At 35.0% G+C, this 428,868-nt stretch overlaps 5 protein-coding genes, 1 long non-coding RNA gene and 1 other non-coding gene across 16 annotated transcripts; 3 read left to right on the top strand and 4 right to left on the bottom strand.

Annotated features, from left to right (window-relative positions):
• Positions 1–1,422: 1,422 nt before the first annotated feature.
• LOC123531972 (tRNA N(3)-methylcytidine methyltransferase METTL6-like) lies at positions 1,423–28,287 on the bottom strand. Of its 2 annotated transcripts, none has more exons than XM_045313298.2 (6): positions 28,157–28,287; positions 13,257–13,644; positions 11,139–11,270; positions 9,149–9,319; positions 4,782–4,923; positions 1,423–1,835 (listed from the first exon to the last, which is right to left on the bottom strand). In XM_045313298.2, exons 2-6 carry the CDS (start codon positions 13,623–13,625, stop codon positions 1,684–1,686), a joined length of 966 nt encoding a protein of 321 aa, XP_045169233.2. In that variant the 5' UTR covers positions 13,626–13,644; positions 28,157–28,287; the 3' UTR covers positions 1,423–1,683. The 2 variants fall into 2 exon arrangements, with proteins under 2 accessions (XP_045169233.2, XP_045169230.2); XM_045313295.2 differs by having other exon boundaries at positions 28,126–28,281.
• Positions 28,288–28,526: 239 nt separating this feature from the next.
• On the bottom strand, positions 28,527–28,599 carry Trnaa-ugc (transfer RNA alanine (anticodon UGC)). Its single transcript has one exon. It is a non-coding gene; the product is annotated as a tRNA-Ala (tRNA).
• Positions 28,600–35,073: 6,474 nt separating this feature from the next.
• Positions 35,074–49,890, top strand: LOC123531945 (ELL-associated factor 1-like). 2 transcript variants are annotated; one of them, XM_053517075.1, is made up of 7 exons: positions 35,074–35,288; positions 40,372–40,466; positions 41,738–41,874; positions 44,601–44,761; positions 45,954–46,046; positions 46,909–46,995; positions 48,507–49,890. In XM_053517075.1, the coding sequence occupies exons 1-7, from the start codon at positions 35,189–35,191 to the stop codon at positions 48,548–48,550; spliced, it is 717 nt and encodes a 238-aa protein (XP_053373050.1). In that variant the 5' UTR covers positions 35,074–35,188; the 3' UTR covers positions 48,551–49,890. The 2 variants fall into 2 exon arrangements, with proteins under 2 accessions (XP_053373050.1, XP_053373051.1); XM_053517076.1 differs by having other exon boundaries at positions 45,954–46,049; positions 46,912–46,995.
• A 7,872-nt stretch (positions 49,891–57,762) lies between these two features.
• Positions 57,763–59,472, bottom strand: LOC123530858 (protein wech-like). Its single transcript, XM_045311637.2, has one exon. The coding sequence runs from the start codon at positions 59,470–59,472 to the stop codon at positions 57,763–57,765; it is 1,710 nt and encodes a 569-aa protein (XP_045167572.2).
• A 2,561-nt stretch (positions 59,473–62,033) lies between these two features.
• LOC123530722 (RAB6A-GEF complex partner protein 2-like) lies at positions 62,034–69,672 on the top strand. The gene is made up of 4 exons (XM_045311478.2): positions 62,034–62,047; positions 62,367–62,516; positions 62,900–63,021; positions 69,514–69,672. The coding sequence occupies exons 1-4, from the start codon at positions 62,034–62,036 to the stop codon at positions 69,639–69,641; spliced, it is 414 nt and encodes a 137-aa protein (XP_045167413.2). The 3' UTR covers positions 69,642–69,672.
• A 28,953-nt stretch (positions 69,673–98,625) lies between these two features.
• On the top strand, positions 98,626–386,909 carry LOC123531790 (zinc finger CCCH domain-containing protein 10-like). 8 transcript variants are annotated; one of them, XR_008365981.1, is made up of 10 exons: positions 98,626–98,756; positions 130,133–130,279; positions 151,672–151,779; positions 193,711–193,813; positions 238,270–238,312; positions 257,999–258,064; positions 323,555–323,641; positions 356,168–357,498; positions 381,154–384,241; positions 384,283–386,909. XR_008365981.1 is itself a non-coding variant. In XM_053517073.1 (9 exons), the coding sequence occupies exon 8, from the start codon at positions 356,329–356,331 to the stop codon at positions 357,475–357,477; it is 1,149 nt and encodes a 382-aa protein (XP_053373048.1). In that variant the 5' UTR covers positions 98,626–98,756; positions 130,133–130,279; positions 151,672–151,779; positions 193,711–193,813; positions 238,270–238,312; positions 257,999–258,064; positions 323,555–323,641; positions 356,168–356,328; the 3' UTR covers positions 357,478–357,498; positions 381,154–386,909. The 8 variants fall into 8 exon arrangements, 6 of the variants coding, with proteins under 6 accessions (XP_053373048.1, XP_045168969.1, XP_045168973.1 ...); XM_053517073.1 differs by having other exon boundaries at positions 381,154–386,909; XR_008365982.1 differs by lacking the exon at positions 356,168–357,498 and having other exon boundaries at positions 381,154–386,909.
• On the bottom strand, positions 283,787–292,641 carry LOC123531792 (uncharacterized). Its single transcript, XR_006682480.2, has 3 exons — positions 292,555–292,641; positions 287,500–287,616; positions 283,787–285,442 (listed from the first exon to the last, which is right to left on the bottom strand). It is a non-coding gene; the product is annotated as an uncharacterized LOC123531792 (long non-coding RNA).
• Positions 386,910–428,868: the final 41,959 nt, after the last annotated feature.

Genomic DNA, 428,868 nt, shown 5'->3' with positions numbered 1-428,868 from the left:
GGTAAACAATGTTCTTTAGGGCGGTAGAACATATTATTGTTTCAAGTCAAACTGGTATAATATTATATGTCTTAAATTATTAAAAGTTACATTCATAAGGTTCACAGATAGAAATCATTAATTCATAAAGTTAAATTTGACGATTAGCATTTATCATTTAGCAAGGAGCATCAGCTATTTGGCATTTAGCATCAAGTGTATGGCATTCAGCATACGGTACGTTCCATTTAGCATCAAGTAATTGTCATTTAGCATCAAATAATTGGTATTTGGCATAACTAACTAGCATCTAGCATTAAACATTTGGCATAGCGCACCGGCCATCCATAGTAAAGTAATTAATTTTCTTTGTTTTATGGAAGGCCGGTGCACAAAATATACGAAACTTGATATTGCATACCACGATAACTTCTAACATCATTTTAAAGAAGAGAAAAATTGCGTTTTTATTTTTAAATGCAGATTAAAATATTGTCATAAAATTTGATACTTTATTGTTCATACCTTATCAAGTTCGAAATCCCGTTCGACACTCATCACAAAAAGAAACCTAGCCGAGTTTCTAAGTAAATTAATCTCTTTAGAGAAACATTAAGTTTACAAAATTCCAGCGGTGCAGCTCTAGAGAGGGTCCATCAAGCATCTCTCTTTTAGAATCGAAATATTTCCAAGATATAAATTTTGTAAATTTGTAATAAAGTTTAAGGTCCTGTTGAGATGAATTTGTAATGTTTATTCGAACACATATTATGACATAATATCAATAGTGTCAATAATGTCACAAACATACTTTGAAGAAGATCCTTCCACCGGTTCATGAGGCCTAATTTTGGCTCAAGCGGCCCATAAAAAGGGCCAAGTGCCCTTATCTGAACAAATTTGGCAGAGGACCTTATAATGATGCTATACATCAACTTTGATGAAGATCCATTCCATGGTTCAGGAGTAAGTCTTTTAAAGGCATTTCTATTTTAAGTTCTAACAGCACTTAAAGAGGCCAAGTGCCCCCATATGAACAAAATGGGAAGAGGACCTTATAGTGATGCTACAGACCAACTTTGAAGATGATCCTTCTACAGGTTCATGAGAAGTTGTTTAAAGGTATTTCTAATTTTGGCTCTAGTGGCCCCAAGAAGGGGCCAAGTGCCCCCATTTGAACAAAATTGGGAGAGGACCTTATAATGATGCTACAGACCAAGTTTGATGAAAATCCTTCAAGCCGTTCATGAAAAGACATGGTTTAATGGTATTTCTAATTTTGACTCTAGCAGGCCCCTTTTAAGTGTCCCCATTTGAACATACTTGGGACAGGACCTTATAATGATGCTACACAAAAGCTAATTCTAGCCCAGATTTTCAGTTTTTGACGGTGAGGTTCATTTAACACTGCTGGAAGTGGAAAAAAGATAACTGAGATAAAACCAAACTTAGGTCTTTTATTACAATTTTTTTATTTAACTTTCTGATTTGACTGCAAGAAACGATTTCACAGACTGAATGTGTCAAGCTAAACAGTATAAATTTTGTATACAAGTGATGAATAATGCTTACGTAAACTTTTCTGCTGCACCAACAAATGTACATGACACATAAACCCTCTTCCTCTATATGTGATCACATGAGATAAGTTTCACTGGACATCACAGAAAATAGTATAAAATAAAACTGCCACTAATTATGTCGTCATCTGTCAACAGTCTTTGGTTTAACAAATTTTGCCTGTACAAATATCCTAGGCACAGCTAGTCCCTGTTTTTTATTGACTGTCTGTCTGTATATATAATCACAGGAGGCTGAAATAAATCCTGCTGCTTCCGCTATCTCCTTCAGCTTCTCTGAAACGAACAAAAATTAATTGTTTCAAGAAAAGACCAGCTGGTTCTACCTCTTTCATCATACCTAGGTCATAGACAGCACTTCACTGAAAAACACAAATTTACTTTCTACTCCTAGAAAAATGCTTCTTTTGCTCAACTAGAATTTGCATATTGTGTAAGTTATGGCACTGGAAACTATCAATGACTTCTCTGGCACATCTACAAGTCCCAGATGTTTCTTCAGAACCAAACTGCAATAATGTCGCCTACCAAAACTTTTTTGTCTTGAATTTTATTTTCTTTGCTCACTATCTTGACTTTTTTATCCAATATTGAAAACTCTATTTCCAAGTTCGCTGTCATTTGCAACTGTTACCAGTTCAAGTCTAGTGACATGGAAGTATTAGACAATGAGGTTCAAATTATGACTTGACCAACTCGCTACTTTCAACTCATGGTGGACAACGGAGTTTTCTCTGATAGGAATCTACATCTGTAACTGCTTTAAAGGTGGTCAGTCACAATTAAACAATATCCTATACCTATATTCTTTTAGAGATTTATTAATGAAACCAAAATATCCATATCAAAAGTGTAAAATTCCTGTACATTTTAATGCTTTTATACAATATTGTGATTATCCCCATTCCCCTTTAATATGAAAGTATTTATAAACTAGAGCTGCTTTTGAGAAAAGCGCACGTCTCCCACAACTGCCTAATCATCTAAATAGAAGTCAGTCTTTATATACTGTTTACTCACTACAAATATACCTTTGAAGAGTAAAAAGGCCAATTTTGGGTAATTAGTTTAAGAATATTTTATTGCAAATGTAACTCAAGATACATTCGTACACATACAGACAGACATAACAACACAAGCAATAGGATATTGACGGAAGTATTGAAATACTTATCGAGTCAACCTCCGGGAATTGGGTAATACAAGGGCCATAATTCCGAAGTGCCTGGGCCGATTTGGCTAGTTATTGAACTTGGCCGAGGCCTTATCAGCAAACACATTTTGTTCAAGTTTGGTGAAGATCGGATACGAAATGTTCGACTTTAAGAGAACGGACAAGAGTAAAAAGGCCTATTTTCGGTAACTCAAGGGCCATAATTCTGAAGTGCCTGGGCTGATTTGGCCAGTTATCGAACTTGGCCGAGGTCTTATGGTCAAACACATCTTGTTCAAGTTTGGTGAGAAATGTTCGACTTAGAGTGCGGACAAGTTTTGTGACAGACAGACACACACACACACACACACACACAGACTGGAGTAAATCAATGTCTCCCAATCGTATGTTGATAGGTTATTGTGTTAAACACCGCTGTGTGGTGGGAGACATAACAAGAGCTGCCCGTAAGACAGCCAATGCTGGACTACTCTAATTATTGTCCAAGAAACAGGAATATTACCCTAAAGGTTAAACTATCTATAGATTTTAATCCAGTATCTGCATTAGTTATGGAGATAGTAACTAGCATGCAAAACTTTAACCAGGATTTTCTAAGTCCAAATGGGGGGATAATTTAGCCAAAATATTGGCAAGAGTTATAAAACTTGATGCTATCACCTAGTTTTATAACCCCGAAGACATATGAAGTTTCAATTCAATATCTGCATTAGTTTTGGAGATAGTAACTTGCACGCAAAACTTTAACCAGGATTTTTCGAGTCCAAAAGGGGGCATAATTTGGCCAAAATACATGTCAGAGTTATGGGACATGACCCAGTGAGGTTGGTAATTGACCTAGAAAATGAAGAAATAAGTTCCAAAGCCAAATGCCTTTAAATGATAGCTTTACGTACTTGCATGCAGAACTTTAACCAAAGTGTGATGCCAACGCAGACCCCAGGGCGAGTAGAATAGCTTAGACTATTCTTCAAATAGTCAAGCTAAAAACTGACAATTTCATTAGATTTACATGTAATTTCTAGTTTTACATTGGCACTGATACAAAACAAGATCTTTCAGAAATCTGAACCAAAAGGGAAGTTTGTACACTCTTTCCCAAACACACAGTAACTTAGCAAATAAAGATCTTTGTCTGCTTATAGCACACTAATACATATTTTCTTACTATAGAATGTACAGTCCAACTGCTGATTATAAAGAAACTATACCAATAATGGTCCAAGATGATAAAATTGAGTTTTTGGTCCAAGGTGATAAAATTGAGATTTTGGTCCAAAGTGATAAAATTGAGATTTTGGTCCAAGGTGATAAAACTGAGTTTGGATATCTGGATTTCAAAACTCTAGCATCGTATTTAGATCAACTGTTTCTGAGTGAATTCTTTAACCTTTAGCCTGCTGGTGGCAAGTGATTCTGCCTTTGCGACCAGTGCAGACTAAGATCAGCCTGCATATCCGTGCAGTCTGATCATGGTCTGCACTGTTCGCTATTCTGTTAATAAATTTTCAGTGAACACCCCTTTGAATAATAAGTGATACTGCTTAAATTGAATGATGGACCAGTCAATTTTAGAAATTTAGCAGGGTAAAGGTTAAATTGACCACCAGCAAGCCAACATCGTAAGACTGGTCTTCATTTATGTTTATACATAGAAATATATTCATACAGTCAAACTATGTTTGCTCAAATTCGATGAGACCGGTAAAATTTGTTAAGAGTTAACTGTAGTTCAAGCCATCAGAAATTATACATTATATAGGAATTTTGCTGGTACTGGACGATGAGTGCAAATGAAGGGTGAAGTTTGAATTATCCAAGTTCAAGTGAACACAGTTCAACTGTATCAATGTTAATGTTCCAAGTTGAGTGGAAAACCAGACTGAAAGTCCAGGGTCTGACTGGTTATTTTTACTCCTAGAAAAATGCTTACAGTTATCCAGTTTAAGGACAGCAGTTTATGGCTTGGCCCAATTTTACTTTTTACAACACTGGAGCCCAAACTTATATATCAGTTGACAAAGTGAGCTTAAAATTAAAATATTTACCTATCGAGAAATAGAATGCTCTTGTACCATCCTGCCTTACATAGAAGTTATCGGACAACTTGTGACCTGGAGTGAATCTCAACATTGCATAGTCATACTGTCCATAGTCGCGAAAGAGCAAACAACCCCCTGACTTCAATACCTGTAAATCACAAATTATCATAGTAAATATAAACAACTTGTATTTGTATACTGAATTTACCCAGAGTACAAGTATGTCAAAATCTTTCATTCTCTTAGCAAGTTTTTTTTTCTATACTTTATGAAACTCCAACAATGCTAATTAATTCACAGATTATTTAATATTCAATGTACACATGCATGCATGATATGTTATATGTGAGCAAGGCCATATATAACAATGCCATTCTGACAAAAACTTTAATTTGATATTTACAGTGGTCCCTTCTCAGTCCTATTCATTAAACATTGAAGTGTTGTATAAGATAGTTAAATACAACCAACCTTTTTACTTTATTTTATAGGTTGGTTGTATTTAACTTATATCATTCTGTCACTATATTTCTCATATCACCAACAAAATGGTAAACAAATCAGCCTGTCTCAAAGGCCCATTACACTATAAGTACATATGAGCCGTGCCATGGGAAAACCAACATAGTGGGTTTGCGACCAGCATGGACCCAGACCAGCCTGCGCATCCGCGCAGTCTGGTCAGGATCCATGCTGTTCGCTTTTAAAGCCTACTGCAATTAGAGAAACCATTAGCGAACAGCATGGATCCTGACCAGACTGCGCGGATGCGCAGGCTGGTCTGGATCCATGCTGGTCGCAAACCCACTATGTTGGTTTTCCCATGGCACGGCTCATATACTAAGTTTTACCGTATTTTCTTATCAGCAGATTTATCTCCCTTGAGAGATATTATACAAACTGTGCAAACAATGTAATACATGTACTTAACTACAAAGGATAAATACTGTGTAAGTGGAAAACATCGCAATGTGGAAATGTTCGTGAATTCTGCATATTCATAAAATTCTCAAAATCATCAGCCCACATACATCTCCATGTTCACCAAGACCTGTTATTATAGTCAAGTTAAGACAAACAAACTTAGCTTCAGCACTTGTTTTCAGAAATTTGCGAATAGTTTTGCTCGCGAAGCGTCTGGAATAGGCAATTCACAAACTTTATGACCCGCAAATATATCCACTTATACATTATTAAAGTCAATTGAATGAAGAGAACCAAACTTATATTACTGTAACAAGGGTTACTAAGTGCACTAAGTTATTCAACAACCTATAATACAGTTAAAACTCAATATCTCAAACTTGCTTATTTCAAAATTTCGGCTATCTCGAAGACATTTTCAAGTCCCATCCCAAAAACTTATGCATAAAATATCATTTTTAAGTCGGATTTCTGTTTTCTCAATCATGCGAAACACTTGATCCCTTGGATTTTGAGATACCAAGTTTCAACTATATTTCTTTTGAGATGGATGCTTTTGGGACGTTTTTGACAAAAATTATGTGATTGCTACTAATAAATATAGCTTCACAGCAAGTTACACACAAAACTATAAATGAAAGTAAATTACCGTAGATCAAAATTTCATAATAAAATAAACAATTACTGTTAACATAAAATTAAACAGTTTAATATGTGTATTAACAGTACCATGTACCATTCGGTTTAAAATAGTACACACTGTATAAATGTATAGATAACTACAGTTTAAAAGTGTACTTCCACTAAACAAGAGGACCATGATGGTCCTGAATCGCTCACCTCTTCCCACATGATCCAGTTTTGAGTATGACGTCGTTTTTTTCTATTATTTGACATAGTGACCTAGTTTTTGAGCTCATGTGACCCAGTTTTGAACTTGACCTAGATATTATAAAGACAAAAATTCTGACCAACTTTCATGAAGATCCATTGAAAAATATGGTCTCTAGAGAGGTCACAAGGTTTTTCTATTATTTGACCTATTGACCTAGTTTTTTAAGGCACGTGACCCAGTTTCAAACTTGACCTAGATATCATCAAGGTGAACATTCTGACCAATTTTCATGAAGATCCATTCAAGGGTATGGCCTCTAGAGAGGTCACAAGGTTTTTCTATTTCAAGACCTACTAACCTAGTTTTTGATCGCAGTTGACCCAGTTTCAAACTTGACCTAGATATCATCAAGATAAACATTCAGACCAACTTTCATACAGATCCCATGAAAAATATGGCCTCTAGAGAGGTCACAACGTTTTTTCATTATTTGATCTACTGACCTACTTTTTGATGGCACGTGACCCACTTTCGAACTTGGCTTAGATATCATCAAGGTGAACATTCTGACCAATTTTTATGGAGATCCATTCACAAGTATGGCCTCAAGAGAGGTCACAAGGTTTTTCTATTTTTAGACCTACTGACCTAGTTTTTGACCGCACATGACCCTGTTTCGAATCTGACCTAGATATCATCAAGATGAACATTCAGACCAACTTTCATGAAGATCCATTGAAAAATATGGCCTTTAGAGAGGTCACAAGGTTTTTCTATTATTTGACCTACTGACCTAGTTTTTGACGGCACGTGACCCACTTTCAAACTTGATCTAGATATCATCAAGATAAACATTCAGACCAACTTTCATACAGATCCCATGGAAAATATGGCCTCTATTTAGGTCACAAGGTTTTTCTATTATTTGACCTACTGACCTAGTTTTTGATGGCACGTGACCCACTTTCGAACTTGACTTAGATATCATCAAGGTGAACATTCTGACAAATTTTCATGAAGATTTCATGAAATATATGGCCTCTAGAGAGGTCACAAGGTTTTTCTATTTTTAGACCTACTGACCTAGTTTTTGACCGCACGTGACCCAGTTTCGAACTTGACCTAGATATCATCAAGATGAATATTCAGACCAACTTTCACACAGATCCCATGAAAAATATGGCCTTTAGAGAGGTCACAAGGATTTTCTATTATTTGACCTACTGACCTAGTTTTTGATGGCACGTGACCCAGTTTCGAACTTGACCTAGATATCATCAAGGTGAACATTCTGACCAATTTTCATGAAGATCTTGTGAAATATATAGCCTCTAGAAAGGTCACAAGGTTTTTCTATTTTTAGACCTACTGACCTAGTTTTTGACCCCACGTGACCCTGTTTCGAACTTGACCTAGATATCATCAAGATGAACATTCAGACCAACTTTCATACAGATCCCATGAAAAATATGGCCTTTAGAGAGGTCACAAGGTTTTTCTATTATTTGACCTACTGACCTAGTTTTTGATGGCACGTGACCCAGTTTCGAACTTGACCTAGATATCATCAAGGTGAACGTTCTGACCAACTTTCATGAAGATCTTGTGAAATATATGGCCTTTAGAGAGGTCACAAGGTTTTTCTATTTTTAGACCTACTGACCTAGTTTTTGACCGCACGTGACCCAGTTTCGAACTTGACCTAGGTATCATCAAGATGAACATTCTGACCAATTTTCATGAAGATCCATTGAAAATTATGGCCTCTAGAGAGGTCACAAGGTTTTTCCATTTTTAGACCTACTGACCTAGTTTTTGATGGCACGTGACCCAGTTTCGAACTTGACCTAGATATCATCAAGGTGAACATTCTGACCAACTTTCATAAAGATCCCATGAAAAATGTGACCTCTAGAGTGGTCACAAGCAAAAGTTTACGGACGGACTGACGGACGACGGACACCGCGCGATCACAAAAGCTCACCTTGTCACTTTGTGACAGGTGAGCTAAAAACAGGCTGTTTTTTTTTTTACAATAAACTGTTAGTGCATGACATTTAATTATGAAAGTTGTTCTATATATGTAAATTTAATTTATCTTAGTAAAGTTAAACACATTCAATGAGTATTTTATGCATTTGAAGTAAATATCTAAAGACAAAATATTCTAGTGAAAGATGGCAATTGGATATCTTTAACCAAATTTCTAAGTCCAAAAATGGCCACAATTTACCTTAAATTCAACCAAGTTGGTTATGTCTATAGGTTTGATGACTGAAAGCAGTAACAATACATATACATTTAGCAGAGATACTGCCCACTTGTTAGTTGCATGCAAAAACTGAATTTTAAAAGTCGAAAAATAAATGGCCATTATTTATATAAAATCCAACTAAGAGTTATCTAACTTGGTTATTTCAGTAGGTTTGATGTCTAGAAAGCCTTCAGTAAAGTAAGTTTCAATCCAATAGACTATGCAATGTATACTGCAAGATGACCCTGCACGCAACATTTAAACCAAGGTGTGACAACGATGCCGACGACATGACAAGTAGAACAGCTATCATTGTTCCTGAAATAGTCACAGCTTCTGGTAAATATTTATGTCACTCACTTTATAAACATTTTGTAATGCTAACACCATTTTGTCTGGATGTATTGCAGATAACACAAATATCATTGTTGCTACATCAACACAGCTATCTGGTATATGATTGGACAAATCTGTCTGTGTGATGTCACAATGGAAAGCGGAGCAACGCTCTGAGTCATATAAAGGATTTTCCTGTTAAAATAAAAAGAAAACTATATAAATTATTGTACAGCAGTTGTAAACATGTTGAACAGGTCATACTTTTATGAAAATTAGGGATAAAAGGAAACTTATCAATTAATCATCTGCAAAGCAGATCATGGAACTATACATCCTAGTTGTATCACTAAACCAGATCCTGCTTTGTATGGACATCAAAGTTTCTTCAAACAAAATTGCTTCTGTTCTGGGCTTAATGCTGCTTTCCAATAGGATTTCGGTTATGTAATGGCATGCAGGTAACATAACTAGTGTTTCTGGATTCTTTACCAGAAATAACCTTTTCTCCTGAAGTAAATGTCAACTTCTCCACATTAGAGGTATACTGGGTGCCGACCAGTCACCGGACAGAAATCGGGGTTTTTCCATTGCCGTTTTATAAAAAATGAACACAAAAACACGAAATTTGCCCTGATAAAACTTCAGCTCATTTGTCTTCCGAAAATGTAAAAAACTCAAACAATCGGACGTAAAACATCGGATATTTTGAGGCTCAAAAGGGGTAATGAAATGCACTACATCAAACAACAAGGTGGAATAGTCACCGGACAAACATTTCGAAGACTGATTATCTTTATTTGACGATGACAATTGTACCAAAAAAAACTGATTATGTCCATCTGTCTTCTACGTCTTCTAGAAACATGTTTTCATGCACCTTCAAAGTGTTAAACTATCCTCGGGGTTGAACTACATAACAGCAGTGATTTACCCATGTTACCATTTTAAACGAAATACTATCTGCAGAAAATACATCGGTGCTTATGCCACCATAATGAGCCAACAATCAAATTTATTTCCTATTTTTTTACTTTCGGAAAATCCAAACAATCTATAAATATATTTTTATACAAATGAGGCTCGGAATGGTTGTAAATATATATTATCATATGCAAGGGGATTCACTCGTGCGGTATTAATACATGACCTAGCAAATGATGCAGACGTTCATTCATTTTGCAGAAACAGTATAATGTTTTACCAATATGTGATCCAAGTGAGGAATGAATCAAAAAGAAAACTGTCGTCTGCAGTTCTAGAGTTTCTGTGCTATACATGTAATTGTTTGAGACCCACTTGGTGCCCCCCAAAACAATTCAAGCTGCGCATGCGCACTGCCATTCCAATGCCCCAAGGTCAGAGGACAGCAGTTTTGTAAACACGGGTGAAAATTGGTACGATATTCCTCGTTTATAATTATTAGTCAGTCAATGTTGATATATGAAAATGAAAACAAAGTGCTAAATGTTTCCCATTAGCCGATTACTCCGATATAATCGAAACAAAGCCGTAATTACCTTTGTCCGGTATATATTCCTGTCCGGTGACTGGTAGGCACCCAGTAGGATTAAATTAAATGATTTCTATCAAATCATCATGGAGAACATATACTGGTACCTCATGTTGGAATCTAAGTCATAATCTGTAGACAAAAGTTCTCTCTATTGGGTTCTATTTGGAATTTTAACAGTTTCTTTTTTTAAGTAGTTCTATTACTGAAATTTAAAACCTTGTTAACTTTATAAACCATCAATCAAAACACAGTAGTGTCAATACGCTTCAAGTGTCCAGGCTAAGTGGAAAACAATTCCAAAACCGGAGACCATGAGGTACTATTATGTACATGCAGAGCATAAAAAAAGTTCTATATTACCTTCAAAGTATAATGTAAAACAATATTAACTGTATCTAATACGGAAATACCTAAATTCTGCCATGTTTTTACCACTACTTACAAGGAGCTCTGATATACATTTAAATATGTTGTAAAATATTGGTCTGTATATAATACCTTAACAAACTCCACAGCTCGTTTTGAAAAGTCACATGCATAGAAATAAGTATTTTGCTCCTCTTCTAACAAAGGGAACATGAAATTTCCAACTCCACATCCAACCTCAAACACCACCATTTTGCCAGAGTCCTGAAAAGGAAGATCACATCTGAAAATTTAAGTGGGCTTCCAAACATTAGGACAAACCTATGAGAACATGAAAAATTTCCAGGGTTACAAAAATGACTGTTTGCATAAAATTGGCATTAGACTGAGTACAAGCAAAGATCTATTTTCTGGTAAATGCAAAATGATGCAACAAAATGAGACAAATTAGTGGTTACCCTAAATTTCAACCAATCACTTGCCAGACATTTTCAAATTTTCCAACACTTTCTCTTCTCAGCCTTTATCTTAAATAAGATCATATAACAGGAGCATAATTCTACAATCAGACCCTCTCAAGTGTTTGGCATTATTTTACAAAATTAAGAAAATTACTTATTAAATGATTTTCCTTTACCATGCAGCATGGAAAAAATATTAAAGAGACACTAAATTCATACCATGAAGATGGGGTTACACAAACAGGGATTTTTTGCCGGTGAAAGGTGGCAGTCCAAAAGCCAAAAAAGTTTATTTTCCCAAATTCAAAACTCCCATTTTATTACAAGTTAACTTTCAGGGTTTTTACTATTTTGAAATAGTTCTGCTACTTTATCTTTTTGTTTTGATTATGTAAACAACAGTAATAATATAATGTTGAACATTTATTAAAATGTCATCTCACATTTTTTAATACTGAACACAATAATTATTGAACTTTCAGTTTTTTTCCTTTTTTCCAATTAAGGTAGTTCTGCACGTTTGGATCGAATTTTTTTCTACAATGTAGAATTTGATTAAACTCTGTTTTTACAAAACTTCAGAATATACCTAGAAAATTCAGCAAATAACAAGAGCTGTCACTAATGGTGACAAATGCCCCCGCAGCGCCTTGACCTTTGACCTTGACATTTGACCTGGTGATCCCAGTCAGTAGGGGTCGTGTACTCAATAAGTACTATCAGCATGTGAAGTTTGAAGATCCTGGGTGCAGTGGTTCGCGAGTAAAGTGCCTTCATGCAAAAAGTTAACATTGGCCCCTGTGACCTTGACCTTTGACCTGGTGACCCCAAAGTCAGTAGGGGTCGTGTACTCAATAAGTACTATCAGCAGGTGAAGTTTGAAGGTCCTGGGTCCAGTGGTTCGCGAGTAAAGTGCCTTCATGCAAAAAGTTAACATTGGCCCCTGTGACCTTGACCTTTGACCTGATGACCCCAAAGCCAGTAGGGGTCGTGTATTCAATAAGTACTATCAGCATGTGAAGTTTGAAGGTCCTGGGTGCAGTGGTTCGCGAGTAAAGTGCCTTCATGCAAAAAGTTAACGTTGTGACGGACAAACGAACGAACTAACGGACAGTTGAAAACTAATATGCCTCCTTTCGGGGGCATAAAAAGGATAGGGTCGTGTGCTTGATTTTTTGCTAGACTGATTTGAAAAATTTGGACCTCACGCAATAGCTCATAATGGGGTCTATGGGAAAATCATAAATTTCCTAACATTTTCGCGAATAGAAATTTTTCTACAATGTAGATTTTGATGAAACTTCTCAGTTGTAAATAAGCACATGGCCAATAATTTTGTAAAATAAAATGTATAGGTCCATGTGCTTAGTTTTGAGATATTTGACCATGATTTAAGTGAAGCGGACATTTCTCGCTAATTTTAAGACATTATTTTGAATTTTTTAACGTGTCATATGTTTTAATATCATATTTTGGCTTTATAAATATAGTAACAGTGTCATTGTAATAAGTTTACTCATAGGTTTCAATTAAATCATAAAATTATTTTCATTTCCGTATGCCAAATCCAGGCTTTATTCTGTGTTTTCCGGATAAATGACGTTACGCCATCACTTCCGGTTTATCAATCGTGCAGAACTACCTTAAGACAATTTCTGAGAGCATTTACCCAACTGAGCTGGTGGCATTCCCAAAATGATGAACACAGCAACTGACAACAGTTTTACTGAATTTAAAATAAAATATTGTCATGCTGAAGCAACATCAATCTTTAGTTATTGAATTTTACCTGATTTTGTACAAGCTCGGCAAACTCTCTCTTTGTCCAATGCCTGTCTTTAAAAAACTTTGTTGTATTGCGTTTATAGAATAAATCCCAATTTTTCTGTGCCTCAGCTTCATACTTTCTTTGTTTAAAATCAGTGACAAGCTTTTTGTCTTGTTCAAGAGCTTGTTTCTCTTCACAAGTAAGTTCTCTCAAATTATGAGTGACCTCGGACACATCTGAAACACAATCAGAACAATCCTGCTCTGTAGGCATTTCTTCTGCAGAATCATTATTATTGCAGGTCTTTGTGCATGCGGTATCACAGTTATTTCTTGCTGCTAAAACGTCAGTGCTGTTGCATGTTGAAAAAGTGTCACTAGCCATGTTCATGTCATGTTCATATTACAACCTGAAAATAAGAAATAGTTCATAATACAAATTATTAATTAATACCTGGAAAACACAAGTTCATCTAAAATTACTTTACAAGGTTCTGTCACGATAAACAGCCATATTATCTTCTTAATACCAGAATAGCTACAATTTATTTTTGGAATATTCTGATCTTGATTAAAAATATTTATTTTTACAAAACCCTTAGTTTTGTAAACTGACCGTTGATAAACTAAGCAGTATGGCTTTCTTTAACATTAGAGGCACTAACCTGCAGATCATACAACAACAAAAGAAAAGAAACTTCAGAGAAATCATGAAATTACTGCTACATTTCTTAAGAAAGCTGTAAAACTTAGTTACTGACAGATTATATCATTATGTTACGGAAACACATGTGAATAAGTAACCCGTCCCTAGATTTGCCACCTAATGCCACCTAATGTCACTTATTTCCATGTAAAAAGGGTGGCAATTGGTGGAAATATGTGGCATTAGCTGGCGTTTGGTGTAATTCAACTGTTTTTTCCACATAAGTGGTAAATTTGCCACCAAATGCCACTTTATTTTGGTGGCATTTAGGTGGCATAAGGTGTAAATTTGAACATAGTTTTTCTTTATGGTGGCAAAAAGGTGGAATCTGGTGGAAAGTAGAACATAGTTTTTTTTCATGGTGGAAATTGAGTGGCGTTAAGTGGTAAATACGGACATAGAAAATTTTCTTGGTGGCAAATAGGTGGAAAAAAACTTAGAAATTTTTGTGATGTTTGATTTAAAAGCAAACTGAAAGACATTGGATTACCATGTACAAAAATCTTTAGTTTATACTAATTTATTTATTCTCGATTGCCAAACAAGTTCTTACAACTTATATTAATGGCTCTCGAGACTCATTCCAGATGGAACCAACCTCTAAGAGCAGAGAGAGAGAGGCAATGTGGAATTAAAGTGTATTGCCCAAGGTAGTGGCCGGGATCGAACCTGGGACCCTTCGTTCTCAAGGCGGACGCGCTACCACTGCGCTACGGCGGCTCCAAAAATCTTTACATAGACTCGGTGGAATCTAGGTACAATGGACACTGAATTTCAAACTTCAGGCCTAATTGACACGGACCCTGACTTTGCTCCACATTGAAAACAGCTCGTAGAACACAAAATGTCCCCCACCCCCACCCTTGATGCATTCAGTAACTGTACAAGAAACAGAAATCATTTGGTCACTGTGCACTGGACGTTTGATGTACTGACCTCAAATCAATAATTATGGGTCATTTACAAGTCAAAAGTGACTGCTGTATCAAATGTGATCTTAGACCAAAGCATTCTCTAGTTATTGGGCAAAAAATGTTCTAGTGTTCTGGGTCAGTGTGACCTAGACCTTCTACCAATTGACCTCAGAATCAATAGTGGTCATCTGCTGGTCATAATCAACCTCCCTATTTAGTTTCATGATCCTAGGTCTAAGAGTTCTCAAGTTAATATCCGGAAACAGTTTAACTGTACCAGGTCACTGTGAACTTGACCTTTGACCCACTGAACTCAAAATCTACAGGGGTTATCTGCTAGTTATGACCAACCTTCCCATTCACTTTCATGATCCTAGGCCCAAGAGTACTAGAGTTATCATCTGGAAACTGCTTAACTGTTCCAGGTCACTGTGATCTTGACCTTTGACATACTGGCCGCAAAGTCAATAGAGGTCACTGCTGGTCATGTCCAACCTCCATATAAAGTTTCATGATCTTAGGCCCAAGTGTTCTTGAGTTATCATTTGGAAACCGATTGGTCTACATACCGAACAACCGACAGACTGACAGACGGACTGACCGGCATCTGCAAAACAGTATAACCAGGCTCCTTCTTCAAAGGGTTTCGTTAAAATGAGAATAAGTCTACGCTGTTTCCAGCTGGACAAAAATAATATTCAGAGTGGTATACAGAAAATTTGAACTTGGTTATTTTGTGAGACAAAATATTTATTATCATTTATTATATCTTTGTATTATATTCAATGTAAATATTAACAAGTCACTTTTTCAATCAACAATTCTGAAAGACAGAAAAAGGTGGAAAATAGGTGGCAACTAGTGGAAACTGGCTGTACTGGCTGAATCTGAAAAGATCATTTTTGAATGTGTCTGCAGCCTATTATTTCTGCATGAGTGAAAGTTGGTTAAAGATAAGATTAATGATAGATCAAGTTACAATCTCCCCATTAATGTATAGAAACAACACCAGGTGGAATTTGGGTCAGTTAAGATTCATATATGCAGGTAAACATCAGGTCAGATGCAAAGAAATAGTTCTTGCCTTTTCTCTTCATTAATTGAGAAAAAAAGAAGTGTATATAAAAAGGATGCTTTATGCTTTTACAATAGCTTTTCAACTTAAGTATTTGACACCTTCTTTAGCTGACCAAAAAAGTGTATGTGTGGAATCAATTTATCTGTGTAGTAATACCAAAATTTGAAAACTGGCATTTGATGAGTCAGGGAGAAAATGGAAACACATTGTGAGAGGTAACAATATTATACTGTTTATTTTTTTTTTAGTTATTCCTGGCTTTAACATTGTCTTACTTACTTAATCTTAACAAATACTTAAATTGAAACAACATTTACAAAACTGCTTGAAATTAAAATCAACAAATCTCCTTTTATGTCTTGGGAAGTTTGGCAGATGGATAAATCCCAGATAAATTTTCTGGAATATAGCTCAATCATGTTTATAACAGTGCTTGTAAAATTGTATCATTTTGTAATTATTTACATTATTGATTAGCACTTGGGGATACAATATGTACTTTAAACTGTTCATACCAGGAACCTTTTGTGAAAAAAAGTGCAACTCTGTGACATGATCTGCCTGCCTGACTGTATACCTGAGCAGCATACAGCTTATTACTGCATGAAAGAAACATATCAAGATAATTCTGAATCAGGTAAATATTATATGTTTTTATGAAAGCTAATGTTCAAATAACCCTAAATTTTACCTATCTCTTATAAAGAAATACACCAATTAATAGAATTTCCTGGCATATTATATGAGAAATGTTGATTATAAATGTGATGAAAAACCCAAGTGCCATTATTACCTTTTGCTAAAGGGGGAGGGATATTATTTTTGGTGTTGTCCTTTCTGTTTCACCTGTCCGTCAGATTAACTGAAAATGCTTGTAATTGGAAAATTATTTTAGTAGCTTAGTCTATAGAATCACTAAACCTCATGTAATTATTATAAGCTCATTAACACTGCTCAATTGTTTACCTAATAAAAGAAGTATTTCCGCTTGATTTGGTAAAAAATGGGGATATTTCCTGTATCTATTAATGGATGTTCATGAAACTTTATAAAAATGTAGATCACTACAGGACAGCATTGCATGTGCAATTTCCGCCAGGATCACTTCAGTAACCGGAGTCATTGCCCTTTAATTGTTTTTCAATTCATAAATTCCTACATAACAAGTGCATTGATAGATATTCATGAAATTTGACACAAGTGTAAATCCCTTTGGAGCAATGGTGCTTCCACATCTTTCATCAAATCTCAAGTTTTTGCATTGTCATTGCACTTTTATTGATTCAAGATGCATGTATTCCCACAAAACAATGTATCCTTTTGAGTAAATAGAATTTTTTTACAATGTAGATTTTGATGAAACTTCTCAGTTTTAATAAAGATGTGGCATATTATTTGACAAAGATTAAGTTTGAAGAGTTTGTTTTCAGTGAGTTAGTTCAGTCTTTTGATTTCATATTTCCTAGAGGAAATTTACAATTTTCTGCTAAATTATTCAGAATGTTAGAAAAAATATATCTTTTAATAGATGTATGGTTTTCTGTTACAGATTGTGTGCTGGAACATCCAAAGGAGCGAAATTTGGAGACTTAAGCCATCCTGGAATATGAAAAAATAAGGCTGCATTTACAACATCCTGATCCTCGTGTTCAGATCTTTTGTGATTTCTTGTGAAGGGTCTTTGATTTTTGCATAAAAATAAAAAATATATTAATAAAATTTGATTTCTGCTTACTACTGATTTTTTTTTTCAGATCCAGCAGGTGCAGCCGATTTCCACTAGCTGCCACTTATTTTCCACCTATTGCCAGCTATTTGGTGGCATTTAGTGGAAAATAGAACTGCCACCATAGTGGCGTTTTGGTGAAATTTTGTCCACTTACTGCCACCTTTTAGGTGGCAATTGGTGGAAATAAGTGGTGTTTAGTGGAAAATAGATTTTACACCATTATGGTGGCGTTTTAGTGGTAATTTGTCTAAATACTCCACTTACTGCCACAATGAAGGTGGCGATTGGTGGAAATAAGTGGAAAACATGTTTTCCACCATAATGGTGGCATAATGGTGTAAAACTGTCTAAATACTCCACTTATTGCCACCTAAAGGTGTACACAAGTGGAAAAAGGTGGAATTTAGTAGAAAACAGCTTTGCCACTGTCCTGTTCATTTTTTCACCATTTTGGTGGCATTTTAGGTGGCATTTTGGTGGAAAATTGTCTAAATACTCCACCACTGAAAAGGGTGGCATTATAGTGGCAAATCTAGGGACGGGAAATTTACTGTTTTTCGTACTTTATCCATTCAAAACTGAACAGCATCTGTAACAGGTCCCAGAGGTAAACTGCCTTGTTTATAAATCTTTATGTTCATGGATGTTGGGTACTTATTCCTTTGTGATGTATTGGTAAGTTTTTATTGCCGAGGCTGCCAAAGTCCAATTCCTGACTTGAACATGTTTTTTTTTCTTGGTTTGGCATTTTTAAGACAGTTTAAAAAAATACTTACGTCATATTGTTCATAATATGACCAAACTTCAATTTTACAGATATATCATTTTAGCCAAAATCTGGAGGTTAGTGCCTTTAACATATGTCTTCTTTTCAGACCATTTCAAAAAGTATCTTTAATCTTACCTTGCATAATTTCATTAAATCTACATAATTCTTACTTGTATTTTTAAAAACACTATAAAGCATTTCCAAAGCCTGACTTAAGAAATATACTACTGACCTTTTCTGTGACAAAAATAACTTTAACTGAAATTCAAGAAGATTTATGACACCTGTATCAAAAAATAGACTTAACCAGTTTGACAACAATTTCTTTCAATTCATGCAGTCTCTAGAAGGATCAAAGGAACATGTTCATCCTATATTATGATGTCATTGCTGTCGACGTGTACATTTGTGTATTTAATTCAGGGCTAGTGAAATACACATTTAACATTAAAAAAAGACATTGAAATTCTTTTATGGGTTTTCATGATTTAAACTTTAAGTGCAGTTTGCACTTGGAGTTTGAGTTTGACATATTTTTTTTCTGAGCCCATTTTAGAACATGAAATGTACTTTTTTATAAATTGTATTCACAATTTCAGGGTATTCTTAATTTGGGCACTGATAAGCAAGACTAAAAAATATACTTTTGATAACAATTTTATCACATTAAATTCACAAAGTTACGAAAATAGAGGCATTTACATTCCCTGTGAATTTGTTATTTACTCTAAATAAACAGACCTGAACATTACAAAGACGGTTAAAAGTATATATACATTAAATGACTTTTTTGACTTGCATGTCACGGCACTTCAAGAACTTCTCCTTAAAACCTCTCCACTTTTCCCAATTCTTAGCTGAGGGAGAGACGACTTCTCCCTAAAATTCATATGAAGCTTAAAGCCCTGCTTATACCTGCATACCTTTATTCTTTAATCATTATACCTTAATGTCATGTTTCTTACATTTCATATTACTTTCTTAATTCAATCAACCTCCCTATGAAGTTTCATGATCCTCGGCCTAAGCATTCTGAAGTTATTGTACGGAAACCGTTTAAATGTTCCGGGTCATTCTGAACTTGGACCTTTTGAAATCGTAATCAATAGGGTCATCTGCTGGTCATTACCAACCTCCCTATTAAGTTTCATGATCTTAGGCCCAAGCATTCTGAAGTTATTGTCCGAAAACCGTTTAAATTTTTATGGGTCACTGTGACCTTGAACTGTGACCTACTGGCCTCAAAATCATTAGGGGTCATCTGCTGGTCATGAACAATCTCCCTTTCAGTTTTCATGATCCTAGGCCTAAGCGTTCTCAAGTTATCATCCGGAAAACATTTAACTGTTTTGTGTCATTGTGACCTTGACCTTTGACCTACTCATCTCAAAGTTAAACTTGACTTGTATTTTACCATGTTACATCTGTGTACCAAAATTTATGATCCTAGACCTAAGCGTTCTCAAGTTATCACCTGGAAACCATTTAACTGTTCCGGGTCACTGTGACCTTGACCTTTGACCTACTGACCTCAAAGTTGACCTTGACCTTGATTTTGTGATGTTACACCTGTGTACAAAAATTTATGATCCTAGGCCCAAGCGTTCTCAAATTATCATCCGGAAACCGTTTAACTGTTCAGAGTTGTTGTGACCTTGACCTTTGACCTACTGACCTCAAAGTCGAACCTGACCTGTATTTCATGATGTTACACCTGTGTACCAAAATTTATGATCCTAGGCCCAAGCATTCTCAAATTATCATCTGGAAACCTTTTAACTGTTCAGGGTCAGTGACCTTGACCTTTGACCTACTGACCTCAAAGTCGAACTTGACCTGTATTTTCTTATGTTACACCTGTGTACCAAAAATTATTTAAATCTGTCAATCCTTTCATTAGTTATTGTCCGGAAACCATAAAAACCAACGGACTGACAGACCGACAAGCTCACTCCTATATACCCCCAAACTTTGTTTTGTGGGGGTATAATAATAATTATAGGCATCTTAATCACAAGCTGTTGCAAGTTTTTACCTTACCAAAATGCGCAGGCTAAAAATGATAAAAGAGTCAGTACTATGGGAATGCGGTAAGAACTTCAGAAATGTGCTTATATTCAGTTGGCTCTTTCCATAATAAAATCATTGTTTGAAATGATAAATTTCACTCTGTTTAATTTATTTATATCTTAGCTTTAGACTTTTGGTGCATATTACATCAAAACAATGGGTAAACGTTCCACTTTTGTCCTACAGAGAATGGGGGCGGGGAATTTTAGTGTTTTCTGGCATATGCCTATTAATTAATCACCTTGAATTTGAACTTTCTGTCAAAAGCATTTCTTTAATTGATCTCACACAATGAAAGCAGTTCTATTTCACACTGGGTCCAACCAAGAATGGTAGAAATATGCAACTAAACTGAAACTTAGTAAAGGAAAATTGCAAAGATTAACCAATAAGACTAGTCACTTAGCTAAATTGTTTGATTTTTAGGATCATGGTAAAATAAAAAGAAAGACATTCCTTTTTTAAAAGTTAATGAAAACTAGAAAATGCTTTTGTAAAAAAGCGCATGTCTCCCCCAATGCAAAGTCTTATAGGCAAGAAGTCAATAGGAGTCAGGAGCGAAAGTCAAAGAGACACTGATGGTTGGCTGCAATAGGGATCATCTACTTGGCATGTCCAGTCATCCCACTAAATTTCAACACTCTTGGCCTAGTGGTTCTCAAGTCACTGTTCAGGCTCATGTGACCTTGACCTTTGATCAAGTGACCTCAAAATAAATAGGGGTCATCTACTCTGCATGTCCAATCATCCTATTAAGTTTCAACATTCTAGGTCAAGTGGTTCTTAAGTTATTTCCAAAAAAATGATTTTACATGAACAGGCCACTGTGACCTTGATCTTTAATAGACTGACCCCAAAATCTATAGGGGTCATCTACTCTGCATGTTCAATCATCCTATGAAGTTTCAACATTCTGGGTCAAGTGGTTCTCAAGTTATTGATCAGAACTGGTTATCAATGTTCACGCCCCTGTGACCTTGACTTTTAACGGAGTGACCCCAAAAATAATAGGGGTCATTTACTCTGCATGAACAATCATCCTATGAAGTTTCAACATTCTGGGTTGACAGGTTCTTAAGTTATTGATTGGAAATGGTTTTCCATGTTCAGGCCCCTGTGACCTTGACCTTTAACAGAGTGACCCCAAAATCGTTAAGGGTCATCTACTCTGCATGACCAATCATCCTATGAAGTTTCATCATTCTGGGTCAAGTGGTTCTCTAGTTACTGACCGGAAATGGTTTTCAATGTTCGGGCCCCTGTGACCTTGACCTTTAACAGAGTGACCCCAAAATGGTTAGGGGTCATCTACTCTGCATGACCAATCATCCTATTAAGTTTCAACATTCTGGGTCAAGTGGTTCTCAAGTTACCGACCGGAAATGGTTTTCAATGTTCAGGCCCCTGTGACCTTGACCTTTAACGGAGTGACCCCTAAATCGATAGGGGTCATTTGCTTTGCATGTACAGTCATCCTATGAAGTTTCAACGTTCTGGGTCAAGTGGTTCTCTAGTTATTGATCGGAAATGATTATCAATGTTCAGGCCCCTGTGACCTTGACCTTTGACGGAGTGACCCCAAAATCAAAAGGGGTCATCTACTCTTCATGACCAATCATCCTATGAAGTTTCAACATTCTGGGTCAAGTGGTTCTGTAGTTATTGATCGGAAATGGTTTTCAATGTTCAGGCCCCTGTGACCTTGACCTTTAACAGAGTGACCCCAAAATCGATAGTGGTCATCTGCTTTGCATGTACAGTCATCCTATGAAGTTTCAACGTTCTGGGTCAAGTGGTTCTCTAGTTATTGATCGGAAATGGTTTTCAATGTTCAAGCCCGTGACCTTGACCTTTGACGGAGTGACCCCAAAATCAATAGGGGTCATCTACTCTTCATGACCAATCATCCTATGAAGTTTCAACATTCTGGGTCAAGTGGTTCTCTAGTTATTGATCGGAAATGGTTTTCAATGTTCAGGCCCCTGTGACCTTGACCTTTGACGCAGTTACCCCAAAATCAATAGGGGTCATCTACTCTTCATGACCAATCATCCTATGAAGTTTCAACATTCTGTGTCAAGTGGTTCTCTAGTTATTGATTGGAAATGGTTTTCAATGTTCAGGCCCCTGTGACCTTGACCTTTGATGGAGTGACCCCAAAAACAATAGGGGTCATTTACTCCAGCAGCCCTACAACCCTATGAAGTTTGAAGGTTCTAGGTCAAATGGTTCTCCAGTTATTGCTCGGAAATGAAGTGTGACGTACGGAGGGACGGACGGAAGGACGGACGGACAGGGCAAAAACAATATGTCTCCCCCAGAGTGGGGGGAGACATAATTGATAGTTTTTCTAAAAGCCTAAGCACATTGTTTAAAGTTAATGAGAGAAAATTTGTGAAGCAATTTTCATGGTACATTTCAGAACAGGGCATTCGCATAATAATCAAGGTAATTGGTATACAACTTACAATTCTACAAGAGGTTTTAATACACAGACTGCGGATGACACTAAATTGCAGAAACAAAACACATATATACATTCATAAAATGTCAGCAAGGCAAGTTTATGCTTTTACGTCAGCATAAATTCATTATCAGAGATATAATCATAACAAATACTTTGTACATGTACCAGAAAATGTTCCAAACAGATTTCAAAGGGGATTTCCTAACAGAAATTTGCAGAATAAATTTGGACATGACGGGACAGCGGGCATACGACAAAATATGGAGTGGAGTCTTGGAGTAGAGTCATGGAGTGGAGTCATGGAGTGAGATTTTGGAGTGACATTGGAGTGAAAAATGAACTGAGATTTTGGAGACAAAATCATATGTTTCGTTCTGTTTTTTTTTTCATATCAGATTTAATGATTGCATGATGGAGGTCAAAAAGAAGGAAAGTGGTGGAACATGATGTTGTTGGAAATAGCGAAGCTACAGATGATGATGATGATGATGATGATTATGATAGTTTTTGTAGCGTTATTTGAAGATGATGATTTTTATGTGAAGTATATGCTGATATTACGTTTGACAATGTTTTCATAATGCTATGATGATGAATATGCAGCTAATGAGGTTAATAGCACTGATGATGATTATGTTGCTATCTTTTTTAATCGAGAATGGGAGGGAAAAGAATGACCATTAGTTTTGCCGCTTTTTATAATGATTTTGTTTTTATTGCTGCTGCTGCTGGAGATGATGATAATGATGGTAATGATGATGATGATTTTTATGACAGGAAGTTTTTGATGATGATGTTGATAGTGATGAAGATATTTTCATTATAATGCTGTCAGTGAAATAAGAATGGCATTTTTATTATAATGATGATGATTTATATTTTTGTTATAGATTAAAATTATTGATGTTTGTGATGATGAAAGCGTAACTAAAACATTTGTTTTGAATTGATACTTCAATTAAATGTAAAAACTGCATAACAGGTTTTATTTCTTAAATTATCATCATCATTAACATCAGCATAAACTAGAAATGTGTCCATGGGACACAGATGCACCCACTACATGACAAAGGACACAATTTTTTTCCTAGGTCAGGGGCCATAACTCCTACAATACTTAATGAATCCGGATGTGAAACCTCAGGTGCACAACTGCACATGCTGACCAACATTCCTGTAAACTTTGGTGACTCTAGGTCAAATAATTTTGGAGCTACATGCGACACAACATTAAAATGACCAATTTTTAACTAAGTCAGGGCCATAACTCCTACATGACTGGATGAATCCGGACGCAAAACCCAAGGTGCACAACTGCACATGCTGACCAACATTCCTGTAAACTTTGGTGACTCTAGGTCAAATACTTTTGGGGCTACGTGCGACACAACATTAAAATGACCAATTTTTTACAAAGTCAGGGGCCATAACTCCTACACGATTGAATCCGGACGTGAAACCCCAAGTGCACAACTACACATGCTGACTTGAACATTCCTGTAAAGTTTTGTGACTCTACGTCAAATACTTTTGGAGCTAGGCGCGACACAACATTCTCGGAAGGACAGACGGACAGACATAAGGGCGGACGGACAAGGGCAAATCTATATGCTCCCACCAAAGTGGGGGCATAAAAGTCGAACTGGAAATCTTGTGATTGGAACTTATTTATTTTTCCTCAACCAAAGAAAAGAACATCTTGCCAACAGGATGCAAACATTAACCTTGTTTATACTAGTATTATATGTCCAACACACTGGGCTTATCAGTGCAAGTTAAGGCATTATTCAACTGCTGCATGCTTGGGTACTCCTTTATCACCAATCTAATTACCATGTCTTCTGATAAGAAAAATTCTTGAAAGATAACAAGCAATAATAAATGAAATTTGCCCTTGCTATGGAAGAAAGACTTTTTAGGTCAATTGTTTTGTCATTCCCACACATCTCAGTTGTTACATCTGTAAATTGTTTTCTTTATTGTGTGCCTTATAAAATCTATACATTACAGCAGTTTTTTCAAACAGGAATTTTCACAGTTTTAACACTTTATTAATAATCTTATTCCGCTTGAATAAACAAGCACAGAACTGTTTAAATTTTTAAAATATCTTAACAAAATAAAAAAGTTATGCAGTATTCAATGAAGTTTCACTAAAAGCGACTATTTCTGGAATTCTTTTTCTATATAAAGTAAAGTAAAATATCGCGAAGTAGCGGACACAACCGTAATGACAAGCATCATCACTGCAAATAATATCATCACCAGCAGCACCACCATCATCATCAACATTATCATATTCATCATCACCAACATCATCATCATCACCACCACCAACAACATCAGATAATTACTGTTATCATTACCATCATATCATCACCATCCCCACTGTCATCATCACCACTGTCATCATAATCATCATCTGATGATGACATCTGTCATTACATCATCATTATCATTGTTAGTTTTACTGATATGTTTGCTGATGAACAAGATGAAAAACAGATGTCGTCGGAAGATAACGGTTTGTTGTTGTAACTGTCGTTGATGATGACTATATGTGTTTGTATTGTTGTTAATAATAATGGCGATAACTGAAATTTGGACACAATTCTTTCCCTTAAAAGTGTTTGATTATTTTGTCTAACAAGGCTGATAAATTAGTTTTCAGGATACCAATGATGACAATAATTAAGACGGCAACATAATTGGTGATAATACATTTTCATCCTAAAGACACAAACAACAATCAATAGTTTTGTTGTAAACATAATTATATAAAACAAATCATCATGACTTCATTCCCATAATTAAAAGTATATTTAACTACCAGTCTCATGTTATATTAATTTGATTCTTCGTAGGAACAATCCCCATTCTTATTACAGTTTGCAACAACAACAAAATAAATCATTATTGTATTTCATCTTAATAAAATTTCACCAATAATACCACTTCTTTTAATCTAAATAACTTTTCAAACTTTGAATGGAAAACCATGCAGATTCAACTCGACTCCAAAATTAGACTCAAAGGTCACTCCAAGATGTCACTCCAGACTCCACTATTCATGATTTTAACATGTCTAAAACATTGCGGAATGATACTACTTTCACTTGGGTAATGATTACATTTTACTCAGACTTTATCATAGACTCCCTGTGTAAAATCTCAAACTTTTAACTAATATAAAGGTATTAAATCTATATATTTCAATGAAACTTCACAGTTTTGTTGTTTGTAGCATCACCTGGGGCCTGTGCAGTGAAAAATCTTAATTTGATTTCTAAAATAGTGTAATATTTATTTCTAAAGTCACTATATGTTCATTGTAAATATACTTCTTTATACCCAAGTGGAAACTGGCAGGTACTCGAAACTGGCAGGTACTCGAAAATGCAGCTCTCTGAATGGTCAGTTAGAAGCCCTAATGTACTGTGATGTCATGATATAGTTATGAATATATTCTGTCGCATGCCGAGTGTCGCATGCCGCGACAGTAGCGATAACAAAGGATTTTTTAATTTTAAAAAAATATAAGTATTTGATACATAAAAATGAAGGTTTTGTCAAAGGAAAAGCAATAGTGTAATATAAATAGACCTTAATGGCAAAAAAAAAATTGTTATTTCAAAAATTAAATGAAATTTTATCTTTTTTATTCTGTCAACTCCTCAGTTTCGTTCATAGGTCATTTTGGGCACTGGAGAACTTAGTTTTCGGTAGAATATATTATGGCAGTCAAGTGAAGAATCATTCAGTTATAATAAATGAATACACATTTAAGTTATTACATTGAAAACAACAGACAGAGTGTGATCACAATAAATAATGTCTCACTAAATGGGTTAAATAGACAAAATTATTCAAGGAATAGAAACAGTTGCCTGAATATGTATTTAATTAGATAAGAATCTATAACTCTCCATGTTATAATCATAAACACCAATAATAATTTGTGCTCAAAGATAAACAAGCTAAAAATGTGTGGGTGGGGTACACTAGAGTGTATAAAAAACGTTGGAACTATATAAATAACGAGTGTCATGTGCTGATTGCTATACTCAATAATAGCATGCTGCTTTTTAAATCAATTTATAACATTATTTTCAATAAAGAATAATTTTAAAACATTATATCTTCGCTTGAAATGCATTTTCATTTCTGTCAAAACATTGTCGGCCATTTTACAGGAGAGCTTCAAGGGGACGTAAATCTTATTGACGGAAATCACCGAAATTTTACGACATATGCCTCGTGAGCATTCGTTCATTTCCGGTTTAGCAGCGGAAAATGGCGGAAATTTGACGAGGAAATCTTTCACACCCCCGGTCACTTCAATCCTGCTGCGCCACATTGCGCTGCAATGAAATCAATATTTTATGACTTCATATTGTTTGTAAAGGATTGTATTGAGTATATTTTATCATAACTTTGCCTAATTATATATCTAAATTTAAGATTTTTTTGTTGAAAATTGGCAAACTACTCGCGCTTAGAAAATACTACTGTATCATTTTTCAGGAAATATTTTTAGTGGACGTTAATCTGCTCACAAAAAGCTTTCATTTGATAGTAAAACCAGTTGTGTCATGCATATAGTTTTTGTGTAATGATGATTTACATGTTATGACCAAATGCCAGTTATGAAAGACAAGCGCGTCAGTGACTGTATAAAATGTTGAAAGGCGGAAGTTTATCGATCGAATTTGGAACTTACAAATGTATTCTTCCTGATGATTTATGGATATTGAGTGAGATTATTATACATTTTATCAATTTGTAAAGTTTTTATAACTTTTCAATTTATATGTAAGTTTATATTTTGGATTTTTGTGTATCAGTTATACATTGTGACAGATGTGTACTGCGCTATCGGAAATTTCAGTGATATCGTTAGCGACAGTCAAAAGTTATCACGCTGTCCTGAAACATCCTATTATTTGGAATACCATCCCACCATGATAAATTAACTGGACCTTCTGAAAACAAAAATAGTATGATCAGTTTTCTAACTGGGAATCTAAACTAAATAAGTTTAACTTCGGAAGTTCCTTTCGAATATCCGATTTCTCTATCTGTCCAAAAATGCAGTTACTCTGCATTAACATCGCGAAATCTAACGATAAAAGCAATTGCCTTTCAAATAAAAAGCTACCTGCGCAAACATTTAACGGCAAATTAGATACCATTAATCAAAAATTTCTTTAGATGATCAGTCATTTCATTGTTTTTCGGTATCGAGTTTTATTCACTCAAATCATGCTAGTTGTTGTTGTTGCGCTTCTTTGACCGGAAGATCATGGCGAAAACTGACGCCAACGAACACTTGTACTGTTGTCGTCAACTCTCTTGTATTCTTCAGGTATTTTACTCTTAGTACGGGTCGTCCATAACAACGACCGAGAACTAAGGTTTACTGAAAATGAACATTTTTCGTCTTCGGCTGTACTAGTTACTCTGAAACATCAAGAAACATACACTTGTTAAAAATAGAGGTATACAACTTTAAGAGTCATGGTCCAGGTCGATCTGTTGTATTTTGGTGAGAAAATCATCTACCCAGTGTAGGACTCGAACCTACGACCCCCTGCTTGCAAGTCAGGTGCTCTACCAACTGAGCTAACCGGGCTCCTGGTTTACCAGAAGCCTCGAATCACTACACTCCTCCTCACTTTAATTTTGAAGGCTTAAAACTTATGGTGGAACCATAGAGCGAGGCATCAACTGTTCAGCTTCCAACAGAGTATAGCCTCTGCAAATACCGCATGCTCTATATAACTGGCCACGTAGCCTTCCTTTACAGTGGAATTGCAGAGCGGGACATCAACTGTTCAGCTTCCAACAGAGTATAGCCCCTGCAAACCGCATGCTCTACATAAACTGGCCACTGTAGCCCACACTTTCCAATTTACCTCGTCGCCAATGTTGTATTTTGGTGAGAAAATCATCTACCCAGTGTAGGACTCGAACCTTCGACCCCCTGCTTGCAAGTCAGGTGCTCTACCAACTGAGCTTACCGGGCTCCTGGTTTACCAGAAGCCTCGAATCACTACAGATCTGAAACGTGATCCGAGTTTTCCCGAATATGATCCGGATTGTCTGGTCCGGACTTTCCCATGGTCCAGGTTTTTGTCCCAGGACCAAATGGTAGCAGGGTACACTTGGATTCGAACATTTTGGGCACGGCCAGGCTTACATCTAGCAAGTCGTAAAATTGCACTTCCCTAATGTGTCAGAGTGGCCATTTTAAAAATTATGTGCATGTTTTGTGCTTTTAATTAATGACAAAATCAGGACTCACATTAGACTGTCATCAGTCGTTAAAAACACTTGGCCATAAAATCAATCCTCTTTGATAGCACTTTCTGAAAAAAATTACAATATCTCTTATCGCCAATTCCTGCAAAGGGATCATTGCAGGCTGTTCAAAAAGTGCAAAATTGATGATTTTGACTTGTTATTTTTAATGGATGGGTACAATAGTAGTATAGGCGCCTCTTTGGCCCCACGAGTGCGCATGCGTGAGAATGACGTCATACGCGGCGGCCATTTTGAATTCTATTTTTAGAGTGACATCATCTTTCTATTTTAAGAAGAACTTCACAATGTTATAAATATAAACGATCATTATAAATCTATTTTAAAACTGTCGTACTGAAAAGGACTAAATGTTCTATGAATAGAAAATGTCTCAGAAGTATATAGAGCTGACTTATAACACAGTCAAATTTAAAAGAATCTCATGGAACTGTAACGCAGAAAAGGATGTTAACTGTAGCCACACCAGATTCTAAGCGACCTCTTTTTTCACCCAGAAGCAATGATCCGGCGGCTTGATCAGTTCAAGAAAAATGAAACTGAAATATATATTTACAATTCTTACATTTTGATATTGTCTTGTAAAGGATCGATGTAAAGAAAGGTTTTTCCTTCTATATTATTTTAATGAGATGTAAAAGATAGTAGGAAAGTATATCATTCTCTGAAGGACTACAAATGATTATGTATTGGGTTTTACTATTGGATAAGGTGAGATAAATGTATGACATTCTATGAATATTTGCCTTTATCAATATTTTTTGTAGAAAATGGTAGGGGTATAATATCACTTCCGTACTTGATAGTATATTTAAATTGCAATATATTTAGAAGCTATTTGTTCTGTTTTACATTACTGTAGTTGAATTAACATTGTACAAATAGTAATAAAAACGTTGGTATTAGAATCAATCTAAGGCGAAAATTACTTTCAAAATAAGAAAATTAAAGAACTAAGTAAACAGACTTAATAGTTTTTCTCCAATGAAAAAAGAAATAAAGAACTTAGTATATAGACTTAATAGTTTTCCTCCAATGAAAAAAAAAAACACGAAATTAACCAAATTTCTGTAGCAGCATTACGTCAGCATATCAGCATGTAATATGACTGAAAACTATGCAGGTCTTTTTTTCCATGTTTTTGCTGCGCTGATTTACTTTTCCAGTTGGAACGAACTTTCCTGCCATTGTTTTACTTCTCATATATAACAATATATTCAATGATCTGAGTTATATATATTTACATTTTTCTGATGCTGTGAGCTTCAACAATAAAAACTGAACCGTGCAGATTTTCCTTAGTAAGTTCAGACACAACATTTCTGTAATGTCCCAATATGCACTCAGGACTGATCAGCAAAATGTTATACTGTCCTTTCAACACATCACTGAGGACTTGATGGTTTGAGATTTTTGCATCCAGATCTAATAGGTAGAGTGCCTTTACTCCTCTGGATAGAAGACTTTTCTCCTGCGACTTCATTAAAGACACAAGCGGTGAAACAACAGTGCAGCATATTTAAAGTAGAACATTACTGCCTCGCTGGTAACTTTGCACGAATGGTGCAATTTCAAATGTTAGGGATTTTCCACTTCCAGTTGGAGAACAAAAAAACATACATCCTTGCCAGATAAATATCCTTCAACTTCGTTTTTCTGATTTGCACGAATATTTGTATATCCTAATTGTTGTAGTCCATAATTATGCAATTGCTTCTTCCATAATACATACAACATAAAAATGTTTTCTTCATGAAAAAGTTGAAATCACATTTATATTGTTTTTCCCTTAAACAACCTAGTTGTTAAATAGATTTAATTTTAACTTATGATGATGAATGAGAAATTTCTCTGCACAATTATTATATATACACTTTTAGACTGACATGGTTTCTAAAGTTGACACCTACATGTACATCATGTCTATATAATTATGTTATAATTATGTTGGTCAGTTTTCAAGCCATATGTTACATTTTATTACTTAGCACCCTGGTGCACAGCATGTCTTCACTTTGAATCTAATCAGAATCATAATTGATGTATATGCTATTCACAGGGACCACTACAGTCTAATTAACATGAATCTGCAAACAGATATGAAATTACAGGGACTGTGTAAGATAAGAAAATAGTTTTGTGATTTATTGCAGATACTAATCTACCCTATGACATAAGTAAAGAAAAAATATTGGTTGGGGGAGGGGGGGATATTGACTTAATTCATTCACAAAAATGATTTGAACGTATTTTGAAAAAAACATTTTAAAATGTTTAACATATCTTAAATTTTCAATTTCCAATCTCTTCCCTCTATTTTTTCTTATCAAGGATTCAAACAGTTCATAAATAGAATTTAATTGACAGTATTTTGATACATACATTTTCAACATATTTCAAATTTAAATTGTGCTTTATTTACAACTATTCAGATCTTTAGTCTATCAGATATTTTGCAATATGTCAAAATTGATTTCTCTCTCAGCCTTACACCAAATCATAAAAGCAAAGCACTGTTTATTGAACTCTTGGGGCAGTCAGCCAAAGGTTACATTACACCATGAACACATTTTCAATGATTGCTAATGAGAAGGTGATTATTAGCACTGGGATGCAATCTGCCCAAGTCAGATCGCATTTGTCCAATCGATAGAGTTGGAGACAAGAGATATTGTAAAAAAAATTCAGAAAGTGCCATCAAAGAGAATTGATTTTATGGCCAAGTGCTTTACATTTAATTACTCTAACGACTGATGCCAGTCTACCATGATTACTAAAGTTAAAGATGTGGTTACTGTCATTACACCTATGATTGAAAGGTTACTGGCTTAACATGTATGGTAACTAATGTAAAAAGTGTGGTTACATTCACTAGTCACATGGTTACTACTGGTAATATGAAATACATGATAATTGGCATAAGACCTATGGTTATGTAAAAGTTGCGGTTACTATCATTTGACATATGGTTACTAATAGAACATACATGGTTACTGCCAAAAGACATATTGTTACTTATGTAAAAGGTGTGGTTGCTGGCATTAGACCTATGGTTATTTATACAAAATGCATGGTTACTGGCATAGGACCTATGGTTACTCATGTAAATGTTGTGTTTACTGTAAGTTGACGTACGCTTACTAATACAAAATGAATGATTACTGCCATAAACCCTATGGTTATTAATGTAAAAGTGTTGTTACTTTTATTAGACCTATGGTTACTAATATAAAATGAATGGTTATTGGCATAAGACCTATGGTTACTAATGTAAAAGTTGTGGTTACTGTCATTTTACCAATGGTTATTAATACAAAATGCATGGTAATTGGCATATGACCTATGTATACCAAATACCAAATGTATACCAATGTAAAAGTTGCGGTTACTATCATTTGACCTATGGTTATTAATAGAACATACATGGTTACTGTCAAAAGACATGTTGTTACTTATGTAAAAGGTGTGGTTACTGTTATTAAACCTATGGTTACTAATATAAAATGTATGATTACTGGCATAAGACTTATGGTTACTAGTGTTAAAGGTGTGGTTCCTGTTATTAGACAAATGGTTACTCAAATAAAATGCATTGTTATTGGCACAAGACCTATGGTTACTAAATGTAACAGGTGTGGTTATTTTCAATAGACCTATGGTTACTGATATAAAATGCATGGTAACACTTATGTTTACTAAAGTTAAAGTTGCATTTACTGTCATTAGACCTATGATTGTTTATATGAAATGTATGGTCACTGGCATTAGACCTATGGTTACAGCATAAGACCTATGCTAGCTAATGTAAAAGGTTTAGTTACTATAATAGGCCTACGGATATTAATATAAAATGCATGTTTACTGGTATAAGACCTATCGATACTAATTTAAAAGTCGTGGTTACTGTCATAAGAATTATTGTTACTTAAACAAAAGGTGTGGTTACTCATATCTAAGACCTATGGTTACTAATGTTAAAATTTTGAATACTGTCTATGGCAACTAATACAAAAGATGTGGTTACTGACATAAGACCTACGGCAACTAATGTAAAAGTTGTGGTTACTATCTTTAGACCGATGGTTACTTATATGAAATGCATGGTTCTGGTATTAGACCAATAGTTACTAAAGTGAAAGTTGTGGTTACTCGCATTATACATATGGTTACCGATATATGCATGGTTTCTACAGTAAGACCTATGGTCACTAATATAAAATGCATGGTTACTGGCAAAAAAAAACTACGGATAATAATGTTAAGGTATGGTTAATATCATAAGAATTATGGTTTCTAATAGTAAAGGTGAAGTTTCTGACCTAATACATATGTTAATTCAATGGCAAAAAAAACTACGGATAATAATGTTAAGGTATGGTTAATATCATAAGAATTATGGTTTCTAATAGTAAAGGTGAAGTTTCTGGCCTAATACATATGTTAATTCAATGTGTAGTTACTGGCATAAGATCTAATACTATTTTTACTAATACAAAAGGTGCGGTTATTGACATGAGGCTTACAGCTGATAAATTAATATATATGTGTGGTTACTGACAAAAGACCTACGGTGTTTTTTTTTTCTGACCAGAGTGCTATGGTTACTAATTATAATTTTGTTGGAACTACAGTAGTCCTTGAAAACTATGTAATTAGATATACATGTTTCGATTCATGGAAAGACGTGCACGCTCTAAAGAGATAATAGAAGTTAATTAGTGAAACAACTGGTGGTCTCTAACCATAGAGAGCACGTATATTGTGACTTCTATACATGTATATACCTCCTCATTTCAAACGAAATCATATGATTGAAAACATATCTTATTCTACGTCATCATTTGAAACGGCTCGGTTTGAATCAAATTGTATTTAGTAGCAAGGGAATTATGTTGGTACGTTGTTTAATCTCAGATTTTCAAAATGTCAAAAAGGGCTTGTTCAGTGTGCGATTCTAATTGCAAAATATAGAGTAATTAGAAATATATACCTCCTTTCTGAGAAGAATATCATATGAGCGAAAAGGATATTTTCTGTGTAATGGCATCAAATGTAGCCAAGATATTTTCCTGTTGTATTAGGATTCTTTTTTTATTGCTTCATGAACGCAATTTATCATAGTATTCATATTGTTTGAAGAAAAAAAAATGCGTTTAAGTCAGTCATTTGAAAAATATAGCTCCTATTTGTGAAGAATTTACACATGCGAAAAGGAGTTTTCCACATAAAGTTTCATAGGTTTTTCATTCAACATCGATTTTTTTTTCTTGAAGTGTGTGATTTTATCATATTATTCATACTGTGTTGGAAAAAAATACATTATATTCAGTAATTGGAAAAATATAACTCCTTTCCGCATAACATTTCCATATGCGAAAAGGACTTTTTAAATATCAGATCACGGTTTTTACAAAGTGTCACAGATTTTCGTTTAACACCGAAATTTCATGTTTTTCCTTTTAAATGTGTGATTTAATCATAAATATTATTCATATTGTGTTGGAAAAAAAGCATTATATTCAGTATGTAGACAAATATAACTCCTTTCCGCATAGCATTTCCATATGCGAAAAGGAGTTTATCAGATCATGGTTTTATAAAGTGTCACAGATTTTTCATTTAAAACCGAAATATTTTTTTTCTTCAGGTATGTGATTTTATCATATTATTCATACTGTGTTGAAAAAAAAAAGCAATAGATCTATATATATTATAACTCCTTTTCGCATACAAGTCCTTTTCGCACTTTATGCGTACCGTAATAAGCTTCTGGATGATTCAGATTTGTATTTGGAATATCTTGGACTAGACCGTGCAGTTGTTCCCTGAGGAAACAGCTGTTGTTGAAAATTATAAAAAATTGTTAAATATGAGTTGATAAAGTCAAGTTTAATTTTAAAATGACTGATAAATCATTGTCTGTTGACAATAAACCACATGAGTTAAAACTAGGGGCAAGCTTTGATCCAAAATCTGGAGTGGCTTACCATTCCATAAGATGTGAGTATCCGGGTCTAGAGGTCCGGTAACCTAGACACTTCCTAATATGAAATGAAGGCGCTGCCCTATTTTAGTATTTAATGGGAAAACCCAGTCATATATGGTAATGTTGGACCCTTTAACATAAATAGTTCATTCAGATATTTTCAGTTCGGTCCTCGGAAAATCCCCGAATACCGGACGTTTCCCCCCCAAGACAGTTCCCCCTTAAGACATTTCCCCCCCCCCCCCAAGACGTTTCCTCCCAAGACGTTTCCCCCCCCCCCTCCCCCAATTTAGTTTTACCCAAGACGTTTCACCCCTAATTTTTAAATAATTTGTTTCTTAAACATTTTCTTGGATTGTATTGAAATAAAGTGAACATTTGTAATGAACTGCATCAATTAGTGATATAATTTGGACATTCAAAGAAAAATATAGCACTTGTTGAGTCAACCTTTCATCATTTATTTTGAAATATGGCCTCAATGAATATGGTTAAAAGCTGTGGAATTGTTTTCAAATATATTAGCAAAATTTTTTTACTCCAGTTCATGTTCTTCATGATTTTTTAGTCAATGTTCATAATTTGTTCAAGTCAGATGCAAATTCTCAGATACAAAAATGTGAACTCCCTTAGTTTAGCACTTAAATTATCAAAAGTGTGGTTAACACCTTTTGATTAAATTAACACCTGTGATTAAACACACAGGTGTTTAATGATTATGATATTTATGGCTACAAACCAGTTTGCAATTCAATTCAATTCAATAGTTTATTTACGTCTCATCATATGTATGTCACAATAAAACATAATAAAATCTTATTAAAATACATATGCCATTCTTAACAGAATTACAAGAGATGGGTAAGCATAGCTTACTTTAATTAATAAATATAGCTGCTTTTTACATTATACAGGTCATTTTATTTCTAAAACATTTTTAAAAAATATAAAGTAAAAGATGTCCGGTAATTGTTCTTAAATTAATAAGTAATGATTTTATATAGTTTTAACTGTTAAAACTGTTTACTTAAGATATCAATACTTATCTGATTTTTCAATCGATAAAACGAATGAGATCATGTATGTATACATGTTGAAGTCCGTTGATATTCTATTTTTAGAAATGATAAAAACGTCCCTGTTATTTTTGTAAAAAAGTAATGTTTTTCTAACGGCCTAAACTTTAATTCTTAAAACACAAAAAAATCCTGTGAAAAAGTTGTTAAAATTTAAAAATTCCGATCCTATAAAAACATTGCTTTGCCCGCCACCAGATGAACAGATTTTAATGAGTGACGTCATGGCGATCTCGCCATTATTAATTTCGGCAAACTTTCGTTTTATCGGCTGAATAATGCAGTGATTTATTCAAGACTTTTAGTATGTATTCACACAAAATTGAGTTTGCAGATAAGTATCGATATCTTTAGTGAATAACACATATCATTATTTATTTATTATTAATTAGGAAATCAATTTCCTGACGGCTAGGAAATCCCCTGGGGATTTGCTAGCCATCCGGTAAGCGGACGCTAGAACGCAGGCTAGGCGTCCAGTTACCGGACAGCTAGACACTTACAAAGTATAATGGCAAGGCCATAATTATTAATACCAAATAACTGTGTATAAAATGAGATCATTCAAACAACATGAGAAATGCATTGGGATAATCTGGTCAAGAGCCCCGATAGGCTCAAATGTCTCACTGGTAGGTGGTTAAGCTGGTATAATTTTCATACTGGTATATAATGTCTAAATTGGTTTGGTTAGCACATTTGTCGGGACTCTAATAAGGTCTTTTTATAGTTAATGCAACTCTTCCAGTTGCCAATATGAATGTGTTTAGAATTTCGCTAATAATGTCGCTATGTTTTCTATGTGGATCTTCTTTCGTCTGTCCAAGTAGATGAGGTACACGTTAAATTCATAGACACTTGTTCTCTGGTACACTGGTCAAGTCTTAACTTTTCTCTTGAGTCGTCATAGAGAGGACAGTCTTCAATAAAATGTTGTACATTTTCTGTGAAACCACACTGGCAAAGAGCCGATTCTTCCAGACCAACACTGTGCTGATAACTATTTAGAATACTGTAACCTGTCCTGAGTTGATGGAAAAGTCTCTCCGTTTTCATATTCTTGGAAGGTCCTTTTATTCCTATATATCAGGTCGGACCTGATACAGGTGTGTCTTCCGGTACTGGACACCTCCCATCTATAATATCTATTTTGCCATTTTATATTAGTTGATTTTTTAGCAGCAGTCTTACTGTCGGCAAGGGTGTTAACAGTCACACTATCCTCCATGTTCTCTGCTCCTATTGCTGCTGCCTTGGCTAGGGAGTCTGCAGTGTCGTTACCCTGTATGTTGTCATGCCCTGGAGTCCAGATCACTCAATTTTGTAGGTCTGAAATCAATTGTTTTGTTTTTCTTACCGTGTTTCGGTAATTATGTGCTGTCCATCCTTAGTTGGAGAGTACTTACAGCTGACTGGCTGTCTGAGAAAATCTCTGAGCAAGATGATTGTTACAGTACTGTATACTGTAAAATCATTTAATTTCGTGGGCATGAAATTTCATGGTTTTGGTCAAAACGGCAATTTCGTGGGGATATGAATTCATGGATTTCAACTTTTGAACATAAAATGAATGGGAATTTTACTTGTTCATTGGGATTAAATTTCATGGATTGACTCAACCACGAAATACACGAAAATTAGTCCCCCACGAATATTAATGATTTCACAGTAGTCCTTTTGATTGCTACTATTTCGCCAAGTAGAATGGATGCCTGTTTTGATACCATTTTTGTGCCCCCCCATGAGTGGTGGGGGCATATAGATTTGGTCTTGTCCGTGCGTCCGTCTGTCTGTCCGTCCGTCCGAAGTTCGTGACACTCCTAGCTCAAAAAGTATTTGATATAAATTCATGAAACCTTGCATGAGTCTTTATCATGATATGAACTTGCGCACCTCCTATTTTTCGTCTGGCTCCGCCCCCTATTTTTAGAGTTATGGCCCCTGAAATAGTCAAAAATGCACATTTTCACCTTGTGACACTCCTAGCTCAAAAAGTATTTCATATAAATTGATGAAACCTTGCATGAGTCTTTATCATGATATGAACTTGCGCACCTCCTATTTTTCATCTGGCTCCGCCCACTATTTTAGAGTTATGGCCCCTGAAATAGTCAAAAATGCATATTTTCACCTTGTGACACGCCTAGCTCAAAAACTATTTGATATAGATTCATGAAACCTTGCATGTTATATAATCATGATATGAACTTGCGCACCTCCTATTTTTCATTTGGGTCCGCCCCCTATTTTCAGAGTTATGGCCCCTGAAATAGTCAAAAATGCACATTTTCACCTTGTGACACGCCTAGCTCAAAAAGTATTTCATATAAATTGATGAAACCTTGCATGAGTCTTTATCATGATATGAACTTGCGCACCTCCTATTTTTCGTCTGGCTCCGCCCCCTATTTTTAGAGTTATGGCCCCTGAAATAGTCAAAAATGCACATTTTCACCGTGTGACGCGCCTAGCTGAAAAAGTATTTGATATAGATTCATGAAACCTTGCATGTGTATTAATCATGATAAGAACTGGCGCACTTCCTGTTTTTCTTTGGGTCTGCCCCCTATTTTTAGAGTTATGGCCCCTGAAATAGTCAAAAATGCACATTTTCACCTTGTGACACCCCTAGCTAAAAAAGCATTTCATATAAATTGATGAAACCTTGCATGAGTCTATATCAAGATATGAACTTGCGTACCTCCTATTTTTCGTCTGGCTATGCCCCCTATTTTTAGAGTTATGGCCCCTGAAATAGTCAAAAATGCACATTTTCACCTTGTGACGCGCCTAGCTCAAAAAGTATTTAATATAAATGGTTGAAAAATTGCATAAGTCTTTATCATGATATAAACTTGCACACCTCTAATTTTTTGGCAGGTTCCACCCCTATTTTTAAAGTTATGGCCCCTGAAATAGTAAAAAAAATGCACTTTTTCACCTAATTATGTGCCTAGCTCAAAAAGTATTAGATGTAAGTTCAGGAAACCTTGCAGGAGTCTTTATCATGATGTGGCCTTGCACACTTGGCATTCTTCTTGAGAATCTTACTCTTATTACAGAGTTACGGCCCTTGAAATAGCCAGAATAGTGGATTTTTTGTTTGTGATGCTCATAGCTCAAAAAGTATAGGGCCTAGAATAATGAACCCTTTTCATAAAATGTTTGTTGAGGTTATACCCCATTAAGACTGCAAACATTTGAATTATTGCCCCTTATTTGTGACTAATGTACCTGTGGGGGGCACACCCTGTGTCCTACAGACACATTCTAGTTTCTGTTCCACATAATCATTCAATTTCTGCCGCGGAAGGAATATACATTTGTACATGAACCTGCTCCGCAAGGACCAGGGTTGCTTGTACATGATCAAAAAAGAAATAAGGAATAAAAAAGAAATTAATAATAATTAAAAGATGTCACTCTCTCTCTCGATTAAGGATATGTCAGTGTAAATGAGATAAACGTTATTTTTATAAGAAAACATGATTAAACAGTGTTTCTACCCAAACTCTGGTAACTATTTTGCATAGGAATGCCCCTTAGAAATTTTGGTTAGTATTTTATTTTTAAGTTGTTACCACAATAATGGCAAGAAGAAATGGGTTGAATCTTGACACATTTGTGCTGTATCATGATTTGACATGCTTCCCCAATGTTCGATAATTCTGTTTTGAGTTTTCACAAAGTTATATCACTTTTTCTACTTAGCAATTTTTTGTTAAGTTTTTATTTTTTCATGTTAATTGGTATCTTAGCAACCATTAGTGGGAATTGATTGAATCTTCAGACTTCACACAATTGTTTTTAGATATGACAACCCTTTCAATATAAACTCATCTGAAGGACAGGCTCAGAGGTCAATGCGGAACTACAGTGTGGGCCGAGAAACAATAAAATTAAAAATCTCAGTGTTATATGTACATGTTTATACCTGGTATATTTGCAATGAAAGGTTTTCATTATAGATTTTAGATAATATTTTATACTTCTGTAAACATGTACATGTATTACATTTCAGATGATTTCAAGCCGGCATCTGTCGATACAACTCAGGAAGCTCAAGTAGATATAGGTCAAGGTCATCATGTGACATTGACAGTCCCACATGTTGAAGTAAGTTACAAGTTCAAGATACACATTTGCAGCAAAATATTTCCTTACAGCTGAAAAAGGGATACTGTGAAATCATTAATATTCGTGGGGGACTAATTTTCGTGGTTGAGTCAATCCACGAAATTTTATCCCAACGAACAAGTAAAATTCCCATTCATTTTATGTTCAGAAGTTGAAATCCACGAATTCACATCCCCACGAAATTGCTGTTTTGACCAAAACCACGAAATTTCATGCCCACGAAATTAAATGATTTCACAGTAGTCATGGCATTGATGAAACATGAATAATAGTTCATAATGTTAGTTGTCTACAAAAATTTTCATTATTATCTTAATAATGCCCCTACCCACCAAATAAAAATAAACTTAGTCTAATACAATTGCCACTCTTAACTGTTAACATGCATGCAGAATGATTTCTGATTAGACATTATTGCGACATGCATGCAGAATGATTTATTATTTCGACATTATTGCGACAGTTGACAGTTTCTGGTCATTGTGTTCAAAATTTCCAAATATACAGAAATTATATCATTGTCCAAAATCAAAAAGGTTAAGTTGTTTCATCAACTTTTGGCCAGAATTGATACATTGTACATCTGAATTGTGTCATAATTAATCAATGATCCAGCATTTCTTGTACTGACTGATCAGCACTGAAATTTTGACAGATTCCCAACATTTAACTTAATATGAAACATGTATAGTTTGTTACCTTCTTGCAGTAACCTTCATTCAATGGATCAATAATTGATCATATTAGTTTGTCCTGATCATGTGGCAATGGTCCAGTGATGGCAAACAAGGATTTCTGTCAAAGTACATATTCTCCAAAGACTATGTTGGCTTTTACAAATGAAACAGGAAGTTTAGTATTGTGTGAGCCATATAGTTGCTTGAAGAATGCCAAGACCACAGACAAGGTTAAATGTCATTATAGGTCAGATACATGTATTTCTTGAGATACATTTGAGCTGCGCCATGAGAAAACCAACATAGTGGGTTTGCGACCAGCATGGATCCTGACCAGACTGCGCAGATGCGCAGGCTGGTCTGGATCCATGCTGGTCGCAAACCCACTATGTTGCTTTTCTCATGGCACGGCTCATTTACATATTTGGAGGGTTTGTAAGACTCATATTTTGAGCTTTTAAGTCAAATGAAATTTCTTATAGCGCCCCATTATTGCATGAAAACAGAATGATTACTCAGAACATTTAACACATTAACAAATGTCAAGTAGATAAAATTTGTTTGGTATTTCAGGGTTCAGGGAAGGCACATACTGTGTATAAAGGCAACAAGCGACCAGTATCTAAAGAGTGTGTACTTATCATAGATCATGACACTGGGATGTTCACTCTGGAAAGACTCACAAATAATATTAATGTCAAGAAGACAAGGTACAGCAATAGTGTAGCTGAGTAGCTGATATTTATGTCTTCCCCCACTGGGGTAGACATATTGTTTTTGCCCTGTCCGTCCATCCGTCAGGCCGTCCGTCCATCTGTTACACTGCATTTCCAATCAATAACTGGAGAACCATTTAACCTTGAACCTTCAAACCTCATAGGGTGTTAGGGCTTATGGAGTTGACGACCCGTATTGTTTTTGGGGTCACTCCATCAAAGGTCAAGGTCACAGGGGCCTGAACATTGAAAACCATTTCCGATCAATAACTTGAGAACCACTTGACCCAGAATGTTGAAATTTCATAGGGTCATTGAACATGCAAAGTAGATGACCCCTATTGATTTTTGTCATTCTGTTAAAGGTCAAGGTCACAGGGGCCTGAACATAGAAAACCATTTCCGATCAATAAAATCCTTCAATCATCTCTGTACAGTACAGCCAACATGGTACCTTCATTTGAACCCCTTTTGCTGCAATTCAGTTTAGCGTATTTGGTTTTTATATGCCATATCTGATGGGATATTTCAAATGAAAAATCGGCAAAATCACCCAAAATACTTTTCCATTTCTGAAACGTGTCATAAAACATGTTGTATATCATTAAAAATGGAGACAAATAGACTGTATTTCATATAGTCATATTTTTGATACTGAGAAAGAGGTGTACTCTTTTTAAAACTAAGTTTTTATAAGTATTGAACAATATACAGAAAAATGAGTACATTTTATGTTAGCATTACAGTGTTCCTATATTCTAGCTATAAGATTCCCATATTATCGCACTTTCTGATAATTCTGAGCTTCTTGATTGATTGGAGCCTTTGGAAAAATTTGCACTTCCAGCAGCTTCCTGTTATTAATTTTTATGTATATTTCGCCAATCCAAATGGCAGTTGAAAAGGGGTAATTTTTTTTGGTATTCATGTAAAAGTGAAATGTTCACAACTGAACAATTTTAGCACATAATTTGCTTACTTGAAATCTTTTTTGGCTCATCTGATTTTTTGAAAAAAAATGATGAGTTATTGTCATCACTTGAGCGGTTGTCGGCGTCGGCTGGTTAAGTTTTATGTTTAGGTCAGCTTTTCTCCTAAACTATCAAAGCTATTGCTTTGAAACTTGGAATACTTGTTCACCATCATAAGCTGACCCTGTATAGCAAGAAACATAACTCCATCTTGCTTTTTGCAAGATTTATGGCCCCTTTTGTACTTAGAAAATATCAGATTTCTTGGTTAAGTTTTATGTTTAGGTCAACTTTTCTCCTAAACTATCAAAGCTATTGCTTTGAAACTTGGAATACTTGTTCACCATCATAAGCAGACCATGTACATCAAGAAACATAACTCCATCTTGCTTTTTGCAAGAATTATTGCCCCTTTTGGAGTTAGAAAATATCAGATTTCTTGGTTAAGTTTTATGTTTAGGTCAACTTTTTCTCTTAAACTATCAAAGCTATTGCTTTGAAACTTGCAACACTTGTTCACCATCATAAGCTGACCCTGTATAGCAAGCAACATAACTCCATCGTGCTATTTGCAATAATTATTGCCCCTTTTGGACTTAGAAAATATCAGATTTCTTGGTTAAGTTTTATGTTTAGGTCAACTTTTTCTCTTAAACTATCAAAGCTATTGCTTTGAAACTTGCAACACTTGTTCACCATCATAAGCTGACCCTGTATAGCAAGCAACATAACTCCATCCTGCTTTTTGCAATAATTATTGCCCCTTTTGGACTTAGAAAATATCAGATTTCTTGGTTAAGTTTTATGTTTAGGTCAACATTTCTCCTAAACTATCAAAGCTGTTGCTTTGAAACTTGCAACACTTGTTCACCATCATAAGCTGACCCTGTACAGCAAGAAACATAACTCCATCCTGCTTTTTGCAATAATTATTGCCCCTTTTGGACTTAGAAAATCATTTTCTTGGTTGAGTATTATGTTTAAGTCAACTTTTCTCATAAACTATCAAAGCTATTGCTTTAAAACTTGCAACAGTTTTTCACCATCATAAGTGGACACTGTACATCAAGAAACATAACTCTATCCTGCTTTTTGCAAGAATGATGGCCCTTTTTAGACTTAGAAAATCATGGGTAGGACAATATTTCTATTATACAAAAAAAATCAGATGAGCGTCAGCACCCGCAAGGCGGTGCTCTTGTTGGATAATATATTACCACGTTACAGCCTTTTTACATGTAACAATAACCACTTATTGTAACATTTTCTTGTGTGCAAGCACAATTATATACCTGTTCTCAGTTTAAAAAACAGATCATTTAAAGAAATAGTTTCAGTTTTTCAGAACTAGTGCAACTGATCACATGTCGGACTGATTCAGATAGTGAGGATCATCACACAAAATTTTGGATTGTTCAATGGCAACAGTTCTTAGAAATTTTCTTGTTTTGGATTTTTTTTTAAAATTTAATTGTTGTATTATAATCTATTATATAATCATTTGCCACTAACATCTGTTCTTAACAAGAATGAAATACCAGATAAGAAGCTTAGAAATACAAGAAAATGACATTCTCCATGTAGTGTCTGCATAATTTTTATGTTTCTCAGAAACGGGATTTTATTGAAATGATGTTCTATTTTCTTCAGGTAAAAAAAAATTCTTTAGCATTTGAGCACAAAATGTAAGAAAGTCTCATATAAAAGAAAAATATGTTGATAAAAATTTGATTTTTATTATGATGTTAGGATGGAAGGGAGCAGTAAAGTGCCTGCTGCAGGACGACCTTTGACGCCAGTTGATCCCCGATTGAAAAGTTCTCCTGGAAAGACAAAATCTAGTCAAAGCCCGTGTGTTCAACAGAAAGCACCTTCTCCACCACCTCCGCCGCCAGCCAAAGCTGCAAATGGTAAGATATTATCAAAGTTTATTATGTAGTATAGACAGAAAGTTATGACATAACACCATTAATCCAGATAACATAGAATACGGTCTGGACCTTGCATATTGAAAGGAAAGTTATCCTATGTTTGAATATCATTATGTGCTTACAGTTATAAAAATGAGAACATTACTTTCTTTCTAAAGATTTAAAATTGGAAAAAAATTTGATATGATTATTTACAAATAATATCTGCTTTAAAGTTTCATATCTCTTAACTCATGAATAAATATCTGAAAAATAAGCACACAGACCTGTATATCTGGTTATAGACAATGTGTTGATTTACAAATATGAAACATGTCTCTAAAATCTCAGAAATGTCATCAGAAATTGTGATTTTCCCATAAACTCTCAATATAAAAACTTGCCAAGTTCAATTTTTTCAAGAGAGTCTAGCACACAACCCAATCTTTTTTTATTTGCTGAATCTACAGGTATATTCTGGTTTCTAAATGAGAGGTCTGTGTGAAATACATAGTTCTGTGTGCTTAAGTTTGAGGTATTTACCCATGATTTAAGAGATGCAAAAGTTTAAAGCTGACATGAATGTATTACTGTAAAAGCAGAAATTTTTGTGAGGGTTTTATATTCGCAAGACCTACATCTTGCAAAAATTAATCCTCGCATAAATATTCACCATTAGTATACCGGTAATTAAAATTCAGGAAGGATACCATTTTTACAATTTCGCGAATATTAAACCTCGCAAACATACTCAAAATTTTGACCCAGCGAAAATATGTGCTTTTACAGTACTTGAAATGTGAAATGACCTCTCATGTTCTGGCTGTCTGGGCATGGCAAGTTTTCATATTGAAAGATTATGGGAAAACATGGTTTTATCAAATTCTGCACTGTAGAAAATATTTGATCTGAATATGCAGAGCTACTTTCAGGAAAATGGTATTTCTGCACTAAAATATTGACTGCAATTCTCAAATCTTGATAAGAGAAGCAAATGGCAAATGAAAAGGTCTGTGACTGAAAGTTAAGTTTTATCTTACTTACTTGACTTTGTCCAATAGTCAGATACAGTTCTCAATGAAGCAACACATATTAGTCATTGATTAGAAAGTGTAATGGCTAGATACTTACCAAGTTACCAGGTGCTAATGCAGTAGAAAGTTTGCATATTTTAACAATTATGTACTTCCAGAGTCATTGGTCGGTGAAATCAGTGACAGTTCAAGCGGCTCTGACCTCTCATCAGATTCGGACAGTGATGCTGAAAACGATACTATAGATACAGGTACTAACTGTATTCCTTTACATTTTCTTGCATTCATTTTGACATGTGTTGGTAAAGAAATAGAATGCAGCGCATTAAAACAGGCATTCTGTATCATGATGAGATGTAGTTTCCATTTTAGCCAGAGAAAGCTTATGTTATCACACAAGAGTTTATTAATGATACAAGTGTTATAGATCTGTTTTGAATTTAAAAAGTATACCTGTGCCAGCACAGTTATTTTCAAAATATCTCGATGAGCATGTTAAAATTGATATAAGTAATGCCTTCTTGTGGTTTATTATGTGACTTAACATGGTTAATTGTTCAGATGCTTGGGTATTTAACCACTAGTGCTAACAATCCTATTGTTCAATTCCTGGGCATTTCACTTTTAAACCATGTGAAAGCCATGGTTATTTTATGAAAAAAATCAAAATTGTATGTAGGTTTTCCAAATATATGATAATCGTTTGACTTCTTTTGTTAGTTCACAGTGTCTCACATAATACATTGTATGAATCTTTCAGAACATCTTGTAAGGGATTATGATAATTGTGCAAATTTCCTTCATAATTATGCACAAGTAGGTTTTAGTGCTGCAGTTGTGCTAAACATAGTGGAAATGTTGACTGTTTAATGACCAAAATTACTGCAAAGTTTATTTAAAGATATCCATTGGCCATCTTACACTAAAATATTTAATCATTAGATATTTACTTCAAATGTTGAATCTTCTCTTCATACTCGTTTATCTTTATATAAACTAATTTTCTATGGAAAGAGTGCTAGTATAGAATATCCGCATGAAAAAATGAATGCTTATATTGAACTTTCTGGCGTTTAAATTTGTTTTGAGAAAATGTTTTGTATAAATCTACAGGACGACCCCCAGTGCCAATGACAGCAACTCAACCAACAGTTCCTCAACAAACAACAAAATCAAGTGATATAAGCATGAGCATGATTAGTAAGTTGTCTCCCTTAGCTTCAAATATGTACTTCAATAAGTTGTCGCCCTTAGTTTAAACTATTTACTTCGGTAAAATTTAAAAGTCTCTTGTAATTGGTATTCAGTAAGTTGTCACATTTAGTTCATTGTGTACTTCGGTTAGTGTTCTCCCTTAGTTTCAATGTATAGGTCAGGTGCCTCCATGACCGAGTAGTCAAGGTAGCTTGCTGTAAATCGCTGCCATCAGAGCATTCAAAACCATGTTCAGGGTGTTTGTTTGTTTTGTTGGATATATCTTCGCACCAACACAAAGGTCATATGGCGACTTTCCAGCTTTGATGGTTGAGGAAGACCCCAGGTGCCCCTCCGTGTATTATTTCATCAAGAGCGGGTACCTGGGTAGAACTGCACACCTTCCGTAAGCTAGCTGGATGGCTTCCTTGAATGAAGAAGTCAACGTCCCGAGTGAGGCTGGAATCCACATCGGTGAGGGGGAAATGATTTGAAGTTAGCAACCACTCGGCCATGGAGGCCCCTTGTTTGGGGTGTAGAATTCTTTCATGTGTAGCTTACAGAAGGTTGGAGGTTCTACCCCTGTGCCTGAAATAATGCCAAGAGGGGCACCGGGGTCTTTTTTCATGAAAAAATTGAAAGTCACCATATGACCTATGTCAGTGCAATGTTAAATCTAACGAAAACAAAATAACTCTATGTTATTCCTTTTACATTTGACATGATTCAAGTACATGTACTTAAAAACACAGTTGCATTATGAAAGAGCTACAAAAATTTGGAAACCCTCATATTGTACAGAGTTGCATTCAGATTTATATACAAACTTATTAATAAGGCATAAATGCACAGTAAGAGGAGCAGTTGGAGTACTATAACAAAGGTTGAAAGTCTGACCTGTGTTAACCCTTACCCTGCTAAATTTCTATACTGAACTTGTCCATTTTCAATTTGGACAGTGCCATTAACTGTTGAAAGGGGTGCTTACCAAAAAGATACTGACTGAATGGCACACGGTGCAGATCTTGATCAGACTGCACAGATGTGCAGGCTGATCATGATCTACATTGGTAGCAAAGGCAGAATCAGTCGTGTCCAGCATGATAAGGGTTAACTGGAGATAAAATGTATATGCTCTTTAATCTTCCACCTAATTTCCATGAGGGGAAGTTTTCAGTAACTTGAAATGAATTCGGTACATATTGGTAAAAATCCAGGAATACTGGTTTATGTTAAGTGACTATCTTATATAAACTGAAAAAACTGTCGAAAAATATTGTAAAAGATGGTTATGGAGGCGAACATTATCTTTTTACAATTTTGCTATTGAGGCTGTGTCTTGATATTTCCTGGCCTGTTTTTGTGAGGAGAAGTCTGTTACATGTGGAAGTAGTTCAGTACTTGAAGGAAAGAAAGCCAGAAATTCTTGAGTGATTAGAACTGAAGGTCATGATATACATTACTGTTGAAATTTTAAGTTATATACTGTATCTCTTTCTTTGTTTTTTTTTAAACAGGTGCAGATCTACAACTCAGCGATTCTGACAGTGACAGTGACTGACAGCAGTACAACAACATTTCATTGTGTATTGTCCTTAAGATGAGGTTTTCACAGGTTTTAGGGATACATGTATAGACCCGTGTGATCATTGTTTATTGTCCTTGTGATGAAGTTTTCATTGTTTTGAGGGTCACATTTATAGACCCATGTCATCATTATGTATGGTCCCTGTTATCAAATTGGCCATGGAAGGCCTGTGTGATCCTATTTTGAGGTCAATGTTTCCAAAGTAAAAAAAGAAGAAGAAAATGCCATATTTCCAAACTACTACGATGTCTTTGTACAGTTCAAGTATTCACTTATTATGTTGACATTTCACATGACAACGTCAAGGCAATCATTTTTACAGACAACGTGGTCACTCAGTGTTGTGCATGAGATTTTTTTCTGTCTACAGGACGAGCATGATTTGTTTTAGTTAAGCAATTGCCGGGTACTTTATATTGTACATTATATGGTTATATACAGTGGTCATAGTGACAATATTGTTGTGATCATGTGATCAAGTTCAATGGTTTCACTGAAATTTGTTTTTTCTTATGTGAAGAAGCAGTCCAACTGGCTTGCAGAATCTTTGTGGTTCTACCAAGGTGATTTTTGAGGCCTGCAATAATGTCTAGAATGGTACCTCGGGTCCTCCACCATCAAAAACTGGAAAAGTTGTCAAATTTTATTAAGGCGACTCTTAACCCAACAAAAACAAAAAACAAACATTTTCTTACTTGTTTTTTCTTCTGGACAGTTTCTTATGTTGATATATTTTCTTATAAAGTGATTTTCCACGGACAAGTTTTAATCAGTCGGATTCTGTTATATACTTATTTACTTTGAAAGAGTTGAAACTTTTATGATATGCCTGCTTGTGATAATTTGAATCATGGCATTAAGCCAGTTATTGGAATTCTTTGCTTTAAGGTAGTTCTGCACATTTGATTTACAAAAAGTCAAGATTTTACGTCATTTATCCAGAAAACATACACTAAAACCTGTGCCTGGCATATGGAGAAGTAAATCTTCCTAAAAATGTCATCCGGTTTGTTTGTAAAAACGGCAACATTATTTTCTTTCTAAATATTAAAATGATACAACAAAAAAGTTGAGACATGAAATAATTCTGAATTTTCTTAGTACATGTATATCAAAAGTTTTGAGAAATAAGGTTAATTAAGTTCTACATTATAGAAAAAAAGATCCGTATGTGCAGAACTGCCTTAAACTGCCCTGTGTATCTGTATTTCTACATTTGTTTAAAATGTCTAGTGTGATGAAATGACATAAATATAAGTTTTGAGATTTTTTGATGTGATGTAAATAAATGTTATCTGTGATGAAGTTATAAATAGTTCTGGTTTTATTTACTATACAAGGGTTGAATGGAAGTGTTTTAAGTCATATTAGATAATGAAGGAGTTACAGTAGTTTACCGTTCAGCCCTCATAATTATAGCCTGTTTGTTGTATTGGTTGCAGTCAAATGGTAAACTACCTGCCCTTAACACTGCAGGTTAAGTGCCCTTTCATCTATGTGACGAGGCCAGCCAGACTGACTTAGTTATATCCAGGTGCCTGTATCCTGCACACATATCGGTTACTGTAGCTCCCTGGTTTACTATGATGACCTTTGATAAAAGAGAATGCATCCAGAGGGGAACTATGATCTTCCATGACATAAATAGTAAGAAATTCTTCACAAATATGAAACAAAAATTATATTAGTCTGCTAAACAGTAGTAATGCGTACAGAGCTTCATATTATGATACATTGAAAGTAATCTTCATTTTAGTTAGTTCTTAAGTTTCTCAGAAAAATGAGTGGAGGCATATAGTTGCCTCAATGTCCATCCATTTGTCCGTTCAGAAAACTTTTTCCTCGTCATCTGTACAGTTTTCAAGGGAATTGGCATGGTCTACTCTTGTATATCACTATGAACTGGACTTGCTCATATTATTAGGACATGAATGTACCTTATCTGGTTCAGGAGTTATTGCCTACTGAATTTTTACAAAATGCTTTGTAGTACACAATATTAAAATAAGCTTTGTCTATATATACATTCACAGAGATCTATGGATCACAGGGTCGTGAGTTTGATCCTAAGTGAGGCATATGTTTTCCATGACGATTTGATAAAAGACATTGTCACAAGTTGTTATAAAGTTAATTTGCACATACTGTAAGGTCATACATACACTTTGCCTAGTTTAAGAATTATATCCCTTAAGGATGTAGGATCAATTCTTTTCAAAAATTAAGATTCTTTTCATACTCTGTGAGCTTGAAGAACATCAATTTCTAAGACAAATAAGAGCAAAAAAAGAACAAGTCACCACACTCGTTTTTATTTTATAGGATAAAATCTCACCCACTAAGCATTTCTGATATCGAGTAAAATTGAAAAAAAATGTATAACATATAATATTCCACATTATAGGGATTTCAGGTCTTACAGGTCACTGCGAATACTTGTTGATATCAGTATAATGTAAGCAAAAATGTCACTAACAAATCTTTCATTTTAACAAGTTGACATAATTACCCCATCCACTTTTTAGCTCACCTGAGCACAAAGTGCTCAGGGATGAGCTATTGTGGTTGCTCACCATCCGGTGTCTGTCCGGCGTCCGTCCACACTCCTTTAAACAACATCTCCTCCTAAACCACTAGGCCAATTTTGATGAAACTTCACAGAGATGTTCCTTGGATGGTCTTCTTTAAAAATTATACAAAGAGTTGAATTCCATACAGAACTCAGGTTGCCATGGCAACCAAAAGGAAAAACTTTTAAAATCTTCTTGTCCAAAACCACAGGTCCTAGGACTTTGATATTTGGTATGTAGCATCATCTAGTGCTCCTCTACCAAGATTGTTCAAATTATCCCCCTAGGGTCAAATATGGCCCCACCCTGGGGGTCACTTGGTTTATATAGACTTATATAGGGAAAAAATTTGAAAATCTTCTTGTCCAAAACCACAGGCTTTGATATTTGTTAGCCCACTATCATCAGATGGTGGGCTATTCAAATCACTCTGCGTCTGTGGTTCGTCCGTCCTTTAACAATTTCTCGTTATCGCATCTCCTCAGAAACTACTGGGGGGATTTTGACCAAACTTTGTCAGAATGATGTAATGGTACCCTAGTTGTGTCCCCCTGAAAATCAGACTGGTTCAACAATTTTTGAGTGAGTTGTTTATTTTGATTTTTAATATAATTTTATATCCAGTGGCCCTCCAAGTAATTAATTGGTTTTTTATGTCTTACCTGTAGAAGGGTCATAAAGTCTGCAGACACTAATGAGATAATGATTCAAGTTGTTCATTATTTTCCTATTACACCTCAGCAGTGGATGGACTAGCCTAGTAGATTGATGATTAATTTGTTTAGTACTCAAATTTCTGGGTTTATTAGTTATAATATAAGAAATTCTATGTGCTTTCTTTGTTTCCATAATAAGAAAAATATAATAATTGTATATAATTCATTAATGGTGTTTAATTATTAGTTATAATATAAGTATTTATATGTGCATTCCCTGTTCCTGTAATAAGAAAAAAATTGCATATAACTCATTAATGGAGTCATCTCTCTTGTTGTAATGTAGCGTCATCTAGTGGTTCTCTACCAAGTTTGTTCAAATTATCCCCTAGGGCCAAATATTGCCCCTCCCCGGGGGTCACATGGTTTATATAGACTTATATAGGGAAAAACTTTAAAAATCTTTTTGTCTATAACCTGCAACATTCAAATTTGGACCACATGTATAGTTTAGAGTGGCTAGATGAACCTTGGCATGAGCTGACCTTGATCTTGACCTAGTGACCTACTTTCACATTTCTGTAGCTGCAGCCTTCATATTTGGACCACATGCATAGGTTTGTGTACCAAAATAAACTGACCTAGTGACCTACTTTCACATTTTTGAAAGTACAGGTTCAAATTTGGACCACATGCATAGTTTTGTGTTCCGAAATGAAATTTGACCTTGTTTTTGACCTAGTGACCTACTTTCACATTTCTCAAGCTACAGCCTTCAAATTTGGACCACATGCATAGTTTTGTGTACTGAAATGAACTTTTACCTTGAGATTAACCAAGTGACTTCTTTTCACCTTTCTGTAGCTACAGCCTTCAAATTTGGACCACATGCATAGGTTTGTGTACCGAAATAAACTTTGACCTTGACATTGACCTTGTGACCTACCTTCACATTTTTAGCTTGACTTTTCGAAGAAAATGTAGAGCTATTGCACTCGCCCCAGCGTCGGCGTTGGTTAAAGTTTTTGATAAAGTTTAATATCTCTGTTACTATCAAAGTTATTGTCTTGAAACTTAAAATAGACATTTACTATCAAAATCTACACCAGGAGAAACAATTCCCACAATTCTGATTGAATTTTGATAGAATTATGCCCCTTTTTAACTTAGATTTTTTGTTAAAATTTTTGATAAAGTCAAATATCTCTGTTACTATCAAAGCTTTTGACTTGAAACTTAAAATACTTATTAACCATCAAAGTCTACACCAGGAGAAACAATCTCCATAACTCTGGTTTGAATTTTGACAGAATTATGCCCCTTTTTAACTTAGAATTTTTTGTTAAAATTTTTGATAAAGTCAAATATCTCTGTTACTATTAAAGCTTTTGACTTGAAACTCAAAATAGTTATTTTCTATCAAAGTCTACACCAGAAAACACAGTTCCCATAACTCTGATTGAATTTTGACAGAATTATGTCCCTTTTTAACTTGGAATTTTTTTACTGGCAAAGCTCTAATTCAGAGTCAAGCACTGAGAAAAGTCGAGCGCACTGTCTTACGGACAGCTCTTGTTGATGGTACAGGTTTCAAATTTGGACCACATGCACAGTTTTGTGTTTCGAAATGAAATTTGACCTAGTGACCTACTTTCACATACTCATGCTACAGACTTTAAATTTGGACCACATGCATAGTTTCGTGTACCGAAATGAACTTTGATCTTGATCTTTACCTAGCGACCTACTTTCACATTTCTGTAGCTACATCCTTCAAATTTGGACCACATGCATAGTTTTGTGTATTGAAATGAACTTTGACCTTGACATTGACCTAGTGACCTACTTTCACATTTTTGATGGTACAGGCTTCAAATTTTGACCACATGCATAGGTCACCAGGTCAAATCAAAGGAAAAGCTTGTTAACACCTTAGAGGCCACATCTTCATGAAACTTGGTCAGAATGTTTATCTTGATGATTCCTATGCCAAATTCAAAACTGGGTCATATGGGTCAAAAACTGGGTCACCAGGTCAAATCAAAAGAAAATCTTGTTAACATTATTTAGGCCACATTTATGAACCTATCTTCATGACACTTGGTCAGGATGTTTATCTTGATGATTCCTAGGCCAAGTTCGAAACTGGGTCATGTAGGGTCAAAAACTAGGTCACCCTCTCAAATCAAAGGAAAAGCTTGTTAACACTCCAGAGGCCACAGTTTATGACCCTAACTTCATGAAACTTGGTCAGAATGTTTATCTTGATGATTCCTATGCCAAGTTCAAAACTGGGTCATTTGGGATCTACAACTAGGTCACCCGTTTAAATGAAAGGAAAAGCTTGTTGACACTATTGAGTCCACATTTATGACCCTATCTTCATGAAACTTGGTCAGAATGTTCATCTTGATGATTTCTAGGCCAAATTCCAAACAGGGTCATGTGGGGTCAAAAACTAGGTCACCTGCTTAAATCAAAGGAAATGCTTGTTAACACTCTAGAAGCCATACCTTTGACCCTATCTTCATGAAACTTGGTAAGAATGTTAATCTTGATGATTCCTTTGCCAAGTCCGAAACTGGGTCATGTGGGGTCAAAAACTAGGTCACCACTCAAATCAAAGGAACAGCTTGTTAACACTGTTGAGGCCACATTTATGACCCTGTCTTCATGAAACTTGGTAAGAATGTTTATCTTGATGATTCTAAGCCCAAGTTTAACAGGTGAGAGATATAGGGCCATCATGACCCTCTTGTTGAATACATATTCATGAAATTCAGAATGATTTTCATGATGAAATCTAGGTCAAGTTCGAATCTGGGTCATCTGGGATCAGAAACTAGGTCACCAGGTCAAATAAAAGAAAAACATTGTGTATGCAATAGGGGCTACATTTTTCATTTGATGTGCATGAAACTTGGTCAGAATGTTTGTCTCCATGAAATCTCGGATGAGGTTTTATCTGGGACACGTGGGGTCAAAAACTAGGTCACCAGGTCAAATAAAAGAAAAAGCTTGTTTACACTCCAGGGGCCACATTTTTGATTCCATATATTCATAATACACCGCCTCGGTAGCCTAGTGGTAGAGCGTCCGCTTTGAGTGCGGGAGGTAGTGGGTTCGATCCTCGGCCGCGTCATACCAAAGACGTAAAAATGGTACTAGTAGCTTCCTCGCTTGGCGCTCGGCATTAAGAGGGTAGTGCTAGGACTGGTCAGCCCGGTGTCAGTATAGTGTGACTGGGTGGGGTATTATGTCACGTGTCTACGGCGTGATATTCCAGTGTGGCAGCACTATAAAGTTGGGCATTGTGCTCACTGCTACAAGTAGACACCGTTGTTTATATGACTGAAAAAATGTTGAAAAAGACGTTAAACCCGAACACACACACACACATATTCATAATACTTGGTCAAAATGTTATCATGAAGTTTTGGATGATTACGAATCTGGGTTACGTGGGTTCAAAAATTAGGTCACTAGGTCAAATTAAAGGAAAAGCTTGTTTACACTCTAGAAGCCACTTTTTAGCTCCAATCTTCCCGAAACTTTGTCAGAATGTTTGTTTTCATGAAATCTTGGCTAAGTTCTAATCTGGGTCATGTGGGTTCAAAAACTAGGTCACTGCGTAAAATCAAAGAAAATGCTTTTTCGTCCAATCTTAATAAAAATTTGTCAGAATATTTGTCTCCATGAAATCACAAGGTCAAACATGTTTTCACTGTTATGGTGTGTTACTCAGGTGAGCGACCTAGGGCCATCTTGGTCCTCTTGTTTAAATTTTTCAAACCTGCCATGAATATTTATCAAGATGCAAAGTTGTACCCTACCCCCACCTCGCTCATCCGCCCAGTCACCCCCACCGCCCCGATCATGCAGCATCCCTCCCCAACCCCCACCAACATATTTTTTTTCTTCATTTTCTAATTTTCCACCAATATTTATTATCATCATGTAAAGTTTTGTACCCTCATCCGGTCACTCCCCCCCCCCCCCCCCCCAAAAAAAAATGCATTTTTTATTATTTTTTTCAAACCTTCCATGAATATTTATCAACATGTGAAATTGTAACCCCAGCCACCCCCACGCTCCACCCCGCCACCACCTACGTTCCAGATTTCTTACTTGATTGTGCTCTCTTAAGGACATCTGTTCTTTTAAGTTCAAATGTACATGTTAAACAGCGACTTAGTGCCAAACTACTAAAATACAATATTCCGTTCTAGTTACACTTCAAGCTCACACTTCAAATAACTCCATATAATTCTAAAAGCTAAGCTTATTACAGTAAACATATTCCATTCAAAATAATTTCATTAGTCAAGATCGACTTAACATACATTTATTATGTACACTTAAAATATTCGTTTTCTGTAAAATTGATCCTGACTAATGAAATTATTTGCTTCTTAGTAACATCCTTAACTTTTTGCCGGATATATTACTTTGCCATTCCTCACTACAAACCCATTCGGCGGGGGATACCAATTAATTGAATTTGCTTGTTTACACTCTAGGGGCCACATTTTTTATTCAATCTTCATAAACTTGGTTAAAATGTTTATCACGAAGTCTTGGATGATTTCGTATCTAGATCACATGGGGTCAAAAACTAGGTCACTAGGTCAAATCAAAGGAAAAGCTTGTTTACACTCTAGAGGCCACTTTTTTACGCCAATCTTCACGAAACGTTGTCAGAATGTTTGTCTTCATGAAAGCTTGGACAAGTTCTAATCTGGGTCATGTGGGGTCAAAAACTAGGTCACCAGGTCAAATCAAAGGAAAAGCTTTTTAACACCATAGAGGCCACATGTATGACCCTATCTTCATGAAACTTGGCCAGAATGTTTATCTTGATGATTTCTAGGCTAAGTTCGAAACTGGGTCATGTGGGATCAAAAACTAGGTCACCCGCTCAAATCAAAAGAAAAGTTTGTTAACACTGTAGAGGCCATATGTATGACCCTATCTTCATGAAACTTGGTAAGAATGATTATCGCCAAGTTCAAAACTGGGTCATAGGGGGCCAAAAACTAGGTCACCCGCTCAAATCAAAGGAAAAGCTTGTAAACACTCTAGAGGCCATATTTATGACCTTATCTTCATGAAACTTGGTAAGAATGTTTATACTGATGATTCCTAGGCCAAGTTTGAAACTGGGTCATGTGGGGTCAAAATCTAGGTCACCAATCAAATCAAAGGAAAATCTTGTTAACACTGTAGAGGCCACATATATGACCCTATCTTCCTGAAACTTGGTCAGAATGTTTATCTTGATGATTGCAAGGCCAAGTTTAAAAGGTGAGCGATATAGGGTCGAATTTCCACGTTTCTTGCCTTGAGTACTTGAGCTTTTAAATTTAACCCTTTGCATACTGGACACGATTGATTCTGCCTTTGCGACTAGTGTAGATCATGATCGGCCTGTACATCCGTGCAGTCTGATCATGATCTGCACTGTTCGCTATTCAGTCAGTATCGTTTTGTTAAGCACCCGTTTTAATTGTCAATGGTACTGTCCAAATTGCATGATGGACAAGTCCGTTATAGAAATTTAGCAGGGTAAGGGTTAATACATTGTTATGTCATCAGTAGGTAAGTAAGAAGTCTAAGAATTGTAACACTTTTCTTGAATTGCATTTTGTCAAGCACTTACATGTGAGCGTTAGCACCCATAGTGGTGCTCTTATTGTGGTTGCATTAAGTTTGAATCAACATGAAGAAAGGACACACAGATAAGGTTGTTAATCCATTATTTTCTGAAGATCAGTAATGTTTATGTACTGTTCATATTAAAATGAGCAATAATTAGGCAGAATGATGAATGTATTTATTAGGCAGATAAAGGGACATTGAAAACTCAGTATGTCAGATTTATATCATTATGAATGATTTCATTAGTTGTTTTTTCATCTGATCTCACAATTTACTAAAAGCTCCAGTTATATTGTAAAGGCTACTGTGTCAGATAATACATTTTGATGTAGTTACTGTCAACAGTTCCCCTATTTTCACAGATATACATGCAGTTAAGATCTTCACGGACCAGAATTGACTCTGGTTTCTCTACATGCTGCGTGTAGAGCGGCAGCACCTCTGTTGTACTGGTGTCTATCATGCTGACCCGATCACTGTCGCCCACACAACAAACAACCACGCTGCCACTTTTGGTCATGGCCAGTCCACTTGGTCGATTCAGATTTTCATGCTTCACCAGAACATTTAGATTTCCATCAATTTCTAACTCATTTACTGTATTTTTCTTAAAATCCGAGACAAAAACAGTCTTCTTATCTTTACTGAAGGCTACGTTACAAGGATGCTGAAATATATGTGTGTCACTAATTTCGTGTAGAATATGACCATTCATATTCAGTATCTGGACTGCCGGAGGGGAACCGCAGAAGGACACTACAAGATGACCATCATGATAATCAATTCCTTTGCAGTTTTTTCGAACTGTTAGAATGTTATTTGTAGATAAGCCATTTTTTGTGTCCACAAACAAGATCTTTCCTGTATCTGTTAGAGTAGCTGCAGCAGTTTCTGAATTTATTGTTGTCACATCTAACGGCTTTCCAGGAGGCATAATCATTGAAGTTATGGAGGTTTCGGTGACATTTAAGATCTTCAGAGATCTATTGAGACAGTCGGCAAGCAGAATTTCATCATTTGAAATCATCGCCATTCCTGTTATCCAACAGTCGTTCTCAGTCTCAGTTCGGACACTGAACTTTCGTACAAATTGTGTTGTCATATCACTGACATAGTCTGAGCTTTGTTCAGTTTTTTCCGGGTTTTGTGAACTGAGGATTCCGATGGGAGTCTGGTTCTCTTTCAGTGCAGTCAGGTCTGTGGAGGGTTTAAACTTGTAGACATTTATTGAAGGCTTAAAGGCTATATTTTCAATGGCCTTCTGGTAGGTATGCAGCCTTTTCTGTGCCAGTTTGGTAGTAACAAATAACTGATTCGACTTTGCTGAATGTTGATCAAGTTTACTTTGAAATTCTTCAATTTCTTTTTCCATGGTTTTACATTGATCTTTAAGCTGTGTTTGTAATGCTACATCTCTAGCAGTTATTTGTTCAACTTCGTCAAGAAGTTTAGCTTCCATTCTGTCAAAGTAATCATTCAACTCTTTTCTAAATGTTTTAATTTCTTCAGTAAGTTTATTCTTCATTTCCTGTGCACGTTTCAGAGTACAAGTTATTTCATGTTTAGAAGAAACAATGTTGTCTGTAAGATCTGCAATCCTCTGCTTGATTAGGTTAAGTTCCCTGCTGTTGCCATAGTTACTGGATACCTCGGTAACCAGCTGAATCTTGCATGATGTATGATCAACAATCATGCAGTCATTGCATCCCACAGAATCATGTCTTTGACAGTAAGATTTCACTATTTCAGCTTTATGGATAGTGCACAATTCCAAGCATGGATCACTGTTATACGGCACTTTCGGCATTCTGTCTTTGTGTATTATCACATGTGCCTTACTGATTGACAGTCTCTTATGAAGTTTTAGACAAAAAGAACAAAAATATTCGTTACAGGTTTTACAGTAACCGTCAGCTAGAATATCCACACCGTCACATTGACATGGTTGGCATAATATATCCTCCTGCTTTTGTATGAATTTGTTAGGTTCTCTTCGCCCACCTACCTCCATATCTCATCGTTTCATTGAATATCCTGTAATTGTAGTCAATAAAAGGTTGGTGTTGGTAGTTTTATATTCATGTCAGCTGACGTAATATCTATCATACACTGATACTGTCTGTTTCACCGAATCTGTAACATATTTTTGTTCAGTTTGAATGGTGGCATTATTTTGCAAGGTCCTGATATAGGTTATGTATCACATTTAAAGGACTTCAGGTACTGTAATTATCCTAAGGATCTCTTTGAATTTTTTAAAATTTCTTTACTGATGTTAATTTTATGGTTAAAAATGTATCTTTGCCTGTGTAAAATTCTGACCAATAATTATAAGTTTTGATTTTTTTAATTTTGCAAAATTGTTACTTGGAAATGTTGCTTGTATGCTAACTAAGGCATGGTAGAAGTTTTATAATAGTCCAGTACGTGACATAACTATAGCCTTATTCAAAGTTTTAAAACTTTTTGGTGTCAAAAATAGCTTAAAATACCATATCAAAGTCAGTTCAAAACTGATATTAATCAAGATATTTCAAAAATTATAAAAGTTCAAATTACCACCCTTGGAATTTGATAGATTGATTTATAATTTGAATGGTATTGTCTTAACTGAGAAACTTGTTATGAAAAAAGTGGATCTAACAGTAATCTGCCAGTACAGAAAACATAATAAAACACAAGAGTAGATCAGTGTTTTTTATGTATTACCACAAAAGGAAATAATTCCTCATCTGATACTGAAATCTTAATTAAGGACCATAAATAATACTTTATGTTATTAAAAAGAAGGCGTATTTATCTTCCCGCCAACTTTGCCGCAATTTTCATGATTCATTATAAATTAAAGATACTTTAATACACTTTCATTAAAAAATATTTAAAACGAAATTTTGATGTTTGATATATATTTAAATGTTGTTTTAAATAGCTGTCTGCATTGACTTAATGGATAGAAGCAGGTTAACTGTATTGACTAAAAGTAATGATGCAGTTAATTGATTATCAGCATTGACTTAATGTTATTATTGTTATTATACCAGATTTATATAGCGCCCTTTTCATGATACATATAGCAAACGCAGCCACACAGGGCGCGAAATTCATCCTCTACTAGTACAGACACAGAGCTATCTGACCAGAGGGACAGAATGAGATAACGCCCCCAGAACAGATAGAGAGAAATCCTTTGTAGATAAGGCATGTCTGGCTAACTTAGCCTAGCTCTTTGCGAATAGACAGTCTGGTTCTTTAACGTGCCCGGTGTATAGCACCGATACACGTCTTTCCTGGGCGGAACCAGTACAGGCTTCTAGTTAGGCGGGATACACTCACGAGCATCTCAGAAATTTCCAGTGCCTGGACCAGGATTCGAACCCCGGACCTCTGGATTGACAGTCAAGCGTGTTTCCACTAGACCACCGGCCCACCTATAAATGTAATGATGCAGTTAACCACTGTTTGCACTGAGGTTACATAATATCAGAACTTTCAAACCAATTTGTCTTTGTTTGTTTGTTTTGGGTTTAACGCCGTTTTTAAACAGTATTTCAGTCATGTAACGGCGGGCAGTTAACCTAATCAGTGTTCCCGGATTCTGTACCAGTACAAATCTGTTCTCCGCAAGTAACTGCCAACTTCCCCACATGAATCAGAGGTGGAGGACAAATGATTTCAGACACAATGTCTTTTATCAAATCTTCACGGAGAACATACGCCCCCGCCCGAGGATCGAACTCCCGACCCCGCGATCCGTAGACCGACGCTCACCCTATTGAGCTAAGCGGGCGGGTCCATTTGTCATTAGCCCCATAAATGTATAGGGGGCGAAATACATTATTTGGCAGAGGTCAAACCAATATGGGGTGAATGTTGTGGTACTAAGATATTTACACAGTGCTCAAGGTGAACTATTGTGATCACCCTGTGGCTGTTGTCCGTCGTCGTCGTGCATCATCCATTGTCAACAATTTGACTGTTAACACTCTTTAGCCCAATCTTCATGAAGCATGGTCAGAATATTACCCTAAATGAAATCTTGCAAGTTTGTTACTGGGTTATCTGGAGGTAAAAACTAGGTCACTAGGTCAATTTATAGAAAAACCTTGTTGACACACTAGAGGCCACATTTTCTACCTCATCTTTATGAAGCTTTATCAGAATGTTGATCTCTGTGAAATCCAGGAAAAGATCAAAACTTTATAACCTGAGATCTAGAACTAGGTCACTAAGTCAATCATAGAAAATCATTGTTGCCACTTTTTTTCAACTTGATCATCATAAATATTTCTCAGAAAGTTTGTCTTTATGAAATCTAGGTCAAGTTCAGCAGTGAGGTACCTGAGGTCAAAAACATGTCACTAGGTCAAATCATTGATAAACTTGGTTAATAATCTACCTTATTTACATAAAACATGGTCAAAATGTTTGTCTAGATATGAAATCTTTGTATGTTATTTCGGCATTATTTGGTCATTTATGTAACCCCTATAAGGTCACATGTGTACCCATATCAAATGAATAATGCTGAATAAATATGGATAATACCTAAATAAAGGGAAACTGTAATTAAATATGCCTAATAGTAGGTTAGTTAAGATGTGTTACATCTAATGATGTATAATGATGACATAAGTGGCCACAATAACTGGGTATTTGCTGTAAGAGATAATCTGCAAAGACATGGTTTTGGATATGTTTGGGAAAACCAATCAGTTGATTCAGAAAGCACTTTTTATTAACATTTATAAATTGATTAAAAGATATTTACCTACAAGAATGGCGTGTATCAGTTAGTTCAAATATAAAATTGTCGTTTTATATGATGTTCAAAGAAGATTTCTCATATGAAAAGTATTTAGATATATTAGACATCAGAAAATTTAGGTTTGTGTACACAAATTTCAGAATAGGTTCTCACGATCTTGAGATTGAAACTGGTCGACATAGGAAAATAGAAAGAGAAAATAGATTGTGTAGAAAATGTAATAAGAATATTATAGAAGATGAGTTCCATTTTTTACTTTGTTGTGAATTTTACTCGGAATTAAGAATGATGTATTTACCTAAAAAGTACTACTCCAGTCCAACGCATAACAAATTTAATATCCTGATGTCAACAAAAAATGAAACTTTGATAATGTCCAATGCTACTTTCTTATATTATGCTTTTGATAAACGAAAGTCTAATGTTTAGTTGCTAAAACTTTAATATATTATTTATAAATGATATATGTCAGTTTCTGTTACTTTTTATATGAATGTGCATATGGTTTGCATTTTGTTGTTTTGTAAATATGTTTGCATGGGCCGGTGGCCTTAGAGCAAAAATAAACTTCTGTTCTGTTCTGTTCTATTCTGTAATTGTCACTGCCCCAATGCCTTTTTATTCTGCAATTAGTGTAGTAAATTATGATTGATCACTGTTGTTGCTGATACAGGAATGGTCCAGATAGTTTATCATGGGCGAGTGCACAGATCCATTGCCAGTGTTCAGTGAGTGAGAGCCGTGTATTTCTCCCTCGCACAGATCAACTCTCAACAGAGGAGGTGTCTACTTCAGGTTAGTATTATTTATACAGTAATGCCAGTTTTTTAAATCTGCGCAATTTTATCAGCTCTGACATACTGTTAACACCATATAAACTGTGACCTTTAGTTTATTTTTGTTTTTGGACTGAAACTGTTTCTCAGTATTTTAGTTACCTAACATGTGTTTCTGGATTCTGTACCAGTACTGACTAAAGCTCCATGAGAAAACTGACAAATTCTTCTCATTAAATAGATGTGGAGACTTATCCTCATGAAAACAGGTAGAGTCTTATCCGCATGAAACAGAAGTGTAGGAGACTTCTCTACATGGAAAATATGTTGGAGACATTCACACATGAAAACAGAGGTGGAGACTTCCATACATGAAAACAGCGGTGGAGACTTTCACACATAAAAACAGAGATGGAGACTTTCACACATGAAAACAGAGGTGGAGACTTTCATACATGAAAACAGAGGTGGAGACTTTCACACATAAAAACAGAGGTGGAGACTTTCACACATGAAAACAGAGGTGGAGTCTTCTCTGCGAAAAAACAAATGTTGGAATTTTCCTTGTGAAAACAGGTGGAGAATTCTGAACATGAAAACAGAGGTGGAGACTTTCCTCATGAAACATAGACAGGAAACAAAAGGTGGAGACGTCTTCACATGAAAACAGAGGTTGGGACTTCTCCATATGAAAACAGAGGTGGAGAGTTCTCCACATGAAAACAGGTTGGGACTTCTCCACATGAAAACAGAGGCGGAGACTTTTTCACATGAAACTTGATAGACTTCCCTACAGGAAATAGAGGTGTGACTTCTCCACATGAAAACAGGTTGGGATTTTTCCACATGAAAACAGAGGTGTAGACATTTCCACATGAAACAAAGATGGAGACTACACATAAAACAAAGGTGTAGACTTTTTTATGAAAAAACGACGTATACCTCCACATGAAACAGAGCTGAAGACTTTCCCATGTAAAAATACAGGTGGTGACCTACTCAAGCCTTTACTTTTATCCCTATTTAACCTTAAAAGTATTTGGGGAACTTCTCTAAGCCAGACAAATCACAGTTTTTAAGGTTATTTTATAAATGTTTAAACACTTGAACATTATTTATAAGGAATGAAATGCCCTTCACTTTTAATACTTGGTAACTGAATTAACTGAGTCAGTGTAATTGTGATAAATTTATAAAGATAATAATTGATAAAAGCAAACTATGCTACTCACACCTAAAGGAAGTTTTTGCTGAGCTATTTGAGTAAATACTTTACCACCATAAGAAAATTTAGAAAACTAGATCTGCCAGTTTATGAAGACAGAAACAGAAAGGATGTTTAGATATAAATTCAAGATGGGACAGTCTGTCTTGGTCTTAATCTAATAGAAGGGATTATCATCTAAAATGAGTAATGATGTATTGGCATTAATCCAAGAAATGTATGGGTGTGTAAGCATTAATCCAAGAAGAGTATGGGTGTGTTGGCATTAATCCAAGAAATGTATGGGTGTGTCAGCATTAATCAGGGTTCCCACGGTCAGGGAAAAGTCAGGGAAAAAAGGTTTTTTTATGTAATTGGTCAGGGAAATTTGGAAATTTGGCAAAAGTCAGGGAATTTTGTAATTGGTCGGGGAAATTTGGCAAAAGTCAGGGAATTTTGTAATTGGTCAGGGAAATCTGGAAATTTGGCAAAAGTCAGGGAATTTTGTAATTGGTCAGGGAAATTTGGAAATTTGGCAAAAGTCAGGGAATTTTGGAACCAGAGGTCAAGAGCAGAAGAATCGATTTGTGAAAAAGCAGAAAGAATAAAAATAAAAGGCAAAGGCAGTTTCTTCGCTTTTTGCATAATATTTTAGCTGGCACTATAATATATTCTGTATTTCACATCCAAAAATTATGGTTTATCTGTCATTAAGTCTGTTTAACAAAATTATTTTAAAATTTTAATAGAATTAAGACTGTAGAGCATAATTCTGTTAAGGAAGCTCATATCCTTTCTGTTTGCCTGGCACAGTTTAATGTTGTATGAATGCTATGAACTGTGTAGTCCTGCATAGTTGCAAAGTTATTTCATCATATTATCATATAAGCCATAATAACACTATTCTTTTCTGTCATTTATGCTTGTATGGAAAAGTTAATTAGGAAAGCTTATTACACACTATTCTTACATGTTTACCACTTTTTTACTCAAATTACTGCTTACAGATTGTAGCGTGCAAGACATTGCTAACACTGTGTTGTACTATAGAGTCTGATTTTGTTTTATTTTGTATTTGAATCATAATCAACACTTAAGTATTCTGGTTAAATAGACACTAGTCTTTTGGTCAACTCTTCCTTGTAAAGAAAAAAAAACTTGTTTCCAGTGCAAAAGATGATCATGCAGTGTTTATGGCAGTTCAGTGTTGAATAAGTTTGAATAGTTATTAGGGGTGGATTTTGTTAATTTTAGCATGTAATACATTAGAGTCAAGCTAACAGAGAAAGACGGAAAGATTAAGAGAGGTAGAAAAGATGCAAACAAAATACATACTTAGGATGGATATTAGGAAATATTTGGCATCATAGCTCACAACTAATATTGAGCAATTAAAAATAGAAAGTTAAACAAAAAAGAAATCAAAACACTAGGCTGTTGTACATATAAAGGGTGCAAGTAAAGTTTACTCCAACTGGAAAAGTAAATCAGCATAATAAAAACGTGTAAAGTAAGATATGTACATTTTTCAGTCATTTAATACTGATATGTTGAGGTATTCAAGCTGAATACTATTTCTTGTATTCACTGAGCTCAGGAATTTTCAACTTTTGAGAAAATAAACAGGCATTTCTTCCTTAAATGATTTTATGTCAGATCTTTAACTATTATTTGAGCCGTGCCATGAGAAAACCAACATAGTGGGTTTGCGACCAGCATGGATCCAGACCAGCCTGCGCATCCGCGCAGTCTGGTCAGGCTCCATGCTGTTCGCTTTTAAAGCCTATTGGAATTGGAGAAACTGTTAGCGAACAGCATGGATCCTGACCAGACTGCGCGGATGCGCAGGCTGGTCTGGATCCATGCTGGTCGCAAAGCCACTATGTTGGTTTTCCTATGGCATGGCTCATTTGTATAATGCAAACTCAACTACTGTAATGTAAAAAGAAACAAACAACTTCTAAATATATTGTAAGTGCAACACATATGTGATATGAAGTCTGCAAGTGTACTACCCCTATAAAATAAGTGAAAAATGCCATTTTCTACACAAAAAATGTATGGATAAGGCCAAATTTTCACAAAATATAGTACATTCGTCTGAACTGACACAGTTGTAAATTCCAAAACTTTGTCATAGGTAGTCTTTCAGTGAATAGTATGGACCTTTCTTATTGTCTGTTACATCGCACTAAAGTGATACAGCGGTTTGTTAAACTGGAACAAACTTTCTTTACACCATTTAGTTTTATCATTATAACAAGAAAGGTGGTAAGGGTTGACTGGTGGGAAGAATTGAGGCCAACATTTACCAATATATGACAAGTTAAGCGTATTAGAACGTGAAAGTTTTGGTCAGGGAAAATTGAAATTTGGTCAGGAAAAAGTCAAGGAATTTTATTTTCTCTGATTTGTGGGAACCCTGTTAATCCAAGAAGTGTATGGGTGCGTAAGCATTAATCCAAGAAGAGAATGGGTATGTTGGCGTTAATCCAAGATGTGTATAGGTATGTTAGCATTAATCCAAGAAGTGTATGGGGTGTTAGCTTAATCCAAAGGTTGGTGTGTAGCATATTCCAAGAGGATAGTGTGTGTGGTTTAATCCTAGAATGAATGGGTGTTGGCATTAATCCAAGAAGTGTATGGGTGTGTTAGCATTAATCGTAGAAGTGTATGAGTGTGTTAGCATTAATCCAAGAAGTGTATGGGTGTGTTAGCATTGATCCAAGAAGTGTATGGGTGTGTTAGCATTAATCCAAGAAGTGTATGGGTGTGTTGGCATTAATCCAAGAAGTGTATGGGTGTGTTAGCATTAATCGTAGAAGTGTATGAGTGTGTTAGCATTAATCAAGAAGTGTATGGTGTGTTAGCATTGATCAAGAAGTGTAGGTGTGTAGCATTAATCCAAGAAGTGTAGGTGTGTTGGCATTATCAAGAGTGTATGGGTGTGTTAGCATTAATCCAAAAGTGTAATGGGTGTGTTGCATTAATCCAAGAAGTGTATGGGTGTGTTGGCATTAATTCAAGAAGTGTATGGGTGTGTAAGCATAAATCCAAGAAGAGTATGGGTGTGTAAGCATTAATCCAAGAAGAGTATGGGTGTGTAAGCATTAATCCAAGAGGAGTATGGGTGCATAAGCATTAATCCAAAAAGTGTATGGATGTGTAAGCATTAATCCAAGAAGAGTATGGGTGTGTAAGCATTAATCCAAGAAGAGTATGGATGTGTAAGCATTAATCCAAGAAGAGTATTGGTGTGTAAGCATTAAATCCAAGAAGAGTATGGGTGTGTTAGCATTAAATCCAAGAAGAGTAGGGATGTGTTGGCATTAATCCAAGAAGTGTATGGGTGTGTAAGCATTAAATCTGAGAAGAGTATGGTTGTGTAAGCATTAATCCAAGAAGGGTAGGGATGTGTTGGCATTAATCCAAGAAGAGTACGGGTGTGTAAGCATTAATCCAAGAAGAGTAGGGATGTGTTGGCATTAATCCAAGAAGAGTATGAGTGTGTAAGCATTAATCCAAGAAGAGTCGGGATGTGTTGGCATTAATCCAAGAAAAGTATGGATGTGTAAACATTAATCCAAGAAGCGTAGGGATGTGTTGGCATTAATCCAAGAAGTGTATGGGTGTGCTAGCATTAATCCAAGAAGTTTATGGGTGTGTAAGCATGAACCCAAGAAGTATATGGGTGTGTAAGCATAAATCCAAGAAGTGTATGGATGTGTTGGCATTAATCCAAGAAGAGTATCGGTGTGCTAGCATTAATCCAAGAACTGTATGGATGTGTTGGCATTAATCCAAGAAGTGTATGGGTCCCATACTAATCCAAGAAGTGCATGGGTGTGTTGACATTAATCCAAGAAGAGTATGGATGTGTTGGCATTTATCCAAGAAGTGTATGGGTGTGTAAGTGTTAATCCAAGAAGAGTATGGGTGTGCTAGCATTAAATCCAAGAAGAGTAGGGATGTGTAAGCATTAATCCAAGAAGAGTAAGAGTGTGTACTAATTAATCCAAGAAGAGTATGGGTGTGTTAGCATTAAATTCAAGAAGAGTAGGGATGTGTAAGCATTAATCCAAGAAGTGTATGGATGTGTTAGCATTAATCCAAGAAGAGTATGGATTTGTAAGCATTAATCCAAGAAGTGTATGGGTGTGTAAGCATTAATCCAAGAAGTGTAGGGATGTGTAAGCATTAATCCAAGAGGTGTATGTATGTGTTAGCATTAATCCAAGAAGAGCAATGATGTGTTAGCATTAATCCAAGAAGAATATGGATGTGTAAGCATTAATCCAAGAAGTGTATGGGTGTGTTAGCATTAATCCAAGAAGAGTAGGGATGTGTAAGCATTAATCCAAGAGGTGTATGGATGTGTTAGCATTAATCCAAGAAGAATATTGATGTATAAGCATTAATCCAAGAAGTGTCTGGGTGTGTTAGCATTAATCCAAGAAGAGTATGGATGTGTAACGATTAATCCAAGAGGAGTACGGGTGTGTAAGCATTAAATCCAAGAAGAGTATGGATGTGTTGGCATTAATCCAAGAAGTGTATGGATGTGTAAGCATTAATCCAAGAAGAATATGGGTGTTGTTAGCATTAAATCCAAGAAGAGTATGAGTGTGTTAGCATTATATCCAAGAAGAGTAGGGATGCGTTAGCATTAGCATTTAGCGAAATCATAGACATTCCAGTACTTGTAATTTGATCTTTGAGAGTGAAATTTTTGAAATACCAGTACTTGTAATTATTTGATCTTTGAGGTTGAAATCTTAGACATACCAGTACTTGTAATTGTTTGATCTTTGAGAGTGAAATCCTTTACAGAAGAGTAGTGTATACATCATTCAAAGAAGAGTAGGGATGTTTATGCATAATTCCAGGAAGAATTAGGATGGGCAGGCATTATAATTAGTCCAAGAAAAGTCAGTGTTTTTATGTAGGCATTGCAACCTAAAAAATGAGAAGGGATGTACAGGCACTTTAATCTAAGAATTGAATAATATGTTGGCATCATTCCAAAAAGAGTAAGATTGCGTAGGCATCATTCCCGGAAGAGAAGAGATGTTTTGACATCATTCCAATAGAATAGGGTTTAAAATGTTGAATCATTTGTACTTGATGGACATGTTTCTGCTTAACTTGTATGCTTTTGGCCTGTAATCTAAAATTAGTTTCTGATTCCTGCTAAAGCAGCTTCCTAAGGACAGCTTTAAATGTGTTTCTGTTAATTTTAGAAACTGGTTTATTTTACGCCACCACTTGTAAGTCTGAAACATAGATATTTTATTTTGAACATTACAGGTTGTGACACGTCGTTTGTACCAAGTAAAGGAGAGCGAGGGATGACAGTATTGACAACCAAGCCAAAAATCTTGTTCTGTGATATGAGGCTTGATCCTGGACAATCCAAAACTTGTAAGTCTTGCTAAATCTTTCATAACTTCTTAAAATACATTGATTTATGAGTGGAACATACAGCATATATCATTGCCACATAAAGTCTGTAAAATCTTTATTACTTGTTTTGGACTCTTCTTGTGGATTTTCTAATGGTATCAGTCCAGAAAATCAAATTCCAACACATAAATATTTATTTCATGTTTTTTAGTGGTTAATTGAAATGTAATAGTAAGTTATATTTTAGACTTTCACTGTTTCAGAGTGGATTTTTTGTAAAGTAATTTCCATTTATATAGAAGTACGTATGAACACTGAAATATGTTTCACTTGTGCATACCAGATTTAAATTTTCACTCATGGCTATGTCACTCGGGAAAATACTGCATCTAATGTCTACTCGATGAAAGATATTTCATAATCAAATGTTTTCCATAGTTTACATTTATTTGATCTTTATGAGTTAACTTGTTAGTCCGGAGCAATTATTTGACTTTTAAGAGTGAAATCCTAGACATACCAGTACTTGAGTTGTAACCTCTGTATTAGTTCCATATTTTGAACAATGTAGCTGTATTCTGCTAATTAGAAATGAAACCCTTTGAGACACCTGATCCAAGATAAAATGAATTTACCACTCCCGTGAGTTCGGGAAAAGGAAATCCCACTGAAGTTGAGATTTGTCCAAAAATTAGGCTCCACTGAATTGTTAGATATATCTCAAATATTAAAAGGTAAGGGTAGATTTCCCGGAAGCACAGAACACCCCAAACACAGCCATAGAGCCATGCATCGCAAAGAAGGCCCGCAATAAAAAGAAGCTGTAACGGAAAATATAGCAGACGGATTTTAATGGTAAGCAAAATGCAAATATGGGTAAGGGGTAGATAAAGGCTGCGGGTGTTAGGGAAAGTTGAAAAAAGCAAAGATGAATATTCAACAAGGAAAGCCAGGCTGCAAAAACACAATCTCCTTACACAACAAACCATAGCAGGGCATGGACAATGAGACAAACACACACATACATACACACACACGCACACACACACACGCACACACGCACACGCACACACACACACACACACACACACACACTTGTACGCACCGTCAACTGAGGACTCCAGAAATTTCGCGTCCAATTGAGGACGCATTAAAATAGCCAATTTCTGACGATAATTTGCACCTCGGTATACTCAAAATAATTACTATTATACAATTTTCGGTTTTGTTTGAAAATTCAGATATAAATGATAAGCTTGAAAAATGACCTCCAATTCAGGACCGACCTAACCTCCGCCAAATGAATATCTAACTGCCAAATGAGGACACTCAGTATCCTTATCAATTTTAGGTAGCAAAGTTCTTTATGATGTTTGTATTGAATACAACTTAAACGACATTCTTTACCATTGTGTTCAAATATTTATCTTTCTTGAAAGATGAACAATGCGAAGGTCGGTTACATTTCTTTTCGAACTTCCCTTGTTTGGATCATCGTGGAGAAATTTCGATTTCTGACAGAAGAGTACGACTTTAAACTTCAAACGAAATACCAATACTAAACAAGGTCGATTCAAAATCAGCTTGGATTTGAAAACCAGGAAAATCAAAGAACCTAAACATGGATATTACTGTTGTCCCTTTAATTCATTTTAACACAACCATGCTTTAGTTTCAACAGTTAGTTAATATAAAAATTATCAAAGGCAAGAAAAGGTACAAAATACGAATCTAGTTAAGCAACAAGCTTGAACACTTAAGCAGGAATTCATTATTGCTATACTCTGGAGGGAGTTAGACCCCATTTACGCAGGCTTTTAACAATAAAATTCATAATAGACATAAGGGAAGAGAACTTGCTTATTTGCCCGATGTAACGATACGCAAAGAGGAGAGCAAGGACCTTACTACAACATACACAACACCGCCACACAAAACCTCTCGATGCACGCATATACCTATGTTTCAACTGTTACCACCATAAACATCTCTGATGTTAAGAAGAGAAGTCGTTATTTTTTTATTATTTTTTTTTTTGCATTTGAATGAAGGCAGAAAAGTGTCATCTATTCTCATGTTTGCAAACTTTCAAATACTTAACTGCAAATTTTAGGCAATATATTCAAATTTCGAACATTTCAAAATTATATTTAACAATCGAATAAAGCTAGGACAAGACAAATTCTGTGTTAACGATAAGTTGGAACATACGACGGAAACTGGTTCAACACACCACTATTTCTACTTGAGCTGTACTTTTTTTTTTTTTTTAATATTTACCCTAAACTATAATTGACTGGTCCATCATTCAGTTTGGGCAATACCATTTAATATTCGAAGGGGTAGTCACTGAAAATGCAGACCATGATCAGCAGGTAAATTTTGATCTGCACTGGTCGCAAAGGCATAATCACTAGCCGTCAGCAGACTAAAGGTTGAACAATCACAGGCTATTCTTTCCTTCATTGATAAGTTTTAATACACATATTAGAGTTTCCAAAAACATGAATTACATATTTGAATGTATTTTGAATGTTAAACAAAACTAATGCTGATAATAGTAGATACTGTAAGGTCAATGTAGGATCATTCCACGACTCATTCTTACTGTCTTGAGAACATATAGGCTTACCCTATTCTTCCAAGGACCAAAAGATAAAACTTAGTGAGCTCCTTTTGTTGGGTTTAACGCCACAGATTTTGATGGTGGAGGAAGACTCAGAGATGCCGCTCTGTGCATTATTTCATCACGAGCGGGCACCTGGGTAGAACCACCGAACTTCCACAAGCCAGCTGGATGGCTTCCTCACATGAAAAATTCAACGCCCCGAGTGAGGCTCGAACCCATATCGGTAAGAGGCAAGCGACCTTAAACATTCAGCCACGAACACTAGATGTGGTTATACACGGATGGACTCTTAGGCTAGTTGGCCTACCTTAGATTGGAACCATGCGTTTCCTTGTATACGTGCTTTGCCATCTAACAGGCATACTGTGGGAGATATTAGTTACCAGATGAGAAGACTTCTGCTCGTGGTCTACTTTTCTTACGAGGACTAGCCATCCGGAGACTACACGCAAGTTTAATAGTACACAATACGCATCAATAGACACACTGACACATTATTAATTGTTATCTATATTTACATCATTTTTATACAAAACATCCTTTTAATGCCAACTGTCATATTTGTACATTTTATGTCTACTCAAAATTGTATCTGGGCAAAAATATATGGAAATATCATATTGTCAACATTCTGCTTACTAATAGGTATCAGTGACATTATTCGATTGTAAAATTTAGTTTTTACTCTACAAAAAGTAAAGGCCAAAAAAAGTTGATAATGTGTAAAAACTGTGACATGACATGAAAAAAGGTGTGGTATGAACTTCAAGTAGGTTTAAGTAGGGCAATGAGACAATGAGACCTATTTTAAGATTTAAAATGTTCTTTAGGTATGCACACACTAAATATATAGACTTCTTTCTTCTAGATACAATTAAACTCCTAAGGGCTGCAGCGCACACCAGCTAGGACCTTTTTTTTTTAAAGTTTTTAACCTACATTTTCTTCTCATAAAATCTGTAAAAAGATCCTTAGGAAGCAAAGAATGCAACCAAGAAGAATAATAGCAGACTCGGTTTGACTGAGTCTGTTCATCAGAAGTAATGAAATGTGCAACACATCTCACGGCCCCTAACACCGGCTAAAGCGGAACTCTATTACGCATATGTTGAATAAACTCCATGATCCCAAAGGACCAGAAAATATAACAACACTGAATGAAAACATGAAAGCTATTTTCAGTCAAACCAACAGTGACTGTAAAATAAGTAAAAAATATGAGACCCCGAGTTTTAGTGGTGGTCTATGGCCTAAGCGTACATAATGAATAGTAATGTCTAATTATTTCATGATAGATATGCAACAAAAACGTCAAGCATAGATCTACCATATAATTTTGAACAGTGCGATAAGGATTAATGCTCTAAAACATTGAGAACTATTTGAATCCACCATACTATTAGTGCGATATATTCTTCTGCATGCCATATTGGCAATTTCGTGTTTCTATAACTTTTAATTACAACTTTTTATATCTATCTTAACTTTTCCGCATAAAAATGATGGACGTTGTTAATGAAAGCAATTAATCACAATTCAATGGACCTTCTACGTACTGGAGTCATCGGACGTATAGGCTATACGAGTATGACAGGTATTTAAATGGATTGATTGACATTTATTAGCTTCAAAACCTCAGTGTGTGATTTCTCTCTTCATGGCAGTTGTTCTGTTGACTGACTTTACAGGCTAGAAATGTGTCGATTGTTTTTGATTCAACAAAATCTTCAATGCGTAGTTACTAGTAAGTATTTTCAGTCCTCCAGAATTTTGTACCAGAACCAGCGTGTTCTTTATAAATGAAGAAAACATTCTCCATATTGCAGAAGCTGAGTATATAATCCAAAGGTTTATTTAGAAAAAAATAAACATAAAAACTACATTTCTTGATGATATTTAGAGAAAAGAAATTATACATGTACACCATAACATTAGTGTTTATTCAGAAAGTATAGATGGACACAATAATATTCGAGTTTTATTAAAAAGAAAAACAATGTATGTTTCAATAACATTAGCACTTATTTAGATCACTCATAAAGGTATGTACTAGCATTTAGGAGTGATCTGTCGCTTTTATTAATAGATTTGAAAGGTTACTGGAATAAACCACTTCAGTAAAGGGGTACCCTACCTTTTTATAACTTTTTTTTTAATAAATATTTAAATGACTGCTTTCTTCCACAATTAGACGCCGTGGTGCAGTGGTAAGCGTTTTTATTTTATATATATTTTTTATATTTTGCTAACATATATTTTAAAATGATGATAATGTTAAACATGTATTTGAATCGCATTACTTGTATCCTTTTGCTATTTTCTCATATAACATAGGTTTTTCAAATATCTTCTTGATTGTGAATTATTCAACACGGTTGACATAGCTCTTAACAATTTGGCCATTCAACCAGCTGAGGAAACCGACACCGCCAGCTGTGAAGCTGTTCCATTGGACGCGTGTGTTTGAAATGTATTGAATGTATTGAAACTGTACGAATGAAATTAAAAATGAAACTGAAATGATGAAATAAAATGAAATAAAAAACATGAAAAATGTAAATAAAACAAATTCAATCATAAAACAAATCGCCCAGTTGGGATTCGAACCCACAGCCTCCTAATCGCAAAAGTTAAATCACTAACAAGATTCATCAATTGTACCAGCTAAGCTATCAATGCAATTTCATTCTGTACATTATTTGAAATATATTTATAGTTTTAAAAAGTCAAATATCTTTCAAACCCTTATTTAATAAATGGAACAGTCTGGAAAATCCAAATCTAAAAATAAAAGCGACAGGTCACTCCTAATTGATGGGCACAATAACATTACCATTTAGTCAGAAAAGTATACATTTACCATTATTCAGAATGCAAACATGGACACAACAATATTTGTCTTTACTCAAAAATGCGAACATTTACACAATAACATTTGTCTTTACTCAGAAATGTGAACATTTACACAATAACATTACCCTTTACTCAGAAATGTATACATGGATAAAGTTACATTTATCGTTGTTTAGAAATGAAAATATGTACACAATAACATTTGTCTTTACACAGAATTTTGAGCATTTACACAATAACATTAACCTTTACTAAGAAAAGTATACATGCATAAAGTTACATTTACCTTTATTCAGAAATGCAAACATTTGTCTTCACTCAGAAAAATTACACATGGATTCAGTAACGTTAGCTTTTATTCAGAAAAAATATGATAAACGCAATATCGTCTGCTATTATTTGAAACAAATATGCTATTATTTGAAACAAATAATATATGCTTCAGTTACAAAATACAAATTTAGTGTGTTTTTTATATTCACCAGAAGTTTTATGACATTTTAAAACTGTACATGGACACATAAATATTTACCTTTCCTCAGAAAAGTAAAAATGTACACACAATAACAGCACCCTTTACAAGGATATTTCAGTATTAGCATTTGTTCAGGAAAAGTAAAAATGTACACACAATAACATTACCCTTTACTCAGAAATGTATACATGTATAAAGTTACATTTACCGTTGTTTAGAAATGAAAATATGTACACAATAACATTTGTCTTTACACAGAATTTTGAGCATTTACACAATAACATTAACCTTTACTAAGAAAAGTATACATGCATAAAGTTACATTTACCTTTATTCAGAAATGCAAACATTTGTCTTTACTCAGAAAAATTACACATGGATTCAGTAACGTTAGCTTTTATTCAGAAAAAATATGATAAACGCAGTATCGTCTGCTATTATTTGAAACAAATATGCTATTATTTGAAACAAATAATATATGCTTCAGTTACAAAATACAAATTTAGTGTGTTTTTTTAATATTCACCAGAAGTTTTATGACATTTTAAAACTGTACATGGACACATAAATATTTACCTTTCCTTAGAAAAGTAAAAATGCACACACAATAACAGTACCCTTTACAAGGATATTTCAGTATTAGTATTTGTTCAGGAAAAGTAAAAATGTACACACAATAACAGTACCCTTTACAAGGATATTTCAGTATTAGCATTTGTTCAGGAAAAGTAGATATGGACGCAGTAAAGTCTGCTATTTTATGAAACTAATAGCATGTGCCTTGCAATGTACAGATTTAGATCTTTGTATTCCTTTAAGTTTTTTATTGCATTCTTTTTATATCTTTGTTGCTTGAACCATTTAAATGACAATGGGTCATAGAAAATGCTCGTATTGAATAACAATCTTGTCACTTTTTTCTCCATGTACAAATACTCGTACGTCATAGGGGCAGTATCTACGTTCATTTAGTCGACAGGTCATAAACACGCAATCAAATTAATTATCATATTTTCTAGTCGCGTCATTTTTTGACCTTTTTTGACAAATCGGCATGTTTGTCTCATTTTTACACACATTTTTAAGAATGTTATAAATCAAAGCTGCGAGAGGACTGGTAGGGGCGGAGATACAATTTAATAATACCTTTCGCAGGACACTTTTTGTCTCAAAGGAAGAAGTTTGAGATAAGTAAGGTAATACTCATACGACTGTTTTGCAAATATCGCAAAACTTGCGCTAATTTAGATCTATAGCGCACTTGATATATAACTCCTTTTTTATCAATAAAACTCGCAGCTCGAGTGAAATTATTTGTACGACGTATTACCGCCCGAGTGTATAAATAGTGTTAAAACACGGTTTTGCTATGAATTATTTCGATTCTAATATGCCCTGAATCTAAAACAGTAGATAAAATATAGTAACGCTCTTTCTTGGTCGCAACAAAAGCATTGACGTCATCGCACTTTAACGTGACGTCATTCTAGCGTAAGAGTGTTTTAACAGAGAAAAGCATATTAGAATTAAGAAACAATTTATAGCAAAACAGTGTTTTATCACTATTTATACACGATGAGCGGTTATACGTCGGGTGTAATAATTTCACGAGGGCGTAGCCCGAGTGAAATTATTTCGGACGACGCATTACCGCCCGGGTATATAAATAGTGTTAAAACACTGTTTTGCTATAAATTATTTCGATTCTAATATGTTCTTTATTGTAAAATTTATATCAAATATGATGGAACTGTTTCTTCGCGCAAGCATAGCGCCAATAGTAGGTCTTTGTTTATACACGACATGACCGGAAATGGTAATACGTCTTGCGGCAGAGTTCAGTTCGGGCGAAAATTATTGCGAATTATTCACCAAAGCGAAAAACTAACTCAGTATGTGTGTAATTTAATCAACACATTTGTGCAATGTGACATTTCGTTTAAAACATGTTATTAAGTAAAATATTTCATGAAATTTGAAAGCGCTATTTCTTGATGCGTACATGGCGCTAAATAACACGTTGACGTGACGTCAACATGATATCGTTGTGATTATGAAAGCATTGTTAGTCATATTAGAATAAGAAATGACTTATAGCAAAAGAGTGTTTTAACACTATTTATGCACGATGGGCGGTTATACGTCGGGCGTAATAATATCACGAGGGCGCAGCCCGAGTGGAATTATTTGTACGACGTATTACCGCCCGAGTGTATAAATGGTATGAAAACACGGTTTTGCTAAAATTATTCCGATTTTAATATGCCCTTAATCTAAAACAATAGATAAGATATAGAAGCGCTCTTTCTTTGTCGAAACAAAAACTTTGACGTCACTGCACGTTAGTTAACGTGACGTCATTCTAGCGTAAGAGTGTTTTAACAGAAACAAGCATATTAGAATAACAATTCTAATATGCTTGTTTCTGTTAAACCACGCTCACGTTACCGTCCGATGACATCAATGTTTTTGTTGCGACCAAGAAAGAGCGCTATATATCTACTGTTTTAGAGTAAGGGCATATTAGAATCGAAATAATGTATAGCAAAATCGTGTTTTACCTAAATTAATACACTCAAAATCGGTTAAACGTCGCCAGAATACGCCCTCGTGAAATTATTCTGCAAACGTATAACTTCTAACCGTGTATTAATAACGTTAAAACCCGGTTTTTCTATACAATACTTCTTAAATCGAACGCCAGGTATATCTCAGCTAAACTAATATAAGAATAGGGTTAAACATCCATTTCAAACTAAAATTTAGGGCAAAATAACACCTTTTTCAGTTTTAGAAATAATATGCACTATTAAGCATCAATTATGTGGCATACTGAAATGCAAAAAAAAGTTTGAAGTTCTTGTTTGAGAGCCATTAGTAAATAGCGAAGAATAAATTAGATTATGGATTTCGACTTTAAAGGCGCTGGCCTTCAGATCGTTTGAAAAAATTTTTTTTAAGATATCTGGATATTAATGCTGTATTTCTTACGAATGCTTTAAAGCTTGATCACTGACAGACTATATATTACGGAAACACATGAGAATTAGTTGTTGTTGTTTTTTGAAAGAAAGATCATTTTTAGCCAAAATCTGGATGTCGGTGCTTTTAAGAATAACGCCGTGATGTTTCATTTACATGTTTAGTAACTTAACGTGTAGATCTATTAATGCGTCTGTAAATCATTAATGCTTTCACGAAGGTGTGGGGTCTTTTTACCCAGTTGCGTACAATAAATTGCGGCAAGTTAGCGTTGATGGTCATAACTGTAGTAAGAAATTAATAACGCACTTGTCAATTTTTTGTTATCTTGTTATTACCCAATTTGCAATTCAATTGTCATGCCCTGGATTTACCTGTTAATATCTCTTGGTTGTCCTCAAATAACTGTCAACTCCCCGATATAAAAAATAAGAGGACAATTTTTATTTGCCATGTCATCCGTTTTTGAATCAGCATAGTCCGGCAGACATCAATAGACTAATCGCGAGTATACTCAAAATAATTACATACCAGTATGCATCAATAGACTAATCGCGAGTATACTCAAAATAATTACATACCAGTATGCATCAATAGACTAATCGCGAGTATACTCAAAATAATTACATACCAGTATACATCAATAGACTAATCGCGAGTATACTCAAAATAATTACATACCAGTATACATCAATAGACTAATCGCGAGTATACTCAAAATAATTACATACCAGTATACATCAATAGACTAATCGCGAGTATACTCAAAATAATTACATACCAGTATCCCCAGAGTGAACAGAAGAATTAATCGGTATTTTTGATAGAAAGGCACGATGTTTACAGCTCCCGAAGCTGAATAACTTGGTAGACATGGAGAACTCGTATGCAATAGTTAATTTTATCATAAAGACAAAGAAAGAACGAATTACAGACTTGCATTTTTAGTCTCTCTGGTAAAGGAACGAGGAAGTAATTTTTTGTTGGTGATATGGTGACAATTAATGACATAAAATACATTTTAAACTAATTCCATAATTGTCAAAAACACACCAGTTGCTGTCAAGATGTCAATGTTTTATGGTGGTTTTACAAATATCAAGTAGAAACTAATTTAATTAAATTCGTAAACTAATAATGCATTGTCACAGACTTCTTTTCTAACTTGTTTTATGGTTCCTAATCATTTCCTGATGTTGAATGTTTAGCACATCCAGAGGGAAATAAGAAATAAAACTTACAACGGGTTCAAGCATGTTGACGAAGTATTTCGTGCTGATTGAAATGTCACATGTTAAAGATAAAAAAGATGGGTTTTTAAGCTTTCTTCCGTCTTTACACTTTAATAATCATTATCCAATACTCGGAAACAAAAAGTTATTAATAATTATTAATAAAAATGAATCTTATTTACTTTACACTCTATATAAAATGACCACAGTGTTGGTATACGCGTCAGTACCAATTTTAAAGCAGCAAACTCTCACCCCATTTTGACAAACAATCTTAAAAGTGGCAGTTTGTTTGAAAAAAAAAATCAACAGCGAAGAGGCATAAATAGCAACAAATATTACAGGCACTGGCCCATTAAATTGCTGTCATTCTGTAAAAAAGATCAACAAAACTTCCGAGGGTTGCAGTACGCAACATTCCCCTTTTTTAAATGTATGAAACTTGAACTAAATTTTCTTGACAACATTGGAAGTGTTCATTAGAAGTCAAAGAAATAAATGGATCATTCAAATACACTGCAAAAAATGTAGTAAAGCGTGATTTATTTACATCCTAAATTAAGAAAATTAACACTTTTTGTGATTTTTTTTCCGAAATAAATCGTCATCTCATTGCAAAAAGTTGATAACTACTTTTATATGCCAATGCAGTTATCCACCTTTTGCGCAAAGGTGACGAAATGTTCAATAAAAATTTGTACTTCTATATGCCAATGCATTTAACCACCAAAATGTTCAATATGATGCATTTTAAACTAAATATGAAGCAAAATATATAGTTAGAATAAAATTAAGTTTAAGAAAGATTTTCTTTTAGAATCCTGTCATACTTGTTGAAATATACAAAAAATAACAAACGCGTCCTGTTAAACATACCTCAAAATGTTATCTATTGCTAAAATGGAGTGATAATTTATTAACTTTTTACATGCGCACTATAGAGAGCGGACGAAGTGGTCCAGCGGTAACACTGTTTGACTACGAAACCAGGGTCATGAGTTCGAGCCCCCGCTTCTCCAACTAAAAATTATCAACATTGGGATAAGAGTCCCGTGTATGCGTGCTTTACACCTGGCACGCTAAAGAACCAGGGAAGCTTCTGGAATTGGAGCATCTTCTGTGTATTGCAATACATACTGTATCCTCAGTCTTTGGAGGAGTCGCCCATATACCGGCGGCGACTACAAATAAACATATGTACAAGCACTAGTAGACATGCATAAAACAAATATGCAAACACTTTTAATCCAAAATTGTTTTAGAATAAAACAAGATATTGTGCAACACGACATGTTTGTAAAATTTAACCTACGCTTTATTCAAACATTTACACAGCAATTCTAGGATCCTATTTGTTTCTCTGGAACTAAATCTTCATGAAATTATTTGTCATACTGTACGCAAAAATGTGTATTTCAGATACGATGCAATTGTGTTTTTCCCTCTTTGAATAAAGCTTTAAGCGAAATGTTCAGTTACATGCAATAAATCTTTTATGAAATGTTGATACAAATGGCCTTGAAAGGTCGTTGTGTTAGATATTATTATGCTGTCATTGTAAATAATGGGACTCTTTACAAACTTAAAATTTACGTGCGGTCTTTTTTCATACGCGGGTAAACAATACGTAGAAAAAAGAAGAATGATCTATATGGTGGTGTCTGGCCGCTTGAAACCGGTTCTTTATAAATGGAACTGGTTGGTGGCGGCCGAAGACGCACGAAACTGCAAGCTCATAAATGCACACAAGGCCCGTAGGAAGCATTTTCAGATTGGGGGGTGGGGGGCACACATTATAAAAATCAGCCGAATGAAAATGAAAAGTAGGGGACTAGCTAGAGGGGTCCGGGGCATACTCCCCCCTGAAAATTTTGAAATTCAGCGCTTCATTTCCTGCATTCTTGGGCATTTTTGGAGCATTTAAGAACATTTTTACCACTGCAATTTTATATACAATATACCCCATATTTTGACATTTTCAAAAGGATACAGTATAATGAGTATAGTATAAAACCCCGCCCCATGTGGTTCTGGGACGACCTGTGTATGAAAAGAATTTGAACCACTGCCTTACCCTTGCATGATCGTAAGAGGCGACTAATAGGTTCTTAACACTTGGTTTTGCAGTAACTCTGTGATTCCAGCAGGTGTGCAAATTTTGATTCCATACCTCATGTTTTTATTTCGATGTTATTGAGATGTGGAACCAAAATTTGTAGTCCTGTTTGGCGCCATATAACCTATACTGTGTTGGTGCGCCGTAAAACCCAAATAAATAAATAAATCACCTTTTTCTCGGGCTTGGGTCCGACAAAGAAACGTTTTTCTAAGCATTTCTTATAATTTTTACATGTTTTCTGTTTTGATTTGACACTAATAAGGTTAACAATACAATTATAAAACTGCATAATTACCATAATCGGTCAAATTATTTGGGGGCGGCCCCTGCCCCCCCCCCACCCCCTGTTCCTACGGCCCTGCACACATTGACAACTTAATACCGCATGAAGTCTGAAAGCGAACGCTGACACTGGTTGGTAACTGTTCTGAAAGAAAAAAATTGTCACGCAGTCAGTTTAGTTTAGAAATATCTTGAGCTAATTAATAGGTAAATCATTTTATTCGGACGCAAAGACAAAAAATTTATAAAGGCGACACAAATGACATTAAAGCTTACAAAAAATATTTTTAGCTTCCGCCCTTATAATATAACTACTGTTACTACAACAAATAATAGGATTTTTGTCTTTCAACACTTAAAGATATTTACACCGGGAAGCTTTAAAAGTCGTTATTTCATTGCTTAATGTTATCCACTTCGCGACTTATTGCGTCGTGAAATTTGTCCTAGCCGAATAGACAATGTCAAAAAGTATGTTCGTTTGACAAAACGATACGTTCTTAAGGTCTTAATTGGGGGTCAAATGTCAGCAAAGAATTAGTGATCCGTCAGTTAATTGTCATATTAAATATGACGTGACGTTGATAGCCGCTGTCACGTATAAAAGAAAAAATAATGATAAAATAGGTAACAGAGCGCTCGGGTTTGCCTGCAAGATCCCTTCGACCAAAGAAACCAATTAGGTAAGCTTTAAAAATACCACGGATATTATATGTTTTAGTTCTTGGGATAATATGAAAAGGTAAGTGAGGAAATAATAATGAAAGGACTGATTTTGTTACACCCGACTGATAGTTCTACTTTATCACTGAAACAACAGAATTAATCATATATAACATAACGTTAGTTCATTACGCAATGTAAATTTAAAAAAAGAAAAACTATAAAACTATCATGACCTTTTAGAAATTTAGGAAAAACTGTGAGAACTTGAGTTGTGCTGTCCTAGACCTTTTTCTTAGATATTAAGGGAACGTGTTGCTTGTGTTGCTGTGGTATATTATTGGATGACGTTTTAGCTGTTGTTTATACGTCTTCACTGTAAAATTGTTTGGCAGCAATAATAAACCTGAAATAGATAAAATAAATGCATTTAAAAGGAATACAAATACTTTTGGTATATTCAAAAATTTAAATTTTAAAAGATTGGACACGCCACGCTATATAGGGAAAACCACCGGACAGACTACCATAAGTACATATTCGTGAGTATGTGGATTAACTCGTTTTGGGACTAAAACACTGTTGCATTTCCGGCTGCCGTATTGAAATGTAGGGATAACGCATGTTTTTTCGTGTTATAACATCTGGCGAATCCCGAGGGGGATGTTTTAACACGAAATGAACATGCGCTAACGCTATTCTAGCATAAAACGCATAAAAACTAATCAATAAATTTATTGTCCTTTAACGTCATTAAATTTCCATGAAATGCGTGTTGTTGGTTTTTTCACGTTTTGAATTATCTGTTTTGGGGCCGTAATACGTTTACGATTTGCCACGGAAAGCGCACATATAAAAAGGTGTTTTAACAGCACGTGAGCGCGAGCATCTCTCTGTTAACACACGTTTTTCTCTCCTATTAAAACACCCCGGAAAGTGACAAGAACAGCATGGGTACAATTGTATAAAACAGAGTAGTTGTATAGAAAAGCGGATGAAATTAGTTTACTGTCGTAATTTAATTTTTCTTTGTACTTATCATTACAACTTCTGTTCTTTCTACTAAAGCTTTTAACTTCTTTTGGGGTTTAGGTTAACGGTCTGCTAGCGGGGTTTTGTGGCTGTCGTTTGATCATTCTTTATCTCCAGGTTTCATATTCACAAAACATTTTCGGTCTCAGCCGAGTCTGATAATGAATTAAATGCTGTTTTTGTGCGTTTATACGGGTATGAACAATATTGGGACTTCTTGCAAATCTGTCAAACGCGCAAGCATACTTGCTACAAAAAATCGGTGGTTTGCTTTCCCAAAATGTTTATCAATATCTAACTGGAACAGGCAAAAAGACCCACCCACGTTCAATTGTAATTTGTCGTCTGATGAAAATACGAACAGTTCCTGGTTTTTATCTTAAATATCGTTAAAGCCAGTGAAAAATCATACAGTTTTGATCTTTACCATCAGAAAAATTAGTTAAAGCCACAATTCAATGTCATTTTTGAAATTTTGGGGTCAAATTTTGAAAGAATTGTTTCGAACAACGCCATTTTGATAATGTTTTTTTTGTGTGTGAATGACGTAAGGTTGCGCATGCAAAAGGTTGCGCGTGCAATCTCGCGGAAAGGACCGTTTTTGATATTATTACACCAGTGTTGCTTATACGAAAATAAACATATTTTCTTTCCATACAAAAAGTATGGTGAATGTAAATATTTATCATTATATCTAACTTGCATGTTTAAAATTAAATGTTAAGTTAATGCCTATTTTCAAGTGACCGTATTCAGTACTGATGGAATTTAATCTTGAAGCTATGTAGGACCACATTCGTAACAGATCGCATTTGTAACAGGTGTTACAAATGAGATCGCATATGTAACAGAAATCAAGTACATATGTAACAATTTTTGAGACGAATGTGATCGATGCCGATTTTTGATGTGACATCTGATCACATTTGTCACATGTCATTTTCGATCGGAAAAATGAACAAAAAAGTGCATTTTTACACCTGAAACACATTTGTAACATGTTTTAGCTCACTTGTACAAAGTGACAAAGTAAGCTATTGTGGTCACCCTTTGTACGTCGTCCGTCGTCCGACCGTCTGTCCGTTCACATTGTTCTTGTAAATACGATAGAGGCAACATTTATCATTTGATTTTGACAAAACTTGCACAGAACTTATATATATCTATGATATCTCGGTTCCTTTCGAAAACCAGCCATATCACCTTATTCTTCTTGGAGTTATTGCCCCTGAGATGGCAATAATTACTGATTTTAGCCTTGTGAACGCGATAGAGACCACATTTTTTGTTTATTTTGACTAAACTTGCACGCAACTTATATATCTATAAGATATCGGTTCCTTTAAAAAAAACCAACCGTATTGCACTATTTGACTTGGAGTTACGGCCACTGAATTGTCAAAAAAAAGCTGATTTTATCCTTGTCAACACAATGGAGACTACATTTATTATTTGATTTCTATTAAACTTATATAGGATCTCACTTCCTTTTTAAAACAGCCATATCGCGCCATATGTCTCGGAGTTATGGCTGAAATGGCAAAATTTGCTTATTTTAAACACAGTAGAGACCATATTTATTATTTCATATTTGACCAAACTTGTATAGAAGTTATATATCTATAACATTTCGGCTCCTTGCGAAAACCAGCTAACTAGCACCATTTGTCCTGGAGTTATGGCCCCTAAAATGACAAAATTTGCTGATTTTAGCATTGTAAACATGACAGAGATCACATTTATTATTTGATTTTTACCAAACTTGCATTGAAGTTATATATCATTAAGATTTTGGTTTTTTACCTCGAAAAGTGGCCATATCACGCTATTTGTCTTAGAGTTATGGCCCCTGTAATGGCAAAAATCGCAGATGTAATAACATGTATAGTGTAATATTACTCATGTGAGCGATAGTGGGCCATGACGGCCCTCTTGTTAATTAGAGGGATATTTCCAGTCAGGTTAATATCTAGGTACTGGTTTGTTATTTGGCAATTAAACTTGGCAAGAATACCGTTACTATGACTGGTCTATTCACAGTAGCATGGTACAACATGTACATGTCACTTATAAATTTCCCATCTCGGTTTTGATTTGTAAGATTTCATTTTTACTAAATGCATGAATATATGAATATGTATGATTAAAGGGGAAGATGTATACATGCAATCCCTGTTCAATTTTTATAATCGGCAAATCGCTGGTTGTATCGCTTCAACAACAAATAAAATGCACTAAAATCAAGATCAAGGCAGTCTCAACTAACATAGAAAGTCTTGTAAAATCTTGTTTCCGTAGAACATCGGGTATATACACATTTATGTATACTTTAAAATAGTGACTAGCTTGGCTATTCGAAGACTGCTCATGGCTACAGTAGAAGTAGCTGAAGTTGTAATCATATTATAGTGGTAGTGGCAGTGGATGCAGAAATGAGCCACGTCACGCCGGAGAAAATTGGCATTCGGACTTTTTTGTGAATTTCCGGAAAGTATATATTTAGGCTGACCTGTGCATTTATGCATCTGAATAAGGGTAAGAAAATTTCATATTCAGGTAGAGTAAGCCTTCTTTGAAATAACAGCAAACGGTGTGGGCCCTGATCAGTCTGCGCGGATGCGCTGGCTGATCTGGGCCCACAAGGGTCGCAAAGCCTCGAAGATTCCCGAAGGTCCATTTTCTCATGATGCGGCTCAAATAATTTTATGAGGTCATTGATGTCGACGACGACAACGCTAACTTGTGATGGTGCTTATGGCAGTCATTTAATGATGTTGCGATGACAACCAACTGATTAAACATTTGCAGTATAAAACTCAACATGATACATATGTGCTTCTCATGTCAACCCCCATGTTGGACAAACACATTTGTAACACCTTTTACCTGTTACGAATGCGATCGCATACGTTAGAAATCTGTTACAAGTGCGATCTGTTACGAATGTGGTCCTACAAATCTATATAGTGAAGTTGCTATCAAAATTCCAATCTCAAACTCAGCTGAGACTGAAAAATGTTTTGTGAACATGGGACCCTGGAGTTTGGCTTGCGTTATCAAAATATCCTACAGCTTTTTGTTGTTGTTGTTGTTGTTGTTGATATGACAGATTATTTGCTTTTATAACAAACGCTAGTAATGACCTACTATTTATAGGGACCTAGAAACGCTGCAACGCACATGTGAGTTACGCCATAATATATTCGAAATTATGTTTGTAGATTGTGTTCTAATGAATATAAACATTCGGAATCGGTTATGAATACATCATAAGGAATTTTCGACGGGGACATATAAACGGTCGTGTCCGTTGATAAAAACTACCTTTCTCCTCACATGCAACTGAAATGTTCTTTTTACTGTTGTGCTGTCTTTAATACCTCTAAAATTGGAATAAACATGTCTGCTTGTAGCTATATGTCTGCTTGTAGCTATAACGACTCGTGTAATACAATCTATAAGGAAGCATTACGAAGAAAATCAAAGCCCTGAAAGGACTGATAGTCACTGTTTATTGAGTGATATTTCAGGGTTAGGATTAGGGTTAGGGTTAACTTCGACTTTCCTAGAATATGGCGCCACTTTATGCTGTTAACCAATCAAAACGCCGTCTCTCCATGCTGTTAACCAATGAAAGCGCACGGAATTTTATTTATGTGTGTTGCATTACGAGTAGAATTTTAGGTATGCACGAGAGTGGGTTCATGTAGAAAAAACTGATAAAAAAGACAGTGTGAGCAGGGTGATTCCGAATATTTCGAATGTGAATATAAAGTTCATAATTGTTCTAGAATCCGTTGCTGCTTGTTTTTGTTGTTTAAAACAGTAGTCCTCAATTGCTCACACACTTACACAATACCAAGGTTATAAAAAATAAATATGGGACTATTTTTTACACATCCAGAATATTTGTGTGATGCGGTCACATAGAAAGGAAAACTCAAACGACGCGAGGTTGAAACTTGGTAGTTGATTTAGAGCTAAAGCCAGTTGCTAAAGCACTGGCTAAAAATGGCAGACACGGTTAGACTGAACCTGGTCATGAGGGTTAATGAAAGCATTCTTAAAGATCAAATTTACGATCTTGACTCAGAATCATTTTAAGAAATCCCGATGCGACATGCCTTATGCTTTTTGCGATTTTATTATTATTATTATTATTATTATATTTATTATTATTATTATTATTATTATTATTATTATTATTATAGAAACAATCACGTTCAGCAGTATTTAAAGGTAATAAACGTAAAACGTAAACAACAAATCAGTAGCCAAGTGCAAATAGCAGGTCGCCATCCAAAAATAATGCAAGTGGCGTTAAAAGGTCATAATTCCCTCGTATATAATTTGACTGCCATGCCATTTTTAAAATATATATGTCAAAAGTTTGATTATTACGGTGGTATGTTAAAGACACACATTTTTAAAGATTAAATTATCTCGTGCGCACGGCATCTTATCTTGAGCGTTCGACATCTTATCTCGTGCGCACGACATCTTATCTCGAGCGCCCAACATCGTATCTCGAGATGTCGTGCGCTCGAGATAAGTTGTCGAGCGCACGAGATAAGATGTCGAGCGCACGAGATAAGATATCGCGCGGACGAGATAAGATGTCGAGCGCACGAGATTAGATGTCGAGCGCACTAGTTAAGATGTCGTGCGCACGAGATAAGATGTCGTGCGCACGAAATAATTTAATCTAAAAAAAATAAATGCATGTCCGCAACATACCACCGTAGAATATTGATTAACGTAGCGGAACTTTTAATCACCTTCCTTTAAGGGTCTTACAGTCTTACAGTTCAATTTCATGTGCAGTGTTGAAAATCGTGCTTTTATAACCAAGTAATTATGCATAACATGCATTTTGTCAGGTACTTTTTTCTGTTTAACATAGAAGACCTTTGGAACTGTAAGGTATCGCAAAAACTACCCAGCACCACCATAAGGCACCATAGTTTGACCACAGGCACTTGAAGCTCTATCAATAAATAATTATATGCATTATCATATCCCACCCACCTAATATACAAGAGATCTAACCTGCATAGAAATTTTATTGATTAAGCTTCAAATACCTGTGGATTGACAAACATTTCAAGAATAAACTATTTTATGTAGCGCAGGAACATAGACGTTGTTCAGAATAAAACAAGCATTATCTGATTTCAGAATCCCGCCTCCAAAAACAATATAGAAAAACACATTTTCATTTTTGTCTGCGTTAATAAGAAAATCATTAAAAAAACAAAAGGTTACGCGGATATTTTTTTAAGTGTCAGGTCCTTAAAATGTCACTATCAAATATATTGTTTGCCTGACTCACTATATAAAAATGCACATCAACTTTTTTTTTATAAATATAACTTATCAATAACAAAAACAACAAAAAACAACGTTTTTGGTGGTCACCATATGCATGACTGATGTTATAAATGTTTGGGGGTTTTTTGCAAGAATTTTTTTGTTACTATTTTTGTAGGCTGAAGTGTTTTCCTTCTCATTACCTCGTCCATTAAAATAAACAAAAAGGTCAAACCGCATGAGATAGTCTCCTTACTTTATTGCTGATATATACATTTAGAGAACAGTGACATTTATTACCATAAAATAGAGAAAACAACAATTAATCGAAGTATTGAAATACTGAAAGATTGGCGATCTTAGAATAAGTCTGAGGATATCTCTTAGAAACAAAACAACTGAAAGGAACACTTCATAGTAAATACAGGTTTGCAACATTTGAAAACTAGATGGTTTATTTCAATCTAAAGTAAGCATAGCTAAACATACATGTAGCTATGGTATTGTGAAATGGAATAAAACGCACAAAAGACCGATTTGGATCTTCAAATTATCAAATCTCTGTTTACAACAGTATTAATGCTGCTATTATGCACTCGACAATTTTAATCCTAAAGAATTGAATAGAAATAATGGGGGTTTTCTATAGCGATTTAACGTTTCATTTAATTTCTGCAGCAAATATTCAAGTCAAATATATATGTCATAATTATGGTTAAACTTATGCATTGCATGGCAGCCACACTTAATATTTTTCATAATTATAATGTGTAAAATCATTTTTTTGGGCGATTAGCCCCAGAGTTAACGATACGGATCAGATTCTCTTAATATGATCTGCCTACAAGCAACCAGTAAACAATCGCCTCCGAAATAGTCCTAACATTTCAGCAGAACAGTAATAACATGACTGGCACATAAATATGTATAGCTGTCCAAAGCACGTAGAATGCTATAATTTCTACGTGATTCTGTAAATGATTTTGTCATACAGCTCTCTGTTATCCTTTCAGATAACATTAGAAAATATTACATAATGAAGGTAAATTAATTCGCCCCCTATGAATGAAATATCTGTATGAATGGAACTTTTTCGTCTTTGGTAAGGTAAAACTCAATGACATAATGCAGACACTGTAATATGCAGAGCTAAAGCTAATAAATCATGCGAAATGTAAGATGTATTTAACAAAAATATATTCAATATTTCTTATTAAAATTTTATCGAAACACTTAGATTATGTTTATGTTTACTGGATTCCAACGACCACTTCGTTATAGCTATGACCTCGGTCTATAAATAGCTCATCAAACAAATATTACGAAACCAACCAGAGTTTCGTACAAACGTCGATATGAGTTATACTTAACAAATAATCAAGGCCTTCGAGTGGTTTGTCGTCTAATATACCACGATTCAGAGTTCAGATGCGTAGGAATTGAACCACGAGGGCGTTAGCCCGGGTGGTTAAATACTGAAGCATCTGAACGATGAACCGTTGTAAATTAGGCGATAAAGCACAAGAATGCCTTGATTGTTTTCATTCTGACATGCTCATTGACAAATTTTAATAAATATTATGCTGGACTTCATTTACCCGAGGAGTAATGTATCGGACGTCATGCGGCAATTTGACGTCATAATTGACGCCATAATGCTCTCTTACCTGTCCACGCAGTTTGGTGTGTGTGGGGGGGGGGGGGGGGGGTTGACAATTTTTATACTAAGCAAGTTCGTTTTAGAAACATTCTGAGCCGAATGCTGAAAGTAATATTGTAAAAAGTGCTTTGTCTCCAATTTGCTCCAGGGCGGTAGTTGTAAACGATTTTTGTTTAAACACCCATTTTCAACAGTATTTCAGGTTATATTAAGGCGGTAAATTTTCCTTGCGGTGGTCAATTTTCATAACCATCGTATTAGGGAAGGAACAGGACTAGACCACAATCATTAACAGTCCGGTTGGTAGCGGGGTTCGAACCAAGAATTTCCCTCAGACTGACAAGATAATCGCCCCATCAGTACTTAAGTGCTTTGATTGTATCTAATTTATTGGCTCAATGTGAACAAAGAGACAAATAGGCATAGCATAGGAATAGCAGATATCGCCGCCTCCCGGAACCAATCCAAACAGCAGCGTATGCACGGATATGTAGACGATATACATCTACACAAAAATACACGGACGAAATAACACAAATGGACCATAAGAACACCTAACTCATAAAGGAACAGAGTGGGACCCCGCCTTGGAACGGAAAAAAAGCCTTCAATGATGCATTTTCCGCAAAGGTTGTACTCATACGTAAAATACAAATTGAAATGTGGAAAAACTGGCGGGGACACGTGTATGTATGAGACGATTTCTACCGCTTATTACACTATTAATGTATTTATAACGTATATTTCAGATCAAATCCACAAAGATGATGAAAATTATTGCCATAGTTTTGTGCATGAGCGTGTTGGTAGCATCTCAAGAGATGTTGGGAGACGGATTCGGTAAGCTGTCATTATTTTTTTTCTTAAAAAAATTGCAAAAGCTTCTCAAACTTTATTTTGTACAATGAAAGCTTAGTGCCCATGCGATTATTCTTTTTTTTTTCTTTTTAGTTTTTTTTTCTATTCAAAAAGTCCAGTTATCACTGAAAGCTTATAAGAAAATTAAAACGTAATTTTGCAAAAACAAACTTTTTTACAATGAAAGTCGATTGAAGCCCAGTAAGGGGTGTGAGGGGCGTTGTACTTTTCGTTATTATATACCTTACTATAAATAGTAACAAAAAACCCGTTAAAAACGGTCATTACGGCATTTGTTGACGAATCCATAATGGCACAGTGCGCCTCACGCGCCATAATCATAATGGCCCCGGGACCGGAACGTCAGCTTTTGTTGATGTTGACGTCATGTAGCAACATTATTATGGCGGGTGAAAGGGCACTGAATCATTTTCAGATCGATTGTCAAATATTGATACAATACAAATAATGCTTTTAAGTTTTTGGAAAATATGTGAAATGAAAATACAAAGATAAATATGAAGCGAAGGTATATAATAAAAAGGTCTATTATCACATTGCCAGGGCCATTATCACTCAAAGGCACCGCTCTCCCATTTATTAACCTATACTTAATTCTCATTAACAGACTCAAGTGTAACCTAGTCCACTGGCACCAGACCAGAAAGAAAATGCCACTCTACATGTTATACCCTACCCCTAGGTATACTATAACAACCGTGGTCATGAACGGTGAAATGCACTAACACATTCCAATCGCGCATTTCTCGCCTAAAACGCAGGTACTATGCATACTGAACAAGTGGTAATTTATTTTCCGTCGTGCACCAGTCATATTATCTCAATATTTCATATGGCAGAGACACTCCGCATTTTTTTATGTTTTCGAAAACGTTACAGAAAAAACTTGGATGTACTCCACTAATGTAGTTCAGGCCTAGATAGCTGAGTGTCTCTGTGATATGAAATATGGAAACAATGTGACTGGTGCACGATGGAAGATAAATTACCACTTGTTCAATACGCATAGTGCTCATTTACCGAACTGCGCGTGAGATATACGCGATTGAAATGGGTTAGTGCATTTTCCCGTTCATAACCATGGTTCTTATAGTATACCTAGGGGTAGGCCATAACCTGTACAATGTTGTTGTTTCTTTTCTTTCTGGTTTGGTGCCAGTGACCTAGTCTGACATTGTTTTGCTTGCTTCCGTATTATGTTTCCATAGATTTTTTAACTTTTGAAACTGTAGTCTTTATCTCGTACTTAGACTCAGTGTTGTTATTTTTGCTGGTTCTCTGGAACAATGGAGTCCATTCAGTTTGATTTTAAAGCCGGTGCGAGGGGCGTGAGTGGTGTTGTATATTTGTGTATGCTGTATACAATCTCTCATAAAACAGACTCACTCGTACCGAGACTGCTATTGTTTTGCTTGGTTCGGTTCCAAGCTACCGAATGATTTCTTATAGATTTTATTATTTTCTGGTTCTTTTGGATCATGGAGTCCATTCAACTTTTGTTTGTGATATAAAATGTAGGCTTCCGCTTAAGCCAGTACGAGGGTCGTCAGAGGTGTTGCATGTTTAATATCCTCTCATGAACATACTCAATCAAACAGAAACTGCTATTAGTTCTACGCTCTATGTAGTTTTGTGTAAATCTTGGTCAATTGCACGTCCTTACATACACTACTGTAGGGTTTCGTTCACGGGAAGCTGCGTGACAATTGCTATTTGCTATTGGTTATGTGTCCTTGTTTTTTGTTTGTCTTACAGGTGACTGTGTGTAGCGTTTTTTTGTGCTTATTGCTTCAAGAGAATTGGCTCTTGTTTCTTTACTTTTCTTCCGTATATTGTGCGAAAACGAGAATCAGTTTCCTACTGTAACAGAAATCTGCATTTTGTTTTCTAGGTAACTTGATGATGATGAACATGTTAAGCGGTGGACGATTTAATTTGAACAGTTTGTTCGGCGGAGCCGGTGGATACAGTGGAGCCCAAGCAGCCCAGCCAGCAGCGGCTCGAACAGCAGGGCGGGGTGAAAGATCACAGGGTGCTGCTGCTAGTCCACTTGGTAAAGGCTTACATTTTTTCTTGTTATTCCTACTTATAGCATTCTTTGTTATTTCATTTCAGCATGATGTTAAAGGAAGAAATTGTTTCAGAGTAGTTTGTGATCGTTTAAGAACCAGTCTGAAGACAATCATGAAAGCTGAGAACAGGGCTTTGAAATGTCATCACTAAGTATTGCGTTGTACTTGTTGATCTAAATTCTTGTCCTGTTCCAAGTTTAATATAATCATTACATGGAATATTATTATATTTCTCCTTATATAAATCGCTTGTTCATAGTCTGTGCTGCGTGATAGGTCAATATGTCTCAATATGCGTTTACTGAGCTAGAATCTAAAAATGTGAAAATTAAAATCTGATACAAAATATTTTGTTCTGCAGACTTCTGGCAATAGGTTTGACACCTGCTCGACAAGCCATTCAGTAAAAGTACACTAGTGTATTAGGTATTAGGAAAAGACTTATTACATACTATATTCATTTATAAACGAAGAGCATCGTGTATTCTTACAAATTACTTTTTAATCCCCATCTCATATACGCACGACCTACACGATAGGTTTGCTTGCATCAATTAGAGATGTAATGAGTAATTTTATCGCCTTTTCCATTTCAGGTGGTCTAACTGGTCTTCTTGTCTTCGATGCCATATAGATGCCACCCTAGTTGTCGGCATGCAGGCGCGGGCCTCTCCATTACTGTCTATATCCATTTGTTTCTACAGTTTCATCATCTATAACTCAGGGCTCTCCATGCCATAAGAAGAAAACAAGGACAGCACAATTCTAACAGATACAAAGCAATAAATTGTGCGAATTTAATACTTATATAATGATTATGAGATATCAGTATATTGTTTTATATCTGCTTTGGTCGATGATAACAGATGAATTGAATATTAATAATATCAAAACTGAAAAAAAAGTATGATTATGAGATAATTGTCATTCATAATTTTCAGAGATTATGTTGTATAATCAATGAAGTAAAACTATTTTTTCCCATTTCTTTCACGCATCTCCATTCAATACATACATTTAAATATTTGATTTAAAAATCTGATTATATCGTGTACATTGTTGTTAATAGTTCCGTAGTGTACTCGTTATAGCATGATAACAATAACCATCAATATATCAATAACAAGGTGACTTTCGATTGAATGCTTCCAGTTCGGAGATTTACTTTCAGTAAAAATACTATTCTTTATTTTTTTCTTAGTTTTTTTTTTCTGTTCAGCTTCAAACCATGCCACGTGTAGTCATTGGATAATGGGTACTACAAAGCAATATATTCATACTTTATTATGTACATCAATGTGACATTTAGTTACGAGCAAACATGTAGTATCTTCATGATAAACTACAGAGTAATTTGAATGCTTAAAAGGTTTTTTTTGTTCAATAGATAAGCTGTAAAAACAGCTGATACAGGGAAACAATAATAAATAATACCCAGACGGGTATATCCTAACCGTCTATTAATCGTCAACTGTTTTCATTTTCCACTCTACTACCGGATAGTGTAATAGTAGGGGAACTAATAGTCTATGGGTTTTCCACAAATAGGGTGTTTAAAACAACTGACCAGGAGAAATTTAGAAACATATCTTAGGTTTACAATTGTGCAATTAATATACGGATACCATTTTATTGCTTATGCATTTGAAAGAAACAAGCCAAAGGTTGATTTTACTTCCCAAGCTGGCAGCAAGTTAATATATTTAGTATGAAAGTTTCCGCTCGGATAGTAGAAAAAAATCAATAGATTATTTCCCGACTACTTTGCAAGGAAAATAATATGTTTAAGTTCTAGTGGTTATTTAATGTGTTTTAATCGATGAATTTCATATCATCTCTACCATATGAACTCGAGTGTATTTCGAAATCATTTTTATTCTCAATTATCATGCAAATGTAAATATATCATGGTGAATGTAAATAAAACGCCTTTATACACAAGCTGTGCCCTTGCAGTTTAATAAATTCGTTTTGAATAACAGTTTTGTTTTTGTCTTTTTTTGGTTATATACTTCCAGCAGCCGAAGCGTTCCGAACGGAAAACGACTTAAATTGGTTAAATACTAGTCCGTTTCAAACATTTTGAACATGTCGAAATACTGCAAAAACTTTTTCTACCCTTTAGACTTTGTACACGTAATGGAAATCTACGGCAAAAATAAGCTATTATTTTGAGTATTATACTGTTGAAATCTACCATTTAAGGTGATTAAAAGGCATTGCCCCCCCCCCCCCCCCCCCATATATTTCTTGTATTAAAACAATCCATTAGACATCAAAATATGTCAATTGTTTTCAACACCAAATAATATATTATAATCCTTAAATTTGATAAAGCCTTTAAAAGATAAGATAGAAATTTATACCACCATCTGTATTGTTTTAAAATCTTCATGAGAAACGAACACGATCCATTACGTATGAAGTATTGAGGTCTGTCAAAAATGTTTGGATTTGATTACCTTAAATAAATCAAATACCACTGGTGGATTCTGTATGGCAAAAAACATATGTCTGTGATGTTTAAACTGTTAAAACACCAGAGATGTTTGATTGTATTAAAATCATCAGGTTATAACAATAGATTTCATGATATGTCTACCTTCATGATTTTATTTGAAATTTTAGTGTAGTTCAGACTTCCGCCCATAACATTTAACTCACGAGATCTCTTTATTCACGTTTTCATATCCCTTTGTACATGCAAAAGAATTTAACAATGACAAAGATCAAATAGAGACAGTCACGTTCAAATAAGGCACACGCCTCATACCAAAACCCTATTGCAGTGTATGTAAAAGCGTTAATACAGGGTTTAAAGATATTGTTCAAAAGATTCATACCATGTGCAAAACAAACAAATGAATGAACACAGTGGAGCACCGCCTTGGAACGGTCAGTGGCAAAAACACCACCGGGGAGCGTAAACCGGTTTATGGTGCGCACCCAACCTCACCACACCATGTTCCAAAGTCACGGGACAGTGTAAATAAAAGTAATCTCTGCCAGGTAAATCTCTAACACACGCAGTGTATACAAAAGGCATGGCATGTAAAACACAAAAATGCTCCTGTATAATTATATAAAAAGCAAACCTTAAGAACCAAAAACGTATGTACTCAAAGCCTTTGCAGAAAACAGGGCAACAAGAGAAACACCCTTAAGGGCCCGACGAAACGGGACAGAAGACAGAAATCCAACAGTTCAATCCAGGTGGGATTTAAAATCTGCTTATCACAGAGTCCTCCCCCTCTTCCTTCGAATGAAATCAAAGAGGGAAGCGTAGTGTTCAACTGTAAACGGGTTGAACACTAAACATGAGGCGTGTCTCAAAACAGTTGGGTCGTAACCTATTTTAATTTTACAGGGGTCAATGGCATCAGTGGCAATAAACAATCGAAGCATAAAAGTTGGATCTACCCCATATTTTTATGTAAAAACAACTATTTTTCGCTACTGAAAGACAAAGGACTAATTTTCAGCTCGGCAAAGAACAAATCCAACGTTCTCAACAAGCTGTACATGTCCGTATTAACCCAGAAAACCCAAACTTAACATACTATCACGTTCATGTACATCATTCCTTGGCATGGATACCATTCAAGGTGAAGCGGCTGGAGTAAAACAATGTATACATCGGGTCTAAACAAGATTTATGGATTGCGAAAGACTACGATTCAGAACTATTTACAATCCTAACTTTGATCTTTGACCGTTCATTGAAGTGGGAATTGTGCATGAAGACTTACGATAGACCAACGTCACAGCAATTCATATGAAGGCAGCCGCCCAGACCCTGCAATCTATAGACAAGTTTCACAGCAGACTTTAGTGCATGTCCACCACAATAGAATAATGTCAGACAGGCAGAAATAGTCCAGAGAAGGGCAGCGCACATTCATAACTTTATCATGACATCACAGTATATTAGGGGTTCTAACTGACCAATCAGAGAGCTGCATTTTAGAGTACCTGTCAGTTTCCACTTGGGTATAACAAAGTATATTTCCAATGAACATATAGTGACTTTATAAATAAATATCACACTATTTTAGAAATCAAATCAAGATTTTTCACTGCACATACCCCAGATGATGCTACAAACAACAAAACTTTGAAGTTTCAATGAAATATTATATTGATTTAATACCTTTATTTTAGTTAAAAGTTTGAGATTTTACACAGGGAGTCTATGATAAAGTCCGAGTAAAATGTAATCAATACCCAAGTGAAATAAGTATCATTCCACAATGTTTTGGACATGTTAAAATTATGAATTGTGTGTAATCGCTATCGCAGTGACATCATAGTTCAGTTTGTTTGTGACCACTTGAAAACAGACGAAGGAAACTGCTGACACTGCTTTAAGAAACTACTGTTAACATCCTCGTTGACATCGACCCAGATAAACACCTAGCAAAATGTACTTCAGGACCAAGTCAACCCTTTGCATTCGCCTTAGTTATAAATTTGGCATTTTCAACATTAACATACTGTCTCTCAGCATTCATTACATATACTTCTTATCTGTCATCTTCCAAGGAGAGTTTCACTACACTACTGATGGGTCTTCTTTTCCAAGCTTTTTGTAAAATTACAGGATAGGTTAGAAACTACACAGAGTTGTGCCCGAGGGGATCTCATATAGCCCTCGTACCATTGTAAAAGCCGGATGGTTCTACTATAATAGCTGTGAAATTGAATGATTTAACGATTTTTGAAATAGTCCGCTTAATTTTGTATATTGTTACTATTTGACAGTTTCCGGATTTTTTTTACTACTTGCTTAACCTTTTTAAAGGTTGCTTTCCGTAACATTTCTTTCTTTGGCGCAGTAGTAGACAACAACAACAACAACAACAACAACAACGATATCCACAAAAACAGACGATAATTTTGTAATTTTGTGTTTCATTATCACGCTTGTCACTGTCTTTCGTGATAAGAATATTGTTCTGTGTAAGTTGTTTTTGTGTGTTTTCATAATTTTGAACGAAATACACTTTGTAACGTCAATACAGCTCATGTCTTAATTTTAAGCATTCGGACAGATACGTATATTCGGACATGAATGATCTCTTTCCGTGCTTTGAATTGGCATGTCGTTCGGCTTATTAGGATTGTTTTTTTATGATCTGATACCTTTAAGTTGCAATGTCACCCAAATGCTTAAAGATATAAACTGGCAATCCCTTGAAATTGAACAACACCGCTTCACAAATTCCCTTATTATCCGAATTTGGATTAGCTTGCTGATAAACCCAAAATGAAAATGTACTACAGTCCCTTCATAATATTTTAAAGGTTAGTCTGATTCTAAAGGTACAGATCTGTACCCCTAGGCAACCCTATTAGGGATTGTTGAGTAAAAACCTCCTTTTTGCATGTATTGTGGGTTATTTTAACTTATTTACATCTTGCTTTTGGTTGCAAATGAAATACTGTAAAATCAATTAATTTCATGGGCATGAAATTTCATGGTTTTGGTTAAAAAGGCAATCTCATGGGGATATGAATTTGTGGGTTCAACATTTGAACAAAAAATGCTTGTTCGTTGGGATTAAATTTCGTGGATTGACTCAACCAACAAATCGACGAAAATTAGTCCCCCATGAATATTAATGATTAGATTTAGTAGCAAATTAGATTTAACCTGAAATTTGAATCTGAATCATTTGCAAATACCAGCATTCACTGGATTGTTTACATTTTCTTTCTAAACTTAAATAACTAAGGAACACCAAATAAATATACAGTTCTATGCTGATTAATTAATATCTTCTTAAGGATACACTAAGGAGTAAGGGGGTGCCTTACGTTAACATGTTTTTCTTCAACATTTCCAAAGAATAAACACGATGATTAAGCTATATACCAGGGTACTATTTTTGTAAGATTTTATGCATTAAAATTTTGTTAAGATAACAAAATATGTATTTTTAAACTCTGTTGTTATATTCAAACAGATTCAACTCTCTCATAAGTAGTTTAATTGAGCCAAAATCTTGTGTGCTATGTGGCAGTCCCATAAACTACAAACGTGTATCACAAATTTTCTCTGAATTGTAAGAAAACAGAGTTACAAAGAAATCAATTATTTTGGGGTATCTGATTCCTTCCTCACTGAATTATGGAATTCAAGAACTGTTTAATTTGTTAAAAATCTGTGATACCCTCTTATGGATCACTCTTCAAGGAAACAGACTGCTGTTCCGCTAATGGTTTCTCTAATTACAATAGACTTTGAAAGCGAACAGCATGGATCCATGCTGGTCGCAAATGCACTGTTGGTTTTCTCATTGTGCGGCTAAATTTATAACCTGGCTGTACTTTTCAGAAAGCTGTTATTTTAAACACATTTCAAATATTTACTGCGCCTCAGTCACAATCAAATGCATTTTTTTGTTTCACTTGGGGTCAAAAATAAAAGTTTGTAAAACTCTTTTATTTTGAAATGTTCATTTACCATATACCTTGGTTCTACAAAAACAATGGTAGTTGTCGCTGTCTGATAGTTCGACAATATTTTTTTTTTCGATATAAAGATGAATCTTCAGGGAAAAAATAAAACGGATATGACCATTTTTAAAGGACTGTTTTATTCAAATAACTCTTTGAGACCCAACAAAATTGTTATCACATGATAAGGTACATAGAAGTAATGTAGAAAACCCAAAAAACTAATAAATTACACAAAGATTTGTAGTTATTATCTTCTTTTGAAGTTCAAAATTCTAGACATTTTTGTTTTCTACCTGCTTTCAGTTTTTGCATACCGTATTTTCCCGAATTAAGGCTAGGGCTGTCATCGATAGAAACGATATCGATGTATCAACGATATTTTTTGGTTGATCGATTATCGATTCCCATTTTAAAAAATCGATATTTTACACAGAGAAAAAAAACTATATAGATAAACACTCAGACCCTCTAAAACAACTTTACTGCCTGCAAAAATGCGCCCTTAGTAACGGAAGTTGTCAATAAAGGTCATGTCTAAACTTATACCGTAGCAGTCTTTTCCAACTAGTTGGCACTACCTGTATGGGGAAATACATAAATACAAATAAAAAACATGAAAAGCAGACAATTAAACTAAAAATAACATTAACAAGAAGGTATATAGCATGTACATGAACAAATAGGTTGTTAGTCTAACTTAATAATCGATATATCGATGTATCGTCGATATCTGTCTTCCGATATATCGGTATCGTCGATATGACAAAGACCCAATCAATGACAGCCCTAATTAAGGCCCCCCCTCTAATTAACGCCCCCCACCCATTTTTGAGGGGGAAAAAAGTCAACAAGAACGGGGAAAAATCACCTACCTCATTTTCATAAGTCCACATAATAAGTGATTTACAGTACTAAAGTCCAATGTATTATAAATTAAACACACTTTTAAACAGTCCATGTACCGTAAGTCCAAAACATTTGTACTAAGTACGGTACGTAACAGAAAATTAAACGGTAAATACATTTTTGATTTGTTTTTACACCACTCGCGCACATGCTTCCTGCCGACTTTAAACAAACTTGCAGCAATGTGTTTACAATATACCCTTTTCTTCGGCAGTTTTAAGAACTTTTAATTTAAAAGCAGGCATAGCAGCGTGTCAAACCATTGACATTGTGTATTGCGCTATTAGCTACCCGCATGTACTAAGCAGTGGTACTAAGGAAAATGTTATCGGAGTACACAGCTGTTTGGGTCATGACATAATGTGTAGTGTCGCCAGCGTGTCAAAAAGCGAGACATGGAATACACGAGGTACCGTATTTAAATGCATAAAAGACACACTGCATTAAATTGGATGCCAAATAATTTCATTTTAGGGGGATTAAACAACACAGAAACACTTTACAGCTAGTTTGAACGATGTTTTTAAGCTTTGTAAAAATTTTCATTTTTTATTTTTTTACCTCAAATAAACGCCCCCTCTTTGGAAAATGTAACGCCCCCGGGGGCGTTAATACGGGAAAATACGGTACCTTTTGAAATGCATTTATTCAACTCAATTATGTTATTTTCTGAAAATTCAGTCATTTCTCTTTAAATAATGGTCTCATTTTTGTGATTAAGACTATGTTTGGCAGAGATATTGCAATTTTAAAATGAAAGCCGAAATTTACCCAGAAAGTCTACGAACAAGACATCATCGCTAAGAGCTTTCTACATAGGTTTTAGAAGACAGTCTTTTAGTTCTGTTGAACTTTTTATGTTTAAAATGATCAAGAACAAGTAAATAACAAACAAATTTAAGAAAAGAAGTATAATTGACAGTCTTCAGAATGTGTCTTCGAATAATTGAAGGATTTGAACAACTGTGACTAAATCAAAATGTCATTATGTGACAAGTTCTGTGCTACTGCTTACATAAATTAGGACTAATTGTTTTCATATTTCACTATATACTGAAAATAAAGATACTTGGAAGGATCCTCACTGAAATAGGCTGTTAAAAATCTCCTTCAGCTTGGTGTCTACGGACAAGACATTTGACCATAATTTCTGTCTAAAAGACAGATAGCGTAATAATGTTTCTAATCAATGCTCATGCATTTGATGTGCTTAAGAACTGACCTTGCAGCCTGTTATGTACACCATTTAGACTATGTTTATTTATCTGTCATAACTTGTAATGTCAACTAAACAAAATAAACCACAATCTTCCTGAAATTGGATGGTGGAAACCACCTGACTACAATTTACATGCTGTTATCAACCATATCAATCAACATATCGTGGGCTTAGCGCAAAACGGTTGTAACTTATATGAAATAAAGAAGGAGTTACAACCGTTTTGCGCTAAGCCCGCGATATGGTAAAAAAGTATAAACACAAAGCTTAACATGAAGAACTCTGTGAAAACTCAACATGAGCAAGTGTATATGGACAAGACAGTCACATTGCCCTCTGACAAAAGAAGACTATGAGTTCATCTAAACATGTTCATTAAAGTAGAAACATTAAAAAAGTAGGAAGAACTTGTTAAACTTGTAGCTGAGAACAACATTTTAAAAAGATTACAACTGTGTCGTAAATAGAAAACTAATGAAACAAACTCTCTTGCTGACTGCTTAAATAGCTGTATGTTGTAAAATACTCATATGACATATGTTTGTACAGTACAGAATCAATTAACAATTGTTAAGTTACATAACTGAAATTCTGTTGAAAAAGGGCATTGAACCCCCCAAAAACAAACAAATCTAAAATAATTTTGAAAGGGAGAAAGCTGCAAGGAAACTAATCACATAGTAAATTGCTTGTAATTTCTTGTTTAAGATGATTTAAACTGCTTCAATTTTATGTGATTTCAGTCAGTTACAGAATAAAAGTTGAAAGGCAAATGAATAGTTTAGAATGAAATCTTGAAAACCAATCACCATGATATCTTGGCCCTGAAGAGCACAGAAATATGCCTTCTTGAGTGGATTATAACAAAATGTTTAAGTTGAAAGTGGACAGCCCACACCATGTCTAGCAATAGATCCATACTCTACTAGAATATGACCAAATGTCAAATGATAAGGGTGTAGACATGTTATGTTCTGTGTGTAATTTGACCTATTTACAAAAAGGTTATGGTCCTTGAACCAGTATGTTTTCGCTATTCCCCCAACTTGATAGAAAGGTGTTTTGGTGGTTGTGTCGGTTGGTAGACCACTTGCTGTAGAGAATGCTTTGGCTAACAAGAGCCAAACTTAAAAAATAAGATATGCAGCTTTTGTTTTGATTGTGCATTAATAAATTTAGTGCATGAATAAGTAGCTTAATCATGTCTCCCACCACAGTGGTGGGAGACATTGAATTATTCCTGTCCTTGTGTGTGTCCGTCAGTCTGAATGCATTATATGCCTTACTTTTTTCAGTTATTTTTATAAGTGTTCGCTTCTAATTCTATCTTCTCATTCTTTCTGTTTTACTACTAACTTGTAAAAGATTGTTGTTTTTCTTTTACATTTCAGAGTCTCTTGATTTATTTCAAACTTCAAAGATCTCTTGATTTATTTCTAAGGTCCAGTGCTGGTTTTTATTGAAAACAGAAAATATATTGAATAGTATTTGCATAATGTCTTGTCCGTAGACACCCTCAATGCATGCCTTGTTTTTGCCATAACAAAAGGAGGGTTAGAAAGAAATGTATTATTCCTTTTTTGATAGCTTTTAACATTTATATAAGTCATGTATAAGATTAAAACATATTCTGTATCCATTGTACTTCTCAGATTCAGATTGTACACACAAGAATAAATGGGTAACATTTTGCATTTGGAAGAAGTAAGTTTCATTAGAAATATATTTATTCTATATTTTGTATAAACATTAAGTGTGGTGTATCATTGAAACTTGATTTATATAGCTCCGGTATGATTTGATAAATGATATTTGACAAAAAAACTTCGTTTCTTTAGTGTCTACGGACAAGACATGTGTCTACGGACAAGACATTTTGCAATTCAACAACTATTTATATCTATATAACCCAGTTTAATTCTGTCTAATGTTTATCAACTTAGACACTATCCTAGCAGCTTTCATACCCACAGTGATCAAACTCTGATATTGTATCCTTCACAACGAAAATAGGTGTCTACGGACAGGACGAAAAAATTGGCGCATTTATCATTGTCTGTTCAGAGTCAAATTTGAGGAGATAAGAAACTTCCACCTGAAAGAATGCTATTATTTTCAGAAGAAGGTAGACTGAAGTTCACACAGAGACAAATAAGACAGTAAAAAAAGAATTATTTCATAATGAAATCACATATCTGATATGAGGAAAGAGCAAAAAGGCAAAATATATAACAAAACGGTCATGTCAGTCTTCAGTACATATCTTCTGTTGTGGGAGACATGGACAGTTGAAATAACTTGCAGCTGAAAGAAGACGAATTTTCCTGTAAACCAAATAGCACAAAAAGATCTTGCTGGTTCAGGTTTTAATTAAAATGAAAAGACAAAAAGCACATTTTTTTAGATGAAACAATATAACGCTGAATTTTGGCCTTTTTTCTGTTATTGGATAGCATGGCATTCGTTTTATATGTACATCAGATACCTGAAAGTAGTTCTGCCTTCAACTGGGTAGTGATATGTAACTCCTGAAGTGCTGAAGACAGAATATATAAACATGCACTTTTAAATTTGGGTGTATAACATGGAGCACCTAAAAAGTATGCATTTGATTGTGACTGAGGCGACTGTTTATCTTTGTTTATCAAGGTTTTATATTTGATCTTTTAAATTCATTTTTAGGCATCTGATAGAGGAAAGTATGGGATTGGTGCATTTATATTAAATAAAAACAAAAAATGTCCCAAAAATGCGAATTTACCCCATTAATAGTGTGCCTCTATAATATCAAGCTTCCCTCACGTAAGGCTTGATCCTATTAAGGACCCAACATCTTTTTGTCTAGGGTCAGGTACCTCAGAGGTCAAGATCATTGGGGTCAAATATTGTAATAGTGCCTGTTGAAATTCTATAGCTTCTGAGTTTCACTGTATCTTTAATATCAACTACTCATAAAGTCAACAAACCCTACATAAGGATAATCGATTGACACAAGTAAGGGGCTTCGGGTCTTCATTGAAATCAAAGACACTGCCTTGGATAGTTTGCCTCAAAAGTTGTCCATACGGTCCCACTCGACTGCACCTCAGCACAAAAAGTAGATTAGTACCCTTTGTTTCAATGTTTATTCTAAGGTGACAAATTATCATTACATGGGCTGCCAAAGCTAAAATGATAAATTTTTCAAATGTCAACCCCTCCTAAAGGGCAGCTGCCATTTGGGAATATTTTTTAATGTTCCTTGACCCATTGCCAAGATTTTCCAATCCATACAATAAATAAAACAAAACACGCACAAAAAAACACCTGTGGTTATTAGTAATAAGCATAAGGGAAGCAACTAGTACTTTTTATTTGCATCTTTTTACCAATTATGATTTCCCTTGTACAGCATTATACTGAAAAAGTCCAAATTACACAGCCAGTAATCAACTAACCAGATGTAATGAGTGACGGTTACTAATAATGTATAATAGAACATATATTTTAAATTTAACGAACGTGTGCTTATAAAGCACTGCATATTTTCCATCAGTGTCTAATCATTTGAAAATAGCAACACTTTCAATATATCTAGTCCCTAAAAAAGTACCAATATAAGTTTAGGAGATTGAAGACAGGAAAATCAATGGCTCATGCTGCAGATATCTGTTAATGTTTGATAGATAAATAAAGATTGGGAAATATTGCTTCGAAATCTCGTAACCTCTAAACTCCCAGCTGATTAAATTGAGGTTATTCCAAGATGAATCAATTTCACATGAAAATCAAGATAATAACTTATATTGGATTAGGAAACTTGATTGCTTACATTTCGGGAACATGTTCTTTTTTTATTGAATCACTTTGATAATTTTTTTTTTTGTATAAATGTTTGAGAGCACGAAAATTGTTGCTATGGGATTGTGGAGGTGTTATGTTAAGGACAATCCATGATACATGTACTTTTTGTTATTAGAACTGAAAGTCTTTTAGCTTGTCTGTTTGAAGAATAAGGAGGGTAATCATCAAACTTCATAGAATGGTTGGTCTTGGTAAGGCTTATTGTAGAATCAGGTATCCTGAATGTCAAGATGATGAGTAAAGTTTTGCGACAATCTTTTTAGCTCACCTGTCACAAAGTGACAAGGTGAGCTTTTGTGATCGCGCGGTGTCCGTCGTCCGTGCGTGCGTCCGTCCGTAAACTTTTGCTTGTGACCACTCTAGAGGTCACATTTTTCATGGGATCTTTATGAAAATTGGTCAGAATGTTCATCTTGATGATATCTAGGTCAAGTTCGAAACTGGGTCACGTGCCATCAAAAACTAGGTCAGTAGGTCTAAAAATAGAAAAACCTTGTGACCTCTCTAGAGGCCATATATTTCACAAGATCTTTATGAAAATTGCTCAGAATGTTCACCTTGATGATATCTAGGTCAAGTTTGAAACTGGGTCACGTGCCTTAAAAAACTAGGTCAGTAGGTCTAAAAATAGAAAAACCTTGTGACCTCTCTAGAGGCCATATATTTCACAAGATCTTCATGAAAATTGGTCAGAACATTCACCTTGATGATATCTAGGTCAAGTTTGAAACTGGATCACGTGCCATCAAAAACTAGGTCAGTAGGTCTAAAAATAGAAAAACCTTGTGACCTCTAGAGGCCATATTTTTCATGGGATCTTCATGAAAATTGATCAGAACATTCACCATGATGATATCTAGATCAAGTTTGAAACTGGTCAGAATTTTTATCTTGATAATATCTAGGTCAAGTTCAAAACTGGGTCACATGAGCTGAAAAACTAGGTCACTATGTCAAATAATAGAAAAAACGACGTCATACTCAAAACTGGGTCATGTGGGAAGAGGTGAGCGATTCAGGACCATCATGGTCCTCTTGTTTGCATGTATAGATCATGTTCCATGAGTGGAATCATGAAGACATTGTAAAAACCGTCACCTTTAAAATGATATTTTCCAGGGAATGCTTCACAATAATTTGCATTTGTAATATATTCCAAACTAGAAATAACCATCTTTTTGATAGACCATGACAGATTAAAGAGACTTTTATAGATTTTTAACCCTTAACAATGTCATGATGTCAGGCTGTTAGAAACCTAGACAGAAATGATTAACAGATTGATGATTAAAGATTTAATCTGAAAACCAAAACATACAAGTGACAGTCATATTATTATCTTCCCAAAATCTCTGAACTAATGCTTTCAATTGCCTTAGTTGATTTTTTACACCCATGATTTTTTTTACGTATTCTAAAAAAGGATTTCAGTACTCGATAAAGAATAAGCTATTACAAAGTAACAGAATGGAATTTAGATATAAAAGTTGCTGTTTGCATTTTGCATAGTCTGAAACTGTAAATAAAAGATATAAATGCTAGCAATTCAACATATTTAGGGGGAGTGTTTACAGGGGGAAATATGGTATGCATTATTGCTGTTGTGTGCAGTTTGAACATGATAAATACTGGAAAATTAAAATTAAGTCATAAATATTTTATGATGTTTAATATGAATAAAAGGTAAATATGAGAAATTTTAAAAGTGTTTTATGTTATGAATTATTTATTTGTTACACTTATATGAATAACAAATGTTCAATTTCTTACAGTTTACATAGAAAGCATGATGAATGGTATTAAATATCAAAAGTCCATACATACTCTAAAGATCATGTGCAGTAGTTTGATAAGATACAAGAACATACAGTATTTTGCTCTTTTTTTTAGCTCACCTGTCACGAAGTGACAAGGTGAGCTGTTGTGACCGCTTGATATGCGTCATGCATAGTCCGTCTTGCGTAGTGCGTTGTGCGTCAACAATTTCTAAAAAAATCTTCTTGAAAACCACTGGGCAGAATTACAAACTTCACAGGAATGATCCTTGGGTGACCCCCTTTCAAAATTGTTCAAAGAAGTCCATAAACATACTCTAAAGATCATGTGCAGTAGTTTGATAAGATACAAGAACATACAGTATTTTACTCTTTTTTTTTTTAGCTCACCTGTCACGAAGTGACAAGGTGCGCTATTGTGACCGCTTGATGTCCGTCGTGCATAGTCCGTCGTGCGTAGTGCGTCAATAATTTCTAAAAAACTCTTCTTCTTGAAAACCACTGGGCAGAATTACACCAAACTTCACAGGAATGATCCTTGGGTGGCCCCCTTTCAAAGTTGTTCAAAGAATTGAATTCCATGCAGAACTCTGGTTGCCATGGCAACCAAAAGGAAAAACTTTAAAAATCTTCCTGTCCAAAACCACAGGGCCTAGGGCTTTAATATCTGGTGTGTAGCATCATCTAGTGGTCCTCTACCAAAATTGTTCAAATTATCCCCTTAGGGTCAAATATGGCCCTGCCCCAGGGGTCACATGGTTTATATAGACTTATATAGGGAAAACTTTGAAAATCTTCTTGTACAAAACCACATGGCCTAGGGCTTTGATATTTAGTATATATCATCATCTAGTGGTCCTCTACCAAGATTGTTCAAATTATCCCCCTAGGGTCAAATATGGCCCCGCCCCGGGGGTCCCAAGTTTTACATAGACTTATATAGGAAAAAAAGTTTAAAAATCTTCTTGTCTGAAACCACAACACTTAGACCTTTGTTATTGGTTTGTAGCATTGTCTTATGGTCCTGAAGCGAAATTGTTCAAATTGTACCCCTTGGGTGAAAAGAGGCCCTGCCCTGGGGGTCCCAAGTTTTATATAGACTTATATAGGAAAAAGCTTTAAAAATCTTCTTGTCTGAAACCATACGACCTAGGCTTTTGATATTTGGTATGATGCATTGTTTAGTAGTCCTCTACCAAAATTGTTCAAAATATGCCCCTGGGGTTAAAAGAGGCCCCGCCCTGGGGTCACTTAGTTATTATGTGAGTTATATAGGAAAAATACTGAAAAAATCATCTGATCCTATTTCCAAGATTGTTTAATTATAATTACCTGATGACCCCAAGTAATATGATGTCACTTGACTGTGACCTTGACCTACTGACCTACTTTCTTGTTTTTTAAGATACAGCCTTGAAATTTTGATGACATACACAGTTTTGCACACAAATCGTAAAACTGAATTTCATTGACCATGAATGTGACCTACTGACTTTCTTAATATTTTATCATCAGTTTGACATTTGAAACATGTAGCTCATGTTACTCAGGTGAGCGATCCAGGGTCATTATGCCCCACTTGTTTTGGTCAGAATATTTTTTCCGTATTAGTTAGGACACCAACATAAAGAAGAATTAAAGAGGATCATTTTGTTATGTATGGAGTCTATCACACTCTGCTGGGATTTAATGTGATTTATGATAGCTTTTAATGATGGCAGTATTATTATTAGATACATAGTCTGAATACCCTTTACAGATCTAACTTTGGGGTTAAACCTTTCGAAAATATTGATCTAAGCAGCATAGTTTTAGCTCGACTATTTAAAGAATAGTCAGAGCTATTCTACTCACCCTGGCACCTTGGTTAAAGTTTTGCATGCAAACTGTACATATAGCTATCATTTAAAGGCATTTAATTTGAAACTTCTTCTAGGTAAGTACCCCTCATGGTCAGCCCTAATTCTGACGAGCATTTTGGTGATTATCCCCTGTTGCCTTGGACAATCTGTTAAGTTTTGCATGCAAGTACATATACTATTGTTTAAGGCATTGCTTTGAAATTCAATTTACTTTTTATTCATAACCAACTCAAGATCATCCTAACTCTGACATGTATTTGGCAATTATTGGACTTAGAAATCCTGTTAAAGTTTTGCCATGCAACTTTAAAGTTACTATCTCCAAAACTGAAGCAGATATTGATTTGAAACTTCACATGTTTCTTTGGGGTTATAAAACTATACTAAGCATCAAGTCCCATAACTCTGACATGCATTTGGTCAAATTATGTCCCATTTTGGACTTCAAAAATTCTGGTTAAAATTTTGCATGTAAATTACTATCTCAAAAACTAATGCAAATATTGAATTGAAACTTCACATGTTTCTTTGGGTTACAAAACTAGGTCATAGCATCAGATTCTAGTCCCGTAACTCTGACATGTATTTTGGGTAAATCATGTCCCCTTTTGGATTTTAAAATGGGAAAACATTAATAGTTAAACACGAAATAAAAAGAAAATTGGTTTGTTTTACACGTATGATCAAAGTATCTTTCACTCAAGAATGTCATATCTTACATTTTCACTTGTGACTACGCCACTCCTGCATCTGGTGTTCACTAGTGACAGAATTATTTCAATCTTTCACTGAAACAAATATCCCTTTAGTACTTGTTTATTAATCATTAGCTTGACTATACGAAGTATGGAGAGCTGTCCTACTCGACCCGACGTTGGCGTCCTTCCGCGTCCGCACTTTGGTTAAAGTTTTGATGCACTTTCTCTTTATCTTTGTAATTACTTTATGGATTTGTTTCAAACTTGAAATAGTTATTCCTCATCATTACCCACATCAAATGGCACAAGGGCCATAACTCTTGCACCTATATGTCATGAATTATCCCCCACACTTTTGACTTAGAATTTCTTGTTAAAGTTTTGGTGCACTTTCACTCTATCTCAGTTATTACTAAATGGATTTGATTCTAATTTAATATAGTTGTTTTACATCATCACCCACATCATATGACACAAGGTCCATAACTCTGGAACCATATTCCTTGAATTATGCCCCCTTTTTAAAGAATTTCAGGTTAAAGTTTAGGTGCACTTTCACTCTATCTCTGTTATTACTAAACGGATTTTATTCAAGTTTAAAATAGTTGTTCCACATCATCACTCACATCATATGACACAGGGCAATAACTCTTGCACCAATATTTCATTAATTATCCCCCGTTTTACTTAGAATTTCATGTTCAAGTTTTGGTGCAGTTTCACTATCTTAGTTATTTCTAAATGGATTTGATTCAAACGTAAAATAGTTGTTCCACCTTATCACCCACATCATATGACACAAGGTACATAACTCTGGCACCAATTTTTCATGAATAATGCCCCCTTTTACTTAGGTTAATTTTGATGCATTTTCACTATATCTCTGTTATTACAGAGAGGATTCGATTCAAATTTAAAATAGTTGTTCAGCATCATCATTCACATCATATAACACAAGGACCATAACTCTAGCACCAGTATTTCATGAATTATCTCCCGTTTTTACTTAGAATTTCAGGTTGAAGTTTTGGTGCACTTTCACTCTATCTCAGTTATTACTAAATAGATTTCATTCAAACTTAAAGTGGTTGTTACACATCATCACCCACATCATATGACACAAGGTGCATCACTCTTGCACCAATATTTCATGAATTATGCCCCCTTTTTGCTCAGAATTATACTTATTTAATGTTTTGATAAGTTTATCTTTATCTCTCTTATTACTTAATTCTTTTGTCACAAACATAAGCTATTGTCCAATACCTTCATCAATATCGGAGTCATAAACACTCCAGTGACTGCTCCAGCTTCCTCAGATGTGCCCATTTACACTATCCAGCATCGAAATAGTCGAGCGCGCTGTCTCCTGTGACAGCTCTTGTAAAGAATTGTTGTGACAAGGTTTTGTATAGCCAAGTGTTGATGTCCTATGAAACTATTGTTCTGTATCTACTTGTGACATACTAACATTTCAGTTCAGTTATTTCACCAAAATATCTTGCAGGCCAGATATTTACTCAGGCAATATCTATAAATGGAAGACAAACTGCTTGAGAACATTGGACTTCCTGCTATTAAGAGAAACTCATAAATCTGGCACTGGGGGCAATATTGTGAAACTGGAAACTGTCACAGTTGTATTTATGACAATATTGGTAAATAATTATGGTATATAATAAAATTATTTTAATCGAAAAATAAAACAACATCACTATCAAGTCTTTCATATGAATAGATAAATTATCATATGAATAAATATATTAAATAATTTTACTCAGACCGCACCAGATTCTACCACTGTGACAGCAGATTGAAAAGTTGTTCATTGGATTTTTTCGCCAAAAAGAGGTGGCAAGCAAAAAAATATTATATATGTACATATAGTACTGGTAGGGTAAGTGAAACTTGCACATTAAGTTCTTAAAAGTTTGTAACGCATGTATCTTAAGAAATATTTGTATCTTAAGAAATACTTGACCTAAAATCATGAAACCATGTATTATTCAGCTCACTGGCGCCAGATCAGAAAGAAAATGCCTCTGTACATATTATACCCTACCCCTAGGTATTCTATAAGAACCATGGTCGTGAACGGGAAAATATACTAACCCGTTTCAATCGCGCATTTCATACCTAAAACAAGCAGTGGGGTAAATGTGTACTATGGATATCAAACAAGTGGTAATTTATCTTCCATTGTGTACCGGTCACATTTTTCAGTACATCTTATCTTAGAAAAACAACGCGTAGTTTATAGTAATTTCAACATTACACAAAAAAACTTGCTTGAACTTCCCTGGTGAAGTTCCGTTCTAGATTACAAAACCATTCTGATTGGCTGTTGTAAAAATGTATGTCAATCGTCATTTTACTACACGTGTTCGCTAAAATGTGAAAATGCAGCAACATGTGCAAAATGAATAAAATATACAGAACAGACGCAGACCAATGTACGATTTCAAATTAAAGATCATATACAAGATGAATTTCATTCATCATTTCGAGTTTTAGTGTAAAATTTTGATTTTTTTAAAAATCTGTTTTTGTTTGTTTACGTTTCGCCAAACATGTGCGCACTGCCGTGACCTCTAGACCGGATGTTCATTAGGGAAGTTCAAGCAAGTTTTTTCTGTAATGTTGACGAAAGCATAAAATATGTTGATAATCTCAGCAATATGGAATATTGAGACAATGTGACTGGTGCACGATGGAAGATAAATTATCGCTTGTTCAATATACTAGGTACCCATTCACCGAACTGCGCGTTTAAGTTGAGAAATGTACGATTGAAATGGGTTAGTGCACTTTCCCGTTCATGACCATGGTTTTTATAGAATACCTAGGGGTAGGGTATAACATGTACAGAGGCATTTTCTTTCTGATCTGGCGCCAGTGATTCAGCTTGTGAATTTTGGATTCCACTCTGCAAGAGTTATGACCCTTGGATTAGTCAGAATACCTTAGGACATAAAAGTTTGAGTCCAATGTATCTCAAAAAGTATTTGACCTAGAGTCATTTATAAGATGTTAGCGTTTAGTTATACATGTGAAGTTGTGCACCTGGTATTCTGTGTGGGATTTCATGCTTGGCCCATGTTAAAAATACACATAGTGCTTAAAAGTTTATGTTGAATATATATTTTAGAATTATTTCACCTAGAGTCACAAAACCATTTACAGTGAACACCCCCTATTACCTGATGTCCTGCATGCCGAGTGATGTTTCACCTTTTCTTAAATTAGAAAACACAGACTTGAATTGGGAATGACATATGACAATGTTGTATCTGTATTTCTGAACAGCATGACTGTATGCAGTCAGAAGTGTGTAACAAATGACCCCTTTATAAATGGAATGTGATGGCATGATGCAAAATTTGAAAACCTTGTTTTCATGGAATTTTCACAATTCTTTTCTTTAATTAGAATCAATGGATATTGCTAATGCAGTTTGTAGCAGAAATGCTGGCAATTTTCAAGTTGGGCCAGCAGAGTTTTTTTCTAGCTAATTTGGGAACATAGCCTATACCCCCAAAATTGGGAATTTTGTCGCGTAAATGTTCCAATTTGGGAAATATTTAGTCCCATAGGATAAAGTAAGGATGTGTTTATGGACTTTCTCATACACTTGTTTCACATTTTAGAACATCTTTAACATACTTCCATTATAAAATTGTCCATAATCTGGACAATTTTTGTGCAATTTTGATGAAATGTTTTTCACAATGTAGATTGGGAATTTTTGCAGTCATTTTGGGAAAAAAAACATACTTTTTGGCATTGGGAATATAGCCGAATAACGGCTATAAAAACGGCCGAAAAAAAACCCTGGCCAGCGACCTTCTAATTGGGAATTTCATACTTTAAAAGTTTGATTTTTGTCGAGCCCGCTTGCGGAAGCGAAGACATAGTTGTCCAAATGGCTGTTCGGTGTATGTGCGTGCGTGCATGCGTCTGTGCGTTCGTCCGTCCGTCCGGATTTGTTTGTCCGGATCATAACTTTGACATGCATGGAGCAATCTTGTTTATATTTGGCATGAATGTAAACCTCAGTGAGACGGAGTGTCATGCGCAAACCCCAGGTTCCTATCTCAAAGGTCAAGGTCACACTTAGAGGTCAAAGGTCAAATTCAATAATGACTTTGTCCGGAGCATTTCTTCTTCATGCATGGAGGGATTTTGATGTAACTTGGCACAATTGTTCACCATCATGAGATGGAGTGTCATGCGCAAGAATCAGGTCCCTGGGTCTAAGGTCAAGGTCACACTTAGAGGTCAAAGGATACAAGAATGACAACTTTGTCCGGAGCATTTCTTCTTCATGCATGGAGGGATTTTGATGTAACTTGGCACAAATGTTCACTACCATGAGACGGAGTGTCATGCGCAAGAACCAGGTCCTTAGGTCTAAGGACAAGGTCACACTTAGAGGTCAAATGTCAGATACAAGAATGACATTGTCCGGAGCATTTCTTTTTCATGCATAGAGGGATTTTGATGTAACTTGGCACAATTGTTCACCATCATGAGACGGGAGTGTCATTCGCAAAAATCTAGAATTACTTCCCTTTGTTGTTACTATAAATAGCTTATATTGTAACTTTTTCATTACTAGTCATAGGGAAAAATCAAGAACACTTTTCTGTAGTACAACACGCATGTTACATCCAATTTTGAGATGTATTTTGACCTATCTCTACTGGTAAGAATTTTTGTGTGGACTTAGAATTTTTTTTTTTTTTTTTTAACGTTTACTTCCCTTTGTTGTTACTACAAATAACTTATATTGTAACTTTTTGCAGTCTTTTTTTTATTTGGCATAAATGTTTGCCTCAATGAGACAGAGTGTCGTGTGCAACTCCCAGTCCTTTTGACAGCTGACGGGCTCGACATGTTGCCCGTGGGCATCTAGTTATTAGTACAAGGTGCTTCAAGTTGTACTGACAAATCTGTGCAGGTTTATATTGATATCAATTGGAAATGGAAATGAAATAAAAATGCTGAAATCTGACAATAAAATCAGGGAATCAGTATTACTAGAATTTTTTTCAGCAGTACTGTTGATTCCTAAATTTGTTCTGAAAATTGGGGAAAACCCATGGTAGGAGTGAGCATGGATATTTTATGGTCCCAATAATTAAAACCCCTGGAAAAAGTTTGCGGCCCTGTAAAGTTCCTTACCAACTTGCACATCTGAAATACAAGTAAAGAGCAAAATTACGGAATAATTGATGTTTTAATATGCAGAACTTCTTTGTAAATATTAACTGATAGAAAAATGAGTTAAAGTTCTGACATTTCTCTTTGTTCACAGACTGGAATCAAATTTTAGATGTAGCATTAATCTATCTTATCTTCTGATGTTCAGTAACTTTAAAGAAAAAAAACTATTTCATTTAAAGGAAACATTTATTTGGTCTCTGATGAATGCCTTTGAGGTTAAGAAACAATTTAAAACTGGAGTGTAATATTAGTTTGGTATCGTACATTGCTTTACAGTAAAAGCAGAAATTTTCAGGAGGGATTCATTTTGGCTATATTCGAGAGGTCCCTCACCTCGTGAACATTAATCCTTGCAGAAATATTTACCATTGGTATAATGCATGTCAAGAAAATCTTGTCATTACACAAACTTTCCTCAGCATATCAGATTAAAATGGCCATATTTACAAAAATTAGATAATGCCACTGCAAAATGAAACATTACTGTTCATGAATAGTGCATGCATATTTCATGAACACTTCATGAATTGTTCGTGAAGATAAAATGGCACAAATTCTTGAAACATTCTTAAATGCCATGTTCATGAACAGTGCATGAAAAGTGAAAGATAACTTAAAGAACTAATGTACATGAACAGTTCATGAACTATTCACTTCATGAATAGTTCTTGATATTTTGTTGAACATGAACAGTTCATGAACTTTTTGCTATATGTTTTTATTGTGCCATTTTATCTTCATGAACTAGCAGTGAACCATTCATGAACATGATTCTTCATTAGTTCATGAACTACCTGTCATGAGTAGTGCATGAAAGATTCAAGAAAATAACATCATAAAATGTACAGGAACAGTTCATGTATTTTGAAGAACCCTTTATGAATAATAAAATAAAAAAATAAAAGAATTGATTTAGTTTCTATGTTTCTTCTGAAGTTCATGATATGTTCAATGATTCATAAATTGTCCATGATTGCTCCTTTAACCTTATATCATGGACAATTCAAGAACTCTGTGTGATACTTCTTAAGTTCATGATATGTTCATTATTCATTAAATGTCCATGATTGTTCCTTTAACTTTTATCATGGACAATTAAAGAACTGTGTGATTTTTTAGTAGTTCATGAACTGTTCATGAACACTTTTTAAGGACAGTTCATGTCCAAAAATTCAGAAACACAAATCAAGAACTGTTGAAGGTTAGTTCATGAACAGTTCTTTAATGGTTTGAAGTGTTCATGATTTCAAGAACTGCATTTTGCAGGGGTGTTCTGTGCTTCCCTAAGAACTATAGGATAGTATAATTATAAGAGGAACAGAACAAACCACATAACTGTTTAATCTAGAACTGAATTGAATTCTGTATTTGCACATGTGACATAATGTCATTGAGAAATAAATATGCAATATAGCTATATTGCTATTTAGGTTTGGAAACGAGGAATTATATGGAAATATTCACGAGTGCCAAGTCAATAATTCTGTGACAATAACAAGAAATAGACATAATCAAAAGCTTGAGTCTTTAAATTATGTCTTATTCCCAGAAGGAATATATACAGTGAATGTTTTGTTCTGAATTACAAATAACCAGAATATAAGAATACATAAAATAACCATTGTTTCTTTGATAATGTCACAGCTGTATAAGCACATGACAATGTGTTTTAATTAGTATTATTGCCAGTTATTATATTTCTGAATGACTTGTCATTTAGAACCAAGGTCTCGTAGAAAGTCTGATTATGATTGTTTTATCACTGGCATGTCTAACAAATGTTTTATGGTTACTCTTCTGGAAAATTTGAAAATGTCACAAGTTGTAAGAGATCTGATTGAATTTCATTTTTAGCTTGACTTTTTGAAGAAAATGTAGAGCTATTGCACTCGCCCCAGCGAGCTAGGTGTCAGCGTCGCCTTTGGTTAAAGTTTCTGATAAAGGCAGATATCTCTGTTACTATCAAAGCTATTGACTTGAAACTTAAAGTAGTTATTAACTATCACAGTCTATGCCAGGAGAAACAATCCTCATATCTCTGTTTGAATTTTGACAGATTTAGGCCCCTTTCTAACTTAGAATTTTTTAGTTAAAGTTTTTTTATAAAGTCAAATATCTCTGTTACTATCAAAGCTATTGACTTGAAACTTAAAATAGTTATTTACTATCAAAGGCTATACCATAAGAAGCAATCCATAACTCTGATTAGAATTTTGACAGATTTATGCCCCTTTTACTGGCAAAGCTCTAATTCAGAGTCAAGCACTGAGAAAAGTCGAGCGTGCTGTTATGGACAGCTCTTGTTTGTTTTGTACTGAAAGCAACATTTTATTGCTGATTGTTCTCAAATTGTATGATGGTTTGGAATTTTGTAATGTTTAAAGATCAGTAGCTAAATAATTGCTGTATCAAAAATTTAAAACAGGACATGTATCATTTAGAGACCAGGGTAGTAAACTGAAATAGAAAAAGCAATTACATTTAAGTTTGATATTTCTCTTTTACTTTGTACCAATTTCAAATCAGGGAGTGGTATCACATCTTTGACTATGTTATCTTTGGTTTCATTTAAAAAGAAATTAGAATTGTTTCTCCTCAATGTTGAAAGAAATTAAAATTAGACTGGATTGCAAAACTATAAATTTATGCAATAGGATACTCCTTGAACCAGATAAATGAAGTGCAGATTTAAAATAATAAGTGAGTCTCTTTGAATGTCAGTTTTTTGTAATTAATTAATTATGACGGAAGCAGTCACAATACACAAATTGCTAGGAATAAACTTACAAATTGATTTGATCATATTAATACACATAAGATTGGTGAGGATAAATACATTTTTATATGCCTGTTTTGAAAAATTGTATACATGTCTTTTGTATTATATGATGTGGAATGTGTCTCTGGGTCTTTCTGTCTGTGTCTTATTTTTCATGTCTGGAGCATAACTCAATAATTATTCAAAGTATTAACTTATAGGTAGTTGGCTATGAGATGATGTGCAGACCGCATGAAACAGGTCTGTAGGTCAAAACTCAGCATCACAAATGGAGCTCAAAGGCCAAATTTGACCCATATACTTCATGTTTGAGCATTGACTTTAAACTTTGGCATATTAAACAATGTGCAGAGTGAATGAACCAGGTCAGTAGGTCAAAGGTCAAGGTGACAATTAGAGCTCAAAGTCATATTTTGTGTCAAGAGTATAACTTCTAATAACCATTTAAGGTATTGACTTGATCTTGCATTGGCCTATAGATAGATGGGCATGAGACCATGTGCAGAACTCATGAACTTAATCTGTAGGTCAGAGGTCAAGGTCACAAATTGAGTTCAGATCTCCTTTGTATTTTGTGTTCATAGCACAGCTACAAAACTATATAAGGTATTGACCTTGAACTGAGAATTTAGGCGAGTGACAATGAGGTGATATGAGGAGAGCAACAATCCACATTACTCCCCTACCACACCTCCATCAGACCCAAACATTACCCTCCCCATCTCCCAAAAAAACACTCTTATTTTCACCCAAGGTTACAGCAAAGTCAAATCTGTCCATTCAGAATGTGTCCAGAGCAGAAACGAATAATCACTCAAGGTATTGACTTCAAACTTATGAACTCTTTCTTTTAATATTATATAGTGCCTCTAAGGAAGATTACTGTTGCAATATAGTCACATCAGTTAGGAATGATTGAAAACAGTATTAATAAGTGTGAAAAGTAGTTACATATACATGGCTTAAACTTCCCCTTTTCCTCTTAAAATGTCGAAAAATTCCCCTTCCTGGGGGTATGGGTACCTGTCCCCAAAAGTTGTCTAGTGCCCTGAAAAGTCACTGAGTTTCTTCCTTTTTCCTACGTATTCCATCATAACTGCCACGCCCCCTCCACCCACATTACATAGTTACATCCTCCAACACACTCACTCAGAAAATATTTCTTTAAAGTTTACTACCTCCTACTCTGATCTAGAACTGTGGGCGTATATTGTCCTGCTTTGCTGAGCTCTTGTTATGCTTGTCTGTTGTCAGTTAATAATTTTTGCCAATGTCTTCATAGACATAACTGTGATAGTTTCCAGTTTCACAAATTTGCCCTAAAGCCAGATTTATTATTCTCCCTTAATTGTAGGAGGTCTTACTTTATAGCCCATTACTCTATTTTTCAGTATTTAATATTCTGTATGATAGACACTGCCAAAGTCAGTATATCTTGCTGCAAGGTATTTGGTGAGATGATATGAACAAAATGTGTCAGCATTCATCAACTTGATTTTGTAACTTTCACAAGTTGCATTTTCAAATGTGAAATTCCAGATAGATCATGTATGTGAGACAATCAAATATCACCTCACAGGCACATCAGTGATTTGAACATTCATTTTTAGCTCATGGGCGAGCTATTAGAATTGCATAAATATCTTCTCAGAATTACACCATATTTTGTAGATACAACTATCTGGCATGTACCTCCCTCAAATTTGTTCAGCTGATTTAGATTGACCTCCTTTAGAGGCTACCAGAGTTAATTAGATTTTAAGACAGAACTTCTAAAATGAAACTGTGAAAATAGATTTCTGATGTCATGTAATAAAACACTTATTGAATGGCATGATGGTCAGTAGTCAAAACTGTTGCCCAAGGTCAAAGGATATATGTTGGATGTGCATCAAACTTGTTCTGTAGCATCCTGGTATTGACCTCTCCCAAGGTGGTGAAAGTCACCAGGTTACACTTGGAACCTTTTAGGAGCTATCACAGTTTACTTCTTCTCATGAACCACTTGATGGATTTTCTGGTCTGTAGCATCTTTGTATGGTCCTCTGTCAAGTTTGTTCAGTTCGTTCCCCTTAGCCCCTTAAGTGTTGAAAAAGGTAAAAATAGAAAAACATTTTAACAACTTCTTTTCATGAACCATGTGATAGATCTGCAAAATTTTAGTATGGAACATCTTTGTTGTAGGAACCTCAGCCCGCTTCGAGTGCGGGAGGTCGTGGATTTGATCCCTGGCCGTGTCATAACGAAGATGTGAAAAATGGTACTAGTATCTTCCTCGCTTGGTGCTCTGACAGCATTTAAGAGGATAGTGCTAGGACTTGTCAGCCCTGTGTCAGTATAATGTGATTAGGTGGGATGTTATGCCACCTGTCTTCGGTGATATTCCATTGAGTCAGCACTATAAAGTTGGGCATTGCGTTCACTACTACAAGTAGACACTGTCGTTTATATGACTGAAAAATTGCTGAAAAAGATGTTAAACCCAAACACACACGCACACACCCTCAGGTTTGTTCAAATGTTCAGCTTGGCCCCTAACAGCTGAAAGTAGAAAACCCTTTCAAAAACTTATCATGAACAGGTAGAATGGTTCTTCTCCAAAATTTAGTCTGTAGCATCCTTGTAGGATCCTCTTCAGTGTTGATCCTGCTTCTTCCCTTTTAGGGATCACCAGAGGTAGAAATAGATAAAAAAAAAACTTTGCCCATGAACCTCTTGATGTATCTTTACCAGACTGGGTCTCTAGCATCATTGTTTGGATTTCTCTAAGTTTTGTTCAAATGGTTTTGCGTAGTCCCTTTTGGGGGCTGCCAGAGCTAAAAGAAAAAATCTACCTCTTTAGATCTTCAACACACCTGGTAATCCTTGTAAAGACCTCTTTTAAATTATTTGACATGATACCACATAGCACCTTGCCAGGGCTGCCTGAGCTAAAAGGAGAAGCCTTTAAGCACATTTTCTTTTGAAACTTTTGATAGAGATTTGCCAGACTTGGGCAGAAAGGTCCTCTTAAGTTTGTTCAAATGGTTCCTCTTTGACTGTCTCTTTCCTGCCAGTGCCAGTCTAGTATACTTCAGGATGAATGTTGTACTTTCAAGACAGAAATTTTGCATTTCTAGATACAGTGTGACATGACATATGTTTAAGGTCAAGGTCAGGTGAGCATCTTATGGCCATTATGGATGGCTTGTCTTTTTCTTTAAATCCCTACTTTGTTATTAGAACACTGTGGAATATGTGTGAAATTTAGTAGATTAGAAACCTTACCATTTTAATAATTGCATAGCTGGCTTTAGAGTATAAACAGTTATGATACTGGTTAAAAGCTTGCATAAATCACATTAAATCTAGACACTCAGTGTGACGGACTCCATACAGTATGAAATGAATGCTTGTTCATGTTGGTCTCTTATTACTGAATTGGGTATTTCTGGAAATTGGTATAATTATGTCCTGTATCATAATTTAGAATTGAGATAACTTTTTAGTAGAAATAATTTTTAAATGTCACAGAAATATATAGTGGAATATCAATACCTTTATAAAATCTTACTAAACATGATGACAGACACCCTTACTAATTAGGCATTAAGTGTAAAAATTTGCCAGAATTGACAGGTAAAGACAATTGATGTGCAAGTAAAAATTTCAAGAGATTAGAATAAATTGGTATAAAACCAGTTACAGTTCTGACATTTGTCTTTGTTATCCCCCGCCGATGAAATCGGGAGGGGGGTATTGAAATGGCTTTGTCCGTCCGTCAGTCCGTCAGTCAGTCCGTCCGTCCGTCCGCAGCCATTTCTCAGTAACTACTTGGTAGAATTTCATGAAACTTGAAATAAACATGAACCAACATACTGCGATGATGCCCATCAAGTTTTTTTTTTGATTGGTCAATTTCCCTCAGAGTTATTGCCCCTGATTTAATAAAAAATGTCTGTCTGCAGCCATTTCTCAGTAACTAACAGGTAGAATTTCATCAAATTTGAAATAGACATGAACCAAGATACTGCGCTGATGCCCGTCAAGTTTTTTTTTTGATAGGTCAATTTCCCTCAGAGTTATTGCCCTTGATTTAATAAAAAATGTCCGTCTGCAGCCATTTCTCAGTAACTAGCAGGTAGAATTTCATCAAACTTGAAATAGACATGAACCAAGATACTGCGACGATGCCCTTCAAGTTTTTTTTCGATTGGTCAATTTTCCATTTAGTTATTGCCCTTTAATTGTTTAAAAATCCACAGATCTGTACATAACAAGCCAACCAATTGGAAGAATTTCATTAAACTTCTTCCATTCTTTTCCATGCACATTTATTATAAACATGTGATGTTGTGTACCTACACCTGGTCACCACCTTACATTGGTCACCCCCCTCCCTCTCACCCTCCCCCTCCGCCCCATTTTTTTTTTTTTTTTTTTTTTTTTTTTTTCATTTTTTGTTTTCTACCAATATTTATAATCAACATGTAAACTGTTGTATCCTCACCCCCCACCCAAACAAACCATTCATTTTCTTTTAATTTGATTTGACTAATGAAATTATTTGCTTCTTGGTAACATTCTTAACTTTTTGCAGGATATATTTTTTTGCCGTTCCTCAACTCTGACCCTTTCGGCGGGGGATTCCAATTCATCGAATTTGCTTGTTGAATTTAGTTGTGGCATTAAATTCCTTTTATCATTGGATTTTGTTTAATTATAAAGAGAAACCCATTTTCTTTTAACAAGATTACTGTCATTAGAGGAATCCCTTTAAGGGGAAGAAACAATTTAAGACTGATGTGTAAAGCTGCTTTGCTTGGTGTTGAGAACTTGTTTTACGCTTTTGTTCTAGCTATTCCAAAATTGATGTAACCAGCTTCCATGTTGTTGTTGTTGTTTTTGGTAGATTTATAAATTTTGTTCTTTAAAAAATGCTCGCTGGAAAATCAAAATTGTTTATAGTCCGTCAAGAAATTCCTATGTGCTTATGTGTGGTATTGTTTGATTATTTGCTAACTTTAAATAAAGCTTGCTATTTGTAATACTAACTTTTACTTACTTAATATTTACATTTACTTAATTACTTGCTTGTTTGCTTGCTTACTTACTTACTTATTTATTTGCTTATTAATTCCTTCATGGCTTACCAAAAATACATTTTAGAAACAAATTTATTTTAATAAAAAAATTCTGTGTAAATGCATTACTGTAAAATCATTTAATTTCGTGGGCATGAAATTTCGTGGTTTTGTTAATAATGGCAGTTTCGTGGGCATATGAATTTGTGGATTTCAATTTTTAAACACAAAATATATGGGAATTTTAATTGTTCGTTGGGATTAAATTTCGTGGATTGACTCAACCACGAAATCCACGAAAATTAGTCCCCCACGGATATTTATGATTTCACAGTTATATATCACTTTTGAAGACCCATGGACTTGTTTATTTTCTGTCAATATCATCATAAATCTTAGTCAATGAAAGGTGTCATTCCAAGCTTAGTGCAAAGCTAATTTGTGTACACCAATATTGTATAATGGAGTCACAGTAGGTTTGTTTCAGATTCAGTCTCTTCCCTAAAGGGAATAATTTGTACAGCCATTCTATTATTCTGAATGTTTTGTTTTATTAATGCTGAATAAAATGTTGTTGTTGTTGTTGTTGTTGTTGTTTTGGATGACAAGCAGACATTATTTCATAGGAATACTTAAAAATAACCACAACAATTACCTTGATAATGTCATAGCTGTAAGCACAGACAATGTGTTTAATTTAGTATTATCGTCAATTGTTGTATTTCTGAATGATCTGTCATTTAGAACCAAGGTCTCAATACAGAATGTCCAGTTATGATTGTTGTATGATAGTAAAAACAATAGCGTGTCTAACAAATGTTTTTTCCGCCATTCTTGTGGAAAATTTGTCGATGTCACACATTGCGCATAATCTGATTGGATGTAATTTTTTGGGGGGATGAAAATGACATTTTTGCTGATTGTTTTTGACCAGTTGGACAGTCAAGTAAATTCCATAACAACTGACAAGAGCTTTCTGTATAAAAAACTTTGTGTATAGACCGTCACAATCTGTGAGAGACACGAATAGTTAATTGGAAAGAAATCAGTGGCATTTTTTTTTTTTTGTGAAACTTGGTATCGTGTCTAGACTCTTATATCTTTCGTTCCTTTTTAAGGAAATGAAATTTTGTATCTCCATAATCCGGAAGCAAAAACAGTATACTGAATCATTAAATGTTGGAATTAATTTTAGAGAAATGCAGCATTACATTATTTAAGTGTTCTATTTACAGATTTTATTACTATTATTTACCAGATAAATCAGGTGGCCAGATCAGTAAGAAACTTTGTAAATCAATTGTTTCTTTTTACTGAGTATTTACACATTTAACTCTTATCATTCTGGATGCAACTGATTCAGCCTTTGCGACCTGTGCTGATCATGATTAGCCTGCACATTAGTGATTCCAGCAGATATGCAAATTTTGATTCCATACCTCATGTTTTTATTATCCCCCCGCGAAAGGCGAAGGGGATATTAGAAATGCTCTCTGTGCGTCCGTCCGTCCGTCCATCCGTCCGTGTGTCCGCAACGATCTTTGTCCGGAGCATAACTCCAAAAGTACTGGAGGGATTTTCTTCAAACTTCATACACTGATAGAACACATTGGGAGGAAGTGCAGTGTGCAAGAACAATAATTCTGCCTTGCCTATTTTTTGAGTTATTCCCCTTTATCTTATTTTCTTAAAATTTGTCCCTGTTTTTTGAGTTATTCCCCTTTATCATATTCTCTTAAAAAATTTGTCCGGAGCATATCTTTTTCATGCATGGAGGGATTTTGATATATCTTGGCACAAATGTTCACCACCACGAGGCGGAATGTCAAGCGCAAGAACCAGGTCCCTAGGTCTAAGGTCAAGGTCACACTTAGAGGTCAAAGGATACAAGAATGAAAACCTTGTCCGGAGCATTTCTTCTTCATGCATAGAGGGGTTTTGATATAACATGGCACAAATGTTCACCACCACAAGACAGAGTGTCATGCGCAGGTCCCTAGGTCTAAGGTCAAGGTCACACTTAGAGGCCAAAGGTCAGATACAAGAATGACTTTGTCCAAAGCATTTCTTCTTCATGCATGGAGGGATTTTGATGTAACTTGGCAAAATTATACACCATCATGAGACAAAGTGTCATGCGCAGTTCCCTTCTTTAGAATTACTTCCCTTTGTTGTTACTTTAAATAGCTTTTATTGTAACTTTTTCATTACTAGTCGTAGAGAAAAATCGAGACCACTTTTCTGTAGTACAACATGCATGCTACATCCAATTTTGAGGTGTACTTTTACCAGTCTCTACCTGGTAAAGATTTTTGTGTGGACTTTAATTTTTTTTTTTTTTTTTTTTAAGATTAACTTCCCTTAGTTGTTACTATAAATAACTTATATTGTAACATTTTTATAATTACAAGACCACTTTTCTGTGGTTCAACATGGATGTTACTTTCCAATTTTAGGTGTATTTTAAGATATCTCTACCTGGTAAGGATTTTTTTTGTTGGCAAAAGACTTACAATGATTACTAAACAACCACAAAATTAAAATTCCATTTGCAAATACAGCTGCTAGAGTAAAGAAATTTGCTGTGACTGGCGTATATTGTGACATTCTGGCACTCTTGTTCCCTGTTAGCTTTCCATTCCTTCTTTTTACAGTAGCCATATAGAAAAACATCATAGCTATACTGTTCATGAAAATTAATAAAATTTAGCAGTAAACCACCTCACCACTGACTTATTCTTTCTTCTACATCTTTAAAACCCCTGATGTGGACCACAACTAAACGGTTCTTTAAAGCTTTCCCCAAAATTAAAACTTTCAGACACTAACTTGCCAGGAACTTTAGCCTTCAATTATAATATGCCCGGCGGGGGGATTGGCCATGTCTAACATGGCTCTTGTTTTGATGTAAATGAGATGTGGAACCAAAATTTGTAGTCCTGTTTGGCTCCATATAACCTATACTGTGTTGGTGCCCCGTAAAACTCAAATAAATAAATAACCAGCAGACTTCACAGGAATGTACCTTGGGTAGTCCCAAGGACAGGTGTTCAATTTCAGATGTCCATTTTGCCTAATTTATATCAACACACAAAAACAGACAATACAATGTTCTTCAAACCTCATCCTGCAAGGCTTGCTTGATTTACAGAATATATGTTTAGCTGAACAGTGAGGAAAGCTGGAAGCTTGTTTAAATCATACACTAATGCCATATGAGGAGATAACACAGTTTTATGAATCTAGTGGTGCTCAAACAGTTGATTGAGTGACTGACATCCCAGGATCAGCAGCTCATTTTTAACTAGTTTGGCTGTCTGTTGAAATACACCCACTCTGTATCTTTTATTTGCATACATGTAGCAGTAAATAATATTGCTCCATTAACAACAGAAAAATGGCAGAATTTTATCTAAATTAATGTCTGATAATGTACCATATGAATTTAATTGACTGGCAATTAATTAAAGGAATACAGGAATGCTGTGCTATAAATGTAAATTTAATCAAAATTTCATCACATCTGTCTTGAATAAAAGAACTCAAGGTATTGTAAATAATATTAGCATCATGTTTTAACTTTTTTTTTCACAAGATATTCTATTAGACACAAATTGCTAACCTGAACCTAGGAACAACATATTAAATGAACCAAAGTTGAAGGATTGGCTATTAATTATGTCTCCCACCACACAGTGGTGTGGGAGACATTATTGATTTACTCCTGTCTGTGTGTCAGTCTGTGTGTCTGTCACAAATCTTGTCCGCACTCTTAAGTCGAACTTTTCTCATCTGATCTTCACCAAACATGAACAAAATGTGTCTGCCAATAAGTCCTCGGGCAAATTTGATAACTAGCCAAATCGGCCCAGGCCCTTCTGAATTATGGCCTTTGAAACTTGTTTTTGATAATCAAAGCACTGAAAATCTGATAAGGCAGTTGAGGTCTTAGTGCATGGTTGACTCATATACTACTATTCAGATGATTAGGCAGTTGTGGGAGACATGCGCTTTTCTCAAAAGCAGCTCTACTTTTGCCGGATGGTTTTTTACCGGGAGGGGGGTATTGAAATGGCGTTGTCCGTCCGTCGGCAGCCATTTCTCAGTAACTAGCTGGTAGAATTGCATGAAACTTGAAATAAACATGAACCAACATACTGCGATGATGCCTGCCAAGTTTTTTTTTGGATTGGTCAATTTCCCTTCAGAGTTATTGCCCTTGATTTAATGAAAAATCCACGTCTGCAGCCATTTCTCAGTAGTAAGTTGGTAGAATTTCATGAAACTTGAAATAAATATGAACCAACATGCCTCAATGATGCCTGTCATTTTTTTTTTATTTGGTCAATTTTCCTTTAGAGTTATTGCCCTTTAATTGTTTAAAAATCTACAGATTTGTACATAACAAACCAACCAATTGGTAGAATTTCATTAAACTTACTTCTTTCATTCTTTTCCATGAAAATTAATTATAAACATGTGAAGTTTTGTACCCACACCTGGTCACCACCTTGCCTTGGTCACCCCCCCCCCCCCCACCACCAAAAAAAACAAAAACATTCCTTTTTATTATTATTTCTTTTCAAACCTTCCATGAATATTTATCAGCATGCAAAGTTGTACCGTTCCCCCACCTCACTCTCCACTCAGTCTTGCCCACCACCCCGATCATGCATCCCCATCCCCCACTCATTTTTTTCTTTTTTTTATCATTTTTAATTTGCTATCAGTATTTATAATCAACATGAGAAATTTTTTACCCTCACTTGGTCAGCCCCGCTGCCCCCCCCCCCCCCCCCCCCCCCCCCCGAAAAAAATTCATTTTCTGTTAAAATGATATTGACTAATGAAATTATTTGCTTCTTAGTAACATCCTTAACTTTTTGCCGGATATATTTTTTTGCCATTCCTCACCACAAGCCCTTTTAGGCGGGAGATACCAATTCATCAAATTTGCTTGTTTTAAACAGCTTTTCATGAATCTTTTACCATGTATAATCAAATTCATCTTTGCATGACTGTATTCAGTTTAAAGGTATTTTAATAAAGAGTTAGTTATAATTACGTTTCCTTAGATGAAACTGTATGAAGTGTTATCTGGATTATGGCAAAGGCAGAACCTGTTCTGTCACTGTTAGATTTACATTTTTCACTGTGTCATATTACATAGTTACTGCATTTTAAATTTTTAAAACACCAAAAATAGTTACATGTCAGTCTACTGTATCCTCACCATAGTATACAAAAAGGCTGTAGGGGGACTGTATCCGTCACCATCTTTAGGGGGAATGATCTGTAATATAAGTAAATTTTCGATACATAAATGACATTAATTAAATCTATTTTCTTTTCAGAACAATACAAATTGCCAAACAGTCTGGTGGGTGGTTAATATCGGCCCTTGTAGGCTGTTTATTAATTTTATCACGTTTTTACTATAATTATTTCTGTCAATATAGTGGTAGTTATGACTGTGATGTTTCCAGTTTTACAATTTTGCACTAAAGTCAGATTTATGCTTCTCTCTTAATAGCAAAAGGTCTTACATTCTAGCCCATTACTCACTTTTGCAAGCAGCTTTGTCTTCTGTGTGATAGACATAATGCCAAGCGGTAGATGCTGGGTGAAATATTGACAAAAATGTCAGCATTTACCGACTTTCAAAAGTTTCAGCTTCAAACAAAAATTCTATTTAGACTCTCAGATACCCCATGCCTGCATGGATAAGACATATTTGAACTTTTTAAAATGCTGTCAGTTAATCATACCATGCAAACCCCAAAGGAAATAATTTGGAATTTTGAGGCTGTCTATCCGCTTAAGATTACTTCAAAAAAAAAAAGAAGAAAAAAAAACACTTTTAGTTTGATGTATGATAAAAGCTATTATTGTTTCTTTTACTTACACTGTTATAAGTTTTGTCTAGATACAGTGTGATCATGATGAAGGAGACAGTAAACAGTTTTAAGCTGTTTGTGTGGAATTGGCCAGGGTCAGATTTATAGATAAGAGGCAAATTACAGATTGAAATGCATATTTATACTTTAAGATAATAATAATTGCTAGAATTGAGTTTTTGTTTTTAATTGAAAATTAATTGAGTAGCCTTGATCTTGTAATTATGAGGTATTGACTTGCAGATGCGAATACATGCCTTCATTTAGCTAGCTTAAAGAAGAGCTGTCATTTTAGCAGTGGCCTCAGGAAAATTGGAATAGTGAAAAAATGTTACGGATGGCATATTATATTTGAGCTTATTTTCAGGTCTAACAGTGAAACCGGAGTAAGAAACCATGTCGCAGTTGGTGCTATCATTTGCAGGGAATTTTCTGCAGCGATTTGAAAATTGGCAAATTTAGCTCTTATCATCATCAGATTTCGCGACCGGGAGAGCACAAAATTCAGGTCTTGTAAACAGAAATCTAGATATTAGACATGCATTGCAGATAGTTTGTAATGATACAGATACAGTCATGTTAATATTACAATATTTTTATTTCAGGCATACTGACTTTTGTGTGAGGTTTTGAAAGTCAAGTAGGTGACTGTAGTCTGAGAAGCTCTGAAAACTGTTTATGGCCTCTGATGCAGGAAAAGTTTGAAGTTTAGTACTTGATGGAAGATTCGTCATTGAAATATCTCGCAAAAGGTATATATAGTTTGCAGGCTTTAAAACATTTCTGGTACAACATTCTCATTATGTATCAGCTATCAACCAACAGTTATGTTACTGACATGGAAATTGGGATTTAAAAGCCTGCATAAATCACATAAAATCCGGACAGAGTGTGATAGACGCCATACATAACAAAATAATCCTTTTAAATGCTTCTTTATGTTGGTGTCCTAACTTACCTTAAAAAAATAATTTACCAGAAAAGCGAATATTTCCTGTATTATTTCTTTATGTTGGTTCCTTTACACAGTTCTGAAAAATTTGTTTTGCCGGAAATAAGGAAATATCAGAACGTAATATTTCCTTTATCATTAAATATACTTATTGTTAACATTTTTGAGAGGATTTGAATTTCTGACATTTCTCTTGTGGTAAGATACTTATATTTTTTTTTTTTTGCTATTAAAGTTTATATAAATGGTAAATTAAGATGCAGTTCTCTTGTGGTAAGATACTTATTTTTTTTTTTGCTATTAAAGTTTATATAAATGGTAAATCTTTATAATACTAGAGAATCACATTTTAGTTTTCAAGTGTCTGTTAATTATAAGATGAAATGCAGAATTTATCGCTGAAGATCATTGGTGCACTTTACACAAGATTAATTAAATATATATAGCTAGAAGTTTACCAGAAATAGCTACACTTGACTAATAACATAGCCATGCAGGTGTTTAAAAAAAAATACAAGATGAATTGATACTAAATTGAATCTTAAAAATAGTTGGCTTACACATTTGAATTTCAGGAGGTGTTTTTGTTGATTGAAGAATTCATATCTTCTCTGTTCATAATATATATTAAGAACTGTTCATGAACATTTCAAGAACTTATTCATGAACTAATTCATAAAAAGTTTATGAGTTAGTTCTTTATAGGTAAAGTTCATTAATTTTTGTCCCATTCCGCTATCCTTGTTGAGAAGTTGTCGGACAGTTTAATATTGGTAAAGAATCAATGATCTTTGGTTAAATAAATAACCATTATATATAACTGAAATAATAGGGAATCGATCCTACCGACGAAAATCAGGATCAATCTCTCTACGGTAACATGAGATATACTATGGAATTAAAGAATGTGGTCTTCTGGCACATGCACAGAGCATCTGACTTCTGATTTTTTGGAAGAATACCGTTTTCCACATAACTTCTGACGTTTTGCACATCAGTACAAATATGTGCAGTATTGTTTTTTATTCCAAAATCTACCTTTAAATTGATACAAACGCATATATCTGGGCAAGCTAATGGACTGTATCAATTCCCAGTTGAGGCACTGCCTTATTTCGTATTATTGAAACTAGCAAAATAATCAAAATTATTCTATGTTCATTGAAAATAATTATTCTATCATACACTTAAGAAATCTTTTAACACAACACTTGTTTGCCAATTTGGTTATTTGAAAGGAATTTTGAAATTTTTGAATCATTATTATTATTATAATGTCATGATGAAATCTCAGTAAAATAGATTTGTCATAATTAGCTTATAATTATGTCTCCCACCACACAGTGGTGTGGGAGACATATTGATTTACTGCAGTCTGTATGTGTGTGTGTCTCTGTGTGTGTGTGTCTGTGTGTCTGTCTCAAAGCTTGTCTGCACTCTAAGTCGAATATTTCTCATCCGATTTTCACCAAACTTGAACAAAATGTGTTTGACCATAAGACCTCGGCCAAGTTCGATAACTAGCCAAATCGGTCAAGGCGTCTTGGAGTTATGGCCCTTGAATTACCAAAAATCGGTCTTTTTACTCTTGTCCGCACTCTAATTCGAATATTTCTCATCCAATCTTCACCAAACTTAAACAAAATTTGTCTGATCATGAGACCTCGGCCAAGTTTGATAACTAGCCAAATCGGTCCAGGCATTTTGGAGTTACGGCCCTTGAATTATCGAAAAATTGGCCTTTTTACTCATGTCCGCACTCTTAATCAAACATTTCTCATCCGATCTTCACCAAACTTGAACAAAATGTGTTTGACCATGAGACCTCAGCCAAGTTCGATAACTAGCCAAATCGGTCCAGGCATTTTGGAGTTACGGCCCTTGAATTATCGAAAAATCGGCCTTTTTACTCTTGTCCGCACTCTAAGTCGAACATTTCTCATCCGATCTTCACCAAACTTGAACAAAATGTGTTTGACCATGAGACCTCAGCCAAGTTCGATAACTAGCCAAATCGGTCCAGGCATTTTAGAGTTACGGCCCTTGAATTACCGAAAAAATCCGTCTGTTTACTCTTGTCTGCTCTCTAAGTCGAAACATTTCTCATCTGATCTTCACCAAACTTGAACAAAATGTGTTTGGCCATAAGACCTTACCCAAGTTCGATAACTAGCCAAATCTGTCCAGGCACTTTTGATTTATGGCCCTTGAATTACTGATTGGATCCACTCATCCAGACCATCTAATTGGATCCACTCGTCTAAAACATCTAGAGAAACTAACATTTTTCATAGGGGCAGTTGTGGGAGACATGCGCTTTTCTCAAAAGCATCTCTAGTTTTACTGACTGTACAACTACAACCCATTTTTGAAAAGTCACAAAAACACTTTCATGAAATGAAAACATTAATGTTATGAATTTTTTTAACAATTCAAATAAAAAAATCAACAACAATAAAACATACAATAACACTATTGTTTTGTAAAAGCAGTAAAGAAAAATAAATGTTTATGCAACTTGGTGTTGAAGACTAGGAGGCTATTGTGCTAGCTGTTATGTGTATGAGTCATCACACTTCCTTTTGCAGGTAAGTTCTTCTGTAGTTTCCATCCAGTTGAAATGAAATTTGGTATACATCATCAACTGAATATTATTGGGACTTTTATATCAGATAATTATTTTTTTGTCGTATTTAGCCCCATTTGTATTCTATGTCTAAATCTTTCAAGCATTTGTGTCCATTTATTGAAGGTTTGCTAATTTGAACTACTCTCATACACTTTCAGTAACTGTTGAAATAATGGTGATTGTAAAGGGGTCAGACTGCAGAAGTTCATTATTGTCTTGCATGTCAATTTGAATCAAATGTTAACCATTACCTTGCTAAATTTCTAAAATGGACTGGTCCATCATTCAGTTTGGGCAATACCATTTATTGTCGAGCCCGTAAAGGAGCGAAGACATAGTTGTCCAAATGGCTGTTCGTCTGTCAGGATTTCTTTGTCCGGACCATAAGTTTGTCGTTGATTGTATGATTTTAAAATAACTTGGCACAATTGTTCACCATCATGCGACGACATGTCACGCGCAAAACCCGTGTCAATATCTTAAAGGTCAAGGTCACACTTGGAGTTTAAAGGTCACATATGGCTATAATTGACCTTGTCCGGACAATAACTTCGTTATTGAAAGTGGGATTATGAAATAACCTGGCGCAGTTGTTTACCACCATGAGATGGTGTGTCGCGTGCAACACCGGGGTCAATATTTAAAAGGTCAAGGTCACACTTGGAGTTTAAAGGTCAAATATGGCTATAATTGACCTTGTCCGGACAATAACTTTGTCATTGATTGTTGGATTTTAAAATAACTTGGCACAATTGTTCACCACCATGAGAAGGCATGTCGCACGCAACACCGGTGTCAATATCTTAAAGGTTAAGGTCACACTTGGAGTTTAAAGGTCAAATAATTATGGCTATAATTGACCTTGTCCGGACAGTAACTTCGTCATTGAATGTGGGATTATAAAATAACCTGGCACAATTGTTTTATTTTGCACAAATGTTTGTCTCAGTGAGACAGAGTTTCGTGTGCAACTCCCAGTCCTTTTGACAGCTGGCGGGCTCGACATGTTGCCTTTGGGCATCTTGTTATTTGAAGGGGTGTTCACTGAAAATTTACTGACTGAATAGCTAACAGTGCAGACCAAGGTCAGCCTGCACATCCATGTAAAGATGTAAGCAAAAATATCTTAAGTAATTTCAGTTAATTTACTTACAAAAGGTATTTGTAATTATGACTATTTCAGTATAGTTGTAGGTATTTAATTAAATAAATTCCCTATTTCAATTTTCCTCAATATGTGTGAGATTTCAAAAGTATTTATAAAAGTAATTTTAAGATATTGGCAAAAACATAAGTGTTGCATAAGAGTATTTGTTAGGTGTTAGATGCATCATTACCTCCCTTTTATTACACACAAGCGTGCATGCTCTTGCAACTCTGAAGGATTTTCCAAAGGTAATAAAATTCTGTAAGGTTAATAGTATAATAAAAAGTTGACATTTCAACAAGTCACTCTTGGATTGGCAATTATTACATACTTCTGAAGTGAAGGAAAAGTCTGAAAGGTAAGCAATCAATGTTTCTAATCCAGTGTATTTAGGTATAATTTGATTTCACATCTTGGAATAACCTCAATTTAATCAGCTAGGAGTTTACAGGTTACAAGATTTTGAAGCAATATTTCCCAATCTTTATTTATCTATCAGACATTAAAAGATACCATTGATTTTTCTGTCTTCAGTCTGTTTGGAATTCCATGTGACAGGTCAAAGGAGGGATGGGAAACTAATACATTTTTATACGCCCGTCTGAAAGTATTATGGGAACGCCCCTGGCAGGTGGGCGGGATGGCGGGCAGCATCCACAGACATTGTCTGGAGCATATCTTCTTCATGCATGGAGGGATTTTGATGTAATTTAGCACAATTGTTCAACATCATGAGACAGAGTGTCATGTGCAAGAACCTGGTCCCTGGGTCTAAGGTCAGTGTCAAAGGTCAAAGGTCAAATTCAAGAATGACTGTCCGGAGTATTTCTTCTTCATGCATGGATGGATTTTGATTTAACTTGGCACAATCTTCACCATCATGAGACGGAGTGTCATGTGCAAGAACCAGGTCCCTACGTCTAAGGTCAATGTCACACTTGAAGGGTTCAAGGCCTAAGGTCAGATACAAAAATGATTTTTTGTCCAGAGCATTTCTTCTTCATGCATGGAGGGATTTTGATGTAACTTGGCACAAATGTTCACCACAATGAGACAGAGCAAGAACCAGGTCCCTAGTTTTGGAATTACTTCCCTTTGTTGTTACTATAAATAGCTTATATTGTAACTTATTTTATTACTGGCCGTAGGGAAAAATTGTGACCATTTTTCTATGGTACATCATGCATGTTACATCCAATGTTTAGGTGTATTATGATCTATCCTTATCTGGTAAGAATTTTTGTGTGGACTTATTTTTATACGCCCGTTTGAAAAACGGGACGTATTATGGGAACGCCCCTGGCGGGCGGGCGGGCGGGCGGGTTGGCGGGCGGGCGGGCGGGCGGGCGGCGTCCACAGACCTTGTCCGGAGCATATCTTCTACATGCATGAAGGGATTTTGATGAAACTTGGCACAGTTGTTCACCATCATGAGACGGAGTGTCATGCGCAAGAACCAGGTCCCTAGGTCTAAGGTCAAGGTCACACTTAGAGGTCAAAGGTCAAATTCTAGAATGACTTTGTCCGGACCATATCTTCTTCATGCATAGAGGGATTTTGATGAAAGTTGGCACAATTGTTCATCATCATGAGAAGGAGTGTCATGCGCAAGAACCAGATCCCTAGGTCTAAGGTCAAGGTCACACTTAGAGGTCAAAGGATACAAGAATGAAAACTTTGTCCGGAGCATTTCTTCTTCATGCATAGAGGGATTTTGATATAACTTGGCACAAATGTTCACCACCATGAGGCGGAGTGTCATGCGCAAGAACCAGGTCTCTAGGTCTAAGGTCAAGGTCACACTTAGAGGTCAAATGATACAAGAATGAAAACCTTGTCCGGAGCATTTCTTCTTCATGCATAGAGGGATTTTGATATAACTTGGCACAAATGTTCACCACCACGAGACGTAGTGTCATGCGCAAGAACCAGGTCCCTAGGTCTAAGGTCAAGGTCACACTTAGAGGCCAAAGGTCAGATACAAGAATGACTTTGTCCGAAGCATTTCTTCTTCATGCATGGAGAGATTTTGATGTAACTTGACACAATTATACACCATCATGAGACGAAGTGTCATGCGCAGTTCCCTTCTTTCGAATTACTTCCCTTTGTTGTTACTATAAATAGCTTATATTGTAACTTTTTCATTACTAGTCGTAGGGAAAAATCGAGACCACTTTTCTGTAGTACAACATGCATGCTACATCCAATTTTGAGGTGTATTTTGACCAGTCTCTACCTGGTAAAGATTTTTGTGAGGACTTACAATTTTTTTTTTTGATTTTTTTTTTTTTTTTTTTTTTTTTTTTTTTTAAGATTAACTTCCCTTAGTTGTTACTATAAATAACTTATATTGTAACTTTTTTATAATTGACCGTAGGGAAAAACCAAGACCACTTTTCTGTGGTACAACATAGATGTTACTTTCAAATTTTAGGTGTATTTTAAGGTATCTCTACCTGGTAAGGAGTTTTTTTGTGGACTTAGAAAAACAAAACACTTAGTTATTACTAAACAACCACAAAATTAAAATTCCATTTGCAAATACAGGTGCTAGAGTAAAGAAATTTGCTGTGACGGGCGTATATTGTGACATTCTTGCACTCTTGTTTTAACTTCCCTTTGTTGTTACTATAAATAACTTATATTGTAACTTTTTTATAATTGACCGTAGGGAAAAACCAAGACCACTTTTCTGTGGTACAACATAGATGCTACTTTCAAATTTTAGGTGTATTTTAAGGTATCTCTGTCTGGTTAGGATTTTTTTTTGAGGACTTAGAAAAAAACAAAATATAGATTTCTTGTAGACTTACTTCCCTTTGTTGCTACTATAAATAGCTTATTCTTGAAACTTTTTAACCTGGTTGTTAGAATTGGATATGTCATTCTTTGGGCTTACTGTCTACCAAACTTATACAGAAAATGTTTTACTGTAACATTTACAGGACGGGCGTACATTTTGACATTCTGGCAAACTTGTTAAAAGATGATTTGCTAAGATGTCTATTTGCACTGATTGTTTGATTTATTAATCCCCCGCCATGGCAGAGGGATTATAGGAATGGTCTGCGTCCTTCCGTCCGTCCGTCCTTCCGTCCGTAACAAAATCCTGTCCAGTCCATATCTCCTAAACCCCTTGAAGGATTTTCATGAAACTTGGGTCAAATGGTCACCTCATCAAGACGATGTGCAGAACCCATGAGTCAGCCTTGTCGGTTCAAGGTCAAGGTCACAACTCACGGTCAAAGGTTTGAGTCTGCCATTTTGTGTCCGCTCTATATCTCATAAACCCCTTGAAGGAATTTTATAAAACTTGGGTCAAATGATCACCTCATCAAGACGATGTGCAGAACTCATGAGTCAGCCATGCTGGCTCAAGGTCAAGGTCACAACTTAAGGGTCAAAGGTTTTGAGCCTTCCATTTTGTGTCCGCTCTATATCACCTAAACTCCTTGAAGGATTTTCATCAAACTTGGGTCAAACGATCACCTCATCAAGGCGATGTGCAGAACTTATGAGTCAGCCATGTCGGCTCAAGGTCAAGGTCACAACTCAAGGTCAAAGGTTTGAGCCTTCCATTTCGTGTCCGCACTAAATCTCCTAAACCCCTTGAAGGAATTTTATAAAACTTATGTAAAATGATTACCTCATCAAAACGATGTGCAGAAATTATGAGTCAACCATGCCAGCTCAAGGTCAAGGTCACAACTAAGGGTCGAAGGTTTGAGCCTTCCATTTTGTGTCATCTCTGTATCTCCTAAACCCCTTGAAGGATTTTCATCAAACTTGGGTCAAATGATCACCTCATCAAGAACTCATGAGTCAGCCATGTCAACTCAAGGTCAAGGTCACAACTGAAGTTTAAAGGTTTCAGCTCTGTATCTCCTGAACCTCTTGAAGGATTTTCATGAAACTTGGGTCAAATGATCACCTCATCAAGACGTTGTGCAGAATTCATGAGTCAGCCATTTCAGTTCAAGGTCAAGGTCACAGCTAAAATCAAAGGTTTACCCTTTCACTATCCATAGCAGTGGCGAGGATTTAGCTGTCTTTCAGACTGCCTTGTTTCAGAAGGGAGGGAACTGTGCTTAATTATCTTAACTAAAGCTGCATCATTAAGGCCATTTATAAATAATTCCTAGATTATCGTCAAGGGATCGTTGGGGGGGGGGGGGGGGTTGAGAATTTTATTTTTTTAGTTCACCTGAGCCAAAGGCTCATGGTGAGCTGTTGTGACCGTTCAATGTCCGTCGTCTGTCCATCAACATTTTCTAAAAAAATCTTCTTTTCTTGAAAACCACTTGGCAGAATTACACCAAACTTCACAGGAATGATCCTTGGGTGGTCCCTTTTCAAAATTGTTCAAAGAATTTCATTCCATGCAGAACTCTGGTTGCCATGGCAACCAAAAGGAAAAACTTTAAAAATCTTCTTGCTCAAAACCAAAGGGCCTAGGGCTTTGATATCTGGTGTGTAGCATCATCTAGCGGTCCTCTACCAAAAATTTTAAAATTATCCCCCTAGGGTCAAATATGGCCCAGCCCCGGGTGTCACAATGTTTATATAGACTTATACAGGGAAAACTTAGAAAATCTTCTTGTACAAAACCACATGGCCTAGGGCTTTGATATTTGATATGTAGCATCATCTAGTGGTCCTCTACCAAGATTGTTGAAATTATCCCCCTAGGGTCAAATATGGCCCCGCCCCGGGGGTCACATGGTTTTTATAGACCTATATAGGGAAAACTTTGAAAATCTTCTTGTACAAAACCACATGGCCTAGGGCTTTGATATTTGGTATGTAGGATTATCTAGTGGTCTTCTACCAAGATTATTCAAATTATCCCCCTAGAGTTAAATATGGCCCAGCCCCGGGGGTCCCAAGTTTTACATAGACTTATATAGGAAAAAAAGTTTAAAAATCTTCTTGTCTGAAACCACAACACTTAGACCTTTGATATTTGGTTTGTAGCATTGTCTTATGGTCCTCAACCAAAATTGTTCAAATTGTACCCCTGGGGTGAAAAGAGGCCCTGCCCTGGAGGTCTCAAGTTTTATATAGACTTTAGATAATACTTATTGAGTACACGACCCCTACTGACTTTGGGGTCACCAGGTCAAAGGTCAAGGTCACATGGGCCAACGTTAACTTTTTGCATGAAGGCACTTTACTCGTGAACCACTGCACCCAGGACCTTCAAACTTCACGTGCTGATAATACTTATTGAGTACACCACACCTACTGACTTTGGGGTCACCAGGTCAAAGGTCAAGGTCACAGGGGCCAACGATAACTTTTTGCATGAAGGCACTTTACTCGCGAACCACTGCACCCAGGACCTTCAAACTTCACTTGCTGATAGTTCTTATTGGGTACACCACTCCTACTGTCTTTGGGGTCACCAGGTCAAAGGTCAAGGTCTCAGGCCAACGTTAACTTTTTGCATGAAGGCACTTTACTCGTGAACCACTTCACCCAGGACCTTCAGACTTCACATGCTGATAGTACTTATTGAGTACGCCACCCCTATTGACTTTGGGGTCACCAGGCCAAAGGTCAAGGTCACCAGGTCAAAGGTCAAGGTGCTGCGGGGGGCATTTGTCACCATTAATGACAGCTCTTGTTTACTCAGTGTAATACACAAGATCAAGTATTTTTGGACTGCTAGCTTCAAAGGCACCTGCTGACAAACATGACACGTCATGTGTAAATGGAGCACGCTTTTAGGAAACCCAGGAAACCCGTTTTTTATTGGTTATTTATTTTTATTCGTTCACTGACGGGAGTTTTCACCATTTGCAGCAAGCTTCTGGTCAACAGAATTATTTGTCAGAAAGAGGGTATATTTCTAACACTTGAGTTTTAAGACAATGTGAAACTCAATTTTAAATGTCACAAATATAGTCCTGTTATCAGCTGCATTTGCACTTCTAATCAGGGCTCTCGATCGGCCATTTTTACCGCCGAATATCAGCCGCTTCCCCCGCCGAAATAGTATCCTTTTTTCCCCCTCCAGAGAAAAAAAATTCCCCCCTACTGGGCATTCGGTTGACCCGAGGTCCCGGGTTTTTTATCCGCGAAAATCGAGAAAAACTTGTATTTGACCTGCACAAAATATGCTCCGTCACAGTGTCGGGTTGACTCGTGGAAATTTTGTTAGATGCGTCTCGAGTCCGAAAGTTCTGCCCCTTGTCAATCAAAATCCCAGTCAATTTCAATATTGTTCGCCGTCATACGCGGAAGTATGGCAGTAGGTGGAGCGTCATATGTTAATTAGCTGCTAACAGATGTCAATCACGCCACGTGCCGATTGACACGTGGTCATCTCGCGGTTTATGTTCAGTACAACAATCCCTGTCATTATCAAAGGTGTTAACTGATCAATGTGTAAAAATTAATTGATAAACAGTGCAGCTTTACATTATCGTCTTTGCACAAATTGGATAATTAAAATTGTTATTTTGTTTGCTTGATACGGTTACGTGAGCCGGTCAACCGTTACGGTCGATAGAAAATTTATTATCATTGCCGAGGCTTTGTTTGGTCCAAAATAAATTAAATGCTTTAATAAGCAGAAATTGTAAGTATTGAATAGGTATGGTAAAAAAAAAGAAATTTAAAACAGGTATTTCATCAAGAATTTTAAATGTTTACTTTCGTTTTCCATATTTGTCACCCGTTTTCGCGACCATGATTTTTGGACATTTTCATCATTTCTTACAAGGTTGTTCTAGTAAAATCTAAATAAAAAGCCATTTAAAAGTCTGCATTTAAGAAAAATATGATCAATGTTGCACAGCAGCCCTTATTTTGAAGCATTTTTGGATAATAAAATGCAAAGGCACCAAACCCCACCCACCCACTTTTAGACAACTAAAATATAAATTGATTAAAACATTCTGTAATGATAAATGTACTTGTTTTAGATAAAGTTTGTGGAAGTTTCATTAATAACAGTATAGCTTGACCCCTAAAAAGCTGATCTTGACATGATATAATTGCAGTTACCAGTAGTATGTTGAGAAAAAGAAACAACTTTAGTGTAATGAGAGTTATACATGTTATAGTTCTTACATAGTATGTTATTCTTTGAAGGCAATGAAAATTCCCCCTTTTGGCTAAAACGACGCGAAAATTCCCCTGCCTGAGGGCTGCGGACCCCTTCCCCCAAAGTAGAGTGAGGGCCCTGCTAAGATACATGTTAAATGCAAAAACCTGCTGGAATTGACATTGAAAGAAAATTGCTCTTCCAGTGAAAATTTTCAAAGGGTGCAGAAGTTCTGTGTGAATAAATTGGTAAAAAAAAAAAAAGTTGAAATTCTGACATTTCTCTTTGTTCACAGACTGGAATTACATTTTAGATGTGGTATTAATCTTTCTTATCTTAGATGTTCTTTAAATTTAAAGGGAAAGCTATTTCTGTTTAAAGGAAACATGATTTGTTTTTTGATAAATGCCTTTGAGGAAAGAAAACAATTAGGAGTATGAAATAAGTTTGTGATCTGACATTGCTTTGTTAGGTTTTCAGTCACTTTTGTTGTTTTTCAAGTTTGCTCATTGAGGTATGGCAGCGGACAGTTTCCTTGTTTGCTTTTGCCTTTGCCCGTCCCTCTGTCCATCCGTCCAAATTTGTGTTGTGCATATCTCAAAAAGTATTTGATCCCGAGTCATCAAACCTCACAGGATCGTTATTCAGTATGTGAAGTTGTGCACCTTGTGTTTTAAGTGGGATCTCGTGCACACAGCCAGACCAGAGTAATGGCCCTTGATTTAGTCAGAAATATACATTTAGGGCCTAAAAGTTTGTGTCACATGTATCTCAAAAAGTATTTGACTTACGATTATGAAACATAAAGGAATATTTTTCAGCATGTGAAGATTCAGCTAGACCACAGTCATGGCCCTAGGGTTAGTCAGAAACATGGCATAAAAGGATATGAAAGTTTATGTTGTATGTATCTTAAAACGTATTTGACCTAGGATTATGAGACATTAAAGGAATATTATTCAGCATGTGAAGTTATGCACATGGGGTTATGTTAGGGGTTTCTATTCATCAGACCAGAGTTACGGTCCTTGATTAAGTCAAAAATATGCATAAAGGGCATGAAAGTTTATGTAGCATGCAGTATCTCAAAAAGTGTTTGACTTAGAGTCATAAAGCAGTGGAGGATTGTTATATAGGATGTGAAGTTGTGCACCTGGTTTTTGGTTTGGGATTTCACTCAGCCAGACCAAAGATGATTTATCATCCCAGTACACTTAGTGAAAAATACACATTAACTGTTGCATATATCTTAAGGCCCGGTCACACCGACCGAACTTTGTTGGAGCGTTCCTGGAGTGGTGAAAAAATTTCATCACCGCTCGTTACCGTTCACCACCGTTTAACAGAAGTTGGCCCCCGTTAAGGCAACGCCGTATACGCTCGGCCACCGCTGATGGTCCCTCCTACCGCTCCGAAAGTTTTGAGCTGCACAAAATATTGCGAGCGGTGAGGAGCGGGCAATTTTCCGCTCGGCAAAGTTCACCACCGCTCTAACAACACCCAGTCAAGTTTGGCACCGCTAGACGCAAGTTCGTGGACGCTTGGGTCCGCTAGGCCAATGCAGAAATCTTGAACGCTGGACCACCGCTGCTTCTATCAAAGCGATCCATTCAGCTCCGTAGTCAAAAGCGGTATGCCGCTAAACCAACTGATGAAAAATAATTTCTATAAAAAATTCATAAGTGAATATTCTGAAAATGATTTATTGACATAAGATTTTTGCAAGATATTCTTACAAAAAACCAAAAATATTGTGAAGAAGGTAGTATACTGTTGCAACCCTTTTAAAATAATGCAGAAAATTTACATTTTTCTTTCATAATTATACCAATATCTGACTTTTATTTTCACCCACTTTTTAGCTCACCTGTCACATAGTGACAGGAAGCGCTTTTGTGATCGCATTTTGTCCTTTGTCCGTCCATCATTCATTCACAATTTCTTGTGAACACGATAGAGACCACATTTTGCAATCAATTTTAATCAAACTTGCACACAACTTGTATTGGCATAATATCTCGGTTCCTTTCGAAAACTGGCCAGATCCCATCATGGGTTCCAGAGTTATGGCCCCTTAAAGGGCCAAAATTTTCTATTTTTGGCTTGTGAACGTGATAGAGACTACATTTTGCAATCAATTTTAATCAAACTTGCACACAGCTTGTACTGGAATAATATCTCGGTTCCTTTCGAAAACTGGCCAGATCCCATCATGGGTTCTAGAGTTGTGGGCCCTTCAAGGGCCAGAATTTGCTATTTTTGGCTTGTGAAGACGATAGAGACCACATTTTGCAATCAACTTTAATCAAACTTGCACACAACTTATATTGGCATAATATCTCACTTCCTTTCGAAAACGTGGTTCCAGAGTTTTGGCCCCTTGTAAACATGATAGAGACCACATTTTGCAATCAACTTTAATCAGACTTGCACACAACTTGTATTGGCATAATATCTCACTTCGTTTCGAAAACTGGCCAGATCCCATCATGGGTTCCAGAGTTATGGCCCCCTAAAGGGCCAAAATTTGCTATTTTGGCTTTTGCAGCCATATAGAGACTTCATTTATGGTTTGATTTGATACAAACTTGCAAAATATCTTCAACAACAATAAATCTTGGATTCCATGATGAATCTGTCAGATCCAATCATATGTTCCAGAGTTACGGCCCCTGATTGATCCCTGAAAGAGCCAAAATTTGTTAATTTTTACCTTGTGAACACGATAGAAGTGACATTTTATATTTGATTTTAACCACACTTACACACAACTTAAGTTACAATAAGATCTTAGTTCCTTTCGAAAACTGGCTAGATTCCATCATAGGTTCTGGAGTTACTGCCCCTGAAAAGGGCAAAATTTTCTAGTTTGGCCCTTCCAGTCATATAGGGGTTTCATTTATGCTTTGATTTTATACAAACTTGCACAGAATGATTATCTTGATGATTTCTAGGCCTGGATCGAAACTGGGTCATGTCGGGTCAAAAACTAGGTCATCAGGTCAAATCAAAGGAAAAGCTTTTTAACAACCTAGAGGCTACATTAAATTTTATGACCCTGTCTTGATGAAACTATGATGTCTAGGCCAGATTCGAAACCGGGTCATATGGGGTCAAAAACTAGGTCACCCGGTCAAATCAAAGGAAAAGCTTGTTAACACTCTTGTTCATTTGATGTGCATGAAACTTGGTCAGAATGTTTGTGTACATGAAATATTGTAAGAATTTTTGTCTGGGTCATTAAGGGTCAAAAACTAGGTCACCAGGTCAAATCAAAGTATAAGCTTGTTTACATTCAAGAGGCTACGTTTTTTGGTCCAATCTTAATGAAAATTAATCAGAATATTTGTCTCCATGAAATCACTAGGTAAAACATGTTTACACTGTTATTGTATGTTACTCAGGTGAGCGACTTAGGGCCATCTTGGCCCTCTTGTATCATTTTTCAGTGTCATATATACATTATCCTGTCACTTGCAGTATTTTCGACCCGATATCAGGGTGCCGTATATATTTCTTGATATACCATCAGTTGACACGTGACCAGTGATATACGGTCAGTTGATCATGTGACTTTATGATCGATATTGTTGTCATAAAAAATTTTGCATGGAAACCATCACCATTGTTTTGGAAATGTCCGAACCAAGGAAATGAGTGGTCAAATGATGAGTTTTTATTCAAAACAGAGGAAGTTATTGCGATTTTTAATTGTAACCACATTACTGTGTCGGTGATTACGTCATTATATAAGTGACGTCATTACGAAAATGACGTCATTAAAACTGTTGTCGCTCACTTATTTTGGAAAATAAATTGCCAAATATCGGAAAAAGAAGTAATGACAAGATAAATAGAATAATAGGTTAGTGCCTAAGATGGAGAAAGTTTATCTACAAGGCTCGGCTCTGGACGTTATCAGGTTCACCTTCGGCTCACCCGATAACCTCCTCCACCTCGCCAGATGAAATTTTTCATCTACGGCACTAACCTATTATTCTCTATTTCTGTGCCAAACTTGGTGGAAATCACTCAGAACATGCCCAGCTTTAACCTTGGCACATGCACAGACATCTATTTCCGGATGTGATTAAACTGTCATGATGTTGGGATGTGAGAAACGGAGACATATGATTAACGATTATATGGAAAAATAATTAATACTTTGTAAACCAAAACATACAAGTTACAGTCAAATTATCATACCCATATTTCGGGACTACTGCTTCAGGCCACCTTTTAATTGATTGTTTACATTCAGGTTTTTTTTAAGGTATGGGAAAACCATTGAAAATACTATATACTTTTATCATTTTAACAGGAGGAGGACTGTTTAGAGCATAACATCCCTGCAGAAAATAGCATCTCTTTTTTTATGATCATCTGGTGTTTAACTTCTGTCTGTCCTACATCTCCTCTGAAACCACTTGACCATTTTTACTAAAGTCAGCAGTGTCTCTTGGGTGTTCCCTATTCAAGTTGTTCAACTTAGAATGCCCATTTTACCAATGTTTCATTATCATGACACAGCTGAGACAAGAGCTCATTCTGAGCTAGCTTACTTTATATTTTGCATCACTTGATTATTGACAGTTATACACCTTTACCCACTTTCTTGGAAAATCTACCCTTGGCACCATATGAGACAGCACAAATGTTGTGACCCATGAGGTTGTTGAAATGGTGTACTAGGTTCAATTGCCAGTACATTTATGGTATGACCATCTCTCCCATTTAGCTAGTCAGGCTGTCTTTTTATGCTATTAACCCATCCAATTCCAAAATACACCCCCACCCACATTCCTTTTATTTGCATGCAGCATAAATAATACTGCTGTAATAACAACAGAAAATTGGCAGAAAATTATCTAAATTAATGTCTGATAATGTGCTGTATTAATTTAATTGATTGGCAATAAATCAAATGATTCTGTCAGTGATGTGCTATAAATGTAAATTTAATCAAAATTTCATCACAACCATTCTGATGAAAAGAAATCAAGGTGTTGTAAATAATGACAAGATTTTTTAGAATCTTTTTTAACACCATGTTTTCACTAATTAGATCCAGATACTTCCTAGCATGACATAAAACAAGATATCCCAATAGACTCATTAGTTTGCAAACATTTATAATGTAAGAGCCTTTTTAAAAGTAATTTCTGTTGAAGAAATTTTAATATTTATAGACCGCATGGTATCTAATCAACCCCAAAAGCTAAGCACTTCACTTGTCAAAACACTTGATTAGGAAAAGCTGCATTTTACTGAAAGATTGTGTTTATGGCAATTTGGCCTTGTCATCCTGCAAGTAACATAAGTCCTTGTTATTGAAAAAATTTAACATCTTAAAACAGTAAAATGACAATTGCCAAGGTGTTAAAAGTCAAAACTTTTACATACATGATATCACTGAAGCAGGTCCTACATATTTTGTGCAGGGTGAGACTGCCTCCCTCCCCCCCCCCCCTGCATGCCTGGTTATAATCTTTTATAAATACTGCAAACATTTTAAAATTTTAAGCCTCTGAAAAAGCACAGTTTTATCTGATGGCTAAACCATGTTCGGAGTCAGGGAGAAAAAAAGTCAGTATAGAAAGAACCTGCTGGAGTTACTAACACTATTAATGTTGAGAAATATGACAGAACAAACATTATAAGGGATTGGAGCCAACCTAATGCAGAGTACAAGCAGGTAAAAAAGCAGGCTGATGATGGTGTTTGGAGAAAGTCTTTTTTAACATAAAGCAAATGAACAGACCTAAATGTTATCAAGTTTTGCTTGTATTTAATCACTAGTCAATGATCTTTCTTTTAAAGTGGTCACAAAACTGGTCTTTTATTGGCAAAATAGTCATTAATGTGTTAGCTAGTTTATTTGTTTTGGGTTTTAAGCACCATTTTCAACAGTATTTCACTTGTATGATAGTAGGTAGGTAACCAGTGTTCCTGGAGAGGTGTGGGGATCAATTTTCGACTTGATCCATAGACCTGCCCTCTCCCTATTGAATTAAGAGGGCCGGCTTAAATAATCATTAACACTGGAATGATAAATTACAGAGGAAAGAGAACTGTAAATTTAAGATAGTATATTAATAAGGGATTTGATGATTTTCATTTGAGCAGTAATGACATGTACATGGTTTTGTTTATATAAAGTTATTGCTTGGAAGTGTGGTCTTGACTCACCGTGAATAGTCTCTTTAAAGAATTAAAAAAAAGAAGATTACTTTGTGACACACAGGCTACTTCATCCTTCAAAAAACAATATCGCCTACATCCAAATAAACCTTTGATAAAGGACCAAATCATGGTCCTGAAACAAAATAGCTAAATATTTGGGTTGCATTATCCTTAATGTGAAAAAGTCATGATTGCATATAATTTAAGGAAAACTTCTTGGAACAGTACTGTATCATTTCTACAAAATGTGAAAATCTCTCGTAGATGGTTAATCTGGGCCCTTCTGGGTTGTTTATTAACTTAATCACATATTTGTACTAAAATAATGTCTGTGGATATTATTTTGCCTCCAGTGCTCAGAGATTTACAGTCACTATTGATAGTAGGAGGCCCATATTTATTCACTCTTTCATGCAGTTTGTCTTCTATCTACAAAATATATATATAGACAAAGTCAGTTTTGCAATATGAACTAAATTGTGAGTTTGTAGTAACTTGCTATTGCAACTTTAACAATGTTTGACTTACTGAAATTCCACCTAGGGCATACTATATTGAAATGAATTTAAGCCATTTTAACTTTGATGATAATGATAATATTATGTGACAAAGGAAAGATTTTTCATTAATTACAAAAAAGTTCAGTGGTTTATTTAGTAAGCCCATAGAAAGGTATGTAAACTTTTGATGGAAGTTGTTTTTGCCTATCTACTAAATTTGACTTCTTTAGGACATTTTCAATTTTGTTCATAACAATTTCATGGAATTATTGTTCCTTCTCTTGAGAAGGAACACTTAGAATCAGAAAGTCACACTTGACCGAGCAACTGACCTCGCAACTGACCTCGTAACTGACCTCGCAAACTGTTGTAATTACAAGCTGGCCAATCAAACTCTGTGACCTTAGAAATAACCTCTGATGTTAAGATTACTCTTTCCTAATTGAGGCGACTCTGGTTGACTGAGTTCCACTGATTTTACATATTACTAAACCTCAGGATGGAAAAGTGGTGTTGTTGTAACATGCCAAACATCTTATTTATCACAAAGGTTAACATCCGTCGTTGCCTTCGAATGCATGGTCAATACCTGAAACAAACCCCAAGGCAACCCTCTCATTGTGCGCAACAGATTCAAGCTTCGAATGACCGGGTGTCACATTAACGAGATGTAGGAAAGATAGTGCAAAATTATAGCTATGAATTACTTGATCAATGACAACTATAGCTAAGTTTGTTGTGTGCAAGGATGTAGACTGTTTAGTCAACTCACCAAATCACTACATTAGGATGTTAAACGGGAAAAAATGCGAATATAATATATCAATAAGGTAGAATGATCATGTCCTCGCGTCCAGTCCTGGGGTTCCACACACTGATGACCAATATTTAAAACAGACATTTCAACCAAAATTTTGCAAGATGATGATCATTATATATTATATAGATGTGCCCTAGACAGAACTTTTGCTACGCTTTAACTTGTACTATACCATGCATGAAATTATGCAAAACAGTGAAATGATGATCCTTTACACAAATGAAAATGCAGGCTTTAAAATGTTCCAGTTGGAACATTCTCCTTATATATCAATCGATAGTTATGATAATGGCATGAAAATTGGGATTAAAAGCTTGCATAAATCACATAAAATCCTAGCAAAGTGGATAGACTATGGTCCACTCTAATGCTTCTCACAGTATTTTGTAAAAACAGGAATTCTGCAACAAATTGTTCGTCAGTATGTTTAAGATTGAAGGTTTAGAAATGGCATTTAACGAAATAAGGCATTTAAAAACTTTATGCATTACAGTTAGGCCAACTTGCAGTCACCTGTATAAAGCAGTCACTTGCCTTTAGAAGCCAGGTGACCTTATTCTTTTTGGGGTCATTAGGTCAAGGTTGTAGTGACTGAAAACTTTGTACTCTCATAGGTTAGAGACCACCAATTGTTTTCCCATAGACTTACATTGTAACATTATGGCGTGTACGGCCTTCCATACATCGAAACAGGTATATCTAATTACAAGTTTTTCAAGAACAATCTTAGTTCTACCAAAATATCGGACGAAAAACATATGAATAGTGATACTTTATTTAAGTAATTTTCGTGTGAATGAGATGACCCCCTGTTTACATCATTGACATGGCGGGAGAAATTTGTTTCATAAAACTTTTTTTCAATACACATAAAATGTAGCAAATTTTGTCAAAATGTATAATAAAATACTGTAAATGCAGTGAAAAAATATCAATTTTGAAAAAAATAATCACTTCCTGGGTTTGTTTACATGACTGACCAATCAGAACGCACAGGCGTTACCTTATTCCCAGTAAGTTCCCTGTACTTTTTTGAATTGGTGGTCTCTGACCTATAGATGAATTTTTCGTATCACGTTTTCCAATTTTACAGTGATATTGTGAAACATTATCCAATACCAAATGTCTTACAGTTTCATCAAGAAATGTTCAGTTTTAAGAAAGATATGGACAGTTTACTGAGGTCACCCCCTGTCGATTTATATGCCCAGACTCAGTCCCTGCCGTCGTCAGATTGCACTTTTTCGTGAAAATTTCAGTTATCTGCATTTGATTTGACTATGAAGCTGAAATACAATTCATTCCGTAAAAAATAGAAATAATGTCTAATAATTTTGATCATTCTCTAACATTACAGAGATAAAAATGATCCTATTTGGCCCAAAAGCTCAGATAAAAATGGGCACAGCTGTTAAAAAAAGAGGCCACAATTTAAAAAAAATCAAATTTCACGCTTATTTTTGCACGAAAACGTCTTTCTACATCATTTACAACGGATTTGTGGCCATTTACATTGCCTGTGATGGCTTCCGACGAAAGTCATGTTTTAGCTCTATTATAGGTTAGAGACCACCAATTGTTTTCCCATAGACTTACATTGTAACATTATGGTGTGTATGGCCTTCCATACATCGAAACAGGTATATCTAATTACAAGTTTTTCAAGAACAATCTTAGTTCTACCAAAATATCGGACGAAAAACATATGAATAGTGATACTTTATTTAAGTAATTTTCGTGTGAATGAGATGACCCCCTGTTTACATCATTGACATGGCAGGAGAAATTCGTTTGATAAAACTTTTTTTCAATACACATAAAATGTAGCAAATTTTGTCAAAATGTATAATAAAATACTGTAAATGCAGTGAAAAAATATCAATTTTGAAAAAAATAATCACTTCCTGGGTTTGTTTACATGACTGACCAATCAGAACGCACAGACGTTACCTTATTCCCAGGTATACACTTACCTCATTCCCAGTAAGTTTCCTGTACTTTTTTGAATTGGTGGACTCTGACCCTCAATGACTTAAGAACACCTTGGCCTATATCGAGAAACTTCATATGGTGATTTTCTGTGGTCAGTACATGACCCCTATTGTTTTGGAGTCAGTAGGTCAAAGATCAAGGTCAAAATGACCTTTTCTCTGAAAACTATGTTATGTAACTATAGAACACTAAATTGGCCTATAAGTTTTCAAACTTCAAACTTCATATCAGACTCATCAGATGATTGCCTCAGTGGTCAGCAGATGACCATTAATGTTTTTTTGGGGCAGAAGGTTAAGGTCATAGTGACTTTGAGACTGAAAACTGTTTACTCTTATTAACTTAAGAACACCTTGGCCTATATTGTGAAACTTCTTACAGTTATTGCCTATGGACAGTAGTCGACCCTTGTTGTTTTGAGGGTCAGTAGGTCAAAGGTGAAGGGTACAGTGACCTTTAGACTGTAAATAGTTTCTGCTCAATATGTAAAGAATGCCTTGATCCTCCCAGTCCTTCAGCCAGGAAATTTCACAGGACAATTGTCTTGCAGTCAGTAGATGACCCCTATTGTTTCGGGGCCAATAGGCCAAAGGTCAAGGTGACAGTGACCTCTAGATAGAAACAATTTCACCTAAATTACTATAGAATACTTTGGCCCACAGTGGTCAAACTTCAAAGGATGATTGCCTGTGGTAAGTAGATTACCTCATGTGTTTTGAGGATCATATGATCAAAGGACACAGCATACAAAATTACATACCCATTTGCCTCTGACAGGCCATCATGGGGGGCATATTTGTTTTGAAAAAGCTCTTGTTTAGAATTGTCAAGACAAGACTAAAACAATATTTCTCTCCTTTGTTTCAGTATTGTGACAGAAAGCACAGGTTGTTGGTGAAAAAGCACAGATAATTGTAAATGAAAAAGGACAGATTGTGGAGGAAGTAACAACTAGCACAGGAAAAGTTCCATCAGGTAAACAGGAATTGAAATAGAAATTGAAAAGGTGGTTACAGAAAATATCTTGTATAGAATAGGAGTTGACATGGAGTATGGGGTTGATACAATTCTTTTATGATTCAGTGTAGTGAAATGAATGGATCTATATTGTCTGTTGATATATGTTGATAATAATCTTAAAGGCACATCTGATTGTTTCCTTCCAATGGACAGACTTTTTGTTGTTGAAATTTTGCTTATTTGTTTACTTGACAAGTGAATTAAAAAAAAAAAAAAAACACTTAAAAAGTAAGGATCACAGTGTTCTTGTATGGGCTAATTTTTTACAAACACAAAAATACCAAAAATTCTATGCAAAAAATGACTGTAATTTTTAAATCTAAAATTTTGTCTTAACTTTACGTACACGCAGATAAAGAGATCCAGAATATTGCAAATTTTAGAATGAGTAAAGATATTGATAGGTAATGGTGTTCATTTGTAAGATGACTTTTGGTTAGAATTTTAGCTAAAATTGTCAAAAACATGAAAATTATGGGTTTTTGGACCTTCGTAATTTGACAAAAACTACTTTTATCCATGACTTAAATTCTTGATATAAATCTCAAAGTTTGATCAGTTATAAAGCATTGTATCTGAAAAAAAAAATATTCAACAACAAAAATGCCAAAAAAAATAATGTACCATATTTGCCTATTTTATAATTCATCCAAGAATATATATCTAGAATGTACTTGCTTTTGTCTCTATGAGAGAAAGAAAAAAATTGAAATATCTGTACTGTCTGTCTAGTGACTAGTGTGCATCAGGTGTTTCCTGCTTTATTGGAATTTTAAAATGAGAAGCATTTTAAAACAATAAGATAGATAATAAATAAGTAAAAAAAGTAAATATTAATAGAAAAAATATTATGTAAGGTTATATTTTCTATGTAAGTTTACGAATTTATACTAGGTTGCACTGTGAGTGTACTCCATCTACCTTTAGTAAATATTTTTAAAGATATCCAGTGCCCATCTGTTATTAAGATACTGTATTTTTAGATAATTATTTTAAATGCAGAACTCCTCATCAAATGTATTGAAGTTTACTAAAATATATATATGCAGAGCTACGTTCATAATTAAATGTTATGTAGTACACCATAACAGTTGATTGTTAAAAAAACTTCCAGTATTTTAGTGATAGTACACATTTATACTGTGTTTAGCTATTCATGTATTAAATGGGCATTGTTTTAAAATCTATTACATTATATAGCACAATTTACACATTAACTTGTTGTAATTGTTCATATTTTCAAACATGGAAGTTTGGGTCTAGTATACATTAAACAATACCTTATAATTATGGAGTTGCTTAGCAACATATGAATAATAACAGTTTTGGTTGGCAAAATTAGGCTGATGGAGTTTTCTAAACTGCATTTCAGATCTAGTTAACCTTTAGCCTGCTGGCGACAAGTTATTCTGCCTTTGCGAGCAGTGCAGACACGGATGTGCAGGCTGATCATGGTCTGCACTGTTCACTATTCAGTCAGTTAATTTTCAGTGAACACCCCATTGTACTGCCCAGATTGAATGATGGACCAGTCCATTTTAGAAATTTAGCAGGGTAAAGGTTAAAGAGTAGTAGTCCAATCCAATGTGTAAATATTATTATGTGTCAGCCTCTGCAGGTATGACAGCTCATCATCTCTTATAGTTGGTTACACTTTCATTGCAAAGTTCATATACATCCTTAAATATGCTTAATCAATCAGTCAGTCTGTTCTAATGGTTCAGGGTTTTTTTCCGGCCGTTTTTATAGCCGTTATTGGGCTATATTCCCAATGCCAAAAAGTATATATTTTTCCCAAAATTAGTGCAAAAATTCCCAATCTACATTTTGAAAAAAATTTCATCAAAATTGCACAAACATTGACCAAATTATGGACAATTTTGTAATGGCAGTATGTTAAAGAGGTTGTACAATGTGAAACAAGTATATGAGAAAGTACTTATAAACACATCCTTACTATGTCCTATGAGACTAAATATTTCCCAATTTGGAACATTTACGCGTTAAAATTCCCAATATTGGGGGTATAGGCTATGTTTCCCAAATCAGAAAGAAAAAGCCCTGTGGTTAAATTTTATTTGTCAACATTTTGCTGTAGGCTGTAAACTGTTTCTAAAAGCAGCTTTTATCATAAATATTGTAAACTTTATATCCCCTAGACACCTTAGTTCTTAGCAAAACTGAATGCATTAAATATAAATTAGCAAGTCACAATAGGCTTCATTAGATACCAGACTTCAGTTGAAAGGTTAGAAAAAAGTAATGTGTCTCCCATTAAAAAGTATTACCTGTCCCATAACCATGTTAGATTTACAGGGTACAATGAAAATCACTTGTTATTGATGTATGACTTTATTCTTTTGATAATAATTGATACCTGTATGCATATAAAGGTAATACAATTAAGCTATTAGCTGCTGAAAAATATGAAAAAATATCCCTATATAATAATTGTTGTACGTAAGATTTATTGTTGCTATAAATTTGGAATAACTTTGTGCCTCACATTGTAGGGAGATAAAACCTTTAAACAAGCTCTTTTTATGAACAGCGTACCATAAAATTTGCCAAAATGTAGGTCGCACCTGTGTATAGGATGCAGTGAAAAAATATCAGCAGAATTCTGGAAAAATGATTATACCCACTTATCACTTATCCGAATTTATGTGTGTCCGAAATTCCCTATAGTTTCTACGAACTCGCTGGTTTTTGCTAAATCATCGTCAATATTTTTGCATGTCGTGCAAGTATTTAAATTGAAAAGCATAAACTCTGTGTAAGCACTAAACTGCCACATCCTCTGATCACTCAATGAATATTGACACCAGTGAAAACGAAAGTACACTTTAGCACGTGGCGGTAAAATGATGTAATTTTAAAACCGGTTTGCAAATTGTTTTGAACATTACAGATCAGCGACTATGATCATATTGGATCAGTCTAAAATCTCGCATGCACATTTACAATTGCCTCTGGGTATGATTAAATGGTCAATTGTTTGCAGATTGTGACTTTAGGTGTAAGATAATTAATGCCTCGGGCGTGAATTTCTCGATCAAGAGGATTATAGACAACTATCAAAATTATGTTTGAAGACTAGATAATCGATTTCTGGGCTACCTGATTTGGAGTTTCAAGTATTTTAAAGTAAAATGTGTGAAAACACGCCGGGAAAGTTTTACACAGGTCTTGTTAAAAACTTAATAATCAGTTACAGAAATGCGTTGTAAAATATATTTTAATGAAAAACAGCATTTATTATAAATCTGAAGATTTTACGTGAGCTCTATATTTTACATTTTCCTATAATAAAGTAATTTAAGACGCCGGGTCCCGATACCGGCTATTAGCTATGCCTGAGTCATTGGTATTTACTCCTCTCAAATTCTCTTCAATTTAAAGGTACACGGTGTTTACAAAGATCGATTTTTCTTAATTTTTGAGTCAGGGGAAATGTTTGGTCTTTTTCTATCCCCATATATAGGACACATCGGTCCTTTGAGACCAAAATCTCGTTTAAAAATGTGCGTCTTATAGTCGTAGGATGACGGTAATAGAATTTTATGAAGCTTTTTCTGAATCACCGCATTGTAAGGTCCTCTCCCAGTTTTGTTAAAATGGAGGCACTCTTGTTCCTTCAAGGGGCCATTAGAGCTTAGAAATTAGAAATACCATGATTAAACAACTTCTCATGACCAGTGGATTGATCTTCATCAGACTTGGGCTGTAGCTTCAATATAAGGTCCTCTCCCTAGGTTTTTCATATGGGAGCACTTAGCCCCATTTAGAGGCTGCTAGTGCTAAAAATAGAATGATATTTTAATGACTTCTCATGAACCACTGGATGGATCTTCATCAAACTTGATCTGTAGCATCACTGTAAGGACCTCTCCTACATTGTGTTCAAACAGGGGCACTTTACCCCTTTTTAGAGGCTGCTTGAGTTGCAGATAGAAATAATTTTAAGCAAAGTCATTTCATGAAGCCCTTCATAGGTCTTTATAACATTTGGTCTATACGGGTAGCATCAGTGATAAGGTCCTTTCCCAAATTTGTTCAAATGAGGGCTCTTTGCCCCTTTCAGAGGCCCCTTATAGTGAGCTTACAGTAGAAATACATAATATTATTGAAACAACCTTTTCTTGAACTGCTTTATGCATGTCCATCAATCTCAGTTGTATCATCATTGAAAGGTAGAAATATATTTAAATGATGTTTCCCTAGATGAATCTTAACTAGACTTGATCAGAAGCATCCCTGTATGGTCCATCATTCTCAGTTTTGTTCAAATGGATCCAGTTGGCCCTATTTAGAGGCCACGAGAGTTAGAATAAAAAAACGTTTAAATGACATCTTCTAACAATTCTCTTGCTGGATCTTCACCAATATTGATCAGTAAAATTCTTGTTTGAACAGCTCTGAATTTTGTTCAAAAGGGTCCACAGAGCTCAAAATGTAGAAATACGGTTAAACAATTGTCATGAACTGCTAGATGGATATTCATGAAATGTGATTTGTAGCATCCATGTAGGGCTCTCTCTCACTCAAATGTATGCAAAAAGCTACACTTGGCCTCTTTTCAAGGCCAGCAGAGCTAAACTTTACGACCCTCCTTCCCATGAACCACTGAATGGATGTTCACCAAACTTGGTTTGTAGCTCTCTTGTAAGGTCCTTTTACATTTTGTTCAAGTAGTTCTGCTTGTCCCCTTTTACAGTGATGATATCTTTCTTGTCTGAACTCAAGGATATTATCATTTTCTGAACCCTGATAATGAGCAAATAGGACCTTGTTTCCTTTGGATTGTTTTCTTTATCAACATAACAATAACATGAACTTTTGAGTCCCGCCTAGTCTGAGACTTTACTGAACTGGGCAATATTTACTTACTGTATTTTAATTATGTCACCCCCAGGAGACATATTGTTTTTGCCCTGTCCGACCGTCCGTCCGTACGTACGTCACACGTCATTTCCGAGCAATAACTGGAGAACCATTTGACCTAGAACCTTCAAACTTCATAGGGTTGTAGGGCTGCTGGAGTAGACGACTCCTATTGTTTTTGGGGTCACTCCGTCAAAGGTCAAGGTCACAGGGGCCTGAACATTGAAAACCATTTCCGATCAATAACTAGAGAATCACTTGACCCAGAATATTGAAACTTCATAGGATGATTGGTCATGAAGCGTAGATGACCCCTATTGATTTTGGGGTCACTCTGTCAAAGTTCAAGGTCACAGGGGCCTGAATATTGAAAACCATTTCCGATCAATAACTAGAAAACCACTTGACCCAGAATGTTGAAACTTCATAGGATGTTTGTACATGCAAAGTAGATGACCCCTATCGATTTTGGGGTCACTCCATTAAAGGTCAAGGTCACAGGGGCCTGAACATTGAAAACCATTTCCGGTCAGTAGCTTGAGAACCACTTGACCCAGAATGTTGAAACTTAATAGGATGATTGGTCATAAAGAGTAGATGACCCCTAACGATTTTGGGGTCACTCTGTGAAAGGTCAAGGTCACAGGGGCCCTAACATTGAAAACCATTTTCAGTCAGTAACTTGAGAACTACTTGACCCAGAATGATGAAACTTCGTAGGATGATTGGTCATGCAGAGTAGATGAACCCTAACGATTTTAGGGTCACTCTGTTAAAGGTCAAGGCCACAGGGGCCTGAACATTGAAAACCATTTCCAATCAATAACTTGAGAACCTCTCGACCCAGAATGTTGAAACTTCATTCATATTAGGATGATTGTTCATGCAGAGTATATGACCCTTATTATCCCCCGATGAAAGTCGGAGGGATATAGTTTTGGCATTGTCTGTCCGTCCATCCGTCCTTCCGTCCGTCTTTCCGTCCGTCCGTCCGGAGCCATATCTAGGAAATGGTTGTGAATATTTATTTAAAACTTCATGTACATGTTCACCACAATGAGTTCTTGCAGCCCAACAAGTTTCAGTCAGATTGCCCAAGTAACACAAGAGTTATGGCCCTTAGAAGTTTCTAGTGTTAACTATATAGGGTACTATAAATATGGCAATTTCTGCATCATAACTTTTGAAATATTTGACCTAGAACTATGAAACTTAAACAGAATTTAGATCACCATAATGTGGTTGTGTACACACAATTTCATTTGGATTTATTTGTAAATTAAGAGTTATTGCCCTTTAATTGTATAAAAATCCACATATTTGTACATAACAAACTTACCATTTGGTAGAATTTCATTAAATTTCTTTCATTCTTTTCCATGAACATTTATTGTAAACATGTGAAGTTGTTTACCTACACCTGGTCCCCCCCTTACCTTGATCACACACCTCCCCCCTATCCCCCCACCCCCCCCCCCCCCCCCCAAAAAAAAATAAAAAAAAATTCCTTATTTTAGATTTTTTTCAAACAAACTTCATATACAAGTTCACCACTATGAGGTTATGGGGCCCATCAAGTTTCAGACAGATTGCCCAAATAACACCAGAGTTATGGCCCTTAGAAGTTTCTAGAGTTAACTATATAGGGTACTATAGATCTATAGATATGCAAATTTCTGCATCATAACTTCTGATATATTTGACCTAGAACTATGAAACTTTAACAGAATTTAGAGCACTATAATGTGGTTGTGCACAGACAATTTTTACGGATTTCTTTTTGTAACTTCAGAGTTATTGCCCTTTAATTGTCTAAAAATCCACATATTTGTACATAACAAATTTAACATTTTGCAGAATTTCATTAAATTTCTTTCTTTCTTTTCTGTGAACATTTATTATAAACATGTGAAGTTGTGCACCCACACCTGGTCACCAACTTGCCTTGGTCACACCCCCTCCCCCTCCCAACCCCCCTCCCCCCCCCCCCCTCCCAATTTTTTTTTTTCATTTCTTATTTTAGATTTTTTTCAAACCTTCCAAGTTGTACCATTCCCCCACCGCACTTCTCCACCCAGTCATGCCCACCACTGATCATGCATCCTCTGCCCCCCCCCCCCTTTCCAACTTCACCCTTTTACCTTTTTTTTTTTTCATTTTTAATTTTCAATCAATATATATAATCAACATGTGAAATTTTGTTTCCTCTCCCGTTCCCCTGCACCCCCACCCCCTAAAAAAATAAATATATACATATATCTATATATAGATCTATAAAAGTTCGATTTGTAAGGAATAAACAGCAGCAGACTTCTGTGTTTTACAATTATTTTGATTCTTCACTGCAAGCGCTTTCAATACACATATCTTCAGGCAGTTTACATTTTGAAATAATGTACAATGACCTCACGTCATAACAAAAATTACGGGAAATGTCGTAAACAGACATTGCGGCAAACTTCAAGAAAAATGTATTATACACTCAAGAATACCCAGTGTATGTATGCACACAAAACTTGAAACAGATATATTGTACCATATAAAAGGGAGTTAATAACTGTATTTAAAACATATTTATGCTCGATACATCAGTTAAGAAATAATATCAAAATGATTACTTAAAAAGTAATAATAGCTTAAAAATCAATTATGGATACAGTAAAGAGAAAGAATTGCTCAAATTACCCTCAACGTTCTTTATGACAAAAGTGGTATATAGCCAGTTATAGAAATAGCATCAAAAAATAAAGGGAGGTAATAAAATTTAAAGCTAAGACTGTATTTCAGGAAAGAAAAGAGATAAAAATTCAAAAACAAAGCAATATAGGACGTTAAATGTACACAGTTGATGATATTGATTTCTAACAATTATGACCAGTACTATTTCACGTGTAAAGATAGATGAGCAAGCATATATAAAAAGGAGATTCTTTTTACACTGCCCTTAAACAATAAATTTAAGGAGCTGGCCATGATTGCGAGCACCAAGAACTAATAACAAACACTGTTAAGTTCTGGTTTCAAAACGTTAATAAAATATAGTTCCTTCTCATCTCTGAAACTGTCACTATTAGTCAGATTTTTGTAAAGAGGGAATATTTCGAACTTCCCACCAGAGCATTCATGGATATGTTTATTTACTTTCAGGATACGTAGTTCTTCATTATTAGTTTGTTGTCTATGTAGTGTCATTCGTCGGCACAGTTCATTCTTTGTTTGAGTGATGTAAAATTGTTTGCAATTCGCGCAGATGATAGAATAAATAAATAAATATATAGATATATATATTTCCATTCCTTTTTTATGCCCCCGAAGGGAGGCATATAGTTTTTGAACCGTCTGTATGTCTGTAGGTCTGTCAGTCTGTCGGTCTGTCCGCAATTTTCGTGTCCGGTCCATATCTTTGTCATCGATGGATGGATTTTCAAATAACTTGGCATGAATGTGTACCACAGTAAGACGACGTGCAGTGCGCAAGACCCAGGTCCGTAGCTCAAAGGTCAAGGTCACACTTAGACGTTAAAGGATAGTGCATTGATGGGCGTGTCCGGTCCATATCTTTGTCATCGATGGATGGATTTTCAAATAACTTGGCATGAATGTGTACCACAGTAAGACGAGGTGCAGTGCGCAAGACCCATGTCCGTAGCTCAAAGGTCAAGGTCACACTTAGACGTTAAAGGATAGTGCATTGATGGGCGTGTCCGGTCCATATCTTTGTCATCGATGGATGGATTTTCAAATAACTTGGCATGAATGTGTACCACAGTAAGACGACGTGCAGTGCGCAAGACCCAGGTCCGTAGCTCAAAGGTCAAGGTCACACTTAGACGTTAAAGGATAGTGCATTGATGGGCATGTCCGGTCCATATCTTTGTCATTCATGCATGGATTTTAAAATAACTATGCATGAATGTGTGACAAAGTAAGACGATGTGTCATGCACAAGACCCAGCTCCGTAGGTCAAAGGTCCTAAACTCTAACATCGGCCATAACTATTCATTCAAAGTGCCATCGGGGGCATGTGTCATCCTACTGAGACAGCTCTTGTTTGTTTTTTTTTATGTTCAAACCTTCAACATGTTAAGTTGTGACTGCACAAACCTTGCCCTCAGCCATGTTCAAGATATCTTACCTGTGTTCTCTTAAGGACATCAGATCTGATCTTTTAAGTTCAAATGTACATGTAAAACAGCAACACCTGGTGCCAAACCACTCAAAGACAATATTTCATTCCAGTTAAACTTCGAGCTCACATTTCAATTAACTGCATTTAATTTTAAAAGCTAAGCTTATTACAGTAAGCATATCCCATTCAAAATAAATTCTTTAGTCAGGATCAAAGTATCATACATTTATTATGTACTCTTTAATTAAACATTTGTTTTCTGTTAAATTGATTTTGACTAATGAAATTATTTGCTTCTTATTAACATCCTTAACTTTTTGCCAGATATATCTTTTTGCCATTCCTCACCACAAACCCTTTCGGCGGGGGATACCAATTCATTGAATTTGCTTGTTTTTTTTGGGGTCATTCCGTTAAAGGTCAAGGTCACAGGGGCCTGAACATTGATTACCAGTTCCGATCAATAACTTGAGAACCACTTGACCCAGAATGTTGAAACTTCATAGGACGATTGAACATGCAGAGCAGATGACCCCTATTGATTTTGGGGTCAGTCTATTAAAGGTCAAGGTCACAGTGGCCTGTTCATGTAAAATCATTTTTTTGGAAATAACTTGAGAACCACTTGACCTACAATGTTGAAACTTAATAGGATGATTGGACATGCAGAGTAGATGACCCCTATTTATTTTGAGGTCACTTGATCAAAGGTCAAGGTCACAGGAGCCTGAACAGTGACTTGAGAACCACTAGGCCACGAGTGTTGAAATTTAGACTGCCAAGTAGATGATCCCTATTGCAGCCAATCATCAGTGTCTCTTTGACTTTCGCTCCTGACCCCTATTGACTTCTTGCCTATAGGACTTTGCATTGGGGGAGACATGCACTTTTTTACAAAAGCATTTTCTAGTTAGATTTTTAGCTCACCTGTCACAAGTGACAAGGTGAGCTTTTGTGATCGCGCGGCATCCGTCGTCCATCGTCCGTGCGTGCGTCAGTAAACTTTTGCTTGTGACTACTCTAGAGGTCACATTTTTCAAGGGATCTTTATGAAAGTTGGTCAGAATGTTCATCTTGATGATATCTAGGTCAAGTTCGAAACTGGGTCACATGCCATCAAAAACTAGGTCAGTAGGTCTAAAAATAGAAAAACCTTGTGACCTCTCTAGATGCCATATATTTCACAAGATCTTCATGAAAATTGGTCAGAATGTTCACCTTGATGATATCTAGGTCAAGTTCGAAACTGTTTCACGTGCCATCAAAAACTAGGTCAGTAGGTCTAAAAATAGAAAAACCTTGTGACCTCTCTAGAGGCCATATATTTCAAAAGATCTTCATGAAAATTGGTCAGAAGATTCACCTTGATGATATCTAGGTCAAGTTCGAAACTGGGTCACGTGCCTTCAAAAACTAGGTCAGTAGGTCAAATAATAGAAAAACTTTGTGACCTCTCTAAAGGCCATATTTTTCGTGGGATCTGTATGAAAATTGGTCTGAATGTTCATCTTGATGATATCTAGGTCAAGTTCGAAACTGGGTTGTGTGCGGTCAAAAACTAGGTCAGTAGGTCTAAAAATAGAAAAACCTTGTGACCTCTCTAGAGGCCATATATTTCATGAGATCTGTATGAAAGTTGGTCTGAATGTTCATCTTGATGATATCTAGGTCAAGTTCGAAAGTGGGTCACGTGCCTTCAAAAACTAGGTCAGTAGGTCAAATAATAGAAAAACCTTGTGACCTCTCTAAAGGCCATATTTTTTATGGGATCTGTATGAAAATTGGTCTGAATGTTCATCTTGATGATATCTAGGTCAAGTTCGAAACAGTGTCATGTGCAGTCAAAAACTAGGTCAGAAGGTCTAAAAATAGAAAAACCTTGTGACCTCTCTAGAGGCCATACTTGTGAATGGATCTCCATAAAATTTGGTCAGAATGTTCACCTTGATGATATCTAGATAAAATTTGAAACTGGGTCACGTGCCTTAAAAAACTAGGTCAGTAGGTATCAAATAATAAAAAAACCTTGTGACCTCTCTAGAGGTCACACTTTTCATGGGATCTGTATGAAAGTTGGTCTGAATGATCATCATGATGATATCTAGGTCAAGTTTGAAACTGGGTCAACTGCAGTCAAAAACAAGGTCAGTAGGTCTAAAATTATTAAAATCTTTTGACCTCTTTAGAGGCCATATTTTTGAATGGATCTTCATGAAAATTGATCTGAATGTTCACCTTGATGATATCTAGGTCAGTTTTGAATCTCGGTCACGTGCGGTCAAAAACTAGGCCAGTAGGTATAAAAATAGAAAAACCTCGTGACCTCTCTAGAGGCCATATTTTTCATGAGATCTTCATGAAAATTAGTGAGAATGTTAACCTTGATGATATCTAGGTAAAGTTCAAAACAGGGTCACGTACCTTGGAAAACTAGGTCAATAGGTCATATAATAGAAAAACCTTGTGACCTCTCTAGAGACCATATTTTTCCATGGATCTTCATGAAAATTGGTCAGAATTTTTATCTTGATAATATCTAGGTCAAGTTCAAAACTGGGTCACATGAGCTCAAAAACTAGGTCACTATGTCAAATAATAGAAAAAACGACTTCATACTCAAAACTGGGTCATGTGGGAAGAGGTGAGCGATTCAGGACCATCATGGTCCTCTTGTTTTATTTACTTTTAAGGTATTTCTGCACATTTGATTATAAACTTGAAGTAATGGTGTAAAGTCATTTTTCTGAATAATATTGAATGAAGCCTCAATTTGACATACTGAAATGAAAATCATTTTATGAATTAAGCCAACCTGTGAGTTGATTTAATACAAGGACAACATTTAATACCATCATTCTAAAGTTGAAATAGGATATTAAAACATCTGACATGTTAATCAAATAATTCCAAATGATGTCTTAAAATCAGCTGGAAATGTTTGGATCTCTTTAATAATGGGCAAATATCTCAGAAACAATCACATGGATCTACTGTAAAATCATTTAATTTCGTGGGCATGAAATTTCATGGATTTGGTCAAAATGGCAATTTCATGGGGATATGAATTCGTGGATTTCAACTTTGGACATAAAATGAATGGGAATTTTACTTGTTTGTTTGGATTAAATTTCGTGTATTGACTCAACCACGAAATCCGCGAAAATTAATCCCCCACGAATATTAATGATTTCACAGTATACATTTTATTTCACCACATTATAGGCCACTACTACTATGAGAAGTTTCAGTAAATTCTACATTGTGGAAAAAATTATATTTGCAAAAATGGTATCGAAATTGTGATTTTGCCATAGACTCCCATTATGAAAATTTGTGTGAGGTCCAAATTTTTCAGGTCATTCTAGCAAAAAATCAGGAACACATTTTTACCCTATCTTTTTATTTTCTGAATTTTCCAAGTATATTCTGAAGTTTTGAAAAATCAGGGTTTGAATTAATTAAGTTCTACATTGTTGAAAAAAATTGATTGAAACGTGCAGATTTACCTGTTGTGCTTTTTTTATACTCTACAAAAAGTTTTTCTTTTCATTTGATTGGCATATCTCTTGTAACTGCTTTATGAGTAAATTGCTGATTTCCTGCAGAAAATTTTTTTTTAAAGGACAGTTATTGATGGAATCTATAAATATATTGCTGACAGGGAATAATTTCCTGCTGCCTTTGTTAAAAATCCTTATTCAAATGGATTGCCAAGTGATTTATACATTATTAATTCTTGCAATAGACCTTATTTAAAGACTTGCCCATCTGTAATCATTGGTGCTAAAGTCAGCTGATAAAGGAACTTACCACATAGAGAGTATGCATAATTAAATGGTTGGAAAAACACTTCTTTCAATAATGCACATGAATTTATATGATAAGGACCATAAAGGGAGGTAATAAAAAAGAATGAGTTCAGTAATACTTCCTATTATGCAAATCAAATATTTAAAACTTTGAAAAATATGTTAGAAATATATTTTAGTAAATGTGATTTAACCAGAAATTGATATATTTTATGTTCATAACAACAAATGGGGCAGTAACATTATAAACAAAGCCATTATGGCCCTTTAAGAGATAAATATACTACTTATCATTTAGGATAAAGTGTCATTTGAGCAAGTAGATTGTAAGATGTTCATTATAAGATATATCACGTGGATGGACCCTTAGCATTCAGACAATGATCTTTTATAAAGTGTTAATATTTTCCTGATAAGTAATTCTGGTTCAGTCATATAAAATGATATGAATTTGATTATATTAATGTACTAAACAGTCAAGTTATCATAGTAGCATTGTTACAGAAAAGCATGCCATTTTATTTTGTCGGGTATGTTTTGAAGATCTAGGTATGTCATAATTCAGATGTCATAATTCACAGCTCAGAATGTCATACTTCAAAAAAGTAGAAAAAGAATAAAAGCGATTTAAAGTATTTTTAGCTCACCTGTCACAAAGTGACAAGATGAGCTTTTGTGATCGCGCAGTGTCCGTCGTCCGTGCGTGCATCCGTCTGTGCGTGCATCCGTAAACTTTTGCTTGTGACCACTCTAGAGGTCACATTTTTCAAGGGATCTTTATGAAAGTTGGTCAGAATGTTCATCTTGATGATATCTAGGTCAAGTTCGAAACTGGGTCACGGGCCTTCAAAAACTAGGTCAGTAGGTCTAAAAATAGAAAAACCTTGTGACCTCTCTAGATGCCATATATTTCAAAAGATCTTCATGAAAATTGGTCAGAATGTTCATCTTGATGATATCTAGGTCAAGCTCGAAAGTGGGCCATGTGCCATCAAAAACTAGGTCAGTAGGTCAAATAATAGAAAAACCTTGTGACCTCTCTAAAGGCCATATTTTTCATGGGATCTGTATGAATGTTGGTCTGAATGTTCATCTTGATGATATCTAGGACAAGTTTGAAACTGGGTCACGTGCGGTCAAAAACTAGGTCAGTAGGTCTAAAAATAGATAAACCTTGCGACCTCTCTAGAGGCCATATATTTCATGAGATCTTCATGAAAATTGGTCAGAATGTTCATCTTGATGATATCTAGGTCAAGTTAGAAAGTAGGTCACGTGCCATCAAAAACTAGGTCAGTAGGTCAAATAACAGAAAAACCTTGTGACCTCTCTAGAGGCCATATCTTTCATGGGATCTGTATGAAAGTTGGTCTGAATTGGGTCAACTGTGATCAAAAACTAGGTCAGTAGGTCTTAAAATAGAAAAACCTTGTGACCTCTCTAGAGGCCATACCCTTGAATGGATCTTCATGAAAATTGGTCAGAATGTTCACCTTGATGATATCTAGGTTTAGTTTGAAACTGGGTCATGTGCCTTAAAAAACTAGGTCAGTAGGTCAAATAATATAAAAAACCTTGTGACCTCTCTAGAGGCCATATTTTTCATGGGATCTGTATGAAAGTTGGTCTGAATGTTCATCTTGATGATACCTAGGTCAAGTTTGAAACTGGGTCAACTGCGGTCAAAAACTAGGTCAGTAGATCTAAAATTATTAAAATCTTTTGACCTCTCTAGAGGCTATATTTTTCAATGGATCTTCATGAAAATTGATCTGAATGTTCACCTTGATGATATCTAGGTCAGTTTCGAAACTGGGTCAAGTGCGGTCAAAAACTAGGCCAGTAGGTATAAAAATAGAAAAACCTTGTGACCTCTGTAGAGGCCATATTTTTCTTGAGATCTTCATGAAAATTAGTGAGAATGTTCACCTTGATGATATCTAGGTAAAGTTCAAAACAGGGTCACGTACCTTCGAAAACTAGGTCCATAGGTCAAATAATAGAAAAACCTTGTGACCTCTCTAGAGACCATATTTTTCAATGGATCTTCATGAAAATTGATCAGAATTTCTATCTTGATAATATTTAGGTCAGGTTCAAAACTGGGTCACATGAGCTCAAAAACTAGGTCACTATGTCAAATAATAGAAAAAAACGACGTCATACTCAAAACTGGGTCATGTGGGAAGAGGTGAGCGATTCAGGACCATCATGGTCCTCTTGTTTCATTAGTGTCCTGAAACCTATGTTTAGTTTGTTATCATTGTATAAATGACTGGACGGATAGAGTAGGAAAGTACACTATTTTATCTTAAAATATCCCAAAATTCCTTTTTCGGCGACACTGTCTAAATTCGTTTTCGTTACCTATGCCACGTGACTTCAGTTTGCAAATCAAACTACTTGATAACGCATTATAGATAATTTATCAAAATGGAAGATTTATGCAACACTCTGCCTGACTGGACGAGAGTGTCAATTTCTTTCACTCTGTTGATTGTGCTACACTGAGTGAAATGTAGACAAAGCGTTTATCTTAAACGACGCTGTTCACAGTTTTAAAGCTAACTTTGGCTCAGTATATAAGAATATTGATATATCTCAAAATGATAAGTAAGTTTAATAAATATGATAAAAAACTGTTCAAATACCAACATATATCAAATTAAAGAAAGAGCTGAATACAGTCTGCGTATCACATGAATAAGGGTGTGATAAGAGTCTTTTATGTAGAGAAGTGCTTTTTAAAAGATCTTCCTTGTTACAGTTGTCGTCTGTATATGAAAAGGTTTCTTGCTTTTGTGACTTATTCAGATTGCATATTAAAATGAGTACTTGTTTGCTTTGATATATTTGTTATAAATTATTTAACTGATTTATTATATATGAATATTTTTCTTTAGTATTGTATGCAAATATTGAACTCACTTGAAATCTGTTTCATTATATATATGCTCTATAATGACTGAATCTCATTACACTGAAATGAAGGTACGCTGCATACCCTGTTGAGAAATTCATGAACAGTTCATGAATAATATTATTAATCCTTGAACTATTCCAGAACTTTGTTTGTGAACAGTTCACGAATAGTTCATGAAAGTCCGTGAACTACAAATGGGACTTTTTATGGCATCATAAATTCATGAACTGGGCATGGTTCATCAAGTTCATGAACTGGACTGGTTAAACAAATTCATGAACTGGATGTGTTCATCAAAGTTCATGAATTGATAGGTTCATGAACTTGATGAACCAGAAATTCGCAAACTTGATGAACAGTTCATGAATAATTCGTGAACTATTCATGAACAGTTCATCAACTACAAATTTGCGGCATCAACTATTCATCAAGTTGATGAACCATAGTTCATGAACCAGGGTTCATGAACTGAAAGTAACAAGATAAATTGAAAGTTGATGAACCTAGCTGAATTAGAAACAGTGATTTTGACAATAGTGACGTTACTATAGCAACTGCCTGATAAAGCCTGTCTGAGAAAAGCAGGCTTTCTCAGGTCAGTGACTTGAGAACACTTTACACTGTTTAAACCTGTTATTAAATCCAAAGGACATCCGATTGTGTCCATTTTGTATTTAAAAAATATTACGCCCTCATACAACACTGAAAAAGGTCTTTAAATTCCAAAATATAAAAAAGCGGAAAAAACAACAAAATCTCAAGTGAAATTTTATCCAAAATTCAGTTGCTAGACGGTCTAATTTACTTTAATCTCAAGATTGACATTCAGATTAGATATTAGCTTTGTTTCAGGGTCGTGAAATCATGTGACATTTTAAAATGATTTTATATTTTTAAAATGAACAATTCATGACAACACCATAATTACTTATTTGATATTCAGTATACTCATGTTCCTTTAAACCATTTCTTACTGTAGTATGATAAATATTTCCTTCTCATTTGCTGAATCACATGTGCAAAAAATTTCCCAGCATGCAACAAAATAATGGAAACTGATCATGTGACATAAATTTGATGTTCATGAACAGTTCATGAACTTATTCATTTATTGTAAAAGGAAAACCTAAGTTTTATGTTTAATGAGTGAACAGTTCAGAAACTCCTTATTGGGTTCAAGAACTGGTACTGAACTAGAAAAAGGTTTTGAATTTTTAGTACTTTTATTGAATCTTAGATGACTTTTTAGCTCACCTGTCACAAAGTGACAAGGTGAGCTTTTGTGATCGCGTGGCGTCCGTCGTCCGTCATCCGTGCGTAAACTTTTTGCTTGTGACCACTCTAGAGGTCACGTTTTTCATGGGATCTTTATGAAAATTGGTCAGAATGTTCATCTTGATGATATCTAGGTCAAGTTCGAACTGGGTCACGTGCCATCAAAAACTAGGTCGTAGGTCTAAAAATAGAAAAACCTTGTGACCTCTCTAGAGCCATATATTTCATAGACTTCATGAAATTAGTCAGAATGTTCACCTTGATGATATCTAGGTCAAGTTCGAAACTGGGTCACGTGGGTCAAAAACTAGGTCAGTAGGTCAAAAAAATAGAAAAACCTTGTGACCTCTCTGAGGCCATATTTCTTCATTAGGTCTTCATGATAATTGGTCAAAGGTTTACCTTGATGATATCTAGGTCAAATCGAACTGGGTCACGTAGGGTCAAAAACTAGGTCATTAGGTCGAAAATAGAAAAACCTTTGTGACCTCTCTAGAGGCCATAATTTTCATGGATCTTCATGAAAATTGGTCAGAATGTTCTCCTTGATGATATCTAGGTCAAGTTGAAACTGGGTCACATGGGTTAAAAACTAGGTCAGTAGATCTAAAAATAGAAAAACCTTGTGACCTCTTTAGAGGCCATATTTTTCATGAGATCTTCATGAATATTGGTCAGAATGTTCACCTTGATGATATCTATTCAAGTTCGAAACTGGGTCATGTGGGGTCAAAAACTAGTCAGTAGGATCTAAAAATAGAAAAACCTTGTGATCTCTAGAGGCCATCTTTCTCAATGGATCTTCATGAAAATTGGTCAGAATGTTCACCTTGATGATATCTAGTCAAGTTCGAAACTGGTCACGTGCGGTCAAAAACTAGGTCAGTAGGTCTAAAAATAGAAACCTTGTGACCTCTCTAGAGGCGATATTTTTCAAGGATCTTCATGAAATTGGTCAGTGTTTGCCTTGATGATATCTAGGTCAAGTTCTGAAACTGGGTCACGTGGGTTAAAAACTAGGTCAGTAGATCTAAAAATAGAAAAACCTTGTGACCTCTCTAGAGGCCAATATTTTTCATGAATCTTCATGATTATTGGTCAATATGTTCACCTTGATGAATAATGACGTATCAGTTCAAACTGGGTCACGTGGGGTTACAAACATAGGTCAGTAGTCTAAAAATATGAAAAAATCTTGATACACTCTCTAGAGGCCATATTTCTCAACGATTCTTCATAAAATTATGTGTATAATGTTCACATGATGATAATCTTGGTCATTTTAAACTGGGTCATGTGTGGTCAAAACTAGGTCATGAGGTCGAAAAATAAAAAACCTTGTGACCTCCAAGTAGGCCATATTTTTCATGAATTTCATGAAAATTGTGAGAAATGTTCACTTTGATGATACTATGTCAAATTTAAAAGTGGTTCAGCGTGCCTTCAAAACATCAGCCAATTAGGTCAAATAATAAAAAACCCTTGTGACCTTCTAGAAGGCCATATATTTATCAATGGATTCTTCATGAAAATTGGTCAGAATTTTTAACTGATGATATTCTTAAGGTCACATGTGCTCAAAAACTAGGTCATATGTCAAATAATTAGAATAATGACGTCATACTAGTTTTAACACATGCTGTCATGTTGGATGAGGTGTGAGCGGATCAGTTCACACAGTCATGGTCCTCACTTGTTTATAGGTGTGACGTCATTGTCCAAAGATTCATGAGTAGTGAATATGCATTTGTTAAAGCGGGATCAGTTGGCCTATTTTAGAAATAAATAAAAATAATAAATAAAAAAAATCCTTTAATTGATTTTTTCTCATGTATTCTAATCAAACTTGATTTGTAGCATCTTTATTAGGCCCGCAGCCAACTTTGTTCAGCTGGGACATTTGACCCCTTTTAGGGGCTGCTAGAGCTAAAACTAGAAATGCCTTTATACAGCGTCTCATGAACAGCTTGGTGGACCTTTGTCATACTTGGTCTGGAGCATCATTATAAGGTCCTCTTCTAAATTTATTTATATAGGGACTTGGGCCCTATTAGGCACCACTGTAGCTAATAATAGATATGCCTTTCTTCGCATTAACCACTAAAATGTAATGGATTTTTATCAAACTCGATGTGTAACAATATCGTAAGGTCTCCTGCTATTTTGTTACAGATGGGGATAGAGACCAATTTAGCTAAAAATATAGACACGTTTAGTGACCTCTTCTCATGAACCGCTTCATGAATCTTCATCAAACTACTGCCGTAATTATTCATCTAAGGATAAACGAAACAAAATTGCAACCCTACGAAACCTTTGCAAAAAATTAAAAGAGAACCATTTAAATTGTTAAAGTGCGGTGTTTAGTTTTGCAATTTGAAAAATGTTAGATGAAAGATGAATGTTAGATGAAAAATTCATAAACTTCTTTCCTTATTACAATTCGCCGACCATCATTTTTAAAGATATTTTCTTGTTTTGCACTTGCATCAGCTCATTTTGCAAAAATTAAAATTTTGGCATCCTGAGATAGACCAATACCAGTTTCTTACTGATTGAACATTAATTGAATTAGTTTATCTGACGTAGACATGATTTTCTTGGTAAGGCCACTGTTATTAAAGTGATTTCATCTTTATAGATATGATGGCCTGAAATTATATGGTTTTAGATTACACCAACAGGAACACAAAAATGTTCAATAAAATTTCCATAAAACCACTGAGTTGTATTAAAAGTTCCATCAATACATTGGAAATTCAGAATAATTAATATTCAAAACAACACTATTCATTTTTAGCTTCCGGAGTGAAATTGGATCAGTTTTTTTTGATAATTAGGGGCTATTGATTTAAATTTATTTGATAGTATAATATTTGGAAATAGCATAGACAATGTCTGTTGTCTGGGCACCAACGTTAATTCTTTTCTTGAAACTATTCATAGATCTTAATTCTGAAACATCCTTTTGTCTTACATGCTTTCTGTTTTAGTGGATAGTTATATTTGCTATACATTGGAACCTGTCTAATCCGAACCTGTTCCACCAGAAGAATTGTTCGGATTACAAAGGTTTTCTACCAGGGAGATCCAGTGAATATGAACATGTATGTCTGAGGCCAGTGTTGATACCTGATTGTTTTTACCATGTTACCAGAATAATTGAAGAAAACATTTTGCAAATTTAATTATGTTATCATTTTTAATATTTACAAACAAAAATGCTTTCAAACATTTATATAAAAAGCATAACTATTTATGAATAAGGCAGTACATACATTAAGTACATAATGTATATGTAGAAGCACTGGCACCAGACCAGAAAGAAAATGCCTCTGTACATGTTATACCCTACCACTAGGTATTCTATAAGAACCATGATCATGAATGGGAAAATATACTAACCCATTTCAATCGTGCATTTCATACCTAAAACACGCAGTTTGTTAAATGTGTACCCAGCATATTGAACAAGCGCTAATTTATCTTCCATCGTGCACCAGTCACATTGTCTCTATATTTCATATTGCACAGATACTCCACATATTTTATGCTTTCGTTAATGTTACAGAAAAAACTTGCGTGATCTTCCCTAATGATCATCTGGTCTAGAGGTCACAGTAGTGTGTACATGTTAGGGGAAATGTAAACAAACAAAAACAGAATGCAAAATGTTCACAGTTTTCCAATAAAACTCGAAATGATGAATGAAATTCGTCTTATATATGATTTTGAATTTGAATTCATACATTGGTATACATCTGTTCATATTGCACATTTATGCTGCATATACACATATTAGCATACACGTGTAGTTAAACGACGTTTGACATACATTTTCACATCAGCCAATCAGAATGGTTTTGTAATCTAGACCAGAACTTCACTAGGGAAGTTCAATGAAGTTTTTTGTGTAACGTTGAAAAAACTATAAACTATGCGTTGTTTCCCTCAAATAAGAAATATTGAAGAAATGTGACCGGTACACAATGAGAGATAAATTACCACTAAAGTCTTGTTCAATATCCATAGTACACATTTAACAAACTGCGCGTTTTAGGTATGAAATGCGAGATTGAAATGGGTTAGTATATTTTCCCGTTTATGACCATGGTTCTTATAGAATACCTACGGGAAGGGTATTACATGTATAGAGGCATTTTCTTTCTGGTTTGGTGCCAGTGTGTAGAAGCAGCAATATTGCATGTATTATATATGTAGAACTGTAATACAGAGAGGATTTTTTTCAGACATTATGATAACTTATAAAGCACATTATCAAGAGCTTTAAAAACAGTCTGCATATGTACAAACATTTCAAAACACAAACCTTTTCCACGCCCATTTATTTCTTTTTATATGTCATGTAATTATCGCCACTGTAAAGGTCTCTACTGAGAGTTGGTTTGGGCGTAATTTGAGAATCTTTAATTAACTGAATTAATTTGTGTTGGATGGATAGCTCAGTGGTTTGCACACTGGCCTTCCAATCCTGAGGTCGGGGGTTCGATCCCCGGCAGCTACTCGGGAATTTTCAGAAACGCTTTTCAGTGTTTCCCACCCAACTAGAGGTGTACTGGTCAGGAACCCCAGGCAATCCTTGCGTGTATCAGTGCTATACACTGGGTACGTTAAAGAACCAGGCTGTCTATTCGCAACGAGCTAGGCTAAGTTAGCCGGACAAGCCTGTATCTGATTTCTGATCTCTCTGTTGTGGGGGCTTTGTCTCACTCTGTCCCTCTGGTCAGATCGCTCTGTGTCTGTACTAGTAGAGGATGAATTATGCGCCCTGTGTGGCCGCAGCATTTGAACTATGTAAAGCGCCTTTGAACGTGAAATTGATCATGAAAAGGGCGCTATATAAATCTTGTATGATAATAATAATAATAATTAATTGTGTCTTCAAGGGTTAACTCAACCTTGAGTCATTTAGAAGGTGGCTGAGACATGATTCTGTTTATGATTTCAAGAAAATGAACTCAACATTTTATACAGTTCGAAAAATAGCTCAAATATCGAAAACAATTATCTTTCAATTTTCAAAGATTTATTTTTAATCATTTTTAATCAAATAAAAAGCTGAAACAAATGCAACAAACATGCATTGTTGTGTTTTACTCACGGTCTTTTGATAGCAAGACTTCAATTACGGAACACACGATTTCGGCAATATATTAAAAGATGAACAATAAGACTGCAATACAAATCATTTTTGATACCCAGTTGTTGCAAACGTATGTTAATGACCCATCTCTTTAATGCATAGCTTTGATTTGATGAGCAATCAAGGATAATTACACAATTATGACATAATTAGTCGGCAGTGCCTCTCCATAATCGTATTTTTTACACTTGTAATTAACATTTGCAGTGCTTTTATAACATTTGTCTGTGTTTTATGACACTTTGCACCTCATTGAATCTTTGTGTATTGTCAAAACTTTGGGGTGATGGTGAGTGTTCGAATCTGAAAGGTAAATTTTAACTAATTTATATGAAACTGGCCCAAAAAACTTGTCTGGTTTTCGGAGTAGCAAGGGTTCAGATTGCAAACGTATATTTTTATTAAATTAAGAAGAAAAAAATAAGGGACCATGGGAATCGTTCAGCTTAGACAGGGTTCCGGATTAGAAGAGTACAGATTAGCTAGGTTCCACTGTATTACATATAGTTATATTTACTGTATTTGTATTTAATCAGGACATCAGTCTCAGAATATAACCTTCATTTCTTGGTAGTCGTTGGCTATTTTTCTTTGACTTAACTTGGATATATGCTGCCCATACTGCAAAATTAATGGAGTGGAAATGATTTGTGTTCTGGAATTTTGGTACATATGCAGACTGTTCTTTAGTCTGTGTTCAAAGCATGTTTTGTTCAAAGGAGATAACTTCTGGAGGCTATTCAAATTGTGTATAACTATGTCCCTTGTCTTCTCAAAAGCATACGTAGATAATCAGAGCCAAGACTGATGAAGTCAGTATTTTTTACAGAGTTATTTTTTTTAAATAAAAAAAGATTATCTAGTCGGTAGCCAGACTAACTGTTCTTAGTAAAACCTGGTGCAGACAGAACTGTCATGTGATACATATTTATGACATTGGGTTCCTGTAAACTATGGATAATCCCAATAGGGCTGGGTACCAGAACAGAGCAGATCTACTTTACTTCTAACACTTAGGACACTGTTCCAAATAGTCAAAAGAATAAGGTCATTATATATTGAGTCATTACGCCCTCAACAGAGGCACATGAAGGATAAATTATAGGTTGTGTTCAGACCCTATGTTTTGTTCACACGATAACTCCTGAGGCTATTCAAATTTTGTATAATTATGTCCCTTTTTCTTTTTAAAACAGAGGATAGTTAGAGCCAATTAGGACTTAGATGAAGTCAGAATATATTAGAGAAATTATTAAAAGTAAAAGATTATCTAGCCAGTAGCCAGACTTATAAGAAAAATAAGTTTATATGAAAATGTAATGTCACTAGCAGTTAAAGATCAAAGACACAATAATTTTGGAAACAGGCCTTTTTGACATCAGTCTGATTGATTAGAATGTCAGAAGGTCTAGGTTTTAAACTGCCTTGAGATGGACCAGTGGACTATTGTAGTATGATACATCTAATATTTACGCGACCCTGTGGCAGTTTGGGAAAAAATTCCAGTAACCTGAATATGAGACATAGATATAGCTTTAATTGTTATTAGTTAAATGATTAAAAAAAATGTGATGTATTTTTTACTTTTAAATTTGGAGAAATTGGAGAATTATCAAGTGCCAGTCTTTGTAGCATAAAGCTTGAACCATCATTTGTTTGTAACTCATTCCACAAAATTATTTCATCATTTTGTATAAATGAAAAAAATTTCTTGACAATTTTGTGACAAATCAGCATTCGTTCAGAAATTTCTTAAAGGCCTGTCATTGTCAAGGTATTGATTAGCTAATATAAATTGATCAGGTAAGATAAACATGGCCAGTGATGTCTAGGTGCTTAATGGACTGTATTCGTTCTCCATCCTTATGCCATAACTAGCAGGTGCCTATTGTTTGACAAATCAATACAGGATGTCAGGTATTAGCTGGGGCAGTTGACAATGTCTAAAAGTGGAAATAAAGGAAATTGTCCTGATATAGACACTACAGGCTTGTAATGGAATAAATTGAAAAGGTTAGATTATTGTTCTTTATATATGTATGATATGATCTAAAAATAAAACACTAAACTGTACATTGTTTTTATAATTTAAAATGAAACTATAAAAAACTGCCGATTTGCTAATACTATATTGAGCATATTGAAGAGTGAATGTGATATATAATGACCTTTAACCCTTACCATGCTAAATTTCTATAATGAACTGGTCCATCTTCCAATTTGGGCAGCACCATTTATCATTTGAAGGGGTGTTTACTAAAAATTTACTGACTGAATAGGGAACAGTGCAGACCATGATCAGACTGCACGGATGTGCAGGCTGATCTTGGTCTGCACTGGTCGCAAAGGCAGAATCACTTGCTGTAAATTGTTTTTATTTTTAGCTCACCTGAATCATAGGTTCAGGGATAGCTGTTAGTAAAGGTAGATGGTCCAGTATCATTGTCTGTCATCACCATTTCAACTTGGCATCTTCTCATCTAAAATTACTTCCTAGAATTACACCAAACTCTGTCCATAGCTGGCAAAGTCGTTTCTCAAGTTTGTTTAAATAGGGGCTTCAAGTCCCATATAGGGCTGCTAGAGCTAAAAATAGAATTGATTAGGGCACAAAAAAAACAACAACTTTCCATTTTTAGCCCGACTATACAGAGCATGGAGAGCTATCCTGCTTGACCTGGCGTCGGTGTCCTTCCGTTTCCGCACTTTGGTTAAAGTTTTGATGCACTTCCTCTTTATCTTTGTTATTACTTGATGGATTTACTTCAGACTTAAAGTAGTTGTTCCTCATCATTACCCAAATCATATGGCACAAGGGTCATAACTCTGGCACCAATATTTCATGAATTATCCCCCCTTTTTACTTAGAATTTCAGGTTAAAGTTTTTATGCACTTTCACTCTGTCTCAGTTATTCTTAATTGGATTTAATTCAAACTTAAATAGTTGTTCCACATTATCACCCACATCATATGACTCAAGGTCCAATTAATATAACACTTGCAGCAATTTTTCTTGAATTATGCCCCCTTTTTACTTAGAATTTTATGTTTAATTTTGGTGCTATCTCTGTTGTTTCAGAAGGGATTTGATTCAAACTTGCAATAATTGTTCATCATCATCACCTAAATCGTTTGAAACAAGGGTCATAACTGTGACACCTGTATTTTATGAGTTTATTTATCCCCCTTTTTGCTTAAAATTTCAGGTTAAAGTTTTTATGCACTTCCACTCTATGTATGTTATTTCCAAACAGATTTGATTCAAACTTGAAACAGTTGTACCACATTATCATCCACATCATATGACATAAAGACAATAACTCTGGCACCAATATTTTTCGTAATTATCCCCCTTTTTGCATAAAATTTCATATTTAAGTTTTGATGCACTTTCACTTTATCTCTGTTATTTACCGAATGGATTTGATTCAAACTTCAGAATTATTAGCCACATGGTATGACAAATGGTGCATTACTTTTGCAGAAGTTTTCCATGAATTATGTTCCTTTTATGCTGATTTAATGTATTGAGACTTAAAAGCTATTGTCCAATATCTTCATTCACATTTGAGTCATTAAACACTCCAGTGACAGCTTGTGCTTCCTCAGATGTGCCCAATTTCACTATCCAGCATCGAAATAGTCGAGCGCACTGTCTCCTGTAACAGCTCTTGTTAATAGAACCGATTGTTGGTCTTTAGCATCAGTATAAGGTCCTCTTCTAGTTTTGTTAAAATGGGGCACTTGGCCCTTTTTTTGGGGTCACTAGAGCTTGAAATAGAAACACCCATTAAAGAACTTCTTCTCATACATGTATTATGTGATGTGTTTTCGTCAAAGTCTGTCATCCTGTCTTAGATTTCTTAAATGAGGACACTTGGCCTACAATATTTAGATGATTATGATGCATTTAGTCATGATTCAGCCAACCTACATTGCAAATTTAGTTTCTAATTTTTGATCTGGTGTCCTAAGGATATAAGATGTATACCTGTCTTGAAAAAATGTACGTTTTACAGCAAATTCCTGCACATATGAGTTTCAGTACAGAGCCTACTAACTGGCATGTTAGGATTAGATAGTAGTTCTGAGTTCTTGTTCCCCATAGCTCATCCTAACAACTTTCCCACATGTAGCCTGACTACTAGGCCTAACAGCTTCTCCAAATGTAGCCCAACTACCAGGCTTTACAGCTTCCCAACATGTAGCCTGACTACCAATCTGGCAGTATTTTATCATAACAGATGCTTCCAGAAAGTGCTTTCTCATCTTAAGTCTGGATCAGGTGTTTTAATGACAATTTTATTGTCAGGTACATCTTTTATCATGTGCATTGAAATGATTATTAAACCTGCCCAGGAACTTATACATAGAAATTATGAAGAAAGATAAGCGGTCTGTATACATGGTATACACGTAAATAATAAAAGTAGCGCGGAAATAGAATGGTGGATTAATCTGCTTCATTGAAAACTGTCATTGAATTCCTTCAGTCTCCAGAATACAACTGTAATAGATTGAAAATGTTTTGTGGTTTCAACCTTAAAAGGTAAAGAAAATGGTCCTGGGACCACCTGATGATCACTCCTGTCAGCCTTCGGTGCTTAAACCATCTTTACTTGAACAGGGTTTCAGTGTATCAGTTTGTATATTATTCAGTCAAGATAAGTTATTATTATTTGAAATTATTCAGTATTTTTAGCTCACCTGTCACAAAGTGACAAGGTGAGCTTTTGTGATCGCGCGGTGTCCGTCGTCCGTCGTCCGTCCGTCCGTCTGTGCGTCCGTCCGTCCGTAAACTTTTGCTTGTGACCACTCTAGAGGTCACATTTTTCATGGGATCTTTATGAAAATTGGTCAGAATGTTCATCTTGATGATATCTAGGTCAAGTTCGAAACTGGGTCACCTGCGGTCAAAAACTAGGTCAGTAGGTCTAAAAATAGAAAAACCTTGTGACCACTCTAGAGGTCACATTTTTCATGGGATCTTCATGAAAGTTAATCAGAATGTTCATCTTGATGATATCTAGGTCAAGTTCGAAACTGGGTCACGTGCGGTCAAAAACTAGGTCAGTAGGTCTAAAAATAGAAAAACCTTGTGACCACTCTAGAGGTCACATTTTTCATGGGATCTTCATGAAAATTAATCAGAATGTTCATCTTGATGATATCTAGGTCAAGTTCGAAACTGGGTCATGTGCGGTCAAAAACTAGGTCAGTAGGTCTAAAAATAGAAAAACCTTGTGACCACTCTAAAGGTCACATTTTTCATGGGATCTTTATGAAAGTTGGTCAGAATGTTCACCTTGATGATATCTAGGTAAAGTTCAAAACTGGGTCACGTGCCTTCAAAAACTAGGTCAGTAGGTCTAAAAATAGAAAAACCTTGTGAGCTCTCTAGAGGCCATATATTTCACAAGATCTTCATGAAAATTGGTCAGAACGTTCATCTTGATAATATCTAGGTCAAGTTCGAAACTCGGTCACGTGCCATCAAAAACTAGGTCAGTAGGTCAAATAATAGAAAAACCTTGTGACCTCTCTAAAGGCCATATTTTTCATGGGATCTGTATGAAAGTTGGTCTGAATGTTCATCTTGATGATATCTAGGTCAGGTTCGAAACTGGGTCACGTGCTGTCAAAAACTAGGTCAGTAGGTCTAAAAATAGAAAAACGTTGTGACCTCTCTAGAGGCCATATATTTCATGACATCTTCATGAAAATTGGTCAGAACGTTCACCTTGATGATATCTAGGTCAAGTTCGAAAGTGGGTCACGTGCCATCAAAAACTAAGTCAGTAGGTCAAATAATAGAAAAACCTTGTGAGCTCTCTAGAGGCCATATTTTTCATTGGATCTGTATGAAAGTTAATCTGAATGTTCATCTTGATGATATCTAGGTCAAGTTCGAAAGTGGGTCATGTGCCATCAAAAACTAGGTCAGTAGGTCAAATAATAGAAAAACCTTGTGACCTCTCTAAAGGCCATATTTTTCATTGGATCTGTATGAAATTGGTCAGAATGTTCATCTTGATGATATCTAGGTCAATTTCGAAACAGGGTCATGTGCGGTCAAAAACTAGGTCAGTAGGTCTAAAAATAGAAAAACCTTTTGACCTCTCTAGAGGCCATACTTGTGAATAGATCTCCATAAAAAATGGTCAGAATGTTCACCTTGATGATATCTAGATCAAGTTGGAAACTGGGTCACGTGCCATAAAAAACTAGGTCAGTAGGTCAAATAATTAAAACCTTGTGACCTCTCTAGAGGCCATACTTTTCATGGATCTGTATGAAAGTTGGTCTGAATGTTCATCTTGATGATATCTAGGTCAAATTTGAAACTGAGTAAACTGTGGTCAAAAACTAGGTCCGTAGGTCTAAAAATTATTAAAATCTTTTGACCTCTCTAGAGGCCATATTTTCAATGGATCTTCATGAAAATTGATCTGAATGTTCACCTTGATGATATCTAGGTCAGTTTCGAAACTGGGTCATGTGCGGTCAAAAACTAGGCCAGTAGGTATAAAAATAGAAAAACCTTGTGACCTCTCTAGAGGCCATATTTTTCATGAGATCTTCATGAAAATTAGTGAGAATGTTCACCTTGATGATATCTAGGTAAAGTTAAAAACAGGGTCACGTACCTTCAAAAACTAGGTCAATAGGTCAAATAATAGAAAAACCTAATGACCATATTTTTCAATGGATCTTCATGAAAATTAGTCAGAATTTTTATCTTGATAATATCTAGGTCAAGTTCAAAACTGGGTCACATGAGCTCAAAAACTAGGTCACTATATCAAATAATAGAAAAAACGACGTCATACTCAAAACTGGGTCATGTGGGAAGAGGTGAGCGATTCAGGACCATCATGGTCCTCTTGTTTATTTTGATCGGTACGTGAGATCATATGCTGGAAGATTCTGGTATAATAATTCGATAATCAATCAGATACAAATTATATTAGCAACAAGATAAATAAGTTTTTTTATGAAGACATAAAAAATTGATTATTTTATTAATTATCTAAGAAGAGATACATTATTTTATTACCCAGTAAAAAGAGAATTTTTATGTCCTTTAATACAGATATGATTATAGTTTATATGGAAACATTGGTATAACATTTTTATGTTAAAGTAATTATTCCTTGTTTGCTAGTAACTGAAATAAAGTTGGGGTGGTAAGTCATAAGTCATGATTTTTCCATTGTACTTTTGTGTACCATCTGTTTAGCCTGCACATTGTTGCTTGAGTTAAATATTGAATGAATGTGTGTGCCATAACCATACTTTTAAGTTCTGTACAATAGGGTGAATAAGAATATTTGGATATACTACCAATTAGAGAAGCTGAGTATGCTATTCGGTTGGGTATGTCCAAATACATCCTGTATTGAAATATGTTAAATAATCTTTATTAGCTTCACACTCATGGTCTCATGGTCTGCACTGTTTGCTGTTCAGTCAGTAAATTTTCAGTGAACACACCTTCAATTAATAAATGGTACTGCCCAAACTGAATGATAGGCAAGTCCATTTTAGAAATTTAGCAGGGTAAAGGTTAACTTTCTTTATGTGACATATGGGCCACAAACAACATTTTTAATGAAACTACAGTTATTAAGCATACTAAGCCATTGGCACATCCTGTGAATTCTGACAGCTGTAGGTCAGAGTGTTGTTCAGTTAGTGGCCAGAGACTGTTTCTTTTAGTCTAAGTCTCTGTGACAGTGACATTTTACACCCTCAACTAATGACATGAGTAAAACAGTAAACTAGAGTGGGATTGGGAGCATAATAAGAAGTAAACAATTGCTATATAAAATACACAACATTAAGTTAAACAATATATAATTTACTTTAATCTCAAGATTGAAATTCAGATCAAATACTAGCTTTGCTTCAGGGTCGTGAAAACTTGTGACATTTTAAAAGGATTTTATATTTTTTAAAATGAACAGTTAATGACAACACCGTAATAACTTATTTGATATTCAGTATACTGATGTCCCTTTTACACCATTCCTTTAGCTGTAGTTTGAGAAATACTTCCTTCTCATTTGCTGCACAATTTTCTCAAAAATTGCTGAATCACATGTGCAAAAAACTTCCCAGCATGCAACAAAATAATGGAAACTGGTCATGTGACATGAATTTAATGTTCATGAACAGTTCTTGAACTTATTTATCATTGTAAAAGGTAATAAACCTAAGTTTTATGTATAATGAATGAACAGTTAAGAAACTCACAATTGGGTTCAAGAACTGGTACTGAACTAGAAAAAGGTTTTGAATTTTAGTACTTTTAATGAACCTGTGTTCATGGACAATTTTGGTTCTAGACAAACAGTAACTGTTCAGAAACTGGTAAAGTTTTGAAGTGCTTGAACTTTTGCAGTTTTTGAACCAGTGTTCAAGAACCATCATTGTTCTAGAATCATAGTCTAAGAACTGTTTGGTTGGTTCCAGAACAGTTCTATAAGTTCTTCAAAAGTTCTTGAATGTTCAAGAACTTAATACTAGTTCTAGAACATTTTTTTACAGGGGATTAAGGCTAAATTGAATAGCCAAGCCTTGCTGCACTGTATACATATTTAGGAAGGTTATTAGTGAATCTGTCTATTCGAAAGAAACTACTAGATGTGCTTTCTCATATTGTTAGCTAATCACTGTTTTACAAAACATTAGCACCATAACTGATATGTTGTAGCTTTGAAACAAAATAGTAATTACAAACAAATAGATTGTTTTAATGTCATACATAATTCACTATAAAGAGCATAATTGACGAGGAATGTTGTTTTTTTTTGCATGCTCATGCAGTCTTAAGACACCTTTAATACAGGGAGAATTTTCTTAATTATTTTGATTTTTGATTCCCATTTGCACTGGTTTATTAGCTCGACTATACGAAGTATAGACCTTCTGCGTCCCCACCTTGGTTAAAGTTTTTGTTACATTTTCTCTTTTTAGCTCGACTATACGAAGTATAAGGAGAGCTATCCTACTCGCCCCGGCGTCGGCGTCTTTCCGCGTCCCCACCTTGGTTAAAGTTTTGGTGCACTTTCTCTTTTTTCAACTTATCTCTGTAATTGATGGATTTGATTCAGACTTGAAATACTTATTCCTCATCTTCATCCACATCATCTGACACAAGGGCCATAACTCTGGCATCAATATTTCATGAATTATCCCCCCTTTTCACTTAGATTTTCAGGTTGAAGTTTAAATGCACTTTCACTCTATCTCTGTTATTACTGAATGGACTTGATTCAAACTTAAAATAGTTGTTCAACATCATCACCCACATCATATGACACAAGGTGCATAACTCTGGCACCATTATTTCATGAATTATTCCCCCATTTTACTTATAATTTCAGGTTAAAGTTTTGGTGCACTTTCACTCTACCTCTGTTATTACTGAATGGATTTGATTCAGACTTAAAATAGTTGTTCAACATCTTCATCCACATCATCTGACACAAGGGCCATAACTCTGGCACCAATATTTCATGAATTATCCCCCCTTTTCACTTAAAATTTGAGGTTAAAGTTTTGGTGCACTTTCACTCTATCTCTGTTATTACTGAATGGATCTGATCCAAACTTAAACAATTGTTCAACATCATTACCCTTATCATATGACACAAGGTGAATAACTCTGGGACCAATTTTTCATGAATTGTTTCCCCTTTTTACTTAGAATTTTAGGTTAAAGTTTTGATGCACTTTCACTCTGTCTCTGTTATTACTGAATGGATTTGATTCAAACTTAAAATAGTTGTTCAACATCATCACCCACACCATATGACCAGGTGCATAACTCTGGCACCAATTTTTCATTAATTATTCCCCCTTTTTTCTTAGAATTTTAGTTTAAAGTTTTGATGCACTTTCACACTCTGTCTCTGTTATTACTGAATGGATTTGATTCAAACTTAAAATAGTTGTTTAACATCATCACCCACACTATATGACACAAGCTGCATAACTTTGGCACCAATATTTAATGAATTATGCCCCTTTTTGCTTAGGATATACTTATATAGTGTTTTGATACATTTTATCTTTACCCCTCTTATTACTTTAAGTTGATATTTTTGACATAGACTCAGGCTATTGTGCAATATCTTCATCCACAGTTGTCATTAAGCACTCCAGTGACAGCTGTAGTTTCATCAGATGTGCCCAGTTTCACTTTCCTGCATCGAAATAGTCGAGCGCGCTGTCTCCTTGACAGCTCTTGTTTCTCCTTATCTCTGTAATGACTTATGGATTTGTTTCAAACTTAAAATAATTATTTCTCATCATCACCCACATCATATGGCACAAGGGCCATAACTCTCACACCAATATTTCATGAATTATCCCCCCTTTTTACTCAGAATTTCAGGTTAAAGTTTTGATGCACTTTCACTCTATCTTAATTATTACTAAATGGATTTGATTCAAACTGAAAGCAGTTGTTCCACATCATCTCCCACATAATATGACACGAGGTCCATAACTCTGGTACCAATATTTAATGAATTATCTCCCACTTTAACTTAGAATTTCAGGTTAAAATTTGGTGCACTACCACTCTATCTCAGTTATTACTAAATGGATTTGATTCAAACTTAAAATAGTGGTTCCACCTTATCACCCACATCATATGACACAAGGTGCATAACTCTGGCAACAATTTTTCATGAATTATGCCCCCTTTTACTTAGAATTTTAGGTTAATTTTGATGCATTTTCACTTTATCTTAGTTATTACTAAATGAATTTGATTGAAACTTAAAATAGTTGATAGTTGTTCAGCATCATCACTCACATCATATAACACAAGAGCTATAACTCTTACACCAGTATTTCTTCATGAATATTCTCCCCTTTTTACTTAGAATTTCAGGTTAAAGTTTTGGTGCACTATAATCTTTCTATCTCATTTATTTCTAAGTGGATTTGATTCAAACTTAAAGTAGTTGTTCCATCTTACCACCCACATCATATGACACAAGGTCATAACTCTGGCACCAATTTTTCTTGAATTATGCCCCATTTTACTTAGAATTTTAGGTTAATTTTGATGCATTTTCACTATATCTTAGTTATCACTAAATGGATTTTATTTAAAACTTGAAACAGTTGTTACACATCGTGATCTACATCATATGACACAAGGTGCATAGTTCTTGCACCAATATTTTATGAATTGTGCCCCCTTTTTGCTTAGAATTATACTTATTTAGCATTTTGGTACACTTTATCTTTATCTCTTTTATAACGGAATATTTTTGGCACAGACTCAAGCTATTGTGCAATATCTACATCCACCATTGGAGTCATTAAACACTCTAGTGACAGTTCAAGCTTTCTCAGATATGCCCTGTTTCACTGTCCAGCATCGAAATAGTCCAGCGCGATGTAAATGAGATGTGAAACCAAAATTTGTAGTCCTGTTTTGCGGTATATACCGTGTTGGTGTGCCGTAAAACCCCAAAAAATAAATAAGTAAACTGTCTCCTGTGGCAGCTCTTGTGAATGTTACTGTTAGACAAAATTATCAAAGGGAGAATGATTTGTTGATAATTTTTAGCTTGCCTGAGCACAAAATGACTGGTTAACTTTTAGGATCATGGTATGTCCTTTCTGTCTGTCCATTATGCACAATTTCTTTAAAAAATATCCCAGCCAATTTCAACCAATTCCCTAGGTAGCCCCCTTTCCAATTCCTTAAGAATCTTCTCAGAAACCACTGTCCCTATTTTGAATATTTTCTCTGAAATGTTCCTCTGACACTCAATCAGCCTGCACATATATGTGATAAGTTCAGAATCCCAAAACTGGATCTCGAGGTTTGCTATTTTTCAGCTGGAGTTTGGGTCTCAAAACTGGAGGTTTTTTTATTGACATAAATTAAGCGCGCAAACGCAAAACTTAGAAATAACATCCAAAATTTTATGTTATTTCTATTCTACTTTTAACTTCAAAAACCTAAACGAATAAAATATATTGTTTTAACAAGTAGCACTTTAATTTTTACTGGTAGACATTCAAATGAATTACAAATGTAAGGCGTCCCCTAGTGAAATTTAGAGAATTTATTTTTCAATATTTTCTTCCTAGGTGGCTGATTCTTAATTGTCCTTGCAAAAATAGATTAAGTGGAAAAGACCATACTGGTCTAATCCCTTAACAGAACAAACAATCATGTTATCCAAATTCACCTGTGAAAAACAACTCTTTCCTCCAGCTATTAACAAATGGGGAGAATTATGGTTTTGGTCGGGAGACGGGGGAAGCAAGGTGAAAAAATCGTGATTTTGACCCTCCCGTGTGGGAGATCACGTGTATGCTTTAAACCATTCTTTTACATAAAAAAAACATGGAACTAGTTTTCCCTATATAACTATTAATTTTGATAAAGTTTGAGAAGTTTCTTGTCTGTTTAACCACTGGCTCAATTTCAAAAAGTATCTTGTAGCAGTGTCCCTCTACAAATTTTCTTCAGATCTTTCTGTTGCATTAAAAAACAGGTTTCCCAATATCCATAAGGACATGCAGCTGGCACAATATACAATTCCAGCAAGGCATCCATTATAATATTTTTGACAACACAGAAAAGGATGTCTCCTTCTTAAAAGAAGGCCAAACTTGAAAATGAAAGTTGCATTTGTATTGATCTGCATTCAGGGTTCAGAAAACTGTTGCAGGGTTCAACCTGTCTAAAAGTATGTCATGGACTTGTCAGATATATATGTATTTTAGGGCTTCAGACATTATAGCCATATTTTCAAAATGACTTTCGTGTAATAAATGTTGATTCTACGGAAGCATGAAAGCGCCATCAGATGCTCACACATTTTAATAATTGTTACAGGTGCGGAAATGATATATAGTTTTAACTGAAAAAAAAATTGCTAACTAATGAAAATTTTCTAATTTTTGTAATTTTCTATCTAGTTTAACCTACAGAATTGAATGTAACTTAAGAAAATATGGAATGCTCCTTGGGGGTGGGTGGGGTGGGGGGGTTTTTTTTGGGATATATGGTATATCATCACATTATTTAACATAAAGAAACAAATAATTTTGAAATATTCCCTGGATCAGTTACAGATAGCTTATTAGATAGTGTAATGTTAATGGATAGGGTGTGCTGTTGAGGATATCCTGGATTTATATAGAGGTTTAAAACAGCATTATAATCTTAATGGGTGTTTGAGTTATCCATTAAGCTTTTTTCAAGGTAAGTATTGATTCTGCCAATTGAGAGATGGTATTTTGATGGATGTTAATGCAGTATTGGGAATTAATAACAACATTTGAATTCGTTATGTGCAGCCAGTGTAGAAGTTTTAAAAGCATGATATATTTCAAGTTCCATTGAAATCCTAATACTGAATTTCTTTTACTTGATTACATCAAATTGCCGGCCAACTTCCATTTACAAGATTATGATGTCAACATGATTTGCATTATAGTTTTTATATGCCCATCTGAAAGAAGGGATGTATTATGGGAACGCCCTTGGCGGGCAGGTGGCGTCCACAAACTTTATCCGGAGCATTTCTTCTTCGTGCATGGAGGGATTTTGATGTAAATTGGCACAAATGTTCACCATCATGAGAGGGAGTGTCTTGTGCAAGAACCATGTCCCTAGGGCTAAGGTCAAGGTCACACTAAGATGTCAAAGGTCAGATACAAGAATGACAACTTTGTCAGGAGCATTCAGCCCGGGCTCCAGATAATTTTTTTTTGCCTATGAGTATTTACTCATCATAATATTTTTGAATGAGTAAAATGGTAAAATCTGAAATCGACTAGGGTAAATAGTATGCCCCACTTCGAAGAAGGAGGGGTATATTGTTTTGCAGATGATGGTCGGTCTGTCGGTCAGTAGGTCGGTCGGTAGGTCGGTCATTCGGAATGTAGACCAATCCGTTTCCAGTAAAACAGTTTCCGGATGATAACTCAAGAACTCTTAGGCCTAGGGTCATGGAAGTTTATAGGGAGGTTGATCATGACCAGCAGATGACCCCTATTGATTTTGAGGTCAGTATTTCAAAGGTCAAGGCCACAGTGACCAGGAACAGTAAAATGTTTTTCAGGCAATAACTCAAGAACGCTTGGGACTAGTGTCAGAAAAATTTATAGTTAGGTTGGCCATGACCAGCAGATAACCCCTATTGATTTTGAGGTCATTAGGTCAAAGGTCAAGGTCACATTGGCCAGGAACAGTTAAACGGTTTCTGATCTTCTTGTCCAAAACCATAGGGCATAGGGCTTTAATATTTGGTATGTAGCAAAATCTTTAGTCCTCTACTAAGATTGTTCAGATTATTTCCCTGGGGTCAAATATGGCCCCACCCCAGGGGTCACATGGTTTATATAGACTTATATAGGAAAAAACTTTGAAAAACCTCTTGTTCAAAACCACAGGGCCTAGGGCTTTGATATTTTGTATATGACATCATCTAGTGGTCCTCTACTAATTAAGATTGTTCAAAATATTCCCCAAGGGTCAAAAATGGCTCCGCCCTGGGGGTCACATTGTTTACATAGACTTATATAGGGAAAAACTTTGAAAATCTTCTTGTCCAAACCACAAAGACTATGGCTTTGATATTTTGTAATGTAGCATCATTTAGTGGTTCTCTACCAAGTTTGTTCAAATTATCCCTCTAGGGTCAAATATGGCTCCACCCCAGGGGTCATATGGTTCATATAGACTTATATAGGGAAAAACTTAGAATCTTTATGTCCATAACTTACATCATTCAAATTAGGACCACATGTTAGTTTTGAATGGCAAGATGAACCTTGACATGAGTTGACCTTGATCTTGACCTAGTGACCTACTTTCACATTTCTGTAGCTACAGCCTTCAAATTTAGAAAAAAACTTTGACCTTGTTATTGACCTAGTGACCTACTTTCACATATTTTAAGGTACAGGCTTCAAATTTGGACCACATGCATAGTTTTTTTGTTCAAAAATAAAATTTGACTTTGATTTTGACCTAGTGACCTACTTTCACATTTCTCAAGCTACAGCCTTCAAATTTGCACCACAAGCATAGTTTTGTGTACTGAAATGAACTTTGATCTTGAGATTGATCTAGTGACCTACTTCCACATTTCTGAAGGTACAGGCTTCAAATTTGGACCACTTGCATAGTTTTGTTTTACGAAATAAAATTTGACCTTGATTTTGACCTAGTGACCTACTTTCACATTTCTGAAGCTACAGCCTCCAAATTTGAAGCACATGCCTAGTTTTGTGTACTGAAATGAACTTTGACCTTGAAATTGATCTAGTGGCTTGCTTACACATTTCTCAAGCCACAGCTTTCAAATTTGGACCACATACACATTGTTTTGTACCAAAATGAAATTTGACCTTGATTTTGACCTTGAGCTAGTCTTGAATTTGGAACATTCAAAAATGGCTCAGTGGATGGTGCCAAGATCACTCTGTAATCTCATGTTAGGTTAATAGATTAAAGGTCAAGGTCAGATTAAACCAGAATGGTAGAACTTTTGTTTACAGTGAGCATATAATTTCTGTTCCTTGTGCAATTACTGAATGCATCAAGAGGGGCATTTTGTGTTCGACGAGCTTTTGTACTCCTGTAAATTTGTAAATGTGAAAAAAAAAAAAAAAAATAGAAATCAATTTTATAACTTATTTGTTTACAATTCAGTTTCAATTCAGCATTCAAGTTTTTGCTTCTTTTTCTCCTTTGACTTGCTTTGTCTTCACAAAAACTATGGAATCCAATAGAATAATTCAATATACCTTTAACTATGTTTTGGGGATCATTTTATTGTTAGTTTAAAGAATGTTTGTTTTCATTTTACCTTCTTAGAAAGAGACATTTTGTTGTTTACTCTGCACTGGAAGTTAATATTTTAAATCAACACCACTTTAAAATACAATACCGTACCTTCAGTATTAATTCACAACTATTTGATTTACGAATGCATTGAGTTAAGAAATGAAATAACTTTTTTCGGTGTTCATGCGAAATGAACGACAGAATAGGATCGCCAAAAAAAAAAAAATTACTAGGTTTTAATGCTTTATTATGTCTCTGGCATGTGATGGGGGTGATATACTGATTTAGTGCTGTCTGTCTAACTGTATGTCACAAAGTTTGTCCACACCACCAGACAGATTTTCACTAAACTGTTGCCAACACCACCAGACAGATTTTCACAAAACTGTTGCCAATCTTAGTAGTGCATGTTTTTGCCATGTTCTAGTTTGGTGATATACTGGCCCTTCAGACTTATCTATTCTACAGTGTTTACATGATACTTGGCTTAATTTTACCAAATATTGTAAGTGATAGGTGTAAGCATAGTTGTGCTTATTTGCATATTCCAGTAAAGATTTTCAGCAGAATTATGACCCTTGCTTTGTCAAATTTTATGATGTCATGACATGAAATTTTTATAAGTATGTACATAAATCTATTTCATGAAAAAAAAACAACTTTGACACCTTTAATTGAATGGGAATTTTATTTGTTCATTATCCCCCCTTTCGGAAAAGTAAGGGTGTATTGTTTTTGCAAATGTCGGTCTGTCAGTCAGTAGACCGATCAGTTGCCAGATGATAACTCAAGAACGCTTGGGCCTAGGGTCATGAAAGTTGATAGGGAAGTTGGTCATGACCAGCAGATTTTGGGATTAATAGGTCAATGGTCAAGTTCACAGTGACCCAAAACAGTTAAACCGTTTCTGAACAATAACTTGAGAAATCTTTGGCCTATGATCACAAAACATAATTGGGAGGTTGATCATGACCATCAGGTGACCCCTATTTATTTTGAGATCAGTAGGTCAAAGGTCAAGGTCAGTGACTTGGAACAGTTAAACTGTTTCTGGATGATAACTTGAGAAAGCTTGGGCCTAGTCCACAGGGTGATTCAGGTCTTCTTAAGTAGATGACCCCTATTGATTTTTGGGGTCACAAGGTCCTAATTGGTTAAATCCATTTCTGATTATTAGCTAACTAGCCTTCATATTTTATTGGATATTGAGTCTCCTAATAATTTTAGGTTCATGAGGTCAATGGTCAAGGTCATTTAGGGTCAAATCCATTTTAAAGCAATATCTTAAGATCTGTTTGGCCTACATACTTGAAATTTCATAGGTTGATTGGTCTCCTTTAGTAGATGACTTATCAGTTTTGGGTCACTGGGTTAAAGGTCAAGATCATTTAGCATCAAATCCTTTATAGATCAATCATTTTGAATGTCAGTAAAACTAATTTACCCACTTTCCTTGAGAAGATGACCCTTAATAACTTCTAGGTCACATGGTCAAAGGTCAAGGTCACTTAGTGTAAAATCCATTTTAATTCAATACCTTAAGGTCTGTTTGACCATACTTCAAATTTTATAGGATGGTTGGTTGTTTATATATTTGTTGTTTTATTTTCTTTTTTAATCAAATATTTTGAATAAATAGAAAGCAGCTGTTTTAGTATTTCGGATGGTATCGCTCAAAATGACATGAGCTTCTCAAATCAAACTGATAACAAAAGGTGTGACAGTCTTTTTGTTACGATCAAACAGCAAGTAATGATTGGAAATTAACTTGTCACCTCGTGTCAATTATGTTATTCACAGTTTGATATCGGTTAAAATAATCCCTGATTTTTATGCCCCCGAAGGGAGACATATAAGTTATCACTTGTCCGTCCGTCCGTTTGTTCGTTCGTTAGTTTGTTAGTCACAACGTTAACTTTTCGCATGAAGGCACTTTACTCGCGAACCACTGCACCCACAACCTTCAAACTTCACATGCTGATAGTACTTATTGAGTATACCAACTTTACTGACTTTGAGGTCACCAGGTCAAAGGTCAAGGTCACAGGGGCCAATGTTAACTTTTTGCATGAAGGCCTTTTACTTGCGAACCACTGCACCCAGGACCTTCAAACTTCACATGCTGATAGTACTTATTGAGTACATCACCCCTACTGACTTCGGGGTCACCAGGTCAAAGGTCAAGGTCACAGGGGCCAACGTTAACTTTTTGCATGAAGGCACTTTACTTGCGAACCACTGCACCCTAGACCTTCAAACTTCACATGCTGATAGTACTTATTGAGTACATCACCCCTACTGACGTTGGGGGTCACCAGGTCAAAGGTCAAGGTCACAGGGGCCAACGTTAACTTTTTGCATGAAGGTACTTTACTCACGAATCACTACACCCAGGACCTTCAAACTTCACATGCTGATAGTACTTATTGAGTACACCTACCCTACTGACTTTGGGGTCACCAGGTCAAAGGTCAAGGTCACAGGGGCCAACGTTATTTTTTTGCATGAAGGCACTTAACTCGCAAAACAAAGCACCCAGGACCTTCAAACTTCACATGCTGATAGTACTTATTGAGTACACCACTCTTACTGACTTTGGGGTCACCAGGTCAAAGGTCAAGGTCACAGGGGCCAACGTTAACTTTTTGCATGGAGGCACTTTACTCGCGAACCACTTCACCCAGAACCTTCAAACTTCATGTGCTGATAGTACTTTATGAGTACACCTACCCTACTGATTTTGGGGTCACCAGGTCAAAGGTCAAGGTCACAGGGGCCAATGTTAACTTTTTGCATGAAGGCACTTTACATGCGGACCACTTCACCCAGGACCTTCAAACTTCACATGTTGATAGTACTTATTGAGTACACCACCCCTACTGACTTTGGGGTCACCAGGTCAAAGGTCAAGGTGATGCGGGGGCATTTGTCACCATTAGTGACAGCTCTTGTTTATAAGTCAAAATACTTTTAAATTTATATGAAATTAATTTTGTTGAAAGTCAAATAAACTACTCAATCTTTTACGGAACGTAACGGCAATCTTAGATTTTAGCGTATACAGTAAGCGTGGAGAGTAGTTTCCCTTTACCAAAATGGCGAAAATCGGAAACAAAATAAGTTTTGAAGTTGGAAAGTCGTCTTTACCTGTGTATAATGCGCACCCATGATTTGGGGCTGGTCCTGGGGGTAAAAAAACTGCGCATTATACATGGGAATAATAGGTATTTTGCGGCAGCATTAAATTTAACAAACTTACGGGGCCCTAACGCGGTTCGTACATTTTTGGTTCCTTCTTTTTTTTTTGAAATTCTGGCTCTGATTTTCTATGTGAGCAATGCTTGCATTAAATTCCTAGAGACGATATTTCCATTAGTATTAATTTTGTCAGGGAAACTGGGTTTATTAAATGGTGACAAGAAAAATAATTGTATTAACTAGATAAATTGGCAGGGATAACTGATAGATAACTGATAACTGTGTTTGAGATGTCCAATAGCAGAGTTTGTTCCTGATAAAGAAATTGATTTATTCCACTTTCTATTTCTTCTGTATCACCTGCCAGTTCCAAGATATTTATCTAATTGGGTGTTTTTGTTTAATGTTTGTTGCTTTTTACAGGTTTTACAGGTTTTCTTAACTATTTCAGGGATTACAAAATGCTGTCTGGGGTATTTTAGGTATTATAAAGTAGTTATTTGATGATTTATTGAAATTTATTTGATAATGTCCAATATTTTTCTTTTAAATAAAACAGCAGCCTACAGTGCAAGCTGTGCTTTATCATACAAGCTGTGCTTTATCATAGAACATTTTGTTATTCATTATAACTACATTAAGAATCGACTTTTATATTTTACAGGTTTGAAGTCAAGACCTACAACAATCCCTCTGCTTGCTGCCACTTGCGTTTTCAAGAACTTTATTGATGATATAGATTTATGACTGAGATCTTGGAAAGCTAGGTATGATTTTAAAGCAGATAAAGTCTTGATATTATATTGAGACAGGTGAAATATAATCGGATGTCTTTTAACTTATTAGTCCTAATGGGAATTGTGATATATAAAAAATTTTGTTTAAGGTATAATTTAAGAACTTTATTTACTGTGTACTTGAGAATAATCTGCAGTTTTTCATTTACTGTCATTCATATTCATGGAGGACTTTTTTGAAGTGTTTTAATTATTTATTTTTCAGCCTCAAGATTTATGTCAGATTTTTAGAAACATTTTTAAAAGTACTTTCATGTGCTGGTAAATGCAATTTGAAAACAACTCAGATTTAAGCTACTCTTGAGTAAGTCTGAAAAGTTGTAGAAATATATCTAAAGCATTATAATCGCAAGTCAAAATAAACTGTAAAATAAAATGTATTAAGCTGAATTATGTATCATGCACCAAAAATACCAACATAAAAGATGGTAATATTTATGTTTTATTAAGGTAGTGGGCCCGTGATGACAGTTGGCAATTTCAGTTCATTTGCATATTCTCTGAATGCGGTTTCGGCATTCTCCAGTTGTTTTAAAAAATAATTTTCTTTTGTTACCGAAATCACATACAAAGGATACATAATCATATGGAAATTGTTGATTGTCATAATGGTTCCATTGCCTTAATCGCCCCTGTCAAATGTTTATTCATACTTCATGAAGTACTCATGAAGCATTCATGACTTCTTCATGAGGAAACTTGATGAAGTCTTCATGACAAAAAAATGAAGTGCAAATGAGACAAATGCATCAGCAGCTCATGAAAACAGATTCATGAATTATTCATGAAGTTGTTAATGCATTAAAATGCATGAAATTAGACATAGCCTGTGTTCATGAAGAATTCATGAAGTTCGTATTTATTAATCTTCATGAAGAATTCATGAAAATATTCCTGAAAAAAATACTTCATGAAGAATTCATGCATTATTTTTTTTCTTTATTTCAATGTCTCATTTGCACTTCATGTTTCTTCCATGAACACTTCAAGAATAAATATTCGTATAACTTCATGAAGACATTTTGTGCTTTTCTTGAATATTTCATGAACAATACAAAATATTATAAAAGGACTTCTTTGCCTTAAATGATACAGTAATCATATTTTCAGTTACTAAATAATACCTGTACCAATTAAGTAGTATCCATGCACTTGTTATTAAGAGCCGAGATAATGTATTGAAATTCATGAAACATAAATTTTGATTTTTATGAATATTTATTCATGAACAATTTTTGTAAAAAAAAAGTTTCATGAACTTGTCAAGATAACCTGGTAGGAGTGTAGCAATGAAACCTGAGAGATCTGCATGTAATGGAATTCTTTAAACAATATCAGTATAGCTTGCCTGTAGGTTAGTTTAAGAGTTGTTCAGTTAGTGGCTAGAGATTGTTTTAGTCTCTGCTGAGTCACTGAGACAATGACATTTTCCACCCTCAACAAATGCCATGTTGAATCAAACACTAAACTAGAGTGGGATTGGGAGCATAATAAAAAGTAAGCAATAATTATTGCTGTATAAAATACAAAAATGTATAATTTACTTTAATCTCAAGACTGACATTCAGATTAGATACTAGCTATGTTTCAGGGTCGTGAAAACGTGACATTTTAAAAGGATTTTATATTTTTTAAAATGAACAATTTATGACAACAACATAATTACTTATTTGATATTCAGTATACTCATGTTCCTTTTAAACCATTTCTTACTGTAGTATGATAAATATTTTCTTCTCATTTGCTGCACAAACTTCTCAAAAATTGCTAAATCGCATGTGCAAAAAATTTCCCAGCATGCAACAAAATAATGGAAACTGATCATGTGACATTATGAATTTAATGTTCATGAACATTCATGAACTGTTCATGAACTTACTCATTTATTGTAGAAGGAAAACCTAAGTTTTATGTTTAATGAATGAACAGTTCAGAAACTCCTAATTGGGTTCAAGAACTGGTACTGAACTAGAAAAAGGTTTTGAATTTTAGCACTTTCAATGAATCATAGATGACTTTTTCTTAAGAACACATCAAGAATGTTTTAAGAATTTAATATTCTTAAACTGCTCATAAAATGTTCATCGTTTTTTTTTTCAAGAATTTTTCTTGAATTCTATAGGTATTTTGACATTCATGAAAAAATCTTGATTCATTCTTAAACAAGTTCATGAATATTTCAAGGATTTCATGAATCTGTCAATAATGCTTGATATCTTCATGAAGTAGATCAAATGACACTTCATGCATAAAACTTCATGAAGTCAGATTAAGAAGTGGTCCAGAACAGTTCATGAATAATTCATATTGGTGATGAAAAATTCATGATTTCATGAATTCCATTTTGCCGGGGTGGGTATGGTATTGCTGGTCTAATTACTAGAGCCCTCTGGGTGCAGGTGGTTAAAGATATATTTCAGGCTGTTGTTACTGCACAGCCTATTGCACAGTGGTGGGTTCATTACTTATAGATTCTGTTTTTGGTTAAAATTGCAGTTATAGTTAGTAGAATACATTACATTCCCTGAGTATTCCATTACCATTAGGGTGTGAGAGAACAGGCCAGTTGCTGAGCATACAAAGTAGTTACTGGTAACATTCTTTTTGTCTGTGGTATGGGCCAGCCAGGGGTTGAACCCACAGCCTCCAGCACTTGAAGCAGATGCTATACTGCTAGGTAACTGAGACGGAAGATATTTTTTTAAGCATGATACTACTTGGATATCATTGATTGTGTCAAACAGAAGGAAATAATTATAGATTGCATTGTAAGATTTCAGCAATATTCTGACTCAGGATGTCTTTAAAAATAAATCCATAATGGTAAGAATGGGTGGAATCATACATATCTAAGAGACCACCAAGCAGCAAAAATACTCTATTATTATTCAACAGCAGGCTATTTCAAAGCATAAAATGATATCATCAATGGTGTTTAGACTAAGTGCTTTCTCTAGTAGACTGTAGTACTCTATCATTAAGCAATCGGGTCTTGATTGAAATATTGCATGTCTTCATGTCATGCAGGTATGGGCAGACCTGTACATGAATTTCCACAACATAGGCAACAACATAAAGTTCCTTTTCTACAGACTGGAAGACTGTTTTGCACACCCATTTAGATTGTGTTTGAAGTTGTCTTCTTTACACTTTTAGAATGGTACGGATGTAGCTTCGTAAAATTTGTGGTAGGTAAATGTAGACAAATGCAGATAAAATGATTGTAAAACATAGTGCGAGTGTCTCATTTTATTCATTGTTTCAAATGTGTTTTGTGATGATCGAGTTATCCCCCTTTTGAAATATTTTGACCTTAGCCGGGTCAAATTGCAGAAGTTTTTGTCAGAATCTTGCATGTCGATTTTTAAAAAAAAGGTGCAGTTTGAAACAAATGTTTTAGATAACTCCAGTGTTGTATTAAATAAGTAAAGCCAAAGTAGATACTTATGTAAAATGAATGGTTCCAATATGATACTTTTGCATGTTTTAATTGTGACTGCCAATCTCGATGAGAAAAAGGGAAAATGCAATAAATATCTTATCGTTGATTCTGGATTGTATTTATTTCAATTTCTGTCAAGTCTCACTTCTGGTATGCAGAGCTGAAAAAAAAGTAACCTGATTTCACATCTCTGCAAAATGTTTTCAAATTTCCCAGTAATCAGCACAGCAATTTGGGTTTTTCAATTTAATATGTGCATATGATAACCTTTGAATTCATGATGCATTTGAGTTTTGCCTTAATTATCTTTATAAAACTGAAGTTATCTTGAGGATGTTTTTGGCTCCAAGAATAGATTTAACCCTTATCAACCACATAGGAACCTCCAGAGAGGTTTTAAATGGAGGATGATTTTAAATTATTTATCTTAAAGCAAAAGATTTTATTACAGATTGGGCAACAATAATTTGAAGCAAGTAACTATATTTGTATGGACATTACTCAAAAACAAAACTAGGAGTCAAGTTTGATCCTCCGGCTAAAATTTCAAATAATATGGGGAATAATTAAAAAAATAATTATCTGTTCTGATAATATGCTAATGTTCATTTCATGTTGATGAAGTATACATGATTCATTTTAATTGGATGGAAATGGTACATCAGAATGTACACCAGAATGTGGGACTGATGGGCAGACAGTTCAAACAGTGTTGACACTATGTGACTATATACCTCATTGACCAATGACAATGGGGTGTACATAAATAAAAGTGACCTCATCAAGATGTATGACATGCAATGAAGGATCAAGCCAAGTCTAAACATGTTTTTTTAACAACAATACACTAAACTGCTGGGTGAGACAGAAGTTTTAATCACATTTTCAACAATACACAGCTTGAAGGTATATGACTTACATGTATATATTAGCTGGACATGTGCAAAATGATAACAGCACATTTTATGTGAAAGAAAACTTCCTCATATACATGATCATAAAATGAAGACTGAAGTCATATATGTCTTTGGCATATCACACCACAAATAACAAAATGAGCCGCGCTATGAGAAAACCAACAATGAACATGGTGTGGGTTTGCGACCAGCATGGATCTAGACCAGCCTGCGCATCCGCGCAGTCTGGTCAGGATCCGTGCTGTTCGCTAACAGTTTCTCTATTTGCAATAGGCTTTGAAAGCAAACAGGCAGGCTGGTCTGGATCCATGCTGGTCGCAAACCCACTATGTTGGTTTTCTCATGGCGCGGCTCAAATATAAATCACTATGAATTAAAGTCACAACTCCGGCTCTTCACAATTTATCTAAAGTTAATTTTAAACTTAGCAAATTTCTCTCTTCTGTATGAACCTAATAAAGGCAAAATATAACATGTAGCTTGTATTAATTTTCAATATCAATACATAAACAGTACTTGTAACAGTCCCAGCTAGTAGTTTAAATTACATTCAAATTTGAAGAATTATCAATTACTATATTCAACACAATTCATATATTTTATCAAATCCTATTTTAAGATCTGTTTTCATCAAAATAACATGCTTACGACTTCGTGCTGCAGTGCATCTGAAATTTTTGGTTTGGCCTTTGGGGAAAGGAAGTGGCTAGGGATCCGGTAAACGGACCTCAAGACCTGGAGTCTAAAGGTCCAGTATTCAATATACATGAACTATTTAATGCTGTATTATCAGTGTCAGGGCTGTTTCCTGTATAAATCTACCTGCGTTAAAAGGAAGCAGTTCCAAAGCAAAAAAGCATGTTTTCCCCCAATTTGTCCCAATTAGTATGAATACTGAGAACTGTTTATAAGGAGAATATAAGGACTAAAGAATTATAAATACTTCTGTTTCCTGTCACTTACAAAGCATTTAAAATGACAAGTAAAATACGAGAGCAAACTTCTGAAATCCTCTTTGTAAATACCATTCTCAGCATTCGTATTGATTACCGGACCTCTAGATTCCAGGTCTAGAAGTCCGGTTACCAGACCCCTAGCAACTGCCTTTGGGAACATTGCCTGTTTTGTGGTACTGTACCATTTGACATGCACTTCGATTATATACCTGTAGAAATGTTTATGAATTTATAAATAATCTCATAAAAATTTCTTCCACTGACTTTTTACAAGCAAATAATAAAACACCTACCTAAATCAAGCGTTTTGTGGACAATCGTTGTTTTCGATGCCTACTTTTTCTATATCATCTGATCATTGTACATGTCGAAATGACGTTAACCCGGATGTTTTGGGCTATTCACAGCATATTCAGAGCCGACAGGTCTTGTTAGCACAATAAATGATAATTTTTTGGCGCCCATCGTACCATATGATCACTTGATAGACTGTTAATTCTAATGTGAAACGTTTATCATTGTTTATTTTTTTTAAATCGGCATTCGCAATGTTTTTTCATGGGCGCCGCCATTGCATCTCGTTGTAAGAGAGTAGACGAGAACTCCGTAATTTTTTGATAATAGAAAACTATTGGTAAAAATTCTTTATGTATTTGTCTTTTTATTAATGGTTTAATTAAATGATATTAAAAAATGTAAAAAATAAAATAAAACTATGTTCCTGAATGAAAATTCCGGAAAATACCGACATCGTCCGATAACTGCCGAAGTGATATGCGCTATTTATGGATCGGATACCTTAACTATATCCATGTCAAATATCTATCTCATATGATCTGAATAACTGTGAAAAAAATACGTTTTTTGTCGCGGAAATGAAGTTATTTTAAGGCGATGGTATATATTTTCACGATTAATGGTATTATTTCGGATTATATTAGGAATTTTTTGTTAGGAAAATGAAAACCAGTTATTCTGTGTATTAGCCATTGCTTTCATTTCACAAAAACTTGAAGCACAGTAAAATTAAATCGATTTTTTCGAAGACGGTGTCTAGAAAATAAGATACCTCTGACGATGTACCATGGTACCATCCTCGTTGTTTCTGTCAATCCAGCGGATACCGTCCTCGTTATTGAAATGAACATTACATTGACGCAGACCCCTTTTCTAAATTTAGCGATAATATGCAATGACCAGCTAGGATAAGATAAAACTTTGGTCTTTTATACCATCCAGCTACTGGAAGCAGCCTATCTGAAGAAAAACTTCTCTCATAATTTCTTCAAGTTCGCTTTCAAGATCCATCTACATAGACACATTCTTAGGTGTATTTTCAATTGAATATTGCGGCCGTGCGTTTTGTCTTGTTATTTAAGTTGTTATGGGGTACAAAATGTTTGCAACAAAAACTAAATTTAATTTAGGAATTAAATTTAACTACAATTATGGTAACTTCAATAAAACGAAAATATATTTGGTCGACCAAGCTAGAAAGGCTATGTATGCTCTGTTGAAAAATAATGTAGGAAGTTGCAGCTTAGTATTGATTCACAGTTATATTTATTTGAGTCTGTGGTTCAACCAATATTATTGTATGGATCAGAGGTATGGGGATGTGGTGATGTTAGCATTTTAAAAGTTTTCAGCTTAAATTTTTTAAAAACATTACTGAAGGTTAAAAAGTCAACACCTTATGTCATGGTTTTTGGTGAGCTTGGGGTATTACCAATAGATATTATAATTAGAAATAGAATATTGAACTACTGGTGTACATTTTATTAAATGGTAAACAAGAAAAGATAAACTGTATACTTTACAGGTTCATGTATAGACTCCATCAGCAAAATGTAAATTATTGTTCTTGGGTTTCATATGTAAAAGAATCTTTAGAACAACTTGGATCTGCTAAATTCTGGTTGAATCAGTAGTACTTTCACCAGTGTATTTCCGCAATATTCTTATTTTAGAATGTCCCTACATTGATTTGGACAGAGTAAAATATATACCAAATGGCTTTCAGCTGTTAAATGTAATGTCATTTCAAGGTTTATTTCAAAGTAATGATAGTACTTTTTTTAAGTTAGCATTTTTTGTACAGAAAATACTTCAAATTTTTAGGTAGGGATAGGTTTTTGCCACTGGCAGTTATTTTCTGGCCAATTAAAACAATGTTTTCAACCTGGTTAATTCTAAATGTACACCATCTTCTATTTTTTAGCTTACAAAATATTTGTATTAGATCTATTATGAACGTAAAACTACTGTTTTATTTTATGTATTAGTGTTTGTTTTGTTAAATTTGTTGTTATTATAATGCTGATGCCGTATGGGCCTAGTTATAAATGAAATCTTGAATCTCACAGATTTCTTCCTTAGACGCACATTTAACGTTTACAACCGCTGTGAAGAGTGTGTGAACAAACAATAAATAGAGATAGAATCTGATACCCAGACTTCCATATCTGCTTCTGTTTCTTCAGTTAGTCACCTGTAAGACACTTATACAGTAGTGTATATTGTATGTACTTGTAAACAAGTCACCTAATTAGCACTACCTTAATGGAGGGTGCGCCTATGAACAGAGGCGAATATTACAAGATACGATAAAAGGCAGATTATGAGCATCTCCCTAAACGAATACATGCCCAGAGAGAGGGTCCACTTTCCTTTTAGGAGGAAAAAAATGGTCTTTACATAAGCACTTTTGCTCGGTGTGCGACAAATTTGGTCGTTTTCATTATGAGACTGAAGGAGAAAAACAAGAACTTCAGGAAGGCAAGATGATAGAATGTGTAGAATAGAGGGTGGGTGTGAGGGAAGATTTAATCTTGGTGAAATACTGCTAACACGGTCCACTCCCATTCTTTACATCTTTAAAGTTAAAATTCTAATCATATAGATCGACTAAAGGTCGGGTTTCACATTTCCAGTTCTTATACTCAAAGCAATTACCTTCAATTGCGTTTATTTAGTGTACCGTATGCGGAAGCAATCACTGCGGGGAGTTTTATAAATGTTCATTGACATAACGAGGACGGTACCCATGTGCAAACGGGTAGGTATCTTTATTTATTTCCATCCATCGTCAGAGGTACCATCAAAAACAGCAACAGGATGCATATAATTGAAATTTTATCAACAAAAAGAACTTGCAGGTACATGATCCAAACGTTTTTTAGTTGAGTATGTATAGTTCTACCAAGGTGAGTGGCAAATTCAGTTATCTCAACTTTGAACAAAGGAAAACACGTCTCAAAACGTCAAAATATGTAATTTTCGCTACATTTCTTCAAATTTTAGAGTCATATCAATATTATTGAGAACTGATATTTTCACCAGTGCTAATTAATGCCTTTCCTCGGACGAATCTGTCTTTAAAATGTTCAACATTCTTAAATATGTGTCATACGTTGGCATTGTTTTTATATACCCTAAACAACCTACATGTACATTAATGACACGAGGGCGGTATCGCTCAAACGAGTAGGTACCCGAATAACCAGTGTGTTGTTTGGTAGAATGGAACATTTGAAGAAATTAGAAAGAGATTCACATAAAGTAGGTAGATTAAATTTAGTTAAAATGTAACATACATTAAAAAGTCGGGAGAAACCTGTTTTCAGATCATTTTTGGCAGTGTTATCTCTCCAACATGTCTTTATTTTGCACATCGTGAAGAGCATCAATTTTCTCCTGAAACTAAATATCCAATCATATCTCAATAAAACTGATACTTTCACCTTAATTGAAGTATTTCAAACATTTATTTAAGTTTTAGTAGCTTATATCTCTTACAAAGCTGTTAAACAGTTATGAAAATGACATAATACTGCATGAACTGTAGATATCATCAATAATTCATAACTGATAACAGGTCTCAACACCTTTATATATCTAACAAGAAAAGGAGATAAAAGTTTTATGACACTAAAATCTAAAAAGCTATACTCAAGTTACACTAAACTAGACATTTCTATTTCTCTAAAACATACAAGCAGAAATTACATTTAAAATTTTGTAAGAAAATTCAGTTTCTGATGTTCTAGAAGACCTAGCTTAAACATGGATTGTTATAATTTTCATTTGGGGAGCTCAGGGGTCTATTAGTTAAGGAAGCTGAATAACTTGTCCCACATGGCTTGTTTGAATCCTGCTCAGGTTGTCCTTTCAGGTGTCTATTAAAGTGGCAGGGACCAGTTTCGCATTTGGCCCGGGTACATTTTTTAAATAAAATAGACAGATGCACTTTAAAGGCATTTATATTCAACTGGTTATTTATGATGTTTATAGAACTGAGGATTCCTGCGTACAAGTAGTTATTGCTCAATCCGTGTAGACGGCCGGGTCTAAAGTCTTACCTGAGGTAACGGAATTCAGACGAAATGGAAACGGTCATTCATCCATCCAGATTCAGCTCAAAATAGCGGAAAAAGTAAACAGTTATGAGATACTTTTCTTCCCACCATTATTTTCGTCTGGCCACATGCTTCAAAAATATGCATGTGTTTTAGGTCAGTCACTTGCAGATAATACGGTACAGGGTGCGCAAGGTGTGCATCTTGGGCCATTTTTGCCTCAAAATTTAGTGTCCTGAAACCTGGGTTTTGCTCGTTTTTATCACAGAAGCAACAGCATCGGCAGGCTGAAAATGTCACACAATGAAGTGCTAAGTCTGTGCAATACATTCGCTCCACACTTGCCTTGAATTTATCAAAATTGGATTTTTCATGATTTTTTTCGCACTGGTATCAGTGCAGATTTGTGGAATTTTCAAATTAACTGTCCCTTGCCCCCATAAGCTTACTTGTGGAAGGTGAATGGTTCTGTCTAAGTGCCTGTTTTAAGCCTGAAATTATGCCTGGAGGGGCACAACAACCATTAAAAATTGGAAAGTAGTCATACGACCTAACTTAAAATTTTTAACCCAAATGACAATTAGTAAATATTTTTTCAGCAGTTGGCTGCAGATTGAAATTATTTTCATAACTTAATTTACTGATATAACAGATACAAACTATTGTGAAACATATATTAAGGTTTTATTGTTCTCTGAAAATTTACTGACTGACGTGCAGGCTGATCTTGGTCTGCACTGGTCGCAAAGGCAGAATCACTTGCCACCAGCAGGCTAAAGGTTAAATAGCAAATCTGTGTAAGACCTACCTTTATGAAAATCCTGATTGCTCTTAATATCTTATACTTTTGTTATTTGCCAAATGAAATGTGAAACCAAAACTTACTATGTTGGTGCGCCATAAAGCCCAAATAAATAAATAAATAAATTTAAAAAAAGCAGCCATTTAAGCAGCCAGTCAGGTAACTTCCAAAATTGACATTTCATTTTTCTTTCAACTTGTTTCAAGCATATTATGTATCTTAATTGACTGGCTGCTCATACATGTTTGACTGTATGTAAATATATATAAGTTATATATATATGTTAAGCTTATTTATAGTCACTATAGGTAGCCCATATTATATGGGTGACAGCTTTGTCTCCACTGATAGTCCAAATAGTTGATCCTTCCAGAATGTTGTAAGTAATTGTTATGGTTTGGGAACACAGAAATATTTGATAATACCACAGTCACACATACGCCGCAGATAGCTACGTTTAGCTACAGATAGAAACGTAGTAATCCGTATCGATACGTACCCGAGCCGTACGGACTGGTATGGATTGATACGGGTTACTACTTTAAGGTACGGCTCAGGCACGGATCGATACGTTTCGATACGGATTACTACGTTTCTGTCCGTAGCTAGACGTAGTTATCCGCGCCGCATGTGTGACTGGGGTATTATGGAACATCATCTTTATCAACAATCTACCTGATCATTACATGGATTCTAAAATATTCTCAAAAAGTTGTGCCCCTTTAAAAATGAATATAGCATTTGTAAAGAAATAAAAATAAACAATTGCTGAAAACTACATTCAACCTAGTTATGTAAAATTTCAGCACTGGGACATGTTTGCAAATTAATCTGTAACAGTTGTTTGAAAATGGTGACTTAAATGCACTGAACTGACCAAAAGTGTGGCCCCTTTATGTAGCCCTTTTACGGAATTCAATGTATATATCAGTTAATTGACAGTTGTTATATAGAGTAAAATATATGTTTTATATGCTGTTCAATTTTCATGTGAAACAACCTGTAAAATGTAAGGCTAAGTCTCAATGAGAGGACAGTGCAAATATAGAAGACACTCCAATTCAAGAAGCTCTCCTAGTTCTTTAGTGTGCTGGTTGTAAAGCAGCCATACAGGGGATGCTAAATATTAAAAGAAGTTGAAAAGCTGTCATGGACTGATGAAAAAAATACATACAATAATAATGTCTGGCAGAGTCAGAGAACAGCCAATTAAATGGTGTATAGTGAGAAAAGATCACCCTCTCAATCACTAAAACCATTATTCATCTTTCAGGTTTCTAAACAAATCATGCATGGGGACAGAATGTCTGTATAATACAGTTACAATCACTTTCTGATATTGGATTAGGACAATTCTAACAAATTTGATATCCTTACAATAATCTATCTTGTTTTCACCATGTCAACAAGACAGGGAAACAAGAATAACTGTAGCTACAGTGACAGCTGAGATTGATTACAAAGTGATCACAAACATGGTCATTTGATCTTGGGATTTTAGAGGCTTTTCTCCTGTAGAAATGGTTTTGTATTTTAGCAGTGCTTGCAATTTTGTACCGTTAAATTCAAATGATCGCTGCTAGGTACTAGAACATGTAATTCATTTGACTTTAAAGACCCATCACAACCTAGTGACCTACTTTTTCTTCCTACATTAACATCCTGAAAATCATTCTGATAATACTGCCATAGTAAATCTAAGCAATACTATAAGATGATAGGTAGACAAGTTAGACCTTCCCAATGATTTCACAACTTCAGCTACAAGTTTATCCAGTCAGGCTCTTTTCTGTATGATTTAAAAAACATAGATAACAAATATCTTACACTGTGGAAAGAAAGTGTAATCTTTACTTAATACATCAAGTACAGTGCATAATGCAACATTCATTCAAAGATTAAATATATTGTCTTGACCTAATATATGTCACTTTCAATTTACAACTAGTTACTTAATTTAATAATATTTGTTTCATTTTCTTCATGAAAATCATTACAAAAGAATAAAGTTTTGACAATTTAAACACATTGTCTTGGCCTAATATATGTCACTTGTTTTTCTGTGGCGTGTCTTTAAAACCTATACCCAACCAAATTTACAGATCATGGGCAAGTCTTGTGGAGTTGCCATAATTGCGCAAGCTTACAGCAATCTTAAAAAAGATTTGGCACATAATTTAAATAGCTTGTTGAATGCTCGTCATAATAAAATTAAGTTTGCGGAAAAGTCTCTTCTAGCAAAGCTTAGCAAGCGAGCTTCTGCGATCTTATCTCCTATTTAAGTGCGACAGCTTGCGACAATATTAATTGCGGTGAATCATGCTCGGCAACTAAGCAGCAGGTGATACCGAACGACCGTAATATATTTTAAGTATTTGAAATAGTTAAGGGACTACTGCGATCCTGTAAACCTTATTCAAAACTCTTTAGTCATGAACATAAAAAGGGAGAGTAATAATGTTAAACCAATAAAATTGAACTGTTTATGTGAAAAATAGATGTTTTAAAAAATTTGTCTGATGTAATTTATTCTCTGATCACTAAATGACTGTTTTATGAAATGCGTAAGTACTACTTACAATTGCATTTTTGTCAAATTAAAGGAACATAACATTAAACTTTTTGATGTCTAACACCAACCTAAGTTACGGTTTGAAAGACAGTATAGTTGCAATGCTTGCGGCAAACCTTGTTATAATTCAAGTGTTGCGGAGACTTTCCAAATGATTTATCTACACTCTATAAATGTGTATAAGCTTGCAAGACTTGCAACATGTTTGCAAGCCTTGTTATATTGTGTAAGTTTGCAAGATGCGCAAGATTTAAGACTGCAAGCTTGCGCAAACTTGCAAGGTCGCAATTAAGATTGCTAGGGTTCCAGTCGCAAGCATGCGCAACCTTACAAGCTTGCAAGATCTTAAGTAGGTCGCAGGAAGCACGCAAATAATTTTGCGCAAACTTAAATTATGGTTGCGATGGTTCCAATCGCAATCTTGCTGCATGCTTGTTAAGATCGCAACTGCAATCTTGCTGCGACCTTAATGCAAGCTTAATTAAGCTCGCCATTTTGGTTTGGGATAGGGGTCAAATTGTTCTATGTTTTTATATGGATTTTCAGTGGCAGTGTCTAAAATTTGCACATCGTTGAAAAAAAAAAACAGCCATCTTGGCCACCAAACTTTAAATAGCATTTGTTTGATTATTTGTCAATTTTCTCAATTTCTACTAATTCAAGGACTAAAACTTTAGAGCATCAAAGACTATCTACTTGGTAATGGAACTTCTGTCTTTCTTTCTTCCTTTAATGACTTCGATCAATACTGATCATCAGGTCATGCAGGTGGCAAATTAAGCAGTCAGAAAAGTTGATAAAACAACTACCCATATATAATACAGTTTTTAAAAGAAGTAATTTTGAAGCCAAATTACATGTTTAAAAAGGGTAGCCGACACAACCTGTTAAAACTATGTCCAAGGCTATATTACCTTACATTGAAATAATGGTCATCTTAAAGGAGTCCACTGTACTAATGGAGACAGTTGACTCAGACAGGCCATTCCAGACTGGTATTAACCTAGGAAAGAAAGAGTACTTGAAACAGTCTTGTGTGTGGAGGTCTATGGTATTGAAAGGGGTGACTGTGTCTGGTTCCGAGTGACCTGTTTATAATCGGGGTCAGGTACCTATCCTTATCAATATAGACTACATTATTATGTATTTTATAGAAAAAGGTTAGACTTGAGACCTCTTCTTTGCTCTAAACTATCCAGATCTAATTCGGTCAACATGTCACCCACACGACTAGTCCTACGTCACCTCCCACATGCCCATCTTGCCACAGTGTGTTGCACCTTTTCAGTCCTCTGTACATTTTGTTGTGTGTGTGGATTCCATACTGGCATACTCAATCTGGGATCTAACCAAGGTTTTGTATGCCAAAATTCTTGTCCCCTGTGGGGCAAAGGAAAGGTTACGACATATGAAACCCAGTGTTCTAGTGGCCTTGCTAGATACATTGTCTGTGTGTTTGGACCAATCCAAAGTATTGGTGATAGTTACACCAAGATACTTAGCAGAGTCAACCGCCTCCAAGACTTGACCATGGAGCAAATAGTTATGTTTAATAAGGTTAACCTGTTTATGTCTAGAAATTCTCATGACCTCACATTTGGCTGCATTAAATTCCATTAACCAAGTTTGCTCCCACAGTTGCAATTTATTCAAATCATTTTGTATGATCAGACTATCTGAGTAGGAATAGATATCATGATACAACACACAGTCGTCAGCAAAAATTGACCTGGCAGGTTGGGGTATAGCACCTTTGTCCCATGGACACACTTCTAGTTATTATTTACTAAAATTAAATACATTGTTGTGAATAAACTTTTGACACTGATATGATGTAATTAACTTTTTAATGTGACAACAGACATTGATACCATGTACCAATGATGATACAGATACACTCAGTATGAAATTTTCATGACAATATCGCGGGGGTTAATGCAAAAAGGTACAAAGTGCTGATAATTAAGAAGGTTACGGTTTCTGTTTGCATTAACCTAGCGAAAATTATTGAACTGTGATACTTGAAGGGGCCTCTGTGGCCGAGTGGTTAAGGTCGCTGACTTCAAATCACTTGCCCCTCAGCGATGTGGGTTAGAGCTTCACTTGGGGCGTTGAATTCTTCATGTGAGGAAGCCATCCAGCTGGCTTACGGAAGGTCGGTGGTTCTACCCAGGTGCCCGCTCGTGAGGAGGGGCACCTGGGGTCTTCCTCCACCATAAAAGCTGGAAAGTCGCCTTATGACCTAAAAGTTTTTCGGTGTGACGTTAAACTCAACTAAATAAATAAATAAAATAAATGATACTTGTATATGTAATTTAACAGTTTAAAATTAATAAAAGCCCTTATTCTGAACAATTTTGTTAGATATCTGGCATTCAAATAAGGACCAATTTGACCAATATTTCCTGTAATAAAGGCAATAGTGTTATCATTGTAGAGACAGGAAATAATCTGCAATTGGATAATGGCATCAGCTCACAAAAAAAATGTTTCAATAAACAGACAATAGAAATCCCATTAAGTATGTAATTTCATTCTAGGGAAATTAAATTAACACTTGAAATTGAGAATGTCAGAGAACTATTCTGTTGGTGAGTTCTGTATAATTTTAAGATAGAGGACAACAAATGTTGTCAAAGTCATTGATCAGAATGTCAGACATTGAAGATTTAATGGAAAAACTAAAACCTAGACAATTAAAATTAAAATTCACATAATAAAGGCTTTGGTAAAATTTGATAAAAGAATGAAAAGAACTATATACCTACCTTGATTATTAGATTTTCTTCTTTAGGAACACAAAAATGGCTGAAAACAGGGTCTTTCAAGTGCAACAGCCCTTGCAAAAAACAAAAGTGCAAATTTAAACCTTACATTTATACAGTATGTATTATTAAAATGAAACACATATTAGAGTATATAATATGCAAATATTACCTTAAAATGTTTAAAAAGAGAATTGTAGTGAGATTGTCCCCAGATCATAAAGCTGAGATTGATGACCAGTCCCAGAACTAAAGCTGAGCATCTGATTGGTTGATTTTGAGATCAGTTTTGAAATTGACCAATAACAAGTTTTCATTCTAAATCCGGTCTAGTCCTACGAAAAGGAACAGAAACTCTACTTAATGACGAAAGTAATAATTAAACATATTATTAAACAAAAAATAGATATAATTGGCTTTTGATTTATTGTTATATTGATGGGCAGTCAAACAGATATGATACAAAAAAAGAGAATTTGACTGACTGAAATGCTGTAGGGTATATATTATAGCAATCATAAATTTTGTGGTATCTTCGGTCAGAAATGAAAATGTGATATTATATTAATATAAATAGAAGGGCAAAAAACATACCTATATTGTATGAAAGATTGCATGACGACAACAGGAATTCCTTGAGTGCAAGCATTGACAATCTGTTTCTGTTACAGACACTCAGTGAAGTTAATTAGTGTCCAATCAATAAGTTTTGATTGAAAGACGTCCATTAATCATCTGCTGATTTCTCTTTTTGTAATAAGAACTAATGAGACATGCTCTATACCTTATCAAACATGCAAGAAAGTTCACGGTATACTAGATCTGATTTATTCTTGATTTGCGAAATTGGCATATTTTTAAGAAGTATTCTATATTAGCATAGTAAGTTCTGTCTCTAAAATATATTATATTCTGGTACTTTTAATATGTGTAAATGTTTAGTTCTGCTCTGGAATGTAGCTTGCATTTCTGCTACCATCCATGATCAGGCTCAGTCAAACCAAGCCTGCAACATTTTCGTTTATGTTGTGTTGGGCAACCTGTGGTTTTCTACTTATTTATTCTTTTTAATAGTGAAAATCGCAGACTCATTTAGAAACAACATTTAAGCATTGATTGCTTAAAGTCCCTAGCTGGGATGACATAAATGCATGAGTTATCCAGCAGTTAGAGTGACCCAAAAATATAAAGGAAGTGTATTATATTATATATTATACCAGATTTATATATTCTACCATTTTATTTAGCGCCTTTTTTATGACAAACATGTTTAGAGGTGCTTTACATACAACGGCAGCAGCTGCCTCAGAACACCAGTTCATCCTCTACCAGTACAGATGCAGAGCAATCTGACCAGAGGGATAGAGTGAGAGAAAGCCCCAATAACAGAATGAGAAGTCATTTTAGATACATTTTAGATAAAAATATGTCTGGATAACTTAGTTGCAGAACTCTTCGTGAATAGACAATCTGGTTCTTTAACATGTCCATTACATGCAAAGCCATTTTTCCTGGGAATTTAAGGACCAGTAATGGTTAGGTGGGAGGTACTCAAAAGTATCTCAGAAATTTCCAGTGCCTGGACTGGGAAACAGCCCTTAGATCACATAAATGCTAGAACCATTATAGTGCTCAAGCTAGCAATGTTTCACTAAAGACAGATAGAAAATGATTGTAAAGTTTTACGGTAAGTTTCATTTGAACTGATAAAATTTAGTTTGATTGGGAAGAAAGCTTTCACTCTCAAATCTTCATCCTGGAAAAACAAATAGTGTCATGAGAGAGGTCTGCTGCAATCAGTTGGATACCAGAGGGAATAGCTGGAGCCCACAATCAAAAAACAAAATAAAAATGAAATAGCAAAAAATTAAAATGTATAGAAAGGTGGTAAAATGATTTGAAGGTCTTTCCATACCTGCATGACATGAGGACATGCAATAGTTCAATCAAGACCCGATAGCTTAATGAGAGTACTCCAGTCTACTAGAGCTTTGAAATAAGTTTTTTTAGCTCACCTGAGCAATGCTCAGGTGAGTTTTTCTGATCGCTCGATGTCCGGCGTCTGTCGTCCGTCGTCTGTCGTCTGTCGTCTGTCGTCTGTCGTCTGTCAACATTTAGCTTGTGTATGCGATAGAGGCTGTATTTTTCAATTAATCTTCATGAATATTGGTCAGAATGATAACCTTGATGAAATCTAGGCCGAGTTCGAAAATGGGTCATCTCGGGTCAAAAACTAGGTCACTAGGTCAAATCAAAGAAAAACCTTGTGTATGCGATAGAGGCTGTATTTTTCAATTAATCTTCATGAATATGGTCAGAATGATAACCTTGATGAAATCTAGGCCGAGTTCGAAAATGGGTCATCTCGGATCAAAAACTAGGTCACTAGGTCAAATCAAGAAAAACCTTGTGTATGCGATAGAGGCTGTATTTTTCAATTGATCTTCATGAATATTGGTCAGAATGATTGCCTTGATGAAATCTAGGCCGAGTTCGAAAATGGGTCATCTCGGGTCAAAAACTAGGTCACTAGGTCAAATCAAGAAAAACCTTGTGTATGCGATAGAGGCTGTATTTTTCAATTATTCTTCATGAATATTGGTCAGAATGATAATCTTGATGAAATCTAGGCCGAGTTCGAAAATGGGTCATCTGGGTTAAAAACTAGGTCACTAGGTCAAATCAAAGAAAAATTTGTGTATGCGATAGAAGCTGTATTTTTCAATTGATCTTCATGAATATGGTCAGAATGATTGCCTTGATGAAATCTAGGCCGAGTTCGAAAATGGGTCATCTTGGGTCAAAAACTAGGTCACTAGGTCAAATCAAGGAAAAACCTTGTGTATGCGATAGAGGCTGTATTTTTCAATTGATCTTCATGAATTTTGGTCAGAATGATAACCTTGTTGAAATCTAGGCCGAGTTCGAAAATGGGTCATCTCGGGTCAAAAACTAGGTCACTAGGTCAAATTAAGGAAAAACCTTGTTTATGCGATAGAGGCTGTATTTTTCAACTGATCTTCATGAAATTTAGCCAGAATAATTACCTTGATAAAATCTAGGCCGAGTTCGAAAATGGGTCATCTGGGGTCAAAAACTAGGTCACTAGGTCAAATTGAAGAAAAACATTGTGTATGCAATAGAGGATGTAGTTTTCAATTGATCTTCATGAAATTTGGTCAGAGTGATTGCCTTGATGAAATCTAGGTCGAGTTTGAATATGGGTTATCTGAGATCAAAAACTAGGTCACTAGGTCAAATTAAAGAAAAATCTTGTGTATGCGATAGAGACTGTTTTTTTCAATTGATTTTATGAAATTTGGTCAGGATGATTGCCTTAATGAAATCTAGGTCGAATTTGAATATGGGTCATCTGAGGTCAAAAACTAGGTCACTTGGTCAAATCAAAGACAAAAATTGTGTATGTGATAGAGGCTGTATTTTTCAATTGATCTTCATGAATTTTGGTCAGAATGATTGCCTTGATAAAATCTAGGTCGAGTTTGAACATGGGTCATCTAGGGTCAAAAACTAGGCCATATCTAAGAAAATGCTTGTTTTATCGCAAGAGACCAATTTTTTGGTCCAATCTTAATGAAAATTGGTCAGAATATTTGTTTCCATGAAATCACTAGGTCAAACATGTTTTACACTGTTATGGTGTGTTTCTTAGGTGAGCGACCTAGGGCCATCTTGGCCCTCTTGTTTGAATACTATTAAGAGTATTTTTGCTCATTGTGGTCTATTAGATATGTATGATTCTGCCCACTCTTACCATTATGGATTTCACATTAATGACAAGTCAGAAATGTTTTTGTTTTTTGTTCGGTTTAACATCAAACCAACACAATAATGTAAAATGACAACTTTCCAGCTTTTGATGATGGAGGAAGATCCCAGTTTGCCTTCTGGGCATTGTTGTAGGCACAGATGGGCTCCTGGGTATAACCACCATTTTATCTTCCTTAAGCCAGCTGGATATCTTCCTCACATTAAAAAAATCCAACTCTATCCCCAACTGAGATTTTGTGTTCACCATGGTAAGGTGCAAGGGATTCGAAGTCAAGGACCTAAACCAGTCTGCCATGAACGCCTCTAAGTAATGCTTAGGTTGCAGATATGTTACTCTTTCTGTTACTTTTAGCTCACCTGTCAAGTAGTGACAGGGTGAGCTTTTGTGATCGCCCTTTGTCCAACGTCCGTCAGTTCACAGTTTCCTTGTGAACACGATAAAGACCACATTTTTCTGCCCCCAGATGGATGCATATTAGTTTTCAACTGTCCGTCCGTTAGTTCGTTCGTTCGTCACAACGTTAACTTTTTGCATGAAGGCACTTACTCGCGAACCACTGCACCCAGGACCTTCAAACTTCACATGCTAATAGTACTTATTGAGTACATTACCCCTATTGACTTTGGGGTCACCAGGTCAAAGGTCAAGGTGCTGCAGGGGCATTTGTCACCATTAGTGACAGCTCTTGTTAATTTGATTTTAATCAAACTTGCACACAACTTGTATGGGCATAATATCTCAGTTCCTTTCGAAAACTGGCCAGATCCCATCATGGTTTCCAGAGTTATGGCCCCTTAAAGGGCCAAAATTTTTAACTTGTGAACACGATAGTGGCCACATTTTGCAATCAACTTTAATAAAACTTGCACACAACTTGTATTGGCATAATATCTCGGTTCCTTTCGAAAGCTGGCTAGATCCCATCATGGGTTGCATAGTTATGGCCCCTTAAAGAGCTAAAATTTGCTATTTTTGGCTTGTGAACAAGATAGAGACCACATTTTGAAATCAACTTTAATCAAACTTGCACACAACTTGTATTGGCATATTATCGCGGTTCTTTTCGAAAACTGGCCAGATCCCCTCATGGGTTGCAGAGTTATGGCCCCTTAAAGGGCCAAAATTTGCTATTTTTGGCTTGTGAACACGATAGAGACAGCATTTTGTAATCAACTTTAATCAGACTTGCACACAATTTGTATTGGCATAATATCTCAGTTCCTTCCGAAAACTGGCCAGATCCCATCATGGGTTGCAGAGTTATGGCCCCTTAAAGGGCCAAAATTTGCTATTTTGGCTTTTGCAGTCATATAGATACTTCATTTATGGTTTGATTTGATACAAACTTGCAAAATATTTTCAACAACAATAAATCCTGGATTCCATGATGAATCTGTCAGATCCAGTCATAGGTTCCGGAGTTACGGTCCCTGATTGACCCTTAAAAGAGCCGAAGTTTGGTAATTTTTACCTTGTGAACACAATATAAGTGACATTTTATAATTGATTTTAACCACACTTACACACAACTTAAGTCACAATAAGATCTCGGTTCCTTTTGAAAACCGACTAGGTTCCATCATGGGTTCTAGAGTTACTGCCCCTTTCAAATTTTCTTTTTTGGCCCTTTCAGTCATATAGAGGTTTCATTTATGCTTTGATTTGATACAAACTTGCACAGAATGATTATCTTGATGATCTCTAGGCCTGGATCGAAACTGGGTCATGTCGGGTCAAAAACTAGGTCATCAGGCCAAATCAAAGGAAAAGCTTTTTAACAACCTAGAGGCCGCATTTATGACCCTGTCTTCATGAAACTTGGTCAGATTGTTTATCTTGATGATTTCTAGGCCAAATTTGAAACTGGGTCATATGGGGTCAAAAACTAGGTCACCCAGTCAAATGAAAGGAAAAGCTTGTTAACACTTGTTCGTTTGATGTGCATGAAACTTGGTCAGAATGTTTATCTGCATGAAATATCGAATTAATTTTTATCTGGGTCATGTTGGGTCAAAAACTAGGTCACCAGGTCAAATTCAAGAATTATATAGCTTGTTTACACCCTAGGGGGCACATTTTTATTCTATCTTCATACATTTGTCAGACTGTTTGTTATCATGAAGTCTTGGACGATTTCAAATCTGGGTCTCGTGGGGTCAAAACCTAGGTCACTTAAAGGTCAAATCATAGGGAAAGCTTGTATACACTCTAGTGGCCACTTTTTTGCTCCAACCTTCCTGAAACTTTGTCAGAATGTTTGTTTTCTTGAAATTTTGGACAATTTCTAATCTGGGTCATGTGGGGTAAAAGCTAGGTCACTAGGTCAAATCAAAGAAAATGCTTGTTTACACTCAAGAGGCCATGTTTTGTGGTCCAGTCTTAATGAAAATTGGTCAGAATATTTGTCTCAATGAAATCACTAGGTAAAACATGTTTACAGTGTTATGGTGTGTTACACAGGAGAGCGACTTAGAACCATCTTGGCCCTCTTGTTTAGAAGTGTCAGTTGTCGCGTTACGAAAATTTTGGGGACAAATGTGCGAATTGGACAACCGGAACTGGGTACGAATCGTTCATTTTTCTTCTGTATCTGAATAGAAGAGTTTCTCCGCAAAAACGTCATTTTTATCAACAGTGAACAATTTTAAGCTAAGTTTCTGTATCTGCAGACAAGAAAAACATTCAGTCTAATGATTAACGGCCAAGTACTTCATGTCCCTTCATAAAAAAGCCCCATAGACCACACAAACCTGTTGTTTACTATTCTCCACCCGCTGTCTCGGCAGATGGAATTGAAAGTGTGTCTGTTGACTGCTTAAAATTTGTCGACCATTCCACACTAATTGTCTGGTCTGCTATTTGTAATTATATATACTGAAACAAGTATTACAATTATCTGTGATATCAGTATCATTCACATTTTGTTTCAGTCACTATAATTATCAGAACAACAATAACATCCTGTGATAAATTATTATCATTATTATGTGATAGATGACATTTCTTTGTTACAACTGTGATATCTGAGAAATACTGTGATTATATGTGTAATATGCTATATAATTTGTATTGACATGAAGTGCACAAATAAAATTATTATTATTATTATATTACAGATAAAATTATTATTAGCTCACCTGTCACATCGTGACAAGGTGAGCTTTTGTGATCACGCAGCGTCCGTCGTCTGTCGTCCGTGCGTGCGTTCGTCCGTCGGTCCGTAAACTTTTGCTTGTGACCACTCTAGAGGTCACATTTTTTGTGGGATCTTTATAAAAGTTGGTCAGAATGTTCATCTTGATGATATCTAGGTCAAGTTCGAAACTGGGTCAAGTGCTATCCAAAATCTAGGTCAGTAGGTCTAAAAATAGAAAAACCTTGTGACCTCCCTAGAGGCCATATATTTCACAAGAGCTTTATGAAAATTGGTCAGAATGTTAATCTTGATAATATCTAGGTCAAGTTCGAAACTGGGTCACGTGCCGTCAAAAACTAGGTCAGTAGGTCTAAAAATAAAAAACCTTGTGACCTCTCTAGAGGCCATATATTACATAAGATCTTCATGAAAATTGGTCAGAACATTCACCTTGATGATATCTAGGCCAAGTTTGAATCTGGGTCACGTGCCGTCAAAAACTAGGTCAGTAGGTCAAATAATAGAAAAACCTTGTGACCTCTCTAGAGGCCATATTTTTCATGGGATCTGTATGAAAGTCGGTCTGAATGTTCATCTTGATGATTTCTAGGTCAAGTTCGAAACTGGGTCACGTGCGATCAAAAACTAGGTCAGTAGGTCTAAAAATAGAAAAACTTTGTGACCTCTTTAGAGGCCATATATTTCATGAGATCTTCATGAAAATTAGTCAGAATGTTCACTTTGATAATATCTAGGTCAAGTTCGCAAGTGGGTCACGTGCCTTCAAAAACTAGGTCAGTAGGTCAAATAATAGAAAAACCTTGTGACCTCTCTAGAGGCCATATTTTTCATGGGATCTGTATGAAAGTTAGTCTGAATGTTCATCTTGATGATATCTAGGTCGAGTTCAAAAGTGGGTCACGTGCCATCAAAAAGTAGGTCAGTAGGTCAAATAATGAAAAAACATTGTGACCTCTCTAGAGGCCATATTTTTCATGGGATCTGTATGAAAGTTGGTCTGAATGTTTATCTTGATGATATATAGGTCAAGTTTGAACTGGGTCAACTGCGATCAAAAACTAGGTCAGTAGGTCTTGAAATAGAAAAACCTTGTGACCTCTCTAGAGGCCATACCCTTGAATGGATCTTCATGAAAATTGGTCAGAATGTTAACCTTGATGATATCTAGGACAAGTTTGAAGCTGGGTCATGTGCCTTAAAAAACTAGGTCAGTAGGTCAAATAATAAAAAAAACCTTGTGACCTCTCTAGAGGCCATACTTTTCATGTGATCTATATGAAAGTTGGTCTGAATGTTCATCTTGATGATATCTAGGTCAAGTTTTAAACTGGGTCAACTGCTATCAAAAGCTAGGTCAGTAGGTCAAAAATTATTAAAATCTTTTGACCTCTCTAGAGGCCATATTTTTCAATGGATCTTCATGAAAATTGATCTGAATGTTCATCTTGATGATATCTAGGTCAGTTTCGAAACTGGGTCACGTGCAGTCAAAATATAGGCCAGTAGATATAAAAATAGAAAAACCTTGTGACCTCTCTAGAGGCCATATTTTTCATGAGATCTTCTTAAAAATTAGTGAGAATGTTTACCTTGATGATATCCAGGTAAAGTTCAAAACAGGGTCACGTACCTTCGAAAACTAGGTCAATAGGTCAAATAATAGAAAAACCTTGTGACCTCTCTAGAGACCATATTTTTCAATGGATCTTCATGAAAATTGGTCAGAATTTTTATCTTGATAATATCTAGGTCAGGTTTAAAACTGGGTCACATGAGCTCAAAAACTAGGTCACTATGTCAAGTAATAGAAAAAACAACGTCATACTCAAAACTGGGTCATGTGGGAAGAGGTGAGCGATTCAGGACCATCATGGTCCTCTTGTTTTTATATAGTGACCTTATATTAGGCATGTTCAAATTATTCCAGTTTGCCAAATACAGTGCCACCAGAGGGGGTAGACACTTTTTCAAATTATTATATGTATACATTATTTCTGTTATGCATTATAGTTGATACTTCAAAAAATCTTCTTGTCAAAAAACACTGGCCTAATTTCAAAATAACTTAAGGAGGTAGGTTACCTTCATATTTGTATGTGCGCATGTCCAACCGGAAGCTAACGTGACGATTTACGACGACGTTTACGACAAACTAAATGTGTTTGTATATTCATTCTTCTGAAAACAAATCATGAACCTGTCTTCGATCTGATGCTTTATGGTTTAATAATGCAGAAATAATGAATACATTGCCGCAGAAACGCTTCAAAACAATGTTGCCTTAAAATGACGTCACTGACGTCATGACGTTACGTGTCAGTTACCGTGCAAAATTAATAGTTTTCATCTTGAAAGTACGTAATTCTGTGCATTTTTATTATTTTAACTATTTTCAAATAACCATTATTTGCTGAAATATTTTTATGAGTCTTTTGCTCTGAATAAAAATCAATATTTTGCTTCTTTTATGTAGTTATATTGAAATGTTATGTGGAATGTAAGAAAATGGATGATGGTAACCAATGTTATTTGGAATATAGTTGGGTGAAAGGTTACTTGTTACGGCCACTTTCAAATAAAAAATCTAGCAGTTTCATTTGTAATACCTATTTTTCAGGTTCCGTTGATAATTTGTTACTTATATACTAAAACTAAGATCTAAAATTGTTCAGATTTCGGTAGAAAATTGTGGTTTCTTGAATTGAATTGATGTTACCATGGAAACGAAGCCCGTGACCTATGTATTTAAATGTAAAATTCAAAAGCGTTGACACTGGTCTATTTAAGAAACACAGCTTCGGCCTTTTATTTTCATTTCAACAATATCCATGAGAATAATAGCAGTATGCTAAACGATTTTTCCATGAAAAATGCCAGACGAGGGGTACTGCGGTAAGTATTCTAAGCTGTGAAATTTGTTTGAATAAATGCAAATAACACGAAAATATAACTTACGTAAGAAATAATATGTTTTATAGCTACATTAACTAGAAAGATAATCTTATTCAATATTTTTTATAAGAAACTACGACAAAAAGCAAGATATAAGCTATTTTAAAAATCTCTGTTGCCATGTATACTTTAAACTTTAAGAAAAATAGGGTACCATGTAAAGTGCTTGATATTTTGCTAATAATATTACCCAAATATTCAATGTTGGTCATTAACAGAATGGCACTGAAGCCGTCGCAAACCCCTATTTTTATACATAGTTGTTTAAAAATGAGAGAAAATGCGTTACCATGGAAACACGAGCCCCGCGACATATACATTTTAAGCTTTTATTAGAAAGATAACTTGCATACTAGTAAAATTATCAATTATGCAGACTTCTACGGATATCAATGAAACTAAAATACACTGAAAAGTGTTAAATATCCGTATTTTCCTTCTTCTTTCAATATGAAATACCTTTGGAGGGTCATGTTCTTCAAACCAGGATAAAAATTGAACTTGAAGGGACAGAGACAAACGAAATTGAGATTGTAGCAGTTAAAACTTCATATTACACAAAAATGTGCTGCGGTTCAACTAATTTGAATTTACCCTTGTAACAAGGTAACCTACCTCCTTAACAGATATTTTCGATGCATGATCCTGTATCAAAAGTGTTCAAGCAACCAATCTGTGAAACTCCGGTAAGAGATCTACGGCCATTATGACCCTCTTGTTTTTCTCTTTCCCAAGTTCGGGTTTTTCTCAGCATCAATGAATTGCACAGGGACCATGCTGATGTGTTTTGCATAAGTCATTGTCCCTTAAATTTTTTTATTTCTTACTTAATCTGATTTTACTTATTGAATTGTGTTGTGGTTGTCTGCTTCTACTGGTGAAAATTGCAGTGTCACAGTTGGCAGAAAAGTTTTTTTTTCATCAAATGCCTTCATCCCAGGAATGAAATTATATCCTTACAGGGATTTCTATTGTTGGTTTTCACATCAGTTGATGCCATTATCAAATTGCAGGATATTTCCTTTTGTCTACAATGATAACAATCGTCTTATACAAATGCTGTTATAGAAAACATTGGTAAATGGTTGTCATGCTTAAAATTGTTAGATTTGATTATAGGAGTTTCGAAGGATAGTGTCTTCGTATGTATTGAAGAGTAAAAAAGATATTATGAGGGTGTTTTAATATTTTAAGATGAACAGAAGTCTGTAGTCTTTTCAGATACTGGGCTTCAGCTTTTTATAATTTTGGAAATTTTTTGTTTGTTTGTTTGTTTGTTGCATTTGAAGTCTGTTTGACACACATCTGGTGATATGGAGGTTTCCAATGTTAGAAAAAGGCCTCATGCATGCAACAATCATTGGACCATGATTAAGGCCCAAAAAAGAAATTTTGATTAGAATGTAAGATGTCTGTATATTTTTCTTATGTAGGAGGCATATAGCCTTGCTGCTGACTGTAAAATATACCACATTGATGAAAATGGCCAAAATCTTTTAATTACAAGTTGTTTTAGACTGTTAATATTACTGTCAAATGTTGCTTTACAGGCTGAGGAATTTCTTAGATGCGTCATTACTTTGTACTCAAGGATATCCAGTCTAGCAGTGGTTACAGATAAATTAAAGTTACATTTTCCCTAGGAAACTGAAGGATGTGAGACTTGCAAAATCTAGTGGTCCTCACAAATCTAGATGGTCCAAACAATCTGACACAAAATTTAAATGACAAAATATAGGTTATATTTCACTTACTTTTTTTAATGAATTAGTTTTCACTTGCAATAATAAATTGTATCTTTCATTTTGCTGATTTTTTTTTGTTTTTGTAATTTAGAAATTGCATCACAGAAATTTTCAGACTTTAACATCTTTGTGTAGATTACTTAAATTAAGATTAACAACTTCAAAATCTCTGCATGGTGGTTCAGAGGACCTTTCAGCTTTCAGAATTCTTCAATCCCTTTAAAAATCTACTGTCTGCGGGTCAAAGTCAAACCTTGCCTCTAGCTGTGAAATTTTACATATAGTGTCAGTGATCCAGAGAAGCCCTCTTTTTAATCTGTCCCTATTCTACTGTCAGGTTGTAAAGTCTTCTATTGTAGATTTGCTTTTTTTCGTTACTAAAACCACTACCAATTCAAAGGAGTTCAAGTGCATGACATAATCAACATTGTGTTGGAAATATATTCTAGACAGATAGGAATCCTCTGAAATCCCAAGATCAAATGACCATATTTGAGATCATTTGTAATCAATCTCATATCAGATTCTGCCACTATAACTTCAGATGGTCTTGTTTTCCTCATGTCAACAAGACATGGAAACAAGATAGATGGTGGTATTGGTATCAAATTTGTTGGAATTGTCCCAAACCAAATATCAAAAACTGATTGTTATTGTATTACAGACATAATCTGTCCCATATTTCTTTTGTTTAGAACCCTGAAAGATAAATTGAAAGGATGATTTTTCTTACTGCAAAAGGTTTTATTGGCTATTCATAGACCCTTAGTAGACATTATACTGTTGTATCACAACTCTTATTGGTTGTTACAATGGAAATCTTTTTATTAAGAAATAAGTGAAAAAAAAATACACAATTTTATGCAATGTTTCAGCTGCAGTCTTCATGTGAAATATTTTAGTAAATCTTTGATTTTTTGATTTACTTTTTTTTGAGTCGATGCCTTTTCATTTAAAACATTTATATAACATTTACACTAACAGTAACAGCCTCAGTGGCTGGAATCTGCATGACAGATTCAGACAAAGATCTAAGTGATAATGAAACACACCACACAGTCATGTCTGTTGTATTGCAAGCTCAGTCAGAGATAAAGAAGAAAAATTTTTGTTTTCAATGAATAAATGTTGATAACTTTACAATCTTTTACCATATATCTTGCTCAAAAGTGTTGTTAGTTCATTAATCATGAAATTTAAAAATCCCAATTTGGGAGTTTTACGACACATTTTTAGCTCGCCTTCAAGCACAAAGTGCTCAAGGTGACTTTTTGTGATCGCCCTGTGTCCTTTGTCGTCTGTCGTCCGTCATCAACAATTTGACTGTTAACACTCTAGAGGTCACAATTTTGGCCCAATCTTAATGAAACTTTGTCAGAATGTTACCCTCAATAAAATCTTGGACGAGTTCGATATTGGGTCATCTAAGTTCAAAAACGAGGTCACCAGGTCAAATCAAAGGAAAAGCTTGTTAACTCCAGAGGCCACATTTAAGACAATACCTCTATGAAACTTGGTCAGAATGTTAATATTGATGATCTTTAGGCCAAGTTAAATCTGGGTCAAGTGGGATCAAAAAGTAGGTCACCAGTTCAAAAAATCAAAGGAAAAGCTTGTTAACACTCTAGAGGTCTCATTTCGGACTGTATCTTCATGAAACTTGGTCAGAATGTTAATCTTGATGATCTTTAAAGTCAAGTTCGAACCTGGGTCATGTGGGGTTAAAAACTAGGTCACCAGATCAAATCAATGGAAAAGTTAGTTAACACTCAAGGCCACATTTATGACCTTATCTTAATGACACTTGGTCAGAATGTTAATCTCGATGATCTTTAGGTCAAGTTCAAATCTGGGTGAGGTGGGTTCAAAAACTAGGACACCAGGTCAAATCAAAGAAAATGCTAGTTCACACTCTATAAGCCACATTTATGGCCGTATCTTAATGAAACTTGGTTAGAATGTTAATCTTGATGATCTTTAGGTCAAGTTTAAATCTTGGTCAGGTGGGGTCAAAAACTAGGTCACCAGGTCAAATCAAAGGAAAAGATTGTTAACACTCTAGGCCACATTTATGATTGTATCTTCATGAAACTTGGTCAGAATGTTAACCTTGATTCTCTTTAGGTCATGTTCAAATCAGGGTCATGTTGGATTAAAATCTAGGTCACCATGTCAAATCAAAGGAAAAGCTAGTTAACATTCTAGAGGCCATATTTATGACCATATCTTAATGAAAGTTAGTCAGAGTGTTAATCTCAATGATCTTTAGGTCAGATTCAAATCTGGGTCAGGTGGGTTCAAAAACTAGATCACCAGGTCAAATCAAAGGAAAAGCTAGTTAACAATCTAGAGACCACATTTATGACCATATCTTAATAAAACTTGGTCAGAATGTTAATCTTAATGATCTTAAGATCAGATTCAAATCTGGGTCATGTGGGTCAAAAACTAGGTCACAAGTTTAAATCAAATGAAAAGCTTGTTAACACTCTAGAGGCCACATTTATGACCATATCTTCATGGAACTTGGTCAGAATGTTATTCTTGATGATCTTTAGGTCAAGTTTGAATCTAGATCATGATGGGTCAAAAACTAGGTCACCAGGTCAAATCAAATGAAAAGCTTGTCAACTCTCTGGAGGTCACATTTATGACACTATCTTCATGAAACTTGGTCAGAATGTTATTCTTGATAATCTTTAAGTCAAGTTTGAATCTGGGTCATCAGGGTCGAAAACTAGGTCTCCAGGTCAAAACAAAGGAAAAGCTTGTTGATTCTCTAGAGTCCACATTTATGACTATCTTCATGAAAATTGGTCAAAACTTTTGTCTTGATGATCTTTAGTGTAAAATTCGAATTTGGGTTATATGGGTCAAAAACTAGGTCATATGCTGAAATCACAGGAAAAGCTTGTTAACATTCTAGAGGCCACATTTATGATCCTATCTTCATGAAACTTGGTCAGAATGTTTATCTTGATGATCTCTGTGCCATGTTTGAATCTGGGTCATATGTAGTCAAAAACTAGGTCACTCGGCTTGAAATTTGGGTGACGTGTACAGTTTTGCACAGCAATCTTAGAACTTACTTTCAGTGACCATGAATGTGACCTACTGACCTATTTTCTTGTTTTTTAAGATACAACCTTGAAATTTTTAATCGTGACTTACTGACCTGCTTTCTTGTTTTTAGCTCACCTGTCACAGAGTGACAAGGTGAGCTTTTGTGATCCCGTGGCGTCCGTCGTCTGTCTATGCGTGCGTGCGTCCGTAAACTTTTGCTTGTGACCACTCTAGAGGTCACATTTTTCATGGGATCTTTATGCAAGTTGGTCAGAATGTTTATCTTGATGATATCTAGGTCAAGTTCGAAATTGGGTCACGTGCAGTTGAAAACTAGGTCAGTAGGTCTAAAAATAGAAAAACCTTGTGACCTCTTTAGAGGCCATACTTTTCAATGGATCTTCATGAAAATTGGTCAGAATGTTTATCTTGATGATATTTAGGTCAGGTTCGAAACTGGGTCATGTGCCATCAAAAACTAGTTCAGTATGTCAAGTAATAAAAAAACCTTGTAACCTCTCTAGTGGCCATATTTTTCATGGGATCTGTATGAAAGTTGGTTTGAATGTTCATCTTAATGATATCTAGATCAAGTTCAAAACTGGGTCAGCTGCGGTCAAAAACTAGGTCAGTAGGTCTAAAAATAGAAAAACTTTGTGACCTCTCTACAGGCCGTACTTTTCAATGGATCTTCATGAAAATTGGTCAGAATGTTCATCCTTGATAATATCTAGGTCAAGTTCGAAACTGGGTCACGTGCGGTCAAAAACTAGGTCAGTAGGTATAAAAATAGAAAAACCTTTTGATCTCTCTATAGGCCATATTTTTCATGAGATCTTCATGAAATTGGTGAGAATGTTCACCTTGATGATATCTAGGTCAAGTTTAAAACTGGGTCACAGGCTTTCAAAAACTAGGTCATTAGGTCAAATTATAGAAAAACCCTGTGACCTCTCTAGAGGCCATATTTTTCATGGGATCTGTATGAAAATTGGTCTGAATGTTCATCTTGATGATATCTAGGTCAAATTCAAAACTGGGTCACATGAGCTCAAAAACTAGGTCACTATGTCAAATAATAGAAAAAACAACGTCATACTCAGTTCAAAACTGGGACATGTGGTGACAGGTGAGCGATTCAGGACCATCATGTCCTCTTGTTTTTAAAGTTACAGCATAGAAATTTGTGTCACTTTTAAAATTTTTGATACAGATTTCAATACTCACCTTGAAAAGTCTTAAAACTTGACCTACTGACTTACTTTCTTGTTTTTGAAGGTACAGCATAGAAAAATGGACCACGTGTATACAGGTAACTTTTTATACATATTTCAATACTCTGAATTAGGCCAGGTGAGTGATACAGGACCTGCAGGACCTTCTTGTTTACAATTGTAAAAGGCCCTGGCTCCATTACCAAACTTAAACACTGATGTGTATATACACCACTTTTGTTCACCATTGGTAAGGAATGATACTGGATCTTGCTCACAATGATGTTTCATTTTGTTTGCAGATGAATATTTTATATTAGAGTTACGGCCCTTGAACTGCCTGGCTTATGTAATGGATTATGGTTAGAAAACCTTGTTTAATTATCTGTAAATTGAATAGCTGCTAAAACAAGCTTATGGAGTTTTTTTGTATTCTTGTGTAAGTCCAAATATCAATTTTTTGCTTATTTAATAATACATGAATTTCGAAGATACAGACATATGTGAGATAGAAAATGGTTGTTATGGTAACTCGTCATTACTGTTGCCATTATGAAACCACAAACATTGTGAAACAAAAACTCTAATGTATAAATGTCTAGCAATTATTTTTCTACAAGACATTGAATGTTAGAAACACTAAATAGAATCAGTTTTTCAAGATTGAAATTCTGTTTGTTGGTTGGAATAAGTCATTGCCTACAGTTAGAAAAATTTTAATAAAGAGGAGACCAGTGTATTTTGGTCAAGTGATTTTTTTGAAACTCGAATGTCTGATCATTTACACTGACATGTGTTAACGGCTTGATACAACTAAGATTTTTACTGGAGATATTTTTAAAATTTAACTTTCCAATCCTGGTTGTCTAACCAAGATAGAGTTATTTTTAGCTCACCTGTCACAAAGTGACAAGGTGAGCTTTTGTGATCGTGCGGCGTCCGTCGTCTGTGCGTCAGTGCGTCCATGCGTCTGGAAACTTTTGCTTGTGACCACTCTAGAGGTCACATTTTTCATGGGATCTTTATTAAAGTTGGTCAGAATGTTCATCTTGATGATATCTAGGTCAAGTTCGAAACTGGGTCAAGTGCTATCCAAAACTAGGTCAGTAGGTCTAAAAATAGAAAAACCTTGTGACCTCTCTAGAGGCCATACTTTTCAATGGATCTTCATGAAAGTTAGTCAGAATGTTCACCTTGATGATATTTAGGTCAGGTTCGAAACTGGGTCACGTGTGGTCAAAAACTAGGCCAGTAGGTCAAATAATAAAAAAACCTTGTGACCTCTCTAGAGGCCATATTTTTCATGGGATCTGTATGAAAGTTGGTCTGAATGTTCATCTTGATGATATCTAGGTCAAGTTCGAAACTGGGTCAACTGCGGTCCAAAACTAGGGTCAGTAGGTCTAAAAATAGAAAAACTTTGTGACCTCTCTAGAAGCCATACTTTTCAATGGATCTTCATGAAAATTAGTCAGAATGTTCATCTTGATGATATTTAGGTCAAGTTCGAAACTGGGTCACGTGCGGTCAAAAACTAGGTCAGTAGGTCTAAAAATAGAAAAACTTTGTGACCTCTCTAGAGGCCATACCTTTCAGTGGATCTTCATGAAAGTTAGTCAGAATGTTCACCTTGATAATATCTAGGTCAAGTTTGAAACTGGGTCACGTGCCATTAAAAACTAGGTCAGTAGGTCAAATAATAAAAAAACCTTGTGACCTCTCTAGAGGCCATATTTTTCATGGGATCTGTATGAAAGTTAGTCTGAATGTTCATCCTGATGATATCTAGGTCAAATTCGAAACTGGGTCAACTGCGGTCAAAAACTAGGTCAGTAGGTCTAAAAATAGAAAAACCTTTTGACCTCTCTAGAGGCCATATTTTTGCAATGGATCTTCATGAAGATTGGTCTGAATGTTCACCTTGATGATATCTAGCCAAAGTTTGAAACTGGGTCACGTGCGGTCAAAAACTAGGTCAGTAGGTATAAAAATAGAAAAACGTTGTGACCTCTCTAGAGGCCACATTTTTCACGAGATCTTCATGAAAATTGGTGAGAATGTTCATCTTGATGATATCTAGGTCATATTCAAAACTGGGTCACATGCCTTCAAAAACTAGGTCATTAGATCAGACAATAAAACAACCTTGTGACCTCTCTAGAGGCCATATTTTTCAGTGGATCTTCATGAAAATTGGTCAGAATTTTTATCTTGATGATATCTAGGTCATTTTCAAAACTGGGTCACATGAGCTCGAAAACTAGGTCACTGTGTCAAATAATAGAAAAAACGACGTCATACTCAGTTCAGAACTGGGTCATGTGGGGACAGGGGAGCGATTCAGGACCATCATTGTCCTCTTGTTAGTGCAGGTGTCCTTCATCCTGCATCCTGTGTCAACTTTTTAGTTCACCTGAGCATAAAGTGCTCAAGGTGAGGTATTGTGACCGGTCATTGTCCGGCGTCCGTCGGCGTCCTAAGTCGTCCATCAACATTTGCCTTGTGGACACTCTAGAGGCCACAGTTGTGACCCAACCTTTATGATTTCTAGGTCAAGTTCAAAACTGGGTCATGTGGGGTCAAAAACTATGTGAGTAGGCCAGATTAAAGGAAAATCTTGTAAACACTCTAGAGGCCACAGTTGTGTCTCAATCTTTATGAAACTTTGTCAGAATGTTTGTCTTGATGATATCTAGGTCAAATTCGAATCTAGGTCATATGGGGTCAAAACCTAGGACACCCGGTCAAATCAAAAGAAAAGCTTGTGAGCATTAGAGGCCACAGTTGTGATTCAATCTTTATGAAACTTGGTCAGAATATTTGCCTTGATGATCTCTAGGTTGAATTTGAAACTGGGTCATGTGGGTTCAAAAACTAGGTCAGTAGGCCAGATCAAAGGAAAATCTTGTTAACACTTTAGAGACCACAATTTCAGTTTGAAACTCATGAGAATTGGTCAGAATGTTTGTCTTGATGACATCTAGGTTAAGTTCGAAACTGGGTCATGTGGGTTCATAAATTAGGTCACCGATCAAATCAAAGGAAAAGCTTGTGAACACTCTAGAGACACAGTTCTGACTCAATCTTTATGGAACTTGGTCAGAATGTTTGCCTTGACGATCTCTAGATCAGGTTGGAAACTGGGTCATGTTGGGTCAAAAACTAGGTCAGTAGGCCAGATCAAAGGAAAGTCTTGTTAACATTCTAGAGACCACAATTTAAGTTTGAAACTCCTGAGAATTGATCAAATTATTTGTCTTGATGACCTCTAGGTCAAGTTCGAATCTGGGTCATGTGGGGTCAAAAACTAGGTCACCCGGTCAAAGGAAAGGAAAAGCTTGTGAACACTCTAAAGACCATACAAAACTTGGTCAGAATGTTTGTCTTGATGATCTCTAGGTCAGCATGTGGGGTAAAAAACTAGGTTGCTAGGCGAGATCAAAGGAAAATCTTGTTGACATTCAAGAGTCCACAGTTTACGGCTAATAAACCCTAGCGCCACCACCAAAAAGTGGTGATAAGGAAAAGAGCTGCCAACATTTCTGTGGTGCAGCTATCACCACTTTGAAGCTATAAATGTTAACATTCTGTCTTATATTCTTATTAATAATACTTATTTCAAAAATCTGAGAATGTAGTGCTGTGTAAGAAAACTTTTACTACAGGATGACTGCAATTTCATTAAAATATCTTAAAAATTGTGGTGTCAAAAGCTTTTCTCCTGCCCCGGCGAAATGGAATTCATGAAATCATGAAGTTTTCATCACCATTATGAATTATTCATGAACTGTTCTGGATTACTTCTTAATCTAACTTCATGAAGTTTTATGCATGACGTGTCATTTGATCTACTTCATGAAGATATCAAGCATTATTAACAGATTCATAAAATCCTTGAAATAATCACGAACAAGTTTAAGAATGAATCAAGATTTTTTATGAATGTCAATATACCTAAAGAATTCAAGAAAATTCTTGAAAAAAATGATGAACATTTTATGAGCAGTTTAAGAATATTAAATTCTTAAAACATTCTTTCTGTGTTCTTAAGAAAAAGTCATAAATATTTAATGAGTATATCTATGATTCATTAAAAGTACTAAAATTCAAAACCTTTTTCTAGTTCAGTGCCAGTTCTTGAACCCAACTGTGAGTTTCTGAACTGTCCATTCATTAAACATAAAACTTAGGTTTACCTTTTACAATAAATGAATAAGTTCATGAACTGTTCATGAATGTTCATGAACATTAAATTCATGTCACATGATCAGTTTCCATTATTTTGTTGCATGCTGGGAATTTTTTTGCACATGTGATCCAGCAGTTTTTGAGAAGTTTGTGTGGCAAATGAGAAGGAACTATTTATCATACTACAGTAAGGAATGGTTTAAAAGGAACACGAGTATACTGAATATCAAATAAGAAATTATGGTGTTGTTATAAATTGTTCATTTTTAGCTCGACTATTCGAAGAATAGTCTAGCTATTCTACTCACCCTGGCGTCGGCGTCGGCGTCGGCGTCACACCTTGGTTAAGTTTTTGCATGCAAGTACATACAGCTATCATTTAAAGGCATATAGCTTTGAAACTTATTTATTCTTTTTCTAGGTCAATTACCAACCTCACTGGGTCAAGTTCCATAACTCTAACATGTATTTTGAGCAAATTATGCCCCCTTTTGGACTTAGAAAATTCTGGTTAAAGTTTTACATGCAAGTTACTATCTCCAAAACTAATGCAGATATTGAATTGAAACTTCACATGTGTCTTTGGGGTTATAAAACTAGTTGATAGCACCAAGTCCCATAACTCTGACCTTCATTTTGGCCAAATTATGCCCCCTTTTGTACTTAGAAAATTTTGGTTAAAGTTTTGCGTGCAAGTACATACAGCTATTACTAAAAGGCATATAGATTTGAAACTTATTTTTTCTTTTTCTAGATCAATTACCTACCTCACTGGGTCAAGTCCCATAACTCTGACATGTATTTTGGCCAAATTATGCCCCCTTTTGGACTTAGAAAATTCTGGTTAAAGTTTTGCGTGCAAGTACATACAGCTATTACTAAAAGGCATATTGATTTGAAACTTATTTTTTCTTTTTCTAGATCAATTACCTACCTCACTGGGCCAAGTCCCATAACTCTGACATGTATTTTGAGCAAATTATGCCCCCTTTTGGACTTAGAAAATCCTGGTTAAAGTTTTACATGCAAGTTACTATCTCCAAAACTAATGCAGATATTAAATTGAAACTTCACATGTGTCTTCGGGGTTATAAAACTAGTTGATAGAATCAAGTCCCATAACTCTGACATGTATTTTGGGCAAATTATGCCCCCTTTTGGACTTAGAAAATCCTGGTTAAAGTTTTGCGTACAAGTACATACAGCTATTACCAAAAGGCATATAGCTTTGAAACTTATTTATTCTTTTTCTAGGTCAGTTACCAACCTCACTGGGTCAAGTTCCATAACTCTTAACATGTATTTTGAGCAAATTATGCCCCCTTTTGGACTTAGAAAATTCTGGTTAAAGTTTTACATGCAAGTTACTATCTCCAAAACTAATGCAGATATGGAATTGAAACTTCACATGTTTCTTCGGGGTTATTAAACTAGTTGATAGCATCAAGTCCCATAACTGATATGCATTTTGGTCAAATTATGTCCCGTTTCGAACTTAAAACTCTTTTGATATTTAACATTTTGGGTAATAATTTCCTGCTTCTGTGACAATATTTCGAATAGTCGAGCTTGGCTGTCTTACGGACAGCTCTTGTTAAAATATAAAATCCTTCTAAAATGTCACAAGTTTTCCCGACCCTGAAGCAAAGCTAGTACCTAAATTTAAATCTTGAGATTAAAGTAAATTATACATTGTTTAACTTAATGTTTTGTATTTTATACAGCAATTGTTTACTTCTTATTATGCTCCCAATCCAACTCCAGTTTACTGTTTGACTCAACATTTCATTTGTTGAGGGTGGAAAATGTCATTGTCACAGTGACTCAGCACAGACTGAAACAATCTCTAGCCACTAACTGAACAACACTTTGACCTACAGGATTTTTTCTTGTATCAAGCTATATCGATATTGTTCAAAGAATCCCATTACATGCAGATCTCTCAGGTTTCACTCCTTCCACTGGTTACCTTGACTAGTTCATGAAGAAGTCATGAATGCTTCATGAGTACTTCATGAAGTATGAATAAACATTTGACAGGGGAATGAAATGAAGAACAAAAACTTCATGCATTATTCATTAAGTGTTTTTTAAGAATAATTACATGAAGTCTTCATGAAGAATTATTAATGCACAGTTCAAGAACTTTTCATGCAAAATACCCATGCTTGATTTCATGCATTTTTATGCATCCATCAATTTTACTGAAAATAACTCATGAAGTATTCATGGCAAACATGTGAACTGAAAATGAGACAATGAAATTAAGAACAAAAACTTTATGCATTATTCATGAAGTGTTTTTTGAAGAATAATTGCATGAAGTCTTCATAAACATTAATTAATGCATAGGTCAAGAATTTTTCATGCAAACAATACATGCTTGATTTTATGCATTTTTATGCATTTTGTTGTTCATGAATTATTCATGAAGTTACATTTCATGAGTTGTTGATGAATTTGTCTCATTTTCAGTTCACTTCTTCCTCATGAAGACTTCATGAAGTCCTGCATGAAGTAATCATGCAAAATTCATGAATACTTCATGAAGTATGAGTATTCAATTGACAGGGGTGATTTGCACAATTGCACAATTTGATATCTGTCTGTATTTGAGCTGTAATTTGATGCATTAACACACTATAAGGACATTATTGCGCTTGTAAATGGTCTAAATATGTATGATACTTACACAGGCAAACATCAGCATTAATGGAATCTCCCTTAAAAGAAATATGCCAGTATTTTTACAAGTGGTGGTGCTATCACATCAGTGATAGCGCTATACAGTAGTGGTGGCACTGTGGCTGTGGCATGTGTTTTCTGTTCAATTGTGGCTACCAACTTACACGTCTGTCTTGTTTAAAATCTGAACATATTGAAGTTTTATTTCTCATATATATAAACAACAAATCTTCAGAACACGAGAACACGAAATGCCCCCCTTGATGCATTCAGTAATTGCACAAGGAACAGAAATTATTTGGTCATTGTATACAAAAGTTCTACTGTTCAGGGTAAATGTGACATTGACCTTTGACCTATTGACCTTAAAATAAATAGAGGTCATCTGCTGGTCATGATCAACCGCCCTATTAAGTTTCATGATCCTAGGCCCAAGCATTCTTGAGGTATCAGCCAGAAACCGTTTAACTGTTCAGGGTCACTGTGACCTTGACCTTAGACCTACTGACCTCAACATCAATAGGGGTCATCTGCTGATCATGGTCAACCTCCCTATCAAGTTCATTATCATAGGCCCAAGCATTTTCAAGTTATCGTCCGAAAACCATATAACTGTTCTGGGTTACTGTGACCTTGACCTCTGATCTACTGACCTTAAAATTAATTGTGTTCTTGAGTTATCTTCCGGAAACCATTCAACTGTTCTAGGTCACTGTGGCCTTGACCTTTGACCTACTGATCTCAAAATCAATAGGGATAATCTGCTGGTTATGACCAGTGTCCCTATTAACTTTCATGATCCTAGGCCCAAGCGTTCTTGAGTTATCATCTGGAAACCGATTGGTCCACATACCGACCGACCGACAGACAGACATACCGACATCTCCAAAACAATATATCCCTCCTTCTTCGAAGGGGGCATAATAAAAACACACAGAAAAGAAAACACTTCATAGCTAAGCATTTCAGAAATGTTTTCAAGTCAGAATGTTTGTTTTCATGGAATCTTGGACAAGCAAGAATCTGGGTCATGTGGGCTCAAAAACTATGTCACTAGGTCAAATCAAAGAAAATACTTGTTTACACTCAAGATACCACATTTTTGGTCCAATCTTAAAGAAAATTGGTCAGAATATTTGTCTCCGTGAAATCACCGTCTTGGCCCTCTTGTTTTACTTAAACATATCGATGGGTCTTCATCAAGCTTGGTCTGTAGCATTATGTATGTATATTTGTTCAAATATGGGTGATTGGCCCCTTTTAGAGGTCACTTGAGCTAAAAATAGAAAAAAGCTTAAACTGACTTGTTCTCATGAATCACTGGATTTGAACTTCATCAAAACCTGGTCTATTGATTCATAATAAGGTCCTCTTCCAAATTTGTTCAAATGGGGCCACTTGGCCACTAAATTAAAGGGTCGCTAAAGCTAGAAAGGTAATTTATGAACTGCTTGGGCTGCTATTGCTAAAAATAAAAATACCTTTAAACAACTTCTTCTCATGAACTGCTCAATTGATTTTCATTAAACTTGGTCTGTGACACTGGAGCTAAAAACAGAATACTTAAATACATAAAAAAACTTCTTGTCATGAACTACAGGATGGATCTTCATCAAACTTGATCTGTAGTATCATTATAAGGTCATCTCCCTAATTCTTCAAATGGGGGCACTCGGTCCTTTTGAAGGGCTTTTAGAGCTAGAAATAGAAATGCCTTTAAATGACTTCTTCTCATGAACCGCCTGATGGATGTTCATCAGACTTGGTCTGGAGCATCAGTATAAAGTTCTCTCCTGAATTTGACCAAATGGGGACACTTTGTCACTTTTAAGGGCCACTTAAGAGCTAAAAATAAAGATACATTTAAAGATTTCATGATTTGCTCTTCACCAAACTTGGTCTGTAGCATCATTATAAGGTCTCGTGCCACAGTCATTCAAATGGGGAGACTTGGCCCCTTGATGGGGCCACTAGGTTAAAAAATAGAAATACCTTTAATGAACTTTTCTGATGAACCACTGCATGGATCTTCATCAAACTTGGTCTGTAGCTGCATTGTAAGGTTTCCTCTCAGTTTTGTTCAAATAGTGACACTTCACCTTTTTTGGGGGCCACTAGAACTAAAAAAAAAAACACCTTTAAATGAATTCTTCTTATGAACTGCTTGATCAATCTTGATCAAACTTGGTATATAGTGTCATTGTAATGGATCCACTTGGTCCTTGTTAGGGAACACCAGAGCTGAAAATAGAAATTTTAAACAACTTCTTATCATAAAGTTTGTTCTAATAGTTGCGCATATTTGGGACGTCACAGCAAAATATAAAAGAAACCATATAAATAACTTCAATGAACTGCTTAAAGATGTTCACCAAACTTGGTCAGAAGCAAGGTCAGATGGTCAAGATTCTCTCCTGGTGAGCAACTTTGTCCCATTTGGGCTTTTGTATTTATCAGAAATTAATTAAAAAATTATTGTTACCTCCCTTTTCTTGTAAAACTAATACTTAAATACTTCCATATTAAAGGGGGCTAATTAAAAAGCTCATAAAAATCAATAAACATACATTTGTAACAGGGGTCTTACTCTATGTAATGGGTCATAAATCTGGAACAGAATATAAAAAAGACCTGAAAAATGTCATAAAATGTTGCTTACATGTGATTGAGCTCCTGTAATGATGTTTTGTCATGTAATAGAAATGTTTTCTGACTTTCAATGTTGAATATCTGTTAAACACTATGGATGAAATCCATGATTCATGCTGTGTTATGCCAGTTTGATGAACTGATGTGAAGAGAAAAAAATTTGTCAGCTGTTTAAAGCTAAAACATATTTTGAATACTTCAATTTTCTGGGAAATTTGAGTTTTATTGAAAAACAATTGAATATTTAGTTACAAGAGACTGATATGAATATTAAGGCTTGTTTTAGATAAGCTGAGATGAAATTTTGAGACATTTTCTTTGGTAAAAAGGAGGGGTTTTTTTTGTTGTTTTTTTTCACTGCAAGACAAGGGTTATGGCCCTAGACTAATAATAAAAAAAGTATTATGCATTAAGGGCATAGAAGTTTGTGTCTACTTGACCTAAAGTCATTGTCCCTTCTTTCGAGAAGGAACACTTACTGTTAACACTTCATACTTGACTTGAGCAGATAATAGATACAAGGGTACTGTCAAAGGAATCCGATTAACAGAAGGGTGCCGCCATCTTGGACTCATGCATATTCATTGCAGATAGCCTCTATGCCAATGTGAGTTAATGTGTCTCTAAGTCAATCTATTGTGAAATGCAGGTTATTTACAGCAGGCTGACATTTAGGAACAATAATTTCTATAGAATATTAACCTGTGCATTGAATATTTGACACTCAGTAGAATAGAGATTAATAATGAATATGCATGATCTGTGACTCCACCAAATAATCATGTAATGAAATAGTCGCTGGTCACGTGATGTTTCATAGCTTAAAATATATCTTTGCAATTTGCAAATGCTGACGTTCAGGTTTGCAGATGCTTCCTTTCATTTTTTTACCTGTCTAACTCTTTTTCTTGCATTTTGTAAATGCATATGTGTAAAGTTTTTGTGTATACATATGCAGGTGTTAGCATGTGTTAATCGCGTGTCAGAATCGTCTGGGGAGGGCTACTTCTGCACAGAATTCAGAAAGATTTTAATTTTGTGATCATATGAACATAAAATAACCAAACACATTTTCATCACTGTCATATAAAACAGCTGTAATTTGATGCTAAAAAAAGACAGAGTATTGCATATGCCGTCTAGCACTAGAGGAACCTTTTGCTAAGCTAATCATTAAAGGATTGTTAATTATAGCATGTGAAATTGTGCGCCTGGGATATCACCCTGCCGGACCAGAGTTATGGTTCTTGACTTAGTGAAAAAAAAAGTTAAAAGTTTATGCTGCATATATCTTTAAAAAATATTTCACCTAGAGTCATGAAACCATGTACAGTGATGAGTGGGAGCACTAGTATCCTATGGACGTGTATCTAGTTATTGTTGTAACTGTTTCTTATGGATATCTATGAAGCTGACATTCATATATGGAATGCATTGCCTTAAATGTTATTACCGTTGAAATTTCCTTCTCTTGTTTTCAGGAAGTGTTAATTGAAGGCAATGACTACTTCATAGCATCTAACCTCTTTCAACAAATGCATTCTTGAAATTTGCTCAGTTATTTTCAAATTTGACGGCAGTTTGTTATGAAACTTTATATAAAATATGCTTTTTCTGCAATCAGGTCAGCAGAATTTCAGCAGTACAAAATAATGTAAAGAACTTCTGATGTTATTAAGTGCAAGTTATAGTTCCAATCAAATGTCATTGAATAACTGAATCTTATTTTACCCAGTTTTATCAGGTGAGCAACATAGGGCAAGGTTGATCTTGTAGGAAAACTGCTAACTTTCCACCCACTCATTCATAAGTCAGCAGATGTCACAAAGCAGTATTGATATAAAATAGTTCTTTATGATTTATGAACTAAATGCTAAATTTGTGCCGGTATGTAAATATTAAAAGCTTTTGAAACTGTTCCTTGATATTTGATTACCTCAGCCAGTATTAACAATCATAAATTTTAAATATTTATGGTTTCATATGCCTGTTGAATAACTTTATATTGTTTTGAATTTAAATTCTGTAACAGTACTTGTCAGTGCTGATTAACTTTCATCAAAAATGCATTTGATGAGACAGAATTATTTCAAAACGATGTTAAGTGTCACTCATTGCAAATGTTCCTTGTTACAGAACACAAGTAGCTGTTTAACTAAGAACTGTGTACATTTATCAATAATTAAGTAGGAATTTTCAATATTTATACAATATTCATTAAGATGCTTTCCAATTATTATTTCATGTGATTGAATAAATCAAATTTCAATTCAAAGCAATGACATGATGAGGAATTAAATAGAGTGCAACTTTTACCACTCATTAAATATTCCAGGCTTACAAAGACCCACCACAACCTAGTGTCCTACTTTTTACTCTGCATTGTTGTTAAATAATACTAAAGAAATTGGAGGGAGTAACAGGATCTTAAATTTCAATTTTTGAAATATCCTGAATAAGTTCTGAATTCATATCATCCAAAAAAAAAAACAAACAATTTTGATAAGGTATTAGCAACATTTCCTTGCAAAAATTTGGTAAACATAAAAAAATATATAAAAAAATTCAATATTATGATTTTGCCTAATTTTTACAGTGACTGATAGACATTTTAAATTACAAAATTGACAATATTAAAGATTATCTGAAGAAGCTATATCCACCCACAAGGTGCTTGAGAATCATGTATAATTTATATCTACGAAAATCGAACTGAAATTGACGAAAAACCCCATTAAGGATTAGGTGAATTCAAACTGTATAACACTTATACATTGACCAATATGACAATGGTGCATAAATCTGAGACAGGTCTCTATAAGCCTTAGAACCAGACTCTTCTGAGCATCTTTAGGAATGTAGTCAGTGTCATGAAAAAGTAATTGCCTTGTTTTCTGAAATCGATTAAAGGACTGCCTAAAAACTGTGATGGTTGTTGTTTTTTTTGTGGAAATAGAATTGAAAAATAAAACATCTTAGAGAACTTCCTCCAACTTAAAGCACTTGCCTTTGATATTGACAAAATTAAAGTCCAATGAAACTGTCAGCCCAAATTTCAGTCTGTCAAGTATTCATTCGACTTTATTCAAAATGAACTTCAGTAAAATAATCTGTATGGGAATTGGATAAATTTTCATTGGAATTAAAAATATTTTCCTTTTATTTCAGATACTTGGAATATATAGCAAACAGCCATCACTGTAAAAAAAGGGTATGTAACATTGCTAAATGTAATTGAAACAGTTACTGATATGTCATTGCTGGACTGCAAACTTTATAAGTATGATTATATTTGTTAACACATATTTTACGTATACTGTACTGATTTTAATGTAATCACAGTCTGATGAAAGGAGGTTTTAAAAATATTCATGGTTTTCAATTGTATACGCATAAAAAGTTGTACATTATATAAATATACACATTGTTTCAGGAAAATGTAAAAGTAGTTTTATATATATATATTTTGGTAATTTTATGGTAGCAAAAATGACTCTCATGGCAGTGGAATCTGATAAAACAGCTTTCAAGGCTTTGTTACTTTCACTTTGGAGAGATGATCTAGCCAGTTTCAAAAGGACTTATTTGGACCCAAGATACTGATATAGAATTTCATCACTCTGACCACATAATTTATATTTCATAATATATAATGGGGTTATTATTAAAGTGTGCTGTATTGTGGATTTTACCAGGCCAGCTGGATCTCTAGGAGAGCAGAATGTTTTAATGACACTTTTATTAGCTCACTTTAACCCACAGGTTCAGGGTGAGGTATAAGTATAGGCGGATGGTCTGTTGTCATACGTCTGTTGTCAACAATTCACTTAAGCATCTTCACTGACAGTACTGGTAAAAAAAAAAGCAAACTTGGTTTGTGGAATCCTGGCCAGGTCCCCTCTCAACTTTGTTCAAATGGGGGCACTTAAGGGGCCACTAGAGCTAAAAATAGAAAAACCTTTAAACAACTAATGGATCTACATCAGTCATGGACAGTAGCTTTATTGTAAGGTCCTCTCTGAATTTCTTTTAGGTGCTATGCCGCTAGATGTTAACATAAAAAACTTTAAAGCAATTCTTCTCATGAATCACACCAAACTTGGTTTGTAGCATCCGTGCGTGGACCTCTCTCAAGTTCAAATGCTTATGATTGACCTTTGACCCAATTTAGGGGCCAATAGAGCTAAAAATGAAACAATCTCGAAACAACTTTTCTTTGAAACACTTGATAGATCTTCATCAAACGTGGTCTGTGGCATCCTAGCACTCTCAGGTTTGCTTGACCCCTTTTAAATGTTCCCAGAGCAAATAATAATAACTTCTTATCATAATCCATTTGATGGATCTTAACCATCCTTGATATGTAGAATCCCCAGATATTTCAAATTTTTAAGTAGTTCTGCTTGTAACAAGCAGTTACGTTCTAGCTTAAACAGAAAAATCCTTTAAACAATTGAGAACCTTTTGATGAATGTTCCCTAAACTTGGTCAGTAGAATCCTCTCAATTTGGTGCATTTATTTATCATGCCTCTGTTTTGCCAAGGTCATGTCTATCATATTTCAGGGTTAATGTTTTTAAATGCCATACAGGATTTTTGCATTCATAATGGCAGGTGTAAGGTCAAGTGTCTTGCCTTCTTGTTTGATTAAATAGCTAAGGAGCAAGATGGCACTAATAAGTTGCCATACTTTAAGCCTCATGGCAAATCAAAGCTCCACCTAAGCACCAGAAAGAAGCTTTATGTCACATCTTAACCAGAGCTAATTAGAAACCAAGCTTGAAGAAAACTTGTCTCCTTCTCATTGGTGTTTCCACAAAGACTTAAGCACTACCTGATGATTGATATACCTGACACTGGGCTAATTGTTTTCTCTCATCAATTATAGGTTTTGTGCTTTAAGTTCTTCAGTAATCCTTGAATATATGAGCTTTCCAATGATTTCTAATGCAGAATTTGCTGAATGTAAAATTGAAAGGAGAAATAAACAAGATAGTGTTTGAAATAAGTTTGTGCAATGGCAAAGAAATTGGAATAAGCTGTATAGATCTTTAAGACTTTCTGGTAGGATTTAAAACTCTTGATCAAGTTTGATTCCAGATCCAAAGGTTCAAAGTAGGTGACAGTTTGCAGTCTGTCATTCTGTATGAACATTTTTATGCCCCCGCCACAAAATGGGGGGTGGGGGTGCATATAGTGTTACCCCTCTCTCTGTGTGTGTTTGTTTGTTTGTGTTCGGGAAATGGTGGTGTTCATGTCCGGGCCATAACTTTGACATGCATGGTTCGATTTCATAATAATTTGACACAAATGATAAGCATGGATAGACAATGTGTTGTGCGTAAGAACCATTTCACTAGCTCAAAGGTCAAGGTCACAGTCCTTGGTTGAACTTGGCCAATTTTCACTACATAAGTGGTCTTCGTGTCCGGGCCATAACTTTGACATGCATGGTCCAATTTCAGAATAATTTGACATAAATGATAAGCATGGATAGACAATATGTAGTGCGCAAAACCATTTCACTAGCTCAAAGATCAAGGTCATAGTCTTTGGTTGAACTTAGCCAATTTTCACTACATATATACTGATAATGTGATCTTAGTGTCCGGTCCATAACTTTAACATGCATGGTCCGATTTCAAAATAATTATGTCTCCCACTACACATTGGTGTGGAAGACATATTGATTTACTCCCGTCTGTGTGTGTATTGTCCGCACTCTTTAAGTCGAACATTTCTCATCCGATCTTCACCAAAGTTGAACAAAATGTGTTTGACAATAAGACCTCGGCCAAGTTCGATAACTAGCTAAATTGGCCCAGGTTCTTCAGAATTATGGCCCTTGACAATAATTAATGAATCACCTAGACTCATAAAAATGCTGAAGTATTCATTCTTAAACGTGCACCAAAAACCATTCCTCTTGTCCGCACTCTAAGTCAAACATTTCTCATCTGATCTTCACCAAACTTGAACAAAATGTGTTTGCCAGTAAGTCCTAGGCCAAGTTTGATAACTAGCCAAATTGGCCCAGGCTTTTCAGAATTATGGCCCTTGACCATAATTACTGAATCACCTAGACTCATAAAAATGCTGAACAATTCATTCTTAAACATGCTCCAAAAACCATTTATCCTAATCACATAGACTCATAAAAATACTGAAACTTGCTCAAAAAATTACTGAGTTTTTTTTTATTATTCAGATGATTAGGCAGTTGCGGGAGACATGCGCTTTTCTCAAAAGCATCTCTAGTTTGACACAAATGATAAGCATGGATAGACGATGTGTCATGCACAACCATTTCACTAGCTCAAAGGTCAAGGTCACAGTCCTTGGTTGAACTTAGCCAATTTTCCCTACATATACAGATTACTAAATTTTCTTGTTTTCCTACAATATTTTTTTTGTAAATAAATAGGGCCAAGGGTCCTTCTTTTAGTTTGTGAGCAGTATCATGCCTGTGACCTTTCTCATGTTGCGGGGGCATCCGTGTCTGTGACACATTTCTAGTTTCTTATACATCTTATAATCTGAGAGTATAGGTCAGAATTACAGCAAATTTTGTCAGTAGCAGTTCTAATAGATATTTTTAAATTATAGTACTGCTTGACTGCATTTAGAGGCAGCTAGAGCAGAACTTAGAAAAAACAACAATCTCTTCACCAAACTTGGTCAACATTTGTTCATATGGTTTCTGTTCAAACTGCACTTAGTGTCTGCTTAGTCTAAGAGATTAGAACAGAAAGGCCTTTTAACAACATCCTTTGAATATTGCTCTTGAAGTATGCAAACTTCAAGAAGTATAATACAGTCACATCCCTTCATAATTCTTATGCTTTAAAACAATTAATGTTTAAAGATTTCTCAGCCAAGTCAGTGATAGCAAAGACAAGGAGTTTGGCAAATGATATAACCAAATACTGCAAATGTAAGTCTGCAAAATGGTTCATCAGTATTTTCAAAATGAAAGTCTAGCATTTACCACATTATAGGAAAAAGGTTTTGATTTGCTTATTTTGGCATCACAAGAAGAGGGAGTGGCACAAAATGATGATACCAATGTAATTTTGGCATAATGTAAAGATCTAGTTGTACCTGCATGACATGAGGACATGCAATATTTCAATCAGGACCCGATTACTTAATGATAGAGTACTACAGTCTACTTGAGAAAGCACTTAGTCTAAACACCATTGATAATATCATTTTATGCTTTGAAATAGCCTGCTGTTGAATAATAATAGAGTATTTTTGCTGCATGGTGGTCTGTTAGATATGTATGATTCCATCCATTCTTACCATAATGGATTTCATATTAAGACATCGGAGTCAGAACATAGCTGAAATCTTAACATAATGATAAGCATTACTTCTATGCACTCCATTTCTAATGAAGGCACTTAATTACTGCAATATTGGGATAAAAGTCTAAAATATAGTGTTTGTTAAGGAAACTGTGCGCTGTATTTCTCTATTGCTATTTGTTATGTTTTAAATGTTTTCAGTTGAATATTTTACACTTTTAATTCACCTGAGCACTCCATATTCAAGGATGACTGTAGTCACCATTTTTAGTTTGACTATATGAAGAATGGAGAGCTATCCTACTCATCCTAACGTCGACGTCGACGTCCACGTCCTTCAGTGGCTGCACCTTGGTTAAAGTTTTGATGCACTTTCTCTTTATCTCTGTTATTGCATGATGGAATTTCGCTTCAAACTTGAAATATTTTCTCATGCACCCGCACATCATAATGGCGCAAGGGTGTAATTCTCGCACCATTTTTCTGAATTTATGCCTTTTTGCTTTGGACATTTATGTTAATTTCGAAGCATACTTTCACTGGTTCTCTGTATTTACATAAAATTTGATTCAAATTAAAATGTTCAGCATTGTCATGCGACATGAGCATTAAACACTCAGTGTCAGTCACAGTCTGTTGTTGCCAATTTTCACTATCAAATGTTAGTCGAGCGCTACTTCAGCTCTCCTTGAATAGCATATGTAAGCTGTGCCTTTGTCCAATTAAACAGATGTCAAATATTCCCAGTCTTAATAGCAGTTGCTACATATTATGCAAGGGTTTTGTGCACTTAATGCTGTTGAATATTCAAAATTTCTAAATGTTCAGACATATTTTACTCCGTGCTGAAGTGAGGCCTTTGTAAACATCTATCGTCTGTCATAAGTTAATGCTGTGTGTTGTGCCCCGCATCAAGTATTAGACTAGCTCAAGGCCAGGGTTCTTCAAATTTGGCCCAAATAATAACGAAACTTGGTCATCAATGTAACCCTAAATAAAACCTTACTAATAAGCCATATACTGGTGTCATCTGAGTATATAAATACTAGTTGCTGAGGCATGTTTTAAAACATCAACCAAATGATAACATGGTAGACGAGGTCACACATTTCATCCTCAAATCAGTCACAGATCTTGGGTTCAGAATTAGTTTTCCCTAATAACAGATCTAAGTTCGTTTGTAAATAGTTTCTGAGGTCTTAAAATAAATAGGTCAGGTCATCAGTGGAGATACCATGCTTGACCTTTAGAGGCGACATCGTTTTAGCTCATTCTTTTCTGAAATATATCTAGATATTAGTCAACTTACGGGCGATGTTGTCAGGCTTTCTACTAATATTTATTAAGTTTTGACTGCATTTAGGCACTAGAGCAGTACTTAGAAAAACTTCTTCACAAACTTGTCTAATTTTTTCTATGGTCATTTCAAACTCACTGGTCAAGTTTAACCATAACCTTTTAAACATCGTATTGCTCTAAAGAGCAAATTAAAGTTATGTCACCCCTTCAGGACTTTGCTTAAAATTCATGGTTAAAGTTTTCATGCAAGTAGTGATCGCAAAGACAAGGAGTTTGGAAATTGATAACTTCACATGTAAGTCTCTGGTATTATTAAAACTAAGTTAGATACACCATATAGGAAATTTGACTTCATTTTTGCCACAAGTAAGTGCCGCCAAATGTTGGTACAATGTAAATTTTGGTATTAAAGATTTTGCTGAAATGACATCGAGGCATAATATTCAATCAGGACCATATACTATGAAGAGTATTTTTACTTTTCAGGCACTTACAAACACCATGGGTAATTCATTTATCTCTAAATAGCTTGTTATATATGAGTAAATTATGCCTGCATGTTGGTCTTAGAATAATCCTGTTTTATAAGTTTTATCATCGGATCAGAATACTAATCTTCATAAATAATGCAATATTATATGCACTCCATTTCTACCGAGGTTAATTATAACTATTGGATAAAAAGTCCCAAACTATGTGTTTGTTAGGAAACTATGCGCTGTTTCTTATTGTAATTTGTTTGTTTAAAGTTTTCATTTGAAGTATTTACACTATTACTAAAAGCACTATATTAGATACTGTATCATTTTTTTTTCTAGATGAAATACACCTACCATCTAACGTGGTCGAGTCCGCTCATGGCTGCACTGTAATTTTAGCACTTTTCTTTATCTCCTTTAATGTGGATCCCTTAAATTGAAATATGTTATTCTACATCCGCACATATACAAGGTGTAATTCTCCAAATTCTAATGCTTAGTTGATTATTAAATTTGAAACATTTCACTGTATCTGTTTCGGAGGTTATAAACTAAATATTGTTCAGAATCCAAGAGTCCATAAACCTCATGACATGCTCCTTGTTAGTGCCCAATTCATTATCCCTTATCCCTTGCTTGACTTAGAAATTGTTTCTGGTCTTTGTAGGATTTAACGGAAGTAAAACCAGCTATTAGATAAGTGAATAGATTGAATATGTTTCTTTAGGTCTTTTCCACCTACTGTGTGCAAGTTTCTAAATTTACATTTTAGTCTGTGCAAAGTGAGCCTGTGTATTGGACTTAAATAATGGTCGGGTTGTGTTTTACTCTAAGTTACTATCTATCCAAATTCAACTAACGAGAATTGACAATTGTAACTTAACTAATGATTCTGGTTGGGTAAAAAAACTAGTTGCATAGCATTTAATAGGAACCATAACACTAATACATTTTGTCTAAATTTGTCACGATTTGTACCTATAAAATCTAGGTTAAGTTTAAACTGTTTGGGTCTTAAACCAGTTTCTAGGTCAATCATTCGAATACCTATTGGACACGTCTAAGCAGCTCTTGTCTACTTGATTATCAAATATCTTTATCAGAATGTCTGTCTTTATGAAATATAGGTTAATTTTAAAATCGGATCAAGAACTAAGTCACTTGGTCAATTCATAAAATAAAATACTTTGTTAACACTGTAGATACCACATTCCCATGTGATCTTATAAGACGTTGCCTCTATGGGTTCCAGAAGTTCAAAACCAGTTTACCTGAGGTCAAAAAACTAGGTCACTTGGACAAATCATAGAAAAGCCTTGTTGGCACTCTGCAAACCACATTTTCCTTTCGATGTTCATAAAAAATTGTCAGAATGATTATCTATGAAATATAGGTCAAGGTCAGAAATGGATTACCTGAGTTTAGCTAGGTAACTAGGACAAATCATAGACAAACTTTGTTAACATGCTAGAGGCCACATTTTTTACTTGATCTTCATAAAACGACCTTAGAATGTTTGTCTCTGTGAAATCTATGTCAGGTTTTAAACTGGATTATCTAGGTCACAAACTAGGTCACTAGGTCAAATCCTAGAAAGATGTTGTTAACACTCAAAAGGTCACATTTTCTACCTGTTCTTCATGAGAAGTTGTCGGAATGTTTGTCAATAAATTTGTAACTGGGTCATTTTGGTAAAAACTAGGTCATTAGGTCAGATCATAGAAAAACTTTATTGATGATCACAAATCTTTGTCAGAATGTTTATATATAGGAAATCTCAGTTAAGTTCAAAAGTGGGGTACCTGAGGTAAAAAACTGGTACCTGAGGTCAAAAACTGTTAGTAGGTCAAATCATTGAAAAACTTGCATAATGATCTACCTGATTTACATAAGGCTTGGTCAAAATAATTCTCTCAGGGAAATCTAGGCCAAATTCAATACTAGGTTTTGTGGGGGTAAGAACTTGGGTCAGGTGACCTATTGCAAAAGTGTCCATGTTTCTTGAAAATTCTTTATAAAACTATCATTTAGGATGTGTATGGTCTTGGACTCTCAGTCAGTTCAATAACTGGTTTCATAGTTATGACCCTTGATTTAATAAATTCTACCACACTTTACCTTATATATAACAGGAACAGCATATATTGCTTATAATTATGTTCATATTATTAATGTTTTTAGATAAAGAAATTGTTAATGACATATTGACTACATAATTCTAAAATAATTTTTGTCAACTTCGTAAATAAGACAATTCCATCAGACCTGGTCGCTAGCACAGAATATGTTGCGTGTTTGATAAGGTATAGAGCACGTCTCATTAGTTCTTATTACAAAAAAAGAAATCAGCAGATGATTAATGGACGTCTTTCAATCAAAACTTTATTGATTGGACACTAATTAACTTCACTGAGTGTCTATAACAGAAACTGGTTGTCAATGCTTGCACTCAAGGAATTCCTGTTGTCATGCAATCTTTCCTACTACATAGATGTATTTTGCTGTTTAATATGTCTAGATCTGATTCTGTTGAGGCTTTAAGGTTGAATGCTCATACAGTATAATGGTAAAGCTCTTAAGAACTTTCCTTTATCTTCACTAGCTTGACATGAAAGATGGGTAACCTGATAAACTTTATTTCATGTAAAAGTGATTGCCATATGCAGATAAGTAGATTTTGCAAAAATTGTTGACTGTTTGGAAAACTTTGAAAATCTTCGTTGGCCAGATTTTGATATAATTTCACAGCATAATTCTTTATTCCAAAATTATACAATTCAGCTATAAATGTCGGTTGAGCAGTCTAGGGCCATCATGGCACTCTTGTTTACTAAGAACTTCAGGTTAAAATTTTGCAAACATGCAGGCATGCAGGTTCCTTAACCCTTTACCACACAGAACAGAAGCCAAAGTAACCTCTTTTACATAACACTGATAAGTGATAATCAATAATCAATAATCGGTATATGGCTGATAAAGGTGACTGTCTTTTCTGAACAGAGGTGTTGGCATTATTTTGTGATTACACACACTTATGTTAAAAATGTCATTATTTTAATATTTTCTGTAAGTTTGACATTATTTTTGTCAATATAAAGTTTATAGCAATTTAAATTCTCTTTCCGATGATACAAAATTTATTGTAGTTTCTCTTTGAGTTTCGAACATATAAAGCGTTAAAGTACGGGAATATATATTTTTAGGCATAAAATTCTGTTTTGGATTACTTTCACATTGAAATTCATATACAATTTCATTTTGATGTTTGAAAGTTTGATTTATAGTTAATAGACTTATCTTCCGAATCGGAATCAGTAAGTATTTATATAAAAAAACAACCATCAAACTGAATAACACTACAAAAATAACGGATCGTAAAATTTCTGAAAGTGCAAAAAGATCGCTTAGATGAGACTCGTAACCGACTACAGTATTCTTGTGCTAAAAATTAAAATATTTTTAGGATAATATTACGTAATATGTTGATGACCAAACGTCGGTACATCACGGGTGACTTCCGCTGCAATTAACTCTTGGGGTGTCATAAAATATTTGAAAGCTGCGGTCCTTTTGTTTTGATTAACACTTCCCGTTATGTAAGGCCATAAATTCCAAGCCATCGTATACACAAATTGTTGTTTAGGGGAAATCCGCATGTATCACGCGTGACCTTCATGACCTAACACATTTAAAAATACTTTGATGTTAAATGGTTGTTATTTTTAGAACAAGGAAAGCCCGCGATCCGGCCAGTTGCAAACAGTTTTCTCAGTAATTCCATGACGTAGCGTCGTGCACATGTAGGAAAAACCCGGTGTCTTTCTTGCAAAGCACTCGATAATTTAAATAGTAACCACATGATCTGTACGTAAATATGATGACGAAATCCATATCTGAGTTAGTAAACATCGGAATTTGTTTCTTTAGGAAAGAAGAAAATAAAGCGATTGATTATGAGACACGGATAAAATGATCTGTCAAATGGCCGTTATCGGTATAATACGTTCTATCGGGAACCGATAGACACGGTCAATACGTTTCTGTTTGGTAATCGATAGATACGGTGATAAACGTATCGATGTGGGAAAGGGTTAACCCTTATTATGCTGGGCCTTTGCGACCAGTGTAGATCATGATCTGCACTGTTGCCATTCAGTCAGTATTTTTTAGCTCATCTGATTTTTTGAAAAAAAATGATGAGTTATTGTCATCACTTGAGCGGTTGTCGGCGTCGGCGTCGGCGTTGCCTGGTTAAGTTTATGTTTAGGTCAGCTTTTCTCCTAAACTACAAAGCTATTGCTTTGAAACTTGAATACTTGTTCACCATCATAAGCTGACCCTGTATAGCAGAAACATAACTCCATCTTGCTTTTTGCAAGATTTATGGCCCCTTTTGTACTTAGAAAATATCAGATTCTTGGTTAAGTTTTATGTTTAGGTCAACTTTTCTCTAAACTATCAAAGCTATTGCTTGAAACTTGGAATACTTGTTCACCATCATAAGCAGACCCTGTACATTAAGAAACATAACTCCATCTTGCTTTTTACAAGATTTATTGCCCCTTTTGGACTTAGAAAATCAGTTTTCTTGGTTAAGTTTTATGTTTAGGTCAGCTTTTATCCTAAACTATCAAAGCTATTGCTTTAAAATGTGCAACACTTGTTCACCATCATAAGTTGACCCTGTACAGCAAGAAACATAACTCCATCCTGCTTTTTGCAAGATTTATGGCCCCTTTTGGACTTAGAAAATATCAGATTTCTTGGTTAAGTTTTATGTTTAGGTCAACTTTTTCTCTTAAACTATCAAAGCTATTGCTTTAAAACTTGCAACACTTGTTGACCATCATAAACTGACCCTGTACAGCAAGCAACATGACTCCATCCTGCTTTTTGCAATAATTATTGCCCCTTTTGGACTTAGAAAATCATTTTCTTGGTTGAGTATTATGTTTAACTCAACTTTTCTCATAAACTATCAAAGCTATTGCTTTAAAACTTGCAACAGTTTTTCACCATCATAAGTGGACACTGAACATCAAGAAACATAACTCTATCCTGCTTTTTGCAAGAATGATGGCCCTTTTTAGACTTAGAAAATCATGGGTAGGACAATATTTCTATTACACAAAAAAAATCAGATGAGCGTCAGCACCCGCAAGGTGGTGCTCTTGTTTGGTATTGCACCCGTTTTAACAGTTAATGGTACTGGCCAAAATGAGAGATGGACAAGTTCATTATAGATATTTAGCAGGGTAAGGGTTAAAAAGCTAAGAAAGGAAAAGCTTTCAAACTTCACTCATGTCTTTGGTATTATGACATGACATCAATTACTCTAAGTTTTAATTTTGTCAAAATTGTGCCTCTTTTTGACTTAGAACTTTTGGTTAAAAGTTTTACATGTAAGCAGTTTTCTAAAAAAAACTACAAGGACATATGCTTTCAAACTTCACTCATGACTTGATAAGATGACCTGAGGTTTCATTAATCTAGCTTTTTATTTTGTCAAAATTATGCCCCCTTTTATACAAAGACTGTTTTGCATGTAAGCATGTTTCTGAGGAACAACTTGACAATTCGTTTCAGATTCTCCACATGACTTTGGCATCATAGGATGACCTCATGTGACAAGTTTCATAGCTCTGGCTTACATTTTGGCAAAATTATGCCACTTTTTCAACTTTAGAAAATTTTACTAAAGCTTTTATAAATATAAATTAATGTTTCCAATAGTCCAAGTGAGCTCATTAGACAGCTCTTGTTATCTGCTCTTTGTCAGACTTTAAGCAAGGCCTCTCTTATTTCCAGAATATAAAAAATAAAGAGTTGGCCATATTTTCCCCAAAATCTGGATGAGAATCTTAAAATTTTGTCTCACTTACTGGGATTTTACTTGTCTGTTTATTGGAATGGCTTTTGTTCCAGATGATTATCAGCATGATCAGATTGCAAATTATTTTCTTGGTCTTTGGGTGGTGATAACAGTCATCTTGATACAAAATGTGTCTTTATACAAATACTGGTAACATCAGTAAATGGATGTCATGCTTAAAATGTTCTGATGTGATTATAAAGGGTTTCTATGGCAATGGTTTCTAACAAAGTCTCAAAGAATAATGGCAATTACCTGAGGAGTTTGTAAGGAGGAAGACACTATTTATATGCCTTATTTCATTATTTTATTTGATTGCCTGGCATTAGGTGTTGGTTTTTAGCTCACCTGAGCAATGCTTAGGTAAAACTTTATTATGTCCCTTGTCCATCAGTCGTCCATCAGAGTGTTGTCTGTCCATCTTGTGTTCTCATAGCATATTTTATAAAATTTTGATTTTGATGAAATTTGTTTGTATCTCATTGAGATCTTGGTTCTTTCGGAAAATCAGCTGTTACAGGCGATGGATGCATGAGTTATGGCCCCTGAAATGGCAAGAATTGCTGATATATTCTGTGTAAACTATAGCCCCTACATTTATTTTTCAGTGATCACAAAACATTGTCAGATGTTAGATGGATGAAAGATATGATATTGTGTTTGAAAATGGTCTGGACAGAATAATTTTTGCTGGAGATACGCACCCTTGAATTTGTAAAAATAGCTAATTATAAGATATTGCAATCTTTTGACTTAATTTATTTTAAGATACTTAAACAGGATTTGGTCCCCTATCAGATGGGCAAAAAAATAAATAACAGTAACTTATGATAATCAAAATACACAAGGAAATCTTAGTATAAATCCTGCATGATAACTCAAATGATAACATGTTTGATAATTATGATTTTTTTTTCATTAAAACATTTCAATACAGAAAATATTTTGTATAACATTACAGTATGCACTTAACTTCTATCATTGACAACCTTTTTGAGTTCAACGATGCATGAGAACCATAACAATCAAACAATAATATAAACATGCTGTCGTTTAAATTATCGTGGGGGAGTAGTACTGTCTCTTACAATGTTGCACTATTTTGGTAGCATCTCCAAATTTTACTGACAACTTTCTTACATGAATTAGAGGAGGATGGTGATTGATATTCTCTATACAGAGCTAACGAAGGAAAGGACTAGTAAGAAAGCCTCTAAAATCCCAAGATCAAATGACCATGTTTGTGATCACTTTGTAATCAATCTCAGCTGTCACAATAACTTCAGTTATTCTTGTTTCCCTGTCTTGTTGACATGCTGAAAACAAGATAGATTATTGTAAGGATATCAAATTTGTTAGAATTGTCCTAATCCAATATCAGAAAGTGATTGTAACTGTATTATACAGACATTCTGTCCCCATGCATGATTTGTTTAGAAATCTGAAAGATGAATAATGGTTTTCTTGATTGAGAGGGTGATCTTTTCTCACTATACACTATTTAATTGGCTGTTCTTTGACTCTGCCAGACATTATTATTGTTTTTATTTTTCATCATCTCTGTACATTCGAAAACCTATGACAGCAAAATGTGTGATTTGCATTTTGGTATGGTAAAGTAAGAGATTTTGTGTAGAGCAAAAACATAATTATATATAACAGCCTGGTTATACAGTGTAACTTCAGAAAACCACACACCCTTGGGACCAGAAGAAAAATCTGGTTTTTGGAAGTTTCTGGTATTTAGAAGTTCGGACTGATTTGGACAGATACAACCACATGCCAATAAAGTTGGGTCGTTTTCTGTGATTTGCAGCAAGTTCAGACTCACAAATTATTTATTTTTAGCTCACCAGAGCACGAAGTGCCAAGGTGAGTTATTGAGACCGGTCATTGTCCGGTGTCCGTCGGCATCCGTCATGGGTCGTCTGTCAATAATTGCCTTGTGAGCACACTAGAGGCTGCAGTTGTGACCCAATATTTATGAAACTTAGTCAAAATGTTTGTCTTGATGATCTCTAGATCAAGTTTGAAACTGGGTTATGTGGGGTCAAAAACTAGATCAATAGACCAGATCAAAGGAAAAGTTTGCGAACACTCAAGAGGCCACAGTTGTTACTTAATCTTTATGAAACTTAGTCAAAATGTTTGTCTTGATGATCTCTAGATCAAGTTCGAAACTGGGTTATGTGGGGTCAAAAACTAGATTAATAGGCCAGATCAAAAGAAAAGTTTGCAAACACTGTAAAGGCCACAGTTGTTACTTAATCTTTATGAAACTTGGTCAGAATGTTTGTCTTGATGAATTCTTGGTCAGGTTTGAATCTGGGTCATGTGGGGTCAAAAACTAGGACACCCGGTCAAATCAAAGGAAAAGCTTGTGAACACTGTAGAGGCCACAGTTGTGACCCAATCTTTATGAAACTTGGTCAGAATGTTTGTCTTGATGATCTCTAGGTCAAGTTCGAACTGGGTAATGTGGGGTCAAAATCTAGGTCAGAAGGCAAGATCAAAGGAAAATCTTGTTAACACTCTAGAGTTTGAAACTCACGAGAATTGGTCAGAAATTGTTTGTCTTGATGACCTCTAGGTCAAGCTGGAATCTGGGTCATGTGGAGTCAAAAACTAGGTCACCCGTTCAAATCTAAGGAAAAACTTGTTAACACTCTAGCCTGCTTGTTTGTCCTGTAGGGATGATTCAGTTTTATGACTTTTCTACCTTGATTCAGCCATTTCAGTTGTGAATAGGTTGAGGATATCCTAAAATGCCATGATTTTAATGTCTAAAATACCTGCATCCAGCTTTGAAGCTGTGACAGTTTGTGAAACTGTTTGATGACCAAATACGAAATCAAACCACTGTCCGCAAAAATTCTTGCTAATTAATTTCTTAACTAAATGCAGGCTTTTAATGATAACATAATTAGAATTAAAAGACTATGAAAATGTATGTAAACATCAAATTATTTTTAAATGCTTATAATTTGTTAAATGAAAAATCATTACCTAATTATCACAATCTTCATTGATGTTTGATACTTTGATTGAAAGGTTGTGATTCTATGTGTGTCAAAATAATAGGCCACGCTAATTGGTAAAAAAATGGAATCACAGATGAAATGAAATTGACTGTATTTGTTTGTTTGTTTGTTTTGGGTTTAACACTGTTTTTCACCAGTATTTCAGTTATGTAACGCTGGCAGTTAACATATAACCAGTGTTTCTGGATTCTATACCAGTGCAAACCTGTTTTCCACAAGTAACTTCCAAATTGTCCACATGAATCAGAGGAAAACAGTTTTCAGACAAAATATCTTTTATAAAATTGTCACAGAGAACATGTGCCTAGATCATCCAGGGTCAAACTCACAACCCTACAATCCGTAGATCTGTGCTGTCCCTTCTGAGCTGTTTAGCAGGCAGCCTACAATGTCGGTAATAAAAAGTTAACATTTTCTTTCACTTTTATTAGATAAAAACATGTTTATATGGAACTGTTGAACTGACACTAGTAATTTGTCTTGATAAAGAAATATTGTTTTGAACACTTGACACTTAAATGGTTGTAAAATGACAAATTAACAATTGTTCCTGTCAGTACAATATGTAAATGTGAAATATATATGATATCAAAGTAGATTTTAAATTGATGGGTTACCAACTGCATAGTTCAGTCACTACTAGGCAGGTATGTTAATATAATTCCGTAACTGGTTGAAACCAGTTTTTGCATCTTGTGCCTCTATCAGTGCCTCTCTTTCTTTTCCAGTTGTGTTCATGGATATTCAAATTATTTGGCAACAGTAACATCACAGTCTGTAGTTGCAAGACCCAGACCCCAAGCCCAGAGGTCGTGGTCAAAGTGTTTTTTGCCATATTTTTTCTGGTTAATATTTTTTCTTACACAAGTATTCAAATAATTTGACACAACATTACATGATGTTTCACAAGTAATTTTCCAAATTCCTAACTCAGAGATCAGGGTCGCACTAATATAATCAAAGATCTTCTTCTAAAAGTTTAAGTTTCTAAGAATTGCCTTCCTTTAATTGTAAAAATCAGATCGTTTTTTATTTTGGTAAATTTTTATCAGTTATGGCAATATTCAGTGATTGTTTCATATAATAGGGTTATTATAACAGAAGCTAGATCTTGGTTGCTGCATTCGATCATCCTTGCATAATACATGAGAGCCTAGTACAATATCCCAGATCGAGCTGCTGTTGTATTATGACCCTTTATCATATACCTCCACCTTTTTGTTTGTTGTTTTGTTATCGAAGGAAATCTTAATTAAATGTTTGTTAATGTTAAAATAAAAATGAGTGAAGTTTTTGTGTGCGCTATTGATAGAACTGTGTCAGGTCATGCATATTTAATGAAAGTAGTAGCATACAATACAAAAGGTACAATACAGAATTTTTTCTACTTGTTCATATTTACTTGTGAAATACAAGCTGTATTTTTGACAGAATTTATATTGGTATATAATAATAAATATATATATGAAATGATTGAATAAGAAATGAAGTAAATAAAAGTTGACTATAATTAATTTTGATAATATCTATATTATACCCTGAGCTAGCCCATGTGAATGGTCAAGTTCCAAAAGAGGTATATGTAACCTCAGACATGTATAGAGATATGGAAATCCAGTCTGTCTGTCAAAGTATGAATTAACGCTCTATAATACATTAAGTTTCCATTTAAAGCTATGAAAACAAAAAGAGCCATTTAAAATCAGTTCTCACTGTTGAATAGTCTAGTACCATACTGACAATATATTACCCTTCATTCACCCTAAACCAGTAATTAAGAACTTGTTTTCTATATAGCTTGTCTAAGACACCATACACATTTATTCTGCTATTTCCATTGATTATGCTGTCTTAACAAATAAATATGTTGTAAATTATAGTTGGTAATTTTGGGTTCAAAGTGTTTTATAAGCAGTTGTTTTCAAAAAAAAATTAAGTTTGTTATGGATTGTTATGAAATTTGACTTATTGGAAGCTAAGACTAATTTGCATACATGTCTAGTGGGGTCAAGGCCATTGTTTCTAAATACAGAAAAAAGTATAAACTCAATAATAGGCTTAGGCTATTATAAGGAAGCTTAGATACCAGTACTAATTTTGGGATCGAATAAGAGTTAATGATGGGTCTCTGTGTTCTAGTTTGTTAAAAATGGTTCCAGTTAGTAAGTGAAAAATGGTTCTTGTTAGTTATAGAATGTTACAGAAGAATGGCTCCTTGTTTGGGAATGGTACTAGTAAATTGTAGGAGAATGATTCTGTTTAGTTATAGAAGAATGGTGCTAGTTAGATATAGAAGAATGGTTTAAGTTACCATAGTTTAGATTGGCTCTAGTAATTATGAATGAATGGTTCTAGTTTAGTTATAGAAGAATGAATCTAATTAGAGGAGAATGGCTTTAGTAAATTGTAGGTTTGTTTGTTTGTAAGTTTATTTATAGTTGCAACCAGTAACCCATATGGGCGACTCCTCCAGAAGACTGCTAGTAATGTTAGTGAGAGAATAGTGCAAGATACAGAAGATGCTCCTATTCTATAAGCCTTCCTTGTTCTTTAGCGTGCCAGGTGTAAAGCACCAATACACAGGACTCTTATACCAATGTTAGTAATTGTTAGTTGGAGTAGTGGGGGCTCGAACTCTCGACCCTTGGTTTTGTTGTCAAACTGTGTTACCACTGGACCATTGCGTCTGCTCTTGTAAATTGTAGGGGAATGGTTCTAGTAATTTATAGGTAGCAAATCGGTTGTCATCAGGGTTAAAAGGCCACTGTTTCTAAAAATAGAAGAAAATAAAGTTGTGTAAGCTTATTCTTTTAAAGAATTTTGTTATTCTTTTAAATGTTTCGCATTTTGAAAAACCTTGCTTTAGTGGAATCGTACATGACTACTTTGGTTTTTCTTTATTTCATACAATATCAATCTTATTTGCAGAATTTATATAAACATTTCTTAGAGAGAAAAGGGCTGAAAGGAAAACTGCTGTATCTTCTTCATTATTTGATATGAGTTTCTATAGTTTTTTTCAGTTCAAATTTTGAAATGGTTGTTATGGTAACTTGTCATTATGGTGACCACAAACATTGTGAGTTCAAACAAAAATGTCTAGTTTGTGACATTTCATGATAGAAATGCTAAGATTTTTTAGGTAGCGGAGGATTTTTATTGATAAATTCAAAGGACAGTCTTGATACTTAGTTACAGTGTTCCAGTCAAATTTATACTGCCATTCTGAATACTATAGTTGACGCAACTTGACCCCGATGGTTGACCTTTGTATTATAATACATAATGAGGCACAACCTATTATTGAAAAGGAGTCTACGTAGAACACGAGCTGCATGAGATAATGGAAATATAAATTTGTGTAATTATAAATTTGTGTATTGGAAAGTTTTAACTGATCAAATGTAAGTGTACATACTTTGACACTGCACTGTATACAAACTATAATTCCATATAAATATATATAGATACCCTCATCACCCTTTATTTCTACAATGAAATAATTGATATGAATAATCAGCTGAAGGTCAACCATCTTGGTCAAGTTGCTACTACTATACTCCCGCGTGATAATTTAAACAACAGCATGTTTATATTATTGTTTGATTGTTATGGTTCTCATGCATTGTTGAATTCAAAAAGGTTTTCAATGATAGAAGTTAAGTGCATACTGTAATGTTATACAAAAATATTTTCTGTATTGAAGTGAAATTAACGAAGAAAAAAATCATAATTATCAAACATCTCATTGTTTGAGTTATCGGGCGGGATTTATACTTTGATGTATTACTAAATGGAAAGTATAGATCAAAAGGATTTAAAAATACCAAGACAACACATTCTTGACTAGTTTCGACCTTTATGTCTTCGTCAGAAATAACAACTTACAAAACAAACGACGTCACGTCCGTTTGGACGCGAACGTCAACGTGACAAAAAGCGCAAATATAGAATATATTTGTATTAATGTACATATAGATACGGATCATAATGATACGGCGGGTATTTATCGAAAACATATTTCTTCAATATGAAGCAGAGAAAAAATAAAACCCAACATATCTACATGACAAATTTTGAAGTATACATGTGAAGCATAAGCGAGAATTAACGATTGATCTACTTATAATTATATAAATAGTAAAATAACATTAATTTAAAAGCTAACCGCACATATATAATTACAGAAACAATCAAAAAATTAAAAACTTTCATTAAAATACGATTAAAGACAAAATGCAGTCAAACGGCGGAAAAGGGAACCTTGAAGCAGTAATAAGGGGAGGTAATAAAACGGCAATAAAATATCAAAATGCTGGAAAATAGAGCCGATATATTCTTAACTTCTACAAAAATTGTTAATATTATTTTAAAGTTAGAAAATATATTAAAAACAATGGAAATGGAAAGTATGAAGTTTGAACAGCTTTTAATATGCTGTATGTTGAATATAAGTAAACAAACAAGCCTAATCAATCAAGCCAGCAAAAGGGTTTTAATTAATTTTAGATAAAAAGAAACATTCTATTCAAATTTTATTAGATGTCACTGGAGTATAGCTAGGAGTTTCATTGTCATAGAACTTAAATATTAAAGTTCCTGTTTAGATTATCTTAAGTAATTCTGTTATGAATTATTGATGCATCCATTATTTTGTACAATATTTTGACTACTTCCTATATGACAAGGTCCATAACTCTGGCACCAGCAGTTCGTTAATTATTTTGTTCTTAGAAATTTAGACTTGTTGTGAAGTACATGCATTATATTGATTGACAAAACACCATCGTAACATTCAGGCCCTCATGTACCAGTGGGACTGTATTTGACGTCAAATATATATGGAAGATGGTAGGAAACTATGGCATTAATCAGAAATTATCATCCTTTTTTCAGGCACATCCTTTTGACTTGGTGCATGTGACGAAAACTGTATTGTCCAAAGGTCAACAACACAGCTAGGTATGTATGGAAAGTATTAAAGAATAATAATTATTAAGTGTCTCCTGACTAAGGTAGATATATCTGTCCGTTAGTCTGGTGGACACAGAATATTTTCCAAAATGCCCAAATTGTTGGGCCTGTAATTTTAATACAATGTCAAAGCACTGATTGTTATGCCTCCTTTGAAGAAGGAGGGGTATACTGTTTTGCAGATGTCAGTCAGTCGGTCTGTAGACCAATCCATTTCTGGATGATAACCCAGGAATGCTTAGACCTAGGATCATGAGAGTTGATAGAGTGGTTGATCATAACCAGCGGATAACCCCTATTGATTTTGAGATCAGTAGGTCAAAGGTCAGGGTCACAGTGAACCAGACCAGTTTAATGGTTTCTGGATGTTAACTCAAGAACGCTTGGGCCTAGGATCATGAAAGTTGATAGGTAGGTTGGTCATGACCAGCAAATAATCCCTATTGATTTTGAGGTCAGTACGTCAAAGGTCAAGGTCACATTGACGAGGAACAGTTTCAACGGTTTCCGGATTATAACTCAAGAACGCTTGGGCATAGAATCACAAAACTTAATAGGGAGGTTGATCATGACCTGCAGATGACCCCTATTGTTTTTGAGGTCAGTAAGTCAAAGGTCAAGGTCACAGTGACCCAGAACAGTTAAACGGTTTCCGGATTATAACTCAAGAACGCTTGGGCCTACGATCATGAAAGTTGATAGGGAGGTTGGTCATGACCAGCAAACGACCCCTATTGATTTTGAGGTCAGAGGAACAAAGGTCAAGGTCACAGTGATCAGGAACAGTTTATCGGTTTATGATCATTCAAGAACGTTTGGGCCTGGGATCATGAAAATTGGTATGGAGGTTGATCATGACCAGCAGATGACCCCTATTAATTTTAGGTCAGTGGGTCAAAATTCAAGGTCACAGTGACCAAGAACAGTTAAAATATGTTCGGACAATAACATGAGAATGCTTGCGCCTAGGATCACGAAAATTGATAGGGAGGTTTACCATGACTAACAGATGACCCCTATTGATTTTGAGGTCAATAGGTCAAAGGTTAAGGTCACTTTGACCAAGAACAGTAGAACTTTTGTGCACAGTGACCAACTAATTTCTGTTCCTTGTGCAATTACTGAATGCATTAAGGAGGGCATTTCGTGTTCTACAAGCTCTTGTTAGAAAGTGTAGTTGTGCATACTGCCAGCATGAATTGCTCGGATTATATATTTCAGTGTAGTTGCCCCTTAAATGTTATTTTTATATATATATTTTCAAAATGTAAACTGCCTGAAGATATATGTATTGAAAGCGCTTGCAGTGAAGAATTAAAATAATTGTAAAACACAGAAGTCTGCTGCTGTTTATTCCTTACAAATTGAACTTTTATATATATATATATAATATATATATATATATTAAAAGTTACTCCTGGACAAGTATATAATAAATAAAAAAGAAAAACATCCAATGGGTTTCCTCTATCTGTATTTCTGCCCACTGGCACCAGATCAGAAAGAAAATGCCTCCGTACGTGTTATACCCTACCCCTAGGTATTCTATAAGAACCATGGTCGTGAACGGAAAAATATACTAACCCGTTTCAATCGCGCATTTCATACCTTAAACACGCAGTGGGGTAAATGTGTACTATGGATATCAAACAAGTGGTAATTTATCTTCCATTGTGTACCGGTCACATTTTTTCAATACATTTTATCTTAGAAAAACAACGCGTAGTTTATAGTAATTTCAACATTACACAAAAAACCTGCTTGAACTTCCCTGGTGAAGTTCCGTTCTAGATTATAAAACGATTCTGATTGGCTGTTGTAAAAATGTATGTCAATCGTCATTTTACTACACGTGTTCGCTAAAATGTGAAAATGCAGCAAAATGTGCAAAATGAATAAAATATAAAGAACAGATGCAGACCAATGTACGATTTCAAATTAAAGATCATATACAAGATGAATTTCATTCATCATTTCGAGTTTTAGTGTAAAATTGTGATTTTTGAAAAATCTGTTTTTGTTTGTTTACGTTTCGCCAAACATGTGCGCACTGCCGTGACCTCTAGACCGGATGTTCATTAGGGAAGTTCAAGCAAGTTTTTTCTGTAACGTTGACGAAAGCATAAAATATGTTTATAATCTCAGCAATATGGAATATTGAGACAATGTGACTGGTGCACGATGGAAGATAAATTATCGCTTGTTCAATATACTAGGTACCCATTCACCGAACTGCGCGTTTAAGTTGAGAAATGTACGATTGAAACGGGTTAGTGCACTTTCCCGTTCATGACCATGGTTCTTATAGAATACCTAGGGGTAGGGTATAACACGTACGGAGGCATTTTCTTTCTGATCTGGTGCCAGTGTTTCTGCCTACCTACCGGTTTCATATCATAATCATCAGGGCAGACATATAAAAAATGTTAGTTGCTACGCAACGTCACATTTGTACACATGTGTACGCAACGTTATTTTATGACGTCATCAATATTTGTTTAGTTTTGGCTTAAATATATCAAAAAAGTAACGTTCCTTAGACAACCTAGCTGAAACATTATTATTATGAAATTTATAAAAAGGAAAAATTAAATACTGTGGGTCCATTTTAGAGCATAGATCTAAATGTTCACTAACAGGCAATTGTCTTGTTGATGGGTCTCTTATTTGCTGATCGTGAACTGTTCCTCTGTTTCTTAATTTATCACCTGTTTGACCAATATAAAACTCTTTGCATCCATTGCAAATCAAAACATACAGAACATTTTGAACAGTACAATCCATGTTTTCTTTTACATGAAAAATTTTATTATTTAATTTTAAAGTAGAACCTTCTACAATGTGTTTACATAACCCACAACTGGCTCATTACATTTTTTAACTGAAGGTGGGGTGACATTTTCATTAAATTCTCATTTTCTTTTATATATATATATATATATATATATGAATGTTCAGCACCAAGCCTTTAAAACCTTGTATTAGATAAAGAACTGTTGAACTGACACTTTAGTAATTTGTCTTGATAAAGAAATATTGTTTTGAACACTTGACACTTTAATGGTTGTAAAATGACAAATTAACAATTGTTCCTGTCAGTACAAGTTGACAATAATGTAAATTTTTTAATGTGAAATAGATATATAATATCAAAGTTGATTTTAAATCAACTGCATAGTTCAGTCACTACAGGCAGATTATGTTAATATAATTCCATAACTGGTTGAAAACAGTTTTTGCATCTTGTGCCTCTATCAGTGCCTCTCATTCTTTTCCAGTTAATAACTTTGCCTTGTGTTCATGGATATTTTAGGGGACGCTAGAGCTAAATATTGTCCTTGCGTCCAATCCTGGGGTTCCACACATTGATGACCAATGTTTAAAGCAGACATAGCAATCAAATTTTACAAGATGATCATTATATATTCATATAGGTGTGCCCTAGAAGGAACTTTTGCTATGCTTTAACTTGTTCTCAGCAGGGGATATGAATTCACTGAATTTGCTTGTTTTCATTAACAACTTGCAACTTTTATATCTCATCTTGACAACTAGAACTATACATAATAATGTCAGGTGTACTATGAAAGAATATTAACTGTCTGAGAAAATGTAATGTCTTCCTGAAAACTTGTCATATTATAAGATATATTTTATCAGAAAAGAGTCTTAGTGCATAGAGGATTAAATAGTTGACTGTCACAATGTGTCAGCCCTACTCTTTTCCCTTACATCTGGCTTGTACTTTGGTTTTTTTGTATTAACCCTTTGCCTGCTGGCGGCAGTAATTCTGCCTTTGAGACCAGTGCAGACCAAGATCAGCCTGCACATCCGTGCAGTCTGATCATGGTCTGCACTGTTCGCTATTCAGTCAGTAAATTTTCAGTAAACACCCCTTCGAATAATAAATGGTATTGCCCAAATTGAGTGGTGGACCAGTCCATTATAGAAATTTAGCAGGCTAAGGGTTAAATTCATTTTGACATTGCTGTTAAATTTGGCAGTTTGTTGGAAATATCATGATATATGTGACACAAGGGACACTCAGCCTAATGGAATTGTCAGATGGAGATCATTGTCATATAATATTATGTGCTTGGCAGTTTGGTTATGGTCAAATAATAATTATTGTGTTACTAAGACTGGAAGTTTGCAATGTTTTATATAGGAGTTAAATTTCTTATTAAAGAACCTGGACTTGCACAAATAAACGAAAAGGATTTCAAATTAATACCTTGACCAAAGTAAAAGATGGAAACTTCTGTGGCATAGAAAAAGATTGGTACAAATTAGTCACCATACAAACGTAAACATACAATACTCATGGTTCGCACAGGTCTTGAAAAGTGCTTGAAAATGGTTCTGTTCTTGAAAAGCCTTGATTTTAGGTGTTCCCTTGAGAAATCATTGAAAAGCTCTTGAATTCTAAAAAAAATCCTTGAATTCCGAAGAAAAAAAAGATATTTTAAAATCCACAAATTTACCGACGTTTAAAAATCATTGCGAAGAAATTATTGTAAATTTGGTACGAAACTAATTGAAATGTAGCGAAATTGCGGTCTGCGTAAGCAGAGAGCATGTACATGTGCGTGTGACGTAAGCAGACTCTGTGCACATCTAAAAAAATGGCAGCGTCCTTGCAATCATGGGCAAAGAAAAGAAATGTGCTGGTGGCTGAAATCTCGTGGGTACGCTCAAAGATGAATCATTATGTCAATTCTCAGACAAAAAATAACAACCTCTTCGGCAGGTACAATATACTGACTAAAGGTTAGAGTTTTAAACAGTGTGTGCCGGAAAGGTGGATACGGCAATCGGGCCAAAATGTCCTTACAGGGCCTTTTGTCAGCCATGGACGTAGCGCAAATGGGCAAAAGTGCTTTAACTTTCCATTCTTAGGGCGCAGAACATACGAAAAGCTACCCATGGCTCCATCTGCAAATGCTTACAGTTGTTTTAATGGCAGTCAGCATGTACTAGGACCATTGTTGGTATAAGTGCCTTTAACCTTTAGCCTGCTGCGGGCAAATGATTCTGCCTTTACGACCAGTGCAGACCAAGATCAGTCTGTTAGCTGTTCAGTCAGTAAGTTTTCATTGAACACCCCTTTGAATAATAAATGGTATTGCCCAAATTAAATGATGGACCAGTCCATTATAGAAATATAGCTGGGTAAAGGTTAATTTTCCAAATTCAGGCATGGAATGACAACCTAAGAATTAGTTATGCTAGTCTTACCTGGCATTATAAAACAAATGTCAGACATTTGTGGGCAAATAAGTGAGAATATTGTTGTCTCAGTTTCATTCATAGCATTTATATATTGGCCCACGAGATACCATATTGAAATTCTGGGCAGTGGAAAAATAAGGCAGTTTTTAATATATTTTCAGATGTTTCTAGAAGGCTTTTGTTTATTACTTTCGTATACAGTGATCCGACTCAATAAATGAGCTACATTGTCATAAAAAATCAGTACCTGAAGATTTCAAGAAATAAAAAAATTTAGGAGTCTAATACCTATTATGTTATTATAAAAATGTCAAAAATCATAGCGGTGGGGTGAATTTTAAACAAATACCACACAAAATGGGCAAACAATTGACAGAAGCCATCAAAGATGAACATAAAGAGTCCTTGCTATTATATTAGAATTCTGGAACAGTAAAATCATTGTCAGTGATATCTCACAGTCTGCTCTCTAATGATATAATTCCAGTATCTGAACTCGCAATGATTTCATTCAACAACAAATCACTATTTGAGATTATAATGTTTTATTAAATAAAAAATCTCTTAAATATAGTGTTTGGCAGTATTTATGCTCATGATGCATGCATTAAACAGTGTGTTCTTAAAGTAGGTCATTATAATTTATTGCCATATGGTTTACAAAATAAGTTCATAAAAGGAAATGCACTTTCCTTTATTATTAATAGTTTTTACTTGGCCTTTGATGACAGAAGTGGAAAAATGTGTTGAAATTTTTTATATGTTCACAGTTTGTGAAATATATATACATATATGTATGTCCATAATAAATACAGTTACGTTAACAGTTAAAATAACTTTTCTTTTCACCTGACTGAAATTCACCAGTCCATTAAGAGACCACTTTTTAGCAGTCCCTTGGGCGGTCTCTTAATACAATGTCGACTGTATACCGTTCTGTTAATACTGTACAGTCGTGCACTTTCAGAACACAAAATGTTATTTAGCAATACAGGAAAGTGATCACCTGATTTACTATAAATATATAGACATGTCTGGAAGAAAATGAAATATGTATCTGTCTTGAAATCCCAAGTGTTTTAACAGTGATATGATATAACAGAAGACAGTCTTGCTTACTCACTAAACATCAGTTGTCATATTTATTGTATGTCAGTATCTGCCTGTCTGCCTACCATGACATATATAGATGGCTAAAGTGTATTACTTTCTTAATATACCGAGGGATGTTTTTTAGACAAATGTATTAAATAGAACCAGTCATTTGTAAACTATCTGCCTGACATTAATGCACATAGGGGCAGTGTACTGCTGCTACACTTCTGGAACACCTCCAGATTCATGACAAAATTTACAAAAATCTAGAAGGTACATTTATATTTCATTAGTTCTGGAAAAAAATTGATTGGGTTTGTTCCAGACAGTTATCACTGCGGAAAATGGTTCCGTATACGGGAGTGTACGCATTCCGTATACTCCTAATATACGGGCGTATACGGAAACATTTTTCCCGTATATGGAACATTCCATATACGGGAATCCTGTATTCTTTAATTGGACATCCATGCCCGTTCATTCATACTTAGCATAAATAGGTTTCAACAGTTTATGTCAGTATTCAAAGTTAGGGATTGTCAAGGTCCAAAAGTATGTTTAAGGCGTAAGTTTTGATCATACTTTCAGGAAAGATACCTTTTATATGATATTCGTATAGTAGACATGTACGGGACCGTATACTCCCGTATATGCACATATTTTTCGCAGTGTATTGCATCTATTTATAATGATAAAGGCTTGCATTCACACCCAGAGAAGTGATATTGAAAAATGCTATAAAAAATGAAGCAGAAATGATGGCAGTTTTCATTTCTTCAGCTGCTGTAAATTTGCATTTATTGATGATGTTTTTACAGGGAATACATCAATTGATGATGTTTTTACATTAATAATTGCACGCATTTTTACAGTTTAAACCATCATTTTATGGCATGTTTCTCTTTTCATGTATTCTGTTAAAGTGCAAAAATTATATAATGAAAATGTTTATTGTGCAGCTATTTTTTTCCTTCCAGTCAGCGATTCGCACTTTGTATCATTTGACGCCGCCATGATACTGGCAACTTTTTTGTCAAATAGTTCAGTGTTGAAAGACACATTACCCAGTCGATATTGACGGTTTATTACTATCATGGTAATTCATGGTAGTTAATGGTCATGGGACAATGGTTTACCATGGCTGTGGTCATTGGCACCACGGTCATAAACCATGGTATCAGACCATGGTCAAAAACCAATTTGACCATAGTTGTCAAACTGTTGATCGTCTTTTCTGACCATGTTCGACCATGGCCAATCTTATTTCACCATGGTCGACCAAGGCCGACCATGCTCCTGACCATGTTTTCACCATGGTATTTGATGGTCAACCATTGTCATCATTTCGTTTGGGTATATTTTATATTCAACTGGACAGTGCAACAATTTGATTGGTATCTTAAGTTAATATATGATAAAATTTGTTGACCGATAATATGTAACAGCATTAATATCATGAATGAACATCAGTAAATGTGTGACACACTTTTACATCCTCTTGTACAATACAGAATATATTTGGACTTGTACCCATAAAGTTCAATATTTTACATTGAAAATCAATATCTTGAACTGGCATATCTGCATATCTTGAAATCTGGGCTCAATTCTTGAATTATCATGTTTTTAAGTCCCATCGGGAAAACACATAAACAAAATATCATTTTAAATGGAATTTTGGTTATCTCAAAGTAAAACAATTTATCCCTTGCCATTCGAGGTAACCAAAGTTTTATCTGTATATCACTGTTTTGTACAAAAAAAGTTAAATAACCTAAAGATATTGCTTAGAAGTATGTTTCCTGTTAGAAATATTTTATATTTCTCTGCAAATGACCCTTGTATTATATGTGAAGTATTTAAAAATCTGCTAATTTTCGTTTGATTTCATTTTTATTTGGAGTTTTATAGACATTAGGATACTTGTTTAATGATCTGGGGCCACTATCTCGAAAACTTATTTGTATCGTAAGTTAAGGTATGGTTTTCGATAGACCTAAGGTAAGGCTAAGGGAAAGCCACGTTCTAAAAACAGTATAATATTAAAACAGTATTATAAATAATAAAAATAATATAAAAACAGTATAATATAAAAACAGTATACTATAAAAACTGTATAATGTCTTCTAAAAAGTATTTACATTTCATCAGACTTTATTTTGTAATAAAATAAAAACAATTGTTTGATATTTATTCAGCGATGATTATATTTAGAGATGCCTATTAGCTTTACGCTCAACTTTAACTCTGAACTGCTCACATATACCAAGTTTTATAAGGAGTGTACAGTATTTTTCTAAGGTATATTCAAAGAGCAAATTTTATATATAACAATTCTATTTAAAGAACCTTTCTACTTAACAACTTTTCTGCCTTAAAATACGTAACCTCTGCGGAGGAGTTTTGTCAAAACAACCTACTGTACCAATAAGGGAAAGAATGCTGTTGTAGTTTGCAAGAAACAAGGTCACACTTGTGATAAGAAACTAGAGTTTCACGCCTTTCCTCTGTGATAAAATTAGTCAGTTAACTGCATTAGTATTCATGGGTTCTTTACCAGTCTTAAGCTGTTCTCTGCAAGTACCTGAGAACTCCCCCACATAAGTCAGAGGTGGAGAATGTCAATAACCTTAGATGTATATTGTCTTTAGCCAATCATCACCGAGAACATGAAGGCCTCGCCCAGTATTCGAACCTTTTGAGATCTTGTGTGTTCTACCTATCAAGCTCGCAGAGCGGTGATGTGCGTGTAGCATTCAATATTAAAATCAAAATATCCTTTGTCCGTCGTCCGTCCGTCCGTTCACAATTTCTTGTGAACACAATAGAGACCACAGTTTGCAATCAATTTTAATCAAACTTGCACACAACTTGTACTGGCATAATATCTCAGTTCCTTTCGAAAACTGGCCAGATCCTATCATGGGTTCAAGAGTTATTGCCCCTTAAAGGGTCAAAATTTACTATTTTTGGCTTGTGAATACGATAGAGACCACATTTTGCAATCAGCTTTAATCAAACTTGCACACAAAATAGGCATAATATCTCGGTTCCTTTCGAAAACTGGCCAGATCCCATCATGGGTTCCAGAGTTATGGCCCCTTAAAGGGCCAAAATTTGCTATTTTGTCTTGTGAACACGATAGAGACCACATTTTGCAATCATCTTTAATCAAACTTGCACCCAACTTGTATTGGCATAATATCTCAGTTCCTTTTGAAAACTGGCCAGATCCCATCATGGGTTCCAGAGTTATGGCCCTTTAAAGGGTCAAAATTTGCTATTTTGGCTTTTGCAGCCATATAGAGACTTCATTTATGGTTTGATTTGATACAAATTTGCAAAATTTTTTCAACTACAATAAATCTTCCATGATGAATCTGTCAGATCCAATCGTAGGTTACGGAGTTAAGTCCCCTAATTGACCCATGAAAGCGCCAAAATTTGTTAATTTTTACCTTGTGAACACGATAGAAGTGACATATATTTTATATTTGATTTTAACCACGCTTATACACAGTTTAAGTCACAATAAGATGTGTTCTGGAGTTACTGTCGCTGAAAGGGGCAAAATTTTCTGGTTTGGCCCTTTCAGCCATATAGAAGTTTCATTTATACTTTGATTTGATACAAACTTGCACAGAATGATTATCTTGATGATTTCTAGGCCTGGATCGAAACTTGGTCATGTTGGGTCAAAAACTAGGTCATCAGGTCAAATCAAAGGAAAAGCATGTTAACAACCTAGAGGCCACATTTATGACCCTATCTTCTTGAAACTTGGTCAGAATGTTTATATTGATGATTTCTATGCGAAGTTCGAAACTGGGTCATATGGGGTCAAAAACTAGATCACCCAATCAAATCAAAGGAAAAGCTTGTTAACACTCTTGTTCATTTGATGTGCATGAAACTTGGTCAGAATGTTTGTGTGCATAAAATATCGCATGCTTTTTTATCTGTGTCATGTAGGGTCTGAAACTAGGTCGCCAGGTCAAATCGAAGAATAAGCTTGTTTACACTCAAGAGGCCATGTTTTTTGGCCCAATCTTAATGAAAATTGGTCGGAATATTTGTCTCCATGAAATCACTAGGTAAAACATGTTTACACTGTTATTGTATGTTACTCAGGTGAGCGACTTAGGGTCATCTTGGCCCTCTTGTTTTATCATAATACTTTCTCAGAAGGTGACTTATTGTGAAATTTGCAGTCAAAAATAAGTTCATGATGATCGAGCAGAAGTGGTTCTTCGTAACTTTACTTATATAGTCATGCACAATGCAGTTCCTTTCGTTGTTAGGAGTTCTACTGTTGGTCAGTTCAGAAAAAGGTAATGGAAACATAATTCAGTCTCAGTAATTACAGTTGACGGGCTTAATGTCTTAGATTCCAGTAATGCCATGATAGGAAATTTCGACCATAATTGTGATATACGTACTTCGAAGGATACAAAATATGTATTTCCATAAAGGCAGTGTGTATCGTACTGCCTTAAAGCTTTCGATGCGATTTTTAGAGAGAATTGACTGTAATGTTTGCGTTTTTTCCAACACCATTTGATGAATAGCATCACCCAGGAAATATATACAGCAGTAACTGTGGTAAAAGCCAGCCTTTAGTTGTAATTTTAAATTCTTATCATCTCATAATACCATCGGTGCCAATTACCAAAAATTATTGTTATAGGTTGATTTCTATGGGGTCGTTTGAGCAAAAACATAGTCCTAACACTTCAAATGCCATGCAAATCTGACAAACTGGTGAACCTATAGCCCGGATGAACAAACGGACAGGTGTTAATGTATTTTAAAGAGTATGGTGAATAAACAAACAAAAAACTGTGTGTTCTCGTCTATAAAAACAGAGTAAAAGCACTATATTTGTCCATCCATATGAAATGAATTCATGTTCCTAAGTGACATGAACTGACAGAATGACAACTTCAGTAAATATATTCCAGCAAGTTTCAATGTGGAACAATAAGAAACAAACAGATTCATCTTCAGATAGGTAGAAATACACAAGATTTTGTATGCTACGAGAATGCTAAGGGGTGGATTTTTAGCTCACCTGAGCATGCTGAGTTTTTGTGACCGCTCAATGTCCGGCGTCTGTCTGTTGTCTGTCAACATTTAGCTTGTGTATGCGATAGAGGCTGTATTTTTCAAATGATCATCATGACATTTTGTCAGAATGATTACCTTGATGAAATCTAGGCCAAGTTTAAAAATAGGTCATCTGGGTTCAAAAACTAAAGTCAGTAGGTCAAATCAAAGAAAAACCTTGTGTATGCAATAGAGGCTGTATTTTTCAATTGATCTTCATAAATTTTGGTCAGAATGATTACGTTGATGAAAGCTAGGCCAAATTTGAAAATTGGTCATCTGGGATCAAAAACTAGGTCACTAGGTCAAATCAAAGAAAAACCTTTTGTATGCAATAGAGGCTGTATTTTTCAACCAATCTTCATGAAATTTTGTCAATGATTACCTTGATGAAATCTAGGCAAAGTTCGAAAATGGGTCATCTGGGTCAAAAACTAGGTCACTAGGTCAAATCAAAGAAAAACCTTGTGTATGCGATAGAGACTGTATTTTTCAATTGATCTTCATGAATTTTGGTCAGAATGATTGCTTTGATGAAATCTAGGTCAGATTCGAATATGGGTCATCTGGGTTCAAAAACTAGGTAACTAGGTCAAATCAAAGAAAAACCTCCTGTATGTGATAGACTGTTTTTTTTTTAGCTCATCTTATTTTTTGAATAAGAGTGATGAGTTATTGTCATCACTTGATCAGTGTCGGTGTCGGCGTCGGCGTCGGCGTTGGCGTTGGTGTTGCCTGGGTAAGTTTTATGTTTAGGTCAGCTTAGTTTAAACTGTATTTATTTCCACAAATTGTATATACAAACATGAGTACTATATTCAAATTAACAAAGTTTGATAAAAAGACATACATCAATCAAAATAGTACAAACAAACAAAGAAATTTGTAACACTTTTTCACCATCATAAGCTGACCCTGTACAGCAAGAAACATTACTCCATCCTGCTTTTTGCAAGAATTATGGCCCCTTTTGGACTTAGAAAATATCAGATTTCTTGGTTAAGTTTTGTGTTTAGTTCAACTTTTCTCCTGAATGGTCAAAGCTATTAATTGCTTTAAAACTCAGAGCAGTTATTCGCCATTAAAAGCTGACTCTAAACAACAAGTACTGTAACTCTGTATTGCTTTTTGCAAGAATTATGGCCCCTTTTGGACTTAAAAAATCATGGGTAGGACAATATTTCTATTATACAGAGACAAAAAATCAGATGAGCATCTGCACCCACAAGGTGGTGCTCTTGTTCAATTGATCTTCATGAAATTTGGTCAGAATGATAGCCTTGGTGAAATTAATGTCAAGTTGGAATATGGGTCATCTGGGGTCAAAAACTAGGTAGCTAGGACAAATCAAAGAAAAACGTTTTGTATGTGATTAGAGGCTGTATTTTTCAATTGAGATTCATGAAATTTGGTCAGAATGATTGCGTTGGTCAAATCTAGGTCAAGTTCGAATGTAGGTCATCTTGGCTCAAAACTAGGTCACTAGGTCAAATTGAAGAAAATACTTATTTGCACTTGAGACCACAGTTTTGGTCCAATCTTAATGAAAATTGGTCAGAATATTTGTTTCCATGAAATCACTAGGTCAAACATGTTTACACTGTTATGTTTACACGTAATGGTGTGTTTCTCAGGTGAGCGACCTAGGACCATCTTGGCCCTCTTGTTTAGCCTTAACTTATGACAACATTTACAAAGTGTTGTAAATAACAAGGCTTTTGAGATAGAGGAAATATCAGCTTCGAAAACCTTATATACACTTTACGAACATTATAGGACTTAAGGTACATTGAGATAGTGGCCCCTGAACTGGACGTAAGTTGTTAAACAGAAATCTATTTGTTTGTTCAACCAGGAAAAGAAATGGGAGGTAATAATTATTTGATAGACTTGCATTTCTTATGAAATTCTGCTAAATATATAAATTGTTAATATCATTAATTGACAACTATAACATAATTATTCTTACATTCATAACATTCCTTAATTATGTGAAATATGTTTATCAAATTTATACTTTTACTCACAGTAGAAAACTTGTTGCTTTTTATGGTGGAGGAAGATCCCAGGTGCCCCTTCAGGTATTAATTCAGACATAGGCAGACTTCTGGTTAGAACCACTAACCTTCCATAAGCCAGCCTTTAATACTTCAAATTCTGGTTTTGACGGAATCGTATGCGATTTGATATATGATTATATTTCATGTTAACTGTCAGAATTGCATGTCAAATCTCTTTTGATAAAATCTGATGTAAAGGCCTATCTAAATGTTTTCTGTTATTACTAAGAAACCTACTATAATCTTATCTAAAAATCCTTAGTGTTTTGCACTTTAAATACCAATTCATAATTTCATTTAAGCATGCAAACTGCAGTTTCTCAAATAATTTAGTAGTGAAACAAGTGAGGGTGATTTGTCTTTGGAGATTTGATGTTCATACTGAATGCTATGTCTTTAAAAATGTTGCTTCCATAGGAACACTTACTGTTAACTCATTAATGCTCATGGAGGAATTATTAATCCTCTGCCATGAGTGGTGGGAGGTTATAGGAATGGTCTCCATCTGTCTGTAACAATTGTGTCTGCTCCATATAACTTAAACCCCTTGAAGGATTTTCATGAAACTTGGGTCAAATGATTACCTCATCAAGGCGATGTGCAGGACTCCTGAGTCAGCCATATCGGCTCGAGGTCACAGCTCAAGGTCAATGGTTTGAGCGTCCATTTTGTACATCTCCTAAACCCATTGAAGGATTTTCATCAAACTTGGGTCAAATGATCACCTCATCAAGACGATGTGCAGAACTCATGAGTCAGCCATGTCGGCTCAAGGTCACAACTCAAGGTCAATGGTTTGAGCCTTCCCTTTTGTGTCCGCTCTGTATCTCCTAAACCATTCATAAATAAATTCATAAGTTTGTGATATTCAATATCCGATCTACTTGCCAGAGTTTCATCTCATGATTCTTTTTATATTAAATGCTTGGAACAAATTCATTGATGTCTTCATACATGGACTGTAAAATGTACATAATAACATCAATCCTTAAGGTATAGGTGCATGTTTCGGAGAAAAAAGTTCGAACGTCATCAAATCATAGAAAGAAAGCATTGTTTTACATGAAAATTTAACAGCTTATAAAACATTTATATTACTCTATAAAACCATTGTCAATTTACTGATATATTTACTGAATTTCGGAAAGGGGCTGCATGAAGGGGCCGCATTTCTGGACAGTTCAGCGCCTTTAAAAACTCACCATTTTTTAAAAGCTGTTACACGTCTTCGTTTTGATGCATTTGCAACATCGTGCGAGTGTTTAAACTTTACATAACTAGGTAAAACATCGTTTTTGACAATTGTTTACATTTATTTCTTTACAAATGGCATTCTTATTTAAAGGGGGAGAACTCATTAAGAATATTTTAAGTATCCAACTCTGTGGGACAGAACAGTAAAACATGTATTGGACAGATAAGTTGTGTGTCAAGTTGCAGTTCATTCGTTAAAAAAATCTGTTGTTTTGTGATATACTGCTAAACCTTAATTCCACCCAATACCATCAACCCTTCACTATCCATAACAGCGGTGGATTTTGTGGTTGTGTAGGCATGTCCGTGAAATTAAACCCTGCCGAATAAACATATTTTTCAGTCTATCTTGAAAACCACTTGTCCTGATTGAACAATTGATTTTATAAAAAAAAACAAAAAAAACCTTAAATTTCATGCCCATGAAATTTAACAATTTTACAGTACTAAGACAAATTTGAAACTTACATTATGCAAGGAATTTGAGTGTGAAAGCTGACTGTTGCTTTTAACATCACAGCTCTAATAACACTTGACAGATTTAATTATCTTTAGAATATAATGTTGTACTTAACCAAGTTATGATATCTTCTTGACATTGACAAATTTTCTTGTGCTGCCATCTACCTACATGAGGCTTGTTGAGCTAAGTAATAAACCACAATCTTAAAGTAAAAAATAATAACTGCTGAATCAGACTTCTAGTTTTAGTGAGCAAGTATTTTAGGTACTTCACATTTGTTTAAGCCAATATTTATGAACTGTGGAATAAAATTGTCATAAGATTTGTGGTAAGTAAATTTGAAATTTATAATTACGTAATTCAATTTTAAAATAAAACACCGTTACGCGGAGATGAAAGCTGAATAGCAATATGCAGAAGTTATCAAGAGCTTTTTGCTATCAAGACAGATGATTGAGTCACTGATGCTGCAGCGGTATTTTAAATGTTGCATCTCTTTTTTACTGATAGATGCAAATAATAACATCAGCCTCTACCAATGTTTGCAGTAGATCTTATTGATTGAATAGTTGATAAGTTCATATGCAAGTTATTGTTTGTACAGTTACAGGCAGCTGACTGACAGATTTGTTAAAAAGCTCTCTTTTTTGGTAAAAACAACCATCAAATTTTTATTTTCAGATGGAAACAACAACAATAAGTGGCAACTCACAAAATAAAAGAATTTTTCGTAAATTTTTAAGATGTAAACTAGTTCTGTTTAAAGGGCTGTGTTGGTTTTTAATTGGATAATATCATCCATGTGTACATTTTTTTTTCATGTTTGTTTCTCCTTGGTACTAGTTTAAATGCCCTGTCTGTAAACACTTTGTTTCGCTTCTGAAGTGAAAGCCAACTTCAGTTTCAGTGTTTTATGTATCTACTTATTTATTCATTTTTAAACAACATCTTTGGTCATACACCCAGGGGCATGATTTTGTGTTTTGAAAACACAGCTTCCTTGTTTAATTTAGTTATTTACTTTGAATGACACTGTATATATTTGTTTTAAGCACTCTGTAAATAAAACTAGCAAGAACTTACCTCTGGCTTAAAATGTACAAGAACAAAAAGTAAGGGATGATATTTCAGCTTGTTGTATCAGCATCTGCATCAGCGTCATTTTCATGTAGGTTATAAGACATTAAGACAAATGGTTATAAATGAATGCTCTTGCCTATAGAAAGCATTTGGAACACTGTTTGATGCCAGTCAGAACAGTAAGAATGTTTCATTGAGTATTTATCCTGCTTATGCAAGTATTTTGTATGTTTTGCACACATATTCCCTAGCTTCAGTATGCAATTGTTTGTTTGTATATAAGCTAATATTTATAGTCAGTAACCAATATGGACGACCCCTCCAGACGACTCTGTTAGTAATGTTAGTCAGAGGATAGTGCAAGATACAGATTTAACAGATGCTCCAATTCCAGAAGCTTCCCTGGTTCTTTATTGTGCCAGATGTAAAGCACTCATACAGGGGACTCTTATCCCAGTGTTAGTAATTTTTTAGTTGGAGGAGTGGGGGCTCGAACTCACGACCCCTGGTTTCGTTGTCAGACAGTGTTACCACTGGACCACTGCGTCTGCTCTCAGTATGAAATGACATGGTAAGGACTTTATATACATTACCCTAATGGACTGGTCCAATGATTCATCCAATTTGAGCAGTACCACTTATTATTCAAAGTGTTGTTCAGTGAAAATTTATTGACTTAATAGCGAACAGTGCAGACCAAGATTAGCCTGCACAGACGTGCAGGCTAATCTTGGTCTGCACTGGTCGCAAAGGCAGAATCACTTGCCACAAGCAGGTTAAATGTTTTCCTATTTATACATCCGATGGCATTCCTTTATGTTCTTTAGATGTTTTGTAGTATATCAAATGTTAGTGTTTATTCTCATGTCCATTTGTATTTAGAATTTATAAAAAAAGTGTACTGATTGTATTTACAGTAAATGCACTGTCAACTTTATGATTGGACATTACTTTGAATATACTTTAAAATTAATGCTTTCCTCTGGATTTACTCGACTTTAAATACTTTCCACTGAATTTATCATTGACAGTACTGTGTGTACTTTAAATGCTGTTCACTGGATTTATCCTCCCTGCCAATGCTCTTATGGACTTAAACACCATCCACTGAGGCTTTTCTTACTGACAGTACTCTGTGTACTTTAAATAACAAATATATGAGAAGATATTTTTGAAAATTTGATTTAACAAGAAACTACATAGAATTTATGTTCATACATAACCACATGCATTATAAACAAAGGAATTATGGCCATTTGAATGCTTTCCACATGGTTTTCCATTCTCTTCAGTGTGAAATTCAAATGCTTCCCACTGGTGTTATCGCTTTCCACAGTATGTGCTTTGAATGCTTTTTCCCCTTTTGCATTCTCACTGTAATTTAACTGCTTTCCACCAAATTTTACTGTCTTGTCGGTACTCTGTATACTTCTAATGCTTTCCACTGGATATTTCCTTCTTGACACTGTGTACTTCTAATGCTTTCCACTGGGTTTTTCCTTCCTGACTCTGTTTACTTCTAAAGCTTTCCACTGGGTTCTTCCTTCTTGACTCTGTGTACTTCTAATGCTTTCCACTGGGCCTTTCCTTCCTGACTCTGTTTACTTCTAAAGCTTTTCACTGGGTTCTTCCTTCTTGACTCTGTGTACTTCTAATGCTTTCCTCTGGGGTTTTCCTTCTTGACTTTGTGGACTTCTAATGCCTCCCACTAGAATTTTCCTTCTTCACTCTGTATATACTTCTAATGCTTTCCACTGGGTTTTTCCTTCTTGACTCTGTGTACTTCTAATGCTTTCCACTTGGTTTTTCCTTCTTGACTCTGTGTACTTCTAATGCTTTCCTTTTGGTTTTGTATACTTCTAATGCTTACCACCAGGTTTTTCCTTCTTCACTCTTTATATTAATTGTACTTTAATGCTTTCCACTGGGTTTTTCCTTCTTGACTGTGTACTTCTAATGCTTTCCACTGGGTATTTCCTTCTTGACTCTGTTTACTTTTAATGCTTTCCACTGGGTTTCCCACCTTCACTCTTTTTACTTTAATGCTTTCCACTTGGTTTTTTCTTTATTCACTCTTTGTACTTTAATGCTTTCCACTGGGTTTTTCCTTCTTCAATCTGTACTTTGAATGCTTTCCTCAGGCTTAATCATTCTTGACAGTACTCTAGTGTTCTTAATATGCTTTATGCTGGCATGTTCCTTTTTAACCTTTACCCTGCTTGAATTTCTAAAATGGACTGGTCTATCATTCAAATTGGGCAGTACCATTTATTATTTGAAGGGGTGTTCACAGAAAACTTAATGGCTGAATAAGGAACAGTGCAGTAACCATATTCTGTGCAGGCTGATCTTGGCCTGCACTGGCTGGTTGCAAAGGCAGAAACACTTGCTGCCAGCAGGGTAAACGTAAACAGTATTCTGTGTGCTCAAATTGAAAGCTTTCCAATGAGTTTATCCTTTGACTGTGTTCTTTAAATGCTTTCCACTTTGTTCATCATTTTTGACAGTACTTTGTGTACTTTGAATGCTTTCCATTTGTGTTTTCCTTCTGTACTTTAAATGCTTTCCCTACGGTTTCTCTAATTACATTATCTGTCTGAACCTTAAATATTGATCAGTTTGTTCATTTAAAATGGTGTATCAGAATACATTAATTTTATTCATACTTTACAACACTCTATTTACTTAATATTTGTACACCATAGAATTGATTAGCTTTTAGAACTTATCCAGGGTGTTTCTAAAATAACATTGTTAATATTGTCAGTGTTAAATTTCTTAATATGATGTTTCTATGTGCTTTAAAAGCTTTCCCCATAGTATAGACTTTGTTAATCCTTGTGGGCTTTCTTCTAGTATATAAGGGTGACTTTGTTAATCCTTCTTGGCTTTCTTCTAGTAAATAAGGTGACTTTGCTTTCTTCTAGTATTTTAGGTGACTTTGTTAATCCTTGTGGGCTTTCTTCTAGTATATAAGGTGACTTTGTTAATCCTTGTGGGCTTTCTTCGAGTAAATAAGATGACTTTGCTTTCTTCTAGTATATTAGGTGACTTTGTTAATCCTTGTGGGCTTTCTTCTAGTATATAAAGTGACTTTGTTAATCCTTGTGGGCTTTCTTCTAGTATATATGGTGACTTTGTTAAGCCTTATGGGCTTTCTTCTAGCATATAAGGTGACTTTTTTAATCCTTCTTTACTTTATTCAAGTATATAAGGTGACTGCTTTCTTCTAGTATGTTAGATGACTTTGTTAATCTATGTGGGCTTTCTTCTGGGCTTTCCTCTAGTATATTAGGTGACTTTACGTGTGGCGGCCGTAAAAAGTCTCCCCGTACATTCAATCAGGGCTGTTATATTTCGATCTTCTTAGATCGTTCAGCACGACTTTTATGTCGTGTTATTGGTACTGTTTAGTTTCTCAACATGACCATTTCAGCCTGGGTGATTCCAATACTCCCGCTTTCATAGCCTTGGGTATTGTATAATCACCCCTTGGATATGGTGCCTGCTTTTTAATGTTGTCTTTTGACAGTTCCTGTGATACACAGGCTCCATAACCTCAGATCCCCTTGCAAAATTCCAGTTTGTTTAGTTCTGCCCATTGTTTTCTCATTTGGGGCAAACCCTTTACTTTATCTGGGGACCAAATGCCGCTCTTCATGGAATTACACGCCTCAGCATGTGTATCATTGAAGGTTCCATGTTCACCGACATTTGAATACATCTGCGGATGTCTCTAAATTGCTTTTTGTACTGTTAGCATGTGTAAATGTTGAGTTCTGCTCAACCCGGAGCTAGAGGGCGTGGACAGTAGCATGCATTTCCACTGCCGTCCATGAACAGGCACAATCAAACCGAGCCTGCGACATTTTCGTTTTTGTCGTGTTGAGCGACCTGTGAAGTTTCCAATTTTCTCTATTTTGTTAATCCTTGTGGGCTTTCTTCTAGTATATAAGGTGACTTTGCCTTCTTCTAGTATATTAGGTGACTTTGTTGATCCTTGTGGGCTTTCTTCTAGTATATTAGGTGACTTTGTTGATCCTTGTGGGCTTTTTTCTAGTATATTAGGTGATTTTGTTGATCCTTGTGGGCTTTCTTCTAGTATATTAGGTGACTTTGTTAATCCATGTGGGCTTTCTTCTAGTATATTAGGTGACTTTGTTAATCCTTGTGGGCTTTCTTCTAGTATATTAGGTGACTTTGTTAATCCTTGTGGGCTTTTTTCTAGTATATTAGGTGACTTTGTTAATCCTTGTGGGCTTTCTTCTAGTATATTAGGTGACTTTGTTAATCCTTGTGGGCTTTCTTCAAGTATATAAGGTGACTTTGTTAATCCTTCTGGGCTTTCTTCTATGTAAATTCTCCAGATGACACTGACATTCCTTCTTGACAGACTATACCTGCCCAACAATACTTACTGCTTAGCCAAGTAATTATATTCAGAAAATTACTAAACAGTTTAAGAAACCTGTATCAGGGTATGACAAAAATATAAATTTTTACTTTAAGTTCAAAGTTTGTCAGAAACCTGTCCAACAATGTTCAAAGTTAAAACAGTTAACCCTGTCTGAAGAAAGTTTCATGCATAAAATGCTGTTGTCAGAATATCTTTTGGCAAGCTTCTTATGAATGAAAGTATATATTTGTCAGAACTTTAATTATTAAACATGTTTCTGACAATTATAAATGTGTGGACCTTGCCAGAATTATGTAAGAATACTTTAAGTATCTCTCCAGAGGCATACAGTTTGTAGTGTATCTGTTCTACACATTATTTCATACTAGAAGTCTGAGAATCACAGAAGATGAAAGAGATGTGATAAACTGCTACATTCTCAGGTAGGCAGTGAGAAATCACTGGGTACATTTAATGAGAAAAACATAACTTTCTGTTTTTATTGTTTGTTTAGAGTTTTTCTGGCATTTTGTTTGGGAATAGTGTTGTTTTGGGAGACATTTATGGATAAACTGTAGAAAGGTTGGTAATTTTTTCCATGTTGACTTTTTAGGAACCAAAGATGTGTTTTAGTTTTTCATGAGTTAAGGAGAAAGTTAAACTTACACATGGATATTGTTTCTGTAAGTTCTTATAATTACCCTAAATAACTTTATGATAGAGACCATTGAAAAATTACACAAAAAGGGGGGGGGGGGGGGGGGTATTAGTGAGGACACTACCATTTCATCTTGGCAGAGGGTAGGGATTCATATCTCTTTCAAGTTAATAGATTTACCTAGAATGTATGACAGAAAAGGTAGGAAGCTACATTAAAATCTCATCATCAAGATTATAGGAGGCATGCCTTCTTTCAAAGCTTCATGACATATAAAGGTTCTAATTAATTTCAGATATTTTAGGCCTTTGATGATTGAAGTTAAAAGTACTTGGGTGTAATTATATGTAAGACATCTGTAAGTCCTTGAAGGTTTTTGAGATGCTTCTGCTCTAATGGTTAGTGTTATTTATATTGCTTATTAATTGAATGGCTTGAACTTTGTTAGACATATGTGGTATTATGAAATAGGTAACATATGTTGTCTTAAGGGTTTTATGAATTATAGAGTGATAGTTAGATGCACAATTTAAAGTCAATTGAGCTTAATGTTTTCTTTAACCTCTTTGGTTTTGGTTGTGAAATACATTTTCTTCTTTTGTTATAATTTAAGCCAATAATTAACTCTAATGTTGTTGTTAAAACAGATCTATATTTTGATTGAAATTTGTATCTGGTCTTATATAATACTGCCTTTTGAAAATATGTTTTGCAACACTAGGACAATGTGACAACAACAACTACAATTACTTTTATTTAAGTCACACCGAGTCTCAACATAAGCATTGACCGGTGGCATAATTAGGTGCGAGCAGGGCGCTTTTTGCGGTTGTTTTTACTAGTCAAGGTAATGTTTTCCTTCGCAGTTTTTTCATTTTTAAAGCTTTGTTATTGGGAATTGGCCGAGGATGACCTACAATGAACGCGCTTTGTTGGGGATGTATCAAAATTTTCATATCATTTGTATTTTTTTCTAACATTCAGGAAATATTCACTAAAAAACACGTATTTGCCTACCGCTCCTTAGTTTTCTCATTGTAAATGGATAAATTACTGTTAAAATGTCTCGTATTTACGTCATACTTGTGCGATATACCCACTTTAACAGATTGGTCACCGCTGTATGCAGTTTCAAAAATACTTAGCCCGGCAAAACCCGGTTGGCGGCGAAGGTTTTGTCTGAGTCAGTGGTACACCAAAATAAAAATGCATACGTACGAGCGGGTGGAATTTATGAAAAACATTATTTTCACGACTTTTCAGGATTCGACAGTGGACAAAAGTCATTTTTATCATTATATAGACTAAAATTTCATGTTTCTTCATTGTGTACAGTCATTTTAACATATTTAAGTTTCATACTTGAGGCCTATAGCTATGAATTACAAGAGGGGCGCAGTAGCTGTACAATGAATTAACTGTTTGCTTTTATGTATAAATTATGACATTAATACATTGTCACACTATGATACGTCATTTTGATAATGACGCCAACATCTTAAAGTCATGCAGATAGAGATATTTGAATTAAATTTATCTATATTTGATTTTCAGTCATTTGCCATGGATCTAAGTAAAACTATCAAACTGAACGTGGCTGTGTCTGGAAGGCGTATTCTGTACAAGATGTAAAACATGTACATTTTGATTGCAATTAGATCTACCTAGGAGTGGGGAGGTTGTAGGGGCCCCATCCGCTAGGATGTCCAAATTACAAGGTTGCTTTTTTTTAATGTATCATAGACAGTGAACGTTCGTACAAGCATGGACACCGCCCAATGGAATCTGGCAGACACGGGGCCTTCTAGAAAATTGTTCTGGGTATTTAAAGTAGGCCCTAGATGTTCATATATTAGTAACTGTATGATTCTAAAGACCGTTTTTATGTAAAATAGAATCTTAGTCGGTGTTTTTTTAGCACAGGCGTTTATCAGTGTTCAAAGTGTCTTCGTTGTTTCTTAATAGATACAAAATATCCGATAGATCAATGAATATGTCATGTACAGTTAGTTGAAGTTGAATAATATTTTAAAAGAAAAAAGAAACAGTCATGCCAGCAGCAACATATTTATCATTTCTTCAGTACAGCCTTGATATTTCAGGACAAAGTACAGACTTGTTCTCCCCTTCAATACAAACTGGCAGTAAGTAATGTTCATTCGTTTATGAGTGACCCTGTCAAATAGGAGTTCAAAACTGAGTCTTCAACCAGCGGTTGGTGAGAAAGTTACTTGATTCTCTGTAAATCCTAGACTGAAGATAGTTAGTTTATTATCATTTACTTCAAAATATCTACATTACACTTCTTATACACATACATTTCATAAAATGCTATCCTAATGAAATAATTAGACGAGGTCTTATAAAAGTCAAACTATGGTCCTAACAATATTTAAACATATTAAGCTGCAGTTTAACTGCACTGTAAGTGTACTAATATAGTAGATCTAGAATTAGTACACATGGGCAAACAATAGTCTGGCGTTCGCGAAGGAATACATTACTATTCGGTCATTAAACCTGCTAAATATGTTAAAATGACTGTACACAATAATAAAAAACATGAAATGTTAGTCTATATATTGATAAAAATGACTTTTGTCCACTGTCGGATCCTGAAAATTCAAGAAAATAATGTTTTTCATAAATTCCACCCGCTCGTACGTATGCATTTTTATTTTGGGATACCACCGTCTCGGACGTAAGACAAAACCTTCGCCGATGACGTATCATAGTGTGACAATGTATTAATGTCATTATTTATACATAAAAGCAAACAGTTAATTCATTGTACAGCTACTGCGCCCCTCTTGTAATTCATAGCTATAGACCTCAAGTATGAAACTTAAATATGTTAAAATGACTGTACACAATGAAGAAACATGAAATGTTAGTCTATATATTGATAAAAATGACTTTTGTCCACTGTCGGATCCTGAAAAGTCGTGAAAATAATGTTTTTCATAAATTCCACCCGCTCGTACGTATGCATTTTTATTTTGGTGTACCACCGACTCGGACGTAAGACAAAACCTCCGCCGCCGACCGGGTTTTGCCGGGCTAAGTATTTTTGAAACTGCATACAGCGGTGACCAATCTGTTAAAGTGGGTATATCGCACAGGTATGACAAAAATACGAGACATTTTAACAGTAATTTATCCATTTACAACGAGAAAACTAAGGAGTGTTAGGCAAATACGTGTTTTTTAGTGAATATTTCCTGAATGTTAGAAAAAATACAATGATATGAAATTGATCACCATAAACACTGTCCATGTAGATCCTCAGCCAAATCCCATCAAGCTTAAACAAAAATGCGAAGGAAAACATTACCTTGACTGGTAAAAACAACCGCAAAAAGAGCCCTGCTCGCACGTAATTATGCCACCGGTCAACGCTTATGTTGAGACTCGGTGAGTCAGGTCACATAATGTAACAGTATGACTGAATAAAGTAAATATTTGTGGCCATGTTATAAGGTCAGTTGCTTCTGATCTCTCTTGTCCCTCATGACTGTGGTTTGGAGATACTTTGTGGGTTGAATTCATTCATGAAAGGAAGTCATACAGCCTGACTTGTGAGGGGAGTGGGGAGGGGGTATGATCCCTCAGTGGTCCATAGGAGTTACAACCCTATAAAACAAACAATTAGTTTGGAAAGCAGATAGAAAGATTAACCTGGAAAAATGAGGTGAGTCATCTGCAAGTTAACTAACATATCAATTTGCTTATTTGAAAATCAGTTTGAGTTCAATAAATTATAATTTAGCAGAAACATGTACAATGTTAATGTTTCCAATACCCAGTCTGTATGATGATATGAAGCAATTACAAAGAATATGATGATTACTGATGTTAACAACAAACAGTTTTCATATCCTCATACCTAACAGACTTCAGGCATTATAAAATTGTTTTATTTTAGTGGCCTGTCAGGTGAACGAGAAATTTTACATCAATTTTATACATTTCCAAGAGTCTTCTAGGGGAAACAAAGACTTGCAGTAAGGGGAATACTGCTGTTAGATGATGGAAAAAAATCTTATTTATTATGATCAGGTTGAACAATCACCTGTTAAAAAGACCCTATAGAGACAAAAGTCTGAACCCCTGATGTGATAGTATTTCTGCCTTTGTCTGCACTTAGCCAAACAACATAAAAAATTGTTTAACCTGAAGTTATAAAGGCATGGGTGTCTTGCCATTCAAAAAGGATACCAATTACCAGTAATTAGCAGCTGCTACCTGAGGTTGTGATACACAGAACTTCTATTTGTTGACAAAGAGCTTTTAGGGTATCAAAATCCAGACAGAATGGTTCCCGAATTAAAGGGATAAAGACACACAAAAAAAGAATACATGATTGTGACTTTATTTGATCAGAATTCATCATCATTAACTTAAACAAACAGATGTTACACATGTTAAGGCTGAAACATTTTTATTACAATTTTATTGTCTGATTAGTAGCAGAGATGATGAGTATCATGCAGCCACCTTATCCTGTTCTGGAGGTTTGTTACAATAGTTGTATCCAGGATGGTCTTCGACAATAGTTGTTATATTTAGCTAAATTATCAGATTAGGTCCTTTTTTAGCTCACCTGAGCATGAAGTGCTCAAAGGTGAGCTTTTGTGATCGCCCCGCATCCGTCGTCTGTCAGTCTGCCGTCCGTCGTTGCAACAATTTGACTGTTAACACTCTAGAGGTCACAATTTTGGCCCAATCTTAATGAAACTTGGTCAGAATTTTACCCTCAATAAAATCTTGGATTAGTTTGATATTGGGTCATCTAGGGTCAAAAACTAGGTCACCAGGTCAAATCAAAGGAAAAGCTTGTTAATACTCTAGAGGTCACAATTTTGGCCCAATCTGAATGAAACTTAGTCAGAATGTTACCCTCAGTAAAATCTTGGATTAGTTCGATATTGGGTCATATAGGGTCAAAAACTAGGTCACCAGGTCAAATCAAAGGAAAAGCTTGTTAACACTCTAGAGGTCACAATTTTGGCCCAATCTTAATGAAACTTGGTCAGAATGTTACCCTAAATAAAATTTGGACGAGTTTGATATTGGGTCATCTTGGGTCAAGAACTAGGTCACCAGGTCAAATCAAAGGAAAAGCTTCTTAACACTGTAGAGGCAGCATTTATGACTGTATCTTCACGAAACTTGGTCAGAATGTTAATCTTATTATCTCAAGGTCCAGTTTGAATCTGGTTCATTAAGGTGAAAAACTGGGTCACCAGGTCAAATCAAAGAAAAAGCTGGTAAACACTTTAGAGGCCACATTTATGATCATATCTTAATGAAACATGGTAAGAATGTTAATCTTGATGATCTATAGGTTATATTAAAATCTGGGTCAGGTGGGGTCAAAAACTAGGTCACTAGGTCAAATCAAAGGAAAAGCTTTTTTACACTGTAGAGGCCACATTTATGACTGTTTCTTCATGAAACTTAGTCAGAATGTAAATCTTGATGATCTTTAGGTCAAGTTTGAATCTGGGTCATGTTAGGTCAAAACTAGGTCACCAGGTCGAATCAAAGTAAAAACTTGTTAACATTTTAGAGGCCATATTTCTAACCATATCTTAATGAAACTTGGTCAGAATGTTAATCTTGATCGTTAGGTCAATAGGTCAAGTGAGCAGTACAGGGCCTTCATGGCCCTCTTGTTTCATACATTGTTGGTACTGTGTTCCATTAGAATATTTACATAATAATCATGTCCATCATGTTTTTCCATACTTTATATTAGCAGTAGTATTCAGGGTGAACTACAGTGTCTCTGAATTGGCAATGGTCCTTAAGCTACATCATGAACACTGTCATATATATTGTTGACAGTCTTCAAGGTGATTGTTTGTGATAAGTCTTAAAAGATCTTGATTACTGTTCTGTGTGTTTGTTTCATTCTGATACAGCCTTTTTAATGCCCTTTATGTTACAGGTGACAGGCAGAAGGGTTTAATTGTAAGGGACTTAAAGACCTCTTTCTTCTTGATTAACTTCACTGAACCTGAAATATCAAATGTTTCTAGTCTATATATTTCATTCCAGTTGCTTTTCAAATGAGAATAAAAACCTCAGTTTCTCCTCAATACTACAATTATGTATTGTATATAGTTTTACAGAAAGAATGATAATGAGGTACTAAAGATAATGATATACTTAATGCAGTGTCTGCATTGCCACTGAAGATGCAGGGAGAACATTATAAATCATTGCCAATGGTGCACATTCCATGTTATTTTTGTAACAGCAGTCTCGATATTGCTTAAATGTGTATTTGAAGTTGAAAGTAAAGTTTACTGGATTTGAGAAAAGAATAATATATTAAAATTTTGCTTTAAATTTATTGTCGAGCCTGCTTGCGGTGAGCTCGAGATAGTTGTCACTTTTGATGGGTCAGTGTATGTACGTCCATCCGATTTTGTCCGGACCATAACCTTGACATGATGGACTTATCTTGTTTATATTTGGCACGAATGTTTACCTCAATGAGAAGGCGTGTCATGCGCAAACCTCATGTTCCTATCTCAAAGGTCAAGGTCACAGTTGGAGGTCAAAGGTTAAATTGAAGTTTGTCAAGACCATAACTGACATGCATGGACCAAATTTGTTTATATTTGGCATGAATGTTTACCTCAATGAGAAGGCGTGTCATGCGCAAACCCCATGTTCCTTTCTCAAAGGTCAAGGTCACAGTTGGAGGTCAAAGGTTAAATAGAAGTTTGTCTAGACCGTAACTGACATGCATGGACCAAATTTGTTTATATTTGGCATGAATGTTTACCTCAATGTGAAGGAGTGTCATGCGCAAACCCCATGTTGATATATCAAATGTCGAGGTCAAAGGTCAAATTGAAGCTTGTCCGGAGCATTTCTTCTTCATGCATGGTGGGATTTTGATGTAACTTGGCATGAATGTTCACCTTTATGTGATTGAGTGTCATGTATAATAATAAGCAGTTGAAGAACCAGGTCCCTAGGTCACACTTAGAGGCCAAAGGTCAAATACAAGAATGACATTGTCTGGAGCATGTCTTCTTCATGCATAAGCAGATTTTGATGTAACTCGGGACATATGTTATGCACCATGAGGCAACCTTGTTTTTTGAATTACTTCCCTTTGTTTTTACTATAAATAGTTTATATTGTAACTTTTTTATTACTGGCCATCTAGAAAAATTGAGACCACTTTTTTTGTGGTACAACATGCATGTTACATCCAATTTTTAGGTGTATTCTGACCTATCTCTACCTGGTAAGGAGTTTTGGTTGGACTTTTTTTGTAATTGGTCAAAAAAAATGTTCCTGATAACAAGTTGCAATCTCAAGGTCAACACCCCAAGTTAAAAGGTGATGGTCACATTGGTGATCAGATATTTTAGCAATTTTTCTTGCTTAGTTTTTAACTTTTTCATCCAAATTTACATTACTTAATAAAAACATTCTTCATAACAAACAGATGTGTCAGATTGACCTGTTTAAAAAATGATTTGTGTATTTTCTTCAGAATGTTAATATGATGCAGAATTTCATAACATTTATAACTCTGATTTTTTACTAAAATCTACCAGGTATTGTCATCACTTGATTGTCAGCGTTGGTTAAAATTGTTGTTTAGGTCATGCACTTTTTCTCAAATACTGTAAGAGCTACAGCTTTGAAACTTTGCACACTTGTTTACCATCATTAGGGTACTATGTTGGCCAAGACCCATAACTCTGATGCATTTTGTCAGAATTATGGCCCTTTTTGTACTTGAAAAATTTCAGTTTATTGGTTAAATTTTTTGTTTAAGTCACCTTTTTTCAAAATCTATAAGAGCTACAGCTTGTAAACTTTGCACACTTGTTTATCATCATTAGGGGACAATGTAGGTCAAGAACCATAACTCTGACCTGCATTTTGTCAGACTTATTGCCCTTTTTATACTTAGAGAATTTGAACTATATCTTTTTCCTTACATATTGTCCAGCACTTGTAGACGAGCAATGGCACCTGTAGGCAGTGCTCTTGTTTTCTATTTTCATACCAATTTAAATATGAAATATCATTGAAAATACTTACATTAGCAATCTGTTGTATAAAGGACAGCACTGTATTACATCATTTGTGATAATTAGCCACATTCCAGGAAAAGACTGCATCATACCCATGGAAAGAACTTCATTCACTTGGTTTTTACTGCAATGAAATAAAAAAGATCTTAATAAGTGCCACAAAGATTGAAGGATTTATAGAATGTTTCTGCAACTGTAAATTTGTAATAGCTTAAAGCAGTGATCGGGCATGCACCAGTTGTTTTATTACTAGTTTCTATTGGATTCAGCAGCTGCTTTTTAATGCTTCTGTTTTTTTTAGCTTGATCTGTCTGATTTACTATTAGATCTTTGGGTAAAATCTTCATGTGAAGTTGAAGTGTAAGCTGATTTTTCTGAAAATCTTTGTGTTAGATATTTCTTGACATATTCTCTAGTTTGGTCATATCCAAGGACAATATGACATTGTTTTGTGTGCATGTTTTGTTTGTTTGTATTTCAGTTCTGTAGCAGCGGACAGTTAACCTAACCAGTGTTCCTAGATTGTGTACCTGAGTACAAATCTGTTTTCCACAAGTAACTGCCTGTCGAGGATGAATGATTTCAGACACAATATCTGATTTGTATGCATGTTGTTGTATTCATTCTCTAAGTCTCTCTAGAAATACTTGTCTTTACCCTTACCATGCTAAATTTCTATAATGAACTTGTCCATCTTTCAATTTGGACAGAAAGGGGCGCTTACCAAAAAAATACTGACTGAATGGCAAACATTGCAGATCTTAACCCTTAGCTTGCTGGCGGCATATGATTCTGCCTTTGCGACCAGTGCAGACCAAAATCAGCTTCCCTTTGAATTATAAGTAGTATTGCCCAAATTGAATGGTGGACCAGTCCATTTAGAAATTTAGGAGGGTAAAGGTGAATGCGCGCGAATGTGAATGCTGATCATGATCTACACAGTCACAAAGGCAGAATCAATCATGTCCAGCATGAGAAGGAGCTAATATTGTTAGCTCATCTGATTTTTTGAAAAAAAATGATGAGTTATTGTCATCACTTGAGCGGTTGTCGGCGTCTGCGTCTGCGTCGGCGTTGCCTGGTTAAGTTTTATGTTTAGGTCAGCTTTTCTCCTAAACTATCAAAGCTATTGCTTTGAAACTTGGAATACTTGTTCACCATCATAAGCTGACCCTGTATAGCAAGAAACAAGAAACATAACTCTATCTTGCTTTTTGCAAGATTTATGGCCCCTTTGTACTTAGAAAATATCAGATTTCTTGGGTAAGTTTTATGTTTAGGTCAACTTTTCTCCTAAACTATCAACGCTGTTGCTTTGAAACTTGGAATACTTGTTCACCATCATAAGCAGACCCTGTACATCAAGAAACATAACTCCATCTTGCTTTTTGCAAGATTTATTGCCCCTTTTGGACTTAGAAAATCAGTTTTCTTGGTTAAGTTTTATGTTTAGGTCAGCTTTTATCCTAAACTTTCAAAGCTATTGCTTTAAAACTTGCAACACTTGTTCACCATCATAAGTTGACCCTGTACAGCAAGAAACATAACTCCATCCTGCTTTTTGCAAGATTTATGGCCCCTTTCGGACTTAGAAAATATCAGATTTCTTGGTTAAGTTTTATGTTTAGGTCAACTTTTTCTCTTAAACTATCAAAGCTATTGCTTTGAAACTTGCAACACTTGTTGACCATCATAAGCTGACCCTGTACAGCAAGCAACATAACTCCATCCTGCTTTTTGCAATAATTATTGCCCTTTTTGGACTTAGAAAATCATTTTCTTGGTTGAGTATTATGTTTAAGTCAACTTTTCTCATAAACTATCAAAGCTATTGCTTTAAAACTTGCAGCAGTTTTTCACCATCATAAGTGGACACTGAACATCAAGAAACATAACTCTATCCTGCTTTATGCAAGACTGATGGCCCTTTTTAGACTTAGAAAATCATGGGTAGGACAATATTTCTATTACACAGTTGATCTTACTATGTACAGTACAGCTGCTGTTTCATGTATTAATTTCTTAGCATGCAGCAAATCTTTGACAGAAATCTATTTTTACAACATATTCCTGTCAGTGAGCTGGTTGAACATATCTTTGACCTGTCCATACTGGAGTATATTTGACCCTAGGTGTTGATTATTTGCCAACGAACATGCATTGTATGACTTCCTTGTCTGTTGTTATAGAGATAAGAGGTTTTTGATGAGTTCTATTTCTGGGAATAAAAGCAATTACTGTCTGTCTGTGTGTATATTTGTTTATCTGTTGGTCAGTATCTCTTGATGGAGTAATTAATCTTTCAGTAAATACAGGTCACCTCATAAGCCACTCAGTCTGGTCAATACAAGTGAGTATTTTTTCTATGTTGGTACAACTACACTCCTTCATGATTATGCTTCCTGGGGCATATGATCTAATAACAACAGCCAGTGCATGGTTTCTCATAAATGTATTTTTGATTATTTACAAGCTACATATTTCTGATGGGATAATTCATTTTTTTTTCACATGCATAGTTATGCCCCCCTTTGAAGAAGGAGGGGTATATTGTTTTACAGATTTCGGTCTGTCGGTTGGTATGTAGACCAATCCGTTTCTGGATGATAACAGAAGAATGCTTGGGCCTAGGATCATGAAAGTTGATTGGGAGGTTGGTCATAACCAGCAGATGACCCCTACTAATTTTGAGATCAGTAGGTTAAAGGTCAAGGTCACAGTGACCCGGAACAGTTAAACGGTTTCCGGATGATTACTAAAGAATGCTTGGGCCTAGGATCATGAAAGTTGTTTGGGAGGTTGGTCATAACCAGCAGATGACCCCTATTGATTTTGGAATTTGTAGGCCAGAGGTCAAGGTCACATTGACCCGGAACAGTTAAACAATTTCCGGTTGTTAACTTGAGAATGCTTGGGCCTAGGTTCATGAAGCTTGATAGGGAGGTTGATCATGACTAGCAGATGAACCCTATTGATTTTGAGGTCAAAGGTCAAGGTCACAGTGTCCCAGACCAGTAGAACTTTTGTGTACAGTGACCAAATAATTTCTGTTCCTTGTGCAATCACTGAATGCATCAGCATGGGGGTGGGGGGTTTGGGGGGGGGGGGGGGGGTGCATTTCGTGTTGTACGAGCTCTTGTTGATCTTTATAAGTCTTGTCTGCTTGATTGAAATTAGTTTATTTCTGTCTGTTGAATATTGACTGACATAATTTTATATTTGCTGATGAAGTTATTAATATTTCAGATTTTTTCCTTTCATTTCAAAAAGTCATTAACCAGTATGATTGGCTTCAGTTTTTCTTATATGTTGCTTGTTTATTTATAAGATAATATCTCCTAATGGATTTTTCTCCAATAAAAACAGATCATTCTATAAATAATTGATCTATATGACTGTATACTTAGTTCCTGTATTCCAGTTTCGTTTTGAATTATCATTATGTTTTTTATTGAAATATTGTAAAATAACTTTTAAGTAAGAGCAAATAAATCTAATATTTTTTTCAGTAAAAAGTATGGAATACTATTATGTCTATGAATATGAAAAATATTTTTGAAAAAAATCTCTTGAAAAAAGCTGTAAAATGGGTTAATTTTTATTAAAATAGGAAATAAAAGGGAGATAAGTCACTCTTGAATACAATGTTACAGTCATGTTTGAAAATAGTGCATCTGATATTCACTTGTGGTTTAGGTGCAGATGGGATCATCTGAATAAATGGTAAATGGTAACTCTTCTAAGGCCAATAACCAGGCTTACCTGAGAGTTGGATATTCACGTTTGCAAATGCAGTCAGTGATAGAATCTATTTCTTGTATACCATATACAATCAGGGTGGCTAACGTATGTGACTTTTGGATACTGTAGACACAGGTTGAGGTAACATTTTGCTTACATTTTCCTAATATTATTACTTGACCAGTTTTCGTAATATAAAGAGCTCCGAAGACATCCAAATGAGTGCTTTCCTTCGCACAAAACGTCTGCAGTCAGTTATCTGTTCTTTTCTCAAACACTTCACCCAACTAAGAAAGTTAGTTATCTAAACAGTTAGTCTGGGAAAAATAGTTTGAGAGAGGACCTGAAAACTGGTGGCTGACGCTTTGTGCGGTCCAAGAAACCACTCATTTTGCAGTCTTCAACGCACTTCATTTTATGAAAATCCATCAAGTAGATGGAAAAAAGAGGGAAAATGTTACCTGAATCAAGACGTTTTCTCCATGTGTATCATGCCCGTCTGTAGAATGTCCAGGGATTTCCATGGAAAAGTACATGGAATTATTCCATGGAGTATTGGAACAGATTTCCATGGAAAAAATCCAGTGTTCCATGGAAAATTTGAAAGGTTTAGTCTGTTAATGTTTCTGGAAATATTCCATAGTATCCCTGGAAATATTCCCTGGTACACCTGGAAATATTCCATAGTATCCCTGGAAATATTCCCTGGTATCCCTGCAAATATTCCCTGATACACCTGGAAATATTCCGTAGTAACCCTGGAAATATTCCCTGGTACACCAATTTTCTTACTGAAAAATCATGTTGTTAGTAGCTCAGACAGAAACAAAAGATTTCTAATGATTAATTTCTTGGTTCAAACTTTGACATTTGCACAATTTGTATTGAGTCTCAGGTCAGTCTGTGATATCTTTTCATCCTATAGCATGTTCATTGAAGCACTCAAATTTCTCTGACCATATAAATTCATACATATGTGTTGAGGACATACTTCTTATAAAACTTTATATGCACAAACTTTTATTTGAAAGGTAAAATTATAACATTTAAAATGCAATTAAGTCAGTGGTTCAAAGTGATTTAAGTACTAATTACCTAAATTATGTACTGAATATATCATCAAGTATTAGGTAAACTGTTGCTAGAGAAGTATATTTATTATCTATCATTCACACATACCTTAACAGAAATTACTTGTAACCAGATGAAAGTTTATGCCATTGAGATTAATAGAGTTCCTGCTTCAATCTATAATTTCCTAGTCCTGTGACATATTAAATGTTTAAATTACATTTGAAATTAGAAAGTATAATGTTTTTACCTCAGGTGTCCTTCTAAAAGCATTTTAGAGTTTCCAGTTAGATAGCTCCATTCCATGTGCCTCTAACAACAAGAACAAAGCACATCCTGTTTACATTTATATTTGTGGTATTCATGAGCAGTTTTCTTCAGTACAATAAGTTACTGATGTGAATATCCAGAATGTTATGAAAACAGATATATAGTACAAGAGTGAATTTGACCATCTTTTAGCACACAGAATTTTCAAAGATCACAGGAAAACAAACAGAAAAATTGGGACTAATTTTGTTAGGTCACAAGTAGCCTTCATTTTTATTGGTTCTTTATCTTTATTGGAATGTCCAGGTGTTACCAGCTATATACATGTATATTTGCAAATGCTACAGTGTCCAGGGTATTTTTCCATACATATTTTAAGTTAAGGGACATTTTCCATGCATATTTCTGTATGTCTGGAAAATTTCCAGTGTTTCCTTGGAATACAGGACACTTTTCCATGGAAAACTTCAAGGGATTTACACTTTCCAGTGTCAATAGCATACTTTCCATGGAATTCCATGCACTTTCCATGGAAAACCTTGATTGTCCATGGACATTCTACACACAGGTGGTATCCAAAAGTCATGTGGGTTTGCTACCTTGTACAATAAATAATAGTAAAATGAGTAACAAATGACTTTCTTTAAGCCTTCTTGAAGTTCTTTTCTCACAGGGTTATTTACTTTACATAACAAAGAGGAAATGTCAATGTATTTGATTTTTAATTGGCGGTACATAAAAAATACTGTACAATTAAGTCTAATACATAAATAAAGTTCATTTTATGTCAAAGCAGAAGAGTCATCTTAAACCCCAAGAACAAACAATATAACATTATCCTTTTATATTGAGATAGTTCTGAAAAATAGTTGTCATGCATGACACTTATATGTTTGCTGAAATTGTATAATGTCTAATAATGTTATGGTAGCTTTCCTTTCTAAGATTTGTCTTTCAATTCATTAAGTCTGGGAAGGTGATAATGTGAAAGTTGTACATGAAGAGATAAATATCAAAAGAGAAAGAACATATCTGTCTTTGTAGGGAGGTGTAAGTTCTTTGGAGATGTGTGCTCTTCAGAAGTGTTGGCTATTCAAAGGCATTGGCTCTTCGTAGGTGTTGGCTATTTGGACTGGTATTGGCTCTTGGGAAGTATTGGCTATATTAAAGGAAGTTCCTGCTCTTTTGATGTTTTGACTATTCAGAGGTGTCATCTCTTTAGAGGTGTTGGCTATTCGGAGATGTCAGCTCTTGTGTGGTGTTGACTATTTGAAATTGTTTGCTCTTAGCAGGTGTTGGCTATAATTTGGAGACATCAGCTCTTTTGATGTGTTGGCTGTTCAGAGTACCTTTGGCTATAATGTGGAGGCATCAAGCTTTACCGTAGGTGGTATTGGCTATTCAGAGGTACCAGCTCTTCACATGTGTTGGATATGATTTGGAGACATCATTCTGCTCTTTAGAGGTGCAGGCTTTGATTTGGAAGCATCAGCTCTTGGTTGGTGGCATTCTCTTTGGAGTATTTCCTTTTTGATGGTTCTGAGTCTTCAAAGGTATAATGAAACAGCTGTGTCATACTATTGATGTATGATGTTTTCTGAAAATTTTAGAAGTTATAGGTTTCCTTCTTTACAAAATTTTAAGTACCATTTTCTGCTGGCACTTTGTCTGAAATTCATTACATTTTCTTGCAGCTTACTGATTGATTAGAGACAGTTTGTCCATGTGATGGGCTTTTTTAACACTGATAATTACTTTAGCATACTAGGTAACAGTATTTCTGGAGTGTATGCGATGCCAAAACCATTTATCTGTGAACCCCTGGAGATTTTAGCACCTGATTTCAGGGTGAAACATTAAATTGGTATAGCACCATTGTCAATGTGGAACGTTAAATTGGTGTAGCACCATTGTCAATGTGAATCCAACCTTGTACCTTGTACATGTACAAATATTTTCATCTTCTAAAATTTAATAAAAGGGAGGTAATAGTTTGAAAAATTTAAATGCAGGCAAAACCGTTTTGGAAAAATCGCTATAGCAGCTTAAATGTAGACCTGGTCAATTAGTGGGAAGAGATTCTTTTTATAATTTTGTTACTTCAGTGTAAGTTCATATTATCAATTTGACTATATTCTGTTTATTTGATTGAATAATCTCAAAATTTGTGTTTCTGTGTTACAGTTTTTTTTTAACAAGATATTTTTAGAAAAAGTATAGAGAATTATATTCATTGTTAATCAGTGAAAGCTGTAGCATGTTTGAAATTCCATTAAAAATCTGCTGCAGTATTCTTTTTCTCTCTCATCAGAATTTAAATCACCCACCAACTGCTATCTGTGGTTCTTATATTATAACTGGAGGTATTTTATCATGGTACCACCTGGGGATGCAAAAACATTGAAAACTCTTAACAATTGAAATCTTTTGATATAAAGCCAAATTGATTGTAATGCTTCATGCAACAGTATCTTGTAAAAACATACACATAATGTAGAGTAATCAGAGGTTTTTGACATATTACAGTACTTAGAAATGATTTAATGCTTTGGTATCTTTCCCAGAATTGTAACATCTAAGAAGATTCACAGTCCCCTGATATTTAAAATGTGCAAGAAAGCCTCCAAAAGTCATTTAAACACAACAAATTTGTTTTATACCTAAATGAAAAATGCAGGTGTACTTACAGCTTGTCAGATTGTTTTAAAGACTCGAAATGCCTTTGTTGTAATGATACCGCCATCATTTTCATTGTAGACATAAAAAATATTACAATTTCTTGTTAAATCCTATTTTCGACAATTATTTTCTGTAATATTTGTCAATGGGATGAATACAGTTCAACACAGTAGAAAGTTTTATTGAATCCAATGTTTTTGATAACCTCCCTTTATGACCCTTACCATACAAGTTCTTGTGCAGAAGTGTTTTTCTAACCATATATGATGCAAGTATGCATTACATCTATTTAGACTGCTGCAAGCATTGTTGCCAACAAATGACAGTTACATGTGGAGCAGATAGGGCATTGTAACTACAGAAATCAATGAACAGTGATAATTAAACTACATGTACTTACAATTTTAGATTTTGTGTCAGTTAAGCCATGTTTATTATTTGCTATGAAGCACTGACCAATAACTTATCAAGAAAGCATTTCACATTTTATTTACATACAGATAATTGTCGAATGAAAACTGTTCTGATATCAAATGTGTTTTGAGCTGCTGTGCTGAAAGGTTATCCTATATGATCATTACTGATGGATAAGGTGACAGTTGAATTGATAGATACAAAGGCCTTATCATTAAATAATGGTATGAGTGAAAACATCAGATTCTATCATTCAGACAATGATCTGTTGGTAAATAAAATGTAAATGGTTCTTGATACCTGATTGGTTCACTCATATTCAATAATAAACATGTTTATATTGATTGGCTCAAGTTACTACTCATCTAGGAGAATGTGGCAGCTACTGTGAGCAGATGATTATAATCATGTTTATAATTATGCCCCCCTTCGAAGAAGGAGGGGTATATTGTTTTGCAGATGTCGGTCGGTAGGTTGGTGGGTCGGTCGGTTGGTCGGTCGGTCGGAATGTAGACCAATCCGTTTCCGGATGATAACTCAAGAACGCTTGGGCCTAGGATCATGAAAGTTGATAGGGAGGTTGATCATCACCAGCAGATGACCCCTATTGATTTTGAGGTCTGTATGTCAAAGGTCAAGGTCACAGTGACCCTGAATAGTAAAATGGTTTCCGGATGATAACTCAAGAACACTTGGGCCTAGGATCATGAAAGTTGATAGGGAGGTAGGTAATGACCAGCAGATGACCCCTATTGATTTTGAGGTCAGTATGTTAAAGGTCAAGGTCACAGTGACCCTGAACATTAAAACGGTTTACGGATGATAACTCAAGAACGCTTAGGCCTAGGGTCATAAAAGTTGATAGGGAGGTTGGTCATGACAGCAGATGACCCCTATTGATTTTGAGGTAAGTATGTCAAAGGTCAAGGTCACAGTGACCAGGAACAGTAAAATGGTTTCAAGGCAATAACTCTTAGAACGCTTGGGCATAGTGTCAGGAAAATTGACAGTTAGGTTGGCCATGACCAGCAGATAACCCCTGTTGATTTTGAGGTCATTAGGTCAAAGGTCAAGGTCACATTGGCCAGGAACAGTTAAAACGGTTTCTGATCTTCTTGTCCAAAACCCTAGGGCCTAGGGCTTTGATATTTGGTATGTAGCAAAATCTAGTGGTCCTCTACCAAGATTGTTCAGATTATTTCCCTTGGGTCAAATATGGCCCCACCCCGGGGGTCACATGGTTTATATAGACTTATATAGGAAAAAAATTTGAAAAACCTCTTGTCCAAAACCACAGGGCCTAGGGGTTTGATATTTTGTATATGACATCATCTAGTGGTCCTCTACTAAGATTGTTCAAATTATTCCCCTAGGGTCAAATATGGCTCCGCCCTGGGGGTCACATGGTTTACATAGACTTATATAGGGAAAAACTTTGAGAATCTTCTTTTCCAAACCACAAAGACTATGGCTTTGATATTTTGTAATGTAGCATCATTTAGTGGTTCTCTACCAAGTTTGTTCAAATTATCCCTCTAGGGTCAAATATGGCCCCGCCCAGGGGTCATATGGTTCATATAGACTTATATAGGGAAAAACTTAGAACCTTCCTGTCCATAACTTACATCATTCAAATTTGGACCACATGTATAGTTCTGAGTGGCAAGATGAACCTTGACATGAGTTGACCTTGATCTTGACCTAGTGACCTACTTTCACATTTCTGTAGCTACAGCCTTCAAATTTGGACCACATGCATAGGTTTTTGTACCGAAAAAAACTTTGACCTTGTTATTGACCTAGTGACCTACTTTCACATTTTTGAAGTTACAGGCTTCAAATTTGGACCACATGCATAGTTTTTTGTTCCAAATTAAAATTTGACCTTGATTTTGACCTACTGACCTACTTTCACATTTCCACAGCCTTCCAAGCTACAGCCTTCAAATTTGAACCACATGCATAGTTTTGTGTACCGAAATGAACTTTGATCTTCAGATTGACATATTGACCTACTTTCACATTTCTGAAGCTACAGGCTTCAGATATGGACCGCATGCATATTTTTGTGTTCTGAATTGAATTTTGACATTGATTTTTACCTATTACCTACTTTCACACTTCTCAAGCTACAGCATTCAGATTTGAACCACATGCATAGTTCTGTCTACCCAAATGAACTTTGACCTTGAAATTGATCTAGTGACCTGCTTTCACATTTCTCAAGCCACAGCTTTCAAATTTGGACCACATAAACATTGTTTTGTACCGAAACGAAATTTGACCTTGAGCTAGTCTTGAAATTTGGAACATTCAAAAATGGCTCAGTGGATGGCGCCAAGATCACTCTGTAATCTCTCGTTAGGTTAATAGGTTAAAGGTCAAGGTCAGATTAAACCAGAATGGTAGAACTTTTGTTTACAGTGAGCATATAATTTCTGTTCCTTGTGCAATTACTGAATGCATCAAGGGGGGCATTTCGTGTTCGACGAGCTCTTGTTTATAATTGATCTGGTCAAACACATCTCATTCATACAATGATCTGTCAGTAAATGAAATGTCAAAGAAAATAAGTAATTTGTTCACTTATATTAAATAGTAATTGTGTTTGAATTACTAAATTACCGCTTTTTTCAAAATGATTAGTAAGTAAACATTATGTTTCCTAAATGAGTTAAGAGTTTCATATGACACAAAACTATATTTGAAAAACATATCCTGCGGGAATCTGCAACTTAAATTTCTTAGTATCTAACAAAGATTACTATCAGAGACTTGAATAAAATGTCTGCTTTTTAACCAGGATTTCAGAAAATCATATAATTAGATTGGCGAATATCATTGGGTGGGTTGGCATGCGGTCAGTCTCATGCCTCAAACTTTGGTTTCCTTTCAATATTTTGAAGTTAGGAGTGATTGATTGCAATTAAACTTGGTATATAGTTATGACTGCTTAGAGTCAATAGGCTTAAGATCAAGATCACTGTTACAAAAACTAGAAAAAATGGTTAACACTCAATTTAGAACATAACCACCACACCCACTCCCTCCTATGAAAAATTTTCTTCTTTGATCTAAAGTTTGGGGGGCATAGCTTGAAGTTAACTTTGATATGCATTACAGATCCTAGCTTGAAGTAAACTTTAATGTGCATATCCGATTTCAGTACAATGTACAATGTCTTAGCTTGAAGTTAACTTTAACCCTTACCATGCTGGACACGATTGATTCTGCCTTTGCAGCTAGTGTAGATCATGAGCAGCCTTCACATCTGTGCAGTCTGATCATGATCTGCACTGTTCCCTATTCAGTCAGTATCTTTTTGATAAGCACCCCTTTCAACAGTTAATGGTACTGTCCAAATTGGAAGATGGACAAGTTCATTATATAAATTTAGCATGGTAAGGGTTAATGTGCATAACAGACTTGAGTGCTGCGAGTGTGTTAGACTGTAACATCAGTTAGAAACTTTCATAAGCCTGGTTTGTGATTGTATTACAGTGTAGATTCAACCCAGAGATATTCTTACTAAACCAGATAATTATTAGAAAATTTGAAACATTTGAGTCGACTGGATCTAGAATTCTGTTAATTTGTTTACATGGACTTTGATGTTGAATTGTTTTCTGTTTATTGTTTTTGTATATTTGTGATACAAATTATTATAAAATGTTTGAACTGGGCCAGCTAGCAGAGAGCAAAAGCAGTTTAGAGTTGTAACTGAACTGGAAAAGACATATGTTATTTTCCCAAATCATTAATCACTTGTGAAAAGACTGTAACATTCTTTTCATGTTGGGTATTGGTGATGAACATACAAGTGAAGCATATTCTCAGGAACTAATTGATGGCAATTAGTAGTTTGTCAGAGCCTGTGTCATCACTATAATTCTACTAGACTTTCTGCACAGATTCTGACAGCCTAAATATTTTGTTCTATCTATCATCTTGTAGTGGCTATCAGCTTTTCTCTCCATATAAAAATCAACAGTTTTACTGCTGAGGACATGCAGAAGGGTAAGCAGCACAATTTCTACTGTTACATGTTTTTCTGGTTTATTGTGCATACCAATTCTGACTGAGTCAAGGCCATGTTAAGGTAGTTCTGTATGTTTGATAAACCAGAAGTTATTCATTAGAAATAACCTCTGAAACTATTCAAATTCAGTATTATTATGCCCCTTTTGTAAGGAAATTTTAATGTTAATAAAATGTGGAAAAAAAGAGAAATTATGAAAAATATACAGATGTTGAAAAGGTTATCTATAGCTTGTAGCCAGACTATGAAACATTATTTATCTATAAACTGTGAAAACATGCATGAAATTTCGCACAAACAGCAAAAAAGACAGTTTTGTGAGGACTTAATTTGCGCATTTTTAATTCAAGAGAGAATTTTGATTCAAATTATAATTGTTGTTAATTGACACTGTGGTAAGGTAAAGTGTGAAAGAGTATCAAAAGATTGATGAAAATAAAAGGAGTTTGAAGTCATATTATGAATGGCGCTTGTCAAATTATTCTAAGACAATAATGGTAGGTGCGAATAATTTCGAAGCTGTGCCGTTACATTCAATAACGATGTGTGACAAACTTGAAATTTGTGGATGGTGAATGAATTTATACATACATGAATTCAAGTATTTACATAGTTTTCTGTCAAGGATTAAATGATAAATAAAAGAAATATTTCGTAGCATTTGTAAGACGGTGACAACAATATAAATTAATTTATACATATATGTATGCTTTCTCATATTACTTGACCTCTTCCTAGAAGAAAATTTTATATTGTTTTTGCATTTCCACAGTATAAGTCTAATTAATGTATGAGATTTCACTGAATGAATTATATTGGCAGGACTGGAAATTCAAATGAGAAGTCTGATAATCTTGTCCTTGTGGACAAATAGTAATGCATCAGAAGGTTTTTGTCTGAAATTTTCAGGAACAGTTTCAAAATTGTGTTAAATGCACATCCAATAATGTCCATTGGCATCCACTTTTGTGTGTAATGAATTGCATTTAAGCTACCTTGAAACAACAAAATTACATGTAGAAAACAGCCAGCGTTTTAATAATATTGGCCATGTTGACATCGGAACAATAGAGAGGACAGAGAGTGAGGTTAGATGTGCAGCACAAAATGGTTATGCATTTGCCACTAACTGTTTCAAGGCATTGTTTGTCTGTGTTCCTTTTCTTGTTCATTTTGTCCTCATTGTCAACATGTGTTACTTCTATATTTTGTAAGATATGTTTTTGTGTACACATTCACACATACACTGCAATTGGGTTGAGGTGTGAGGGAGCTGCATTCTTGGAACATGGCTTTTCTTGTTAGATGTTAATCCTTGTTTTAGGATTCCCATGTGAGATTCACTACCAGATGAGAAACCCCCAATGATTAGCATTAGCACAGTATGTTTTTTGCCATCTGTAGCAATATCTTTACACTACTACTCTCAAGTGTATTAAGATGATTGCTCTGAACAGTATCCTATTCTTTCGCCAGCCACCCTTTCTGTATTTTCAGTACTTTGATTACTGAGCTCCCTAAATATGTAACAGAATTAAGAGTGTTTTATGAGTTTAAAATAGATGCTTGTAGATCTTATTATTTCAGCATAGAGGAAGGGAAGGGTTATGTAACCTGTCAAAGAAACTGGTTAGTGCTTTGCTTTTTAATTGTTCTGTTTGTTTACTTGTTTACAGAACCAGTGCTATAATATGTCAGTTTGTGTTACAATGTTTTGGCAAGCCAAAATCTGCAGGTGAGGATTCTTTTTGCACCCCTATCATGCATATTACATGATTTGTGACGTCTTTGAAGAAGTCGGGCATGTGTTGATTCTTTTCTGTTGTTACTAAGCAGTATTTTACAAGTTGTTTTTGCATTAGGAAGTACAGGAATTTATAAAAGAGATTCATCTGTCTCTGTATGTCTGATGTAAGTGAAATTTTGTCTCCCCACCCCACCACTGGGGAAGACATATTGGTTTTGCCCCGTCTGTCCATCCGTCCTTCCGTCTGTCACACCTCATTTCCGATCAATAACTGGAGAACCATTTGACCTAGAACCTTCAAACTTCATAGGATGGTAGGGCTTATGGAGTAGAAGACCCCTATTGTTTTTGAGGTCACACCATCAAAGGTCAAGGTAACAGGGGCCTTAGAACATGGAAAACCATTTCCGATCAATAACTTGAGAACCACTTGAGCCGGAATGTTGAAACTTCATAGGATGCAGAGTAGATGACCCCTGTTGATTTTGGGATCACTCTGTTAAAGGTCAAGGTTACAGGGGCCTGTCTGTCGTCCGTCACCATTTAGCTTGTGTATGCGATAGAGGCTGTATTTTTCAACTGATCTCCATGAAATTTTGTCAGAATGATTACCTTGATGAAATCTAGGCCGAGTTCGAAAATGGGTCATCTGGGTTCAAAAACTAGGTCACTAGGTCAAATCAAGGAAAAACCTTGTGTATGCGATAGAGGCTGTATTTTTCAATTGATCTTCATGAAGTTTTGTCAGAATGATTACCTTGATGAAATCTAGGCCAAGTTCAAAAATGGGTCACCCGGGGTCAAAAACTAGGTCACGAGGTCAAATCAAGGAAAAGCCTTGTGTATGAGATAGAAGCTGTATTTTTTATCTTCATGCATTTTGGTGAGAATGATTACCTTGATCAAATCTAGGCCGAGTTGGAAAATGGGTTATCCGGGGCTAAAAAGTAGGTCACTAGGTCAAATCAAAGAAAAACCTTGTGTATGCGATAGAGGCTGTATTTTTCAACTGATCTTCATGAAATTTTGTCAGAATGATAACCTTGATGAAATCTAGGCCAGTTTCAAAAATGGGTCATCTGGGGTCAAAAACTAGGTCACAAGGTCAAATCAAAGAAAAACCTTGTGTATGCGATAGAGGCTGTATTTTTCAGTTGGTCTTCATGAATTTTGGTCAGAATGATTGCCTTGATGAAATAAAGGTCAAGTTTGAATATGGGTCACCTGGGGTCAAAAACTAGGTTGCTAGGATATATCAAAGAAAAATGTTTTGTATGCGATAGAGGCTGTATTTTTTAATCGAGGTTGATGAAATTTAGTCAGAATGATTCATTGTTAAAACATGGTTCACACAGGTCCTTGAAAGTCCTTGAATTTGATCCTAAGTCCTTGAAAAGTCCTTGATTTTTTTCTTCCAAAAATCCCCTGAAAAAGTACTTGTATTTTGAAAAAAAAGGTAGAAAAGTCCTTAAATTTTGCTAAAAATGGGGGTGCAATCGTATTGTAGGGGAAAAATACAAAAAATAAATAATAAATAAGTCAAAACGAGCGAAAAAACGGTGTAAAATAAAAATACATGCACACCCACGGAGGGAATGCTAGTTGAACACCGTTTCGGTACGGAAGTTAGATACGGAATAGCGATTTTCACAACGTTAAAATATTATGCGCAAGGTCATTGTAGCGTGACTTATCAACAACAATAATGAGTGGCCCAAAAAATAAATGTAGTTTCGCCAATAAATGGCTTACACAAGATGATTATTCATCGTGGTTAAAGGAGTTTAAGTCAGACAAGCATAAGTGTATGTGATAAACTCATTGATGTCGGAACTATAGGAAAAAGTGCATTGAAATCACACGGGAAAACAAGAAGTGTTGTCCCTAGAGGACAAATTGAAAACTAGTCTTGAGAGCTTGAAAGACTTATAAGAAACATGTACTAAGTATGTATACAGGCAAATATAGCTCATAAAAGGTAATCCCATTGAAGATCTCATAAAGGTTAAGATATGCTATTGTAGCTTATGGAAAATAAAACTGTTCTGTAACTTTTCTTCTATCATAATGCCTTATGAAGAGCCTAAATGGTTTTGTAATTTAAGATTTAAAGCGATTAAAATAGTCCTTGAAAATCGATAAAAGTCCTTGAAAAGTCCTTGAATTTTTTTTGCCAAGTCCTGTATGAACCATGTAAAATCTAGATCAGATTCGAATGTAGGTCATCTTAGTTCAAAAACTAGGTCACTAGGTCAAATTGAAGAAAATGCTTGTTTACACTTAAGAGACCACATTTTTGATCCAATCTTAATGAAAATTGGTCAGAATATTTGTTTCCATGAAATCACTGTCAAACATGTTTACACTGTTATGGTGTGTTTATCATGTGAGCGACCTAGGGCAGTCTTGGCCCTCTTGTTTAACTTAGACAAACGGTACCTCCTAAAACAAATTTTGCTTTTCATCATACTGAAATGTATTTGGCATTTCCATTGAAATGAAATGTATTTGGCACTATACACTTAAAACGAAACAGGATGAAAAATCTTTCAGAGTAGTCTGCAACCTAGTTTTAATTGACACAAACATGCCGGCATTTTAACCGACAGCTAATTAACAGTAAATATATATGGTGCATGCTTACAAAAACTCTGAAGCTATTTCAAGAAAATGCATTTACCACAAAGGTGAACCCCATCTCAAAATAACTATTGACAGAAAGAGAAAACTGAAGTCATTTCCACAGTTCATCGCCTGGAAATTATTACACCTGACTGTGGTCATGGAAGACATGTTTGTTGGTACAAACATCTGGTTAACTAATTAAAGTTTGGAACAATATCAGCCATTCCTTTTTCTTGTTTCCAAACATATTTCAATCATTACACTTCAGCCGGCAACCCTCCAGGTATATTACAGAGTCTTCTAATGTTTTGGGTAATGCTTTTGGCATAAAATTCTTACCTCAGGAGGTCTAGGAACTTTTCTGATTGCAATTATTCTTAGAAAGCCTTTCAGTGCCAGTTTTGATTTATATTATGTCAGCTTGAACTTGTTGTTTTTAAATTTTGATAGAAACATTAATTGCTTTTAAGTGTCTAGTGTCAACAGTAATTTACCTGATTTACTATGGACACATTTAATTGGAATAGCCAGATTTATCAGGTGACATTCTGCTCACTAAGTACCTTTCCACATAACTTCAGAGCAACAGATAAGCTTTCAAAGTGAATTTAGTACTACCCCATCATTTTGGTTTGAATTTGGTATTGGCTAAACTGCAAAGGGTATTCAAAAGTTGGTTTCTCCATGATTTTTACATTAATTTGGTATCCGTGCATTTCAGTGGGAGCTTATTAATTTTTCATGCTTTCCACACAGACGAAACTGTAGCACAAAGAAATAAATAAAATAAAGGATACTAGATCACATGTGTATTAAGTTGGACTATTCACATTTGTTGTATGCAGTTTTTCAGCGACCACACTTACTTGTCCATTGACTTAAAAGCTTTTTATTGACACAATCGCTGGAGTGCGCAAATTACTACAAATAATACATTGTACAACTTGATATGAATTGTCATTCAAAATACTTTTTACATTCTATCCCCCAACTGAGGCATCTATTTCTATGAACGTAGTTTGTTAGTAATAACAGACTTTTGCCTGTAAAACTTTGTGAATTTTCTTTCTTCCCAATTTCGACACATTATAGTGCATAATTTATAGTTGCTTTATTTTCAGAGCATTCTTGATACAGTTATGAGCCCCACCATGAGAAAACCAACATAGTGCATTTGTGACCAGCATGGATCCAGACCAGCCTGCGCATCTGTGCAGTCTGGTAAGGATCCATACTGTTCGCTTTCCTATTGCAATTAGAGAAACTGTTAGTAAACAGCTTGGATCCTGACCAGACTGTGCTGATGCGCAGGCAGGTCTGGATCCATGCTGGTTTTGATACGCATCGAAAGAAAATTTTACTGCTTATTTTTGAAATTTAATTTATGCAAATATGCAGCTAAATGTACCTGAGGCTCTGAACCTTTTTAACAGGGACTGTGTTGAAAGAAAATTGTTTGAAATTGCTTATAAACCTATATGGCCTTTGTGTTTACAGTAAGTCATGTTAAGTTTGAGCATTGCAGAGGTCACATTATTAAATATACAAACCATGGTATGTGTATATTGAGAAGCAACATTCCAACAACAGCTGTTATTTGATGGTTGTTACAGGGTCTGTAATTTGAAAAGAATTGAACTTTGGATCATTTTGAATGTGAAAGAAAGAGAAAAACAAATCTGTGTTGATAAGATGTAAAATTCAAGCGTTTTAGCAATAGTATTAGATATATTGTAAAGCCTAATGGATATTGCTGTGTGTCATGAAACTTTTCATTCAGTAATGGAGCTTTTCTTGTTGTGACATAACTATACACACATGAAAGCACAAAATCCACTGGAACACATGCATGCACATACACAAACACAAACACATGAACACATAAATGCATTATACAGTTGAATTCTCATATTAGATAGTACAACATTGTCTTGCATGATTTCCTAGGCATAATTCCAACAGATCACACAAGCAAGGTTCACTGTATCTCTTGTTTCATCTTAAAATAAGCCAATGAGTAATATTAAAAGACAAGAAGTCTTTGTTTCATGTTAGATTACATAATGAGTTTGCTGATTTGGCTGCAATTAAACTGCCATGTTCAGATTATTGCATTCTCTCTTGGCAGGTTCTGTTTAGGTGGAATTAGGCTAATCCTGCTGAAAGTGGTTAGTAAGTGAAAGAATTCTGGTTGGAAAAAGAGTTATTCTTGACTTAGCTGATGTATGTTTTGAATGAAAGACCTTTATTGTATAAGAATCGTGAAGATTTTTATGCCCCCGAAGGGAGGCATATAGTTTTTGAACAGTCTGTCAGTCTGTCGGTCTGTCATGTTTCGTGTCCGGTCCATATCTTTGTCATCCATGGATGGATTTTCAAATAACTTGGCATGAATGTGTACCACAGTAAGACGACGTGTCGCGCGCAAGACCCAGGTCCGTATCTCAAAGGTCAAGGTCATACTTAGATGTTAAAGGTCATTTTTCATGATAGTGCATTGATGGGCGTGTCCGGTCCATATCTTTGTCATTCATGCATGGATTTTAAAATTATTGGGCATGAATGTGTACCACAGTAAGACGATGTGTCGTGTGCAAGACCCAGGTCCATAGGTCAAAGGTCCTAAACTCTAACATCGGCCATAACTATTCATTCAAAGTGCCATTGGGGGCATGTGTCATCCTATTGAGACAGCTCTTGTTTTTAGAAGCATTAACTTGAACCCAGCTGATTTCAGCTGGACTAATATAAAACTGAGATTGGAGACAATCCTCAAAATGCTAGTGTGAAAATGGTTGATTCAAAGCCTATAGTTATGAAACTGACCAATAGGAAGGCTGCATTCTCAGTTTCATACTTGAGTGGAGTTTTGCCCTGTTTGTTTATTCTGAAAGTAAGAAAACTACTTTTTGTAGGGATACATGTTTTTGAGTATTTTACATCTGCAAAAGCATGCTGGATTTTTTTGTGACGAAAACAGAAGGTGGAGATCAAGAACAATTACCACAAGGGCTTCTGCAGACATTAATGCACAAAGCAAATGTGTTTTGTCACTTAAGTTTTGCGTAAAAAACATGACATGAAAACTAAATGTATTGTTTTCATTAAGTGAGGACTTTTCATTTCCAGTAATATTTTACTTACTATTTTGTTATTCTCGAAAACGGTCAGCATGGTTTAAATATATCAATAACCAGGGTGGACAAATCGTTAGTGTTACCAAAGAAAATTGTATTCATTGTTTTTAGCTCACCTGTCACATAGTGACAAGGTGAGCTTTTGTGATCACCCTTCGTCCGTCGTCTGTGCGTCCGTCCGTCCGTGCGTGTGTGCGTCAACAATTCCTTGTCTGCACAATTGTGGTTTCATTTATGATTTTATTTTAACCAAACTTGCACACAACTTGTATCACCATAAGATCTCGGTTCCTTTCTTGAACCGGCCAGATCCCATTATGGGTTCCAGAGTCATGGCCCCTGAAAGGGCCAAATTTAGCTATTTTGACCTTGTCTGCACAATAGCAGCTTTATTTATGATTTGATTTTTACCGAACTTGCACAAAACTTGTATCACCATAAGATCTTGGTTCCTTTCTTAAACCGGCCAGATTCCTTTATGGGTTCCAGAATTATGGCCCCTGAAAGGGCCAGAATTAGCTATTTTGACCTTGTCTGCACAATAGCAGCTTCATTTATGATTTGAATTTAATCAAACTTGCACAAAACTTGTGTCACCATAAGATCTCGGTTCCTTTTTTAAACTGGCCAGATCCCTTAATGGGTTCCAGAGTTATGGATCCTGAAAGGGCCAAAATTAGCTATTTTGACCTTGTCTGCACAATAGCAGCTTCATTTATGATTTGATTTTAACCAAACTTGCACACAACTTGTATTACCACAAGATCTGGGTTCCTTTCTTGAACTGGCCAGATTCCTTCATGGGTTCCAGAGTTATGGCCCCTTAAAGGTCCAAAATTGGCTATTTTGGCTTTTGCAGCCATATAGATACTTCATTTATGGTTTTATTTGATACAAACTTCCAAAATATCTTCAACAACAATAAATCTTGGATTCCATGACAAATCAGATCCAATCGTAGGTTCCAGAGTTATTTTATATCTGATTACCTCCCCTGATTGTAATCAAAATGGATTTATATCAGTAAGTACTTATAGGAATTATTGGAAATTTCATTATTGTCATTAGTTGGACTGAGCCAATCAGGGTAGATAACTATGGACTGATTTTATGTCATATTACCTCCCTTTATTTCAAATTAAAATGGGTATATCTCCGTAACTAATGAAGATACTGATCTGAAATTCCATTTATGTCAACAGATTTATTTGGCAGATCCTTCTTTTGTTCACTTACAATAATTTTTTTTTTTTTAATTACTTCCCTTTTACGTTACTATAAATAGCTTATTTTTAGTAACTTTTTTATTATTGGCCGTAGGGAAAAACCGAGACCACTTTTCTGTGGTACAACATGGATGGTACCTCCAATTTTTAGGTGTATTTTGACATATATGTACCTTGTAAGAATTTTTTCTTCTTTTTGGTTCAATTTCTTCTCTTTGTTGTTCCTGTCCTTTGTGGACTTAGATATTTTTTCTGAGGACCTTCTTGTCCTCGAGTGCAATGATAACAGGTGAGCGATATAGGGCCATCATGGCCCTCATGTTAAATGATAATGTTTATTGTTTAATTATTAAAAACATGACAAAAAATTGAACCATATTTTTGCATATCATTTAAAAATTAGGTTCAAAGATAATTTACATACAAGTTATTTTGAGTATAATGAACAGTTACTTTGAATATAGATGAGTATAAACATATTGACCTGCTTCCAATATTTATATGAATTCTGTGAACATACCAACTGATACTTCCTAAAATCATTGAAACAAACATGTTACATGTGATTCAATACATTCACAGTTATTACAAAATTGAACCTTGTACTGAATTTGAAAATAGAGTAAACAGATATGGCAGTGGGTTTGTGGTTTGTAACTGATACAGCAAAATATTCTATGGATTAAATTGCATCATTTATGCTACAAGAAGAGATTATTACAGAACAAACAAGATGCAGTTATCAGATGTCTGAGTCTAGGCAGGAATGAATATTTGCTCCAGACAAAGCATTTCAAAAATAAAAATCATGTATTAATATTTGGACTAATGTATTAACAGCACGTAAATAGCCTTGTCAATACAGTTTTTCTCCCATTAATACATGCCCAGATACAGTGAAAAAAGAAGTATTTACGCAAGAATATTTTGAAAAGGTTTTGAAAATAAAGAATACAGGAAATTCATTATATCTGAGTTTGAACAAAGAGGTTAAGGATAATGTTATCCTTTCCTGTTTTAATGTAAATGTGTATTGACTCATTAAGACTTAAACAAATTTACTCTTTAGATCAATTTGTAAATTATTGATTGAAACAACAAAATGGATAAATTAAGCTTGCTTTGCCTAGAAGTTGACATTAAATTTTGCTCTTGACAGCAAATAAAAATGTTGTTTGAATGACAAGCTATTTTTAGACAGGGAAACTATAATTAAACTTTGTAAGACATCTTTTGATTGGATGATATTGTATGAGAAATACTGCCAGTTTTTCAGGCTTTCAGGAAAATTGTTATTGTTATGCCCCCGAAGGGAGGCATATAGTTTTTGAACCGTCTGTCCGTCTGTCAGTCTGTCAGTCTGTCGTCTGTCTGTCAGTCTGTCCGCAATTTTCGTGTCCGGTCCATATCTTTGTCATCGATGGAAGGATTTTCAAATAACTTGGCATGAATGTGTACCACAGTAAGACGATGTGTCGCGCGCAAGACCCAGGTCCGTAGCTCAAAGGTCAAGGTCACACTTAGACATTAAAGGATAGTGCATTGATGGGCGTGTCCGGTCCATATCTTTGTCATCCATGGATGGATTTTCAAATAACTTGGCATGAATGTGTACCACAGTAAGACGACGTGTCGCGCGCAAGACCCAGGTCCGTAGCTCAAAGGTCAAGGTCACACTTAGACATTAAAGGATAGTGCATTGATGGGCGTGTCCGGTCCATATCTTTGTCATCGATGGATGGATTTTCAAATAACTTGGCATGAATGTGTACCACAGTAAGACGACGTGTCACGCGCAAGACCCAGGTCCGTAGCTCAAAGGTCAAGGTCACACTTAGACTTTAAAGGAAAGTGCATAGATGGGCGTGTCCGGTCCATATCTTTGTCAACCATGGATAGATTTTCAAATAACTTGGCATGAATGTGTACCACAGTAAGACGACGTGTCGCGCGCAAGACCCAGGTCCGTAGCTCAAAGGTCAAGGTCACACTTAGACGTTAAAGGTCATTTTTCATGATAGTGCATTGATGGGCATGTCCGGTCCATATCTTTGTCATTCATGCATGGATTTTAAAATAACTACGCATGAATGTGTGACACAGTAAGACGACGTGACGCGCGTAAGACCCAGCTCCGTAGGTCAAAGGTCCTAAACTCTAACATCGGCCATAACTACTCATTCAAAGTGCCATCGGGGGCATATGTCATCCTATGGAGACAGCTCTTGTTATATTATGTAAACAGCCCATCAAAGCTCGATATCCTTGTTGGTGTGTAGAGCCAAACACAGTGAGTTACTTTTTCTAACATTGCACACCGTCATTAATTTATTTGCCTGACTGCACACTGCACTATCATATTGGCCGGAATATTACTTTCTTCATATTCGAAGTAAAATAGAATATAGGTAGATGATAATAATAAGTATACTTTTGAAAAATAATGCAAATTGTTTATTGAAATATAATTACGCAATAAAAATCTAGTTACTTTTTTAGAAACTATTTGTTATGCCATTTAAATAATAAATTCACTGACAGTGTCAAATATGCAAATTTAAATATCTCGGTACTTGGTTTATTAGATTGAATATAAAGTTCCACTACAACTCTGGAAGATCATATTATAGCTCAGTTTTTTAGGTAAATAAAGTTATTTGCTCAGTATTGTACATTTTTGTCATGGAAGTACACACAGAACTTATGTTTCATGGATTGATCTAAAATGCACTGACTCATTTTTAAAAATAGTTATTTTTACTCTTAAAGGATTACAGGGGTTGCAAAATCTGATTTTGACTTGCTTGTCCATTTTTGTCAATTGCTATTAGACATTTACGAATTAAGTCTACGTGGACTGTGAACACCTAAGACGATCGATTTTTCAAGGGGACCGTCTCAACATGAAAATTTTAATTTATGTGTGGTAGGAAAACATTCCAATAATGATGGTAAGGTCTGGCTTATTATGTTACCGCACAGTATAAGATTTGGATTTGTCTGTCCGTCTGTCTGTTCGCCAGAGAGGTGTTTTGTTATGCATATCGCAAAAAGTATTTGATCTAGCGTCATAACACGTTCCCGAAAGGTTCTTCAATATTATAAGTTGCACATCTGCGACAAAGTTGAAAAGATGAGCTTATCTGTTCGCAATGTATCCGTATTCCATCGTCGACGTCGGCCGAAATGAAAATTAATCTTTACTGGGTTAGCTGGGATCAAACTGTAGGTCAGCAGGTAAAACATTGTGAAAACTGTAGAAAACGTAATATCTTGCGTCTCCATTCCTTTGTTGTTACTATACGCCCGAAGGAACGTATTTTGGTGTTCGTCTGACCGTCTGTCTGTCTATGTGTCCGTCTTAGGGGTCAAAGGTCATATAACTTTGTTTCGAGTGCGATGTGTAACTCTTAAACTGCTTGAAGGATTTAAAAAAAAAAACTTGGCACAAATGTTCACCACATTGAGACGACGTACAGAGCACATAGCTCGCTTCAAGGTAAAGGTCACACTTAGAGGTTAAAGGTCACATGACTTTGTTTTGTGTTTATGTTGCTTTGCATTGCGGTGCTCTTGTTTTTTATTTGGCAGATTCTTTTTTTTGTTCACTTACAATATTTTTTATTGAATTACTTCCCTTTTATATTACTAGAAATAGGTTATTTTGTAACTTTTTTTTTTATTAGCCGTAGGTAAAAACGGAGACCACTTTTATTTGGTACAACATGGATGGTACCTGCAAAGTTAAGGTGTATTTTGACACATCTGTACCTGTTAATAATTTTAGTGGACTAAGAGTTTTTCGGGGAATTTCTTCCCTTTGTTGTCATTTTCCTTAGGACATCAACAGTAAAGTTTCTTTAAATTTTGCTCCCATCCTCAGATATTTGACTTTATCAAAACCTTTGGGGCGTCTGTGGCCGAGTCGTTAAGGTTGCTGACTTCAAATCACTTTCCCCTCATCGATATGGGTTCGAGCCTCACTCGGGGCGTTGAATTCTTCATGTGAGGAAGCCATCCAGCTGGCTTACGGAAGGTCGGTGGTTCTACCCAGGTGCCCGCTCGTGATGAAATAATGCACGGAGGGGCACCTGGGGTCTTCCTCCACCATTAAAGCTGGAAAGTCGCCATATGACCTATCATGTGTCGGTGCGACGTTAAATCCAAAAAAAAAAAATTATCAAAAACTTTTACCAAACAATCTAAGTTAAAAAGGGACATAACTCTGTCAAAATTCAAATCACAGTTATGAGGATTGTTTTTCCTGGTGTAGACTTCGATAGTAAATAACTATTTTAAGTTTAAAGTCAATAGCTTTGATAGTAACAGAGACATTTGACTTTATCAAAAACTTTAACCAAAAATTCTAATTTAAAAGGGGGCATTATTCTGTCAAAATTCAAATCAGAGTTATAGGGATTGTTTCTCCCGGTGTAGACTTTGATAGTAAATAAGTTTATTTTAAGTTTCAGGTCAAATTATCTTTGGTTATTAACAGATATATTATTTTGACTTTATCAAGAACTTTAACCCAAAATATTCTAAGTTAAAAAAAGGGGCATAATTCTGTCAAAATTTCAAATCAGAATTAAGAGATTTATTTCTCATCTGGTGTTAGACTTTTTAAGTAAAATAAGCATTTTAAGTTTCCAAGTCAATTAGCTTTGATAGTAACAGAGATATTTGACTTTATCAAAAATTTTAACCAAAAATTCTAAGTTAAAAAGGGGCATAATTCTATCAAAATTCAAATCAGAGTAACGCAGATTGTTTTTCCTGGTGTGGACTTCGATAGTAAATAATTATTTTAAGTTTGAAGTCAATAGCTTTGATAGTAACAGAGATATTTGACTTTATCAAAAACTTTAACCATAAATTCTAAGTTAAAAAGGGCATAATTCTATCAAAATTCAATCAGAGTTATGGGGATTATCTTTCCTGGTGTAGACTTCGATAGTAAATAACTATTATAAGTTTCAAGTCAATAGCTTTAATAGTAACAGAGATATTTGACTTTATCAAAAACTATAACCAAAAATGCTAAATTAGAAAGGGGCAAAATTCTGTAAAAATTCAATCAGAGTTATGGAGATTGTTCTTCCTGGTGTAGACTTTGATAGTAAATAAGTATTTTAAGTTTCAAGTCAATAGCTTTGACAGTTACAGAGATATTTGACTTTATTAAAAATTTTAACCAACGGAGACGCCGACGCCGGAGCGAATGCAATAGCTCTACTTTTTCTTCGAAAAGTCGAGCTAAAAACAGGCACATCCACATTTTATATCACCTACCGCATAGTGATGATATAATAACTCAAACCCTATTGCCGTTATAAAATCTTTTTCATATCGCACATAATATAATTAAACTATGTTGAGACAGTCCCCTTGAAAAATCTATCGCCTTAGGTGCCCACAGTCCATGTAGACTTAATCCGTAAATGTCTAATTTGTACTTGTCCGTATGATAGTTAAAGAGTAAATTCTGGTCCGATTTCAGTTGTCCGTACAAGCTTTGGGACAACCAGGGCAATACGGACAATTGAATTTGCCACCCCTGGAATAAATGAATTGACAAAACAAAAAACTGAAAAGGCTAGAAAGTTAAAGGTTTTAACAAGTTTGACTTACAGGACAATTTAAGGTAAGGCTGAGTGAGTTGGGATTTTTGTGCCCCCAACCCCTTCCCCTCCCCAAAAAATAGTTTGATGGGGGGCACTTAGAGTTGCCCCTTGGTCATCTGAATTTGTGTCATGCATATGTCAAAAAAAAGTATTTGACTCCCGAGTCATCAAACGTCACATGTGGAAGTGCACACCTGTTGTGTTAATTTGGATCTCACACAGCCAGGCTATAGTTATGGCCCTTGACTTAGTCAGAAATATGCATTAAAAGGGCATAAAACATTGTCAGATCATTTTCCTTACATATTTGATGTTTGGATCGCTCAAAACCCTGGATTATGTCTTGGCTTTTGCTCATCCCTTGGTGATATTTGGGGTTTTACTGTGTAAGTCATTCCATAGGCTTTCTGGAAAAAACAGTAACATATAATGGTGCTATCTTATCCCTGCCTGTCAAAGCTTATTGTAACAATATGTACCTTAGATAATCCTGACAGTCTCCATACAGGAAAAATTGTTCATTTTGACATGGTTGCATTATGGTACAGAACTGGAACTGTTGGTGGATATATAAAATGCACATTCCAATTTAGATGTCATTTTATAATGTGATTCCTGATGACAGAACATGTTTATTATGTCCCCCAAAGGGAGGCATATTAGTTTTCAACTGTCCGTCCGTTCGTTCCTTCTTCACAACATTAACTTTCTGCATGAAGGCACTTTACTCGCGAACCACTTCACCCAGGACCTTCAAACTTCACATGCTGATAGTACTTATTGAGTACATGACCCCTACTGACTTTGGGGTCACCAGGTCAAAGGTCAAGGTCACCAGGTCAAGGCGCTGCGGGCGGGGGAGGCATTTGTCACCATTAGTGACAGCTCTTCTTTTTATTTATGTAATTGATTGTAATGAACATTAAAATAAAGAGGTTTTCAACAAACCAGTTATTATTTCCCACTGGGATTTTCTCAGGTAAATGACTTGAGTGAATGTTTTGTTTTTTTTTATCGTTTTTTTTTTGTTTTTTTCGGTTTGCTTATTACTTCTTATTGCTCAAGATGATGATTGCATGGGTAACCATTGTCTGAAGCAGCTGCTAAAAACAGAATAATTAGCATATTATCTGGATAGGTCTTGTAGTGTAAATTATTATTTACAGATAAGGCAGAATGATGGTGCCTGTCACTTTATGCTTATTACCTGGAAATGGCATCAAAAAAGGACATTGATTCTTGTGACCTATTTTAAAGGTAGCACATACCATAATACTGGAGCAGATTCACTATTGAAATTGCAGGAGATTTTGTATCCTGTCATATTTAGAGTTTGTTTGAACAATTGGGCATGTTAAATATTACTTCTAATATCCTTGTTTGGATTGTTCAATCTGAAAGCCATTTTAGTGAAGCCATTGTTTTCATTAGAATTACAGTAACAGATGGTGCCAATCCCTGCCTGTCATAGCTTATCTCCAGGAAATACCTGCAAATATGTACCTTAGATAATACTGACAATTTCCATGCAGGAAGACTAAAAATGCTCTTTTGACAAGATGCTTTATGGTACAGAATTAGAATTGTCAGTCAATAAATAAAATGCACAGAGATAAAAGAGGGGTAAGATATGTCTTTCAATTAAGATGTCATTTTATAATGTGATTTCTGATGATGAACACAATTATTTTTGATGTAGGTAATTGATTTAGGTTTAACCAGGACATTGAAATAAAAATGAGTTGTCATATCTCACTGGGAGGGTAATTTACAGAAGTTGAACAGTATTTTTCTCAGGTAAATTATGGAAGTTTGTTTGTTTACTAAGCAACGTACTTTAGCTCGTTGCAACAATGGTTTTGTGATAGTAAATATTATGAGGTTCAGAGGTTACACATATTTTAATAACCCCCACAGCCAGGCATAGTTTTTGCTGGCCATGATCTACTGTATGTGTAATTAGCGGAGTACTAATTTTCGCGCTATTAGCGGGATCGGGCATGCGCTAATTCATTTCTAGTGCTAATATTAGACTGAAATGAAAGACTTAAAAAAGTGATATTTATAGTATTATAAATACCGTAATCACAATGCAACAGAACACAGATAAATATATACTAATTGTGTAAATACGACAATAACTGCATTCCTAACTATTATTCTGCAGAATCTTTTAATAGGATAATTTAACCTGTTTGAATATTAGTACAAAAGTCATCTATTTTTGTAAATTAGGCTGCTTTTTTTTTCTTCGCCATTGTCCATAAACATGGTATATAACACCTTCAGAGTAGATCGCCAGTTTGTCCGGTCACGCTAATAACAAGAGTCACCATAACATTATACTGCTTGAAAACCAAGTGCATATTTGAAAACAAACAATTATCACCATTCTGCACTGTGTACATGTACAAATTTTCAGTATACAGATTAACACTAATCTAAACGAATGTAGATTTTATGTCATACTGTAGACCTATGCAGTTTTATGTGCGTGCCTGGTCGATTTCATTACGAATACCATTCAGCCACCAACTGGCTATTTTAGCGCTGGTGATACTGCGCTAATACAAGTATGCGCTAATAAGTTGAAACTACTCAATTCAAGGTGTTGGCACTAAAATTTAGCTGCGCTGATATAAGTACACTTACAGTATCTACATGTATATTCATCTGAAAGCAGTTTTGTATAGAGAAAGTTATGGCATAAAGTTGTCAATCTTTGAAGATTGATTTTCAGTTGTTATCCAGTGATCCCAGTTTTTAGGGTCACTAGGTCAAGGTCACAGGCAAATTGAAAGTGAAAATAGTTTCCAATCCACAACTGTGTAATGCTTAATTAGGCTTGAAGAGATCAAACTTACAGTATGATTGCCTGTGGTCACTGCATGATCACTGCATGTATAAGGGGTATGTAGATCAAAGGTTAAAGTCACAGCAATGTCAAGACTGAAAAACATTTACAATTATAGTCCTTTGGCGTTCGGTCAGCATGGGTAAACAGTTGGATGATTTGAGGAGAAGCCAATGACTCTCTTTGGTCTTCAAGAGTAAGTCAAAGCTCAAGCTTACAGTGACCTTGAGATTAGAAATTTCATAAAATTATGGTAACGATAAATTGTATATGTAACAATACAACAAGCTTGCATAAAATATGAAAGCACAGTATGCAGAACTTAGTTTTTCACAACAATATTTGTAGGCCATCTAACTACTTGAGACTGGAAATTACATGCCCTGAGTTACCATCTATAGCTAGGCCATTAGTTGAGACCTTACATTCAAAGCAAGATGTAATAAGTTTGAGACCTGACAGCAGAATGTTTCACGTTTTTAAATCTAAATTATGGATACATTGAATCTGTTGTGCACAGTCTTAGACAATAAAAGACACAGAAAATGTAAATCTACACTCAACAAAATTCCTAATCGGTCGGTTCATACTTGTATTACTATTTTGTTAATAATGCATGTATTTATACGAAATTTCACATACCGACATTTGAATCAGTACTGCAACTAATTATTAATTTATTTTTTGCGACTCATGGCCAAAGTAACCGCATTAGGCGTTCTGACTAATATTGCATATTTTGCACGTGCATGGCATGTGCATCAACATGCACGCGTTCGTTTACACTTTTGGCATAACTGACGCAAGTCCTACGTGAAAAACACATATCATGGTGAAATTGACACAAGAGCAACGCGATCGAGCTGTTGGAATGTTGCTAGCCAGGACACATTTACGACACATGCGTAATTATTTTTGCAACAAATTTCAACGAAATTTCAATATAATTTCTGTGTAGCTCTTTTAGTGAAATTTAACCAAAGTACAATTCATTGAAGTGACCGATTTTTAAATTTGTTGTATAATTCCAACAGCCCGGGTGCGTTGCTCTTGTGTCAATTTCATGATGATATGTGTTTTTCTAGTAGGACTTTCGTCAGTAATGCAAAAAGTGTTCATTATCACGTGCATATTGGTGCACATGCCCTGCACGTGCAAAATATGCTATATTGGTAAAAACGCCTAATGCGGTTACTTTGGCCGTGAGTCGGTCAAAAATAAATCAATAATTAGCTGCAGTACCTTTTCAAATGTCGGTATGTGAAATTTCGTGTAAATACATGCATTATTAACAAAATAGTAATAGAATATAAACTGACCAATTAGGAATTTTGTTGAGTGTATAATGTCATGTAAAATTTAGTGAAAATATATACCTATTACAGTAGTCATGTAGGACCATTAATGCACCAGAATCTCATTGTGGTCAGGTTTTGTTGAGCAGACCTTAATTGATATGCCAGTCTTAAATCTAATTATTTTGATTGGTGTTACATCATCTGAAGTGGAATAAAGAGTTTTTTTTTTTTCATTAATTAAGTAGAATAACATTTAGAAGAACAAAGAGACATGGTTCCAGATGCAGTTTCAAAATAACTTGTAGTGTAATTAGAACATAGAGTCAATTAATGTAGTACCCTTGAGATTTTCTGTTTACATTCGGAGAAGATGAATGCTTCTTTAAAAGCCAGAGATTAGCACAATGTCATGCCCTTAAAAGGTGCAGTTTTTATGTACCTGTCATAGTGTAACAGTATGTATTTAAGCTTAATATTTAGTTTTTTTGCAGTATGTAAAATTATGTACATGATTATCTAGATACTTGATCCTTTATAATGTTTTGTAAGTATCGCAGAAGTAAAGCACCAAATGTGACATTAGTTACTGTTAATGCAGTCTTTAAACACTAAATGCTTCTGCCATAAAATCCTCTTTAAAAGCACTTCCTAAAAAATCTGACATTCTTTCTTATACCCCAGTCACACATAAGGCGCGGATAGCTATGTCTAGCCACGGATAGAAACGTAGTAATCTGTATTGATCCATACCTGAGCCATACCTCAAAGTAGTAATCCGTTTCAGTCCGTACCAACACTTGGTCAAAACGTATTCAAGACTTATCCCAAACTTGCATTTGAACATTTGAGCAGTCCATAGCCATTTGAGAGTGACCCCTGTCAAATGAATACTCATACTTCATGAAGTATTCATGAAGTTTGCATGATTACTTCATGCAGGACTTCATGAAGTCTTCATGAGGAAGAAGTGAACTGAAAATGAGACAAATTCATCAACAACTCATGAAATGTAACTTCATGAATAATTCATGAACAACAGAAGGCATAAAAATGCATAAAATCAAGCATGTATTGTTTGCATGAAAAAGTATTGACCTATGCATTAATTAATGTTCATGAAGACTTCATGCAATTATTCTTCAAAAAACACTTCATGAATAATGCATGAAGTTCTTGTTCTTAATTTCATTGTCTCATTTTCAGTTCACATGTTTGCCATGAATACTTCATGAGTTATTTTCAGTAAAATTGATGGATGCATAAAAATGCATGAAATCAAGCATGGGTATTTTGCATGAAAAGCTCTTGAACTGTGCATTAATAATTCTTCATAAAGACTTCATGTAAATATTCTTAAAAAAACACTTCATGAATAATGCATGAAGTTTTTGTTCTTTCTTTCATTGTCTCATTTGCAGTTCACTTCTTTGGCATGAATACTTCATGAATTATTTTTAGTAAATTTCATGAAGAAACTTTTTGAGCTTTTCTTGAGCTTCTTTTCATGATTTTTTTTTTTTTTATATAAATTTCAATGTGAAGGTCAATTTGATTTTGACCTAGGTGACCCTGTAATTAACCAGGTTTTCAACGAAAACCTGAGTTATTAGATTGGGGTAGATGTCGGTCGGGCGGGCGGGCGGCGGCGGCGTCAAACTGGTGTTTCCGGTCAATAACTTTTGTTTCGGTAAAGATATTTGAATAAAACTTGGTATGTATGTAGCTTATATCAAGACAAAGGCTGGGATTGATTTTGGGGTTTCTGGGGTCAAGGTCAAGGTCACTGTTACTTAAAATAGAAAAAGGGTTTCCGGTCAATAACTTTTGTTTCGGTAAAGATATTTGAATAAAACTTGGTATGTATGTAGCTTATATCAAGTCAAAGGCTGGGATTGATTTTGGGGTTTCTGGGGTCAAGGTCAAGGTCACTGTTACTTAAAATAGAAAAAAGGTTTCCGGTCAATAACTTTTGTTTCGGTAAAGATATTTGAATAAAACTTGGTATGTATGTAGCTTATATCAAGACAAAGGCTGGGATTGATTTTGGGGTTTCTGGGGTCAAGGTCAAGGTCACTGTTACTTAAAATAGAAAAAGGGTTTCCGGTCAATAACTTAACTTAGGAATGAGCTATCATGATGAAACTTGGTGTATAGCAAAACTTATATAAAGTTGTAGCTTGGATTGATTTTGGGGTTTCTGGGATCAAGGTCAAGGTCATTGTTACTAAAATAGGGTTAGGGTTAGGTTAGGGTTAGGGTTAGCATATCTTCTACATGCATGGAGGGATTTTGATGAAAGTTGGCACAATTGTTCATCATCATGAGACGGAGTGTCATGCGCAAGAACCAGGTCCCTAGGTCTTAGGTCAAGGTCACACTTAGAGGTCAAAGGATACAAGAATGAAAAGTTTGTCTGGAGCATATTTTCTTCATGCATAGAGGGATTTTGATGTAACTTGGCACAATTATACACCATCATGAGACGAAGTGTCTTGCGCAGTTCCATTCTTTAGAATTACTTCCCTTTGTTGTTACTATAAATAGCTTATATTTAACTTTTTCATTACTAGACGTAGGGAAAAATCGAGACCACTTTTCTGTAGTACAACATGCATGTTACATCCAATTTTGAGGTGTATTTTGACCAATCTCTACCTGGTAAGGATTTCTGTGTGGACTTAAAATTATTTTTTTTGTATTTTTTTTTTTTTTTTTTTTTTTTTTTTAGATTAACTTCCCTTAGTTGTTACTATAAATAACTTATATTGTAACTTTCTTATAATTGACCGTAGGGAAAAACCAAGACCACTTTTCTGTGGTACAACATAGTTGTTACTTTCTAATTTTAGGTGAATTTTAAGGTATCTCTACCTGGTAAGGAGTTTTTTAGTGGACTTAGAAAAACAAAAGAATTACAGTGATTACTAAACAACCACAAAATTAAAATTACATCTGCAAATACAGGTGCTAGAGTAAAGAAATTTGCTGTGACGGGCGTATATTGTGACATTCTGGCACTCTTGTTTATTCTTATGAAAAGTGTTGAAAACCTGGTTTCGTGGCATTGCCGCGTTTCTTGTATTCTCATTTAGGAGCAACTTTGGTACTAGGGATTAATTGTGGCCAAGTTTCATTGAAATTCACCCATTTCTTTCGGATGTTATTTTCAACGCATGAAGGAAGCACTGAACAAATGCGACTGGATAAGCCCACTGTCTCATTTGCACTTCATGTTTTTTCCATGAACACTTCAAGAATAAATATTCTTATAACTTCATGAAGACATTTGTGCTTAAATTCTTGAATATTTCATGAACAATACAAAACATTATAAAAGGACTTCTTTGCCATAGATGATATAGTAATCCATCATATTTTCAGTTACTAAATAATACTTGTACTAATTAAGTAGTATCCATGCACTTGTTATTAAGAGCTGAGATAATGTATTGAAATTCATGAAACATAAATTTTGAATTTCATGAATATTTATTCATGAACTATTTTTGTAAAAAAAAGTTTCATGAACTAGTCAAGGTAACCAGTGTAGGAGTGAAACCTGAGAGATCTGCATGTTATGGGATTCTTTGAACAATATCGGTATAGCTTGATACAAGAAAAAAATCCTGTAGGTCAAAGTGTTGTTCAGTTAGTGCCTAGAGATTGTTTTAGCCTCTGTCGAGTCACTGTGACAGTGACATTTTCAACCCTCAACAAATGAAATGTTGAGTCAAACAGTAAACTGGAGTGGGATTGGAAGCATAATAAAAAGTAAACAACTGCTGTATAAAATACAAAACATTAAGTTAAACAATGTGTAATTTACTTTAATCTCAAGATTGAAATTCAGATACTAGCTTTGCGGGTCGCGAATACTTGTGACATTTTAGAAGGATTTTATATTTTTAAAATGAATGATTTATAACAACACCATAATTACTTACCTGATATTCAGTATACTCATGTTCCTTTTAAACCATTCCTAACTGTAGTATGATAAATATTTCCTTCTCATTTGCTGCAGAAACTTCTCAAAAATTGCTGAATCACATGTGCAAAAAATTTCTCAGCATGCAACAAAATAATGGAAACTGATCATGTGACATGAATTTAATGTTCATGAACAGTTCATGAACTTATTCATTTATTGTAAAAGGTAAACCTAAGTTTTATGTTTAATGAATGAACAGTTCAGAAACTCACAGTTGGGTTCAAGAACTGGTACTGAACTAGAAAAAGGTTTTGAATTTTAGTACTTTTAATGAATCATAGATATACTCATTGAATATTCATGACTTTTTCTTAAGAACACATAAAGAATGTTTTAAGAATTTTATATTCTTAAACTGCTCATAAAATGTTCATCTTTTTTTTCAAGAATTTTTCTTGAATTCTATAGGTGTATTGACATTCATGAAAAAATCTTGATTCATTCTTAACTATTTCATGAATATTTCAAGGATTTTATGAATCTGTCAGTAATGCTTGATATCTTCATGAAGTAGATCAAACGACACTTCATGCATAAAACTTCATGAAGAATTCATCCAGAACAGTTCATGAATAATTCATAATGGTGATGAAAAATTCATGATTTCATGAATTCCATTTTGCAGGGGGGGGTAATTTAAAACTTGGTTGAAAGTTATTCATCGGTAGTTAAATGTACTAAAACGTAGTTACCCGTACTGAAACGTACCTTGCCATATTGATCCGTAGCTGAACGTAGTTATCCGAGGTAGACCGCACTTAAGCGTAGTTCAACATAGTACTTATTTGTGTCCTGTATTTTTTTGTTCCCGCTTTCTCACCATTTTTCCCGTACTAAGACCTACTGCTCTCTGTTCTTATCCGTGTCCGCCCCCCACAGACCAATCTCATCTGCACCGTACGTCAACACACGGACATATCTGTATGTGTGACTGTAGGGATTTTCACCGAAAATTTTAGTGTCCTGAACATGAAAAAGAAGATTTCTAAAGATTTAACTCAACCAACTGAATTTCATAGTCTTGGTCCAAGTTGATGTAACTGTATCTTGAGCCTAGTCTCATAGCTGCAGCATCTGATTGGTTGATCATGACATCATTCTGAAAATGACCAATGACATGGACTTACTCAGACTGGTCTCCAGATGTAAGACTGTGATATACAGATCTGCCCTGTACTATAGTGTTACTGGTTAAGGGTGAATGACATAACCCATATGAAATTATGCTCAAAGTAATTAAAATCTGTACAGGTAGTTGCCAAAATTAATAGTACTATATAATTATATAGTAGCGTTTATTCTTAACCACGTAGCGCTTATTCTTTACCACGTTTGTATATTTTCAGACACCAACAAAGACTGTTTTACATTATGCGTGTTTCCAGAGACAAGCTGTCCGTAGTTCAGTCACTGTGTGCGGTCACCAATCATAGGTCAGTGTTTATTGAGACAATAATGCATTAATTTACAGGCTTTACAGGCGTAAGTGACAAAATATGATGTAAACAATGAAGGATCACCTACATTAATATTCATGTCCAGTTTCTTGGTGGATCTTTTATGGTCGTCTCAGAATAATGCTAGATTATATATTTATGTACAATAGCAAGTCAATAGAGTTTTCTGCTTTTAAGTCATATGCATTTACAGCTTGTGTGATGTATCAAATTTTAGGGTGTAACTGCTGTAATTTCCAGCTTATATCCTTGGGCACAACATGGATGAATCCAGCTGAGGGCAACCCTGGCAGTTGTACACCTCTCTAAAATCTGTGTAGCATACCATTCTGTGTGACATAAAATAAGAATCGTATAACTTCAGTAAATTTATAAAGATTTTTATGCCCTTCACTGCAAACTATAAAGTTGAAAAGTCTAAAATTATTTTTCCACCACCTCTAATGTCTGTTTTAGTGTATGTGTCACAGGGTGAGAAAAACAGTTACTCCAGGACATTGAAAACGTGAGCCCTGCTGGGTGATTGCTCTACTGACTGAGATAACCGGCTGCCTTTTACACCAATTCTCCTCTGCCCGCCTCACATATCCTCCTCTGCCCAAGTTCAAGTTGTGATATGTTATGTGTGTGGGAACATGTTAACTACTAAGCACAATTTTGTAGACTGCAGTATGTATGTATTTTAAGTACAGCTGAAAGATGACGAGGCAGTTGATTCCATCCATGACCAAATGTCACAGACTTAGAATCACTGATTCCTCACCCTTAATCTGTATTTGAAATGCAGAATTCTTTCATGTTAAGAAAATTGATAAAATGGAAACTCCACAGGTCGCTCAACACAACAAAAATGAAAATGTGGCAGGCTTGGTTTGATTGCGCCTGTTCATGGGCGGAATTACCGTTCATGCCCTCTAGCCCCAGGTTGAGCAGATGTAGATCTGAGCCTTGCTTAGGACATAATAGAGTCTTTATGTGAGGAAGCCATCCAGCTGGCTAACGGAAGGTTGGTAGTTCTACTCAGGTGCCTGCCTATGATTGAATAATGCACAGAGGTGCACCTTGGGTCTTCCTACGCGATCAAAAGCTATAGAATTGTTGCAACATTAAACCCAACAAAAAAAAAAAGTTTTATCCTTGCAATGAAATGTCTGTGAAACCATCAAGCATGTTATCTAGACCTGATCATTTTTCACAGGAAATGTGAATTTATGCAGTTGAATGACTGTATTGATGAGATTGATTTACAATTAGTGTGAAGACTGAGAGTAAATTACCATTACCACATAGTTAAAGCTAAATTTTACCAATAATTTCAGATTTCTCTCTATTCTAGACTGCTACAGAGAAGGAAATTTCTGATTTATCTAAGTAATTGTTGAAATAAATATCTCTTACTGGTTGGATTGTGTAACAGAATTTTTGAGTTATATTTCTCCGGATCAATATTCCATTATAATGCTACAGATGTTATTCATATTGTATTTCATTTAAGTATGAATAATGGCCACATAAATAGAATTAATTTGCCAGTTGTATTTTTGTCTCACTAATAATGAAAAGTATCTGGTCTACCTTGCCCGCAGTATGATGCATTTCATATGGACCGTATCAAACCCCCACTGCCCCCTCCCTAACCCCCACTCCCCATCCATCCAGCCCAGGCAAAGCATTTTTGAAACTTCTAGAATAGTTTTATTAAATAAGTGCGAAGAAAATTTTAAATGTTCATTTACCTTGTTTCTATGACAACTTTATTTTAAGCCAGTGAACCTTGAATGAGAATCAAAAATTTCTGTATTATTAAGTTATTATCCTATTCTCCCTAATAAAACTTACAGAGAATAAGTAATAGATTATAAAATATATAAACTTATTGAAATTAGGATTATAAAGACATATTAATTGGTTTCATTTCTAAGAAATACACATATTTTACAACCTTAAAGTTTTTTTTGAAAAAAGGGAGTGTTTATTATGGAGGGTATACTAATTAAAATTTTACTGGAATAAATTCTAAATCAACTAGTCAATTAGAGAGAGAGAGAGAGAGAGAGAGAGAGGTTTATCTTAAATATAAAAGACCAGTGAGAAGATTTGAAGAAAATTAAGAAATGACATCCTCTGAAACAATCTGAATTCATTGCTGGATTTCAAAGTTCAGAAAAAATCAGAAATGTTCAGAACATAAACTTTTGTTCAGACTGCTGAAAATTGTTCAGACAGTGTTTAGTCAGTGTTCAGTCATGTTTCAGAAACATAAATTCAGAAAAATATTTTCATGAGGATAGGAGGTTTTGCGGTTTAAAGCAAACTTTAAAAAATGAGGAAAATGTCATAAATACATTTAAAATCATTATAGTCATTTCAAGTATTATAATGTAACATACAATATTATTTATGATTTGTTGTTTGATGGACTATTTTCTTTCAGAATTGTTCGAATTTAAATTCCTCTTGTTATAGATGAAGTGTTTACCTTGCAGTTTATTGACACATTAACGATCCATCGATACCTACTCATATGTCGTGATTATGATTTTATGTCCACTTTTTACAACAGACAATCATTTTTATGACTGTTAAACTAATTTCGTGTTTGTTTGGTGACAATTGAGTGTGAAAAAAGGGTCATAGTCATTAACGGTGTCACTTATGATATATTGAGTGAGGTTGGCTGTAAAATTTATTTGCTTTATGTGCACTGACAAAAATTGATGAAGAAAAATAAATATTGCAATGAAGTATGAAAAAGTAATATTTTCTGTATTGCGCCATATTGTATGGATGTATTTTATTTATACACTGTAATAAAACTGTCTTTGAAGGTGATTTTACTTTTACTTCAAGTCTCAATGACAATGGAAACACATTGCGAAAAAATTTATATTGGTTGGCCTTGATATTGATCAACTATTGATGGAAATGATCAGTGAAATGTGCATTTTGTATTGTTTTGAGAGATTTTTCCTTTTACTTTGATGTCGGGATTTCTCATGCATTCCCTATACGTCATTACTTCATGAAATAATTATAATCAAGCATTTTATTACAATTTTGTACGATGTTGTCCCAGAGTGGGACCTGTACAAGAACGGAAGAAGAAGAAGTAATGTGGGACTTATGTAAGAGGTATTGGATTTCAGTATCTTTAAATGGTTAGTTATTATGTTACATATGTATGTATAATTATTATGTTTTATTCTATACTTTATTGTGTATTTATATTATCAAGACAGTGCAAGAATATTTTATCTGCTTTTCTGTCTGCAGTCTTTTAATGTAGTATCGCGTTATGGTAATGATATATACCCTTCATCTTTAAAACGTATAATTTTGTGAAAAACAAAAATTACTAGATATACGTGGATTTAAGAGAAAGCACAGAAACTTGTCTTTACGTTAATTTTTCTGTGACCTTTTATGTATGCTTTGTGTCTGCAGATGTTTTAGGAATCTGCCTGGATATAATTATTAATAACAGGTAATTCTTTGTGCACATGCAGTCATGTATCTTTATAATTACCTGTTATATAATTTTAATGTCAAGGTCTCTGCAGGTTTTATATGATAAAATATGATGTTTGTCTCTAGAAAGTGCTGAAACTCTTCATAACTAAGTCTAGTATCTTTTCCCCTATTTAAATTGAAAGTTCACATGAACTTCGATGAATTGCACAGTTAAATTGGTTGCACAGGCATTACATGGAATAATGAAGCAGCTATTAGAATGAGGAGCCCGTGAGTGAGTTATAAAATAACTTGCATCTTGAACAGAGAAACGTGGGTTTTTTTTTAACTGATAGGAACAAAATAAAAACTAATGTGGATTTATAAAGAATATTCTCAAAAGGAGAAAATAAACAATATTTATTAATAATAAAAGTCATAAAATCAATATATACTGTTCTGATAATTTATGTAAAAAGTCATATTGCAGGTGAACAGAACATATGAAACTACAAAATGTACAAAAATGTTGCATAAGTGAGATTCACTGAGACTAGATTTAAATCTGTTTTAATTGGCAATATTATGGCATCGTTTTTGACAGTTTAGAGAGGAGAGAAATTCATTAAAGTACACTATAGTACACCTTAAATGAAAAGTTAATTGTTCTATTTTAATTATAGTATTTATTAAACAAACAAGGATGGTTTTTCAGTCTGAGAATCATAGAAAACACGTTATGAAACAAAACTCTTAATACAATAGTTTATTATGATCGAAATATATTACTTTAATGATATCGAAAGAGATAAAACTATCTCATTAACACCTGGGTCTGAGTGTGGGCTTTTATTTAATAAACTAAAATTAAGTACAATTTTTATTTTATTGCAGAGATAAATGGTTTTGACATGAGAATTTCAGTATTTCAATAAACTTTTTTTTCTAATCATTTACGGTATTTTGAGAAGATTTATATACTAATCATGACTTAAGTACATATTTAAAGACCTTTTAACTGCTGGACATACTGTAATCGGCCGATTATAGGTTGCACTCATGTATAGGACGCAGTGAAAAAATATCAGCAGAAAAAAATGCTTATACGCACTTATCACTTATCCGAATTTATGTTTGTCCGAAATTCGCTATAGTTTCTACGAACTCGCCGGTTTTTGATGTTTTTGCGTGTTGTGCAAGTATTTAAATTGAAAAGCATAAACTCTGTGTAAGCACAAACTGCCGCATCCTCTGATCAGTCCATGAATATTGACGCCAGTGAAAACGAAAGTACTCTTTGGCACGTGGCGGTAAAATGACGTAATTTTAAGATTGGTTTGCAAATTGTTTTGAACATTACAGATCAGCGAATACAGTATGATCATATTGGATCAGTCTAAAAGCTTGCATGCACATGTTTATAATTGCCTCCGGGTATGATTAAACGGTTAATTGTTTGCAGATTGTGACAGTAGGTGTAAGATATGTAATGCCTCAGGCATGAATTTCTCGATGAACAAGAGGATTATAGACAACTATCAAAATTATGTTTGAAGACCAGATAATTGATTTCCGAGCTACTTGATATAGAGTTTCAAGTATTTTAATGCAAAATGTGTGAAAACACGCCGGGAAAATTTTACACAGGTCATGTTAAAAACTTAATAATCAGTTACAGAAATGCGTTGTAAAATATATTTTAATGAAAAACAGCATTTATTTATGATATCTTAAGATTTTACATGAGCTCTAAATTTTATATTTTATACAAAAATAATTTAGGACACCGAGTCCTGATACCGGCTATTAGCTATGCCCGAGTCATTGGTATTTACTCCCCTTGAATTCTCTTCAATATAAAGGTATACGGTGTAAACAAAGATCGATTTTCTTAATTTTTGAGTCAGGGGAAATGTTTGGTCTTTTTCTATCCCTATATATGGGACGCATTGGTCCTTCGAGACCAGAATCTCTGTAAAAAATGTGCGTGTTATATTCGTAGGACGACGGTAAGCAATAGTCTTAGCCTGGAATTGGGTTTTCCCAAATCAATGTAGGTACAAATATCGCCGATTTGTTATATAAACTATTAAAGTTTGACCTTTAATACATCAAACGTTTCTTTGAATTGACAAGCCAAACTCATACTATTTACTAAGGACAGATATGTTAACGTCATTATTTATAAGATTTATAAAATAAGTTTGAATTTGTGTTGTGTGTAGGTTTAATATTTTGACATATTTCAGTGCTACATAGCGCAATCTATTTATAGAATGGTTTGTTTGTACCCACAGCGCGTGCATGAATCTTGGTAAAACCAGACGTAAACCAAGTTCCGGAGTAAATCTATTATAAAACAAGAGCCACAGCGTCAAGTGTAATTGAGTTAATTAGGGTTATGATGGTAGGGTAGAGGGGATGTGTATATGTGAAGCATATTACATTAAATGGTAATAAATCTCAGGCAAAACAACACTAAACAGTGCAAATGAGATGGTTCCTTCTATTCCCAAAACAATATGATATATGCATTAACATACATTTTTCTTGAAACAGACACTATTGCATATAAAGCAGATTTAGTTTTAACCCTTACCCTTCTAAATTTCTATAATGAGCTTGTGCATCTTTCAGTTTTGACAGTACCATTAACAGTTAAAAGGGGTACCAAAAAGATACTGACTGAATGGCAAACAGTGCAGATCATGATTAGACTGCATGGATGTGCAGGCTGATCATGATCTGCACTGATCACAGAGGCAGAATCAATTTTGTCTAGCATGATAATTTAAGGGTTAAATATAAATTTCAATAATGTTACCCAGATGGTCCTCTTCCGTGTGATGATTCGCAGTTATTTCAAATCAGATAATATTTTAAGTGTAAGTTTTGCCTTTAATATGTCACGTTAGCTGCTGATTACATAACTGAAAATAAATGAATCCATCCTCTGATAGCACTGAAGGAACAAAAAATATATCTGAGGTTAAATAATGTAGCCAATTGAAGCGAAAATGAAAGATCTTATCTTGTCTAATGAAAATCTTAAATAAACCACAAATTGCCCTAGGGAGTGTTAGAATATTGCTGAGAACAGTTACCTGATAAATATTTGAACTGTTGCATTCTAGAGATAAGATTCCATGGTTTTTAATCATTGTTCATTCTGTCTCTCAACCCATGCATTAGGGATGGTAATTATATTTGCAGCTTGTGGCAATAAATTGCTCAACAGTTAAAGGAAAGGTTTCTAATTTCAAATGATTAAAGGCATTATAAAAGGAATCTCATTAGCATTTTCTTATATTAATTAAAAAGATAAGGCGAGCACTGTTGGTTTTAAGATTTTAAGTGGTCCAAACAGATTTTTTGGGGAATATAAGAATGATGTAAAACATCTGAGATACTGTGAATAATACATCCTGTCTGTTATATGCGCCTTGTAATGTCTGCTATACTTTAATGAAAGATGATTGTACTGTTTTATGTTGGGGAGTTGTGGATAGGGAGGAATAGAAACCTGTGTCTGTCCATTTATGTCTCATACAAAAAAGCTGAGAAATTATATTTACAGTTTACAAAATAGTTCACCATGACTAGTACACCATTACTTCTTGTCTCTATTCAGACCCTATTATTTGTTTGTTTGAGATAACTTCTAAAAAGTTATTTAAATTTTATTTCATTATGTCCCTTTTCACCTGAAATGATAGTAAAATATCAACTTAATTTTTGTTTATCTAGTCTGCACTGTTAAGAAATTTACACCACCTGATAAGCTATTATGGGTCTTGGATTTTGCTAAAAGATTTTAATCATTTTTATACGCCCGTTTGAAAAACGGGACGTATTATGGGAACGCCCCTGGCGGGCGGATGGGTGGGCGGGCAGGCGGGCGGCGTCCACAGACCTTGTCCGGAGCATATCTTCTACATGCATGGAGGGATTTTGATGAAACTTGGCACAGTTGTTCACCATCATGAGACGGAGTGTCAAGCGCAAGAACCAGGTCCCTAGGTCTAAGGTCAAGGTCACACTTAGAGGTCAAAGGTCAAATTCAAGTATGACTTTGTCCGGAGCATATCTTCTTTATGCATAGAGGGATTTTGATGAAAGTTGGCACAATTGTTTATCATCATGAGATGGAGTGTCATGCGCAAGAACCAGGTCCCTAGGTCTAAGGTCAAGGTCACACTTAGAGGTCAAAGGATACAAGAATGAAAACTTTGTCCGGAGCATATATTCTTCATGCATAGAGGGATTTTGATGAAAGTTGGCACAATTGTTCATCATCATGAGACGGAGTGTCATGCGCAAGAACCAGGTCCCTAGGTCTAAGGTCAAGGTCACACTTAGAGGTCAAAGGATACAAGAATGAAAACTTTGTCCGGAGCATTTCTTCTTCATGCATGGAGGGATTTTGATATAACTTGGCACAAATGTTCACCACCACAAGACGGAGTGTCATGCGCAAGAACCAGGTCCCTTGGTCTAAGGTCAAGGTCACACTTAGAGGCCAAAGGTCAGATACAAGAATGACTGTCCGAAGCATTTCTTCTTCATGCATAGAGGGATTTTGATGTAACTTGGCACAATTATACATCATCATGAGACGAAGTGTCATGCGCAGTTCCCTTCTTTAGAATTACTTCCCTTTGTTGTTACTATAAATAGCTTATATTTTAATTTTTTTATTACTAGACGTAGGGAAAAATTGAGACCACTTTTCTGTAGTACAACATGCATGTTACATCCAATTTTGAGGTGTATTTTGACCAATCTCTACCTGGTTAGGATTTTTGTGTGGACTTAAAATTTTTTTTGTATTTTTTTTTTTTTTTTTTTAAAGATTAACTTCCCTTAGTTGTTATAATTGACCGTAGGGAAAAACCAAGACCACTTTTCTGTGGTACAACATAGTTGTTACTTTCTAATTTTAGGTGTATTTTAAGGTATCTCTACCTGGTAAGGAGTTTTTTTGTGGACTTAGAAAAACAAAAGAATTACAATGATTACTAAACAACCATAAAATTAAAATTACATCTGCAAATACAGGTGCTAGAGTAAAGAAATTTGCTGTGACGGGCATATATTGTGACATTCTGGCACTCTTGTTGTGTTTTTAGCTCACCTGAGCCAAAGACTCATGGTGAGCTTTTGTGACCGCTCAATGTCTATCGTGCGTTGTGCGTCGTGTGTCCGTCAACATTTTCTAAAAAAATCTTCTTCTTGAAAACCAAAATTTTACTAGGTACTCTAAATTATGAAGGGAGCTGTATCTGGTGTACATTTCCCCCACTGTGGTCTATAGGTAGACTACATTACTGTGTCAGTTGTTTTTCTTCCCCTTTTACATTAAATTCCTAAACAGAAATTTTGTTACTGGCCTTTACCAGTAAAAGTTAAATCTGTTAATGTCTTTAGTCAAAGTATTCATTAGAAATCATTAAAGGTTTCTTGTACTGAAGATTTACTTGCAAAAGATATATAATTATTTTCATTAGCTTGCCTGAGTGCAGCATTTCATCTTGTTAAGATTCTTCTGTTAAGTGTTGTGTTTCGAAAGTTAATGATAAATTTAAACATCAGTTAGGGTGTTAATGTTTAGCAGAAATTTGAATATATATGTTTAGAAAACATATCACCTGCTTTTTCTAGCTGTGTAATGTAGGTAGCTACTTTAATTAAAAGGCAAATTAAAGACAAAAGCAGAACAATAAAGCTTTTGGTATTCATGAGCTGATAATGTACTTTGAAATTTCCTCTAAAATAGTTACTTCAAAACTAATATAAATGCTAAAAATTGGTAAACAAAAGTTTTGTGTTACAGCTCGTGTTTTATTTCAGTTAGCCTATTACGTTACTAGAGAATTTTAAGCGCTGTTTAATGAGCCTACTACTGTTTAAGGAGGCTTTTGAAATATTACACTACTTTAATATATAAAGTATGTATTTTATTCTTCATATCTGAGAAACCTCTTCTTATTTTATCTATATTGTTGTAAAGAGCCAATAAGTAAATGCAATATATTTGTCTTAAATTTAATAAGTTTTTATGCACATTTATTTATTGTATTCATGTTGGATGCACAGCTGTGCAATTTAAATTTGGCTCAAACTTTTATAGTCTGAGGGCCTAAAATTAAAAAAAAAATCTTTTTATCATTTTTTAAGTATGAAAACTGTTTTGTATAAAATAAAACAGTTCTGCCTCACAGACATAAAGATAAGTTAACAAGATATTTCTCAAGGGTAGATTTCAACTTTGGTCCATGATTTTTGTTTATTGGAGAATACACTATCATGAAATAATCAGAGATCTGATAGTAAAGGAAGTGCAACTGTGTTTAATGTGAAACTGACTTCAGTTTATAACTCTTAATATTTTCTGGGATCTGTCTTTGCTTTTAATTGCAGTGATAATACTTGCAATAAATCAATATATATTTGCTTTAGATCAAACTTTTATGTACTAACTGCAAATTCAAATGTACCTAACGTAAAGTCAAAAGTACTAAATGTGGAGTCATAAGTAAAATGTACTCAACTTAAAGACAAATTTACTAACTATAGAGTCATAAGTAAAATGTAGGGCTGTCATCGATAGAAACGATATCGATGTATCAACGATTTTTTTTGGTCGATCGATTATCGACTCCCATTTTCAAAAATCGATATTTTACAGGGAGAAAAAACTACCCAAATAAACACTCAGACCCTAAAAAACAACTTAAGTTCACAAAACTGTAAATTTGGATGAATGCAAAAAAGGAGTGAAGGCAAAATAAAAATGAAAGATGTTATTATTTTTTTTGTATTTCTTTTATTTCATAAATACAAATACAACACAATCAAACACAAAATATGGAAAGTAGGCAATAAAACTTAAAATAGCATTTACAGGAAGGTATATAGTATTATATGAACAAATAGGTCGTTAATCTAACTTAATAATCAATATATCGATGTATCGTCGATATTTGTCTTCTGATATATCGGTATCGTCGATACGCCTAAGACCCAATCAATGACAGCCCTAGTAAAATGTACTTAACATGAAGTCAAGTGTAACTAACTGTAGTATCATAAGTAAAGTGTACTTGCTATGAAGTCAAAGGTACTAACAATAGAGTCATAAGTAAAGTGTACTTACTGTAAAGTCAAATGTACTAAATACAGAGTCATAAGTAAAATAGAGTCATAAGTAAAATGTACTTGCCATGAAGTCAAATGTACTAAATGTAGAGTCATAAGTAAAATGTACTTAACATGAAGTCAGATGTACTAACTGTAGTATCATAAGTAAAGTGTACTTGCCATGAAGTCAAATGTACTAACTATAGAGTCATAAGTAAAGTGTACTTACCTTGAAGTCAAATGTACTAACTATAGAGTCATAAGTAAAGTGTACTTGCCATGAAGTCAAATGTACTAACTATAGAGTCATAAGTAAAGTGTACTTACCATGAAGTCAAATGTACTAACTATAGAGTCATAAGTAAAGTGTACTTACCTTGAAGTCAAATGTTACCTAAATGTAGAGTATGTCATAAGTTAAATGTACTCTAGCATGAGTCAGATATACTTACTAAAGAGAGAGAGGTACTTGTCATTTGCCAGAGGGACATGATATGATTATACTTACATTATAGCATATTGAACAGACCATAATTATGACAAAGGGAGATAATATGATCATTCTGACTAAACAGCAAAAGAAGATAATGTAAACATAACTATACAGAAATATATGTTAATTATTAGCCGAGGAAGGAATTGTAAAAATATTTACCACTAAGCTAAGGGAGATAATTGAAAATACTATAAACAAGACAAGGGAGATAATTGAAAATACTATAAACAAGATAAGGGAGATAATTGAAAATACTATAAACAAGAATAGTCAAGAGAGATCATTTTATGGAAAAAAAACATACAGTCAAGGGAGATAATTTACAAAATATTTGTAAAATCCAAAGGGATTTGATTATAATCTCAGAAGCATTTCTTAATGAATATTATACTGTGGTCACTTTTGTGCATTACCGTAATTAAAAATAACCAAAACTTGCAAGTTGTAACAAATAAATGTTACTATCAGAATGGGCTTGCTTCTTCTTTGTTATTCAGGTGTTTTGCCATTAATGTGTGTACTACATCTGTTAGAGAGTAAATTATCTATTGTTTATAAAATACTTCACCTTAGTCTAAATAAACAAAGGTTTCAAATAAACAAAAAGAAGGCAGTTTATTTAGATAATTTTTAAACAAGAAATACCTGAAATGTGAAGCATTGCTAAAGGAAACTACATTATGTCAGGATATTGTGTGTTTTATAGCCTTATATGTGACATAATGTCTAATTAAAATGCTTATGAATTTGTTTGTGTTATTTATGGTAAATCGCAGTTAAATATTTTTTCCATATTTTGTGAAGATTTTGATGTTGCTAACAGTAAATTTTAGACAGTTATGATGGGATGCGTAAATAAAACTTTCAAATGTGAGAGAGACAGGTTTCCGCTGACAGTAATTTTTTACTGAATTAATTATTTATTCATTAATTATGTGATTACTCTAAAAGTTACCTAGTTTTTTCACTGAACAGGATAATTAGCGTATTTATTTAGAGCAGTATATCCTTATTTGGATGTTTTTGTACTCTCAGAAAATTCCTGACTTTCTGGTAATTTTTTGCCTGTCTGTATATGAAACAACTCAATTAAATCGTAATGCAAAGATCTAATATATGCAAAAAAACAACAACAAATTTTGTATTATTCTGAAGTTTTGGTCTTTTGTTCATTTGTAACATTAACCTTTAGTGGTCAGACTGTTTTGAGGAGCTTCCAAGGTGTGAAGTAGTAAAAAGTCAGGAATATGGGTTTGAAAATCATTTATTTAGAATATATATTAATGATGATGTTTTGAAGCAACAGTTTCTGCAAGATTTCAGAACAGCAGGTAACAGTTAGAACCTGCAGAGTGCAATGACATCATTGTGGGAATTCAAAATAAAGTGTAGGAAATAAATTATGTATGGTGTCAGTTTGAGACTGGTTAAAGTCTGATTAATTATACGATGCGGTTTTGGTTGAAGAGGCAAAATGATGGCAGTTTAAAGCTCCATTGCAAAAGTAGTATACCTGATACCAAAGAAATCAACGGTATTTTAAAGCTACTTGTATTGAAGATAAGATTTTTTCTTATTGGGTTTAACATTGCACCAACACAGATATAGGTCATATGGCAATTTTCGAGCTTTGATGGTGAGGGAAGACCCCACATGCCCTTTCATGCATTATTTGATCATGGGCGGGCCAACGACCTTCCATAAGGCTACTTCTCAAGAAGAATTCAACGACCCAAGACTTGTGAGGCTAGAACCCACATCGGTGAGGGGCAAGTGATTTGAAGTCAGCGACCTTAACCACTTTGCCATGGATGCCCCTTTTGAAGATAAGAAGAAATAGGGTAAGGCAAACCTCTGTTGAGCCACAGTCTTACTATATAAGGTAGGTGGTTGTGAAAGTTGAAATTTTAACAAAAAGTCAGTTTGGGAAGTTAGCTGTCCAGCTGCTAAATATAAGGCAACCAGTTGCTGTGTGAAACAGGTGGTCATTTAGGCAGGTTCAACTCTACTGGCAAAAGCTACCTTAAGAATTATTAAGTTTCTTGTGAAATCAGTGACAAAAGTGAAATAACTAGCAGTGAGTTGTAATTTTCAAAGACTGAGCAGAAAAAAAAAGCTGAAAAAATCTTAAAAACACCAAAGGCTTAAGGAAGTAGTATTAAAGGAGTTAATGGAAAGCTAAGACTGGTGGAGAAAAGTTCATGAGGGTAATTATGGAATAGTAGGAAATGACTAGGATACAGTAGGAAATTAATTAGATGAAAGCAGTTAATGACATTTTAATGTCCTATACCTAGGATAGGTTAAATGAGGTGAAAGATGGGATAAAGTATCTAAGAAATAGGGCAGATTTGGAATTTTCTTAAATAATTTCAAAGAAAAAAACTGATAAAGTACATTTTTTTGTCATAATATTGAAAGATTACAGATTAAGTCAAAGACCTTCATATCAAAAAAGTCAGTCAGGTTTTCTTGAGAAATGATGACATGCCCTTAGAACCAAATGCTCAGAATTTGTATTTGGTTTATAGCCATTCTGTATTCGTTTATACTACATAAATAACAGAGATTTGATCAGAATTGGTATATAATTCAAGTCATACCCAAAATTGCATGCATAAAACATATATAATTTTGCCCCATGGGGAATCTTTTCTTTTACACGATTTCTGCTGTTAGCAAAACTTAGCAAACACGGAGACTCAATATGACTGTTTGGTTTTCGTGTTTTGATCATCTTCCTCCTTAATGTGACCAGGGGTATTAATAATTGATGGGAACTTAACATCAGTTTGTACATCATGGATGTAGTATGTGATGAATTATTGACTACCTTGATTAACAAATCTCAAGATTGTCTGTCTCCAGGAGAAATAGTGAAGGAATCTGATTTTATAAGGATTTTTTTTTTCATGTGTTGGAATTGCATAGAAGCTTAAGGGCTCATGAGCTATTAGCCTAAAAACATTGGTTTAATTAAGCTTGTTTTAATAAGCTTATTTTGGTGAGTACAAGAACTTTGAATTTAAAAGAATGTATAAACTTGTAATTGGCCTGAAACATCTTTATCTGTGATCATTTTGCTTTTTTCCATTATCTTAAAGTGTATTTTGTATTTGCGAAATTAATTTTACAGAACTGATGTTGATGATTATTGCTCCAGAGCATAATAAACTTGCAATTTTGAAGGAAAATGAAAGATGTAAATTAGATATATAATGATATGTGTAAACATAAGTTTGCATATTAAAGTCAGTAAAGATGAACTGACATTTTTATGCCCCCACACATTTATGTGGTGGGCATATAATGTTGCTGCTGTCTGTACATGCATACGTACGTCCATACATCGGTAAGTCGATCGATCCCAAAGTCTTGTGTTTCCAACTCCTCCTGCACTATTAACCTGATTTGCTTCAAACTTTCATAGATGAACAAGCTTCATGACATTGTGCAGATGACCATAAAGGAAGGAATTTTTTTCTATGACTATTTTTACCCCAGTTATATGGCACTTCGATAGTTTTTGCTATATGGGATATATATAGAGAAAAGTCTTGTGTATCCAGATCCTTCCACACTGTTAGCCTGATTATGGCCCTTTGATAGTTTTTGCTATATAGAGTAATGTATGGCACAGTATGTGCGCCATACAACTCCTATGGACACAATTCTAGTTTTGCAACCCTGAAAGAATTTTCAAAATCATACTTTTGAAAAAGATGTGTCAGTTTGAAATTTAAGAAAATGGCTGACCATGGGGGCAGTCATTTTAGTGTGTTTATGACATCATAACTTTACACACTGCTGAATTCTTTATTTAGCAAATAACCTTTTAAATAGATTAATTTCATATGTTTCCGAGTGTAAAATGTAAAACAAGGTAATTTCTTTCATTATAGCTTGAAAAAGTAGAGATTGAAATTATTTTACAGAAATAAGTAAATACTGTTCAAATATGTTTCTTAAAATTTGATAAATCTGCCATTTTGTTCTTAGTTGCCATGGAAACAAAATGGCCACCATTTTGATCAAATATTTAAATGCTCATAACTCTCATTTTTAAGTTGATTTTGAACAATTTTTCACTTCTTTAAATGATTAAAGAAATCCTAGCAGATGATGGAATTAACATTAGGACAACATTGCCTTTTCCTTTTAAGATAACTTTATAAAGTTTTATTGGTCAGTTCATCTGTGAGTTAAAAGTTCACATTTTGTTATTCACTTATTTAGGACAAACTTACATTTTGTTAGCAATCAAGGTAAGTTTTCAGTTTATATAACATGCCAGTTCATGTAAGAAGTATACATTTTATGGTGTTGAGTTATTACCTTAAAATGGTTGTTGGGATTTTGATGAAACTTCCATGCAAGGAAAGCTGTATGGGTAGTTGTGTATATCATGACAATATTCTTGTCAGATGAATTGATGGAGTTATAGCCCTTTGAACATTTTGATGATAAAACCACATGCTAGTTGTTCATTATTTACAGTCCATCATTTTCTCTTTTCTCTATTTATATTGTTCCCCCCACCTTCCCCCCACCCCATACCCCACCAAAAATTCTGTCTTCTATTAATTATGAAATATTCATACTTTCCACACAAACGACCATCAAATTAAAGTCAAAATAGATGTCTTTTTCCTGTTTGTATTTGGCAAATTATTTGCATATTTATTTGCCATTATTTGTCATAATAGTTAGACAAGCTAACTTTAAGAGAAAAGTAAAATACTCTTAATGTAAAATAATCTTACTTTGATCTTACGCCATTTTGAACTATCCGCCTTTTAATCAAATGTGACAGAAAGGTCTTGAAAGAAGTCAAAATTGATAAAGGAAAAAAGAAGGATGCATGTACTTTAGTATTTCAAAATGTGAGTTTTGATGAAATTTTTAGTTTATAATAATTCTGACATTTATTCCTCATAATGTTCAGAAGAGAACTTTGGAATTTTGTTGTTAGCTCCTTATAAAAGCGGAGGATAACTGGAATTAGGATCGAATGTGCAGAAATTACAGGCCTGACATTTGCAAGTTTAATATATATACTTCGAAAAAGAAAGCAGAAATTTCTCAGAAGTTCATCGACTTTTAAGGTTAGTCAACTTTCCGTTTAATATGTTATATCAACATTTTGGCATGAGTTTTATGTTAAGTTGTTTAACCAGCTCAATTACAGGCTCTTAACACAGTAAAATTATGTTAACTCTGCCCAGGTGGAACTGTTAAAGACTACATTGTAAGCTACAAGAATTTCAGTTGGATTTTCATCTATGATAGAAAGGAGAATATTACATTGGATAGACAAAACCTGTAGTTAAGGAGGTAGGTTACCTTGTTACAAGGGTAAATTCAAATTAGTTGAACCGCAACATTCTTTTGTATTTCGTGTAATATGAAGTTTTAACTGCTACAATCTCAATTTCGTTTGTCTCTGTCCCTTCAAGTTAAATTTTTATCCAGGTTTGAAGAACATGACCCTCCAAAGGTATTTCATATTGAAAGAAGAAGGAAAATACGGATATTTAACACTTTTCAGTGTATTTTAGTTTCATCGATATCCGTAGAAGTCTGCATAATTGATAATTTTACTAATATGCACGTTAGCTTTCTAATATAAGCTTAAAATGTATATGTCGCGGGGCTCGTGTTTCCATGGTAACGCATTTTCTCTCATTTTTAAACAACTATGTATAAAAATAGGGGTTTTCGACGGCCTCAGTGCCATTCTGTTAATGACCAACATGGAATATTTGGGTAATATTATTAGCAAAATACTAAGCACTTTACATGGTACCCTATTTTTCTTAAAGTTTAAAGTAACCATGGCAACAGAGATGTTTAAAATAGCTTATATCTTGCTGTTTGTCCTAACTTTTTATAAAAAGTATTGAATAAGATTATCTTTCAAGTTGATGTAGCTTTAAAACATATTATTTCTAACGTAAGTTATATTTTCGTGTTATTTGCATTTATTCAAACAAATTTCACAGCTTAGAATACTTACAGCAGTACCCCTCGTCTGGAATTTTTCATAGAAAAATCGTTCAGCATGCTGCTTTTATTCACATGGATATTGTTGAAAGGAAAATAAAAAGCCGAAGCTGTATTTCTTAAATAGACCAGTGTCAACGCTTTTAAATTTTACATTTAGATACACAGGTCACGGGCTTTGTTTCCATGGTAACATCAATTAAATTCAAGAACCCACAATTTCCTACTGAAATTGCAACAATTTTAGATCTTAGTTTTAGTACAGAAGTAAGAAATTATCAACGGAACCTGAAAAATAGGTATTAGAAATCAAACTGCTAGATTTTTTATTTGAAAATGGCCGTAACAAGTAACCTTTCTCCCAACTATATTCCAAATAACATTGCTTATCATCATCCATTTTCTTACATTCCGCATAACATTTCGATATATCTACAAAAAAGAAGCAAAATATTGATTATTATTCAGAGCAAAAGACTCATTACAAAATATTTCAGCAAATAATGGTTATTTGAAAATAGTTAAAGTAAAGAAAATGCACAGAATTACGTACTTTCAAGATAAAAGCTATTAATTTTGCGCGGTAACTGACACGTAACGTCATGACGTCAATGACGTCATTTTAAGGCAACAATGTTTTGAAGCGTTCCTGCGGCAATTTATTCATTATTTCTGCATTATTAAACCATAAAGCATCAGATCGAAGACAGGTTCATGATTAATTTTCAGAAGAATGAATATACAGACACATTTAGTTTGTCGTAAACGCCGTCGTAAATCGTCACGTTAGTTTCCGGTTGGACATGCGCACATACAAATATGAAGGTAACCTACCTCCTTAATGTAAGTGAACCTGTACAAAATTAGATTATATGCTTTTAGATGCAGAGTCTGAGAAAGGACAAGTAAACATTATTTAAGATAGGGAAGTAACTTTGTCTGAAGAAACGCATCTTAAGATGAACTAGTAACTTTGTTCAGAATGAGAAAGAGCATGATTTGAGATGAGGAAGTAACTTTGTCTGGAGAAACAAACTTTAGATAGGCAGGTAACTTTGTTCAGAAGGAGAGAACATGCTTTGAGATGGGGAAGGACTTTGTCTGAAGAAACACATATTGAGATGGGCAAGTAACTTTGTTCAAAGCTATGAGATGGGGAAGTGACTGTCTGAGGAAACAATTATCTTTAGGTGGGCAAGTAACTTTGTTTCCAAATGAGAGAACAATTACTTTGAGCTGGGGAAGTAAGTTTGTCTTAGGAAACATGTCTATAGATGGGCAAGTAACTTTGTTAAGAATGACAGAACGTATGAGATGGGGGAGTGACTATCTGAAGAAACATGTCTTCAGATGGGCAAATAACTCTGTTCAAAATGAGAGAAAATACTTTGAGACGGGGAAGTAAGTTGTTTTAGGAAACATGTCTATAGATGGGCAAGTCACTTTTTAATCCCCCACCACAAATGGTGGGTGGTTATAGGAATGGTCTTCGTCCGTCCATCCTTCTGTCTGTCCATAACACTCGTGTCCGCTCCATATCTCCTAAACCCCTTGAAGGATTTTCATGAAACTTAAGTCAAATGATCACCTCATCAAGACGATGTGCAGAACCCATGAGTCATCCTTGTTGGCTCAAGGTCAAGATTACAACTCGAGGTCAAAGGTTTGAGCCTTCCATTTTGTGTCCGCTCTATATCTCCTAAACCCCTTGAAGGATTTCTTAAAACTTGGGTCAAATGATCACCTCATCAAGATGATATGCAGAACCCATGAGTCAGCCATGCCGGCTTAAGGTCAAGGTCACAACTTAGGGTCAAAGGTTTGAGCCTTCCATTTTGTGTCCGCTCTATATCTCCTACACCCCTTGAAGGATTTTCATCAAACTTGGGTCAAATAATCACCTCATCAAGGCGATGTGCAGAACTTATGAGTCAGCCATGCTGGTTCAAGGTCAAGGTCACAACTCAAGGTCAAAGGTTTGAGCTCTTTATCTCCTAAACCCCTTGAAGGATTTTCATAAAACTTGTTTCAAATGATCACCTCATCAAAACGATGTGCAGAACTTATGAGTCAGCCATGCTGGCTCAAGGTCAAGGTCACAACTTAGGGTCAAAGGTTTGAGCCTTCCATTTCGTGTCCACTCTGTATCTCCTAAACCCCTTGAAGGATTTTCATCAAACTTGGGTCAAATGATCACCTCATCAAGAACTCATGAGTCAGCCATGTCAACTCAAGGTCAAGGTCACAACTCAAGGTCAAAGGTTTGAGCTCTGTATCTCCTAAACCCCTTGAAGGATTTTCATAAAACTTGGTTCAAATGATCACCTCATCAAGACATTGTGCAGAATTCATGAGTCAGCCATGTCAGTTAAAGGTCAAGGTCACAGCTTAAGGTCAAAGGTTTACCCTTTCACTATCCATAGCAGTGGCGGGGGATTTAGCTGTCTTTTAGACTGCCTATTTTCAAAATGACAGAACATGCTATGAGATGGGGAAGTGACTCTCTGAAGAAACATGTCTTTAGATGGGCAAGTAACTTTGTTCAAAATGAGCAGGGGTGTGGAAATCCCAATATTTTTCACTTGTCCACGGACAGATGAGACTGAAAAATCTACTTGTCCGCAGTCAAAACTTACTTGCCCGGATTTTCAACATTTAAGTATGCAAATAATTCTTTATTTTGGACAATAATCTACAAGTATTAACAAAAGCAAACATAATAAAGTGTAATACTGTAGCTGTTTCAAAAATTAAGCTTTCGACACATTAGCTTGTGTTCGTCCGCGAGGCAGTCGAACATTTAAAGCTCTGCTCCCGTCCTACCTTTTGACCTTGAATTGTCACTGAAAAAGCATGAAAACACTGTCTATGAACAGTGACACTTGTTAAAATAGAGTCCATTTTATATAAAATTTTATATGAAATACCTGTGGTTTTGCATGCTAAAGTGTAGCACGTGGCCGTTAACTGTTACCTATTGTAATTATGGGTTGCATACACACAAAAGAGTTTGAATAGCCGGGGAGCGGGGCTTTAACAGAAATACCTGGAAGACTGCCCATCATGCCATGCAAAATCATGTGATTATGTGAAAAAGCATGAAACTTTCTGACTGTTACAGTTAGAAAACATGAAACTTCCTGACTCGTACTCGCGAGCTCTTTGTACTTTGACTGTTGACTTCCATTTTTGTTGGCAGATGAGGTTGTAACAACGAATTTGTCCAAAACTTTGTGATAATTGTTTACGTTTCCGGTTTCTATTCGCCGAGTATCATGTGAAAAAATCACGCGAGATCGTGACAGGGAACCAATCAAAACGCAAAGAAAGAGATACTAAATTTAGACGCAGTATGGTTTTCCCAAAACTGGAGAAATCGAGAGGCCCCCAGCGGGTGAAACATCCGTTTTGTACGTCAAATTCTTTTATTAACTCCATAAACTTGAAGCACTGTTCAGCGTTTCTAAATTATTGTTTCCTTTTTTTTTCATTTCAAACCAGAAAATTTGTGCTTGTCCACGGACAAACGGAATGCGAAAACTCACTTGTCCGCCGTCAAAAAGTCCCGAGTCGGACAAGTCGGACATAGGAATTCCACACCCCTGATGAGGGAACATACTTTGAGATGGGGAAGTAAGTTGTATTAGGAAAGATGTCTATAGATGGGCAAGTAACTTTTTTCAAAATGACAGAACATGCTATGAGATGGGGAAGTAACTGTCTGAAGAAACATGTCTGTAGATGAGCAAGTAACTTTGTTCAGAATGACAGAACATGCTTTTAGATGGTGAAATAACTCTGTCTGAGAAAACATTTCTTTAGATGGTCAAGTAACTTTGTTCAAAATAAAAGAACTTATTTTAGGTGTAAAAATTATGTTATGTAGACACACAAGACCAAAATCTTGCTTGAGACATAAATTTGTTATTTCTGTGAGAACATTCTTTTAGGCAAGGCATATTTACTAATAACACCAAAGACTTTAAATTGGGACTTTACATTGCACTATAGAAAAGACATTGTGAATGCAATGGAAACTAAAGAGAGAACATTGGATGAGAGTAATGCCTTTTGTTGAGAATGCATTTCAATATAGAAGATGAAATATGACTAAGATATAGAAGTTGTCTTGCAAATAATTAGAAAATCCAACCACAAAGTTGTCTTGGGGGCCGCCGTGGCTGAGTGGTTAAGGTCGCTGAGTTCAGATCACTTGCCCCTCACCGATGTGGGTTCAAGCCTCACTTAGGGTGTTGAATTCTTCCATCCAGCTGGCTTTGGAAAGGTCGGTGGTTCTACCCAGTTGCCTGTTTGTGATGAAATGATGCATGGAGGGGTACCTGGGGTCTTCCTCAACCATCAAAGCTAGAAAGTCACCATATGACCTATAATTGTGTCAGTGCGACGTTTTAATTCAACAAACAAAGTTGTCTGTCTTACAGCTCGTTTAAATGGGTCAGCCGTGTTGATGTACTTCTAAAATAGACTTGGCTGGTTTATAGGTTGGTCAGGGCTACAGATATGTATTGTATTTTGTCATCGGAATATTTCTATAAAATGCTTCTTCCCCTTCCATTTGGATCCCTCCATGTTTACAAACACATTTGTTTATTTTATGGACTGTAAGACATTTGGAGCTATAATTCCTTTTCAGTGTGTAGGTGTGTTGAGTAATAGTTTTCTGAAATAATCATTTGTTCACCTGTAGCACACAGATTATAGTAATTAATTGATTTTGTTGTTGTAATGTAAACTAAGCATGTAATTATTGAAAAATTTCTTGATTGCAAGTGAATTGTTCATTCTATGTTTTATGTTTACAAAGTGAAAGTAAATGTTACCCAGGAGTAGACATCAAAAGGGTACATTAATGGCTGCAGTAGCTGTTTATTATCATGTTCATCATGTACTACAGAATGTGGAATTGATTTTGCAGAATTAAAAGTAAAGAGTTGCAGTTGAATAATTCAGTACTTACAGGCACTCTTTTACGTAAATGATTTAGTCAGTTTTATTTGAAGCTTTTAAAAAGTCATCTGAAAATATATTAAAACCAGAAGTTGTTTTCGAAAAAAGCATAATTTTGTCTTCCCAAAAGGCCTCATTTAAATGGTAGGGAAAATTAATATATAGTATCTGGTCATGACACAAAGAGATGAGTTGAAAGGTGGACAAATTAAAATTTCACTGGGAATAAAGATACAGAGCAGACACAGAATTAATTCTATTTGATCTTTGATCTCTTGTGTGCCCCTTGACCTTAAAAGCAAAATCATGGAATTTTGCATTATGCACATCTTCATAATATTATATATATGACATTGTAGTTGGAAGATTTCCCAGGAGGTAAAAAGATACTGAGCGGAGACAAAATAATTTGCTGTTTTAAATGTGATCTTGAATCTACATGATTGACAGTGGGGTTCTGCAACTCATCATGGTTAAATTATTCTTAACATTTGTGGCAAGAATTTAAAAAAAAAAACAGCTAGAGGTTGAAATGATACTGAGCAGAGAGGATATTATGATACCTCAATAATGTACCTGTGTCCTAAAATTGTTGTGGGGACATAATTAACAGATAGCAATCAATCTATGAAATGCATCAATCATGGCTCGAAGTCACATTGGGATGAGCTTATATAGTGCTTGGGTTATTCAGGTTTTGAGTGATTGAGACATAGGGAAAAGAAAAAGTACCGTCAGGGATCACATACATTGCTTGACTGAGCCTGGATGCTTGAGCCACCAGTTACTAAGGTTTCTCTATACCAAAAGTTGCAGATCAGTGTAACTTAAGTAATTATTTAGTATTAAATATGATAAAAGATAACACTGTGTTTTTCATCAAATTTTTACTGTGTGAGGAACACAGTAGACCATTTTTCCACATAGCTTACAGAATTTGATTGTTTAAATAAATGCTGAGTACTGCATAAAAAGTGATGAATCACTTTTTACTTATTTCTTTCTTTTCAAAACAATCTTGGAGAAATATTAGGAACAAAAAACAAGAAATGTGCAATACATCTCTCTTGAAGATTCTCTGTTTTTCTTGTAAATTTTTCTTACATCTAGAGGCTTGTAAATGGCAGAACACTTAATCAAGTTTGTTTGTCTATTTTGATTCTTCTGCATGATTATGCTGTTTTGTTAGTTTTGCCAGAATAAAATAAATCCATGTGTGAGTTCTCCCCAAGGGGTATGGTATTATTGAAATCTCCTCACAGAGAGCAAGCCAGGCTTTCCAATTAGTTTACTAAATCAAACACTTTTTTCATATTAACTGTATTATGAGAATTTTATGATAATGGTACCAGGTATTAATTGATGAACTCTTTTGGAACTCTCTTCCTGTCAAGGATCAGGGAAGCTGACACGCTAGCTGCTTTCAAAAGCCTGCTCAAAACCCACTTCTTTGTACAATATTTTGTTAACTGACCGATACATTTATTTTTTTTATCTTGTTTTTTTTTTTTTTTTTTTTTTTTTTTTTTTTTAAATTATACTTGTTTTCATTCATGATTTTTGTTAATGTGGAATGCATTATCTTTGTATACGTATTTGTTTGTATTTTTGCAATTTATTCTGTAAAGCACTTTTGAACGTGTACAAGTGCATGAAAAGAGTGCTATATAAATGTGGTATAATAATAATAATAATAAAGTAGATTAGTTATGAAATATTGTTGCTGTCATTAAGTACTGTATTAATTATAGAAAAATTGTGGATTTTCTAATGTATCTAACCAGGGGAGGTAATGACCCTTAAATTTTGTATTTTTATCTAGTCTTGATTTTTAGCTCAACTTTCGAAGAATAGGGAGCTATCCTACTCGCCCCGGCGTCAGCGTGAGCGTCGCACAAATGTTAAAGTTTGCGTACCACCCCAAACATTTTCAAAGTCCATTGAGATATTGCTTTCATATTTTGCATACTTGTTTACCATCATGACCCCATTCTGTAAACAGGAGCAGACAACTCTATCAAGCATTTTGACTGAATTATGGCCCCTTTTCGACTTAAAATATGCTTATTGTAATGTTAAAGTTTGCGTACCACCCTAAATATTTTCAAAGTCCATTGAGATACTGCTTTCATATTTTGCATACTTGTTTACCATCATGACCCCAGTCTGTAAACAGGATCAGACAACTCTGTCAAGCATTTTGACTGAATTATGGCCCCTTTTCGACTTCGAATATGCTTATTGTTTTGAGTTATTGTCATCACTTGATTGGCGTCGACGTCTGTGTCGGCATTGCCTGGTTAAGTTTTATGTTTGGGTCAGTTTTCTCCTAAACTATCAAAGCTATTGCTTTAAAACTTGCAACACTTGTTCACCATCAATAGCTGACTCTGTACAGTAAGAAACATAACTCCATCCTGCTTTTTGCAAGAATTATGGCCCCTTTTGGACTTAGCAAATCATGGGTATGACAATATTTCTGGTATACAGAGACAAAAAAAATCAAAAGGCAGTGCTCTTGTTCATCAGTGGAGGATAAGTTGATATGAAGAGACTTTAAAGGGTTTTTTTCAGAAACAAGCTAAAATGTGTTTGTTTTAAGTTGAAGCATCATCATATAATGTGTATAATAATCAAGTAAGACCATTGACAACCCCACCTGAGTAAAACCACTGATCTTTCAAAAGCCCTTATAAGTTTTGTAATTCAATAAGACTTTGTGTCATTTGCAGAGATCAACAGCACCTGGTTTTATGGTGTAAACATTCTCTCTGGAAACAATGTACAGATATATTACTTTTTTTATGAAAATACTTACAGAGTTGTCATAGAAACTGTAACTGTTCTGGATGTCATTAAAATTTTTATTAAAATGTTCTTACAATATTATGCCTCCTTATTTTTCAGTATGTAAAGTTATATAAATTCTCGTGAACACAAGAATTAATAACTACTTGATATTTGAAATATATTTTGCATTTTGTATGCCCCGCAAGAGAGGTAATAATTGTAGGTACTGTCCATCTGCATGTTTAAATTATTTTTTCATCCATCTAAATCTGAGTTATAACTTTTCATTCCAATAACTTATGGCAAATATTAGGGAGATAAAATGTGTGAAATAACCTTTGAGGTCAAGCTCATAGGCACGGACAGACCACTTTATTTGATTTTATTATTTTTGTTATTCTTGCCCACCATAATATTGTATGAAGCGAAAACAAAGTATGAATTCTTATGATACATTAGAAAACAAAAATACAGGAAGAAGACTCAGAATAAATTCATATGATACAGGAAGAATTCTACAAAGTTCTGAACAGTGAGTAATTTGTTTATAGGTAGTAACATCTTGATTGTCTGAAAATAAGAAATAAAAAAAAGGAACAACATTATATACAGTACAGTAAACAAATTACACTACACAGACTTATATTAATTGAAATGTCTTTGAACGTTATTTTCTATAAACATTATGAAACTTGCATTAGAGGCAGGGTTTCAGAAATTCCATGTCCGGGGCCCGGGGGAGGGGCGTGGGGGCTACCAGAAAATTCTGTCAGTCTACTTAATTTTTTTAGCGTGTGCCCGCAAGGCTAACTTATAATTCCATGTTGAGTAGCCTGAAAATCAGTAATTTAGTCTTCAAAGCTGTCTATAATCCCCATTGTTTATTGAGTGATACACGCTGGAGGCATTAATTATCTTACCACCTGGCAAACAGTTAACCATAAATCGTGTCCAGAGGCAAATGTTTACAAAAAAACATGGGTACATGAGAATTTATACTGATCCAATAACATCAGTCACTGATCCGTAGTGTTGAAAACAATATGCAAACCAGTCTTTGAATTACCGTCATCCTACGAATATAAGACGCACATTTTTTTACCGAGATTCTGGTCTCGAAGGACCGATGCATCCTTAGGACCAGAATATATGGGGATAGAAAAAGACCAAACATTTCCACCGACTCAAAAATTAAGAAAATTGATCTTTGTTTACACCGCATACCTCTATATTGAAGAGAATTCAAGGGGATAATGCGAGTAAATACCAATGACTCGGGCATAGCCAATAGCCGGTATTGGGACCCGGGGTCTTAAATTACTTTTGTATAAAATGTAAAATTTAGAGCTCACGTAAAATCTTAAGATAAATAAATGCTGTTTTTCATTAAAATATATTTTACTACGCATTTCTGTAACTGATCATTAAGTTTTTAACAAGACCTGTGTAAATCTTTCCCGGCGTGTTTTCACACATTTTGCATTAAAATACTTGGAACTCCATATCAGGTAGCTCGGAAATTGATTATCTAGTCTTCAAACATAATTTTGATAGTTGTCTATAATCCTCCTGTTCATCGAGAAATTCACACCCGAGGCATTACTTATCTTACACCTACTGTCACAACCTGCAAACAATTAACCGTTTTATCATACCCGGAGGCAATTGTAAACATGTGCATGCAAGATTTTAGACTGATTCAATATGATCATAATCGCTGATCCGTAATGTTCAAAACAATTTGCTAACCAGTCTTAAAATTACGTCATTTTACCGCCACGTGCCAAAGTGTACTTTCGTTTTCACTGGCGTCAATATTCATGGAGTATTCAGAGGATGCGGTAGTTTAGTGCTTACACAGAGTTTATGCTTTTCAATTTAAATACTTGCACAACATGCCCGCCCGCTAAGCTCAGTAGGTTAGAGTGTTGGTTTACGGACCGCGGGGTCGCGAGTTCGATCCTCGGGCGGGGCGTATGTTCTCCGTGACTATTTGATAAACGACATTGTGTCTGAAATCATTAGTCCTCCACCTCTGATAATTTATGTGGGGAAGTTGGCAGTTACTTGCGGAGAACAGGTTTGTACTGGTACAGAATCAAGGAACACTGGTTAGGTTAACTGCCCGCCGTTACATGACTGAAATACTGTTGAAAAACGGCGTTAAACCCAAAACAAACAAACAAAACAAACTTGCACAACATGCAAAAACATCAATAATGATTTAACATAAACCGGTGAGTTTGTAGAAACTATAGCGAATTTCGGATAAACATAAATTCGGATAAGTCATAAGTGGGCATAAGCATTTTTCCAGAATTCTGCTGATATTTTTTTGGCCGATTATGGTAAGTCATTTTACCGCCTCCTGCCAAAGTGTACTTCTGTTTTCTCTGACCTAAATATTTATCGAGCGATGACAGGGTTTACATTGGATCAGAGACATTCGATTATAAGGCACCTACTTTATGCTTTTTACTTTAAATACTTACAAAACGTAAAACAGTGGCCATGATTTAGCGAAATTCGGCGAGTTCCTTTCAGAAACTGTAGAGAATTTCGGACAAACATAAATTCGGATAAGTGAATACACAGTGCCAAAAAAGTGAGAGATAATTGCTATTTTAGAGAATAAAATCTATATCGACATTAGTTCTGGGTACCTTTACTTAACTGACACTACTTTTATGTTCTGATTGTCGCATCCAGAGATGCAAAACAGCATATAACATTGTTTTAGTTATAACAAAATGTGCGTATGGCTAAAATAATGAAACCATGTATTAATCTAAGCATTAATTCCATCCAACTTTAGTATACAAGCACTGGGTAAATATATTAACCAAAATAGTCATTGCCAAATAAACATAAATGTACGGGCTACCAGACAAAAATATTGGTAGCCCACTGGGCTACCAGTAAATTCGCAGATTTCTGAAAACCTGAGAGGCCACCTTTAAGTAGAGTGCAAAAAATAGTCTCTTAAAACTGTGACTGAAAGTGGTTTCCTGATGCAAGTGAGTGAAAAGTTGTGCTGCAACAAAAATTGCTCTTTTCCTTTCGGTTTAAAATTTGGCCATTTTGTTACAGCAAAACATTTTGCACATGTAATCCTTACAGCATACCACTGTATGTTCGACTGTACCTCAAAATTTTAGAAATTAGTAGGAAGTTGTACTTATTCGTCTAAATGTGAAGTAAGTAGGAGCTGAATTTTTAAAAAGCAAAACAACTATGTTCGTACAATGACTTCTTTTATTCTATGCATAGATTTTGTTTCTATTCAATAATAGCTTCTGAATTATTACCCTGCATGCCTCTTTAATCACAAAAAAGCCGCTATACCTTGAAAATCGGCAGTGAGAGAGATGCAGTTATATTGTTTGCCTCAGTTATAATATCCGATATTTTCTACCAGACTGAATCAGTTCACGGTAACATCCCAACAGTTGAACATGTGTTTTATTGGGGATTACAGCAGTTTAGGGAATACTGATTTTCTGTTCTCAAAATCTGTTGGGAATTATTGGATTTGTTACTTGTATAATACAGCAGGTAAATATGGAAATATTTGGAGTATTTTCTATCTATTGATTGGCCAATAAAAACTTGATTATTAATTAGTGAGTATTAGTGTTGGGATTTGTGTTTCACTGTGGCTTTATGCCATACAGAAGCTGCGTAAATTGTTCGTCAGCTGTTACAAGAAGTATAACAGAAGTTTCTATTTGGATTTCTTACTATGTGTCGGATATTAATTTACTAGTGATGTTATCAGTTTACATTAATTGAATGAAATATATTCAGCAATTGTTGCCTTTAACAAATAGCAATTTTTTGCTTGTAAATTTAATCAGTATAGATAAAAAAATATGTCATAGGAAGAGTTAAATAGATCTCTTGATATTTTTTTTCTTGTATTATTTTGTGAAGTAGATGATCAGGCAGTTTTGATTAAATCATGTTATATTTTAATTACATGTACATTTGAGGATTGATACTTTCAGTAAAATTTTGCATCATTTAAGATAATAATTAGTACTAAATTTTCTCTTTAATAGAGACAGTGCAATTGTTTGGTCAAAATCTTAAATTTTAAAATGTCGAGGAAATAGTTCTATGAACATAGGAAATTTTAGTAGTGTGCTATCTGAATAAAAGTAACAGAACTAAATTATGTCAGGTATTTGAAATCTCAGTCTGTAATTCTATTAAACTTTGTTCAAAACCGTTTATTGTTTTCATTATGATATTGAAATGTGACAAAAGATTTTTTTTTCACCGATACCTGAAAAGGTTTTCCAGTAAAAAATTAAGGGATTCTGATCAGTATATTAAAGCACGTTAGATACATCAGGTTATTGGCGGAACTTATACACATTGTGCGGCCATTCATTTCTCTGTCACTGTCTAAAAATTATAAATGTCATTGTTCTATTTTACAGAATAAACCCATGCGACATTTTAATATAAGCACGCAGAATCTCAAACCTTAATATATTATACCACCAAGTTTCATGTGGATGCAGAGTTTTATCTTTGGGTATTTTTTTTTAATTTTCAAAAACTGCCATGTTAGGTTAGTCACTTTAACCTTTACCCTGCTAAATTTCTAAAATGGACTAGTCTAGCTGTCTTTCAGCTTGTTTATCAAAGGGGTGTTCACTGAAAATTTACTGACTGATTGGTCTGCACTGGTTGCAAAGGCAGAATCGACACTTGCAGCCAGCAGGCAAAGGTTAAAGAACAATAATTAAATTCATCTAAAAACACCAGACATACTTGTGCAAGATTTAATCATGCTCTTTCCTAACAGATGAAGAAATGTGAAGTTTTTTTACATGTCTGGAAAATTTGTATTATTTAATCATACTATTGATGTACAGAGAGAGAAATTGATGGAAAGAAACTTTCTGAATGTGTCTAAATTAAGGTATAAAGGACGTTTCTAGCAAAACAAAATTGTTTTAAAATAAAATATACTTTTTCTTCTTATTTCAAGCTTTTTGTTGTTAAAGGAACAGCAATAACACCCCCAGCAACTTGTTTAAATGAAGATATATACATTTTGTTGTACTACGCATAGTACAGTCAGACTTCGTTAACTCAAACTCGGATAATTCGTACAAGACCCTTCTCTCGAACTCATCGTCAGGGCCCGGAAAAATCCCTGTATGATGAAATTTGTTCGATATCTTGAACAACCGATCAAAAGCAATCAGATTTTGCTAGTCCCGTCGAGTTCGAGTTAACATAGTTCGACTGAACTTAATCCCTTTTTGACAAAACTTTGGGAAATCATGATATTAAATTTGTGATTTAAATAGTATTATGTATAAATAGGGAATTTGCTTCATCCTACTTATTGATATGCACTGGACTTTCAATTTCTCTTATATCTTTTGAAATAAAAAATGATTTAAAAATTAATAAAATATTAATGAATAATAAACATTATCAATTTTAAAGCAAACCAGGTAATGTTGTAAAATACATAAATAATGTGTTTTTCTTGTAATGTTAATTTTTTTTTGCAAATGTTTAGTTTTTATTTGACAACCAAGTTTCTTTTTTATTTGATCATTAAACTTTGTGAAAATGGTTTAAGGGTCAAATCAGCATTGTTTCCTGACATGTTTAAGAGTGAAGTATTTTAAAACAGGCATTTTATTAAAAATGTATAATAAACATCCTTAATACAGACATTCATGGGGTTAAGTTTAGAAAAAAATCATATCAGGAAATAATAAATTACAATGATCAGGAAAAATTCACAAATTGTTATTTTTTAAATGTTTATCTATACTGACAATAAAGAGGTTTTAAAAAGGACAAAAAAAATTATACTATTAATTAAAACAGATGAAATTCGGAGTTTCACATTGTGTGACTTAAATTGTATGTTTTTTCAGTTAACAAACAAAAAATACAGAAATAAAAGGTTTGTGTTTGTTAATTAATGTTGTCTTGAATGAAAACACATGTTTGGTTACCTGAAAGCATTATTATCTCTAATAAACCTTGGTATTTACTTGAAATTATAAAGTGATTTCCTGCTGTTAAAGATAAATGGAAAAATTGGGAATTTCAATTTACTGCATTGACAAGTAAGACACATGGATTAAATAACTCTCTCTAATTTACTCCCCTTTGATTCTATGAATGAATATTTATATTGTATGATAATAACAAAAAAAAAAAAAATCCCAACTCATTTGTGAATTTGATTCCCCATAATTATTATGAAACAGGACTTTGCAAATACTAGTCTGAATATCTTTATTTTCATGTGTAAATTTCTTTTAGTTTCTCAAATTCGAAGTCATATCCTTTTTTGATACATAACACATTGACCATGGAATGAAGATTTTTTTATACATCACACATTGACCAGTTGAAATAGTTTGCAAAAATAAAAGCAAACCCTGTTTGAACAGTTGGAAAGAAAGTATGCAGCTGAAACTCGGTATCTTGAATTTCAAGGGCTCGAGTGTGTTATTTCGAAAAAATCCAATATTCGACTTAAAATAATATTTTGTGCATGTGTTTTCGTGACAATGTCTTCAGTATAGCCGGAATTTTGAGATAAGCAAGTTAGAGTTACTGAATTTCAACTGTACTATAACTAAGTCAACATTTCACCTACTGTTTGATCCACCCTTTTTCTTGATTTCTCTTTAACCTTTACGCTGCTAAGTTTCTAAAATTGACTGGTCTATCATTCAATTTGGGTGGTACCATTTATTATTCGAAGGGGTGTTCATTGAAACTTTACTGACTGAAAAGCGAACAGTGCAGACCGTGATCAGCCTGCATGGACGTGCAGGCTGCTCTTGGTCTGCACTGGTCGCAAAGGCATAATCACTTGCCGACAGCAGGCTCAAGGTTAATTATAGGACAAATTCATTAAACATCATTCTTTAGAAGTAGAAACTTTTAAAATCTTCAAAATATCATAATAAGCTTTTAATTTAACGTCAAAAAGCGATTTTGAGGGGGAATGGTATTTTTAGTTGTAACTATGTTAAAAATTCAATTTTGATTTTTTATTGTGAATTAAATTGTTATAAAACTTCAAGAATATCTTTGTTACAGTATGAAACCTGCAATATTTCTGCGTGAAAAACCTGAAATAATTTTAAAAACGAAATCTAAAATCAAACAGTCAAAAATATGATTTATCAGAATGTGACAGAGATTACAGTGCTATAAGGGGAGATCATTTTATAGGAGACTGACTTTTTATCTTGCTACTCTGAAAAGGACTGATCATGAATCTCCTGGTACTCTTGATATTATCTGTAATTAATCTTACAATGTTATGGAGTTAAAAAAAAATAGCAAAAACCAGGGTCGTTAAAGAAGTTATGCTTTTTACGTGCATGTTTTAGCAATAAGACTTTGTTGTAAACACATGGGAGTGGCGGAGAAATTAATCATTCTTTTTTTGGCAAAACTTTGGAGAGTTTAAAAATATGAAGTCATACACCTTGAAGGGTTTTAGACACTATGTCAACTTATTTTCATAAAAATAAATCATATAGAAGCAGTATAAAGGAATAAATTAGAAAAGATGAAAAATATTAGTCACACAGAATGGTTTGCTGACTGATTTATTCTAGAATAATATACAAATTTGTCTATTTTCTTTGCAGATTGTAAAACAGTCTAAGAGGAGTTAATCACATGACCAATTCTGCAGACATTGTTATGTACTAACAGTCTATATATACATTTTGATATTTGTGTGTTATACTTGTGTTCCCAAAGCGCTTAATGCAGCTTAAGTGATTAAAAAAAAACGAGACTAAAAATTATGTCTGAAAGCAGCGAGAAAATGTCTGACCATAGTGAGAGCGGCAGCGATAGTGGAAATAATAATGACATTTGCCGCGATTTTCTGCGTAATGTATGCCGGCGCGGGAAGCGATGCAAATATCGCCACCCAGGTGAGCAAGAAACTAATGAATTTAAGAAAATATCGGAATATACATTTTGTCATGATTTTCAAAATAACGGATGTAGAAGAGCAAACTGTAAGTTTCTTCATTGTACAAGAGAAGAGGAAGAACATGCGAGACAGACGGGTGAATTACCAACAAGAGTGATGCAAGCTGCTGCTTTAGGAATTGGAGTCAATCATGCGGAAATGGTAGCAAAAGGCGGTGTTCCTATTTGTAAAGACAATTTAAAAGGTGACTGTCATCGTGGGGCAGGATGTAAATATCGTCACATATCAAGTGCTGAGTACGAATTCTTGCAAAGAAAATCTGAGGGGCGAAACGAGATGTACAGAAAAGAACATCAGTTAGAAAGGTTTGAGTTTGAACAGGATATTAAACGTAGGAGAATGGACCCTGACTATCCTTCAGATGGATTTAGAACATATGAAAATCGTTATCCACCTCTGTCTCCAAATTCCAAACCGTTAAGTTATCAGTTATTAGAAGATGAAAATTCGATGTTGCGGAAAAAAGTTGAAGAATTAAAAAAGCAAGTGGCAGACTTGACTGCAACAAATGAGGTGCTTCTGGAACAAAATGCAAGATATCGTGTGAGTAAAACAAACATTTTACAGACTTTAAATGCTGCTGGGGTACAGGCAGCAATTCAAGCTTCATCTTTAAATCCGCTTAATACAAGCCTCGCGCAGCAAATAGCCCTAAATAGTGACTTAACGACAATAACTCAGCAGCAACAGCAGGCCTTGCAACAGCGAATGGTGCGAGAACTGGCTGGGGGCCAGGCGCAGTGCAGTATAGCTGCTCCGCCCACGCTCAACACAGCCACCCTATCTTTGAACCCACCTTCAATTGTGCCCGTCTCTCTACCACAGACCCTGTCTGGGCTTCAGCCGTCCAATAATCAGAGCTTGGCACAGAACATTGACATGAACGCTTCACTTGTCTCGTACCCCATTGTCTCACAAGCCATGAGAATGACCGCAAGCAGCTTGGCGCACTGACCAAATAGCCAAAATTTATATGTGAGTATTGTCTTTATTTGTTACATGTTTGTTTCTGTCTATAAAGCTATGTTTGTCTTTTATTTGTTCATTATCATGTTATTGTCAGATTCAAAATGACATCCAGCACTTACCTATAAAGTAACAAAATGACTTGTGTGTAGGCGTAGGAATTAATATTTGGTTTTCACAGCATCACAATAGTCATTACCTTGTTAACTCACCTGAGCAATGCTTTGCTCAGGTGAGCAATTGTGATCGCTCGATGTCCATCATCCGGTGGTTTGTGTTTGTAATAGAGGCGGCATTTTTTTACTTGATCTTCATGAAATTTGATCAAAATGATTGCCTTGATGCCATCTGGGGTCAAAAACTAGGTCACTAGATTAAATCAAAGAAAAACATTGTGTATGCAGTAGGGGCTGCATTTTACACTGGATCTTCATGACATTTGATCAGAATGTTTGCCTTGATGAAATCTAGGTCAAATTCAAAAATTGGTCATCTGGGTTTCAAAAACTAGGTCACCCAGTCAAATCGAAGAAAAACCTTGTGCATGCAATAGTGGCTGCATTTTTCACTGGATCTTCATAAAATTTCACAGAAAGTTTTTCTAAATAAGATCTAGGTCAAGTTCTAATATGGATCATATGGGGTTAAAAACTAGGTCACCTGGTCAAATAAAAAAAACCTTGTGTTTGCAGTAGGGGCTGCATTTTACACTAGATATTCGTGGAATTTGATCAGTTTGTTTGTCTTGATCAAATCTAGGTCAAGATTGAATATAGGTCATCTGGGGTCAAAAACTAGGCCACTCGGTCAAATCGAAGAAAACCGGTGTGTGCTATAAGGGTTGCATTTTTCACTGGATATTCATGAAATTTAATCAGGATAATTGCCAAGATAAAGTCTAGGTGAAGTTCGATTATGGGTCAACTGGGATCAAAAAATAGGTCACTGGGTCAAATCAAGAAAAAACCTTGTGTATGCAATAGGGGCTGCATTTTACACCAGATATTCATAAAATTTGATCAGATTGTTTGTCTTGATAAAATCTAGGTCAACTTTGAATATAGGCCATCTGGGTTCCAAAACTAGGTTACTTGGCCAAATCAAAGAAAAACCATGTGCATGCAGTAGGGGCTGCATTTTTCACTGGATATTCATGGAATTTGATCAGAATGATTGTTTTGATGAAATGTAGGTCGGGTTTGATTAGTATTCATCTGGGTTCAAAAACAAGGTTACCCAGTCATTTCAAAGAAACACTTTGTGTATATAATAGGGGCTGTATTTTTTACTGGATATTCATGAAATTGGATCAAAATTATTTGTCTAGTCAGATTGGAATATTGGTCATTTTGGGTCAAAAACCAGGTCACCCAGTCAAATCATAGAAAAACTTTGTGCATGCAAAAGGGGCTGCATTTTTCACTGGATATTCATGAAATTAGATCAGATTGTTTGTATTGATGAAATCTAGGTCAGTGTTGATTATGGACCATCTGGGGTCAAGAACTAGGTCACTAGGTCAAATCAAAGAAAAACCTTGTGTATGCTATAGGAGCTGCATTAAACACTGGATATTCATGAAATTTGATCAGATTATTTGTCTTGATCAAATTTAGGTCAAGTTTGAATGTAGGTCATCAGGGGTCCTTGTGTATGGAAAATTAGAGGCTACATTTTTCAGTGGATCTTCATGGCCCAGATGAGCAACCTAGGACCACTTGGTCCTCTTGTCTTATTTACTTGTTTGATAATTGTTATTGCTAGTTTCTTTTTGAAAAAAAAAACAAAACAACAGTGACAACATTATAGGGAAAAAGGTCTGGATATACAACTGCAAAAATATTTTTCCAATTAGAAGGTTTTTAGCTTACCTGAACATGAAGTGCTCAACATGAGCTATTGTGATCACCATTTGTCTGTTGTGAATTCGACAGGTAACGCTCTAAGAGGTCACAGTTTTTTACCAATCTTAATGAGACTTAGTCAGAAGGTTACCCTTGATAAAATCCCGAATGAGTTAATTACTAGATCATTTGGGATCAAAAACTAGGTCACTTGATCATTTATTTGGAAAACCTTGTTAACAGTTGAGAGGCCACATTTTATACCTCTTCTTCATAAGACTTAGTCAAGTTAGAAACTTATTCTAGGTCTCTAGGTCAGGTCATAGAAAACTTTGTTAGCACTCTAGAGGCCATATTTATGCCCCCCCACACCCCCCTTCGAAGAAGGAGGGGTATATTGTTTTGAAGATGTCTGTCAGTCGGTCTGTATGTAGACCAATCCGTTTCCGGATGATAACTCAAGAACGCTTGGGCCTAGGATCATGGAAGTTGATAGGAGGTTGGTCATCACCTGCAGATGACCCCTATTGATTTTGAGATCTGTATGTCAAAGGTCAAGGTCACAGTGACCCTGAACAGTTAAACAGTTTCCGGATGATAACTCAAGAATGCTTGGGCATAGGGTCATGAAAGTTGATAGGTAGGTTGGTCATGACCAGCAGATGACCCCTATTGATTTTGAGATCAGTATGTCAAAGTTCAAGGTCACAGTGACCCGGAACAGTTAAATGATTTCCGGATGATAACTCAAGATTGCTTTGGCCTAGGATCGTGAAAGTTGATAGGGAGGTTGGTCATGACAAGCAGATGACCCCTATTGGTTTTGAGGTCAGTAGGCCAAAGGTCAAGGTCACAGTGACCAGAAACAGTAAAACGGTTTCCGGGCGATTACTCAAGAACGCTTGAGCCTAGGATCAGGAAAATTGATAATGCTTGGGCCAAGGGTCATTAAAGATGATAGAGAGGTTCATCATGACCAGCAGATGACCCTATTGATTTTAAGGTCAGTAGGTCAAAGGTCAAGGTTACAGTGACTCAGAACATTTAAACCGTTTCCAGACAATAACTTGAGAACACTTGGGCCTTGGATCATGAAACTTGATAGGGTGGTTGCTCATGACCTGTAGATTTTGAGGTCTGTAGGCTAAAGGTCAAGGTCACATTGACCTGAAACAGTTAAACTTTTTACGGGCGATAACTTGAGAACGTTTGGGCCTGGGATCACTAAACTTAATGGGGAGGTTGATCATGACCAGCAGATGACCCCTGTAGATTTTGAGGTCAATAGGTCAAAGGTCCATGTCACATTGAACCAGAACAGTAGACCTTTTGTTTACAGTAAGCAAATAATTTCTGTTCCTTGTGCAATTACTGAATGCATCAAGGGGGGCATTTCGTGTTTGACGAGCTCTTGTTTTGTCTTGATTTTCATAAATCTTTGTCAGATGCAGTATAATTCAAAATTTGGTTCCCTGAGGTTAAATTATACTAGGCCAGTAGTTAAAATTATAGAGTAACTTTATAGTTTTCTAGAAGCCATTCTACCTTCTCTGTGACGATTTGATAAAAGACATTGTATCTGAAATCATTCGTCCTCCACCTCTGATAATTCATGTAGGGAAGTTGGCAGTTACTTGCGGAGAACAGGTTTGTACTGGTACAGAATCCTGGAACACTGGTTAGGTTAACTGCCTGCCATTACATGACTGAAATACTGTTGAAAAACTGCGTTAAACCCAAAACAAAAAAAGAATATTTTCTACATGTTCACCATTAAACAGTTCATATGTTTTTGTCGATGAGTGTTCATCTCTTTGAAATGTACTACTCCCACACGATAATTTAAACGACAGAATGTTTATATTTTCGTTTGATTCTTACGGTTTTCATGCATCGTTGAACTCAAAAAGGTTGTCAATGATAAAAGTTAAGTGCATACTGTAATGTTATGCAAAAATATTTTCTGTATTGAAATGTTTTAATGAAGAAAAATCATAAATATCAGACATGTTATTGTTTGAGTTATCATGCAGGATTTATAAGTCAAATTCAAAACTGGGTAACCACCTTATGAACTAGGCCACCCGATTAAATCATAGAAAAAATACTTACTGACACTCTGACACCTTAAAAGGTCACATTTTCTGCTTTGTTCTCATAAATCTTTGTCAGAATGATCGTCTCTGTGAAATCTAGGATAACTGGGGTGTCTCAGGTCCAAAGCTATTTACTTTTTTTAAATAATGGCTGGGGCTTCAAATTATTGCCTAAAAGTACATAAGAGTTCTTTGTTGTTTTTGCTCTGTTAAGAGTCACACCAACGCAATCTAGGTTATATGGAGACTTTTCCAGTTTTTGATGGTGGAGGCAGGCCCTATTATGCCCCTTTTAGCATTATTTCATCACAGGTGGGCACCTTGGGGTGTGTGAGTCATTTATTTTGTTCAAAATTACACATGCCAAACTTAGTAACTATATAATTTCAAATTAGCTACAGGAGGTTATAAAAGACATTTACAAAAATTAGCAGGGATATTAGTCCTTAACTGCTACCTGTTGCCAGACAATTTTCTCAGCAAAATCGAAGTAAGACGAGATATTCTGGTACAAACACATTTACAATAACTTCCTAGAATTTTTATACATAATATATGTTATTTTGTTTGTATGAACATGATAAGTAACGACAAAAAACAATAACAGCCCTGTTTTTCTTCATTATGAAAGTTCCTAAGAAAGTTATTTCGGCATTATTTAGATATAAAGAATAATTCAATAATTGGATGACAGACATAAATGACAAGACTAATAGAAAATTTGGCACTTACAATAGATCACGTCCAACTTAATTTTTATCTTTATTAACTTAAATGATGAAATGACAGTAGGTTTTGATTAAACAGGTTTTGTGCATTAAGGCATAAAAACACTAAATTTATTTTGGCAATAGTTTTTTTGATGAGAGCTTTTCTGCATTATGGAACAAAAACACTAAATGTCTGGTGGCATTTGTATCTGATGAGAAAAATTTTGTGCATACTTCTCATTTGGGTCTCTGTGGCCGAGGGGTTAAGATGGCAGACTTCAATCACTTGCTCCCCTCCCCCCACATCCCTCCCCACAATGTGGGTTCGAAACCTAGCTTGGCTAATATGGAAGGTTGGTGGTTCTACCAGGGTAAGATATATAATGAAATTGTCAATATGTAACATTTATAGCCAAATGGTGATTATTAAGGAGTTGGGGCACCAATGTCCTTATAATAGACACACATCTAGTTCTTACTCTTTGAAGTGTGAATACTTCTTGTTATTAGTTGTTTTCAAAGAATCCTACATTTATGTTTAATGACTGTGCAGGTGATTATGCTTCAGGCATTCATACTTAATGTCTGATTGTAGTGTTCCAATACATTCTTCATCTGTTCTATGTCACTATTGCGTGACTGAGAGAGTTTCACAATTTTCTTGATGCATGTTACCAAAGAGTAAAGTTAAATCAGTAACGAGAGGAGTAATAAAGAATTTATAGGTAATCAATGTTGCCTTATACTATGATTGTGTAAGTCATTGATTAACTGATGTAGATAGAACATAATACAAGTAGACTTGTAAAAGTCGTTGTAAAGTAGTGCCAGAAATTATATTCCACTTGCTTTCCCTGTTCCCTGAACCACTTAGTCAGTCTTCACCAAACGTGGTCTGTAGCATTATAGCATGGAACTCTTTCAGATTTGATGAAATGGTTCTACTAGACCCGGGAACAGCTAGTGCTGAACATTGATCTTCTGCATCTGTAAATGCTAATTAAGTAACCAGTTTCCTGTACTGATTAAACCTTTAGCCTGCTAAATTTCTTAAATGAACTGGTCCATCATTCAATTTGGGCAGTACCATTTATTATTCGAAGGGGTGTTCACTGAAAATTTACTATCTGAATAGCGAACAGTGCAGACCATGATCAGACTGCACGGATGTGCAGGCTGATCTTGGTCTGCACTGGTCGCAAAGGCAGAATCACTTGCCACCAGCAGGCTAAAGGTTAAGTGTTTGTTCCCTAGATGCTGCTTCAGGGGCCTGTTTCACAAAAGTTCTTAAGTTTCCTGCGTAGTTCTCCCATTAGTATGGACTTTTACATAAATTATTCCTTGTATCATTTTTATCTCATCTGAACTTTGTTCAGTGAGAGCTATTAGTATAGTCCGGTGTCCATCAAACTTGGTCTGTAGCATTATTATAAGGTCCTCTCATTAATTAGTTAAATGTGAGCAATTAGAAATAGAAATAAATATACCTTTAAACGATTTCTTCTCTTGAACAGATGGATGGATCTTTGTCAGACTTGGTCTGTACCATCATTAAAAGGTCTTCTCCCAAGTTTCTTCAAATGGACTCTTTGCCTCTTTTAGGGGCCAGTAGAGCTAAAAATAGAAATGCCTTTAAATGACTTCTTTTCAAGAACCGCTTGATAGATTTTCATGAAAATTGATTTGTAGCATCAAAATAAGGTCCTCTACCAAGTTTGTTCAGTTGGGGGCACTTAGCCCCATTTAGGGGCTGCCAGATCTAAAAAATGAAAAACATTTATATGGCTTCTACTCATGAACCACTGTATGAATCTTCATCAAACTTGGTCTGTATCATAATTATAAGGTCCTCTCCCAATTTTGTTCAGATGGAGGCCAGAGCTAAATATAGAAATACCTTTAACAATATTTTCTCATGAACCACTTGATGGATCTTAATCAGACTTGATTTGTAGCATAATGATAAGGTCCTCAATCAATTTTGTTAAATTGATAGCTTTTGGTCCCTGTAGGGGTTGCTAGAGCTAAAATAAAAATACCTGTAACCAGTTTGTTCTCTTGAACTGCTTGATGGATCTTAATCAAACTTGATGTGGTCTGGATCATCATTATAAGGTCCTGTACCGAAGTTTGTTTGAATGGGGACACTTGGCCCCTTTTAGGGAACACTAAAAATATAAATACCTTTACATGACTGTTTCGCATGAACCACTGGATGGATCTTCATTAAACATGGTGCGTAGCATAATCGTAACTTTGCTCAAGTAGGGACGCTTGGCCCCATTTAGGGACCATTAGAGCTAGAATAATAAATAGAAATACCTTTAAATGACTTCTTAGAAAAAAAAAAACCTCTCATGAACTGCTTGGTGGATTTTCATCAAACTTGGTCTGTTGTGGCATTGTAAGGTCCTCTCCCAAATTGGTTCAAATGGTTCTTCTTGATCCATTTTATGGGATACCAGAGATAAAAATAGAAAATAAAATAAATAACTTATTATCTTGAGGCTTGTGGTAACTTTTGGGCTGTCACAGCAAAATATAGAAAAAACACCCTTTAAATAACTTTTATTTAATGAACTTCTTATAGGATGTTCAACAAACTTTTTGCATGAAGGCACTTTACTTGCGAACCACTGCAAGGATGTTCACCAAACTTTTTGCATGAAGGCACTTTACTTGTGAACCACTGCACCCAGGACCTTCAAACTTCACTTGCTGATAGTACTTATTGAATAAACGACCCATACTGACTTTGGGGTCACCAGGTCAAAGGTCAAGGTCACCAGGTCAAAGGTCAAGGTGCTGTGGGGGCATTTGTCACCATTAGTGACAGCTCTTGTTCATATACATAAAAAACAAACATCCAAATGATCCAGATGAAACTATTGCGGGAATAATATAAAACGGTTATTACATGCGTTTGGAAACTTGCCCTGTCCGGATATTGGTTCCCAAACAGATTATGACTTTAGGCTAAACAAACAAAAACGCTTTTAAAAATGTGGTTTAAAGGTCCATTACTAAGGGAAAGTGAGTTGGCAATTTTTTTCATAGCCAGTGCATAGACTTCTGCAAGACACTAAATAATGAAGATTGGCAGGTCAAAATTTACAGAAGGTCTTTGGAACTCAAAGAAATGTATGTGTATTATGTTGAAATTTCAATGAATCGACAGAATGACCCCCCAGGTCTTTTTAACTTTCTTCATACTTCGTAGAAAAATAATTGTACATATACTGCGATTTATTTTGAATTTCTACATACCAACTTTCATTTTCCAATAAAATGAAATAGTTTCTGTGCTTTTTAAAAGAAATTAAAATGTTCACTTTCCTTAGTGTTGGACCTTTAAATGTGCTAAAAATCAATAAAATACATTAGTGAACTTTCTGTCTAGCCATTATACTTAATTCCAGCTTTAATTTAAATAATTTATTCACCAATAGTTGAAATTTCCCAATTAATAAAAACATAAAAAACTAATAACGAGTTATAATTAGGTAGCAGTATATTATATAGAAGATATCAATGGTATAATATACTGACGAGATAAAGAAACGCCTCATTGAAATTTGGTGTTATTTTTTTCCTAACGCTTTTAATTGTTGTGAAATGTAGTGAATCTACATGTACTCTGACCGACAAACACAGTGAACAAAAACTCGCGCGATTTCATTCAGCCATTTGTTCACTTCATGTACCTGGTCATGATTTCCTCGTGCAGTCCGTGCATGTAAACCATGTGGTTTGATTGAACGATTTTTGCACATGTACATGTGTAATACGACACACAACCATATTTTCAGCTATTCTCTGAAAAAAAACATTAGTTTTCGTAATGCCGAGGCTGAATTCTGAAGAGAGGGCTCAGGTTTTGGCTATGCTTGAAAGTGGGCGAACGCAGGAACAAGTTGCTAGACGTTTTAACGTCTCTCGTTCGACAATTGTGCGTCTTATTCGACGTGTTAGAGACACGGGAACGTCTGTCCATAGACCACGTTCAGGTAGACCGCGTGTAATGTCAATACGACGGGATAATTATATACGTCAACGTCATTTACGTGACAGATTTGTGACAGCGCAATCTACGTCACGTATAGTTGTAGGTAACCGTGGACGTCCAATTAGTCGACATACAGTGAGAAATCGACTCAGAGAACGCGGAATTACCTGTCGTAGGCCCTACCGCGGTCTAATTCTAACGTTACGCCACCGTCACCAACGTCTTATTTGGGCCCGCAACCATCGCGGCTAGCGTTGGCAGAACGTAGTGTTCAGTGACGAGTCGCGTTTCAACTTGTGGAACGCCGACGGACGTATCCGTGTCTATAGACGACGCCATGAACGCTACGCAAACAATTGCGTTTTGGAGCACAATCGTTACGGTGGAGGTGGAGTAATGGTGTGGGCAGCAATCAACCATAGGTTTAAGTCCCAACTCGTCGTTTGCCAAAGTAATCTCACAGCAAGGCGTTACATCGACCAGATATTACGTCATGTAGTTGTCCCTTTATTCCGTCAACGTCAAGGATTAGTCTATCAGCACGACAACGCGCGACCTCACATTGCACGCGTCACCAGGGACTTTCTACAGGCTGGAAACATTAATGTTTTACCTTGGCCGGCGTGTTCACCGGACTGCAATCCGATTGAACACGCGTGGGATTATCTCGGACGGTGGTTACGCCAACGTCAACCCCAGCCAGCAAACGTCCGGGAACTGGTAGCAGCGCTGCACCAGGAGTGGGCCAGAATCCCACGGTATCTGTTACGCAACTGGTGCGGCTCTGTGAGGCGTCGCCTTGCTGCTGTGGTTGCTAGCAGAGGTGGCCACACGCGCTACTGATTTTTCTAATGCAATTTCTCCGACCGGGCTATTAAAATTCAAGATTTAAGCTTAATGCGACAATGAAATGATTTCTTTTTGACCATAAATTCTTGTAAAGCATCCAATTTGCGAATGGAATTGTTCTTTTCTAATTTTGAATCACGGTTAACGAAAAATTGTATACCGAGTTTGAATGAGGCGTTTCTTTATCTCGTCAGTGTATTTCAATTTTTCATGAATAATTAATGTCACTATATGCACAGGAAATGGTTCCAGTTGACTTTGTTTCCCAGGAGACTTTTGCTTTGGAGGCTGCTGTCAATCTGACACTTTCTGCATTTAGAAAAAGTTTGTGAATTATTTATTTTATTGTGAAATTTAAAGCCATGGAATTTTAATGAAGCAGTTATCAGGAAATTTAAGGTCAGGGGGCATGTAATTTATGGTTTCCTGATTGCATACTTTTTTTTTTCAAACAATGCAATTTTCCATAATTTAAGTGTTTCCGCACCTAACAGACCCTGCCACACCATTCCCTGGTGTACTACTGTATAATATATAAAACATGAGCATCTTTTTGTACAATTTTTGATTATGTAAATTGTGTTTTGAATGTTATACATAAGGCTGTTTGGGTTAAAAGACAGTTAATTTTTTTTTCTTCTCATCAACAATGACACGTCCTGCCAAATGACATGACAGTTTTGTCACTAGAAAATTAATTTGATTGTTGTTACATCTAATTTATATTGTTAAATAATATTTTTCTTGGGATAGATACAAAGTTTCATAATTTCTCAAATAAGAAGGTATGATATGTGTAATGTGATAATACAGGCTAATAATTCAATTTAACTGATGAAAAGTTACAGATCATTATTACTGATTTATTATCCGTTGCCGAGGGAGATGGGATGTATTTGTGGCATTGTTAGTCTGTCCATCCAGCTGAATCCGTATCTATGACATTTTTAAAATATTTAAATGAAACATTGTAGAAATGTTAACTGCCATTCTGCATGTTTCAGTCACAAGATTTATGGCCCATTGTACATGTGTGATACATGTATATTATTATACATTATTCATTTTCTGTCCATCAAGAGTCATATGTCAGACATGGTTTGAAGGATTTCAATAAAACAAGGCAGAAATGTTAATTTCTATGAAGAAATGTCTTCCAGGCCATGCAAGTTTCAGCCTGATTGCTTAAAGAATACAAGATTTATTGCCCTTTGTACTTGTATATATATCTCACATGTATTGTTTTTCTTCCATTTTCTGTCTCTCTGAAGTCATATCTCAGATATGATTGGAAGGATTTCAATAAAACATGGTAATAATTTCAGCTGTTATAGTGAAAGTTTCATTGAAATTGCTGGAGGAAAAAAAGAGATAATGATTCTTAGTATAATTCATATAATGCTATAACTATACTATGCAGGCTATTTCTTTGCAAATTTGCTTAGGTCAAAATTTTGCTACGAGATATTGGAACCAAGCTAGGTACATTTCAAGCTTTACTGGAGACAGAGGTACTGTATGCATTCTGACCTAGGGTCAAGAACAGTGTCGCTGTTACTAATAATAGAATATTGTTTTTGCTCAATTAGAAATGTGAAAAGCCTTGTTCCAGTTGTGTTTGTTGAAGCCAGGTCATTGCTAAAGTCAATGTCAAGTTTGTATTTTGGATGCAATGTCCAGCATAACACATAAAACCCAATTTCAACTGAATTTGCTCAAGGTAAAGGTCACAGTTCAAAGTCATTTGTCAAGTGAATATTTCTCCATATATATTTAATCAAGAATTAAATGTACTTATATTTCGTGTGTTTATAAGGCTTATTAACCACATTGGGACTTTTTGAAAATCCATGAATCGTGCTGACTGATGTTGCGCTGGCAAAAGCATGTTTGATAGGGTGTAACCAGTGTGTTGAAATTGCTTTTTACTATATTAAGGTTGCCTATTCTAGATATATTTTTGAAAAGCAGTAGGAATTTATTTACAAAGAGCTACTGTTTTCTGTCACCATGATTAATATCAGTTTGTTGCTTTGGACTTTATTGTGGGCTATTACAGTTGAAAACTGAACCCAAAAAGGGAAAAAACAATCTCGTGAAACAGCTCCTGTGATAGAGTGGTTCAGAAAGACAGATTCTCCTTAATTTCTCCCAAGGGGGTCTTTGACTGTGAATGCTGGTATGTGCCACTATTGAAGTGTATTGTGGGTAATAAATGGTAGAAATGTCCAAAACACAAGCAAAATATAAATGTTTTACTACTTAAAGATCAGACAGGAGCAATAAATTTGGCAACCTGATCTGTTTTGTTGGTGATTTGATATGTTTTACCCTTGTTAGATTGATGCTTTATAGGGATAAACACAGTTACTGGATAAACTTGGGACAAAAGCTTTCAGTTAACCCTTTCTGTAATGAATTTGTCCATCTCTCAATTTGATCGACAGTACCATTAACTATTAAAAGGGGTGCATACCAAAAAGATACTGACTGAATGGCGAACAGTGCAGATCATGATCAAACTGCATGGATGTGCACGTAAATAATGACCTACACTGGTCGCAAAGGCAGAATCAAACATGTCCAGCATGATAAGGGTTGAATAAATGTTTTTTAAACTTTAAGATAAAAATTATATATATAAACCAATATTTGTTTAAGACAAGAGGGCCAAGATGGCCCTAGGTCGCTCACCTAAGAAACACTCCATAACAGTGTAAAACATGTTTGACCTAGTGATTTCATGGAAACAAATATTCTGACCAATTTTCATTAAGATTGGACCAAAAAATTGGTCTCTTGCGATAAAACAAGCATTTTCTTAGATATGACCTAGTTTTTGACCGTAGATGACCCATGTTCAAACTCGACCTAGATTTTATCAAGGCAATCATTCTGACCAAAATTCATGAAGATCAACTGAAAAATACAGCCTCTATCACATACAGAAGTTTTTTCTTGGATTTGACCAAGTGACCTAGTTTTTGACCTCAGATGACCCATATTAAAATTCGACCTAGATTTCATTAAGGCAATCAACCTGACCAAATTTCATAAATATCAACTGAAAAAAACAGTCTCTATCGCATACACAAGATTTTTCTTTAATTTGACCTAGTGACCTAGTTTTTGACCTCAGATAACCCATATTCAAAACCGACCTAGTTTTCATCAAGGCAATCACTCTGACCAAATTTCATGAAGATCAATTGAAAAATAAATCCTCTACTGCATACACAATGTTTTTCTTCGATTTGACCTAGTGACCTAGTTTTTGATCCCAGATGACCCATTTTCGAAATCAGCCTAGATTTTATCAAGGTAATCATTCTGGCTAAATTTCATGAAGATCAGTTGAAAAATACAGCCTCTATTGCATACACAAGGTTTTTCTTCGATTTGACCTAGTGACCTAGTTTTTGACCCCAGATGACCCATTTTCGAACTTGGTCTAAATTTCATCAAGGCAATCATTCTGACCAAAATTCATGAAGATCAATTGAAAAATACCGCCTCTATCGCATACACAAGGTTTTTCTTTGATTTGACCTAGTGACCTAGTTTTTGACCCGAGATGACCCATTTTCGAACTCAGCCTAGATTTCATCAAGGCAATCATTCTGACCAAAATTCATGAAGATCAATTGAAAAATACAGCCTCTATCGCATACACAAGGTTTTTCTTTGATTTGACCTAGTGACCTAGTTTTTGACCCGAGATGACCCATTTTCGAACTCGGCCTAGATTTCATCAAGGTTATCATTCTGACCAATATTCATGAAGAAGAATTGAAAAATACAGCCTCTATCGCATACACAAGGTTTTTCTTTGATTTGACCTAGTGACCTAGTTTTTGACCCGAGATGACCTATTTTCGAACTCGGCTCAGATTTCATCAAGGTTATCATTCTGACCAATATTCATGAAGATTAATTGAAAAATACCACCTCTATCGCATACACAAGGTTTTTCTTTGATTTGACCTAGTGACCTAGTTTTTGACCCGAGATGACCAATTTTCAAACTCGGCCTAGATTTCATCAAAGTTATCATTCTGACCAATATTCAGGAAGATTAAATGAAAAATACAGCCTCTATCGCATACACAAAGTTTTTCTTTGATTTGACCTAGTGACCTAGTTTTTGACCCGAGATGACCCATTTTCGAACTCGGCCTACATTTCATCAAGGTTATCATTCTGACCAATATTCATGAAGATTAATTGAAAAATACAGCCCCTATCGCATACACAAGCTAAATGTTGACAGACGACGGACGACAGACGACAGACGACAGACGCCAGACGACAGACGACGGACGACGGACGCCGGACATCGAGCGATCAGAAAAACTCACCTGAGCATTGCTCAGGTGAGCTAATAATAAAGGGAAGATATTTAAATTTCTGATATAGATAATTAACAAGGGAAATGTTCTGATTCTTTGAGATTATGCTAGAATACTCAATGACTTGCTGGAAACAAATAGAAAAGAGGATATGTCTAGTTTGTTTTAATATAAATCATACCACAAGGTTTCTAAGCTTCTTACAGTATTGATTTGGTCTACTGATCCTTACTGTGTTGCCATATATGTTCTTGAAAATGGCTTATTATGTCTCGAATGAGGAAGAACAACTTCTTAGTGTGTTTTAAATGAACCTCAAATTTAAGTATTCATAATGTGTTTTAAAAATGAACCTTCAATTTAAGTATTCATAGTGTCTTTTAAATGATTGAACCTCCAATTTAAGTATTCATAGTGTACTTTAAATGAACTGCCAATTTAAGTATTCATAGTGTACTTTAAATGAACCTCCAGTTTAAGTATTCATAGTGTCTTTTAAATGATTGAACCTCCAATTTAAGTATTCATAGTGTACTTTAAATGAACTGCCAATTTAAGTATTCATAGTGTACTTTAAATGAACCTCCAATTTAAGTATTCATAGTGTACTTTAAATGAATTGCCAGTTTAAGTATTCATAGTGTATTTTAAATGAACCTCCAATTTAAGTATTCACAGTGTATTTTAAATGAACTGCCAATTTAAGTATTGACAGTGTATTTTAAATGAACTGCCAATTTAAGTATTCATAATGTATTTTAAATGAATCTCCAATTTAAGTATTCATAATGTGTTTTAAAAATGAACCTTCAATTTAAGTATTCATAGTGTATTTTAAATGAACCTCCAATTTAAGTATTCACAGTGTATTTTAAATGAACTGCCAATTTAAGTATTGACAGTGTATTTTAAATGAACTGCCAATTTAAGTATTCATAATGTATTTTAAATGAATCTCCAATTTAAGTATTCATAATGTGTTTTAAAAATGAACCTTCAATTTAAGTATTCATAGTGTATTTTAAATGAACCTCCAATTTAAGTATTCATAGTGTCTTTTAAATGAACCTCCAATTTAAGTATTCATAGTGTATTTCAAATGGACTGCCAATTTAAGTATTCATATTTTAAATGAATTGCCAATTTAAGTATTCATAGTGTATTTTAAATGAACCTCCAATTTAAGTTTTCATAGTGTCGTGCCTTTGAATATATTGTGGCTGCCAGTTATTTTGCCCCCCTTCGAAGAAGGTGGGTATGTCGGTCTGTCCGTAGACCAATCTGTTTCTGGATGATAGATCAAGAATGCTTTGGCCTAGGATCATGAAAGTTGATAGGGAGGTTGGTCATGACCAGCAGATGACCCGTATTTTTTTTTTTGGTCAGTATGTCAAAGGTCAAGGTCACAGTGACCTGGAACAGTTAAACTGTTTCCAGATGATAACTCAAGATTGATTAGGCCTAGGATCATGAAAATTGATAGGGAGTTGATCATGACCAGCAGATGACCCCAAACGATTTTGAGGTCAGTAGTTAATAAAGGTCAAGGTCACAGTTACCACTTGGGCTTAGGATCATGAAAGTTGATAGAGAGGTTGGTCATGAGCAACAGATGACCCCTATTTGATTTTGAGCTCAATAGGTCAAAGGTCAAGGCCACAGTGACCTGGAACAGTTAAACCGTTTCCGGACGATAACTTGAGAACTCTTGGGCTTAGGATTATTATTATTATTATTATACCAGATTTATATAGAGCCCTTTTCATGATCAGTTTCACATTCAAAGGCGCTTTACATAGTTCAAATGCAGCCACACAGGGCACATAATTCATCCTCTACTAGTACAGACACAGAGCGATCTGACCAGAGGGACAGAATGAGACAAAGCCCCCATGACAGAGAGATCAGAAATCAGATAAGGCTTGTCCAGCTAACTTAGCCTAGCTCGTTGCGAATAGACAGTCTGGTTCTTTAACGTGCCCAGTGTATAGCACTGATACACGCAAGGATTGCCTGGATTCCTGACCAGTACACCTCTAGTTGGGTGGGAAACACTGAAAAGCGTTTCTGAAAATTCCCGAGTAGCTGCCGGGGATTGAACCCCCGACCTCAGGATTGGAAGGCCAGTGTGCAAACCACTGAGCTATCCGTCCATCCAGGATCATGAAAGATGATAGGGAGATTGGACATGAGCGGCAGATGACCCCTATTGATTTTGAGGTCAGGTCAAAGGTCAAGGTCACAGTGACCTGGAACAGTTAAACTGTTTCTGGGAGAAAATCTGAGAATACTTGTGCCTAAAGATCATGAAAGTTGATATGGAGGTTGGTCATGACCAGCAGATGACCCCTATTGATTTTGAGGTCAGTAGGTCAGAGGTCAAGGTCACAGTGACCCGAACAATTAAACGGTTTCTGGAGGATAACTTGAGAACACTTGGGTCTAAACTTTAAGGGGATGTTGATCATGACCAGCAAATGACCCCATTTTGAGGTCAAAGGTCAAGGTCACAGTGACCAGGAACAGTTAAAATGTTTCCTTGATAACTTGAAAAGATTGGGCATAAGATCACGAAACTCAATAGGGAGGTTGATCATGACCAGCAGATGACTCCTTTTGATTTTGAGGTCAGTAGGTCAAAGGTCAAGGTCCCATTTACCCAGAACAGTAGAACATTTTTTGCCAGATAACTAGAGAATGCTTTGGTCTATGATCATATTTGATAAGGGAGTAATAATGACCCATAATTATTGATTAGAGGTCAGTATGTCAAACCTCCAGTGTTCCTTGTGCAATTACTGAATGCATCAAGGGGGGCATTTGTGTTCTAGCTCTTGTTACTTAATAGCCTTATCATTAATTAATCATAATCTTTTTTTATTGCTTAAACTGCAGTCCAGTCAGTCAGATGTTTGTATAATAACAAGGGCTATGCAATTTTCGTTTTGAACATAATGCCCATAACTGTAAAAATTCCACAATTTTATCCAGGCCAACACGGGAGGATTTAATGGACAGGCCCCGCACTTACCTGTGCCCCATCTAATATACAGTATGCATAGAATTGAGGTCAAATTTCTTGAGGTTACATAGTAGACACCTTGTTATTAAAACAGTCGGCAAAATGGAACAATTTAATGATATAAAATTAATGTAAACTATTCTACAAATAAAGATAAATTAAAGAAATTTCACTGTTGCAATGCAGAATAGGCATAATCCATTGCTGAGGATTCTGGGCCACTTATATTCAGAATCACATAAGTGCATTTCTGTCTTAGACCTGAGTAGCAACTCCTCTTACTTTTTGCCCTTCATTTAAAAGTCTGGTGTTTTTATGAGCCAAATAAGAAGGCAATAATTTTTTTATTGGAATGAAATTTCCAGCAATATGAGAAAAATGAGACTATTATCTGCCCATAACTCATACATGTATGTACCAGTATATATTATATTGAATATGTATCATATTTCATAAAGCCATGTTTATCATATAAATGATGCTCATAAAGTAAAATCGTGTATCTATTTTAATGTAAGACTGTATACGGATGTTGTTTCATTTTAATGGAACTTTCAGAGAAATGATGGTTTATGTCTCCCATAAGGCTCATGAATCATTTCTGTAATTATGAGAAAATAAATTGAAACTGGAGATTTTTTTCCTAGGCTCTATGTTTATTAGATATACCATTGTTACCAGTAAGAAATTTATAGGTTTTCTTTTCGTTTATTATGGTGTGATTTTCAGTGTGTTCAAGTCCATTAACCATAACTTAGCTCCAGTGCTGATTATAATTGGGAGTGATGTCTCTTGTATTGGAGAGAAGTATAAGTTCAGTGTTTTTTCATTAAACCTTACCCAGCTAAATTTCTTAATAATGAACTTGTCCGTCTTTCAGTTTGGACAGTATTATTAACTGTTAAAAGGGGTGCTTACCAAAAAAAATAGTGACTGAATGGCGAATAGTGCAGATCATGATCAGACTGCACAGATATGCAAGCTGATCATGATATACACTGGTTGCAAAGGAGAATCAGTCATGTTTAGCATGATAAGGGTTAAGAAAAATGTTTAAAAAATTGAAATGTTACAGCTAGCAGCTGTGACTTTATAACATAAGTATATATAATGATTGTTCTAAAGTGAAATATACTTTAGTTTCAGTGTTCTAACAATCTTTGGATGAAAAAGAACTTATTTCAATTCTTAATTTCAAAGTTATATTGTTCCCTTCAATGGGAAAAAGTTTTATGGGATTTTTATGCCCCCAAAGGTGGGCATATTAAAATCGCACTGTCTGTCCATGTGTGTGTGTCCGTATAAATTCTTGTCCGGGCTGTAACTTCAACATTCGTAGCAGGATTTGAAAATATTTGACACAAATGTTAACCATATTGAGAAGGTGTGTCGTGCTTATGACCCGGATCTCTCAAGTCAAGGTCAAGGTCACAAAATGATGTGTAATTTTTTTCGTGTCTGGTCCATATCTTTTTGGCACATGGAGGGGTTTTGATATAAATTTGCACAAATGTTCATCTAATCCAAAGTGTATGTTATGTCAATGACCCCAAACTCTTGGGTCAAGGACAAGGTCACAATTTGACATATCAGTTTTCTGCATGCAGTCATTTTTTTTTGCTTTTGTTGGGTTTAGAAGTCATTTTGTGCAAATACTATTTTAGCCTGAAAATATGCAGTGTGCTTGATCCGGGTCTCTCGGGTCAAGGTCAAGGTCATTATTTAATTTATAGCTCACCTGTCACGAAGTGACAAGGTGAGCTTTTGTGATCGCACAGCGTCCGTCGTCCGTGCCTGCATCCATGCGTCCGTGCGTAAACTTTTCCTTGTGACATCTCTAGAGGTCACAGTTTTCATGGGATCTTTATGAAAATGGGTCAGAATGTTCATCTTGGTAAATTCTAGGTCAAGTTCAAAACTGGGTCACGTGCGGCCAAAAAGTAGGTCAGTAGGTCTAAAAATAGAAAAACCTTGTGACCACTCTAGAGGCCATAATTTTCAATGGATCTTCATGAAAGTTGGTCAGAATGTTCACCTTGATGATATCTAGGTTAAATCCGAATCTGGGTCACGTGCGACCAATAACTAGGTCAGTAGGTCTAAAAATAGAAAAACCTTGTGACCACTCTAGAGGCCATAATTTACAAGGATCTTCATGAAAGTTGGTAAGAATGTTCACCTTGATGATATCTAGGTCAAGTTCGAAAGTGGGTCATGTGCCATCAAAAACTAGGTCAGTAGGTCAAATAATAGGAAGACGTTGTGACCTCTCTAGAGGCCATATATTTCACAAGATCTTCATGAAAATTTGTCAGAACGTTCACCTTGATGATATCTAGGTCAGGTTCGAAACTGGGTCACGTGCCGTCAAAAACTAGGTCAGTAGGTCAAATAATAGAAAAACCTTGTGACCTCTCTAAAGGCCATATTTTTCATGGGATCTGTATGAAAGTTGGTCTGAATGTTCATCTGTTGATATCTAGATCAAGTGCGAAACTGGGTCACGTGCGGTCAAAAACTAGGTCAGTAGGTCTAAAAATAGAAAAACCTTGTGACCTCTCTAGAGGCCATATATTTCATGAGATCTTCATGAAAATTGGTCAGAATGTTCACCTTGATGATATCTAGGTCAAGTTCGAAAGTGGGTCACGTGCCTTCAAAATCTAGGTCAGTAGGTCAAATAATACAAAAACCTTGTGACCTCTCCAGAGGCTATATTTTTCATTGGATCTGTATGAAAGTTGGTCTGAATGTTCATCTTGATGATATCTAGATCAAGTTCGAAAGTGGGTCACTTGCCATCAAAAACTAGGTCAGTACGTCAAATAATAGAAAAACCTTGTGACCTCTCTAAAGGCCATATTTTTCATGGGATCTGTATGAAAATTGGTCTGAATGTTCATCTTGATGATATCTAGGTCAAGTTCTAAACAGGGTCATATGCGGTCAAAAACTAGGTCAGTAGGTCTAAAAATAGAAAAACCTTGTGACATCTCTAGAGGCCATATTTGTGAATGGATCTTCATGAAAATTGGTCAGAATGTTCATCTTGATGATATCTAGGTCAAGTTCGAAAGTGGGTCACGTGCCTTCAAAAAGTAGGTCAGTAGGTCAAATAATGAAAAAACGTGACCTCTCTAGAGGCCATATTTATCATGGGATCTGTATGTAAGTTGGTCTGAATGTTTATCAACTGGGTCATGTGGGAAGAGGTGAGCGATTCAGGACCATCATGGTCCTCTTGTTATTTATTTTGTGCTGACAACATTAGCATTCTTGGGCACACTTCGGGGCCTTTGTCACTAATAGTGACAGCTCTTGTTGATATATTCAGAGCCTATACAGTAGTGGGAGTAACTTCCATTTTGTGGAAGACTCCCCTGTGGAGTATTGTTTTTGGGCATTTTTTAGGAAGTATACTGTACTTTGTGTTTAAAGTTGGCAAAGAACATCTTTTTAGGTTACAGTTATCCAAAAATGCTTTTTTGAAAGCTTTACCAGCCCTAACAGAACATTATGGAGTCTGTTGCAGGCAGGATGTCAGATTTACCACTGTGATAATAGGAAGTTCTTGCTTTATAATTCCCTAATGTAATATAGTACTTTATTGAGAGCAGAGATACAACCAAATTTCTGACAATGTCAGATATGGTTTCATTTAGGAAGGAAATAATGTTTTGTACAATACAACTAAAGACCTCTGTTTTTTGTGAAGCATTAGGTTGTCTCAGTTAGTGTGAGTGGTTAAAGCAGGAAGTCTCTGTTGCTCAGGTGTAATGTTAGGAAGGTTAATTGTTCTTAAACTTTACCCTGCTAAAATTCGAAAATGGACCTTTTTTTAGAGCTTAAGTGTAAAAGTGCACTGACAAATGGTTGGAATTAAAGTGCATGGTTATCAAAAAATCAGGTGTAGTCTCAGGAAGAAACATAATTATGTTTCACAGCGACTGAAAAAAGAAATATATTTGTAATCAACAGTGGTTGCCAACATTGTAATACATTTTGGTGCCATAACTTAATTTACTCATCAGATACAAAGAAGTTATATCAGAGATTTTGTTGACATTCCTATCATTTCTTTTATTACTCTTGTAAGATATTTGTAATCTTGGCAACACTGTATCAGCATTTTCATGTAAACAGTTCAGAGTTTCTGTAAATTGTTCTGAAATTATTTACATCTGGGGAGTTGGGAGTTTATCAGTGAATTTGTGTTTATATCTTTTTTCATTACACTCTAAAATTACTGTTTAATTGCCTATAAGTCAAGCCCTTAAGGTGGAAGCTGATAAAAAAAGTCATGAATTGGATAGTTTAGTTGAACAATTTTGAGCGATGAAATAGGATTTTAAAAAATAATTGAGAAAATATTAGTCGAAGAAGAATATTAATTTTTAAGAAATTTAGAAATTGAATTTGAAATATTCCTCTCTGTTTTGTTTTTATTTGAATTATTATTGAATTAGAGGAAATAATTTAGCAATTTAAAAGCCAGAAGTCATATAACCCTTGTCAATAATCCTTTAGTCAATGATCAAGCCATTGCTGTTGTATAAAAAATGTACACACATAAAGATGAAACTTTTCATTACTGTATTAAAGCCTAATATGGAGTGAAGAAAAGAAAGACTAACAGAAGTGATAAATTGAAGAAACTAAATGTCAGGAAAACCAGAGTCAGTTTAATTGTATTACAGATAAATCCTTATTTTATTACAGTCTAACCTGTGTAAGTTGTCACCTCTGTTAAGCAGCCACTTGTCTTAAAAGCAGCCACATTTGCTTAAATTCCCATTTCTATGTTTTCAAATCTAATGAACCTGTATTAACCAAGAACCTGTCTTAAATGGCCACTTCTGCTCCTCAATGTGACTAGCTTAAGATAGGTTTGACTGTACATATTTAGTTGCCAGGCAGTTTGTTGTGGTGAAACTTATACTTGATAATATGCAGTTACCTCCCTTTAATCTTAGATATGTTATAAATTGTAACTATTCATAATGAATTTAAATTGCTATCCTAAGTTTGATATACAGTATTCAGACAGAAAGTAAATAGGCTGTTTAAGTAACAAGTCCATCTAAATGGGTTTTCTTCTCTGTACAGCTTGTTCAATTACATGTTTTAAGAAAATAAATAATTTTCTACAGAAATGAATGAAATTATTTAAGTGTTATATGTATCTTGCTGTCTGAAATAAAAATTGAAAAGAATAAAAATAAGACTATGATTGTTTAATTGTTTCACAGTTGTAAGTAATTTGGCATGTTGCCAAATTTGTCTTTTGTCTTGATTATGTACCCTATGCCTACTATTTATGCAGTGAATTCAGGATTCCATAATGTAAACAAAAACTAAGTACAGCAGATCATTGATTGAAAATGTAAAATTGATTAAATTATTCTTAAAATAGAACTGTAGGTAGCACAGAACTACTGAAACATTTTCCTATTCTTTGAAAAAAATGTCTTTAAGATCTGTGTAGAAAATGTATTTTTTAACCTCCATCCCAGAAAGGAATAGTTACTTATTGAAATATTCACTTCTAATCATGATAGGATTTTTAACAAGACCGCCTATGTCAGCGATATTGGCTGCAATATAAGCAGGAAATAATGGCAAACATAGAACATGGCACCATTGCTGTAAGAGATTGAGAAATATACCCACTTTCGTATAACTCGGTATCAGAGTCTGAATTCCTGATTAAATACTGTAGTTTTAATGTAATTATGGAGTATAGGGTATTTTATTCAGATTTTATTTTCTGTATTGATGAATTGAAACCCTATTTATTCATTATATCCTCGAAAGTAACACTATGTTTTATTAAAGAAGGCATAAGTGTTACAAAAAGAAAAGGCCTATCTATAGAATTAAAGTTGCTGAAAAATGTGTATAAATTCAAAGAAGTGTTTGAAAAATCTGTTGAATCGTCTTTTGATTTCATACATACAAGCTTGATTGTTGCACTTTTCATCACACATAGTTCAGGTACAATGCCAAAAGTAGGTAGCATTTGAGGACCTGGCTTACTTTGATCCAAGACCCTGTTGTCACTGTTGATGGTTGAAGTTAGTTATGAAAATCATTTTTGCAACTTCATGAATGCACATCCAGAATTAGTCTGCTGGTAGTTTAATATCAGAGCTTAGTTTATTTCACAATATGGCTTATTAATCATTTGGCTCATTGTTGATGAATCTGATTTTGGTCCTTATATGGATGGACTTTGTTTTGGGTGTTTAGAAGATTTTAAGTCCCGAGTTAAGAAATATTTTCACTTCTGACAGAGCATATCTTAGCAAGCTTTTTGTAATATAAGTATACACTTTTTGAGTGGGTTGCCAGTCAATAGTCAGAACTATTGCCCAAAATCCAAAAGACCTGAGTGGCTTATAGTTTTGACTATTGTCTGGCAAGCAGTTAAATGCTTAGAAAAGAATTTCAAGGCTTTACTTTCGAAAGTTTTGACTTTAGCCTTGCAAACGTGTGTCGAACAATAGACCAGTAAATAGCACAAACTATGGACCAGGGAATTTATTTTATTTATTTATGGCAGTTGTATAATAATTAGTGATAAGCTTAACTTTATGGATTTAATTAAACTTTTGTTTGATTTACAGATGCTGACAACTATTGTAGGTTTCGTGAATTAGTTACATTTATTAGATATCATGTAGATTTTGTGTCATTAAAACATGTTAAAATGGTTTTATGTGTTGCTGGTGCATCAAATTATGTCATATTTTACTATATTAATGTAGATTTTAACTGTGTATTTTCAGGTCTTACCTTGGTGAACTAGCTATGCTGAACTGTACAGATAGAATATATAATCATATCATAAGGAACTTATCCAAATATGAGTTTGGATGATAGTGAAACTATGGACCTGTGGAACAAGGCAGGTAATAGGAAGTTATAGCATGCCAGATACAGTATACAGCTGAAAGTCCTGGCAGATCCTGGTTACAGTCTGTAGATCTTTGATGGAATGTCATTGCAGATCTTTGATGGATGTCATTGCAGATCTTTGATGGAATGTCACCACAGCAGTTCATAATACTATTGAGGAGTAGTACAGAATGTGATTACAGTTCCATGGGCTAATGAATGGTTTTGTGATACATGTAGAACCATGGGGCGGATAATTTGATGGCTGATATAATGACTGTTTTATAGTAGTGTGAAAGATCTATGTGATACAACTGATAACAGATAAATGGATAAATAAGAGATTGAGACTTTAGTTCAGTGGATATACATCTCTTATATTAATATAGTTTTGAACTGCAAAATAAGGTTTAAGATGATTATATAACCATCATTTTTCTAATAGCTTTGACAGACAGTGTGGCCAACTTCTGTATTATATCAATGGCTCTTTTGAGGCATTTTGTCATGATATAAATGGTGGGCATTAAAAGTGTCCAAGCTAATTTTATCCTTAAGACTTTACCCTGCTAAATTTCTAAAATGGACTGATTCATCATTCAGTTTGGGTTATACCATTTATTATTCGAAAGGGTATTCACTGAAAATTTACTGACTGAATAGCGAACAGTGCAGTTAGTGCAGGCTGATCTTGGTCTCCATGGGTCACAAAGGCAGAATCACTTGCCACCAGCAGGCTAAAGGTTAAGAAGCAAGTATAATCACTGCAGTAGGATTTTAAATGTTAATAAATCTGACCAATATGTTTGTCGGAATTCCCACAAGGGTGTGATGACCTGGGACACTTGCTGAAATGTAGGAAATCTCAAAGTCTAGTTATGCTACTAAAATATGTTTTTGTGTGTTTGGATGTTGATTTATTTAAAAAAAATAGAAGAAAGGCATAGAATTTTAGAAGATAGTTTAAGTAAGTGGTGCTGATCTTACTGGAACTGAGAAATATGAACAACACTTGATTGGAGAATTGCTAGAAAGTGTACTCAAGGTATCAGATATGTTAAATATAGGTGAGCATGTTCTGTGTGATACCTGTTTGCTCAGTGCAACACCTTCCAAGTAGGTATTCAAAGACTTCTGTTGGGGTCTAGGTCAGATTATTTAGTTACTCTGCTATTGAATTTACATGTAAACATTTGAAATGGCAATGAAGGGCTTTCATTTGTCTCTTCATACTTTTCTTGGCAAATGGAATCAAAATACATATATGAATCTGCAGAATTAACCAGTAATTTCTTTTGTAAATCTATAAATATAAAAGAATTATAAGTTACATGATGTAATAGGGTATTTGTTTGTACAGATAATATGTTTTATAATGGTAGACAAATACCAACAGCTGATTCTGACAGATTTTGCCAGTTATGACCAATGTTTTTTTCCATACAGAGAAAATAGGAAATTCTTCAATATTTTTACTTTTGTGTGCTGTATTTAAAAGTCAATGAAACTGCTCTGCTCTTTCAGTTGTAAAATTAAAAGGAGATATTTTATCAAGAAATGATAATACATGGTAGGAAATTGAGTAGGACTTTTTGTTTGACCTTAAAAGTGCTTTCTTATGCATGTATAATATAGTCGGAACAGTTACGTGTGTTTATGAAAGATGTGACATATTTGTTACTGATATTGATGCATGAAGGTAATGATATTGTATATAACATGTACATGTTTAAGTGTGAAGTTTGAAAATACTGAAAAGTGGCTCCTTATTATGTTGATTATTATTTTCAGTAGTTTCAGGAAACTGTTTTAATGTTTTTAGGCAGTTATAACACTGATATTGTATTACAAATGTTTATTGTATGATTACCTATTGTTTTGGCCTGTGTATAAACCAAGTCCTACTTTCTGTAATGCCTCCAGGTAAGAAGCATCCTTGGTTGGGTGGTTTAAATCACTGACTTCCAGTTACATCATCATTGTTTCCAGTCACAAGGTCACTGACTTCTGGTTAAACATAATTGATTTCCAGTCACAAGGTCACTGACTTCTGGTTACATCATCATTGATTTCCAGTCACAGTGTCACTGACTTCCGGTTACATCATCATTGATTTCCAGTCACAAGGTCACTGACTTCCGGTTACATCATCATTGATTTCCAGTCACAAGGTCACTGACTTCCGGTTACATCATCATTGATTTCCAGTCACAGTGTCACTGACTTCCGGTTACATCATCATTGATTTCCAGTCACAGTGTCACTGACTTCCGGTTACATCATCATTGATTTCCAGTCACAGTGTCACTGACTTCCGGTTACATCATCATTGATTTCCAGTCACAATGTCACTGACTTCCGGTTACATCATCATTGATTTCCAGTCACAAGGTCACTGACTTCCGGTTACATCATCATTGATTTCCAGTCACAAGGTCACTGACTTCCAGTTTCAATATCATTGGTTTCCAGTCACAAGGTCACTGACTTCCGGTTACAACATCATTGGTTTCCAGTCACAAGGTCACCGACTTCCGGTTACATCATCATTGATTTCCAGTCACAATGTCACCGACTTCCGGTTACATCATCATTGATTTCCAGTCACAAGGTCACCGACTTCCGGTTACATCATCATTGATTTCCAGTCACAAGGTCATTGACTTCTGGTTACATCATCATTGATTTCCAGTCACAGTGTCACCGACTTCCGGTTACAACATCATTGATTTCCAGTCACAGTGTCACCGACTTCCGGTTACAACATCATTGATTTCCAGTCACAAGGTCACCGACTTCCGGTTACATCATCATTGATTTCCAGTCACAATGTCACCGACTTCCTGTTACATCATCATTGATTCCCAGTCACAATGTCACTGACTTCTGGTTACATCATCATTGATTTCCAGTCACAATGTCACTGACTTCCAGTTACATCATCATTGATTTCCAGCATCATTGGTTTCCAGTCACAAGGTCACTGACTTCCAGTTACATCATTGATTTCCAGTCACAAGGTCACTGACTTCCAGTTACATCATCATTGATTTCCAGTCACAATGTCACTGACTTCCGGTTACATCATCATTGATTTCCAGTCACAAGGTCACTGACTTCCAGTTACAACATCATTGATTTCCAGTCACAAGGTCACTGACTTTCAGTTACAACATAATTCACAAGGTCACTGATTTCCAGTTACAACATCATTGATTTTCAGTCACAATGTCACTGATTTTCAGTTACAACATCATTGATTTCCAGTTACAAAGTCACTGACTTCCAGTTAAAACATCATTGATTTCCAGTCACGGGGTCACTGACTTCCAGTTACAACATCATTGATTTCCAGTTACAAAGTCACAACATCATTGATTTCCCGTCACAAGGTCACTGACTTCCAGTTACAACATCATTGATTTCCAGTAAGAAAGTCACTGACTCCCAGTTACAACATCATTGATTTCCAGTTACAAAGTCACTGACTTCTATTTACAGCATCAATTTCCAGTCATTAGGTCACTGACTTTCAGTCACAAGGTTACAGATTTCCACTTACAAGGTCACTGACTCCCATTCAGAAGATCACTGACTTCCTTTCACAAGGTCACTGATTTCCAATTACAGGATGACTGACTTCCATTCAAACGGTCACTGACTTCCAAGTACTAGGCCACTGAGTTTCAGTTGCAAGATCGCTGACTTCCATTCACAAGGTTACTGACTTCCAGTCAAAATGTACTGACTTCCAGTCATAAAGTCAATAAGTTCCAGTCACTGAAATAATGTTCAGAAATGCACTTTAAGGTTACCACCACTTTTAAACCTAGAAAGCAGACATATGACCAACATTATATTGGAGTGACTTAAAATCAAATAAAGTCTCAAGCTAAGAATTGTAACAAAGTAAAAACATTCATACTGAAACTACTTTGAAACTGTTCCTAATGATTCCAGTATGACACTGTCAATCAGTCTAAATAATTGATCTGTAGTAATGTGTGATATTTACTTAACTTTTGTTTTGAGGAAAAAGAACTCGAGATGATCATTCATGGAAGCAGAGTCAGAAAGCCTTTGATGAGGAAATGTAATTTGTTTGTTACTGTCTCTACGTGTATCTTTTCACTTGGTTATTTTTTCAGATTTTATGTGCTTAATAAGTGCCTGTAAAGGAGGTGAGAAGTTGATTAAATTTGACAACATTTGTTCCATACCTTTCTTTTATATTTACTTTGATTTCTGAAGGTATTACATACTGGAACACATGCAGCAATGACTAGCTTATTTTGAAGCATGCAAGTGAACAAATATAGCATGACATGTCCCAGCAAATTCTAATTGCAACATTCCTAGTTCATTTTGAAAATTTGAGTGTGAAAACTTTTAATTTAATCTTAGATGTTTTATGCTTAAATTTTCTGACAGTACCAAAAGTTATAAAGTCCCCCTTCAAAGAAGAGGGGATATATTGCTTTGCCCATGTCCCATCAGTCTATATGTGGTCCACTGGATAATTATATAAATTCTGATCAATTACTAGAAAATGCCTGGGCCTACAATTTCATAGGATGGTTGCATACCTTGTTTTTTATCATAACATCAGAGGTGAAGGTGACTGTGACCTTGCAACTAATAATGGTTTTTTATAAAAAAAACTAGGGAATGAATGGACCAATGGCTGTCAAACAAATAGGATATTTGCATGCAGTCAGTAGATGACCCCTGTTGGTTTTGGCATCATATTATCAAAGGTCAAGGTCACAGCATACTGGTGACTGAAAATAATGCCATCAGAGGGCAAACACATTTTAAAAAAGCTTTTTTTGAGTTTGCTAATTAAGCCCGCAAGTAAAACTTTATGCTTAATTTCATCAATATGATTTCACTGAATAATTTAAGTGTTTGTTATTCCATACCTCATGTTTTTATTTCGATGTAAATGAGATGTGGAACCAAAATTTGTAGTCCTGTTTGGCGCCATATAACCTATACTGTGTTGGTGCGCCGTAAAACCCAAATAAATAAATAAATAAATATTATAATGTATTAATTGGTTGTAAGTTGCACAAAGACGTCATATTGTTAAAATCATTTTATCAAAGCTGTTAACATACCAACGAAATTCTCATTCTCAAAGCAAAACTGTAACTACTGATAAACCAAAGTCCAAAGATTTTATTGTGTTCTTGTAATATTTCAGGGCATTTGTATTACATATACTTGTTTCTGGTCTTTGTCAATCTAGCTTCTCTTACCAGTTGCAATCTACTTAACTTCAATATTTTTCCATTGTTATTGAATTGGGTTAAGTTATATCTAACCTTTGGAAACCAAAGAATAATTATGTGACAATTTAGTTAGTCAGGAGATAATTGTTTCCAATTCTTAGATGTTTTTGTTAATATTAATATAGAAAAAAATGTTTAAGTTTGTGAGAAGTAATTTTAAATCGATGTTTACAGTTTGTGTGTACATATATATAAACAAATGCATACTTTTAAGCATATGAGAAGAGATGTTTATTTATTGAAAATATGTATATCTTATTTGTTTGTCATGTTATGTAAGTATGTATGTATCAGGTACATTGCATTTTTTGGGTTAAAACCATTTGAAAATAAAATATTTTCAAAAATTTAAATTGTTTTTGTTATTGTTTACAAATTGATCAAGGCAAACTATTGTGATACTGCTGTGTCCATCATCTGTCAATAGTTGTACTTTCTCAAAAATGTTATTGTTGACATTTTGCAGTCACAGTTTTGACCTAATCTTGATGAAACATGAACAGAATGTTTTTATACCCCCAAAGGTGGGCATATGAAAATCGCACTTTCCGTCTGTCCATGTGTGCGTTCCTGTAAATTCTTGTCCAGGCTGTAACTTCAACATTCATAAGGGGATTTGAAAATAATTCGACACAAATGTTGACCATATTGAGAAAGTGTGTCATGCTTATGACCCGGGTTTCCCAGGTCAAGGTCAAGGTCACAAATCCTAACCCTAACACAAATGTTCATTTAATTCCAAGGGTTACTTCGTGGGCATTTGTCACTAATAATGACAGCTCTTGTTTTCTATACAGTCTAGGACAACTATGAACTTGTGTCATCTGGAGTCAAAAACTAGGTCAGTATATCAGAAAATAGAAATAAGTTCTAGAATAAGTAGTTTCTGACCTTAGATAATTCAGTCCTAGATTTCATAAAGGCAAGCATTCTAGTAAAATTTCATGATGATAAAGTAGAAAATGTGACCTCTAAAGTGTAAACTGTTTTTCTATGCTTGGACAAAGTGACCTAGTTTAAGACTTCAGGTTATCAAGTTTTGAAGATGCTCTAGAGTTCACAGAGATAGTCAGTCTGACAACTTCATGAAGCTCAAGTAGAAAATATGGCCTCAAAAGTTCTAACAAGGCCTTCAACATGTCCACTTTGAAACAAACAGAGATACTATGAAAAGATGTTGTCCATCCATCTCTCGGTCAATATTTTCCATATTCAAAAACATAAAAGTTAATGCTTTCAAACATTACAGTGTGACAAAGCACCACTTGCGAAGGACTTTCTTTGTTTTATGGGTCAACAATAGGTCAAAGGTCAAGGTAACAGTGATCTGGAGAATAAAAATGGTTTCCAGATTCTTAAGGAGATGTCACGGCTGAGATAGTTTAGCATTATAACAATACACAGTCGGTATTGAAATTGTGTTTCCAATACATGTGCTCATTAGATAAATCCTCAATATCTATGTGAAAATAAGGGATGTGTTTTGTATGATTGCAACACTGTGAGTTGCTCTAATTACTGACAAATGACTGAAACAATAGGAATTCGTACGAGAGATGGATAGACAAAACGACAGTGAGGTAACAATATATTCTTTTATTGTTTTAATGTACGAGTTGTAAGCTACAATAAAGAATACCCATTTTATAAAAAAAACTGAAAAAAATTAATTAGGTCATGAGTCATCATATACCTGTCAAAATTTGTCATTAGTTTTCAGGAGCTGTCAAAATTACTTTTATCTCTCTATTCTGCAAATGCATTGATTTTGATAGTGTCTTGGACGGATATTGTAGTGTGTAACTTACTTTACATTCCACATTAATATTTGTGCTTGTAATTGCTTTGTTTAGCTCACTGACGTCACATATGAATGTCTATTGTTTTAGTTTACTGTCTGTTATAAAGGTATCAAATCTCAATATTAAGATATAAGAATTGTTCCTTTCTGGTAGACAATGGAAACTATTTGGTTGAATCATAATATAACAGTTTTTGGAAAGAACTGAGTATTCTTTGGTTTTTTGTTATTCACCGGAAATTCAAAAAGTGACATCACCTTAAGTCATAAAGTATAACAGCTATGGCTTTCGAAATTCATACAATTAGTATCACTAGAAAAAAAATGCTGTTGAATTTGGAGTAAGTGGCTCAAAGGTCAAGATCACAGGTAGCTTATTTTCAGGATTTGTATTCATTTACACAAAGTACAATAGCTACAGCTTCCACAATTTACAGAATGACTAAGGGCTACTTGAGAGGGATCCCATTTGTTTGGGTTTTTTTTTTTTGTCAATTGTTAAAGTAATCTGGAGACTGAAAATGGTTCCTAGATTCTTAAGTGGTTAAGCTACGGCTTTCAAACTTCACCTAATAACGTAAGTGCCATTACAAATAGAGCCCTACTGAATTTAGGATCAGTGATTCAAAGGCCAAGGTCACAGGGACCTGACTTAATTTGTTGTATTATTTTTTTCATTTCCAGGCTCTTAAGTCACAAAGTATAACTAACAGCTACGGCTTTTAAACTGCACAGGATGACTATGCACCATTTGAGAAGCATCCCGTTTATTGATTTTTTTCTTCTTTTGTTTTTTTTTTTGGGAGGGAGAGGGGTAATTAGGTCACAGGTCAAGGTCACAGTAACCAGGAGACTGAAAATGGTTTCTGGACTGTTAAGGCAGAAAGTATAACAGCTTAGACTTTCAAACATAATATGTTGACTAACTACCACTACAAAAAGATCCCTATTGATTCTAGGGTCAGTGGTTTAAAGGTCAATATCACAGGGACTTGACTTAATTTCCGGTATATTTTCATTTTTCAGGCTCAAAGTAAAAATAAACTTAGTAGCTACGACTTCCAGTCTTTACATAATAACTAAGTCCTACTTGAGGAAGATTTCTATTGATGTTGAGGTCACTGGCTCACCAAAGTCATACGGATTCAGTTTCTTGATACCTTACCTCGGTATCCACACCAAAAAACCCATACATGCCCCATTTCCCATCCCTGAAAATTTTATTTTTTAACTGCCCTGTCCCAGACTGTTTGCGAGCGAGTATTATGCGGGTGTCTTGTTCTGATTGATGTATGTGTAGATCTAGTGACCTACTTTTTGACCTCAGATAATCCTATTTCAAACTTGAACTATGTTTCATTGAAACAAACATCTTCATATTGCGAGAAGGAGATTTATTTGGAAGGTAAAACGAGAGTTATGTTTTAACAATTAAGAAATATTTTTAAAAAAGATACATGGCCGCATTAGTAAATGCACGCTTTAAGCTACAAATCGTGCTTGCACTGCACTTTTAGATAGGGTATTTATAAAAGCAAAACAAACTAGTTTTTATGTAGAACATATTTTACAGAACACATATTTACATCATAATAATATCAATCATAATCTAGGAAACTTTGACAAAAATAAGACTAAAAAGGAGGGGCCGCAAAGTGGACAACGAAATGACCAATTTGAAATCGTCAGGGGAAAGGAAATAACCCAAAATGGGGACGAGTTGACTGTAAATCGTTTACGGGAGATAACTCCGTATCAGAGATGCAGATTTGGCAGGTTTGTAGTTGAACTCTGCCGCAGGTTCACCACTGAGGGGACTCAGGTTTATGATGTAAGCTATTTCCACTGGAGTCTTGCAACGGATTATACAGTCTAACAATACAGCTCAGAGCACCTGCCCAGCCCTTTGGAAAATATTATCTAATTCCATCCGAATATATCTTCATCCACCAATCAAAATGTACAGTTTTAATCAGCTGTTAGATGACCTTCACCCAAGATATTTACAGGAAGTAAAGGTGAAATCAATACCGGCCTGTGGCCGGAAAAAAAGAACAGTAATGAGTATCTTAAATGTTACAGTTATTTTTTGTAATAGAAGAAGTCAGTATTTTGCATAGTAAACTACGACAGCAAAAGAAAACAGAGACCAAAGAGCGCAAGGGATTAAGTTAATTTGGACCTAACGCTTTGTCAGAGATAATATGATTCATGATGGTCAGGTAAAAAATGTGACCTTTAGGGAACTATAAAGGTTTTTCTATGATTCGATCAAGTGACCTAGTTTAAAACCTCATATAACCTATTTTCAGACTAGACTGATATTCCATAAAGTGAACACATTTGACCCGGCTAAGGGAAATATTCTGATCTTTAGATTGGGCTAAAATTGCCACAGCAAGAGAATGAACAGTAGAATTACTGATGACGGACACGGGGCGGTCACAATAGCTTCCGGTTAGCACTTCGTGCCAAGGTGAGCTTAAATACCAGACTTTTTTTATTGTAGTTCAAATTGAAGGAATTTTGAAAGTCATGGAACACCTTGCTATGCCATTTTGCCTCAGTTAATGCGTCACAGTGGCAGATGAATTGGGATCATGGAGTCTATTCTTTTCATGAGAACATGATTCTGCTTAACTGATTCGGTTATTAACTTGTTTTAATGCAAGAAGTTTGGCTAGATTTCTTCGAGGTTCAAGGCCGTTCGTATTCCACTTTCTGTTGTGACAATATCGGAGATTATGTGTTGACCGTATTGGCATCTCTTCTTTAATATATTGCGAGGAGGAGATTTATGTTTAAGGTGAAACGAGAGTTATGTTTTAAAAAGAATAGGTAATGTTACAGCCATTCACTTGATATTACTTGAGAACAAAAATGAATTATGAGACAGGTAAGGTCGGTATTTTGCATAGTAAACTACTACAGCAAACGAAAACAGAAACCAAAGGGCGCAGGGAATGCAATTAAGATAACTTGGACCTAACACTTTGCCAGAGGTAATATTTCACAGACAGAGAGAGATACATTCTGACTAAGATTCATGATGATCAGGTAGAAAATCTGACTTTATGGAGCTATAAAGTTCTTTCTGTGATTCGATCAAGTGACCTAGTTTAGAACCTCAAGTAACCCATTTTCAGACTAGACTGATATTCCGTAGTGAACACATTTGGCCTGACTAAGGAAAATACATGTATTCTGATCTTTAGATCGGGCTGAAATTGCTACATCAAAAGAGTGAACAGTAGAATTACTGATGACGGACGACCGACACGGCGTGATCATAATAGTTCACGTTGAGGACTTAATGTCCAGGTAAGATTAAATAGCTGCCCTTTTTTATTGTAGTTCAATCTAAAGGAATTTTGGAAGTCATGGAACACCTTGCTATGCCATATTGACTGAGTTAATGTGTTACAGTGGCAGATGAATTGAGATCATATAGTCCATTTTTATGAGAATAGCATTTTGCTTAACTGATTTGATTATAATCCTGATTTAATGCTAGGAGTTTGGCTAGATTTCTACGAGGTTGAAGTTTGGAAACCACTTTCGCTTGTTACGACAATATCACAGATTACGTGTGGCCGTATTGGCATCTCTTTGTATAGCGGGCAGTAGATTTATGCTTAAGATGAAGCGAGGATTAAGTTTCAGAAAGAACAGAAATGACTATCTTATAATGTTACAGTCGTTTACCTGGTACTCTTGAGAACAAAAATGAATTATGAGACAGGTATTTTGTAAAAGATAATGTCAGTATAGTAAACTACTACAGCAAAAGTAAGGAGAAACCAAAGAGCGCAGGGGATTAAGTTAACTTGGACCTAACACTTTGCCAGAGATAATATTTCGCAGACAGAGAGAGAGGTACATTCTGACTTAGATTCATGATGATCAGGTAGAAAATGAGACCTTTAGAGAGTTATAAAGATTTTTCTATGATTCGATCAAGTAACCTAGTTTAAAACCTCAAATAACCCATTTTCAGACTAAACTGATATTCCATAGTGAACACATTTGATCCGGCTAAGGGAAACATTCTCATCTTTAGACTGGGCTAAAATTGCTACATCCAGAGAGTTAACAGTAGAATTACTGACGACGGACACGGGGCGATCACAATAGCTCCCGTTGAGCACTTCGTGCCAAGGTGAGCTTAAATACCGGACTTTTTGATTGTAGTTCAAATTGAAGGAGTTTTGGAAGTCATTGAACACCTTGCTATGCCATTTTGCATCAGCTAATGCGTCACAGTGGCAGATGAATTGGGATCATGGAGTCTATTCTTTTCATGAGAACATGATTCTGCTTAACTGATTCGGTTATTAACTTGTTTTAGTGCAAGGAGTTTGGCTAGATTTCTACGACGTTCAAGGCCGTTTGGATTCCACTTTCTATTGTGACAATATCGGAGATTATGTGTTGACCGTATTGGCATCTCTTCTTTAATATATTGCGAGGAGGAGATTTATGTTTAAGGTGAAATGAGAGTTAAGTTTTAAAAAGAATAGATAATGTTACAGCCATTCACTTGATATTACTTGAGAACAAAAATGAATTATGAGACAGGTATTTTGTAATAGAAAAGGTCAGTATTTTGCATATCAAACAACTACAGCCCAAGGAAATAAAATCCCAAGAACACAGGAGATAAGTTAAAACTTGAACCAGATACACTGCTGTACTGTAGATTTCTGCTTAAAGTTAAATCATATCATGTTAAGTTCCAAATGCTGACGGTGTATATCGAATTTAATGAACTCTGGCTCGAGCTTTTAGTCAGAAAATGAGTTGAACATACTCGGCGCTATTTAACATCGGCACGTAAGGTCATTGCGTCAGCATGTAATGCAAAAGGTGCCCACAACCGCTATTAACGAACACCCAACAATCGTGTGAAAAAAATGGCACATCAAAATTACTAGAAGCAACCACTGATTTGTAATCTTATTTCGACGTAATTAAAATACTAATAATTAATGTAGAAAAAAAGATAAAGTGAGATACTCCTAAAAAAGTCTTTTCTCGTTTTTAATACTCGTCGTAGGATGAAAAGTTAAAAGACAAAAGCGTACTGCTCACGACAAATACATCATAGAGTAGGCCAACAACAAATAGATACTGCAGCAGACGGATGCGACAAGAATTGGGATGTGAGTGAAGGGAAGTAACAGCATCAACAGTCAATATACATAACATAAAAAATAAGACGCATAAAAATCAAGATGAAAATGCGGGCACAAATATGTACGGTCAGTTACTTATAGACGGCATGACAATCTCACACATACCTTATTTTTAACTATATAGGCATGACAGTATATACAGTAGAAGCTGTCTTAGCGGTCACCTGTATTAAGCAGTCAGTCAGCTTACTCCCCAATTTGATTGTTTGATCCAATTTCATCTTGTCTTAATCAGCCATCTACGTTAAACAGCCAAATTGCAAACTGTTTCACTCCCTTGTCTGGCTGCTCAATGTATACAAGCTTAACTGACATTAAAATAATTCCTCGCCAAGATAAGCGCCACCATAAGTGAGTGAGAAAAATACCAGAACGTATAAATAGATCAGTCTGGGTCATCTATACCACGTCTATGCAAGTTGCTATAGTTAAAATTCGACTCCCGCCGTCTGTTTTTGGTAGGATGTCTCAAAAGTTTGACCTACTTAAAAAGATGAAATGTCCGAAAGATTTCACCATTATCTTGAATACATGTTTGAATGAGTTGATCAATTTAGTAAAAATTATTGATATGCTCTATGTAATTAATGTCATGCATGCATACTAACAGGAGTCACTGTGGCTATTTATGCACTATTTATACCAGACAGATAATTCATTCGATTACAGCTGTATTCAACGCGTTACTAAAACACTATGGTGTTCCATTTTGACCGTCTTGAATTTTTTTATATCTGATCCTCATACCTCAAGAGTCGAAATCACCAAACTGCAATGGTTAAATATGAATCTTGGACGATGAAAAATCGAAATCACGACAGTGAAACGCGAACCCACGATGGTGAAAGTAGAAAGCACTTCGATGAAAGTTGAAACCAGGATGGTTTTTGTGGGGTTTTACATCACACCTACACAGTTACAGGTCATATAGTGACTTTCCAGAACCTGATGGTAGAGGAAGACCCCAGGTGCCCCACCAGATATTATTTCGGGCATGTGCGTGCACCTTAGTATAACAGACCTTCCGTAAGCCAGCTGGATGGCTACCTCTGTTACAACCCGTTTTTTGATAAAGTTGCAAATTGAAATAATTATTACAAAACGGATTTGAGTGTTAATTACAATGTGTAATGAACATAGCAAACCGTTTTGTAATAAAGAGGCAAAATGTAATAAAATTTCTGAGTGTGTGTAAACGCATTTACAAGTGTCATATTTCTAAGGTTCATTATGTGAAAAAAAAGTGAAGAAGGTGAAGATGTCATGTGTCGTACTTTTGACAATATGCCTTTACTAATTATATACATGTATAAGTAAAAGAAGGGAATAGAAGTAGTTAGAAAGTAAATGTGAACGTTCATTAAATCATTGAAATAATTATAATTATTAAAAACGGGTTGGAGTGCTTATTACAATAAGAAATGTACCTCACACGAAAAAAAGTCAACCCACAAAGTTATGTAACGAACCCACAACGGCGAGGGGCAAGTAATTCCAAGACAGCGACCTTAACCATCTTGCCACGGAGACCCTAAAACCTAGCTAGTGAAAACGTTTTTATCATCGTGGTTTCAGGATATCCTATTTTCCACACCGTCTTTTCATATTTATACATGTACCATCGTGCTTTTAGCTTTTGGCATTATGGTTTCGGCTTCTGACTTGTTTCTTTCATCATCGTGCTTTCTTGTTTCCATTCCCCACTTTGGTTTCGACTTATATCAATGTGTTTTCGAGCACCGTGGTTTGGGAAGAAAAAATAAAAGAATGGGATGGCCCAAACGAAGCACTATAGAGAACAGCTTTGAATAGTTTTATAAAAGTAATAAGGCAAGGACTGTTGAATAAATCATGAATTATATCTCAGTGATATATACATTGCTAAGTTATGATACATTTAACGTACTTTACACATCATGTATAAACATATTTTTGAGATATTTTATAGACATCGTTTCCTTCTATTTCTTTTCGTTCTCTTGTCTCTACATGCTAGATTCCGAAATTCTTCACCTCTGGAGAATTGAAATAAACCAGTGAATTGTGGTGATGTCTTTTTTATTATTAAATTTGCTTATAAGTCAAGCCCTGAAACAGAGTATAAGTTTATATATAAAAAAGAGAATATAATTTGAATTTTGCCCGTTCATTTAGATGAGGATTATTCCAAAAAAAAAAATAATTCCAACAACGGCGTGTTTAAAAAAAAGTATTAAAGAACTAACAATCTTTACATGTTCTCAAAATTATGACGCAGCTGTATTAAGCCCGTTTTCATGACTTACAATGACCTATACCTCTTGACTAAGTTGGCAAATAGGATTGCTTGATTACGCATCATTGGTGTTTTTACCAATGAGACAGATTTAGGCCACAGTCTTGCTAATTGGATGAAAGTGAAATTACAAAGTATATTTGCAAGATTATTGGTCTGAGAGGCTCCTTATAAGATAATATTAGTATTAACAATTTCTTCTGATATTTGAATAAATATAATAAATTGATCTAATAATTACAATAAACATTCCGTTAAAATACACTTTTAATATAAATGTTCAGAAAGAGCTGTGTAAGGTCGTATAGCTAGTGCATACTGTATCTCTTATGTTCATCAAACTTGATCATTTGAAGTTTCGTCCCTTTTACCTTAGATTTTATATTTCCTCTGACTGAATTTAAATTATTGTTGCATATGCAGGGGTTTTATATGCAATATCCAGACACTGAGAAAATTAACTGTCCAAGAAGTAAATTACAAATAATTTTACAATTCTACAGGTAATACATATTGGTTTTCCAGTTGTCTTTACCGTTTCAGTTAGACATTTGAGACAAATAAGTCATGGCCACAAAATGAGTTAATCATTCTAGGTTTGTACGTACTTTAACTATCCTAGATAGTGATTTGCACTCATTAATTTGGTATAGATGTCAACATACTGATTCTAAATTAGATATAAATTTCACCTGGATATCGATATATTATTTAGTCAAATAATTCATCTCTTTTAAACTAATATCATGAAGATTTATGTGGAAATTCTTTTAATCCTCTCAAAATGAGTATAACCAAAGAAGCATGACGGGCTTCTGGATAAGATATTATAAACTTTTTTTATATTTTGAAATGTGTGTGTTTATTGATTCCTTCCATTATTACTTATTGTTGCGATCCAGTCAAAGGTGGGTTATGCAATAGAAACTATAGATGAAATTTCTTTAGCAGGTGCCAGAAGATGAAAAGTCAGATATACAGCCATAAACATTGGAAACATTAGATAGTCTTTCCGTGTTGCATGTTCGAAAGCAAGTAATATCAAATCATTTGAATAAGTACATTGCGGTGCTTTTAATGAATTTCGAATTTGTCTCAAATAAGCAAATACATAAACATCTTTAATTAGTCTTAGATCAATCACTGACCAAGAGGTTGATGGTATTAAAGAATATAAATTGAGATTCTGTCAGAGGCAGTAGCTACAAGAGTAGTCCAAATCCGCGACGCTAGTTACCTCCCCTGACGGGCCGTCAAAGGTATAATTACATCCCAGCTTGGATTACTACAGTAGCACGAAATAATGCCAAAAATAGGCACGTACCTAGTTTAAGAAATTCTTTCCCTTAGATAGTTGAAGGTTAATTAGTATGTTCTGTTTAAGTATTGCTTATAGGGCAAATGCATTTGTTTTATGTCTTTACACGTGAACTTTGTTATGAAGGCTGTAATGTTCATAATTTCAGGAATGTTACACTATATATATAATTCCGTTTTCAATGGTGTATCAACAAGGCAGCAAAAATGCATTCACAGAGGAATTTATTGCTGTAAATGCATGTTTTATCGGATCCATTGTCAACAAACAAAACAGCCAAGCAAATTAATTAAGTGAACACATATTTTAGTGTGTATCATACAGTAGAATAAACTTCAGTTGATTTTTATCGGAAAATGCAAAATGAACAAAACCACGATGGTATAAACCCGATAAACATCACAGCTATTTTAAACAATGACACCAACAGCTCAAATGGTTTCAACAAGTGCAAAATTGTTTTCTCTTTAGGCGAATAGAATTAGAGGATGTGAAAGCGGTTGAATGATTATTAATAATCTTAATTTCATACCGCTTTGGTGGGATTGCCCTACTGATTTCACTTGTATGTGTTACATGATGACTGGTCTTGCAAGCGTCAATTTTTATCCGCCCTGGTAAAGCCCATGGAAGTTCAAAACATTCCAGATCAGACTGATGTTATAGATGACATTTTTATTGTAGGCCCATACCTTAAGTTTAGATCCTCCTGTGAAACAAAGATCTATTCATTTACAAACACCCACGGAAATCATCCCACTTTAAGTCAATAAAGTAATTGTAGTATTTTTTCTTATATTTGAAATAAATCTCATGCTTTCGTAACTGTTATTTTAGTGCACCTATAATTATAGGTTATTAGCTTTGTATCGGAAAATATGCACGAGTTCTGAAGCGGAAATACTGCGCGACTTCAGGAGCCGCTAAAGAACGAGTGCATATTTCCCGAAGCAAAGATAATTACCTTTTTATTACATATGTATCTACACGTAAAAATGTAATGTAAATAGTATGAATTTGTTCAATAACCTAAATAAGATTGACAACACTGAACTAATTAAAAGAATTAATGCAACGACACACATTAAATTACGTCACGCATCCGATATGAAATTCAGGCGTCAGTGTATGGAAACATATTGACGTTTCCGGTACCTTTGTAACTTAACGGGGAATAGAAAAGAGTATTCTTTTATGGTCACTAGGTCAAGGTCAGCCCTGTTGTAACAACATACCATAAGGTGAATGCCTGCTGATTAAACTAATTTTCTGTTTCAGTTTCTTTTGCCTAGTACATGAAAACAAGTAAAACATGTATTTAACTATTTTTCAGCACATTGAATGCATTCCCAGTTGAATTCGAATAAAGAAATACATTGAGGATATTCGTTAGTTTTTACAAATACGATATCTGGAAACAAAGACATATTTTCACTTACGCTAGCGTTTAGGGAATGATGATGACGTCCCTAATTCCTACATGCTTACTGTTGACAATAAGACCGTAATTTTATGAGAAAATACAGAGCTATTTAGAGTAACAATTAATGTAGTCCTAGGTGATTCATTTTATAGTTATTTAGTCCCTGAAATCATCACGACGCTATATTGGTTCTGGAAACCTTACGCAAAAACACATAATTATGTATGCAATGTTGTTTTTAAATATATTTAGATATCAATAAAGACATTTTTATGACAGAATCTCTGAATTTATTTATTTGGGTTTTTCGGCGCACCAACACAGTATAGGTTATATGGCGCCAAACAGGACTACAAACGTTTTGGTTCCACATCTCATTTACATCGAAATAAAAACATGAGGTATGGAATCAAAATTTGCATACCTGCTGGAATCACAGAGTTACTGCAAAACCAAGTGTTAAGACCCTATTAGTCGCCTCTTACGATCATGCAAGGGTAAGGTAGTGGTACAAATTCTTTTCATACACAGATCGTCCCGGAACCACATGGGGCACAGAATCTCTGAAAAAAATGTAAGTTGATACAGCGTTCGTTTCAGATCTTGGATCACTGGATTTATTATTGAATTTCAGATTGTCTAGGAAACAGTTATCTATTTTCTGAATCAAGCATTGCTATGGCCTGTATAGATTTAACCAAGACCTAACGTTTGCTAAGTGAAATGGATATTTGACTCGCAGCTTGATTTCGGATAATACATCACTTGGTAGCAAGTTTATTTGTATATTTGTTGGGTTCGAAACCTCGCTAGAGTGGAGATTTCTTTCAAGTCAGGACGTCATTCAGCCGGCTTACGGAATGTCGATATTTCTACCTCCACCGCCAAAAGCTGTAAAGTCGCCATATGACATATAATTGTGTCGATATGACGTTAAACTCTACAAACAACTTTCAGGACATCTTTGTTAACAGAAAAGCAACATTTCCCTGCATTTTTTTTTTTTTTGAAATTGTGATTTTGCCCGATTTCTATCTTTCATTTTTTACCAAAAGATTCCAAAAAATCCTACTACCAGTCTCGGAAACCTGTAGAAAAATGTATTGTAGTATAGACTGAATTTGAAAAATATCATGCAAGTCACGTAAAATGCTGTTATGGATTTGATAGATAAAATAGAAGGCAGAAGACACAATGTTAGTCTTAGTTCTTTTCTTGACTGATTGTCTTATACACTTATGAAGGATTAATAAGGAATAGAACCAGCCCTGTGCGAAGTTTCCATTCTGACTAGAGTTAGTAATCAATAAAAATAGTTCGGCAGTGAAATATGACTTTGAGTTTCACTGATACCTTCAGGTGTTTTATCCGAGAGCATTTAATAGATATACTGTATGTGTCGTGACAATCATTTCTAGTCATTATTTCAGAGTCCCAGATAAATTACTTATCAGGACGGTGCGTAACAACATGTTAAAGAACAAGATTAATTAAGATTTTGCCAGCGATAATGTCTACAGTAACAGGAGATAATGATGAAAATAAAACAAAGAACACTGAAAAGCTTACTCGTAAGGGGAATACATCTCCTAGTAATGAACGATCAGCCTAGATAACTGGCTGTTGATTAAATACTGTGTTTTGGTTGAATGATACTCTATAAGGCAATTTATTCAGATTTGATTTTCTTTACCGACGAGCTTGGCTTTAAACCCTACTTAAAAGGTCGTAATGTTAATTAATATTCCACGAAGGTAACATTGACTTTTATATATCAAGGCAGAAACTATTAAAAGAAAATGGGTCTATGTACAGAATAAAAATGTATGAAATTCAAAGAAGTTTATGAAACTTAAATTCATTTATCGTATATTCCAGCAAGATTACTACCCGGTTCGATACAATGTCAATAGTTGTAAAGAGAATAAAACAGCATTTTTGATGTATCCAGAGATGTCTGCTTGTATAAGAGAGATTTATTCAAGAGTTTTTTTCACTTAACATGGGTTATCATCTAAATGACTCAGTTGATTTTGGTTTTAGACCTGATACGGATGAATTTTTGTAGCGTGTAAAACAATTTTAGAAGTGATCGTTGAAATATTTTTACTTCTGACGTATCAGTGTCTGTCTAAGAAACTACCATGTAACATTACTTGTTCATATCCTGAGGACACCCGACCACAACAGAAACTAACTTTACAACGAGACTGTAACTTTTAACTTGAACGACAGTGTTTGACTGCTTTTATTATTATTATTTTTTTTGGTTGGATTTATCGTCATAGGTCATATGGCGACTTTCCAGCTTTGATGGGAGGAAGACCCAGGTGCCCCCTCCGTGCTTTGTTTCATCACGGGCGGACACCTGGGTAGAACCACCGACCTTCCGTAAGCCAGCTGAATAGCTTCCTCACATGAAGAATTCAACGCCCCGAGTGAGGCTCGAACCCACATTGGTGAGGGGCAAGTGATTCAAGTCAGCGACCTTAACTACTCGGCAATGGAGGCCCCTAGTATTTGACTGTGACTCCAGTGAAAGTCCACACATGCGCGAAAGTAACTTAATAGTTATCATGAACTAATCTACGTGTAGACTCATGTATATGCATGCTGATCAACATTTCAGACTGAGTAGTAAATTAAAAAAAAAAAATCTCTGAACTGGCAAAATGCATCGTATGAAACTGTGAGAATTTTGGGTACAAAGCCATTTTCTTTTTGTTCCAGACCGGTCATGTTTGAATTCAATGATGTCACATGTCTTGAAGACTGGAACAAGTCCTGCTCACAAGATGAGAAAAAAAGTTGACTGAGCCTTGCATTGTGTGTCTGGGTGTGCGTGAATGTGGCAAAGTCGTAATAACTCATATATACATTAAAAGTGTCTAACCGATATAAAGATTCATAAGAATCTACAATTTTGATAGATATTTATTTAGCTGAAATTCGTTAAAAGCCATTTTAAGAAAATGTAGACTTTTCTTTATGATAGATTACAAATTGATTTTGTTATCATTTTCTTCGATTTACAGTCGCTGACAATCATTGTAGGTCGTTATGTCTTAATGAGATCGCCAAGAATTTCGAATGATTGATACATGTTAAAATATATTTGATTAAACGTGTTTGTACCTTCTTGATACATTAAGCACAGATACATTACATAGCTTAAAGTCATGGCAAAGCCAAGGGTACAGTATAAAGCTGAGTCATTGTAGAACAGCAACGTATGACATTCGGCGGAATGTCTCCACAGAGATTCGTTTTAATGAGGAGTAATACAGAATGATATGACAATTCCATGTCCTAAGAATATTTTTCTGAAACATATATAACCATGGGGCAGATGAGTCTAGGGTTGATATTGTTGTGAAAGATCCATATTTTACAAGTGATTACGGAGAAATTAGTGAGCTTGAGATTTCTGCCAACTCACATGTACAGACAGATATACTTCTTCCCAGAATAGTTCTATAAGTCAATCTTTTGGCTGGTTACATATAAATACGCATTTTGAAACTTAACGATTAGCCTTGAAAGAGTTGTTCAAGTTACTTTTTTGTAACACCTCTTTGTCAGTAGAAAGCATACCAAACCTTACAGCCTGGCACAGTTTCAGTACACATCAATTTTTGAACACTATCAGAAAAATATGGCTACTTTAAGGTTTATTCAAAATGAGTGGCGGACATAAGTGTCCAAACCAGTTTCTGCTATGCATGAGGAGATATATTTAAGAAGTACAATATGATATTAAAGTTTTTATTAAATATGATAAACATGCATGTGATATTGCCCATAAGCTTGTGATGTTCTAAGGTATCAAGAGTAAAATCTCACTTTGTGTGTAATACCTGCTCCTCACTGGTGATCGGTGACGTTATTGCTCGCCTGCGTACGTTTGACATAAGGTAATGATAAAGTCATCAATATTTTATATTTGGACATTAATTCATTTGTGCCTGTTTGAAATAACTCTAATAATTAAACAGTTGTTCGTGTTATAATTGCCAATTATTGGTATTACTGTTGTAGTACAACTACTGAACATGCAGTGCTTCCGTATAACTTACCATAATAAACATTGGAGGATGATGTTGTCGTATTTTGAATGATCGTCAAAGTAACGAGGAACAGTTAAATTTTGTATCTGTGCAGGACAATTACAACAAATATTGAAACAATTTCAAAATTAGAATACTGATTTCAGGTATTTTCATATTACATTTAACTTCTTGGTCGTTGTTTATTTTACAACATGGGGATATTTTAAAAATTAAATTTTGGACCTCAAATTTAATCATATAAGTTTCCTTCCTCCTCCTCAAATATGTTAAATAATTATTGTCACTGTATTAATGCAATTTTCATTTATGTACTAGTATCCTCTGAGTGAATTGAAGTTATTGTTGCATGTTCATCAGTTTATAATACAACATTCAGAGACTGAGAAAATTAGCTGTCTCGGAAGAAAATAAGTTTTATTACAAATCTACAAGCAATTGAAATTGGTTTTCCAATTGTCTGTACCGTTTGGAAGAAATATTTTCAATTAGACATTTTGGAAAAAGTAAATCACTGTCTACGGAATGAGTGATTTATATAGCTCTATATGTATTTTAGCAGTCTTAGATAGGAATTGAAAACTATATAAGATTTTTACGATCGCTTGTTTCACAGTTAAGGGAAACTCTACCTAATAATTTAGACAATAAAATCTGTGAAAAGACCCTTTGGAAGCATTTAACGCAACCAACCAATAAAATAGCAGACTTGGTTTGATTGAGTCTGTTCATGAGAGGTAATGAAAGTTTGTTTAAAATTTTACAGAATCCGTTGCAATTCTTTAACAGGGAGTGAAGGCACCAACATGTTTGTTCCGAATGTGCAAAAGATGCAATGATAAGAGGATTGCTAACAGAAGTAATCAGGTAGATTCGTCTCCTGCATATTTATAGATTATTTGATGAAATCCATAGTTTTCTGTTATGTACTGGTCAAAAGTATGTTAGAACCATTAGGTCAAGGCCATTTTTATTGTAGGCCCATACCTTAAGTTTAGATCCTCCTGTGAAACAAAGATCTATACATTTACAAACACCCACGGAAATCATCCCACTTTAAGTCAATAAAGTAATTGTAGTATTTTTTCTGATATTTGAAATAAATCTCATGCTTTCGTAACTGTTATTTTAGTGCACCTATAATTATAGGTTATTAGCTTTGTATCGGAAAATATGCACGAGTTCTGAAGCGGAAATCTTGCGCGACTTTAGGAGCCGCTAAAGAACGAGTGCATATTTCCCGAAGCAAAGATAATTACCTTTTTATTACATATGTATCTACACGTAAAAATGTAATGTAAATAGTATGAATTTGTTCAATAACCTGAATAAGATTGACAACACTGAACTAATTAAAAGAATTAATGCAACGACACACATTAAATTACGTCACGCATCCGATATGAAATTCAGGCGTCAGTGTATGGAAACATATTGACGTTTCCGGTACCTTTGTAACTTAACGGGGAATAGAAGAGTATGTAATAAAATGTTCTTTTATGGTCACTAGGTCAAGGTCAGCCCTGTTGTAACAACATACCATAAGGTGAATGCCTGCTGATTAAACTAATTTTCTGTGTCAGTTTCTTTTGCCTAGTACATGAAAACAAGTAAAACATGTATTTAACTATTTTTCAGCACATTGAATGCATTCCCAGTTGGATTCGAATAAAGAAATATATTGAGGATATTCGTTAGTTTTAACAAATACGATATCTGGAAACAAAGACATATTTTCACTTACGCTAGCGTTTAGGGAATGATGATGACGTCCCTAATTCCTACATGCTTACTGTTGACAATAAGACCGTAATTTTATGAGAAAATACAGAGCTATTTAGAGTAAACAATTAATGTAGTCCTAGGTGATTCATATTGTAGTTATTTAGTCCCTGAAATCATCACGACGCTATATTGATTCTGGAAACCTTACGCAAAAACACATAATTATGTATGCAATGTTGTTTTTAAATATATTTAGATATCAATAAAGACATTTTTATGACAGAATCTCTGAATTTATTTATTTGGGTTTTTCGGCGCACCAACACAGTATAGGTTATATGGCGCCAAACAGGACTACAAACGTTTTGGTTCCACATCTCATTTACATCGAAATAAAAACATGAGGTATGGAATCAAAATTTGCATACCTGCTGGAATCACAGAGTTACTGCAAAACCAAGTGTTAAGACCCTATTAGTCGCCTCTTACGATCATGCAAGGGTAAGGTAGTGGTACGAATTCTTTTCATACACAGATCGTCCCAGAACCACATGGGGCACAGAATCTCTGAAAAAAATGTAAGTTGATACAGCGTTCGTTTCAGATCTTGGATCACTGGATTTATTATTGAATTCAGATTGTCTAGGAAACAGTTATCTATTTTCTGAATCAAGCATTGCTATGGCCTGTATAGATTTAACCAAGACCTAACGTTTGCTAAGTGAAATGGGTATTCGACTCGCAGCTTGATTTCGGATAATACATCACTTGGTAGCAAGTTTATTTGTATATTTGTTGGGTTCGAAACCTTGCTAGAGTGGAGATTTCTTTCAAGTCAGGACGTCATTCAGCCGGCTTACGGAATGTCGATGTTTCTACCTCCACCGCCAAAAGCTGTAAAGTCGCCATATGACATATAATTGTGTCGATATGACGTTAAACTCTACAAACAACTTTCAGGACATCTTTGTTAACAGAAAAGCAACATTTCCCTGCATTTTTTTTTTTTTTTGAAATTGTGATTTTGCCCGATTTCTATCTTTCATTTTCTACCAAAAGATTCCAAAAAATCCTACTACCAGTCTCGGAAACCTGTAGAAAATTGTATTGTAGTATAGACTGAATTTGAAAAATATCATGCAAGTCACTTAAAATGCTGTTATGGATTTGATAGATAAAATAGAAGGCAGAAGACACAATGTTAGTCTTAGTTCTTTTCTTGACTGATTGTCTTATACACTTATGAAGGATAAATAAGGAATAGAACCAGTCCTTTGCGAAGTTTCCATTCTGACTAGAGTTAGTAATCAATAAAAATAATTCGGCAGTGAAATATGACTTTGAGTTTCACTGATACCTTCAGGTGTTTTATCCGAGAGCATTTAATAAATATATTGTATGTGTCGTGACAATCATTTCTAGTCATTATTTCAGAGTCCCAGATAAATTACTTATCAGGACGGTGGGTAAGAACATGTTAAAGAACAAGATTAATTAAGATTTTGCCAGCGATAATGTCTACAGTAACAGGAGATAATGATGAAAATAAAACAAAGAACACTGAAAAGCTTACTCGTAAGGGGAATACATCTCCTAGTAATGAAAGATCAGCCTAGATAACTGGCTGTTGATTAAATACTGTGTTTTGGTTGAATGATACTCTATAAGGCAATTTATTCAGATTTGATTTTCTTTACCGACGAGCTTGGCTTTAAACCCTACTTAAAAGGTCGTAATGTTCATTAATATTCCACGAAGGTAACATTGACTTTTATATATCAAGGCAGAAACTATTAAAAGAAAATGGGTCTATGTACAGAATAAAAATGCATGAAATTCAAAGAAGTTTATGAAATTTAAATTCATTTATCGTATATTCCAGCAAGATTACTACCCGGTTCGATACAATGTCAATTGTTGTAAAGAGAATAAAACAGCATTTTTGATGTATCCAGAGATGTCTGCTTGTATAAGAGAGATTTATTCAAGAGTTTTTTTCACCCAACATGGGTTATCATCTAAATGGCTAAGTTGATTTTGGTTTTTGACCTGATACGGATGGATTTTTGTAGCGTGTAAAACAATTTTAGAAGTGATCGTTGAAATATTTTTACTTCTGACGTATCAGTGTCTGTCTAAGAAACTACCATGTAACATTACTTGTTCATATCCTGAGGACACCTGACCACAACAGAAACTAACTTTACAACGAGATTGTAACTTCTAACTTGAACGACAGTGTTTGACTGCTTTTATTATTATTTTTTTTTGGTTGGATTTATCGTCATAGGTCATATGGCGACTTTCCAGCTTTGATGGGAGGAAGACCCAGGTGCCCCCTCCGTGCTTTGTTTCATCACGGGCGGACACCTGGGTAGAACCACCGACCTTCCGTAAGCCAGCTGAATAGCTTCCTCACATGAAGAATTCAACGCCCCGAGTGAGGCTCGAACCCACATTGGTGAGGGGCAAGTGATTCAAGTCAGCGACCTTAACTACTCGGCAATGGAAGCCCCTAGTATTTGACTGTGACTCCAGTGAAAGTCCACACATGCGCGAAAGTAACTTAATAGTTATCATGAACTAATCTACGTGTAGACTCATGTATATGCTTGCTGATGAACATTTCAGACTGAGTAGTAAATTAAAAAAAAAATCTCTGAACTGGCAAAATGCATCGTATGAAACTGTGAGAATTTTGGGTACAAAGCCATTTTCTTTTTGTTCCAGACCGGTCATGTTTGAATTCAATGATGTCACATGTCTTGAAGACTGGGACAAGTCCTGCTCACAAGATGAGAAAAAAAGTTGACTGAGCATTGCATTGTGTGTCTGGGTGTGCGTGAATGTGGCAAAGTCGTAATAACTCATATATACATTAAAAGTGTCTAACCGATATAAAGATTCATAAGAATCTACAATTTTGATAGATATTTATTTAGCTGAAATTCGTTAAAAGCCATTTTAAGAAAATGTAGACTTTTCCTTATGATAGATTACAAATTGATTTTGTTACCATTTTCTTCGATTTACAGTCGCTGACAATCATTGTAGGTCGTTATGTCTTAATGAGATCGCCAAGAATTTCGAATGATTGATACATGTTGAAATATATTTGATTAAACGTGTTTGTACCTTCTTGATACATTAAGCACAGATACATTACATAGCTTAAAGTCATGGCAAAGCCAAGGGTACAGTATAAAGCTGAGTCATTGTAGAACAGCAACGTATGACATTCGGCGGAATGTCTCCACAGAGATTCGTTTTAATGAGGAGTAAAACAGAATGATATGACAATTCCATGTCCTAAGAATATTTTTCTGAAACATATATAGCCATGGGGCAGATGAGTCTAGGGTTGATATTGTTGTGAAAGATCTATATTATACAAGTGATTACGGATAAATTAGTGAGCTTGAGATTTCTGCCAACTCACATGTACAGACAGATATACTTCTTCCCAGAATAGTTCTATAAGTCAGTCTTTTGGCTGGTTACATATAAATACGCATTTTGAAACTTAACGATTAGCCTTGAAAGAGTTGTTCAAGTTACTTTTTTGTAACACCTCTTTGTCAGTAGAAAGCATACCAAACCTTACAGCCTGGCACAGTTTCAGTACAACATCAATTTTTGAACACTATCAGAAAAATATGGCTACTTTAAGGTTTATTCAAAATGAGTGGCGGACATAAGTGTCCAAACCAGTTTCTGCTATGCATGAGGAGGTATATTTAAGAAGTACAATATGATATTAAAGTTTTTATTAAATATGATAAACATGCATGTGATATTGCCCATAAGCTTGTGATGTTCTAAGGTATCAAGAGTAAAATCTCACTTTGTGTGTAATACCTTTGCTCCTCGCTGGTGATCGGTGACGTTATTGCTCGCCTGCGTACGTTTGACATAAGGTAATGATAAAGTCATCAATAGAGAGTTTGAGATTTCAACCTTCGCCTTCCCCTTCAACGTCTCTTGCGAAGTGAACGTATGAAGTTGAAGTTCGATTAAAATTTCTTGACATTTCAAAGATTAGAATGAACCTTACTTCTTTTAATCCGCCCATTCAATTTATCTGTAATTATGATCGTTTTTTTCGTGCATTTTGATACCAATTGTCCGAACGGGCAGGAATTTTACAAGAGGTTTTAAAAATGAAAAAATGATAATTAAATATAAAAAAACATTTCAATCTATATAATCATCGCATGGATATTAGAGCAATTACCAAAAAAATAAATAAATAAAACGATAAAACAATGTTAACAATGTAAAAACTCATTAGTGTTGCTCCAGACATTAAGGTTTTATATAAAATTATGTCAGTATAGTCAGTATACAATGCACGATTGTAAATCATACATGAGAGGAAATAAAAATGATTATTACATACCTAAAATTATTTTCCATTGGGTTTCAATGGACCGCGATCGTGCAATATTTTTCCATATCATGACGTTGAACGCTTTCATATCGGACTAGTCCCAGTCCGTGACTCTAATTGCCTCCCCTGACGGTCCGTCCATTGCGGATCTCGTTTCTTTAGATTTTTGTTGCTATTGTGTGTTTGTTTAATTTGTAATTTATGCAACATTTCGTTTACTTTACACTTTGATTCATTGACCTATTATTATACTGGCACATAGTAATTTATCAGACTGAAATGAAATGAAAGTTATAATTACGCCATGAGTTGGACTAATATAGGACGTGGATGTTTTCTTAACGTTTGTAATGGAAAGAATGGCGTGACGTCCATGGCGTCCATGCGCACGTTGCGACAACAAGTTGACGTCATTTTTGCGGAAAATATTAATGCGCATCAGTTTGATTTGTTTATTGCGTTTACGGAGAATTTTTTTCCGTATTTTTTCCTGTCTTTCGTGACAGAACGATAATTTAGATATCAATTAATCATTTGATAGTGGATATGTAATAAAAAGGTTATGAACTTTGTATGTGGATATATGCACTCGTTCTTTCGCGGACAATATTGCGCGACTTTAACCTATAATGATCATATCAACGTGATAATGACACCCTGTATGGCTCTGTATAATGCCAAACTCTCAGACAGCACAATATGATTTTAATATACTTTTTTATAAGTAAAGCATCTGCGGATTAAGGAATTTGGTTAGAGGGACACCAACATTAAAGAGGGGGTCACCCATTTCAGAGAGGTGGGGCGGGGGTGGTTGGGGGTGGGGGGGGGGGGGCGATGGTGGGGGGGGGGGGGTTTAGGGTAGAGTCACACCGAGTTTCAAGACCGACTTTCTTTGTAAAATGTAAGAATCAAAGGGGGAATTAACCCACAATGTCCCTCTGCCAGGCTCTGGTTCCGTGCATTTAAAAAAATGGAGTTATCCCATACGGCTAACATGAAACGCCTCTCATCATGATATCATAGATCCGAAATTGTCTGATCCTTCGGAAGAATTTTCCGTCTTACTAGTACCATTTTATGTTTATAATTAAAACGCAATGTCGTATTAAGTGTCCGACAGAAACAGATTGATTTATTTGGAAGTGAAATAAAATGTTCCACCAATGATAATCGCGCGTAATTATTTATTTTTCAAGGTAAAATGAATGTCATGTCATGTGCCTACCATCAGATTTCAGTCTTTGATGCCGAGTATGTGGACAGAGTAGATGTAAAAGAATGAAGTTTCGCACTTCCGTGATATCACTTCTTCGGCGTTCAAAAACTTCCTTCATACGACAAAAAGGCCCATCTGGTATAATCGATACGCCTGGGGACACAAATATGCCGTAGAAGTTAAAGTTTGAACAAATCTCAAAGTTTCTCAAAATCAGTGATAACTTCATACTTCCAGGTTCAATTAATGTATTTAGTTAAAATCATTAGCCATACAAAACTTCATTATTCTTATACCTATTCATAGTGTTTCGCATCAGATTTAGTCTAATTATATATATGGATAATTAAATAACTTAATAAGCAGAAATCCTGAAACTAAGCTTTTTATTTCGCATAGTAATAAAGAGAAGTCTTAGGCTTACGTGATATTACATGGAAAACTTTAGTAGCAACGTGTGATATAAATAAAATACACGCATATCGGTGACGTTTTACCCAAAATATATATGAGAGACGTTGAAGGGGAAGGCGAAGTTTGAAATCTCAAACTCTCTAATATTTCAATTTGGACGTCAATTCATTAGTGCCTGTTTGAAATAAGTCTAATAATTAAACAGTTGTTCGTGTTATAATTGTCAGTTATTGGTATTACTGTTGTAGTACAACAACTGAACATGCAGTGCTTCCGTATAACTTACCATAATAAACATTGGAGGATGATGTTGTCGTATTTTGAATGATCGTCAAAGTAACGAGGAACAGTTAAATTTTGTATCTGTGCAGGACAATTACAACAAATATTGAAACAATTTCAAAATTAGAATACTGATTTCAGGTATTTTCATATTACATTTAACTTCTTGGTCGTTGTTTATTTTACAACATGGGGATATTTTAAAAATTAAATTTTGGACCTCAAATTTAATCATATAAGTTTCCTTCCTCCTCCTCAAATATGTTAAATAATTATTGTCACTGTATTAATGCAATTTTCATTTATGTACTAGTATCCTCTGAGTGAATTGAAGTTATTGTTGCATGTTCATCAGTTTATAATACAACATTCAGAGACTGAGAAAATTAGCTGTCTCGGAAGAAAATAAGTTTTATTACAAATCTACAAGCAATTGAAATTGGTTTTCCAATTGTCTGTACCGTTTGGAAGAAATATTTTCAATTAGACATTTTGGAAAATGTAAATCACTGTCTACAGAATGAGTGATTTATATAGCTCTATATGTATTTTATCTGTCTTAGATAGGAATTGAAAACTATGTAAGATTTTTACGATCGCTTGTTTCACAGTTAAGGGAAACTCTACCTAATAATTTAGACAATAAAATCTGTGAAAAGACCCTTTGGAAGCATTTAACGCAACCAACCAATAAAATAGCAGACTTGGTTTGATTGAGTCTGTTCATGAGAGGTAATGAAAGTTTGTTTAAGAATTTTCAGAATCCGTTGCAATTCTTTGACAGGGAATGAAGGCACCAACATGTTTGTTCCGAATGTGCAAAAGATGCAATGATAAGAGGATTGCTAACAGAAGTAATCAGGTAGATTCATCTCCTGCATATTTATAGATTAATTGATGAAATCCATCGTTTTCTGTTATGTACTGGTCAAAAGTATGTTAGAACCATTAGGTCAAGGCCATATAGACAGAAAATTTTGTATGTGCCAAAAGGTGAAAGGCTATGTAAAGCTTACAAACGTTTAGGGCTATTTTATATGTGTTTCTTCTTGTATTCATTAATACAGCATCAATAAAAAGATTACACTAATTTTTGCAGTGCTTTAATTGAGTTTGGAGTTTCTCTCAAGGGAGAAGTGATACACATCTTTAATTACGTTTTCCAGAATCTTAGGTGAATTACTCGTGGGAAGGTTTATGAACAGTTAAAGAACATGATTAATTTAGATTCTATAATCGATAATGACAGCAGTAGCACCAAAATAGAGGAAGAAATATAAATAAATAAACCTGATACTTTTATTTTTTTGAGAATCTTACATTAAAACTAGGAGATCGCTTCTCCTAGTTAACTTGTATTATGTCTTAATTGTTGCTTTATTGCTATGTTTAGGTTTAATATCATTATGGGGCATTTTAATCATAAATGAAATCAGTTTTAGTGCCGTTTCAATTAGCGAGGTTATATTATCGAAAGAAGTGTTTGTCTATCATAACAAAAATTTTCAGAGACAGACTATTGTATCATATTCAAATTCCCTTTCTAAAGTGAATTTAAAAGGGTCTTCACTAATGATAAGCTCTTCCAGACGAAAATTCATGAATTGAATTCAGTATAGAAGTTTAAAAAGGATATTAAATGAACTTAAAGTAAATAATACAACTACATATTGAAATGTTTCATAAATGTAAAGCAGATCTGGGGTTGGATGCAAAATATCCAAGAATTATAGTGAGAATGGTTATATCGCAAATCACAGTATTTACCAAATTTTTAATTATATTCTTGTATTATATTTAATTAGGCCATTGTAATTATAAAAGCAAACTCTGTCACAAAATTTATACACACTCCTACAACCTATTACTCTTGAAAATATTCGCAATTTTGGCAACTCTGTTTCAGAATATTTTCAAGAAACAAATCACACCTATTCGCTTAATCCCATATAGTATTCACTTGTTACTATATCGTTTTATTACATCCTAAAACCAAATGTCGATATGACACTTTTCAATCATGTTCAATATTAATAAGAGTACTAATGACGATACTATATAATACCACTGTCAGGAAGGTAAGAAAAACATTTAAGATGATTTGAAAAAGCATCACGACAGCATCCATGAAAATGAAAAGCAATGTTGTTACATTTCGTTACTGTTTTGAACAATTAAGAAAAGAATAATGAAATATACATCTGAGAAACACAAACAACCAAGCATATCAAGAAAATATAAACGCCACAAAAGTAATGTTGCTAAACACATATCACCATAATAATTGCTAAAAATATTTTGAATAAGATATATATTTCTTTAAAACATTGTCATGACGTCACTCCTTTGTACGGTGGTATGTTTAGGACATATGTTTTTTTTTAAGATTAAATTATCTCGTGCGCACGACATCTTATCTTGAGCGATCAACATATTATATCGTGCGCACGACATCTTATCTCGAGCGAACAACATATTATCTCGTGCGCACAACATCTTATCTTGAGCGATCAACATATTATCTTGAGCGATCAACATCTTATCTTAAGCGATCAACATATTATCTTGAGCGATCAACATCTTATATCGAGCGATCAACATCTTATCTTGAGCGATCAACATATTATCTTGAGCGATCAACATCTTATTTCGAGCGATCAACATATTATCTTGAGCGATCAACATATTATCTTGAGCGATCAACATCTTATCTCGAGCGATCAACATCTTATTTCGTGCGCACGACATCTTATCTTGAGCGATCAACATTTTATCTCAAGCGATCAATATATTATCTTGAGCGATCAACATCTTATCTCGAGCGATCAACATATTATCTTGAGCGATCAACATCTTATCTCGAGCGATCAACATATTATCTTGAGCGATCAACATCTTATCTTGTGCGATCAACATCTTATCTCGAGCGTACGACATCTTATTTATATATATTAAGGCACTTTGTGTGTGCATTTAGGTCATCAGTAAAACATACGGACAAGTTGTTAATTAGGGTCCCGCCTATTCTGCTGTTATTTAAACTTCCCACAAGTACATGTACATGTTTATCACATCAGTTGGGAAAGCATTGCATATAATTGGTTATCCTATCTTCAAAATCAAATGAACATAACCAATGATGCATACTGCATGTTAGAACAGCAACAAATTTCAGTTCGACTGATAAATTCGCGCAGAAAAGTTGCATGTATGAATTAAGGGAAAACAAGGAAAATCGTACAAGGAAAATCGTTTAATATATGGGCGAAGTATTGAAGCCCTGGAGGTTCCGTACTTCCCACTTCTGACTTCAAACTTTTGCACTTCTCACTTCCAACTTCTTGACTTCCTACATCCTACTTCTAACTTCCGCACTTCTGACTTCTAACTTCCACACTTCTGACTTCCAACTTCCTGACTTTCGACTTCTGATTTCAAACTTCCACACTTCTTACTTCCGACTTCTTGACTTCTTACTTCCTTCTTCTAACTTCCGCACTTCTGACCTCTAACTTCCGCACTTCTAACTTCGAGACTTTCGACTTCTGATTTCCAACTTCCACACTTCTTACTTCCGACTTTTTGACTTCTTACTTCCCTCTTCTAACTTCCTCACTTCTGACTTCTAACTTCGCACTTCTGACTTCTAACTTCCTGCCTTTCGACTTCTGATTTCCAACTTCCTCACTTTTTAACTTCCGACTTCTTGACTTCTTACTTCCCTCTTCTAACTATCGCACTTCTGACGTCTAACTTCCACACTTCTGACTTCTAACTTCCGACTTCCAACTTCCGCACTTTTGACTGCCAACCTTCTTTTTTTGGAAGTCGGAAGTAAGAAGTGTGGAAGTTGGAAGTCGGAAGTATGAAGTCAGGAAGCTGGAAGTCAGAAGTGCGGAAGTTAGAAGTCAAAAGTTCGAAAGTTAGAAGAAGGAAGTAAGAAGTCAAAAGTCAGAAGTAAGAAGTGTGGAAGTTGGAAATCAGAAGTCGAAAGTCGGGAAGTTGGAAGTCAGAAGTGCGGAAGTTAGAAGTCAGAAGTGTGGAAGTTAGAAGTAGGAAGTCAAGAAGTTGGAAGTGAGAAGTGCAAAAGTTAGAAGTCAGAAGTGGGAAGTACGGAAATCAATTGTCCCTCCAGGGCTTCCATAGCGAAGCCTACATACTATTTTTTTTTGTCAAGGACTTAAATTTATTTCTTTGCATCATCACTGATTTTTTGCTGCCTTTTTTATCAGTTTCCGTATTCAAATGTCTAACCCTGCAAACATGTGAAACGGTTATAAGTATAATCTAAATAAAAACAAAAACGGTGGCAGCCGTATGTTTTTACTAATGATCTGAATTCACACAAAGGTCCTTAATAGATATTGATAAGATGACCGAGAAAAGATGTTGATCGCTCGAGATAATATGTTGATCGCTCAAGATAATAAGTTGATCGCTCGAAATAAGATGTTGATCGCTCAAGATAATATGTTGATCGCTCAAGATAAGATGTTGATCGCTCAAGACAAGATGTCGTGCGCACGAGATAAGATGCTGATCGCTCAAGATAATATGTTGATCGCTCGAGATAAGATGTTGATCGCTCAAGATAATATGTTGATCGCTCAAGATAATATGTTGATCGCTCGAGATAAGATGTTGATCGCTCGAGATCGCTCGAGATAATATGTTGATCGCTCGAGATAAGAGGTTGATCGCTCAAGATAAGATGTCGTGCGCACGAAATAAGATGTTGATCGCTCGAGATAATATGTTGATCGCTCAAGATAAGATGTTGATCGCTCAAGATAATATGTTGATCGCTCGAGATAAGATGTTGATCGCTCGAGATCGCTCGAGATAATATGTTGATCGCTCGAGATAAGATGTTGATCGCTCAAGATAATATGTCGTGCGCACGAAATAAGATGTTGATCGCTCGAGATAATATGTTGATCGCTCAAGATAAGATGTCGTGCGCACGAGATAAGATGTTGATCGCTCAAGATAATATGTTGATCGCTCGAGATAAGATGTTGATCGCTCAAGATAAGATGTCGTGCACACGAAATAAGATGTTGGTCGCTCAAGATAATATGTTGATCGCTCAAATAAGATGTCGTGCGCACGAGATAAGATGTTGATCGCTCAAGATAATATGTTGATCGCTCAAGATAATATGTTGATCGCTCGAGATAAGATGTCGTGCGCACGAAATAAGATGTTGATCGCTCAAGATAATATGTTGATCGCTCGAGATAATATGTTGATCGCTCAAGATAATATGTTGATCGCTCAAGATAAGATGTTGATCGCTCAAGATAAGATGTCGTGCGCACGAAATAAGATGTTGATCGCTCAAGTTAAGATGTTGATCGCTCAAGATAAAATGTCGATCGCTCGAGATAATATGTTGATCGCTCAAGATAAGATGTCGTGCGCACGAGATAAGATGTTGATCGCTCAAGATAATTTAATCCTAAAAAAATAATGGCATGTCCTAAACATACCACCGTACCTTTGTTCTCGCTGTACTGTATTTTTAATATTGGACTGCTTTCAATGGGACTTAGTACAGTATTTTCCACGTGGAGTCCAATATTATTCTAATATTGGACTATGTATTTAATATTGGACTGCACGAGGAAAACGATTTATATACAGAATCAATGTTTTCGTGTAGGCCAATATTTGTCAATACATGTAGTGTAATTCCATACAGAAATATTGTAATCAAATGAAAGCAGTCCAATATAATAACACAGTACCGATAATAAAAAGGAAAATTAATATCAAAACTACATTTTATGTATAGATCTAGATGCATAATATATCTGGACAAAATCGCAAAATTTTAAAAATAGCATTATTATATACATGTATGTATTTTGCATGCGTCAACGTAGTTTTACTCCCTAAACGACGACTTCCTAGAGCAACAATTTCTTCAATATTGTTCACGTTTCCAGTTTTAAAAATTGTGCAAGAATTTATTGCTCTCTGTTGAAAAAGCAGTTTTATAAGACCAATCATAATAGTTCTTTGAGGCCGTACTGTCAATGGCCTTTATGATTTTGTTAAGTTTAAATGAAATGTCATTAACACTTTTCAAGTAATGCTTCGGACAAGCCTTATTTTGTATAATAAAGGGAGATAATCCAAAAGCTAGGTAAGGTAGAGTTATGGTTCTTTGACACTGCTGTTTGTCTCAATGGCGGCTATGACTATGTGAAATTTTAATAAAATGCCGTCAATACTTTTCAAGTTATACTACGGACAGACGGGCGGAAGGACGGAAAGACGGACAAAATGTCAACCATATGCTCGCCCTTCGGGTAGCATAAAAGTAATAGAAATAATAATTTACGATTTACGAAAATTAAGTGAAGCATTGCATCCTCGTATACACAGCTCATATTTTGTTATGTCACATTCCACATTTTCCGAATTTATCCGTACTTCTGTACATAGAAAAACTAAACAAATGCTTACACGTTAATGTTCATGTAAACCCCTGAAAATGATATGAGCCGCGCCGTGGGAAAACCAACATAGTGCGTTTGCGACCAGCATGGATCAAGACCAGCCTGCGCATCCACGTAGTCTGGTGAGGATTCATACTGTTCGATAAAAGTTTGTCTAATTGCAATAGGCTTTGAAAGCGAACAGCATGGATCCTGGCCAGACTGCGCAGGATGATTGCAAAACCAATATGTTGGTTTTCTCATGGTGCAGCTCATAGTTTTGTTGTAGGTATTGACAGTTACAGTTTATGTTTATTTGAGTATTACATCCGTATTGAAAAAAAAACTGTACAAAACAGGATGTTCCTTTCAAAAAATAAACGTTTATAGCACCCTACGTAGAACAAATTGCCTTCGTTTCTTGTGTTCGAAGCCAGTGTGAAGCATTTGCTCACATTTGTTCAGTCTGTGAGATTGCCTATTGGAAAAGAAAAAACAACTGCAATTAAGGGACACATGTACTTACATGAACCTTAGTTTTGTCGAAATATCTTTTAATTTTGTACTCGTATATTCTATTTCATTTTATGCTATTTTTATGAAATACTGAGATTTTAGTGAAAATAAATCTAATAGATTCAAAGTGAATGATATCAAATATATTTTTCAGTATTCCAGTTGGGACTAAATTAAACATCCATTGTGATAATAACTTAGATAAGAGTAGCTTCGAGTGCATAAATAAAATTCATATTGAACATGTTGAATGCAAGTTTTCAGCTTCCGCCTCGCCACTATGCGTCGTTTATTAACCAGTTAAAAGGAACGAAAATAATATCACAAGTTTAGTATGATTTGGACTTACCAGTAGCTGTATCCGATAATATATTAAAAATGTCTGTTCTGTAAGTCTTCTTGCACTAAATTTGATGATTGTCGGGCAAATTCATGTACAACCCAACAAAAACTGTCATTGAACTAATAAATCACAACAGTATATTGCCAGGCGTGTAAACAAACAACCCATTTTCTCATTTAGTGCACATGCAGCATTCATTTTCTCCAGCTGTCCGATTCCAACTATCCTTTCATAGAAACATTATCCTAATCCGCCATACCCTTGTAAATTTTAACACAAAGAACGTTTCCTTGTACACACTTAAATAAAAAGAACATAATCACTTTACCCTTGCCATGAATTAAAATAAATCCAGTTTTTTGTTTCTAAAATGTCACAAAATTACTTTCCTCCCGCCGCAACTCATGAGAATACTACTGCTTATTCCGTACATGTGTAAACACAATTAATAGCATCACGAGAATCCCGGGCTAACGAAAGTCCAATATTACGAAGGCGACAAACCCGAGAAAAATGCAGTCGTGCATTATGAGAAAAACGTGCGTAAAGTAGTCATGAGGACCTACAGAGTATTTTATAATCATATAGCAATTGTTATTAAATGCGGTAAAGTGAATAAAAACCGAATCAATTTAAAATTATTTTACGTGAATGGTTTATACGTAACTTTTTGATTGGTTATGTCATTAAAACAATGTTTTAAGTAAGATATAAGCCTCAAACGATCCAATATGTAAAATACTGGACGGTCCTCAGCGCTAACGCGCTTCGGACAGTCCAGTATTTTACATATTGGATCGTTTGAGGCTTATATCCTATACATAAATTTATGCCTTTTGGAACAAAAATGTATGTAAATTTTTTATTTAATCTACGTTCAGGTCTTGAAAATGATATACATGTATATTTAGTACAATAGAAAACGCAAGTTGCAATACACTGCCATCTATTTCATATTTTTAACGAAACAGAATGATTTGAAGGTATTCAGCAGAGGATTACCAGTGAACATTGCCGTGAAATAATTTTCAATAAAGCCATACAGGGTAATCCCGACCCCAGGAAACATATTCCTCATAAAATCAAGTCTGATAGTGGGTCACGCAAGGAACATTTTTGCGGAATTATTTTCACTGGAATATCACGCCGTAGACACGTGACACAATACCCCACCAAGTCACACTATACTGACACCGGGCTGACCAGTCTTAGTACTATCCTCTTAAGCGAGGAAGCTACTAGTACCATATTTACGTCTTTGGTATGACGCGGCCAGGGACCGAAACCACATTCTCCCGCAGTCGTAGCGGGCACTATATTACTAGGCTTCCGAGGCGGTCAATACAACTTTGAATGTAACTCTACAAAAACAGTTAGGTTTGGACGCTTAGCTAATTCATTTGGTAAGAATTTTAATTTTATATCATATTATAAAATATGTTTTTGTTAGATGAGGACTGAATACCTTTAAAACAAGTCATGTCAGAACCTTGACTAAATTTTACCTAAATAAAGAAAGATATACTCACGTAGTGATAAACATCTTTAATTACGTCTATAAGGAACCTTAGACGAATCACACACCATAATGTTAATTGTGTTAAAGAACGAGATTAATTAAGATAATAATTAAACATTACGAAATAATGGCGGGAATAAAGCAGAGATTACTGTAAATTGGTTATTATTCGTGATGTTTTTATTAACCCTAATATTTGCAAACAGAGTTACGCGCGAATTCGAAACATACGTGAATATAAAGACTCATTAACTACAGATGTAAAATCAACCAGGAAGTGTGAATTCTTAACATCACGAATATGTCTGTTGTCTATCAAAACGCGAAATTAAAGCGACGAGAAAATTATCTAGTGTTTAGTATTGTTTTGCAATTCAGCACTAGAACATTCTTAGATCACTGATAATTAGAGACTGAATTGCTGATTAAGAGCTGTGATTTATATGTATTACGGATAAAATGGCAATTTAATCTGATTTGTCTCTTATTGATGAACTTAGTTCTAAAACCTTCTTAAAAGGCTATAATTTTCATTAACGCCATGTCTTATCAGTCAAGTCAGTAATGTGGAAGAAGTAATTCACATGTAAAGATTGAGAATTTTGAAAATAATGTACCTGTGTACTCTTGTAAATGGCTCAAGTTTTGCTATATATTCGTAGGTGTTACTTTGTGGACAAGCTACAATCATATCATTAAAAAAGAACATGTCTGGAGGTAAGAGTAGTGAAACCCTTGGATTGTGAAACAAGGCTTTTGCAGGAAGTCATGTCAGATCGCAGAAAAAGGTGTAGTCATTGAAGAACAATAAAACGTTGCATTAGGTGGAAAATCACAGTAGATTCATTGAACATTGTATTAAAAAGATACTGTGCGGAGCATCTTGTCAATTGCATAGGCTAATGACTAGTTTTGTGCTAAAATAGATCCGCGGAGCAGACAATGCTCTGCTTGATATCAATGTGTGTGAAAGACAGTTCTTTGATATCTAGAATATTTCTATTGGGTTTAACGTCACGCCGATACAATTATAGTTTATGTTGTGACTTCCCAGCTTTTGATCGTTGAGGAAGATAGAAGATGTCCCTCCGTTCATTATTTCATCACGAGCGGGCAACTTGGTAGAGCCACCGACTTTCAGTAAGCCAGTTGGATGGCTTCCTCACATGAAGAATTTTACGCCCCAAGCGAGGCTCGAACCCACACCAGTAAGGGACAAGTGTTGAAGTGATTTGAAGTCAGCGACCTTTACTACTCAGCCACCGAGGCCCCATCTTTAGAAAAAGAGTGATTAAGGTTTGGATTGAATTAAAATTACACACACAGATGTTTGTGTAGGATATCACTGTTTATAGTGACACACGTCTCTGTAGCATAGTGTTATCTAATTGACACACTTTGCTATTTTGCCTTTAAAGAACTAACAGTTTTTACATGTTCCCAAAATAATGGCTATTTTTTGCTTGTCTGCAAAGGCCCTTGGCAGCATAACAATTCCAGTTCTCAGACACAGTTTTGCTTCGTTTGGTAAGAGTAATGCTCACGTGGCGTTAGACACCGCAATTACCTGTGTACGTTGAAATGAGGGCATGATGACGTTTTGACATTTGCTAGATTGGGCGTTAATTCGTTAGTCCTGGTCAGCGTAATTATGAACTTCTTCATAACTGCTATTTGCATTACACCTGAGATGGTCTTTGTATACTATAGTCTTACAAGCAGTCATTTAGTAGAAATTAATGTCATGAGAAAACTAATGAAAATGCAGCGTTTACCGCGCAGCCATATTAAGTTCGTCTGATCTATTCCACGTGACTATTTTGGAAAGCGAAAGATTTATGCAACAGTCTTAACTGAATGAACGTGTTTTCATGTTTTTTACTCTGTGTCGTGTGCAACATACCCCTACTTTCGAGTCATTCACATTGATGTTAAGAAATTTTACTTTGAACTTCAAACACTTACCACATTTTCCAATTTTTGAAATAACGTTTTCATTTCTTTATGGATCCCTTTCAATATAGATAACCTTGAAAGTAAAGGACAAACACTAAACCAAATGTATACATAACTTATTTTACAATTACACTGCTCCGAACATCGTATTTTAAAAGATTTTTGTTGTTTTTATTGTTTTTCCTAATAAGAGAGGAAACAAATAGATTTCAGTTGCTAATGCGACATTTAAGAAATGAATTTATTTTCAGTGTTCATGCGAAATGAACGACAGAATAGGATCTGCAAATCTATGAATCGCGCTAGCGATTCATGTTCAATTTGCCGATCGTATTATGTCGTTCATTTCACATGAACACCGAAAAAAAGTCATTTCTTATATTTCCATTATATTTCCTTTCCATTTGTAAACAAGATTATATTAAAAATTGCATATATTTTGTTGCATTTAACATTATAATCAGCTTCCCGACCATTCTGTTCACCAGACGGAACAACCGCGACGTTATCTAAGGAACGTTCTCTCTGACTATACGCGGACGTCGTCAAAACAGCGGCCCGTTATCACAAAGCAGCGTTGAAGTAACTTTCGCGCATTGCCTTTTACTGTTCATGCGTAACGCCATAATTTTCAACAGAAAAGAATAGGGCGAATGTAGATATTACTGGATTAATCATTTCAGGTAGATAATCGTTCTCAGAGTTGAAATACTGATTTGGGAAAAGGCTGGTAATTTGTGTACTTAGATTTTATATTTTTATTTCTTCTGACTGGATTAAAGTTATTGCTGCATATGCAAAGGTTTGTTGTAACTAGACCCTGAGAAAATTAACTGTCTAAGACGTAAATTACAAGTTATTTGGCGATACAAATTGGTATTCCAACTGTCTTTACCGTTTTATTTAGACCTTTGAGACAAATAAATCATGGACCACAGAATGAGTGAATTCTTCTAGGTTTGTACTATCTTAGATAAAGTTTTAAATGTATACATTTGTATAATTACTTTGCCGGATTGCCTGTTAACATTCTAGTGATTTGCACTCATCCATTTGGCATAAATCACAACATACTGATTCTAAATTAGATATAAAGTTCACCTGGGTATCGATATATTATTTAGTCAAATAATTCATCTCTTAAATGAAACAGTAGTTGGCGCAGAAGAATTTCGGCATTTAAACTAATACCATGAAGATTTATGTGGAAAATCTTTTAATTCTCTCAGAATGAGTACAACCAAAGAAGCATGGCGGGCTGAGAGAGAATTATTCTGGATAAGATATTATAAACTTGTGTGTGTTTCTTGATTCCTTCTATTATTACTTATTGTTGTGATCCAGTCAAATGCGGATAATACCATAGAAACTATAGGTAAACTTTCTGTTGCATTTACCAGAAGATGAAAAGTCAGATTTACAGCCGATAAACATTGGAAACATTAGATAGCCTTTCCGCGTTGCCTCTTCAAAAGAAAGTAATATCAAATCATTTGAATAAGTACATTTCGGTGTCTTTAATGAATTTCAACTTTGTCCCAAATGCCTTTGCAACCAGTGCAGAACAAGATCGGCAGGCGGATCATGGTTAACACTGTTCGCTATTCAGTTAGTAAATTTTCGGTAAACGCCCCTTCGAATAATAAATGGTACTGCCCAAATTGAAAGATGGACCAGTCCATTTTAGAAATTTAGCAGGGTAAAGGTTAAGTAAACACTTATTTTAGTGTATATTATACAGTTTGAATTTTATCGGAAAATACAAAATGAACAAAACCACGAAGGTATAAACCCGATAACAAGGTCAACAGGTCAAATGACTTCAACAGATCAAATGACTTCATCATTTCAAATGACATCAACAGATCAAATGACTTTATCATATCAAATGACATCAACATATCAAATGACTTCAACATATCAAATGGCATCAACAGATCAAATGACTTCCACAGATCAAATGACTTCATCATATCAAATGACTTTAACATATCAAATGACTTCAACATATCAAATGACATTGACAGATCAAATGACTTTAACAAGTGCGAATGCAGCTTCTCAAAATTGTTTCTCAATTAGAGGGTATAAAGCAGTTGAATAATTAATTTTAGTTTGATGCCGCGTTGATAGAATTGCCTACTGATTTCACTTGTATGTGTAACAGCATGACTGGTCTTGCATCAAGCCGGGTAAAGTCCGTGGAGGTTGAGAACATCCCAGATTAATCTTATAATGACATTTTATTGTATACCTACAAGGTTTCTTTTGTTTTAATATAAACCAACAATGGCTATTCATAGAAACACTCAAGGAGACCAACACACATTAAATAAATAAAGGTTTGTAATATTTTTTTCTGACAATATTATCAACTTTTTCTGATATCTGAAATAAATCTTCTGCCTTCTATAACTGACAAGGTGATTTGTTTCTAGGTCAAGGTCAGTACTGTTGTAACAACATAAAGTGAATGCCTGCTGAATAATATAATTTTCTGTTTTACTTCCTTTTGCCTACATAAAACAGGTAAAACATGTATTTAAGTATTTTGCAACGTGTTGAATACAGTCCAAGCTGGATTCGAATAAAGAAACACAACGAGGATATTCGTTAATTTTTACAGATACGATCTGGAAACTACGACATATTTTCACTTACACTAACTTTGAGGGAAAGATGATAACGTCTCTTGTTCTTACATGCTTACAGTTGACAATAAGCCCGTAATTTCCTGACAAAATACAGAGCTATTTAGTGTGCCAACTAACGTAAACCTGTGTGATTCATATTCTAGTTAATTCAGTCCCCGAAATCACAACGACATTATCTTGATTGCGGAAAACATATGCAAAACACGTAATTATGCATTCAAATATTAATAAAGTGTGAGTACATCTCATATGTATTTGTGATTACCAAAAGACATTTTTATGACAGAATCCCTGAAAAGCGCAAGTTGATACAGTGTACGCATCAGATCTTGGGTCCCTGGATCATTCAGATTGGCCAGGAAGCAGTTATCTATTTTCTGGATCAAGCGTTGCTATGGCCTGTATAGATTTAACCAAAACCTGACATTTGCTTTGTGAGAATGGGTATCCGACTTGCAGCTTAATTTCGGATAAAACATCACCGGGTAGCAAATTTTGTTATGTTAAAAAGTTTATTGGTATTTTCATCGGTTCGAAACCTTGCTTGAGTGGAGAAATCTTTCACGTGAAGAAGTCATCCAGCACGAATGTTCTACCTCCATCGCCATAAGCTGGAAAGTCGCAATGTGACCTATAATTGTGTCGTTCAACCTAACAAAGCTTTCAGGATTTCTTCGTTAACAGAAGAGCAACTTTTCCGGGCAAAATAATTATAAAATTTCTAAATAAGTATCTTTTTCTTTGAAAGTGTGATTTGCCCAATTTTAATCATTCATTTTTACCACAAAATTCGAAAAGACACCACTACCAGTCACGGAGACCTTTAGAATAATGTAAATAGTTTAGACTTGAGTTTGCAAAATATGATGCAAGTCATGTAAATGTTGTTATGGATTTGATGGATCAAACTGAGGACAAAAGATGTTAAGTACAAAACACAATGTTAGTCTTAGTTTTTTCTCGACTTAATGACTAACACACTAATGAAACCAGTCCTGTATGAAGTTTTCATTCTGACTAGAGTTAGTAATCAATAAAAATATTATGATTTTGAGTTTCATTGATAGCTTTAGGTGTTTTATCTAAGAGCATTTAATAAATAAATCATTTCTATTCATTATTTTCAGAGTCTTAGATAAATTATTTATTAGGAGGATAGTTAAGAACCTGTTATAGAACAAGATTTATTAAGATTATGTCAACGATAATATCTACAGTAGCAGGAGCTAGTGATGAAAATAAAACAAAGAACATTGAACTACTTACTGTAATGGGATACTCAGAGATCAGCCTAGATAACTGGCATTATAGTCTGATTTGGTTGAATGATACTCTGTAAGGCAATTTATTTAGTTTTGATTTTCTTCACCGATGAGTTTGGTTTTAAACACTGCTTAAAAGGCTGTAATGTTCATTAATATTCCATGAAGGTAACATTGACTTTTATATATCAAGGCAATATTAAAAGAAAAAGGGTCCATGTACAGAATAAAATTGTATTTAAATTAAAAAAGTGTCTAAAGAAACTTAAGGATGTAGGATCGGATTTTTTTTCTAACGTTAAGATCTTTTTCATACTCTGTGAGCTTGAAGAACATTAAGTTTCCAAGACAAAAAAGGGGGGAAAAACACAGGTCACCGAACTCGTTTTAATTTTATAGGGCATTTTCTTCGTCCACTGTTTAAGCATTTCTGAAATTTTGTAAAATTGAAAAAAATGGTGGTACTTCATAAAACATATAATATCCAACTTTATGTTCTAGGAATTTCAGGTCTTACAGGTTAATATGAGTGCAAGGTGATATCAGTATTATATAAGCATATTTGTCACTAACAAATCTCATTCATTTTTTACATGTTGACATAATTACCCCAACCACTTTATTTTCAATGGAAAAAACGTATTTAGATCTACAAAAAATTCTGACGTTAAGATTTTCAAAATATTTTGCAGCTTTAAGGACACACAAAAATGCTTCAAAATGGAAAAAAAAAGAGTTGGGGTCACCGGTCATCTAAGAGATTTATTAAGAAAAAACTCTTAAAACTGGTGAATTTTGATATTTTTGTTCTTTTTGTATTTATATTTTTTAGATAATATAAAGTGCTATCTTGAAAACTTTTATTTCAATTATAGCTTATCAGTTATATGTATCAGTCAAGAACGTACTAAAACCAAACCTGATCTACTTTAATAGCTATTTGAAATTAACAACCCCTACCCATTGTAAATCTTATGCCAATTTTAGGCAAATGCCAGCCAAAAATAATGGTAAATATTTTTTTTTTCAAAATCATGTTTGTAATGTGTATCCAGAGATGTCTGTTAGAGAGATTTATTCAAGAGTTTAATTCACTTAACATGGGTTATCATTTAAATGACACAGTTGGTTTTGGTTTTTGACCTGCTACGGATGGATATTTGTGGCGTGTAGAACAATTTTAGGACTGATCGTAGACATATTTCACTTTTGACGGATAAGTGTCTGTCTAAGAAACCACCATGTAACATTAGTTGTTCATATCCTGAGGACACCTGACCACAACAGAAACTGACTTTACTTCTAACTTGAACGACAGTGTTTGGCTGTTGTTTTTTATTGTTGGATTTATCGTCATAGGTCATATGGCGACTTTCCAGCTTTGATGGGGAAGGAAGACCCAGGTGCCCCTCTGTGCATTGTTTCATCACGGGCGGACACCTGGGTAGAACCACCGACCTTCCGTAAGGCAGCTGAATGGCTTCCCCACAATGAAGAATTCAACGCCCCGAGTGAGGCTCGATCTCGGTGAGGGGCAAGTGATTCAAGTCTGCGACCTTAACCACTCGGCAACCGAGGCCCCTAATATTTTACTGTGACTCCAGTGAAAGTCCACACATACGCAAAAGTAACTTAATAGTTATCATGTACTTTGAACTAATCTACGTGTAGACTCATGTATATGCTTGCTGATCAACATTTCAGACTGAGTAGTGAATTTTAAAAAAAATCTCTGAACTGGCAAAATGCATCATATGAAGCGGTGAGAATTTTGGGTACAAAGCCATACTTTCATTTGTTTCCAGATGTTTGAATTCAATGATATCACATGTGTTGAAGACTGTGCCAAATCCTGCTCACACGATGAAAAAAAGTTGACTGGGCAATACATGTTGTGTCTAGATGAACGTGAATGTGGCAAAGTCGTATTTACACAGAAATACATCAAAGTCGCTGACGATCATTTAGATCGTTATGTCCATATGATATCACCAAGAATTTCTAATGATTGATACATGTTGAAATAAATGTGACTAAACAGGCTTGTAAGTTCTTGATACAGTAAGTACAGATACACTACATAGCTGAAAGCCAGGGCAGAGCCAAGTGTTACAGTAAAAAGCTGAGTCATTGTAGACCCATGACGCATGACATTAGTCAGAAAGTTATCACAGAGATCCATGGAACATTGTATAAATGAAAAGCATACAGAATGTCATGACAATTCCATGTCCTAAGAATAGGTTTGTGATACATATATAACATGGAGCAGATGGGTCTATGGTTGGTATTGCTGTGAAAGATCCATGTTATACAAGTGATTACGGAAGCTTGAGGTTTCAGTCCACTCACATGTACAGACAGATATACGTATTCCCAGAATTGTTCTACTTATTAATCTTTTCACTGTTTACATGTAAATACACATTTTGTAACTTTGGAACACGATTAGTTTTGAAAGATTTGTTTGTCAATGGAAAGCAGGTTAAGTGCCAAATCGTACAGCCTCGCAAAATTTCAGTCCAACATCCATATTTGAACATTATCGGAAATATATACGGCTATTTTAAGGTACATGTATATACAAAATGAGTGGCGGACACAAGTGTCCAAACCAGTTCAAAATTGTGTTTTCTGAACTGCATGATGAAGTATGTTTAAGCAGTATAATATGATATTAAGGTTTTTCTTTTATAAATGTGATAAACATGCATGTGATAATTTCTATAAGCTTGTGATGATCAAAGTTCTGAAAACTGGGATACTTTCTGAAAGATTGAATAGTATGAAATATCTCAGGCTCTTTTTATAGTCTTCTCCTTGTGTTTGAACGTCGAATGTTGATCTTGATATAAATATGTAGAATAGAAAAAAGGAGAGAGAAATTATAATGCATCAGATACGATAAATATACCTACCATAGTTATATAAGTGTGTTGCCCCTTTCTCCAGAGTATATTTAAAAGGCTTTGGTGTGAGTCTATGTCAGGCTGCACATTGACTCTCTGACTGAACTTTGAAATTATAATGTAGAGCTGCAGAGTTTATGTGGCGAGTGCAACTGATATACAAGTATGAACCTGCAGATATCATTCATGTTTGTTAAATTGTAAACACATCTAATAATTGAAGGGTTGTTGATATAACATCCAATTTTGTATGACAGGTAACATCAATTAAGTTATAGATAATGTAATAATGTATTTTATTTCTTTTGATAAATACAGATTTAAATATGTATTAATGATGTTGGACAAACCTAATTACCTGATTCAGAAAGAATTATTTGAATGTTTTACCTATGGATTAAGTGTAATGTTTACAAAAATGGCATTCGCCTGGTATATTATTAAAGTTGACCTTGTTCGCACTGTGTTGCAATTTTTAAACAACTTTTACCGTGCCGTTTTTTAAAAATAAATTTTGCATAATTTATGATATTTCCTCAAGCTCATGTAGAGATAAATTTCAAAGTGCTGACCAAAGCGTTTGCAGATAATTCATTTT

This window comes from Mercenaria mercenaria, chromosome 11 (genome assembly GCF_021730395.1).
Source record: "Mercenaria mercenaria strain notata chromosome 11, MADL_Memer_1, whole genome shotgun sequence".
NCBI classification, from domain to species: Eukaryota; Metazoa; Mollusca; class Bivalvia; order Venerida; family Veneridae; genus Mercenaria; species Mercenaria mercenaria.
This window is presented reverse-complemented; position numbering and strand designations above follow the sequence as displayed.

What these genes read in the sequence shown, in the direction of transcription:
- LOC123531972 (XM_045313298.2), bottom strand. Translation starts at nt 13,625, where the DNA reads ATGAACATGGCTAGTGACACTTTTTCAACATGCAACAGCACTGACGTT. An exon ending in CCGAGCTTGTACAAAATCAG is followed by an intron (nt 11,271 to 13,256) that starts GTAAAATTCAAT and finishes CTTCCTTTTCAG; the next exon opens with GACTCTGGCAAAATGGTGGT. An exon ending in CATTACAAAATGTTTATAAA is followed by an intron (nt 4,924 to 9,148) that starts GTGAGTGACATA and finishes TGTGATTTACAG; the next exon opens with GTATTGAAGTCAGGGGGTTG.
- LOC123531945 (XM_053517075.1), top strand. Translation starts at nt 35,189, where the DNA reads ATGACTGATAAATCATTGTCTGTTGACAATAAACCACATGAGTTAAAA. An exon ending in ATTAATGTCAAGAAGACAAG is followed by an intron (nt 41,875 to 44,600) that starts GTACAGCAATAG and finishes TTATGATGTTAG; the next exon opens with GATGGAAGGGAGCAGTAAAG. An exon ending in TATAAGCATGAGCATGATTA is followed by an intron (nt 46,996 to 48,506) that starts GTAAGTTGTCTC and finishes TTTTTTAAACAG; the next exon opens with GTGCAGATCTACAACTCAGC.
- LOC123530858 (XM_045311637.2), bottom strand. Translation starts at nt 59,472, where the DNA reads ATGGAGGTAGGTGGGCGAAGAGAACCTAACAAATTCATACAAAAGCAG.
- LOC123530722 (XM_045311478.2), top strand. An exon ending in TACTCGGAATTAAGAATGAT is followed by an intron (nt 62,517 to 62,899) that starts GTATTTACCTAA and finishes TTGCTGATACAG; the next exon opens with GAATGGTCCAGATAGTTTAT. An exon ending in AGAGGAGGTGTCTACTTCAG is followed by an intron (nt 63,022 to 69,513) that starts GTTAGTATTATT and finishes TGAACATTACAG; the next exon opens with GTTGTGACACGTCGTTTGTA.
- LOC123531790 (XM_053517073.1), top strand. Translation starts at nt 356,329, where the DNA reads ATGTCTGAAAGCAGCGAGAAAATGTCTGACCATAGTGAGAGCGGCAGC.